The 566541-nt window shown below is 43.4% G+C and overlaps 2 protein-coding genes and 2 long non-coding RNA genes across 7 annotated transcripts; 2 read left to right on the top strand and 2 right to left on the bottom strand.

The window, feature by feature from the left end:
• The first annotated feature begins 14387 nt into the window (after positions 1 to 14387).
• On the top strand, positions 14388 to 88757 carry Mon2 (MON2 regulator of endosome-to-Golgi trafficking). 4 transcript variants are annotated; one of them, XM_076920371.1, is made up of 35 exons: positions 14637 to 14897; positions 22306 to 22369; positions 29766 to 29893; positions 30289 to 30420; positions 35219 to 35348; positions 39398 to 39492; positions 40130 to 40255; positions 41848 to 42042; positions 43113 to 43237; positions 43631 to 43767; positions 44639 to 44792; positions 46314 to 46540; positions 47984 to 48065; positions 48821 to 49005; positions 49873 to 49985; positions 52401 to 52505; positions 52807 to 52887; positions 52967 to 53040; positions 53124 to 53214; positions 55171 to 55272; positions 56332 to 56442; positions 58745 to 58920; positions 61022 to 61184; positions 62512 to 62805; positions 64060 to 64258; positions 66362 to 66984; positions 69583 to 69726; positions 70298 to 70315; positions 70591 to 70719; positions 72444 to 72634; positions 73705 to 73765; positions 74600 to 74723; positions 79707 to 79914; positions 82029 to 82111; positions 85240 to 88757. In XM_076920371.1, exons 1-35 carry the CDS (start codon positions 14787 to 14789, stop codon positions 85401 to 85403), a joined length of 5145 nt encoding a protein of 1714 aa, XP_076776486.1. In that variant the 5' UTR covers positions 14637 to 14786; the 3' UTR covers positions 85404 to 88757. The 4 variants fall into 4 exon arrangements, 3 of the variants coding, with proteins under 3 accessions (XP_076776487.1, XP_076776486.1, XP_076776488.1); XM_076920372.1 differs by lacking the exon at positions 70298 to 70315 and having other exon boundaries at positions 14388 to 14897; XR_013106402.1 differs by lacking the exons at positions 82029 to 82111; positions 85240 to 88757 and adding an exon at positions 74417 to 74490 and having other exon boundaries at positions 79707 to 79884.
• Positions 88758 to 125583: 36826 nt separating this feature from the next.
• On the bottom strand, positions 125584 to 132350 carry LOC143436263 (uncharacterized). Its single transcript, XR_013106401.1, has 2 exons — positions 131394 to 132350; positions 125584 to 125907 (listed from the first exon to the last, which is right to left on the bottom strand). It is a non-coding gene; the product is annotated as an uncharacterized LOC143436263 (long non-coding RNA).
• A 12346-nt stretch (positions 132351 to 144696) lies between these two features.
• Positions 144697 to 401861, bottom strand: Ppm1h (protein phosphatase, Mg2+/Mn2+ dependent 1H). Its single transcript, XM_076920370.1, has 10 exons — positions 401085 to 401861; positions 298392 to 298554; positions 278731 to 279075; positions 269373 to 269485; positions 230933 to 231017; positions 210876 to 210994; positions 186370 to 186433; positions 181814 to 181921; positions 164079 to 164230; positions 144697 to 149371 (listed from the first exon to the last, which is right to left on the bottom strand). Exons 1-10 carry the CDS (start codon positions 401327 to 401329, stop codon positions 149224 to 149226), a joined length of 1542 nt encoding a protein of 513 aa, XP_076776485.1. The 5' UTR covers positions 401330 to 401861; the 3' UTR covers positions 144697 to 149223.
• LOC143436261 (uncharacterized) lies at positions 188148 to 199962 on the top strand. The gene is made up of 3 exons (XR_013106400.1): positions 188148 to 188345; positions 196974 to 197245; positions 197684 to 199962. It is a non-coding gene; the product is annotated as an uncharacterized LOC143436261 (long non-coding RNA).
• Positions 401862 to 566541: the final 164680 nt, after the last annotated feature.

Raw genomic sequence — 566541 nt, 5'->3', positions numbered from 1 at the left:
CAGTCCATTATCATCAAGGCGGGAGCATGGCAGCATCCTGGCAGGCGTGGTGTGGAAGAGCTGAGAGTCCTACATCTTCATCTGAAGGCTGCTAGCAGAATACTGGCTCCCAGGCAGCTAAGATGAGGGTCTTACAGCCCATATCCACAGTGACACACCTATTCCAGCAAGGCCACACCTCCAAATAGTGCCATGTCCTGGGCCAAGCCTATTCAAACCATGACACCAGCTGTGTGAACTTGGATACCTATTCACTCTACCTGGCGCCTCCCAAGGGTCATATGAATTTCATTAAGGAACCGCATCCATTCAGTAGGGAACCTCCCAAGTAAAAGTGAGGAGGGTAGCTTCCTCTTCTCTGCTTCCTCCTAATTCTCTGCAGCTGTTTCTGTCCGCCTGCCTCCCAGTGGCTTAACAAACAGTTATTGTATTTTACAGTATTTTGGGCTGGTTAAGTTTGAAATATAAAAGCCTTGTCCTTCTATTGTTGTCATATAACAAGATGAAACACTACTTAAGCAGTCTAGTGCAAGGGATGGATGAGCTGAAGAGGAGGAAAGGCAGAAATACAAAGGATTGTATTCCATGCTATGGTAAGCGACACTAAGCTAAGCTAGTCTAGTCTAGTTTAATCTATTTCATTCTATGCCATGCCATGTCATGCCAGTCTATTCCATTCTGTTTCATTCCATTCCAGTCTAGTCTAGTCTGGTCTGGTTTAGTCTAGTCTAGTCTAGTCTAGTCTATTCAATTTCATTCCATTGCATTCCATGCTAGTCTAGTCTAGTCTAGTCTAGTCTAGCCTAGACTGTGCTGTGTTCTAGGCTAGGCTAGGCCATTCCATGCCGTGCCGTCCTGTGCTGTCCTGTGCTGTCCTGTGCTGTCCTGTCCTATCCTATCTTATTCCCTCTGTCCTTCCTCCTCCTTCCTGAAGAAAACACAGTAGAAAATTGATTAGTGGGACTACAGGAGAGTGTAGCTTTTTTTTTTCTTCTTTAATTTAAAAAGGTGAGAAAGTTACCAAATGATCATCTGGTTGTCACCAGTTCCAGCCAGTAGGGGGTAGTAATGTTCAGCTAGAGAAACCTTCATGGTTCCACTGCTCCTTGCCAGAGTGCACAGAGGGACTGATGTCCGACTTGATTAGATTGGATCATCAAGTACTTAAACGATGCTGTTGGTTCATGGCGGCAGGGGGAGAGAAGACTGTTGGTTCTGTCCCGTTAGTACCGGGAAACTGCGTCTACCGAAGCTAATGTTACCCGTGAACGTCTGCCTTGCCTCAGATATGTAAGAAACTAAAAAGAGAAAGGAAAGGCTAAATTTTTTATTTGGTTTGTTTGGTTGCTTGCTTCTTTTTTGTTTTGTTTTGTTTTGTTTCATTCATCAAATATTCTCAACTGTGGACATGAAAGAGTAAATCATTCTCTCAAGTAAGGTCGTGACACCAGCTGCCCAGCCCTGACCCCTGACTTCTTATTTAACTTCTTTGAGGTTTTACTTAAGAAGCTTGCAGAAAGTAGCTAAAGGCGACTAGCTAGTTGGAAAACTACACCTGTTAGGGACTGGGGACAAAATACACCTGTTAGGGACTGGGGACAAAATAAGACAGTCCCCAGGATGACAGTAAAATCCAAGGATGTCACCCTGTGTCCCGAGCACTTGCTTTCTGCGTTTTCCACAGCCCGACAGAGGCCATGCACTGCCCAAGAAAGCCCAGCTCAGATCTGTGTGTAGAAGTTGTTTGTCTTGTTTTGGTACTGGTGCTCTGGAAATATCGGGAGCTAAGGCCAGCTCCAGCGTGCTCCAGAGCGCCCTGTCTTAAAACAAAAAATGTTTGTGTATATGTTTTTAGGGAAATAATAGTTCTCCTTCTCAGTGACATTTTTTTAATGTAAACTCCTCTTCAGCTTCCTACACAGCATATATGTCTAGCATGCGGGGCATCAGTTACAGCTTTCATTTGTGTAGTTTAAGCTCTTCTTTATATTTTGTTGTTTTTTTTTTTAAGCTTTATTTAAAATAAAAAAGATCTGGTACAGAGAAAACATTCACTCTTTTGTTTTTTATTAATCTTGACGGTTATAGTCTTGTTTGAAAATACATAATTTTAAAACTTAAGTCACGTGGTTAAAGTAAAACTTGTTCAGCATCTCACACTAACTAATGATTGATAACAGTTAGATCTCAAACCTTGGGGAAAAAAATGGCTAACAGAGGTGCCTAGTTAACATACCAAAGTAGACAGTGTCTCCCAACCTCTCTCAGCATCACCATTAGTTGTTATGGAGACATCTTGGCAGGCATATCCCGCCCCCCAACCATAAAGTCTCCAGACCACACACTGTTCTGGCCCTTCCCCCTCCCGCTTTCCCTGTTAGCCTAGCCATTTTGGCTATGCCCATCTTTGGCCTCCTGGCTCTCCCTCTCTCTTCTCTCACTCTCCCCGCTTCTCCTGTTAAACATCTCGACCCTTCCAGATGCTTCTGTCTGTAACTACAGTAAACCTCCTCACCACACCTAGGAGCAGCCATCCTCCTTTAATATCGTTTTTCTCATTCAATCACCACTGTGAGCGCTTTTGTACTTAACGTTCTACCAGCGAGAGCGGGCTTGGGGAAGGAACAGTGAGCAGCAGAGAAAACAATCTCCACCTGTGGTTGTTTTTTGCTTCCCAAGTCTTTGGCCCCTGGTCTAAAGTTACAGCCTTCTTTGGTCGTGTGACTCAAGCTCGGTCCAATAAAAACAGATGTAATAAATTACCCGCAAAACTAGCAAATTTCATTTAAGAGGGGGCGTTCCCGTCTTTGTTTCCTCTAGTTAAGACTGGAAGACTTGACAACAGAGCAATAACACAGAGGACTTTGTGTTCCCGATAGCCTGCGAAGGGCTAGATGAACCTTACGCTGTGTGGGTGGGGCCAGCCATGGACTGGTCGTCCTGGCTTGTATAAAGGAAGGAAGCAGACTGAGCAAGTCGGGAGGAGCAAGCTAGTAAGCAGCACCCCTCCATGGCCTCGGCATCTGATTCTGCCTCCAGGTTCCTGTCTTGAGGTCCTGGGTCCTGCCCTGACTTCCCTTCATGATAAGCTGAAATCAACCCTTTCCTCTCCAGGCTACTTTTAGTTATGGTGGGGTTTTTGTTTGTTTGTCCCTTTGTTTTGGGTTTTGTTTGTTTGTTTTTGTTTTGTTTTGTTTTGTTTTTGGAGACAGGGTTTCTCTGAGTAGCCCTGGCTGTCCTGGAACTCACTCTGTAGACCAGGCTGGCCTCCAACTCAGAAATCCGCCTGCCTCTGCCTTCCAAGGGCTGGGATTAAAGCCGTTCGCCACCACTGCCCGGCAGTGATGGTGTTTTATCACTGCAATAGAAACCTAAGTAGGACATTGCCCTACCCTGTTCCTGGGTCAGGTTAAATAAACATGGCTCGTCTAAGAAGATGAACCATCATATGCATTGATCAACTGATATCCTAAGCGACTCTCTTACTTGCAATCACTGCCCAAGAGCCTGTTGAGTCGAACAGACTCTAGGGCCATATATTGATAAGATCTACTCTTTGCCTAGTAAATAAATATCCCTGGCTTCTTTCCACAGACACGAAAACGTTTCTATTGGTCTCCTTATTTCTCTTACCAACTGCCTTTTGTAAATCATCCAGTCTCCTGTATAAAGAAGCTAGCCAGGCCTTTTCTAAAGACTATTTTGCAAAGTGACTGCCTCAGACTTTACACTTCTGAATGTCTGACTTTTGCCACTATTTTAACTAAACAGCAGTGTTTGGAAGAAGGGGCCACCTGAAATTTTAGTTTGTTGCTTTGATATACAGATACACTCTAATGGGGGGGGAGGTGCAGACCTCCATTTCAGACACAAAGCCATTGTGATGTGTCTTGGATACACACCCTTTCATGGCCTATGTTTTGCACATGTGCATGCTTCTGAAATGTAAATAGTAGAGTCCTCCTCTTTGGTCGTGCAACCAAATAAATTCAGAATAATACTTATTCTCTCTAATTCCTCCTACCTCTGATAATAACAAGAAAGTGTGTGTCTGCAAGCATGTGTGTGTCCGTGTCTGTGTGTGTATGTGTGCATGTGTGATGGCTAGCCTTATGACAACTTGATACAAGCTAGAGTCATCTCAGAGGAGTGAACCTCAATTGGTACTTCTGTTAGGTCCTAAATCACAGTATCTCTTTGCCTTTGAACCTACAGATCATGACATTGTGAAAAAAAGTTCAATATATTTGGATTGTATAGCCAGGAAATTCAATGTAATTCCTTGTCTGTTTGGGAATGTATTAGCTGAAGAATTAGGTCCTTAATTTCAAAGAATGATAGTTTACTTTGGTATGTAGATGATCTTTTTTGTAGTCTCATAAAGTTAGACTTTGAAAAAAGAACTATTCGAGTTTTGTTTCTGAGAGTTCAGGACAATAAGTATCTCCACAAAAAAGCACAAATCTCTGGAAAAGGGTAAACTATTAAGGATATACACTACCCCTGGACTCTAGTGTTAGTTAGCTGTGGAGTCTAGAGCACTGGTTTTCAACCTTCCTAATGCTGTGACCTATCAATACAATTCCTCACATTGTGGTGGCCCCCATCCAGAAAATTATTTCATTGCTACTTAATAACTACAATTTTGCTACTCCTATGAATCATAATGTAACTATCTGATATGCAGATGGTCTTAGATGACCCCTGTGAAAGGGTCATTTGATCCTCCAAAGGGGTTGCGACCCACAGGTTGAGAACTACTGGTCTAGTGCAGTAGATTTTGGCCTCTGAAGAAAGGAAGCTCTCTTAAATATAGGACCATGTGCTTGTTAATCTTCCTGGTCAACCTGACTGGATTTAGAATCATGTAGGAAACAAACTTTGAGGTGTGTCTGTGAGGGTGTTTCCATTTTTAGCTAAGGAGGAAAGTTCCATCTTGAAAGTGGCTAGTGTCTCAGAAGAATGCAAAGGGAGAAAGGGGAGCGTACAGGAGCACTGTGTTCATCTCCCTCTGCTTCCTGATTGGTTACAAGACGACCAGGCACCATGCTCACCATGCCTTGACTTCCTTTCCTCTATGAACCATATCCTTGAACTGTGTGCCAAAGCAAACCCTTCCCTCCTTCCTCGAGTTGTGGATACTGTGTTACAGTTTCCTTTGTTACATTATAACAGTTTCCTTTCCGTTTGAAACATTGCACCAAGCCATGAAACTGACCAGATTCACTAGGCCTCTCCCTCTCAAGAATAAAGAATAAAAGCTGTTGAGAGTCTCTCTCAGACAAGCCAGAAAAGCCAGCAAAGCAACCTAGAAGAGGCTCAGAGCAACTAAGTCACCTGGAAAGGACACTGTTCAACCTGCTGAGCTATCTGCAGGTATGTCGTGTGCTCCAGACTCCCAGTTTTGTGAGCTGCTATCCATGCTAGCATGGGTTTAGGTGATGTGGCCATCTTCAAGTCATTTCTGCTCCTATAAGTAACCCCAAGAAAACTCATTGGTTAACCGAGTTGGACTTTGATGGCATCAGTAGTTTATTCTGTTATAGGCTCCCTATTTGGGGTGAGTAGACTTGTCTATGTGGTGTCTCCCCCAGAAAGGTCTGTCACACAACATGCAACGAAAAGAACAGTAACAAATAAAGACCAACTAAAAAAAATTAAATGACAGCTCCAAGGCTGTGAAGGTATGCCTACATCCTGCCTAAGCTGGATTTCATATTTTGGTGTTATAGCTAAGGAGTTTCATGGGACTGTACTAGGACCAGACTATAAATCCCAACACTAAACAGATGAACATGGAGTTTTCAAAAGCTAAAGAAACTACTGTTATTGGTCCCAGTGCTGGAAACCCCTAATTTAGAAAAGCCTTTTATAGAAGTATAAATAGTATGGTATGGCAGAGTCACAGTGAGGCGTGGCACTGGGAGCCCTCACCCCCAATTTGGGGACAGTGTCAGACATGTAGCTTCTTTCTCCCAACAACTCTGTGGCTTCCAGGTGGCCGGTGTGCTTAAGAGCTAGCACTGTGTTGGTTGTCACTCTGGGATAGTCAATCAAGGTCTCAGCTTCAACTCCCCATCATGTCCAAAGTGTCCTTCAGACCAAAGGACATCAGTGTTTAACTGGGGAACTAATAAAGAATACACTGTCAGAATACCAGCAATTGTCCTCAACGTTTGCCATATGCTGACTCTGGCAATCTTGTGACTATTTCCTGCAATAAACAAAAAGTCATGCCATTTCTGTGGAGAAGACATGGGGCCGTTTTCCGTAGCAGGCCTGACGTGAGCCTGAAGTAGAGAAGTTTACGGCTGAAGCAGCTGCACTAGCAAAGGAGTCAGGAAAGCAATGTGTGCAGAAATGTCTTCTTGAGGAAACAGCAGTGGCTAAGCCCCTTTCATTTCCCCTGTAAATAAGCAGATGTAAGGGTACAGGGTGATTTGACTCTGTCGTCTGCAGACAATGGATGCTTTTCTTGCTTCCCTGGCAAAAAGAAAAAAGACCACCCCCCCACCCCCCCAAAAAAAATCAGTTAGCCAAGCCACCTTTATAACAGTGTTGTCTCTTTGGAACACTCTGCAGATGTTTGGGGGAAGCTATAAGACATCCATAGCTGCTTGCTTCAGCACCTGTGGGTGCAGCCCGAGACATAACTGTTCTAAGCAGCCTACACAGGGCTCTGTCTGCAATTATTGCTCAGACCTAAGAGGGGCACATCTCGTGGTGGCTTAACTGAGGGACTGCTGTGCCTGGTAGAAAAGGAACAATGCTATGATTGTTGTTAACATGAACCTTCACTTGCACAGGCTTTTGCTGTGATTGCTACAAACACCCCCTTTCAGACTACACCAGCAAACCGTTCAGCTATCTTGGGTGAGCCTGTTGGGTGAGGCTAGCCTCTTATAATGCCTTCTTTGGCGGTGAAACATTAGGCCTGACAAAAGGTTTACTTACAGTGGAATTAAACCAGGCCTTAGAATGAAGCCAGCAGCAGTCATTGAGTGAGTAGCAAGCAAGTCAGGCTGTGAGCTTTACAAAAGAGTGAAACCAAATGCCTGGCAGGCAGAGCCAAGCAAGGGGCAGCATGTTCAGCAGCATCTGTGAGCTGCAGAAGAGACGAGGCTCCTCCCGCTGGCTGCCCAGTGGTAGCAGAATCAGCAGTAGCAGCAAAAGGGGCTGTGAGTGGTAGCATCTCCCCAGTGGCCATAACCATGGCAGCAACCATAGCAACCATAAGCTGCTACAGTTTGAGAGGAAGAGGGATGGGAGTAGAAAGAATGGGAGTGGGAAGATCAAGGCTGAAATCAAGCCAATAAGATAAAATAAGAGTGCAAGGGCTTAGAATAGTACAGAAATAGCAGAATTGTTAAAGAAATGTCCATTCCAACAAACACCATTTGTTAGCATCAAGTATCTCCAGAGAATTCAGTTATAAAATGAAGGAGTTCAAATCTGTCTAATAAGCAATGCAGGGAAAAAGATGGAGCAGAGACTGAAGGAATGAATGGCTAACCAACAACCAGCCCAACTTGAGACCCATATCATGGACAAGCACCAATCCCGGACACTATTAATGATACTCTGTTATGTTTACAGACCGGAGCCTAATATAACTGTCCTCTGAGAGGCTCCACCCAGCAGCTGACTCAAACAGATAGAGACACCCACAGCCAAACAGTGGATGGAGCTTGGGGACTCTTATGGAAGATCTTGGGGAAGGATTGAAGACCCCAAAAAGGATAGAAACTCCACAGGAAAACCAACAGTCAACTAAGCTGGATCCTTGGGACTTCCTGAGACTGAGCCACCAACCGAAGAACAAACACAAGCTGGACTGAGGTCCCCACATATATGTAGCAGATGTGCAGCTTGGTCTTCATGTGGGTCCTGAACAACTGAGGCAGGAAAGGAGTGGCTATCAAAAAGCTGTAGCCTGTCTATGGAATATGTTCTTCTAGCTGGGCTGCCTTGTCTGGCCTCAGAGGGAGAGGAGATGTGCCTAACCCTGCAGTCTTGATGCACCCGGGTTGGGAGGATAGCAAGTGGAGACCCATCTTCTCAGAGGAGAAGGTGAAGGGGGATGGGAGGAGGGACTCTGGTGGGCGTGGACAGCATTTGGGATGTGAATTAATTAATTAGTTAATTAATTAAGATAAAATGAGGCTTCTAGTTATATGCACACAGTCATACATACAAAAACTCACACACACATATACACACACACCCCCCTCAGAATGATTCTTATGGTTTGTTTTCAAAACTATTACAATAAAGACAGAAAAATATTTAAAAGAAATTTTTAGAGTAACTATAAGAAACACATAAAGACGTTTATTAGGAAAGACTGTGTTACAAATAGTAAATTATAGGTTCTTGCCATAACTCACCTTTTGTAATGATGCTTTTATTCTCTAAATAAATCATCTGTTTAAAAAGAAAAAAAGAAAAAGTAAGTGTTGGCGAGGCAGTGGTGGCGCATGCCTTTAATCCCAGCACTTGGGAGGCGGAGGCAAGCAAATTTCTGAGTTCGAGGCCAGCCTGGTCTACAGAGTGAGTTCCAGGACAGTCAGTGCTACACAGAGAAACCCTGTCTCAAAAAAACAAAGCAAAGCAAAACAAAACAAAACAAAAAATCATCTGTATTCTCCCATTGGCATGTAATTTATGACACATACAACTAATATTATCTAATTCTGAAAATCAAATTTCTGAGTATACATTTTAAGAAATACTTATGGTATTGGGGAAAAAAAGCCTTTCTCTTCTAACGTTTTTTTTTGGTTAGGGTGTGTTAAAACAGCAAGAGAGACAAAACTACAATACTAAGTATGTATTTTACACACACACACACACACACACACACACACACAAAATCTGTGTGGTGATAGAAGCATGTGCCATGCCTGTGGAAGTCAGAGGAGAACTTCACAGAGAGAGTAGCTTCCTTCCTTTCTGTGGATTCTGAAGACCTAGGGCAGGAACTGAAGCAGTTTGTCACAGTGCATCCGCAATCAGGACCAAATACAGAATACATGCATCACTGCTTGCTAAATGCCTCAGCTCAACGGGCTTTCTTCACTTCTATACAGTTCCCAGCTCAGCCCATGAAATGGAATGACCAGAACGGCAAGTCATTCGTACAGTAACTAACAAGATGAAGACTAACCACCCCGAAAACCTGCCCAACCTGATCCAGATAATTCCCCTCCTCTAAGACGATTCCAGGTGTGACAGGTGAACATTTACTGCCACCCATCACATACTACTGTACTATACTCATACCGGTTGGCATCTGAGACCAACCCCTCTTGAACTAGGTAAGGTTCTTTGAGAAAGAAATATATAGAAACAAGATGATTTTAGGAAAGGTAAATTCAGAGAGGGAGTTAGTAATGACGATGAAAAACATTATACTGGACCACTCACAATAAACTATGTTTTAAAGAGAGCTCTTAGCCATATGTTTAACCCAATTGTAATTCACAAACACAAGTGCTTCATACTATACATAATATCTAAGATGTGATTATAGGCCCCAAATGGGTGTGTTAGCCATTTACACACTTGCAGGTAAATCATTTTGTTAACTTATACAATGAGCTTCCAATCTAGCTTTTTCGTTACAGGTAACTGTATTATGCACCACGAGAATTTATCAAATTGGCCACAGGAGCTAATGATTCTGACGAAGATGTTCACACCACCTACTTAGCATCCTCTACCCCGCCACGCACAAATAACTTGCATTCTTTTTAGTGATGGGGGGGGGCAATCTCGCAAAAGCCAGAGCAAAATGGAATTCTTCACACGTGTTCCATATTCTGAACCCCTTAGATTACCTTTCTTTTTTTTTTGTTTTTTGTTTTTTGTTTTTCAAGACAGGGTTTCTCTGTGTAGCCCTGGCTGTCCTGGAACTCACTCTGTAGACCAGGCTGGCCTCGAACTCAGAAATCCGCCTGCCTCTGCCTCCCAAGTGCTGGGATTAAAGGCATGCGCCACCACCGCCCGGCTTAGATTACCTTTCTTTAGGAACGGGAATGTGATACATCAAGAAAGTGAGTGTATTGGGGACAAAAGTTAGACACGGAGGAGAGGACAGGAGTAAACTTTTCAGAATAAAAGGAAGTGATTGGGTTAGAAGCTATGAAGGATGAAAAGACAGAACTGCATCCATCTTAGATATGGCGGCTGAAGTAGCAGGGAGAGTCATTTGTTCAGATATCTGGGCAAACGGATGTAAGGGCATTCCTCTGCAGGAAGGAACCTGAGACCCTGATGAGGCATCCAGGTAAAGATGTCTATGGTCAGTTGAACGCTCACATCAAGACCATGTTGTGAGTGACTATCCTCCAAGCCAAGCAAGCAAATCTTGGGGAGGTTGGCTGTGGCTCTGTGTAAAAATACCTCACCTGGGCTTGCTGGCTGTTACCTTCCCTCATGGAGGATTTGGGGAGAGTCAGAAGATCCTCACCCGAGTATCCAGACCCCCCCCCCCCCCGACTCTGCCTTAATTCTGCATAGCCTCTGTGGCCTCTGAGAGAGGCTAGAGTGTATGAGGGGTTTACACTGGAGAGGGGAGCTCCATCTATTCTGTCCTCACCCCTGTTGGGCAATGGCTTTCAGGTATGACCTTTGGGTGGTGAGAGCATGCACAGACCCATAATGACCCTCTCCCCTCCGCTGCACGGTAAGGAAGCCCAGTAAGCTTACTAGCCAGGAGACCTTTCCTGGGACCGTGCCTTGGTGTGTTTGGAACCTTAGAAGGAGGGGCAGACACTGCTTGACACAACCACTTTCAGAAATAGGGAGGGGGCAGGCTGTTGTTAGTTCTTTATTTCCATAGTGCGAAATTTAAGAATTTAAGTGAGGCTTTGTTACCGTAGGGGAGGGAAGGACAAGTGATTTGTTGGTGTCTGAATATCCTTAAACAATCACATTCTGTATTTTATAACTGAGATGGATGAGCCTAGGTGAACTGCTGTCTGGAGATCACGTACGGAACCAGTGCAGTTCTATGTATATAAGACTGGAGAGAGCTGAAGACGATTCCATAATATCTGATGTCGTGTATTGGGAAGTTTGAATATCTGGAAAGTTTAGAAGTTCGTACTTTCATCTCTCAGCTGATGCTATAATGGAATCTTGGGTTTATCTCATACATGAGCAAACTGGAAAGCTGTGTACGGTGGAACATTTCTGTTGATCTACAGTGGGCGTTGGTATTTGTTAATGTGGGGTTATAAAGAGCAATACAAGTAGGGTAACAGTCATTTAAATCATTGCTGCAAACAATGTCACTGAGAAAATAAGCAGAGAAGACTACAGAGAGTGGAATTCTGGGAAATGCCAGCGTCCAAGATATAGAAAAAAGAACATTAATGATGTTCAAACCTCCAGGATTGGACACATAAAAAATTAGGTTGAGTACCATTTGCACTCTGTCCTTCACCTGAGACAGATGTTTCAGAATGACATCAGACAAGTTTTTCTGTTATAGGTGAATACTTGCTCATTGTTAAATAGATAAAAGTTCAGGGACCTAGTGGTGGCTGGCGATTGCAGGGAGAGAGGTGCTAATTCCTTCAGCGACGCATCTACTGGTAAGTAGCCGATGCTCCAGAATTAATCTCTTAACCATGCTCATGCAAACAATCTTATATCAAGTGACACACATGCACACAAATATGCACACTTGCAAAAACAAGCACACATGTATGCACACACATGCACATGTGCACATACACACACGATATGAAAGCTGGAACTTCTTGGGAAGGAGAGTTTCAGCTGAGGGAGGAGGAATGAGAGAATGAGGCAGCAAGGAGGATGGAAATTATTAAAACTTACTATACACATATATGAAATGAACAAAAATAAACTAATCAAAATAAAATATTCTTGAAGGGAATCAGAAGAACAGGTAGACTTCCCATTTTTCAATGTGAAGAGTGAACATCAAGAAAAAAAAAGAACCTCACTAATTATTATGTTTGGATGTCAACGAAGACTAAGTGAGTGATGACCAGTAAAGAGTCCTTATTTTCTAACATCAGTTTAAAGCATATGTCTTTACTCTCAGCTCTGGAGAGGCAGGCAGATCTCTGTGAGTTTGAGGCCAGCCTGGTGTACATAGTGAGTTTCAGGCTAGCCAGAGCTACACAATGAGACCCTATCTCAAACAAAACAAAACAAAAAAAAAACAAACAAACAAAAAAAAACAAGAACAAAAATTCAAGTTGAATTCCTCAATTCTACAAAAAATGTCAAAGATGAAAAAAAATTTTTCAGTAAGTTGTGCCAAAGTCATCTATAATAAACCCACAGCATTGTGGTAGAATTTGTGTTAGTGGCCCAGTTATTAGATCATTTCAGAAAATACAGCTCCCACTGAAGAGGTCAGCTCAGGAACTTTGGAAAATTCCACCAGACCCCTCCCCTCCTGGAAGAGAAAGGTCATAGAACACTTAGGTGCTGCTCCCCTCTGGAAGGGAGAGGTTAACTAACATTCCTCAGACCCCCCCACAGAGTGTGGGGACCTGCAGGTGGGGAAGGCCCAGAGCATGTGGACACATTCCACAGGATGGACCACTGGCCACCCACAGACAAGGGAAGTCCCTGCTACCTCATTTCCTAAGACCAATCAGTTTAAAAGTCACACTGTTCTGCCAATCATATTGTGCCTAGTTGCTGTTTCTCTAGAAACTTATAAAAGCCCACTGAATGAGCTGTGTGGGGCTGCCACCTCTCCTTTGGGTGCAGGACAACCCCAACACATTGGAACAATAAATTCCTCTTGTTTTTTGCATTGATTCTTGGTTCCACATGATTCACTTGGGGGTCCCCAGTAAGCTAAGGCTTGCCAGAATCTTACACCACCTCAAAGAAAGTAAGACCTACTCTGTTCTTTAGCCAAATATGAATGACCAAGACCCAGGGACATGGATTCAGGTTGCCCCCAAAACCATCATCCAACACAGTAGCATTTTCATAAAGTTTTTATAATAAAGAGAAGAATCTCTTAAAAATCAAGGCATTTTATAAATGCATTAGTGCAGTGGTTCTCAACCTTCCTAAGGCTGTGACACAGTTCCTCGTGTTGTGCTGACCCCCAACCATAAAAGTGTCTTTATTACTACTTTATAACTATAATCTTGCTACTATTATGAACAGTAATGTAAATATCTGATGTTCTTAGGCCACCCCTGTGAAAGGGTCCTTCCACTCAGAAGTTGAGAACATCAGGTAGGTGAGTTACAGCAAAACTGGAAAGTTTCTGTCATGGATCTCAGGGACTGTCTGATAGCGATTGCCTTTCAGTCACTGGAGTTAGGAATCTGATGGCACCTTCCAAAAAGATAACAAGGATGTTAGGTCACACACAGAGATGACAGCAAATGGATACTTGGGGGCAAAAGATAACCAAGATAATTAAATTCTAGACTTGTAACATTCCAGTTTCCCATAATCAAGACATTCCAGTCAGTTTTATAGAATCTTCAACACAGACACAGTGTCCGCCTCTTTCAACTTCAATCCACACAGGCTGGCTGTGCTCATCAGAACAATAACCTGAAATTATTTTTGCTTCCTGCTTATTTTACAACAGAGAAATGTCTTGGGTAAACAGAGAGGAACCAGGATCATTGAAAAAGCTCATGTTAGCTTTTGCTTTACATCTATTTGGCACTTCTGATCTAATGAACTGGTTCCTTATTTGAGCCTCAATTACCTAGTATGTTCCGGGTATCAGTCTAGGAGGTGGGGGCGGGGGTGGTGGTGGAGCGTGGAAATAACAGAAACAAAGCAAAATAAAAGCATAAAAGGGAACTGTCAGCGAGGAAAAACAATTGGTAGAAGGCGGGAAGGGGGTGGCAAGGAGGGGAGCGGGAGGAGTCTTATAACAGATAAGAAAAATAAGGGACTACTCCGCAGTAAAATAAGCCAAAGGCGATTTGTACAACTCCGCAGAAAGATTGTCATTTAGGTCCTCAGGCCGGGGAGGTAGGAGCAAGACGCTGATTTTTGTTATGGTCCGGGGGTGGGGGCCGGGCTCAAGGAGGCAGAAGTGAGGGTCAAGACAAGTTCATTATTTAAAAAAAAGCAAATATTTATAGCATAAGCGAATGGAACACAAACACACGGAGGGAGGAACCCCGATCACCCACAGGTTACCAGCCAGCGAAAAGGAAGCAGGCCGCGCCTGCGCAGATGTGCGGGCTACCTGCGTGGACGGCGGGGGCGGGGCCCCGCACTGCCCAGCTGGAGCTTGTCCGGGCTTCTCGCTCAGCCCCGCCCCTCCAGAGACTCGCCTCCGGATTGGCCCGGACGGGGGCGGGGCCCGGAGCCCGGAAGTGCGGCTGACGTGTCCGGGCCGCGCTCGGAATTGTGGGCGACTCGGCTAATGGCGTCGGCGAGTCTGGGCACCCGGGGCGGGCATCGCTGAAGCTTGTGGCCAGCTCGGCCGGTGACGCCCGCCGTGGCCGGGCCCCGCGGCAGCGGTAGGGACCTGCCTGCCTGGTGGACTCCTGGGTCGGCGCCGGTGGAGCCTGGTGGGGCTGCACGGTTGCGGGCAGGTCTCGGCGAGCAGCCGGCGGCGGTGCGGGGCGGCCGCGGGGGAGCTCGGGCACACCTCGGGGGACGCAGCCCAGCTCCGGCCGTGTGCCCGCCGAACCCCGGGCTCCGGCTGCGGAAGGCTGAGGAGCCGCCGGCTCGCTGCCGGCCGTGCAAGCAGCTGACAGTGCCTGCTTGGTAGTGCCGGTCCTAGATCGGCTGGGACCTGGGGGACCATGTCCTGCACCAACAGCCCCGAGGCTGTCAAGAAACTGCTGGAGAATATGCAGAGCGACCTGCGGGCCTTGTCACTGGAATGCAAGAAGAAGTTCCCACCTGTCAAGGAGGTATGCCTCAGACGACGTCAGGGGGATCAGGGGGAGCGTCGCGAGCTCTCCCTGGTCCTAGTAGACCGGCATCCTCGATTCCCCAGCCCTATACTAATTTTCATTCCGCCAGTTAGCTTTAAGTCGGTGATTGTTCCACAAAGGCTGTTTGTAGAGTTCCTTGGAGGGTTCCAAGGGGATTTGATTTCTTCCGTTCTCTTGTCATGTTTATTTCGGAATGAAGTTCCTTGAGTGAGCCGATTTAGTAACTCGAGTCAGGTGTATTGCACCTAAAAAATGAATATCCACCTCTGTAGCGGAATCTGTACTCCATACATACGTGTGCGTAGTGCATGGATATCACTCGCCTGGAAACATTTCCTTCTGGCCTGTGTTATTCAGCCTAACTCTCAGTCTCATCGTCGTGATAAACTAGAGCACCTAGATTACAGCAACTGGTCAAGGCCTATGATAACTATGTTAAACCCTCCACAGGCCGTATTCTAGTAGGATTTTTCACAAAACGAATGCACCTGAGTATAGCCTCTTGGGTACATAAGGTTTGTTTTTTCAGCTGTAAATTGGGTTAAAATGTGGTACCAGTATAGGTGGCCAAACTTTTAGTCCCAGTACTCAGATGCAAGCGGATCTCAGTGAGTTAGTGGACACCAGGACAGCCAGGGCTATATAAAGAGACCTTGTTTCAAAAACTGATGATGGTGGTGGTGGTGGTGGTCACGGTGGTGGCTCACAGGAAAAGTATCAGGAATCTCAATATATGCTAATAAAAATTTCCAGATACTGAGTTGAAAATTTTATTTTAATCACTAATATCTGACTTTTTTTCTCTTAAGATTCCATTTTTTGTTGAAATATTTTAAAAACTGCCCTTTCACATTTTAAAAATAATGCAATTAAGGAGGCAGGCTTGGCAGTTAAGAGCACTTGTTGCTCTTCCAGAAGTCACTTGTTCAATTCTCAGCACCTACATGGTGTCTGGCAACCTTGTATAATTCCAGTTTCAAAAGATCAGATCCCCTTCTTCTAGCCTCTGAAGACACCAGGCACACATGTGCTGTACAGGCATACATACAAGCAAAACACCCATACAAATAAAAGTGAATAAATCTAAAAAAAATTTAAAAATAATGTAGTTCAAAGATATGTAAAAATAGTTAATTTTATTTCCTAGTTAATATAGTTTAGTATACCTGCAATTTAACATACTATTTCCTATTAAAAGTTACAAGGTGAGTTGATAGTTTTCCACTTACAACTATTTTTATGCTTACTGTAAAAAGTTTTCTAATCAGAACTCGACTAGTGAAATTTAGAATGTAGACTTCTCAGGAATCTTGAAGTTTTCTGTGAGTGCCTTGCTTCCACCTGTTTTCAGCGAATTCCAGTTTCTTTATTGAGCTTCTACCCAGGATAGAGACCATAGGTATCACTTTGAGGAAGATACTATGTTTTATTTCAGAGAACTACTAATTTGCTTTGGCATTGATTTTCTTTGTTGTCTATTATCTGTCTGTTGAAAGTAATAGCAGATAATTTTAAAGAATTAGGCTGTGTTACCAGGTACGATGGTTCACACCTGTAATTCAAGCTCCCAGGATGATGAGGCAAGAGGGTGGATATGAGTCTGAGGCCAGCCTGGGGCTACAGAGTGGGACCCTGTTGGACTACTTCCACTTGTGCACATGTGCGCGCTCTCTCTCTCTCTCTCTCTCCCCCCACTTCCTCTCGATCCTGTTGAACTATCCCTACTTCTGCACATGTGTGCTTTCTCTCTCTCTCTCTCTCTCTCTCTCTCTCTCTCTCTCTCTCACACACACACACACACACACACACACACACACACACACCCTACAAAGACAGAAAGGTAATTTTTACTGTAAAAAGTCACTTAGAAAACATCAAATCCTACTGTAGTCTTAGCAGTAATTTATAGAACTGTTCACAGTCCTAGTAAATCGCGGTAAGAGCTGTGGATCCTCTGTGCTTTAACCTTAGAATTTAATAATTACCTTCTGTGATATTTTAATTGGGAAAAAAACACTCTTCCAACAGGTAACTTACAAAGTTCTAGAACTCACTCCATTCCTAATCCAGGAACTCTGATTAAAGCTCCTTAGTTTCTACTAGATCACTGCCCAGATAGCTACTCAGTAATTGCTTCCTGTCTTTGAAGTGATGTCTCTAATCTACGATTTTGTATGTGGTACATGTTCCATAAGGATTTGCTGAATGAAAAATTCTTACTGGGGCTGGACAGATGACTCAGTGGTTAAGGGCACTGCCTGCTCTTCCAGAGAACCTGGGTTGATTCCCAGCGCTCATATGGTGCTCTAAACTCTGTAACTCTAAGAGGACCGGATGCCTTTGTCTGGCCTTCACTGGCACCGGGCACATGAGATCCACATACAGGCAGACTCACACTGTCACACCTGGTGATAAGCACCTTTACTACAGGGCCATCCCGCAGGTCCCGTCTCTCTTGCTATCAAGAATCTTGAATCAGTAAGGCATAAATAACAAGCAGTGGTTCCAGGCAGTGTACTTGGAAGCTTTCTGTTATCAGTTGGCGCCTTGGCAGAGTTTTTGCCTACATCAGAGGTTCCCCATGGTAGAGCTTTGGTTCTCTGTTAATGGTGGCTGCTGAAGACCTGGTGACAGAATGCCTTCTTTGCCACAGCAGGGTTCTCTGTCTGTTTTTTTATTAGGGCTCTGAGGCTAAGGTTCTTGGCTCTGTGTGTGGATTCAGACCTCATTTTCAGGACAGTGAAGAGTAGAGGCTGGATAATGTAGCTGTGCTTAGTGGAAAGCTGTTTTAGTGTAGAAGTTTATAATGTAGTACTGTTATTCTCCTTGGTGGGTGGTCATTCTTTCATGAGTGCAATAGAATAAATCCTTGTTTTATGTATTGAAATCATAAGAACAGAGACAAACACATAAGTATTTGCATTGTATCGATCACTTCATGGCATTGTGCTTTGATGACATAGAAATAAAAGACACTGTGACTTCAAATCATCTTGAGTCTTTTTCTCTCTTTTCTCTGAGGTGGCTTACTTTTAACCAAGTACAAAGCAGGTTTGTACTGTTAGTCTAGACAAGCTTATTAATCTTTTAAAAGTAAAACATGGAAGCCCGGCATTGGTGGCGCTCGCCTTTAATCCCAGCACTTGGGAGGCAGAGGCAGGTGGATTTCTGAGTTCGAGGCCAGCCTGGTCTACAGAGTGAGTTCCAGGACAGCCAGGGCTACACAGAGAAACCCTGTCTTGAAAAACCAAAAGAAAAAAAAAAATAGAGTAAAACATGGCAAAAAACTTAACGAAAATAGAAACTACCTTTATTTTCATGAAGTTAACTTGACAGAATAAAATATAACCTTTACAACAGTGTAGGAAACTTTGCATCTTTTAACATTCTACTTTAAATATTTTATGGCTAGGCAGACCTAGAACCTGCCACATAGAAGGCTGAGGCAAAAGGATCTCAGGTTCCATACCAGACTAAGCTACATGACAAGACTCTATCTCAGAAGAAAAAGAAGGCAAGTGTGGTATCACCCACAGCACTTGGGAGGCAGAGTAGTCAGGTCTCTGAGTTTGAGGCCAGCCTGATCTACATATCAAGACACCGTCTGAAAGAAGAAGAGAATGAGATAAATCAGTACTTCATTTTACACATGAGGAGGTTCAGAGGTGCCAGTAAGATGGTGAAGCTGGAATGTGGAGGGACTGGCTGTAAGTCTTCTCCTCTTCCTGTAATAGCATCCTGCAGATGTCTCCCTGTTACCACTGTCTGATCACATCAGTACTTAGGGCTGTCGACTGTTCCTTCTGCCTTAAAGCTTTCTCAGTTTGAGTTTTGTAGCACACTGTTAGTGTGTCTCCTCTCTCAGGGGTCCTGTTGTTTATGTGTGAGCATATCCTGGTTTGTCTCCAATGCTTTCCTCATACTCTTCCCTGCATGTTGCCGCTGCCCTTGCTTTTGGTCTTAGCATGATGCCAGTGGTTATCTGTGTCATCTACTCTGGTTTCCATCAGCCTGTGTAACACCTACCAGAATATCTTCCGCATAGTTCTGATAGACGTGTTGTCACTGACACCCTCTGCGAACAGCCCTGTTCCTTTGTCTTGTTACTGGTTGCATCACGTTGCTTATGTTATGTGTATGGCTGTCTTTGCTCTCCTGCGGCTCCCTGTCCTTACTGGCTTTCTTTTTCTTCCCCATTTTCTCATGTGAGATTTGGGGTTTGCATTTGTGACTGTGTAAATGTTGTAATTGTAAGAAATATAGAGTTTCTTCTTTGTTTCCTGTTGTTTGTTTTGTTTGCCTGCTTCCCTACTTCAGTGCTTCCTGCAGAATAGGAAGTACACTGTGACTAAATTAAACCTCCAACCCAGAGAGGGTGTTCTTTGCTGTGTCTATATATACTTAGTTTGTCAGGGATGCCGCAGTTCTAGTGAATTTTTCTTTTTAGAAGATTTCCCTACACTACTTAGTTTTGAGAAACACTTCGTTTGTCTGTTTGCTCATTCATTCATTTGCAGTGTTATGTATTGAACCCGAGAACATGTATGCTAGGCAGCACACTGCCAGCCTCCTACCCCACAGCCCATAGTTCTGAGATATGCTAATAAGGTGGACACAAGCGGCCCGTTGACAGTTAAGGCATTGAATATGAAGGACATGATAGATAGGGAAAATAAATTTGAACTGACGTGTGGAAGTAAGAGGAAAAACTCCAAGATGTCTTAATGAAACAGACTTTGTGATTATAGTTGGAATTTGTGGGATGAAGATGCTCACGTGCATGGTTAGAGGGCAGATGGGTAATGCTACTGTTCAGAAGTAAACAAGGATTTGAGCAGATGAAACACGGTTTACTGGCTAAGGAGGTGGCAGTTCAGAGTAGAGGAAGATGGCGGCTTATTTATTTGTTTATTTATTGTCTTGAACTTAAGTATAAACACTCAAGTTGATTAAGTCATGCTGTTTAGGATATGGGTCAAGAACAGAGATATAATTTAGGATTCTTAAGCATTTTGAAAAATCTTTAAAATAAAATTATGGGATTGGTCAGGAAGAGTTTTTGGAGTCAGAATGATGCCAGGCTCTTCTGGGTGGTTCTGGAAAGGAACTGGAGAAGTACAGTGACTGAAAGAGACTCATGTCAAGTGTGAGGAATGCAGCAGGGTGTGAAAGACTTCCTCTGTCTTCCCATCTCTCAGTGCCCTCAAAGACATACCCGCATCATCTATTCAGGTCTTCCTGAACTGGCAACTTTTCCCTGACTCTTACTGAACTCAGGAGAAAAATTAACTGTGTTTACAGTTGATTTATACAGTGAGTGATCATAGGAAAAACTTTAATTTTTTTATTAAAATTATAAAAGATCTGTTTACTTTTATATGTGTGGGTGTTTTGCCTACATGTTTGTCTGTGCACCATGTGTATGTATTTCCATGGAGGCCAGAAGAGGCTGTTAAATCCCCCGAAGCTGAAGTTATGGGTTTTGTTGAACCCAGGTCCTCTGAAAGAGTAGCCAGTGCTCTTAACTGCTGTGCTGAGCTGAGCTGTTTGAGCTTTGTGCTAGTGTTTCACTTACAGCCTAACCTGGCTCAGCAGGGCGCCCTTCCTGCCTCCTTCTTCCTGCTTAGTGAGAGTAAGGTTAGCCTCCATACCAAGCAAGAAATCCTTTCTTCACGAACCCTTTAAGCCTTTGACTTTCCTCGCACTTCCATGCCTTTGTGCGTAGAAACTTGGTTTTTAAATGCTTTAACCTCCACTCTATCCCACCACCCACCAGAGGTAGTGGGAAAGAAAGGCTATGGGGAAGTGGACCTGTTTAGAAAGGTTCTTTGGAGGAACTCCCATCTGTGTTATCTGGAAATCAGCAGTTCAGTTCACAGGTCAGCAGCAGCAGCTCCATCCATTTGCAGACACACCACAGATACACCAGCAGTCCAGTTCTGTAGAGTCGGGTTAGCAACAGCAGTGACACAACATAACAGGGCTAGCCAGGCCTCAGCCTTGGTTCAAGTCAGAAGCAGGGACCAGGAGGGATGCCGGAAGTTCTTGGCTGTGCCTCTCTCAGGGAAGTGAGCATCAGCAAGGACACGCGACCCACGAGCACTGCGCAGTTAGAGCACTGCACAATTAGCCGTACCAGCAAGCCAAGCTCTGCCTCTGCCACTCCATGGAGACCTGTTCATAACCTCCAAATATGTGTCCTCCACGTGTCCTGCTTCAGCACAGTTCTTGCCTCTGCACTGTATCCGGTCAGCCCAGTACATGGAAGAACTACAGCACCGGAAGGTTTTTGGTGCCCTTCTCTCTGTGGAGTCCTGAGAAATGGAGCTCAACCACACAATGCAAGGCGGACCAATACATGCATGTTGTTAGCATAGAATCCTTCATCACGTAAACTTTCACATGCTTGCTTTAGCAGAACATCCTCTCTCCTGTGTCTGCTTCAGCATAATTGTTCCTTCATGAGTCTGCCTGAGCCTTTCACACCTGTGCTCACTTTAACAAAACGTTCCTTCATGTGTTTGTCCCAGCAAAATACCATCCAACCGACTTTCCAAAGATCCCTCAAGTTTCCACTTCACTAGACTATGTAGGCCGTGCCAGCATTACTGTGGCATGAATAAGATGACAGTTGGGGTTGGGGGACTTTGATATATGTATTTTAAAAATAAATATGTTTAGTAAAATTTTCTAGCAACACAAGTTGTAAACAATGGGGAATGATGGGTTAGGTCTTAATGTCTAAGGCAGCAAATAGTCTGGTGATTCCTTAAATTTAGAGATAATGCGACCCCCCCCTCATGTGTATGCACGTGTGTGTGTGTGTGTGCTGTGTGCACTCGTGACTTGACATTCGACTGCAGCACTCGCATTGGGTGGCTCACAAGCACTTATAACTCCTGTTCCCTGACCCAGTGCTCCCTCTGGCCTCTATGGCTCCCCACAAACCTACGTATAAATAAAATAAATCTTTAAAATATAGAAAAGAAAAAATAGAATTGGCCGGTTAGTATGTGACAGTAATTTCACTTGATTTTGAGGCTTTGCAGTATGCATAGAGAGAGGGGAGGTGTGTGCAAAGAGAAGAGTCTCGTTCTTTTTGTTGGGTTTTGTTTGTTGTTCTGTTTTCTGAATATATAATTCTGTACAGTGTTCAGGCATTCCAGGTATGCCTTAGAGCACACGACACACCAGGCACAGTGCACTGTGCATGTGAGTAACCCAGATGACGGGGGTCTGTTATGTGTTGTGTGTGTGCCACTACTGGGTCTCTAGTGTTTGCAAAATAACCATGGTAGTAACTCTGTGCTTTTAATTTTGTGTTTATTTCTCACACGTAATTTCTGTTTATAATAAGTTTTATTCTCTGTTTTTGTTCCTACAGGCTGCTGAATCGGGAATAATAAAAGTTAAAACAATAGCTGCAAGAAACACTGAAATTTTGGCAGGTAATTTTTTTTTGCATATGAATTCAATTAGTACTGAAGATTTTACTAGTAGTTAAATAGACTCTTAAAGCCATCAGTTCTTTTGAGCATCTACTTCCTGCAGCCGAGTATGTTATTTATGATACAGAACATGTGAATGTCCCTAAATTGTGAACTGATTGTATTTCCCAGAGGTGAAAGCTATAAAAGTCCTTGAAATGAGAGCCCTTAAAGCAACCAGTTCCTTCCAGTCCAGGATTTTCTTACTCATCTTTGCTTTCTCCTCCACCACTACTAAGCTGACACTCTTTACCCATGGAGAGCATTCACTTGACTGTCTTCGCTGTGTTGATTGACAGGCTTGTTCCTAGCACATCTTTAGTGACACATGGACAGTTGATGAAGTGACACTGGACGTGTACGTACACTGACATACAGTTTGAGTTCTGGACCCAGGGCCACAGTCACGAGATGGAAAAACAAGAAAACAAAGGGCTTTGTTTGCTTTGTGCTTGCTAGCCTTTGTTGGACTGGGTTTTCAGGAGGGGTTGCCAAGGGCTCTCTGACTGGCTCTCCTCCGTCTTCTCTTTTGTCTTCCTTGGTCCATTCTGTCCTTGCTCAGTAATGAGCATGGGTGAGCTGGGAGTTGGAAGTCTTAGAGAACAATATATTGTCTGTCTTCTTGGCTCAGCAGATTAAGGTACCTGCTTAAGCAGCAGGATCAGATCGAATCTGGGGTGTTTGCAGTGTGCCGCCATGGTGTTTCAGGGCTCCACGCTAGTTCTCCTCCAAGTGCTTCATGCTCAATGTCAGCTTCCATCCTCAGACCTGCTGTATGTCAGCTCCATCAGTCTTCCAGGCCAGCAGTGCTGGAGAAAGGCAGGCTTGGCGACACAGCTTAAATATTACAGTCTGTATATAAAACTTAACTTAAAAAATTAGGAGTTTCTAATTTAGAGATGCCGTCCCGTTACAACATGAAATAAAGACTTGGACAAGAGTGGATCTTCCTTAGGCTTCTCCGCTTGACTGGAAATTGGCCAATAGGCTAATTTTCCTAAGTCGTAATTTTCTCCCATGGCTTCTTCCTTGTTACTTAACTGTTTATCAAACACGATACTTTTATGGCACTTCGCAGCAGGGAAGTGTGTATGGAGGAGGGTAAAAGCCAAGGTCTGTGTTTGGGACTGAAACAGTGGACAAGGAGGTTTGGGAGGTGCATGTTGGGTGATCTGGTTGCTCATCCTCTGTGAGGAAGTGCATGTTTAAAGGTAACTTGTGGCCTGGACTTTCAAACATGGAGACTTAGTACACTTGAATCAGAGTATCATTGTAAAATATTTACCTTTGCTGGTAGTGTCATAACAAACCCTTAATTATTCTTCAGTAATACTTTTCATTGTTCTTATAGTTGATAAAAGATCTTCAAAGAATCACTATGGATTCTGGTATTGTGTACAGAGTGAAATTTCTAGTTAATTAAGCTTATGGAAGAATAAGAGATTTTAGAGTCGTTGAGATGACTGAGTGGGTGATGGTGCTTGCCCCAAGCCCGAGGACTTCCCTTTGATGTTTGAGACCCACAGGATGAGAGGAAAGAACGAACGATTGCAGATTGTTTTCTCACTTCCTCACGTGTGCTGTGGCACAGGCACACCCCTCTGCACACAAAATTATAAATAAATAAAAATTTTAAGGAATAAAACATTTTAATATGTAGCTGCACTGTTGATTTCATTGTAATATAGGTAGCCATATTTCACATCACAGATCTTTATTCTTTAAGTTACATATTTTCTAAGGCCATTTATTTAAGGAGATAAATCAGCATTTAAACTTGTCCTAGCATGTTTTTTTATTATTATTTTTTTTTACTTTTGCTGCATATACATCTACATGCCTGAAGAGGGCGTCAGATCCCCTTACAGATGGTTATGAGCCACCTTGTGGTTGCTGGGAATTGAATTCAGGACCTCTGAAAGAACAGCCAATGTTCTTAACAGCTGAGCCATCTCTCCAGCCTTACCCTAGCAGTTTATAAGATGGATTTATAGTAGTTGATACCTACATATATACACTTCATTGATATCTTGTCATTTTGAAAGTCAAAGGCTCTTACAAAGCTTTAAACTGGTCAGTATGTAGTTTCTAAATTACCTTGTTAGTTCAGAGTACAGTTGATACTGAGAAAGATTTTAATATTTTAATTCCCTAGGAAGTTTTTCTTTCTTTTTTCTTTTATAAACCGTGAGATTATGGGATACTAATTTGGTCCTGTAACAATGATCAAAGTTCCTAAACAATTGTGGACACTCCAGTGAACCAGGATGTGAATTCTTACACGTCTCTGTGTGTTCAGAAGCCATGAGGAGTTAGGGTGAGAGTTAGAACCTTTGATGCCGATCCTCACGCCCGCTTTAGTGATGGTCAGCGCAGCTTCCAGGATCAGCCTCTGCCTTACACCTGCTCCTTTCTCAGCATCCCCTCTTATGTCTGCTTCTCTTTGTCCTCTCTGCTGTCATGAAGGCTGGCATGAGTGGAAAGGCTGTACCAGGTAACGCCAGCCTGACCAGAGCGCACACCTTTACCTCCGCCTTCTGTACCACACGGAGAGTCAGAGATGACAGCCTGAAGATTTCCAGTTACAGAGCCAAATGCCTGAGTCTCACACTTGACTGCTCTCTACACCTGATTCATTATCCTAGATTACAAGCTACTAAAATTCGAGAAGGCACGTGTAACATAAAAGTTAGATTCTGCTTTTTAATGTATATTTTTAGCCGGGAAATCTATCAGGTTGTAAATCTTAAAAAGTTCTATATCTAACTCTTTAGCCCAAACCCTAGTGGTTACATTTACCATGGCTGCTTTCAACTAGTGTCAGTACGCATATGTGAAACCTTAATCATTATCTGTGTCTGTGTTAGTTTCAAATGTCTCTAAGTAGCAATGAGCAAATGTACTTCAGATTTTTTTTGTGACATAAAAAACAATTTACCTGTTTGTTTTAGTAGTTGTATCAATATTTGTATTTGTGATATCTTTTATGTGTGTGAGTATTTTACCTGCATCTCTGTATATGTGCCATGTGTGTGCCTGATGCCCAGGAGTAAGCACTGGATCTCCTGAAACTAGAGTTCCAGGCAGATGTGAGCCTCCGTGTGGGTACTGGGAACTGAAAGAGGGTCTTAACTGCTGAGCCATCTCTGCAGTTGTGTACGTGTTTACCACCTGTAGCACACATGCCACAGAGTCCTTGGAAGTGAAGCATTGCATGAGAGCCGCAGGAGGAAGAAAGATGGCTGCAGAGCTTCATCTGCAGCCTCTGCTTCCCGTGGTCCTGCGTCCCACTGGCTCGCCTGCTCCCTCACGGATGTGTTCCCTGACAAAGACTCTTCTAAAATGGCATGCTGTCTAAAGCTAGAGCCAGCATTTTGTTCCTTCTGTTGCTGTTATTTATCATATTATCTATGAGCCTTGAGCCCTTCCTCAATGTAGGCTGCAGATGATGTCACAGAACCAGCCTAATGTTTTTTGGGTATACACTTAGAGTGCTGTCTGATCATAAAGTCTGAAAAGGGACTACAGGCACTCTCTGGCCCTGGTGTCTCCTGGAAATCATTGTTGTGTCAGACATTTGTGAAGACCAACTTTGTCAGAATAGGTTCATGTGTCACTAGTCTAACTGATATGTCATGATGAAGTGTAACTGGAAGAAACGCAGAGCTGTTGGCAGCCAGGCATGGAGGAGATTCAGGGGCCAGGTCCTGAGGACCAGCACTGCTTGGAAGAACAGGAAGAGAACAAACCATTTGCTGTTCTTTGGATTCCAGGAGGACTTAGTCACAGTGGGAAGGAGGGAGCTGGAAGTCAGGTGTGCACACATCTTAACTGCTGAGACCGCTCACACTTGCTACATCTGGGAGCTTTCTGGTGGGATATTTAGGGTCTTGTATTAAGAATAAGATGATGCCATGTGCAAATAGGGATATTTTGACATCTTTTCTATTTTGTCCCTTTTATTTCTTTCTCATGGTTTATGGCTCTAAGATTCTGGAACTGTATTGATTGGATAGGAATGGGAAGGAAAGAGTGGGCATCCTGGCCTGCCTCCTTATTTAAAGGAGCTGCTCGCACCCTTCCCCGTGTAGCACAGTGTCATGTGTAAGATGGCCATGGACAACGAGTGGCCTCACTTGTGTTGGAACGTGTTGTGCTCTTCACTGACTACCATAAAGGGATGCTCAGCCTTGTCAAAGACTTCCTGTGTCTGCTGAGAGAGTCACTTGATTCTTGTCCTCACACCTACTTATGTGCTCTGTTAAACTTGTCGATTATACATGTTGAGTCATCTTTGTATCTTGAATGACGTGTATTTGATTATGATGTATGTTCTTAACACTTTCTCAAATTTGGTTTGTATTTTATTGAGAACTTTGGCTTGTCTGTTCATCAGAGAAATAGGACAAGAGTGTTTGAACTCATGCTTTTGTTAAGTTCTTACCTGGTTTTGTATCAGAATAATGCTTGTGCTACAGAGTAAGTTTGGTACTGTTCTTCTCTTTTCTGCTTGAGGAGTCAGCATGAAGAACACTGGTGCTAGCTAGCTCTTTGATAAAGGTTGATAGAAGGTGGCCCTGGTCCTGTCCAGTCTTAGGCTTTCCTTTTTCAACACTCTTTATTACTACTTCAGTTTTGTTATCTGTTATAAATTCACTTAAGTTTTTTATAGATTCTTGAATTGATTTTCATAAGTTATATCTCTTAGGAATTTATCCATTTCTTGAATATTTTCAAGTTTATTGGAAGATGTATTTTCAAAATATACTTGAATAGTGCTCTGGATTTCATTGGTATTTATGTTCCATTTTTCTCTGGGTTTATTAGTATTTTTTTCTTTCTGTTTTTCTTTGCTTTGTTGGTTCTATATTAACTTCTCCCCTAAACTTTATTACTTCCTACCTTCTGTTTTGGGGTTTCGGTTGTTTATCTAGGACCCTGAAGTTCAGTTTTTTGAAATCTTTGTGTTGTTAAAATGTAAGCGTTCATAACTATAAACTTCCAGTCACAACTGCTGTCTTTGCTATTGTGGTGCTGGTTGTTTTGTTTTCTTTTATTTTTGTGTTTACTTTTTGCATCTCTAATAACTTGTACTATCAGTTGCATTTGATTATAGGAAAATTTTGCTCCTGATTATTTTAATTACCCACTGGCCATTAAGAATGTGTTGTTTGATATCTAAACATTTGTAGCTTTTCTATGATTTCTCTTGCTACTAATTTCTAATTTATTTCATTATGATTTTATAATATACAGAATTATATCAGTTCAAAAATCATATTTTAATTGCATACTTTGATATTTTTGCAGTGTTGTGAAATTATTGTCTCCAGGTTTGAGTTATAACTTCCATGCCCAAGAAAGTCAGGAGAGAAATAGGAGAGAAAGCCTTAGGGCTCTGTTACTCTTTTGCAGTGTGATTCCCTTCTCTAAGCTGGGCTAAATTAGTAATTTATGATATTCCAGTGAGGGGCTCTATAGAGAATATCGTTGGAAGTTGTAGTCTTTGTTTATCACTCCATAGTGTGTACTTTGGAAGGCAGAAAGTAGATTTAAATATTCAATACCAAAATTTAAAAAACACTCATTTTACACTTTAATGTCACACATGTGTGAAGTGCATTGTAGTTACTTACTATAAACCTCTCCACCTCCCTTCAGTTTCCTTTCAGTCATGTCTTGCATGTCTTGCACACGTATGTACGTGCATCCGTGCATGCATGCATGCATGCATATGTGTATTTTTTTTTTTAAACTAAAATTGTCTGTGTGACGGTGGACTTGGAACTTGGTACCCAATGAACAATAATTACTGTCTCTCCTTCAGAACACATCAGTGGCCAGTACTTCAACAGGGAGGGGTAGGGGCATGTGCACCCCCTCCCTGACCTGTGCTTGACTTTTGACAAGTCCAGTTTTTGTGGGCTCTTGTAGGTGCCATGGATGCTGTGTGGTCTCACCTGTACTGGCTGTGTCACGCCCAGAGACAGCATTTCACAGTCCTTCTCCCTATATTCCATATTGTTTCCTCCCGTCTTCTGCATAGAGAGGCTGGGAGTGAGTAGCATTTGTCTATGGTTATAAACACAAATATTTAGAAGATTGTTTAGCATTGTGACAGATCAGCTCATCAGTAGGAGCTAAATTCACTGATACAGCCCAAAATAGATAATAAAATTGTGGTATATAATACACAGTGGAATTTTGTTCAATTGTAAAGAAAAATAAAATTATGAAATTTGTAAGTAAATGAATATGGAGGGCCACAGATGGTCAGAGTACAGAAAATGAGTAACTGTGACATGCTCACCTTTAAATGGCATATATGTATCACACCCTCTCCCCTGTGACTCCTAGAGTCTACAGTGCCAGTCTTCCAGGCAAGATACACCTGTCTGGGCAAAAGTGTTATGGGTAAAATCAGCTGTTCTCTGATTCGATTTGAGGCCTGTTCCCTAAGAGGAAATTCATATCTGGTATTGTAAACACAGTAAGAAGGAAACAATGGCTGAGGTGATTTTTTTTGTTTTGTTTTGTTTTTACTTTCTGTGGTGATTATGAATGGTTTTCTTTCAAGTTCTTCTGAAAAAACATTTTCTGATTCAGATATACATGTAGTTAAATAATGAGTTTTATTTTCTTGAAAATGGCTATCAGATTCCTAAGTTTAATGTTCCCTTAAAATTCGATGCTATTTATTTAGAAATCTAAAGGCGACAAACTTGTGTTATTTATTTTTTGCCTTTAAGCAATTTTTAAATTTTATGTTATAAATTAATTGTTCAATTAAATTAATTATTATTACTACTTTAAAACTTCTAGAGTTGGTAGAAATTAAATTAAGGTTTGCAATAAAAGTTTGTGTGTTTAGTAGTTAATTTAAAATGTTCTTTCCATAATAACAGGAAGATTGCTATTGTTGCCTAAGAATTGTGTTTATTTCCTAAAGAAATTAGTGTTATAAAAATAATTCACAGCATATAAAAATAATGTAGGGCACCTCTGAACTATGGAGGGCATGATATACATATGACTTGAACCACTTTCTGCTCTATGATATGAACTCTTGTTTATTTTACTCATGTGTAACATGAAGAAATGTTAATTTCTGAACTTTTAAGAATCCATGTTCTCAAAGAGTATGTAGCAGATGGGAAGACCCAGAATCCCATGTTAGAAAGCCTGGGATGCCTATAGTTGAGGTAAAGACTGTACATCTGAATTGCCTGAATTCTTACTACTTGTTTCTATTTGGATATTTACATTAAAAGAATTGTCATAGGTTCTCAGTGTGTAGACAAACACTCCTTCTTACGAATAGATCCAGTAAGTCACCTGATATGTTTTCTGAATAAAGCACTGAAGGAGAACAGCTCAGAAGTTGTGCAGCCTTTCCTAATGGGGTGTGGAACCAAGGAACCAAAGATCACTCAGCTGTGTTTGGCCGCCATCCAGAGACTCATGTCACACGAAGTGGTGTCCGAGGTAGGTTGAAGATTTTATCTGAATTGCTTGTTAACAGTCAACATCAGTAGCATTCATGGGAAGCTTGAGGCTCATCTGATCTCTCCTGTGAGGCAGTTTTATGAAAGAAGAATAACTTAAAGAATGAAGCTAACATTAAAGATTAACTGCATTCCATTGAGTTACTTGTGTATAGTTCATAGTACAGGCACTGATTTTAAAATCAAGTTTCAGTGTCATAGAATAGTTACACAATATAATTCACATTTTAAAGTGTAGTTTATCTGAATTGATAGTTACTCATTAGTGTATTTTGTTTGTATCTAATTTGATGGTGGAAAATAAACAATATTCCTGTGACTGACTATCATCCCTCAGATTTGCATTGATTTTGTGTTCCGTCTTCTGCTTCACAGACTGCTGCTGGAAACATAATTAACATGCTTTGGCAGCTCATGGAGAACAGCCTTGAAGAGCTCAAGCTGCTTCAAACAGTTCTTGTCCTCTTAACGACCAACACGGTAGTTCATGACGAGGCGCTTTCCAAGGTAAGAAACATATTTAATTGGTGTTTGTAAATGCTTTGAGGTAGTGTTTGGATAAGCTGATTAAAGATAGGTGCTGAGAGCCATTGGAACGAAGAGCACTGCACTTCTCTACAGTTACTGTGGCGGTCAACCTTGTTAGTTAGTTCCTCCCGATGAGAGGACATCCCTTAGGCTGCTTACCCAGCCTGTGGCTGCTGCTGAGTTTACCTGTGATGGCTGGGCTGTAGAGCAGGGTAGAGAAGGGATGTGAGAGGAAGGGATGCCTTCATCGTGTCAACTTGGGTATTTCTGTATGCTTGCTCCTCAGTTCTCCTGCTTTGAAGCTACCTCTATGCATTACGTAAGGAAATCAAACAGTTCAAGCCTCTCTTACATGGCCAGAACCCTTCTTTGAGCACTTATACCACATGAGGTTTCATAGCTAGTTTTTACTTTCTTCCATTCTCCCGTCCTCTTTGGAATATTAATAGTTGTTCTGGCCAGGCGGTGGTGGCGCACGCCTTTGATCCCAGCACTTGGGAGGCAGAGGCAGGCAGATTTCTGAGTTCAAGGCCAGCCTGGTCTACAGAGTGAGTTCCAGGACAGCCAGGGCTACACAGAGAAGAAACCCTGTCTCCAAAAAAACCAAAAAACCAAAAAAGAAAAAAAGTTGTTCTGTTACATAGTTTTAAAATCATGAACTATTTCTGTAGATCGGAAAGCAGCAAATACAGTCCTCAGCTTATGGTTTATTCTCTAGGAGTGTTTGGAGCTTTGTTTGTTTGTTTGAATTTTAGGACAAAGTCTCAATATGTGGCCTTGGTTGGCCTGGAACTTGCTATTTAGACCAGGCTAGCCTCAAACTCAGAAATCTACTTGCCTCTGCCTCCCGAGTGCTGGGAGTAAGGCGTGCGCCACCATGGCCAATTTTGTTTCATAATGTTTGTACTTTTAAGAAAGGATAGCTGATAAAAGAGAGATGTCTACCGTCTCACTATGCATAGTATCTCAAGTGGCCTGTGTGTTCATCCTTTCTAGATGTTACCCTGGTGTCAGAGCATAACAGCTCTTCCATTCTTCCAGGCCCTGCCTGCTAAGTGGAGTGTTTGCTTGCAGTTCCATCTGGATTCTTGATACCCAATTATTGTTGTAATAAATGTATTTAAACTTATAAAATGTTACATTGACATACTAAAAAAGAACTGGTGCATGAAGATGGTTCAGTCAGCAAAGCGTCTACCGTACCAGCGTGGGGACCTGAGGTACATCCTCAGTACCCACGTGCAAAGGGCAGTACCAGGGCTGTGCCAGCCCATGAATCAGTGTGGAAACAGACAGGAGGATCCCTCGGGGTCCTAAGTAGGTTCCTTTTGGCATGATAAACTCCATGACTAAAAGCAGTGTGGCGTGGAAAGGATGGACTTGAGGCAGGACCTGAAAAAGACCATGGAGGAGTGCTGTCCACTGGCTTGCTCAGCTTTCTTAAACAACCCACCCCCAGTGGGCTAGAACCTACAAACCAGCCATTAATCAAGAAGCTGCCCCACAGACGTGCCCACAGGCCAGTCTACGGAGGCAGCTCCTCAACGGAGGTTTCTTCTCTCTAGGCTATTCTAGCTTGTTTTAAGTTACAAACACTGACCAGCACACTGAGGATCATTGAAAGCCAGTCTAGACTAGGAGGCAGGTTCCAGTGAGAGGCCCAGTCTCACAAACAAGGTGGAGGGTACTGGCTTTCACACCCAGTGCACACTGTGGGTACCTGAACTCAAACACTCACATATACACACACACATACAAAAAGGAGGAATTAGAGAATTGATTTTAGTATGACACCTAGTTGAAAATGAAGTATTTGCTAATAAAATTCAAGTACAAAGGTATAATACAAAATTGATCAACATAAAAGCTTCTGTATAACAACATAATACACTTTTTAAAAGTTGAAATGTAGAGTAATTTTTCTTTTAAGGGCATGCCACTTAATAACTGAATGTAAGCGCACTGGAGAGATGGCTCAGTGGTTAAAAGTACTAGTGGAAGCTCATGCATTCAGTCCCAGCACTTGGGAGGCAGAGGCAGGTGGATCTCAAGTTCAAGGCCTGCCTGTTCTACAGAGTGAGTTCTAGGACAGCCAGGACTACACAGAGAAACCCCGTCTTGAAAAACCAAACAGACTAAAAGCATACTAGTTCCTTTTGCAGAGGATCTGGGTTTGGTATCCAGCACCCCTTCTGGCTTCCTCAGGCACCAGGAATGTAGGCAGTGTTCTTCCATGAAGGCAAAGCACTCAAACATAAAATGAAAAATACTTCTTTTAAAAACATTGATGAGTTGATAAGGCACAGAATTTTGTATTTCTTCTGAGAGTGGTAACTGTTTTAAACTACTAAACTTTTAGAAGATCTTTATAATACTGGTGTATACAACCATTTCTTAGAGCTTGAATTTTATGCTTTATGAACCATAAAATAAGTCACAGGGTAGAGGAAAACAATTGCAGACATAGAGCTCGGATTTTATGGTCCATGAACCATAAAATAAGTCACAGGGTAGAAGAAAACAGTTGCAGCTATCTGACAAAGGACACACATATGCTTCTAAAGAACTGTTTAAAGTATTATTTTCCAGGACAAAATTATCACATGAAGAATTGACAAATGACTCTAAAGACACTTCAGGAATTGCGTTGCTCAGTGACAGCGGATGTGTGGGAAGAGGCTAGTGAAAGGAGAGCTAAAATCACAGTGCTGTCTGTCTCTGCTGGTTAAAGCAGCCGACCATTACAGATGCCACCATCACATAGTGCTGTGGTTGGCATGGCTCTGAATCCACACACATCCAGAATGACAACACTGTAGATGTCCTTTAGGAAGCTGGCATTTCTTTAACAGTTAACTTGATTACCCTGTGACCTAGCCCTGCCATTCCTAGTGAAGGAATGTCTCCATAGAGAATTGTATATGAGTGTTCACAGCAGCCCTACTTAGAGGAGCACCAAACTGAAAACTCTCCAGATGTCCATCTACAGAGATGGTTATATAGCCACACCATGCAGTCTCCCCAGCAACAGAAAGGGAACTCACACCGATACACAGGACAGCACACACAAATTCCATGCATACGTTCTAAGTGAAAGAAGCCAGATACAAATTGTAATGAATGAATCTTTTATATAAAATTGTAGAAAATGCTGAGTGATCAGTAGTGAAAAAAAATGAGACAGTTTCCATAGTTTAGGAGAGGAAGTGGATGCAGAGGTGTGTGAGGAAACGCTCTAGAGTGACAGAAGTGTACCATCCCTGTGGTGTGCTCCATCCCTGTGGTGTGCTCCATCCCTGTGGTGTGCTCCATCCCTGTGGTGTGCTCCATCCCCGTGGTGTGTTCCATCCCCGTGGTGTGTTCCATCCCCGTGGTGTGTTCCATCCCCGTGGTGTGTTCCATCCCCGTGGTGTGTTCCATCCCCGTGGTGTGCTCCATCCCCGTGGTGTGCTCCATCCCCGTGGTGTGCTCCATCCCCTCGGTGTGTTCCATCCTTGTGGTGTGCTCCATCCCCGTGGTGTGCTCCATCCCTGTGGTGTGCTCCATCCCCGTGGTGTGCTTCATCCCCGTGGTGTGCTCCATCCCTGTGGTGTGCTCCATCCCTGTGGTGTGCTCCATCCCCGTGGTGTGCTCCATCCCCGTGGTGTGCTCCATCCCCGTGGTGTGCTCCATCCCCTCGGTGTGCTCCATCCCCGTGGTGTGCTTCATTCCCATGGTGTGCTCCATCCCCGTGGTGTGCTCCATCCCCGTGGTGTGCTCCATCCCCGTGGTGTGCTCCATCCCCGTGGTGTGCTCCATCCCCGTGGTGTGCTCCATCCCCGTGGTGTGCTCCATCCCCGTGGTGTGCTCCATCCCCGTGGTGTGCTCCATCCCCGTGGTGTGCTCCATCCCCGTGGTGTGCTCCATCCCCGTGGTGTGCTCCATCCCCGTGGTGTGCTCCATCCCCGTGGTGTGTTCCATCCCATCGGTGTGCTCCATCCCCGTGGTGTGTTCCATCCCATCGGTGTGCTCCATCCCCGTGGTGTGCTCCATCCCCGTGGTGTGCTCCATCCCCGTGGTGTGCTCCATCCCCGTGGTGTGCTCCATCCCTGTGGTGTGTTCCATCCCATCGGTGTGCTCCATCCCATCGGTGTGCTCCATCCCCGTGGTGTGCTCCATCCCCGTGGTGTGCTCCATCCCTGTGGTGTGTTCCATCCCCGTGGTGTGCTCCATCCCCGTGGTGTGCTCCATCCCCGTGGTGTGCTCCATCCCCGTGGTGTGCTCCATCCCATCGGTGTGCTCCATGACCACATCCTATGGAGCAGGCAGAACTCATGGGATTATATGCCTTTAAGTAGTACAACTCAGCATATACATTTTCTTATTAATAAAGTTGTTTTTTAAAGAGAAAAGTGTCACACTTTTCTAATAATAGTATATTTTATTTATATTTTTAGCAAGTTATATAATGCTTTTCTAAGCATTTAGTGATACAACAAACATGAATACTTGCTATTTTTAAAGCAAGTCATTCTGGGAAAATAAAACATGACACACTCATAAACATTAAATGAAGTATATTTGTAAAAATGTATTTTGAACTGTTTAGCTAATCTTATGTAGCTATGTATTTACTGAGACTGAACTATTTTGAAATCTGAGGATTTTTGAAGTTTCATTTTATAAAATGATGGAACTTTTCATGTCTGATTGAAGCAAATTATTTGACTTGTAGTTTCTTTCGTCTGATAGATTCTGCTCTTCAGTTTTACTTCATGCTAAGGAATCTTTTTTCTAGGCAATAGTTCTTTGTTTTCGACTCCACTTCACAAAGGACAATATTACAAATAATACGGCTGCTGCTACAGTCCGACAGGTGGTAACAGTTGTCTTCGAGAGGATGGTTGCTGAAGACGACAGGCACAGAGGTAAAGCTGAGAGCTGTCCCTTTTTGTTGTGAGTGGTTCTCATGGACAAGGTCTGTTTCTCCTTCACTTTCAGCTTTACTTTGTAAACTAGTAACACCCAAAGCTAGGACAGCTTAACTGTTGCATGCCTTTGCAGGTGCAGGCGAGTGTGCTGGTACACACTGTAACCCCAGCCTCAACAGGATCACTAGTTTAAGGCCAGCAAGAGAACAGACTCAAAGAATGCTCACAAAAATACCTGAAAACTCATACACACACACACACACACACACACACACACACACACACACATGTAAATGCACACATTCATGGGTACAGGTATGTCTACGTGAATGTGGTACATGTAGGTGAGTTCATATATGTGCTAAGTTTCTTTCTTGTTAATTTGGTGAATTTTCTGACAAAAGGAGCTCAAGGAAGGGACAGTTTATCTCCATTTACTGTTCAAGGGGTACTGCGAGCGGGGAAGGTGACTGCACACTGCACTGGAGTCAGGAAGCAGAGAGAGATGCTGTGTGTGGAAGGTGAGTGCACGCTGCACTGGAGTCAGGAAGCAGAGATGCTGTGTGTGGAAGGTGAGTGCACGCTGCACTGGAGTCAGGAAGCAGAGAGAGATGCTGTGTGTGGAAGGTGACTGCACACTGCAATGGAGTCAGGAAGCAGAGAGATTCTGTGTGAGGAAGGTGACTGCACACTGCACTGGAGTCAGGAAGCAGAGAGAGATGCTGTGTGTGGAAGGTGACTGCACACTGCAATGGAGTCAGGAAGCAGAGAGAGATGCTGTGTGTGGAAGGTGACTGCACACTGCACTGGAGTCAGGAAGCAGAGAGAGATGCTGTGTGTGGAAGGTGACTGCACACTGCACTGGAGTCAGGAAGCAGAGAGAGATGCTGTGTGTGGAAGGTGACTGCACACTGCACTGGAGTCAGGAAGCAGAGAGAGATGCTGTGTGTGGAAGGTGACTGCACACTACACTGGAGTCAGGAAGCAGAGAGAGATGCTGTGTGTGGAAGGTGACTGCACACTGCACTGGAGTCAGGAAGCAGAGAGAGATGCTGTGTGTGGAAGGTGACTGCACACTGCACTGGAGTCAGGAAGCAGAGAGAGATGCTGTGTGTGGAAGGTGACTGCACACTGCACTGGAGTCAGGAAACAGAGAGAGATGCTGTGTGTGGAAGGTGACTGCACACTGCAATGGAGTCAGGAAAGAGAGAGAGATGCTGTGTGTGGAAGGTGACTGCACACTGCAATGGAGTCAGGAAGCAGAGATGCTGTGTGTGGAAGGTGAGTGCACACTGCACTGGAGTCAGGAAGCAGAGAGAGATGCTGTGCTCACAATCCCCGCTTACAAAACGGTGCATTTATGGTGGGTTTCCCAGCTCACTTTAATCTAGAAGCTTTCTCACAGGCATGCCCAGGAATGTGTACTCTAGGTGATTCTAAATCTTGTCATGTTAACAATCAGAATTAACCATAGCAGTTATAGTGTGAGTGTGTGTGTGTGTGTACATATATAATACATACATACACATATACATGTTACTATATGTCTTATTTTGAGTTCTATTGTTGTGAAGAGACACTACAACCATAGCAACTCCAGCAAAACATTTAATTTGTGCTGGCTTACAGTTCAAAGGTTCGGTCCATTATCCTTATGGCGGGAAGCATGGCAGTGTGCAGGCAGAGATGGTCCTGGAGGAGCTGAGAGGATTTGCAGGCAGCAGAAAGAGACTGACACACTGGGCATAGCTTGAGCATATGAAGCCTCAGAGTCTGCTCCCACAGTGACACACTTCCTCCAGCAAGGCCACAGCTACTCCAACAAGACCACACCTCCTAATAGTGCCTTGTGCTGTGGCAAGCATTCAAACACAATAGTGGTTAGGGGCAATTCTTATTCAAACCACCACATTATATGGCACTTAAAAATTGATGGCGATTTAAAAATAAATTATTCAGCTGGCTGTGGTGGCACTTGCCTTTAATCCCAGCACTTGAGAGGCAGACGCAGGTGGGTCTTATAAGTTCCAGGACAATCAGGTTTACATACAGAGAGATCCTGTCTGAAAGACCCAAACAAATAAACAGACAAACAAACAAATGATTCACTATTTTATCACCCTGAGTAGATGCTTCATTTCTTATATTAAGTTTTAACATGTATAAATCCCCCCATTGAGGATGATAATTTCACAATCTAACAAAGTATTATATTGCATATATTTTATGCAGATGTATTCTGTGGATATTTGTGGTGTCCTTTATCTGTTAGTTTGCACTTTACTACTTGGCGTCTGCTGTGTGGCTGTGCTCTAGTGCACTGACATGCTCCTGCTCCATCTGTGTAGCATCTGGTTTAGCTGCCTGGAGCCCCTACCTATGCTTTCCAGTACTCAGATCACCACAGGAAGTTCAGTTTGCACACACAGGCTTCCTCCTCTGAATCTTTGCCTACACCTATCAGTAGTTACTGGGGTGTAATCCTTCCCATTTTATTAAGTACTCTGATTATAATGGGGACTTCTTTGGGATTTATAAGTGTTCTTAAATTAGAAACACCCTTTGGAGAATTGACAGATACTTGCTGTTCAACATGTTAGAACTTCTGAGATTTGATAGTTTTTCACTATAGGAACTTTTCAGTAGTAACCTTTTTTGGATGACAAATGATTTTTCCACCTGCTCTGGCAAAGACCTTAAGGTGCTACAGTCATGAACAACCTAGCTTTTTTTTTCTCAAGCAAGAAAAATTGTACATATATTTTGCATTTAACTATTTACTGTGTGTTCAGGTGTGTGCAGGCAGGCATAGCACAGCATATATGGAGGTCCTCGTGCATGCTCTCCCTCAGCTTCACCCTAGGCATGGAGTGCAGGTCAGCTTGCCTGGCCACAGGCACCTGTGGAGCCATCTGTTGCCTTGACAATGCTTAGCTACTTTCCCCTTTACATAGTGTGTCTTTTAAATTGATGTTTGTACGGGATACTGCTATAAATGTGGGATACTGGAAAATATGGCTGCTGTGCATCTTCTAATAATTACCTTGTCTTTCCTGAGCTGACTGTTGATGAAAGATTTTGCATTTAGGTCGGCTGTTCTTCACTGTTGGCTTGCTAGAATGTTCCCACTGGCATTGGTACATGATTTCCCTGCATTTTTCCTCTGAGGAAAAGTACAAATACAATCTCAGTACTCAGAGTCACATTAAGCACTTTCCTTGTGTAAATGTCTTATATTCATAACCTTGATGTCATTCCTGGAGTAGTATTTTCACACAAGTTTCTCTAAAGGCTAGTATACCATTTACTGCTTTCTATTTTAATAATTCAGAAAAAATTACCAAAACATCTTAATCATTTATTAAATCAATACTGATTTTAAAACAAGCTGCTATAATTTACAAAGAATTTATCCTTTAAAAAATTATTACACTTAGGTGTGTATGTGTGCACATGCATACACATTCATATGTGTACACACAAGCACACATGTGGAGGTCAGAGGATAACTAGTGAGAATTAGTCTTATTGTCCACCATGTTCGTCCTGGGCATCAAACTCAGATCCTCAGGCTTGGGACCAGGTACCTTTGCCCAGCAAACATGTCATCAGCCCAGAGAATGGCATCTTTCCTCTAATGTTAGAAACAAATGCTGAGCAGGGAAAGCAGTTCTAGCTTATTCTTAGCAGATGCAACCCATGACTGACAGCAGATAAAGCAGTTAACCCTCTTGAACATGGTGAAGGGCAGAGGAAATGGCTATGAGGTAAACTTGATGTTTGATATTGAATACCGACTCAGAGATCAAGTGATAAAAGCTGAAAAATAAGAAATTGGGAAAATCAAGTGTGTAATAAAATAAGAAGCTTGTTAAAGTGTGTGTAGGAAAATGAGCAATTGCTATTGTATTTTATATAAAAATACCTTGTTTGAAGACATGATTTTTCAAACAGGAACCATAGTTATATAAAAGGATGAATTTTAAATATAGTATATGGTTTGTAAAAAGGTCATTCTGAACTCCAGTTTCTGGCCTGTTTTGCAGATATAGAACCTCCAGTGCTGATCCAAGGAAACAGTAACAGGAGGTCTGTCAGCACACTGAGACCCTGTGCTAAAGACGCCTATATGCTCTTCCAGGTACTTCGGGTGACAGAGGAATTCTTACTGTAACATACAGCTTGTGCAGGTGTTTTAATGTAGAATTTATGTTTGATGTAATTTTAATCCACAAAATTTTATAAAAATTAAAAGTATTATTAGTATTAACGTAATTCTAAAAGACTGAACAAAGATTTCTGCATCTACTGTATACCTAACAGTGATAAAATGTTGGGACCCACCCTAAGGAAGTAAAATTAAACTCACCTAGAAAAATAGGTATATTAAGGATGACAAGTCCTACGAAAACATTCCTTCAGTGAGAAAAGTTTAAGTAAAAGATTTGTTGTCGACTTAATGTAATCTGATATATAAATACCTACTTTTTATATCAGTTGGCATGACTAAATCATTTTAAGTATAGTAAGATTAAAAGTTTATTTCTTACTAAGATAACATTAGTACTTGTCTATAGCTGTTTGTTGTCTATGGTTACATACTTCTATAGATGATTGCTAAAATCTACTAAATGTACAATTTGTCAAAATTGGAATTGCTAATGCTTAATTTTTAAGAAAAAGAGGTTTGTTTTGTTTTTATTTTGTAAACTGAGTTGTGGAAAGCATATGTTATCGTAACACATGACACTTGAATTTTTTTTTTTTAATTTTTCCAGGACCTCTGTCAGCTGGTTAATGCTGACGCCCCTTACTGGCTAGTAGGCATGACAGAAATGACTCGGACGTTTGGCCTTGAGTTGCTAGAGTCGGTCCTCAATGATTTCCCACAAGTGTTTTTACAAGTAAGCCAGTCGATGTTAGCATGTCACAATTTTTTTTTTTTTTTACAGATATTTGTCTAGAAATCAAAATGCATTTTGTCCATATTAGAAGGTACAGGTTACCATAGGCTCTAGACCGGAGCTGTGTTTTATTTTTGCTTGTTTGAAAGTGTGAGGTTTGTTTTTTCTTGGTGGTGTTTATGTTCTTTTATGACAAGGTTTTTACATGTGCAACTGCCTCAGTCTCCTGAGGACTGGGGTTATAGGCGTAAAGAAAGCCATCGATCTAATTTTGATTTAGTGGTTTTTTTTTTTTTTTTTTTTTTTTTTTTTTTTGGTAATTACCCCCAACATTTAAAAGTTTATTATTAGAATAAATCTTAGAAACTTATTTAGGCAAATTTCCCCAAGCTATGGAGTTAAAAAAGACATGTGAAAATATAGTTTCTTTTTATTTTTCTTTCGACGTTGAAGTCAGGGTAAATTTTGGGTTGAAAATCTTGTGGGTGGGTTGGTGTCCCTATCTCTCCACTGGGGTTCTTTCCTGCCTGCCTGGCTACAGGAGGTGGCCTTTTCAGGTTCCAAGTCCCTACAGCTGTGAGTCTCAGCTAAGGTCACCCCATTGATTCTTGTATCCATAGATCTCTGTATCCAGCCCGACTCCCTCCCCAGCTACAGAGTTCCATCCATTCTCATTAGGCTCAGGTGTGGGGAGAGACAGGGTTGCTGGCCAGATGGTCCAGAGAGGGAGTGAGACTGCTCCTAACTGAAGTTAAGGGAAAATTAGCAGGTTAAGGAAGCCTTTCACCTGACTTTTAGTGACCTTAAATAAAATTGTATGATTATTTACAGAATTCTCAACGTGTAAAATAGTTATACTTGTTTATACTTTATTAATCAAATTTTTCTCTTATTTTAAATGCTTTATAGTCTTGTGTACTTAGTAGTGAACACTAAAAATTATAAAATCATGTATGTTCTTTTTATAATATACATTAATTTTTTTAAACTTCTTGAAATATTTCTAGTTTGTGTTTTGCATTTAAGAACAGTGCAAATTTCAAACCGCTTTATAAATTATACAAAGGGCCTCATGTGAAAGTACTGCTTACTGATTTATTGGCAACTATCAGATTCTGGGAGAGGGACAATAGTGAAATATCTTACCCAGTTTTACCTGGTTTGAAAATATTTATTAGATAGATTGATAGTGATGAATAGTCTTCACTTTAGTGACAATACAAGGCTTGATCTGCATTTAATGGTGAACTTCAAATACATTTTATTATGTTAATCATTCAAATTTCATGTGATCAACTAGATCAATTAAGTAGTACCAGATCACACAAACAATACAAGTTAAAATCTTTGGGAAACAAACAAGATGTGAATGTGGGCGTATGGAAGGCAGTGTGGGGTGGATGGCGGAGGGGCACAGCAAGCATAGAGAAGGAAGAGAAGGTAGAGAGAGTAACCAGAATGTCTTTATATTACTAAATTGACAAAGAACAAAACTTCTTAAGAAAACTGTAAACTCACTAATTAAGGTCATTTATGATAATCTAATTTTTTACAAGTATCACTACAAACTAATTTTTTCCCCTTGCAAATAGCATCAAGAATTCAGTTTTCTCCTCAAAGAAAGGGTGTGTCCGCTTGTGATCAAGCTCTTTTCTCCAAATATAAAGTTCAGACAAGGCTCCAGTACTTCATCATCTCCAGCACCAGTTGAAAAGCCTTATTTCCCTATTTGCATGCGTTTACTGAGAGTGGTGTCTGTTCTGATCAAGCAATTTTACAGTCTTTTGGTAAGAGTTCATTTCTGGGCATGTTTTTATATACAGTTGCATGCATTCTTGTTTCTCTGACAGAGTACCTGATGTACGGACTTACAGGAGGAAAGACTTACTCCCTGAATCCTGGCTTCAAAGGCTTGGTCCTTAGCCAACTAATTGTCTTTTTTGGGACCTGTGTTAGGCAGAAATGTCATGGTTGTGGGGGATGTCACAAAAGCTGCTTACCTCATGGTAGCCTGGAAGCAGACTGATCATGTCTGTGGTGTCAGCTTCCTCCTCTGCCCCTTTTATTCCATCTGGGCTCCCAGCTTTTGTTGGCGGTCTCACCCCATGCAAGTGAAGTGTCCTTCCTATTAACTAATGGTCTGAGAATACCCTCGCAGATGTGCCCAAATGTGTGCCTCATGAACGCCCGAGGTGTTTATTCAATCAAGTTAACAGTGGAAATTAAACACCAGTGGCTTTAGATAGGATAGATGTATATATGTTAGAATATTGTGTGTGTGTGTGTGTGTGTGTGTCTGTGTCTGTGTGTGTAGGTGGGTGTGCGTGTAGGTGGGTGTGGGTGTAATATACATCTTTTATTTATGCATGACAGTGAAGATGTGTTGATGATTTCATGATTCTTGCCAGGGCATTTACTGTTCGAATGCTATTGCTTTTGTACTATCAGATCAAGTCTTACTACACCGGAAAGAACAAATCATAATAGTATTATTATGAAATGCATTTGACCTCATACACTCCCACAAATGATCTCAGGGAACTCCAAGGTGTTCAACAGCTGCTTTGAGAACCAGTACCCTTGAGAGTCATGCTTTCCCACTATTCATTAGCTCATTGTTTCCAATAGTTCAATGAAGCTGACTGACCATCAGACATTAGTTTTCTTTGTAGCTCGGGAAAATAAGGGTCAGGAATGAACTGTTTTAGCAGATCACTAGTATTTCAGGTATCTAGTTAGAAGCTGTGGTTTTCTGCTGAACTAGTTCTGCATTTTATTCTAGTTACTGTGAAGATGATTTGACATCATTATTATGAGTTCTTTTTGACTCAAATGTTTAAGAATCTGTTCTTTGCAGGTGACCGAGTGTGAAATATTTCTGTCACTTCTGGTGAAGTTTCTGGATGCAGATAAGCCGCAGTGGCTTCGAGCTGTTGCAGTGGAGTCAATCCACAGGCTCTGTGTGCAGCCTCAGTTATTAAGGTAAGTCTCAGCAGGACTCTTTTAGCCTTGTGCTGAGCTAAGAACTCAGTGCCTATGTTCAAGTATTGGTGATGCTTACCAAAGAAACTGTGGGTTTATGTTCATGACGTCACTGGTGGGAGCTCAGCAGGACTGGGAGAGGTCAGACACGTGGGTAGTGAGCCATCATTTACTAAGCAAATGCAGCCAGCGTTTCTTTTTCTTTTTTTGCTTTGTTATGACCTTTGTCAAACAAACCTTTGTTTCTAATCCAAATTAGAGAAACCACTCAGGCATAAAGAATGACACCAAGTATGGAATTGTAAATATTAAACAATATTACTGGCTATTAAAATGTGAATATTATAATACATTAAAATGCTTTTCTCAGAAATGTTTAAAATTATTTTGCAGGTCATTTTGTCAGTCATATGACATGAAGCAACATTCCACCAAGGTTTTCCGAGACATTGTGAATGCGCTGGGGTCTTTTATCCAGTCTCTGTTTCTTGTCCCTCCTACTGGAAATCCCGCTGCAGCCAACCAAGCTGGTAACGTCGCCTTCATGTTTGTCTTCATTTTTTCCCTTGGTTTATAGGAGTCAGTGTTATGAGAGAAATTTGTGCTATACAAATTTAAACCACCTGAATATATTAAGATTTATATTCTTATAAAATATAAGTCTTGTAAGATATATAAAAAAGATTTGTGTTTTTGTTTGTTCCTATAATTGTGGTGTTCATTTATGTGCAGGCACAGGCGGTATGCATATGTGTGTGCAGGCCAGAGAGCAGCCTTGATTGTCGCTTACTAGGAGCTGGGGACCTTAGGTTTGAGATAGTACTCTCACTGGGAGCTGGGGCTCACTGGTTAGGAGAGCTGGATGGCTAGCAGGGTGCTGGGTCTGTCTGCTTCTGCCTCCCCAGTGCTGGGATTGCCTGTGTGCATCACCAAAACTGGTTTATTGTGGTATTGAGGAGCAAAATCAACACTCCTTTGTATATCCATCAGTTTATTCATGTTGAAGTTTCTCTGTCAAGTTGCATGTTTTCTTCATTTACTGTGAGGTTGAGGTTAAAATAACTTCCACCATTTTCTTTAAGAGACACATACATCTTAGTGTACTGGAGAACAAAACACATCTGTGTGGCACTGAAGAGCAAGCTCGGGTCCCCATGTCTGTGTGACAAATGCTTTACCAACAGAGCTACCTACGTAGGCTTTCTAGTAATTTTTATGTTAAAAAAATTAAGTGGTTATTTAAAGGAAATAGACTCTCTGGGTAAACAGAGTCAACAGATGTCATTTATAGGTCTCACACTTGAGAGCACAGAATCTTTTAAGTGTAAGTAGGCATTGGAATTTACTGACTTGTAATCAAGGAATAAGTTGGTGTGCTTGCTTTTCCTCCTTTCCGAACAGGAAACAATAATGCTGGTGGCCCAGCCTCAGCACCAGCCAACTCAGGGGTGGTGGGCATTGGTGCAGGTGTCACTCTGCTGCCAGCGTTTGAGTACCGAGGAGCCTGGATACCCATCCTGACGATTACAGTTCAAGGCAGTGCTAAAGCCACCTAGTAAGTAGCAGCAACATGATTTTATGATAAATGGCACCACTGGAGGTATTTAATTCTAAAGCACTTCTGCCTGTATTGTATTTAATATTGCATTTTGGAGCTTACTTTGATTTGTCATATTCTGAGAATTTTAAGCAGACCTATATTTTCTTCTACTTGTAGGGTGCTAATAACACTATAAACAGACTGATTTATTTCCATGAGTTGACGCCTTTGTCCCACATGGCTTTGTAGTTAAGTGTGTGGCTTGACTCTTAGACCTCGTGGGCATAGCTCATCTAGAATAGAGTTCCCTTTGGCAAATTCAACTTTATTTAACCTAATTAATCTATGAGATGGAAATTGTCACAGGGCTAAATTCTAGGACTTTCTTGTGTGTACATGTATAATTCTTGTGTACACATGAGTTGCAGAAGCATTCTGCTGTTCTGTAAGTTGTTTTTTTCTTACTACTGCCCATGGAACAGAGTAGTTTTCAATTTTGATGGAGTCAGTTTACCTATTTTTTAACTGTACTTTTGGTGTTATATCTAACAGATTGTTGCAAGAAGAGACATAGGCATAAATCATGGGAAGAAACATAGGCATATATCGTTAAGAGTTTTGTAAGTTTTTTTATATGTAGGTCACTGATTTATTTCAAGTTAGTTTTGTGTACAAGAGATAGGGCTCTGACATCGCCTTTTCTTTGGATGTGAATACAACTTAGAACTATTACCATTCATTCTTTGCTGGTGAATTCGTCACTCTGTGTTCTTAGCTTGAGAAATGACCGTTTTAAGGGATCCAGAACCATAGTTCCTCATTTGTCCTAACTTAGAACATAAGACTTATTGTCTTGCTTTCTGAACACTTGCTTCTGTAGTAGATTTGAGCTTGACACACAGATGTCCCTTAGTGCTACTTGTACTGTTGGCTGATGGTCTCAGGTCACCTGTGCTCTGGGTATCTCAGGGTTTTGCTTTCTCTGATGTAAGAACATCTTCCTCTTGTGGTTTTATTTTATCTTTTATGTCACTTTAAAGTTAAGAGGTTGAGAAGCACCATAATCTGTGTTAATGTATTCTGTGTTAGTTTTTTATATTTCTCACACCAAAGAATGGTGAAGATGTCACCGTATATCAAGTAGATGTTATGGTAGCAGCTAGGCCTTCATTTTTCTGATCATTTTTTTTACACTAAAAAAGTACATTTTGTGTGTGTGTGTGTGTGTACACATGTATGTGTACCATAGCACATGCGTGAAGGTTAGAGTGTTGCTTGCAGGACTCAGTTCCCTCCTTCACACTCAGATCATCAGGCTTGGCAGCAAGCACATTTTATCCACAGAGCCATCTCACCAGCCTTCTGACCACTTGAAAGTACTGCAGAGCCTTCTCCAAATGAAACAAGCTCAGTCGTGTCCCTTCTTTTCTTCTGTCTTCCTGTTAGTAGTTTTTAGAGTCTATAGATTATGGAAATGATTTTCTATGGTTCTTTTCTGTGGCTTCTCATTAGTGCTTGTATTTTTTATGATTTCAGCCTAGAGATGCTGGACAAAGTTGAACCCCCAACTATACCAGAAGGCTATGCCATGTCTGTGGCATTCCACTGTCTGTTGGATCTCGTCCGTGGCATCACCACTATGATAGAAGGAGAGCTGGGAGAGGTAGACACAGAGTGTCCCACTGTCACAGAAGGAGCATCTTCACAGTCATCAGAAAGGCGAGATGAGCAGTCAGCATCAGACCAGATGGATCAGGAGACAGGTGTGCTGCAATCCCAGCTGTCATTGCTACTTTTCAGTACTCTGAACTTGAGGGAGACCTGAGGGAATGTTGTTGTGTTATTACTTGCCCTATTTCCCTTTATGAACACGTCATCATGCTGTTCTTCCCTTTCTCTTTATTGTGTATACATGTCACTTTATTTTTCTGAGCTACTTGAGATGAAGTTCGAGACATGCTGTCCCACTGCCCCTTAATATTTAGATGTGGTTTTCTAAAACTAATTACAGTCTCCCCATTCTGATGCAGTCACCATCAGAAATTAGGCTCAGTCCAGTATTTAATATTAACCTAGGTCTTACTCATATTGATCAAGTTTCCCAGTGTTTTTCCTTGTGGTCCCTTGCTTTTGGATTTATTGCTGTGTGTGGATATTTTCCTACAATGTGGAACACAGTTCTTCAGTTCTTGTTTTATATGACCTTGACATTGTTAGAAGAATATATCCTAAGTTGCTTTATTCATTCTAAGATTAGCACAGGGTGATTCCTATGTTTAATTTAATTAAATGTTTAATTTAGCTACTAATTTGATCTATCAGTATGTGAGGAAGCAAAAATATCAATTTTTGGAGATGTTCACTTTTAAATATAACTGGATTTTTATTTAATCCAAAAATTTTAATCACTAGCTGTCATTGTTTTAGTGTGATGTTCTCTTCAGACTGGATAGTGTTCTTTTGCCATGTCTCGTGTTCCTCCATGTTCTCTTGGTTCTCCTTACAACTCAACAGGAGATGCTCTCAAGTGATCTCATGGTTCTAGTCCAGTACAGGTGTTAGTGCATTTTCCAGGAAGCCCAGGCAGATAGAATTGAGACTGACCTGTGGGCACTAGGTGTGCTTCTTGCTGCTTGGTCAGGAAGGACACCTATCGAGTGTCTGGATTCGAACTGTCTGCTTCTTTGTACTAAAGACTATGACATCACCCCAGGTTCTCTATTTGTAGGTCATTTCTACAAGGTCAGTGCTAACTTTAGATATTTGTAAATATCCTCTCCAACTGTGAGGTGCCCAGTGCCATTCGATTCAGTGTATTTAGTTATGCTTGATTCTCAACATTGTAATGGTGTTCTAGCTGAACAAACATTTTAGACTGTAGTCCACACTAAGTTCCACTTGATCACACAGATGCACATTTTGGCCTACTGAAGGAAATGGAACTGGCATTTTGTATTTTTTAGAAGATATTTCTTAACTGAGATAGTGGACTATCTTGTTTTAACTACCATGTTTTAAAACAACTTAACTTCAAGACTTTTTTTTATTATGAAACTATCTCAGCTTCTACATTTTTATTATTTGAATATTTTAAATATTGGTGTTTGATGCCTAATGGTTGAGTTACTGCAGGAATATTTGAGTTTCACAGACCGACAGCTCGCTGTAACGGTGTAACCTGATTAAGTGTTGTGTTTCCTCTGAAGTGAGCAGAGCGGTTTGGGAAGAGATGGTGAGCGCTTGCTGGTGTGGTCTCCTCGCTGCGCTGTCCCTACTTCTGGACGCCAGGTATTCCGTCCGTAAGCTTATGTCATGTCAGTGCACTTAAACCAGCAATACCTTACTTCCCTTTGTCCCAGGAACTTCTTATTTCCTACCCCTGGCTTTCTGTGTGAGTAGAACTTTGATGCTCTTTTTAAATTTCATGTGCAGTATGATAGTTTGTGTGCACACTGTTGTGATGAAATTAGGGTAATGAACATTGCATTCTCCTTGTTTCTTTAAGAACATTATTTTTTACCACCCGCTCTGGCGCCTGTGTTTGCTCTGAACTCCCACTGGAATAGTCAGAATGCTTTAATCAAAAATACAGCTTCCAAATGATGGAACACTTGTGTCAGACATGTCAAGGCTTGCCACTGCCTTTGCAAGGATGATCCTTTGCTTGATATTTCTCCCCAGAATTAACTGATTTTAAGATATTTGATGCCAGATGTGGTGGCTCCTGCCTATAATCCCAGCACTTGGCTGACAAAGGTAGATTGCAGTGAGTTTGAGTCCAGCCTGAAGCAAATACCCTGTCTCAGTAAACAAATAAAATGCTTGATGCTTTTAGTTTAATCTTTAAGTTCTTTTTTCCACCTATGAATACACATTACATTATATGGGTCAGTTTTTTAGATATTTGGTTACTTGGTTAAAATCCATCCTAAGTACATTGGTTTTAGCTTTTCTTGAAAGCTCTCTGAGTACATACACCTGTGTCTTGTTTTAAAGCATAACTGCGATAAGCTGGTAAGATAAACAGAGAGCTTGTCTTCCAGCACAGATGAGGCTGCCACTGAGAACATCCTGAAGGCTGAGCTGACCATGGCTGCTCTCTGTGGAAGACTGGGCCTTGTAACCTCGAGAGATGCCTTTATAACTGCCATCTGCAAAGGCTCCCTGCCTCCGCATTACGCTCTGACTGTGCTGAACGCCACCACTGCAGCCACACTCTCCAATAAATGTAAGCGCTAAGCTGCACCGCTTTCTCCGTCTACTGGGATGGATGCCGACAGAGTAGGGGTAGAACCTGTAAGTTCAGGCCTCATGCCGTCCCACGTGTGCACAGTGCTCCCTCCAGGCAGCTGTGCTCCTGCCTTTCCACTCTGTCCTCCTTTTCCAGACAGTTCTTTTATGTCCTGAAAGGGATGAGAGAAGGTGAGATGTAGGGTCCCTGGACTCTTGTTTCTCTTTCCTATGTGGCCATATGGGATATATCTTTTTTTCTTCTGCTTGTCCTTTAAAAAAAAGGTGGAGAGAAGAATATAGCAATAGCAATGTTACGTAATAATTAAACAGATCCATAATATAATTATGACACTCCTTTGTAACTATAGTGCATTGTTGAAGTGCTGGTTTTTTGTTTGGCCTAGTAAAACTATCATTTTTCCACCACTTATATTACACTAACATTCAAAAACTAATTTTCTTGGCTAATGCTTTGAGAACACTAAGGTTGATTGCATTTAATTTATATATATTTCAAAGTGATATTCAGATTTCACACTTAAAATTTATTTGCCTATAACTAGAAAAGTATACATTGATTCATGTTTAAAGTACTTAATGTGTTCTAATTCTGTTTTGCTCATAAAACATTCTACCAGCATTTTATAATTACAACAACTTACATGGAAAATTCCTTCACGTTTGCTTTTGTTAGTGTGTGCACCTACGAGTTTTCAGAGGTTTGCATACATCTGGATAATAGTACTGCTGTTTAATTGTGAGGGTTGAACTTTATTCTGATTAATCTTTTACAATACAACAGTACCTTGAAGGAAATGTGAGCTCAGTGCTGCACTGAGGCTTTCTTTCCGTTGTGTTCTAGCATATTCTATCCAGGGCCAAAGTGTTATGATGATCAGCCCATCCAGTGAGTCTCACCAGCAAGTTGTGGCCGTGGGTCAGCCTCTCGCAGTGCAGCCCCAAGGAACAGTGATGGTAACTGCTTAGGGTGGGGCTATTGTGGCTAGCAGTTAGCAGTCAAGAGCTTCTGTTGTGCTCCAGTTCTGTACTTTCCAATGGTATTACTTTCTGACTCTCTTTTACCCAGAGGATGGTCCTAAACAAAGTAATTATTTTCTTGACATTATCATAGCTGGTATATTAATTCAACTTCCTTTGTGTATATATGTGTGTGTGTGTGGTGTGTGCATGCATGTGTGTATGTGTATTGCTGTGTATGTCAGCACATGTGTAGCCCAGCAAGTGTGCGTATGTGTTTGTGTGTAGAGGCCAGAGGTCATCGTCTGCGTATCCCCCTGCTGCTTCACATTGTCTGCTGATGCAAGGTTTCTAACTCCCCTGAATCTAGAGCCCTCCTGCTAGTCTAGGTAGCCTGTCTCCACCTCCCAGTGGCTGGAGTTATAGACGAGTCACCGTGCTCTCCCAGCATTAACATGGGTTATGGGGATCTGAACTTCAACCCTCACACTATGTGGCTTTGGCATCCAGTTGGTGGGTAAACTGTGTCAGGCAGTTGTTGGGGGGTCATGCTTAGAGCTGCTGATGGCGGCAGATCCAGATACCTACAGGGAATGATCCCAGTGGCAGCCAGTGATTAGAGAAGTTACTCAGTAGACTTTTCTCTGAGGGAACAAAGTTTAATTTACTGGGGCTGGTATTCCCTGTGGCCGGCGGAAAAAACTATGAACTCATAACTCCTAGGTGCTGGTGAGAAAGAGAAGGAAAGAGAGAAAATTCACACACACACACACACACTCTCACACATACACACACACTCTCTCTCACACACTCACACACACACACACACTCTCTCTCTCACATACACACAGTAGATGAAACAAAAGGCAGAGTCCAATAACTTTATACACACAAATATGTACCTACACGCATACATACAGGCAGACAGACCTAAGATAGACATATACACAACCACACTAGGATGGTTAGAGCAAAACTCCAGCAAGCAGGCTCCAAGCATTTCACACATACACATACATACATACACATACACATACATACATACATACATACACACATACATACACACACACACACACAGTGGTGGATGGAGCAAGCTCTAACACACACACACACACACACACTGTGGATGGATGGAAGGAACAACTTTTCAGCCCTCCACACTTTATTCTTTCTTCCATAGCTTATATATCCCAGCAAAATCTTTCAAGCAGTATAGAATTATAATATGGTTATATTTTAGTTTTCTTCTAGTAAATGGTTATAAAAAAAACAATGTGTTCTCCTATACCTTTACAAGAAATAACAATAAGTAGTATAGGTAAAGAAAACAAATTATCCCCAAAAACCCATGTATATTCATAGCTAAGCAACTTGTGAGAGATTAACAAAGTAAAAGCAAGCAAGGCAGTGTTCTCAGCCAGCTTCTCTGACTGGCAGGCAGCAATTTGTGGTTACAAAGAAAGGATTCATTAGTTTATTATTTATCTTTAAAAGTAATCTTGTAAAATTCTTTTAAAAATCACAAATCTAAACTTTTATATAAAAATCAGTCATATCTCCCTTAAGTCCTCAGATGCACATCTACTGGTCAACAATTCTCAATAAATCATACCAGGAAGCTAAAGGCAAAAATGGGTATAAGAAATCAGTCATCACCAGTCCAGCCTCAGTGAGAGACAGGTCAGCCAGGCTGCCATTGTTCTTGTTCCCTGACCATAAAAGGTCCCTACCTTAACTAGTAAGTGTGTGCCTTTCTGAACTTAGTTTGTTTTCTAAGATTTCCTACATCAGAACCGGTAGTAAAAACATCTCAACCTAGCTTTATTAACAATTGCATTTTTCCAAATGTTTTCTAAGGGTGGAGGTCACAGCTGACAATCTCCGTCTCTAGGTTCTTCTCTAGGGTGGTGATTGAGTCATTAATCTGCTCCAGCAGCAGTGCCTGAGAGAGATCACGCACTATTATTGTGAGTGCCAGAGATACTGCCCAGTGAGTGGCTGGAAGCCTTCTTAGAGTTTTCATACAGTTCTTAGATGAAGAGGGATGTGAGGGCAGCAAGCACAACAGAACTCCATAACAGTCTGAAGTCCTCAGGACACATGGTCCTTGGGGCTCTGCACACTGAGGCTCACCCTTGTGGCTCTGGTGGGCCACCTTCCATGAGTTGTAAAGCCATTTGTCGTTGCTCCTGCATGGTCCTCAGCAATGTGGCAAACACTTTACTCAGCGAATGGTCACTCCAGCCCTGGAAACACAACTTTGTGTTTTATAAAACCATCCAAACTTCTTTTGTTAGTATTCTTGGTTTTTATTTAAGACAGTCTTTGTATGCATTCACGTTGATTTATAAACTGTCAATTTTTAAGAATCTATAACATTTGCTACAAATCTGTCTCCTTTCAACATAGCTGACTTCCAAAAATATCCAGTGCATGAGGACTCTACTGAACTTGGCACACTGTCATGGTGCTGTTCTTGGAACATCATGGCAACTTGTTTTGGCAACTCTTCAGGTATGTTGCAGTATTGGATTCTAGATTTATGACAGCTAACAGGTAAACCATGCCTGCTGGTCCTTCAGGAAGGCCTGATGGAGCAGGGGAAGTGGTGAGGAGGGAACACATGTAGGAAGTGAGGGATGACTTACAGTGCTGTAAACTCCTGCTTGTGCACACTGGAATTACTTCATATGAATGGTGCTAATTACTTTGATTGTAATTATTAGGATATTACTGATTTTAGTTTTTATTGCTAGCTATTACCACTGATTTTGGTTATTAGAATTTTTACAGTTTTACTTGTTTTAATTTTCAGCATCTTGTGTGGATTCTGGGACTAAAGCCTAGTAGTGGTGGTGCCTTGAAGCCTGGCAGAGCAGTAGAAGGGCCCAGCACAGTAAGTGGCAGCTCCTGTGATCAGTGGGTGCTTCCTGAACCGTCACACACGCTCCACATTGACGTCACCCTTCCTTTAGGTTCTGACAACAGCGGTGATGACAGACTTGCCAGTGATCTCCAACATCCTTTCTAGACTGTTTGAAAGCTCACAGTAAGTTCATGTTGTAAACTGACAGCCACACTGTTTCCAGCTGTATATTTGAGATGAAATTGTCTTTTTCATTTTCATTTTAGGTATCTTGATGACGTATCTTTGCATCATTTAATAAATGCACTTTGTTCCTTATCTCTAGAAGCAATGGATATGGCCTATGGAAATAATAAGGTGTGGTAATGTACATTTCTTTTTAGTTATACAAGGTACATAAGTCACCCTAGTGTTTGATTGGTAGGACTGGGGCTTCGGTCACAGTGGCCTGTCAGGTACCATTTGTAGCAGAGGAGTAAAGAGGCATGATGTAGCTTGTGATCTGTCCAGGTGTGCAGCAGGGTTACAGTTATGTCCCTCCTTTCCTATATGCTGAATAGTCTTGTATTTATAAATATTGCGGCACAGCTTTTATACATAGCTGTCATAAAGTATCCTGACAGTGCTTGCACTTACCGCTTACGGTTTGGGGAGTCCAAGACTGCAGTTAGGAAGTGTGTTGCAGATTGGGGGGGGTGGGTCCCCTCACTGAAAGGGAAAATCAGGAACTAATTGTTTCTTCTGAAGATAATGATTCTGTTCACCTCGAAATTAAACATTTTCATTGTCCATTAATTAAGCAAATAGAACATGACTCTGTGCTCCCCGCCAGGTAAGCATAGCCCAGGACTCAGGAATATTAGCATTCGAGAGCATTTCTTTCTGTACTCAGAATATTTTCTATTAAAGTTGTAAAGCACAGAAAAATTTGAACTTACCCATATTTTAGAAATAGCTTTTTGAAATGAAATGTTTGAGGCTAACAGCATTCAGTGGTAAAGCACTTGCCAACATTGTGGGAAGCCTTGGGTTTGGTTCAGTCACAGCAAAAATATATACAGGAAAAAATAAATACATTGTTAGCTGAGAGAGCAACTCACAGTGTTTGCCTAATTGGCCTGACAGCCTAGCACTGTATAAAAACAAAATGAATCCCTCTGTGTGTGTGTGTGTGTGTGTGTGTGTGTGTGTGTCTGTGTGTGTGTCTGTGTCTGTGCCCTTGGAGGCCAGAAGATGTAAGATCCCCTGGAATTACCGGTAATATAAGGCACCACTGTGGGTCCTAGGAGCTGAACTTCAATCCTCTGCAGGAGCAGCCAGCACTCTTAGCCAGTGAGCCATCTCTCCAGTCCCCTGTCTACATTTAAAAATATGCATAGTCTGACCACTTCCAAATGTGGAGATAAGCCACTGGCGCACGCCTTTAATCCCAGCACTCAGGAGGCAGAGGCAGGTGGATCTCTGAATTCAAGGGCAACTTGGTCCAAGAGTGAGTTCCAGGACAGCCAGGGCTACACAGAGAAACCCTGTCTTGCCTTGAAAAAACAAACAAACAAAAAAGTTGCTAAACCTTCTGTAAAAAGAATCTTCAGGTATGAATCCAGGACCTGTATATGTTCTTTGAAATGCTGCAAATCATGATGATACATACCTTACTTAATGAGGGGAAAGAGAAGTGACCCTAGGTAGTCATGACTTGGGGGACTTACTTTCTCACACAGTCTAACTGTATACTATTATCTCCATTTTATACATGAAAATTTTCAATGGATACTGTAATTTATGTAACTTATGTAGCTATTCAGTGGCCTAATCAAGAGGAGATAGCGGCAGTTAAAACTTTGTAGCTATCAGTTTTAAACTTATACCTTATTTCTCCATAAATAGCAATTTTCTATAATTCTTAGGGTATCTGTAGATGAGCTTATGCCACATCTGTCTTAAATCTCCAGTGTAACTTAGCTTACTGGCTTTTATTAGGAAAGACAAAGATACTGTTAAACATTTCCATGTTGGAAATGTTTTCAATACCACAAAAATATTAAGAATACAGAATTTTTTTAAAAAAAATTAGATTTGTAGGTCTTTAATATCTATAACTTATTCACTTTTGTGCCGATATAGTTTGGTGGTAACTTTAGGAGCTGTTCTAGGTGGCAGGAAGACTTGTCTGCTGATAATAGATCCTGCTGTATTCCTGCTGACTTTCCATCTACAAATCATCATCATTTAATCACTGTAATGTTCTACTTTATTCATGGTCATCACAGAATTGTCTTCAGTGTGTCAAAGTGTAATATGTTTCCTCCTTAGGAACCATCTCTTTTTGCTGTTGCCAAGCTATTAGAAACCGGTCTAGTTAATATGCACAGAATAGAGATTTTATGGAGACCTCTGACTGGCCATCTACTTGAGGTGAAGTGTCTTGTTTAAGTACTATCATTGTTTACTGATAAAATGTCCATTGATCTTATGATCAAGCATAATGACATATTAGCCCCCCCCCCCCCCCCCCCCCCCCCGCAGTGTATGTTATCAGAGGACGGTAGCTGTGCCGTGCTTAGCTTGGGGAAGGGTTCATCATGTAAACAGTGGGTAAATGTTTAACTTGTAAAATGCTGGTGTTGTCAGCTGTGTGTTAGCATCTGCCTCCTTCGATTGCAGTCTCTTCATCTTGATTTTAGGTAGTTCTGAAGTTTTGAAGTAGTTTGGGATGAGAGTGAGTTACAAATAACTTGTTTGCAATTTTGCTACAGTGGAGGTAGCAGGGGAGGAGAGAGCTGTCATGCTGTCACTAGGTCACAGTAAGAGTGAGAGGACCTAATGGAGACAGAGCTTTTCTTCAACTTGACATGCCTTGATGGTGAGCAGGCATAGTGAACTGCAGTGGCTTCTGCCGGCACACATGCTTTCGTGTGGTTTGGGACCATGATCATTCATGTCTCCTTAGGAGCCTGAGAAGGATACTGTCCTTCATTCCTAAGACTTCACCCATTTATTGGGATTAAATTTACTAACAAAGGATGTTACTAATCAATCAGATTGCTTTTTGATTTAGCCAACCTCTTAGGTGAGATTGGGCTCAGGACAGTGTTGTGTAAACTAAACTGTTTATCAAGTGCTGAGGGTTCAACCCTTAGGCCATTGGGAAAGAACAACAAAAGAACTCGTTAGGGCTGGCGGCTTTGGTTCCTGTGACACACTCCTTCCTTTCCTATGACTTAGATCAATTTCATCTTTTGTCTTTTGTTCTTTCTTTCTTGCCTTCCTTGCCTTTATTCAGAAGGTAAGCGTACAGAAAATTTTTAGATATAAATTTTCTTTTACTCTTAACTGAATACATAATATTTTTAAGTTGTAAAAGAATAACAAAAGCTGTAATACTGTTTTGGGTTTTTTGTTCTCAGGTTAATGTGTATTTCTTGACTTAAATATGTAATTGAATATAATTTTATTCAATGTGTGTTTCTTCAGGTCTGCCAGCATCCAAATTCTCGGATGAGAGAGTGGGGAGCAGAAGCTTTGACGTCACTCATTAAAGCAGGCCTGACATTTAACCATGAGCCTCCACTTTCACAGAACCAGGTAAAAGCAGTGTTGCCTGGTCGCTCACAGATGTAGTTTTATATTAACATCACCTCATGATATTCTAGTATAAATCTTCCTTTGTGAGACTGTCTTATGTAGCACAGGCTAGCCTCAGTTTATAGCCAAGGATGGCCTTGAATTCTTGGGCCTCCTGTTCTTACCTCCAGAGTGCTGTGATTTTAGGGTATGTGCCACCAAGCCAATATCTAAAACAGAATTTTTAAACTTAAGTCTCTATTTTACATGCAGGCTATGGATTGCTCAGAGTTTTAGAGTAGTCTTCAGAAAAACATCTAAACGATGCTGAACGAAGTTAACGAGTGTGCTGGAGTTGCTCTTCCTGAAGGGCTAACACTTCATTCTAGGGCCTCCTGACTTGTCCCTGCAGCTCTGTCCCTTCCCTCTCGCTACACTTACCCAGGGACAAAGCACGTGTAGTGGCAGCAAGTACATGAAGTGGTTTTGGTGTGTTGTGTGTTGGGGTCTCGGCTGCCCTGTGTTGTGTGGAGGTCAGAGGTCACAGTGCATGCTTTCCTCTACTACGGCTCACTTTACATTTTGTAGACCAGGCTGGCCTCGAACTCAAGCTTCTGTCTCCCGAGCACTCTCTTGGATCGGAGGCCCGCACCAGCAGGCCCAGCTTGCTTCACTCTGAGACAGTCTCTCAGTGAGTCTGGAGCTCCCCAGTGCAGCGGGACTGCTCCACCCACAGGCACCAGTGAGTGCCAGGGCTGGGGATGGTTGCTGCACCGCCTGTCTTTTTATGTGGGTCTGTCACGCTTACTCGGCAAGGCCCCAGCTGCAATAAAATATATTTCATTGTTAAATAATTTTGTCACTTTATACTTGCAGAATTTTTGCCATTCACACATATTTTACAGTTGGGTTCTTGTTTGTTTGTTTGTTTTTAAGTTCACTGAAGTTTCAGGGTTTCAACACTGAGTAAACTTAAGTGTCTGTCAGCCATTACCACTCTCCTTATCATCTTACTATCTATCATTCTACATATGAATTCAGCACGTTGTTAACTGTCACCCTTAGAGCAGGTGATTGACAGGACACTTGCTTCTTAGTGATTTCCTTTTTCTCTGCTATAGCTTGAGGGGCTTGTTCAGTTTTTTCTTTTGGTTAGTGCTCGGGACCGAACCCATGGCCTTCACTGCTGGGCTGTTAGTGCTCTAACACTTGGGCCACCCACTGCTCTTAATGTGTGGAGACAGGGTCTGAGGATAGAGTCCTGGCTGGCTGCAGACTTTCAGTCCCTGCCTTTGCCTCCTGAGTACTGAAACCATGGACATACGTCACCAAACCTGGCTCTGGTTTAAGGCTTTAAAAAAAGTATAACGTCATGGCTGACAAAATGGTTCAGTGGGTGAAGGTGATTGCTATCAATTCTGAGCAATTCTGGTTCAATTCCCAGGAACCACATGCTGCAAGAGAGAACTGACTCCTGCAACTGTTCACATGTTGTGATATGGCACACACTCATAAACACTAAACAAGTAGTGACTAAAAAACAATTAGACTGGCTTTAGTATCCACAATGTCTGATCAGTAGTGCATGGAGAAAGCTTAAGAAGTATTTGTTTAGTAGATCAACCACAAAGAACAAAATTTGGAGAGAAGAAAATCAAATAATGAAGTGCGTTTTAGATGTCAGAAGATGTAACACAGAGTGCTTTTGTCTCAAATTTTGTGGCATTTTGTCATTGATGTAAATAATAATTGTTATTAAAGCATATAATTTCAAACTTTACAGTTTTTATTATATCATACTTGATAATTTTACATTCAAATACATGCTACATATACATTAATACAGTAAATGAAAGATAATTAGATAGATAAAAGATAAAAGATAATACTAGATATTGGGAGTTGTTTTAAGTGTAGCTAAGGATATATTTCCTTCAGCAAAGTCTTCTGGTTCTGGGTGGGTCTGTGTGGAGAGGTAGGCTTCCCCTGAAATTGTGCGCACCAACAGAAAGCAGAGAAGTGGCAAAGCTGTGAACATCACTGCTAGAGAAATCATATTCTGTTCTTTTAGTAGAAAAGTTCTGTTTACTGCAGTATTGTAAACGAGGTGACTCTAAACCTCATGGGAACAACAGAGACGGGTGCTGCACTCTGTAGTCCCAGCACTTGGGAAACTGAGGCACGGGATCACTTGAGCCCAAGTACAACGAGGAAGTGAAGAGATGACATTGCAGAAAGATGCCAGTGGCGGGGCTAACAGTTGTAACAAGGCTGCCTTCGTTTCTCGATGTCTTTGCCTAATTAGCTTCTTGTCCCCCTTTAGAGACTACAGCTGCTTTTATTGAACCCATTAAAAGAGATGTCCAATATTAACCATCCAGATATTCGACTCAAGCAGTTAGAATGTGTGCTGCAGATTCTGCAGAGCCAGGGAGACAGCCTTGGGCCTGGGTGGCCGTTGGTTCTTGGAGTTATGGGAGCCATCAGAAATGATCAAGGGTAAGTGTGTAAAATGGATACCCAGCTTGTAAGAGGTCAGAAGGGAGCCACCCTGATGTCTCCAGTGAGAGTCTTTATTTCTGCCCTGCTGCGCATGTCCAAGCTCTCTGTCATAGTGTCCCATGGCCTACCCCATGCAGCTCCAGGAACCTTCAAGTGTTGTGCTTTTAAAGGGATAAAAGATTTACTGTTACGTGCCATTTATATTAGAATATAAGATCTTATTATAAGATAAATAAACTAACATTTTATAACGCATCTAAAGAACTCCATATATTAGGAAGTCTTAAGAAATTGCTTAAAAATGACTCTATTTGTTTGTTTCTTAAACATTTATTATGTGCTTAGGGTATTCCCAGAACTGAGTTTGTTAGCTGTTCTGAGTACACAAATAAATCACCACTCCCATAGAAGGAGAGCACAAGGAAGAAAGTACTGTACACCAAACAAAGCTCCAGTGGAAAGGGTGGAGCCAGAACATAAATGACATCATGTGCTCCTAAGGGCTATCTGCACTTTCCTTGAGTATGTTTGAGAGGCATGTGAGGAGTTTACACAGGAGAGTGACATAATCAGATATGCATTTGACAGACACCACTGACAAGGGCACAAGACGAGAGCAGGAAGTATGGGAGTACTGACAAATGCTTCCTTCAAAGTGAGAGCTAGTTGAGGATATAACAGGCTGATTGGGACAAAGGGAGCAGTGCAGTGTGGAATGATCCTCACATTTATGATGTAGGTAAATAGTCAAGACCCACTAAATAAATAGGGACAGAAGAAGAGCACAGTAGAATGGGACTTGAGATTTTACCTAACTTAGGATTGAACATCAGTGAAGGAATCGAGCAGATACTGGATATGCGTGTCTGAGTTGTACAGTGTCACACACTATTTAGTGACAGGTACACTGCAGTGTACGTGTCACACACTATTTAGTGACAGGTACACAGCAGTGTTGTTAAAACTATGGAGAAGATTGATGACAGTATTAGAGAAATAAATGTTTAAGTATCTGTAATAGTAAATGTCCTTAAATAGCACAACATACTGAGACTATTAAAGAAAAACAGACCAATTTGCATCAAGTTGAAGCTGATTTCCTAACTGGCAGCACAGGGTGGGATGTGTGCTGTGAGGGCGACATTCCTCACGTTACTTACCGTTAGTTGTAGTTTACGTTCAGTGGCTGCGAGAAACACCAGGACCAAAAGAAACCTGACTTACTGGGTTTACAGGTCACGGGCATAGTCCAACATGAAGCCAGGGCAGGAACTGAAGCAGAAGCCAGCCATCAGGGAACAATGCTCACTGGCGTGTTCTCCGTGGACTACTTAGGTGGCTTTCTTTTACAACCCAGGACCACCTGTCCAGGGGTGACACAGGGTCCTCCCATATCACTCACCATCAGGAAAGTGCCTGCTGACTTACCTACAGGCCCGCTGGCTGATGGAGACAGCCCTCAGATGACTCTGGTGTGTCAGGTGGACTAAAGAACTAGCCAGAACACCACTGAACTTTTTCTCTAAGACCATCTGCTTCTTGTGAAATTTATACTGTACTTTTCTCACAGAATAGATCTGTAATTGTCTTTAGATATTTTTAAAGGATACTGTTTAGATATTAAAAGCAGCAGCAGCAGTAGAGGCACTTGTCCTCGGGTACTGAGTAAGCACACTTTCTGTATGCACTGGGCCACAGAAGACAGATGAGACATCAGGGAGAAAGGCGCTATGGCAGTCTCTCCTCCCCTGCATTGTCCCAGGGGCTCCAGGTTGTTAGTTGGTATGTAGTGCTAACGACAGTTTCCCCTCTGTAAGTCTAATCCCCTTTGAGACAGTCTCCCTGTGTGGCTCTGGCTGGCCTCAAACACACAGAGATAAGTGCTGAAGTTGAATCTGATCTTGTTAATCTCATCAAGGTCCCTTTACGTTTGTTTGTGTGAGAAAGCATAAGTAATTATGTGGCTGTTGAGGTACTGTGCAACCAGGAAGGGCTTCCCTGTTCAAATTCTAAAATAAAAGTTTGCTTGGTTGAATTATTGTAAGATTTTCCTATACCTTTCTTTTAAATTTGCATTACCTGTTTCTTTTGTTTTCAGAGAATCATTAATAAGAACTGCCTTTCAGTGTCTTCAGTTGGTTGTGACAGATTTTCTACCCACAATGCCTTGTTCTTGCCTACAGATAGTTGTAGATGTTGCAGGTAGCTTTGGACTGCATAACCAAGAACTTAATATTAGTTTAACGTCAATAGGCTTATTGGTAAGTACTATTGCTTTTTTACGATAAGATCCTTTTAAAATGACTTATGCAGTTAACAGTGAATGCTTACAGATATAGGGTGGACTCCTGAAATTTTTACTGACTTTTAAGTACCAAACGTACCCTCATGAAGAAGTAAATAATTTCGGTAACAGTCCATTAGTAGTAGGACATTGGAAACATTTCGATATACTGACCTTTGAAGTTTGAGTTTTGCCAAGTTTATGAAAGGACTTCATGAAACAATAATAGTAAATGCATATAATGAAAATGATGATTGATGTAGAGTACAGATGAAGTGACCTGAAATATTATCTCAATGACATTTTTCACAGACTATTTAGTAACAAAGCTTTATTTACAATTTGTGTAGTCCCAAAGTCTGTCAACAATACTGTTAGACACAGGAGACAGCGTATTACAGTGGAAGTCTGAAGACAGGCCTGTGTGTGTTTAGTGCTGTGGATTCTTGAGTTATTGACGTTTGAATTTCATTTTACATATCTCAAGTATGGAAGTAGCATGTTAGTGTATTGCAAGTATTTCACATGAATCAAGTATGAAGAGAACGGCTCCCGGTATCTGTAGTGTCTAAGGAAACAGTCTAGACTCTCTGACCTCATGTTACAATTGAAAGTTTGTAAAGCTGAACTTATATTTCCCTGAGTTAGTTAAGTGCTTTATCTAGAGTCTCCTAAAGGTTTATTGTGACTCAGAAGTTTGATAGAATTGAACTTTAAATTTCTCACGCAAAGTAGGTAAGTTGGTATTTTTCTATGAAAACTATGGCCATAGAAGACTGTGCTCGGTCCCAGACTAAGCTGCCATCACAGAGCGGCTGGTTCACTGAGTGCTCCGTCAGCGCTGATGCCCTCCTTCACTTCCTGTTGATCACAGCGCTCAACCAGTCATCATTAATTCACGTACTTCACTATCGTTGAGAATGAAGTCTTTGGGTTATGTGAAGATAGTGACTGGTTTTTGTATTATATTATAAATTATTAAGGGTCACTGGAATTATTTTTTATAGTGTAATGCTATTGTTTTAGTTAAGATTTTAATGTATATTGTATAGTTAAGAATTATAATGACTAGATGCTATGTATATCAGCACATTGAAGTTTATTATTTTTTCTACATACATTTGAAAGTTTTCATAATAAAAAGTACAGGACAATAAAAGTTAATGCTAAGACAAAATAATTAGCTACTTTTTCTTGAAATTAGAGGCACTGATGAGGGAAATGCTTGTATTGAATCTGAATTTGTTCTGAAGCTTAAAACAAAATTCGTGAATAAAGTTATATTTGTATACTTTCCTTTTTAGTGGAATATTTCAGATTATTTTTTCCAAAGAGGAGAAACTATTGAAAAAGAGTTAAATAAAGAAGAGGCAGCTCAGCAGAAGCAGGCCGAGGAGAAAGGAGTGTCTTTGAATCGGCCATTCCACCCAGCGCCACCGTTTGATTGCTTGTGGTTGTGTCTCTATGCAAAGCTGGGGGAGCTTTGTGTGGACCCCCGCCCTGCCGTGAGGAAGAGTGCGGGGCAGACTCTGTTCTCCACGATTGGTGCGCACGGGACCCTGCTGCAGCACTCCACCTGGCACACTGTTATTTGGAAGGTACTGGGGGATGGCTGGGGCTGTTAGCTCCTAGTTGACATGTGCTATTTCAGTATACATGTTTCAGTTATCTGTGTTGACTTTTTAAAGAGTCATCCCTGTGCATTTGTTTATTTGGCAAAATAAAAACATTGGCTTTGTCATATAAATCACAGAAAATAGAATAGATGTAATGTTTTTGAAAATTTGATTTATTTATTTTACGTATGTGAGTACACTGTAATTGTTGTCTTCAGACAACCCAGAAGAGGGTATTGGATTCCATTACAGATGGTTGTGAGGCACCATCTGTAATGTGATTGCTGGGAATTGAACTCAGGACCTCGGGAAGAGCAGTCAGTGCTCTTAACTGCTGAGACATCTCTCCAGCCTGAACTAATTAATTTTTAAAGATTGATTTTTATTATGTTTACTCTGTGTGTGTGTGGGGGGGGGGGGGGCAAAGGTAGGAGGGGGAGAAAGGGGTGTGCACAGGTACCCACAGAGGCCAGAGGCTTTTATCTCCATTCCATAGTCCACTCTCTTTCTCCCTGGCAAACCAGACAGGGTCACCAGTTCCTTAAAGCTGCATGTAAAGTCACTACCGAAGACAATACTGCTTCAGCCTCTTCTTCCTCTCCCTCTTCCTCCTCCTCTTCCTCCTCTTCCTCCTCTCTTTCCTCTAACTCTCCTTCCTCTTCTTCTTCTTCCTTCCCTTCCTCTCCCTCCTCCTCTTATTCCTCCTCCTCCGATTTCTTTTTCCTTGCTATAATCTCCTGACCTTCTTTCTCTTTTTGTGCCTGTGCTAGGACTTGAACCCAGGACCTTGTGCCTAACCTATTAGTTCATCTTGTCTGTGACGTTTTCTGTTTCATAAACACACCTAACTATGTTCAGTGTTCCCCCCCTGTTTGTTCTTATTTTCCTTTAAGTGTAAAAACTCCCCAAGTTCTAATTTTTTCTTGTTGGTTGTTTTTTCGGATACTTCATTTAGTGCTGAGGTCGGTCTGGACATCCCATGATAATACGTTCTGCCTGGGCCTAGATCCTTGTTTCCATTACAAGTCCTGGCTGGTGCCCTGACTGTTGATTTACTTTTCCGTATTCCATGAGCCAAAGGATAGGTTTAAGAGTACAGTTGTCTTTTTTAGCCAATTTCTCTAATTTATGTGAGTTAATAAAATGGTTACATATTTTATAACTGTTACTTTCTTTTGCCATATCTTAAGCTAACTCATCAATACTTTTTATATCATCTTTAAAATAAATATTTAGGTACTCTTCCATCTCCTGGACCGAGTTCGAGAATCTTCTACTACTGCAGACAAAGAAAAGATTGAGTCTGGAGGTGGAAATATTTTAATTCATCATTCAAGAGACACAGCAGAGAAGCAGTGGGCCGAGACCTGGGTATTGACATTGGCTGGAGTAGCAAGGATCTTTAACACCAGAAGATACCTGCTGCAGCCTCTGGGTATGCACATGCTGACTTCCTCTGTGTATAGAAGGAAGTCGTGTTAAAGGAAGTTTGGGACATACATAAGAAAGTCTTTGGGAGTTGATTGTACTACCTCCCAAAAATAGCCAACAGTCTTAACTGTAGGCTTTAGTGTGGTAGGTACAGGTTCATGTTCATTGCATTGAGGGAAAAAGAACCTACTCTGGACCACTCCAACCAGAGGGATGGAGTGATGAACAGAATACATACAAGGTTGAACTTGAGAGAAGAGCTATAATTATGCCCATAAGCCCAAAATGGCTGTAGTGCTACTGCCACAAAGAAAGTTAGTGCATTGTGAGTTTAAAATGGATTGGTGAAGCCTGCATGGCAACCTGAGAAGACAGCACTGCACCTGAGATCACAGGGAGGTGAGAGTTCATCAGGTCAGGGTAAGGAGAGATGAGGACAGGCCTGGAGATAAATGGAAGACTCAGGAAGGAGTGGCGAGCAGGCTGGCATGCCAGAGTCTCTGAGATGAGGAGTAGGAGGCCAGGCCGTGGTGTGTCCAGAGCCTGGGACCTCATCCTAACAGCAAGGGAAAGAAAAACAAAAATGCCAAAGAATTTTAAGCCATAAAGAGACTGGATCAGATTTTTGGTTCACAGAGATCCCTCTGGTTGGAGTGACAGGGGTTGGGGGTGGTAGTGTCACAGCAGACTGCTGAGGAAGCTGTTCCTGCAAATCAGTGGTTCTCAAGCGTGACCGAGCTTAGACTCATTTTATAGAGAACATGTTAACTCTGGAGACTTTACTGTAGCACCAGGGTCGGTCAAGTGCTTCGGTCGCCTGCAGTGTAGGTGCAAGGGATGATGATATACATCCTCGAGTGTGCACGACAGTGCCCAAAATCAAGATTGTCCAGTTAGGGTACCAGTGGCTTTGTGGCTGAGAACCCAAGGGGAGGTTGTAATGCTTTTGGTTTGAATGGCAGTGTTGGGGGAGTATGGAAAAATGGACAGAGGTACTGTTGGTCAGGTACTGTGCGGGAGGTCTCCACAGCCGAGCATGTGAGCGCAGCTCTTGGTGCTTAGTAGACAGCACTGGGTGTCCTGCCATCACCTCTGCCCCAACTGAACCTACAATTCCTCTGTCTGCTCCCCCAGTGCTCAGGTGACCAGCTCACATGCAGCCACCCCTAGCGTTTATATAGGGGTAGGGGAAGCTCATGCCCATTGCACCTGTTGTTTGTTTGTTTGTTGTTATTTGTTTATTTACCATATGTTCTAGAGATTAAAGTCAAACTCAGGCCCTCATATACCTGCCTGGCAAGCACTGTAACAAATGGACCATTTCCCTAGCCCCTCTAGTGTTTTTGAGACTGGGTCTTTGTGTGTGTGTGTGTGTGTGTGTGTGTGTGTGTGTGTGTATCTATATCTATCCTTGGATGTCCTTGGAACTCACTCTGTAGACCAGGCTGCCTCTGTCTCTCAAGTGTTGGCATTAAAGCTCTGAGCTACCATGCACAGTGTATTTTTTTTTTTAATTTGGGTTTTTCTCTTTGTTTATGATTTACATATGATGGAAATACAAATATACATCATATTTACATATGAAGGAATGTACAAAACTTCACCATTAACACCTGTGTTTACTTTTTGCCAACAGACATGAATTGCTAAGTACTTATTTAAATGTCTTACATGAAAATATAAGCCAGCTCAGGTGGCTTAAATAATTTTTTATAATGTGAACACTAGTAAGTTTGCTTTTAACAGACCATATGTGATATATAATTATATGCAGACTTCTACCAAGCTAACTTACTGGTTGGTGGTTTCTCTCAGTGTTGTTTATTGTGTATATGTGGCGGGGCGCACGCACACATGCTGTAGAGAAGGTCAGAGGAAACGTTCAGGGACATGTCCTCTCCTTCCACCATGCAGGCCATGAGAACTGAAGCTGGTCATCTGCTTCAGCCATCGTGCCAGCCCAGGAGTCGTGTACAGTAGATCCTGATTTTATTCTTTTGAGTTCTATGTCAATTTAAGCAGAAAATAAAGCAACTGTGCTTTAAGGTATCTAAGAGAATTTGGTCTTTTTAATGCTAATTGACCCCACCCCCTTTTCTTGATACAGGAGACTTTTCAAGAGCTTGGGATGTTCTTCTTGACCACATTCAGTCAGCTGCACTCAGTAAAAACAATGAAGTGTCCTTAGCCGCTCTGAAAAGCTTCCAGGAAATCTTACAAATTGTGTCCCCTGTCCGAGACTCAGAGAAGCCAGAGACACCTGTAGTCAATGTGCCTGTGCCTGTCCTTATAGGAAACATCTCAGGCCCAGGCCTGAACAGGCCGTTTGTAAGAACAGATTCCATTGGAGAAAAGCTTGGAAGATGCAGCTCTGAGCCTCCCTTGGTGACGGATGAGCTTGAAGACCTGAAGCTCTGGTGGGCTGCCTGGAACACCTGGCACAGGACTGGCTCTGAAAGCACAGAGCCCCCTAGCACTGTGGACGAGCTGACCTTTATCCCCAGCCAGCCTTTCCTCACAGCCTTAATTCAGATCTTCCCGGCCCTCTACCAGCACATAAAAGCCGGCTTCAGCATGGCCGACTTGCAGAAGCTGGGAGTCATCCTGCACAGTGCCGTCTCCGTCCCCATAAGTTCCGATGCCTCTCCTTTCATTCTTCCATCTTACACGGAAGCGGTCCTGACAAGTTTACAGGAAGCTGTGCTTACAGCCTTAGATGTTCTCCAGAAGGTAACGGGACTCTAATGCTTGCATAGAAGCAGTAGTAAATAGGAGTCTATGGATTTTTATTTATTTATTTTTTTTAGTAAAGTTCAGAAGATAAATTTAGGATTTTCTGAGATTGCTGTGTATGTACACTTTGGGATAAATTTAAGATTGTCAAGATTTTTAAACCTTATTCTTGAGATATTTAAAAGAAAAGTAATTCAGATCTGTTTTGAGTTGTTAAGAAGCGCTGTGTCTTCTAATTCTAGTCAAAGTTAATTCTGAATTGTTGATATCTATAGTAAGACACAAGGGTAAGCTTGAAAAAGTGGTTTTCTTATTACAGCTTTAAAATTTGTACTTTTAGCTGTATGTTTTGTCTTCTATAATGAATCAATAAACAGATATAAAAAATCATGAATAAATCCAGACTGGAAAACAAGACCATATCAAAATAAAAGCATTTTTAGATTATCCAGGAAATTGATCCCTCAGTTTGTAACTATCAAGATCCTAAACAAGGGCTAGCAGGATGGCTAAGCAGGTAGAGGAGCTTGCTGCCAAGCCTGGTTATGGTCCCTAAGACCCACATGGCAGAAAAACTCCCAAAGTTGTTCTGCCCTCCACACACATTCCAAGGTACGAAAATATACATGTAAAAATGTGGTAAGAAAAACCAAAAAAGTTGTTATCCCAGCACTTGGAAATCTGAGATAGGAAGGTTCGCATGAAGTTTGAGCCCAGCCTTGGTTACAGTGTGAGACTATGTCAGGAAGCAAACATTAACAGAAAAGGCCAACTCAGTAATCAACCAAGACTCGAGAACCATGGTGTGCTGTCCAGGCTCATTTGTGAGGAGACTACTGTCTAGTTCCTGCCTCCTTTCTTCCCAGCTGGAGTGATGGAAATGCTGGTGATATTTCTGCTAATAACCACTGCACCCCTACACTGCCCCTGGAGATAACCACTGCACCCCTACACTGCCCCTAAGATAACCACTGCACCCCTACACTGCCCCTAAGATAACCATGGCACCCCTACACTGCCCCTAAGATAACCATGGCACCCCTACACTGCCCTGGAGGCAGGCAGGCTAAGCAATAGTCTTTTTTGTTTTGTTTTTTTTAATGATTTGTTTATTTTATGTATATGAGTACACCACTCCAGAAGAGGGCATCAGACCCTATTGCAGATGGTTGTGAGCCACCATGTAGTTGCTGGGAGTTGAACTCAGGACCCTAGAAGAGCAGTCAGTGCTCTTAACTGCTGAGCCATCTCTCCAGCCCCCAAGCAATAGTCTTTATCTGTTTAACTGTAGTTCCATTGTTCAGGAAACAAATTGTGAATAAGCCAAAAAAAAATGAACAGAATCTGACATTCAGTTATTGTTTGAGGGGCATGAATTTCTGTGACTGAAATCAAAATAAGTTTTTAACTTTTTTTTTTTTTTTTTTTTTTTTTTTTTTGTTTAAATGGACATGACCAAGACAACTCTTATTAAGGACAACATTTAGTTGAGCCTTGTTTATAGTTTTAGATGTTCAGTCCGTTATCATCATGGCAGGAAACATGGCAGCTTGTAGGCAGACATGGGAGGCTGAGTGCTCTACGTCTTGATCCACGGGCAGCCAGGAGGAGACTGTTATCCACACTGGCTAGACTTGACATTTATACATGACACCTCAAAGCCCTGTCTCCACAGTGACACACCTCCTCCCACAAGGCACACCACCTCCTAATAGCGCCACTCCTGATGGCCAAGCATTCAAACACATGAGTCTGTGGCCACCAAACCTATTCAGGCCACAATACTTTCCCCCTCTGATTATCTTATACAAATATATTGTTTATATATTTCCCGAAAGTGAATAAAAAAAGTTATTTTTCTGATGAAAAATATTGTCATTTGGAGAATTCCCAGATTTTTGGACTCTCTTAAGTGCACATTTAGGTTTGTTTTACATGCATAGAAGGTAATAAAAAACTGCACACACCCTTTATTTTCAAGGAAAAATCTGAAAGTTTACTTTTTAATAATCACGTTAGCAGAAAAAGAACAAATACAATTATTCATTGTGGCTACTGGGAATTTATCTGAGCTTTGACGCTGAAAACAAAGTGTAACATCATTCCAAAACCTGAAAACTTCTTCACATCCCTAGAAGCGTTTCTGCATAATTGTTTCCAAGTTGAATTTATGTTTCAGCTCTAATGCCTGTGAGTATGTAGACAGGGCATGGGGCAGAAGTCAGCTGTTGTGTCCATGAGCTTACAGCACTTAGAGTGGAGTCCGCTTCATCTCAGCCTACTGCTGGTCTCATGGCTGCTTGTGGCAGATCTCAGATGCACACCCCAGCCTCACCTGCACTTGTCGTAACAGGCTTGACCTTTGCCCTCTGTATTAAAGAATAAGTCATGCTTCGTTAAGAGCATCTTTAACCTGACTAAACCATGTGAGGCTGCCTTTTTTTGAATAATTGTTTAAGTAGCTGGAGTCCCAGGTGTGAATGGACAGCACAGGGTGTGAGAGTCTGAAGGGTCTCTGGGTGAGCACATTCGTACCCAGGAAGAGCCTGCTAGCCTTCGCACTGTGCATCCTAATGCTCACACTTTGCTTTGCAGGCCATCTGTGTGGGACCAGAAAACATGCAGATCATGTATCCGGCGATATTTGACCAGTTACTGGCCTTTGTAGAGTTTTCCTGTAAACCTCCACAGTATGGACAGCTGGAAACAAAGCACATTGCAAATGCCAAGTATAATCAGGTAGTTTATAGACTGTTTATTCTGTACTTAGTTATGGATGAGTTCAATCAGGACAGACTGTGGTTACCTCAGGAAGCTTTCATTCCTGCTCAGGGGTCCATTCAGAATAGAAGTGTTACCTGAGACGTCCTCTCCCTGACGCTCACTCTCCTCTGCATCCGGTCCTGCTCAGAGTCTGCCCTGCCACTTCCCTTATTTCTTCAAAAGAGAAGCGCCTTTCCACCTTTTCTTTGCTGCCCCATTCTTCTACAAATTGGGTGTAAATCCCTAAGCCTGATTTTACCTTTAAGTAGATACCTGCAATGCAAGATGAAGAAATCCGTGTGTACTAAACAAGTTGTCCATTGCTGGTGTGAAATTTAGTTGGAGTTTACATACATTTCCACAGCCTCACTTGGCTAATGATATCTTCATTTTGGCTTATAACAAAAGTAAAGTTTTGAACGCACGTACATGCTGATTTTCTTCACTCAACCCAAAAAACTGTAATTTATAGAGTCCGAACAGTAGTTGTAATGTGTATTAATTTTTCTCATTCTGTTTGTCTTGCATCACAATGGAATCACAATAGATCCAACTGTTTGCACCGGTGAGTTAAGTTTCCTAAACCTGTCCTAACCTGCTGCACACAGTGCACCTTCCCAGGCTCCATAGAGTGCGCTCTGTGCTCCCCGTACTGTAACTTTGGTCTGAATGAGAATCATTTCTTATGAAGTGCATATGTCTTTTGAAAACTTTGCATGTCGTGTGATCTGATCTAGAACCAAGGGCTGAACTTACAAGGAAAAGGAGCTTCCTTCTCAAAAACAGTATGGTTTCCTTCGGTCCCTCCCTCTAACTCCACGTGAAAACATTACTTTCCAGGCGGAATGGGTAGCCTTGAATTACGTGCCGTTCGCTGAGAGATCGTTAGAAGTAGTTGTGGATTTGTATCAGAAAACAGCCTGTCACAAAGCAGTGGTGAGTGAGAGCGTCCTCCAGAACATCATTAAGGTAACATTCTTTTTTATCTCTATAATTTGATATTATAAAATTATTGAACTTTCTTGTTATTTATAGTGACTGACTTCAAATACGTGAATTGTATTTGGCAAACACATTTTTTTTTATTATATGAGATGTTTTGGAGTGGGGTGAGGGTACCTCAGTAGTAGGGTTTGAACCCAGAGCCTCTAAAATGCCAGGCAGATGCTTTTCTGCTTTTCTTGCCTCTAGCTTGGCAAGGCCTGTCTTCTCAGTACACTCATTCTTAAAAGAGTCCTCAAGTCTTACGGTGGTGCTCAGTACTCAGGATACTCAGAGGGAGTGTGCTCAGTACTCAGTGTACTCAGAGGGAGTGTGCTCAGTACTCAGGGTACTCAGAGGGAGTGTGCTCAGTACTCAGGGTACTCAGAGGGAGTGTGCTCAGTACTCAGGGTACTCAGAGGGAGTGTGCTCAGTACTCAGGATACTCAGAGGGAGTGTGCTCAGTACTCAGGGTATTCAGAGGGCGTGTGCTCAGTACTCAGGGTACTCAGAGTGTGCTCAGTACTCAGGATACTCAGAGGATGTGTGCTCAGTACTCAGGGTACTCAGAGAGTGTGTGCTCAGTACTCAGGATACTCAAAGGGCATGTGCTCAGTACTCAGGGTACTCAGAGGGAGTGTGCTCAGTTACTCAGGGTACTCAGAGGGAGTGTGCTCAGTACTCAGGGTACTCAGAGAGTGTGTGCTCAGTACTCAGGATACTCAGAGGGCATGTGCAAGTACTCAGGGTACTCAGAGGGCATGTGCTCAGTACTCAGGGTACTCAGAGGGCATGTGCTCAGTACTCAGGGTACGCTAGGGAGTGTGTCAGCTTAACTGTTGAGGAAGACTCATCTTTAAGAGGCCAGGTCCTTATATGGTACATATGCAGAACACCAGGTTTGGGTTTCTTTTTAAAAATTAAACATTTGTTCACTATGTTTCTTCTTACTTCATTTTCCCTCTGTTTGAAGGATAAATGTAAAGCTGAGCTCCTTTTCTAGGTTTCATATTCTCGCGTGATTAGTTTATTGCAACATTAGGAAAAGTATGTTGAAATATTTGAGTAAAGTGTAAAACTTAAGGAATTCTAGTTGTCAAACATGAAAGTATCTCAGGTTGTTCGCTCTCCCCAGCCACGGGATCATATAGGGAGCACTGGCTTCTTTTGGGCAGGAGACCCTTAGGAACTGTGCTTTCTTCTGGGAGAACCACATCAGGATAGTTGCAAAATGGTACATTTTCTGTCCTTACCTCTTTATGATAGCATCCTTATTGTGATTTTAAAGAAAGAGAACTGAGGTTCAAAGAGGTGGTTAATGACACATGTTAGATGGGACGTTAAAGCTCATGGCGGCAGCACAATGTAACCCAGGACTTGGGAGGCTGAGACAGGAGGAGAGTGAGTCTGAGTACAACCTGAGCTACATTAGTGAGATTCCGTGTCCAATTAAAAACATACACATATCACTTTCCGAGTGACATTTTAGTGAGCTCAGGGATACTGGTCATTCTTAGCATACAGAAGGCCCTGGGTCTGGTTCTCAGTTCCAAACAAAACCAAGTGTGTCTTTCTAGGAGAATCAGTCTTTCTTAACTGTCTTTTCAGTGAAAATTTTTATGCTGTGCTTTCATGGTTTTACCTGATGTTTAGTTTTGAATGTAGCTCTGTGTGTTTTAAGCAGTCTTAACCAAACTGAACGTTCTCTGCAGACTCTCAGGGTTCCTCTCAGTTTGAAGTATTCGTGCCCTTCTGAAAGCACATGGAAACTGGCGGTAGCCTCTCTCCTCAAGGTCCTTTCCATTGGGCTGCCTGTTGCCCGACAGCATGCTTCCTCTGGGAAATTTGACAGCATGTGGCCAGAATTAGCCAGCACGCTTGAAGACTTCCTCTTTACTAAAAGGTCAGCTCATTTATCTAAAACAGAGAGCCTTTAAAGAGGTGGGAGACTGTGTCTGCAGTTGTTAAGACATGGTCTTACTCCTCCTCCAGTGACAAGTCACTGGCTGCACCATTGCTGGGCTGCACACACAGCTGGGAGGGCATGTCTGTGTCTTGGGTATTTTCTCACTGTGGTGGGAAGACTAGTGCTTAACACAGGGATTTTAAGTGTAAAAATGTACAAATAAAACAAGGTCTGCTAACCATCCAACTGTAGGTATAAAACTACACTGTACCTCTAAATGCAGTGATGCTATTTTATACATACAATATAAAAGAAAATGATGTAGACTTCAATGTCAGATAACAAAGGTTCCTACCGGAGCCCTGTGTTGGCAGACACATTCTGAGGCACGGGCAGCTTTGGTCTTCTGTTGACTAGGATAACACGATTTCCTTCTTGGGGCTGCACTGAGGACACATGGAGTAATGCAGACAGAGCGCTTACAAACACGGGCTGATTCCAGCTGCTGCTGGGACAACTGTTCCTAGGCACTTACTATTTCAGTATTCTGTTCGTTTATGATTATCTTACTATCCGGGAATCACGAAGTCTAGACTCCACGTTGATTCTTTCACGACTATTGACTTCTCTGTTCTTGCTGTAATAACTTGGCTTTAGAAAATTAAATTAGGCCTTTTCTTTATGGATATTCTCTTATGTTTACTCTAAAGAATTTAATGTATTATAAACTAATAATGGGCTTGATTGAGGGTCTTTTATGTTACTATCAGATAGCATAAATAAAATCAGGTGCACTCTCAGTGGTGATTTTAGTTGTGGGGATACCTTTCTTATCCATACGTTATACTGGGAGAAGTTTAGTTTTACAGATACTCAGTTTGAGATTGCGCCGAGTGTTTTAACAGACCATTTACAGTAAGTGCTGTAATTTAAAAGTGTCTCTTTTAAGTGTGCCATAAAGTCTCAGCCTGAGCAGGAGAAGCTAATGTTTTTATCACTTGAGTACTTCTTATCTCCAGTTTGTTTGTTCAGGAAATGAAATCAAGTCTTTCTATTTTCTTTTTTAGCATACCTCCAGATAATCTCTCTATTCAAGAATTTCAAAGAAATGAAAGTATTGATGTTGAAGTAAGCAAGCTTACAAAAGTTTTCCTGTGTTTACTGTATTTGAGGATGATAAATGGGATGTGAAGACTTTAACGTCAGTAGGGAAGGGCAGTACATGCCTCTCTCTCTCTCTCTCTCTCTCTCTGCGTGTGTGTGTGTGTGTGTGTGTGTGTGTGTGTGTGTACGTGTGTACTTGTATGCGGGTCAGAGGACAGCTTGTGGAACCTTCCATTTTACATGGGTTCAGTACCTGCTGAGTCATCTTGCCAACCTTGAAGTTTTTTAGCTTTGAAGTTTTGGTTGGGTGAAGGAGTTGGGATCTTTGAGATCGCTGAGCATTTAAGTAAATCAAATGCATTATTCTCACGAGTAGACTTGAAAGTCTAGGCATTGTCGAAGCTCTGTAAAGTCTTCCCTCTGTGCCATTGCTTTTCCTTTAGAGGAGAAAATAAACTATATGTTAGGACAAGTCATGCAACAAAAGTGAATATGACTTTAATTTCTCATACTTCTTAATTTCTGGTTATAAAAAATAAGTTTAATTTTGGATATTTTAGCGTGGGTGAGTTTCATATATGGCTGAGCATTTTTCTCTATATATTTATGGTTGGGTGAAGATCAGCATATGCTAAACTGTAGCACAGTAAACCTTAGTGTTGACTCTCCTTGTAGGTAAGATGGCTGAAGAGACAGGCTAGTGGTCATGTTGTAGTAACAGTAACGTTCATGTACTTCCAGCACAGAAGGTTCGTTACCTTTTTAAAAAGTAAAATTTAGCTTTTACTCTAGAAATTATATTTTGAATAGGCCCATCTCTTCCAAGGAAAGAATAGATGTGACTCCCTTTTGCTGTAGGTCGTTCAGCTCATCAGCGCGGAGATCCTCCCGTACGCCAACCTCATTCCCAAAGCGTTCGTGGGCCAGATGATGACCATGCTCAACAGGGGCTCCATCCACTCCCAGCCATCCTCATTTACAGGTGTGTGCTTCAGAGTCCGCTCACGGGTAAGAAGCAGGCCGTCTAGTCCTCTGCCTGCTGAAATGTAAGCCAGAGGATGGGGAGGAAGGGAGGGAGCCTTTAGGACTGTGAGCTTTCATGAGGAGAGATGAGGGTGTGCTCGTATTTGTAAGCTCTGATGAAGTGAGTCACATGGTACTTCTGGAATCTGATGAAGTCATGCATGTTGACAGAATTTACTAGAGTTTGAAGTCATGGATTATTATAAAGAGTCTAGTGTAGAAAAAAGACAGTATTCTGCCACTTAGAATGTTGGTTCTAGTAGGAGAAAAGTTTTTAACATTTCTTTAAGGAGCAAACAGTGAGTGTCTACTGACTTAGAAAGATGGTGCTAGAAAGGTGTCACATTCTTGAAAACATTTCTGAGGATATGTACCACAGTATTAGAGAAAGGAATGTATTTATTTAGTCAGATTGAAAGACTCCCCATCATAAGAAAGAACATGCTCCAATCTTTATGCCATCTCATAAGTCTAAATTTTGCTATTATTTCTAGTTATTAGAACATGTATTCAAATCTGAAATGTAATTGTGACATAATGGGTTCTTTTTCTGTGCGGTCATAAATTTTTGCAGGATATATTATGTATCCTTAATCTCAACATTTACTAAACCAGTGAATACTGTGTGAGATTTTTAAAGATCATTTATACAGTTCAGCCACTAGATGGCTCACTTGCTGCTTACTTCACAAGCCAAGGGTGTTTTTTTGTTGTTGTTGTTTTGTTTTTTTTTTTAAATTCACCCCAACATTTTCAAAAACTGGCCTGTACAACATGGGAATTTCAGAGAAAAATAATTAAGTGGAATTAATTTTATATATAATACTTATTTAAAATGGTAGATATTTTAATAGAGTACGATTAAAATTAGGTACAAATATTTCAAGTACTGAGTCATCAAGCATGCATTAGTCCTAGGAGTTTTCTGATAGCCTCGCCTACTGTGCATGGTGTGAAGTGTACCAGCACCAGATAGCCCCGCCTACTGTGTATAGTGTGAAGTGTACCAACACCAGATAGCCCCGCCTACTGTGCATGGTGTGAAGTGTACCAACACCAGATAGCCCTGCCTACTGTGCATGGTGTGAAGTGTACCAACACCAGATAGCCCCGCCTACTGTGCATGGTGTGAAGTGTACCAGCACCAGATAGCCCCGCCTACTGTGTATAGTGTGAAGTGTACCAACACCAGATAGCCCCGCCTACTGTGCATGGTGTGAAGTGTACCAACACCAGATAGCCCCGCCTACTGTGCATGGTGTGAAGTGTACCAACACCAGATAGCCCCGCCTACTGTGCATGGTGTGAAGTGTACCACCACCAGATAGCCCCGCCTACTGTGCATGGTGTGAAGTGTACCAACACCAGATAGCCTCGCCTACTGTGCATGGTGTGAAGTGTACCAGCACCAGATAGCCCCGCCTACTGTGTATAGTGTGAAGTGTACCAACACCAGATAGCCCCGCCTACTGTGCATGGTGTGAAGTGTACCAGCACCAGATAGCCCCGCCTACTGTGTATAGTGTGAAGTGTACCAACACCAGATAGCCCCGCCTACTGTGTATAGTGTGAAGTGTACCAACACCAGATAGCCCCGCCTACTGTGCATGGTGTGAAGTGTACCAACACCAGATAGCCCCGCCTACTGTGCATGGTGTGAAGTGTACCAACACCAGATAGCCCCGCCTACTGTGCATGGTGTGAAGTGTACCAACACCAGATAGCCCCGCCTACTGTGCATGGTGTGAAGTGTACCAACACCAGATAGCCCCGCCTACTGTGCATGGTGTGAAGTGTACCAACACCAGATAGCCCCGCCTACTGTGCATGGTGTGAAGTGTACCAACACCAGATAGCCCCGCCTACTGTGCATGGTGTGAAGTGTACCAACACCAGATAGCCCCGCCTACTGTGCATGGTGTGAAGTGTACCAACACCAGATAGCCCCGCCTACTGTGCATGGTGTGAAGTGTACCAACACCAGATAGCCCCGCCTACTGTGCATGGTGTGAAGTGTACCAACACCAGATAGCCTCGCCTACTGTGCATGGTGTGAAGTGTACCAGCACCAGATAGCCCCGCCTACTGTGTATAGTGTGAAGTGTACCAACACCAGATAGCCCCGCCTACTGTGCATGGTGTGAAGTGTACCAGCACCAGATAGCCCCGCCTACTGTGTATAGTGTGAAGTGTACCAACACCAGATAGCCCCGCCTACTGTGTATAGTGTGAAGTGTACCAACACCAGATAGCCCCGCCTACTGTGCATGGTGTGAAGTGTACCAACACCAGATAGCCCCGCCTACTGTGCATGGTGTGAAGTGTACCAACACCAGATAGCCCCGCCTACTGTGCATGGTGTGAAGTGTACCAACACCAGATAGCCCCGCCTACTGTGCATGGTGTGAAGTGTACCAACACCAGATAGCCCCGCCTACTGTGCATGGTGTGAAGTGTACCAACACCAGATAGCCCCGCCTACTGTGCATGGTGTGAAGTGTACCAACACCAGATAGCCCTGCCTACTGTGCATGGTGTGAAGTGTACCAACACCAGATAGCCCCACCTGTGGTGTATGGTGTGAAGTGTACCAACACCAGATAGCCTCGCCTACTGTGCATGGTGTGAAGTGTACCAACACCAGATAGCCCCGCCTACTGTGCATGGTGTGAAGTGTACCAACACCAGATAGCCCCACCTGCAGTATATGGTGTGAAGTGTACTGACACTAAAAGAAAGGTGCTCACACACTCTCCGGGGACTCTGCATAGAGCACTTGTCGCCTTAACTTTATCTTGGAGTTTTCTGTAAACACACACAAAGACATTCCATGCTAAGCAACTTCCCATGATCTCTTGGTTCTTGGCTCTTTAGCGTAACCTGATGTCCAGACTTCACAGACTCTACGGGAAAAGGCCAAAAGAGTAAATAAAAGAAACAGAGTTTGTTGGTTTACAGTTCAGAGGGATGAAAGAGACCACCATAGGGAAGTGTAGGCTTGGCAGGCCCAGCAGCAGGGGCAGCAAGCTGAGAACTCACATCTTCAACCCCAGGCAGGAAACTGAGAGTGAAAGCAAGAGTTAGAAGGGGACCGGGAGGCTGACTGAGAGGGATGGAGACCTATAGCACGTGTGTGTGAGAGAACACGTGTGCACTGGGAATGGTGTGTGACTCTGAAACCTCAAAGCCCACCCCTAGTGACACACCTCCTCCATCAAGGCCACGCCTCCTAAGCTTCCCCAGACAGTGCTTCTGCCTGTGGAATGTGGAGCATTCAAATGCCAAAGAAGACTGTCATCCAAACCATAGCAGTGAGCAAGCAAGCAGAGCAGGAGCCAACAGGAAGATGCGTGCAGAGATCAGAAAGAAATCATATTAGTCAGAGGTGTATCAGACGCTGCTAGCCACATCTTCCAGGAGGGAACAGAGAAGTGTAGAAAAGGGAATTACTGAAGACATGTATCCTTACAATAGAAATGATAACTCTGTCCAAAACAGAGACAGATAAAAGGCATATCACAGAATATCAACATACTTACAATTAAAAAAAAGATAGTCACACTTTTCAGCCACAAAACCTTTTCAAATGGCCTACAAGTTTTCATAGGAACTGCACAGTTCTCAAAGACTTGACATGGTGGCCAGAAATGAAGGGGACTCACCATGGAGGTGTACCTAGGCACGGCTGGGCAAGTCTGAGTACAGAATAGTAATTCTCATACTTCAGCAGAAAGGCTGTCGCGTTCCCAGGGTTTCTGCCTCAGACAGGGTGGGATAGCAGAGTTCCCACCTCCCACTGAGGCAGCAGCTAGGAGCCACCCACACGTCATGCCACGATAAACTAATGGCGCCCTCAGAAGACCAACAGAGTTTATTCCCCATCTCTCCTGAGGAAGCCACTTCATGGAAGCAGGCAAACCACGAGATCAGGAGGCTAGGATTCTGGGAGACGGAACATGAGGAAGAGTGGCGTTGGCCAGAGACTACTTATCAGTTATGGCTAAAGATCGTGACTAGGAAGAACTAGTCTAGACCAAAGCAGACCCAGACTCCAGAGAAACATGTTGTTAGGAAAGGAGAGAAGAAAGTAAGACCAAAAATTAATTGTGACTTTTGACTTAGACTAAACTCTTGAGAAGTTTGTTCAGATTTTGTCATTGGTGTTTAAGGTGTGGTCTCAGATAAAACAAACTGTCCTCAAAAAATGCATACCTCAATGGCTGCTTCCTGTGTAGCCTAGGATGACCTTGAACTTCTCATTCTCATGCTGGAGTTGCAGACATATACCACCATGTCTGCTCTATGTGGTACTGGGGATTGAAGCTGGACTCAAACTCAGAGCCTTGTGTGTGCTAGGCAAGCATTCTGCAAACCAACGGACATTCCTTGTCACAGATAAGGAAAATGTTGGGACCAACAGAGGCATTAGATCATTTAGGCTTGCCACCAAGCCTAATGCCATAAGTGCAGTCACTAGAACCCACATGGAGGGGACTGCGTCCTACAGGTTGTTTTCTGACTTCCACATGTATGACGTAGCATGTGTACATGTACACTCGTGCACACACACATGCATGCACATGCATGCACATGCACACACATGCACACACACACATACATGTACACACACATGTACACACACATACATGCACACATGCACACACACATATGCACATACCCACCTACACGCACGTGCAAACACACACACTCAACAAAGGAAAACCAAAAAAGAACATGTTGATTATGGGCAGCCTTGTTTTTCACAATCCAAGAGGGAAAATTTGTTATTTACTAAGTATTTACTAACTATTATTAACTATAGGGTGTTCATCAGTACCTTTCATCTTACTGATGGAGTATTTTTATTCCTAGCTTGCTAGGCTCATTACTAATGTGCACGGTTTTAACATTTTTTAACAATCAAATATTGTTAATTTTACAGAAGCAGAGATTGACATTCGTTTGAGAGAAGAATTTTCTAAAATGTGTTTTGAAACATTGCTCCAGTTTTCCTTCAGTAACAAAGTCACAACCCCCCAGGAAGGCTACATTTCACGCATGGCCCTCTCTGTGCTTTTAAAGAGGTCTCAGGATGTTCTGCATCGCTACATAGAGGATGAGAGGCTGAGTGGGAAATGCCCTCTCCCAAGGTACGCGTGTAATTAAGGAGGAAATATATTGATATCATAATTAGTTACAAAGATTGCTCGAAACCAGGAGATTTATTATGTGAACTAGGTGGAACTGAGGTCATTGATAATTATGTGTCCTCCACAGTGTAAGTACTCATAGGTTTTGCTACAGATACATAATGCTTTTTTTATTATTATTATTATTATTATTATTATTATTATTATGCTACTTCAGGCCTTTCTTATAAATTAAGAACTATGTGATACATGTATCATATTATCTTTTGAATCTAAAAAAATATTGAATCTGAAAATAGATTCTTTGCCAAAGTTTCTGCATAAGAACTTGTGAATTTGCATGAAAACACAATCTTTTTCTCTAATGAGAAATTAAGAGATTAATCACTTCTAGGTTATCTTTGATTGACATTTCTTGATTTCTGTCACCTGTTCCTGTCTTAAGTCTCAGGTTTTTTCCTAATCTGTTTAACAAAGCCCTGCCTCTAAGCTGACCCCTTCTTGGATATCCAGCTTGTGTTCATGGCCGGAGCTGCAGGGCTGATCTCAGTTGAGCTATAGACTGGAATTCAGCAAAGGATATAATCTTATTTGTAAACGTAGAAACTAGAGTTTAAGTCAAAACAAAGTAAGAAAGGAAAGAAGTGCCCAGGTCAGGAAAGAGTTGGGGAGCCTCCTCGTGATGAGGCTCTGACAGAGAAGCAGGTCGCCCTCGTGTCCTACCCACACCTGTTTCTGTGTCAGTTTCTGAAGTCGGGAGCGATCTGACAAAGGATATTGTTTTCTCTTAACCATTCCTGTGACTTACCAAATTCCCTTCTATAGTTTCATACTAGTTTAGATTTACCCAGGATTATATGAGCACCTTTTCCTCAATTTTTAAGATTTTAAAATTCTTTACTCATTTAGAGTTTATTTTACAGTTTTCTAATTTGGTGAGTGAAAGTCACAAAATTACATTTAAAAAATTACCAATACTTATTAACTCTCTACAGTCTTGAATTTTAAATTTCTAGATCATAACGCATAGGCCTCCACCTCAGATGTATATACAGAAGCATCCTGTGGACAGCTTACTAGTAATTTGATTATGGATATGATTAAAAATGGATTAATTAAAGCTGATTCCTGATATGGACATGAAGGTGCAGACACAAAACCACTCTGAGTGAAGAGTGTCACTAGATCATAGACACCAGTTCAGAAAGTCGCCTTCCTTCAGTTTTGTGTTGAAGATTTAACTAGCTCTTTTAATATTTCTTTTAACTGTTATTTTTGCTGTCTTTATTTATGTGTTAGTATGTGGGCATTGGTACAAGTGCCTGGAGCAGCCAAGGTGTGTGGTGTCCTGAAGCTAGAACTTTAGGCAGTGGGAACCGTCTGACTAGGTTCTTAGAGTCCGCCACAGATCATCTGCAAGAGCAGCCCAGGGTCTCGACCGCTGAGCCGTCTCCCCCACACCACCTGCTTTCTGTGACTTGAGCTCTGTCCATAGTCATCTGATGGAGCTGTTTCGCTCTCTGTCGCAGTAGTACGTGTTTTCTACAAGTGACATTTCAACATTAGTCTACTTGCAAAGAACATTTGATGCCTGGGCATGTAGTTCAATTGCTTGAGTACTTGACATAGTTCAGTCCCCAAAACTACATCAGCAGGGTCTGCTAGTGAGGTCTTTAATCCCAGCATGCAAAACGCAGGGGCAGGCAGGTCTCTGAGTTCGAGGCTAACCTGGTCTACAAATCAAGTTCCAGGACAACAAGATGATGCAGAAAAATTCTGTCTCAAAAAACAAAAGTAATTGTACTTAGTGCCAGGACCTGCCCTGTGAATGTTGATTTTCGGGAATTGAATTGCCCCTTACCATTGATAATTCTGGTAAACTTAACTGCCAGTCAGGTTTGCTGAGGTAAGTACAGATCGGCAGTAAGCATGGTAAACATGGCGTGTTTGTTATATGCTCGATGATTTGTCCTCTTATAAGAACTTAACCTCTTTTTATTTTATTGTAGCCAATATTTTTCAAAATTATGTCTATTTGTACAAACTTTGTGAGAAAAAAATTGTGTGCCATATCTTAAAAAAAATCCTAATGGAAAGCCTTTCATCCTTTTCAGGCAGCAGGTGACGGAGATCATATTCGTTCTAAAAGCCGTCAGCACACTCATTGACTCACTGAAGAAGACTCAGCCTGAGAACGGTGAGTGCTGGAAAGCTGGACTGTCCTTCCAGACACTACACGTTTCTCCTCTGTCCGCATTAGCTGTGGTAGCTCTGCGTTGTCACTGAGGTGCCTGAGCGCTATTGTGCTCTTTGTTCTCCAGTTCTTGAGGTGACAAAAACTCAATTTATGTCAATTCAGTAAAATTAACTTGTAAAAAATCCTGGTGTGCCACAAGCTGGCCTAGGCTGACAACCTGAGTCTGAGCTCCAGAACCCACATACAAATCGAGGAGATCCAACACTTAACATTTATATCAGTGTCACAGGGATAAAAAAAATTACAAATTATTTGATTTTTAAGAAAATATTGCCTGAAGAACAACACCTGAGGCGATATCTGGCCCCCACACATACATGCACACACATGCATGTGCACCTGTACACACATATGCACAAATACAGAAACAGATTAGAAGTTGAAATTATGTTCTAAACAAATAAAGTGACTTTTTTACTTTGATGTAACTATAAGTTATGGTGATAGATAGAAAAATGTAATAGGCGTCATCAAAAAAAAAGGGAAAAAAATAATTCTGTCAGAGTCATGAGGATTGCACATCAGTGCAAGCCTGATGCAAGAGACGGGCTGTCAGGTGAGGAAGTGACAGGCTGCACAGCTACTGAGCTTTTACTGTTGTCTTACTGTAGTGTTGCTGCTGGAAGGGAGGCGTTCGGAGATTTAACACTTTCTTAAGAGGTTTTGTTTTTAGTTTTTGACTTGATGGTAAGTTTTTAATTACGCTATATAAATATGCATAACTTAAAACAGGTGCTCACTGGGTAAGGGCACTTGCACCAAACCTGAGAACTTGAGTTCAGTCAGCAGCCACATGATAGGAGAGAAAGTCAATTCCCACAATCCTGTAATTACAAAATACATACTCTAGTCACCCCTCAGTTTTCTATACAAATAAATAACAATATCTCGTTTGTAATCACTTTTTTCTTGTATATTTTTCACTTAACAAACATTGTGTGTATTCTTTCATATCTACATATGCATCTCTTTAGTATTCTTTTTATAGTTTGAGGTTTTGGAAACGGAGTCTCATGTAAGTCAGGGTGGCCTTGAACTTACCTATCAGCTGAGGATAACCTTGAGTTACTGACCTTTTTTCCTCTGCCTGCCTAGTCCTGGGTTACAGGTATGAGCTAGTACACCTGGCTTTCTGTCAGAAAGTCCCTCGGAAATTACAATGGGCTTTAAAACAAACATGCTGTAAGAGCTGAACTTGAGTAGAATCCCCAAGTTCTATATCCTGTGTCACCTTAATGTTTCTCCTCTTATAGGCCAAGACTTAGTATAGCAGGGTCTTCTGGGTCTTAGTTCAAATTCTTAACATTTCCAACAGGTAAAAAGCAGAAGAGTGCTTGTTCACCCCCCTTCCCTCCTCTCACCAATGCAGCCCCTTCCTGTCTTCCAGCCCTGTCATGAAGAAGCCTAAAGAAAAGAAAAGGAGTTAGCAGATGCATAGAGTTTTCCACAGAAGCGAGCTAAGGAAATAATGTTAGCACTGAGCAGCGTCAGAACACATTAAATGGAAAAACCCATTATTTGGGAAATGGTTGTAAATTTATATATATAATAAAGAATATATATATTCTTTACTGTAATCCTCTAGTGAATCCATATGAATTGTTGGTTTTTAAGAAGCGAGATATATGTGACATATACCAAGCTTATTTGATGAAGGACGTGTTTCAGAAATTGAGAGAGACTGTGTTAAGACACTTCTTTCCTTATGTTACATCAAGAGAACTGAGATAAAAAAACAATTTCCTGACTTGACTGGGATACCAAGCACTGCCTTATTTCAGGGGGAAAAATGTTACCACCTAATAAATTAGACTAAAGTATAGGATAATTTTAAAAAGTGCTTTGAGCCAGGCATGGTGGCACATGCCTTTAATACTAGCACTTGGGAGGCAGAGACAGGCTTATCTCTGAATTCAAGGCCAGCCTGGTCTACAGAGTAAGTTCCAAGACAGCCAGGGCTACACAGAGAAACCTTATCTCAACACCCCCAAAAAGAGGGGATGTGTTTTATACATTTTCACAATACTCTTTCTTTCATGCTACCCTGCCTCCCAGATTGCAGATTTGTTTCACACAGTAACATGACATCAGCCAGCAGGTTTTATATGAGGATTGAACACTCTACAAAGTGCTTACCAGAGAATACAGTGGAGGGACCAGCCTGGATAACTTGCTGAGACACCGCCTCAGACTAAAAGTTGAAAAGGAGGGCCTGAGGTACAGATTAGCAATATAACACGTGCTTGTACATGACTCTGAGTCAGACCCTAGGACTAAGAACAGGAAATAGAAATAACCCGTGATTTCAGGATTAGTGCATCACTGGTTCCGGTGGGTCACTCCTACCCACCTGATGAAAAGCATCTGCCTGTTGGTGGATGAGGTGAGGAAGGCAGGCTGGCTCTTCTGCTCAGTCTCAGATTAAAGACTAGCAAGCTCTGTAAGATGGCTCCATCTGTGCAGTGACTCAAATTCAAATCGCTACCGAGAGCATTACTGAGAAACTCATGGGAAGATATTTGTAGTAGGCAAGTGCATAAAAAAGGTTTTCTGTTTGTTCTTGACATGCACACTATATTTTTTGGCAACTCTACAGAAAATAACATTTTGGGTCATTCTGTTATTTTGTTAACTTGCAAAGTTTTTGGTATCTATGATTGCCCTCATTGGTCATTTCTCTCTCTTCCTCTTGTAAAATTTTACTTATTTTTATCTTATATGTATGAATACTTGCCCAAAGAGGGCATTGGATTCCCCTGGAGCTGAAATTAGGAAAGCTGTTAGCTGCCATGTGGGTGCTGAGAACCAAACCTTGGTCTTCTGCAAGAGCAGCAAGTGCCATCTCCAGCTCATAACTACTTTCTCACCTAATTTCTCAGTACACAGTACTCAAATATCTCTTCTTCATACTTTACTAATTATATCATAAAGTCTTTTAAAATTAAGAAATTAAAAGATGTTTATAGAACCATTCCTGTTATATTTTTGTGTTTATATAAATTGGGTGAGCGTACTGTTTATATCCACTGTGTTTTGAGATTTTTTTTTTTTGTACTTTTTGATTACAGTTGATAGAAATACCTGGGCACAAGTAATTGCCTTATACCCAACGTTAGTAGAATGTATCACCTGCTCATCCTCAGAAGTCTGTTCTGCTCTGAAAGAGGCACTGGTTCCCTTTAAGGATTTCATGCAGCCACCAGCATCCAAAGTTCAAAACGGAGAATCTTGAGCAGCTACAGTACCTGTGGAGGAAGAGATACCCTACAGAACGCCTTCTCCTGAGCCTGTAGAGGAAAGACGCTCTACTGAAGTCATTCTTGGCAGCTGTTGCTTGCCTTCTTTAAATTACAGTGTAATTATCTGGGTACAGTAATTCATATAAAAGCATACATGTTACCAAAGGCTCCTGGAGGACTGAGCCTTTGAATGAGTGATCTTTCTTGGAGGGATAATGAATACTACATCATACCTGCTACCATAGCTTCAGTTGGTGATTTAAAGTGAGCTTATGTACAGTTTGTTGTGTATGTGTTGATGATGTACTTTTTAAAAAGAAAGAAAAGATATTTCCATTCAGATTTTTGAGGCTGGTGTTTTGCACCCTTTTTCAAGTACAGAGTTGTACTAAGATTTTATGCAAGGTGGTACTGTAACATTCCATACTATCTACAACCAGCCTTTGTGAACAAAGGGAACTGATGTACTGTGTGTATAATAAATGGTACAGTTCTGTATAAAATAGTTGCATTTATTTAAAATTTTAAACTATTGATGATGTTAAATGCTTGAAGCTGTATTTATTATTAATACAAATGTGTTTGCTTACGTTTTACTTCTGATTTGCCTTCTTGTGGGGCAGATAAGCTTATCGTACTCATACAGTTGGCTTCATGCTCTTTACACGCACTGTTGATGACCAGAAGGATTGTGTGAACACAAGCAGCAGAAGGTATGATTCCCTGACTTTGCACCTTTGAAACACAGGTGGTGACATAATACAGAGACGTACTGTAGCAGGATGACCGGATCGTACCTCATTTCTTTAAGCCTCTCTCTGAGCTTTCATGTGTCTGTTTTTACACTTGCTGTCTGAATTTTAAAGACTTTTCATATTTTATATTCCTATGGTTTCTTCTTGTAATATGTGTTGAGTAATGACCGAGGCAAAATGACTTTATACTTCACGAAACTTTGCCGGTGAGGTTTTGTTCTCTGTGCTTCCTTTTCTGGGTTCCTTCCAAGAAGAAACTGCACCAGGCTAACCATAATACAGAGCATGCGTCACAGGGCAAGCGAGTGTCTGGAGGCAGCCTGCATTTCCAAGAGCAGGGCGCTCAGTGCTCAGGAAAGAGATCCTGCTGCCCTGCTTCCCGCCCTCGGGAAGAAGGGAAGCTTCAGAGCACGTGGTCCTACAAAACTCACTTTGACCTCGCTTGATGTATTTTTTTTAATTAATTATGCTGTTATAATATTTTTTCCACATTAAAATTTTATTTCACAAGTTCTGAAGACATGAGACATTGAAAACATTGCTATTAAATAGAAGTGACAGTGAGGTTAATATTATTTTAATACACTAGAACGCTTTTGACTTTAATAAGATTTATAAATTTTGGTTTCTCCAAAATAATCATAAACCTATAAGGAGGCATTAGCATTGAGTAATCAATGAGATACAGTTTTGAGGCTATTTTAATTATGTAAGGATTTAATTTGCACTATATTCTGTATATGTGTGGCGAGGCCTATTTTGAAGGAATATTATTTTTACTCACATGAATCAATGAATTTCTATTTTATTATTTCACTTAAGGTTGAGGTAAAACAAGGCATTTCATAGACTCCGCTGTTAGTGTTTTCTTAAAGGTATAAAAAAAATGACTCAAGCCGTGTATTTTTTATATTTTGATATAGTCACTTGTGACTTAAAGAATAGGAATATCACTGATAAAGTATCAAAATAATAAGAGTGGCATTTTGAAAATATTGCCATGGGTTGCTATAAAGTAAGTGTCTGCTCATGAGAAGTAAGAGATCAATTGCAATCTGAATGATTCTTCTCCTCTGAAGGTTATCTGTGAGTCAAGGGTCTACAGCATACAGTTATATCAGATAAATAATTTGAGCTAATACAGTGTTAGTTTTCAATACCAATGTCATGCTGTATAGTTCAAAACATAAAAATGTGATGTGTGTGTGTTAATATACAGTAACCAATGCCAGTCTCAATGTCAAGCCAGCAGGCCACTCCCTTGGTAGAATGACAGGTTTCCCCCCCCAAAATCCCTCTCAACCCCTAAGGAGTGAGTCCGAGACATTAATGCTTTTGGGTCACACATGCTGCTAGGTTACATTTTCTGAAATGTTCTGCTCTCAGAGAGGTTGATGTGGTGTCCTCGCCCTGTCTTCAGTCAGTATAAGAGCTGGGCTGCATGGGGTTGCTAGATATGCAAGGAAGTCTCTAAAAGCTCCCACCATGAAGCACTAAGTTTAACCCCCTTTGTTCCCTCCCGGGATGGTCATGGAGGTCATGGAGGACTTGCACAGGTCGTCGTTTGGGTTCTGGTAGTACAACCACTATCAAAGGAGAAAGGTCAATTTCATAGTGTCTTATTTCTTCACGATTAATTTTAAAGTTTTGTTTGACTGTATGCATTTTGCATATCAGCTATTAAAAGCCTATTGTGTGCCAAAGGTAGGGGAAAACTTGTTATTAAGTCTGACTGGGAAAGAAATGCTTTTAATTGTTTATATTTTTACTCCACTAGCATTGATGATCTCACTTGTTTCCTTCCAGATGGTTATTAAGTCAACACCTGCTACATTCTTTAAATTATATAAAGCATCAGAAGAAAACAATGGAGAATTTATTTTCTTTATGTTATCACAGTGAATACGTCACTTTATGTAGCGGCCAATACCAGTTATTCGTCCTTTCTCCTACAGGATTTAGAATGTTATATTTATTGTCAGTTTGGTTCCACCTAGTCCTCGGTGACCATTTGGCCAAATGGTCAGCTAAAAAGCTGCAAGTGAATTAATACACTAGAGAACATTGGAAATATATCCCTTATAATGAAACGTGCATGACAGTCATGTCAATAAAAGGCGCCATTGAACGCACTCCTCAGATACAGAGTCATTCATGTGTAGCACCAAATCCTTAAGAGTTGGCTAAGGGCCGCTAAAGTAGACACTTTCAGGAAATGCTTACCTGTGATTGCCACTGAAATTAACTGGAAATCGAGAGCCAAAATAGATTAATGTCCAGCCTCAGATTATTGTGGATGACAGATTTCTCTAGGAAACTACCACAGAGGTAGACAAAAACAGTTTCTTCAAAAGCATTACCAGCAGCCTGGGGTGTTCCCACTTCCTAGATTCGGCTTTTTGGAGATACTTGTCAAAAGTATTACAGTTCGCTGTGCTTCGGCTATCTTTATTAGACTGGATTGGTTTTCGTTTTTCAGTTATTTGTAAGAACAGGAGTTACATGACGCGTTGTATTACCGGACTTACATATGTGGACAAATAGTTTTTAATCCTTTATGGTCATTTGAATTAAACATTTTGTATCTCTGGAGAGTAGAGTGGTGCTTTTATTTTAAATGTTCAGTTTTGTAAGTTGGAAAGAAAGCTGTGACTGGTTCTTAATTTACATGCAAACCCTTTCAGAAGACTTGCACTAAACCCAGTAGTTTTTACTGCGCTAGCAGGGTTGGCCTTCAAGCGCCCTGCAGATAAGCTGGGTGTAGCGGCCCAGGCCTATAAGCCCAGTGCCCAAGAGGTCCCCACGAGGGGTCTATGCCAGCCGGCACTACACAGGGAGGCCGTGCCCGGAGAGCAGACAGTGAGTCTGAGGAGACTCAGAGCGGTGCTGCGAACACTCTGATCTCAACGTGGTGGGCAGCAGTTCTGTCTCCTAATTCACCTTTAAGCAAATTCTCAAAGCTGCTGCTTTTCTATTTCTCAAACATCGATGATGATAAGTTACTAATTCTTTAGACAAATGCTTGATGTGAACGTGGACTTGACGGCATGGTGCTCGGGTTGCGTGGTTACGCACTGTTACAGCCAGAGAGGATTGGACGGGTTTTCTCCCCTTTTCCTTGGGCAGTGCTTTCATTCTGTCCTGTCTGAATTCTAAGTTTACCTCCCTTCCTCCTAACCTTTATCTCTTCAGTCCCTTTTATTCTCTTCCCATTCCCACTCGCCAGTGCTTTCATCATGACGCTCAGAGACCCTGGTGGAGGCCATCTTTATTGATGAGGTTTTAGACGAGCCTTGCACTTCTGACACTGATAACCTTTTTACCAAGCTGAAGTCCCCCACCATTTTAAATAACGGAACAGTATGAAGCAGTTTGAGGCTGCTGCCTACTGTGTTTCTGAGCCTGTGATTCCGCTGCCAAGACACAGAATGTGATTGCTATAAATGAATGGATTCAGTAGCTAAACTTGGAACAGTTATGTCTGCGCTGCTGTGAACAGCAAAACGATGCCACTTCTCTTTAAAGGGGGTATTTAAATTTTGTAGGCATGTCTGTTGTGGCTTTTGGAGTGAGGTTGTTTTGGCTTTGGGGAAGATTCCATTTGGGGAGGTAAACACTTTGAATGTGGATAAGTTTATGTCATCTAAATACTACATCCTGGTGATAATGTGCACTGCTTGCTTCCATGGAGTGTCGCAGGCAGTGTTATATCTATTTCATCTGTGTCTGCTTTTCTATTACAAAGCAGTAGGTTGGGGGATAGAGAGATGGCTCAGCAGTCAAGAGCACTGACTGCTCTTCCAGAGGACCGTAGTTCAATTCTCAGCAACCACATGGTGGCTCACAACCATCTAACTCCAGTTCCAGGGGATCTGACGCCCTCTAAAGGCCTGCCCAGTCACCATGCACACAGCTGGTGAGCAGGCATGCCCACAGGCAAAATACACACACATAAAATTAAGTCATATAACTAGCAATTTTGATTGAAGACCAGAATGCTCTATCTTATTTCCGAGTACTCCTGGAATATTTTGGTATCTACTGTTGGTCATGGTGACAGAGATGTCATGAAGTATTCTCTATTCCATTGCTGAGGATGATGGGATCTTTGAGTAAGGAAAGGGAAATGACTGAATTTTGAGGTGGTTTTCAGTTGCTACAAATATTGTTACCTAAAGTTTTAAACTAAAACTCAGTAGATAGTGTAGCCATAAAAGATCTCCTAAGCCATGACACTATTTACAAAACTACTGTAGTACAATAGCAGTCACTACTCACTGTGAAGTTTGACTGGGTGGAAGAAAGACTGAAGAGATACTATTACAGTCCACGCCGCTAACAACATGAGATATTAGGATTCAGACCTAAGTGCAAGTTCCGTTTTCTTTGCAGCTTTTACTCTGTGTCATAATTTTAGCACACGGCGCTCAGCTCCTCTCTCAAAAGGCAGTTACCATATGGCGTTAGACTCGATATATTTATCTCATCTTGCAAGATTCCTTTTTTTAGCTCCCAACACAATTCTTGAAAGTAATACCACACCACTGTTTCTGCACGAGCCCCTCACAATCCCTATCTTGTCGAGATACGTCAGTTATGCAATACAATCAGAAAAGTTTCTTGACTTCAAGTCCAAATCTTTGTAATCTAGGGTAGGTGTTTCTTCATAGCTCCATAGTTAAAGACGTTGAGTGCACAGACTCTCCGTTTGCATTCGGTCCCCACACAGATGAGCCTGCTTTGTCCCGGTCCTACTAGTTAGCCTCAACCAATATCTCCTTGATAAGTTTCTTTCGGATCCGACTGGCTGGTCTGCTTCTCTCCAGTGTACCTTGTGCTCCTTTGCTGTCCCGTGAACTACACAGCATCACCCATGGCTACCCCATTTCTGACTGGTGTTTTGTGTGCTTACAGTGCATTATGTAAACAGTCGATCTGGGAGAAGCTACGAGATGAGAGAATGGAGAAATGGTTCTGAGGTACTTGTTAAAGATACTGATCTATAAAGTGAAAAAGAAATGAGTGTACAACTAGAAAGACATGAGGTGTCTCTCCTTAGTTGTGAGAATCTTTAAGAACCCAAGGTCCAGTTGAAAACGCACACCCTCACGTGGGTTAGACTCGGGGTAGATGGGGAAGCAGTTCTGACTTAATAGGACCTTATGCCGGCTAAATAAAATATTTATCGCCCCAGTCTGGCTTAGGCCCTATTAGATTTTAAGAGTTTTGTTGTTGCTGCTGCTGTTTGTCAGTTTTAATTCAGAGCAGCAGCTGTTTTGAGATTGCCCATCCGTGTCAGTGCTAAACCATCCATCCACAGTTCAAATCCTATTTCATATTTTCTTTTTTAACAAGATATCTAGATGTAGCTTCTGACCCTCCAGAGGCTGAGACAGGAAGAGCACTTGAAATTCTGACTTAAGGCAGGAAGGGGAAAACACTAAAATTCCTGCTTTGAGAAGTAAAACTATGAGAGCATTTGTATATTATTCAGTGTGCAGTAACTTTTAAAATGGCCGCTGTGGAGTGCTTGAGGAACATAGCACTTCTTTAGTCCTTACAGTAGGAAGTTACAGTCTACACATGGGACAGCAAAGTTCAGAGGTCACTCTCTAGAGTCACAAACCTAAAGAACCATGGCTCACTTCAAGACTCATTCTTTTAGCTATAAATGGTTGTTAGCAAAAATGTTTCACTGTATTAATATCATACTGAGATAAATTGCTGTCTCTGGGGCTATGCATTTGGGATAATTTACATGAATATTAAAAGAACTTCAAATATCGAGGAGGAGTTGTAGAACTAGCCTCTGTGTGAACCGCATGGCATTTTTCACTGGCGCAGGCTTAAGGCATTTGTTTAAAGCATCTGGTTTGTTGCTTGTTTTGTGTCGGCATTAGCACAGTGGTTAAAAGGCCAAGAGTCTTCCTAAATTCAGTTCCTGTTGTTTGCTGAATCTGTTACCTGAGCAAGTTAATCAACCCATTTCAGTGTTCTTGTCTATGAAATGGAATTAATAGTGGCGATTAGTGTGTTAGTTATTAAATATAATTTTACAAGGAATTTTAGAAAGCACCATGCCTGCCCTTGGCAAGTTTTCAGTCGTGACAGAAATAAAACACACTTGGTGCACACGGTTCAAGAAGTGCACACGGTTCTGGCAGGGAACCAGAGTGGCCTCTTCCCTTCCTTGTCTTTCACTGTACAGCCATCAGGCAGGGACCTCTGAGTGGCTCCCTGTCACATGACTGGATATTGTAGCTAAATGAGAAAACCTTATACCTCAAATAATGGTGAATGTAAGGCTGCATAATCAAGTTCTGGTGTGTCAGTGACACGGGCTGCCTGTGTTACACTTAGAGCGTAAAGGCAAGAGGTTACCAAATCTCCTGTGCTTCAGGTTAATACTGCTATTCATATTCGAAAGGACGGCCAGAAAAGGAAAGGAGAGGCTCAGTATTGAGTATGGAACTTGTGATGGCTAGGAAGTCTGCGCCTGTAAACTACAGGATGTGGGAAGACACTGAAAAGGATGGAAGACGCTGGGGTTCGGGTTTTCTTTTTCGAAGATTTTAATTCTGTGTATACGAGAAAGGGATATGTGCACACGAGTGTAGGTGCCTGGAGAATCTGGAAGAAGTCATCAGGTCTGGAGCTGGACTCGATCCTCTGAGCGACTGCTGAGCCATCTTTCCAGCACTAAGGGAAGGTGTGTGTTTTTAGAACTGGCAACAGTGAGGGTTTTTTTTTTTGGGGGGGGGGTGAGGGGGCTGGAGGAAGGTTGGCTTTGAGGAACTGAAACCTAATCATTAAACTCCTTAAAAGCCAAAAACATTTTGGAACGGCACAGGTTTACCCTTAACCAACACTAAGGGAGAGAAATCTATGTTCCGTGTAGAGTACAGGTGGCGATAGAGAGGAGGGAAACCAGGCGGGGTAGTGCCCTGTCGAGGTGATTGTTGAGGAGGAGCTGAGGAGAAGCTGCACACCCTCACCCCAGCACTTCAGAGGCGGGCAGACGAAAATAGTTGCAAGTTCGAAGCCAGCCAGGACTAGATGGTGTACAGTGTTTGGATGATTCTATTGATGTCACATTTGTCGGAGGTAAAGCAGTGCAACAGCTGGATCAGGTTTAGTTAGAAACTTACCTTTTAGACCAGATGTACACTTGATAGCCACTTAAAAAACAAAAACAAACTCGACGCTACAGTGGCCAACAGACTTGGTATGTTGTAAAATAACATGATCCACTGTGCAGTGGGTTAGCCCCATCTCTGTTTAGTAAGAAAGGCTGCTGTGAGTTCCCCATAGGTATCAGAGTGGCAGACAGTAAACTAGCATTTCATTGCAAGTATGTTACACAAACACTCAAACATAAAATGTATCAACTAGAAATCACTAAAACGAACATTTGCGATGGCTTTAAGTACTAAGATTCGTATGATACTGACATCTCTCCGCAGCCCAAACAGGCAGGTAATTTGAATATGCATGTATGAAACGTGTAGGCGGGTTGATAAACTTGAAAATTTGTACTTCAAGAAATTATTTGGGTTGTATATACCTTGTAGTGAAAGTTAATTTGTGTTTACTGTGGGCTCCAGGGTCTGTTGTGGTAAACTGGACTGGACTGGATAGGGGTGGGTCCCCAAAATGAATGAAATATATGTGTTCACATGTGGTTTTACCAAATTTTGCTCCAGACGTTTGCGATCCGGCTGCTGTGGAGAGATTAGTCTAGAGAAACTTCCCAGATTGCAACCGAACATACTCATTTCTCTAACCGTTCTGGATTTGTCTTGTGTACTGTGGATTCTTGGCAACGTAATGACCAATGGGATTGCCAAATACACTAAATAAAGAAGGAAGGCAGATAAATTTGAAATTCAGATACCACTTCCCTTTTAATACATGGAACCTACATATGCAAAAAAAAGGGAGCATTCGTTTATGTGGAATTCCAGCTCAGCAAGACATCCTGTATGCTAGCTGACAGATCTTAGTGACTTCTAAAACCAACCAAACAAAAATCCTTTAAAACCCTGTAAGTAAGAAGCAAAACGAAAAAGTTATCTGGGCCACGCGGAGGTGAAGCCCCACTGCGGTCGGCCCTCTTCCAAAGCTTGCCTAAAAATAGGGAGAAGGCAGGCGCCCCACGTCCCGCGAGCCTGCGCACTAGACTCTCCGGGCACAGCTTTCCCGCCAGTTTCTGCGGCGAGCATCTGCGGCCGCGCCGGGGTGGAGCGCTGCGGGCCGGACGGCCGGCGCGGGAAGGAGGTGCCGGAACTTTCCCTGCCGGCCGGGGCACAACGTGGCTCGCCCGCCCGCCCGCCCGCCCGCCGCCATCTTTACGAGCGCACGCCGGGACCAGCAAGGCTCCGCCGGGCGCGCCGAGCGGACGGAGCCCGGCCCGAGGGCCCCCGGCAGGCCCCGGCGTGCGGCACGAGTCCCCGCCCGCGGCCGGCTTTCCCGCGAGCCCCGAGGCTCGCCCGGGCGGAGAGCGGGCGCGGGGCCCCGGATGTAAGATGGCGGCGGGGGGCGGTGGGCGGTCACGTGGTGGGGGGAGCGCGCCAGCCTCTTTAAGGGATCTCTATGGTTCGCCCGGCCGCAGTGGAGCAGGAGCGCGAGCCGGGGCGCGCGCGGAGCCGCTGGTGCGGGGCTGCCGGGGGTCCCCCGGAGGGTGCGGGGCGCGTCCGCGGGGACTTCCGGGGTGCGGCGGGCGTGGGGCGGCGTCGGAGCCGCGGCGTGGCGCGGGCGGGCGGGCGGGTGGGCGGGTGAGCGGGCGAGCGCAGCTCGGCTCCGGCCGAGGGCGCGGCCGGCCCGCCGGAGGGAGCCTCCGCCCTGGGGCGCCCCGGCCGGCGCGCGCAGCCGTCCGCGCGCGGAGAGGAGGACGAGGCGCCGCTGCGCCCCGCGTGGTCCGCCGGCTCCCACACCATGGCCCTGGCTGAGGTAGTAGTTTGTGCTGTTGGTCGGGTTGTGACATTGCCCGCTGTGGAGATAACTGCGCAAGCTACTGCCTTGCTAGTGCTGGTGATGCTCAGCGCCGCGGAGGACAATGGCCGGGGATCCCCTTTGTTTTCCGGGGCGCGGGGGACGGATCGGCCGCCCGGCGCGGAAACCGTTAGCTCCTCGCATTCCCGCAGGGGCTGCGAGCCGAGCCGAGCCGAGGTGGCGGCCGCGGCGCCTTCCGGAGCCCGGGGGAGAGCGCAGCCCCGAAGGGTTGCCCTCGGAGAGGAGGACGCGGCACAACTTTCCGCCCAGAATGATTTTAACTCGTGCCCGGTTTTAGTTTGTCTGTCGTTGGGTTTCGTTCTTGAGGTGCACGGCGGAGTGGGCGAGCGGCTCCGCGATGCGCGACTGCGGTCGCGGTCAGAACAGTCAACGCTGGAATCCCAAACTTTCATGTCTTAACGGTTTTGTTTTGTTTTGTTTCTATCTTGGGTTGCTATATGACCGCTACGTTTAAGAGTTTAAAATGTAAGCCTGAAGCAAAGTAGAGTTTTGGGTTTTAATTGTTTATAAACTCCTTAAAACCGGGTTGACTTTATAGTTGAATGCGCTATTCGGATCTCTTTTTAAATGTATACAAGCTAAATAAAGTCTTTTTACAGACTGCTGTGTTTTTGGTTTTTCTTTTAACTTTGGAAGCTCGAATGGCCATGCTGGCGTGGGGGAGGGTCAGCCTTAGACTTTTATGTTAATCCGCTTCTTTATGCCTGCATTTTATTAAAGTCGAGTAGACCAGAGTTGGAAGTACGGCTTCCGAGAGACCGGGTATTAACGTCTGATGACGTAGCGTTTGATCCGTGACCTCTATTAGGAAAGTCCAAGTTTTGTAGGGAAGGTGTAGTTTGGACAATTAATGAAAACTACCCGGAACTCTATGTGGAAGAACTTGTATTTTCTAGTTATATTTTCTCCAAGAGGAGAAGTATGGTAAGTTATAGTTCTTTTGCTTTTCCAACCTTCCTGTTTGATTTGTGCATAGTGGTTTTAATGCAGTGTACTAAATTTTCGGTGGCACTTTGATGCTTTTTTTTTTTTCTTTTTCTTTTTTCAATTCTTTGCTAAGATACACGAAAGAAAAAAAAAAAAACGTTGAAAGCAACTCAATTTCTAGTTCCTTTCCATAGGAGTTTGGTGCTTTTGTAATTCAAAAGTGATGTCATGCTTTGACGAAGCTTTAGTTTTAAACCTTGAAGGCACCCTTAATACACTTTCTTCAGGATGGGACCGCCTCTGTAGGAAGGACAGCAAAGAATGATGAATTTCCACATTCAGACAAGGCTTCAACACTAGCTTTAGGCTTGCTTTTCTCGATAGAGCAATCTTAAAAATTCAGGAGTCTTAAGCACTTCTTTTTCAGTGATGTAAGCCCGACGTCTATCATGGTAAATCTTGATTTGTGGGGGAAATGGATAGTAAAATTCTAATTGTACTGCAGTTTCATTCAAGCAACTCAGCCTGCTACATAGTGTTAACATTTTTACGGTGAGCCAGAGTAGATGCTGTTGTATACCCGAGAGTACATTTCGCTCGTAATCCCGAATTCTAACTCCTTCCCTTTGTAGTGCATCTTGTGCTTTTAACGTGAGTTTCATCTACAAGTACGCTGCCCGCAAAGAACATACTTGCGTGGTCGGCTCTGTAAGTGCTTCCATATGTTTCTGTTTGCTGCCGTAAGGGTAACTACTCCCATACTTAGATTTCTGTCGGGGCTTTAGAAGTAAATCAGCTTTTCACGTTCGAGTTCTCTGTGGCAGTGATAACTACCAACTGTTTTTACTGTCGACAGGCTTCCAGCGGGGTGAATTTACCTAACAAAAATACAGCTTCACAGTCAGCATTGGTGACATTTACTAATGCAATTAACTTTTCTGTTAGAGGTCTACTGTCAGGCCTCTAAGTAATTTGTAGTTTGTACAGACCCATTGATGGGGGGGATAAGACGGTGTTTTGAGTGCCCTTCTCAAGTACTGAACCCAAGAGAGGATAGGCTGTTTCGATGAGTTTTTAATAAATGCCATCTCCAGTTGGAATTTGAGGGATGCTAGGGTGTTCTGGATGTACAGTGTGGAGAAGGTTATTAGGACACAAGTTTTGCTTCATACCCCAATATCCCTGATTGTTCATTGTATGTATGAAAAATTCATATATAAGGCATTTTAACATATAGTTACCTTCTGGCTGGTATGGAAAACATCTTTGTGTTGTAATAGCTGCCCAAAACGTTGCCAGAGGTACCTGAGCACAGAAAATAGCTCTTGAGTGTAGAACACGGATGCCAAGAAGGCTATGTGATTTCATAACTGTGAAGAAGCTTGCCCCTTCTGTTTAGTCTCCCACTGCCTGCATGATAACCTGACCCTGGTGGTACTAGGCCTTCTCATCGAACAGTTCCCATTATTTCTGCATCCAGAAAGCAAATGGAGGGGTTGTCCTCAAACATGAATTACATCAGGCTAAGGCTATCCAAAAGCAACACTTCACTTATCTCACAAAATCTAAAAAGACATTGGTGCCACCAGTCACTAAACAAGAATGTTAAGGTTACTTGTATGGTTAGTGCTTTTGTCAGATCCCATGCTAGGCAGCATGGGGGAAGCATAGTGGCACAGCTGAATCCCTGTCCCCAAGGGACAAGACACGACTGTGGAATGAGTAAGAATCAGATATGGATGGGTAAAAACATGGATGCCCTGCTTGACTGACATTCACATGGTAAAAGCTATGGAGAGGTCTGTATCAACTTGGAGTAGTTGAGTGAGTTTTCATACTTCTGTGTGTTCTCTGGAATCCTGGAGATGGCTGTCGTTGGTAACTATTATAAGTGACTTACGTTTCCTGAATTGTAAATACACACACACACATATAGTTGTATATGTTGATACATACAGTACACTATATGTTTCATATATGCTAATATATATTTGTATGTATTAATACATAATATATTCATATTTTATTATATATACTATAAATACACGCGCGTGTGTGTATGTGTGTTAGTTTTAAAAGTTGTCTATTCACACCAAACATTTTCTGAAACTAGGCCACCCACTTTGGATTGGCTTCAAATCCGGAAGCTTTATTATAATATAATTGATTATATATTACTGTGAAAATGGGGGTTTCTTAGGATGCCAAGGTGCCCAGCATTCACACGGCAGCTCAGACCACTTGGATGGAGTTGCTTTAGTTTTAGGTGAACACTCAACAGCTTTCTGGCTGAAGAATAAAAGGGTCTGAGTGTTTTGTTCACTTTGACTGTAACTACCAATGAGGCACCTAGCTGTTTGGAAGCTGCTGTTGTAATGGGCACAGTGCATTTTAAAACTCAGTAGTAACGTGTAACACTGGTGTAAGAGTACTGTGATAGACTGTAAAAAGATAACTAGAATACACTAGTAAATGAAAAACATAATTTGTTAGTTTGTTTTCTTTTTCAAGTCAAGGATTCTCTGTAGCCCTGACTATCTTGGAATTCACTTTGTAGACCAGGCTGGCCTCAAACTCGGGTCCACCTGCCTCTGCCTCCCAAGTGCTGGAATTAAAAGTATGCACCAACTGGCTAATTATTTTTTCTTTATTTTTAAAAACAAATTTGCATATTGTTAACTAAGAGTATCTGAATACTAATCCTAACTGCATTCCTTTTTCTTTTTGTTTCTTGTTTTGAGATAGGGTTGTGTGGCCCTTGCTGGCCTTGAACTCACTGGGAGTCAGCTGCCTCTGCCCTCCTGAGTTCTGAGATTAAAGACATGCACCCATTTCACTTTTAGCGAGTGAATAAATCTTATCCCAGTAGATATATTGTGTTACCTTGGTACGTGATATACTCTGGGCAGTAGAGATGTACATTGGTTTTTTTTTAAAGTCATTTTTTCTGGTATTCATATGCTAGTGATATCACATTTTTCCACAATTAAATCATATCCCTGGCCTACTTGTGTGTGTGGTTTTTTTTATTCAAACCCAAGTTCTACTCAAGTGGCTTCTGAAGGGTTCTCAATCCAGAATCTGTTGATACTGTAATTGTATTGGAGATAAAAAACCATTTCTTTTGTTAACAATTGCATCTTTATTTTGAAAGTTTACCGGACATAGTGGTGTACACCGTAATCTCAGTACTTGAGACGGAGAGCTGACAGATCAAAAACTCGGCCTCTCTGCTATTGGATTACATAATACTGTATTATAAAAGAAACTATTCCCACTAAAGCGAATGGCACAGCCAGGGAGGTTTATGAATTTACAGAGGAGTTTCATGGAGTTGCAGATGTGTCGGACGGCCTTATGGAGAATTTCTACCCATGCAGAAAATGGAAGGCCATACACGCGGGCGCCACTCTGCTGTGCCTGCCCTAAGTGTTTACCTTCAAAGAGGCAACAGCACACTGAGTGGTGTGGAGGGTTAGGTGCTGCGTCTCTCCGAGACTTCACAAGCGTATTATTTAATGGAAGCAGCTGACTCTAGCCCTTTCAGGCTGGAGAAGAGAGAAGGATCCCGCTGCTGTATCTATCCTGCCTTCACACAAACTACCTCAAAGGATGAATGCCTGCGGGGGGGGGGGGGGGGGTTTTCTCATTGAATAATTTCAGTTTAATAATCCAGAAACTATGATTGAATGCTAGCATTTACAGCATCTCAGGAAGTACTAAGGCCAGACCGCTTCATAGATGAACCATAAATAAAGTGCTGACGGAGAGGCTTTAACTCACGGATGATACAACACCCGGACTCGGCTAGCCTTCACACTCCATATCAGAGATGCTCTGCCGGGTCTTGCAACAGAAGACCACTGCCTGTGAAGTATAAAGAACTGAGCCTAGAAGCCCAGTGAGTGTCTGATGGATCAAAATCATACTGGATGATCCTACAGGACAAATAACCTGATTTTTAAAAAACTAAGGACTCGGCAGTTAAGAGTACTTGTTGCTCTGGCATAAGACAGACCTGGGTTTGATTCCCAGACTCCCAGGGTGGTTCACAGCCACCCATAACACGAGTTCCAGGGGATCTTGGCACCAAGCATGCATGTGCTACCCAGACATGCATGCAGGCAAAACATGAAAATGGATGAATGTAACAAGTTTTAACAAAACTAAATTGCAAAGTAAAATGAGGGAAAACATGAAAATGAGCTTAGAGATAGTTATCAGTTATGTGTAAGCTCTTTTCAGATCACCATCTGGTCAAAGACACCTGGGTAGAAGTAATAGTTAACACCGAATGTGTGGACTTTGGGGGCCTAGAGAGATGAGTCAGCCGTTATGAGCACTGGGTGCTTTGCAGAGGACTTGGGTTCAGTTCCCAGCATGCACATGGAAGCTCAAAACCAGACATAAATCCAATCCCAGGGGATCTGATGCTGTCTTCTGGCTTCTGCAGGCACTATACATGCATGCTGCACAGACACCAAGACAGGCAAAACGCCCATACATATAAAATGAAATCGTTTTTGTTTTGTTTTTCGCAAACAGGTTCTCTGGCTGTCCTGGTGCTCTTTCTGTGGACCAAGTTGGCCTCAGACTCAGAGATCCTCCTCCCTCTGCCTTCCCAAGTACTGGAATTAAAGGGGTGTGTTACCATACCTGGCTTGAAATAAATATATTTTAATGTTAGTTCTTGATATTGGTGCTTATTTATTTAAACCTTTCTCTTTTAGGGCATGCATATTAAGGAACTGGCCAGTAATAGTGGTGAAAGGTTGGCGTCATGGATGTGCATACTGAGACTGAATTAAAACCTTCATCTTGTGTTTACTAATTGTGTTTTACTAATTGGGGTAAAAGAAGGGTCAGACTGTTCTATTTCTTGCAAAATTTGGACTTTTTCATAACTTTGAAGCAACAAAATAAGGAGAGTCCTGTGGTTGAGGAAAAACCAAGAGAAGTGAAAACATATAAGTCTATAAAAAGTAGAGGCTGGAGAGATGGCTCAGCACTGAAGAGGACTGGCTGCTTTTCCAGAGGATCCAGGTTCCATTCCCCGCCCCCACATGGTAGCTCTCAACATCTGTAACTTGAGGTCCTTCCTAAACACATGCTCACATACAGACACACACACACAAGGTCAGTAAGCAACAGGTGCTCACGCTGTCTTCCCAGACCGTAAGATGCTTCCGTGAGTTCAGAATGGAACTCACATGGGGTCCACCTTTTTCCCCCCATACTCCAGATTGATTCCATTGATTTTTGCAGTAGAAGTTTGTACGTGCTCACAAAGTATCTTTGCTTATCATTATCAAGATAAAGACTGTGTTTAGAACCTGTGCTGGATGCTTGTGTAAAATACCTTAATAATGTTCCATCTTTGGGTCTATTTTGCTGGTTCTCTAGCCATGTCTACATACTTTAAGGTTTTGTTCTTAAAAAGTAAAGTTTATCAGTTTACAGAAGGGATTTACTTTTTTGTCACCAACCCATCCCCCATCTTCAATACTTGTTGTTTGTTTGTTTGTTTGTTCTTCCTGACACCCCATGTCGGCCAACATGTCTTCCCTAGACACACAGCAGCCCCTGGAACCCGCCATTCTGTCTGTAAATGAGATAGTCTTTACCTTCCAGTGTCTGGCTTAATGTGATTAAGGCAGGACAGTTCATGCCAAGTCTTCCGGTTTACCCCTGTTGCTGCCAACGACAGAATGTTTTCCTTTGTAAATAACCCACTGTCGTCATTTTATGTTTCTGTTTCTGTGTAGTGATGTTATCTTCGGTTTCCTTTCATGTGGTTTATCCCTGCGGTAGATGTTGTCCCCACTAACATAAGCTAATTTTTATTAAATATTTAGCTGTTATATATATATACCCTTATTACTAATCTAATAATTAAGTATTTGCTGTTCTCTGGATGTAGAGGCACTAATGACTTTATAATATATAAAACCAGCAATTTGCTTTGGGTGACAAGAAACCATGATTTTACATTTTGCCAGTGACAGAAATCATGCTACTACCTTGTGCGCACAAACACACACACACAACCCACAACACATGTAAGTAGGCAATACATTTTATTGAAGCAGTGAGTGTAGATGCTGTTTTCTTAACTGCAGAGGCACTCTCATGTTAGGTAACTTTTATTTTACAGTATACATCCCTCTGACTTCACCTTTGTACCTCTTACTCTGCTTAGGTCAGTAAGCTATAGTCTGGACTTAGATTGTAAATTTAACCATGACCTTGTCCTCTAAATATGTGGGCATTTTCTGTTAATCCTGGCACCTGATTGGTCTAAGACGGGTATTAGCAATAATTAACATTTGCGTAGGACTTTCTACTGCCACCATCAATCTTACTGTTCTCTTTACTCTGACAGCATACCTAAAAAGACAACAGAAAAGGCGCTCACCTTGGTTCGTGGTGTCAGAGACCTTTATGCATCCCAGCCAGCCAGAAGGCGTGGCACCTGCGGCTTCAGCTTTACGTATTCGTTAGTGGCTGGAGCATAAAGCAGATGCTCGAAATACCTTGGGTAGGAAATGGGTACCCCAGAACAGGATGTAGGAATTCCTATCTCCTCGTGTCCGCCAGCTACATTTCATTCCCTAAGGTTCACCAACACCAAGTGTCCAAATTATGAGCCTGCTGGAGACCTGTCAGACTGATTCTTCCCAATCTCTGTGAGCCTGTGGGGTCTACGATGGAGGAATTCGATCATTTCTTTCTTTCTTTCTTTCTTTTTTTTTTTTTTTTTTTTTTTTTGGTTTTTCGAGACAGGGTTTCTCTGTATAGCCTTTGGCTGTCCTGGAACTCACTCTGTAGACCAGACTGGCCTCGAACTCAGAAATCCGCCTGCCTCTGCCTCCCAAGTGCTGGGATTAAAGGCGTGCGCCACCACCCGCCCGGCTCGCTCATTTCTTAAACTAAATACAACCTCTTCCCTTGTTGACGAGCAAGTTACAGGGAACCGGAACTGCTCTGTTGACATGTATGCATTCTCCTAATTAAGTCAGGCTATGGACAGGGTTCTAAAAGGCAGAAGGTCCCATCACTGCTCCCAGGAAATCAGAGAAACCTGAACCAATATATATTATCCTTAAACTTAGTTTGCAGGCTTCTGAATGACCTGGGTGTTTCGGCCCATGGACCATCTTTTTTTTTTTTGCCTTAACACAACTTTTTTTTCCCTATTATTAACATTATTTTTATTTTCAACTAGTGGTCTGTGATAAAAGTCATAGTCCCTTCTTCCCAAACTAACAGTCTATTGGATGTCGAAAGGCAAATGGAATGTTTGTCTGGTCCTAGGGGCTGGGGTGAGGCAAGTAGTGGTCTTCGGTCACATGGTTTGTGCACAGGGACACTGCTGAGAAGATCTGCAGATGAATCAGTTGAGGTAGGCTGAGTAGAAGTCTACATTGGCTGACAGAGTTTTGAAGGACAAAGAGACTCATTTAATGAAACAGGGGCCATAAAATTGCTAGAAAGAATATAGGCCGATTTCTTCCAGAATTTAGGGAATGTGGAAATAGAAAAGGCAGAAGAGTGAGGACAAGAAGAGATGACTATGAGAGCCGCAACTCTGGGTGAGCTTTGTGAACAGTGTTTAAGATGATACACATCTGAAGCCAAGCCCAGTGGAACAGTCCTATAACCCAGCGCTCGGAAGAGAGATCTCTTCTGAGGTAGGAAAATCACAAGTTCAAGGCCACCCTGGACCCCATAGCAAGGTCCTGTCTCTGAGCTCCTCTTTAAACATTTGGTTGTTTCCTAACCAGATGATAGCTAGCTAAACTGTGGCTCCTGCCCTAAGGACGTTCCGGATCTAAGGAAGCATATGTGCATGTAAATAATTGTAAACAATAAAGCAAGGGCTGTGTAGACCAGGAATGTAGAGTGCAGGCCAGGATTAAGAGGTGACCAGCACAGAGAATGAGGAATCAGCTTGTCCTAATATGGCAAGAATGACAGAATATGTGGTCAGAGGGAAAAGGAGAGATTATGAAGACGTAAGATAAAAAAACACAGAGATATGTAATTAACACAACAAAGCCTTTCATTAGTAAGAGTATCAGTCCATTTTATTAAGGAGATTTCCATGTTAAAAAGCATGTAGATGTCAAGCAAGGATACAAAAATACCTAGAGTCAACTAACCTGGGTCCATGGGGGCTCGCAGAGACCGAACCACTGGCCAAAGAGCGGGCATTGGATGGACCCAGGCCCCCTACACGTTTGTAGCAGATGTGCAGCTCGGTCTTCATGTAGATCCCCTAACAATTGAAGTGGGGGCTGTCTCTGACTCCATTGCCTGACTTTGGATCCCTTCCCTCTAGCTGGGCTGCCTTGTCTGGCCTCAGTGGGAGAGGGTGCTTTTAGTCTTGGTGCAACTTGATGTGCCAGGAAAGCTTGGTCCATGGAGTGGGGTTCTGTCAAATGTATCTTACCTCATACATCTAGGGGTCATATAGCAATACTGGTTATGTCCCCGTGTGTGTGTGTGTGTGTCTGTCTGTCTGTCTGTCTGTCTGTCTGTCTGTTGTATTCACTAACTCACATTCTATATACATATGCATTTTCCAAGAGAAAACAATTCAGGTAGGCCCACTTTTCTCTGTTCTGCCTCTCTTTCCTTCACAAGGCTTCCTTCTCTTCCAAAATTGCTGTGGACATTCATCTTATTATAGTCAGATAGGAACAGACACACAGATTATGAAAGACAAAAGACCAACTAGACTCCTCTCTCGGAGGAGAAGGAGAAAATGTAGTCGATGTGAGGATGGGGCTGGGAGGATTAGGAAGCTTCCATCAGGATGTAAAGTGAATTAAAAAAAAAAAAAAAAAAAAAAAAAGCATATTAAAGCCAGACTTGGGGGCTGGAGAGATGGCTCAGTGGTTAAGAGCACTGACTGCTCTTCCAGGGGTGCTGAGTTCAATTTCCAGCAACCACATGGTGGCTCACAACTATCTGTAATGGGGTCTGATGCACTCTTCTGGTGTGTCTGAAGACAGCTACAGTGTACTCACATATAATAAATAAATAAATCTTTTTGTAAAAAAGCCAGGTGTGGTGGCACACAACTTTAATCCTAGCACTTGAGAAGCAGAGGCAGGCAAATTTTGGATTTAAGGCCCGGCAAAGCCACACAGTGAGTCCCTGCCTCAAAAACAAGGAGAGCGCCTCGGAGGTCGTTACTCTACGAACCCCACTGAACACACATCTGAAAGACTTAGAGCAAGAGCCTATCACTTCACCAGAGAGCCGGACGGCAAAGACTCTGGGCTCTGAGGGGAGAAGAGCTCTTCTGCTCCCCCCTTTGTCTCTTCACGGCTACATTACATTCATCCTTCTTTGCTTCATTCAAAAGCAGGCCGTTCTCACATTCAACCTGCAGGACAGTTTGCTAACACCTTAGGCTTTCGGATAGACTGTCTCCTCTCCCTCACCTGCTCCCATGGATATGTGTGTGGACACATACACACACCACAGAGCATGCATGAGGATAAACTACTTCCTCTAAGTCTCCTGACTATACACGGCTGCCCAGCCTTTGTTGCGGGGGAGGGCACGCTGATTCCCTTTTCCTCTGTCAGTGGCATGTGTCTTCACCTGTGGTTTCAATCACTCCTCCCTGTCCCCGGGAGCTCCACCACCTTTTGGCCAAATGCTCCAGACACTTGGTGGTATCTTACTGTCACGCAGACTCTGAATTTAGTTAACTTTTTTTTTTTTTTTTTTTTTTAAAGTCCTCACAGGAAGACTAGGTAACAGCTGAGAACAATGCTAGAGAGGGGACAAAATCTTTCCCGTGGGGTATGCGGCACCTGAGTCTGCTATGACTAAGGCCATGAAGCAGCTACTCAAGCCAGGACCTCCTGACCTTCTACTGACAGCTGCCATGTTTAGGGTTATATTGCAAAGTGGGAGACCATGCTACTATCTGGCTGCTTTCCATGATCTAGAACCTCCAAGAAGTTTTAGAGTCTAATTGGTCTTTTGTCTCCCATAATCTGTATGTCTGTTCCTATCTGACTATAATAAGATGAATGTCCACATCAATTTTGGAAGAGAAGGAAGCCTTGTGAAGGAAAGGGAGGCAGAACAAAGAGTGGGCCTACCTGAATTGTCTTCTCTTGGAAAATGCATATGTGTATAGAATGATGTGAGTTAGTGAATACAACACACACACACACACACGACATAACCAGTATTGCTAAGTGACCCCTAAATATACTATTTACAGAGGTAAATAAATTTGAGAGACCCCTTATTTTGAAGGACTGGGTTCAGCAGCAGCTTAGCTGAGCTCTGTACAGGCCTGGGGAAATGCTGACCTGGCATACCTCAGGGAGGGTTTTCCTGTGGTGTTAGACCACGTGTCTTACTGCTGCCATGCACATTTCTAGACAGAAAAAAAAAAAAAAAAAAAAAAACAAACCAACAATCTCTCAGGAAAATTGAATTCTGTCACTGACATCTTCCCACAAACTAAGGGTTTGCAAAGCTTTAATAGAAGAGAGACTGTCTAAGTTTAGGAATGAATTTATAACTAAATGAGTTTAATTCACGAAAGGAATTTCCCCTAATATTTAGGCTATTGTTGGTCTTGACTTTGTTTGGATTTAATTAGCGTTTTTAATTGGCTCGATCGAATGTCGAACTTGAGTTCAAAGTCACATTTCCCCAGAGAATGTGATCTGGAGGGGCTGTTACTGATATGGGAAATGAGAGATTCCACGGTTTGCAGAGCAGGGTTCTCCAGTCTCCCCTGGCAGGCGGTGTGTGAGGAGGACCTGTTTGCTCTTGCTGTTTTTGTACAAGACTGAGTGATTTCCTGTTTCTACTTTGTCTCTTTTTCTTTGCTGGTTCATTTCTTCCCTCTTTGTTTTTTGCTTCATTTCCTCATTTCTTACTAAATAATTCATGGCTACCTTTTGTTTATTTGTTCCAATTACATTTATTTATTCCTGTTCTGGCAGAGGAGGTGCACATGCTACTGTGTGTGCATGTAGCTCAGGGGACAACTTGGGAGATAAATTTGGATGACCGGACTTTTGCTAGCCCTGTGGCTACACTTTAGAAGAAAACGTGTACCTCCATTACAAGGGATAGATTTAGAATTACTTCCTGGGACTCAGTCTGGTACTCCAGTCAAGTCATAAATTGTGAAGTAGAGATCATTAATGTTGTTCAGGAAGTTAGTGACCAAGCAGGTGACTTCAGACCTTTAACAATGGAAATTGCACATGTTGCATCAATATTGTTTGCCTTACAGGCATTGGGATGATTGTTCAGTGAGCTACTTTGTATAAGAACACGCAAGGATTTTAGCCTCAGGTAACCTACGGGTCATGACCCTCTGACATTTAACAGTCATGAAACATCAGGTGAATTTATCCTTGGTTGTCTTGTTTGTAATACCTGCAATGAACATTAGTTCTGAGGAGCACAGATAATACACTTACTGTGCCCTCCAAAGTTTTTATACAGAGAAGGAGTTTTATAGACACTTACTAGTTAATGTACTCTAAAAGGCATTTTTCATACACACCCATAAATTTCTCTCCTCCTCTCTCTTTGCTTTCTTCTGTATGTCTAGCTCTCTCGCAGTGTTTACCATGCTAACTCTTGAGTGGAATTTCATTGCAGTCAGGGAAATAGCACTTGTTATCAGTTTAAAGTAATAACCAGGAGACAGCTCAGAGAAACAATGAACAGAAATTATTCTCTTTGAAAGTTGCCCTCTCATAATTTCAATTCTGTCTTCCTGAGTTTTGATGTCAACTCTGTAAAAAGACAAAACCAAACGCAGCCAGTCTAAGGCATGACTTGCTGACTGAAAGTCTAGCCAGTGTGTGTCTTGACACCACACTTGCTTGGGAGTAGTGACTGCAACAGTGTAGCACTGATTAGAGAGGCAAATAAGTGGTGGAGAATCATCTTGCACAACAGCCTTCCAATCTACCATCATCACCTAACTGATCAAAACAAATGGTTGAGCCCCTGAGACTGTGGTGTGTAAACTACTCCTCCATTACAGACTAGAGGTCTAGAACTCAGAGCCACACTGCAGGCTGGTGTGAAGAGGGAGGAGCCAGGTGGCGTGCTGAAGGTATGCCGTGGTCCCTGCAGGTGAGACTCTGTCTTTGCTGAAATGTATGGTACTTTTACGGCACAAGTGCCCTTTTAGTCAAAAACAATGAACCCATCTCATTCCTGGTTTGTGCCGGGGGTTTCTACAAATGGGAGTCAAGGAAATCCAATTCAGCATGACTCTGTAGCCACTGTTGGCTCAAACTTTCAGAGTCTGACACTGGGCTGTAGCGGGATACTTATTCTGCTACATTGTATTCACAGTGGAGCTTGGTGATTAGACAGTAGATGAAGGGGTGGAGCTGGGAGAGAAAGAGCGGAAGGGGAGGGGAGAAATAGAGGAAGGGAGGAAAAAGGTTATCAGCCATGGAGAACTATGGATGGGTCAAAAGCTGTCCTGGGTAGCAACTTCTATCAAAAGGTTAGATACTGGGTAACAACTCTAATTGTGTGGGCATCTTGTTGATTGAGCAGTTCTAAATATATAAATGCTTTAGATAATCATTATGCTTTAAGAGTGTCATTTCTACCGGGTACTGCAAAGATGGCAGATATTGTCTGGGCTTCAGCTGAGCTTTGTTGATGCAGCATGGGAGATTGGCAGAGCCATCACCCACGATGGTGTCTCGTGGGTGCCAGGACCTGCACATATAGCTAGCTGGAGCCCTGGTCAGAGCCAAGGAGCAGCGGGAACATGATGGCCGCCCGGGAATAAGCAGGACCGGGTGCTGTTTTCCAAATATCACCCCTACACTGGGCAGTTTATTTTAGATATAAGATATATGGTACACCTTTGGGGGAAAAAAGTTTTCTGGTGACAATTATCACAATAAAGCTTAGGGCATGACTATGTCAAAAACTCTTTGGCAAAGTACACGTGTCCTTTTTCCTAAGAACGGCTCCCAAAGCTCGAGGGCCTAAGGGAGGATCTGGTGTAATTTCAGTCATTGTAGAATCACCAAGCTAAAAAGTACATGATACATCTCTAAGGATGAGTTCTATTAATCCAGAAACAATGTTCAAGATGAAGGTCTAGGGAAGGAGAGTCTGGGATAAGCATAATAGTCTGGGGGTTGTGAGTGTGGCCTCGCCCTATAGGTAGTACAGATCATCAGACTGTTAACTACGTCCACGCTCAGCTTTCTGGGTGAAAGACAGGTATATGTCTCTGTTGAGGAGCCAACCCTGTGCGATCAATATTCCTGGTTTCCCTGGTTCCTAGCTGTGAGCACAAGGACAGGCTAGGATAGTTGCTGCTGTTTCCAGCACACCCTTAAAAGGAAAACAGCCAACATTCAGAGGTCTTGGTTTTCAAGAATACCAAACGACCCAACCTGTCTTCTGTTGCTGTGAGAAACATCATGGCCGTAAGCAACTTGGGGGTGGCAGGGCTTGTTTCAGCTTCCGTCTTAGAGCACATCGTGAAGGGAGGCAAGGTCAGGAATTTGAGGTAGAAATTTGCAGGCAGGAACTGAAGCAGAGGCCATGGAGGAGCACTGCTTACTGGCTTGCTCCCCATTGCTTGCCCAGCCTGCTTTCTTATAGAGCCTAAACCACCTGCTAAGATGCGGCACCACCCACAGTGGGCGGGTCCCTTCCACATGAATCATTAATCAAGAAAATGTTCCCAGACACCAATCTAATAGATAGAGGCATTTTTCTCTATCAAGGTCTCTCTTTGCAGTGGCCTTCACTTGTGTCAGGTTGACAAAAACTAGCACACTAGGGAAGAGATGGACAGCATGTGTTTCCTATGAGGTCACAGTATTTGTGGTCCATAGACTATGAGCACCCTGATGTCCAATTATTAAAAAGTACAGAATGTTAGGTGGCATGGCAAAAGGAAATTAACTTTGATTCTAAGCCTGGTAAGCTGTGCTTGGTCCCCTCAACCCACATGGTTAAAAGAGAGAACTGAGCATTGTAAATTGTCCTCTGACCTCCATACGTGGTCCATGACACACACACATACAGAAATGCACACCAAGTAAGAATAATAACATATGTATACACACTGTATGTGGAATTAAGGCTGACAATTACTTGAATGTAAGTTTTTCCCACTTAAGAATTACCTGGAACTGGAGAGACGGCTCTTCTAGAGGGCCCAGATTTGGCCCCCAGAACCCATCTGGCAGCTTATAATGATCTGTTACTCCAGCTCCAGAGGAGCCTGGTGCTCTTTTCTGACTCCATAGGCAGCAAACGTGAACATGGTGCACAAATGTGCATGCATGAAGGCAAAACACCCATACACATTAAATAGACGTCAGATAGCTATATAGGCAGGTAGGAAGAAAGATACATGGTTAGGACAATAGATAGATGGATTTGAAAGGCAGATGACAAAAAGGTACATAGATAGATAGATGATAGATAGATAGATAGATAGACTGACAGATGGATAAATAGGCAGATGATGAATAGGCACATAGATGACAGACCGACAGATAGATTATAGATAGATGATAGAGATAGATAGTTGTATCCAACTGTATCTGGATAAAAAAGTAGACAAATGACAGATAGATAGATAGATAGATAGATAGATAGATAGATAGATAGATACAACTGTACCTGGATAGATAGACAGACAGATAGATAGATGTGTAGAGTGAAAAATTATAAAGATCATTTTATAAAATATATACAGGCTTTTTCTTTACCCCTAGACCTGAGCAAAAGAATGCAGGTTCACTAGTTTCAGAAAGCAGAATTGAATGTAAGATTTCAGGCCTTCACTGCCCCAAGATACATTCCGGGAGGAGTACATTATCCCTGAGTCAGAGGACACTTGCTGGATTAACATTCCTCAAGCCTCAAGGAAGAGAACCCATCTGTGGGTGGGGAAGGCCCAAAGCAAGAAGACACATTCCTGACCACAAAGAAAAATGCAAGTCATCTAGGTGAGACTGAGAAATAGTTGAGCAAGTGACATGACAAGACCACATTTTTTAGAGGAATGGGTATACAGAGTGTTTTCCACATGATCCTGATTCACTTAGATTGGGTTCCTCTGGAATTATCCACTATTTTTATGCTATATTTCCTTAGCAACCCTTCACCCCCTCCTCACTCTCCAGGTTTGTGGTTTCCCCCTTTAAAAACCCTTCTCAGACTGACTGGCTTTGTCAAATTCAGCTTCTGCGTGGGCAAGCGATTTGACTGTTGGCTAGCCAACTCTCCCTAATAAACCTCTGCTGATTGCATCCAGGTATGGAGTCTTGCGATTTTGGGGTGGCCGTGATTTCCTGAGACTTGAGTAAGGGTCTCCTGAGTTTGGGGGTCTTCAGATGATAGATAGATAGATAGATAGATAGACAGACAGACAAATGGATGGACAGACAGATGATAAATAGGTATATACATAATAGATAGATAGATACATACACACATACATATATACATACATGCATACATACATACATACATACATACATACATACATACATACATACATGATAGATAAAACAGGCAGGCAGATAGATAGATAGATAGATAGATAGATAGATAGATGATAGATAGATAGATAGATAGATAGATGATAGATAGATAGATAGATAGATAGATAGCTGGATAGATAGATAGATAGATAGATAGATAGATAGATAGATAGATAGAGGTTTTAAAGATTCAAGATGATCCAGGAAGGCTCAGTACAAGCCCAGTGGGACACTGGGTTGAAGAGTAGTTATGGAAGGACACAGAAGCCAAAGCAGGTTGGGTCTAAGAACTTCTACCTTCCACTGCTGGTTGTGAAGACAAAAGGAAGAGGAAATCAGCAATCACCTCTAGAAATTAGAAAAGGCCAGGAAGAGACACTGAGAGAGCCCTTGATTTTCTATTTCTGACCTCTGATCCCAAGAGGACTTCAGGAAAGTGCAGCATATACGGAGTTAAGTCCTGAAGTTCGTCACATTTTTATTTATCCATTCACTTATTTTGCTGCGGCAGCAATAGGAAGCTAGCAAAGCATTTAATGATGAAAAGCTAAAATTGATGAAGTAAATTTCAGCCCCTCTTTCTATTTTAAGAGAAGCTTTTTTAACTGAAGTGACCAAGCAAAAGCAAGCGTAAAAAAGCAATAGGCAAGACTGGGGCTGCTGTGTGCTACAGTACAGTCTGCTCCATTCCTGTCTTGATGTTTACCGGATGTGCTCCTTAAACCTGGAGGGCTCTTTCCCCTCCCCTCTGTGATGCCTACCTTTCCCTTTCATCTTCCTGGTTTGCTTGCTGAGATTCCCTTTGTCCTGATCACCTCTAACTGTGGAATTGACAGCCTAGATCAGATTAGCCTGTGGGCACGTTTGTCTAAGCGGTATTGTCCTAACTGTTGCTTGATGCAGGAGGGTCCACCCCACTGTGGGTGGCACCATCCCTAGGCAGGTGGTCCGGAACTGCAGAAGAAAGCTACCCGAGTGAAGAAGACCTTCAAGAGAGCTAGCAAGCAGCATCCTCTATGGTTCTGGTACTTGTTTGTCTGTAAACTGAGTTCCTTAGTCAGAAGTAGAGCTTCATGGGATACCAAGATGGCCTCCCTTGCTTTCCTTCAAAGATGAATTGCGACTTTGCATTGTAAGTCAGAAAACCCCTTTCTTCCTCAAGATGCTTTTAGTCCGTGATTTTTCACAGTGACAGAAATGAAGCTAGGACACACCTCTTCCTCATCTTTCCTCTTCCACTTCCCCACCTGCTTTCTTTGCAGTTCTTTCCCCTCCCTCCTCGCTAGAGGAGCTTTAGGTCAAGTCAAGTCAAAAAAAAAAAAAAAAAAAAAAAAAATAGGCGTCCCTGTCTACTTCCTTCCTTCCTCAACACAGTGTATCTGGGATAGGAGGATGCTGTTCTTAATGTCCTGAGTACCCAGAAGCCACTGGAAACCTCGAAGAGTTGAGAACGATGGTCAGTGAGTCCTCACTTCCCCTATGCGCCAGGCAGGAAGGGCGTGGCTGAGCCCCTGGGTGGAATCCTGTTTGGTTCCAAGTGAGCGCAGACAGTACAGAGGGGCTAAGGGAAAGAAGGCCTCCTCAGGGCGATTTAAGCCCTTTACAACAAAGGCCTCCCCCCCCCCCCATAGCGATCCTTGATGTCCTTGCTTGTTCAAACTGCTTTATTTTTATGGTGGATGTAAGTATGTAAGTCTTACTCAGGGTGAACCAGGGATTAAGTAACTTTTGCAGGAAGGAATGCCCAGGAAGCGAAACTCACTGACTAAACTCTCTCCTGGAGCCTACCTAGATACCTCCTTAGCATGGAGAACTCAAGGTTTTTATGCTACATGACTGGTTGCCATGGTTCTCCCTGAGGGGTTTCATGGGTCCATGTTCCAGGACAGGTAGAGTTTGGCAGGGAGCTGGTTCCAACACCTGCCGTTCTCAATTCTGAGATTCCCTGGGGTTTTGAACCTGCTTCAGTCATAACAGTTCTTCTGTCTGGTGACACGGTTCACTTGCCCCACAAACTACTGATCAGCAAAAATTGTAAATGGAAAAAGATCAGAAAACAGGACGGAAGCTGACCTGAGAAAAGGGCCATTCCATCAGCTTGACCTAGTTACCACCATTTTTCTTAAAGAAGTTTCTCCAGTGTTCTGCGTGTATCGCAGACTTTAAATATTGGTCTGTGCTCTTGGGATTACAGTGGAAGTTTCTCTGTTTAAATAGTTGACAAGCTAAGCGTTCTTGGCAGGGTCTGGAACAGAGAACCCTGGGTATATCAGCATCTATGACCTTTTCAAATTTTGATACCCACCTTGAAGATAGTCAGATTGCTAGGAGGTGGTTTCCTGAGTTCAGCCATCTCAGGAATGGGTTTCCACCTTGCTGGCAGGATCAAAACCAGGCCCAGGAACCCAACTCCTATACTGCCTCTTCAGACATTTCATGTCTGTTAACCAGTAAAGGATATAATCAAGGAAGATGTCCATTATCTAAAGGAAGATGCACACAACTCATAAATGTGTTGCTAGTCTTGACTTAATTGACTACGAGCTGTTCGCCCACTCCTTTGTTCCCTTATCAGTCTAAATTCCAAGTCAGAATCCAGGAGGGGACCTGACTGCAAAAGCTGACAATGACCCTGAAACCAGGTGTCTTACTTAGGGTTTACTACTGGGAACAGACACCATGACCAAGGCAACTCTTATAAAGGACAATATTTAATCGGGCTGGCTTACAGGTTCAGAAGTTCAGTCCATTATCATCAAGGCAAGAACATGGCAGCATCCAGGCAGGCATGGTGCAGGAGGAGCTGAGAGTTCTACATCTTCATCTGAAGGCTGCTAGCAGAAGACTGACTTCCATGCTAGAAGATCTTCTCGGATGAAAGTCTTAAAGCCCACACCCACAGTGACACACCTACTCCAAGGCCACGCCTTCTAATAGTGCCATTCCTTGGGCTGAACATATACAAAGCATCACACCAGGTGACCTAGATAAAGCCCAATTACCAAAGTTAATTTTCTTGCTTAACCCCTTGTGTCAAAATATGATTAGTCAATGCAACAACCCACTCCAATCCCCCTTGCTTTCTGTTCCCACCCTATATAAATGTTGTACAATCTCCCTTCAGGATACGTTTCAGACACCAAACTGGCCACCTCCTTCCATGAGCAGAAAATAAAGCTTTCATTTGTAAGCTTCTGGTGAGTTTTCTCGGCTTTTACCCTGAACCCAACAAAATATATACAGGACTCCACTCGTGTAGTGGGCAAGTGTCACTACCCAATCCGACCCGCAGAAAGGAGCGACACAACACGAGATTCTTCCTAACGCAGCTTTACTCAGGAGCCTTTCTTACAATCTCTCTGGAAGCCCCAGATCCCAGTTTCCCTTTCCCTTTTATCCCCATGCCTGGTCACTCAGAGCCTGCTATGTGGGCACACACCATTGGCACACGTCAAATGGCCCAATACTACGTGGCAGCGAGTCTGCGCAGTGTAAGCAGAGTGTGAGGAAGTCAGGCGCCATTCATAAGCTTAGGCCATTCATAAGCTTAGGCGCCATTTTAGCAGGCTGCCGCACCGCTCCCCACAGGCAAGCACATACAGGTAGGGTGTCGAGCAGCTTGACCAGTGGAGTCTGCTCTCTGGTGTAATGCGAGCTGCTATGTTCTTTGCAGCGCACATAAGCCATGTACTGAATGCAGGTGCAACGTTGAAAACCTCATTAAAGACATGAAGAATTCTTAGTCTTCCTTTTGAAGATGAGCCCATGACTCTGTGTGTCTCCAAAGAGCACAATGGCGTCTTCCTTTGGAGTCAGGTAGGTACTTTTGGAACATGAGGAAGAAACACTCCCTGGTTTCGAACTTTCCCTCAGTCCTTGATGTGGTCCCGGTATGCAAAACAAACCTTGATACTGTTTCAATCTACTACTACCAGTTTTTTTCAGATGACTTTGTATCTGAACTAAAGCTTTTAGAAGGAATGTCTGCCATCTCTAACAGCCCATCATGCTCTGGGCATTCTCTGGGGTGTGTGTGTGTGGGGGGATTTTAAATATCTAATTGTAACCATTATTGCCACAGTTGTTTAGATGGTTCCTTGGTTCTCCCTCCTCCATCTTGCTGGTGAACGTTTGTTGGACAGCAACGAAAGAACACGGACAGCCACTTCTCTTCCTCCCTGTCCACCTCCCTGTCCCCCTGAGTTATCTCCATGATCTTTAATTATGTCAAATGAAAAAGCCTAGAATCACCTAGGAGGTAAAGCTTTTGGCATGACCCTGCTGGAATTTTCTAGGTGAGGTTAATTGAGATGAGAAGACCCTACCCTAACTGTGGATGGCGTCATCGCATAGGATGGGGGCCTGGACTAAGCAGCAAGATTAAAGCGGGCCACGCATCCGCATTGTCACTCTCTGAGTCCTGAGCATGGATGCAATGCAGTGGCCACCTCTCGATTCTGCCACCAAGTCTTCCCCTACCCTTTCTTCCATAAGTAGCCTTTGTCACGTATTTGCCATAGCAACAAGAAAAGTATCTTTGACATGTTTCTAGCACTGTGCGCTTCCCCCTTTTGGGGCTCACGGCAGTGGAGTATAATTGAGTGAGTATGTACCCAGCCCACTGATCCTCCATTCACCATGATGCTTCTGTGCCTGTCGTATGCTTATTTGGCTGTAGTCTCTGGCCTCGGTGCTGTGAGCTGGAGGAATGAAAGCCACGTGTCTTGAGGTACATGCTGTGACAAAACACCATGACCAAAATAACTTGGGGAGGAAAGAGTTCACTTTGCTTATGGTTCCACATCACTCACTGTTCATAATCAAAGGAAGTCGGGACAGGGACTCAATCTGAGTGGAAGTCGGGACAGGGACTCAATCATCTGAGTGGGAACCTGGAGGCAGAAGCTGATACTGAGGCTGTGGAGACCTGCTGATAACTGGCTTGCTCATCATGGCTTGCTTAACCTGCTTTTTTTATAGATCACAGGACACTAGCCCAGGGATGCCACTACCCACAATGGGCTGCGCCTTCTCCCATTGTTCCCCAAGAAAATGCCTTACAGTTAGATCTTATGGAGACCTTTCCTCCACCGAGGCTCCCTTCTTTGAGATAACTCTAGTTTGTGTCAAGTTGACATAAAACTAGCCTCGACAGCACTCTACATGAGAACTTACAGTACATCTCAGTATTATTCAGATCAGGCCCAGACTCCACCAAGGAATCTCCCATATGTAAAGCGGTATGCTTTAATCATAAACCAGCAGAAGAGAGGACGATTAGAAGGAGCGAATCATACACACGTGAACCGAGTGGACAGAGCAATGATGGCATTATTAACTCTTAGGTCACTTTACATTGCTGGGCAGGCTATTAGTTAAAATGTCCCCTCTGGAGAATCAAGGGACTGTTTCTAGGCTGTAGTTTAGCAAGTCCCAGGATAGTAAGTCAAGTCTGGAGCTGGAAGAAGAGGGGCATAGTTCAAAGAAGGAAGCCAATGTCTGTACCAATGGGAGGGCGTTGGTCCTGAGAGTGGCTGTCCTACACGAAGTGTCCTTGGAGAAGTCTCAGATGGAGGTTGCTGTAGTAAACCCAACACCACAAGCCTGATTTTGTCACATCACAGTGACTTGAGAAACTTCTGGAGAATGAACTTTATAGTGGACACTAGAAAACTAAGGAATGTAAGAATTGAAGCCAGAAAGAATAGAGTATCACTAACCCATTCCCTGGTCCTTTTGCTGTCTCTAAGAAAAGAGGGGATTCAGGCTGGGCTGCTCTGGGACTGTACCAACGCTGTGGCACTGTCACTGCGTCTCATGTCATGATCCAGTTTCTCCAATTCACTGCCACGAGGGCCTCTCTAAGGATTTGTAAGAGGCCAGCCTGGTTTATCAGGTCAAACTAACAAGAGGGTAGGAGAAGTATAGTAAGAGAAAAAAATGCTGGCAAGATGGAGGGGAAACTCTGTTGTAGTTAACCTGTTCTCTTGCAGGCTGCTCATCACTCCCTGGGTTCTGATTCTTCATTTAAGCCACTATGTTAGGCCATAATTGGAATTAATTCATGGAAGTATATCTTTGAGAGGCTCATCAGAAGCTGCCTGCCCCTGAGGACTTCCTTGTAGGGGTGATATTTAGAAAATGGTGCCCAGTCTGGCTTGTTCCCGGGCAGCTACCATGTTACTGCTGCTCCTTGGCTCTGACCAGGGCTCCGGCTAGCTAGATGCGCAGGTCCTGGCACCCACAAGACACCATCGTGGGGGATGGCTCTGCCAATCTACCACGCTGCATCAACAAAGCTCGGCTGAACCCCAGACAATGTCTTTGCAGAACTATTAAAAAAACTACTTAAAGCTTAATAGTTATCTAAAGAAATGCTCAATCAAGAAGATGCCCACACAATTAGCATTGCTACCCAATATCTAACTTTTTGATAGAAGTCGCTACCCAGGACAGTTTTTGACCCATCCATGGTTCTCCATGACCGATAGCCTCCTTCTTCTCCTCCCCTTCCTCTCTTTCTCCCCTCCCCTTCCACTCTTTCTCTCCCAGCTCCACCTCCTCTTCTACTGCCTAATCACGGAGCTCCACTGTGAATGCAATGCAGCAGAATAAGTATCCTGCTACACTTTCTATCCTGCCATTTTTATCTTGAGAACCCTGAGCATTTCCAGGTCAAAATGGAAGACAGTGGCATCGGGTAAGACATGGGATCCCATCTGTGGGCCACATCTCAGGGTTCTGTTTCCTCAAACCCTTTATTCTCTCATTATTAAACCTGGCTCAGCCGGGTGGGGATAGCACATACCTATAATCTCAGGTAGATCTCTGTGGGTTCAAGACCAACCTGGTCTACAAATCAAACTCCAGGATAGCTCGCTCTACACAAAGAAATTGTCTCTGAAAACAATAACAGCAACAAATCAAAACAAGCAAACCATGTCTCTACTCATACCAGTTACAAAGCTAGAGCAGGGTGTACCAAATTAACACTAGGGAAGTTTCCACTCAGAAGTGGGAGGCGGTTGGCAACAGTATTTGCATACATGTAAATGAGACAGATCCCTGGTGATCACTGCAGAACCTCTGCACTGAATGAGAATGTTCTACATGTCCATCTTGTCCTTTTGTGTGTGAGCCAAATGCCAGCATCCATCAAGTTAAACTGTAAGAACCCTCCTTGTTTTAGAACATGCTTGCATTAAAGATCACCCAGACAGTGGCCCATGATGTATTTTATGCCTGAGTCATGTTCATGTTGGGCATGGTGAGCACACTTGCAATCTCAGCACTTGAGAGACAAATCCCAATCTTACCAGGGTACTGAGTAAGACCTCCTCTCAAAGCAAAACCAAACCTGGTGGCTGAAGACATGGCTCATTGGTTAGGAACACTGGCTGCTCTGGCATAGGACCTGGTTTGGTTCTCAGCACCACATGGTGGCCCACAATCATCTGTAACCCTAATTCCTGAGACCCAATGCCTTCTTCTGTCCTGTGAGGGCACCAGCCATGCACATAGCACACATACATGCATGCATGCAAACACTCATATGCATAAAATAAAAATGAGTAAATCTTTAAAACAGAAAAACAGGGCAAAAGCAAGGCTCATGTTCTTCCTGGAGTCCTCATCCTCTCCGTGACTGTCTGACCCACGGTGATCACTACGAGCCTCATTTCCTGCAGCTTCTGCTGCTCAATGGGGTGGATCTAATGTTGCTAGGACAGTGATGCTTGCCCCACGAAAGAGTCTGGTTATGTGAGGCTTTGGTTAAGCTTCAGTTACAGAGAAAATGGCTGCTCTTCACTTTAGCTTTTGCATGCCCAGCTTGACCATTTTTTGTTCCTTCTCTATTTTTGTTGCCTGAATCCAATCCTTCTTGCCTCCCCCTGCATGTGCTCCTTCTTTAAGCTTTCTTTCCTACATGTGGTGAGCATAACCAGCCTCCCTCATCCCCCTCATCCTTTCCTCTCTTTTCCATGCCCAGTGCAGTGGTCAGCAGGAGTGGGAATGTCCTTTGGTCCTTGCAGACTCTTAGACACTCTCTCCTCTGATTCGCCACCGCACTCTCCTAACTCCTGATCACGTGAGATTCTCACATCCAGGTGCTCCTTTCCCCAGACTGTAGACTTCTCCATATTCACTGAAATATAGGAAAGCATTTCTGTAGTGTTTGCAGATGAATAAATAAGAACACAGCAGCTGTCCGAATCAACCAGCACTGCTATTGACAAGCACAGCTTGGGCCCCTTGGCAAACCCCTGGGCTATCTGCCCTTGATACACAGACACTGTAGTTCCTCCAAGAAACACTTTCCAGAGGCTCAAGGGCAAAGCTGGCGGCAGGGCATTGACCTCCTGCAGCCCCAGAGGGAAGGCAACCCATGCACAGGACAGGAAAGGGCTGAAGTAGGAGAGCCGGGGTCTCGGAAAAGCTGGTTGTAATGGGCTAGATTCCCGAGGAGACGTGTATTCTCTGCAAGAGAATAAATAACACTACGGCTTTATAGAGTAAATTAGAGCTGCCACAGAGACGTGACCCGTGAGACTTCATGAGGACAGAACTGTTTTTGGTTGCTCTTTAACCAAGCTGGCAGTCAGCTGTGGAGGAGTTCAGAGGAGATGGGGCGCTGAGGGGGAGATGAAGAAAGGAAATCATTCCTAAAGCAGCCTGGGAAGGGGCTACCCAGTAAGTGAAGGCAGACTGGACTGAAGTGAGTTTTGTTGTGACGACAGACGAGTTTCCTGCAGGGTCCAGAGAACAGCCGGGCAGGAAGAGGTGAGGGGGAAAACCAGACTGTGGAGGGATACAGGGAGGCTCCTGCAGAGCTAGCTGTCAGCCTGTCTTTAGGGAGAAGCACTGGGAGAGGTCAAGCTGACGTGCGGGAAAGACCACAGTCCTCTGCAATGTGATTTGTTTCTGTGCCACATGTCATGGTTGGCTGTGAATGATTTATAATTAAAAGTGATAATAGGATCTTCAAAGTCTGGTGCTCTCTCGTTTATGACTTGAGGTTGCCCGGTAGTCAGCTTTAAATTTGCTTAAAGAAACAAGTAGGCTTTACTTCCATTACTTTCTTTAGAAAAGTAGAGAAGACTTCTAAATGCATCTTTACAGGAAGGGGTTGAGAGATGAGACCCACAGAGTTGGGCAGCCTGGGACACCTTCATCTTTGTCTCCACTTCCCTCCACTTTCCTTTCCTCCCTTCCCCTCTTCTCCCTAACCTTCTCCCTTTCTTCTCTTCCCTTCTTTTCTCTTCTCCCCTCCCCTCTCTTCCCCATCCCTCCTCTCCTCTCATCTCTCCCCTCCCCTCCCCTCCCCTTTCCTCTCCTCTTTCTTCCCCTCCCATCCATTTCCCTTCTGTCTGCTCCTCCCCTCCCCTCCCCTTCCTGTTCTCTCCTCTTCACACCCCATCCACTTTCCTTCCCTCCTGTCATCCCCTCCCCTCCTCTTCCCTTCTCTCCATGTTCAAGCTCCACCCCTGCTAGCATGACTCAGTCTCTGTCCATGTCAACGTGCAGAGACCAACAGATGGGGAAACCTTTGCTGGCTCTCAACACACATCTAAATGCTGCGTTATTTATACCTACCTCACATGGTGCACATTCAGGGCACTGGACATACGACATCTGTTCCCTTTGTACATACCGTGTCTGGTGATCCGAACAGGTCCCTGTTCCCAACTCCAAGTCCAGTTTTGTTGCTCTGGGAGGTAACCCTGGAGCCCTCTGCCCCACTTTGCTTTTATCTGATGGCTAAACGGGTCACCTTCATTTCTACTCCAACGAGCAGTCAGCACTGACAGGCAGTCCTCTCTCCCACCAGCCGATCCCACCAGCACCTCGAGGAGTGGCAGGGTACTTACTGATGGCCTTCGAAACCCACCTCAAAGCTTCAGTGACCCGGCAATGAATGAGAGGCACAGCCTTCTGACTCAATGGCATTTAGGGCAGCCACTCATCGGTCTAGACAGCAGAAGAAATTGGAACTTTTTTTTCCTGGTAAGAGCTATCAATAAAGGAAACGATGGTGCCGGTGCCCATGTGACACCAACCCGCCCCTCCCCCAGCCAACCAAATTCTCCTCTCTCTGGCTTTGTTTCGGCTCCCCTGAGAAACAGTGTAAGTGCTATGTGTGTCTACCTTGGAATCCTACATACAAGTAAGCGAGACAAATGAATGGGGGGTCTATTTAGATTACATACCCACCAAATTTGTAATGCAGTCACATGAAAATATTTCCCAATAAACACAACACACACACACACACCCAAATAGTCCTATGTCGTCATATATTCACGGAGCTGAGTGGCATCACGCGATGGTGACATTTAAATGACAATGACTGCGGTGACACAAAGCAATGACCTTGTGAACAGCTCACAGATCCCATAGCTACTGGCCATAATGTCTGACAAGGGATCAAAAAGCAAGAAATATTTTTTTCAGATAAAATTGTGAAATAAAACATATTCAACTCGTCCACTGGTTCCTTTCTAAGCCATGTGTTAGGTATTCCACCCATGTACAAACATTACAAACAAACAAACAAAAAACCAACAAGAAAGTGCCCATCCTTCTTCCTGTCTGGCAAGCATTGGTGTCTTTGGTCTGTATAAACAGAAGTGGGACTCAGTCCCCACCAAGGCAAAAGATCTTCAGCCTGTTTCTCAAGCTGAATCTGATTCAGTCAGTGCGTGATAGCACATTGCGCCCCAACTCCAGGGCTTCCTTCAGCATCCCATTACTTCTTCCATTTCATACAAGCCAGACCCCCGCGAGTCTCAGAGGACTCTCCAGTGAGCCTGTTACCAACTTGATTTCCTTGATTCAGCCCTGAGGCTGCTTCCTGGCCCAATCCTAAATTAATAAGGCCAATCAAAAATGCACGACGTCTGGGTGGCCAATCAGTCTTCTCGAGGTTTTTGTTATCTTCTCTGTGGTCAGATAAATTATGTTAAATCTATGACACCTATGACTATAAATTAGAGGGGGCCTGTCGGGTGCATTCCCCCCACCCCCACTCCTGAGGACCTAGCAGAACAGGGTGATTCCTAGCGATTGCTCTCGGCCTCCCAGGATGTCACAGAAAGTGGGGGTGGGGTGTCCTCAAACATTTGCTCGTACAGAACGTACAAAACGCTGGGCTGGATTCATGCAGTGTCCCCGGGCTCGCGGCTTTCATCTTCTCTGCCCCCAGCTGTTGACAGGCGCTGCCCAGAGATGCCCTGATCCCCCAGGTACGGGAACTCCATCTGCGCGCCTTCGCCAGACTATTTACAGCCGAGGTTAAGCCGGTGATTGCTGAGATGGAAAACTCATTTTTTCAGCCTGACTTTTATTTACACTCTTATTAGGAAACCTTTCGCTCACGGTGGAATGGTTGAGAGGGGCATCGGCCAGAGGCCGGTGGGGGAGCTCAGGGGACAGACGCGGGACGCGCCCTGGACAAAGATGAGGGAAGCCAGGGCACCCGCTAGGGCATCGGCTCAGCACTGGGCAGGGCACGGCTGCGGGGTTGTCACCACTCTGGGAAAGGTCAGTAGCTGGTGGCTTGCTTCCATCCCCCACCGCCAGTCACCATACCTGGCCACATTCTTTGTAAATGCTCCGGAAGAACGACACAATGTTATACTTTAGGTAACCCAAACCTAGAGAGCAATCAGGCCCTCCTCACCGACCTTCCCCTGAGGTTCAGGTCTCTGGGTGCATCTCACGGAGGAGACCAGAGCTGGCTAACGGTGACCCTGACTCAGATTGATCAGCGGCGCCTGGGCCTGCAGATTCTGGAAGCCTCCTGCAATCCAGGACACCTGGGGGCCTCTGGTTGTGCACACTCGTGCCTGCCAACTTCCCCCGGCCCCCGAAATGAATATGGATCCGTCCCCACTCGTGTTCTGTAATCTCATCACACGTGTGTTTATTAGTTGAGTTTATTTTTCCTGAAAGGGACAAAGGAAACCAGAAACCTCTCCACAGTGGTAGCATGGAACGTTCTCACTGTGAGCTGCCATCTCTCCTTCCTCTTCTCCTTTCCAGTTAACACCATCCCTTGGAAGAGTGGCTTCAACATCAGGGAGGGCCTGTCGGGTGCATCTCTCCCTTCTGAGGACATCCCAGAACAGGGTGATTCCTAGCGACTGCTCTTGGCCCCCCGGGATGTCACAGAAAGTGGGGGCGGGGATCTCTGAGGGCTTGCTCCTACAGAATGCTGGGCTGCCGCGTCCATATATATGAAAACACATTTCATATACTTTCTTCTAACACGGTTTCCGCTCGGCTTAGTGTAATTTACACCCCTATGCCTCCACTCTTTGCCGCTGAGCCAGTGAGACTCCTTCTTCCTAAAAGACAACCCACCTCCATTCTTCTAATTCCGGCTCAGAGGGGGCGCTGTTAAAGGCTGCTTTGTGTCCACCAAAACTGCTGTAACAGGCATCTGAGTATAGGACTGGATTTGGAGACTGAGTCTATAAAAACAGTTATTATCAGCGTGGTAGAATAGACTTTGACCCCAGCACTCAGGAGACAGAAGCAGGCAGATTTCTGTGAGTTCAAGGCCAGCCAGTGCGACACATGGAGATCCTGTCTTAAAAACAAAAACAAACCAAAAAAAAAAAAAAAAAAAACAAAAACCAGTGAAAGCCAAAAAACCAACCAGCCAAACAAAACCCCGAAGCATAACAAACAGCACAGCAACAAACCAAGCAAATAAATAAAGTGATTCAATAACACCATAGGGGTGGGCCCTAACCTGACCAAAGCCCTTATATATAAAAGGGAACACCAGCAAAGACTCTAGGGACACAGCTCAGTCCTAAAGTGTTTGCCTTCCAAGTGTGAGGATGTGAGTTCAATCCCAGAATCCACATTAAAGTTAAAAAACAAAACAGTAACAACCACAAAGCAGAGTGGGGGTAAGGCGGAGGGGGAGAGGGGAGAAGGAGGAGGAGGAAGGGAGAGAGCCGGAGGGAAGGGAGAGAGAGAGAGAGAGAGAGAGAGAGAGAGAGAGAGAGAGAGAGAGAAGCTGGGCACCTTATTTACTGCAACCCCAGCACGGGGGCGGGGAAGAGCAGGCATTCTTGCCTACTCAGCAATTTCCCGGCCAATGAGAGACCCAGGCTCAAAACCAAGGAGAAAGGAGAAAGGTTTGTGTGGAGCACACCGCCAAGGCTGTTCTCCGGCTTTCGAATGCACAGGCCCGCATGCCTGCACATACGTGTGAACACATACACACACCTGTGAACACATACACACGGGCGGGGGGAGATGAAGAGAGTGATTGGGACATACAGAAAAGTGACTGGGACACACTGAGTGAGGCCAGAGCCGAACTTGCTGTCCTTGGCGCCAGAGCTGCGGAGAGTAAACTTCTGTAGTGTGAGGTGCCAGGATGTGGAGCAATGCTACGACGGGTGTGTGTGTGGGGGTGGGGTGGGGGTGTGTGTTTGTGGGTGTGTAGGTGTGTGGGGGTGGATGGGTGGGGTATGGGGGGTGGGGGTTGGTTGCAGGAAATGTAAGGCAGGCGCCTGAGCGTTGCTTTGCCCCTTCCCTCTTCCACAGCTTAGAAGCTCCCACAAGTGGCTGTAGCCGCCCGCGGCCACAAGTCAACTGGATTCACCTGAAAAGGGGGCTGGGAATGAAGGGGGAAGGAGGGCGAGAAGAGATGAGGCCAAGACAAAGTTCTCTGATCAAGGCCCCAAGCTTTAATGTTCAGCTCTCAATTTAAAGGGGAAGACCCAACCCACAACCCCTCCTGGTTTCAGATGGGTGGGATAATCCATAGTCCATTCCAGGTCACGGCCGGAGATGTCTCAAGGCAAGCCCAGGGGCAGTTCTGCTGTGTTCCGGGCAGCCAAGGTGGGTAACTCCACCTAGATCACTTGACCTTGCTGTGGCAACCAAGGTCTCTTCAGTCCTGCTCATGGTGGGGGGGAAGGTACAGTTTCCCCCGTTTTAGTTAACTTAAAAAGAAAAGAGAGAGGTGAAACAGGATTAGGGTCGTCGTCGTGATATCTGGCTACTTCCTGCTGACATTGGGGGCGACGTATCTCTAGGGGGAACCTAGAAGAATGGGTATGGGGGATATAGGAGAGTCGGCTGTGTCCTGCTGTCCAGGGTTTATGGAGCCCATCTGAGGATAGGTCAGGAGGAACAGGTCCAGTAGAAGCAGCTGTGTGAGGTACACGATTTCATCCCATCTGAGGTACCGAGTAGCCGGGCTTGTTGGGAGAGATCTTTGTGTGAAGGCAACTTATCTGCTTGAGACACAAGGTTAAGAAGTTAACAGCAATATGATTATCCAAGCCGAGTAGGAAATAAGGTGGTCGAAGGTGGAACTGTTTTAGTATCTCATCCAACTGCTGACAGGGATCAGATACAAAGTCTATGACTACTCAGGCTGGTAGATTTCAACAAAAGCTGTCTGTTTACAATAATTTATAGCCCTCTGTTTCAGTGTTTTTCCATGGAGACCTAAGACTCTGAGCAGGCAAATAAGCCAGGCCTATTGCTGAATTTTAGGCTTATAGCTGATTTTAGGCCTTCAAAGTTAAGCAGGGCTGTCCCCAAAGTCTCCTCTCTTTTCCAATTATAGAAGGACCGTGGCAATTCTCATCTTACCCAGGCGGGGATAGAGGCCTGACCTCCAATAATTAAAGGGAACCTTGTAATGGCTCCAGTCCTCCTGTCGTTGTCCAGTAAGGCCTGAGGGCCATACCCGTCCAGATGTCTTTTTCCTGGAGAGGGGATACTTTTGACATCAACCCCTATGCAGTCAGGCTTGTCCCTCAGGGAACCCAGAAACATATTTTTAACTTTTATTTATATTCCCTTGCAGTGCTTAGCCTCGCAGCCTTAGCAAGAATTCAGATTGCCAGACAGAGGGGGTTCTGGGTGGTCCCTCTCTGCTTGGTCTAGGGGCGGAAGTCCCCTCTTTTAGGTTGGATGGAGATGAGACTTGGGAACACCCTGGATAGAGTAACAACCTTATCTAGAGTCTTCGGTCCTCCATGGCTAACACATGATAATGTGTCTGACTAAATTTTGTCATCAGATTCTTCATTATCAGAATCATAATTATTAGGCTCAAGATCTGTGTCTACTTGACGGACCAATCTTTCAGGCAGCCATCGGGCTCCATTTTCTTTTTCTGAAAAAATACAGACTGATCCACGACCCCAAATTAAGACAGGGTCAGGACCATTCCAAGAATTAGTTAGGGGGTCTCTCCATTAGACCCTGGAAGTGACTGGATGCCAGTGGCAATCTGCTGCAGACTGACCTTTAACATCAGTTTGCAGAAAATTTAAGACAAATAACACAAAAGCAAGATGTGCTTTTGGTGACCTTGGAGGGTATAATTCTCCCCCCCTTTTTAGTTTAAAAAGCCAACCTTTTAGAGTTTTTGTAAAATCAGGGAAGAAGCACCAATAGCTGTTTTTCCCACACTCAGAGAGTTATAAAGATATTAAAGTCTCATAACCTCTCTTTCACAATTTTGAGGATAATAAGGAATCTTGGTAATAAAGTTGTCAACAAAATCTCTCAAATGTTTGACTGTAGTCAAATAACTGCAATAGCCAGTTCCATTACCTATCTTAGTCTGGTATGGAACACCAAGCACAGGAAAATAATATAGGCAATAACTAATTATATTTTTAGTTGCTTCTCTTGTTAAATTAGTTGCAACTAGAAAGTCTAAAAAGTGTCAAGTCACATGTACATATTTTAATTTTTAAAAATCAAAATGAGTAACATCTATTTGCCAAAATTGATTACATAAATCTTCAAGGTTTAACACCATTATGAAAAAAAAAATTGAAAATACTGAAAACAAGTTTTTGCAATTTAACTTGCACACCTTTTAGAAATGCCAAATTATTGTATCAAGCTATTACTATTTTGATGCTGTAAAGAATAAGATAGTATGGCCAATTATTTGCAAGGCCTATGATCTGTCTAGTATACAAATCTGCTCTGGCATTGTCCTGGGGTTCAGGCAATCCAATGAGCTTTTAAATGTCTTAAAAAGTTCAGAGACAGTACATGTTTTAAAAGTTAAGCTGTATTTTTATAAATAACTATAAAATTTGAGAATTAGCAATATCTAAAAAAGGAACAATTTTAAGCAATTATAAATTATGAGCCATTTACTGGCTATAAGTATATAAATTGAAAGCTTGATTTTCTAGTATTTTAAACAGTGACTACAACACATAATTTAATTATTTGTGCTCAAGTAGAGAAAACTCAAGAAAATAAACATGTGATCTAAATATGTGATCTAATTACATATACTGCCTTCTCAATAGATGAGGCATCTGTAAATACAGTAAATGTCTTTTCTATGAGCTGCATGCGTAGTAAATTTCAGGAAATATAAAAGCATGCAGAGAAAAACTGTAACAACTTATCTTTTGGATAGTGATCACCAAATTTGCTTAAAATGTTTGCCATAATAGGCCAAATATCATTTTTCAATAACCAATTTAATTGCTATTTGGAATAAGGAATATTTTATCAAAAATGTTCTTAGAATTCTATTTTACAATCTTTTATTAACACAAACTTTACTTTAGATGAAGAAGGATGAATCTACATTAACTAACGGTTTCTTTTGCCAAAGGGCTGCTGTGGGCATATGAGTAATAATAACACAAACAGCCAACAATTTTCATAGTCTATATAATTTGTCTGTTGATAACTAACAGCTTACTCTACTTTCTGCAAAGCTATTTTTCCTTTAGTTAATTGTCAAGGGGAATTAGGACTTGTATGTCCCTTGAGAATATCAAACATAGGTTCAAATCCTTGTATGGTAAGCTTAAGATGAGGTTTTAGCCAAATAATCTCTTAACAACTTTTGAAAATCATTAAATGCAAATGAAATTAAAAGCAAACCTTTCCAATGATGAGGACCATGGATTCTCAATTAAGACCAAACTTACTGAATGCAAACCTAACACCTTTACCAGAAATGTAAAGGAATGGTATAAAAACAATCTTCTAGATCTATAATAAATATATACGTATTTACTGAAATGGCAGCTGGAGTAGGCAAGTCAGGCTGTAATGCCCCATTAGTCTTATGAATCTTAAGTTTAAACTTTGTTTTGGATTAATTCAATAACCGATCTATTTTAGCAGAGTGAGAGTATCAGATGAATGCCAAGCTGAAGGCAACCTTCTAATTGTTACAGAACTTAAGATTAGGTCTCTTGCTAGTGATAGACTGAACCCAATATATATTAGAGGAACCAAAGCCATCTTGTCCTTTCTCTTTCTTAACAATTTGGAAGGAACTAGATGCAAAGGAACAAGTTGAACAATTCTTTTTCCAGCAGGTAGTTACAATGCCATGGGCGGAGCAGCCATTATTTAAATTTCTCCAGCATAATCATTACAACTCTTGGCCCTGAAGCTGACCCTTCCAAGGAACAAACAAGGCAATAAACAAATTCTAGAAAACACCCTTCAAGGGGCTGGTCAGGATGACCTAGGCAAAAAGTATTTGTCACACAAACTTCTGCTGCACCCATTGTATATCAACTTAATTCAAATGTAAATGTTTTTAATCTTGGCCTATATCCTGAGGCCTAGCCCAGAGATTATCTTTCCTGCACCAAGGACAAATGTGTCATGTGACTGGATTATTTGCTGGTGCCTGTTTGAGACAGTCATTTTAAAAATGACTTGAATCTCCACATTTTAGAAACATCTTTTATCTTTACGGTTCTGTGCAAGCATTGCTTGTACAGTGGTCCCTTGTAAGGCAGACAAACCCTGATGGTAAGAGGGCCCAATTTTAGCGCAAAGACGAAAGTCTCCATGTAAGTCTGTCTTTGCTTGTGCAACAGGCTGCATTAGCATTCTCATAAGCCAAATGAGTAACAAAAGGAATTCCTGTTTGAGGATCTCCAAAAATTCTACCAACTGCTTTCAGCAGCCTGTCTATGAATTTCTGGAATGGTTCCTCAGAACCCTGTTTAATACTGAATAAATTTCCACTAAGATCCCTTTTAGTAGGTAATTGATTTCAAGCACAGCAGGCAACCATTGCAATCTATGTATACACTTCTGCAGGCCTTTTAACCTGATTAGCATTACCTTCATATTAACCTTCTTGTAGAAGCATGTTAAGATCCCAATCTGCATTGCCTGCCTGGGCAATCATCATGGCGGTTTTCTTACTGGTATCACACCATTTTTGAGCTCCAAAGCAAGTAATCTCCTAACAAAGTAGCCTTACATATAGTTTTCCAATATTTGAGCATTAAATTTGCTTCTACCACAGTATCCAATAAAGCTTGTGTGAAGGGGTCATTAGACCCATATTGTGCCACAATTGTTTTTTAACTCTTTTATTTAACTCTACCTGCTCTAGCCTTTCTACTATAAACATAACCAAGTCAAAAAATTTCAAGCTCATGATTCCTGTCAGCTGTAGCCAAAGGAATGTTGGCAGTTAACCACATTTTTAAGTTTCCTTTGCAATATTAGCATATAACCATAATTTTTGGAAACAAAACCAATTTTTAACAATGTAAGCAATCTATTTTTCTCTAAAATCAACACCAAGTGGATTACCTTACAAAGTTTGGCTGCAGTTCTTATATATGAATGCACGATAGTGCAGCCTTTAATATCTCACTAAATAGACATTGCTTTTATATCTTTTATACATCTGGTTTTTGAATGACTAATCCTGTGTTACCAGTTTTAAGCCAACTTTTTGTTACCAAAGTTGTAAATTTTTAATCAAACCCAATAACTTATAGGCCAATAATTTATAACCAAGACATGAACATATTTGTACCTTAAAACCAATTACAAACAAAAATGAAATAACAACACATCTTATATATTTAAACCAAACAAAATTTCTCGCTTTTTCTAGCCACAATTCTAAAATAAAAGCACCTTATCACTGAGATTTTTTCCACGACAAACAACTCTTAACTTCCTTATTTAATCCAAGAAACCTGCCTGTCCCTTAAAAAGGCAGCCTTTCCAGCTCAGCTCAGCTCCCAAACTTTTAGCTACAGGTGTTAAGCAAACTTAGCTGCTGCTCTGCATATTAAAACTGCCTTTGAAAACCAAGTTAAACTAGACCAAGTGTTGAATCAAGCGATTTTAACGATCTTTTAAACATTAAACATAGAACATAAAACATAGACGACCAATCATTCATACAACGAGACACATGGACAGAAAACACAATGAGACACACGTGGACATTGGTGCACCAAGGACAAGACAACAAAGAAAGCAGAACTAAGAATTTCTCTTACTTTCTCTTAGTCTAAAACGTCTCCTGAATTTTCTCTTGTTCCTAGGAGAGCTCTGAAACAGCCTTTCCATTCTTTTTGCTGGCATAACCCAGAGAGAAAACAACTGCTTTTCAAAACCCGTTCTCTCTCTGAAGTTTAGGATCTAACACTTTATCCCTTTCTTTAGGAGATGTATGTAGCTGTGGCTGCTTTTTTAGTTTTCCAATTTCTTCTAACCCTGCTCTTTCTCGTCTGAGGCAGCTCTTGAAGGCTGCGGGCATCTGCCAGTCTCCTATCCCGAATTCACTGTCACCCCTAGGCAAAGTAGGCATCGGGTCAACACCTATTTGACCTAGACCTATACCTATCCCTCACAACGCACTTCCTGCAAACATGGCCTCCTAAACTTACCTAGCGCTAGATTCAATATTGTTTGCTACTTCCTAAGTGCGCGGGATACATTCTTTTATTACCTTTTTCCGTGGGGCCCCACCTAAGACAGTGTTTCCTCAGCTGGTCCCCGTTTTCAAGTCCCACGATGGCGCGCCAATCTGTAGCGGCCCGCGGCCACAAGTCAACTGGATTCACCTGAAAAGGGGGCTGGGAATGAAGGGGGAAGGAGGGCGAGAAGAGATGAGGCCAAGACAAAGTTCTCTGATCAAGGCCCCAAGCTTTAATGTTCAGCTCTCAATTTAAAGGGGAAGACCCAACCCACAACCCCTCCTGGTTTCAGATGGGTGGGATAATCCATAGTCCATTCCAGGTCACGGCCGGAGATGTCTCAAGGCAAGCCCAGGGGCAGTTCTGCTGTGTTCCGGGCAGCCAAGGTGGGTAACTCCACCTAGATCACTTGACCTTGCTGTGGCAACCAAGGTCTCTTCAGTCCTGCTCATGGTGGGGGGGAAGGTACAAGTGGCACCGGCCTAGCACAATGTCACTTTTTGTTCCGTTCTACGTGATCCTGTCCCGTGAGGCAAGACAGGCCACACAGGGAGACATTTGTTCGTAGAGCTTTATTTAACCTTCGGCTTCGTCCTTTTGTGGTCTCCAAATAAAATGTGGGATACCCATTAAACTTGAATTTTAGGTCAACAGCAAATAGATACACTTATTAGTATAAGCTTGTTCCAAAAATATGTAACGAAAAAAAATTCTTTATCTGTAGTTCAAGTTTAGTAGGGATCAGTTCCTTTTAATTCTATCTGCCAGATACTTTTAGAGTCTTGTCCTTTGTTTTTACACATAACACAAAGGGTCTCCTGCTACAACGACTGGAGAACGTTCACAAGGTGTGGATAGATGGTCCCTTCCCCACTTCTTTGACCTGGCCAAAGGATGTATCTGCTTGTTTCTTTTCTTTTCTTTTCTTTTCTTTTCTTTTCTTTTCTTTTCTTTTCTTTTCTTTTCTTTTCTTTTCTTTTCTTCTCTCTCTCTCTCTCTCTCTCTCTCTCTCTCTCTCTCTCTCTCCTTCCTTCCTTCCTTCCTTCCTTCCTTCCTTCCTTCCTTCCTTCCTTCCTCCCTTCCTTTCTTTTTTTTGAGACCTCTTCGTATAGTGAAGGGTGGCCTCGGGCTCACAATGTAGACCTTGTGTTTCTCAACCTCTTGCCTCTGAGTGCCGAGATTACAGTTGGGCACCACCAAACTCCGTTTATGAAGTGCCAGGGACAGAATCCATGCTTTGTACATGCTTGGTGTGTTGGTTTGCATATGCTTAGCCAGTGACACTGTTGGAAGGTAAGACCTTGTTGGAGTGGACGTGGTCTTGTGGGTGTGGGTTTTAATACCCTCATCTTAGCAGCCTGGAAGCCAGTCTTCTCCTAGCAGCCTTCAGATGAAGATGTAGAACTCTCAGCTCCCCCTGCACCATGCCTGCCTGGATGCTGCCATGTTCCCGCCTTGATGATAATGGACTGAACCTCTGAACCTGTAAGCCAGCCCCAATTAAATGTTGTTCTTATGAGAGTTGCCTTGGCCGTGGTGTCTGTTCACAGCAATAAAACACTAAGACATTTGGCAAGCACTCTACAAACTGAGCTAAGGCCCCAGCCCCATAATGATTGTCTCAAAGGCTCAGAAGTGATTTTAATGTGACATCAGGGGCTAGAACCAACCACTATACCAAGGGACAGGACTCCATTATTAGGAATTGAATGCTGACTATCATGCCATTGGATTGTGTGTGTGTGTGTGGGGGGGGGGGGGTTCTTTAAGTTGAAGTACTTGAAAGTTTTGTTCTGTCTTGAGAAATATCAACTTATCACTCTTCTCCGGAGCTCAGAGGCAGAGGCCAAGTGCATCATAAAAATACAGCTGTTAAGTGAGTGAAACAGTCATCTTACTTCAGGTCAGCTGAGCCCATAAAGACAGATGTCAAAAGCCATAATATTGACACCGCTGTGCCAGATGACTCTCTACCCTGACACCTCAGGCTCTCCATAACTACTGCAGCTGGGCCTCCCGGTGGAAGATTTACCTTGTACAATTTCTTTTATTACAGTCCAGTGCTTAAGATCATAGGATCTTTTTTAAAGCACCTTTCTAGCTCAAAGAGAATTTAGACGCTATTTCATTTGGTCTTCCAGGCTCTGAGGATTTGTCACTTTCACCTGTGGGTCAGCTAAACCTTACCTGTTCTTTGCTTTTTGCTGAACTGGTCATAGGAAGTGAAGGTACTATATATAGCTAATGCCTGTGGGGTTTTGCCCACCATCCATTTTGCTTCAGCCAAGGCTGCATAACTTAATCTGTACTCAGTTCTATGGTATGTATAATGGAGTTGCTGTCATAGAGGGCTGGATGAGTACTGAGCGTCTAGGAGAGTAAAGCCCAGCACAGTGTGCAGTTCATGCCTGGAGCTCCTGCTACTTGTGAGGCAGGAGAATCACTTGTGCTCAGGAGATTGAGGGCAGCCTGAACAACACACACACACACACACACACACACACACACACACACACACACACCTCCCCAGAGGGAGAAGGAAGCAAGGTGACAGAAACACCAACTGGGGATCAAGCATTCAACTACATGAGCCTACTGGGGCCATTCTTATTCAAACCACCACGCTCCACTTTCTGGCTCCTATAAACTTGTAGCCATATAAAGATGCTTTCAGTCCAATTTCAGAAGTCCGCATTGTCTTTCAGAGTTTCCAAGTCCAGAATATCTTCTGAGACTTAAGGTGATCTCTGAAATGTAACCTTCTATAAAATCGAAAAGCAAATACCATACTTCTTCTTCTTTTTTTTTTTTTTAAATACCATACTTCTAACATATGGTGTCACAGAACATTCATTGCTATTCCAGAAGAGAGGAACAGGAGGCATGGTGAGGAAATCCTGAACCAAAGCAAGGCAGAAACCTAGCAGGGCAAACGCCAGATCCCACCAAATCCCACAGTGACACGTCAAGTGTCAGAAAGCTTAAATAGTTCTGTGCTTCTGGATTTTCTGCCTGTAACACATTTCTCTTTGGGCCAGGTTCTACTCTCTGTGTGCAGTTCTTTTTGGCAGATATTCCATAATTGTGACACCTCAAACATCTTGGAGTTATGTACTCCATACCCCAGGGACTTCCATACCACACTTGGGGCCTCAGTGACTCTTCATAACCAGGGAGAAAGATTCCATAACTCGTCTACTCCTGTATCCTGTGTAACATTATAGCTACTGCCATGTGGCCAAGTTAGGCCACCAACTCAGAGTAAACCCTGGCACCTTTGAATCACATTGGTAGCATCTTTGGTTTGTGGTTACTTTTGAGAAGCACAAATTGTAAGCTTATTCTAGAGAAGGGTCAGACCTCTTCTTAATACTCTTATTTCTTTCTTCCCAAGCCTTGGCTCCAAGACCGAACTCCCCTGTGCTCCCTTTTTCTCTCCAAGCTATACATTTCACATTTCTTTCTGCCCCATTTGCTCTTTTTCATTGTAGACTTGCATAAATGTGTCTGCTGACAACCATGTGAGAGAGACTGTTAGTTGTAAGTGGCGTATTCCTGGACAGATCATGCCAAGCCAGCCCAGTTCTCACTTTTGGAGGTCTTTATTGAAAGAGGGGAAGAAGTGAGGAAGAGAAAGAGAGCTATGGGTCGGGCTTCCTGTCTTTTATTTGAGCCATGACACAGGTAATGTAGAAACTTAAAGTTAATTAAAAGCTCCTATTTCGGTTTTAAACTCAAACATTAACTTCCCCCAGGGACACATCCTGGGAGAAGCACATTTCAAAGACTCAAACAAACATTTCAGGAAGAAAGACCCAAGATAGAAGTTTATGAACCCTTAACACAGTAAAACCTGGGTAAACAGAAGCTACTTAAGCTGACCTTCTTTGTTGTAAAAAGATAAGGTGCGAATTTGAGTTACTTAGCAACCAGGACTGGGAACAGAAACTGAGCCTGGGAAGTCAGCCTTTGTGGTTATTGATTAAAAGGCAAAACTGCCCTTATGAGCCCTGTGAATATAGTATAAAAACTGCTCACAACTCTAATTCAGGGTTCTTCTTGCCAGCATACCAGGGAACCCCAGTGCACTTTTTTTTTTATCAATTTATCAATGTATTAATAAACCTCATGTTATCACAGTGAATCCCGTCCATGAGTGTCTCTGGGGGAGCACATCCCCTGGTTTTAGATCTTTAGAGTCCAACAGTAATACAGGTGGTGATACACACAGGTGATGCAGGTAACCAGTGCAGGGAGGGTGCAATGGTTGCCATGGTAACAGGCTCAGGTGAGTCCTTGTTGCCTATGGATGCCATCATCACTGAGTTCAGAGGCTGGCAGGTGATGTAGGTAACGCTACCTGTGTAGGGTGTGTGCAACGTTTGCCATGGCAACAGATGCAGGTGGGCTCCTTGTCGCCAATGGATGATGTCATCGCTGGATTCAGAGGCTGGCTGTAAACAGTTTCTGATGCTATATTAGACAGAGACGATATTAGGCTATCTTGAGATCTCCTCTGCCAAAGAAATTAGTCTGTTATTTTTTAAAATTTAGTCCCAGAAAAATTCTTAGGACAAGAGCAGAAAGCGGTTACAATCTTTTCCAAAAGATCACAAGAATGGCCTTTTGTTTCACTCTGAAACCTCTTGAGTTGGGCCTCCACAGTCTGCAGACCTCACAGCCCTATTGTCTTGTAGGCTCCAACTAGGATGGCCCATTAAACTTTCCTGACAATGGTTAGCTGCTTTCCTCATCCAATCCTGTTTATGTGGTGCTAGGATTTAACCCACGGCCTCATGTTTGTTAGGCAAGCATGCTACCAACCAGGCTACTTCTCTGGCTGTACTGGCATGATCTTTTTTTTTTTTTTCTTCTCATTTAGAGAGGTGTTTATAGAATGTTAGCACACACCTCTGAAAATCCATTGTTTCACTCAAGCAAAGAGAATACTGGCCAAGGCGGTCAAGACCAACTTCTTTAGCATCTGGAACTTAATTGAAGAATTGCAACAGTTCTGGGAATGTATATCTAAGAAGAATAACTGAATCTCTGCAGGAACAGGGCGGTGGGGAACTGATGAGATTTTTTTTTTTTTTTTTTTTTTTTTTACCTTTACAGCTTCTTTCCTCCCCAGATCAGTGGCAGCCTTGAACACCAGCAGTCTCACAGTCATGGCCCCTCTGAGGACCAGCAGATGACCAGCCACCAGAGAGGCAGAATAGCTCTGCAGTTCTCTTTAAGCTCAATACCAGGAGAAGTGTTACCAATCAGGCTATCTGGAAGTTCTACAAGTTCCTGTTCTCGGGAGTGTTTTTACTTGATCTTTGTGCACACAGCTCTGATACGGCATTACTAAATAAATAAATAAATAAATAGCAATGGCTGTTTATCATCATAGCTATTCTGCGACCATCACAATTGAGAATAAAGAATCTGACAAAAGCAAACAAACAAAAACCCAGGGAAAGGAAGACCCTTGGAATGAGATATTCATCCAGGGCTTTGAAAAAGCGTCAGTATGTTACTGGAAGTTTAAATGCCTTCAAGAATGTACCAGGCAGCGTTCCCATCAAAGAACTGGAAAGGCCCCAATGGTACATCTCTGATTGATCTCCTGGCTCTACATAGCCAGAGAGAGAAGGCTAAGCCAGAACTGTATGTTGCTCACTCTGTACAACAGGATGGCCTTGAACTCAGAGATCTGCCTGCCTCTGCCCCCTGAGTGCTGGGACTAAAATCATGCGCCATCACCACCACACACCATGATGCATTCTTTCCTTATAGGATTTAATTTACTGGACTTTTGAAAGGATGTTCAGGCTGAATGAAAAAAAAAAAAAAAAAAAAAAAAGCTAGGTAGCAATCCAGAGCTCCATGTAGAAATAAACTCCAGTGAATTAAATGTTAAGGATTCTCCCACATAATTTAAAAGATAACTGTATAAAATAATAATTACTCAAGTGTTGATATACATTATAGAGATATGCAATTTGTATGACAAAAATAACAAAGAGGTAGAAGAATGGGAGGACAACTGGAGCATTGAAGACTGGGAGGACATACTGGAGCACTGAAGACTGGGAGGACATATTGGAGCACTGAAGACTGGGAGGACATACTGGAGCACTGAAGACTGGGAGGACATACTGGAGCACTGAAGACTGGGAGGACATATTGGAGCACTGAAGACTGGGAGGACATACTGGAGCACTTAAGACTGGGAGGACATACTGGAGCACTGAAGACTGGGAGGACATACTGGAGCACTGAAGACTGGGAGGACATACTGGAGCACTGAAGACTGGGAGGACATACTGGAGCACTGAAGACTGGGAGGACATACTGGAGCACTGAAGACTGGGAGGACATACTGGAGCACTGAAGACTGGGAGGACATACTGGAGCACTGAAGACTGGGAGGACATACTGGAGCACTGAAGACTGGGAGGACATACTGGAGCACTGAAGACTGGGAGGACATACTGGAGCACTGAAGACTGGGAGGACATACTGGAGCACCAAATTCTCACACTAATGAAACTAATTTTCTAGCAATTCAAATTATAATGCTTTAAGTTAAGATATTAACTGAACTCTGCAGGCAACATATGAGAGGAGAACTCAAGCAAGAAAGAAATGAGAAATTTTAATGATGCATTAAAGTTTATTTTATAAACAAGAAATCAGTAATAGAAAAACAGAGAGGGCTGGGCAGTGGTGGCGCACGCCTTTAATCCCAGCCCTTGGGAGGCAGAGGCAGGTGGATTTCTGAGTTCGAGGCCAGCCTGGTCTACAGAGTGAGTTCCAGGACAGCCTGGGCTACACAGAAAAACCCTGTCTCAAAAAAACAAAACAAAACAAAACAAAAAAAACAGAAAAAAAAGAAAGAAAGAAAAGAAAAAGAAAAAAGAAAAACAGAGAAGAAATAAAGACCTAGAAAACAAACATTGAAATGAAGACTGGGAATGTGCTAGATAGATACTAGGGTCTCTATACCAAGCAGGCACACTAGAACCAACTCACATCAAGCACCTAGAAAATCTGATCTTGTCAGTAATTACAATAAATATACTTGGACTAAACATGCTAATTAAATGGCAGAGACTGGGCTGGAGAGCTGGCTCAGCAGTCAAGAGCTCTTCGGTTCCCAGCACCTACATGGCGGCTCACAACCATCCATAATTCTAGTTCCAGGGGATGTGGTGCACATATATATGAGTGCATATATACCATATATTCATATACATATGTATATATATATACATATCACATATATGTAGGCAAAACACACACACACATAAAATAAAAAATTTTCAAGGCAGAGATTGGCATCACGAATTAAAAAAAAAAAAAACACCACACAATTAGAGTACTCTCTCAACGCATACTTAGAATAAGAAATACAAGCAAACTGGAAGTGAATGAGTGGGGATAGGACAGGACAAGGAGATTCAAGCAGAGGCAGCTGTGCAGACATGGGATGAAATAGCCTTTAGACAAAACATGTTATTGGAAACAAAGGGATATGGAATCAGTCCATGAGAAAAAAACAACAATTATAAACATATGCAGTCTTCACCGGGACCAAACTCCAAAATACACAAAACAGAATCTTACGGGGGCGAAGAGGTGTGTAGGCAATTTAAGAGTGATTTAACATCTTCATTCCAACCGTGGATAAAACATGCAGCTAGAAGGCTCACAAAGACACAGAAAACCTGACAGATATGCTAAGCCAAGTCTAACCAATGTATGGAAGACTTTACACAACAATAGTAGAATACATATCCGTCCCATAATGCACAGGGAACCTTCTCAAGGATAGATCACACAACAGGCCATTAAATAAACTCCCACTTAAGGGGCTGAAATCTTATACAGCCTGTTCTCTGACTACAAGAGAACACAGTCGTTATTCATTTGGAGAAGGCAGGAACTTTCGCCTAGGAAGAACAAAAAAAAAAAAAAAAAAAAAAAAAAAAATCAACTGTGCAGCACAAGGTATAAAGAACAGTAAGGATGTACAGGCTTCTTCTGGCTTTGTAGCAAAAATGTGATAAACAGTTACTTTGTTTGTTCCAAGTTAGAAAAAAAATATAAATGGTAGCAGATTGTACGACAGAGGCTGTGTTAGTGTGAAAGAAATGTTATCCTAAAATCATCACCCTGGTTCATCAACTACCAGTATAGCTGAAAGCTGATTGGAGGACAGTCTTAGGAGCAAAAACTAACACATTTATAATTCACCTCATGTATAACTCAATAAAACAAGATAAACGATTATGGATCTACGTGACTTTTCCTCCCCATTCGGCCATGAATGTTTATTAATACGTTTGACTTCATTTGTCTCATAGACAAGATTGGGCCGTACGTTCGCAAGTCAATTCTTTCTGTCAGGTCTAAAGCTTGATTTTGTAAACCCTCGCCGCCAACATCTGTCTCAGAACTTCACAACAGCCTTTGAGTAGTGACAGCTGATCTGAGCCATTGTGGCAGAGTCCAAATGGCCCCACAAATCCTAAAATATTAATTAATAGGCCCATTACAGCAGAAGCTTGCTTGTCCATAGCCTTAATAACTAAATAATCGGTGGGTGGGCCTGGCAGATGGTACTCCAGAAAAGACATGAAAAACATGTGGTCGTCATTTCATATCCAGTTTGTGAGACTTTCTTCAGCATGGCCAATCTTGCAATCTTATTTCATCTGTAAACCCATCCAGCCCTCTCCTCTCAGATACTCTGAAGCAATTCCCAGAGAAAAACAGTATAATGATTTCACCTTTAAATATGTGAGTCTATCTGCATCGTCTTTTAATATATAATAGCAATGAAAATATTTTTGTAACAACCATACTGTTAACTTTTTTGTTTTTGTTTTTTTTTTTGTTTTGTTTTTGTTTTGTTTTGTTTTTCAAGACAAAAACAAGGGTTTTTCAAGGGTTTCTCTATGTAGCCCTGGCTGTCCTGGAAATCACTCTATAGACCAGGCTGGCTTTGAACTCAGAGATCTACCTGCCTCTCCCTCCTGAGTGCTGGGGTTAAAGGTGTGCACACACCACACCTGGCAATATTCCCTTCTTTTATTATACATCTGGCAGGCTGGCCAGATGCTCTCTAACTTGAGTTTAAGGTTTACAAGAAATGGAAAAACTTGGGTTTTTTGTTTGTCCCCTCCCCCCCCTCCAATCTAGAACATGAGCAGAGATCTCACAATTCTTCCAAAATCTCTCCTATTTTTTTCTGTTTTTCACTGGGAAGTGATGATGGATAGGAAATTGCTAGGATCATTAATGCCAATTTGTACAATTCTGTGGTTTAAATCAGAGATGTGGTCATTAAGCACATTGCTTTCCTGAGTGTGCAGAGGGTGTGTGGTGTTTTATGGTTGTGACTTTATATTTCTTTTCCTCTCAGGTCAACTGCTTGGCCACCCCTACCCAACATCTCCCACCCCTACACAATATCTCCCACCCCTACCCAACATCTCCCACCTCTACCCAACATCTCCCACCTCTACCCAACATCTCCCACCCCTACCCAACATCTCCCACCTCTACCCAACATCTCCCACCCCTACCCAACATCTCCCACCTCTACCCAACATCTCCCACCCCTACCCAACATCTCCCACCCCTACCCAACATCTCCCACCCCTACTCAACATCTCCCATCCCTACCCAACATCTCCCACCCCTACCCAACATCTCCCATCCCTACTCAACATCTCCCACCCCTACCCAACATCTCCCACCCCTACCCAACATCTCCCACCCTTACCCAACATCTCCCACCCCTACCCAACATCTCCCACCCCTACCCAACATCTCCCACCCCTACCCAACATCTCCCACCCCTACCCAACATCTCCCACCCCTACCCAACATCTCCCACCCCTACCCAACATCTCCCACCCCTACCCAACATCTCCCACCCCTACCCAACATCTCCCACCCCTACCCAACATCTCCCCCCTCTACCCAACATCTCCCACCCCTACCCAACATCTCCCACCCCTACCCAACATCTTCCACCCCTACCCAACATCTCCCACCCCTACCCAACATCTTCCACCTCTACCCAACATCTTCTACCCCTACCAACAACATCTTCTGAAGGAGCCCATCCCCTTTCACAGTAGAGTAACTAGATCTGCGAGCATGAACCTGACGATTAAAGTAGAAGCTCGTTTTCATGCCCTTTAAAAGAGATGTGCTGTTGTCTGGGTCCTCCCTTGACCTCTGACAGCCTTGTCTCTGGACTCCTTGGTCCAGCCGGCTAATCAAACCCAGTCCCTGGAAGATAGTCAAGGACACTCTGTCCCCATCTTTTGCTCAGTGACACTCTGGATCTTTTTTTGGGTAGCATAATTGGAATCAATAAAGCAAAGGAGGTTAGCTGGCTGGACAGTCTCGTCAGAAGCAGAAGACAAGATGTGGAAAATGCAGCAGCCGTCAAGACTCTAAGGACAGAAAGAGCCATCAAAAAGGTAGAGTAACGTCCAGGATATGCAGCTCAGTCTTTGGCTTGTCGCTTAATTGAAGGAATATGGCAATGCATTTGAAATACTTTGTAGACAAGGATTCATAAATGATGAAAACATTTTAACAATAATTATCTGGAAAAAAAACAAACCCCACACACATGATTTAAAAATTATCTTAGTACCACAGATCAAGCACTCAGGGAACCAAGGAAGCACTTGAAAAGTCCAGTGGTTGTAAATAATATTATTAGATGCCTGGTGATGACCAGAAAGTAAGAGATCTCTGTTTTTTCCACCTGGGTTCAGGATTCTCCAGTGGTAGGTCACCATTTTCCTGGCTTACCGATGGTCAGTGTCAGGAAGTAGTAAGCAAACACACACTCACATCGGACTCCTGCTAGAGTTCAGCTTGGGTTCCAGGCAACCTCTGTTATTATAATAAACGGGCCTTTCCATTTCTCCATGTCAGGCTTGCTTCCTAACTTACACGTGTATTTTCTTAAGGCCACTTTCTCTTACCTATTCCTCATCCCTCCAGTACTGCAGATGGTCAAATCTAAGGGTGGTGGCTCAGATCTGTAGTCTTCAGAGATAAGCAGATCTCTGTGAGTCCAAGGCCAGCCTGGTCTACAGAGCAAGTTCCAGGCTAGCCAAGGATACATAGTAACAGTTTACCTTAAAAAAAAAAAAAGAAAGAAAAGAAAGAAAGAAAGAAAGAAAAGAAAAGAAAAAAGAAAAAGAAGAATCGTGGTGATAGTTTTCAATTCTGTTCTTCCTGAACTAAAATCTATATAACCTATACTTCCTCTCACCTGCCAGACATAGTGTGGCAAGCCCGTAGGCACATCAGGAGTTCTCATCCTCTGCTATGTAGCAAGTTCAAGGCCAGCCTTGGCTACACAAGGCTCCGTCTCAAAACACACACACACACACACACACACACACACACACACACACACACACAAACTAAAATAAACTTTCTTTTGTGAGTCAATACAATAGCTTCTCTTTATCCAGAGTTTTGCCTTCCACAGCCACAGTTACCTGCAGTTAACTGGAAATATTATAAAAAAAAAAAATGAACATGAAGAAAAAATGGCCCGAAAATATTAAATGAAAAATTACATTCATAACAGTGGGCAATTCGTAACTTCTATTGCTTTTTAAAAATAATTGTTGCGTTTTATTATTTTGCTGTTGCTCTTGATTGTGTGTGCCCTTATGACATGTGTGTTGTTTACGTGTAGAATCCAGGCATGAATGTGCTACGACACAGGGGCAGCGGATGCGCTCTGGTGTCAGCCATCATTTCCTACTTTGGGACAGGGTCTCTAGGTTTTCCGCTGTGCATACAAGCCTCTCCTTCCTCCGCCTCCCATTTCTCTGTATGCGTGCTGTGGTCACAGATGCTCATGTGTTTCTATATGGATTATAAGAATTTAAATCCAGGTATTCATGCTTGTGTGGTATTTTACTTCATAGATCCATCTCTCCAGCCCCCACCCTACCCCATTCTGAGACAGAGTCTTACTGTATAGTTGAGACTGGCCTAGAACCTGTGACTATTCTGTCTTAGCCTCATAAATACCAGAATTGGAAATGATCCACCACTTCTATTTTTCTTAATTTGCAAACTAATCTCTTTTCCAAATATATGCATAAGGAAGAATGTATCCCAGAGTTCAGTGCCATGTGTGATCTTCAGATATCCAATGGGGTCTTGGTTAAATACCCTCAGCAGATTAACATCTTGTTAATACTTTTTAGATTATCATTAACTTCTTGGATTCTAAAATTGAACAGAATGGATGTCCTTCCATGTTTTACCCCACTCGTCAAAGTTTCTTTATAAGATGGAACAGCTTACAAGTTATTTTTATTTAAAGAGAGGGTTTTATTGTAGCTCAGGTTAGTCAAACATGCCATGTAGCTGAGGACAACCTTTAACTCCTGATCAGTTCCATCCTAGGCTGGGATGCAGGCATGGACCCTTACGCCCAGCTTTAAGCCTTTTTGAGCACTTGGGATGCTTTGATAGTTAAAGGGACTCTTAACTCTGTCTTCAGGTAAGAACGACCCCTTGGGTGCTCAGCCACAAATGAGACATCAATGTCTGAAGCCCTTCCCCAGGGCCCAACACGGAAGAGTGAGCAGAGATATCGGAAGAAGCAAGAGTCAGAGAGGATTGGCTCTAAACCGTTTCTTCTGGACGTGACCAGAAGCCTGTGTTCAAAAGCTCACAGCAGCTATGGCTCCGTGAACAAGAATAAGCCAGCAACAGTCTAGCATGGAGGAGGAAGGGGTTTGCAAAGCCCTGACCCCTAACTAAGAAGCTATGAATAGCTGATGGCTTCTGAGGGAGGAAGAGTCAGTTTTCCTTAAAGGTGCGGCCAGTGACAGATCAACCACGCTCCAGTGGATGACCCCACACGGGGGACAGTATGAGCAGCACAAATAGGGTCTATGAAAGAAAATAAGAGAATAAAAGGCACGAAGTTCTGTGTGGAGGTGGAGAGTGGAGATATGGGAGGGGCTGGGGAGGGTGGCGGGTGAAAAGATTAAAATCTATTGTATGGAATTCTCAAATTGAAAAAAACATTACTCTTAGGAATAATTTTTCCCCTCTAGAAGCTTCTTGTGTGATTGTACGTTCCATCCACAGTAGCTTCCCTTGTGCCCTCACTACCACACCTGTGAAGAATTTGATTTGAATTTGATTTCTGAGTCTGTGGCTCCACAGGTGACGATCTCATCATAATTCTCAATACTCTCTTACCACCCATCAAGAAGAATCTGCACAATGAATTCGAAGACAAAAGACGACAAAAAAAAAAAAAAACCAAACACATTTTGTTAAAGATTTCCTATATACATATTTATATATACATATATAGTATTTTATTTAAAATGTCATTGAGCATATACAGTTCTTGAGCTTTTTCCAGGGGACATTGCACCTAAATTTCAAAACACACAAAATATATCCCCTTTACTAAACAGGTTCTCATTTGGGGTTTACAAAAGTCAGTGTTTCACAATCACGAGGCATAAAGTACATGGTTTACAAACCAATTTCCAGGCAGATTCCTCTCAATTCACTGTATGCAGAGTAGTTTTTGGAAACCCAGATCATCATATACATATTTTTACAAATGATCCTTACTAGGGACTTCCTTGGGTTTCCAAAGAAACAAAGAAAATTAGAGGCAAATCAGGAATGAAGAAGTAACGGTAGGACCCGCTAAACACACACAAAATACTCTTCTAATGAACGGAGTGGGGAACGGAGGACCCCGGTCCTCCATCTTCAGCACACGACAGCTGAACACAACAATACATTTACAGCCTTATTTGGTCATCTCGTACCTGGTTGCTACATGAACAAAACTTCACCTAAGACATGGAAAAGAAATATTAAAGCTATTTACACAGAGAACATTGTGAATTGGAAAGAGCAGTACTCCCCCAATGGCATTCACATCTGACGGGGCCGCCAGGCTTCCAGAGGAAGTCAGGCTGTTCACGTCGCATCCTCTGAAAGTTCCTGTGTGCATACATGCTTTCACACGACACGCAGGCGCACACAGATACACACACACACACGTACATAGTGCCACATTGCCACATAGCACCCAAAGTTTGCCCAGGGAGGTGGGCTGTGGTCTGCAGGCTGTAATACTTCTCTGTGTTCACGAGCCCTCACTTCCGTGAGCTCCCAACACAAAATCCTGTCCTGTGGCTGAAGACTGCCCCACTGAAGACTCCATTAGATCTGGTAGGGTCAGGCTGTTTGTTCCTTGCATAGACAATTTCATTGCTTTCTCCAGCTGTCCTGGAAGCACCGACACACTGAAATTAGAATCACATCAGAGCGTAGCGTACTCTGAAAACATCAGAGATCCTGGCTCACTTAAGAAAAGGCGACACCTTCAAATGAGTGCACACAACAGCATCTGCCACTGCCACTTGCTCTCTCGAAAATACAGCAGATGAGAAAGAAGGTGGGGGGAGGGAGGGAGCGAGTGGAGAACAAAACATACTTTCCCAAAAGGATTCCAAACTCGTGTCCTGGGAGGACTGAATTCCCTGTCCAAATGGCCAATGTCTGGAGTGAAATTTGGCTCCTGAGGTTCTAAGTCTTGCTCATCTAAGGGCATAATTTCCCTCAAGAAAGGGACTTTCAGGAAAGAGTGGTGGGAAGACACGGCTGGCTTCACCTGTAGCCCCATGGAGGTAGGATGCTAAGAGTTAAAAAAATTTCAACTTTCCAAATCCCCCAAAATCGAATACTGTGAAAAATAGCTGAAACACTGACTTCTCCAGCTGGTCCCAGTCAGACCAACTGTCACCCTCCTTCCTGGTCACAAAGGACAGCCGCTGGCCATACACGACCCCAGCAGGCCCCTCCTGCACCTTTGCCTGCTGCCTGTTGGTGCTAGAGGAACAAAGCTTTAGTTGTCACTTAGGAAGACCAGGATTCACACTCCTCAGGAAAGTGCCACCAGTCAGAAGAGCAGACACTGGCTGAGCGAGGAGATTTAGGGTTGAGGGAGCCTTTCATTAAAGGAAGTAGCCACACAACCCCCAAGACACCCATAAAGACCTGACTAGGAAATCAAATGCTTTTCATTACACAAGGCTTCCTCTGAGGCGATTAGGGCAAACTGGTCCGGCTGGAAGTCAGACATACATGATTTCTAAAAACGCGCTGAAATAAGTTTTGCAGAATTCTGAGTGTGTGGTCCTTCGGCCTTCCTAGGAATTCTCCAAGGGCCAACTTGCTGCATAGACCCATCCTGTTCTGAGACGGGGTGACTTGGAGTCTGGGGGAACAATAAGACCCACACAGAGTTATGCCCAAAGCACAGAGCAATATCAGTGCTGGGCGGATCTGTCATGGGCATTAACAAATCACTTTTCCACCTCTTGATTTATTCACTTCATTTGTAATCTTCTCCCCATCCCCCATTCTCCATCTCCCAACACAAACAGGGTTTTAGCCTGTGACTGATATGAAGAGAACTCCTGGAGACCTCTCCAACTAAAACCAGCAGGACTCCAGGTTTTAGGATAATTTGAATTTGGGTTTTTCAGGTTTGGTTTGGTTTTGCTGATATGTAGCTTGACAATAAGTGAATTGGGAGACTGTTTTCATGTCATGTCATGTCACTCACAGGATATTTACACTTCAATTCTGACTCTGGTGGATTAAATATGGCCAAAGAAAGTCAAGGTGAGATTCAGGGAGGTCAGAAAAGCAAAAATGTGAAAGGCATTGGGAACCCAGAAATGCTCCCCCAAAATGGCAGCTCAGGTCCTCCGTAGATCGCAAAACTTTCTCGAGTTTCCTGTTTGTGAGTGACCTTGAGAACCGGGCACAGGTGGGAAGAGGACCACGCTGCTGTAGCATGCCTGAACAGTTTTCTACAGCATCCTATTCTGCTCGGGAAGCAAATGGTTGCCACAGATTATTCCTCACAGAGGTGTCTGGGGTGGTGAAGACTTCCTGAAGGAGAGGCATACAGGGTCAGATGGCGTTGCTTCTCACAAAGCCATAGATAGCCCAGTCTTCAGGCAAGGAGTTGGCACACACTCACAGTATGTCGCCTGCTGGGCTGGGTCCTGGCTCTACACAGTGGGGTGACTTTGTTCCTGAGTGGGAATGGCACCAGGCCTTTCCTAAGAAAATATCTACAATTCTAGGAATGTGGATGGCTTACCAGCCTGGAGGAAGTGCCCCTCCCTTCTCCCCTGGGAAGGAATTCTTATAAACACAGAGCTGGAATTGCCTCTCCAACATCTTAGGGAACCGACACCATTGGTTTTTTTCTTGGGTTGGAAATGTCTGAATTCACAGCAAGTTGTCAGGAAGCTGATATCCCCACAGGAACAGGACTAAGTAAACGGATGCTGCTCTGAAGGCCCCTGGGAAGGGAGCAGCCTGCCCAAGAGATAGGGGATTTTTAAACGGGACTTTGCTGTTCTTCCCTGCAAGGAAGCAGGAGGCAGATACTATGACCATGTGCCCGTGTGCTTGCCACTGAGGCATGCACACCAATGCAGAGTAGGAAGGAGGGTCTCAGCTCTTAGCTTTCTACAATGTGATTCCCTTGAAGAATAGGGTGGGGGGACATCACAATGACCAACTGCAATTCAAATTCACTTTTATTCAAGTGTCATCCCAGTTACCCTTGCACAAAGGTGACGGGACGAGTAGCCACTGTCTAGCTGAGGCTGTGACACTCAAACCTCCTGTGGCATGGCCTGGAGAAGAGTCATCAACCAAGGAGCCTGAATCCCACACTCTTCCCTAATGAAGCATGGTTAACTGATGGATACAAGAACTCGCTAAGCTGCGGCATGGGATGCTACTTCCTATGTGTCTCCGAGACACAGAAGGTGGGGGAGCACCACCCATTCCAGGAACGAAAACCCAGCCTCTCACAACAAAACCTCCAGACACACAAAGAGACCTTAGAGAAAACACAGGAACTGTTGGTCCAATGAAACATCTATTTGGGGAGAAAACACACCTGGGGAGGGGGTGTGGTTAAACATTACACAACAAAGACAAACTGTCACCTGGGACATTGCTCTGGACAAAACTATATGCGCCTATGGGGCACAGAATATGGGATTAGCCAGATTGGACTAGTCTGTGATCTGGAATCTGGCCAGCGACAATTTGGAAAATCCCGGTGGAGAGAAATGGGAAGCATAAGAGGAGTGTCAAAAAAAAACAAAAAAACAAAACAAACAAAAAAAAACCAACCAAACAAAAAAAAAACAAAACCACAAAGTCTCTGCCTCATTCCACCATTACCACAAAAGAATATAGAGAAATGGAGGAGGGCAGGAAAGTGGAGGGAATAAGACAGGACAGGCAGGATCCCTGAAATAACTGGAACGCACAATAAGATGACTGCTCAGACATTCTGAGGCATGGTCCTCAACTTTTCAGTGTGGCTCTCCTGGAGAGACGCCGGCAGCTTGACAGGCCGAGGAGTCTTTTACCTCTTACACCTGAAATGGCTGTCCCTGCTATTCTAGATAAAATAAATAAATGTATGCCTGCGCCCCAGATATGCCCCAGACTGCCTAGGAGCCCTACAATAGAAACCAAGAGAAATAGAACACTCAGTAGCAGGCCTTGTGTTTTGCTCTTATTCAGTGTCCAGACCTGTTACCAAAGAAGAAATGGAAACCTCAGGGTTGCCTTGAAGCAAAGCCAGAGGCCTTTTGGCAGCAAACTCCCCATCTGGGCTGGGAAAAATCTCCATCACCTGGAATCCAGCCCAGGCACTCCCCAGTCCCGCCCTGCTTGGAGGCACCCCAGTTTTCTTCCCTTCTGTCTTCCTAGTCCCCTGGGTCACTTTCATGACAGTTTGTTTCCGTGTATTAAAGGAATGACGTATACAGAAATGTCATCTCCTGAGCCCAGTCGGTCATTCGATATCCGCCATCCTCTGTCCTTCAGGACGCCTCGGGCACGCATCACCAGGTCCTGAGCTGCCAGTGTGTACCTGTGCAGGAAAAAAAAAAAAAAAAAAAAAAAAACCAAAACAGGGAAAACACCATCAGAATGGCAAGGGCAGGGACAAGGGCCAGAGAGGCCGGAAAGGAAGCATCACTATGATCAATACATTTTCCGATTACCTTTACAATTAACAACAACAACTACTGCTACTACCATAGCAAGAGCCATCTTGTTCTTAAATGTATGAGCGGCCTGATGTATTTTTCGGGTGTGGATGAACACTACCCCATCAAATGACCTCCTACATCATCCCACTGCTCAAACTCTCTAGAAGTTATTTATTGCAATGGATTCAGACAAATCCCAGTCTGGTGTTTTTTGTTGTTGTTGTTGTTTTGTTTTTTTGGTTTTTTTGTTTTGTTTTTTTTTATTGTTGTTGTTGTTTTGTTTTTCGAGACAGGGTTTCTCTGTGTAGCCCTGGCTGTCCTGGAACTCACTCTGCAGACCAGGCTGGCCTTGAACTCAGAAATCTGCCTGCCTCTGCCTCCCAAGTGCTGGGATTAAAGGCTTTTTCCACCGCTGCCCGGCCGGTGTTATTATATCTTAACAAAGATCCACACGGGCCCAGTCTTCCGTGACCAACAGTATTTGGCTAAATAAGTACACGAGGGAAAAATACAAGAAACCGAAACTTCTCTCGTCAATATGTTTATTTTTTTAGGACTCTCTTCCTTCTGCATCAAAGAGTCGGGGTTTGTTTCACATTAATGGTTCTGTTAAACCTTCTTTAAAAAGATAGGTTCAGACAGTTAAAGGAAAGTGTTAAAAAGACCACATGTGGTATAGGAAAATAACACGGGGGGGGGGATGGGGGGGACGACGAGGGGTGGGCGGGTGTGAGTGATGGATAAGCCCTGCGGGGGGTGAGCTTCCCTATACACCTTTATTGATGTTCCTTTTCCTACAGCTCATGTCAGGACAGTGAGGGGTCACTGTCGTGGAGATTTACACTGTAAACTTGAAGGAAAGGGGACGATACTGAACTAGCAGAAAGGCTACCATCTAGAGAAGAAACTGCAACACGAGGGGTGATTTGTGGGCATAGACTTCTGTTAGCTGTGAGACATAAAAATGAAAGAAAACTCTGGAAGGTTCCTCCTCAACCGATCGATCCATGCAGTCTTAGCTAAGGGACTTCAAAGATATCCGTCAGGGCTGGACTTAGTGTGCGCTGGAGTATTTTCTAAACCTTCGTCAGGAAACAAGCGATTCATCTTTTCTTTCTTTCTTCTTCTTTCTTCTTCTTCTTCTTCTTCTTCTTCTTCTTCTTCTTCTTCTTCTTCTTCTTCTTCTTCTTCTTCTTCTTCTTCTTCTTCCTCTTCCTCTTCCTCTTCCTCTTCCTCTTCCTCTTCTTCTTCTTTCTGATTTCACATTCAACAAATAACCTGATTATGATCTGTCTCCCTGTGTAGGCTTTCCTACCAGGAAAGAAGATGCTACTTTTTTTTGTGCTTTGAAAGTATCAGTCAGCCACGTTTCTCTGTACAAACGTCAGCTAGCACTCTGGGTTTTGTAAGCTTGGTGAAGGTAAGCCTGGTTCTGATAATGAATCTGTTATTTGTGTCGTGATTAAATCACATTTGGAACCTAAACAGCTAAGACTGATAATTCTGATAAATGACCAGGAAACTAAATGTCACCTCTGTAAGGTCTCCGGGAAGCTTGACAATGGGGCTTTTACAAGGCACTCATGACCCTTGCCCTGCTCAGAGCACCTCAGCGTTACCTTCGGAGTTTCGTGGGACAGATGCCTCTCCACCTCCAAACCTCCCAAGAATGTACAAATGCTCAGGTCAAAACAGACTTTATTTGAAGAACAAGAACTTCAGTGAACCATCAGGGCTGGGGACATTGCAAGCTGTACAGCTTCTAAGAATTAAGTCTATTCCTATAGCCCTGGTGGCCAACACCGTGGGTTAGACGCCACATTGCATTTAATACAAAATGAATGTCTCCTTCCTGTTCATGGGAGGCTCGTGGGTGGGAGAGTCACCTTCTCTTTCTAACTCCATTGAGAGGAGTATTGGCTTGGTAAAGAATCTGTTACACCTAAGCAACCAGTCTCTTCTTGTGATCAAGAAATAGAGGGCTAGAGAGGCAGCTCAGAGAACAGTCAGGAGCACTTATTGCCTTAGAGGAGGACTCAGGTTGAGTTCCCAGCACCCACATGGTGGTTCACACCATCTGTAACTCCAGTTCCAGTGAATCTGATCCCCTCTTATGACCTCCGTGGGCACCAAGCAGGCAAGTGGTACATAAACATTTACATAGGGAAAATGTTCATACACATACAAATAAAATGACTATTTAAAAAGGCAATGGCATACAAGGAGGTTTTAGGCTGAAGAACTAGGAATATACGTGTATATAAATATATACACACACACATATATATACATATATACATGTATATATGTGTGTGTGTGTACTATGAACATATATTTGAATAACTCAGTCCCACACTGTACAGCTCACCCTCCAGACTCACACGTGGAGAACCCACCATATTGACAGCGGCTGGAACATTTCACCCCACCCTCGCCCCACGCATGCACGCAGGTGATTTGGAGACACTGTTATTTTTGTTCACTGGGCAATACTCAATTTTCAATATATAGTCGACTATTTTTCTGCCATAACCCTATAAGCTGACAGTGTGATATTTTAGCTTGCTCTGGCTTCACGCCCTCTATTAGTCACTATTATCATGTATTATTTGGGCGTGTAAGTGAACTAACACTCATGTGCAAACTTCCTAGCTTCTCTTTGTCCAGCCCTCACTCTGTATTTTGTTTCCTGCTAGACAAGTATATCAAAGGCAAGTCCTTTAGCAGCAACCTTACATCGGCTTTGGACAATGAAAACCTCAATTTAAGAACTTTACAAGGTGCAGTGCTGGATGCTGTTATTTACACTCGTGATTTTAGATTAAAAAAATTAAATTGTATGTGTACTGTGTGTGTGTGTGGGTGCATGCTTGCGTGCACACACTTGCATATGTGCATGCACCCACACATGCACCTGCAAGAGTGCCAGAAAAGGGTGTTGAATTCCCTGCAGCTGGAGATAACATGTTTATATGTCACCTGACATGGTTCTACAAACCGAATCTGGTCCTCTGCATAGCATTTTCATTTATGAGTAAGTATTAATCTATCTATTTATGTGTGTGTATGCATGCTGCAGTGTGCACATGGAGGTCAGAAAACAACTTCAATGGAGTCTGTTTCATCCTTCTGCCATGTGGGTTCCGGGGATCTAACTCAGTACCTCGGGATTGGTGGCGGTGCCCTTACAGGATGAGCCATCTCCAGCCCTGGGATTTTTATACAGTTCCCTGCCATCCTACCTTCCAGAAGCACCTTGCACCTATTCCTGTGTGATGCCCTCCCCTCTTCTGACTGCTCCCTTAGACGACTGCTGTGCAATCCGTTCGGCGAGCTACTTCATTATAGTGAGTTCTGTCTTGGATATCTCTGGTTCTTTTCCAAATCCACCACATGATTCAATATCCATATGTTTAACTCCTTCCAAACTGACCTATTACGTCCAGGTTTCCTCTGGGGTGGAGAGGATAAGAGGGGAGCTCCATCATATCTTTCGGCCTTCTCGCCACAGGCGTTTTAAGGTAAGATAACAGCTGGAATCAGTTGTTGACTGTGTGCCATGAGGTATCTAGATTTAAAACCATCTTCGGTATGGGCGTATGTGTGTATGTGTGGGGGGATGCTATGGAGTCTTTCTAGTGTTACACATATTCATGTTAGGATCCCTGTCATGCTAGTATGAAGTGAAGGTTGACTTCACATCTGTCCTGTGTGCTAGGACTACCTAGCTCTTTCCTCCTTAATTCAGAGCCTCAATTTTATGAAGTATTTGCCCTCAGTACCCAAGCACTCCTGGGAAAGGACAATCTGTAACCTGAGGGAGAAACTCGGGGATCATCCCAGAACTTCTGGGCCCAACATTGTTCTGAGGATCTGAGATCCTGCGCATACCTCATCTTTGCTCAGCATCCATGGTGCTGAGATATCCCTCCCATCAGACAGCCCTCCGTAGGACACTGCATTCTACAAGTGAGACTTGAACTGGAGCACTCCGGACAGCCTTCTGACATGCCCTTTAAGGGATGGCAAACCCTAGTTGGAATGGAAGCTAACTGTATGGCCCTTGTAAGGAAGCTTTCCTGGTGAACTGAACTGCGCTGTCACAGAAGTTTTGTTCCAACCCCTGCAGTGGCCCAAGCTGGTGGACACCTCAATATCCCCCACATTCAAAATTCAGTTTACTCCAAGCATGGAACCAGTGCCAAGGCTGCTTTTCATCGAGACTGGCATAAAAAGAAATCCCCCCTTCCAGAGGAAGAGCCTCTCCTTGCTCTCGGCTTATCTTTCTAAGGTCTACCTTATCAGAGTTGGCCTGGGTTGCCAACAATAAAGAAAATGCTTCTCGAGGCCATACAACGGGAAGGCTGTATGACACTGAGACTGAACACAAGGCCATCTACGTACCACAGCCTGAAGAGCATGGCCAAAACATGAAACGAATACAAAACACACAGCCCCATAGCCAAGGACAGGATGTATATAAAGACGGGATGCAGGTGGATTGTGGACCCCTGCAACCTGAAGCAGGCTGAGGTGGCTGACAGTTCTGGAAGCTGGATGTGGAATCACTGTAAGGCCGTTCGTTCGTTACCAATGCCTTCCTCATAAATGCTTGCCCGGGCAGCATTAGGGATCTGCCGCCTGTGGAAGTGCCCATCCTCTCTACGAGTCTTCCCAGGAGATGAGGTGAATCTTAAGAATGTTTTCCTTCCCGGCCTGAAGCTCTCAATATTGATTGGCAAAGTTCTGCTGGAAGAAATGGCTGCCAAGGAAGGATGGGGCTTTGGACAATCCAGAGGGCTACACTCTGAAGCGGGAGAGGGGTGGATCATAGGAGGAAGGTCAGCAAGGGTGGCAGAGAAAACAGAAAAGGAGAGGGGCTTGAAGCTGTGGGAAGGTGAAGCTCTTTCTAAACCACTGAGGTAGGGCAATACACAACGGGTCTCTGCTGTGTGGTGATTCTTGCTTCTGTCACCTCTGCAGTGATCCCGATAAGGGGTTCCATGGCTATGGACCCCCAAGATTTCATCTCTGCTTTCACGTCACCTAGATAGATGGTTCTGGAAAAATTTCTTAGCTTCCAGGACCCCTTCTTTTCCTTGTCTCCAGGCTTCTACAGAGATTAAGATTGTCTTTTATAAACATTCAATATGGCGGCCCGCACATGGCCAGAGATCAAGAAGTGTTAACAATCATCCCCTTCACCAGACTTTCAGATGTCTTACTCCTTCCCACAAGCAAGTCATTTACCTCTTACAGAGGCGGTTTCCCACGGGACTACCTTGGCATCAGCATGGGACTGTCAAAAATAAGTCAATCCCAGGCCTCAGCTAACTATCCTCACAGTCATTAATAGCTACAGCTGGGTGGGAGCCTCCACTAGCTGTGTAGATAGTGCAGAGAAGGTCCTCTAAGAGGGAGGGTAGGTGGGCAAGAACTGGGGGATTAATGGGTTTTAAACATTTACATATAAAAGGCCAACCTTCATCTGCTGGCTGGTACCGCTCAGCAGTACAATGTGGACAAGGAGGAACCCCGTCTGCATTCTGAGCAGGTCTCTGAGATTTAGGAGCGAGGAAAAGCTCCCCAGTTTTGGAACATCCGCAGGGATCTATGGTGATGAGCCCAGGGCCAGGGCTTGGCTTGGAGGTGGCCTTAGTTGTGCTTAGAAAGTGGCCATTTGTTTTGAGAGGAGGCACATCCATTAGGTGAACCCATGAGAGATGGGCCACCCCTCAGACCAAGACCTGAAGCCATGAAGCTACTCATTGGTTCTGACACCAGCTTAGGGTACAAAGGACCCCACTTAGGCCAAGAAGCTTGAGGTACCAGAGCAAGGCTTCAGGGTGGAGAGGGCACCCCGCTCCGTGGGAAGGGTTAGAATCCCCTGCCCCCTGCTATCCAGCCATTGCCAGGCCTTTTCTACCTCTCAGTACCCTGGCAGTGCCCGGACTCCTTGTTTTTTTCAGTGGTGAATGTTTGTTTTAGTTTTAAATCCCAAACAGCAACATTGCAATACAAAGAGGAATAATAACTGGGCTCCTTCTCCGTCCTCCCTTGCAAGCTCTTTGAAATTCCCTGAGGTGGCCACACGGCTAAGTGCTCACATAGCTTTGCCAGCCGCAGCGACAGCCCGGAGAAAGACGGCTATCTGTGCGGTTCAGCTCGGCTCGGCTCGGCTCGGCTCGGCTTGAGAAGGCTGCTGCAGCCAGGATCTCAGGCTGACTTCCAAATTCCCACGGATCCGAATATGCTAAGCAGTGTACAAGGGACAGGAATGCAGATTTTTATCTAGTCTACAAACACCAGATCAAACACTCACGGATTTGTTCCTAAAACCTGCAAGTGATAAGGAGGGGGGTGGGGGGAGGGGGAGGAACACTTCCTTTTTGCTTGTGAGGCATGGTTTCTGGAGAGCATATGGTGCTGCTGAGAAATCACTTCAACTAACTCATAGAAAGATTTCTCCCTCCCCACCCCCCAAAAAAAAAGAAAGGAAGGAAGAAAGAAAGCCTTTAATACTTTGTCTTTTGCCACAATAAATTAGATATTCTCAGGACAATACAAGCTGGCACTAATGGTTCTAGTAAGGCTGCAGTGTACGGATGGTTTTGTTGTTGTTTTTTTCCTGGTTTTTACCTTTGACCTTCCCTTTCTTTCTCAGGGTCCACAGCTAATCAGAAGGCAGAAGGGAAGAACACCCTTATCACCAAAAAGGTATCTCATGGACGAGGGAGAGGGATTTTGGTACACTGGATCGTTCAGACTCCATCAAACTCTTGACAGGGCTGGGCATGTAGCTGAATGTGTTAGCATGAGGCAGGTCTTGTTTCTATCTGCAGAGAGCGCACATACTGCCCTTGTGCCATGGCAGGGCAACAGAGGGCTGTTAGGAGCAAGGTAGAAAAGCCAGGGTGTCTACAGATGAGTTTGGGAAATAGTGGGGAGAGCAAAGGGAGTTTGGAGGTTTGGTTTTGGTTTCTCTGCCTGCTCACCCCCCCCCCCCCTTTCAGAAGTAATAACCATCTATTTGCTTCTGACAAAATGTAACCATCTTCATAGATGGTTCAGACACTGGCTCCCTCTTTGAATATTTTCCTGGCGGGGAGGGGGCCCACCAGTAAACCCAGAGCTTAGCAGAGCTGCCGGTCAGTTCCACACGTTTTACCTTAACCTCTGAATCACACACTGTCTTTAAGCTGTAAAAGAGAATTTGACCAGAGTTACCAGAGCAAAGGTTCATGCATCCCAAACCCCATGACCTCTGACAACCTCCCTCTAGAATGTTAGCGTGATGTTCCCTCTGAACAGTTCATCTGGTGACCCCACAGAGGAGTCACTGCCAGCTCCCCCCCCCCCCCCCATCTTCTGCACTTCAGGGCAAACTCCAGTAAAATGAAGGAAGGACCAAACTGTTCTGTACTCTAATTCTGGCTCCCCTACAAAGCTGCCTTTTAATTTTCTGATTCCTTTGAGGAGACAGTTCAAAAAGAGGGAAAGTGGAGCTTATCAGATCACGGCGGGCGGGCGCATTTGTACGCACTCCCTGCCGGAGAGGAAGGTGTGAGGGTCAGCGGTATGCTGACTGGTCTTTATGCTAATCCCTGTGTCCCTCAGAAGTGCAGAGGGTGCTATTTTACATTCCTCTTTGAGGGGAGGATGTTATCCAGGGAAGACAAGGCTGGCAATTTGTTGAGAATGGCTGTCATTCAGAAACAAAAGAAAAAGAAAAAAAGAAAGAAAAAACCCACACACAACACAAACGAACCATAGAGAAACCACAAATCATTGCACATCACTGGTCAGCCTGGGCCCTGATTCTTTGTATTGGTTTCCTCTTCAAGCAGCTCTGGGGAAACCCTGCCAGCCTTTTCTCAGGAGACAGGCCTACAGAGTCTATCAAACTAAGAAACGTGTTCTTTTTGTTTGCCTTGCTTCCTCTTTGCTTCTTTCCCAGTTTGAGTCAAACAATAGGCTGGCCCCATTTGGTCAGCCCCCTCAAGCTTGGGGCATAGCCACTGTTCACACCTCCCAAGTCATGATTCCTCAGGCAATCCTGGGGGTTCTACACTGACAGAGAAAGGGGCGCAAAGGTTAGTAGGGCCTCTGGAATTATGGCATTTTCCTCATTTCAGAACTCTGACTGGGACTGAGACCTTTCAGGGTGACTTTCTCTGCCATTCCCACCTCTCTGCACAGAAGAGTTCCCTCAGTGTTCATGGACCGCTCGAGGAGGCAGGTTAAGGCTCCAGCCAAATTATACAGCTTATGTGCGACACATAAAAGAGAAGAAAATGCCATTTTACAGAATTCCAGAGCTGGAAACAAATGAAGTCTCCCTGATCACCCAATACGGCTTCCATTACGAGGGCACACACCGGGTGGAGGAACAACCCAAGTACGGTTACTCAACAATGTCTCCTGCACATGCTTCACAATGGACCCCTTACACAGGTTCTGTTTCATTACCACAGGCTCCCCCTTCTTACACAGCATGTATGTCATCATGAATGCTGTGAATTCAGAAGGCCAGAGGATGATGAGGCTCTCGAGCCTTGTTTGATGATGGCATTCCAGGCTGGCACAGCCAGCCACACTGAGTGCTGGGCCCCTCACCCATCTCCACTTTGTCACTATGCTACCTGCCTCTGGCAGATTTAATTCTTCAGAATTTAAACATCCATTGTACCAGGCTACATTCTCCCTGGTAATTTCTAGAAGCTTCTGTAATCCCATCTGGACCTTAGACTGTAAGAGGACAGAGATGAGTCTGACGTATCTCACAATTTTTTTTTCCCCAGAGTCTGACAGGCTCACTCAATAAACACCTCAGCAAATTTGCCAAAGGAATGAATCCAAATGGGAACTGTCTCATAAAGTGGACCCCCCCGATTCACTTGACCCCTATGTTCTGTTATAAAAACCAACCAGAATCTTTCTTATCTGTAGCCCAAAATCTTTCTCTTATTTTTTTAAATTTATTTGGTAGCCCAGGCTAGCCTCACACTTGCAATGGATGACCTTGGCACTCACCTTCCTGAATGCACAGAGTTAGGATAACAGGTGTGCACCATCACACCTAGGTTATGGGTGCTGAGGATTGAACCCAGGACTTTATGCATGCTGGGCAGCACTTAAACTAGCTACCCACCTCCCAGCTCTGACTGCCTCTCTCTTCTTGAAAACTTTGTTTCGCCCTTTCACATCCTCTGGTCAGGCTTTAACTTGCCATTCTCTTTGAGAGGCAAACTTAAAACCAAACCAGACCAGACCAGACCAGACCAGACCAGACCAGACCAGACCAGACCAGACCATTTTTAATTGCTGTCCCTGCAAGTTCTCCTGAGCCTTAGGCGACCGCTCTGACTGGGCACACACATGCTGTCTTAACTTCATGGTGGGCGAGCACATGCCATGGAGAGAGATGGGCGAGTGAGTAAACCCAGAGGCGGGAGAAATGTAAAATGTGAAGTGCCTTGTGACTCCTAAGTGGTAGCTGGCTTTACAAAGCTTTCGAAAAATCGTCAGAGCCCTAACTGACACACTAACAAGGAGGGTACAGAAGTGAATGGAAGCTGAGCCATCTCTCCAGCCCCTTATCTGTCTTTAAAAAAAGAAAAGAGCAAAACAAAACAAACAAACAAAAAACCAATAAAAACCCATTTGTGCCTTTTAAGAAACCCTTCCCAACTCCAAGGTCACAGGATAATCTCTTATGTTGTTTTCTAAAAATTTTATTTATTTTTGCTTTATAGTAGTAAGTCTTTCTTTACCTGGGATTTACTCTTGTCTTATTTTTTTGAGGTAAGGGGCAATTTTTATTTTTCCTATTGTGTTCATTAGGCTTAGCGTTGTCTTACTCTGTACAGCCTAAATAAATAACGGTTAAAATATGTCTGAAATTCTATTTTTCTACATTTACCTTAGAATTAGTTTGTCAAGTTCCATTTTGAAAATCTCTTAGGCTGGAGAGATGGCTCAGGGGTTTAAGAGCACCTGCTGCTCTTGCAGAGAACGGAGCTTGATTCTCAGCACCCATAGGGCAGCCTGCCTGCTGTAATCCCAGTCCCAGGGGATATGGTGACCTCTGCTGGCATCTGTGGGCACCGCATGCACACGATATACAAAAATACATGCCAGTAAACACTCTTACACACATATAAATAATTTTTTTTAAAAAAAATCTATTAATCTTTTTATTATAACATGCTATGTAGATTCAATGTGGTTTGAAATGATAGCTTTATGTTGTTATGTTGATAATTGCCTCTTATATTTTAATTGTTGCGGCATCTGAGTTATTGCTACTCTGAATTATTATTTATTTGAATCCCATTCTTATTAATGTTCCAGAAACTTTATTGACTTTGCTAATTTTTAATTGCCTCTTAAAATTAGTTTTTATTATGATAAATGTTCATAAAATAAGCTTGACTGTATCTACCACTTTGAAGTTTATACCCATAGTGCTTTTCTGTGGCATTAAGTGCACTCCCGTCCTGGTGCAGCCATCACCACCATCAATCTCTTGTACTTCTTTCTCTTTCCAGGTACATCTCAACACACAGCAACTCCCCACTCTTCCCCTCTTCCAACCCTTGGCAACTGTAATGTCCACTTTATTATGCTGATTCTAAGACCTGTAGTAAGAGGAATTCCACCTGTAAGAGGAGTCACACAGCATCTGTGCGTCTGTGACTGCCCTACTTCCTGTATGTAAGTCGGAGGTGCAGTTTTTATTTGTGTTTCTCTAAAGTGTTAGTTGTTTCAAAGTATCAGATTTTGGCTTTATAATGTATCCTTTTGGTATACCTGTTGTCTTTTTTGGCCTTGTTTTTCCTTCGATGACTTTCCTTGGATTTGTTAGCTGTTTCCACTTCCGGCATTGAATACTGTTACTGACTGAAGTAGCTTGGACTTGGAACTGAAGTCTGCATGTAGCACACAGGAGGAGTATGTACAGACAGACAGCCTCACGGCTCTGGTTCTGTAGAGCCAGGGAGCTACAGGAATTCTTTTACACATGTTTATATGGAGCCTGTAGGCTGAGAACACCAAGACATGTCTTTTTCTGAGGTTACAGGTTTCTTTCAGACTTTGTTTTTTTTTTTGTTTGGTTTTTTTTTTTTTTGTTTTTTTTTTCCTGTGGGCAAAAAATGTCAGAAGGTTATAGTTGGGGATCCTTAGAGCACAGGGGAAGCTCTATATAGAATTATCTCATAACACAGAGGAAGGTAGTCACTTCTGGTACGTCAGAGGTGAGTGGAGCCTTGATTTATGCTTAGCTCCTAAACCAGAAAAAAATGGTGAAAATTCAGCCTTTACCCTTTCCATGTGTTGTGTTCTCTTTCAAACCCAGGTCATTTCGAGGTCTCAGTATAATTTTTCTCCTTGATTTATAAGCTGTTTAGACATACAGCTGCACTCCCTGCAGAGTTCTTTCCATTATCAGCTGAGGCAATACGGTATTATTTTAATTTCCCTAGCGAGTTACACTGATTTAAAGCTTATGTCAAATACTTTTTTTTTTAAGGTTTATTTATTTCATGTATGTGAGTACACTGTCACTCTCTTCAGACACACCAGAAGAGGGCATCAAATCCCATGACAGATACTTGTGAGCCACCATGTGAGCCACCATGTGGTTGCTGAGAATTGAACTCAGGCCTTTTAAAAAAGAGTCAGTGTTGTGACCAGCTGAGCCATCCCTCCAGCCCTGTTAAATACTTGTAACATGTTCTCAAACAGAAAAAAAGCACAGCCTGTTTAAGCTGATTACTAGCTTTCACCAGTTAACTGTTCCGATGCTGTTGAGTTTGTTTGTTTGGGGGATGGAATCCCTGTGTACCTCAGGCTGTCTGTGAACTTGTCATTTTTCTGTCTCTGATGTCCAATTGTTAGATATGAGGTGAGTATCACCATATCTGGCCAGTATAATATTTTAATCCAGTAAATTACTTCTAACAACCTTAACCCTCTAGTGTTTTCTATAGAGAATGTGTGTCTACACCCACCCACACACTTATTTATACATCAGCCTACTAATCCACTTGATTTCTTGGGCCTATGATCTGGGGTCGTTTCCTTCTCTCCTACAAGTAGCATATCCTTCAGATTTTTTTTTTCAGAGATTGGTCAGCAATAAAATTTCTCAATTTTTGTTATGTTTGAAATTTCTGTACTTAATTTTCTTTAGTGATAGTTTTCCTGCATAGGGAAAAAAAAAAAAACCTTCTAGATCAGCGGTTCTCAACCTTCCCAATTCTACGACCCTTTATACAGTTTCTCACGTTGTGGTGACCCCAATCATAAATTATTTTGTTGCTACTTCATAACTGTAACTTAAGTAGCTGATATGCAGCTCCAAAGTGGTCGTGACCCCCACCCGGGTCGGGAACTGCTGTTCGAGACTGACAGTCTTCTGCTCAGTGTCCTGAAGATAAAATCCCACCATCTCTTGACTCTTCTGCTGATTTTGAGAAGACTGTTATAAGTGCTGGGTCTGTGTACATCTGTCTCTAGCATCTCTGAGGGGGCTGCATCTAAGGTTCCTTGGTTTTTTAAGAAGTACGTATTTAGGGCTGGAGAGATGGCGCAGCAGTTAAGAGTACTGACTGCTCTTCCAGAGGTCTTGGGTTCAAGTTCCAGCACCCACGTGTATTGTGATAAATATTTGATATTAATTGGGTGTTGCTACCCCGCCTTGAATCATTTAGTTCCCGGATAAAAGATGCAAAAGTTTTATATTTACATAAAACTTAATAGCACTAGAGCTGGGTAGATGTCAACTCTCTAAGTTATTTTGTCTATTTCCCTGTCAATAACCCTGAGATATGACTTGCCATGTTCCGCCTGGGCCACTTTTACTCTGATTGGCCAGCCCTCATGGCCAGCTCTCCTGATGCCTTGCCCTGTCTTCTCCTTTCTCCACCTTCCCTCGTGAGAATTGGCCATGTGGGCTGGCCAATCAGAGTAAGAGCAGCCCAGGCAGAATGTGGCAAGTGATATCTCCGGGTTATTGACAAGGAAGTAGACAAAACAGCACAGAGGTTGATATCTGCCCAGCTCTGGTGCTGACTAAGGCTTATTACAAATATAAAACTTTTGTGTCTTTTATTTGGGAACTGAATGATCCCAGGTAGGGTAAAAACCCCCAGTTAATATTTACCACAACACAGACATTGGCTCACAATCATTTGTATCTCTAGTTGCAGGAGACCCAATGCCCCCTTCTAGCCTACACATGTGGTACACATACCTGACAAACAAAACATAAAAATAAGTAAGGTTTTAAAAATTGAAATACGAGTATTTATAGTTTCCTTGAGCCCCTCTCTGAGCCATCTTGACGCTGACGCTCCCTGTTTGTATATGTCTAAAATCCGCATAGTTTCTTCTCCTTGATCATAGTTTCTTTTTTTTTCTGTCTTTTTTCTTTTTTTAATTTATTTATTTATTTATTTATTTATTTATTTTTATTTTTTTTTTTTTTTTTTGCAGACAGGGTTTCTCTGCTCTTTAGCCCTGGCTGTCCTGGAACTTGCTGTGTAGACAAGCCTGGACTCAGAGACCTACCTGCCTCTGCCTCTCAAGTGCTGGGATTAAAGGCACAAACTACCATTCCTGGCTCAGTCTTGATCATGTTCTCAAAGATCTTAAGATGTTCTGATGTTCTGATGCTAAGATATTTATTTATAGTTTTTGCTAACAAATCCAGTAAGGGAGTGTTTGTCGGCTCAGCTCTACTGGGCCACTCTGCTGGCTTCTGCCCATGACGAACCATTTCTTGGTGTAGTAGTTGAAGCTCTTTTTTTCCAGAGCTGCTTTCTTCTAGGGCTTTGTGTTTTTCAGGGCCGTGAGGGCTATTCATCCTGGCATAACACTCAAAGGAGAAGTGAACGGTAATCTTCTTCTCCTGTCTCTGAACTACTCAAAAGGAATGATTTCCTAATGGGTGATCAATACCTGAGAGGACCTGTCAGCAGGATTAACCTGAAGTAAGAGCATGAGCAGAGAAAGCCATGGTGGCTTATGACTTAACCCCAGCATTGCTGAGGCAGAGGCTGGATGCTCATTCCGAGTTGGAGGATATACTGATCTATCTAGTCAGATCTAGGACAGCAAGCTCTACATATTGGGACATGTTTCAATCCCTCTCCTGACACCCAAGAGTTAAAATGTTGCCTTTTTTTTTTTCAAAAGGGTTTTATGTAAGGAGTCTAAAGGCTGACTTTAGACACCTTAGCTGAGGATGTCCTTGAACTTCTGTTCCTCTTGCTTCCACATGCCAAGTGCTACAATTATAGGCACAGACCACCAGACCCAGGTGATGCGGTGCTAGAGACCGCGCCCAGGGCCTTGTGCATGATGGTTAAACACTCTAGCTCAGCCCCTGTTGGTAACTTTTAAATAAATCAAGTTCTTTGCCATCTGTATCTGGTTTACCTTAAGGAGGATTTTCATGTGGTCAGGAAAGTCTAAGACAAGTAGTCCCTTCCATGGTTTGGTTTTCCAAGCTACTCCTACAGCCTCTGTTGTAAGTCACAACTCCCTGGGAGACTCTCCAGTGGTTATGAAGGCACAAACCTGTGAGGGTCGTCTGGATCACAGTTAGGAAGGAATTGAGTGATTGCTTCTGCTACTTCTTCATTTGATAAGACATCCCAGAGTCCATCAGTAGCCAGGATCAGCACGTCATCTGCTCCATGTTCATATCTGGAGAGATCGTAGACTCTTACCTGAAAAGAACAGGAGGTACCGCAACGTGAGACACAGAGGCAAAGGGGATGCTATTTTCTGTCTCTAACGAACTGGCTTCTGATTCCAAGCCTTTTCCTGTCTGGCCTAGTATTTTTCGAGTATGCACTATGAGGTACGTGATTCCAAAGCAAGTTCTGTGGATCGGGTAGTCTCTTTCTAAGACCTGCTTACAGGCACTCAAGATGTAAGTTGAGAAGGTAAAGCTTGAGATGTAGCTGAAGGGATGATTTACACGTGGACACCGTGTGAGTCAGGGTGAGCACGGGGCTGGCCTGCTCATCTCCCTCTGTATATATTAAGAGCTTATCCATTTCCAAGAGCTATAAGCAGAAAGTAAAAAAAATAGATTCTTCCATTTAAGGCTATAGGGGAGACGAAGTTCATTTGGGATTTTAAGAAATCCTTCCATATTTATTTGTCAAGGACTAAGGAGACATACTTATTTAATGCACTCGTTTGAAATCCTTGCCTGATTCCGCTAAGGCCAAAGGGCCCAGAACACCTTTCTGTCCCCCAGGTAAGGGTGAGGGTCTGATACTACACTTGGGTTTGATGAACCCCCAATCTGGGCACAGTACAAAGACTGAAAGCTCATGCTGTACTGCATGCCATCAGACAGGTTTCACACAGTCTCTTATATCCAACATCGTCTAATAAACGCTTTACAAAGAAAGGACAGAGCGTCCCTGGGAAACTAGAATGAATTAAGAGATCACAACTCTACACTTACCCTACTTGGACAGGGGTGGTGGGAGCAGGGAGGAGCCAAGGGGAGTTTGGAGGCTCCATCCCTATCCCTTCCTGATGCTGCAGAGTCAACCTAACTCATGGACTGAGGACAAACATCAGCTTCCCCTCTCTCAACTCCTCTGCCCTGCATGGCTGGGGAAAGCATAGGGTAGGTGTGGGAAGAGGAGAAGAGAACATGGCAGACACTGCTGCTCTGATGTCCCTTCACACCGGTGACACTAGTGGCATCGGCCATCTTAGGCACAGACAAGCTTCTTTCTCAGAGGTCTACCAGAAGCCTCAAACTCAGTCTTTGTTCCAGAACAACCAGTTTGTCTATGCCAGTGACATCCTTTAAGGGACTGCTCCTGTGGGCTAGCAGCCAGCTTGGTAGGGTAGCTGAACCCTAAAGAATGCTTCACCACTGTGAAAATGAAAAGCAGCCACAGGGGCCAGGCCTCTACAGTCCAGAGGACAGGAACAATTAGCTAACAGCCCAGCACATGAGGCCCCTCCTGGGTAAGAACATGCAAGGGCACACTCTAATTGCTTTTAAATACATTTTTTCTCGAAAGGTATGCTTGCTTAGGGTTGAGCTGACATTCTGGAGAAGGTGTTAAGCCTTCCGAGCCAGTGGAAATGGAGTTAGTGAAGCCGAAAAGGTAGCATTTTCAGATGCCCTTTCTTGAGCCATGCATGTCTTATTTTCCCTCAGTGGGAGACAACCTCCCCTCATTGCTTTATTTTTTTTTTGTGGTTGCTTGATATGTCAGAGCTCCAGCATCCCTATAGGAAGTTCATATAGGAATTCATATATGGAGCATATCAAATGTTAGTGTGTGGACCAGCCGGCCGGAGAACTTGAGTACTCACAGACGCTTCTTAAGTTCTGGGGTAGGGCAAGAGAGCTGCAGTTCTCCAGGTGATGTCAGAGGTGCAAATACTTGGACCATACATTGAGGAGCAAGGCCACAGGGGCCCTACTGAGCCTGGGAATCAAAGGCTCTCTAGACTCCGTGATGCCAGACACAGTTAGTTTTCTAAGATTATGGAAAGGGCCATACATGTCACTCCTGGGCTCCCACCTCTAAGTCCTCCCTTACCATGTTAATTCCGCGATGTATTGAACGAGAGCTGGATAGCTTCCAACAATAAGCTACTGTGAGCATCTGCATGCCACTGAACAGGAAGTAGTAAGTAATGGGAGGTGGAGAGCATCAGGTGGCTCGCTCTTACATCTGTAGTTAAAAGGTGTTTCCATATGCCTTTTGGCCCTTCCTAAAACAGATGTTTCCAGGGCTGAAGACAATATCCAGTCTCAGGATCTGCCTTGTGAACAGGGGACCTAAATGGTTTCAAAATGCTTTTTTGCTGACCCAAGAAGTGGCAGGTTGATTCCTTCAGTCTGAAGTCAGCCTACCCAGTAGCAGGAAATCTGGCCAACGGAACCACGTGGGTTCACACCACCACGGCTGACGTGGGTTCACACCACCACTGAGTCCTCAGTCCACCAATAATTGGAATCTTCAGTTCTATTTGCTTTCCTACTCACAGCTCCCGATGTGGCTTCAATAGCACGAACACCCCTTTCAATACCATTTTCCACATAATTTTTATGTGAAGAATCCAAAGCCAGTAGCCACCCCATTCCCAGGGTGTTCCTCAATTAACAGCCTTTTAGGTTTTTTACTGCTATCCATTGTTTCCTGCCCTTCAGCCAATTTCCAAAGGACTTTGCCAACTTTCCACTTACAGCTCGAGTCTTGTACATTAGCCTATGACGCAGAATGCTCTGCAAAAATGCTTTCAGGAAAATTGGACTGGTGTGCAAGCCGTCCACCTCTGCACTTATCCTTGCTGGCAACCAGGGCTGCAGTGAATTCTAGCATTCACTGTTCCCTCCCTGAAGTGGCTGCTGGCCTTCTTCAATCAGAAACCCTTCCCTCCCAAGGTTTCTCTGTTCATTTCCTGCAATAGCTTTTAATGTTCCTGGAAGCCTCACATGGGTCTAGTGGGCTCTGAGGCTCTATAGGACTAAGACATCTATCTGGAAGTGTTGCTGCAGGCATCTGAGGGGTGAGCTACAAGGTGCGTATGCGATCACCTTGTGGGAAGGAGGCTACAAAACACGGTGAGTGCTTCTAATGGCTGCCTCTCCTTGTCCAATCTACCCAGAAGAGAGGAAGGGGCTAATAGCAGCCTCGGGAATCTTGCATTAAGTTGGAGCCATATGCAGATGTTCTTTGACTTTTAAGGGGGTTATGTCCTGATCAACATTATTAAATTGAAGATATGGTAAGCTGCAAATGCATTTAGTGCATATAACCCACTATCCATCACAGCTGAGCAATGCTCCTGTAACTGTGGCTGACCAGGCACCGTGCCCCAGTGTCACTGCCCAGCACCGGGAGAGAATATTACATATTACACTGTATCCTATTACCCAGGCCAGAGATCAAAATTCAAAATACAGATGTACACAATCATTGAATAAAACAATTCCAAGCCAAACCAACCAAGCCAAAGGCCATCTGTTATCTAGACAGTGGAAGGACCATCACTAGTTATCTCCTGGCTACTAGTACCTCTGGGTATCTGCTGTCACTAGACAGAGCTGATATAGTCCTCTGCCTTGATAACTTACATACTGAACACTCACTATGTGCTACACTCTGGGGAAGTTAAAAAAATTAAAAAAAAAAAAAAACTATAGACCCATTCATAAGACTCCATTCATGGATTTCATTCATAAGACCCCATTCATATAGATCCCACCCATGGATCATAGTGTGATCCATCAGGCGTAGCTTGCTAACTCTGACATGACCAAATAGTCACCAAAATGCAATCGGCTCTTTAAGCAACCTTTTCTTTTCTATACTCAAGGAACATACTCTGTTCAGGGTCAGCGGAATGAGTGGGAAGGAAAGAGCCTTTGGCTAACATGCCCTGGATGAGCCGAGAGCTGGAGGCTCACAGAGCTCCGGCTTCCTAGCATTGAGAGATGTCCTTACTGCTATCAGTGATTCCCACTTGACACAGGAGCCTGTGGCTCTTACTGCCTAGCTGCAGGCTGCTACTTCAGCATTTGTGTGCTCCGCGCTCCCCTCTTTGGCCTCTCAGTGACATTTTGGTGGCATGCTAAGAGATCGCGGTTCTGTGAGCTGACTTGGGTGTCTTGAAGTAATTTAAGAGAGGCATCCGCCAGCTTCCCCACTTGTCAGCGATCCTTTGCTTCTCTGAATACCTTGACACCTTTTGCGCTGGGATCAGAGGTGTGAGGCACCACACCCGAGCAAGGAAGTGACTCTTTGGGGCTTATTAATGTATTTGCTATAGGTCTCCTGTAGCCCATGCTGGCCTCAAACTCACTGTGTAGTCGAAGATGACTTCACGCTTGTATTCCTGCCTCTGCCTCAAGGGTAAGTGCTGGGAATACAGGTGTGCCCCGACGTGCCTGTTTCTGTGCAGTGCTGCAATACTGGGGATGGAGCCCAGGGCCGTGTGCGAGCCAGGCTAGCACTGCCCCAACTGAGCTAGATAGCTCTGAGATCGGTTCTTTTTTAAAGTGAAAAGCATTCGAGGGAAATCATGTTATCTTTGCGCTAGTCTTCTCATGAAGCCCTTATGAAGATCAGGGGAAGGCACCTTAGTAGATGATCATCAGAGCTCTGCTCTCAGATGGCTCTGCTCTCATAGCAGTGACACCAAGGATGTGCTTGCTTGACGGGGAGAAAGGGATGAGTGTGCTCTGGGAACCTGGGGTCCAATTCCAAAAGTCTCACTTACTACAGCCGTGATTAGGACTCCCAGTAGTGTCTGTCATTGGCAGGAGAGCCAGAGGTAGTTCACAGGATGAAGACCACCGTGGGGCAGTGGGAAATAGAAGCCTCATGAGGACTCATCCTTCTAGTCAATCCCAAACTAGCATGTATATGGTGCCTGTTCCAGAAGGACCCTGCCGGCTCCTCTCCTTGTGGATGTATGGATCAGATAGATTGTCTTAAGACTGACATTGCGTCATGCCACCAGGACCGCATCCAAATTTCCTATAGCAGTGGCTTTCAACCTTCCTATCGCTGTGACCCTTTGATACAGTTCCCCACATTGTGGTGACCCCCAACCATAAATTTATTTTCATTGCTACTTCATAACTGTAACCTTGCTGCTGCTATGAATTGTAATGCAAACATCTGTCTTCCGAGATGCTCTTCGGTGATCCCTGTGGAAGGGTCATTCACACCCCAAAGGGGTCTCGACCTACAGGTTGAGAACCACTGCTCTCTAGCCTCTACGCACATTGTATGTCAAGAAGCCAATACTGCAGCTGATGGCAGGGGAGCTGGGTTTCAGACCCACTTCTGCCTCAGCAAATTACTTTGTTCTTTTGCACGTCTAAGACGTGGGCGGACTTCAGTTTGAGGGGTCTGGGGAGGGGAAGCTGGATTCTGCTAGTCTTTCACCTGGAAAGGAAATGGCAGGGCCAAAGCTTGGAGGTGAGAGAGAGTGGGTAGAATGGGATTTCTGCTGGGTGGCGGCAAAGGACAAGCTTGTCTTCTTGGTCTCCAGTGTCTCCCTTTCTGACATGGAAGGATGGGGGGACATGGCCGCTGGGCACGTTCAGAGCTCTGACATTTTCCAACTCTTTCCTTACAGGATGAGTTAAACCTTGATGAAACTGGTCATGAGACTTCAGGGCATTGCTCAAAACAAGTCCAGTGACACTTGAGTGTCACAAACATGTCGGCTGCTCAGACTACCTCAAGGGAGCTGGCTATTTGTTTTGGCTTGGTTAGTTTCATACTTGAATTATACCACAGATATTCTGGAGGCTTTTTATTTCTTCTTCTAAAGTCCACAGACAAAATAAGGATTTGACTTTTAGAGAGAGGATAAGACTTAACAGCTCCCAATGGTTCAAAATCAGCTAAAATATTTGGTAATACTGCATAGAGACTGAGCTTACAGGGCAATGTTCTCCATGTGAAGCCTGGCACCTCACAGCTGGCCAAGCTCTGGGGAGGAAGTCCATGTATGGGCTCAGACTCAGCCATGCCATACTTTTTTTTCTGAGCTTCCAACAGCTGGTTCATCATTAACTGTAACTCTTGTTCAACGAGTCAAACAACAGATCGGATAGTATCTATATCAGTTATCATCTGAGGAAAAGCTCGTTGTCACTAAAAGGTCCTTACTGGAAAAAAGGGCCCAGAGAAACTCCAGCCTGTGGGTATCAGGATGCCACATTGCCAGGACGAGCTGTCAGTCCAGGATACAAGGCATAAGTAAGACCATCTAGCTTGTGCTCAATGGTTTTCTTTGTGTGTGTGTATTTTTCAGCTCTCCTGGAACTTGCTCTGTAGACTAGGGTGGCCTCAAACTTAAAGAGGCCCTCCTACCCCTACCTCATCAGTGATGGGATTAAAGGTGTGCCACCACCACACTCCACTTTCACCTTAAATGTTAATCGTGTCCTCTGAGCCTCAAAATGATCTGGTTAAGGGGACGACGGTACTATGAAACCCTGTTGTGTAAGCTGTGAAATGATTGTGAGTTTGGATTCCAATGGCTGCTACTTCCAGTTACGGGAGCTAAAGGAACCACAGTGGGCCAGTGTGGGGAGCCAACAGAAGGCGGCTATCATCCTTGCAGCCATCTTGAGCCATATACCCTGATAAGAGATTTGATTACATCAGCCTACAACAGTTGAGCACACTCTGATAACATCTTGTTTTAGATACTCAGGATTTTCCCTTGAGTGTGTGAGACTTAAAGGTGTGTGACTTAAGGGTGTGACTTAGAGATCAGATTTAGAGACAAGGCCTAAGGGCATGACTTAAGGGCGTGACCTAAAGGTGTGGCTTAGAAGTGAGACATAAAAGGCAAGAGGCAGACAGAAGAGTTCAGTACAACTTGGAGTTAGTTATTAGACATTAGGAGTACAACTTGGAGTAGGAATTAGGTTAGAAAGTACAACTTGGAGTTAGTTATTAGGCAGTAGGTATTAGGCACTTGGCACTTGGGGGAAGAACTTGGAATTAGACATTAGGCACTTGGCACTTGGAAGAAGTAATTTGGAACTTGGAGGTACTAGGGACTAGGAACTCAAGACTTGGGACTTGGAGAGAAGAAGAGAGTCTGAAGAATAAACAGGATTGAATCACACTCTGTCTGGTCTCCATTCCTCGAGTCTGTCCCCTCTCTCTTGCTGAACCCCGACCCACGTACTGGAGCAGCTTGGGGCAGTGCTGGCTCTAACAGTTTAGCCCCCAAGGCTTTTGGCAGTGCGCGTCCCAACACTGACAGAGCGGTCCAAGACATTTTGGCCCCCAAATGTGGGGTAGTGCAGTTCTCAACATTTTTGGCCCCCAAGTGTGGGGCAGCTCGGGCCACAACAGGCCAGTGTATCATAAGAGTCTTCACAAAGGGTAGGTTTCTTGTGAACAAGAGACCAAGGATACAATTCACTGTGCATGTGACCTCTGGAGAGAAAAAAATCACCAGTGGCAAACTGTGGGACCCTTGTACAGCAAAATCAATCCTATTGACCTCATAGCAAGAAACCTAGGGCGGATTTGTGGTGAAATGGGAAATAGAATTTGTTGTAGCCCTGTACGCCAAAGGAATGACTCACTATCCAGGACTAGAGTCTGGTGGTGTTAATATACCAGGCCTGCACTGGGATTAGAACACCAAGTTCCTAAAGCACAGTCAGGAATGGTGTAGGATGGTGGTTCTCAGAATTCTCCACTAAGAGCCAGGTGTGCTAGAAGTTTGGGGCTAGCCTAGGCTACTATAATCTTATTATCTGTGATGCCAAAGCAAGGGATGGTTAGAAGTTTGGGACTAGCCTAGGTTACATAGTGAATTCTAGACTCGAATGGGTCTAGAGTAAGACTCCTCAAAAAGAAGATCAAAAGGATGAGAATTCCTAGTCTACCCTAGTCTCCTAGACTCAACACAACTCTTCTTCAACTGTGGGTCACGGCCCTGTAACTAAATGTGGAAATTGTGAAAAATAAAAGGTTTGTGAGTGAACAGCAATCTGAGTTTAATCTAAAATCTGATCTGTGATCAATCCAAGTCGCTCTGCATAGTGCTCACTCCCTGCTGTATCCCGTGACTCCACCGCAGCCGAGGTTCTGAACATACAGCACGGGTTCTCAGCACTGTGGACACCAGCACACCATGCACACCAGCCGGTATGCCCCAAACACCACAACTCAGGCTGGAGTTGCTGCTATGCTATGCGTGCACGCTGCGTGCTATGCACTCAGGGTTTGTGTTAGCCGCCCATACAACGTCTTCTGCTCTCGTAGGGACATAATGGCTTCAGCACAGAAAACAAAACTTTCGATATTTTTATTCCATCATCCTTCAGCATGTAAATGTCAAATGACTGCATCTATGGGTTATACAGTCATATAGTATTTAACTCTAAGAACTGATATATGAATTACTAACTTCATAAAAACCGTTACACAAATGCCCATTTGGATGGAAGGCAGAGTTTCTAACAATTTCCGAAGTTGCCCTAAACCTACATCTGCCATTAAAAAAAAAAAAAAAACAAAAAAAAAAAAACAAAAAAAAAAAAAAAAAAAAAAAAAAAAAAACTATATATTTACATGAAGTGTTTTCAAGATTCCGAGATCAAAACATTGATCGGCTCTGGAAAATGCTGAAGATACCATGTGCCATGTAGTGTCCAAAGCTCCTCTCTGTGTATGATGTGTGTGCGCGTGTGTGCATGTGTGTATGTGTGCATATGCCACATGGATGCAGGTACATTCATGCCATGATGTGCACATGTAGGTCAGAGGGCAGCTCAGGTGTAAGTCCTCGAGTTCTACTTTGTTTGAGGCAGTTTTGTGCCATCAAAACCAAAACAAAACACCCCTGGGGCACTTCGTTTTTTTTCTTTTGAACCCAGGGAATCCACTCTCTGTGAGGCCTAACTTCTACACAATCCTGAGAGCTCTCAGTCTTACTGAAAGAAATAACAATAAACTAATTATAAGTACAAGCTTAAACACTCAAATAAATGTTCACTAAGAATGGGGAAAACAAAAAGGCTGGGCATGGTGGTATATCCCATTAATCCTAGTGTAGGACACGTGACCAGCCAGGCATTAGAATGGTAAAGTTGAAAGAGGTCAATCCCCTGCTCCCACACACCTTGAGAATCTCAGAATTGCAAAGGGCAGGAGCGGAGCCATTCCCTCCCTGCCTCTACCTGCTCTAGAACACATAACTACGACATCCCATGGAGGAACATGGACCCTGGGTCATGTAGCATAAACACTCGGAGGTCTCCATGCTAATGAGATATCTAGATATTCCTGAGCCATCTGCCAATGAGCTTCCCTTTCTGGGTATTCCTTCCCACAAAAGGGATTTAATCCCTGGTTCACCCCCAATAAAGTGTATGCATTCACATTCACTGTCATATAAACCAGTACGAACAAGCAAGGACTCTCTCCTCTTTAAGAATGGCTGTGGGAGGAGGCCTTCATTTTAAAGAGCCACACCCACATATTGAGAGGAAGGTCTTCTCTCCTCCGGCCCTTCTGAACTCTTGGCACTCACTCAGGATCAGACAGGGTTCCGCCATCCAGGGCTCTGACTTCCCCTTCCTGCCTGGTGCATAGATGCCCTGAAGGAGACCTGTGGACCCTGGAGACCCCAGTTCCTGATCCCTAATGGTACGGCTGCAGTACCAGTATACATAGAGAAGAGACAGGGAACCACAGCAATCCTCCCAGACTCTGCCTGGACCGCCTGTTTAGGACTTTGTTCTGCCTCCCCATAGCCGCATGCCAATGGTGCCCAGGCACCATCAACAGAGAGGCAGGACATCTCAGCACTCAGGAGGCAAAGGCAAGTAGATTGAATTCAAGGCCAGCCTGGTCTACAGAGTGAGTTCCAGGACAGCCAGAGCGACACAGAGAAACCCATGTTGAAGTCTTGAAATTATCACAAAAAAAGGAGGAAGAGGAAGAGGGAAGAAGAAAAAGAAGGAAGAAAGGAAGAGGAGGAAGAGAATGAGAAAGAGAAAAGAAAGAAGGGAGAAGGAAAGGCAAAGGAAGGAAGGAAGGAAGGAAGGAAGGAAGGAAGGAAGGAAGGAAGGAAGGAAGGAAAAAATCCTAATAGATTGTTGGAAATGTGCATCCTAAGCTCCCCTTGAGAATTGTACAAATACAAGACAGTGCCTGGATTACAAACTTGCTTTTACTTTCTCACTAGGGTAGCTCACATTTTCCAGTAACAAGCAGAACTTGCACACCCTGCTCTGGGCCAACGTCCCTATCCCTTAGTTTACTTAGCTTCTTTGTAAATCTGCTTTTATGTAACAGATTACATGTCCGTTCATCATTCATACATAGAACATAACTCATCAACTTGCAATTGTTTTCCTAGGTGGTCAACCCTAACCATCAAGAGTTCTCGGCAGGTAAGTTACTTTACAGGAAAATCATAAGACAACTCTAAGAAGGCCAGCCATGATTCCTTCTCTTTGTCAGAACATCTTCACGGCAAATCAAGTGGCTGCCTCCATGTGTCCCTCCTTCTAAGTGCACTCGTCTCAACAATTCCTCTGCCATCAGAACACTGCAGTGCCATGGGTCTGGAACTTCAGAGGCCAGCACTTCTGAAGCTGTGAGGTGCTGCCTAATACTCTAAAACAACTCGCTATGGGGACAGTTTTTCTGGAAATCCAGCTGCCCGGCTCTGAGGATCTAAGACCATTTGGATAGACCATGTGGTGCTGCCTGGGCTCAACTCTCAGCTGAGAGACCACACTAACTGTTAGCTGCTGAGCGGTCATCTGAGACTTCCACCCTAGCCTTGTGTTCAACCAGCATCTGACTGGGAGTCTATGAGGGGCTCTCAGGGAGAACCACCCAGATCACCCAGTCTGTGAACCACAGAACCATAAATATTAATAACCACAGAACTATTCACAGGAGAGTGAATAGTTTGGAAAATGGTCTGTGTATAGACAACAAAAGGCAAAAAGGTATATGTTGAGGAAAATTTTCCAGGCTAACTTTGTGTCAGTGGTTCTCAGCCGTCCTAATGTGGCAGCCCTTTAACACAGTTCCTCATGTTGTGGTGACCCCCCAGCCATGAAATTATACTCACTGCTACTTCATAACTGTTTTGCTACTGTTATGAATCATCATGTAAACATTTTTGGAGACAGAGGTTTGTCAGAGGAATTGTGACCCACAGGTGGAGAACCACTGCTCTATATGGTTACGCTGGGACATTGAACTATCTGGAATTTTCTCTTTGGTCTCTGTCCACATGTGGTACTCATTAGTTTTGCTTCTGCCTATCAGCAGGTGAACAGTAAGAAAACTCTCCCTGGGTGGGGCTAAGAAAATTCTAGAACTGTCCATGGGGTCAGCTCAACCAGGTGGAGGGAAGAAAGAAATCCATGTTTGTTCTCAGTGCCGCCTGAGGTTCCCAATCTAATAAATCTTAAAGGTATGCACCTCCATGCCCAGTGTGCGTTTTTGTTTTTAAATATGTTTTCCCTCTCTATCCGCCAAAGAGAAAGACCCCTTTAGAAGGCTTGAAGACGGTCAGGGGCATACCAAGGTTCTTCACCTCTCTAGATGATTCTCATGTAATCACAGTAAGCTTCTCTTACACAATCAGCTTTCCTTCCCATGGTACCTGAGAATTGTTGTTTCTTATAAACTAGAGAGCAGAACCACAGAGTAGACAAACACGTTCTCTCCCCAAATGGGGATTGTAGCCTGGAGCACAAAAAGTCACCAAGAACCAGAAGACTATGGGTGTTAAAACGTAAATAGAAGGCAGTAGCTATCCTTCGTGATTGCAAGGGGAATACCAGGACTCTCAGACACAGTCTCCTTCAATATGAAAGTGGTCACAGAAACCGCCTGAGTGTGAAACAGTCTTCGGAAACCGGTAAGAAAGAAGAAGGAGAGAACATTACTGACCATCACTAACCACACACCAGACCTCATGCCCGGGATTTCACTGATGCTCTTATTTCCTCCTACCCATAATCCATCAGTCCAGACCATGCCAAGCCCCACGACGAAGGAAAAGCAACTGGGGGGCGGGGGGGGCTTCCGGTGACTGGAGTGGAACTCAACCTCGGCCCCTTTGTCCCTTATGAAAGGAGTGTTTCGGAAGAAAATGATTATTTAGATAGAAAAAAAAAATTCCCAGGATTGGGCTGAGTTGGCGTTATAAGAAACAGCTGACGGACTCCTGAAACCCAGAGAGGAGAGACGAAGCAGAGAGAAAATTAGCCTGGTTGTGGTTCTGTCTGGCTGGGCTAGAAAACTTGACTGCGGAGTGGGGGAGGGAGGGATGGAGCTGGCTCTGCAGAGCAGCCCCCAGACAGAAAAGGGGCTCTTGTTCTTCCAAGAGCCCAAACTGGGGCACAGTCTTGGAGTAGAGGGCCGGAAAAGAAGGGTGAAATTAGGAATCCTAGCTCTACAGAGGGCCTGTCACAGGCCCAAAGGGGTGGAGAGCAGAGAACATCTGGAAGTCGAGGCCTTAGGCCTGTGCCAAGCTGTCTGAGTAACAGGATGCTTGTGTGTGCTGGGCTGGAGGTGGGGGAACTGTTAGGAGCGAGGACAATGCTGAGGACTTGGGCACCAGTGCCTGAGTTAACAAATCCCCTCAGTTCTGAGCTCTTCAGGATGCACAGTCGAGCTTCCTAATTAGGCAAGAGGCAGACCTGGCCGGAGCCTGGGGGAGGGGCTGCAGTCCGCGGGGTCACACAAAGAAGGCCAGGTGCTGTCGTGGAGGGTGAACGTCTCCCCACAGCCCTGTAGCTTGCTGCTAGCAAGCCCCCTGCTCCTTTGGCGGGGGCCTCTTGTGGAATTCAGGTCTTGGCTAGAAATCTCTGCTTTCGACCCCAGAAGGTCTGAGGAGAGGCTCCGGAAACCTGGCGCTGCTCTTCAGGTTTGGCGAACTCACGGATTTTTTTTTTTCCCAGCGCCTTGTGTTCAGCAAAACTGAAAATGTGTTTGGCTAGAGAGAAACCCTTCTCTAATTTTTAAACCCCTGGTGCATTTTTTTTTTACATAAATTTGATCCACATGGTTTTGATTTATTTGTATTTAATTCATCAAATCAAATTAGGGGCCGCAGTGATGAGTGGGATCAGTGGGAATTTCCAAGAAGGGTTTTGAGCCCTTTTTCTTAGAATCGCATCACATGGCTTCACGTCCTCCCCCGAGCCCCAGTCCTTAAAACCACCAGACTGAGCTGGATTTGAAATTTAGAACCCCAATGTGAAGGAAAAGATCCATGCTTGGCAGAGCCGAGGCATAGCAGGGAGATGTGCGGGGGAGGTCACAGAGAATGTGGGCGGGGCGTTTGTGAATGGAGGGGGAGTCCTGAAGACCGGGAGCAGTCTGATTCTTCATTAGATGGCTTAAGTAAATTAACCTGCTTTTCTGGGATCCCAACAGAAGCCGCCTAGCCATTTCTCTCTTGGATATGATTTTATCACCATCCCCCTGAGTAAAGGGTTTTAGCTTTAAAAAGTGGAGATGGGGTTGTGGTGGGGGAGGGGGGGCTATCTTCTTTTTTCTGTTCTAAACTTTACAGTAGTCAATTCAAACTGTTCCTCTTCTTCTAATGGCCCCCTTCCCCCTCTCCTGACTCTGGCTAAGGCGCATCCATCTGGAAACATTTAAAATGTATAACAAATTTAATCTTGTGCAAGAGATCTTGGTATATACACTCCGTATCCATTAGGTTAAATTGTAGGCACGCAATCGTCTCTTACACAGTTCAGTCTGGCCTAGGTTTACATACACAGAGAATGGCCATTATGGTCGTTCCAATTACCCACTCTACGGAGCCATTATCTGCAGTGTTAGTCTGAGGCCAACAGCATCTGTCTGAGAAACTCTGACCACTGAGGACCAGAGGCTCTCGTGTTCAAGGCAGAGATGACCTTTTCAGAGTCCCTCAAACCAGTACATGCTGAGTCACTCTGAGCCTATATTTCTTGACCACTCCTGCCACCGTGGCCCTGTACCTAATCAGATGTGGGTTATAAGTGCCAGTTTGCTACTTGACGGCTGTGTAACCTTGGGTCATTATTTTATTTTCCTGAGTCTCAATGTCCAGTGTGCAGGATGGGTAGAATAACTGTCTACCTTGCAAGTCTGTTAGCAATGAGAGGCTGCTGTAAATTCCTAAGTATGTCAGATGGAGCGTAGGGAGATGTTCTGAAAGTACGGTTTCAGCTAAACAAGAGAAACATACTTCAGATACCTAATCTCAGCGTGATGGCCGCAGCTAACAACCGGCCCCACGGATTTCAACCCTGAAAGGCTTTTTCCAGAAAGAGCGGTTTTTGTCAGACTAAGAACAGCACAGTAACGAGATGCCCTGTCAAGTCTAACTGCACAGCAACCGCAGTGAGCCAGGTTCCCCTGTACAAAGAAGTGTCTGCATGTGCATATGGAGAGGGAGGCTGAGGAGGAGGCTTTAAGGCTGCTTGAGAGAGAGCAAAAACCACTTCATTAGTGTTTCCTGAGATCCCCCAGAGAGGCTTCTGTAAAGGGCAAAGGTGAGGGTGCCATTTAACATGTGGGATGAATGCTCTCCCCCAAGGGAGAAAGGACAGTTTTATGAGCCCAGTTACAAACCCAGTTCTCAGTGGAGTTCAAAGGGAAGAGACTTCAGGGTTCGGAATTTATTGCTTTCCTCTGGTGAGAGGCAGCTTTGGCTGTAACTCCTCGTCCTAATGTTGGCCAGCATGGAGGGATGAGGAACTCCAGGAGACTTCGGACATTCTGTCCAACTGAGACCTCACTATGCAGAGCTGCTTCCAGAGCTCTGAGAGGAGACACCTGTAGCTCTGGATGTGCACTGTACTGGTTTTGTTTTTAAAGATTTCTTTCTTTTTTATTTATCGGAGTACACTGCAGCTGTCTTCAGACACACACTAGAAGAGGGCATCGGATCCCATGACAGACAGTTGTGAGCCACCATGTGGTTGCTGGGAATTGAACTCAGGACCTCTTAACCTCTGAGCCATCTCTCCAGCCCCATTTGTAGCCCCCCCCCCCCAAGCTGATTCATGTAACAACTGCAGGGTCTATTCGGGATGTGTCTTCCATGCCTAATTCTTACTAGAAATTTCCATGCCAGCTCGAACGCTGAGGCTCTGTCTCTAAAGGGATTTTCCTTGTTTAGAGTTCTGCCCAGGACCTGGGCAGAGACGGCTCTTTGTGCCCACGGAGGAGAATGGAGCAGACATATGGTCTGAAGGGCAAACCTCAGGCTTGGAAGTCACTTGTAGCCTTGTATGAAGGGTGAGCTGGGCCCATCAAAACTCCTCTCTCCAATACAGATGCGTGGCTGAGGAGCTGGGTTGCTTGGGACATGTGGAACGTGGCTGTGGCTGGCTAACCGAGCGACACTTGCAAGCTTTTGCTGAGGTGGCTCTGCTGTTCATTCCAGAAGCGCTCTTATAAGGCCTGGTCATTCAAATATTGATTTTGTAGACACTAGAAGTATGTCTCCCAATATAATTAAACACCTCCTTTTTGGGGGCACTTTGAGTCAATTTATGTTTCCCATAATAAGAATGAGCCACATTAGAAGAGCACCCGCTGAGAGGGGTGCAGCCTCATACCAAGGGACCTCACTGGTTGGGAGGCCGAGACAGAAGGATCATGAACGTGAAGCCAACCTGGGCAATAAAACAAGACCCCTGTCTCACATTCCCTTCTTCAGCGCGCGTGCGTGTGTGTGTGTGTGTGTGTGTGTGTGTGTGTGTGTGTGTGTGTGACATTTCCATTATACAAATTTCCTTGAGCAGAGCACATACGTGGAGCCGTGGCTGTACAGTCTGGACATTTCCAGTATAACATATGGCTCTACTAGTTTCATTTTTCACAATATGGCAGACAGTACGACTTACTCTGCTCTACCACAAAGATTGGGAACTGAAGTTCTTTCTCTCTCTCTTCCCCAACCTCCTCTGCAGCTAGAAGAGTGACAGGATGTTAACCAATGAGGTTTAAGTGAACACAAGGGATGGAACCTGTTCCTACACCTTCCATGGAAACTTTACGTTTGTGGGAGGGGCCCACGATGCCCCGCCCCTAGCCTAGAGCTACTGGTAGCTGCAGGCTGTTGGGAAGAGAAGGTTGTTTTGCTTTATGGGTGTGGTCTTCAGTGTGCTGTTCATCCTAATGGGTGATCTGACATCCATGTAGATACGGGCGGTACTAACAAACTCAGCGAGTTATTTTTAAAAATGGAAAGAAAGAAAAAAGGAGGGCATGAAGTAAAGAAGAGGCCATATTGTGGGAAGGGCGCCTGGAGGCAGTGATGGAGGGCATCTGGTCAAAATGCATTGTGTACACATATAAAATTCTTACAGAATAAATTTAAAAAATAACAGAACAAACAAAGCCTAAACTCACAAGATATAGAACAACAACAACAACAACAACAACAACAACAACAACAACAAAAACCAAAGAAAACTTCATGCTTGGAGCTGCTGCAGACGTGAAGGAAAAGCCAGAGGAACACATAGAGACAGCCCCAGAACAAACTCAGGGCTTCTTACTGTGTAAGGAAAAATCCATCTCCAAACCATTAGTACATCTGGTTGGTTTGTTTCTTTTTTTGTTTGTTTGTTTGTTTTGTTTTGTTTTTTTCAGACAGGGTCTCATTGTGCAGCCTTGACACTAGTTTGAAACTAACTATATAGATCAAGCTGTCCTCAAACTCAGAGATCAGCTGACCTCTGCCTCCCAAGTGCTGGGCTTAAAGGTGTGCACCTCTATGTCTGCTTCATTTGTTGTCTGAGGCCGTCTCCCTGTTTAGTCCTGACTGGCTTAGGACTTGTTATGTGGGCCAGGGTGCCTTGAACACTCCATGATGTTCATGATGCTCATGCTTCTGACTTCTAAGTGCTAGGATTACAGGCGTGTGTCACCACCCTGGGCTGACTATTAGATTTTCATATGGAAGCCAACATAGAGCCTTGTAACATTTCCCGTATTGTAGGAAATATTGTAGGATCTTTTTTTTTTTTTTTTAAAAAAACAGACAAAATGACAGATATATTTTTCAATTAACTTCTCCAAATAACACCCGAATGACACAAGTTCTCTTGTTAACTAAAATTGAGTGAGAGGAGATATGCAGATGAATAGCTGAGGTACAGGCATTGATTAAACAAGCCTCAGAAAATATTCCCCTGTGCATCTGAAGAGTAGACAAAAACATGACTTCTGTATGAGAGACAGAACTCAGGATGTCCCCTCAGGATATTGGTTCTCAACCTTCCTACTGCTAAGACCCTTTAGTACAGTTCCTCATGTTGTGGTGACCCCCACCCCCAGCAAACCATAAAATCATTTTCATTTCTGTTTCATAACTGCAACTTTGCTAGTGTTATGAATTGTAATACAAATATTTTGGGGGATAGAGGTTTGCCAAAGGAGTCTCCATCCATAGGTGGAGAACCTAGGGAAACACACATGAGCTAAACCACAGAGAGAATTGGATGCTGTGGACAGGGAACAGGGAATTCTTGGCAGGACTGGATGTAAACAAGCATGAGAAATTCAAGGTCAGACACAGTAACAGAGCTCACTTGGTTTGTGCAGGGGAGGAACAAAGATCTGATTCTCTACGTAGATGATGAGGGCATGAATCCAGGAACTCAAGGGGAGGGCAGGCTGAGTGACATTAGACTTGTCAGGCATGCTGTACTGTTTGGATGTGAGGTGGGGGTAAGGAGGAATAATACATATAACATTGTATTGCATAAAATATAAACAAAAGTATCATGGTACCTCAGGAGCTGAAGACAGGAATGGTTTTATGTAGATGTTGGAGTCATGAACCTTCAGGTCATGGTCCCCAAGTCCCCTCGTCACTCCAATAGTTGCCATTACCCGGGCCTAGAGTATAAGCAGAAAGTTATCAGAAATACACACAGTGACAGCATCCTGTCCCAATTCCTCTTTCTCCGCCATTGGCTGTTAACTGAGATGAGTTGTATTCATGGAGAAAGACTCATCAGAATCACTGCTGTATCTCAGGCTTACTGGGTGTTGCTGTCTGTCCTCAGCTTGCTTCTGTAAAGCTGGGAGTGAAGGGTGCTGAAAAGAAACTAACTGTAATGTATGTATTGACTACAGCAACTGAAATCAGTTCATACTCCACTAAGAGCATCCACTCACCAACCTACCATCCATTCATCCATCTATCCATTTATCCATCCACCCATCTACCTACTCATCCATCCATCTATCCCCTCACCCACCCATGATCCATCCACCCATCTACCCACCCATCCAGCCACCTATCCATCCATCCATCCATCCATTGATCCATTTACCCATACACCCATTCATCCACCCATTCATCCACCCATCCATTTATCTACTTACCCACCATCTACCCACCCACCTACCTATCTATCCACTCACCATCCATCCATCCACCCATCCATCCATCTGTCTGCCTACTCATCCATCCATCTACTCACTCACCATCCATCCATTCACCCACCCATCCATCCATCCATCCACCTACCCACCTACCTATCCACCCACCCACCCACCTACCTATCCACCCATCCACCCACCCATCTACCCATCTACCCATCCATCCATTCATCCACACATCCATCATTTATCCATCCCTCTATCCACTCACCCACCATCCATTCATCCACCCATCCATCTATCTACTTGCCCATCATCTATCCATCCACCATCCATCCACCCACCCACCTACCTACCTATACACCTACCTATCCTCCCATCTATCCATCTACCTATTCACTCACCATCCACCAATCCATCCATCCATCTATCCACTCACCCACCATCCATTCATCCACCCATCCCTCTATCTACTTACCTACCATCTATCCATCCACCATATATCCACCCACCTACCTATCCACCCATCTATCCATCCACCTATTCACTCACCATCCATCCATCTATCCACTCACCCATCATCCATTCATCCACCCATCCCTCTATCTACTTACCTACCATCTATCCATCCACCATATATCCACCCACCTACCTATCCACCCATCTATCCATCCACCTATTCACTCACCATCCATCCATTCATCCACCCACCCTTCCATCTATCCATCCACCCACCCACCCTTCCATCCATCCACCCATCCATCTATCCATCTGTCTGTCAACTCATCTATCCATCCATCCATCCATCTATCTACTCACCCACCATCAATCCATCCATCCATCCATCCACCCACTCATCCATCTACCCATTCATCCACCCACCCACCTATCCACCCATCCATCCATTCATCCACACACCATCCATCCACCCATTCATCCATCCATCTACCCCCCCATTCATTCATTCACACATCCATCATCCATCCATCCACCCATCTATCCACCTAACCACCCACCCATCCATCCATCTACTCACCCACCATTCATCATCCATCCATCCACCCATCCAAACATACTCACACTACAAGTATTTGCTGGACACTAGCTACGTCCTTGGCAATATCAGAAGCACTAGTGAAAGGTGTAGTAAGTCTGAGGCAGTTCCTGTCTTTTTGTAGATCTCTACTACTAAGTTTTATGGCTAGAGTAAATAAATAAATCTTTAGCTTCTCCATGATCTGCCTCAATATTCCTAAAAATTCCTTCCGGTGGAAAGGAACAAAACGTCACTAACGCATGTGTGCACAGACTTTTGGGTTGTAGTCTCACATTCTCTGTAAACTCATTTTGTGGATTTAACATACTGCATTAATGCCTACACAGGCAACTCTCCTAAAGTACCTACTATGTGCACATACCAGGTGGGAAGGACACCAAAGTCCATCTCTACTATGAAGGAACTTGGTCAAGGGGTAAGAGACATATATATAATATATGAAATGTGCTTCAGTTCTGGAACACTCATCAACAATGGAATATATGAATTTAGAGGAAACAAAAATTTTACCGAGAAGGTCCCATAGAGGAGGCAACACTAAATTTGGTGCCAAAAGATGGACAGTATCAGATAGGCAGACACAGAGGGATAGACTTCCTGTCAGGCTGCGTGACACGAAGCCTAATAGCCGAACATTGGGCCACCAATAATAGAGTCCATGTAATGCTGTACTTCAAAAAGAAGTAATTTCAGGCAGGAATCTAAACTTTAGGCTAGAACAAGGAAGTAGGCTTCAGATAAGAAAATGACCTTGGGCTAGGACAGGGAAGTAGGCTCAGATAATTTGGTCATCCTGATAAGCCTTTAGAAACAGTGATCATGGGAGTGTTCACGTAACTGGGATTAATGCCTTGCTTTTTCTTTGACTATTTGTGTTTACTGTCTGGCTTGTTCCTTGACTATTTGCATCTATTGTATTGCTAGTTCCTCAATCTAGAACTGACCTTAATACATGCATGTAATCAAAATTGTATAAAAGCATAAAGGAGGAGGGGGGATGGGATAGGGGGTTCTAGGGAGGGGAAATGGGAAGAGGGGCTGACATCAGTATTGTAAATAAATGAAATATCCAATAAAAATTAAAAAAAAAGAAAAGGTAGGACATTGTTACTATGTAAAATAAACAAGTGACATATACTACCTGAAAAAAAAAAAAAAAGCTGCAGTTCAAATACCTGAGCCTGAATTTTCCTCTGTTACTTGGATAATAACATTAAATGTTCCATAGAGGCAAGGAGAGGTAAATAGAAGATACACTACAGTTCAGGGCAGGTGAGAAGGAACCTGCCATCAAGTCTGACAATCAGAATTTGATCCCTGGAGCCCACCCACCCAATGGAGGAAAAGAACTGACTCCTGCAAGTTGACCTTTGACCTCCACACATGTGCTGCAGCTCATAATTAAGTAAATATTAAAAAAGGAAAAGAAACCCCACATTATAATTTAACAACATATCTTCATCCTTGTCTCTTTGAAGTCCTGTGGACTTGAGGGAGACAGAAGGCAGACAGGGTCTACAGTACTGTAGAAATGAAACCATGATGCTTTTAGGGACTAAGTTTGAAACAGGATTTCATACTGAGGCTCCGACTCACAGAAATCCTCCTGCTTCAGTCTTTTGAAGGCTGTGTGGTTACAGACTTGAGCCACCATATTCTCTCTCTCTCTCTCTCTCTCTCTCTCTGTGTGTGTGTGTGTGTGTGTGTGTGTGACAAGAATGTAATGGAGGTCAGAAGACAACCTGCATGATTCAGTTCTTTCTATGTGAGTTGCAGGGATCAAACCCAGGTTATCAGGCTTGGTGGCAAGTGTCTCTACCCACTGAGCCATAGGGGAGGAACAGAGTAATAGATATTATCTTTCATTGTATACATGTATGAAATTCTTAAAAAGAAAAAAAATATTTAAAAAACAATAGCAACAACAACAAAAATCTCACTGCTGATAACCTTCTAAAAAAAAGACAGCAGTCCGTTCTCTTGTCCAGGAGAGTACACTAAACACAGGCAAACAGAATACTTAGGACTTGCCCATGAGTCAGGGACTGGGGGACGCTAGAGACCTTGCTTTGATATTCTTGCGAATCATTTCTTCTTGATAAATATTAATCTGACACTGATAAAGGATTCACTTGAAGAATCTCTTCAATGTGGACACACTGCCCTCTTCTAACTGAAACTCTTAGCTCTGAATTGAAATAAGTGGTGTTCAGAGGAAGCCTACAGAGGGAGATTCAGGAGGCAGCTTGTTTAATTGGGTATGGGTTCCAAGTTTTGCCATCTCTGTGCTAGTCTCAGAAGCTCCTCCAAATGTGCTCAAGGGTATTGTACCTACAGTCTTCTTTGAGTTTGACCATATTATTCAGCCTTTGCTTCTGACTAGAGCACTGGGACCCAGTGATGGCCCTGCTATCTCAGTCTGGGCTTTTGATCCTGTAGTATAATTGCAGTGACACTCTGGAGTCCCTTTGTTGGAACAAGTAAGGAAAGCTGATTTTCGAATGCTTCTGCCTGGGTTGCCTTCATCTTGAAGTCTCAGCTGCCTTGTCTTCCAAATAAAGCTACACAGCCAGCCTGACCTGCCTCCGAGCTTGTTGTCAGATGTAAAACAGAACGATAAATGTGGAAATGGTCTAAACAGGGGCTCAAGTGGATAGATACCGGGACAGTATTTTCATAAAACTGACTTTCATCTTCTGTGTTCACCCACACCCCTCAAATCCTGCCACTCTCTGGACCCTCAAAGCAGGTGACCCGAAGAATGATGGAAACGATGTTTGTTCAAGTTGTCAAGGCTATAAAACCCCAAACTGCCGAGTGAGGCATACAGATTGCCACAGGCTATGACAAAGCAAAAGGCCACAGACACCTCCTCTCATTCCAGCAGTGAACTCGAGCCTACCTTCTTGCCTTCTCCATATATAAGGGGAAACTTCAAGTCATCATCTTCGATGGTTTTGTATGCCCTGTAGGGGAATAAAGAATGTTTGAAAACAGGTTTGCACTCACTTAGTGACCCTCTGCCCTGGCACGGCTGCTAGGAGAATTATTTTCCTGGAGATTCCAGCCATTCACCACATTCCCTCTTTGTTTATATAGTCACTCTCTGTTCTCCATGTAAAACTCTCTCTCTCTCTCTCTCTCTCTCTCTCTCTCTCTCTCTCTCTCTCTCTCTCTCTGTGTGTGTGTGTATTCACTTTGACAAGCCAGGAAATGTCAAGTCTTCATATTCTTAGACACAAAGCTACATATAATTATATGTAATATTGTAAGGGGAGATGGAATTCCACCTCTTTTGGCCTTTGCAATAACGAAGTGATCCAGCCACTGGACTCTTCTTGTGTCTGCAACTGTGATAAACAACAGTGCTTAGGAGTGAATGGAGTCTCCAACTCCTCCAAGGGGCAGTTCACACCTTCAGGGTCGTTTACACCAAACATCTTCCATTGGGATGACTAGGGACAGAGGACTCAAGCACCCTCTGACCTCAGGATGAGAGGCAAGGTTGGCAGAAAATTGTTTCTCAATAGCGTTCTGACGGCCATTCGCCACACAGAAATCTACTTTATGCTTCATGGCTTTATGTAGGCCATGGCTGTCTAGATGCCACTGCCAGCAAATGAGACCATGTGTTCCAAATCTGAGCGTTTAAAAAAACAAGCAGGCAAACATTATAGCCAGTTAGTAGCTGTGTCCTTGGTCAGAGCAATCTACCTTTCTGGTTTTATTTCATCTGTAAAGTGAGATTAGTACACAAGATACAAAGGGTTCAGCACAGAGCCCCCAATCATTAATGACCCAATTAGGGGCAGTTGTTAGCCATATTTAGCAGGTAGCTAATTTTTGGTGTAACACTTCCCCGTTTGGCAAAATGGGGGAGGGAGGTTATCACTACTTATTCACCACCTTAGAATGAATGTGTGCTGGGGGCCTCAGAACTTCATTAATCAAATAAGGTAAAAAAAAAAATATGAGGAAGAAAAGGTCCAGACAGGTTAGGATAGGTAAAGAATGCACAAAGAAAACCCAATTAATAAACGGCTTCTGAGACCATTAGGCAACTAGGGAGTCAAGGTGTAATCATTATGGGCTCTCCTGATATATGTAAGAATGCAACCCAAATTAAAAAGCACTGAGAACAAACTATAATGACATGTGATAAAGACACCATGCCGGAACTCATCTACTGCATGCTAACCTGAAAATGAAATGTTTTTAAAAGCACACACCCTCCAGGTGAGAGCAAGTACGCTCTGTTGTCCAGGAAACCATTTGTACACGTCAATTTTTCCCTGATTTGCCATCAAATCCACCCAGGTTCAAATTCAGCACAGAGTAACTGGATGTATTCTGTGAATCTCAGTATCCTCATTGATCACCAGGCCAGTCGATAGTTATGTACAGCATGCAGTATACACTCTGCTCAGCTATGCTCAGAGCTCAGGGAAGCTCGTCCTCGGCATGGGAGCCCAGAGCAACCCAGAAATCGAATTTTCAACAAAGTAACCATAGTATTCATTCCCTTAAACCAATCAAATTAACCCAAAGTGGAAATTAGCCACTTTGATGTTTTAACATTCTCACTTGAACTATTTTAAACACTGTGGCCCATAAGCCGCTTGGGTGAACAAATAAAGCTATTATTAGAATCTAGCACCAGCTTAGGGACCAACTGTGTCGAGTGGTTCTCAACCTCAGCTATGTAATGAACTATATAATGCAAGGTCTTTAAGACATCCTGAGGCCCAGGCCACATCCCGGAGCAATGAAAGCAGACTCTCTGGGAAAAGCGACCTGAGCACCAGGTGTTTTGCTACTCGACACATCTGACTCTGTTGTAGACGGAGCATGAATGAGCGAGCATACACTGGACGTGAGGTAAGCTGTAAGGTTCTTATCCGTTTGCCTCTTAAGAGGGGAGACCACATGGATTCAATGAGGAGGGAGGAAATGGGCCGAGAAAGGCTCTCGCATGAGCATGAACAGGCATTCAAGATGCTGCGTGGGTGAGGAGACAGTCTTGGATAAGGATGAGGAAAGAATCATACCCTGGGAACGGCCAGCCTTGAGATGCCAGCACAGGAAGTTGGAACTAGAGAGGATGCAAAAGGCAGCAGTTCTAGACTCAAGGACAAGAAGGTCCCTAGAGGTTGGCTAGGAGACTCAATTGGCTTGGGAAGGCAGAGAGAAACTGTTCTCACTCTACTATCAAGATCAAAGCTTCAAATCCTTTCAGAGGAGAGGCCACCAGGACCACAAAATCCTCGTCACAGGGCCCAGAAAGACAGACACACTGCAGGGAATTGCTACTCCTGGACCAAGGCAACTTCAAATTTTCATGTTACATTTTAGCTTATTAATTTAGCCTTAGAACAAAAGTTAAAACAGAAACAAGGATTAGGGAATGTAGTTCAGTTGGCAGAGGGCGTGCACGAGGCCCGAAGTTCAGTTGGAACGCCAGCAGCTGAGAGGTAGGAGCGTGGGGCTCCTAAGTTCAAAGGGATAGTAAGGTCATCCTTGGATACAATGTATTCCCAGCCAGCCTGGGCTACAAGAGACTCTATTTCAAAATGAATAAAAACAGAAAGGATGACCTTGGGAGAAGAAAGAGTTACTCTGTTCTCCCTGGTGTTGGTTTTCAATAAAACACAAACCCTTCCTCCTCCTCCAGCGACAAACAAGGATAATCATTGTGCTAAGAGAACATACAACAACACGCCCTCCCACTCATTCTTCCTGGGTTCCAAGCAGAGTCCATTATGTAAGTGGACTTCCACGTACCGATAGAAAGTCCTAAATAATACCAGAAAAGCTTGGGACTAGAGGGGCAGCCTAATGGGAAAGCTCACGCTCAGCATGGGTGATACCTGGGTTTGATTCTAAGTAGCAAACACCAAACAACAAATAATAATAATTAAAAAAACCTCATTCATTAGGAGCCAGATGGGAGTCTATATAGACTTGAGGCTAAGAATAATCCCAGAAGATAATTTATTGGGGCCAAAAATACTGGACTTGGTAGTTATGTATACTTTAAAAAAATCTTTCGGAGACCCCATCTTATGGATGGAGAAACAGGGTGAGGGAGCTCTACTTTGCCAAGGTCACACAGAAAACATTGCAAACGAAGAATACCATCCGCGCTAACCTTTGTGGATGTTTTCCTCTGGCAATGGGCCTGAAATGAGACCACTCTGAATAAGTAGTCAGTAAATGTTTGATAAAGGGAAGAGAACTTTTGGCAAGTGAGACGAGAACCTATTCTGAATGGCAAGAGGAGAAATACATCGCCTGGCAGCCAGTGAGATGTGTAGGGAGGAGGGCAAATAGTGGGAGTTACTGTTCGGGTGGCACACTTGTTCTGATCCCTGCCTGCTTCGTCTGTGGCCACAAATGGTAGCTTATCCCCGTCCTTCAGAGGACAGATATCCCTCGGCCCTGCTGGGTACTTAAAGGCCTCATCCTGGTCCCTCCCACTTGCAAGGCCCTGACGGGTGGTACCCTGCATCACCTTCGTTCAGACTAAAACATTCATGTTTCCAGCTTGTCCAGGCTCCTTTCTTCCTCGCCTGCCAGGGGGATGGGAGGATACAGAATTTGAGATCACCAAGACACCGAGGTTGTTTGCATTTGATGTTATAACCAAGAATGTGTGGTCACATGTGTGTGTGTGTGTGTGTGTGTGTGTGTGTGTGTGTGTGTGTGTGTGTGTATGGAATCCTTTATTCTGGATTTTAAGATTTGGAAAATTGTTTAAATAAATTTTAAAAATTCCACTATTAGATCACTCCCTGGCCTTATGATAACATAGCTGAGCAGGAATATAGTCAAGCAATCACTTGTTCTGAGACGGCAAAGCTGAAGAGCTTATGAAATACTTGTAGGTCACTCTTATACTGGCTCAATGCCTTTATGAATATTTATGAGATGAGGGATGAATGCAAGGCTTACAAGGGGCTACTACATTCTTGGCTTTCCCTACCTTAGAGGCATTATGGTCAGAAACGTTTAAGCAACAGTTTCAGGTCAGGCATGGTGGCAAACACCTTTAATCCAGCAATCTGGCAGACAGATCTCTGTAAATTCAAGGCCAGCCTGGTCTACATATCGAGTTTCAGGACAGCCAGAGCTACATAGAGAAACCCTGGCTCAAAACAAATTCAAACCAAACAAACAACCTTCCCTGACTGCGGGCTCTGAAGACATCTGGACAGGCTGTCTTGGTTTCCCGTCCCCTTGTTCTTTCAACGATGTGTCACAGGACCTTGGGGACTGTCTGTCCCACTCACACCACAAATTTGTTAATCAAACATCACAGACTGTGACAAGGGCCCTCTGTGGGCTTTCTGGTCTGTCAGTGTCCTGAACGTTTGGCACTTATCTTAAGCGAAAGCACTTGAAATGCAGTCTAATTAAAAATGAAATTATCCCTTTGATTTGGACCTTGTTCTTAAAAGATCAATGAAACTGATAATTGCACTGTGTGCATGCCTGTGTGTGAGAGAGCTTTATGGTCACAGACTGAGACTTTGAATGAAAACGAACGCCACCTCCCCCACCTCCTGGCCCACAAGCAAACAACACAGGCCCCACTCTACAGGAAAAAGATCTAAAAAGGGTTTCTTGCCACAGTCTTCTCTGCTTCATTAGGGCAATGCCTGCTTTAATATGAATGAAGGGTTCCATTTCCCTTATTAATATTACCTTGCTAATTCCAGTCTACTGTCCTAAACCAGAGATTTAATTTTGTTTTCAGATAGGGTTTCACTATGTAGTCCTGGTTGTTCTAGAATTTTCTATGTAGATGAGACTGGCCTTTAACTTACAGAGATCCACTGCCTCTGTAACTTTAATCTTTTCAAATTCTATTTCTGCTACTACCCTTCCCAGCATGCACTTAGCAGGTGGGAAACTACCCTGTGAATTAGTTTGCCCCTGTCTGCTCTGCCTCCATTTTGAACCTTCGTTCTATGAGGAAAGCAACCTCTTTCTTAGGTTCGACCTTCTGCTCATATTTACAACAGTGAATGCAGGCAGGCACACAGTGGATGGAACCCACGTACCAGCTGACCGTCTGAGCAGATGAATGAAGGCTGGCCCTTCACCTTCAGCGAGCGAGTTTCCCCTCAAACATGATATGCCATCATTCCTCTTAGTGTTTCCCCCCACCTTGCCATCAGATGACTTTTTTTTTTTTCAGCTACAAATCAAATAAGTTCTCTGTTAGGAGGGCTTTGTTTACCACTTCGTATTAAAAATTCTAAGTTCTCTCTCTTTTTTTTTTTAATCACCTATACATATTAATAGATAGTTACAACATAGTTAAAACACCATTTATGATTCTCCGAATGCCTACTTTCTCCAGGAGATTCCTAAGTATCCTTTGGGATGGTTGTTTTTTGAAAATCACAGTGCTAGTTGCCAAGCCACCAGATCAAGTTCAGTTTACATTAATGGACATACATAATCCTCTATGTTAACTCAGGTGAAAGGTGTGCTTCCGGAGGGAGGCTCTTAAGACACGTACCGTGATGTCTATCTGCCGTTGTCTACTCTCAGGGCTGAGGTAAGGGAGTGGCTACAGCAAGGACTTCAAGAGAGATAAGATTCCAAGAAGACAGACAAGGTGGGAAGGGGAAAAAGAAAGAAGGGGAAGAGGAAGCAGAGGGGAGGAGGAGAAGGTCAAAAAGGAGAATGAAGTTCTTCCTGATCTCTGGGGGAGTCCGCTGTGCTGAGCCAGAGGATTCCTTTCCACACACTCTGATGTGGGAAGGAGGGAATAGGGGATGCAGGTCACTGTGGATGCATAGATGTGCTTGTGTGTGGAAGACAAAGGCCATCCTAAGGGGTCACTCCTAAGGGGCTAATCACCATCGTTTTGACACTTGGTCTTACTTGCAGCTTACCAGTAAGTTTAGCAGACTAGCCAGCAAGCCTCTGGATACCTGTCTCTGCTTCCTTAGCTCTGGGATTAAAAGGGGGGGGGGGAGTTCTAGGGATTGAACTTGGGGGGTCTCATGGTTACGTAGCACAAACTCTACCAACTGAGTTGCCTCCTCAGCTACCTACTCTGACTTCTTAACTCACAGACTGGGAAACCAGAGTTCACATTGGATATTGTCCGTATAGACTACTTCCCACAGTCTACCTTTCTTTTAAGTTATGATCTTCCTCTACAAAGGGGGGGGGGGGGCAGAAAAATGTTTGTGTCCCCAAGTTGATTTCCTTAGAAGGACTTCAAAGTCATTTAGAAAGGACATGCTCCCTTCTGGAGGAACTGAAGGACGGTCTCCCTTTGGGGGTGGCATCATCTGGACAGTTGTCTTGTGATCTCCAGTAACACAAACCAATGAGTCACATTCTTTCACTAACCTCTCAGCATCGCCTTGGCCATCTCTTTTCCCTTGAGGACCTTTCTTCCTGGATGCGCGTCCCTCCTGGCAGAGCCCACTGTGGTGAGCTACAGCACACACCAGGCTTGGGGAGTCAGTGGTTTGGAAGGCACATTGCAATCCTCACGTGGACTAGCTGCATGAACTTGGGAAAAGCCCCTGAATTGCCTGAGCTTGGTTCTTTGAACTGGATTCTTGGTAGGATTAGTTGCAAGGGCTAAATGCTAATATGCCCTTTATGAAGGATAGCTTGCTAATGAGGTGTGCGGTGAGGATATTAAGGTCACAGGAACCGCATTCTTTTCTCAATATGGAAGTGGAGTTAAACAACCGGCCACCAGGGGCAGCACATGCCCATAGAGACACCATCTTGCTAAGCAACCGAACCACCCCAACTTAAGCCCTTTCTGCTGTCAATCTAAGATGTACAAGCCTGCCTGCACCTTTAACCAAACAGGTCCAGGCCTCAGTGGGATACCGAAGATCTAAGGAAGACTTGCTGGATGGGTTTCGTGGAAGCCCACTGCCTCTCCGGGAGGAAGGAGAAAGTCACAGGAGGTCTCTTCTCACAGCACAGAGTCTTAGCCCACACAATCCTTTTCACCGTGCTGTGTGGGCTTGAACGGATGCTGGTGAGGAGGAGCATCCTGATCCCAGGTTCTCACTGCCTACCTCCCTAGAACAGTGAGTGGCTCACATCCCACAAGGCCCAGTAGGAAACACCACCCCAGGCTAGAAGCCCAAATGCCAGCGGTGACTCTCAGAGCTTGGCAATACCCCAATTAAGCAAGACTGGAATCTGTCACGGCTCTGTGCTGACTGGCCCGCCCCCACCACCCCCGATCTTCTTAGGCCTTCCTGGAAAAAGCAATGTGGAGCTGGCAGCCACCTCGTGCTTCCTTTTTCTCTGCCAGCCATCTGTATTTCCAAAGGCATCGAGCCTGGAGCCTAACCACAGGGTTGCAGAAATGGAGGCTGCTTCCTGCCCCTGGCGTGGTGCTAGCGGGACCCTTTTCATCCCCTCATTGCCAGCTCGCTGTGTGTACGCAGGCGCAAATGCACACTTATGCAAGATTCGGTATTTAAGTCTTAGTATTATTTTTTTAAATGTTATCTTTGAAGAGCCATTTTATTTTCCTGGCTTCAAAGTGTTACAAAAAATTCTCAAATGCATTGTAAACTTGCTCGTGGGTGGGAACTTGGCTTGCTGGAGAGATGAGGCCACACAGTCAGGGACACTGAGTCTGAGACAAGCTTAACAAGAGCAGGTTCTTACCAGAGTTGGGGGCGGGGATGGGTTCCTAGGGCGAGTCTGAGGGAAGCAAGAAGTATCTGGTACTTGCAAGGAAGTTTAGAGTCTAGTCTTTATGTTTTGGCCAGGTTCAAATTCTTTGTCACAGGCTCAACACTGCATGACAGGATTGACTGACCTTCTAATCGTGTGCGTGCGTGCGTGCGTGTGCATGTACGTCTGCATGCAGGCCTGTGATAGTTTAACTCACTGGCTTACTAAATTCATGTGCTTAGAGCAACTTTCAACTGATATTCAGTTACGTGACCCCTGGTAGGGTCATTTTGAGGTCCTCTAATCAAATCTGATCTTTCTAATTTTGGTCCTTGGAGTATCTTTGCATTAGTCAAAGTCTGTAAGTGCTACGCCATGATGCACTCGATGCATCTCTTTTGGATTCAGGTACAGACACCAAGTTTGAGCGGTCATTTGGTGAGAAGCCGAAGAGAGCATGCGACAGTGTCAACTATGCATACTAGGGTCAAAGCTAAGAGGCAGACAGCTTCTTCCATCTCAACCAAAGAAAGGGAAGCCTCCTCCTGGTCTCTCAGGGAGAGCTTCCCATAATGGGGTTTAAAGTCTGGTCCCACATAGGAAATCTCCCAGGTGACAGCTGACCCACGAGCCCTGGGGGGAATTCCTGAGTTCTTTTACCCATTAGCAGGTTTGAACTGGACCATACCTGGGGCTTTGGGAGCAATAATCATACCTTTTTGCATAAAGCAGTGGTTCTTAACCTTCCTAATACTGTGACCCTTTAATACAGTTCCTCATGTTGTGGTGACCTCCCCGCTCAGCCATGAGATTATTTTTGTTGCTACTTCATAACTGTGATTTTGCTACAGCTACGAATCATGATGTAAATATCTGATATGCAGGATGTCTGGATATGTGACCCCTGTGAAAGGGTCGTTTGACGCCCATGGCCCCACCATGGAGTGGTGAATCTCAGGTTGAGAACTGCTGCCCTAAAGGCTTGCCCTTCTCCCACCAGGCCTATGTACAAGGAAAAAAGGAACACAGGGGCCTGGATAGATGGCCTAGCACGCACAGTGCTTGTTGCATGTGCCGGTTAGCTTTTGTCACCTTGACACACAGTTGTCTGGAGGAGAAACTCCTCACGGTAGGATCACCTCGCCAGATTAGCAAATAGGCGCGTCTGTAGGCATTTTCTTCATTAATGGTTGATGTGGGATGGCCTCGCCTACTGTGGGCGGCGCCATCCTTATGCATGTGGTCCCTGGCTGTATAAGAAATCAGGCTAAGCAAGCCATGAGGTGCAAGCAAGCCACTAAGCAGCACCCCCTATGGCTTCCGCTTCAGTCCCTGCCTCCAAGTCCTGTCTTTAGTTCCTGCCCTGATTCCCTTCCTGATGGACTCTTAATTTGTAAGATGTAACAAACCATTTCCTCCCTGAGTTGCATTTGTTGTGGTTTTTATCCCAGCAACAGAAAAACAAACTAGAATACTGCACAAGCTTGAGCACCTGAGAGATGGTGGTGGTAGGTGGACATGTGGCTTCCTGGAGGTCACTCGACAGTCCGTGTGGCCAAAGGCAAGTTTTAAGTTCAGTGAGAGAACCACTTCCACAATGTAAGGTGGAGCATGGGTGAAGTCAAGACCTGACATATACCTCTAACTTCCACAGGTAAGAGTGCACATGTGCTGTGTGCACACACATAGCCAAGCATGTATACAGACATATATACATACAGAACACACAGACATATATACATACACACACAGACACACACACATACCGCACATACAGACATATACACATTCACACACACACAGACACACACACAGACATACACACCACACAAACACACACACACACACACACACGAGGGAACAGAGCTGGGTTTTAATAGTGGCTTATCTATATTCTCTTGAGAACTTGACTGGGTTAGAGGAAAGTTTTTATACTTTGGGATCAGTGGGATCAATCTAACTCTGGTATAAACAAGGACATATTAAGTCAGCCTTTATTACTGTATACAACATAGACAGACATCGGTATCTTTGTTCCATCTGATGCTGTCTGGCTTGTTGAAAATGCTTACCTTTGTACAATAGTATGCTAACTAGTTCCACAATCTATGAATGGCTCCCTGTTCACAGTGAGTTCTGGGTAAGGAAACAGAAACTGTTCAGAAGCAGCTGAGGCTTTGAGCAGATACAAAGCTGTACGTACCCATTCCTCGTGTTTGCTGAGAACCCATCTGCCTGGGACTAGGCTCTCTCCAGCCCCGGTACTGGAAAGACCATTTCCTGACTCACAGCCCCAGGATGCATAGCAGGAAGGCATTAAAGAGGAGATCAAAATGCTCAGAATCTGTTTTTGAAAACTAGAACCAAGTATGTATAAAGGAGAGCCGGGGCTATTTCGGGACAAGCCATTCAGAATGACTCTTAGGGAAATTCCAGATTGGGAGATTATTTCTGATTCACTGCTTTCTTGGTGTGCATTAGCCCCTGCCTAAGAGAGCTTCAGAGTCTAATCAATAACATTAACTCTCCCCACAGGCGCAGATCACAGATCCTCACTTTTATCAACGCACAGATGGAGAGTGATATTTTAGCTTTCACTGGGACCATTCATTCTGAAACAGACATGAACCTCACTGACACTGGCCTTTTATGTATGAGATCACGTCAATACACACAACAAAACCCAGAGCTGACTCCATAGCCACAAATGGTAGGGCGAAAACAACACAGGAGATTTCTAGTTACAGGCAAGAGTCTTCCTATGCAGGCTTATGTCTTTATGCCAACCCTCAGAACCCTCTCACAGCCTCTCTCTTGCTCTGGCACCAGGGCTCTTGTATCATGGAGTATAGAGCTCTGTAGCTCTGGGAGACGCCACACTTAGGACTGCATCACATGGCGCATCTTTCAAGACCGTCCATGCAAGGGCCTTGGATTGATGAGACCATAAAGCAGAGCCCAAGCACCTCAGAGAGCATGTTGGTCCCTTTCCAAGTCTTCTTCTGGATCTTAAAAAACCATGAACGCTTTGGAGAAGTCTACCCATAGTCGACTTCTGTTTGAACTGACAAGATGGCTCCTACACCAGACTGCAGACATGTGTAAGTGAGACAGACAGACACTTAGACTTTGGATTCCAAACCAGCTTCATACACAGGGAAGAGGAATGGGTCTGAGTAAAGGTTCTGGTCTTTGTCGGTGGGAAGAACACACCATCCTGGCTCATGTATGAAGAAGAGCCAATATTACAGACTATAGGGTGCAGAGATGACACTTGGTTATCTTTCTGCTATCACCTCCCTTCTAACACTTCCTGGGTTATTATACAAGTAGAATTGGGGTACCCTCAGTTTGTTCCAGGCAATGCTGTTTTATAAACATACACACACACACACACACACGTGTGTGTGTGTGTGTGTATATAATTTATACATTATATATAATTCATATAATATAATTCTTATATATTATATATATGTACATAATTTAACAACGGCCTTAAATTCCTAATTTTTTTCTTCCCATTTCCTATTTTACAGTTATACTACCAATTCCAGCTCAAGGCATGCTCTTGAAGGGTGTGTCTTGTTCTCCATTTTTTCTTTCATCTTTCTGCCTTCTGACCATCATGAGGTAAATCGCTTTCCTTTGTTGTGATGTTCTTTCTGCCCTGACAGAGGCTTAAAGGCGACCAAGCAAGGAGAACATGCTCAGAGCCAGCTGTTCTCACCTTGTGGGTCACAACCCCTCTGGGAGTTGAATGACTCCTTCGGAGAGGCAGAACGTCAGACATCCTGCATATCAGATATTTACATTGTGACTCATAGCAGAGTCACACAGCAGTAGGAGATTTACAGTTATGAAGTAGTAAAAAAGAAGAAAAAATTGTGGTTGCAGGGAGGAACCTGAGGAACTGTATTAAAGGGTCACAGCGTAAGGAAAGGTGAGAACCACTGCTCTGAGCCTCCCCCCACCCCCTGAAGACACGAATGTATCTTTCAGCACAGCAATGAAAATTGAATAATCGTGCCTTCAAAATATTCCTTTTGAGTTATTTCAGGAAGATCTGTATCTTCAGCAAGGGTAGGCACAAACCTTACCTTCACTGTGCATAAGTCTTGAACTTGTCTCAAGTTAAGGACAAGACACAGTAATAGGACAAGATCTTTTTGGGTCTAGACTCTGGTGGATGCTAGCTAGCCCTCTGGGTGGGTGCCCAGGGTGAGCTCAGCTCTCAGGGGTTTTAAATCAGGACTCTTCCCGATGATTCTGAAGATGCTCCTGGGCCACACTGGGTTGGCGCTTCTTGAAGCTGCTATCTTGAAAACAGCAACATCAGTCTCTTACTCTGAAACTGGACATGCACAGAGTAGGGCAACAGCCTCGATCTCTGATGAGAGTGGAATATCAGAACTGGAGTGGGGGGAGGAGGTAAGAAAGCTTGCTTTCTTCCCAGGCTGGGAAATCCCTAAGAGTCATGTAGTGTACACATCCCTGGAATTTCCTTACAATGGGAGCTTACTGATGGCTAAAGATTGGTTCTTATTTTCTTCTCAGTACACCACTGGTAGTGTTCCTTCCCTGCCTGCTCCTTCTTTCTTCACAGAGGCACAGTGCTCTTAAGGGTGAAAATGTAAACAATGCAGACTGACCCCACCTTTAGAAGGGCTTTTATAGTTCCTCAGGGAGTGTGACTCTATTCCATTGTGAGTTCCGTGGTCACTCCATGCACACTTTGTTTCTCTACCTCCTACACATTAGTTACGTGAGACTACTGCCAGCAATAGTATCCAGCTGACACGCTCCAATTTAACTGTGTGCAACCCTGAAATAATTACACACTGGCTGTGAAGTGACTAGCTCGGCCCAATGAATCTCCTGTCTGTACTTGTATCCTTTGAAGTGTCCCCAAGAAGCAGTAGTCAATAAAGGCTTAATAATGCCTAGAATAGCAGGGGATTTCCAGGTTTCTTGTATCCACCAGGCTGGGGCTACGTCATCTATGTTGATTATTAAAACATTTTGAATGTCACCTCTGGCTTCTGAGTTCCCAAAACACACATTCTGTCTTAATCCCTTTGGTCCCTGTTTGTGTGGTTTCTTTGCAAACAATATCCATCCTGGTAGCATTAGCCCCCCTGAGACCCCTGACCTCACCCAGGTCTTTAAATTCTAACACAGTCTTCTGCACAAAGTCACTCCCAAACCCAATCCCCTCTCCCCGAACGACTGTTTCCTCTACAACTGCTCTGGTCCTGAAATAAGACCCTTGTCAATGACCTCCACATTTCTCCACAGTAAACTCTAGACTAACATTAATAATCCTTCAGACTACTGTGGTCCTATGGGATTAGCTTCCTCCAGTAGGAGGTCTTGGTGTCCCTGCTGTTCCAGGGATGGCTCTGGACAGTACAGCATCAGGGACTGAGAAGGGAGTGCAGGTCCAAAGAATCTTATAGGATAAAAAACACTCAGATAAGGACCCAGCATCCTGAGGACTCTGCAAAGGACCTATCTGTGATGGTTTGTATATGCTCGGCCCAGGGAGTGGCACTATTAGAAGGTGTGGCCTTGTTGGAGTGGGTGTGGCCTTGTTGGAGTAGGTGTGTCACTGTGGGTGTGGGCTTTAAGACCTTCATCCTAGCTTCCTGGAAGTCAGTATTCTGCTAGCAGCCTTCAGATGAAGACACAGAACTCTCAGCTCCTCCTGCACCATGCCTGCCTGGATGCTGTCATGTTCCTGCCTTGATGACAATGGACTGAACCTTTGAACCTGTAAGCCAGCCCCAATTAAATGCTGTCCTTATAAGACTTGCCTTGGTCATGGTGCCTGTTTACAGTAGTAGATGAGACAGGCCTAGCTAGTCACTTCACATCCAGTGTGTAACTATTTCAGGGTTGCACAGAGTTAAATTGGAGTGTGTCAGCTGGTGGTAGTCTCGTATAACTAACATGTAGGAGGTAGAGTACAGGGGCAGCTGGTTGATGCTGGTTGATATGAGAGTCAGGGCAGCATTGACACCCTCTCTCTCATACAGTACGATGTCACCTCAGCTGTGTTGGGCCAGTCTCTTCACCTGCCCTGTCCTAGGGTAGAGCTGCCGGGCAGAGCCTGCTAGCACACTCTGACTTTGCTTCAGACCCTTGGATCTCTCAACTGCCTGCCCCTCTCTTTTTGTTTTCTAGCTCCTCGTTATTTCAGGAAACAAACATTTGAATGCATTCTGGATAATAAGCCCTGGTTCCTTCTACTAATGCCATATAGCTTACACACACACACACACACACACACACACACTGCACCCATGCATGCACACACACATAAGCACAGACATACACACATTCACAGACTTGTATATGTACACTCACACACATATACACACATGCACACACACACACACAGACATACACACATTCTCACAGACTCATACACACATGCACACTTACACATGTATACTCAACACATGTATACACACATGTACACACACGGCACATATGCACAGACATACACATACTTACACACACATTCATACACACATGCACGCTTACATACACATACTTACACACACATTCATACACACATGCACTCTTACATACATGCTCACACAAATATGTAGTCACACATACATACACACTCACACACACTCATACACACATGCACACTTACATATGTATACTCACACACATGTATACACACATGTACACACATGGCACATATGCACAGACATACACATACTTATACACACATGCACGCTTACATACATGCTCACACAAATATGCAGTCACACATACATACACACTCACACACACTCATACACATATGCATTCTCCCACACACACTCATACATGTGCACTCACACACATGTATATACACATGTACACAAACACGCTCACACAGAGACACTCACAACATTTACACACTCTCACATGCATGTCTAATGATTATTGAATTAGACACTCTTCCAGCACTCAGTAGCCAGGAGTTTTGCTGGGCTCTGGCGTACAGATTCACAATGTAACCACTGGTTGGTTCTCTATTAGCCTTATATCACAAATGGAGGAAGCACAACAACGTGTGGTGGTAAGATTTGTAAAAGAGAACTGTCCCAGCAAGGCTGTCTGGCTTTACCACATTTGTAATGTCACGTTTCACATGCAGCAGGTATACAAAATAATATAAAAGGAGGGTCCCCAGGAGCTCTGTGGTCCCTAATCTGTCTACCTCATCAGAAATTTTTGAAGGCCTGCCTGCGACATTTCTCAACTCTCCCAGATGACTTGAAGCTGTGTGAGGACGGTGTGTTATACACCCCAGCCTGTGTTCATGGAACACAGCAGCACACAGGGAGGGTGTGAGGGAGGGAGGATAAAAGCTGTGACTCCTAAGAGGCTCTTTGGAGAAGAAAGAAAGGCTGGTGAGCAGCCTGGCTACTTTAGGCATGGAGACCGTCCAGTTACAGAAGTAGACGGTGACGGTATGTACGAGTGTGCACGTGCGTGCTCCATCGGAACAAACAAGGCTGGTTGGGCATCCCCTTTCTTTCTCTTCCCAGTGGCCTGACAAAGCCTGTCTGTCTTGGCTAGCGGCCATTTGTGAAGACCCCATAGCTTTCCCTCGTCTCCTGGCGGGGCAGGAGTGGGAGCCATTCATCACTGTCAGGAGACGTGCTGCACACAGCAGGGATGGCCCTCTTCCCTGCTGCTCCTGCAGCAAGAGCTGCAGATCTTGAAAAGATGCAGAACACGCACATTGCAGATAACCATTCATCATCCTGGCTCTGGGAGCCAGGGAGAGGCCACTCTCCTCATGGTGCTGACCCAGTCTCCCTATGGCTCCAGCCCCGCCACCCCCCACCCCTCCAACCCTTTCCTGCCTGGGACTTGGAACAGGAAGCCTTGGAGGGGCTCAGTCCAGGCCCCAGGCAATCCCTATACCTGAAAATCTACTGCAGTTTGGGGTAAAGTTCTCTGAGACAATTGGTCAAATCTTCACCCCATCTCCACAGAGTCAAGATTTTACACTGCACTCAGCAGCCAGACCGCTGCCAAGCCAGCCCATAATCATTAAACTATGAAAACACAAGTTGCCTGGGAGGAAATGAATACCAGCTTTCACTAGGGAAAGGCCTGCTTTCTTCTGAAGTAATTATAAAATTAAAATGTGATATTTCTCTGGTGAGTCTCAAAAGCTTCCCAGTGTGGGTCACAGCACAACAGAAATGTCAGGATTTGCAGCAGAACGGGACCGAGAAATACTTCTGGGCCCCCAAAAAAACCGCCAGTCAGAGAGATCTGCGAGTAAATTTCCAAAGACTGGGTTAAGAGTGATTAAGAGAAAACAGAAAGAAAAGCCTAGAGTTTGAATTTTTCAATTACTCTGTAAAACTCAAGAGTCAAGCCGTTAGGAAATGCAGGCTTTCTAAGTAAGACTAATAGTACTGAGCTAATTAGACCCACAGGCATGACCAACATATAAATTCAAGCCCCAGAGAAGGGCACTGTCCCTTTAAAAGCTGCCTGGGGATCCGTCCTCAGCAAGCTAATGAGCAGTGTCAGTGATGCAACTTTATGAGGTGGCTTGAGGGAGGGGAGAGCCTGGGGTTCCTGTAACAGGGCTTCTGGCTTGATTCAATAAATCAATTTGTATTAAATGTGGGTGCCACTCTGGAGTTGGCTGCAAGCCCTTCTCATCTCTGCACTCCCTCTGCTATGATCTACCTGAACGTACTCACAGAGCAGCAAGGGAGAAGGCAATATCTGTACAGCTTGGCCCAGCGGCCCCCTACACTGGCTCTGGGCTGCCTCCAGTGGGTCTCTATTTCCAAAAAAAAAAGTCTGGATTATTGGTAAAAGCCCAAGGCTATGGGGCTGGGTCTTTTCATTACTGAGCTGGGCTCCAGGCTGCAGTCTGTGGATAAAGGTCACCCTGAAACGGAACTGAAAGGCTTGGAACTGAACTTGTTTTTTAATCAGATCCCCAGGATCTGAGCTACTTCCCAAGAAGTAAAAGAAAAGGCAAGAAGGAAGGCAGCAACATCTGGTAGCAGCCTAGGGGGCAGTCGGGGAGGCTGGGAGCACACTTCTGCACAGAATGAGGGAGGGAGGAGGGAGGAGGGAAGAGGGAGAAAGCTACTGATTTGGGTAGATGAGGTGGGCTTCTCTTCATGGTCAGCAGCATGCACTTCTTTTTCTTTTTTGCTGTCCAGCAAAGAGACAGCTAGAGATGAGTTAGTCATTCTTAAATGCCATGACAGAAGTCCCTGGACATCTGGAAGATGAAACAAAGCCCACGCCCCAGTTACCTCAACAAGGCCACAAGGCATAAAGGCTCTTCCCCTTGGCTTTCCTTGATATCTATCTATCTATCTATCTATCTATCTATCTATCTATCTATCATCTATATATCTATTATTTATTAATCTAATCTAATCTGTTTAGAGATAGGATCTCAGATAAACCAGCTTGGCCTTAAATCCACTATTTAGCTGAAGATGATCTTGAATTTCTAATCCTCCTGCATCCATCACCCAGGTATCGGGATTATGGACATGTGCCACCATGCCCCATTTATATTGTGCCAGAGATTAAACCCAAGATCTCACACTGTAGGCAAGTACTTTGCATCCCTGGCTCCCTGCTCACCTTACGCTGTGAGGATGGTCAGCACAACTTCCTGTGCCTTCCGCTACAGCCTGACTAGACTCATGCTCTCTCATCATCCGGACCACAGTGCTGGCTAATAGGATGTCCCACATGATCTGAATGCTCTAACCTGCAGCATCTGATTCAGTAGCCACTAGCCAGGTGTGGCTACGGAGCAAATGACATGTGGCCAGTCAGACTCGGTGAATTAATTTTCAACTTTATTTAATTTTTAACTAATTGAAATTTAAGTGGCCACATGTGGCTACTGAATATTGTGTTCGAGAGCATAGGGGGGAAAAAAACAGAGAGATTTCCTTCCATTTCATCAAGGCAGGGAGTGCTGAACGGAGAAAAATGAGGGCTGATTTTGTTCGTTTCCCGGTGGAAAAATCCCAGTTTGCTCATAGCTTTAAGGAAACAGAGGAGGGGGAAATTAAACTGACACACCATTAACTTAGAATCATCTATGTTTAAGGGCTCCACGAGCTGAAAATAAAAGGTTAGGATCTCTGGATTCTGTTTCTTCCAGAATCCAGAAGCAAAAACAAAAATCAAAAAAAAAAAAAAAAAAAAAAAAAAAAAAAAAAAAAAAAAAACAAAAAACAAACAAAAAAAAACCCACCACCACCAACAACAAAGCTTACCCAAGCCCCCTCTAGACACTGAGGTTGGCAGCAATTGGCAAAGGAAGCATTTTACAAATAAGAGACTTTGGCAGAGCAAAATATCAAAATGCCCATCACCCAAAGCAATAAACCATGCTATCTCATGTTGCCAGGACAGCATCCACCCGCTGGTCCCTCAACGGGACCATCGTGAATGTGATAGGTAGGGAAGCATGAACGAAGAAGTCTGGTGTACACTGCTTATACCCAGAACCATCTGGAAGAAATCTTCCATTTGCATGATGGACTTTTCTTCATTGACCCTTGCCCTTTCTACAAATCCCATCAGCCCAGAACAGCTGCTGGAGAATCTGGCCTGAAGCCAGGGGTGAAGTCACAACCCCCTCCCACACCAATGCCATCCTGGGCTCCCCACACCATGTGGCTGGATGAAGGGCACGGAGAACACTGATCCCTACATGAGAAAGCAAAATCACCAGCAGTCGCCTGAGCAAGGATCCGGTGCCACAAAGCCAGCTGTGAGAAACTGTTGTTTCAAGTCAGTAACAAAGATGCTTGCCAGCAAATTACAGTCTAAGACAGCTCAGAGAGCTGCGGGCTGGGCCACAGAGCTCTGGAGCTGACACAATGCCAGCTACAGGGCGCATCCTGCAAGAGCAGCTCCACACAAAGGGCTGGGGAGGAGGGGCACCAGCTTGGGGATTCTGGCACTGGGACCAATGACACAAGGCACAGAAGGGGAGAGCTGAGTGGATGATGGGGAGGGGGGCAAGGAAAGGCCACACCAGGGACCAACTCAGAGCACTGCGCTTAGACAAAGGCTTTGTAAATCAAGCTGCTAAGCAAACCATCAGAGGAGATTGGGAAGGCGGGAGGAGGGGGGAGTCAGGGAAGCAACCAATTTCATTATGATGGGCCTGGTGACAATAACCTTTTGTCCTCTAAACAATCTGGGCCTGCCAAGCAGCTCCGCAGTCTCCGAGAAAAAGCACGAGGGTGGGAGAGAAAGGGTCCCTGTCAGGAGGGAACAGACTTATCTTTAATTATGAGACAAGGCTTACCAGAGCTGACACTCTCTCCCACACTTCCTCCCTGCTGCAGATACACCACAGAATGCCAACACGGAGCTCCCCTAATGAGAGGCGTCAATTTCCCTATGCACAGGTTCTTTGGAGATATTGCCCAACCATCACCATCCCCCTCCCCCACCACGTCCCCCAAAGCATGCACAGACTCTGGGTGAAAAAGCGGGAAGCATCCTGGTTTAATTTGGCTAATGGTCCATGGGGTCACATCAGGAGTGAGGAAAGTAATTGCCTTGCATTTTCTAAGATACAATGTTTCATCCTCCAGTCCATAAAGGATTGTTGAGATATCATTGTGAAGGGGGCTCTGCTGCTTACATTTCTATCAGAGCTCAAAACTGAATAAAGATGCCTGTGGGTTGTGACCCCTTTGGGGGCCCAATGATCCTTTCACAGGGGTCACGTATCTGATATCTCCGTTGCAATCCATAAAAGTAGCAATTAAAGTTATAAAGTAGCAACAAAGTAATTTTATGGTTGGGGGTTGCCACAACATGAAGAACTGTATTAAAGTATCCAGCCTTAAGAAGGTTGAGAGGCGCTGCCCTAGGGGAAAGCTGACTGGCATATTACATAGAAGGAGTCCGGAAATAAAAGAAAGAGAAAGATACCCGAGCCTCCAGTCCATATTTTGAGACTTGTGTGTTAATGGGAGCTGAGCAAACTGGAAACCCTGGGTCTTGATTTGCTCAATGGAGAGACTGAAACAAGGGGGACTCCATACGGGGTCATCTGCAGTACAGAGACAATCATGCACAATTAAAGCGACCTGTCCACATCCCAACCCTGTCTTACACTTGTCTGGTCACGATGAACAAGGTAATTTTTCTGCCTCAGCCTCTTTGCCTGTAAGATGGATGGGCTGAGTGTGATGGGCTACTTTGACAGCAAACATCTGAGGAACTAGCTAAAGCTCTCATCACAGGACTTGTCCTTAGCTCTTCCAGTAACTGTCAGCCAGCTGTTACTCTCATGACTAACAGAGGAAGTGAAAAACCCTCCACAACTAGGAATTTCCTGCAAGGCTTAAACAGCATAGGGGTGTGTGGACCTTTTGTTAGCCATTTCAGAGAAAGAGTTCACGGCCCATGGTTACGTTGGAAGCCAAGAAACACATGGCAAGGTGAGGTAAGGACCAATTCGCATCCCGGAGCAGATACACTCCCACTGCTCGGCGGTCCACCTGCAGTACCACCACCCGCTTGGTGGTCATTTAAGGTTTCCCTGGGAAAAGAAACAGGCTGCAGATCCTCCCACCTTTCTCCTTCTCATAAATCAGTATTGTAACCTTTCTCCTCTATAGACAACTGGGAAAGGTAGCAGACACCATGCTTCAGAATGACTCTTACGGGGCCTGGGATTGTATCTTAGTTGGTAGTGTTTATGCAGCACTCAGAAAGCCCTGGCTTCTATCTTTGGGCCTGCAAAATCAGGTGTGATGTCATATACCTACAAACCCAGCACTTAGGAGGAAGGGACAGAAAGGATCAGAAGTCTAGCTCTAGTGTATGACAGTATTGAGTTCCCCCTGAAGCTGTGGCTTGGGACAGAGCACTTCCTAAGGCCTCACAAGGTCCTGGCTTCTATCTCTAGCTACATAGCAAGCTCCAGGCCAGCTTAGGCTGCGTGAGACCCTTTTCAACACCCGCCCCCACCAAATAAACAAACAAATAAACATGCTACACAAAACAAAAATAAAACAATTATGCTTGACCTGAAGCTTTCTGCAGAGCGTTGATAACACTTTAAAGCACAACTTATTCTAGTTGGGTCGGAAGAGGGATTTACACAGTCTGCGGTGGTTTTAAACTTCCGAAGTTTCTCTAACAAAGATTCAAAAGGTTTTCCTCCCTCCCATTTTCAAATCAAAAGAAAGAACAGGTAGGAAACACATAAATCCTGCTCCTAGCCAAGCTTGCAAGTCAACAGCCACACTGGGAATTACCCTGGAAACAAATCAAATCTTGTCTGACTGAAGCCTTTCTCAGTCTTGGCTACTCAATTATTTAGTGTCTTTGGTGAAGTTCCACGCAATTAAAAGCAGCTCGGCGGCTCTGTGTGTAGCACCAGGCTCACACATACGTGGGAGTGGGGATGGAAGAGAAGGCATTTCTCTGAAACCTGTCTAACAAAGGGTCCGCCCACCCGCTGCTATGTGAAGTGCATATGAAGTCGGATATAATCGAGTTCTTGAACTTACTGTTAAAAAAATTACAAAACGAGGGCACTTTAGCCTTGTTAAAGGGAAAGATATATGAGCCACTCAAAAAAAAAAAAAAAAAAAAAAAAAAAAAAAAAAAAAAAAAAAAAAAGGTTCCAGAGACCGAAAAAGGAACATAAAAACCCTTAACCCCATTGCACAGTTTGAGTGAACAGTTACAGCCTTTGAAAGCATCTTGTGTATTAAATTGACGATTCCTATCCTCCAAAGTGCTTTCCAAAGCCAGTAAGAAACGTGATGCTACCTCTCCACCCTGAGTGAAGGGAACACACTAGGTATCTGCCACAAAGACACTCTTCCTAGGACAACAGAGGCATGCTATTGATTCTTACGGTTTCTGTCTGATTCTTACTCTGGTTTAGAAAGAATGAGCAAACAGCCTCGTATCAGTTTCAGCAAAGACTACCTGAGTCCTATCACTCTCAGTGACTATTGGCCCACTGACCTGCCCCTCCTTCATCCCGGGATACCTGCTGCTTTGTGACATGTACTGGTCTGGGCGCTGGTTACACACTGCCTTCGAGGACATTTAAACAGGTCACGACTGCTCTGGCTCACACCTTGTATGCACACCCAAGTCACTTTGTTTCCTGTCTGTTTCCATTCTTATCATTTTCTGCTTGCACCCTTATATCTGTGCCAAGAGACCTGGCATTTTATCTATGTCTGTAGGTTCTGTCTATGCCACTTTCCCTCTGGGTACCTGAGTCTGCTTTCTGAAGTCAGTCTGTCCCCCACTTCCCTTAATATAACCTCTTGAAGACACCCCTTTCATCTAATTGTCCCCAGAAATACACAAGATCGGCTTACATCATCCCACAGGAAATCTAAATTGCTGCCTAACTTCCCACGTCTCCGTCAATACAACCTCAGTCTGTCCCCATCACCCACCCACCCCACCCTCTGTGTTTAGATTATGCCCTACCTTACCATTTTAGATGGATTCTTCTTTCCTGCGCTCACAATGGCTTGTACCCTTCACCCTTCTTGGTGTATTTCCGAATTCCAAGATACTTATATCTACATTCCCCCATGTGCTATCAAACTGTATTCGCCCTTTACCTTATACTTGATTTTTAACAAGAAGTACTCATTTTCCAGATTGGACACAAGTGTATTAGAAGACCCCAGAATAATGACTCTAGGACTTAAAAACTCACAGCTGTAAATATCATGAGCTCTATCTGACAATCTAACCCTGTTTTGGAGCTGGGGCACATCTGTGGCACTATGAAGGAGCCAGCCACAGTACTGAAACAAGGAGATGCATCAGTTTTAAACAATAATTTACAGAAACAGACAGTGAGCAGACGCTGACTCTCTAGCATGGTTTACTGATTTCGTCTGAGAGGAAGAAGAGTTGATTGGGTTTGGGACCTGCTTCTCCACTTAGCAAAAGACAAAAATAAAATGCCAAAGGACCATCAGAAGTCTTTTAGACCCATCTCTGTCTTCCTTGGGTAGTTGAACTTGTTCTTTCATGACACTATGTGTCCCAGAACACCAGGTACAATGTCATCATCACGGCAATCTGGGCTATGATCATCTGTTACAACCATTTTGATCAATGAAGAGGAAATAATAATCTTGCTGCCTTTGTTGGCGACATGGTAAGAAAAGAGCAAGCTGCCTCAATCGTCTGCTGCCCTTCAGGTTGGCAAGAGGCTCCCTCACCAGGATCTCAGGGTGGAAGAGCGCATCATGTATCCTTGTAGGAGGAGCTAAGGTGGGAGGAGTAAAAAGAGGAAGAGGAGGAGCTAAAGGAGGTGGGGGGAACGGAGGTGGATGTTCACCTGTCCCTGGCAGTCAAAGATAGTTGATATATCTAGGTTGGGTATTGGGTTACACTTCTGATTGTATAGGCATCTTGTTATTGAGCATTACCAAACTTATAAAGCCATTGATTAATATTTAAGCATTAGCTTCTCATTTTCCTACTGAGCCCGTGTGGTTGGCGGGATGGTCTGGGCAATGCACAGCCTTGCAGAGACAGCGTGGAAGATTGGCAGAGCTATCTCCCACGCTGGCATCTCATGGGTGGCAGGGCTGGTGTCTCTGGCGGGCCTTTTCTAGCTGCAGTGCCGCCACAGCCTAGACAGTTGGCTTGACCTGCGGCCGTTTTTTAAATAATTACTACAACATATCCTCATTTCAATGTGCGAGGCAGTGCTTTCTCACACCAACCCTGGTTCATGTAACTCCATCATCCTGCCCATTATTCAGACAGAAAGAATAAGGTCTTAGCCAACACGGGTCAGCTCTAGACCATGGTCTTGGTGCTTGTATAGGTGTGTTTGGGGAACAATGGTACGCTATGTCCAAAGTTCTTATTTCACTCTGAATGTGATAAAATATATTCTTGCTCTATGTGGGTTGTGTTAAGTGTAGATTCAACCATTCCCAGATGGAAAATATATTTTAAAAAGTATATGTAGTGAAAATGCCCAGATTTTTTTTCTTGTCATAATCTCTTAAATGATATACCAACCACGCACATAGCATTTACTTTGGATTGAGTATTTTAAGTAGTCTACAAGGACTTGAAATATAAAGGGAAGCTATACATAGACTAAATGTAAACGCTACGCCATTTATATGAGGGTCGTGAATAGTCTCAGATTTTGGACACCTATAGAAGATCCTGGAGCTAATTAATCCCTATGAATACTGAGGGACACCTGTCAAGAAATTATCTCATCTCCCTTAGGCTTCACAATGACTCTTCGAAGATGATACCCTTTTTACCTACGAAAAAATAGGCTCTTGGGTTAGTTTACCCATCTCGTTCATTCAGAAACTCGTGAATTGGAATTCAAACTCAAACCAGCCTGTAACTCACTAAGTTACATTATCTTGTACCCATCACACTCCTTGATGGTCTAAAACAAACGTGCGCGCGCGCACACAAAGCTTCCAAATAAACGTGCATGCGCGCGCACATAGCTTCCAAATGACTGTTATGTGAGTCAAGGAAGAAGTCAGGTTCACCACCTGAGGAACGCCTCGGAAAGGCGGAGGCAAAGTAAAGTCACACAGTTGATGTGAGCACTGGTCCTATGTGGCTATGAACTCTTGCCCTTCACCGTGAGCCCAGGTCCCTGGCTGCATTTGTGCTGGTGATTTTATATGGCGATGTGGTGAAGCACGTTCTTACCAGCCTGTCATATTAAAGTCCCGGTACAGCATCTTCTTCCCGAGTTCTTTCCTCTGTACTCTCCTTGGAAACTCCAGATGTGTGAATTCATTTCCCAGCAAGTGAGGCTGCATGAACGCCTAATTGCAGAAAGAAAAAAAAAAGAAAAAAAGAAAGAGCCACAGGCAGATTTTAGAAGACAAAATAAAACTCCAAGTACGTTTTGCAAATTGAGACAAGCCTCACCTCAAAAACAAGAAAACCGCCTTCTATTTTGAAGGAGGTAAACACATTTCAGTATTTAGACAGTTACAGAGGATGAGTAAAAAAGCCCTGCCTGTGACTTACCAGGGCTGCCGCTGTTGCACTTGACAAGTGAATTGTAATCAAAGGGGGGCATTTGATGCAGTAATTGTCATCAAAGGAGCGCATAGCTGGTGGCTTAGGGATGAGAATGGGCTTCTTCGAAGTTCAGATTGCAGTTCAGATTCAAGATGGTTTTACTTTCAGGAATGCATGTTGGCCAGACTAAAGGCCAGCAAGGTCACCCTGACTCCTCCTCAGCCCTCTCTGCTCTCTTCTAGCTTAACAGAACTTCCTGTGGATTTGCCTTTGAAAACTGTAAGAGAGTCTCCAGAACACACAAGAGTCAGCTTCCTCACAGTGGGACTAGACACACAGACAGGAGCCTTCTGCTGGGCCCACTCCTCCTTCAGTTTGTTCTGTATTTGTTTTTTTTTTTTTTTTTTTTTTTTTTTTCCTAGACTATTCCTCCTTCCTCCCCACAACAGATGGCTTCTCCTATTCCCTCCCTGAAAATCTCTATTCACATTACAAAAGTCTCCAGCACACACAGCCATACCCAGGGTTGTTTTGAAAGAACAGTCTCATTGTTACAGTTAAAATGCAAACCTAGCTATCCAAGAGATGGACTGGTCACATTTCAACTTCCTTGCTGAAGCCACAGAATCTCATACCTGTGTTAGAACCTTCACATACCATGCCCAACACTTGCATGAGAGATTGGCTCTCCTTATGGCAGGGAGCAGTAGACAGGGTATATCATAACCAGCCACCATAGGGAGGCAAGGGATCCCTGTTGTAGGACAGATGGTCACCTCCTCAGTTAACTGGAACAAATGGAGTATCTTTATCTGGAGTGCTTAGGGCAGGAAGTGTTTGAGGAGAAGGTGGGGGGGCACAACTGGAATATTTCCAGACACGTGATGTGAAATCTTAGGGATGGGACCCCAAGTTTATATGAAATTCATTTATGTTTCAGAAACACCTTATACACATAGCCTGAAGGCAATTTCATACAGTACTTTCGGTATGTGTTTTGACTACAACTTGTCATAGGAGGTCAAATGAGGAATTTTCCACTTATGGCATTATGTCAGCACTGGAAAAAGTTTTTAATTTTGGGAGCATTTCAGCTTTGGGGTTTGGGGATAGGGGATGATCAACCCGCAACAGGCATTTCCCACCACCTCTTTCCTGAAGCAGCAGATCTCTCGGATGCTCACGATCTGGAAGTATTAGATCGTTCTAGGCACCAGCTGTTCTTGATATCAGGAATAAAGAACTGTCACCAGCCTGGGCATCTCCATGCAGGGGCTCCAGGCAGAGCACGGAGAATGGTAAGACATAGGGAGGAGGACTGAGGGTGTAGAGATTTTGTCTGCCTGTCCAGTAGGGCTCCAAATGGCTCCAGATCTGGTAGGAGCCATGCCCACTTTGAGGGGCTCTGATAGGTAATAAGGAAGTTTAAGTATCAGGTATCATGGAAATAAGCTCCCTGGGAAGGGAGAAAACTAACAGGTAATGGAGCAGGGTGATGCTAAAAGCCAGTGAGCTCTGCATCATGAATTTTGTGATCTTAATGAGTTCTTTAATCTCTTGAGCTCTGGTTTCATTGTCTTTAAAGTGACATCATTACTGACATTTTCATAATTAGATATCTTCAATGCGCTTATCATGGTCGTCTTTGCTCATGGAAAACAACTAGGCTGGACAAATGACTAAGTAGGTGAAGGACTGGCTGGACGGGCATGAAGCCCCTGGCTCAAGTTTCCAAACCCATGTAAAGCCAAGCATGGTAATGTGTGTTTGCTATGCCAGCTCTTCACCATGAGACAGGAGAATCCTTGGAAGCTTGGAGCCCAGCCAGATACACTGGTGAGCAAGAGACCATGCCTCAGACCGGGTAGAAGGTAAGAACGGACATCTGACCTCTGATCTCTACACATTCACTATGTATGCCCTCACCCATGCTCACCCCTCACCCGAGAGAGAGAGAGAGAGAGAGAGAGAGAGAGAGAGAGAGAGAGAGAGAGAGAGAGAACATTTAATTCTATTTAGTGATTATTAATGCTGGGCGGTGGTGGCACACGCCTTTAATCCCAGCACTTGGGAGGCAGAGGCAGGTGGATTTCTGAGTTCGAGGCCAGCCTGGTCTACAGAGTGAGTTCCAGAACAGCCAGGACTACACGGAGAAACCCTGTCTCAAAAAACCAAAAAAAAAAAAATATTAATACTCAGTGCTTTCTGAGTTCTCTTATTACCACATCATTCCAAAAATCTTAGGGCAGAAGGAATCACTACTTAATTTGTTGGCCCCAGAACCAAAGTGAGTATATAGAGAATTTCAACACAGGGACAGCAGTGCATAAAACTAAATACAAGGCCATGTGTGACTGTGCCAGGAATGTGCACAGACAGCAGCCATGCCCAAAGGGTGGTTAGGATTTTGTTTTTCCTTAGCATTGATCCACTGCTGCTAGGTGGTGGTGGTGTGCACCTTTAATCCCAGCACTCGGAGGCAGAGGAGGCAGAATTCGGTGAGTTTGAGGTTAGCCTGGTCTACAGAATGAGTTCTAGGACAGCCAGGACTACACAGAGAAACCTTTTCTTAAAAACAAAACAATATAAGACAAAAACAAAAATCCTCCCAAGCCAACAATATACAAGTACTTCACCTTCTGTGTCTCACTCAATCATTCCACAAAGCCCGAGATATGAACGCAACTTAAAAAACAAGGGAATGGGGCAGAAGACGTGGCTCAGCAGTTAAAAGCTCTTGCTGCTCTTGGACAAGTCCTGGGTTTGGTTTCCAGCACCTACAAAGGGACTCGCAATCACCCATAACTTCAATTCCAGGGAAGTGGATGCCCTTTTCTGACCTTTGCATGTACCATGTATATGCATGCAGTATGTAATCCTATATACGGGCAGAACACTCATACCTAGAAAATAAAATAAATGAATCTTTTAAAAAGTTTACTTCCAAATATCTAAAAACCAATCAAAACGAACAAACAACAAGCCAAACTAAACCAAAACAAACAAACAAACAAAGAAACAAAGAAACAGGCCTAGAAAGCTTAAGGCACCAAATCCAAACTTATCATGGGCTACGGGTTCTGAGGAAACACTGATGGGCAGCTAAGATCTGAGAGTGTCCCATGAAGACCCATGACTGGAGACCTGGTAACCAGCCTGTGGCACTAGAGGGAGGTGGTGGGGCTTGCCAGATATAGCAGGACATGCCTTTCATCCTTATACTCAGAAGGTTGAGGTTCAGGGCTAGCCGTGACTAAACAACTGATGATCTCTAACCCCCCCCCCCAAAGATTTTTTTTTTTAAATTTCAAAACAGAGGTGGGGCCGACTGGAAGCAAGTTCTACGACGAAGGGGCCAAGGGAGTGCCCTTAAAGAAGCACCCTCTTATCTGCTTGCTTCCTGGCTCCCGGAAGGGAGCAGATTTCTCTACAGTGATGTTCTGCCTCACACAGACTCCAGAGTAACAGCCCAAGCAACCTGTGCGCCTAAGCTTCCAAAACTGTGAGTCAAAATAAAACATCTTTCTCCTGTTAGGTTGGCGTACTTCAGATGTTTATCACAGTGGTAAGAAGGGGATGGGGTTGGGGGTGGGGGGAGACACAGGGTTTGTTGAGACCGGAAGGGCTGCTCCTCATCCTTTTCTCCGGAAGTCACAGAGCTTAGCTGACTTTCTGATGAAAACAGGTCAGAAGACCCTTCCTCACTCCGGACAGATACTTTGTAGTTTTTGCTACTCAAGAGGCTGAGATGGGCTTGGTAGGATAGGAGAGGGGTGGGATAGAAAGCAAGAGGACGGTGTGTGTGTGTGTGTGTGTGTGTGTGTGTGTGTGTGTGTGTGTGTGTAGGGGAGCGCATCTCAGAGCGGGGGAGGGGAGCTCATCCCAGAGACATCTTGCTTTGCGCCCGGTGGATGAAACATTATATTAACTCGCTTACTTTATTATCATTTTATTCTTCTAGCGTACTTACACATGGCTAGCCACAGAGGGTACAATTTTTTCTTTGGCTCTTTGCCTTTCAGTGTCAAATGCAATTTATATTAAAGTAATTTTTAGACACTTTTTTTTTGTGGTCCAGTCATCAGCTATGAACATAGCAATGGATAAGAGGTAACAGTCTCCTCTCCTCTCCAAGGGCAGATGCACAGAGATCCAGGCGCTTTGTCTCCTAACAGAAGATTGAGCAGGCCTTCCGATGTGCTTTAGTTAGGCACCCTTGTGCCCACTTTTGCTAGTATTTGTTGTGGATTTGGTCTAAGGCAACTTAAATTATGCTAATTGGGTCCTCGAAATTGCATGAGAATCCATGTGTCCGCACACAAGAGGCCGAGGGCCCCTGCCCTCAGTTGGTTCTGATTGGTAAGTAAAGTTGCTGGAGGCCAATGGCTGGACAGGGAGACAGAGGTGGGACTTTTAGGCTAGAGATGAAGAAAGGAGAGCAAGGGGTTGAGCCCTCATGTGGGAAACTGTGTCTAGGGCAACATGGAATATAGATTTTAGTAAGTAACAACTGAGGAATATCAGAAGGGAGGTGTTAGCCCCGTGGAGGTTTGGGAGTGGCCCTGCCACTGAGCTGTTTAAGGCATATTAAAATATAAAGCGCTCTCTCTCTCTCTCTCTCTCTCTCTCTCTCTCTCTCTCTCTCTCTCTCTCTCTGTGTGTGTCTTTCATTGGGGAACCTAGAACATCGGGTGGGTAGCGAGGAACGCATAGCCACTGCGGGGTGAATTAGAGAAGAGATCCACTGGCTACTGCAACAGTATTCATTTACTATGGAAGCTGGACCAGGAGGCTCATAGACACAGAAGCCTCTGGGCTAGTTGGCAACTCCTCAGACTCCTCAGATACCTTCCTACCTACTGGAACTCTCTCACTTTTCCAAGTCACCAGGGGTCAAAAGAGCTCAACCTGGAGCCACTTGTGACATGGGACCCTCCGAGTGAAAGCTACTCACAGTCTCAGCAAGCTGCACACCTTCCCCAGTGTTAACAGAAGGTGCTGCATTCCATCCAAGCGAACAGGATGTTCATAGGATGCCACACGCTTCTTCCACGTCTCAGACAGAAAACTAGGGGCTGCCGCTTAAATGACGGGTGATGTGCCATCACCACCTCAAAATTTCACTTCCACTCCTTTTGGCAGAGTTTCTTTTCTTTTTCTTTATTTTTTATTTGATTTTTTTTATTTTTTGAGACAGGGTTTCTGTGTATCCCTGGCTGTCCTGGAACTCACTCTATAGACCAGGCTGGCCTCGAACTCAGAAATCCACCTACCTCTGCCTCCCAAGTGCTGGGATTAAAGGCGTGCGCCACCACAGAGTTCCTTTAAGACGACTTTTCATCGTCTTATCACTCTGTGTATGCTTTATTATGTGCAAGCGGTGTATGTGTGTGGTGCGTGCACATAAGTATGTAGGTGAACATGCCTGTGCTTGTTCATGTAGAGACCAGGCAGGGTGTGCAATGCCTTCCTCTGTCTTGCTCTGTCACTCCCCTTACTGCCCTGAGACAGGGGCATTCACTGAAGAGAACTTTTGGCTGGGTAGTGAACTCTGGAGATCCACCTGTCTCCACCCACCAATGCTAGAGCTATAAGCACGTGCAGTCATGTCTGGGTTTTTATACAGCTAATGGGGACCTGAAAGAACTCAGGTATGAATACTTGCAGTACACCCACTGAAGTGACTGAAGTGACAATCCTAACTGTGGAGTCTCCACTGAGAGCCCCAGTGGTTTCATGGCTGCCTGGGAGTTGAGGCTAGCTACAGCTGCTGCTGTCCAGTGTTATAATAGAGCAATACTGCATATCTCTAGCCTAGAAAAAGACAGAAATCCAAAATTCAGCTGAATTCGGTCTGTGCTTGTAATCCTAGCACATGAGGCTGAGGCAGGGGGATGACACGCTTCAGGCCAGCCTGCTCTATATAGTGGTCCTCTATCTCCAAAAAGAATTTAAGATTTGCAGTATGGTTTCTATGGACTGTGTCACTGTTACACCATCCCCAGGTTAAAAAATTCTAACCCTAGCCATCAACAGAGGACCGTGTCCCCCCGATGGCTCTCACTGTGTTTCACTTCTGAGTCAAGGTCACAGCTTTTACCACATCCTGTGTCTCAAGAGAGCATCACGGGTAATGCATTTCTTAAATAACCCCGGCTTACAGCTCACCTCAAAGCCTAGCCTCTACAGCCAGCTGACTGACTCCCACTTCAGGAATGTGGGTGGCTAAACCAGTTTGACTCCTGCCCAGCCCACTCTTTCCACAAAACCAGTTTGGTCCAAAGAGTTAATTAATGGTTCTTTCCACAGGAGGAATTCACCCCAGTGTGCCTGTCAACCACCCTGGAAGTCAGTATGATAGAGTCACAGGCACCATTCTAGAATATGGCACACTCAGAAGAGGGCAGAAACATACTCTCTTTCTCTCCCTTGGCCCCTCTCCCCTGTAGCAGGTCATGAGGCTCCCATCACCGAGACACCTTCCTATACTGACCATGAAGGCGTTCTCCTATATCTACCATGGAGACACCCTCCTATATCTACCATGGAGACACCCTCCTATATCTACCATGGAGACACCCTCCTATATTGACTGTGAAGGAACATCTTTGCTTCTGAAGAGAGATGTACCACAGCAGAAGGTAAATAAACAGACCTTTCAAGCTAGTGAGATGGGTCAGAGGCCAGAGGACCTACCTCATGCACAGGACTGACAATTCTGAGTTCAATCCTTGGATTCCACAAGGAGGCAGGAGAGCACTGACCTCTGACCTCGCCACATACCTGCACCCTCACACTCAAAATAAAACACATACATAATCTTTATATTTTTTATTTTTAAGTCAGAAGTCTTGTTAAACTTTCCTGGTATCATCCCATGAGATGATAACCCCGCCATCAATCTCCCATGAATGCCTGCTCTGATTTATGTGCATGTGAGGCTGCCTGTATGTACGTGACTCATACGTGTACTTGCCGTTCAAAGAGGCCAGAAGAGGGTGTCGGCTAGAACTGAAGTTACACGGGCAGCTGTGAGATACCCAGCACGGATGCTGGGAAGAGAACCTGGACCTCCCCCAAGCACAACAGCGCTCTTAACCACTGAGCTGAATCTCCAGCCTGCAATGTCCACGTTTTATCAGACCTGAGCAAAATGATAGACATTTACGTGTTTCTTTGAATCTTTATTCTCCTAGAACGTGCTGCATCTTTATGTGTCATACCTTATGTGTAAATAATGTCTGTATCAGATACATTTCTGTATTATCTCTTGTCAATATGTCTTTCATTATAGGGGCCTGGTTATGACCCTCATAAAGGGATAGCAGACAAAACCTCATCCAGTTTTCACATATGTCTATTCATTTTTGCTTGCACATGCTCCCATCTGTAAAACACTCCACCTGTGTCTATGTTAAAACGTGTGTGGGGAAGAATCTTGGTTATGAGGGGGACATTGTATTTAACCCCACGTTGGTATGCTTGCCACGCCTTTGGATTCACGATCGCTATGGTGACTATTCTGTCTCTTTTGATAATTGCCATAGCACACACAGCATGCTGCCTTTTCTGTCATAACCATGTCTGCTGTGCAGTTATGAGCAGTCATCTGCGCCTGTAACACCTCCTCATCACTCGCTGCTCTTCAGAGTCACTGCTTCAACAACAGCGATCAACCCAATGGTCCCCAACAGAGCTTTGCTCGCTCAAGTTGCACTGAGGAGATCCTCTGGAGTTAACGGGTGCTAAACCAGTGTAGCTCAAGGAACAGAGCAAACATGGCTGCTTAAGGGAAAACAAGATGCTAAAATGAGACAGAAAACCTACAACGTGCTGGGTTTCAGAGGACGGGGCTTCTGCTTGTTAGTGTTTCATTTCTTACAGGACCGTGAAACTTTGAATCTGCATCTTATTTTGCTTCCTGATGCTGCAATCAAACCCTGACCAAAACCAGCTTGGAGCAGTAAGGGTTTATTGGGCTTACATTTTCATGTCATAGTCCATCCTTGAGGGCAGGAACTCAAGCAGAAACCTGAAGCAGAAATCATGGAGGAGCACTGTTTGAGCTTGCTCCCCATGGCTTGCTCGGCTTGCTTTCTTATATAAGCCAGGACCACCTGCCCGGAGTGGCAGTACCCACTGTGGGCTGGGCCGTCTCACATCAATCATCAACTAAGAAAATGCTCTCACCAATGGGGTCACAGACAATTTCAGTGGATGTAATTCCTTAGTTGGGGGTCCCTCTTCCCAGGGGACATTAGTTTGTGTCAAGTTGACAAAAACTAACACTCACAGGTCTTACAGGCACCATGCATAAGTATATGTGTCCAAAGACATCAACATATTATAAAAATGTTATGCGAGCATTTCTTTTAAAAGTATATATTAAGTTGTTTCTGCCACTGGACACAGATTATGTTTAGATCTCTGGGTACGATGGGTAAGTGTTCTTCTACCCCTGGCCAGGATCCTTTGCCCAGATTGCTTTCATTAAAGAGAAAACAACAGAAGCCTCTACAAACTGTGACTTTTTAGGAGAAACCCAAGGTTTCTGTGAGGTTTGAAAGCATTGGGAAGAGCTTCACTGAGACTTGTTTTAATGATTTTAGGGAAAGCTAGAGTCATTGGGAAGGGCCTGGCTCCCACGAGGGGACGAGAAAGCCTGTAAATTCTTGAGAGGCCATCAGGGAGGGAGTCATTTGGTTGGCAAATACACAGTGGCCAAACAAGTTGGGAATTTGGAAACTTCCTCCAGCTTGTCCAGCACCCAAGTGTCATGACTGGAATGGCTTCGTTTGTGTTGGCCTGGTTTGATGAAAGGATGGCTTATACCAGCATTTTGGAGTTCAGTGTTTCACAAGTGACTTTTTTTTTTTTTTTTAAATACATCTCAATTTTACTCAAAGCAACAAGCTTCAACATTTAAAATCTGCAAAATGTGGGACAGTTTGTTAGATTGCTTCAAGCAATAAAACTTAACGACTTCCTGGTTCTTAAGTTCTAAGAATCATGAATAATGTTGGCATGGTCCACTCCACTTCCCATACCTGGGAAGTTCATAAATATGCATATATTACTACTTTTTCCCCCCAAGGCACATTTTTCATAGGGATGCTAACTTGTAAAGCTAGGTGTGGTGACCCACGCCTTTAGTCTCAGGACTCAGAAGGCAAAGGCTGGTGAATCTCTGAGTTGGAGGCTATCCTGGTCTCTACAGTGAGTTCCTGGACAGCCAGGGTTACACAGAGCAAGCCTGCCTCAATAAGACAACTGAAAACAAAACAAAAATGTGGACCAAACCCAAGGTGGGATCAAGCGTATAAGACCCATGTCTTTCTACAAAGTGTATGGGCACTTTCCCGAACATTTTGTAATTATCTGATATGCTGAATATATTTTATATCTTTCTTTTTTGGTGAAGGATCAAGTATCCACACAGGTCAGGACATGGTGTCAAGAGACAACCTTTACTGGCTGAGCGGAGCTCTGAGGATGTTGGCAGAGTAGGAAAAATGGAAGCCAAAATATCCCAGGGAGGGGAACCATGACTGGTCACAGGAGCAGAGAAGGGCAATGAGGTAATACTCAATATTTGTATACCTGAGATATATATATATATATATATATATATATATATATATATATATCCACATGCTCAGCACTGCGGGCTTCCGGTGGATAGGCAATGGGTCTTGAGGCTACTCAAAGCTACCTTCTAGAAAGAAAATATACTTTCCTCCCTTTTCTTCTGCTTTGGAATGAAAAGATCTCTTTTTTTGTATTTTGTGGTCACATGGTCAGTGAGTGGACTCAGGCTGAAAGGACACTGTATCAGGTTTGGGTGGGGGATATCCAGAGAACGGCATTTATACAAGAAACACACAGTCCGTCACAAGTCATCAGTCAAAGTAGAGGCCCCGCTGCTTAGAGCTCACATCGTGGGGGAGATGGGAGGATGCTTTTGCCAGCAAAATGACCGTTACATCCAGAGACTAAGGGGAGACAGTGGGATTTCCATGATGGAGAAGGGCGATGCGAGACAGACAGACAGAGAGAGGAGGAGGAGGAAGAGGAGGAGGAGGAGGAGGAGGAGGAGGAGGAGGAGGAGGAGGAGGTAGAAGGAGAAGGAGAAGGAGAAGGAGAAGGAGAAGGAGAAGGAGAAGGAGAAGGAGAAGGAGAAGGAGAAGGAGAAGAAGATGAAACAGCGAAACAGCAAACCGACAGACTGACTGACTCTGAAAGGTTCTCAAGAGCTGTTCAGGCAAGCTCTCTGGCACCAGTGCAGACCACATATACAAGAAAGCAGAGCACAGCTCAGTGCCTGGAGGAGTCTGAGAGGTGTCCCTAAGAGCACAGTGCAGAGCAAAGAGGAGACAGGAGGGATACTGAGAAGTTCCTCCTAAAAAGGATAATATATACATGAATAAAAGACACAGTCACCCAAAGCATCTCAATGAAGTATAGTATATATTGTAAAGGGCTTATATCGTACACTGACAGGGTGATATTTTTTTCACAAACCGAACAAACCTATGTAGCTAGCACTTAAAAGGGACCACTCCCAGCCGCTTTGGAACAGCCTCCCCTGTAATCACAACTCCGTGCAATCCCTGTGGCTTCCTGAGGGAAGCACCATTCCCCCTTCTAGACTGAATCTGCCCGTTTTCAAACTCACATCTGTGTGCCCTATGTGCATACATGTATGTGGGGGTGTCACGTGTGCACATGTGCCTACACATGCATGTACGGAGGCTGAAGGACTGTGGTCAGTGTCCTGTCCCCACTCTTCCTTTCATTCTCGCCGAATTGTGCGAGCCTGTTTAAGAAAGCTGCGAGCTTCCTGGGAACTACGGTTGGGTCGGAGGGCAGAATGTTCTTCCCACAGGTCCCTTCTAGAAGGGATTACGTAAACTACGAGAAAGCTAGGACATGAAGGGGAGACCCAGTGCATCTCATTCCCACACTGTCTCTGTGGGAAAAGGAAAGACGTGAGGAATAGACTTGGCCCCTTCATAGAAACAAAGACGATCCTCGTAAGACCCAACACCAGGTGCATTCCCTCGCTGGATCCGTTAACTGTAAACACCTCCTCATAGTCCGCTTGCTTTAACAATAAAAGCGAGAAGTGTCTGCACTGCTCTTGACCTCGGATGCTTGGAGTCTCTCCTTGGATCTGGGAGACTTTGCTTCACCGGCAGGAGGGACTTGACATCAAACCTACAGCTAGACTAGACTGTCACCGAATGCTAGCAATCCTCCATTTTTTGTCCCCCCACAGCCCTGGTGCACATGAAATCACACCTAGCTTTTTATGTGGGTTCTAGGGATTTGAATTCAGATCCTCGAGCTTGCTCAGCAAGCACTTTATCCCATTTTGTACTTTCTTGTAGTCCCCTCGGTCACAAGTTAGGTCTGAGGACTCAGGTTTGTGGTAGAATCCTTGCCTAGGGTGCTTGAGGACCCATGTTTAATCCCATCGCTGGGCGGGGTGGGGGACAGGGTGGGGGCGGAGTAATTCAACGTCTTTGAGACCCGTCTTGTACACTGTTACACTGTTTTCATTCTTGGTACCACACAGCATTCCATGCTTGAATAAGTCACCATTACAGCTCATTCCCTTTTCTGTGGGCAGCTGGACAGGTACCAGTTTGGACTGTGACAAACAACACTCCACACAGTCTAATGTTTCCACGAGCATGTGCACACAAATCTCTGAGGCAGACACCTAAGAATACAGCTGCTGGGCCATGGCGCCCTCTGCATCAGGAGTGGCCGCCTTAAAAACCCTTCTTAAAAAGACCTCTGGTTTCCATTTCCGTCAGTAGGATACAGGGGGCTAAAACACTCATGCATCAAACAGAATGGCAGATTCCGCTACAGGTATTCTTCTGATAACTCGAACTGCAGCTTTGAGATTCATTTAAAAACAAACAAAAACAAAACAAAACAAAACCAAAACCATATCCGGACCTCTCAGAATTTGAAAGGGAGAATTTCACTGGCTACCAGAGATCTTTTGTTTCCATAAAAACAAGCAAACACTCATTGGGTGATCTCTCTTTTTTTCTTGCCCGTAAAGGAAAAAAATTCTCATCAGGTTAGAAGTAGTATAATTCAAGACGATTAGACAGTACATCCTGGTAGAAACTCAGTGAGTAATGTCAGTCATGCCCCTGGCCATCGCTGACAGGCGCGCTACAGTTACATGAGATGGCTCTTCCAGAGCCAAGGTTGGCCTCCTCATTTACAGAGTAGGGACAGAATATTTTGGTTTGAGAGGGTCGGATAAGGAAAAATGAAAAAAATAGCTGATTTCACATTTAATATGCATGTGTTAGATTCTTTCATGAGGAATTCTTACCACGTAGTTTGTCCTTTAAAATCTCAAACTGGCTAGGCATGGTGTCACACACCTTTACTCTCAGCTCTGGGGAGGCAGAGGCAGCCAGATGTCTCTGAGTTAGAGGCCAATCTGGTCTATATAGTGAGTTCCAGGACAGCCAGGGCTACAAAAAGAAACCCTGTCTCAAACAAACATCTCAGAATGAGGTCGGGAAGTTGATTCGGTGTTGGGGGTGAAGCACTTTGCCACACAAGTGTGAGAACCTGAGTTTGAAACCCCAGAGCTCACAGTAAAAAGCCAGAGTTTAGCCTCAGCATCTGCAAATCGATCCCGGCTTTCCCATAGGGAGATGGTGGAGACAGCAGAATCCCTGGAAGCTCAAGGGCTCACATGTGCCTTGAAAAAAACGATGGAGAGACACCCTGTCCCAAGCAAGGTGGAAGGTGAGGACTGAGCGCTGACCCCATCTTCTGACATCCACATGTGGGCGGCCGTCGCACACGTGTGACTGTGCTCACATCTCAGTGTGGTGAGAACCAAGTTTGAATATGTATACTATAACAGGACTGCAAACTGGTAAAAATTCTGCTTGGCATATGTGTATTTCAAGAAAGGATGATGCATCCACGTTCTCCCTGGGACCTATAAAAAATATAAAAACCCCAGGCTACAGTGGGGTGGTTTTTAGCCTGTCACTGTTCAATTAGCAAACCTGAACTCACATGTAATCAATCTCATGAGACAGAGTTAAACTGCCAAGGACGTTGGAATTACTATGGTGTCCTCCACGATCCCTAAATTCATACGCTCTGCTATGGCACAATCTGAGAGAGAAGACTCTGAGCAGCAGCAGCAGCAGCAGCAGCAGCAGCAGCAGCAGCAGCAGCAGCAGCAGCAACCACTAGCACACAAGGTCTCTAGTTTGAATCACCTTCTGTCAAGTTGAAGTGGGACACCTGCCATTTTCATTCACAGGCATACTTGAACTTCCCATTGGAGCCTCCTGTCTGTAAAGCAGGTCCAGGCTTAAGGAATATATTTATGACAATAACTCTTGAGCATAAAAAGTCTCAGCAAACTCAGAGGCACGATGCAAGTCACTGGGAGCCTTCTAACGCCCAGCACCAGAGAGGTAGCAGGCACATGTGAGCAGGCTGGAGAAGGGATGGTTGTAAGATACCACAGCCACCCCAGAGGATGCTGTCCTGCGTGCATTAAGTGCATATCTGAAGTTTCACTCTCATCTTGTCTGCACATTGCCCTCGATGAAGAACAGCCGCAGGCACGGGGCTCTTCGAGCACAGGAGCGCATTTTTTGAAGGCTTGCTGAGAGCAGCACATCTTGATGTGATCAAATCGGAGTTTATAAAGATGTCTAGGCAGAATGGAAGGGGCAGGGCTTATGGAGGGGGCGGGGCTTCTCTCGTACCTCTGGGGTACTGAGGTCTCCTGAGGGTGATTTATTTCTAGCTGCCACTGGAAGCAGAGGCTGGATGATTTTCTAGAGGCCACAAAACACTTGATTCTGCTGACAAACGTCCAGCAGCCAGACCCCTCACCTAGCTCCGCTCTGTCTCTCTCTGAACAAGGTTAGCTTCAATCACCTTAAAGACCAACCCACAAACAAAGGAAAGCCCCCTTAAAACCATATAAACCCGCTATTGAAGAAGCAGGCTCATCCACGCCCGTAGGCTCATCGGGTCTCCCTGGTGGCTGGGTTAAGAACACAGGGCCCCTGATTACTTCGTCATACGCATGCCACGTTTTGTGTGTGCACGTCAAGTCCACGAGCCTGATCTATTAGTCACCTCACCAGAGAGCCTGTGAAACAAAGTCCATGTTACTCAAGGGTCGTGAGAAGAGCCCCTGAGGTCACGATGCAAGACGGAACGGAATTCACATGCCTGTCACATTCATCAAGCGGATCTTACGATCTGCTTCCAGCTCCGTAATCCCCCAAGCATCCCGGCTGTACATACCAAGGGAATTCCTCTCCACTGTGCATCACAAAGGCTGGTGCACAAAGGGTTCTGACCACCATGCCCACTCCTCAAAGCTCATTATCCGTCTCTCCAAGCCAGACAGCCCTGGGACTGCAGAGAGCTACTGAAAGCGAGTCACCAAGGGCCCTCGACGTCCTGACAATTCCATCATAAATACTTATCCTTCGCACAATATGAACATAAAATTAGATTGGTCCTAAGAAAGAGGAAGGTGCTTGATTTTCCATTGTTGGGCGAGGTCACGAGAGGGAAAGGAAATTCCAACTATCATTATGCCAACCATTTGTAACGAGATCGGGCAAATGGATGTTCACAAAAAAACCAGCAGAAGCATGCGCAATTAAAACTATAAGGTGATTCACCGTACAGTTAGCCCCTGGCTCACAATGGCAGGACATAATATTATTTTTTACTCCATGATAGCATAAATCACATCCATACTGTTAGCATTTAGTCTAGGCTCCGCCCTACTGTTACCTGGCAACAACCAGGTGTGCCTGACTCACTATAAAAGGGGCTGCTTGTCCCCCCCCCCTTGCTCTCTTGCCTTCTTGCTCTCTCTCAGTTGTCCTCTCACCCCTTCCCCCTCTCTCCCCATTCCCATGGCCAGCCTCTCCTCTTCCTCCTCCTCTTCTTCTTCCTCTTCCTCCTCCTCCTCCTCCTCTTCCTTTTCCTCCTCCTCCTCTTCCTCCTCCTCCTCCTCTCTCTCTCTCTCTCTCTGACTTTCTCTGTCTCTACTATCCTCTCAACTCCCCTCCCCATGCCCTGAATAAACTCTATTCTATACTGTACCATCCTGAGGCTGGTCCCTCAGGGGGAAGGGATGCCTCAGCATGGGGCCTCGGAAGCATCCCTTTTCCCCCACACCTGACCACACGTCCACCAAACATATTTCTTCTCTCCTTATTTATTTATTTTTTTAATAAAACACAACACATACAACAGTTCCAGTTTTTACTTTCACTAGCACAGGCAAAACAATTGAGATAACCACTCTTTATTACGTTCCGAAACACACAGTTGGTGACTTTCCTGGTGTTTGTTTGTTCGTTCGTTTATTTATTTTGAGACAGGGTCTGACTCTGTAGCCCAGGCTGGCCTCCATCTAGCAGAGACTGTCCTTCCTCTGTGTCCAGAGTGCTGGGATTACAGATGTGCCCCATCACAGTAAGCTGTCAGGGCTGGCAGGGGTGTGTGTGTGTGTGTGTGTGTGTGTGTGTGTGTGTATGTACCTGTCCTGGGCATGTTGAAGTTGGCAGGGTTTGGCTACAATGTTTGGGAGATGAGACATATTGGTTGCATTTTGACTTAGATCTGTTCGGCTGCGATGGGCTTATAAGTGGACATCGCTGCACTGTAAGCTGAAGAATGTCCATGTTTTCCATAGCCAAGGGGCTGCTCTTCATTTCTAATACAGAACAAGTCATGAGAGAGGACTGAGTTTGCGCAGCTCATGATGGGGTTGGGCTGAGAGAAGTCTGTGCCACACTCGGGTGATTTTCCTCTCATACTTGAAAATATTTTCAAGACTTTATATATCAACCTTCTAATTCCAAAAAAAAAAAATATTAACATACAGATTTTGTGTTACGTTACAAATATTTTTAACCTCAAATGCTTTGCTACGGACAGTTGTTCTGCACGATTATTATGCCTGGAGCAGGTCATTTCAGAGCACATATTCCTAAACTTGAAGGGCCAACAGGCTGGGCCAACAGGGTGCTTAGGGTCTGAGTGTGCCCACTCCTCATGTGGGAGAGGGAGTTTTAATTATAAACTAAATAAATCCATCTGCTTTGGGTGTGTGGATTAAGAAGACGGTGCTCTCTTCTTTTATAAATTAAGCATTAGGCCCAGTTTTGTGGACCAATAGCATCCTCCCCTATTGGTCAAGACAGACTCCAAAATATCCCTTTATCTCAGAAACATCAGAAGTGGGTGCCAAATAAAGCAGAGGAAAGTGGCTCTCAGGTCAGTAGGATTTTGCTTTAGAATGAATTTTCATACACCTTCAGATTTCATAAGTTGGAGCCAAATCCTTTCGTGATGGTATAGAAAGGCAAGGCTGTGTGTGTGTGTGTGTGTGTGTGTGTGTGTGTGTATGTGTGTATGTACAAGCGTGTGTGCACGTGCATGTGCAAGCACAGCTATAGCTTAAGGATAGGGCAGAGAGGCTTCCAAGAATATCTTTGTCATATAAGTCCCCTCCCCCCACCCCAATGCCTATCTATAGAGCAGGATGAGGGCCTTCACTAAACATTGAAACTTCTAGGGCCTTTATCCCAGACTTCACAGCCTCTGGCTTGTGACAAATACATTTCTGTTGTTTAGATGCCAGCTACTTGATGGTATTTTGTCTTAACAGCCCAGATAGACTAAGACGTATCTGAAGGAACGAGACTTGGATTTATCAAACAGGAGCTAAATGAGTACTGGAGAACACAAAAGAACCTGAATATCATTTTGTTTAATCCCGTCACAGTCTTCAGAGGTTTTCTATCCCCACAATTGATGCTTGCCCATCAATAACTTGCCTTATGGAAGTCATAGAATCACATGCATCTTATCCTCGGCATCCCCAAAGAATTTCAGCTATTCCTGTCCTCCTTCAAAATTGACCCTCCATGTTTCATTTTTTTTAAAAAATAAAATATATTATTTGAAAATGTAAAAGCGTAAGAAATTAACTTTTTACTATCTGTTGCTTCCTTAGGAGGTGAACTTCAATGGGGGATGTGGAGGGACAGAGATGCTAAGAGTGGAGAGAAGGCAAAGGTCACAAATACCTAATTGCCTGCTGCCATCTGCATGGAGGACAGGGGAGGCCCAACATTCTTTCATGCACACCCACCAAGCCAGTGCGGTGCCAGCGGCTGGGCTGAGTACTGCAATGGGGTGACTAAGTAAGAACCTTGCCTTCCAGAACTCAATTTGGAGAGGAAGCTAGAGATCTGAAAACAAAACAACAGCAGCAACAAAAAAACCAAAACAAAAAAAAAAAAACAAAACAAAACAAACAAAAAACCCCAAACAAACAACAAACAAACCACCCAGTATGTATAAAATCCTGAAAGCCACACTGCAGGTCACCAAGTACTGCTGTACCAGCACTGGGGGTTGTCTCTCTGGGAAGATTAGAGGACACTTCCCAGAAGTGTCTCTTGTGTCAGCATCAGAAAGGATGAGGGGGAATTCTTCTGGTGGACAGGAAGAGCTGTCTAAACAGAGGACATTTCCAAAGAGATATAGGTCAGTGAGTCAGTGGTGTGAGCTGACAAGGAATGCGAGCGATCTGGCTGAAACATGGGTGGGAGGTGGGGGAGTGGGGGTAGGTGGGGGTGTTAGTGGTAGTGGCAAAAGGGAGACTGGTATTGCAAAGGCAGTCGGGCATCTAAGTCTGCCAGCGTCTGGCTACATTCTTTACATGGTAGGCAGCTCAAAGCTTTAGGTAGGTGACAAGGTCTATGCTAAGATCATTTTCATGGCCTTGGGTGACAGAGAAAGCCATATGGGCAAGCCATTATAAACTCTGCTGGGAATGACCTTTGTATCTCAGAGGACCTTGGTGGCCCTCCTGTCTAGTGTTACCTTTCACACGTGACAAAAGAGGGTCTAGAAAGGTCCGAAGACTTGCACAAAGCTATCCAGTCAGGGAACAGCATAACTGGGACTGAAGGCAAGCCTCTTGAAACTCAGGCTCCACCACTGGTAGCTTCAAGAACATTCTACCTCAAACACCAGAAAGCAGCATTAGAAATCAGGATTACACCTCTGGGCAAGGGGCTGTAATGGCTACTCCATCAACTTGATGGGATTTGGAATCACTTGGAGACAAACCAATGGGCATGTCTGTGAGGGACTTTGTAGATTAGGCTGACTGAGATGGGAAGACCTTCTCTCATTGATGGACAAAACAATGTGGGCAGTGACCCAAGCACTGACGTTCACCTCTTTCTGCTTCTTGACTGTGGATGTACAGCTGCCTCAAGCCTTCACCCTGGTGACTTCCCACCATGATCGAAACATGAGCCAAGATAAGTCCTTGCTTCATCAAGTTTGTTTTGTTGAACTATTTTGGTATTATATAACAACATAATAAGCAATTTTTACACAGGCAGGGATGTGGAGGGAAGTTTGAGGCTAGCCTGGGCTGTCTCGACAACCAACCAAATACAACACAACACAAACTGGGGAAAAGACTAGTTTGGGATTCCTGATATCACATACTTACTAGTTGCCAGGTAACTAGTCATGATGATGTTGTTGAGCTTTTTGTTGGTTGCTTGGTTGGTTAGTTTTTTTTGAGACAGGTGAGACAGGGGTTCTCTGTGTATCCCTGGCTGTCCTACATCTCACTCTGTAGACCAGGCTGGCCTGGACCTCAGAGATCCACCTGCCTTTCCCTTCTGAGTGCTGGGATTAAAGGTGTGAGTCATCACCGCTTGTCATGTAATTCTCACTAGGGAATTGAGTGTAGTAAGTCCAGGAATACCTTCTAAATCAACCAGAGGACTCTCATCAGTGTGGGGAAATGGCCAGCAGTAAAGGCACCTGCCGCCTAGCTGGATGAGCTGAGTTCAATCTCTGGTACCCATACTGGAGGAAAATAACTGACTCTCACCAGTTAGGAAAGAACTTGTGAACAGGATTACAGGTTGATGGAAATCCTGTCAGGAAACTATTTTCTTCACAGACCCTACACTCATTGGGCTACTGTCCAGAGACTTTAGTCTCCCCGGTAGCTTGGGACTTGGGATAGCTCCCAAGTTACGTTTATCTGAGGTCCTATGTCTAACACCTTTTTTTCTAAAGTCTGAGGACAAGGAAAAGAGCTTTAGTTTGCTTTTCATAAAATGTCGATTTTTAAGGGGGAGCACAAGTCTCCTAATCCCTTTTATTATTTCACCCCTAAGAGGAGCGGCTACAGGGAGAATTTATTTTCAGTGTAGAAACAGTTTTTTTGACACCCGCATGGCCCCCAAGGATCTTGAGTCTTTCCTGTTTGAGTGTGAAGTTGTGGCATGTCATACATAGGGGAAGAAGCTCCTTCTGGTAATGTGATTGACAGCGAGACCCGCATACATTCAACCGACTGCGGGACGAGGGAGGAATCTGCACATGCACACTGACCTAGTGGAAGCCGTGCACACAGCGTGCTGCCGATGGGGGAAAGCTAGCCAGCCACAATAATAAATTCATGGTGGTGGAGTGTGTCGTCACACACAGAGCCAGGATGTGTGATCCGGAAGGTGCGTGTGTGGGAGTTAATACCGAATGTTGTTTGATTGTTTGGTGGGGTTGCTCTCATGTCATAGCAATGTGTTCCTCTCACGTTGCTCTAACACCATCCCTACCACCATTATCCTCTGCCAGACCCACACGACTCTTACCAGGTATTGAAGTCTCTGGCGCTCAGTCTCAGGGGTGAATTCGGAAGACATGGGGATGATTTCTCCATTCCTGATGATTATGGCCCTGGAACGGAAAAAAAAATGCATCATTAGCAACTAAACTCATAAAGACTCTGTGACAACCACTGACAGTCCATTCAACATGTCCTCTCCTACCACCCACGTGCCTGGGAGGCTCACGTCTAACATCCCTGGATCCCTCGCTGTGTTGCGGGCATCTCTGTTCTATGGTACTGACGTCTTGAGTTAGCACAGAACGATGTTTGTTTCTTTTGCTGCTACCTGGACCCATTGTCTTAATGCCCTGGCAACAAGCACCTAACTCCACATATAGTTCATGTTCAAGGGCTGGACAAATGAATAAACAGGAACATTGCAACAGTCCCCACTCTGACTCAAGGCTGTCCAGCTGAACCTTCTTCGAGCATGGTAACGTTTCTCTGCAAAGTCCGACATGGCTGCCCTCAGCCACGTGGGTATACCGACCATTTGCTTTGAGGCTAACCTGCAGTCAGAGAACTACATTTAGAAGGGTGTTTAGCCTAAAGGAGTCTGAGGTGGTTTGTATCTGACGTACTTGGGCAGTGCAAATCTAGACTCTTGGGACTTCAAGGATCAGTGAGCTGCGGCACCAGCCTCACTCCGGAACATGGAAGAAAATGCTGAGTCTCGGGTTTTACTCCAGGCTTTCTACCAGAACTGTCACTGTAATTAGATTGCCAAGCTTGTTAGAAGCTGGACACTTCTGGCCTAGACTACAGTTTCTAAGCTTATAAGCTGGGGTCGAGGAACAACTATCCTACCATTTTAAGGCTCATAAACCTCATACATTCCAAAAAAACCTACCCAAGAGTTCCTGCCCTCTCAGCACCAGGGAGAATCCCCAAGCAGATGCCTACAGCGAGGTTGACAGCCATGAGGGGCCTTTCCTGGCTCTTCCTCTGGTACTTGGTGCTCCGACATTTCACTGCTGTAGGGACTGACCTTAGGGCCTCATACACAGTAGGCAAGCATTCTGTCACCGAGACATAATCCCAACTCCCTGAAGTGGTACCCGACACCTGACAGCCCCTTTCCAGTGGTTGGTGGTGGCAGAAGGTGGTCGTATTTATGACAAATGGAAGTGGCTTGGGGAAATGACATTTTGTACTAACCCTCACAGCTCCCTGGCACTGGGGCCTGAGCCCTCAGACCTGATAAACCTCTCAGCACATTTTATACCCAAGTACAGGGGATTGAGGTGAGGACCTTGTGTATGCCAGGTGAACACCTCAACGCTGAACTACGTCCCCAGATTTCCCGATATTCATGCTTTTGAGTGGAGATCTAGGAATCTGTCAAGAGTCTTTCCTAAGCTCTGAGGAACACCTTGCAGACTCTCTACCAGCATGGCCTGGGGAGTCATCCTCCCTCTTGGAAACAACCCCTGAGTGGCTTTATTGGTTGTGGCCCCATCTTTGACTCTTGGCCATCTGTGTCCCATTGGCTCCCATCATAGGAACCAGTGGAGGTGAACAGGTTGGGACCACAAACATATTGGAGCCTTTAGAGAATTTTTGGCTTTGGAAACAGGAAAGGTTAGGGGAGCGCATTCTGGGAAGATGCCCCTTGCTATGAAGTTCCATACTGCCTTTTATTACCTAAGATGTGGTAAAGTTTTCTTCTTAGAAAAAAAAAAAAACTTGCGAACTTTTGTAAACACAACCATCTGCCCCACCACTCACAAATCACTGTGCATCACTGCATACCTTCTTTATCTTTTTTTTTTTTTTTTTTTTTTTTTTTTTTTGGTTTTTTAGAGACAGGGTTTCTCTGTGTAGTCCTGGCTGTCCTGGAACTCACTCTGTAGACCAGGCTGGCCTCAAACTCAGAAATCCGCCTGCCTCTGCCTCCCAAGTGCTGGGATTACAGGCGTGCGCCACCACTGCCCGGCCAACCTTCTTTATCTTAATTATCAGTAGGGAACAGCTATTAGAATGAGCAAGGGGTCTGACAGACGATGTTGGACTTTGGAGACCATTAATGGGGCAAGCAGGCCAGGAAGCCTAGCTTAAGACCTTAGCTCAATGCAGAAGGCAGAGCCTGGACTCCTGGAGGCTGGAATGGAAGTTGCTATGTGGCGCACTCCCCAGTGTCCTTTCCCCAAATGTTGCTTAATTTTGCTAGTCTATCTCTTCTTTTTTACCTGGCCCCCAGATTTTATCTTACTGTGTCCCGAGAGCCAGATATGCTAGAAGGGAGGAAAAGATAGTGAGCGAAGGGAGGAATAGGTTGGGGTGTCAGCTCCCCAAAGAGGAAGACCTAAGTGCTATTCGGTGTTGTTCCCCTAACCCCCATCCTGGAGGAGCCTGTGTGGCCTCCCAGACGTTGGACTCAGGCCCTAAGTATATCAGGAGGTCAAAGTCTAGTGTAGGCTTCTCACCTCTGTGCAGGTCACATAGCAGGCACCCTGTCAATATTTTTTTAAATAAGAGAGCAGGTAAGGGAAGTTCCAGGGAGTTTCTTCGGACAGCGAGGAAGAGAGAGAGCAAAATGGAGAGGTAGGGCTTGTTCAGTAAAGCATTAGCACACTTGACGTCACAGGTAAGAGAGCCCTCCGACTGGAAAGCGGTCAGTTCCCGCTCTCCTCTTCTCTTTTGCTCTGGCCGGTCTGCCCGCGCACCACCTCAGCGCTCTCCCAGTATCACTGTTTCTATTCCTGGATTGTCAACTTCTCTCTCCACTGACAGTCTCTGCCACGGTATAAAACCATGCTTAAAAGAGTGTGCTCAAAGCCCCCCCAAAATGAACTCAAAGCCAACTCAACACTCTGGTAGTCCAGAGCCCACCGGAGACTGTCTTCTACTGAGCTGTAGCACGCTAGCAATGCGTACTCACTGTCTCCACTGCCTCTCTGCCCACTGGTCTCTCAAACAGTGCCGAATTCCCGACTCGTCTCCCTCTTCACTCAGCTGCTGCCAACACAGTGCGTAGCAGTGGTTCTCAAAAACTGGGTCATGACACCCTCAAGGGTCGGTCACACATCAGATATCCTGCACATCGGATATTTACATTCCGATTCGCACCCAGTAGCAAGTGACCGTTATGAAATAGCAATGAAATCAGTGTTATGGTCGGGGGGTGGCCACAGCATGAGGGACTGTACTAACAGGTTATAGCATTAGGAAAATTGAGAACCACTGGTCTACAGGATCTCTACAGGACACGCCATTGTTCTGAATCCCCTGGTAGCATTGGAACCCAACCCTGGCTCTTAGGACCGCCTCCTGCTGTTTCTTACTTCTCCTCTAGCTCTTAGTGACTCTTCTTACCCCACAGGCTATCTCCTTTCCTTGCTCTTTACTGAAAGCTTGGCTAGGCTTCTGTCTTCCCTGTCCTTTTTGCCTGTGACTCATCCCTAGTCAGAAGCTATCACAATTACAGCTGAGGACCTGCGTATCTTCCGTGCTACCCGTAAGTCCCTATAAAAATTGTGCTTGATGGAAAACCAATGTCATAAGCCAGCACTGCACACAGCATCAGGTGATTATAGGTGGAACTGTTCTTATCATTTTAGAGTGCAATGCAAAATATAGTCACTGGACTCCTTGTTTAGAAATTGAGAACTCGCCGGGCAGTGGTGGCGCACGCCTTTAATCCCAGCACTTGGGAGGCAGAGGCAGGTGGATTTCTGAGTTCAAGGCCAGCCTGGTCTACAGAGTGAGTTCCAGGACAGCCAGGACTACACAGAGAAACCCTGTCTCGAACCCCCCCCCCCAAAAAAAAAAAAAGAAATTGAGAACTCAGGGCTGAGAAAATGGCTCAGTCAGTAAAGTGTGTGCCATGGAGGCTTGGTCTCGGCAACTGTGTAAGATAGCCAGCGCTACAGTGCGAATTTGTCACCTCAGAGCAGACAAGAGGTGGGGACAAGAAGATCCTAGGGGCTCACTTGGTAGCCAAATTGTTGAGTTACAGGTTCAGCAAAAGACCCTATCTTTAAAAAAAAAAAAAAAAAAAAAAAGGTGGAGAGGCTGGAGAGGTGGCTCACCAGTTAAGAGCACTGGCTACTCTTCCAGAGGACCCAGGTTTGAGTCCTTGCACCCACATGGAGGTGCACAGAGGTCTGTAACTTCAGTTCCAGAGGACCTGACACCCTCTTCTGGCCGCCTTGTGCACTTTAAACACGTGCTATGCAGATCTACGTGCAGAGAAAGCATCCATATATGTAAAATAAACATAAAGGAACAACAACAAAAAGGAAGGAAGGCAATTGAGAAAGGCACCTGGCACGTGTGCACATACACATACACATACCAACATGTATGTACAAACACATACATGTACAGAATTGGAAACTTCAAGCCGGTGGGACCAGGGCACTAAAACAGATGTTACCACAAAACACATGTTATCCTTCTCATAGTGGGGTTTTGCAAGGACTACCCGTTCACATGCCCACGAAGATGGCCCTGATAGTGTAGCCTTGACATCTGCCGAATGATTACACGACATCAGTATATACTGAGATTTCAGGTTGTCTTTGCAGCCAGCCTGTCTCTGTTGTACTTCAGTCTTGAAACAGCTACCAGTTCTGCCCACTTCTTACCCATGAGTACAAGTGGATGTTTAAAAAAAAATTAATGAAGTAAATATGTACATTTATGAGATATGATCATTAATATCAATAAATACTGAAGATGACAGGTTAACTGGCAGATCTACCGGCTTTATCACCTGTCCCTTGTTTGGGATAGGAACACTTACAATCCCACCCCACCCCTCTCTCCAAGGTCTATGTAGTCCTGTTTGTACTGGAACTTGGTATATAGACCAGGCTCATAGGGACTCACAGAGATCCACTTGCCTCTGCATCTTCGGTGCTGGGATTAAAAGGTGCGTGCTACCATGCCAGACTTAGTCACAGTCATTTCTACTAACGATCTGAATATGCAATGTCCTGAAGCATACGTATCCTGCAATGTTACAGGACATCAGAGCAGACTCCTGTCTGGTTTCACCCATGTACCCCTCATCTTCTACCTTTCTCCATCCTTCCCAGCCTCTGCTACCTCCTTCTACTTCATTGTTTTGGTATTACTTTTGGATTCTACAAGAGTAAGACAGAGGGGTTGGAGAGATGGTGTGAGAACAAAATTTGAAAGCAGCATTGTAACAATAACAAAAATTCATGGTCAGCAAAGACCACCAACAATTTGTTAAATATAGTCATAATAAAAATATTAAGCCCCTGCAGGGGCAGGGTGACAAAAAATAAAGGCATACAAGGGCATGCCCAGACAAGTCCAAACTAGCCCAAGTGAGTAATGGGCTATCTGGTGTTTACTTTTCTCTCCCTCCCTTTTCTGGGAGGTCCGAGTTTCTGCAAGTTCTGCCAGTTCTGCAAGTTGCTGATGTTTGAAATATCCAATCATATGTAACCGCGCCAAATTTTCCCGCTCTCCCCAACCCCTACCGATAAATATCCCAAGTTCCCTGGGTCCAGGCGCGCGGAACCTCTATCTCCTGTGTGAGATATGTTCCAGCCCGAGGGCCCTCGTCATTAAACCTCCTCTGCAATTGCATCAAGAAGGTCTCTCGTGTGTCCTTGGGGCGTGCAGGTCCGGACTTGGGTGAGGGTCCCCTTGCGGGGGGGGGGGTCTTACAGAGGGTCCCCTTGCGGGATGGGGGTCTTACAATGGCTCAGTGGTTAAGAGCACTGACTGCTCTTCCAGAGGTCCTGAGTTCAATTCTCAGCAACCATAAAGTGGTTCACAGCCATTTTTAATGGGATCCGGTGCCCTCTTCTGGTGTTTCTGAAGATAGCTACAGGGTATTCATAAACAAGAATAAAACAGAACACATACAAATGGTTGGTATGTATGTGTGTGCGCACGTGCACACACACACATGCACGTGTAAGGTCTTGCTGTGTAGCCCAGGTAGACTTACAGCTTATGATTTTCCTGCCTTGGTCGCTCAAGTGCTGGGAGCACAGGCGCACATCACCACACCTGGCTCACAAGGCAGTTTTAAAGCATCGCTGTTGACGTGCGATATCCCCCTCTGTTTCCTGGCATTTCCTTTTTCTTCCACCATCTGGTTCCTGCGTCTATTTCTGGTGTTTACCTTGTTCTTTCTGTTCCTCTCATATCTCTCAATGGCCCACGTATGCCAAAGTCGACTCAGAATACCTCCCACCATCCTCCTGGGCTACCTTCAGTGCCCTTTCTCTGTGACCCTGGAGGATTCCATGCCTAGGTATGCCGCAGCCCTTAGCAGTCCTGAATGCATTCGCTGGTTTCAGTGATGTTTCTAACTACACACTGAGGATATTTTCCAGGTAGAGCTTAGTCACTTTTTTTTTTTTTTTTTTTTTTTTTTTTTTTTTTTTGTGTGTGTGCCTAGCATGTGACAGGACACAGCCGTCTAAGGGACAATCAACTATATAGCTAGAGGGTGATCTGGACTTGAGTCGAAGTATCCAGACACAAAACCCTAACCAACTGTTTTCTTTGGAAGAACATCACTAATTGTGCATAGTCTGAGCTGTGAAACGGGCAAGCAGGTGAAGTGGCTTTCCGCCAACTCCATTCGTGGGACTGACTTTTGAAACCTGTCCTGTGCGTTATGGCCTGTCCTCCTTCATACGCTGTGCATGCGTGCACACAAAGTAGATAAAAAAAAAAATCGTAACAAACGGTTATAAAGTCTACGTCTTTCTGATGGTTTTACAAGACGACAGACCTACAAGGATCTCATTGCTGAGATCTCACGTGAAGGGCAAAGGGGAGTGAGGCAGGACTGTCTTCTCATGGGGCAGAGCAAGGAGCCAGCACAAGGCCAGCAGCTATTTCCCATGTGTACATTTGTAAATTCCAAACGCCTGTGAGTATCTGCATTCCTCCCAGTGTAACTATGCCAAGCCTTGCCCGCTGCTTCCTTGGGTAGACAAGCAAATCCAAACTCCACTATATACACAAGTCCTCCTTTCTGTTTGAACTACAACATTCTTCCTTTACGAGGCACTCATAGATTAAAGTGTTTGGCTGCTAACCCGTCCAGTCCCCGCATTTCGGTGCCCCTGCCTATGTAACGTGTGTCTTCCCTTTGATCTCTCTCTCTTTCATCCTCTGATCTTGGGATTAATAGGCCAGACTGGGTGCGAAGGCCGGCAGGTCTCATCCTCGTCAATCAATAAAGCGGAGGACGCCGGTACATTGAAGCTACATTCTCTCATCATACACCCTGCACTTTTATATCTTTTTTTTATTATTTTACAAGATGATTTTCTTAAAAGCAAAACAGAACAAAAGCTGAAGGAGCAATGAGGGCCAAGGAGAACAGGACCCCGTATTGTTTCTTTTAGAGCAGAGATTCTCAACCTGTGCATCTCATCCTCTGGGGGCCGAATGGCCCTTTCACAGGGGTTATATATCAGGTATCCTGCATATCAGATATTAGCATAAAGGTTCATAGCAATAGCAAAATTACAGTTATGAAGTAGCGTCAAAATAATTTTATGGTTGGGGGTTACCACATGAAGAGCTGCATTAAAGGGTCTCAGTGTTAGGATGTTGAGAACTGCTGATCGAGAGACTCAAGCCTGGACCTGTATTTATTGATGTGGGTCAGATTTTAGGTGATATTCCATCTACCAGATAGTGGAATTAAGTAAGAAACTTCTAGAGATTGCTATTCCCTCTACAGAAAGAATGGTCCTTAAACATGTTCCCCATGTTAAGGTCAGCCTGTTATTCACAGACACAGCTGAAATCTGTTTTTGCTGCAGTGTAGAGATTATTTATGGCTTGCTGAATGACGAGGTTTAATAGTAAGTTCTCAGGAGTCAGCTGGAGAGTGTTTAGATACCCTCCCCTCCCAAATACCAGGCATACGAGAGGATGGAGGTGATTTACTCCGGAGGGAATTTTGAGTTCAGAGAACAGGTTCTAGAAAGTGCTGCGTCTTCAATCTTCCAAGGTTATATTTCAGAATGAAAAATACCCACTTTTTACTGCTTTTATGAGTGAAAATATTTAGAGAGTCAAAAGGGAACAAGAAAGGGATCTGGGAGACTCCTTTCAAACAGTCATTGATTTTATGATTTCTCATAGAAAGATCTCACTGTCAGCACTGATAAATCTCACATCCGTGTGACTCTGACTTTTGTCCTCAGAGTAGGACTGACCAAAGCCCCAAAAGGCCCTTGGTAAGCCAGCAAAAGAAACAAAAACAAGACAAAATAAGTCCCAAGGAAAGTGGATCAGGACACATCCATAGTAGAAATTTTAAGCACTGGATAAACATGAAAAAACTGAGCAACCAAGAGGCTGGGAAAATGTATATTAAAATCAAAGTAATGTTGGAAAACATGTAAAAATCCGTATTACGTAGTCATTCTCAATGGGGTAAAAACAGTTATTCTCATAATTAATAGACATAGTTACATATCTAAAAACCACTAAAATTACAGTTACACATTTGACGCTTTAGCCAGCACACTTTGGGGAATATAGCCTAAAAAAATTCAAAGACGGTGCACAGGATGCACAGAGAAGAGAACTCAAGACACTGACATTACTTCTTGTGGCCAAGACTGGAAACAGCGTGAATGTCACAAGAGGAACTGCTGAGTACATTGGTTTGGACACGGTCATTTAAAAAAACAAACAAAACAGAATGAAGTCTATGTTTTATGAATCTGAGGCAGCTTTGACAAAGTAAGCAAGTAAAACAAGTTGCTGAGAAATGTATGTATACTCGTGTCTTGTGACAGCAGAAAGGATGCACACATTTCTCCCTATAGAGAGTCTAACTTCAGCCTAAAGCCTCATGTGGGATCCTTCAGGACCAGCCACAGGCAACTGTGGAGGCTTGGCCTGCCTGCAGGCTCTTCTTGCCAAGCCTCAGTGCCCAAGTTGGAGCTCAGTGATCTCTGAGCACTTTGGTCAGGAGCCTGCTCCTAAATCCCTGCACTCTGAACTCAATGGAGCTGTGATACATTTCTGTACCAATTCTGTAATTTACCACTTCCAGTCCTCTGGCTTCCAGCTTCCCCCAGCCCCTGTTGAGTAAAGTGTCAGGAGCGGTTGGTTCTGAGCACCTCCAGCGAGTGGCCAGCACTCTGTGTATCACCTCAGACCTTCTACTGGTACCAGCCTGGCCATCACCCAATGGGGGACCATGAGCCAGCTAAGCTCTGTTCTTTGCTCTCACCTGTAAGACTTTAACTAGTGAGCAAAGTCTTGATGGTGACAGTGTCCTCTGGCAGCTTGAGAGCATATAATTATGTTTGGGTGAGCCATGGGAGAGGAACGGATATGGGGAACATGGCTAATTGTACTTTACATATCGGACTGTAACCGGGTGTGTGTTCCTCTTGTAAACTCATGACAAGTTTCTGTTTAGATTTGACGGCCTATCACTCCGCCTTCATATTTAGTCTTCCTGCAAAGATATCAGTCTTTAGGATCTGGGTGCTGCAAGCACCAGGCCACAGGTTCTGTCCAATGTCCACCCACCCGCTTCAAATTTTTTGGCATTTAGGCACAAATGAGAAAATATTTATCAAGAGCCATTAACTGAGAAGCTAGAAGCCAAACTTTGTTATAAAAATATGAACTGGTCAAGCCTGCAAGTGTCTATACTCACTGTGTTTTAGGCTTGGACTTCCCAAGAGTGGGTTCAAAACTGGCAGCTGTGCTCAAACAAACAACAAACAAACAAAGCAAGCAAAAACCAGTACAAAAATAAAGTTTGAAAGATTGACTGGTGACTGCTTATGGCTGGCTCTCAGCCTTAGCCAAGAGGGGTTCTACAGTCATGACAGCCCAGCCTGAGGGATCTGTCCTGGGCTGATTCAAATTCCTTCTGGGGCTCTATGGGCACTGGGAGCACATATCCAGGACTTATCCAGTGGTCACAGAGCAGTTTCTTTGGTAATGCTAATATAGCAAAATAAAAGAAAGCCACCTTTCTGCTCAGTTACTGCTGCTCCCTGCCCATGGGCACCTCTACTGCTAAGGGCCAGGGAGAGGCGGTCTGGGAGAGTCTCACTGGGAGGTCCCAAACGGCAAGTTATACTTTCATCACTTAGAAGCTATTTCCCTTGCTCCAGGGCAAGCAGAACTCGGCACGTACAGTTGGCCTTCTGTGTTGTATCCATAGTTTCCATAGTTTCACAGATCCAGTGAGCTGTGGCTGGGAGATATTCTGATGGGGGAAATGTGTCTGTACTGTGCACATACAGACTTTGTTCTTGCCACTGTTCCTGAAACAACACAGCACGGCAACTGTTTGCAAAGCATCTAGATATTATAACTAGTGTAGGGATTTAAAGTATACAGAGGGTGTGCACAGGATTATACAGAAGGGGCTTGACTATGCTCAGATTTGGATATCTTGTGGAGAGTGACCTAGGGACCATCCCAGTAGATATTGAGGGGTGACTCTAAGGTATATTCCAAGTGTCGTCAACAGGACAGCTGCCCCTCACCTCCCAGGGTGCTACTGGGTTTGAAGACTGGCTCCCTTCTAACGTTCACTGAGAAATTGCCTTGGTCTGTTGCAGATCTCCTAATAAGCTACAGAAAGAACAAAACCTCCAGATTCAAGGACGTCCTAGCAAGGTGAGCGTTCATAGAAAGGAGAGGCTGGGAGAATTGAGCAGGGCAGATGCAGGAGTTTTCTGAAGGGTTTTCTGAAGGCTGAGAAAGCCCAGCAGCTGTGTTATGCTTGCTTACAGTGCACATCCCAGAGTGTGTCCCTCCTAGCCCCTCAAGTTAGAGTCATACATCGCCTTACTCCCAGCTCACAATCAAATGATTCCACAAATCAAGTGTGGCATGCGACACTTACTAAGTATACTGCTTGTCAGCTTCAAAACAAGGCTGTTTGTGTGTGTGTGCATGTATGTATACATGCGTGTCTATATGTCTGTGCATGCATACGTGTATGTCCATGTATGTGTATATGTGAGTGTGTACATGTGTGCATGTGTCCATGTGAGTGTCTGCACGCATATGTGTGAGTGCATGCATGTGTATGTGTCAGTGTGAGCAGGTATGTGTGCACATGTGTATATGTGTGTGCTCATGCATGTGTATGAGTGTGTGTATGTGAACTGTGTGCGTGTACATGTGACCAACTTAGAAGTCGTTTTTCTATAGAGTAGGTATGGGAAAAGAGTCTAAAATGGCCAGGTTGTTGGTCCAAGGAGCAGGTACTGGTGTCTAAGAGTCCAGTTTCCACAAAGCAAGAGGCATTAGAACCCTCTAAGCAAGACGGAGGGCAAGGAAGGATCAGTTTGTACCTGAAGCTACAATCTAAACCAAACCGATTTGGCTTGTCATGCCTGGATTCCTCCTCTGACCATGGGGGTTGCCAGATGGCAAAGCCAAATGTCACGAGGCTGTGGTCTGAAGGAATCCTGATAGGACAGAAGTTCACTGCCTGCCACTGAACGTCACTAAGCAAGCATCTAGCCATGTACCTGCATCATGAACCTACCTATGTGTACTTAAATGTGTGCTGATATAACTGTTGGTCGAAGGTTCTACCATATGCAGTCCCCCATCCCCACCTGCACCTTTTGTTATGGTGGTGGTGAGTACTGGGGTTTGAACATAGTGTTTCACACGTACTAGGTAAGAGCGCTACCAGTAAGCTACATTTCAGCCCATTTTACATTTTTAAAAATGTGTTTTGAGACAGGGTCTTGCTAAGTTACCCAGGCTGGCCTTGCACTTACTCTGTAACCCAAGCTGTCATTCAACTTGCAATCCTCCTGCCTCAGCCTCCTGGGTAGCTGGGATTACAATCTGTACCATCAGGCTTGGGTTGTAAATTCTGACAGGTCACATAGAAAGTTGCAAGGCATTTAGATACCCAAGCAACAGATGATAGGCTAGGAATGAAGGCGAACACTTAGGCCTTCTTCCGGCTCAATAAATTCAGGATTTAGGGGAAACTCGTGTATGTCTGAGTGACTGAGGCTGTGTGCTGGAGAGAAAATGACCTTGGCTTGGGGAGCAGAGTTTATTTCTTGATCTTCTTTACGTCCTTGTCTAACTGGGAGTCTTGGTGCCCTTGTCTCAAAAGGAAGGGGTGAGGTTTGGGGACTCTCAGGTGCTTCTCCGTTCTAAACTTCAGCTTTCTGGGAAGGAAGACTGATACAAGTCCAGCAGGGAGATGCCTGTGGAGTACTTCGGCCCTTACTTCTCAGGAGGTGGAAACCACCACCATTTAGATTCTAATAAATACAACCAAATTCAGAAGACACCCTTTGTGCCTCCCTTAAGTCAAAAAGAACAAGGAATCCCTTACTGAGCCAGGCCCCAGATATAATGTCACCATTGTCACCCGTCCCCTCAGAAGGAAGGCAGAGCCACATACGGAAGGCATTGGTGACTCTGTTTAGATTATTGTATTCATGGGATGGCCTGGTTCCATTACACACTTTTCAACCGAAAGTGATCTGCAATGCAACATTAAACCGAACGTTTCCAGAACGAAGGAGAAAAAGCCAGTACCAGGCTGCAGAGAGAAACCATTTAGAAAACCCTCTTTGACAGTGTATATCAATCCTAAGGCAGGAGGGGAGGGCAACCATTACTTCCTGAAGCACCAGACCTTGCCCTGGTGCAGCAGAAGCCGCCGTCTCTTCGCAAGCATTAGAGATTTGTTGCTGGGAGAGAAAGCAGGGCAGATGACGGGGTTGCCCCTGCCAGAGGACAGCCAGGCTGCACACGCTAATTAGCGGTGCCAGAAATAGCTGAAGGGAAAAGGCCGCCATCCCAGGAGCTCAGAACTGGTTTGGGTGCATTCCTAGTTATTCCATTTTCAGAATGGCTACTGGGGGAGTGTGCAAATATGATGACTTATTTATTAAAAAAAAAAAAAAAAAAAAAAAAAAAAAAAAAAAAAAACCTCAAACACACAAACTCCTTAGCAAACATGCCCCTAAGAGTAACATTTTTGCAGCAGCAAAGATAGGTGGGCCCTTCATAGGGGAATAACTGAGACCATGCTCCCTTGTTTTCACAAACCACCCAGCTTGTGTCTGTACCACCCAGGATAATTTCTCAATGTCACCATTCAGCTGCTTTGTACAAACATTTTGCTATAGCAGCAACATGCAGATCCAATGCACTGGCACAAAATTTTCCAGACGGGGTAAAGGCAAAAAGCCTTATGACATTAAAGTTTTCATGGTGCTTACTATTGGAAGAACAGTCAAAGGCTCCCACTGTATATTGACGTTTGGAGTAGTTTGTTATGTTTCAGTCCACAGAATCCACCTGGTGAAATATATATTTCAGTAGGCTTTTGTATACTCACAAGATTGAATGACTCCCACTATTTTTCAATTTCTAGGACATGTTTTCTTGCCTCAAAAGAGTCCTTCTTTGCAGGAGGTAGACATCGCTCTTCATTTTCCTTCTCTCTAACTCTGCTAACCACTAATCCACTTTCTGTCTCTGTGGATTGATGATTTCGGGGCATAAAATATAGACGGACTCGTATATGTGGTTTTTATTAATAGTTCCAGTCACCACGCGTATGTTCTCAAGGTTCATCCACATTACAGCGAGCACCTCGGCTTTCCTCCTCCTCCCGGCTGGGTGAATAGCCATCATAAGACTGTGTCGTATTGTGCTTAACCATTTATTATTTGACAAACATTCGGGTCCTTCTCTGGTCCCTCCCTTTCTTTTTGCTCCTGAGAATGGTGGGGCTATGAACATGTGCAGTGGAGTCTCTGTAGGAACATGATGAACATGTGCACTGGAGTCTCTGTAGGAACATGTAAGAACATGTGTACTCGATTCTTTGAAGGTTCTCACACCTCTATGCCTACAGGTTACCTGCTGAGGCATAGGGTGACCCTAAATTTAACCCTCTGAAGAGTCACCCATCAGGTTTGTAAAAGGGGTGTGCATTTCACATTCCCAACTGGTGGGTTTTCTCATATAGGACTACAGAGTTCAAATCAAATTTACTTCTGAAAAATCACCCATTGGTTTCTCACTTGCACTGTTTTAAAGCCCCTATTCTAGAAAAAGCCCTGCCTATATGCTTAGATTTCAGTGTGTACATGGAATACTTAAATGTTTCATTTCCCATTTGTTTCATGGGGTACAGATTTTTTTTCCCCAAGTATAGATGCATGGCTCAGTTCCGTTCCCTGGCGCAAATGTGCCCAGCCACTTCTCCAGTTTCAAAGTCAGTATATTTTTCTCCTCATAGCCAGTAGTCAGAACTCTGTCTGTCTGTCTGTCTGTCTGTCTGTCTGTCTGTTTGTCTGTCTGTCTGTCTCTGACCTTCTCCCTCACTGTCTCCCTCTCCCTGCCTCCCCTCCCCCCTCCTGCTCCCTCTTTATCTGGCCCCCTCAACCTATGGTGACAAATAGCACACTGTGAATGTGTCCAGGCAGGTATGACATGCAGAATCTGAAGCAATATCTTCAGTCACACTCGGCACGAGCCGCACCCTTGTTAGATGCCCGTCCATTTCTGGCCCCTTTACTTTAAAAACGCAGAGCAATGGAAGCGACTGGGCAGAGCTCCAAGAAGAGAAATAAACACAGTCCCAGGGGTGGAAAACAGATCTTCCAAGGGCCATTAAAGCAATGGTGGCTCTTTTGCCTGAGGTATGTAACACAGTGCTGGCTGGATTGCATCCTCTATGACACGCCTGCAATGGTTCTGTTCACAAAGAAAAGTGGGTGACCACTTCTCCATGCTCAGAGGGAGACAAACAAGAGGGAGGGCTCCTTAAATCACTCAGGTAAGACTCTGCAGTGGGAAACGGGAGATGGATTTCTTGGTCTTCACATTGCACACCTGCCAGAAGCCATGGCTGTTCATCTCTGTGGCGCCTCAGAAGGACAGGGAAGAGCTCTGGCTACATTTAGTCGTCCAGAACCTCGGCATCTCTCAGTGTTACTTTTTCATGATTCTATAAATCGGGAACTGTAGTGGCTACTTGAAGGCAAAGCTACATCCATCTGGCCTAAAAAATCCTGACAGCAAACAGAGCATTTGCTTTACTACAGGAAGCTCTCGATGAAGACAAAACACACACTCTACCTAGCAGGGCAAGGGTCACCCGCAACCAGGCCACACGATCCAGATGATCCAGATGCTGATGCCAGCCAGACCCGCAGGGGATCCCTCTGGTTCTGCCTACTGCAGTTACCCCACCACCACATCCCAATCCCCACCCCGGGCAGAACAGAGTCCCAGGGAAGCATCACTCACCCACTGAATAGGAGCCATTCAATTGGGTTTAGACTGGCTGGGGTGGAGTTGAAGGCAATCAGGGATTAGCCTCTAAAGATGACGTTAAACCATGAGCTATACTGGGAACATAGGTTAGCCACTCTGACACTCCATCCTACCCAACCCCTGCACCCACTTGAAAAAGGACACCACCTCTCTCTTTAAACTAACCGAGTAGCTATGTAAAACAAAACAACGGCAACACTAACAAAGAACCCAACTTCCAATGTTGCTTTTATAGTGATGCTGAACGAATCTTTAAAAGAAACTCATTTGTAAAAGTCAAACAGAACAATCAATTACCTTAAATTTTATTGATTTGCACACAATGGTAACTGGGATCTTAACTATATGGAAAAACAACAACAACAACAACAACAACAACAACAACAAACCAGACAGTACTTAGTGGCCCTGCTTAGACTTTAATGATGACATAGTATGATGTTCTGTGCTGTTACCTCCACTCATGTGTTGAGATCACCCACAAGTCCAAAGATGGGTGATCTAGAGGGGAGAATGGAACCTTCTTGTTTTCCTTAATCAACAGCTTTAAAAAAAAAATCCACATTAATATTAATACTAGCGTCAGTGTCTTCAGTATTTTTCCAAACATATCTGTAATTTTAAATTTTATTTTAAGCAACAGATATAAAATGTTCTCATGTCAAATCCCCTTTCTCTGCCACATTTCACTCCATAATTTATTTACCCAAGGGGTCTTGAGGACGCCTAATTGGAAATGAACTGGAATAGGTTTGGGAAACAAAAATCTCTAAGAGACAGCATATGTATCTTCCCTTCTCAATGTGGGACGTAAATAAGAAAAAGGCCCAGGACGTGTTAACTCTCAGCTGGGAAATGGTGTCATGCACCACATGGGGCAAGGAAGGCTGGCCAGGCTGGAGGGGGAACAGTGGATTCTGGGCATGTGCTACTCAGGGCATGAGGCCGAAGCCAGGTGGAAGGGCTAGCGAGTGCACAGTTGGCGAGGTGGAGCTGAGGCCCAGGAATGAGGTCAAAGCTAGAAAAAGATCTGGGAGTAGTTATGTCTACGTGGCAAACAGAGCTGAGGGCTTACATCTGGGTATGGTGGTACATGCCTTTAATGACAGCACTTGGGAGGCAGAGGCAGGTGAGCCTGAAGCCGGGCTGGTCTGTATGGCAAGTTCCAGGACAACCAGGGTTATGTAGACAAACTCTGCTTCAGAAGCAAAAAGAAAAAAAAAGAAAAAAGAAAGGAAGGCAATGTGGAAGGAAGGAAGGAAGGAAGGAAGGAAGGAAGGAAGGAAGGAAGGAAAAAAGAAAGAAGCCACTACCGCCATCTTGTGTTTTACTATTTGGAGCCTTGTCTGCTGAGGCCTCGTGGGATGAGAAGACCAGGGTTGGTCCCCTTTGGGAACAGGCTCCCCCAGGCTGTCCCTCTGCCTCCTTGTCTTTTCTGAGATGTATAAGTAGAGATGAAGGGATCTGACACTAGGGACGGGGCTGCCTGGGATAAGCCAGGCCACCTCCCCCCGCTCCTCTTTTGCTTCCTCCGTTCTGTCTATTCTTGAGTTTGTCAGGTAAGAGGGCGGAGGTGTACTCTGCACCTGCTGCCTGGCTGTGCCGTACTCACTGGAAGCTTTGGGAGGTTTTCTTACTCATTTCCTGAGTGTTCGCTATTTCTCTGGAACAATTCCTTGTTACTAGGATTAGAGGAAAAGAGACAAACCGCTATTCTAGTCCTATACCCTGGATCTGATTTCAATTTAGATAAAAGGTACTGGCAGGTCCTAGTCTGGCTCCCCGTGACAAACTCGTGCACTGGGGCTTAATGAATGAATTTATCACTTATGGAATGTGCTCCTCTGCCCATTCCAGCCATGATTTTCCCCTGTTCTACTTTGTAGCTTAGCAGGCGGGACCCAGAACACATCTCAACCTCACAGATCTTTGTATTTCCTCCTTGACCTTCCAGAAGCCAGGCTGAATTTCCACTCATCTCTGTAGAAGGTAGTTGCCCTAGTGGAAAGGTTTCACTCACAGGAACGTCCTTGACATTTACAAGTGGGGGAAAAAATACGTCCTAGGCAATACATTTTCTCCATGTGCAAACACTTAGAGTACTAGTGTGGGGCTATCCGAAGACCCCGCTGCTTCTAACGAGAAACTGGGCAAGGATACAGTGATACCAACCTAACAAAAATGCTCACAAGGTAAAGTCAGAATAGATATGTCCTTACAGACACAGCACAGATGACACAGATGATCTTCTTCAGTCGCATCTGAAGAAATGACATGATTGGAGAAGAGACTAATAAGATGCTGGAGAGCGGAGGTGTGAGGCTGGGGGATGACAACGAAGGGCTATTTTATTTCCTATCCTCTCTGTCGGAAGGAGGGTGGGCGCAAATGGCTAGAAGTAAAGCTGCAGCCCGGGACAGATGAAAACAGTACAGAGAAAAACTATGCCCCAATTAAAGGATTAAATCTCTTGGCTTCTACAGATGACCACTTGGGGGTCCAAAAACCACCAGAAAGAGGGCTGTCACCGTGCCGTGAGAGATTTAAGAGAACGACAGGGACTCAATGTACCCAGAGATGATAGGCCAGCAAGCCACATCCAGCTTTCTGTAAAGACGACAGAGTATACAAGCAATGGAGGGCCAGCTTGACACCCATCTGGGAGAACAGTCAGTGTTGTTCATTAGGCACAGGCTTCTGTGCTGTTAGGAAAACCTGCATCACTGTGGTCTGTGGGGTCCTCAGAGATACCATGCCCTGTCCTTCCAATCCCTTCCCTCCAATGATTTCCTCCCACCCAGAGCAAGAGAAAAGCTGCAGGCACAATCTGAACTTTAGAAACCAACTAAATCTTTCAGGATCCTTGGCTGGCAATGAAGAACGAGAGCCAGGATAGCTTAAAAAAAAAAAAAAAAAAGTGGATTTAAAAATGGCTGAATCGGTCACAACGCTAAAGCCTTTAGATGCAAGAGAGAACTGTGATCCTGTTCTGTGGCAAGGTTGTTCCTGGAAGTACAGGAGGTTTGGAAACTGTCTTTTTGGAATGGTGGACATGAGTTATTTTGGTTCTGAGGGGTTTGGGTTTGACCTGGAAAAACCACAAGAAAAGAGCTTGGGACAGAGAACCTATGGTGAGAGACTGAAATAGTTTAGGTCTACCTGATGGAAAGTAGGGGTGTTTACTTGAAAGAGCAGATAGCCTGGGGAGGGTCATGATGGGTGCTTTTGGATGACAGAAAGATTGTCAGGTGGAAGAAGGGGTTCTCATGTTTTGTGGCAAGAATAAGGTGTGTTTCTTTTCTTGATTATATTTTAAAAACTGTGTGCAAAGGATATATACGTCCTGCATAACAATAAGTTGGCTTTTAAATAGAGAAATGTTTCATGAAATATACTTATGCGTATAAATATAGAAAACAAATTCCCAAGACGGTGTACTTATCTATAAACAAGAAGTTCACACTAGGCAATACTGAGTCGGCTGAGCTGAGGAGACCTGAGGCGGACAGCTCAGATAGCAGAAAAAGGAAGGGAGGGAGGGGAGCGGGCAGCGAGATCTCAGTGGGACTAACAGGATGCTGCTGTGGAAAAGGCGACGGTAGAGAAGGAGTGGAGATGGTGGGTACCTGGCTGCACTGCAGCTGGAGTGTCTGCCTGGTATGAACAAGATCTGGCTCCATCTCTAGCTCTGCAAATTGAAATAAAACACACACACCACACACACACACCATACACACACACACACACACACACACACACACCACAAAATTAACCGACCCTTTTCAAAGAAGAGGTCCCAAGAAACAGGCCAACCAAAACCCGTGGGAATGTTGCTTTTGTGAGCTGCAGAGACGAGAAGAACTGGAGGGAGAAATGAAGACTTTTAAACCAACATCCCATTTAACAGGTGTCTGGGATGTCAGCAAAGATGTAACCAAAGCCAAGAAGAGTCTCCCCCAAGGGCTTAGATGGGAAACAGAAAGAAATATTTCCTCCAGATTTCTTGCAGAGTTTCTACAAATATTGAATGCTGTGATGGAAAGTGAGATGGAATGGATGGGGAACCATCAGAACACGAACCTCAAGGGTGAGGTAACCTAGGAAATGACCTTGCTAGAATAGGAACCATCGGTACCATCTGGCCGTGAGATGCCGAAGCTGGATCACCTCTTAATCCACAAACCTCCTCTTGCTCTGGTGAAGCATGAGGTTGGGCTGGGCATCTGAATTAGTTCTGAGGGGATAGCACAAGACAGAAGGATATTATCAATAAAACCAATTTTGACTTTTGATAACATTAAAGAAAACTTTCTCCTTTTGTTAGGTTTAATTCAGGCCTGGCTCAGCTGCCATGGAACTTGGAACTGTGGTTACGTGATATTCGAACATGCCCATTTAAACACAAGAATTGGTGTGTGTGTGCATGCGTGCGTGCATGCGTGTGTTTGTGTGTTTGTGTGTGTGTGTGTTGGATTAGACTATGGACTAGAACATCCAAAATGAAAAAAGAAATAGAAAATGTTAAGTTCTAGACAATGAATTACTTAAAATTCCAATGTTTCCCACAAAGTGTAAGAGGAAAATAAACCCACACTTGCACATTTCACAAGAACTAAGGGAGAAAACGAAAATCATTGAAAATGTAAACGTGTCATCCTAAACCCAGGATGACCTAGGAGACCTCAAGTTCTCCTTAGGGGGAAGGCTCCAAGGATCCCCTTAGAACTGCATGACTGGAGGTATGTCCTCCCACACCCCGCTCCAGAACACTCTCGGGAGAGGCGAGATCCATCCAAATCCCTCAAGTCCTGTGTTTCTGTAGTCTGATCTCTGTGGGCTTTAAAAAATGTACATTCTGAGTAGTTAGTCAAACACTCAGCCAGTAAGTCAAACACTGCACAGAACAAGAGGCTCTTAGAACACAATTATCCCATTCCTCCCTGCAGAGCTGAGCTCACTCACAAACCCCCTCATGGGAGCAAAGCAGATGGAGGCATCTATGTGCGGATTTTTACAACCCAAATCCAGGTGACTTAACTGTGAGAGTCCTGAGGAGGCAGCGGTAGAGACACCTGATGCACAGTGAGAGATGATTTTCTCTTCAGAAAGGCACAGCACAGAGTCTAGAGCTTACCGATGATGACAGTGGACCAACGCCCTCCATCCTAATGCCCCGATGGGTCCTAATTCTAATCACACTGCTGTGGGGGATGTAGCTACATCAATGGCAGACTGCTCACCGGTCACTCACAAAGCCTGGGGTTCAGTTCCCAGCAACACTAAAGGAATGATGTAAAAACAGAACAAAATGGGGCTTGAGAGGATGGCTCAGTTGGTGAGACCCAGGCGTGAGGAGCTGAGTATGAATCCCCAGCACGCATCTGTAATCTCAATGTTCTGGAGGCAGAGACAAGAGGATTCCTGGGATTTGCTAGCCAGCCAGTCTAGCTAATTAGCAAGTGAGTTCCAGATTCAGTGAGAGACTCTTTCTCAAACAATGTGGTGGGTAGTGATGGAAGAAGATATGCAACATTGATCTCTGGCCTCGATACATACATGTGCCCGTATGTGCGCGCGCGTGTGTGCGCACACACACACATACACCCCCCCAAATCTATGGTCACATACACACACACACACATACATACACACATGCCATAATTCTACAGTCTCTCTCTCTGTCTCTCTCTCTCTGTCTCTCTGTCTCTCTCTCTCTCTCTCTCACACACACACACACACACATACACACATGCCATAAATCTACAGTCTCTCTGTCTCTCTCTTTGTCTCTCTGTCTCTCTCTCACACACACATACACACATGCCATAAATCTAGTCTCTCTCTCTTACACACACACACACTCACTCACACACACACACACACAATCTAGAATCATACACACCCCACAAATCTACACACACACACACACACACTCCACAAATCTAAAGTCACATCTTTTAAACACAAACGAAAGAGTTCACACTTTCTTGTGTTTGACAGGAGTCAGTCAGAAGCCTTTGAGGCCTCCATCACGGGAATTGGCATCTCCATTTGGCTTCCACATGAACAGTTCTTGGAAGCTATAAAGCCTTTGAAGAGTATCTATTTTTGCCTTGAGGTCTGGTGGCCTCAAGGTTCACATGAATCACAGATGCAAAGTGTGTGGGTGGGATTCATCTTAGCCCGTGGCTTTCTCAACCAAAGGGAGGTCGCTGCGTGTGTGGCATTTCTGCATTTACACCGCTTGCGTGTTTATTTGTAGTTAAGTTGTTTTCATGAATCTAAGGGGTTGAAGGGTGAGCTGCAGTGCATATTTGTGGAGAATTAACCCCAAACTCAGCCTGTTAATACAATTGGTGTTTGCTGTACCTTGTCTGTGGGACACATGCCTTGCTGAAGCTCCAAATACTTATCTTTTCATCTACACAACTGCAATTACTCCATTCTCCATACTGGCTGTATTTTATTTAAATATTTAAACTGAGTGCATATGTGTGTGCATGAGTGTGTAACTTATTGGGCAGAGGTCTTACAGAGCTCCAAATTCCTTAACTTGACAGGTAAGGAAAATTCTCTCTGCAATGTGCCAGTGTGGGCATATCTTAGAATACAATAAAAAAAATTTTTTTTCAATAGAAGAGAATGAAATGGCCAAAAGACCTCAACTAGTTCTGATGGATAGACACTGACTCCAACCATACAACCAGCCATGCCCTCTACGGATACTTCTGTATTTCACTTACAGTCCCTAACTTAGATCCCATTGACTCGTAGCTAATCTGTGGTGCAAACACAGCGGCTATACAGTATTCAAATCAAAAAAGGGCCAGAAAGAACACAACTCTACAACATGCAAGTAAGTTATGTGACAGCAGCTGACAGTAGAGGGGACAGAGGGGGATGTAGAAAAACAGAACATGTAGCCAAAATCTTCAAAGAAGGCAAGAGCAGAAAACCAAGGTCCTGAGAATATGCAATTATGGAAGACAAGTAATGGAATTTTATATTCCTTTTCCGAAGCCACTAAGACGTGAATCAGTTCTAGCCCAGGACTAACGTCGCATGGAGGTGAGGCAGTCGTCATGAGCCAGGCAGAGCCAGAACAGCAGTTGACTTCACCTGCTTTGAGTGTGCTTTTCAAGGTAAGAATTAATTGTTCAGCTCTTGACAAAGCAGGAGAAAATATAACACAAATTGTTACAACCGGGAAAGTATAACACAAATTGCTACAACCTCTCAACAGTTCTCGGCTCATTCTTCCCACAGTTCCTTTGCTCTCCGTGGATAATTAGAGAGAACACTTGTCAAGTACAGAAAGTTCAAATCATTACAGTGACTCCAAAAACCCATCACAGATCATTAAACATTAACGAGAGGTGCATAACTCGGAGCGGAGGTAACTGACATTTCTTCACAGACATCCTTCAGCTTTTTAATCTCATTAGTGCCTAAGTTTCATTTCCGGCATGAAGAAGCCAGGACACGGGGGAGGTCAGTGCTTAGGCCAGATGGATGGCTGTGCTAGGACTTCCCTCAGGGATTTTGTCTTATTCTCCTATGCTTGTCCCTGTCCGTGGTAGACCATCCTTTCTCACACACATTCTCAGTTGTCTTTAAGCATTCAGGATGACTTTTAGAGTACTTAAAACTGAACAGTGCTACAGCTGCATTCAGCTCCCTCCAGGGAAGGCCAGCCTAACTGCCATTTTCTCTTTTGCACTTGGTCTGCCTCTTGCTAATGGTGAGCTTGCCGGCTCCCGTCCTTTGGAAAATCCAATACAGCTGTCCACTTTCTATGTCATTTCAGATACCCAAGGCCAGTCACCATCTAAATTATTAAATAGAAAATTTCAGGAGAAAAAACATTCAAATTTTTTAAATATTGAATATTAAAAAAGCATACCATTAGAATTATTCCATCTCAGATGATCTTATACTGTGCCAGCTTATAAATTAACATGTCTCATAGGTATGAAGTTCAGGAAACAGAACATACAGGTCCCTGCAGGACCCAGGTTCCAGACATCCACTGGGAAGCCTGGAATATACTCCTTGCAGCTAGGCAGCCTTGCTTCTGTAAAGCTGGAAACGTGGAACCAGTGAATTTCCATTCAGACAATTACCAGGGACAAAAATACTGAAATGAGAACAGATGTGACTGACCCAGAAGGAGACAGAGGACACATACCCAGAGAGACCACTGATGCTCGGGCCAGCATGTGCAGAGGCACTGTCAGGGGACACTAAAGTCCCCTGGCTTATGTCCTACATTACTGAGGGGAAACATGCTGCAAATTTAGGTATGCCCTAAATTAGTGAGTGGAGATCACTGCTTTGGTTGCTAGACAGAGCCAAGCCACCGATCGGAAGCAAATCTGTCTGAAACACTGGGCAACAGCTACACTGAGCAAAAACATTTTGTGCATATGGAGGTCTCAAGCCTTCAGAGCAATTAGAAATTTTTAACCATAAAAATGGACTCAAATTAGATCCATGTGACCCTGAGTGTAATGGAAGCACCAGTCACAATCAACAATTTTACCCATCTAATTAGAACTTCTAAGTCCTTTCTCTCATTTTCTTTCTAGTGGTAAATAATCCATAAGTGCTAATGTTTGCCAGGCATGTCTCTATAGCCCAGGGAAGAGATTTGTCCATCAGGAAGCTTTGGTGAGGAGATCCTTGAGTGCACAGTGATGCTGAAGTCAATCACTGTTAGAGGAGCCCCCAGAAAGCCAAGGGGGTGCTATTCAGGCATAGGTATTTGTATGTGTGTGGGCTGAATGGCAGGGGGACCTCCAGCATGTAAGAGGAGCTGGGCCAACCCTGTGTGGTGGTCCAGCAGTAAGAGCAGGACAGGTAGAAGGAGTCTGAGAGGAAGGCTGGGGCCAGTTGGGAGGATCGTGACGGATCATGAATGTTCTTTTAAGAGTTCAGACAATTTCAACAACTAATTCTGGAGGGTTTGGGGAAGGGAGTTTATCTTTTTTCAAAGGTTATCCTTGTGGTAAGTAGAAACCAGGCTGGTGCCAGACAGAGCTGAAGCAAGAGACCAGAACATCTGTTCAGTAGAGAGATATTGATATTAGACCAAAGGAGATGTGATAGAGGTAACATGGAGCATTGTATTCCAGGTGGAATCTGGGGTCAGAAATGACAGGCTGTGTGTTGAGACAGACTGGACCTGTGATTAATCATAATTAACCATCTTTGTAACATTCCAGGCCCTTGTGCAACTTTTAATAGTGTTGTCTCAGTTAAACTTCTCCAAGCTCCTTTAAGACCACAGACAAGTCTAACATGGTATCAACCGCGTCACAAACTTTTCAAGGAGAAATACTGGTTGCAAGCAATTTTGAGAGGAGTTGAGCCTACGTTTGGAAGAGCTTTGAGGGGATATAAAGTGAGATTTGATTCCTGTCACAAATGAGTCGGTGCCCATTAGGGAAGAAAGGGAGAGACCCAATTATGCTGAATGTGAAAGTGAGGCAGTAGCTTAGAGGAAGCAGGCCCTGGGTACCAGTGAATGGGGACTGTCTGGGATGGCATTGGGGAAGCAGGAAAGACTTCAAAAAAGAGGTGATACTTCTGTTTAATTTTCTGGGTGGCATCCCAAGGTGTGCTTCAGGGACAAGGGGGGGAGTGTACAGCTCAGAATATGAAGTAGCAATTTAGTCCTGGGAGATTTGAGTTTATGGTCTGGTATTGTTAGAACACGGGGAGTGAGGATATGGAATGAGAGGAGAGGGAGAAAGCGGGTGACAAAGAAGGCTAAAGACGCTAGCCTTGATTCTGGGGTGGAGGAGGGTGTCACTCAAGGGCTTGGTTTCTCATTTATCTTGGGGACTGTTCGGATGGGTATAAGGAACGGTCCACATGCGCAGCTGCAAATGATGCTATCATACATAGTCCAGGGAAGATACACTGGCCACTGACAGTATTTGCCGCTGATAAGGAGAGGGTAAAGAGAAGTGAAGGGAAGAAAGGCGTTGTTATTCTGGCTTTTTTGGTGTTGTTGTTTGGTTGTACTACGGTTTGAATGTTATGTATGCTTTTGTGCAGAACTCTTGGTCCCTTGATGGCCTGTTCAGTAAGTTGAGGAAACCTTTGGGATGTAAGTTCTAGCTGATATTAGTTGGTCACTGGGGGCAGGACTTCCGGGCTATATGCACTTCCGGGTTACATGAACTTCCGGGCTATATGCACTTCCGGGTTACATGAACTTCCGGGATATATGCACTTCCGGGTTACATGAACTTCCAGGTTACGTGAACTTCTGGTTCCAGGCAGTTCTCTTATTTCTCTTATTTTCTGATTTGCCCTAGCGTGTGGAAGCTCTTGCTCCAGGTCCCACGCCTAGCCCCACCACCTTCCAAAGCCAAAGTAAACTTTCAAGGTTTGTTGTTGTTGTTTTGTTAGGTGTTTGGTCACAGTGTTTAGGAAAATAATGACCACTGCCCTGCCCTGGAACAACACTGGGGGCACAAGGAAAAAGGGGCACCATTTAGGGAAAGGAAAATGCCTTCATTTCTGAACATCTAAAATATGAGCCTTCTAGGACATCTTGTTCATTTATACCTTAAGTACCTTGTTCCAGGGAGGGTGGACGTAAGATTATATAAATGCACATGATATATATTAAAAAAAAAAAAAACCCAAAGATGTATGGCGACAAAACCGAGACTATCAGAATCTAGGAATTAGTAAATTCATGCAAAAAGCATGTGTTGTAATGTCCTTAGGTTTTCTAGAAGTCCACAAAAATGGTTCCACGCCAGAGCCATCTGACTCAAACAGAGTCTAAAATGGAAAAACCCACACCACACTTTCTGCCAGCTCTTCCATAACAAGCACATGAGAGAGTGGTCCTCGGTGGCACTTTGAGAGAAGGAAGCTGTGACACAATGAACCAGTGCTTCTGTGGTACCCTGCCACGACTAACAGTCTTCTCCAACAGAGGCTCACGGCACAGAGCTGGGACTTCCTAAACAGATGTGAGAAATGGAGGCCCTTCCTGTCAGGTTCAACAAACACCAGAAGCAACAAGTTCGCAGTCACCTCGTCTAACAAACACCTGGAAGATTGCTGCTCTGAGCTCCAAGCCAGAAGCTGGTGAGGCTGGCTCTGCCTCAGGGTGTGGGAGTAGTGGGATGCGCAATGCTGAGGACAAAGCCTAGCCATGCCATGCACCTCCTAGGCTTCTGACATTCTGCAGAGATGAAGGAATGGAGAGAGAGAAATGGCTGTGGGGAAACTCTGTTGGGTAGCTGATGAGATGGGTGAACTGCTCAGAGACAGGATTTGGAGGAAGTGACTGAAGGGGAACCTTGGGGTATGTTGGGCATGTGTGAGCACTGGGCAGGTGTAAGCACTGGGCAAGTGTGAGCACTGGGCAGGTATGAGCATGGGCAGGTATGAGCGCTGGTCTGGTGTGAGCACTGGGTAGGTGTGAGCACCAGGCAGGTATGAGGTGCAAGACCTTCTGGTGAATTCCACAGCTGACTGAAGCCAGGTGGCTCACACCTATAATCTCAGATCTTGAAGGCTGAGGCAGGAGGTTTACTTACTATCAGTTCAAGGCCAGCCTGAGCTACAGAGTTAGACCCCGTCTCATTCTCACCCTACCTCTAAGGAAAAAAGAGCTGAGTGTGTGTTAACTGCAGACACCTTTAAATACTCTTTAAGTAGTGTGCAAATGAAGGGCGATGATAGCTGGGGAAACTAAATCACAAAAGTCCCAAAGGCATGTTTACTTCCTGTAAAGACATAATGTCTATTTAGTTTGGGGTACTGTGAGAGAGACTGTTCTACACAGGGAGGGGAGAGGCTGCCAGGTGCTCTGCCCACATCAGCAAGCACATTGAAGACCACTGGGGTTGGTCAACTTCTACTTGCAGAGGGGCAAGGAGGAGAATGCTGTGTGTTGCAGATTCCTGGGGTCCGTGTGAGTCACAAAAACCTGGTGGCTCAGATCAAGGGAATCTAAGCTCTCCTGGCTCTTGAGACCAGAAGGTGGGAGTCAGGGTCAGCAGAGTCATCCTAGGCTCTGGGGAAGCATTCTTCCTCACTTCTTCCGGTTTATGGTGGTTTCTCACATGCCTTGGTGTTCCTTGTGTTGTGTCTTTCCATGGCCATCTCACTCAGATGACAGTTACTCGATCCAAGGCAGACCTTAATCTGGTATGACCTCATCTGGTTTTGCAAAGATCCCATTTCCAAATGAGGTCATAATCACAGATACTGGTGATTTGGAACTGAACATGCCACTTGGTGTGTGGCACATACATGTACATTTCAAACCATGGCGTGTAAGAGGTTTTATGGGCTAGAAGTGTAGCCGGATACTTATTCTACTACATTGTATTTGTGGTGGAGTTCGGTGATTAGGCAGTAGAAGAGGAGGTGGAGCTGGGAGAAGAAGAGAGGAAGGGGAGGAGAAGGAAGCTATCAGCCATGGAGAACCATGAATGGGTTGTCTAAAGCTGTTCTGAGTAGCAACTTCTATCAAAAGGTTAGATACTGGGTAACAACTCTAATTGTGTGGGCATCTTGTTGATTGAGCATTTCTAAATATATAAATCCTTTAGATAATCATTAAGCTTTAAGAATCTCATTTCTACCAGGTACTTCGAGGACGGCAGATATTGTCTGGGGTTCAGCTGAGCTTTATGGATGCAGCAGCGTGGGGGATTGACAGAGCAGTCCCCAGTGCTGCTGTCTCGTGGGTGCCAGGGCCTGCACATCTAGCTAGCTGGAGCCCAGGTCAAAGCTGAGGAGCAGCAGGAACATGGTGGCTGCCTGGGAACAAGCCAGATGAGGCACCGTTTTCTAAATATTACCCCTACATAGAAGTTTTCTCTGTTCACATCCTCTGGCTGCAACATTGTCATGTAGCCACATGCTAAATGTATACAGGGCTGTGGAAGATGGTCTCCATGACCAGGAGGAAGAGGAAAAGCATTCGGAGAGCTATTCAGCTTCGTCATACGTCCTAGCACATAAGATGAGGAAGTAACACTGGATTTTGAGGACTGCCTGGAAGGAACAGAATGGAGCCTGTCTGGAGAGGACTTCATTTAGGGACTGCAGGCTTGGACAGAGGTCCCTGTGTAGGAAGAGAAGCAGCTAGGGGAAGGTAAAGAACACAGTCATTTGTGTAAGATGAGGGAACTCAGGGTGAGGCAGGTGAAGAAGCTGGGAGAGGCAGTAAAGATATTCAGGGCTAGGCATGATGGGTAAACTGTTTTAGAGTTGTCGAGACCAATCACAGTCGAGGAAGAAGTCAGCACATCACTGAAGCCGACTAGAGCAGGGTGCGGAGCCTGTGAAATACTAAATGTTGTGAAAAGAGGGCTGGAGTTTGTCTGGCTTTCCAAGCCTGTTGTCCAATTTCTTTTAGGCTTATCCCGGGACATATTTCACACAGCCCATTGTATATTTTTATACACTTGTGTACTCACACTACATACAGATAGATTAGGAAACCCCACGGGTGTAATTTCCCTTCCTCTGCTGAGCACCCTTGGATGTCAGCAGTGTTGTGAGCCTGAAAGTTCCTACAGAAATGTTGGCCCAACCAGGAGACTGCCTGCTGGTGGTGCAGCAAAAACAGTAATTAACACCTGGCTTAATGCAATGACACCTCTGCTGCCAAGAACAGTGGTGTGGCAGAAGGACCTGCCTACTGTTTCCTGTGTGACATCATCACTTCTGAGAGGCTCTGACCCTAGGACTCTGCACTGAGAGGAGGTGCTAGCCTGGAGAGGTAAGGGACACCATTGCAGCCTTTCAGGAAGAATGCTGTGATGTGCAAACATGGCTGCCCTGGGGGTGGAGCAGCTCATTCAGACACACAAATCCTAGATGAGGTCTCTCATATCTTTATTGATAAGGAAGGGGCAGCATGTTGGATATCTTGTTCAAGGTCACAAAGCACAAATGTAGCTGAGGTCAGGACCTAAATCCAGTCTGTCCATGTACCTGTTTCACCTGAGTGCCCTTGTCTGTCACTATACTGGGCTTCTGCTATAAGAACCCATTTAAATAAAGGGTCCAGGATGTATATAGCAAGCAGTCTAGTCATCTTTTTAAAAGTAATGACCTATTCATTCTCGGGCTCAAATACACATCAAGACAGGATGCTTTCTGCAGTGGTAAGGACCAGCTTCTCCAGACTTGACTACGTGGACTTATCTATTGTACTGCAGTTCACCCCCAGGAGACAGGCTCACTTATGAAGGCTGCATGCATGCAGCCTTTCTTCCTACCTCTAGCTACCAATACCCACTCCACACTGGCTCCCGGAGTGTGGTGCCTTTCCTCTGTAAAGAAGGACAATATTGAAAGTCAAATGCCCAGGGTATTCAGATAACTTCCTGGAGCAAACCACCCTCTGAGAACCACACATGACAACCAGTAAGGACAGTTTAGCATACATCAAAGACCTTATGAAACATTGAAGGTCTTCATATACTACTTCCTGCTGGGGATGGATCAACTGAGATTATATTTATAGAAAACGTATGGTTTCACCAAAGTATTTGTACCATGAAATGACCCAAAAGGCTGAATTAGCCAGCACTCTTCATAACCACATATGATATCGCAGAATAATATAGCAAAGAGGACCACCTGCAGAACTTGTTACAATGGATTCTACCTTGGTGGTAATCATAATTCAGTGTGATGCCCATCAACAGTACTAAGAATAAAGGGATAGAGAGGGTCACTAACCCAACTCAATAACCTCATGCTAACCCTTTCACAGGCAAACACTTCTTTTCTATAAATCCCATGAGACTACCTGTCACAGCCTCCCAGCATGTTAAGAGAAGAGAGAAGATATTAAAATCACAGCTTGGTTGGCTGGGAGCAGGAGCTAAGGCTGCAACCGTGGTTTCTCAGAGATCCATCTCCCTCCAGCCAAGGGCACTGAGGCTGAGATAGGAGCTGGGCATAACAAGAATTTTTACTCTAATTCCATCTTTGGATGACTGTGTTGTCACTAAGATGTAAGGGCAGTTCTGATGCTGAGGTCCTGTTCCCCAACTGGTTCTTGATTTGTCAATAAAGAAAGCCATTGGGCCAATTGTTGGGAAGAAGGTACACAAAGAAAGAGAGACGAAGTTTGCCATGCTTTAAAGAGAGAAGAACCAGTCAACCATGTGAGGTCTTGAGGGATGGTGGGCTGTGGCCACTCCTATAGGCAGGTGGTTAAAGATGTTTAGCAAGGACTAGATTCAACTGACCGACTAAAGTTAGGGCAGGTGGGAGGAGCAGAGCTAAGCGTAATGATAAGGGCGTGTTTTTCAGGCGGGAGATGGTAGCACCCAACAATTGTGCCAAGAAGGTAAATTGAAGATGAACAACTGTATGTGTCTTTTATCCGTGGATTCAAGGGAAGCTGGGAGGGAGCTGGTAGTGTGGCCACTTCCTGGAGCTAAAGCAGGGTAGTGCAAAGCTACATGCAACACTAAGAGACCCCAAGCCACAGGATAGAGGTGTGGGCTGGCCCTTTCCCCTCAGGTAGCAGCACCCTGGAGAGGAAGAAGGAACACTCTCCCGCATGTGCTGCATAGCTGCATGTGTGCCTACCGCAACTACCAGTATTACTCTTCAGCTGGAAGGAGCTCTCATTCTCGTAACCCCAAGAACACAGCCGCCCCTTCCTCGTTCTCTCAGATGCTCAGAGAATATGACAAGGTGGTGGCTCATTTTTTCTCCTTTAGACAGAGTCTTGGTCTGTAACCCAGGATGCTCTTGTATGCATGCTTTCTGCCTCAGCCTCCCAAATGCGGGGCTCATGGCTGTGCCCCAAGCATGCCCAGCCACTTGAGTCCGACTTTTAACCCTGAGCAGCAGACGTCCGCATAATGTGGTGGACATGCTACAACACAGACTGCTGCGTGCCGACCCTGAGGCTGCTGACTCAGGATGCCTAAGACAGAGCTATAACTGGTTCTTCTACACATGTAGGAGAGGACTGCTGTTAGCTCGGGAAACCACAGGCTGAGAAAAGAGCATCCCCAGGAGCCCCCTGTGTGGTCTGTGGGGCTGTGACAGGAAACACAGAGGTCTGCTTCTCTGCGTGTATTGGTGACCTTCTGGCTGTATTATTTTTTCTCTCTTAATCCCTTCTACAGGATTTGGAAAGTGCTAAGGAATACACTGAGATTGAGATTAAAAAAAAAAAAAAAAAAGGCAGAAACGGCATATTTAACTTCCACAGTGGAGAATGGTGCTTCACCTCGGTTCTGTGCTGTTTTTTTTAGATATACGTCAAAGAAAATGAGAGGTATCATAGACTTGAGGCAGCCAAGGGAAGCAGATCAAATGTATTTCTGGACTCAGAGAAAGGCTCCCATCGAAGGGGTAGGCTGGTAGGCAAAACCAGACGAAGCACTTAGGAGCAACAAGGAACTCCTCGAAAGGGCTGCACTGGCCGCTGGTGAAATGCAGGCACATAAAACAAAGAATGAGCAGTCTTTTACGGTCTCCAGGGCCACGGGCAGTTATATAAGGTTTCATTATCTCTCCATCAGCAGAGGGGAGAGGCCTATGAGAGAAGACACCACAGGCGTGTAATTGGTTTTGAATTCAGAAATGTAAGTCTTGTTTAATATCCAGATCCTATCCTCATGAAAGTTCAGACTTGCTGTAGGAATTCACCTCTGACCTAACAGAGAAAGCTTTAAGTAAAATGGGAAAATTCTGCAAACCAAGAAGGAACAAAAGGAAAAAAACGGATCAGACATGGCCCCATCCTAGCCAAGCTTCTAAGGTGCAGTTAGAAGGGCGTGTCTGCCCCTCCGCCTACACCCAGTGAGGACAGCTATGAATGCTGTTACCCCAGATCACACACTTTCTTAAGACAGTATAAGATTCTTCCTTCTCCTCCTCTTCCTCTTCTCCTCCTCTTCTTCTTCCTCTTCTCCTTTTCCTTCTCCTCCTTCTCCTCCTCCTCCTTCCTCTTTTTGCATCCAGTTTTCTTTTTTAAACTCAGTTGGATGCACCTGGACCACGGGTTGCTTGCTCACTCTTGAACAGGAGCTAATAAGTGACCACTCCCTTGACAGCTCCACCTTCTCCAGGAGAGTTTTAAGCATGTCACCTCGTGTTCTCAGGAGTCTTCGGGTGACTTTTAAAGTCTGACTTTGTAGGCGACATGCTTGATACAATGGCCACAGGAGTCTGAGAGGCATCGTACATTGTTTTCAACGGGTGAACTTCAAAATGAAAACCCAACTTCTAAAATGGTCTCAATACTCCGTGAACTTTAGAAAGTTTGACTGTCCTTGTTTTGAAAAACATCTTTTTCAACACCATAAAGGAACTGGTTAGATCAGCCAAAGCTTGCTGGCTCCTGGGGAGATTTGAATGAGAATAGTCTCCGTAGGCTCATACATTTAAATACCTGGTCTCCGGTTTTGGGTTTTGGAAGGATTAGGAGGTGTGACCTTGTTGAAAGGAGGTGTGTCACTGGGTTAGGCTTTGAGTTTTCAAAAGACTTGCACCAATTTGGGTTTGCTCTGTCTACTCCTACTATGGAGCAACATGTGCACTCTCAGTTACTGCTCCAGCAAGCACCATGCTTACCACTCCCTGTCATGATGGTCACAGACTACCTCTCCAAAACCTCCTAAATAAACTCTTTTATAAGTTACCTTGGTCATGGTGTTTTATCACAGTCACAAAAAAGTAACTAAGACAAATGCAACCCACTTAGATTAATCTCCAGGAGCTGGGCATTGTCACGTACGACCCTCATCATCCCAGTACACAGAAAACAGAGACAGGGCAATGAGGAGGTGAAGGCAAGCCTGGGCTACATAGACTCAGACTCAAGAGAAAAAGGTTTCTTACTTATACCCATAATGCAATCTGGGTAAACTCTGAGGTGTGGCTGGATATGGAGTGTGTCGGTATTTCATGTATGAATAAACAGGGAATAAAAACATTAACTAGAAACTCCTGCCTTAGAGATGTTGAAAGAGTCTTAGTGTGGATGGGTGGGTGGGTTTAGTCCCTGAAGACCTGGCTCTCTTACTCCAGTCCTGGGTATCATGGCAGCTCCGTTCCTTAGTAGTCGGGGACCTTGGGAAAGTTGCTTCTTATAAACTGCATATATCCGAGGGCAGCAGTTCCTACTTCTCACCCTATTATTGACAGAATTGAGTATGATGACCTTGTTCTGGTATTAAGCAAGCGCCTAGCACCTAGCTGTCTCACCGCTGCCTGTTAACTACAATGCTTGCAGGTGTGGAATCAAGATATATTAATATCTTAGCTGCCTTTCTTCAGTCCGAATGAGTTCACCCCGTCTCAGCTGCCAAACCTTTAGACATTGTCTGAAGGAAGCAGTAAGGACTTCGGCGAATGCCAGAGTCCTCTAGAAACAAAACAAAATGGTCTTCTAAAATGGAGCCAGAGGACCTTCTTGAACTGAAGAGGAGCACAACCCGAAGAGATGGGACTTGAACACAGTACACGAACCACATAACCTTTCTGCGCTCCGGTTCACTCTGGCCTAAAGTGAAAATCCACCCACCATCTGCTTTGCTGTTTGCCCCTTAAAACCCCTAGGTGTCGAGCCAACTTGACTTCCTCAGCCTGAGTGTCTTGCAAATGCTGCATGTTTTCTGTATGATGAGCTCAGCTAACAAGGGAAGGAGAATCTGCCCCCCTCTGCAGACCAGGCCACCTCGGATGAATCAGTCAGACACTGGTAAGCCACAGACCCTGCCAGCAGCAGTTCCTGAAGGCGACACAGAGCCTACGCAAGGCCTGATGGGAAGGCAGATGCTACACAGAGAAGTGGCCCTGCAAACAGCCCTTGACCTTGGGTGGCTCCTCAGTCAAACCAGTACAGAGCTTCTCTCTTTGTTCTGCAAGTAATTACGCGGTAGGGCACACACAACGAAAGATTTACTTTTCACCCTAAAATCTGTCAAATCTTAAAGGATAAACACTTGACAGTTATTATCTAACACTAAATAAAACTAGCACATAATTAATCGGGGGCCCTGACTAATTGCCAGAATCTTCTCTCAGCTCTAAGCATCGATATCGCATTAATATTATGTTACCCGAGTCTTTGGATTATATTTATATTATTTTTCATTATATTTATGACTGCTTGTTTGTAAATGATAACCCACAGTCTCGAGGATGGGTGGATGGTTGCTTACCGAGAATGACAATGCTTTTAAACTGAAGTGCCCGCAACAGACATATCATTAGCATATAAAGTCGGCCATGATGGTCTAAGATGGCATCATTATCTGTCACTCATGAAAGAGCAGCAAGCAATATAGGAACAAGTAATTATTCCACAAATGATCATTGGACGAGTTTAATAAAATACCAGTTCCCATTGTCCTTTATGAATTGTGAGCCACATGTGGACGCCAAGCCCAACCAACTAGCTATAAAACCCCAACTTTGTATTTGGACACTGGGGCTTGAGAACCACAAATATAATTTAAGCTTCCTGGGTTGCAGGATAATTTTTACTCTGCATTCCACAGCTTTATTAAGAAAATGGTTATTTATTAGGCTTTTAAAATTAGAAGCAAATGTAAAACATATTTTTATGAGCACTTAGAAAAACGAGGTCTTGTTTAAATTAATAACTTAATAGGTTCTAAGAAAGATGTCACAAAGCTCTAAGAAATGTCATAAAGACTGGACAAAGTAGCACGACTAAGCTTTCCAAAAGTGTCACTTCCCTAGGTTAACCTGTAGCAAGCTATAAATTCTAGATGTCATTAGTCCAATGCCAATATATTTATGCATGTGGAAACCCAGGATAAAAAGCTCAAGAGATGAACACTGGGAAATGAAAGGTTTCCAGACAGGGAGTTTCTGGGATGCATAAACCATCATTTCGCTAGGCATGGCTTCAAAGCAGGCTGTTAAAAAATTATAGTCAAGGCACTGCGGAGGGGTTATAGTTTTAAAAAGGACAATCCAAGCTAAAGATATTCTGGACACTGTCATGTAGTTAACCCTAGAACCTCAGGTCATGCGGAGGGTGGTGCCTCCTTAGGAAAGGCCTATGGCCTGGACTGTCAGTCACTTCCTTAGAGCCTTAACAGACTAGGAACAAGACATGGAGTGTGAGCGCGACCCTCTGAGAGCAGACATGAGCCACCGCCCCTGCCTGCCATCTTCAACAAGTTTAGGATCTAGATCTGAACAAGAGGCCACCATCTTGCCCTCAGCGCCCACGTACAAGCTATCAACTTCTGGGTAGAAGCTGCTAAACTGTTGGGTATTTGAAGGAGGAAGTGCCATGCGGCCGACTGCTTCCTGTTTTCCCCAGCCATGACCTTGACCTGGCATGCTCACCTCCACATAGTCCCTGTGCTACCTGTTGGCTGGCTAGAGCCAAGTGTGCTCAACCAATGAGAAGCCTGATAAAACGTGGGAAGAGAAAGGACATGTTTTTCAAGGCTTCCTGCCGCTCTGGCCTGATGCTCACTTTAGTGGTCCCTGTAAAGCTGGGATGGCCAGCTCCTTCCTGATTGTGGGGACATCTGAGCTCATGAACCTCAGTGAGCACTGGGGATAAACCGTGTGTTAAATACCCTGCCATTTACTGGGCAAAATTTTATACTAAAACCCGAGATAGCATTGTCTCAAACAGAAAAATCCACATGTCCTTTCAAACTAAACGGACTTCTGAAAGCGCTCTTCTTGCTTGACAATCCTTTCTCTGCTGTCTCCTATGATCTCCAGGGATGAAGGTCAGTAACAGATGCCTTCTCGGAGAAGAGCAATGGAGACTCCTCTTCTAGGTGTCCTCCTTGTAAATGGAAGACAGATTAGAATGGAGTTCTTGACTGCAGCAAGAGGGCTAGCTTTCCAGACTACTGGGCACCAGCAATCGAATCATCAGGGGAAAGGGAAGGTGAGGGTGGGGATCTGAGAAGGACTGGAGAGGCAGGGGGCTAGGTCAGTGGCCCTGGGATCTAAGGGAACCATGGGATCCCAAGACAGCCGCCACGGCTGGGCAATGGACATCCACATGTTCTAGAGTCCAGCCTTCGTCATCTTCAAAACCGTGATTAGGGAAAGGGCCTGTTACACCATCAGCCATTTTGCCACATTTTTAAAAAGTCTGTGATGCAGTCATTCACCACATCAATATGGAAGAAGCGTCACTGAAAACAAGCACCATTTATTTCGATGATTAAAGTTCAAGTGTCGCCTCCTGAACCGACCAGCAGACAGAAGACAACGGACACGGACATGGGATCTTCTTCTCAACATGGTTTATTCAGGAACCTTGAAGTACCGCAAAAAGCACCCCCACCCCCCCACCCCCGCCCCGAGCTCTAGCTCCCAGCCCTTAAATCTCTGTGTCCTCTCCAATCAGAACCTGCCACAAAGTCATTCTTGATTGGTGCTGAGTGCATACATCACATGGCCCGATCTTATGTAACGATGAACAAGCAAAATGCATGCGCAGTAAAGCCTAGCCTATGTGCTACCCAGGCTTCCTGAAGTGGTGAGCCAACACGCCTGGGGCATCTGGCACCCAGCCAGGCGCCATCTTGAGTTCTGCTCCCCACACTCAAGTCTATCTTCTTTCTTCCAAATGCTATGTAAACTAGATATTCTTCATTCTATCTCTATGTCATATATATACTAACCTTCCTATATGTTATATATACACTGTATTTTCTATTTCATATATATATATACACCATACTCTTTGTCATATATGTATACTATACTCCACATATGTCATATGTAATCTGTATATATCATTTGACATATGTCATATAAATGGAGTATAGTATATATAGTTTATAATGTATCTCTGTCATATATGCCACATATGTCATATAGAGTATAGCATATATGACACATGTAGAGCAAAGTATAGCTTATATATATATATAGTATATACATGCTTATATATACTATATATTAATTATATATTATATAGTTTATATATAGCATATATAGTATATATTATAGTTCTCTATATATACTCTGTATATGTCATATATGACATATATGCTATATAGAGAGTATACATGACATAAAGAGAGTAGAATATATATAGTATATGCACACATACACACATGTATATGCATGCACACACACACACACACTCACACACACACACACACTCACACACAGAACCAAAGGCATACATATAAAAGGAAAAGCATCTGGACTCTTGGGAAACAAACACCAAGTTACTGCAGGGAGCTTCAGTTTGCAGGGGTGTGCCCTTCCCCTCCCCCCCAGCCTTGAGCAGGCCTGAAGGAGCTGTTTACCACAGTAGACCAAAACAATAGGGCCTAGGAGACACTGCCTCCTGCAGACTTGCAGTGAGCTACAGGAGCTAGAAGAATGGGCCACCTGCTGAGCTTGCCTTGACCACCTCCAGGCTGCTATTCCCTCACCCAGCCACTGGGCTGAAACAAGAAGAGACTCTGGGGGTGGGGCTTCCCCTATATATGTGAAAGCAAAATATTAAACTTCAGGCCTTGATCAGAATACATTGTCTTGGCCCCATGTTTTCTCTTGCCCTCCATTCCCCTTTCATTCCCAGCCTTCCTTTCAGGTGAACCCTGAAGGCGGCTACACAGGGGAGTGGCCAGGGTCTCCACACACACTCAGTCTATTCTGCTCCCTCCTCCCCTGCCCTCCTCTCCCTTTCCCATCCCTTCCCTCTTCTCTTCAGTTCTCCAATATCCTGACTAGGCTAGGTTTTTATTAAAAATCAAATTCCAAAGCCAAAAAAACCAATTTGAGCGTCCCTGGTTTGGATAAATTCTAGGAGCACACACCAGCTAAGGCTATGAACAAGTCAAAAGTCCATCACCCTTCAGTGGCAACCTTATTGTTTTTAAATGCATTTCTAACCTTTAATCCCAGCACTGGGAAGGCAGAGGCAAGTGGATCTCTGAGTTTGAGGCCAACCTGGTCTCTAGAGCAAGTTCTAGGACAGCCAGGGCTACACAAAACCAATCAACCAACCAAATATATTCCTATCAAGATCCAGGAAGCTTGTACTTCCCACATTTAATCCTAACCAGAATAATTTTCTTTTAAATTGTTTAATTCCTAAAGCACAGGTCCACACTGTCAGACAAACTGGTCGTTAGGAAGAACTGGACTGCTCATTTGCTCACCTGCTGTCGCCAGCATTGGCCACGTAGAGCTTCCCCAGAAGGCAAACCACGATGAGGGCCGTGCAGCCGCCGGATATGTTATACGCACTCCGCTCTCGTTCAATTTGAAGGTCCTGGAGAAGAAAGTAAAGTTAGTGCCATGGTGCAGAGCTTGTGACTAAAGAAAGCCTCCCCTGACCCCCTTCACTAGGCACAGTCTCACACATTGGATGTTTGGTATCAGGCTCCGAACCCAGTGACATCACATCTAGGCGACCCCCACATCGTTGCCAAGACAATAGCTGCACACTCCCAGAATCCACCTGGCTACCTCACCTTTACCTGGGAGATACTACGTCACCGCCCATATAAAACAGGCAGGACCCCCCTGACTCGCTCTCTTATCTCTTCCACCTTCCTCTCCCCACCTTTGCCCTATCCCCTGAATAAACCTCCTCCCCCTTGGAACCACGTGGTCTGGAGTGGTCTGTTCTGAACTGCAGTCGGATTTCTTAAAACTAACAGGATGTGCTTTCAGAAGGGACCAGACAATCCTTGGAACCTAAAAGGCTTCTCTGGGGGATATGTCACAAAATACCAGACCACTGCAGACCAGAGAGTGGAACCAAAGGACACACACACAGACACACCGGGCAAACATTCGAAGAGGAAACTCAGTTTCCTCCTCCATAGCCACAGTTCACATGCTCCCAATGTCGGAGCAGCCCACAGACACTTTCTCTACGCCAGGCGTCAAGCTAAGGGCCTTGCATGTGCAATCTCATTATAGCGTCTGGACCATCATGACTAACACCGGTGTTCAGATGCAGGGAAGTGTGGACACCACCCATGTTCACCTAGATAGATTAATCTCTATCTAATACCAATTGTCCTCCAAGCCCTGTATTACCTGCCGCACAGTGAAGGAAAATTAAAATCAAGACTAGCATCCCATTGATAGACACCATCAACACAATTCTGTGTTACAAAGAGTCTGTGTCTTTGGGAAAACAGGAGCTGAGTGAAATTTTCTTTCTACACTGGAAGTCACCCATGGATGAGGCAGAGTGAGAGAAAAGGTAGGCTGGGTAAAAATTACAAGAGGGAAACCTGGAGCCAAAGCAAGCTGGAGAAGGGAAGAGGGAAAAACTTAGAAAGAGGGAGAAATGGTACCCAAGTGTTCAGACAGCACTGAGGTCTTAGGGACTTTTGCGAGTCCCAGAGTCTCAGAACTGGAGTTAGCTGTTTCAGTTGGCCTCCTCATGGAAGGCAGGGAGAACATTTAGTCATCCAGCATTGAACCACAGTGGCTATGCTCCAGGTGTTAGGAAGGGGAACAGAATAAGCAATAGCTTCCCAAGCCGAGGGCACACACTAGGGCAGCGACCGCTTTAAAAAAAACACGCAGAGGATGGATTCCGATGTCCTTGCATGCAACAGTGGGATACAGAAGGGCTGAGTCCCAGGCTGACTACGGCTATTAACAAGACCCTGTTCTAAAAGTGGTAAATAAAGAGGTAGGGGAAAAAAGCCATACAAGAGGGAGTGACTAATGTAGGGACAGGAGACAGGTGAGAAGCTGAGGAGCCACATGTGGGGGCCATGGAGTGTGTGTGGGGCAGGGGAATTTAAAAAAACTGAGTAGCCTTTTTGGGAGAGGACCAGCAGCTTCAAGGGCTGCAGAGGGGCCAAGTATGAGCGCCGTCCAGTGGACTCCACTGCCTTTTAACATTTACTTACTTAACTGCTCTATAAACTGTTTCCTTGAAGACTGGTAAGAGGATTAAATTAGGTGGCATGGCAGGGCAGGCCTTAGCCACAGCCACAGGGTCCTTCCCACAGCCTGGAAACTTCACAATTGAGAGCAGTGGCCATTCTTGTCCCCTTCAGACCCTCGACGTGTGCATCAGGCCAGTTAAACACTGCATTAGTAAGTGACTATGAAATGGACAAATAAAGAAATAGACTTAAAAAAGAAGGTCTGGATTTCCATACCAACATCTCACCACCTTACCCATGAGAGAGAGGTTCCTACTCAAAATCCCACGTTTGCCAAGCAGATGCACATCGAGATACCAACCGGGTCAGAACCCTTGCCACGGCTGACTGCCAGCGGACTAGAGAAGAGGGCTATGACATCACATGCCAAGGATGGTAGAAGCTCGAGGTGAAGGGTAGGAGGGGCATGCGGTTTGGTGGAAAAGTCTCTCGAGGAAGAGAGGGGAGAGAAAACACCAAGACATCTGGATTTTTTGTTGCGCTTCTAGAATATAAAGAATCCCTCTGTGGGAAGATACGTTAGTTTCTTGTATCAAAAGCTAAAAAGGTTGATATATATATATATATATATATATATATATATATATATATATAATTTAATATAGAATAAATACATAAACTGGTAAATCCAAGCCCACATCCAACATCATTCTCTTTTCATATACTAAAAAGCACAGGTCAAGCTTTGGAAATTATTCCTTCATAGTTGCAATCAGTATTTGTTTGAATATGTAAGTCTGAATGAAGGGCACTATTTATTAAAAATCCTCTAAGTATCCAAATGTTTGCATGCTGCATATGGACTGGAATCTGAGTGATGTTTGACAGGCTTAAGTAAATTATTAGTGCAATCCAAAAGAGTAAAGAAAAAAAAACTATACAAGGAGCCCGTGTTAAAGGACTGTTTGTGGCAAAGAATTGCCTAGGGATTGAAGCAAAGGAGCTTATTCTGGGTCATAAGTGGGGCATTATTTCTCATGTAAGAATGTCTGATTTTAAAATGACTTAATCCGGGGGGCGAGGGATCAAGACAGCCTTCAACAATGAGATGTTCTGTTACCGCAGCCGAGTTCATATTTACTTTTAATGGGCAACATTCTGGTTAGTTTATTCAGCTTGTACCTTAATATAAATTAATAAATTAACAGCATGGTGTTTTCTCTCTCTCTCTCCTTCTCCCTCTCCCTCTCCCTCCCCCCCCCCTCTCTCCACACACACACACACACACACACACACTATTTAATTTGCTCCTGCCTTTTCTACATTTTAACTATGTTTTAACTATGTATTCTTTCTGGACCTCTCTCTGAATGAGCAATGATACTTTCTTATAAAGAACGGATTCCAGTCTAACTACTTTTTAATCCAAAAAACCCCCGCTCCCACATGCGTGGTCTGACCAGCCCCTTCCCCACACCTGTGAGGGGTTACACATGTGCACACACAGTAATTAGAAGTGCGTTCTCTGCCAGCTCCATGGCTGGGATTTGGATGGTACGTTTCTGCAGACTTGGTCCCCCTGAAGGATTCACTGACATTAACACACACTCTTCCATTTCTTCTAAAAGTGTGTGCAACTAGAACAGATTCTAAAAATAATTGCTTCTCTCCCCTCCTCCCTAGAAGCCAAAATAGCACATTTATTTTTTTCCCCTACCCACACCACCTACTCCTCTCTAGAAGATTCAGAAAATCTTTGTACCAAAAGGAACATTAAAGGATCATCTGGGTGGCTCGTTTACTATGAGATTAAACATGATAAATGCAGTCAATAAAGATATATTTACTGTGGAATTAACTGCCTTTCTCTTTCAAAGTCCTCAATCTTTCAAGTTGGACTAAGCGGTTTGCACTTTAGGCTTTAAAACAAAACAATCACAATGTCTATTTTTTTTTTTTTAAGCCCTTGAGTTTTAGGTATCTTTTTCACAAGCTAATGTGATCAGAGAAAAGTTGTCTACTGCTGTGTGCTGAGCTAGAGATCCAGGACTTCTCTCTATTTTAGCTGCCAGTGGATTCCAAGACATACAGCAAGAATAATGTGCTAGCAAAACATCTACCCACTAACTCCTTCCAAGTGTGGTCTACATGGAAAAGGGCCCCGAACTGACTCTCTGACTGCTCAATCCAGAGTCAGGATGCCCAGTGGGGCAACGTGTTACTAAGTGAAACTCAGTTACTCTGTTGCAACTGTTTAGACAATATATTCCGGACGGCTCAATTCTGAATCAAAGAGAAGAGCCAGTTCTTACTCAACGTGGTTTTATTTGCTGTTTTTGTTGTTGTTGTGGCAAGGCATGGGGGACAAGAGTGTGTGTAAAGCGAGACTCCCTCAACAGGAAAGAATTGCAAGAAAAAAAGCATATCTATTACCCAGAATGGTTGTAATTTGATTTGAAAGTCTCAGAGATGACGCAACTCCAGGCCCAGGCTTTGTTGCTCACCAGTTCCAGGTTGTGAAAAGAAAGCGCTTTGGGTCAGCAGAAGAAAGCCAGCGCCAGGCAGTTTTAATATACCTGGCAGCTCCCCCCCCCCCCCCCCCCCCCGCCCTCCCCTCCCAGGGTTATAATATGGTTCTGAGCACACTGCTAATAGTGTCAGTCACAAATAATAAGCTTCTGCACAGTTTCAGTATCCGGGTCTCATCTTGGCTTATTCTGAGAACAAGGCCATCTGCCAGCTAGGCAATGAGTTTCAAAGAGTAAAAAAAAAAAAAAAAAAAAAACGTGACTGTCCAATATCGCCACCTGCTGACCACTGTGGAATTACAGGCCCATCTCTTCCTAGAAGAAATTCCTGTTGCAAACAAAGACTAAACAAAACTAAGTTTAAATAAAGAAACTTACTTTTTAAACTTACCATGAATAGGCTAATTGAAATTCTAGACTTTATAAATTAGTTATTAGCTTTGCATTCATTCTTATGCTTTTATAACATCATTGTATTTATTTGTCAGTACTAGAAGATGCAGTAGCTTTATAAGTTAAAACATTGCCACTTTGGGGGCTAAAAAGATGATTCAGGGGTTAAGAGCACTGACTGCTCTTCCAGAGGGCTGGGGTTTGATTTCCAGGATCCATGTGGTGTTTTTCAACCATCTGTAACTCAAGTTCCAAGGGGATCTGACACCTTTTTTTTTTTTTTTTTTTTTTGGATATTGCACACATGTGGTACACAGACATACATGTAGACATAACACCCGTATACATAAAACAAAAATAAATCTCAAGAAAGCTATTTTCTCCCTTACTAAAAAAAGTTTCTAGGACATTCTTCTCAGCTGCAAAGAACTTGTATGCATCGTGTTTCTGGGAAAACTGGGGCCCCCTTTTGGGTTCTTAGTCTCCTCAATCAAAGAATTTAGAAATAGAGTCAGAAGAAGGAGGCCTCGGGAAAATTTGTTTGTAGCCTCTGAGGGGAAAAACAACAGGGCGAGCAAGCTGTAATCTTGGAAGTTGGGAAAGCAGGAGAGAGAAATCTGTGCCTTTTTGAGGTAGGGTCCATGAACTCTGGCAGGTTCAGCCTCGGAGGTTGGCAGAAGAGGAGCGAGACTTCAGAGAAAAGCTCAGAGTATCAGGGGAAATAGAGTTAGGCTTGAGGAAGAAAGAGGGAAGGGAAGGGTAGGCAGCTTGCTGAGTGTAGGTGCCACAAGGCCCTGTACTGAGGGGAGGGCTTCTGCTAAGTACAGCATTTAATTAAGTGGATACTTAGCCCTTATAGCCTGAGCACGACCTCAGGTGAACCACGGTCTCCCGTGAGGCAGGTGTGTGGTACCACAAGCTAGGTTAATTCTTCGGGAAGGAGAAAATGGGTGAAGTGTTCTAATTTTTGAGCAGATGAGGCATGCCAAATCTCCACTCAAGGCCAGAGGTAGATTCCATTCTTTTGGCTAAGAGGAAGTAGCTTAACAGGCCTCAGCAAAATGCTGGCACTTCATCTTCCACACACGGTAAGTTCAAATAATACAGGGGCCATGTTTGAGTCTTCTTTTTCTAGGGCTACCAGGGAAATGACAGGTGAGGTCCAAAGTGGGCCATTAGGGAGGAGTCCATCCTCAATGGCTTCTAAGCCCAAGAATATCTGCCCAGCTACCCACCTAACAATACTGAAAGGAAGTCAGCGAGGATGCTGAGACTCTTGGCTTTCTCCTGAGCTCAAATCTTGAAGGTGGTAAGTTTACAGGCTTGTCTGTCTTTGTTCCAAATGTTTGACAGCCACCCTAGTGATGGAATTAACTTCTTCTATGAGTCTGAAGTCTATTCAACACAAACATTCTTTGTAGAGGGTGGTGTGGGGTGTGTGTGGGTGGTGGTGATGGGGGTTGGAACTAGGATTCAGAATGATTATCTCATTCACATCTGTCACCCTGGGCCAGGAAACAACCTCGCTGCTTCTAACCACAGTTAGAAAGTGGACTTGAACCCACAAAATTGGAGATAAGGAAATTGGTTGCATTTAGCATTACAAAAACAAAAACAAAACCTCCAAGCTCTGCTTCAAGACAGAGAATCTCCAAAACACCTACTAGCAGGAGAACCAGGAAAGAAAACAGATTTTATATGAGGTGACAGTAACCTTTCGGTTATTATTTTGAGAAAACTAAAACCGTTTCTACGCTGTCAGTTCTGAAGCTCACCCCATGCAATCAGTGGCCAAGTTTCAGAGATTCTCCTTTCAGGAGACCACAGCTGGTTTTCCATAGTGGAAACAGGAGGAACTGGCCCTCCCAGTAGGAAGTCAGATTCAAGATATGACACAACAAAGGAGATGGAGAGCTAAACCTGTCCCTGATAGCATGCACAGTGAGTGGTCAGACGGGTCTCACACCAAAAGGAACCATTTCAGAGAAGCACAGGGTGTCTATGCTGCCGTTGCCACCTCTTGTTTAAAACCATGCCTTTTGTTTTGTTTTTCTGTTGGTCTAAATTTTGTGAAAACTACCCATATTCCCTAGAGACAGGTGCTCCTTGTTCTGGTTTGGGATTTCCAAATACACATTGGAGTGCTATCATCATTTTGTTACTGGCTTTGATATCATTTAGAACATCACAGTAACTGGGATATGACGTGCTACAGGGATTAGTAGCTTTTAAGGCCACAGAGGAAGGGGTACCACCTTCCTTCTCCCCAGGGAAGAGTAGGAAAGGGAACCATGCTATTCTTTCTGTGTCTCCTGGCCAAAAGGGTAGAATCCACCTCTGGCATGGGGTAGAAACACAGTGGTGCACTCTGCTTCAAAGATGAGAACATTAAATACTTCTCTCTAATCCCTTAGGAGCAAGTCCACCAGGCCTGTCAATCATCTGGCCAGGAGTCATATGCCAAGGTGATGGGAGGAAAAGTTGTCCCTCTAATTAGATAATGCATTTACCACTCCCAGGAGACCCCACTTGTCTGGGCAGCCTTGGAGCCTCCCCCCACAGAGCACCGTTCAACTTGCCTGCTCTCCTGAGTTTGAACTCAGAACTCCCAACCTTCGCTTCTTTCCTTCCCGTTTGTATTTTGCTCGCTGAATACCTGACAGTTTCTATTTTAGTCTTTCTTCTACTCCCGTTCAGGTCTGACAGAGTTGTTTCTTAGCAAATGCTTATTAACTAGATGGATTGCATAAAAATGACATATCCTAGGTATCTATTTACACACACACATACACACACACACACACACACACACACACACACACACACACACTTTCACAAGAAATTTCAGGCAGTTCACTGCCTAATGTTGAAAAACTTGAAAAGACAAGCCTTGGGCACCTTCTTGGGTATTTATCTGACTAAGCTTCCATTGCAAGTGCAGCTGTTCCTGGGGAGGTCTTCATCAATGCGACACTGACCTCTAGTGGATGGACTTGAGAATACAGCAGTCCCAGGCAAAAGAAATTGGGCAGCCCCAGCAGCCACTGACAGAAATTAAAATCCCAAAGCCAGTCACTGGGCAGTGGTGGCACACGCCTTTAATCCCAGTACTTGGGAGGCACTGGCAGGTAGATTTCTGAGTTCAAGGGCAGCCTGGTCTACAGAGTGAGTTCCAGGATAGCCAGGGCTACACAGAGAAACCCTGTCTTGAAAAACCAACCAACCAACCAAACAAACAAACAAAAAGCAAACAAACAAAAAACCTCAAAACTAAAATCCCAAGGTCACCCCTCCCTACCCTCATTTTTTGATCCCTTGTCTCACTATAGGGAGAGATCACTGTCAAGTCGTTGCCTCTGTTAAACTCCACAGTTTTGTGCATCACTGGTATCTGGACATACATGCCAACATCTTAGCTGCTACGCCAGCCAGGGGGAACGTTTTATACCAAGGCTCCATAGGAGTCAATTTTTTTACCTTGACTCCCAGTTTTCCTTCCACTTTATCTTTTCCACAGGAAGTGCCTTTTAAACTCCTCGCTAATCAAAGGGATTATATATATCAATATATATGCTCAGTGGTTAGAACAGACTGGGGATGAGCTGGAATTAGACAGAGGTAAACCTGAGCTATCAAGATATAAACTTAGTTCCTTATAAACACATCAGGAACCATGTTCACTCTGGCCCAGTTTTCTCCTCTGACTAGGGCATGGGGTGTGGCCTTAAGGTCAGGCGGACATTACTTTAGGTGATGTGTTTCTTAGCCCCCTGTGCTGAACAGCTGGCCACCAAGTTCAAGTTTTAAAAGCACTACTGACCGCTGGTCTCCTGCAAGTCTTTCTAAACACTTTTAAATAGTCCCTACTCTACCGCACACAGATTGTTGCTCAGGGGAGAGAATCATTGGATCCATAACACTTGCCACAATAAAAAGTGAAGTCAGAGCTAGGGGAGGTCACGTGGTATAAGGCATCCATGGCCTCCCTGACAGGCAGAGGGACAGCTAGGGCCACTCTACCAGATTATATGTTCAGGATCTAGGCCAACATGCATTCCTTGACCTGACCCACACAGACAGCAAAGCAAAGGAATCCAGCCCAGGAAAAACAAAACCCACGTGTACCTCTTCCCTCCCCTCCATTTTCCCAGGCACTATCTGTTAGAGTGTTACACCACTAACCAAGCCCCGCCCCTTCCACCCTATTTCTTTGAAACAAGGTTTCATTGTGTAGCCTTAGCTGGCCTTGAACTGGGTATGTAAACCAGGCTGGCTTCAAACTCAAGAGATCCGCCTGCCTCTGCGCCTCTGCCTGCGAGGGCTGGGATTAACTGCATGTGCCATGCCAGTCTGTGCCCAGTTTTAAAGGAAGGGTATTTGTGACTGTTTTCACTGAGCACGGTGTCCCAAACACTTGGATTCTGTACATACATAAAACAGATGGCAGTCCACCCTCACATTTCAATAAATTCGAACCATACCAACCTGGTGTCAACAGGCATTTGGTGAAACAGAAGGGAAAAGGCAAGCATTATTAATAAGCAGAGTGTACCCTGTGCTTGCCCTCTTTCACGGTTTTAATTTCTGCTGGCAATTATTCCAGACACTGTGTCTTGCTATGACTTTTAATAAGCTTTGTTGCAGAAGAGAGATATACAGGCAGGGAGACGGCGGCTTCAGGGACACCTTCCCAGCAAGAAAGTTTTGTCGTGAACTCCATCAGTTTCGGCAATACCTACCATTTCCTTGAAGGCGCTCTCCAGGGCCCCGATGACCAAACACTCATGGGGAATCTTTTTCTCAGTGAAGAAGCGCGTGGGTGGTGTGCTGGGGGAGCCGGGGGCACCCACACCTCCACGCAGTGATGCTGCGCGGGTTAGGGTCCTGCCATGGGCCGGCGTACTCTCCGGTTCCTCTCCCAGGCAGGTCGGGGGAAGGATGGCAGAGTTCTTCAGGATCTCCACAATGTCCTGAAGTTGCTGTGTGACGTGATGCTGCAGCAGGCGCGATGCCACCACAGCAGCCCCTGAGCCTGCGTGGCCGTCAAACAGGGACCAGTAGTGGCAGGAGATGCCCTCCGACTCCTGCGGAAGAGAGTGCGACAGAAAAGAAGTGAGGACCTGGATAGCCTCTGATTGGCCATGCTCGTCCAATCGATATGTCTCTGGCCTAAACATGGAATCAAATATGATAAAACGAACAGAGGAGGCCCTTAGGGTAGTCACTGCTGCTACGGACACCCAGGTGATGCAGTGGTCCCAGTCTTCCCACCTCAGGCAGCGGCTCAACTCATCAGTCAGTAACAAGGTCACCGCTCCGAGGAAAGGATGTAACTCTGATTAGGTGCTTAGGGTTTGTGATAAAATTTCATACGAAAGGTCATGCCTGTAGAAGTCCGGCTTCTTTTGTACTTTTGTGGTTTTGGTGACAGGGTCTCTCACTGAGCTGTAGCTCACAGGAACCTAGGGCTCCCTTTTTAGCTAACCTGGCTGGGCAGAAGGCCCTGTGTCCACCTCCCTCCAGCAATGGGGTTTGGGGCACACGGTGCCACACCCAGCTTTTCCGGAGGTGCTGGGGATTTGAACTCAGGTCTTCATGCTTGCACAACAAACGCTTTGACCCACGAATTCATGTTCCCTGCCCCTCGCCAGTGGCTTCCTTGAAGTCTTCAAGGTGAACACTTTCAGAAACCACACAACTACATTGCACATGCAAGCCAGGCATTGTGGCAGACACCTGCGATCCTAGCACTCGGAAGGCCGAGATGAATGAACAGGTGAGTTGAGATCCTGTCTTAAAACACCCCTAAAACACACAGGTGTACTATGTATGTAACAGGCACGGTTGAAGACGAAAAAAAAAAAAAGAAAAAAAAGGTATAGTCATGGGTTGTTTTTTAGGTTGTTTTTTACTAATCCAGGGCAAAATCAGCGGAAGGTCAGGGGTACAGGGAGAGGTTCTTGGTACTGTGAGGCCCAAGCTGAGAGCTTCCGGGAAGTTCGTCTGTAAGAAAGGGAGGGCCCACAACACTAGACAATAGCGACAACAGCAGGTGCAGAGACTTTGACAAGAAGTGAGAGGAAACCAGACCATGGTCATGTGACTCCACGGGGCTGTGAGGCAGGAAAGGAGGGAGAGCGATTTGACTCCTGACTTCCTGGAGTATCTGTAAGGCCACTGGCCCCTACAGTAGGATTTAGCCCACGAGTCCCAAAAGGCCGTTCACGGGGAGTGGTGACAGGCAAGCTACATTGTGAAGACTCAGAGAGAACCGTTTGAAAGTGAGGATTCCAGCTAGGGATCTGTGCCCTAAAAAGAACTCGATCAAATTCAGACAGAAGCACATGCACGCAAAGCAATGCGCTTCTGGATAGCAGAAGTATAACTGGAAACCAAACTCAGAACCAAGGGCAACCGAAAGACAAACACCTTAAGGAGTAGGTGTTTGTGTGCTAACCCCACATCCACACACGCTTGCTGGGAGGGGGATGGTACCGGGTCAGCTATGGCTGGGTCAGATTTTGACCTGGCAGTCAAAGATGTATATCTTATTGCCGAGATTTCCTGACACGAGTCTCAGGCAATAGTAACCTTGTGGGGGAGGAGCTAAGGGGACTATACACAATGTATGCATGGTGTACGGTGTGCAAAGCCCATGTGTGGAGGCAGCTGCTGGCAGCACATGACCTCAGAGAGTCACTCATGCCTTTAGCTCTCTGCCAAATGAGGGGCCACCCTAGAGGACCTCCGTGCCACGGCCGACTCTCCTAGAACGCAGGAGCAGATCAGTGTGGCTGGAGAAAGTGGGAGAAACCTGGCTTTAAAGAAATACCACATATGATGGGGACTTAGAGGTGACAGGGCCTGGCAGCCTGGGAGCAGCCAGTACCTAGTGGCTAGTAATGAGGGAGTCTGGAAGTATCGCTTCCCCTTTCTGCTTACTGGTGACTGGGAGAATGATAGGATCCTTACATACCATCTCCCAGACTGTCTTGAAGCAGAGGCTATCTTTCTCCTCTACTCATGTTCCTCTCACTTTCTGCTTGGGTCCCAGGACCAATGCCAGAAAGCAGGACTAGCCCCTTGCAGACAAGCATGGCTGAAATACATAAGCCCAGGATGGTGTGTCGAGAAGTCAGAAGAGCCTGGGCCTTGGCAGTCTGGCTAGGGAAGTAACAAGCGCTGTATTGTTCTGCCTTTGGGCTTCTTGCCATGTAGGTTTCATGGCATTTGGGTAGCCATGTTTGTTGGCTTCTATTACAAGAGCTGAGGCCATGGAAATGAAAGGGTGGTGTGTTTATACAGTATTCTGCAGCATGGCAGGTAAACGAGGAAAGAAATATGTAAAATAAACCAGGTGCAGGCACCGAAAAGAATTTTAAGTAGGTGGGAACCTGGGACAAGCTGAGCCCAGACCAGGCTTCTCAATTCTTAATTTGTGGGCATCTATGAATAGAATTGAGAGAGTCTGTCAATCCTCGTGTTTACAAACCTCCCAGCTTTAGAACCGCCTTCAGGGCTACAGGGCAATGGTGATTTCAGCAGTACCTTCCCTTGTCCAAAGAACCAACAATACTGTTGCCCCAAATACCCTGGGTTACTCTTTACCTCTACTTTGAGATTACAAATGTAACCAACTGCACACCTAAGTTGACACTTTTTGCTACATCAGTGAAAGGCATAATAATGTCACATCACAAATAGCTACATTTTGAGAATCGCTTAATTCTAAGTGATTGTGTTATTTTAATCACTTGAAGTAATTTATTCCTTTGGTATAAAAACACCTTTGTATTTTTACTTTTTTATTGTAAAGAATTATTTTAGTGTGTGTGTGTGTGTGCAGGTGCATAGATGCCACAGTGTGTATGTGCAGGTCAGAGGGGGTTGGGTGTTTATTTCTTGCTTTCTTTCTTTCTTTGTTTCTTTCTTTCTTTCTATCTGTCTTTCTTTCATGTATATGAGCACACTATAGCTGTCTTCAGACACACCAGAAGAGGGCATCAGATCCCATTACAGTTGGCTGTGAGCCACCATGTGGTTGTTGGGAATTGAACTCAGGACCTCTGGAAGAGCAGCCAACGTTCTAAACTGCTGAGCCATCTCTCTGGCCCCCAAAGACGGTCTTAATGCTACATTTTAACACATGCCTAGCCTGTTTTTGTTCAAAATAGGAAGAAGTCAACCTCACTTTACCAAGAAAAACAGAACAAAGCCCTTTCCTGACATATGAAACTGTAGAATTTGGTAAAAAACAAAAACAAAAACAAAAACAAAACAAAATACAAACAAACAAACAAACAAACAAAAAACCCACTTAGGGTGCATAAAAATTAAAGGCATTTAAATAAAGTAAAATATTTTAAAAATAAATAATTTAAGTTACATACTAAATTACTTCATTTGACAAGCAATCTTATGCATAATTTATATACATATATGACCATTTTTATTTTGTGAGGAAAAGGCTGGGTTTTGGCTCAATGGTAAAGCACGTGCTGGGTATGGATGAGGTGGCCTAAGGCTCAACTCTCAGCACCACACAAAGAAAACTGAAGGAACACAACGATAGCCCGACAATAGAAGATTCTAGAAGTTGACAAGTGGGAGCTTTTAAAGTTCATAGTTCACTTTTAGGCTTTCTCTAAAGCATGCCCAAAAATGTACCCTCTTCTCTCAAAATCGTGAGGAACATAACAATTTTGATTATTCCTCAGCATTTGGGTCTATGCCATTAATCCCAGAACTTGGGAAGTTCTAGGCCAGCCTAGTCTCCAGAGTGAGTTCAGGATAACCAGGGTTACACCGAGAAACCATGTTAAAAAAAATTTTTTTTTTAATTATTTTCTTTCCTCTATTCATATGTAAGTTATGACAAGGGGGTTTAGCTAGAAAGTGATCTTGGTTCTTCTAGCAAAACTAAAACTCTAAACAAAATTATCTACCGAACAGGAAGCTGGAGTCATTTCAGACAGACTGCAAACTCTGACTGGGTCAGGGCACAGTGGAGGACACCCTGCTTGCCCTCATCATGTGTGGCGGCATCCTGGTGAACCCCCAGACACACACACACAGAAAACCGGTGCGAACCAGGGGAAGCAACAAGGTACCTGCCTCCATGGGCTGCTGACAAAGAAAGGAGGGGCTCAGATATATCCGCAAACACTTCCTGTGCTGCCCACAGAAATACTGACTTGTAAGGCAGGAAGCACACAAAAACCCAGGGTGAGCTTTGTTTACACAGCTTAAAGAAAGGCAGGCTGGGCCTTCTCAGAGTTATAGCACTCAAACCGACTCTTTCCCAGGATGCTCTCGTTGGGGAGCACACAGGGGAAGTCAAAGCAACCAGTAAGTATAGATCACAAACACTCAAGAATCCTTTCATATTCTCAGGTTAAAAAAAAAAAAAAAAAAAAAAAAAAAAAAAAAAAAAATGGAGACGTCAAGCACTCCCACTTCCCAGACACTGACACTAGCGCCCTCGTGTGGTTTAAAGTCAGATACTTCTGGGGAACACACAAACTGCTGCTCACTTGATTAACTTCAGTACAATGGGATTCATTACAGGGTTCCTGTGTCCTCAACCAACCAGTGTGGTGAATGATACTAGCAAAATTGAAACTAAATTATTTCTCAGAGTTAAAGTTTTTCTACAGAAAACGGTTGACAGAAAACACAAGCAATTAAGCACACGTCAACAATGGCATTGTTCTTAGTAAAGACAATCTAACCACATCTGATCACAAACACACATTGCTCAGGAGAACCACAACACTCCAGCAGATGGCAGGAATACGGACCTGACCTGTTCTTGCTGCTGTAATTGACACAGTTGGGCCCTGACACATTAGCTACTAATAACAGGAAATCTTCACTCTTCACAAGACTCTGGTCACTGTAAAAAAAAAATCCACTCAGAACCGTGCCCGGCATATAACTCATAGAATGTAATAGTTGGCTGTTATTATTTTAAAATACTGCCATTAACAATATAAAATTTATTATTTTTTATTATTTTATTATTGGAAAATAATTCTATTCTATAGATATATGGTAGTATGATTATATATCAATAAATGAATAGGCACATTGAGAATACGTTCCTCCCCCCCCCCCTCAAGACAGGGTTTCTCTGTATAGTCCTGGCTGCAGACCAGACTGGCTTCAAACTCAGAGGTCTGCCTGTTTCTGCCTCTCAAGTGCTGCAAAAATTACTATTTTTAACAGATAGTTAAGCGGCAATCTGGCAATAGTTGTCCTAAAGGAAAGTGGCACCTCTTTGGAATCTGCACATTTGTTATTTGCTTTTTTCCTGCCTTGTAACTGATTCAAGTATTTATAGAACCTGGGATGGGGCCATATCAACAGCAGGGAAGAAGTGTCCCTCATGGGGAGATCTGCGTTCCCGCTCTGAATGAGTCTCCACAGTTGTTTTCTGAAACAGCTCACCGTGAGTCCGGAGGGCAGCCGGCTTTCCCCCTCCTCAGTGCCATGCCCCACAGGGAACATGGAAACCACATGCTCCTACATGTCCATGCTGTACGGTTTGATTTCTGTTATGTGTCCAGCCAGTTTTCAAAATATCAAAGGCAGCGTGAGAACTCTTCCACAGTGGCTTCTGTAGCCACTCCATCCAAGGGGCTGTCAACATGTAGCTTCTCAGCAGACCCTCCCAGTTAACAAGCTGGTGCAGAGCGGGCGGGTGTGAGGGCAATTGAGTAACCCTGGCAAGCCCACCTCGGGCCCACATGCTGCCGCTGTTGGTTACAGCCTTGCCATGTTTACTTCTTACTATTTTTTTTTTAGAAGGAAAAAAAAGAAGCAACTTTTAAAAAGGTTATTTAGATATTTTTCCATCATTGGGGAAAATAATTTTGATTTTTATATCTCCGCAAGGAGGATGTTTTGTTGTCATGAAATAGTGAGGGAGAAGCTTCCATGTATGAATTACACAGCTCCCCGCAGCTGTTTGACTTGCCACGTAGGTAGGGACATTGCTAAGGAGCCAGTCCGACATGAGTTCTCAGCCACTCCACGTGTCTCAGCTCAGACCTGGTACCTTTCCAGTGACTGACATCGGTCCTCTCTGTTAGTATTCTGTCTAAACTCCACCTCCACGGTTACCTGGCAATAGCCAGGTATGCTCCGCCCCACAGTTACCTGGCAACCGCCAGGTAGGCCTGGCCCACTATAAAAGGGGCTGCTTGACCTCCTCACTCTCTTAATCTCTTACTCTCTTACCCTCCTGCCTCTCTGTCCCCCCCCCCCCCATGTGGTCATGGCCGGCCTCTACTCCTGCCTCTCCGCTTCTCTCTCTCTCTCTCTCTCTCTCTCTCTCTCTCTCTCTCTCTCTCTCTCTCTCTCTCTCTCTCTCTCTCTGCCTCTACTACCCTCCTGGCTCCCCTCCCCATGCCCTCAATAAACTCTATTCTATACTATACCGATGTGTGACTGGTCCCTCGCGGGAAGAGATGCCTCTACATGGGCCCACTGAGACATCCCCTTCCCCATACCTCTCCACACACCCACAGAACATACTTTCTTTATCTCTTTATCTTTTTATAAACACTTCACTCTCAACACCTGGTGGTCAGGTCATCCCTATTCAGCACCACCCAGAGTTCTTTAGTCTCTGAAAGTAACAAATGAAAGTTTTAAGGGCTGCCCCACCTCTTCCCAGGTGTGTGTGTGTGTGTGTGTGTGTGTGTGTGTGTGTGTGTGTAGAATCTAAGCAGATAAATAGAAAGTTTACATTTTCTTGACGTGCACAGGAAGAGAGGAAAAAGAGGAACCAGTGGATTAAAAGCCATTCCTATGGTTTTCTAAGTCACATCACAGCAGGGAGCACACTGCCAGGAGCACCAAGAACCAAGGACAAGAACAGTGAGACCAGAAGCCACTTTTATCTGACAGTTTTGTGGCTGGAAGAGAGGGTTATGGGAGGAATGGAGACCTGCAGCTCAGAGCTAACAGGCCAGTGTTCTGAGCCTTTTCTCACCCCTCCATTACGCTCCTGTTTGCCTTAGAGCCTCAGATTCCCACACGGCCGCCCAGTCCTCTGCTGAGAAGGATAATGGGCTCTCCTCTTCCCTGCTGCGGAACTCCGCCTGACGCTGTGGCTATCTCCTGTTATTGTAATTAGACACTGAACTAACAAACACTGGAACCGCCTGTGCTGTGTGCTTCTCCCCAAATTAAACAACGTAAGGGCGCTCTTAAGAAAATGACCTTAGAGTGCACATGTCCCCGTGAGTACTCTCAAGTTCAACCTCCACCTCAAACGAGGAGCCGTGTGTGTGTGTGTGTGTGTGTGTGTGTGTGTGTGTGTGTGTAGCTCTGACTAGCCTGAAACTTGCTAAGTAGACCAGGCCTGTCTCAAAAATCACAAAGATCCACCTGCTTCCGCCTCCCGAGTGCTGAGGTGCACCACTGTGCCCAGGCTGGAAGGTACTTCTTCGAAGGTTTTTAGATGCCCATAAGGGTAACTCTTCCTTCTTTGGAAGGTTGTCCTGTAGGATCACTCACTTTTATCTCATTCCTGGGATCGGACCCTTGGGGGCTGCCAAGCAAAAGCCCTTGGGAAGTCAGTGTTTACACACGATGGTGATCTCTATGACAAATAAGAACTCTTTAAAGGCTTTCCAATCAAAGTAAAGAAAACCCTTGATCCTGCTTGCTTCTTTGAAGAATCTCAGTCTAGTTAAGTGAAAGGCTCCCAGTAGTAGGTAAGGGGTTACACATTATTCTCAACACCTCGAAGATCCTTGCAGTGCCTTTCCTAAGGAGCAACCCTTAGAACCATCCCTGGGGATGCTAGAGTTTCCAGACCCCCTTCTCTCCCAGCAGCCCACACTTGAACAGCAATTGGAGGCACAAGGATGCTAAGGTTTGCACACTGCAGAGGAGGATCCGTTACCCATCTACCCCTTTGAGGGCTTCATGGCTTTTCATACACAGACTGTACCCAAGTGATCCAGGCATGAGCAGAGCCCCACCTCCCTTGGGATGGACGCGGCTCTTCTCTTTACGACTGCTTCAGCAGACAGCCAGTGCTTCTTGGTGTAAGATTCCTCTTCCTTAGTCTTCTAAAGCAGTGGTTCCCAACCTTCCTAATGTTGCGACCTTTTACACAGTTCCTCATGTTCTGGTGATCCCCAACCATGAAATTATTTTCACTGCTACTTCATAACTGTAATTTTGCTTATCATGTAAGTATCTGTGTTTTCCCACGGTCTAAGGTGACAACGCATGTGAAGGGGTCATTTGATTCCCTCTAAGGGGTCGTGACCCACAGGCTGAGACCGCTGTTCTAAAGAGAATTCTTTTTTTTTTTTTTTTTTTTTTTTTTTTTTTTTTTTTTTTTTTTTTTTTTTTTTTTTTTTTTTTTTTTTTGGTTTTCCGAGACAGGGTTTCTCTGTGTAGCCCTGGCTGTCCTGGAACTCACTCTGTAGACCAGGCTGGCCTCAAACTCAGAAATCCATCTGCCTCTGCCTCCCAAGTGCTAGGATTAAAGGCGTGCGCCACCACCACCCAGCTCTAAAGAGAATTCTTATTTATATCTTATGAAGTATATCACCAAACTGTTAATTGACTAATGAAATGAAACCTACACATGCCATACTGAAACCCCAGTTAATGATTTTTCTTCACGCTATTACTTTCAAACTTTTTTTTTTTTACTTCTTATTGTAGATCTCCTTTTAAGTTTGATCATTTCTTTCCAACATGGCTTCTCCAACTTCTGACGTCCGACTTCACACGAGGATGGAACCTGAAATCACTCTGTTCGATCTGTGGCTTCCCTTCAAACTGAGACACCATTGTTGATCATTCAGCCGAAGATGAGACAATACTACTGACTGCACTCGGCTGTCCTAGAACTCGCTTTGTAGACCAGGCTGATCTTGAACTCTCAGAGCTCCACCTGCCTCTCAGCCTCCTGAGTGCTGGGATTAAAGATGTTTGCCACCATACCAGGCTCAAAAGATTGATTTATTTAAAAAAAAAAAAAAAAAAGGCTTAAGTTGATTTCCTTGGCTGGCAGATTACTACATTAATGGGATCGAATTAAATTTTTATGCCAGATAGTAATTATCTACAGTGAGAAAGGTCATCTCACTGTTACCTATGAATCCTGTTGTCACGCACTATAAGTGACATCATCGGATACAGAGGTAGAGCTTGGCTATACATCTGACTTTGCTGACAAAGCACAGCTGCAATAATTTTTGCTTCTTGCTGTACATTCTATGTCATCAAGCAAGAGGCTTCAGGTGTTTGTCAATCACTAAGGAAGCTGTACCTATTACATAATACATGAAGGATTTTTCTTTGGAAAGATGCACTTCAGGTTTTACTAAATTCACTGTGGATACAGAGGCCAAGAAAGGAGGGAAAAGTTAAACCTTTATATTGACCCACATATTCTGCTTTGCTCTTCCTCCTGCCGGTCAGCATTCTATCTGCAGTGAGATAATGAAGCTGTTATTGATCCTGTTGTTCCATTTTTGGCTTCTAATATGTCCATTTCCCCATCTGTATCTCCCTGACCTTTACGTGACCTATGCCATAATGGTCTCTTTCTTCTCTTTACTTACCAACTCCTTCTTCTGTTGGCTTTAATGAGAATGACTCCCATAGCCTCATGGATTTGAATTCTTGGTCCTGGTAGAACTGGTTGGGAAGGATTAGGAGGTGTGGCCTTGTTGGAAGTGTGTCACTTTGAATGGGTTTTGAGGTTTCAGAAGCTCACACCATTTGGCAGCGTGGGTGATGGCTCTGCCAATCTTCCATGCTGTCTCCACAAGGTTGGGCTGAGCCCGGACCCCCGCCATCAATTTGCTACCCGGTATAAAATGAGACTCTAATGCTTAATGACTAACCAAAGGCTTTATATGTTTGGTAACGATCGATAACAAGATGCTCACACAAGTGGAGGTGTTTCTCAATTAACTAACCTAGATATAAGTTGTTACCCAGGACTGCTCTCGATACCAACAGGGTTCTCCATCCTCCTACATCTCTGATCCTCCCTCACCTCACTCCTCCTCTTCCTTCTTCTCTTCCTCCCTCCCTTCCTCCTTCTCTTCCTCTCCTTACTCCTCCTACCTTAGCTCCTCCCAACTTGCGGGAAAAATATCCCGTTACATGTGCGTCTTCATGTTTCATGCTTGTAGATTAGATATGAGCTCTTACCTACTGTTCCAGCACCATGCTGGCCTGTGCCTGCTTCCATTCTCCCTGATGCAATGATCATGGACTCACTCTTTGGAATCATGAGCCCCAAATTAACTGGTTCCTTTTATACTTTGCTTTGTGTGTCAGGACAATAGAAACGCAACTAAGACACCTTTCTTGTTGGATTACTTAGGACTTGTCTCTATCGTGGGTGTTTCCTCTCACCTTCTTTTTTTCTTTGTTTCTTTTTAATATAGTTACATTTCAGCTTTAGTCTTTGAAACTTGTAACTCCTGAAATCTTAAACTCCCTAGGCTTACTTGTGAGCTGCAATCCTTTCTTTCTAACTTCGTAGAGATGGTGCTGATGCCCACCTGGACAGGCAGAATGACTCTCCAGGCACTGCCTCTGTCCACCCTTTTACCGCTCCTGAGGCATCTGTCCAGCACAGAGATTCGGGAGCCTCCACCAACCTCAACTCCTTTTTACCTCAGTCAGTCAGTGGTCTATTCCACTCTTTGGCTATTCCAGCTCTTCTGGCTCCTAACTCTAATCTCTGCCTCATTCTGAGCTTTCATCATCTCCCACCTGCTGCGTGGGAGCCTCTTAGCTCGTATCCCAACATCCTCTGACCACTATCGTTCTAATTCATCTTGTCACGGCTAAAACCATTTGGCTAAAGTGCCAGCTTGTTATGACATCTGATAGATGTCATGTCTAACACTCACTGCTCCTGTCTTACTATAATGGTTCTGGCAGGAGTGAAGATATTCTAAAGAGACACTCTGCTCTTCCCTTCTGCTATTTAATTATTGAGACAAAGTACCAAAAGGAATAAGAATTTCCCCAGGAATCTCACCCAGAAAGAAAGAAAGAGCTGAAGCCCTGGTGCCTGCCAAAGGGGAAGCCTGAGGTCTCTGAGGAAAAGACTTCATGCAATTCTGACAGCTTGTCAGACCACCATATCGGAGATTCTGAAGTGGAGGTAGTGATGGATAGGACCGTACTCTGACCAGGACTGATGAGTTGATGCATACTCAGCCTCTGTGTGAACCTAAACTTCAGGTTGGGACCCGGAGGATGCACTCAAGCCAGAGGTTGCGGGCACTGGTCCCTGAACCTCTTTGTTCCTCTTCCTAATGTGGTCATGTTGAACAACCCCTCTCCTGTCTTTTCACTACTACCCTGTCTCTTTAATTGGCTTCCTGGGGATGTGAGGTTGAGCCTAACTTGTTACAGCTTCCAGGGCCCAGGCTCCTCAGGTACCATTACCATCATTCCGTCGATGCTTCCCTCCAAGTGCACATGTCCTGCATCACGGGTTCTCTTTCATACTGTTTCTATATGCATTTTCCTTTAATACAGCGGCTTCCTTCCTAGTGCTGTGACCCTTTAATACAGTTCCTCATGCTGTGGTGACCCCCAGTCATAAAGCTGTTTCCATTGCAATTTCATAATTGTAATTTTGATACTGTCATCAATCACAATGTAAATATCTCATGCGCAGGATCTCTGATATGCGACCCACAGGTTGAGAACCACTGCATTAGTCAGAAACACTAGAATTTGCCTGTGAAACTACTTGTCTCCCCCTCTCCTTCTCCTTTTCTTCTTCCGCCTCCTTTTCTTCTTCCTCTTCCTCTGCTTCTTCTCCTTCTCCTTCTCCTTCTTCTTCTTCTTCTTCTTCTTCTTCCTCCTCCTCCTTCTCCTCAATTATTATTATTATTGTTATTGTTTATTTTACTGGGGACTGAACCCAGAGTCTGATAGGCATGATCTAGACACGATAGGCATATAACCTGAAATCACCTTTTACTTCCTCCTGTTCACTTCTCTTTGTTTATATATTTATTAATTAAGTAACTAATTAATTGATTAATTTTGATTTTTGAGACAGGGTTTTTCCAGGACTCGCTCTGTAAACCAGGCTGGCCTTGAACTCTGAGATCTGCCTGCCTCTGCCTTCTGAGGGCTGGGACTAAAGGCATGCACCACCATCACCTGGCCCCCTCCTGTTCACTTTTCAAGATCAGGGTTCAAATGTCACGTGTTAGGGATTGGTCCTAATATTGTCTCAATTCAGCTCAATTCGGCTCCCAAATGCTTGTGTTCCCAGATGCTGAGGGTCTCTGCCCCCAGCTGGAGTTGATTGGCAATAAAGAATTGCCAAACAGCCAATGGCTGGGCAAGTTGACTGAGGCGGGACCTGGAGATTCGAGTGGGCTGGGGACTAGGAAAGAAAGGAGGAGAATGGGACGGGGGCTGGGGAGGGAGGATGGGATATAAGAGCTGCAGAAGAGAAAGCCAACAAGCCATGTGAGAATTCAGGTAAGTGGGCCTGGCGAGGCAGGGGAAGGTTAGGAGTTGCAGGAGTACTGAGGCATTTGCTAGCAGGGGAAGACTTAGGAGTGCCCAGTCTTTGAGCTTGTAACAGCATGTCAAAATTAACTGGTGTGTGTGGTGTGTGTGTTTGTGTGTGTGTCTGTGTGTCTGTCTGTCTTTCTTTTTTTAAAAAATTTAATTATTTTTATTGGATATTTTATCTATCTACAACACAGATGTCATCCCCTTTCCCCATTTCCCCTCCCTAGAACCCCCTATCCTATACCCCCTCTTCCTTTATGCTTTTATACCATTTTGATTACATGCATGTATTAAGGTCAGTTCTAGGTTGAGGGTCTAGCAATACATTAGATGCAAATAGTCTAGGAACAAGCAAGACAATAAACACAAATAGTCAAAGGAAAAGCAGGGCATAAAACCCAATTACGTGAACACTCCCATGATCACTGTTTCTAGAAGCTTATCAGGATGACCAAAGTATCTGAGCCTACTTCCCTGTCTTAGCCCAAGGTCATTTACATGTCTTTGTTCTAGCCTAAAATTTAGATTCTTGTCTGAAATTGCTTCTTTGTTCTAGTCTAATATTTAGATTCCTGCCTGAGATTACTTCTTTGTTGTAGCCTAAGATTTAGATTCCTACCAGAGATTACTTCTTTGTTCTAGTCTAATGTCAGATTCCTGCCTAAAGCCTACTTCCTTGTCCTTGGCCAATGTTCTATTCCTGCCAAGCAGCCCATTTCCTTGTCCTTGGCCCATGTCAGATTCTTGCCAAGCAACTCCCAAAGGCTCTCCACCTCTCCCCCCTTTTTATTTTATTAACAAGACTGAGCCTGTCTTAGGTCATTCTGACAAGAATGCCTTCCTTACCCATCATGGAATATGCAATATCAAAAGCAATGCACTTCTGTCTTAGGTTGCTCTGTGCAGAATCTTACCCATCCTTGGCTTGCCAGCCTGTTAATTTAATAACCCTGTCTGGGGGGTCCATTTTCAGGTTCAAGCCATGTATTTTGGCTGCCAACATGTTGATGTTGTTAAAGATAAGCTTTAACACAATGGGCAGGAATAAAAGTATTCCCAGGACAAGAAGGGCTAGTCCGATCAAGCTATATATGCCATTCCTGAGGTTTAACCAAAATGGAAATACTGACCACAGGCCATGGATAATTTTATCGGCATTATCTGCAGCCTCAAAGATCGACAGAGCAGCATTCTTTAAATTTATAATCTCACTATGCAAAGTTAACACACCCAGAGAGGTGTTAGGGTTATGCCAAATAAGATAGGTATCTTTAAACTTTTTTTCTAATTATAATGATAATCATAATGAATTTCAAAAGTAACACTACTCCAATGATATTTGTCATGACAATTGGGATGGCTCCTAGCTCTTGAACCCTGAACCTTCTTCAGATAATTTGAATGGGTTATAGAGCATCATTCATTGTTCCAGATACCTATATAAACCCTTTTGTATACTCAAAACATTAGTAACAGTTTTTTGCTAGATGGTTAACAAAAATAGTTCTCTTAACTCCTTGTGTCATTGCTATTGCAGAAGCAGAGGTGCTAGCAATTAATGGAATTAAAGCTGATATATCAGCAATAATCAAGCCCCCTACCCTCTTGCTTCTGCTTAAAGCCTAACTCACTTCTTCCAGCACTTTCAAGCTTTTTTTTCAGAGAATCAAGGTTTCTAATACTCAGGGCAGTGAGACAAAAGCTGGTTGAAAGCTGGCATGTCTGTTATGGGGGTCTATCAACCAGCCTTTGTCTGTCTGTCTTTCATCTGGGACTTCTCCTGGACTGGTGTGCGCGTGAGCATGTGACCCGAAGGGAGCCAAAGCATTGTAGCCAAAAGTCATGTTCTCTGGGAAGCCTTCCACCAGACCACCAGTGGCTACTCTGTGTCAGACTTTCATACAAACTCGGTTTCTTCTCTTCACTGCACTAGCCTCATCATGCCATTACTGCTTAGTGACTCTCTCTCTCCTCCAGCACCAGCGGGAGCAGGGCGAAGAACTGAGCTCATCTTAACCCAGGGCTCAGCACACTGACTCAGAGATCGATTTGTCTGCCACATAAAGGGAGAGAGTCACGGGGAACACTCTGGGGCTGCTGTGTTTGCCTCTGATTGATGGGTTTTGGCCGGCCGTCGGTCCTTTACAATCCCTATGCTTCCTCCTAGCTATATGTGAAACGTTTAATTCATTATCATTACCCACAGTTTCCAACTGTGCTATAAGCCCAGGCCCTACATTAAGGGTGACTATTTGTGAGTTTGACTTTTAAGGGATGTTTTCTAGCAGGGGCTAAAAATCACTGACCTTTTAAAAGTCAGTATATCCAGCATTTTAAGGTAGTGCCCTCTATAGTTAGAATTACATGACCAAAGATCCAACCTTCATGATCCTGCCTGATTCTGCATCCCACTCTCCTGACAAAGCTTTTCCATGTCTCTGTCCCAACCAGTGGGGCCTCCTCACTGGAGCATGAGGACCCAGGACCTGTGCCACCCTGCTATCTCCTGCTTAGACAGGTTTTAACTCCACATTTTTCTCCATAGCATTCATCACCTGGCACCTGGAACACTCTACTTTTTTTTTTTAATATGGTTTCTCTGTGTAGCCCTGGCTGTCTTGGAACTTGTTTTCTAGATGAAGCCAGCCTCAAACTCAGAGAATGGTGCCTCTGCTGGGATTAAAGGCGCGTGCCACCACACCCAGCCAGACTCTACATTTTAATTGCCTATTTCAATAAATGTAAATGCCTCATGGATGTTTTGTCTCTCTGCCTCCTGGTAAGTCCCAGGCATCTCATTCTTGGAACAGGGTAAGCACTCAGTGGCTGATGTCCTGGTTTGCAGGCTTTTAGAGAACAGCTTGAACAACAGCAAAACAGAGGACGCAATTCAAATAAACAAATAAACAAAAAACGTGTAAAGGAACCAAATAGGTATCCTCCAAAGAAGGTGTATAAAAAGCCAATCAGCACACAGAAATACAGCATCACAGGGCTGGAGAGACGGCATTCCTGCTTTATCAGAAGCCTGGAGTTCAGACTCCAGCCTCCGCATCACACAAATACCTGCAACTCTAGCTCCAGGTATCTAATGTACCCTTTATAGCCTCTGTGGGTACCATCACATACACATGCACACTCACACAAATGCACATACATAATCACACACACACATGCACATACACAGGTACACACGCTCACCCTCCCCCCAACGTACACACCAATACAAGGTTTGAAATATAGCATCATTAATTACTATTCGAAACTACAATAACTACTACCACATATCTACTAGGATGGCTGTTGTCAAGAAGAAATAAGTAAAGAAAAATTAAATAGCAAATGCTAACGAAGGAGAGAAACTGGAGCCCCATGGCGTTCTTGGTGGGGATGTGAAAGGGTGCAGTCGCTGCAAAATACAACTATCAGCAAAAGAGTAGAGTGAACTAGCATAGAATCCAGAACGCTATCTACTTTTAGGTAGACAGCCAAAAGGTGTGAGACTAGAACACTGAGAAATGTTGGTACCAACCCCCCCATGTCCACCACAGGTAAGGGACTAACAAAACGAGGTAGATTCTTAAGACAGAGAGTCATCCAACCTTCAGAACGGACTCACACCACAACCTGGATAACCCCATGATCCTGAACCCTAACGCAAAGCAGGTACAAAAAGACAAATACTATAGGATTCTCGCTATTTTAGGTACCCAGAGTTGTCAGATTCATAGAGACAAAATGGTGATTGGCAAAGGCCCAAGTGACAGCAGGATGGGAAATTAGTGTGCATGAACCTGTAGCCCTGGCTGTCCTGGAATTCCCTCTGTAGACCAGGGTGGCCCCAAACTCACAGAGATCCATTTGCCTGTGCTTTTGGTGTGCTGGGATTAGAGGCATGAGCCACCATCACCCAGCAAAATGTCTTTAGAGAAAATGAAAAATGTTCCAGAGGTGGGTAATGGTGGCAGTTACACAGATAAGTGAATATATTTAATGCCACTGAGCTGTGCACCTAAAATGGCTAAGATTTTGCTACAATTTTACCACAATTATAATCAAAGGGCCGTATGGCTGTCTTAAACCTCAATATGGAGCCTAAATAAAAATGGATATAAATATAAAGGAATTAAGGCTGGAAATAAACACCCAGGTGTGCCCATTCTGTCTGGCTCATCCTTATTCCCTACAGGAACACAAGTCTCATAAGGGTTTAGAACCGTTAACTGGTGGCTTGGGGCTCCACCCATGAGCACACTTCCTGTTCTCACTGTCCCTTTGGAAATATTACTTCAGGTTCTACTACTAGGAGGAGTAGGAAGAGAAAAGGTACCACCGACTGGCCTAAGGACAAATGTCCATGTGGTCTATCCTTGGCAAACACTCTCAGGTTCTAAGCTCTGTCCTGCTAAAACTCAATGCTCAAAACAACCTCATTGAGTGGGAGAAAGAACTATCTCACTCCTTATTCACAAGTGAATGAACACAAAATTCACGGAGCCTTATATACAGAAGAGTGACTGCCTTGAGGGGATTGATCGTTAACATGTATTAAGGACTGAAAAGTATTTTTTATTTTATATGTATGAGCATGTATATAATTCAGTGTCCAGAGAGGCCAGAACGAGGCATCAGCTGCCCTCAGATTGGAGTTAGGGACAGTTGTGAGCTCCATGTGGCTGCTGGGAAGTAAAACCTGGGTCCTCTGCAAGAGTAGCGAGTGTTCTTAACCACGGGGCTACCTTTCCAGCCCTGTATCCAAGATTCCTAATTAATGACTGGATCAAAAACTTTCCACTAGAGCGGCAGTAGATCCCATACCTCTGGCCAGCTTCCTTCTGCCATTTGGCAGTTACAAAACTCACACCTAGCAGAATGAGAGAGTGCGTCAACATTACCGAGCTAGTAAGTCTTGGACGGCCTGAGCAGCCACCTTGCCACATTATCCCTGTCCACTCCAGTAAAGCCCTAACTTTGGTTCTTTGGGAAAGGCCACATTCCATGCTTCCTTTGGCTGAAAAAAAAAGTGCTAAAAACCCCACAGGTCCTTCCAGCCTTTCCCTAATTCAACCACAGAGGTCCCTGGCTTCTGTCCATTGGTTGGGTGTAAGTATCTGCATTTGATTCTTTCAGCTGCTTGTTGGGCCTCTGAGAGGACAGCCATGCCAGTATCCCATCTGTAAGCACACCATGGTATCAGTAATAGTGTCAGGTCCTGGAGCATCCCCCACTGCTACCCGCCAGCTGAATCCCAATCTGGGCCTGTCACTGGACCTCCTCTCCCTCAGGCTCTTCTCCATTTTTGTCCCTATAGTTCCCTTAGACAGGAACAACTCTGGATCAGAGTTCCTGACAGTGGGATGGCAACCCCATCTCTAGAAGTTGAGGAGGAAGATGACCCCATAGGAAGACCAGCAGTCACAACTACCTCAGACCCCCAAGATCTCTCAGACACTGAGCCACCAACCAGGCAGCATACACCAGCTGATATGAGGCCCCCCGACACAGACACAGCAGAGGACTGCCTGATTTGGTCTCAGTGAGAGAAGAAACATCTAATCTTCAAGAGACTTGAGGCTCCAGGGAATGGGGAGGTCTGGTGGGGTGGAGATGAGGGGGTAGGGACATCCTCTTGGAGATGGGGGAGGAGGTATGGGATGGGGAGTGGTCTCGGAGCAGACTGGGAGGAGGTGGTAGCAGCTGGACTATAAAGGAAAATTTAATAATAATAATAATAATAATAATAATAATAATAATAATTCACCAAAAAAAAAAAAAAAAGAAGGAAAAACCATCCCAGGTCATTGTACTTCCTGACTCTAGAACTATTTCAATACTTCTATCTCCGAGCCTAAATGAAGCCTAAATGAAACAAGACACTATTTTCTAGGCTAAGATGGAACTCCTAGATCTTTTCAATTTTTGTGTATTTTATGTAAAAATGTACTAAAGATTACCAGAACAAATAGTAACACTTGAGTCATCTCGTTTAATGTGTCCTGATTTTTCCCACAGGGCACCTCTCCACAGGACTGAGCAATCTGCTGATCCACAGGGTTGATGACCCCCGACTCCTGTCTAAGGGCGTCTGCAGTTCTCTCTGAGGAGATGCCGCTTTGTTCTCCAGACACTGGAGAGAGGGGATGTACCCTGGGGCTTGTCAATAGGAGGCTGTTCAGTCTGCCAGGCCACCCCATAGGCTGCAAGGGCCTTCAGCCAACTAAAACAAATACTAACTTGGAAGAACATTAGGAACAGGCTCCAACTAGCCAAGTATAATGGACAGGGAAGGGGAAGACAGGGTCACAGCACAGCTGGGCTCTGATCCAATGGCTAGAGAATCTTCCACTCTTTATAAGAGGTTTTCAGGCCATTTTCTCTAAAAAAAAAAAAAAAATTGGCTTTTTTGAAACCACCAGCGGTTATATATATATTGGCTCCTAAAACAAACCTACTTATAGTGCCAGTGTTGTGTCTACTTTTTTTGTTTTTCAAAAACAAAACCAAAAAAAAAGAAAAAAACCCAACAACCAAAAAACAAAAAACAAACATCAGCTCACCCAACACGGGTCACCTGTAGTGTGGCATGGCATGTGTGATACCCTATTGACCTATAACATCACTGAATCTGCGGAATAGCTTGTTCCACATCCATTCATTCATACCTGGACAAAGCCTCAGTGGTCCTGGAACTCACTCCATAGGCCAGGCTGGCCTTGAACTCACAGAGACCCTCCCACCTCTGCCTCTACCTCCCAAGTGCTGGGATTAAAGACATGCACCACTGGCAGCCACAAGCTCCAGCATCTGAAAGTGGGGGCTAGCGCATTTGAACACCAAAGAGGACAGGAATCGTGCTTACAGAGTTTTCCTTTAACTGCAGGCCTTCCCCGTTGGGAAGGGATGACCTTCTCTTGGAGTTTCTGTTCGGGGTGGAAGTAATGGTCCCGGCTTTCTTCTTCACTGTGAGTACCTCGCAGCTGGCTTGGTCCTCATTGTGTGTGCTCTTCCCAGCATTAATAACCCTGGAGAAGAAGCCAGAAAAAGCCAATCAGATGGTGGTTTCCGGGAAGCCGAGTGCTCAGTCTCTATCTCAAGGGTGAGCCAAGGAGACTCTACAACTGGCATCAACTACTTGATGCAGACGGCCCGTGTGCTCACTATTTCATGGCCAGGATAAACAGAGCCTTTGACAGTGGAATTGCACTAAGTGCCCTCTGACACACTTGCTAAGGGAGTTATTCTGATCTCCACTCACCTCTGCAGGTGTGTCTATCAGATGTGGCAACCCCATGCCCCACATCTAGTCAAAACACACAAAGCAATCACTCCTTCAGGTTAAGTTGGAGCCTGAACTGTTTGGTAATTACAACACAGACAGACATGGTGGCTTGGGGAATTCTGTCCCGTTTTCCCAAATGATGAAGAGCAAAGTCATTATTCATCTTATCAAAGAACATGGCGGCAGTTTACAGCACATGGGAAAGTCCGAGAGAGGAGAGAACCATACCTCACTCTGCCTGAATCTCATTTACACACAAGCCTGGGACTGGATCAAAGGTGTGTGTGTTGCCAGACTATTTTTTTTTAGCTCTGTCTCTTATCCTGTAGAAGAGCGGTCCCTGCTCTCTGCACTCTGACTTGGACATCAAAGACATTCCATATAGTACGATAGCATGTGGGCAAGGCTTTGGTCTACTTGCTAATGTCAGAAGAATCGGAATGGTTCAGGAAGACATGCTTCATCATTCATGTACTTTTGCCTAAGTCCAAGTACATAGATCCTCTTGACTGTACACACACACACACACACACACACACACACACACACACATTTTCACTTTGCTTTATTATTTTCAGTCTCTAAGTACTTTTTAAAAATGCAATAATTAAAGACTTCATTCCCTGTACTCTTTTGAGCCACGCCCATCCTTGGATGTGAGCTACCATCCTTAGCGTACCTGGATGTCTCCCACACAACATTAATCTTACTGTGCAGATTGTATTTTTTTAAAAAAAAACCTATAGTTTTGCCTCACACACACACACACACACACACAAAAGTCCATATAAACAGAAACGGGTACCTTTGTTAAATAAAGAATTTTTATCTTTTCCTTAATTGATAAGTATCACTGGATTTGAAAAAAAAGACCATTTTTGGGGGTTAGTGAGATGGCTCGGTGAGTAAAAGGATCTGCCGCCATGCCTGCCAATCCCAGTTTGAAAAAGAAAACAATGTTGCCATTTGAGCTGATTCATCTGTGTGCTCTAAGAAAAGGCCAGGCCAGTCACCACCATGAGCTCCATTGTCAAACTGCTTCATTGTTCTTATTGGTGCTGCGATAATGACCGTTTCAGCTGCTTTTATAAGCAAAAATCTGCTTTTATTAATTTATACATATATATTTATATATACATATATATTTATATGTATTATATGTATATATGTATATATGTACATATAATATTATAATATTATATGTATATATGTATATATGTATATATATGTATTTATATGCATATATATTTATATATATACATAAATATATATTTATATGTACATATAAATACACACATAAATATATATTTATATATACATATATACTTATATATGTATATATATTCATTTATACATATATATCAGTATGTGAAATGAATAAATATTTTATTCATAAAAAAATAAATAATAAATGAATAAATAATATATATATATAATTTAAAATTTTAACTCAAATTTTGCTTATAACCCTTCAAAATTGCTTTCTAGGGGATGATACTGAGTTGAGCATTCCTGGCCTCTCTGGGTCAAGTGGGTATTGCAGTTTCTTATACTTGGTGTGGAGAGGCTGGGGGAGAGAGGCTGTCTTATCCTCTCTTCCTCTCCTCTAAGGAAGAGATAGTTTAAGATGCACATGGTGAGGTTACCTACAGGGGGATGATTAGCAGTGCCACATGGACAGCCAGGACTCAGCAACTGACTCTGAGCTCCACATACAAGGGCACAGCTGGGATAAAGACCGGATTTATTCTGATCCCCACCTCAACTCCTTCCATCTGCACCACGGGGACATCGGGCAGTCTGTAGCAAGCCAAACTGCACTGGGGTGGAAACACATAGTAGGCTTGTTTTAGTCTAGCACTGAGAGGAAAGATAACGTCCTCCCTGCTTCTCTGACCACAGAAGAGTCTGAGAAAGACCCCAGGGAAAAAGGATGCACAGACAGCTCAGATTTGCCCAACCGAGAGACGTTCATGTCTGGTCCTTGCTCTCTTACTAGGCAGGACTGCATCTGAGGCTCAGGACAGACAGGTTCACTAGGTGCATGCTTCTGATGTCTAAACTTGGAGAAAACTAAGCCAGGAGGGCAGGAGAATGAGGTAGAAAATAGCTTGTCTCCTCAGTCACTGGTAATGACCTGTCAGCAGCGTGTTTGCAGTGTGTTATTTACTGAGATGCAGTGCTATACCACCACGATTTCCCAGACGAGTAACTTTCCCAGACAAGGCTGAACAAAGTAGAGGTCCAGCGGGCAAGACGGCTCATGAGTCCCTCACAGGACCATCTACCGAAGGTCTCGGCTACCGTTCCCAGAACGTGGGGGCACTCTACCATGAGTGCCTAACCTTCTGAAGCTGCCTTTGTCTGCTTTGCTTTAAAATACCAACAGCAAAGGCACGCAGAACTTCAATAGCTCCCTGCAGGCTGACTCATCAGTCACCGCTGGCTTCCGGGAGTCTATAAAACTACTATAATTACCTAAATCATGAATTTGAGATCACTGTCCCCTTAAAATGCAGCTTTCCATCTCCCTTGATGGGTGCTAAACTCTGAAGCTGACCTGGTTTTGCCATAGAGGTCCCCAAACCTTGTGGCACGCACAAGGAATCCAGGACCCTGGATGGCTACAAAGACACACACTCGCACAGTTAAACCCAACAGAGCTGGGTGCACGTGTGAGCCCCTGGCTCTCGCCCTGGCCCCGGCTCTGGGGCTCTTAATTCCCTATTGTGTGTCTATTCCTGGTGGCTTGGCACATGGTTCAGAGGTCAGCACTGCATCAGAGCAGAACTGTGAAAGAGCAATTGCTGGTGACCTCACTTCGACATTTCTTGTTCAGTCAGCTCGTGAACAGTCCAGTGAAATGCTAAAATGTCAGAAATGTCAATCTGGTGGGAAGACTATGATACTGTCCTGGTCAGATATTTCAGTCTCACCTCATTTCTAAAGGACTGACCCTCCCAACCCACCCACCCCCCGCGCCAAATAAAACCCCTCAACCACTCCCTGAAACCCCCCAACAACAAAACCATTTTCTTTCTTTAAAAGATTTAAAAAAAAACCCACCTTGTGTTTATTTTATTTATTTATTTGTGTGTGTGTTTTGCCTACAAATATGTTAAATATACCAGGTGCATGAAGAGGCCAGAAGAGGGTATCAGATCCCAGGGAACTAGAGTTTTAGATGGTTGTGACCGACCATGTGTGCCTGGAACTGAACACGGGACCTCTGGAAGAGCAGCAAGTGTGGGAAGCCCCAGGTCTCTGGCTTTGTTGGGGACTGATTACAGGGCAACCTGCTTTCCCACAGAACTTTAAGCTCCAGCCCTGGATCTTCACAATATCTCACCTTCAATAGTTCACACAAGTTTAATAGAAACACTTGATTCTTTTTCAATTTACGTTGGTCCGAAAAATTTGGATGCCTACCAACACTGTATTTTCTTCTTCAAAGGCAAATGCATACCTGTCAAGAGGAAAGGGAGCCAGACTCCACTAAAACAGTGGTTCTCAACCATTTTAGTGTTGTGAACCTTTAGTACAGTTCCTCATATTGTAGTCAACTCCCACCATGAAATTATTTTTGTGGTTACTTCATAACTGTAATTCTGTTACTGTTATGAATCATCATGTAAATATTGGATATGCAGGATATCTAATATGTGAACACTAAAGGGGTCATGACCCATAGGTTGAGAACATTACAAGGCTAAAAGTGAATGGAGAAAAATCTTGGTTTTTCCAAGCTGAGGGACTCCTTGTGTCGGCTGTAAGCATGTGACCACACGAACAGCTAGTCTGCCCTTGGCTTTTCCCCTCAAGAAAGCCAGTGCCTCAGGTCAGAAAGCACCTTCTTTGTTTGTATAATATGCTTACTTTGAACATTTGAAAATATAAGACACTGGTGTGTAGTAAATTATCACATTTTTGGTGACATTTTTCAATCTACAGAGAAGGCAAACATGTTCTGTGAGACTAAGCTGGAAGCAATAAATAATTGTGGCTCTTATAAGCATGGGCTCTGTGATGATTTGTATGTGCTCGGCCCAGGGAGTGGCACTATTAGAAGATGTAGCCTTGTTGGAGTAGGTGTGTCATTGTGGGTATGGGCTTTAAGACCCTCATCCTAGCTGCCTGGAAGTCAGTATCTCCTAGCAGCCTTCAGATGAAGATGTAGAACTCTCAGCTCCTCCCGCATCATGCCTGCCTGGATGCTGCCATGTTCCCACCTTGATGATACTGGACTGAACCTCTGAACCTGTAAGCCAGCCCCAATTAAATGTTGTCCTTATAAGAGTTGCCTTGGTCATGGTGTCTGTCCACAACAGTAAACCCTAACTAAGACAGTTAGTTAGTAGCCCTAACTAACTCTCTCCTAAGAACAGGTCCCAGAGTAGGTACTTTTGAATGAATGTAGGAGTCAGACAGTCACTGCCTCAGCTGCTCACTTCCTGGTGAGAAGACTGGTGTATTTGTTGAGACCTGTCTGTGTGCCAGAGAACTGCCAGCACTTCACATGGAGTAACTGACTCTGCATGCTCTGGTCAGCTCTGTGATGTAACTATGGATGCTCTGGCCTTCCAGAGGCCGGTGGAGTCGAGTAGTGGCAGCAGGCGTGTAAGTTATGGCCACATACCCCAAGTCCACAGCAGTGTTTTGTGAATTAAATTCTGAGTTGCCAAGATACATACATGCTGAACAGGGGGATTTTATTCACCTACATAACTGGGTAATTTTAAAGTTAGAATTCAAATTCAGAAAGGAAGAAAAGAAAAAAAAAAGAGAACGAAAGAGAATTACCGTCTGCTCAATACAGAAACTTTGTAACCACTGTTTTTTGTTTGTTTTGTTTTTTTTTAAAACACAGAACAACAACCAACAGCTGCGGAATTTGACTTTTCTTTTAAAGGAAGCATAAAGTCCTGGGTGGTTTAAACTAAAAGTTTTACATCAAACGGTAACAATTCTCAGCAGGCAGTAATTCTACTGGTTAAGGAAGAGGTCTTTGTATAGGACATCAGGTGAAGCGAGGTATATTGCTGATTCATATATAATTGAGAGGCGGATTGAAAATTGCTGTCCAGGGGAAATGAATCATTTATGGGAGATCAAATATAGCTGGCTATTACGAACATTCTCTTCTCTAGGTAACCTCCGCCATCCATGCGTTATGAGACTCTCTGAAGTGGGGACAGACCACCCAGAAAGGCTACAGCAGGAGGATCTGATCGTTAATTTTGAGCTCCTGGAGAGATAAATAAACTCATGTCCCTGGGTGCTGGAAAGCTTGCTCCGACCAGGAACCCAATTAATCCCTTGATAACAGCCCTCAGCAAAACCAGGGGATGTCAGTGGGTGGAACACCCACTAGGGTGGACACTATCCTCTAAGAGTTACCCAAGAGCAGGGGAGGGAACAGAAGCCCACTCCATCCCTGCAGTCAACAGTAATCACATATCGCCAGAGGGAAAAACAGTGTGCAAGCAAGCTTCTGTGATGGCAGGCTTCTGCAGTTTGGAAGGCTAAGAACCACGTTGGAAGGGACAGCATGGTGAAGGCAGAATACACTTGCTCTGGTAGAGTCTTTGTTCAATGAGCCACCTCATACTTTCCAGCCCCAGACAATGGCTGTGGCCAATGAGTGGATATGGACAACCACGGGTCTCAAAGTCACCATCCACTCTATGGATGAGCTAGAATTAAAAACAAAACAGAACAAAACAACAAAAACCAACCAACCCAAAACCAAACCAAACCAACACCATCACCACCACCAACAAACCTGGCCACGAAGTGGAGTTTTTAAAAAAGCAGTTGGTGGTCTATATTTAAAATTTGGAATATTTACGTTATAATGTTCATATTTCCCTTGAAAATGAATACACATCTGCCTGCGCACAGTTACACACTCTGTAAAAGCAGCCAACCCTGAGAGAAGGTTGTGCCCAAGAGATTGGACAAGTTCGTGTTAGTTTACCACAGACCTTCCTGTGTTGCTCTTTGTCAGTTAAATTGACAGTCTGGCCCCATGGGTATTTGAATATGCAATCCTGACGTCATAACTCCGAGACTACATGAAGATCGGAAAAGGCTTAGGCATGAACACAGTGATTGAAATAATTAAAAATAATTAAATATTTAAATATAAAAATAATTTAAAATATTTACTGCAGAGCTAGGGCGATAGTTCAATTGATAAAGTATTTGCCTCATATGTACAAGAAGAGGAATTTTCTCCCTAAAACCCACATGTAAATAGCTGGGTATAGCCACAAGTGGTGCACACCTTTAATCCCAGGAGATGCAGGCAGATCTCTGAGTTTGAAGCCAGTCAGGCTAGCCCAGTTGGCAAACTGAAGGCCAGTGAGAGGCCTCATTTTGAAAAGCAATGTGGTGGTGTCTGAGAAATGACACCCAAGGCTGTCCTTCGTCCTCTACACATGTGTAGACACACGTCTGAGCGTAGTGGTACGTAGGCTGCAATCCAAGCATGCTGGAAGGCAAACAGGATTATGAATTGTAAACTAGCCTAGGAATGGAGGCAGAGCGTGTGAAAGAGGAGGAGCAAACCTAACTGGGTAAGTCGGGAGATCGACACGGAGCCATCAAAGAATGCAGAAGATGAGGTATCTCAGCTGTAAGAAAGCATCACAGCCCAAAGAAACAGCAATGTATTTCTCACTGCTGGATGTAGGCAAGATAGGAGATGACACACCCTGGGTCTATCGAGGACTCTCTTCCAGGTTCATAGGGGACAGTATTTTTGCTATAACCTTACATGGCAGAAGGGACAGAGAAAAACGGAACAGCTCTTTAGCCCCCATTTTGTAACAAAGATTTATTTATTTATTTAATGTATATGAATGCACTGTAGCTGTCTTCAGACACACCAGAAGAGGGCATCAGATCCCATTATAGATGGTTATGAGCCACCATGTGGTTGCTGGGAATTGAACTCAGGAACTCTAGGAGAGTAGTGCTCTTAACCACTGAACCATCTCTCCAGCCCCCTTTAGCCCCATTTTATCAGACTGTTAATCTCACTCATGGGAGCTCCACCCTCACCCCCTAATCACCTCCAGACCGCCCCACCTCTAATAGTGTCACACTGGGGTTAGGTTTCAACAGATCATATGACAGACAGACAGACAGACAGACAGACAGACACACACACACACACACACACACACACACACACACACACACACACGTTCTATCTACTGAACCTTTTTAGAAAACACCACAACTCTTCTCAGACTGATACCAGAGTTGAGGTGTCTGTCCTAAAAGTTCCAAAACCACAGAGGAGAGTCATTGATAAAAGAGCTTCAGAAACAGCCATGGATGACGTGGTTTCTGGATTCGGTCTTACTGATAAAGAGGAAACCATTGCTTAGGGAGAAGGTCAAGGTGTCCCTGGGCAGAGAAGCAGCCTGAGAAAACAGAGCGTAAGATGAAGCTTCTGATAGATGGGCCTGGGCATGAGCTAACTATAGGTGAAACTGTAGGCTTGGGGAGATTATCTCAGAGCTAGAACATACAATTCTCCAGGAACTTTACCCTCCAGAGGCCCACGGAAGGGAATGAAGGCTTCTTAAACAAAGGCTTGGTTTGCTAACAGTGGCTCTGAGAAAGCAAAGCTAGAAGCCTCAAGGTAGATGTGGGAGGGCACCACAGAGGCAAAGCTCTGGGCGAGGGGCTTGGAGGTCATGCTCCAAGCACTGGCTCTGGATGGTGGGAAGACGAGGTGTTTGGAGGAGTCCTGGAAAGTCAGGCAGACATGGGTCACAGGAAAAGGAACGTGGAGAATGACTCCCAGGTTTTAAAATGGCAAATAGATGGACAGGTATTCTAGTTTGTTTTTGGTTGCTATGATAAAACAAAACAAAACAAAAGAGAACAAACAAAGAAACTGACCAAAACCAACTTGGGGATTGTTTCAATTTAGCTTCCAGGTCACAGTTCATCAGTGAGTAAAGCCAGGGCAGGAACTGAAGCAGGAGCAGAGGCAGACACCATGCAGGGCTGGTTAGTGGCTTGCTCTCAGACTTGCAGTCAGCTACTTACTTATATAGTCCAGGCCCAACTGCAATCAAGAAAATGCACCCCCAGACACGCCCACAGGCCCATCAGATAGTGGTAAGTCTTCAGTTGGGGGTTCCTCTTCCCAGGTGTGCCTACCTGACAGCCAAGACCAGCCATCACGATAGGATGCTCAGATCAGGAAGGGAAAGAGGAAGGTGAATTGAGGCTTAGGGGCACAGAGTTCTGCAAGACGAAATAATGAAAGTAGCTTTAGGTCAAGCAACAAAACGTTCTGCAGAAATGACAGATTAGTGCTAGCCAAGTCCAACCTAGCCAGAGCTTGCCCAACTTAGCCAGAGCTTGCCCAGCTACTATTGTCTGGGGGCCAGATAGGGATCAGGTTTTGTGTGGTTTACAAGCTAAGAATGTATTTTTTTAAATTATTAGTAGTAAGGAGAGAAAAAAGTCAGGCACATGGAATTCCAGTTTCATGTGCACAGAGAACGCTTTGTTGAAATGCACACACAGTTAGTTCACTGACTCTCTGTCTGTGGCAGACTTCTGGTGACTTGCTAAAACAGACTCTGTCTCCCAACAGACCGAGTTACTTACTATGGGATGTTTCAGAGAAAGTGTGTAAACTGAACTGAATGGTTGGGTCTCAGTCTCTGTTTCCTCTGAAACTGTCTTTTGTCAGACACAAACAGCAGACACCAACGATGTCACAGACCGCACCAAAATGCAGGCAAGAAGAAGGTGGGTGCCGTAGGTGTGGGTGGAGCTTACCATGCACCCTGATTTTCCGGTAACGGGACAGGGGAACTTTGCAACACGGATTCTGAAGGCACTTTTAGTTTCTATTATGTTCATCAGTACAACTAAATGACTAGGACCTAAAGAAATCCACGATGAAGCTCAGAAGACAATGCTGTGTGTAGACCTCACACAGACTCAGATTGGTATTTTCTTCTTCACCTTGGTTGCTTAAAGATAAACTTCAGCACAGCAAAATAAATATTACCAAGTTGCCTTAGGTGTTTCCTTTCAGTTATCATCATGACAAGTTATTAATATCATCAATATCTAACTTCTATATATTTAAAGGGGGAAGTTTCAAGCTTCTTCAAATGTTAGAGCAACTTTAGGGGTGGAGAAGACACAGAGTCTATCCAAAAGGATCTGAGGTTTCCAAGTTAAAACACAAATAAATCCCCTTTTGGAATTTAAGTACAATGTTACTCATAGAGAACTGTTAGTTTCCCTTGGGAATTAAAAAAAAAGGCAACGTAGTATATTTTAATACAGATCTCCACTTGTGAGAGAAATGATTTTAAAAACCAGTTTGAACCTTGAAACTAATAAAATATAAACCAAAAGATAGAGACACTGTAATCTCAGCAGACGAGTCATATACACTATTCTAGTTTGCTTTGCTGTTACTGGAATGAAACAGACCAAAAGCAAACTTGGGGGCACAGAGGGCTTGGTTCTGGTTACCTTACTTTAATTTACTTTAGGGAAGCCAATGTAACAGTTTAAGGAAGAATCTGGTGGTGGGAACTGAAGCAGAGCCACTGAAGAACACAGCTTACTGACTTCTAGAACCTTTCTTTCATAGCCCAGGCCCATCTGCCTAGGGGTGGCACCGCCCACAGTGGACTGGGTCCTCCTGTGTCAATCAGCAATAAAGAAAATGTCCATAGACATGTCCATAGGCCAGTGCTGATGGAGGCAATTCTTCAGCCAAGATTCTGTGTTCCCAGGCATGTCTAGGTTTGTGTTGAATGAGAACCAACACACCCCTCTTTCCCTCTTCAGCTCCCACTATCTGGGATTAAACTCAGGACTAGCCACATGTTAGGCAACTGCGCTATCAGTGAGCTACATCCCAAGCTGAGAAATATGTAATTCATTTTGAAAAAAAAATATTCTGAACATTGTACTGCAAAGTATGAGGTTTCACGTTGGCCTTTTGTCATTGGTAATATTTGTTATTCTGAAGTTTATGCTGATATTACAATTGTCACCACAGTGTTTTGCTTGCCTTTTTTTTTTTTTTTTTTTTTAAATACATGCTGGGGTTTGAACCTAGGATATGAAGCATGGCAGTCAAATACCAGATCACTGAGCCTCATACAAACCCAGCTATGATAGCACATTCAAGTAGTTCTTAAAATTGTTTTTATTGATATTCTTGTTTTCTCCCCTACCAGCATGTCCCCCCCACCCCCACTCCTCCACAGCCTAGGGAATGGTACCACCCACAGTGGGCAGGGTCCTGCTATATCAACCAGCAATGAAGAAAACTGTTTTCATTCTACACCTATCCTATGGTCTTCCTCTCTTTCCCCAGAACCCTTTCTCCCACGCTGTGTTCTCCTTCCCAGTTTCACATCACACTCCCACGTGTTTGCATCCTTGTGAGCATCACAGTGAGGATCTGTTCCTGAGATAGAACGCAGTCTGTGTCGCTTCACTTAATATACCATCCAGATCCATTCACTCCCTTGCAAATTTTATCGTTTAATTTTCCCTTCAAAGCAGAGTAAGATTCTACTGTGCAGATATGAGACATTTTCATTATTCATGCATCTGCTGACAGACAACAGGGCAGAGCAAGATTCTACCATGCACTTAAACAACATTTCCATTAATCATCAGTCCACTGACAGATATCAGGGCTGATTCCTTTTTTTTTTTTTGTTGCTGTGAAAAATGCCACAGTAAACATGATTGTGTGAGGGTATTTTTGTGGTACGATATAAGCTCGGCATGGATCTTGCTAGCTTGTGTGTTGGCTCTATTTTTAATTTTCTGAGGAACCCTCATACTGGTTTCCATCCCGGCTATATAACGTACAATCTACCAGCAATAGGTAAGGAATCCTCTTTCCCTACATAATTTTTTTATTGGCATATTATTCATATTATTAAAAAAAATCCCGCATATACTCTTGGATAAGTCTTGTTTGTTGTCAGTCTTGCTGTTGAATAAAGAAAGTAGCTAGCTATCTGGAATTCTGCTATCTTCCTTATAAATATGGCACAAAAATAGGCCGGTGCCATGTGGCGTTATTTGGCGGCAAGAGAGGTTAAGCGGTATCTGGTTTGGAGTTCTCCCATCCAAGAACTAATCAGACCTGACTCTGCTCAGATAAGATCAAATGTGTTCAAGGTGTTTGGCTTAGGTTTCTTAATTCTTGCTTAAGAAAATAACTTCAGTGAGCTGGGGAGATGTCTCAGTTGGTAATATGCTTGTTGGATAAACATTAGGAGCTTAGATTGAATCCCAGGCACTTCCCAGGATTGGGGAGGTGGAGCTGGAGAGGGATGGGTGTGGGAGGGGTGGGAATCTCTGGGGATTGCTGGCTCACAAGTCTTGCCTAACCACCAACATCTCAGCCTGAGAGAGAATGAAACAAAACAAAAACCAAGATGGATGGCTCTAAGAAAGGACATCAGAAGTTGGTCTCTGACTTCACACTGCCCATGCTTCACCAGTATGAATGCATGCATGGGCATGCCTGGGGGCCACACCCACCAAACAGAGCCGAGAAGCACCAGTGGGTAGCAAGGTTTTGACAGAAATTTGTGAAGCTGTTTGACACGAAAAGAAAGAAAAGAAAGAGTGGAGACTGTGGACACAGACTCCCTGGGTTTGAGTCCCAGTCCTGACACTCACAGCGGGGTGACCTTCAAGTTCCTTTACCTCAGTTTTCATGCCTCAGTTTCCATCCGTAAGACGGAAAAGAAACATAAGTGTTTTCCTTATAAGGAAGCAGCCCACTACTGGAAAACAACTACTTATAACCTTCCATTGAATGGGTCGGTTAAAGCTTCCAGCCTTTCATGTGAGAAGAAGTGCTGTTACCACTCAGTGCGCCAGTGTCACACACAGGGGAAAGCGTCCCACAAGCCATTCTGACATTTCCTCACAGTAGCCAAGATGGTTTATTTTTTAAGTGATACACTGTGCTCACACACACGACGCTCTTAGAAGAGCTGCACAGTGGCCAGCAGAAGGCAGGAAGCTGGAGAGGGGCTTGTGGCACATCACTGGATCCGACATGCTCCAAACACTATCAAAACCAATAGTTCTACTGCTGTGCTGTCCTGCACGGGGAGAGCAATGACTAATTTTCCTTCCCAGACTTTAGTCTTTGCTTTTTGTTGTTTGAAAGCACTACCTATGAAAGTAATGTATCCTGGAAAAAAACCCTTCATACCTGCACTTTTAACTAATTTGTGGGAGAAAGCTCGTTCTGTTTCAGGTTAGAATCCTGAACAAAACACTCATCGGCCCTTTGCAAAGGATCTTTATCTGATCAAACATTTTTAGCTTTGTCCCCGGACCCAGGGAAGAACTCAGTTAACAATCCAATTCTCCTTGTCAATAGACAAGGGGAAGAACCAGACACTTTAAACCTTGAGGCCCCTGGAGAGCCATCTTACCTTCCACTGCAGGTAAGCTGATCTCTACAGTCTCCAGAGGAAGACAAACTGATAGCAGACTCTTAAATCGGATGCCCAATAGGATCTAACAGCACACTTCAGTTCTATGAATGGGGCTGGAGAGATGGCTCAGCGGTTAAGAGCACTGGCTGCCCATTCAGAGGTCCTGAGTTCAATCCCCAGCAACCACGTGCTGGCTCACAACCATCTGTAATGGGATCTGATGTCCTTTTCTGTCATGCAGGCATATGTGCAAACAACACTCACATACATACATAAATAATAAATCTTTTAAAAAGTCTATGAGTGTATAGAGCAAATGAACTCAGCTTTGTCCTGACACGAAGTGCGCATGCTCTAGAGGTGCTTCCTTGTTTACTGAAGTTTAAAATGTTCTAAGTCTCTCATCAGGTATCTCAAAAAGCAAGAGGTCATCAAATTGATGGCAATGATTGAGCTGGCTTAGATTATGCGAGTCACAGGTGACAAAGGATGCCTACTAAGATTAGAATGGCTGTAGGCATAGCTTGCTGGAGGAAATGAAATAGAATATAAACAACATAAAAATGATGGGCTAACATCCGTTAGGGTTAGAGCCGAGGTGACGGCTCGTCACGCCAGCTCAGGTAGACTGGGCCCAACTAACCTGGATGCTGCAGTGTTCTTATTTGGAGATTTTTATGTCCCCTCAAGTTTCCGTTTGATCCCTTGGTTCTTAGCATGGACCACATCATTTTTATTTGTCTGTTGCAGTCTGGAGTACCTAGCCAGTATGACGATTATGGCCTCTCATAAATTTTAGTAAGCTTGAGTTCAAGGAAAAAAAGTCTACCACCACCCCCCCCAAACTGTATTTTATTACCAGGATCTCTAGCAGAAAATAAATTTGGAAGCAAGACATGCAGAATCAGCTCCAAATACCTCAAGCAGAGCTGTGGCTAAGAGGGGGTCACAGCCTGAAGGATCTCACCATGGAGTCTGCCTTACAGCCAAGTGCTTGCGTTAATCAGCAGACCTGGCTTTAAAATTAAGACATGAAGCAACCTCTGTGGGCAGGGGAATTTCGAGGGCCGACGGGAGACGGAGAAGTCAAAGAAAGGCATTTGCTGACACCATAAATCTAAAGCTACCGGGCAACACAATGAACTCCCTTGACTGGAATTCACGGTGCTGGAAATGTGCAGCAGGTGGCTTATCAGCCCTCAGAGATTCCGGGCATCTGTGCATTGAGCAAGAAGCCTCTAAAAGCCCCCTCCCCAACTGTTGAGTTTGTCTGTCTCCCCATACCATCCTCACCACCTCCCACGCTTGATCTAAAATCTAAACTGATTTTCCAAAGAATACTGATTCCTATCATTTTACCGAGGAAATTCTCCCCTACCTAGTAAGCCATATTTAGCGCACGACAGGGCTCAAGAAATCAGAAATTTGTGGAGTCAAACTTCGCTTCAATTATACCTTTATGTGGGGTGTAAAGACTGAGCTCCTGTTCCCTGGAGCTTTGAATGCGGCTTGCTTCTCTTCTTTCTAAATAAACTTTCCCCGGGAGGTTGTCTCTACTCCCCAGGATTAGTTTGGGATCCAAACACAGAGCCCTGCCAAGCAGTGGAGCCAAATTCACATCTATGGTGTGGATCTCAGAGGTGTCTTGACTGCCGGTCCAAGTGCCTTCGGCACATCTGCAATCCAAGCTCCTCAAGCCCGTGCTAGCTCGCTTCTCTTTCTTGTGTCTACCTTGCACCTCAGACACAGCTCCCTTCTGGTGTTCTTTGCACAGAGGAGCGGGGCTTCCTGCATCCCTACCTCCCCTGGCTTGTGCCCACACCTCCTTTCTCAGCCTGCAGATTCTACCTCATTACTGTGTCTCACACCGTCTACTTCCTCACCTTGTTGAACCTCTCATCACAGCCTCTAGGCCCTGATGCCTTCACTTCCCCACCTGGTCTTCCCATACCACCTTTCTCAAGCACGAACATTCCCATGTCTCTCTCAGGCTCAACGTCGTCCATTAAATGGACTCCTGACGATTTTAGGTCATGACTAAAATTCCTTCATTTACCACACAGTTTTCCTAACTGAGGTCCTTGCTTCTCCTATTTGCTCTGATCACAGTAGTTATCCCTGGCCATAACAGACTGCCTGCGGTTTAAGGAAGCACCACACTGCACCTGAGGATTCTGTATCACATGTCCTTTGCTCTGTGTGCAGTGATCCTGTCTGGTAAGTACATCGGGTCTACTTGAGTTTGGATACTGGCTGCTCTCAGGTCCCCAAAAGCCTCTGCACAAAAGGTTGGTTTCCTTGGTGGTATTGTTGGGAGGTGGAACCCGGAGGAGATCCTCCATCTTTTGAAGTATGTTCTCAAAGGTGACTGTAGGACTTCAGCTCTGGTCTATTCTTAGCTCTCTATCTTATGAGGTGAGCAGTGTACTCTTTCACACGTTCCTGCTATGCCATGTTGCTTTGTCATAGTCTCAAAGAAATAAAAGAAATAGCCAAGTGATTATGGGCAGAAACCTCCAAAACCATGACAATATAGTCAACCAAAATCTATCTCTTCTTCTCTCCCTGACTCATAGGGTTTGTGTTTGATTGTTTTGCTTTTGTTTCTGTTTTGGATAGGGGGTCTCTTTACAGTCCTGGGACTCATCTTGCAGACCAGGCTGGCTTCAAATCCCCGGAGATCTGCCGACTTCTGCCTCCTGAGTGTTGGGACTACAGGTGTGTGTCATCATGCCCACTTTTTTTTTTCTCTGCAGGTTAATTACTCTGCATCTTTAGTAATGACAGAAAGACACATTACTCTGTAAGTGCTCAGTTTAAGGCTACTTCACAATGCCTTTGTAGCATCGTTCTTAAACAATGCAGTGCACCCATAAAGTAGCGCTGTGGTCTGGTATTCTAGATCTGTGTGCAACAAGTAAAACAAGTCGGGCAAATTAACTAACCTTTAAAAACTTGCTTCCGTTAGCTCTTAAAATGATGCTGCCACCTAGATGAAGAGAAGAAATGAAGTGTACGCTTACGGTAGAGATATGATTTTATGCACCTGGGTTCTCTTTCTTTTAGACGTTGTTTATCTTTTCTAGCCCATGTGCAGAGCTGTTCAATGGCCACTAAGGACTACTAGCCTAGTGAAGGCCACTGAGTCAGTTAGTGTCTTTCTGTGGAAATTGAAAGAAAGGTAATGGAGGAAACACGCACAACCATACACACCTGCCGCTCTAACACCCAGGAGGATGGGGCAAGGGGATCACAAGTTCAAGGTCAGCTTGAGTCACACTGAAAGACCCCCCACCTAAAAAACAAACAACAAACAAACAAATGTGGGAAAAAGTCGGGTAAAGAGAGACCCAGAGGTAACAGAGAAGAGAAATGAGGTAGAGTTTACAAGATAAAGGCTATAGACAAGAAACAATCCAAGTTGTTATTGTTCCCAATACTCATGTGCATCTGGGCTATCTGAATGGCCCCAATATCCTATAACAAAATCCCCGTTTGGTGGCTGCCAATTGCACGCTAAAGGATCCAACTACACTCAGTTCTCAGCTTATGTTCGTGTGCACTACCAAAATCAACCCATCAGCACCACAGAGGCAGGGTAGAATCTTCCCCTATTATGTGTGCTCAAGGACTCGCATGCTATTTGACACACACAGCATCAGGCATTCAGACACCCGTAGACTTCATGGGGAGAAGTAGCAACCTCATATTCAATGTCTACCGATCCTCTGTTCAAGGCAGCAAAGAACTGTCCACCAATGGCTGAGTGGATAATGAAAATCTGGTGTTGTTTTAAAAACGGAACACTATCCATGGCTAAAGAAACACATAATCACAAGATTTTCAGGAAAATGGATGGGCTTAGAATGTATATTAAGCAAAGGCACACAATCTCAGAAAGAAAAAACAACCAATCAGGGCATGTTCTTCCTCATTTGCAGGGTCTAGTGACCTAGTATATATGTAAACAAACATACACGTGGGCACGTATGGCTTGTAGAAAAGAGAACAAGAAAAGATAAACATTGATGAAGTGTATGAGAGCAGGTAATAGACAAGAATGACTAGAGAGGGCACAAAGCTAATTGTTTTTCTAGTTTTAGTCCTTCAGAGACTTCTTTTGGGTTTGGTGATAGATGAATGCACAGCGAAAGTGTCAATCCCAACATGAAGCTACACAGACTCTGTCCCAAATGGCTATTCTAACTGTATAGAAGTTTACTGAAATGTATAGACTTTGACCTGGTGAATAACACTGTGTGGTGTTTGTTTGCTTGCTTATAAGCTTTTTTTGTTTTTTTAATAATGAAGCTTATAAGTGAGAGAGAGAGAGAGAGAGAGAGACAGAGAGAGGGAGAGAGAGAGAGAGAGAGAGAGAGAGAGATAGAGAGAGAGAGAGAGAATTAAAATCCTCCAAAAATCCCAAACATCCATACAGATAATTCTGTGTGAAAGAATGTGGCATTGTTAACTAATCATATGGGAGATATGCCTCTGGGTGTGTCTTCATAGTCTTTCTAGAGAAGTTTCACTGATGAGGGAAGACTTGCTGTGAATGTGGGGGCACCGCTACATGGAATGGGGGCCCAGAGAGTAAAAGAGCCGAGGAGGAGAGAGCCAGGAGTACAGGGCTCTCTTTCCTCTGCTTTCTGATCAGCACCATGGACCACAGCTCACTGCTACACTTTGCTCTTCATAATGGGTGGTGTGACTTTGAACTCTGAGCTCAAATAAACCCGCTCTTGGCTTGTTTCACACCAGGTGTTTGGTCACAGCAACAAGGAGAGATGCTAGTACAAAGAATGACAACCGAGAGTAGCCAAATTTTAAGTGAAAGCCAGAAAGAATACCCAGTGGGAAAGACGTTCAGGAGCTGCTGTTCTGGATTATTCAACGCCTTGAATAATTTTATCAATTGAGCTAATCATGGTTTACTTGGAAGAGTAAATAAGATTTAAATTATTTAAGTATTAAATAAATAATAGTTTATTATATTAAATAATATAATAAATAAGATTAAATAACCTACAAATAAATGCTTTTAGGAGACCGAGGCTCACCACCAAGAGATATAAGGTGTTGATCCACTAGAAACCTGCCAACTGTGGAAAACATGTAAACATCCCTGACCTTGTGAAACAGAATTTAAACATTAGTCTTAGAAGCCACTGGAAATTCCAGGGACTCACAGTGAGGTAACTGTTTACCTTCCGAGCCACATTTCAATCTAGAGATTAAAATAGATCTCTCATTGTTTCAGAGTCCTGGCTGTCATAATAAACGGACTCTTAATTGCTGAGACAATCTTAATGGCAGAACCAGAAGCTTAAGAATAGGAAGTCAGGAGGAGGGATTGTTTTTCATAAAAAGGGCATGAGGAAGGGCAATTTTTTAAAAAATTTTTATTATGTTTCCAGCTTGCATAGAGTTGTGAACATTGGCTACAATACATCCTTTCTACACCGACAAAAATGCAAGTTAATCACTGAATAATAAAAATAATAAAATTCTTTTACCTTACATTTGACAAAATTCTTCCTAACTTACTAATGTATTCCTGAAAAGGGTATAAAAACATTTATGAATATGATTCCTGATTTATTTGAGCAACAGTTTGGCAAAAACAAGCATAAAACAGTGGCTGACCCACTAACAGACTTACTTGGAAATTGCATTAACCTGTTACCCTACAAAGTACAGTACATGCTTACACGTGTAACCTGTGACACTTTTTCCATGGAAGGAGCTGCATTGCTAATTTAACCTCTGGTGTTTATAGAGTGCCTTTCAAATTTGCATATGCCTACCTGTCCCCTGGAGGACTCCTTGAAACATAATTTCTGGGCTCAACTCAACTCTGACATTAAGGTGAGGTCTGCGAAACGTTTCCAGTTCTGGTGATGCCCAAGTCACTGATGATAAGCCGAACTCCCTTAGATAAAACATGGTCCTTCTGGTCCAGGCAGGGACTGGAATTCCCTTGCCCTCTTCTACAGAGCTGGAGATTAGTATGACATTCCTACTTTACAAGTCCCTAGTGGTGGTTACCACAGCTGGGGCAGTGTGAGGATCAGATGGGACAGTGGTGATACATGGAGTTGTAGTACCAGGTACACACATTTGGGGGTAAGGATGGGGATGAGGCACCATGGCGGGCTCAATGGGGCAATGAGGACCATCCCTTAATGACCCAACAAAGTGAATGAGAAGGAAAGTCCTGGGGGATCACAGCAGAAAAATCAGCGCACTGCACACATGTTATTAGGATATAGGAAATAACACCTATTTGCTTAGTATAAGACAAGTTAAGAAAACCATGTAACTTTACATTTGAATCACAAATACCAACATGAACTCAACTGTTGAAACATACATACTTTGTAACTCTGTCCTGTGGAAGTCCCTGGAAGCAGATCACTCCAGGGGGCGGGGGAGGCATCCTGAGTACCACTTCTTACCAGGTCAGTTCTAAGAATCACACAGTAGAAGTACAAAGTGAGTCAGAGGCCACTTGCTGGGTGGAAGGCAAAGAAAACAAAAGAGTACAACCCTCAGAGATACCTGTACTTCAGAAGGATCAGACAGTGAGGAGGTAATTTAAACATTAGGAACAAACACGTAAATGTAAATGGACTTTAACATGGAGGGAAATCTCTAAATCCAGTGATAGTTAAAAAGAAATAAAACCCCAAAACTAAGCCGAGCTGCAACCATTAGAAGCAACTATTATACTGGCTACTTGCTCTGAAAATAATTAAAAGAAGAAAATTAAGCAAGGGTGCTGTGTTGTTTAAAAGAGCTGAGGTCTGTCCTGGTAACTGTTATGCAGTGAATGTTTGTCATTAACCAAGATTCATATGCTAAATTCCTAACCCAGTGGGATGCTCTCAAGTAGGGCTGAAGGCAGGTGTCATAGCACAGAGCTACGATTTCAGCGCTTCAAGAGCTACATAGAGGGCAGAGGGCAGAGGGCAGAGGGCAGAGGGCAGAGGGCAGAGGGCAGAGGGCAGAGGGCAGAGGGCAGAGGGCAGAGGGCAGAGGTTGAGACGAGGTGAGTTTATGGCCAGCCAGGCTACAATATAAACTCTGCCATAAAGAAAACCTGAAGGGTGGAGGAAGAAGTGAGGTTAGGCCAGAATGTAGTTCAGTACAAAGGGAGTGTCATGGCATTCGTTTGATCTTCAGCAGTACAGGAGGGGAGGAGCCTTTGGTTCTGCGATTGAGTCAAGGAAGAGCTTCCTTTGACAGGATTTGTGGTTCCATACAAGACACTTCTGATAATGTTTCAGCTACCCTTCCTAAACATGGAGACTCAGTAAGAGGCCCACTAAGAGGACAGTCCCCATAGGTAGTTGACATTGTTGAAAGTCAGCTGTGTGCAACAATTGGAAGGGCCTCACAGGAACCTGACTATGCTAGACTCCAACTGTGTTCAACCAGAAAGGGCATGGACTGTGACCATCAACCCTACACAAAGAACTGCAGTCTACTTGGTAAAGCTGGGAGTGAGGGAGATGGCCTCTCCAGGGAAGGGCACACTGATTGGCTGTCCAGTGCCAAAAGGTCAGCCCTGAACACATACACACAAGTAACATTCTATTGATTCACTAAATTATATTTGGAAATGTGTACACATATGCAAATATACCTATGCATGCAATAACAGTTGGTGAGACCGTGAATTTCAAGGCAAGAGGCAAGAAGTATATGGGAGTGTTCAAAGAAAGAAGGTGGAGAAACATAATTATAATTTCAAGGTCAAACAAATAAGAAAACAAAAAGATCATGGCCATTATAGAAACTGATTCTGCACAGCCAGGAAGAGGGACCCCTCAGATCATGACCATGGTAGAAACCAATTATACCCACCCAGGAAGAGGGACCCCTCAGACCATGACCATGGTAGTTCCTGCTCTCAAACTTACAGCCCGCCAGAACTGTGAGAAATATGCTTTTTTGTTTGTTTGTTTGTTTTCATTTTTGGAGACAGGGTTTCTCTTTTGTAGTCCTGGCTGTCCTGAATCTTGCTCTCTAGACCAAGCTGGCCTTAAATTCAGAGATCCATCCATCTCTGCCTCCTGAGTAGGGGTATTAAAGGCATGTACCATCACACCTGGCTGACAAGTAAGCTTTTTTTATTTTTAAGCTAATGCTACTTTGCCATAGCAGTATGAACTAAGGCATAGTGTAAGATGGTATAGAGCACAAATAACTTATAAGTAGGAAACACATCATGCAACCCCCAACTGTGTGACTAGACTGAGGTATAAATAAAGCACAGATGCTAACCAACTCCTTAGGAGAAACCTGGGAGAAAGGAGTCTGGGATGGTGACAAACCCATCTCCCCCCAGATTCCTCAGAGATTTAATACAGATAAGCATACCTTCACATGAGGAAGCTAAGGTGAACACTACCTTAACCAAGGGCTTCACTGTGCACTGGGGCAGCTGATAGTATAAGTGGGACAGGCCCTCTGATGGGATATAGCAGGGCCCACACAGCAGCCTTGTCTTGGTTACATTGCTATGAAGAGACACCATGACCAAAGCAACTTTTTTTTTTTTTTAATTTATTTTATGTAAGTACGCTGTTGCTCTCTTCAGACACACCAGAAGAGGGCATCAGATCCCATTGCAGATGGTTGTGAGCCACCGTGTGGATGCTGGGAATTGGACCTCTGGAAGAGCAGTCAGTGCTCTTAACCACTGAGCCATCTCTCTAGTCCTTCAAGGGGGCTTACAAAAGAAAGAATGTATTGGTGTGTAAGGTTCAGAGGGTTAAGGTTTCTCCCTTAAGTTGTTTGTGTAAGGTATGTTGTCACAGCTACATAAAGTCTAACCAGGCCTTTAGGCATAAATTCCAGAATGAGAAACACAGAGAACAGATCTAAACAGCACAACAAATAGATAACCAGGAAACTGGAAACTTGATATAATGTAGACAACTAGTTTGCACTCTTCAAAAAATAATCAGCCTGTTTTAAAACAAAAAAGGCCTTAGAAGACATATATGAAGCTAGACACAGTGGTGCTGTCAGGTCCAAAGGAAACTCCAATTCCCCAACCTCCAAAAGGCAGCCTGAATATCCAGGAGTGAGCTCAACCAAGTCTATAAGGAGGGTTCTGGCCATTATACAAAAGCCAGCATTCTCAGGAACTTGTGAAACCAGTCCCCACCTGCCCAAAGGAGTCATTTACTTTACTCTGGCGACAGGGACATATGGCTCTTTAATTTCTTCAATTAACATATACCTCTGGGCCTAGCGGCATATCCAGGTCCACGCTAGCTCCCAAGCACTCATACATCGCAAAGCCCCTGTGCCAGATTCCTGGCCCTTCCTCTCCCCTCAGCTTCAAATCCGTCTTATAATCAGCTACTCTGTTATTACTGGCTCTGGATCTTGCTAGTCTCACCATGCTTTCTCTGATCTCCCCTCTCACAGGTAGCCCTGGCCCTGTGTGCTCTGCTGGTCATGATGAGTCTTCTTCTTTCCCTCTCTGCCCGGTCTCCTCCAGGTGCCTCTGGATACTTTGTCTCTTTCATAAAACACACACACACACACACACACGCACACGCACACGCACACGCACACGCATGCACACACACGAAAAAGAAAAAGCCCACAGAGCCTTCCCCTCAACCACATGGTAGAGTGGTCATGTAGGTAGTTTCTTTACTGTACACCCTTTGTCTACATCTGGTGCCCAAATCCACGCATACAGCACATGCCCATGACCACAGCAATTGAGAGGTGGAAGCAAGAACATCAGGAGTTCAATTCAAGAGCACAGTCCTCTGTTACACAGCAGGCTTAAGAACCCTGTCCCAAGAGAACAAAATAAACGATGACTTCTTCAAGACACTGAAGGAAATGCACACATAGATGATAAACCAGATACCCAAGCACAGAAAATAATAAAAACTTCAGGGGTAATTTCAGTTAATATAGGAAACATACTTGTCAGGTTTTTTTTTTTTTTTTTTTTTAGCTGAGGACAGAACCCAGGGCCTTGCCCTCGCTAGGCAAGTGCTCTACCACTGAGCTAAATCCCCAACCCCAGGAACACATATTTGTAAGGATAATGTTTTGTGTGTGTGTGTTTTAAAGATTCAGAGAGCATATGTATGTTTAGAGAGAGAAGGCTAACTAGTAAGGTATTAATATCTTGATCGCAGGTGATTTATTTTTTTTTAAATATGTCTGCATGTTTGAAGTATTTAAAGGAAAGTTGTGAATGGAGTCTACCTCTTGCTTTAATTCTATGAGGAATTGAAGCTTTTTTTTTTAGAATGCATGAAATAAGATAGTACATACAAAGGTAAATTCAGGACAATGAGAAAAGAAAGAAAAGTTTAAAGACGGGAGAAGTTTAAATGTCCATATGCTGACATTTATGAAAGTTAAGCCTCATATGTGGGGCTTGGCTTCCAGGAGTCACTATAGCCAAGTGGGAAGCACACTCAGTGCCACCAGGCTCCATCCACTCAAAGCTCCCACTTCTGCATGCAAGCAACTTGGTGCTGAATCAGAAACTTCTCTTCACACTGGTCGTCCTCTGAGGAAGACTCACTAGTGAGGACTACATTGCGTTCCTGTCTTCCCTACAGTAAACACAAGAGGAACATGGACCATTCCCTTCTCTCTACTTATACTAAGGGGGTTATTTCTACCCCCACTGCTTTGAAAGCCCCTTGGGCAGAGCAGACAGCTAGGAACGAGGGATGAAGGCAAAGTTCGCAGACAAGAACGAGCTGCTTTCAAACTTCCCGAAAGTATTATTTGTTTCGGAGTCTTTGGGGAAAATAAGCTGGGTTGCAAACCAACAAAAACTGAAGGAGTAAATTAGAACCTTCATCTTCTGTTTGTTGTTCATATACAGAAATGCATTTGACATTTGTGTGTGTTGTGTGTTTGTGTGTGTGTGCATCAGTTAAACAAAAAAAAACCTAAGCAGTTCAACACTTGCTGTTCTAGAGTGTGTGTGTGTGTGTATCCTGATGGTGCTGACAGACTTCCCAGAAGACTAGACAGTTCAGGCAAAGGCTTTATAGATGTCCTTCCCTCCCAAACTACACACCACAAGAACCAAATCCTTCACAAAAGCTAGTGTGGTTTGTTGTAGCTTGAGTCTAGAAACTCTTCCAAGGTCAATGCTGAGCTTAGTTTCTGGACCTTAAAATAAGGATAACTTAGCATCTAGCTGGCCCCTCCCCAGGAAGCTTAATAACAACCCAGGAATGGCTGTCATACTGTGAGAACTGAGACATGGTAAGAACACACGCCATCACACTAGAGCTCTACACCTAACAGAGACTGGAATAAAGCACCTCCTAAATTATTTTGTATCCAAAAAAAAAAAAAAAAATGTTCACCTTTCTTCTGGAAGGCAAGATGACTTTTTTTTTAAATAAAATAAAAATTTAAAAATTGTCCTTGGGAAAGGGTGGGTTCTGAACAAGATCTCATAATGACCAAGACATGGTCCTGAGGTTCCTGGCTCTCGCCCACAGTGGAAGGACAAGGTACCTGCTGAACTAATGCAGTGGTCTCTAAACCAGGTACTAAAAAGGTAAATAAAAATTCATCTAAAGCTGCCAGGTTAAGGATGCTGTTGCTAAGTTTTACCACACGAGAAAGAATAACTGTTCCACCCAACAGTAGAACAGGCCTTTTTCAATGTGGTGGCCAGTGTTCCAACTTGCTTACACCTGTTGTAGTTCGTGTATTGAAATCCTGTGTTGTGGGTTGCCAGCTAACAGGATAGCTGGGAGCCCCACCTAACACATCTGTTGGTCATGTAAAACACTATCCCAGGAGACAAAGACTGGTGGAGTTTTAGGTTGATGGCTGGCATACAATAAAACAGAATGCCCAACAAGGTACTGGGTCTGAAGCTGATAAAGGCAAAAATGGAGCACGCTAGCTTCTGACACACCCAGACAGGGCTGTGCTGGGACAGTAGGCAGAGACAGGTTATCATGACAGAAAGACCCAGAATCATCTCAGACTCTAGGATCCAGAGAGACAAAAGAGCAGCGCTGAGAAAACATGCTCTTAGGCATCAACCTTCAAGAGGACAGCTTAGTACATTTGAAGTTGGTGCCTCAGGACCCTGGGTTTCAAATGGGTAAGAATCTGGCCTTTCAGATCTCCGAGGAAAGACCGAGAGGAACATCTGATGTGCCTGTCTTAGTTACTTTTATCCTCTCTGACACAAAGTATCAGATAAGTAACTTAAGGGAAGGAAGGTTTATTTCAGTTTATGGTTTAAACCGCTACATTCAGCAAGGAAGGCACAGCAGCTGGCTTATGGCGTACTCCGGTATGAGCTTGCAACCAGGAAGCAGAGAGCACAGCATGCGATGATAAGATTCTGTTAGTTCCACAACCTCCCCAAACAGCGCCACCCTCTGTGGACTAAGTATTCAAACACAGGAACAGCTGAGGAACCATTCACTTTTAAACCGTATCATTCCAGGTCTCTGGACCTGTTGAAGTGTCTTGTGAAAACCAACAGCTGGGTCCTACATCCATACCTGCTTCTTTGCATGTTTTGTGTTTTTGGTTTCACTGGATTTCAGACATCGTAAGGTTCATATTGCTGGGTATACCTGTAAATATTCTCAAGGTTTGTCTGAACGTGGTTATTGGAAAAAAATTGGTTATTACAAGTTTGCCATTTAAGACATATTAGAAATATACAAAACACTTAAAATAGGAGAGAATAATTAGTTCTGGACTGGACATGAGAGAGAAGGGAGAGGGGAGGGGAAGGGAAAAGAGGAGAGAGAGAGGAAGAAAGGAGAGGGAGGGAAAGAGTGGAAGCTGAAAAGGAAGTGCTTCCTAAACTTTTATGTGACTGCTTCCCCAAAAAGAAAAGCTAAATTGAAATTCTTCCTACCTGGAGAAATTAAAAATTGGAGGGAAAGATTTAACCGTGGGGCAACTACACTATCATGCCCAAGACGTTGTCTGTGTATCTTCTACTCACTAAGAACTTGGTTATCTTAATGCAAAATGTTCCATGTTTGGCAACAGGGTCAACACTTAGAATTGAGCAAACTTAACTACGCTGGAACAGAGTAAATGAGTGTTCAGGGAACAGAGGCATAATAGTGGTGGCATCTCCAGACAACCTCAGTTCTCTCTTGCTTTGTCCAAGGCTTATTTAAAATATTTCCAAAAGTATTTCCCAGAATTCACCTAGCTTCAATCCCCTGGGAATCTCCCCCATTTGTACTGTTTCTACCAGATTTACAACTCTTTCAGGGCAGCCATGCTGGGAGTAGCCCCAGAGTTTACAGGTACTGTTGACACAGGGCACAGCACTGGGCAAAAAACCAAAGACTGATATCTCTGGTCTTGTGACTCTCTCTCTTACTGTTCTGGGGGCCAGAAGCTGAAGGTTTCTGGAAACTTAACTCTCTTGCTATTCTGTGGCTAAAAGCTACTGGTTTCTGGTAATTAACTTCTGCTGTTAGCAGCAGGGGATTCGGCAACGAAGTCTTAGTTGCTAGGGTTCTTTTCTCTCTGGCTCAGGGACCCCTGGCTGGCCAGGTGAGAGGCTTGGAGTTCATTAACTCTTGTGAACCAGAAAGAAAAGAAAGGAAGAGAAAGAATGAAAGAAGGAAAAGAGAAAAAAGAAGCAGAAAAAACCACTCATTTTGAATAAGGCAGAAAAAGAAGTTCCAACAACCTTCGTTTTGTGTTCTTAGTATATATACTGTCTCTACATAATCACCTCATACAACTATCAGGGTGGAACTATTACAACAGGAAAATTGATTCCCTGGTTTTCTAAATACTTTTACATTTCAATGAGTTCATAGTACGTTTAAGGCAATAATTCATGTCATAAATCGATAAGACTTGAGGAGTAACAGCAGAATTGTTTTCATGTCTTTCCATTAAGACTAGTATCTGACTAAACATTTATTATCTGTTACTAGCTCCATGAGTTCATTATAAGTTTAAAGTGGTAATTTTTATGTCCCAAGATAGCCAAGTTTTGTTAAGAGACAAATCATCTGCCTTGTGTCTTATTATTTTGAAGTTTTGTACAGATAAAATAGTCAATATTTTATCTTTTGTCCTTGCACCTACAATAAATTGCCCATTCCCAGTTTATGACCTGTAGTAACCAGATAATGGTCGCACACTTAACCTAGAAGGAATGTTTTCCTTGATCGTAAATTTGTTCCAAGCCTGCTTTCTTTTTCTAGGGCAATTAGCCCATGACCCATGAAGGTTTACAAACCTCTATCTGCAGGTTTTATACTATAGAGGACCTAAAATTACTTGTATAAATTTAGAAATTATACAAAATCATTATCAGGAATTATGAAATCATCAATTTGTCTACACCACATTACTATATGAGAATACATCTTCATATTGATTCTGTGGGAAATCTGCCCAATAGAGTGGGCTGATGCCCAGAATTCATTAGGTTATTTAATAGTAACAGAAAAACGCCTATCAGCAAGCAGCAAAAAGCAATCCTGGTATGAGTCTCTAAGGACTCTGCATTGTCAGAGCTCACTCACCACATGCCAGGAAATTGTCTTATTTGCCTTCAGCCTTTCCTAAATGGCTTCTGACACAGCCACAGATCTGCTGGCATTATAACTATGTGACATGATGGTCAGCCTTTACTGTGAACTTAGAATCACCTAGAAGGCACATAACTAGGCATGTCTTGGGGGGGGGGTATTGAGGAGAGAAGTACCACCTCAAATGTGGGTGGCAGTACCCCAAGAGCTGGGGTCCTAGACTGCATCATGTGGGTAAACTGAGTAAGCCAACTGAGCACAGGTATTCCCTGCCCTCTACTTCCTGTCTGTGAATACAATGTGACCATCTGCTTTATGGTCTGGCCATCATGTCTTTCTCTGCTATGGATGGACTATATCCCATCAAACCCTGAGCCCAAACAAACCCTTACTCCTTAACTTGCTTATGTACAGGTATTTGGACACAGCAACAAGAAAAGTCATTGGCACACAGTTGTTTATCTTTTTTCCCCCCACTAAAAAAAGCCCACAGGTTAGAACTTGGCCCTATTGATCTTTGTACAGCCCATAAGCTGTAGCCAGAGTGCTATATGGATTCAAATGAATACATTTTGCTACTCTTTGTCATAGGCACCTTCAGAGATGCCAGCCTATCTATCCCTAGTGTTTCTTGTGCAACTGGCTTAGTTGGTTAATTGCGCTGATTGACTAACCCTGGCTTGCTGTAACGTGGAAAACCGTGTTTTGTGCATTTTTCATTACTAACTCTCAACTTTCTAAATGTTTGCTTTTTAGCATCCATTTACAAATATGTCATCTCCTGGGTGGCCCCCAACTCTGACATAGGAGAAATTGTGAGTAAAAATGACCTTTCCAATGTGTGCTGTTGAAAGACCCCCAAAGGGGACCCTCACCCAAGTCTGGACCTGCACACACCCAAGGACACATGAGAGACCTTCTTGATGTAATAACAAAAGGTAGTTTAATGGCGAGGGCCCTCGGGTCAGAACATATCTCACTCAGGAGATAGAGGATCCGAACTCCAGCCCAGGAAGCTCGGGATATTTATGGGTAGGGGTTGGGGAGATCGGGAAAATTTGGCGCAGTTACATATGATTGGATATTTCAAACATCAATCATTTGAGCTGGCCGGATGACTAGTTACTTTTGACCATGAAACCTCGGACCTCCCAGAAAGGGAGGGAGAGAGAAGTGAACACCAGATAGCCCATTACTCACTTGGGCTTGTTTGGACTTGTCTGGGCACGCCTTTGCATGCCTTTTTATTTTTGGTCACCCTGCCCCTGCAGGGACTTAATATTTTATTATGACTATATTTAACAAATTGTTGGTGGTCTTTGCTGACCATGAATTTTTGTTATTGTTTCAATGCCACTTTCAAATTTTATTTTCACACTGTTAGATCTACTTAAAAGCTTTATAGTCATTTAAAAACAAAACTGGGTCTATCATTCAATTGAAAACTGAAATGGTTCCATTTAAATCTCCCTCAAGTTTTAATGGGAACAGGAGCTGCAGATAAGAGGACTTTCTAATTCACTGACTGTAGACGGCTTTGTTCTTCAGCTATGAGATCTTTGTGATACAAGTACTGTTTTGGTAAACTAAAGAATTTTTAATTACAACCCCACCCCACCCCATCCTACCTCATACACACATACACTCTGCTAGACCAGGATGAATGAGTGTGAGACTGACTGATAAGGAGACTTTTGCTTTTAATTTATAGATCTGTAAGGGGAATCTAAAATATGACACCACCATTTTACCCTTCCTCACCTCTGTTAAATAAAATTTATGGCGCTCATTGTTTGGGGCTCTCATGATGAACCCCAACAACCAAGACCATATCAAAATAGACACTTGTGCCTGATGTTATACAATCAACCCGAAAGTTCAGAGAAGTAAACTGATTCCCAAGTTAACTAGTGTTTCCTAAAACCAGGAGGTCCTGGTCCACCCTTCTGTTTCAAACCTCATGGGAATCGAGTCCTCCATGTCAACGGGGCTTTGCTACGGTCTGGTTCCCTGTCCCTGACTTGCAAACCCCACTGTTCTGCTGCCGACTCATGGGGACTTCCACTTCATTTTTCAGAATGGAGGCTGTTCCAACTGATGAATCAAACAAAAGCGAGTTATATCCGTAACTAAACTTACTATAATCCTGCCTTTTGACACCTCTAACTTCAACACATAAGAAGGTAACATTAATTTCTCAATGCTTCCTTCTAATTATATACAGATACAAATAAACGAAAACCCTATGTAACAGAAGCTAACTTAGCCGATGGTAATCACTGAAATAGGACATGCATGAACTGCATCCACAGGCACACTTAGCTTCCACAGAAACACAGATGACATCTGTGTATGAGAGGAGGAGTCTTCAGGAAGTGGCTCATTAGGAAACAAGACTCTAGGAAGCATGTGATCTTCCATTTCAGTTCCCCATTTACAAAAAACAGTGGGGATGGGGGGATCCAATAAGCAAGGTCAAGTCTCCTCACTAGGGAATAAACAGTCTCAGATCTAGTTGTGGGATCACTAATCTGTTCACCTTTCTGCCCTTCTCCCTCCTCATAGGTAAACCGGCAGGTTTGGGCTTGCATTTGGCAAAAGGACCCTGTAATGCCTTGCATTTTAAACAGCATGAGTGTTATCTTTAATAATAGCGCTGGCCACATTTGAGAGGAAGTAAAGCATCTCAGCAAATGACAGAAAATGATCCCCTCACATCTGCAGCTCTGAATAGCTGCCGGTTCTCACCAGCCAGCTTGCTGGTGACCTAATTCCTCTCCCAGATTTGCTCTGCCCATTGTCTTATGGAACAATCACAAATGAAAAGCTGCCATGGGCACTTTGCATCCAAAACAATTTGAAGTTAGGAAGTGCATCATGAGAACAAGCACCAGAGCCACTGTCGGATGCCTGGATGCCTGAGCCTGCTGCCTGGTCCAGTGGGCCCCAAGGGACAATAGTGAGGACTGCGCTGTGCACCCTTCTGGCTACTGGCTACGGTTTCCTCTACAGGCTAATCTTTCAGTTCTTGAAGGACATTTGAAAGTCAGAAGTGTGGAATTAAAAGTAAATAAACAAAGGGAGAGCAAACGGAAAACTTCCAGAGCCCGGGAGGCAGAGACTGGGGGACTGTGGCGGTGTTTTTCTGGAGATGCCGAAAGGAGCCAACAAAGGACACCTTTGAGAGGATGCATTCCTTACAAAGCAAAATGCCCTGATAAATATTCAGCACGGAAACCAAGAAGCTAACAAAACCTGTACACAGCTCACTGTCACTTAAATCGATGACTATGAAAAATCGGAGCTGGGGCTTTGGAAATGGTTGTTACAGATGGTCTCATCTTTCAGACAAGCAAATTGAGCTACAGAAACTACCCAGCCTGTCCAAGGTCCCTGGTTGATGGCGTTGGCTGTGAAGCACTATCCCCATGCCTCATGCTCTTTTTTTTTTTTTTTTAAATTAATTATTGTATTCGTTTACATTTCAAATGATATTCCCCTTCCTGGTTACCCTTCCAACAACCCCCTTTCCCCTTCCCCTCCCCCTTCCTCTTCCGCTTTGCCTTTATGAGGGTGCTCCTCCATCCATTCACCCACTCCCACCTCACCCTTCTAGCATCCCCCTATGCTGGGACATCAAGCCTCCCTCCCCTCCTTTTAATGTCAGGTAAGGCCATCCTCTGTTACATATGTATGTACTTGGAGTCCTGGCTCTCTCTGCATATACTCTTTGTTTGGTGGTTTAGTTCCTGGGAGCTCTCAAGAAGTGCTTGCTGACAGGAGCTGTTTCCTGAGAGGTTCTACCAAAACCTGAACAATACAGATGCAGATACTCACAGTCAACCATCTGACTGAGCCCCGGGGACCCCAATGGAAGAGCTAGGGGAAGGACTGAAGGAGGTGAAGGGGATTGTGAACCCATAGGAAGAACAATATGAACTAACTGGACCACCCAGTGCCTCATGCTCTTGATGCCAGTTATTGTTGCCAGGGTCAGCACCCTTCAGCACCCACAGATTAAGTCTTCAGTAGACTCATGGCCCTGCCTGCTTAGGGGTATACCACCCTCCCTAGTCCACTGCTATCAAGTTTATCTGAGTCACGGCTGGGCAGATTCCTGGCCTCAGAAATTACAGGGCTGTTGAGAGTAGAGGGCTTAACTAGGCCTGAGGGGTGTGAGGGAAGAGAGTGAGAGCCTCTCTTTGAGGTGTTCCCGTTTTCTTATTTACACAGCACCTCTAGGTACATCGCCTTAACGAATAGTCCTATAGGCCTTGCAAAAGGAAAAAATAGACTATCTTTCCAGATTTAAACAAACAAACAAACAAACAAACAAACCCAGAGTCTGGTCTCTTTGTTAACCAGCTCAATGCCACACATGAGAAGTCACTGGAAACTTACAAAGACAGGCAAGTATGGTTTACTGAGAGAATAACATCAATTTAAAAATCAATTTAGACTCCACTGAAATCCCACTCATCCCCTTCCTTGCAAAGTAAGTTACCGGCCTCACTTCTCTCCTGTTGGGGTTGGAAGGACTGCAGTCCTTGTCCCCCAGGCTTCTGAAGAATAGCCAGAGCTTTAAAGGGCAAAGAACCTGGTTTACAACAGTTCCTCAAGCAAGTGCCCACCAGCACTCACTCACATTAAACAGTGCAACAAACGGCAAGCTTCAAGTCACAGGAGCTGTAGCCAGGTAAGGCAATGCTTTGATTAAAACCACTACACTGTAGCTTTAAGGTGCATACACAGACAGCAGTCTCACTGTCACTGAACTGACTCAGAGGGTGCTTTCCCCAAGCTGCTCTTCCCTTCCTGACACACTAAGATTTTGCTATATTCAAATACATGAATTTATGCGGAACTCTTATCTTCCACTTCACTCAGAGGAGTGGACCTTTTGCTGCCACAAGAAAAGTAATATGGCAGTGAAGGAAGAGGTGGTGAGCAAAAGACCCCCCAGGAGAAGGGAACAGTATGTCTCTGCTCCTCAGATCGCTAATTGCTTCCTGGATCCGAATGTGTATTGAGGGCAAAGCTTGCTTGAGGCAGTATGGGGGGCATAAGCCCTCCGGAGGAGGACAACCTGTACCCAGTTCATAACTGGAATATGGCTTCCAGTTGCTAAGCCTCTTGACGCGTATCTCACAAGAAGGTAAGACTGTATGTTGTGGAAACATTTGTAGATTTTGAAAACACTTCGGGAGCCAAACAAGCACGCTTGTGTAAAACTTGACCTCACAGTGAGAGATGACCCACCAAAGTACTGGGAAATTTCTACCCAATAGGGTGGGTAAGGAACAAGGCTGAAGAAGGGCCGGGTGCTGGCTTCTGAAATAGAAAGATGAAACCAGGGCAGACTCCACCAGAAGTCAGGCAGATGAAGGTGGCAGTGGTCAGGATGTGAGGTGGCAGCAAGTCTAGGAGAGGTGACAGTCGGGGCTCTTGTGGTCACAAGACAGTGGCTGGAGTTATTAGCTGGCAGATGAGACCAGAGGGAATGGTTTTTGCACAAACCAATCGATATTAGGTCAGCCACCCACGTATCAGCCTCTGATCTAAATAATCCTGCCTGTCTGCGATAGGCAAACTGACGTGAGTACTTTCGAGGCTGTTCAAGTTGTTCAAAGTGTGCAGATGCATTAATGATAGATCATTTCTACGTCTCTTTCAAAGATGCTGTTTTTCAAAGTATCGTTTTGGAAAGGGAAAAACTGAGAGAAACTCAGAACAAAAAAAAAAAAAAAAAAAAAAGACACGGAAACCATCCCGAGCCTGGAGTACAACCTTTATAAATATGTACAGACTCTACCTTCCCTGAAGAAATGAACGTAGAAGCAGCAAGGGAAGCCAAAGACTGTAATGTTTTATTTAGTAACTATGAGTCACAGGATAGTCTGAAAACTATGCTGAGAAAAGTCACTCTGAGATGTCAATCATTTCTCCATATTTGAAAGGCAGAGACCAGGGTAGCGAGGTGCCGACAGATCTCTGGGTATCTAGCTTAAAACATGCCACAGCTATCTTTTTTAAATGCTGCAGTGCAAATACATTTTTTTTTAAATGAAGGTTTCTTGGTATCACCACAGTGATCCTATGAGTGGGCACTCACGTCAGTTTGTCTATCTCAGACACTCGGGATTAGTTACGTCAGAGGCTGATACGTGGATGGATGACCTGACATCAATTGGTTTGGAAAAAGCCGTTCCCTCTGGTCTCAGTCTGGCCACTGTCTTGTGACCAGAAGCGCCCCGGCTGTCACCTCTCCCAGACTTGCCACCACCTCACATCCTGACCCCTGCCATCTTCATCAACCTGACTTCTGCTGGAAGTCTGACCATGGTGAAGGTAACATAGTTCCACCCAGTCTCAATCATTTCTCAAAGCTCTAAACATCAACTTTCTATTATACAACATGGAGTCCTACACAGTTACCTGTTTAAGCAGAGACAAGTGTGATTTTACACACATTATTTACAGATAGGGAACTCATTACCTAACCAGTCTTACTCAGAGCTGCTCACTCCAAACACAAAGCTGTCCCCGCGGCCAAGCTGCCCATCTCGGAGGGAAATTCTCAGCCAGTTTCTCTCCTATAGTTTCACATCCGTCATGTTAACCTTGTGCTTATAATCTATAAAACATGGTGGAAATTAAAACAGAATAAAACAGAGCGCATTGTCAGGGGACAGAGGAATCATCACTTCCTCTGCCTGTTCTTTAGGATCACCTGACTTTGAGAAGCCATCCCCTAGATCAGGACAGCATAGTAGAATAGAGGTTTCCTGGCCTAAACTGGCGCAGATTTGTGAGCCCCATGACTGAGTTATGAGGCAGGACCCTCTAGCCACAGTGAAGTCTCCGAGTGGCTATGGTCTCAGTTCAAATCCTATGATGACCTTTTGAGTGATGCAGCCCTTGGGTTCCTGCCCTGGATACTGCATGATGCAGGAATATTATTTTAAGAAGTGTAATTGGTACAATTTGCTGACTACCACAGCTTTCTCTTTTACCCTGTCAGTCAGGACGAGCCCTCGACTGTCTCTTGTGGGACCAGCTTCAGGGCTGTCTCATTTAGTTGTCCTGGCCTGCTGAAAGCACTAGACAGGCTCCCCTTTCTCTCAGGGCTGCAGACAGTGACTGTTTCTCCAGTGTCTAGTCAGATGACACCCACCACCTTGCTGTGACTTCTTCACGACCGGGGAAAAAAACTGTTAAACCTCAAGTGCTCACAGGCCTTCTAGGGGAGTATCGTGCAGGCTGGCCCTACTAGGACTTATTAAAGTTGGCTCCAGAGAGAGCATCACACGTTGGTGCTAATTAAATGCTAAGTCAGAACTCTGATGCCTCTTTCTCTGTGGTGCTTGCTTCAGACCATCCTTCATTATTCCATATTAGGACGAGTCAAAGCTGTGTTTTAAATCTCAGGTCAATCAGATTTCTCCAAACCCAGACATAGGAACTATGGGTACCCTCCACACGGTTGGTCCAGGCCTTCTTTGCAGAGCCCAGGAATGAAGGAGGCAGGGCAGACTCCCACTTGGGAACAGGGAGCACCCACAGTTGCAGAATGAGGAGGTCAGGGTGTGAAGAAGTACTTTCTGACTCAGACGGTGCTCCCACTGCTCGGGCAGAGGAGCCTGGGATGTAGAACCAAAGGTCCGACTTCTATACTCCCTGCTCCACTGCTGTGCCTCCACTAAGTCAAAGACAAAACCAATCCATAGCTGAATCTTAGAAACGAGGCTGGCGTCGACCCAGCACCACCTTAGAGACTGTGGTATTGTCAACTGTCAACTGCTAACTGCTTTTGTAGCCTCTAATGGGGGCGGTGTACAAATGTGTGTGGCACCAGGAACTGGAGACCATCCATCGCCTTCCTAGGCTTCATCCTGGTGTAGCTTTGGTTGTACTTTTCATCTCACTGCGTTTTCAATTTGTCTATTACATTGTCTTAGGTTATTAGGATTGTTGCTTTAAAATGTTTTTTACTTCTGTGTTAGTTTGGTCTCTGACATTTAATTAGTGCCAAGGTCTGTTTTAGATGCTTTATGCATGGCGGTTTGACTATGATGTATTCACCAAACACTCATCTGAGGAGAGCTTGATCCCCAGGTGCTGCTGCCGGACCACATGGGTACCACGTTCATCTTGGACCACATCACGAGGATGCTAGGAATTAACCTATGGGTAACTGCACAGCTGAAGGGTTATAGGTCACTGCAGTGTACCCTTGGAAGACATGTCAGTCCTTCTTTCTACTCTGCTTTCTGTCCATCACGAGGGTATGCTGCTTTGTTCCACCACATGCTTCCAATCAGGATGCTCTGCCTTGTTGCAGGCCCAAAGCAACAGAATTAAGTTGCCACGGACCAACTCTTCTAAGGCTGGGAACCAACATAAACTCTGGCCTGTTAAACAGTTTCTATGGTATGTGCCACAGCTGGGGAACAAAACGGAGTGTAACAGACACATGCGCTCAGCCTTCTGAACTCAAAAGGCCCCTAACAGTAATGGTGTCATTTCAGAGATGTGCAAAAGGAGGCCTAAAGAGCCTCAGTAGGGCTGCCCACGACCACAGGGAAACAGGCACCATGACTGCAGAGCCCGCGTGTGCCCGCTAGACCATACAGCGTCTATGCTGCATTTGTGACACACCAGCAGGAGCACCTGTCTGCCCTGTTGCTCTCTCAAGCCACCACCTCATAAAAAGACCTACAGATACTCTGACTTGCCACAGCAACAAGACAGAAGGCCATGTCTTGCTCTGATGGCTTCCTTCCTAGTGCACTTGTGACGAAATCTAAAGTTGGTAACTGGGCATAAAACCCCGTATCAACTGCCAGCCCCCAGCACTCCCGGCCCCCTCACCAGCCTGGAGGAAGCATCTGCAGACTCTAGTCTAATATTTTCCTCAAACACAAGCATGGTTGTTTTTATTTATTTATTTTGGCACCGCAAGGCTTTGAAAGGCGCATGTGTAAACCAGTCCTGCCTCCAACTCTTCTCTCCGATAACTTCTGCTCAGTTTCTATAAGCCATCTCTTACAACCAAACGTAAACTCTAGCATCTGCCAATTCAATACCTGATATGTTCCCATAAAGACTGAAAGAATCGTGCTCACACACAAACTTGTGTATGAATGCTCACAGCAAGTGTTGTTTAGAGCAGTTGAAAAGTCGACGCCATCCAACTGGTGAGTCAAAGGCAAATTCAGAGACAGTGTGTTGATTGGAGGCTGGGGACTGGGGAAGAGGAATTTCAGGAGCCACTGCTGACAGACATTGGCTTTCCTTTCCAGAATGACAGGAGGCCCTGTACTTAGTAATGATTGCACAATCCAGTAGAAATAGTGAAAACCACAGAACTGTATACTTGAAAGGGCAAGCTGTCCAAACATATACTGATTTACAAAGTCCATATGGATTACATACAGTAAACCTGCAGCATCTGTAATCTTTATTATATGGAGCATAGATTTTTTAGTATTAATTGCCAGGACTTTTGAAAACCCTTTATAAGTTCTTGCCAAGATTTTAAAATTTGGAATCCTTGGAAATCAAGGCAGAACTTAGTTTCTTGCCAAACACTTCTCTCTGAACTTACGAAGCAAGGCTCTTGTGATCTCATTAGAATCTTTTGAGATGAGATATAAACACTGGAAGATATAAAAACTGGAAGAAGGCAACTGTAATGATGTTTTATCTGAGCTGAAAACTTGCATATCCGAGGAAGCCATCTTAATCTGTAACAAGGGACAGAAATGCTACAGTCTTGAAAGCAACATCAGGGCACAAAACCATTAACAAAGGAGTCCTGAAGAACGCAGGACATGTCCATGACCCCAGATGTCCCTCTTAGCTTCCAAGTTGCTGGGAGATAAGAGAAGCAATGTTTCTGATTCTATTTTTTAAAAATATTCGGTTCTGACATTAAAGAGAGATAAAATGCAATAATTTCTATTTTACTAAATCTCTGCTATAAAAATTTTGGTGCCGTTTTAAAATCAATTAATATCATCAACAGAGAGTCTACTCAGACAGGGTCAGCCGGAGGCAAGGTTTCTACTTTAGTCCCATTACAAGGTATTTTATATGCATGATTTTTTTTCTGTGTTAAAAAGAATAATTACATTTGCAGACACTTTAGCAATCAGTATGAAAACACAGTGAATTACTTCATTTCTAGAAAATTCTAATCAACATTTTAGACCATATGGAATATGGTCTAAATATTTTAGAGCATATAGGATATGATCTAAATATTTTAGACCTTAGAAATCCAAGGATTTCCAATCATTTAGACCATTTAGACCATAGGACATACGGCAATTAACAAATGGTTGTACAAATCCATATGTAAATTTCTGCATTCCTAATCCATGAATTATTTGGCAAAAATATATTACCGAATTTATATATGTGCAAAGGAGGTCTTTTCGTTACTAGACAGATTGTCCCAGCTTTTAACTAAAACACTATTTTTTTACACATAATATTATATATATCTTCAAAGTCTTTTGGTACTTCAGTCAGTTCTCCACACTAGCACTCTAAGATTAACAAGAAATACTTTACTGTTTTTATATTCTATAATAAGGAAATGAAGAATGTGTAAAATGTTCCTAAGGCCGCAGTCCTGTTTTGCAGCCATCTTAGGGCTATATTTCAATACACTGTGTGTTGGGAGTTTTCCCAGAACAGCACATGGCTTTCACATGGAAATGGGATAGTAGTTGCTAAGAGTGAACATCGGTGGCTCTGTCACATCCCAGGGTGTGTCAAAGGGGACTCTGGCACAGGCTGCTGACCACAGGTAGCTCCACGACTCTCACACTCTCCTGCCATGCATTGGCTCTGTGCTCAAGTCACTGTGCTGGCTGAGTTCCAGGCTCTTCAGTCCCTTCTATGCTCATCATGGATGGACAATCCCAGGCAATGACATTAAAGGACCAGAAGGCAAGCAACCGTGCAGCACCAAGAACACTCACCTCCAAAATAATTCACTGCTGTTTGTTCTAACACCTTCTCAGTAGATCTAGAAATTACCCTCCACTTAAACAAACGGCAGCTGGAGGGCACACGGATCAAAAGACGTGTCCCAGATCATACAGCTGCTAACTAGCAGGACAGAGCCTACGGCGCATGCCTCTTCGTCGCAATGTCTGCGTTTCCCCCTGCACCACACTTGGCTCGATGATGCTGCACTAAAGCTAACCACCTGTCTCAACATTCAACTACACGCTATTTTTCAGCCTACATAAAAATTATATGGGCTGGCCCAGAAAACAAACGAAAAGCAAAAATATGGTCTTCAGTACTTTAAATGTCACAGTCTGATGGGACATAGACCTAAGGAGATGAGTCCAAATAGAAATGGTGGCTCAAAGCCAACAGAGTCTATAACATAGATTTAGGCAGGAATGCTAGAGGAAACTTACTGAGGAAGTTACGTGGAAGTATGGGCATGAGTCAACCAGGTGAGAAGGAAAGGTCAGAGTGGTCCTCACAGAGGGCCTGAGGCAGATGGTGGTCACAGAAGCACGCTGAGCTAGGAGGTCCAGCTGAAGAGACATGCCAGAGGCACATCATGACCCCACTCTACCTGTTCACCTTCTGCCCCTGATGTGAGAGGTAAGAGCTTCCAAGCATGGAGACTGTGAACTGACCTATATTCTTGAATGATCATTCTGGCTGCTGTCCAGTCCAGAAAATGAACTAGAGGGAGACAAGGAGGAGAGTGAGGAATCTGGGCACAGTGCAGGAGCAGAGCACTGGCCTGAACACAGGAGACCCTGAATCCAGTTTCCAGCAATACACATATATATGCACATTCACACGCATACACACACATACACGGGCACACACATGCACACACACAGACACACACACAGACACATACACACAGACACATACAGACACATACTGACACATACAGACACATAGACACACACACTCACACACAGACACATAGACACACACACTCACACACAGAGAAACACATGCACAAACACGAACATACATGTGCACACATGCACACAGACACACAGACACACACAGACACAAACACACAGAGACATAGACACATGGACACAGACACACACAGACACAAGCACATAGACACACACACACACACACACACACACACAGACACACACAGACACATACACATACACACCTGTGTGCACACACACACTCAAAGCACAAGACCAACATAATGACAATGTGGAACCATAGCACTACAGAGTCCGAAGCAGGATGCCGGCCACCGGCCACTATCCAAGGTGACCACAGTCATGGCAGGACTGTGGAAGGAGATTGAACTTTACTTAATAAACCTAAAGGATCCAGACATTGAGCCATGATCTGAGGGGCTAAGTCTTTGACATCCTGTCATCAAAGAAATTTGAAAAATATGTCCCAAGTCTGAAGTGACACAGCCAGAAGGAGTTCTGGCTCCTTCCTGTGGCTGCTGGGTACCTTTTAAAATGGAGAGCTATTGATAAAATACTTTGAGCCAAATATAGGAAGCATGCACTCCTGCAGACTGATATCCCAGCCTTTCTGAGCTGTTTCCAAGAACTTAAGGTCTAGAAACTGAGTTGAAACTGAGTGAAGATGCTGAGGACTGTTTCCTAGGTCAGAAGTCATTTTTAGCTTGGAAAAGTTCAATATTCAAAGTCAAAAACATGCCCCGCCACATACACATGACTCAAAGAGATGACATTATCTAAAGACCAGCAAGAACACAGCTTCTGTGCTTTCTGTTAACTGAAGAATGTTAACATGCCTTGCCATTGGCAGTCTCTATACTAGATTTTGAAACTTCTGAATACCCAACCTTGGGTTTCTACAAGGTGAGAAGCACATGCCAGAATAGAGAAAGAGCCACTGAAGTCACAGTTTACCTCGGATGCCCAATGCCACACTCTGAGGCATATCCCCTGCACACGAGAAGAGTCCTATCAGACAAAGCTGAGTTCTCACAAGCAGAGGCTTGGGGCACAGGTGGTTGTTCTGAACCTAAGCTGATAGGGCTATCTATCTATCTATCTATCTATCTATCTATCTATCTATCTATCTATCTATCTTTCTATCTATCTATCTATCTATCTATCTATCTATCTATCTATCTATCTATCTATCTATGCACACACACACACACACACACACACACACACACGCAAGCCTGGAAAAGGCTTACTGAACGTGGTTCGAAAGCACCTTAGGTCATGTAGTCAACGAACACTAAAACTTAAGCTGGAAGTTCACGGGCAACAGAGATATAGGGCACAAAATTCTAAAACAGAGTGTTTGCAAATGTTAGGTGTTCTGCCTAGGCAATTCCCCCCAACTCTAATGAGAAGAAAAGGGAATGTTGCTATGGAAACTAGCAAGACTACTCAGCTCTTAAAAAGTTGTGCTGAATGCTGGAAAGATGGAGGAGCACAGCAAAGGAAGGACAGGCAAACATGGGGACGGTAGGAGGGTGGTGTGGACAGGTAAGTCAGGCATAGTGACTGACATGGAGGGGGCCTACAATCCCTGCAATAGGAGGTGGGGGAGACAGGAGGATGACCATAAGGTCTTAGGCTACACAACAAGAACCAGTTGCAAAGCAGAAACAGAAGAAATCCTATAGACAATAAACATAGTGTTTGAGGGATGGACCTTTGATTAAGTGTACTGGCTAGTTTTATATCAGCTTGATACAAGCTACGGTCATCTGAAGAAAGGGAACCTCAACTAAGAAAATGCTTCTAGAAGATCTGGTTCTAGGGCATTTCCTTAATTGATACTTGATGAGGGAGGGTCCAGCCCATTGTGGGTGGGGCCATCCCTGGACTGGCGGTGATCCTGTGCTCTATAAGAAATCAAAGACAGTAAACAGTCCTCCATGGACTCTGGATCAGCTCCTGCCTCCAGGTTCCTGCTCTGTCTGAGTTCCTGTCCTGACTTCCTGATGAACAGTGATGTGGAAGTGTAAGACAAATATACCCTTTCTTCCCTAAGCTGCTTTTGGTCATGGTGTTTCATCACAGTAAGAGCAACCCAACCAGTAAATTAAGATACCATCAATCTTTAAAATTTTTTTTCCTTTATTGTATATACTTAAAGTAGATAACTTTTTTTTCTTTTTTCTTTTTTCTTTTTTTTTGAATTTCACATGTAAGCACTGCATTTACACCATTATAACATGATCAAAGACGGAGTTCTTCTGATGTCAGGGTTACAGGGAATTTATAATTAGTATAGGGAATACGCACTGATATTCTAAGGAGAAGTTTGCTCAGATAGAAAAGAGCAGATGAATACTGATGAGCTGAAATGAAAAAAAAAATCTAAGATTAAGTTTTAAAAACTGTAAAACAGCAGTTAGCTGGTTCATCATGTGACCTGGCATGGTTCTATCCTTCCTTCCAACAGCTTGGCAACTTGTGATCCATTGATCATTACTTTTCTTCTGGCTTGTGACTAAGTGTCTGACAGGGTGACTTAAGTGAGAACTGGCTTACTTTGGCTGCGGGTTCACTGTGGCAGAGAAGGCGAGGCAATTGGATACATTGTATTCACAGTTAGGAAAGTTAAGAGAGTCGAGTGCCTGACCCCAGCCCATGGCACAGTGCTGCTCAAATTTGGGTCCTCCACCTCACTGAATCCAATCCAGAAACTCCCTTTCGGGCATAAAGAGGGGTCTGTCTCCTAGATGACTCAGATTTTGACAGGTTGACAGTCAGTTGTCACCCTCACATTGATGAGCACTGAGTAAGGAACTGGGGAGAAGTAGGCTGTGTGCTAAGTCTCTAAGAAACTTCTGATGGTCTTCCTCACTAGGTAGTACCCTGGGAAAGAGCAAACTAACACGGAACGAATCTGTAGCACACCACTGAGCAGTCCTACCGGTGCACCAAGACCAGCTGAAGGCCTGTCAAAGACCTGTTACTCTGCTCTTTGTCTCAGGGATGAGATCTGTGATTTAAACACAGTGATAAGGAAGGAAAGCTTATCACATACATGTTGAAAGGGGATGAGATGTAGTGAATTTCTGTCCCATCAATAAGGATCTGATTTTTTTTTTCAAGCTGGGGAGACAAATAGGATTGAAATCAAAAGGTCTGAACTTGAGTTGTAAAAATGAGTGTTCAAAACCAGGCATGATGGCACATGCATGCCTTTAATCCCAGCACTTGGGAGACAGAGAGGCAGAGAGAGAGAGACACAGAGAGGCAAAGAGAGACAGAGAGAGACAGAAACAGAGAAAGAGACAGAGACAGAGACAGAGGCAGAGAGACACAGAGAGGCAGAGAGAGAGGGGGGGCAGAGGCGGAGGCAGGTGGATCTGTGTGAGTTTGAGGTCAGCCTGGTCTACAAACCTACAAAATGAGTTTCAGGACAGGCAAGGCTGTTATACAGAGAAGCTCTGTCTCAGAAAACAAAACAAACAAAGGAAGTAGCTCAGAGGCGTTGGAGATGCTTAACCATCAAAACACTCAACAGAATCTGTGCACAGGCTCCAGTAGACAAGTAAGTCCTTGTGCTGGCACCAAAAACTCTTGTGGAGCTGCACATGTGGAGAGGAAGGAGTAGACCCAGAAACCAGCTCTGTTTGAGGCAAATCAAATCATTTGTTAGTTGGGTGATAACACTCAGCAGTTTTGTACCCTTAGAGAGGAAGAGGGAAAAAAAACCATGCCAGGAGACAAGTGATTAAGGTGATCAAACAAACCAACAAGTTCTGAAACCCATACTTCAAAGAGACATTCAACCCAGGAAACGCACAGGAGATTGTGTCCTGAAGTGACAGTGTCAGAAACATCTCAGCTGCACGACCCTAAAACTTAAAAGCAGCCCCAAGAGCAGAAAGCAGCTGTCCAGGTAGCTTGGGTCCACTCTCTATTCTGAACTCACCATCACTGGAGGTTTTAAATGGAGACTGCGTGCTACCTGGCAGAAATCACACAGCGAGAGCTGCTCAGACACCTAACACGCCATTCAGTGACTAGGTCCCAAGCGGTGCCCAGCTGCTGAAGGTGCCAAATTCAATGAGGCAATTGATACCTACGACTTCCCACGCTCCCCCACATGCCAAAGCTTTCTTCTAGCACAGGGCAGGCATCCATTCTTCTGACCATCTGGAATAAACGGTTCTGCAAGTGCAGCTTTGCTGGCTTTATTCCTTGCTATCTTTTATCTCCCCAACAGACTCGTGCGTTCGTTCCCCGACTCAGGCTCCATATACTTTTCTATATCAAGATATACAGTCTAGGCTCCATTGGAGATAGCCATTCTGGAGGTGCGCTCTTGGCCAGATCTTTAAAAATCTTGGCTTCATCTTCCTTCCAGGCCACACCCTGTGTGAGCAGCCTGCTATTCTGGGCAGTATTCGTGACTGTAGGCACATGTGCCAGTCCCATCTGTAAGACTAGAAGACACTGCTGAGTCCTGATTTAGTGAGGTATCAGGATGGTTCTAAAGGAAATGGTGGAACCTCACCCCCCCCCCCCAACCTGTGAAGTAGTGAACACCCTTGGTGAAGTTCTCCGTGCCCAATTCAAGTCACAGCCTCCTTCCTCCTTCCCCTTCTCCTCCCCCTCCTCCTTCTTCACAGACAGGTCCTTAACTACCATTCCATGAGCTCTCATACCCCTTCCCTTTGTTCACGCCTGGTCCCCTCCCACAGAGTGATGCTCCACACCAACACACACTTCCGTCCATCTGTCTCTCTTCTCCTCATGAATCCATCTTAGTGACACTAAGACCTTCTAGGAAGAGCTCATCACTGGGTCCCGTGGCATTTTCATTCTCTAGAACAGTCATGGGCATGGAGTAGACTAACATCACTTACTACACGAGCTCACACATCCCACCTTCTCAGTGCCCTTCAGGACTATAAGCACCGTGAGGACAGAAGGCATTTTGTCCCAAGGAGTCACCCGTACTAGTAACTAATGCCAACAGAATTCACCACACGCTAGGATTCTTTTTTTTTTTTCAACCTTTCATGTGGATCGTCTCCCTTCATTCCTCTGAGTTGCCATGAAACGTATTTAAAGATTCTCATAACTGAGAGAAAGATAACTCCTGAGGCCGGGCGGCTGGTCAGGGGCTCCTTAGGCCCCAGGGTGCCCAAAATATGAAGGCAGGCTGCTCCTGAGCCTAGCATGGCAACACCAGGCGAAGGCATGGCTCACCCCCACAGCTGCAGAATCTGGAGCACATAAGAACGGTTAACAGAAGTTTGCTCTTTAGATGTTGGACTCCTAGGCATGAAGACGCCAGATGTTCATTATTCGCCTTGATAGAGATGTGTTCTCAGACATTTAAAAAGGAAGGGAAAGGGGGATTTGATGCACTCAATTTCAATGTCTAGCACACTGTCCTTCCCTCTCAGTAATCCTTTCTTCCTACCCCTTTCTCTCCTTCTTACCATTTGGGCTCCCACCTTCTCCCAAGACATAGAACCCTATCCTGCCATAGAAGTCCTGTCACGTAACTCCCCTGCCTCAGCTTCCCTGCCCACCAGCGCTTCCACTATAGGTGTGGGCCACCACACCCAACTTCTTTTTTTTTTTTTTTTATTTCTTAAAATGTGATCTATGCTCAAGAGGAAAATTCTGTTCTTTTTAGGCTGCTGTTGAAGTGTGACATGCAGTCAACATGGAAAGTTACTCTAGTGGGGACTCTGAGGGGGAAACCTCAGTAGGAAATAATAGGCCATGGGCTGGTGGCGCGTGCTGAGGCAGCTGGTTTCAATTTGATACCACTTTTGCTAATTTTAGTCTTTATCAAAGACGGAAGTAACTTTAGCACACGATGCTTTGGTCTTTAAACTGTGTTTTGAGGAACACAAGTGTCTCTTGGGGACTGGGGGCCAGAAGTTGTAGTTTCAAGATCTTATTTAAAATAATAAAATATAAAATAATAAAATTATAAAATTATATAAATTGTATTATATACATATACATACATATATACATATCTATACATATATATACATACACACATATATATGTATTATATATATAATGAAAACAGCTCTTTGAAGTCATCTGAGATTTTTATTTAAAATAAGTTAAATATTAAAAAATAAATATTTATTTTTTAAATAAACAAACAAAACAAAAAAACCCAACCAAGCCAATCCAAACCAACAAACAAAACTTTCCAGAGCTGCAGAGATGGCTCTGCAATTAAGAACACTGGCTGCTCTTTCATAGGATCTAGTTGGATTACAAGCACTATGAAGCTTCCCACAAGCACTTATTTAATTCCAGCCCCAGGGGATTCAATATCCACGTCTGGTTTCCAAGGACATCAGTCATGTACATCACATGAAGACATACATGCAAGCAATGCCCCCAAACATATAAAAGAAACAAACAGTTAAGAACTGCTTCCCCTCATCCTCTTCGGTGAATCACAAGTGGCTTCTGTCCTGCTGGAGGCCAGTCTTGAACTCGGAGACGGTCTACTTGTACCAAACTCTGTCCCTGTAGCTGTGACAGGGGACAGTTCTAATGATTAATCATTTAGGGAAGGTTACTTTTCTCCTTTTATATTTCCCTCAGAAGCCTATGGTGGCTCTTCTCTCTTTCCCTCCCCAGGGACTAAGCACTGGCTATACATGATCTGTTCTTTAAAAATGGTATCACTTTTGAGCCTCCTCTGTGCTTAGTTAAACTGGGATCTCTGGGAGGTAGGGTCTGAAAAATACCCTGGGCCAGTTCTCATTCCACTGCGTCTGAGTCCGGTTCTATGTGACTGGGTAGGTCAGTAGGCACAGTAGTCCTATACATAACTGAGGTTTGGGCTCTTAAGTCATCTGAAGTTTATATAAAAAACTGATTCCCTTCCAGAGTCTTGCAGTGGACATGGGCATCAGCAGAGTACACTGTGAGTGTTCCTGGTCTTAGGATGGATTCCACCAAACACAGCGTCCTCTCTAGCAGGGCCATATGGCAAAACCACGTGGACCTACTGATAGCACAGCATACTAGGAGGAAGAAGGCCTAGATTCTGCTCCTGGGAACCTCCCGGCATGCCTAGAGCCTCCACCTTGTCACCCGGGAAGCGGAGGCACCGGGAATAAGGCTGCCATCCTGGCTATTTGGCAGTTTGAACATTCAAAAAACGTCTTCCCGGGTTCTAAAACAACCCAAAGCTGGCGTGCAGGAGCTTTCAGGAAGCCCTTTTCTCACTAATTTTATCTTTTCTAGACAGCTGAATTGTGTATAGTTAACAGAAAAGGGACAAGCTGGTCTGTGCCACTGTCTTAAGACTCCTGGGGTTGTGCTATGGTTCTCCTGCACCTGAAAATGCACTTTGACAGAGTTTGAACCCACAGATAAAGGGGCATCGAGTTTGAGAGGGGCCATGGCACCCATCCTGGCTGTGAAACCACAGAGGAACTCAGATGTTTAGATTATACTGGTTCTCCCATCCCACCAGTAGCAAGCCATTGAGATGAGATTGCTTGTAGACACTGGGTTGACAAGCTGAGTGCATCTCGGATTGAGGGGAAAGGAGAGGGCTTAATAGGCAGAACACAAGTGATGGGAATGTATTTGGGAGAGGGAATCCTGGGAGTTAAAGGTTTAAGTGTTCTATGGATCTTTCTGGAATAAGTGCTCTGGGACCAGGGAGCGTGAAAGAGAATTAATGTCAACAGTGACCGGAGCCAGGCTAGATCCTGAAAGGCTTTGATCTGGGTCTCATTTGTACTTTTATTTTATACTCTGTAACCACAGGGCGGGGGGCGGGTGAGCAAGCAAGATTTTACAGAAACCTACGTGGCAGTCAGCAGGTTGTTTAGGGAAGTGGCTTGTTTTTTCAGCTCCTGGCTCGTCTGCTCCTGGTACGAAGTAAGTTCATGACTGCCAAATAGGTACTGCGAGTAATGCTTTAAGTAAATCAGTAACACATTAGTATCTAGTGATTGGTTTTTTCTTACCATACTCTACTTCATAAGCAAGGATGGAAGTGCAGGCACAGGGGAAAGGAAGAGGTGGGGCATAGGTTCACCAAAACAAAGGATGAAAAAAAAAACATGGAAATTCACTATTCTGTAAGATAAAAATATAACAACACAGACATAATTCACACGTGAACATTTCCCCTCAGGAGACATGGGTTGTTAAATTAATATCTCAGTGCCAGGCAGGAATATTTCCCTATGAGTTTGTGGTCTGGGATGTCCAACAGGCCACTGAAACAACACAGGTGATACCATTGTTTTTGGCAGCCTGTCAGAACTAGATGGTAAAACTCTTTGTTGATGATACAATGCACTCTTGTTATGAGGCTCAGAGAAATCAAGCTGGAACTGACCTGAAAGCTTCCTCCTGCTGGCTAGCTTCCATAAGGGTTGGAAGGAGCTACTCAGGCCACTTGGGGTTGGGGGACTTGTTAATGGTATTACCTAGAGGTAAAGTTTCAATACTGTAATTCTGACTTGCCAAGATATGGTACAATAGTAACATGACAGTTACAGACTAACCGATTACTCTTTGATTGGGTTTGAGGCCTATTCCACAGAGGGAAGTCATGCTCCATACTGTAAGTCGGGTTAACAGCCCATGGCTTTTGAAGTCATAGGTCTTAGTAGAGAAGAGACTTACTACTGTTGTTTTTGCTCAATGGACAGAATGTCAAACTTCTACATGTTTAACGTTTTTGTACATAGGTTAGTGCTACCCCCACCCCCAACCTAGGCCAGAGAAGTCCTTGTCAACAGTGAGCAGCAGTTAGTGCAAACTCTAACAACTAGTCAGAGTGCTGAGAGTGCTCAGCTCCGAGAGGGACATCTCTATCAACCACCCTTCCCAGTCAGAGAGCAGTGCGGAAGATGGGCTAGAGAGTGTAGGAGTTGCAGGACTGACAGGAGTGCTGACTGTGGACATGACATGGTCCTTGTATTTATGAGCTCACTGCACAGCTACAGTTACCAGCAGAGATGAGTCGACATTCATCAGGTAACACTAATGGACCCAGTGAGTGCAAAAAAGAAAAAAATGACACAAATGAGTGGGTTGCCTTGGAGATATTCATAGGTCGTCAGAGGGGACAGTTGGGAGTGAATATGATCAAGATACATGTGTGGAATTCTTAAAGAATAAATATAAGACGTTAAAAAAAATCCTCCTAGATTGACTTCATCTTGACTTATTTAGGACCAAGACCACAAAGGATTGAATTTTTGGATCGATCCTGGGACAGGTAAAAGACAACAGTGGATAAAGATAAAACCCAAACAGAGCCCATATTGTAGCTTAAAACACCAAGCTGTGTGTTGATTTTTTTTTCTGCAGCTATGAGAGGAATTACCATGAACTTAAAGCATCACACATTCATCACTCCTGGTTTCTGAAGGTCAGAACTCAAGGCATGTTATAGGCGGGTCTCACAAAGCTGAGGTCAAGGTGTGGGTTTCATCTGGAGATCCTTGTATACCTTCAAGTCCACTGGGATTGCCGCAAGAACTTTTTCTTAGAGTTATAGGCCTGAAGTTCTTGCTTTTCTGTTGGCTGTTGTTACACAAAGTCAATCCCAGCTCCAGGAGACCACCTATGACTCCCGGCATTTGGAGTCCTTAGGCAGCGCACACACAGCAGAGCTGCCATGAATTCCTAAGGTAGTACACAGGAGAGCTGTCTGCTATTGCTGGGTGAGAAAGAAAGGTCAGTTGCTGGTTTTCATCTCTCATCAGGGCTCATCTGACTGGAACAAATAAAAAGAGAGGGATATATATATATCCCATATATATATATATGAGAGAGGGAGAGAGACACAGAGACAGAGAGAGAGACAGAGACAGAAAGAGACAGAACAGAGACAGAGAGAATGAGAACAGAGGTAGGTATATGTGCATGTGTATGCACATATGTGTATGGAGGCCAGTGGTCAACTTCAGGTGTTTCTCACAAGCTACCCTCTTGTTTTGGGGATATAGTCTCTTACTAGAACCTGGGGTTCACTGATCAAGGTAGACTAGCTGGCTAGCAAGCTCTCATCTCTACCTCCAAAGAACTCAGATTACAAGCACATACCATCAGACTTGGCTTTTATACATAGGTACTGAGGACCAAGCTCAGGTCCTCATGCTTGCTTGCCAAATGCCTTACCAACTGAGCTACATCCCCCGCTCAACAGCCTCCCTGTTAACAATTCCAACACTGACCATCTGGGAATGCTGGCTACACCTGTAAAAGCTTTTCTGCCATTCAAAGCACACAATCAGCATGCCAGTCCTCCCAGAGAAGGAGGTTAGATGTCACATGGACACTAGGAAACTCAGGATCAACTTACAGTCTACCTACAGGTGCAGTGCTAGCAATTTACGTTTGATCATTGTGCTATGATCTACACAAGATGCTGACAGCAGGAGAAACTGGGGAAAACACTATTTTGTACGAGGCTTACAAAACCCCAACGGAGAAAAATTTAAAACATAGAATAAAAGTCTCATACTTCAAAATAAAATAGTCATTTGAAAGCCTTTACCATTTTGTTCTCTGACGTGTCTATATTGAATTTACAAAAAGAACAACAACAACAAAAAAAAAAGGAAGAGAGTTACATCACATCAAAGGTATAACATTTCTCTGAGGTCACAAGCCATATCATGTTATAGGGATCAGAATTACAGAGCAACCCAATGACACTTCTTTACCTACAGATCAAGGTAGCCTTAAGACACAAAGGCCACTTGAAAGCATACCACCCACTGCAGTCAATCTTTCTTCAAGTGTGACATCATGTTATGTGTGGTCACTACTTCTGCAGACCTTTACATCTCATTTAGCTTCTGCCGCTCTGCGTCAGTGTCTGTAGGATGTTCCTGTGTATCAACTCTGTTAACCAGTGACGGTGCCCACTTGGGCTATCATACAAACCCATGTGTGCTAGGCTAGCAAGGGGCTAACACAAATAACTTTCAATTTAGTAGAACCGGGTCACCTGATGACAGCCGCATAATTAGAAACATAGTTACTGTTGTTATTCTGGTTGTTATGATTATCTTGATACTTTTTGAGACAGGGACTTACTATGTAGCAGGACGCACCTCCAACTCCCTGCCTCTCAAGTGGTCACATTGCAGGCAGGATCCTTAACACTGACGAGGGGCTTGGGTGGATTTTAAATCACCCAAGTCACACCTCTAAGTGTGTCTGTGAGGATGTTTCCAGAGAGGTGGGAAGCCTCGCCCTGGTGGTGTGAGCTGTGAGCTGACATCCTGGACTGAATAAAATAAAGAGAGCCAGTAGAATGGCAGTATGTTCTATGTCCTAACTAGGGATGGATAAGTGCCTTACATTTCAGTCACCACACTGCCTGCTCCTGCCCAGGATGAATATGAGTCAGAATCGTCCTTCCTTTTCTACAGTACATTTTCTAGGTATTTTGTCAAAGAAACAAGAAAAGTAACGAATGCAACAGGCATGTGCCATCATGCCCAACTATGTGCGTTTTATCTTACTGTATTTACTGTACTATTTTTAAGCAGTAAGCGAGGAAACGTAACTACAGCACTAAAAGCATACAGCCACTGTGGGAAACGTCTACATCCCTGCATAGTAACAGGTATCAAAACACAAAATTTTAGTTTCCCAATGCTGCTGGCTATAAGGTAATAGCAGAATCATCAAATGAAACAAAATAAATTCACAAAATTTCTAACCATTTACTCAATATAATTCATCAGAGGTGGTAGATTGAATATCTCTGTGTGTATGTGCATATATTCCACATCTATGGAATAGGATTCTTCTGGCATCCAGAAAGGAAGTGATCAAGTGTTATGGTTAGAATCTGAGCTGTCTCACCAAGGCTCCTGTGCCCCACTATAGCAATGTTCAGAGCTAGGGATTTGGAGGCCTGAGAGGTTGCTGGGGAGCTCCACTCATACTGTGATGTGCTCCATTCCTACTGTGACGTGCTATTTTGAGATGATGGACACTTAGGGGCTGGTATTTACCTGAAGAAAATGGGTCTTTAGGAGTTCTTTTTTGTTCCTTGTTCTCCTGTCTCTGTCTTTCTCTTCCTCCTGGCTGAGACCCGAGTTGCTTTCCTGTGCTGTTCTTTCTACCTTGCCTTAGGCCCTGTAGCACCAGGGTCAAAGGACTATGGGCTGATACTTGTGAAACCACAAGCCAAACCTTAAGTTCCTTTAGGTTCCTTATCTTGTGTACTTTATCACTCTGACTAGCACGCCAACTAACACAGTGGCGGGTAAGAGGGCAAAGGGACAGAGAGACCAGTGTGGCCATCTGTCAGTTATCATCAAAGCCAGAAATATGGCTGAGGTACTGTCCAGGGGTCAGGGCATGAGACACAGATCAGATGTAAGAATGTGGGTTGCGGGGCTCAATATGAGGTTGTGCTGAATGTGGACTGGATCTGGAGAACGAGGGAAGTGCTGAGCCTCTCCCTGGTGAGGTGCAGAGAAACAAAACAAACATCTGCAGACACACAGCCATGTGAAATGGGTACAGGAAGCCATAAGGAAGCCAGGGTAAGTGTCGAAAGCAAACAGAGTCTAGTTATCTCAAGTCTCAGCCTATTAGGTTTAGTGGCAGTGTCTTTATCTGCTCAGCCATTTTTGCCAGCCCAACTGAGTCAGAATTTCAAATTAACCCAGCACCAGTCAATACTGTTGCAACTTACCTTTGCAGATTATTGACAAGCTATTTCTTAGTGTGTGAATGGAGAGGGAAAGTTCCCAGTAATGGAGATAATATTGAGGGAGAAGCGAGTGGCAACAGGGGTACTCTCTGATGTCAAGACTTACTCTCAAGTTGTAGAAATCAAGACTGTGGAAACAGTAAAGGAATAAACTTAGTAGACCAAATCAAACAGAATAATCTCGAAACATAGGGCCACAGAAAAAGAATCAACTGAGTTGTTTGTTTGTCTGTTTGTTTGCAAAGGAACAAGGACAAACTGTCAACAAGTAATGTCATACCCTGGACACTACATCTAAAAAAATGAATCTAGACAGACTCGACATATCTCATAAAACTGTAACTCAATTTACGCTCATAAAAATTAACTCACACTGGTAAAACTTGTAGAAAGAGAACAGGGGAGGAAACACGCCCCACATGGACTCTAACAAAGATAGAAGATAAACTACCAGAGGTGTGAACCCCAAAACAATGCCCCTAGAATCTCCACCCTGCAAACGGTACTGTTGAGAGAAGTTACAGACTGGCAGAGAGTGTTTTCAAAAGATGCATCTGGTAAATGACTGCTAATCGATATATTTATCTCTATATAAATCAATATATCAATATCTATCTATCTCTCTATAAAGAATCCCGAGGATTCAATAGTAACAAACAACCTGAGTAAAATGAGACAAAGCCCTTCATAGACAATTTACTAGAAAAGACACTGAGGTGACACGAAGCATAAAGGAACACATTCCACATCATAGAGCACCAGGGAAAAACAATCACACCTATTAAATGGGGGCAAAGCCAGAAAACTGACATACCGACGTCAGAGCGACTGTGGCTCACAGATCCCCATCTATTACTCGCCAGAAACACAAAACTGAAGTAGCCTCCTGGGCAGGCAGCCTGGCTTCTTACAAAACTAAACACATCACGGTGCTATGTAAGAGCTGTGGTCTTTGTTATCAACCAATGGAACTGAGGACTCACACCCCCCCAAACCCTGTACACCCGTGTTTAGAGCAGCTTTATTCTTAATTGTTGGCTTGGAAGCAGGACAGATGTCCTTCAGTAGAACAGAAAACCAAACCATGATGCAGACGAATACTAGGTTATCTACAAAATGATCTATGAGGATGCAAAAAGACACAATGCATATCATTAAATAAAAAATTCTAATCTGAGAAGGCAACATATGCATGGATACGAGGGTATGGCATAATTCTGACATAGCTATAAAGGCCATAAAGACAGCACTGCTTGAAGCATTAAGAGGGCTAAAACGGACAGAATTGGAGACATTCAGAGCAATGAAACCACTGTGCTTGGCAGCCCTGTGTATCCAAGCCACTGTACATTCAACCCCACTTGATGGACACCACCAAGACTGAACGCTCATGTAAACCATGGCTTTAGGTGATGGACAGGTGTCTAAGTGCACTAGTGATAACAAATGCAGGTGACAGAGAAGCTAGAAATGGGACTGGTATTGAAGACACATGTGCTTAATTCTGTTGTGAACTCTAAAAAGAGTAAAGTCTGCTTAAAAAAAACAACAAAAAAAGATTCTTGGACATCTGCTGTCTATAGTCACTGTCACAAAAGACAGGGATGGGTTTCAGCAGCTTCTTCGAGCTGGACTGATTTTTAACTGAAGACCGGTTTACTTTGAAATCTTTTAATGGGTACTGATGAAATCTACACAGCATGCATGGAGTAGCAAGAGACTAAGTATAACACTGAGACCCGGTTGTTTGCGAAGTGGAGCATACTTTCCTATGGAGGTGACGACAGCATCACTCTCTAGGAAAATGCATAGCTCCTTGGAATCGGGAACTGCCGAGACAAGAAACGCCAGGGAAGCTTCCATACATATCACGCTTATCCTGCCTAAGATACAATCCATTTCCTGATGAGCCACCAGTTTGCACACAGCTAAGAGAAAGGGCTGCCAAGTAAACTGTGATACAATGTGTCCTTGTCACTTACAACTGCAATTATTTAAAGAGCTTTTACATAATAGGTTTGTTATACACCAGTCACGCACCTACATAAAAATACACCGCCTAAGATATTCATGACACTTCTTCACAAGCCCTGTTTTGACTCTGTTAAGTCACTTCAAGCTAGACACTGACATCCAACTTTTTTCTCCCTGAAGTTCTTTATATTGCTGGGAGTGCTCTCTACCACCCAGCTAGTCTATTCCCAGCATGCCGGCTTCAAGACTGGCACATTCTTCTCACCTTGTGTCACATCAGAAGGCTTCTTAGATAAACTTAGATTCGTATCTTTCGTGACTGAAGTGTCACAAAGGACAGGAAAGTCTGGCTATGTGAGCAAAGTTGCAGCAGGTTATACCACATTCCAGGAGGTTCGTCTTTTACTGTTCAGAGGCTCGTCCGTGAGAGTTATCAGGAACTCTAGTCTATGGGGGCTGAGGTGGTTTAAGGGGACTTGTTGCTCTTATAAAGGACCAAGGTTTGATTACCAGCACCCACATGGCCGTCCACAACCATAACTCCAGTCTCACAGGATTCTTTGTGACCTTATAGGTAGCATGCATGCAAGCGTTCATACACATGACTTATATTTGAAATAAGTTTTGTGAGGTTCTGGGACATTTCTATCAATTTTGAATTTCTTCTTAAATTTAGGTGTTCTCTCTCTCTCTCTCTCTCTCTCTCTCTCTCTCTCTCTCTCTCTCCTTCCTCCTGCTCTGTCTCTTTCAGTGTGTGTGAATGTGTGTGTACACATATGTACTCATACAGGTATGGATGCATAAGCATATTTGAGGAGAATTTCTTTGGAAGTGTTTTTGCACTTTAAGATTAAATCATAGCAACTCCTAGCCACCAACAATTATCCCATCATATTGCTGCTTTTCACAGCAAATGCTCAACGGCCTTGATCTCTCTGTTAGCACATTAGGCACTTCAGAAAGGTTTTAGAAGCTTTTAGAAGGCTTTGGATTTTAAGTCAGCATTTCCTATCTGTCTAAACTAAGTTTTTTTCCTCAATTAAATCACAGATCACTGGAAAATGTGAGGTTACAACAGTTCAACACCAGCAGGAAGTTTGATAAATGATGTTCTGCCCTCTGCCAAGGTCCTTGCAAACTTTTCAATGGGATTGGCTGCTTTCATCTTTTTGAATAAACAAATCTACCAATTTACCCTACTTTGAGCATATAATTTGTCATCTGAAAAGTAATACTTCCCTATAATTCTGTATCACAGCTTTGCTGACTTATTTTCTGTCTCATTTCTCCAATTATTTTTTTCCAATTTAGAGCAATGGAGGTCATTCCTTTACAAAACTCCACCCCACTGATAGTACCTTCTCTCTTCTCATATCACACATATATTTTACATATATAGGAGCTTGGTCAGATATATATTTTGTTTTAGTGCTGATGTATGCTTTAAAAAAAAACACTTTTTGAGCCCACTTTGGTCTCCCACTTGCTGTGCAGTGGAGGATGACCCTGAGCCCACAATCCTCTTGTCTTCGCTGATTTGAGTGCTAGAATTATAGGTGTGAGCCGCCAGCTCCAGTTGGTATAGTCCCAAGATCAAACCCAGAGCCTTGTGCTTGGGAGGCAAGCTTTCTAACACTGAGTTCTTCCTGTCCTAGAAGGAGACTTTTCCCCCTCCTGGTAGTAGGGATGGAACCTAGGGCTTTATGCATGCTGGACAAGCAGTCTGTCTCTGAGATATGTCTCCAGCCCCTCAGGTTTTAAAAAGTTTAAAGACTTTTAAAATGAAATTAAACTTAACATTTTTATTATTGGACACACACACACACACACACACACACATTGCTCTGTCCAAACCTGTATAAAACAAGGAATGACACACACCACTGGACCCTAGTCAATTGTAATAAAATATCAACACATTGACAGTAAAATACCTCCTGACTTCACAACCATCAAAATAATGGGATTTACTTATGTATAAAATATATGTATATTATATGTATCTATATATCTATATATGTATACATTATATATATAGACATACATATAAATGTAGATGTATATCTACATCTATCTATCTATAATCTATCATCTATCTATCTATCTATCTATCTATCTATCTATCTATCTATCATCTCCCAAAGACAGCCTCCAGAAACTCTTCCTATCTGTACACAGCATTCTTTCATCAGTGGAGAAATTCTCTTCCCTTCCATGAGTCTGGACTGGGTTGTGTTTGGTTTCATTAACAGAATGTGACAGAAGGGAAGGTCTAACACACCAAACTCAAATCTTAGAATGTCTTCTACTCCTTGGGAACCTACCCAACACCACCATCTAGCAACACTTGGGATGCACCAAGGATGTAGCTCACTGTGGAGCTTACCAAGCACAAGGCCCTGAGGTCAATCCCCAGCACCGCCTTGGGAAGGAGAAGCTTGGTCAGAGCTAGAAGGCAAACTGTAATCCAGTGTGTCCAAGATGGAGAGAGGCCTATTTATATATTTTAAGAAATACAATATGACAGAAAACTTATGGGCCCACAAAGCCATTAAGCCTAAAACATTCATTAACCACAGGCTTTAACTGGATAAATATCTAGTTCCTTGCTTTCATGATTGATTTCCGATGTCACTTGGTTGAATGTCCCTGCAAGCTTATCTCTGCAAAGGACATCACACCTTTGATGTATGGTCACCGTGATAACAACTGCCTAAGGTTCTTCTTTATTTTCCTTCAAGGATTTTTAAAGTAGCCATATCCAGCTCAAAGTGACCAAAGACACCTGATCAGGGACCGCCCAAGCAGTGGGTAGATAACTTGATGACTCTAGAGGGACAAGCTAACATATCCACAAATCATGCTAACACTGTTGGTTGTTCTGTATGTGGTTACTAAGAAGCATCTTGGCGTCAGACTGAACATGCACACGCATTGCCGTTATTTTTTTGTTTGTTTGTTTGTTTGTTTTTTTACTTCACCCTTGCTGCTTCCTAACTGCCTTTGTCACTCTTGGACAGATACCCCTTTATCTCATGGATGCCCCACATCCCGATCTCTGGAGAGGCAGAATTAAGACTGTGTCTCTGTTTTCCACAATGCTATGAGAACCAACTCTCTTTTGTAAAACTCATCATTTAAGTGATTGGCAAATTGTACCACAGGCAAAACAAGGCTGACTCAGCAACAGCACTTTATAGTTCTAGAAGTCCAAGGTCAGGCTGTCATGAGGGTTGCTTTCTTCTGCAGCCTCTCATCATCTTCACATAATCTTCCTTCTCTGTGTGTATCTCATACTCTCTCCTGAGGGAGCTGCTCTCAGGGGTCCACTCTGAGGACCTCATTTAACTTTAATTTCCTCTTTAAAGACCTACATCCAAATAAAATAACAGTCTGAGGTACTGGGAGTTAGATCTTCAACATACAACTTCTGGGGAAGCAGCTTTCAAAGAAAAGAGAGCAAGCAGACAGCAGTCATCCCAGGGTCAGGACAAGTCACCCCAGGGAGGCTACCAGGGATGATCCAGTCACAGCCAGGCTCCCAGCTGAATGTAGCCACTATGTAGGACACCATGTCACCAGCTGTCTTAGTTAGGATTTTACTGCTGTCAACAGACACCATGACCAAGGTGGACAACATTTAATTGGGGCTGGCTTACAGGTTCAGAGGCTCAGTCCATTATCATCAAGAAGGGAGCATGGCAGCATCCAGGCAGGCATGGTGCAGGAGGAGCTAAGAGTCTTACATCTTCATCTGAAGGCTGCTAGCAGAATACTGGCTTCCAGGCAGCTAGGATGAGGGTCTTAAAGCCCACACCCACAGTGACACACCTACTCCAACAAGGCCACGCCTACTCCAGCAGGACCACACCTTCTAATGGTGCCTCTCCCTGGGCCAAGCATATTCAAACCACCACACCAGCCTAGCAGGAACTTCAGTACTACCCCTTTCTCTATTGCTGTGTAAATACACCCAAGACTGGATGACTTACCATCTGATGCTTACTGTCATGAGTCTAAAGGTTGGGCTAGGCAGAGACGATGGAGAATGCTGGGGTTCACTCTAGGGCATGTCAACTATTTCTTATACAGCTCAGGACCACCTGCCCAGGAATAGTGCTGACGACAGTGAACAGGGCCCAACAACAGTGATTAATAGTCACGGTCACACCCACAGATATGACCACAGACCTACATGATCTGGGTAATGCCTTCTCAGTCCCTGTTGAGTTGATAGCTAAAACCAACTAGAATACCTATTCTATTTGAAATGTTCCAAATATTATTATTAATTAGCTCCTATAATTAGTAATTATTATTAATAAGCTCCAATTCAATCCAATGCCTTGAAAAGATATGGAGCCATACCAAATTTAATCCTCACAATATATAAGAATTCAGTTCCTGTGGAAGCATGCATGGCATGCTTACTTTATAAATGTAAGCACATACGCACGATTGCTTTTATGTGTTTAATCTTACAGCCATTGGTAGCTTTAGTTACTTTTTCCAGCGCTTCATTCCCATTTTCATAGAGCGAAGACAGAATGCCATCTTAAGAAGGAAGAAGAAACCATGAAGACCTCTGTCCCTCTGAGTCATGGAGACACTATCTCCTGCAGTTCTATTGTGTGCCCTCTCTGACTCAAGCAGAGCCCAAGGATGGCTTGGTAGATAAGGAAAGGATGACCCTGAATGAACGAGTCTGACTAATGTTGCTGCCCAAAGTCCTAAGTACCTAAGGCCAAGGACAGAGAGTAGTTCTGAAGATACAGGGCTTAGACCAACAACATCAACAGGGCCTGGGGAAGAAAATCAAATCCTACTGTCCCACCCTTGACCTATTCAGTAAACAGTAATTTGTTCTCAGACACAGCAAAGTCTGGGAACTGCTGGCCCAGGGAAAGTCATACCCATACCAATCGGAAATAACTTTGAAAAGAAATTACTTTGCTTCATTGGTGAGTTCATATGATATGAAGTTCTGGCTATTATTCCAACAATGGCATCCAAGCATAAAATGATTTGCAAGCGTTATTCTTCCCCGTCAGCCCTTCCATTATAAATATTAAAAAGACGTAAGTAAAGCCACATCATTCCGTAACTCACGATACAAGTATTAACAACTTTAATTAAGTAGTTTCTGTGGGATTAAATTACGTGATATCAACTGTGACTGAAGGAATTAAAAAAAAAAAAACAAGCTTAATTCTAATTCTTCCAGATAGGTAATTATTTCTGCAAACCATTTGACAGATAGTCACAGGAACCTTGGGCTAAGGACATACAACATACAGCACACACACACACACACACACACACACACACACACACACACACCATTTTATCAAGCTGGTTTTCTACACCCTGCAGAGTTTTTGATCACTGGCTCTGGCCAGCACTTGGGGATATTCAGGAGGCTAAAAGCTGGAAGATAATTTAAGTTCTGGAATTTAGAATGAGCTTGGGCAACAGAGTAAGAAAACGGGGAGGGAGACAGTTTATCCGGACCCCAGCCTCTGATACAGTATCCAGTGGCAAACCCTGAGTCCCTGCTCTGGAAAACTAGACTCCGGTAGGCTCTCAACAAAAGCCAATAAAATCTTGGTAGAACAATTGGCCAGTGACAGTTGAGGCTGGAGTAAAAACTGCCAGGTGGAGAAAGCAGATGGCCTCCTCATGACTCAAGAGACAAAGCAGAGCTTTTGACACCCTCCCTCCCCCTCACCAGAAAGCAGTGAGCTTTCCAGGATGCCTCTTCAAATCTATGGTAGGTTAATGCAGAGTCTGTATAAAGAAGAGAGGAGGCCAGCCTAGCACAGGTGAAGACTAAGGTGGAGAGGAAGAGGGAAACAAGGCCTACTGTGCACAGGAAGGTGGTGGCCTTCTAAAGGAGCCAGATGCCTAGGGAGGGTGCCCAGCCTAGGGGACAGCTCTACTGCAGTCCTCTTCTCTGCTGACACCTACCAATCATTGCTCACAAGAAAGGGGGCTAAGACCATGCTCCCCCTCAAGCAGAGCAGTCAGTACTTTTGTACTGCTTAGTCTACTGATGTGCACTGGCTGCAAATGCTTCCATGTTTAATTAAAAGGATTACTATACGTGTATAAAATGAGGGTGAATCCTTGCTTCCTTTAAAAATAAAAGCTAACCCACTGGCTTATGAAGCGATGACTTCTCAGTTAATAAGCATGGAGCAGAAACTCCTTCAAGCAGATACTTTCAATTAATTTCTAATTATAAATGCCCACGTATATTCTCCAAGTAGGCAAAACATTCAGTGTCTGGGCGTCTGGGCGGGGGTGGGGTGGGGGTGGGGGTGGGAGCAGGGGAGGACAAAGAAAGTTGCAGTTCTTTTATTTATTTTTTTTTAAAGTTAAATGTATCAAATGTTGTAAACAATCTTACAAGGTGGTGGCTTACCTGTAGAATGATTTTCAAAACAGTAAGAACACACATGAACCATAACACGATTCTTAGCTTGTGCCTTAGTCCTTATGTGTTGCTAAGAGACTATCTTCTTTAGCGCTCAAGCACACAGACTTTTTTCCAAATTTAGAAAACAGGCAGAATTGAAGAAGAAGAAAAAAAAAGAAAAATTCAAAAAAGCAGCCAGATAAGAGGCAGAAAATTTTATTTGGTAACGAGCAATCCACATTTTACCGAACAACTTCGTGAGATGTACTATTGGACACCTGGGTGACTCACCAAAACTTCAGAACTTACCAGCTGTGGTTCTGTGAGAATCTGCTGGGTTAGTTCCCACACAGTCAAGTCTGTGATCATCTCGTCTCAAAGGGAACAAAAGTCTACCTGCCACTAAAGGAGAAGTAGTCTGCACCTGGCGGGGGTTGGGGGGGAGACAACCAGGAGGCTGTGGTGGTTTGCTGAGAAATATCCCCCACAGTCTTAGTCCTCAGTCAGAACTGTTTGTGGTTGCTTAGGTGGTGGGACCTTACTGGAGGGAATATGCTTCAGAGGTCAGGGTGGTGGTGGGATTAAACATTACTTTCAGTCTGGTCTGCCTTGCCCTGGTGGTTAAGGACAAAGCTCTCAGCATCTTGCTCCAGTTGCCATGATTCCCTGTGGTGGTGGTTTGAATGAGACTCTCCCCATATGTTCAACCATTTGAGTGCTTGGTTACTGAGTTGGTAGTCCTGAATAGAGAAGCTTAGGAGGTGTGGCCTTGGGGGGAAGGATGTCACTGGGGACAGATATTGACTACTTAAAGACCTGGCGTCATTTTGAGTTGGTGGTCTCTGCTTCCTGAATGCGATTAGAAATGTGAGCTTCTGCTCTAGACCCTTTGCCTGCGGCTTGCTACCTTGCTTCTGCCGGGAGGGTGATGACTTCTGCCCAGCTGGGATCCTGAGCCCAGACAAACCCTTCTGTAAGTTGTCTTGGTGGAGGTCTTTTTTATCCCAGTAACAGAAAGTAACTAATATAGGAACCTTTAGCTGCATCTTGACTTCTGAGCGGTCATGGCTGTAGATCACCACTGGGTACATTGTTATCAACGATCAGTGTATGAAGCTGGGAAAGGGCACACGTGAACAGTAATCCGGGGGCTCCTGTTCCATAATTTACAGATTCAGACAGACAGTATACTATTCAATTAAACAGACAAAGTCCGAACAGAACAGCTCCAGTCCCCTCAAGACTCACACACTCGCTCTACTCCAGGTTTGTGAAGTGCCACAAATAGAGAGAGGCATACTGGAAAGATTGGAGCTGGCAGAGAACTGTTTATGTCCACCCTGGTCCTGTAAAGACCTGAACCCTCATAATCATAGCATTAGGCATGGTAAGTGGGGCCTTTGAGGGTTGGTCAGATTATGCTGGGGGTGTGGGGAAGGAGAGAGAATCAGAGAGAGGGAAGGGATAGGAGAGAGAGAGAGAAAGAAAGGGAGAGAGAGAGAGAGAGAGAGAGAGAGAGAGAGAGAGAGAGAGAGAGAAAGAGAAAGAGAGAGAGAGAGCTCATGAATGAGATCCATGTCCCTGCCATGCAGGATGATGGTCAGAGATTAGCAGTAAGCATCCCAAAAGAGGGCCTGTTTCACACGGCTGCCTCCAGGCTGAAGAAGTAAATCTCTGTTTTTCCTAACCAGTCTGTGGCAGCTGCTGTCCCAGCCGCAGCAGCCCCCATTCTGCCACCTTGCTACACTCGATGTGAAGTGTCTGAATACTTATCTCTTCACTAGGATAAGAGGGAGGTGCATGGGAACGGCTGGCAAGGTGTGCATGCGTGTCTCCTGAGCATCGTCTGTATGTCTCGGGTATGCCGGCAAACCATCTCCCTTCATCCTTACAATCAACTAGAGGAGGGGATGCTGGGTACCACAGGGGAGGAAGGACAGAGATTAACTCTGACTTCAAAGCACTCCTGCTCAACAGCCATACTGACCTCAGCAGTTCTCTCTCTGAGTCGGAGAGAAAATGTGGTCATCCCCAACACGCTCGCACATTTCTATCTGTCATGGCCTTTCCAACCCCCTCCCCCACTCCCCAAGTCCCAGACCTCGAGCTCTGCAGCAAACTTGCCGGCCTTCCCATTACCACCCCTTCCATGCAGACTAGCGCTTGAGGGTGACAGAATTTGCAGGCTAAAATGTCAGGGCCATTCGTTTCTATTTCCACATAAATCGGTGTATTTTTGTTACCGTGCCGTTACCTCAGAATAGAGCAGAGATTCCAGTCCCTGGAGGCTGTGCCTCCTAGGGGCTGAGATGCACAGTGGATTCACTGCTACTGCACGTCCCCGTCCCCAGTGGGTCACGGCCAGATCTCAAAGCCACTCTTACCAAACCCCTAGGAGGTGAGTTTGCATTTATAATGAAGCGGTGACAATTATCAGTCCTGGAACCCGCTCGGCTCTTGCGCATCTATTTTTAAAGTCCTTGAATTAGATGGAAAGACTGCAGATCGTTAATGATGGAGCCCGTTGTCTAGTTCCATGAAAAGCTTGCCACTTCACATATGCCATCTGCTGCCAGCCAGAGAAGAAACTGGCAGGCTGTGCCTCGGGCAACAGAGGCCTTTTGGGTGAGATTGTATTTTCCTGCGGTTGAGAACTGCCAGTAGCACTCGCTTCAAAATTACAGACATCTCTATAGACTCTGCCTACAAAAGCGCAAGCATACGGAGAGACACACACGCTTACCATTAAGGCAATCAAGTGCAATTCAGAGAGCAGAGATGTTCTGCAAGCGAGACACATTCCTAACAAGTAAAGAAAATCCTTCCTACTGTGAGGGCCAATTCATGAGTATGTAGAGTCTATAAGGTACCATGGTATGAAATCCTAGACAGGAGGGTGAGAACAGAGAGAGGCTCTCTGCTCCAGGGATGCTCAGGATCCTGGATGCCATCCACCCTAACGCTGCAGGGGACAAGCATATGGGATTCTGAGCTGCAAGTGAAGGCACGGAAGACAAGTTGCACCAAAGAATTAATTCTGATTCAAGCTTCAAGATTTGAATATAATAGGGTAAAGAAGCAGAGGCAAATGGGGAATTATCGAACTGTAACGTGGTTTGCTTACTTCAGAGCAGCGGTTCTCAACCTTTCTAATGCTGCACCCCTTGAATACAGCTCCTCATGCTGTGGTGACCCCCGAGTCATAAAATCACTCCCATTTCTATTTTGTAACTGTCACTTTGCTACTCTTATGAATTACAATGTAAATAGTTTTGAAGGCAGGGTTTTCCCCAAAGGGGTCGTCACCCACAGATTGAAGACCACTGCTTCAGAGGGCTCCTCAGCAGACAGCCCAGAAGAATCATTAACCAGAGTCTGGAACACTTGAAATCAAAGTAACAAAACAGAGTTTCAAAAGACGTTTACTGAACAGAGACGCTTTGCCATTTTTTTGTGACGGCCCAGGCATTAGATTATTTTCTAAGACACAGCTCCCAGCCCCGGGATACATTTATAGTCAGTCCTCTTCAATACTAACAAGGAGCAAAGACCTACTGAGGTGGCCCTCCCCGCTGTGGGAGGCCTCGTGTTGGCAGAGGCCTTGGACAGGGCACTTAACCAAGATTCAGCTCTTTATCAATGGTGACAATATGAGAGGGGCCTGGGTTGAAGATTAATGGAAATAAATATAACCGGTGACCCAGTGCTGGAATGTGGGCATGACTGGTTAGGCACTTCCCTATGGTGTTTATTACCACTAAGGGAAGGAGAGATTGAGAGTGGACACGAACCCACTGAGAACTGAATACATTCTGGTGATACAACATCAACCACAGAGACAGCCATCCTGGCCTACCTCCTGTGGCCGGTGATAGAAATCAAGCGAGATGGACTCCTACTAGCTTAAGCATTTCACCATGGCTTTTCAAACGGGTGCTTCAGCAGCAGCTAAATCACTGGCTTTTTAAAGGCTGCAGTCAAGCTGTCCACGGTGGACAACTTGGGCTGTGTAGTCACACTGAAGGGTATCATCAGACCCATCCAGAGTGATACATAAGAAGACCAGAGCTGCTCACTGCGAGAACCCAACTCTATGGACTGTGCCTCTCAGAAGTCACCAGATTCCAAGGTCTTCTCACTGGAAGCGGTCACAGCCATTCCTTTTGTTAGATGCCATCAGCATCAAGTCTGAAACCCTCCTGCCTGGTTTAACATCGGCATGGGGACAGCTGGTGATTGGATAGAAGCGTGTCAATAGCAAAACTCTAAATGGAAAGCCTGGAGCAAACCGGAAGTCATGCATGGGCCAGAAATGTCATGGATCCATAGTGTAAGGCTTCTACTCCATGTTGTCTGTAAAGCTTTTGTAAAATTTGAAGGAAAGAACAGTGTGATGGTTTGTATATGCTTGGCTCAGGGAATGGCACTATTAGAAAGTGAGGTCTTCTTAGAGTAGGTGTGGCCTTGTTAGAGTGGGTGTGGCCTTGTTGGAGTGGGTGTGGCCTTGTTGGAGTAGGTGTGGCCTTGTTAGAGTAGGTGTGGCCTTGTTGGCATAGGTGTGACCTTGTTGGAGTAGGTGTGGCCTTGTTAGAGTAGGTATGTCACTGTGAGCTTGGACTTAAGGCCCTCATCCTAGCTGCTGAAAGTCAATCTTCCACTAGCAGCCTTCAGATGAAGATGTAGAACTCTCAGCTCTTCCTGCACCATGCCTGCCTGGATGCTGCCATGCTCCCACCTTGATGATAACGGACCAAACCTTTGAACCTGTAAGCCAGTCCCACGTAAATGTTGTCCTTTTGAGAGTTGCCTTGATCATGGTGTCTGTTGACAGCAGTAAAACCCTAACTAAGACACAGCAGAAAAATAACATTAGTGAAAACCACTAATTTCCATGAAACGACAAAACTAGCTGGGCCTGACAGTCCAGCATCAACTAAGGAGGTTAAGAACTTTCTCCAGAATGTTAGATCTAGTTGGAGAGAAAATGAGGAATAACCACTCAGTTTCTCTAAGAGCAGAGAAAAATAAAAGATGAAGGACTGACACAAGGGCTGAGATTGAGGGTCTTACGCACAAGCCCACAGTGCCACACCCACTCCAACAAGGCCACACCCACTCCAAGGCCACACCCACTCCAACAAGGCCATACTCACTCCAACAAGGCCATACCTACTCCAACAAGGCTACACCCACTTCAACAAGGCCACACCCACTCCAAAAGGCTACACCTACTTTACTGGGTTGGAGTCCAGTGGTACTGCACTGGCCTGTTATGTGTGAGGCTCTGAGTTCAATCCCTAGAATGAGGGAAAAAATTCCAACTTAAGATTTGCAAATTTGGAATATACCAAGAATGTGAACTCATGGTAGGCTGGGGATGTAGCTCAGTTGGCAGAGTGCTTGCCTGACATGCATGAAGTCCTGACTTCAAGCTACTGAACTGCATAAACTAATATGGTAGCACATGCCTGCCATTCCAGCACTTGGGTGGTGGAAGCAAGAGAGTCAAGCTTAAAGCTATCTTTGTCTACATAGAGAATTCATAAGAGGGTACAGAAGTTTCTCTTGTCATTCATACACACATTCATCTGTACATACACATCGATACCATCCTTGACATCCACACATGCGCGTGTGTGTGTGTGTGTGTGTGAACTCAGTAACTGGGTCTTGAAACATAAGCCCAAACAGTCTTGTAAAGAAGTCAGCAGCATCTAGATGCAAACTGAGAAATGCAAGGGCCGCTTTCAAATTAAGCAAATTGCTGGGTCATGTGTTTCTGAAACGGTTTATTTCTTTTCATGGAAACGTTAATACATACTTCAGTTGGTTAAAACTGTTCATTTACTGCTACCAATTCAGTGGCATTGCATTATTGATACTGTTAATTATTACTAATGTCCTTACGTATTAATATACAGTATTATATGTATTATTGGCATTCCTTGTGTGGAACCAGTAACAAAAGCCTTCCAAAAGGTATTATTTGTCATTGTTGATATGAAAAGTGACTGTGTAGAGAAAGCTCTAAAAACAAAGTTGTGGGGTCCAAAACTACCTCGTGATAAAGCAAATGATACCCTACAGATAAATGACCACAGTGCTGTATCTGCTTATAATGCCACCAACTGCTTCTAGAACTCTAAGCAAGAAAGCTTGTCAGAAGACAAAGTTTGGGGTTCAGGTGATGGCTCAGTAGGTTACCCTACAACTGACACAAAGCCAACCACAGCTGCATGTAACTGTAACCCTGGCACTGGGTAAGAGAGACAATGATGACTAGAGCTTGCTGGCCAACGAGCCTAGGTAAAACGGCGAGCTTCATGTTCAGCAAGAGACAATAAGGCATAGAGTGATAGAGAAAGGCACCTGATCTCTCCCTCTGGGCTTTGCATGCATGATTCACATACACGCGCGTGTGCACACACACACACCACCACCACAACCACACCACCACCACCTCCATTGCATGCATGATTCACACACACACACCACCACCACCACCACCTCCATATAAATGTACACGTTACAACCTGAGACAAGAACACACAGATTGCTGTCAGAACTCTAACAGCTGAAGCAAAGGCAGAAAGACTTGCCTCCCTTGTTAAAAGATGAAAAACAGATTGCAGTGGCCAACAGTCTGAGAAGCCAGAATGATCTATAGTCACCCAGAAGTGTCAGCCAGCATGAAGTTAGAAATGTCTTTCTTTCCTTTCTTATATATAAAACAGTAATATGTACAAAACTGATATCTTGGTATATGAAATATTGATTTCTTAAGGGAAAAAATCAATACAAACCTACTCACTTTACAAGAAATAGTTTCCATCTCAGCAGCTCAACAGCTATGGCAGGCTATGCTTACGCAGCAGGCCATGTTTCTGTAGTAATACTCCCAAGCTCCCCCAAGCAGCCTGGTCAGTGTCACCCTGCCTCTGCCTCCCAAGTGCTGGGATTAAAGTTGTGCACCACCACCCCTGGCTAATAGCAGATTTTGGCAATAAATTGGTTCTCTCAAAATGATCTGTGGGTTTTGTTTGGCTTGGTTTGTCCCAGTCAGACTCTTAATGAGTTCAGGCTGGCCCCAAACTTGCAGTAAAGACTTACATGCCTTCTTCAACACCAACCTCCCAAGTACTGGGATTATAAACATGTTCCAACATGTCCAACAGGAACCAGGTTTTTTTTTTTTTTTTTTTTTTTTTTTTTTTTTTTTTTTTTTTTTTGAGAACAAATAACTACCGCTCATGGAACAAGAAAAGTGACAGTGGGTGAGCCTCCAACTGTAACCAGCAGAAGGGGAGACCTACAAAGATGTCAGGGACAGTGGTCAAGGTGGGGTAACATGGGAATTGAAATAGTGAATTCGATCCAAAGGTATTATTTTTATAATGGCATACAAACAATACAGCACAAAGCACAGGATGAGGTGGCCAGCACACAGAAGGAACAAGAGAAGTTTGCATGCAGCTTGTAACTTTAGTAAGTGGAAGGCTGTTGGGAGAACTATTTTTTTTGTTTTTTAGTAAATACTCATCTGTCTATATACAGAAGGTGAATGCAGTGCAGTCAGTAATACTGGCTCTAGTAGATACAGATAACAGAAGGTCTTAATATACTTAATAATCAGGGAAAAGGAAACCAAATGTCATGTCAAAGTGATGAATTGGCTTAATGTTTTAAGGGGTGTGGTCAGTGGCTTCATACCCTAGGGGGTGATCTCTGTAGATGCCTGTAGTAATTGGAGGTAGGTGGTAATACAGCATATGTTAGCTTCCATGGTGCAAAGCACTTGGCAAACATGAGAGTAACTAACCAATCGTCTATGAAATGCCAGCCCAGAACAAACGAGCAAACTAAGGCATTCTAGGGTAAGTACCATGCCAACTACAAAGACCTGTATGCAGACTGTGGCTCTGAAATCTGAACTGACACAAACACACACACACACAAACACAGCTCTGAAATCTGAACTGACACATACACACACACACGCACACGCACATGCACACACATGCATATATATACACAATGCACATATACACACATGCACATATATACACACACATGCACATATACACACATGCACATACACACATATGCACATACATACACATATGCACATACACACACATGCACATATACACGCACATGCACATACACACATGCACATGCACACATATGCACATATACACATGTACATACACACATATGCACATACATACATGCAATATACACACATGCACATACACACACAAATATAAAATGACGATAGGCAGATGATTAGTGGCTAAGATTTGATGAACTTCAACATGAATAAAGACCAATCAGCTGATAATTACATCCTGTTATCTCAGCTGGTCAAATAATTTCCCCTAATCTCCAAGGCTTCTGTCACTCTGGCCATGTCACTTTATCATATTACATGTGGCCCCCAGAAAAGTCTCCAAATACATCTTGCTCTGACACTAGAATTTAGCAAAATAGATGTGGCCACAGCCCTAGGAGAGTAAACAGACAGGGACAGCAAATAAACTGCCGTAGTGTGGTTATTTGAGAACAGGCTTCCACGCACGGAACGTTCTGTGAAGTGTGGACTTCCATACCATTTCCAATACTGGAGTGTTTAAAAGCACTGTAATTTAAACTGCTAAATGACTTGCAATCACGTTCACACAGGTTCACAAAAAATGACTTTCAATTTTTTCGCTGGATGTCTGAGCAGTACAGAACAAATGACAACAGAAGGTGCCTCCCCCGTGAACAAAATGCCCTGGACATGAACAAATCCCTAAAGTGGGTCACTGACAGAATGCCTAGAGGATGTAAACCACGTTTCTCCACATGAAAGACTACTCAGAGATACACTAATCTAGCTCGCCCTTTACAACAACCCCAAGGGAACAAAACCGAAATGTAACAATAGAAGGGGAAACGTTGTGATCAGAGTCCCTCCCTAGTCTGTTTATTAAAAGTAGGGCATGGGGACAATTGAAAATTAGCTGCAGCCGATCCCAGCTCCCGTCTGTTGCACAAACCAGACACACAAAGCAAAAGAATCCACGCTTCTGCTTCTGCTTTGAATAATCTCAATATGGAGCTGAGGAGTGCTAATGTATCTAGAGCAATTAACTAACACGGTGACATTTTGGGTGTGAAGAGGAGTGAACGTGGCTGAGAAAAAGCACGGATCTCCAGACCCATTTTTCTTGACAGAGTTAAGCCACACACACACTACCCTCAAGTTCTCAGGTCTGTCCACTCTTGGCAGCCACTCCCCAAATAACCAACATTTTCCAGTTTGAAATGCTAGACCTTATTCCTTCAAAGCTCCCTCCCTCAACCCCTCCACACCTAGAGTCTGGATGCTTGCTGATAGAAAAAGATGGAGAGAAGAGTGTTCATACACTGTGTGTACACCAGCATAGGCCAGGTCTGGAGGGGCTGGGGGTGGGGCTCTTCTATCATCTCTTGTCACCCTCAGGGATCTTGAAAGCCGGGGATATCACTACCTGGTTTTATAGATGTCGAAACCGCGGTGCTAGGAAAAAAAAACAAACTATCTTAGGCCATCAGGGAATGGAGTGTTCAGACTTGTGTGCAGGTCCGCCAACCAAACCCGCACACTCTTCCAATGACCTGGGTTGGTTTTGAGTTCTTTGTCCCAGTTTTTATACCTGGCCTGTCATCAGATGTGCTGTGCCCCTCCTCACCCCCGACCCCTTAGGTCAGTGATCAAGTCAAGCACCTTGATATGAAACTCGGCACCTAAGATATCAGCACAAATACATCCTGGACCAAGGGTCTTCTGCTTACCCAGAGTCAGCTCTCTGTGGGACTTGGAGAATTCGGCCTTGTGCCTGTGACAACCTGACCCACAAATGGTCATCGCAAATGTTCTAGCCAGAAGACAGACATATGTGACCAGCTAACCATACCAGCATGCCCTTCCATTTTAGGACTAGGGGAGAAAGCATGGCTTGCAAGAAGCATCATCTCCGGTGGCTGATGCCTCCCCCCTTCAGTCCTATCCTTATTTCCTTTGTGTTCTATCAAGGACAGAGGGTAAAGATGTTGAAATTAGCCACTGGGGTTATGAGAGCAACACCAATTAAGATCATATTTTAAAAGCTCGAGGCGGAAAAGAAATTAACGTTCCATTTGTTTTAAAGTGCAAAGCATGAGGGGAATGTAAATCCCGAGGCCAAGCAGAGGGCGATGTGCTTACTGAATTGCTTCATCCACAATCACGCATATCTAAGAGGGAACGGGATTTGCTTATTTGTTATTTCATTTAAGTAAAACTATCTAAAGAGGCAAGGAAGACGTATTTTTACTGACTACCTGAACTATATGCAAGTGGAGAAAAAAACCATCTATAAAGGTTATAAGAGGTTGGGTGCGGGTGGGGGAGGGTGCTGGATGAGAAGCCAGGAGTGTGTCTCATAACTGACGTGGGTAGGTCTGATGCTGCTTATATTGTAATGCTATATTGGCCCCAGGAATGGGCGAATCTACATGTACAATGTGATCTTCTTCCTTCATTTAAAGCTATTGGTTAAATAAAGATGCTGACAGCCAATAGCTGGGCAGAAGAGACAACAGCAGGGTTTGGGGTTCCCCAGGCTTGGGGTCTAAGGAGACTGGGAGGGAGCGAAGGAAGGTAGAGAGGAGAAAGCCTCCATGGGGTAAGAATCTTAAAATCATGGCCGTGAAGGCTGGCCAATTGGAGTTAAGAGCAGCCCAGAGGGAACACAGTAAGTCATAACTCGGGGTTATCGATAGAAAAGTAGATTCCAGTAGCATAGAGGGTAGATGTCTGCTCAGCTTTAGTGCTGATAAAGACTTACTATCAATTAAAGGTCACACGTGTCTTTTATCTGGGAATTGAATAATGAAAGGCTAGGCAGAAGCCCCTGATTGAGATTAAGTATATTCTACAACACATAACAATGGTGGAAACCAGCTAGAACAATGGATTTCTAACCCAACTGGATGCTAGAGTTGGGGGGAAAAAAAGCAATAAGCAACTGTAGGCTTGCTCTGAAGGGATTTCCAGAGCGGGCAGATGAGACACAGTCTCGGACGACAGCTTCCCATATGCCTCAGTTCATTTTATGTTGCTATAGCAAAATATGTGGGGATCAATAAATTAATTTTTAAAAAAGAGGCTTGTTTGGCTCCATGCTCTGGAAAGGGAGAATCCAAGACCATGTCACCAACATAGTCTTCGCATCTTCGCTGGTGTGGGCGACATTGCGCCATCACAGTGGGGGTTGGGCATCACAGGGAACGACATGTAGGTGGACCAGAGTGGGTCTCTTGGAAGCCAGTAATGTTCCCACAAGAGGCACACCCTCATTGCCTTACATAATCCCAGCTGCTGCCTTAATTCCCTCACCGTAAGATGCTATTAGTACATGAAATATCATTCGTGAAATACCATATCTGTTTAATCATCTCAAGGACCTTGTTAGTTACAGCAACTCCTCCGATTAAAGATAAGAGAAGCTCACTAACCACCATGTTGGAAACCAGGCAGGGGCTAGAGCATGCACGCTGAGTGCTGAGACCATCACTGAATAGAAATGCAGTTAAAAAAAAAAAAAAGACGATGTCAGATACTTATGTGAATTTATATTAATCATCTTAGGATCCTCACGCTTTTTAGGTTCAGGAGCAATTGAAAAATTTCAATCCATCAAAGGAGCTCTCGGAACACAGCCAAGAGCGGGTGTCAGAGGGTGCCCGCTATCCGAGGAGAAACGGACATAAATTCTTTGGAAATTTTCTCTATTTCCACTTTTACTAGGGCCGTGCAGGGCGTTTATGTAAAAGTAATTAAGGACACTGGGTTCAGAAAGTGGACGCCTGTAATGACAGTTTTAAAAAGGCGTTCCAGCGATGTCTATGTCCTTTTGACTTTATGCAGGCTAACCCATAACAGGAAGAATTATCCAGGGTAGGGAGGGCTGAGGGGCTACTTAAAGATGTGGGGTGATAATGAAAACGGCCATCATGTGCCGCCTTATGCCAGCACTGGCCACCATTGTCTCACTGGCAACACAGGCTTGTCTGAAAAAAATCAACTAAACCACCAGGCAGTAACAGCATCCTAAGAACATAAAGGGAGCTTGCACTGAAAGTGGAGGACAAAGTATCCCCCAGATGGAATGTTAAATGACCTTAGAAGGTCTTCAGGACAACCAACACGGTTGTTAGAATTATAATTTATGGCCATTCCCAGTCGCAAATGCTACTCTTCCCCCCCTCCCCCCTAATAAAAAGTCTATTAGTTTAAAAGAATAGAAAGCTTTCCAATAAGGACTCAAGATGATAAAATTTTAAATGGCACAAATATTTGAGTAGCCATATGACATGCTAGGCTCCCCAAACTGAGGACACAATGGAATCTAGAGGACACAGCACAGGAAGTCAATGGTCACTGTCTCACCACCCCAACCCAATGAAAAGCAGGTGGAGGGCAGCCCCAAACCCTGAGAAGGTTCCTGTGGTAAAAGCCACGTGTATTCTCTTGAAAGCCAATGGATTGCCTAGTTTTAGAAGCAGGTCATCACTATGTGTTTGGATTGCCTCATGAGAATCCTGTTGGGAAACCCTGCAGATTAAGGTTGCTGTCTACCATGTCTGGATTAGCTCCTCTGAGCTCAGCACAAAATGGAGGACTCCCATCTCCAGCAGGGCTCCCCCTTCTTTGACCTTACCTGGGGAGCCCAATCACCAAACCCTCTAACTAAAGAAGGAGGTCACGAAGTCCTTGGTAAACCTTACAAGTTCAACTTCCTCTTTCTGGATAAGAACCTGCCTGCCCAGCATCCATCCAAAACCTGGGATTCCTGGAATGCTTCTCCATGCAATGGGGCATTCCCACTACTTTAGCTCTAGCCAATGATTTACATTCACCCCTAAAACTCGATTGCATTCTCCAAGGTTCATAGATAGCCCGTGTTGCCCCCAAATAGTGTATGTGCACAAGCTACTTCATTGAATATCGTCTAAGAGAACTATTAACACAAAAATCCTTGGAGAAGCACCTCTCCCCCCACACCTCAAACTCACTCTCAGCTGCACTGGAATCCTGCAGACCCCTACCTGTTCCTGGCTCTGCTCCATTCTTTCAGCTCAGTGTGTGGTAGCATCCAGAAACCCCGAGGGAGGAAAAGCATGGGGAACCACAGAATCCCTCTCCTGTGATAAGTTTTCCTTATTAATACCTTGTTTTCCATGCAACAAACTTCTTAGTGAACACAACGCTCAAGCATTTGCTAACTTGTACAAGTCAATGACTGGCCTTAATGACCTATGTGGGCTAGCCAGAACTACTTAAGAAGTATAGTAGTTTGAATGAAAATGGCCCCTATAGGCTCATAGGGAGCACAGCACTCTTAGGAGGTGTGGCCTTGTTGGAGTGGGTGTGGCCTTGTTGGAGTGGGTGTGGCCTTGTTGGAGTGGGTGTGGCCTTGTTGGAGTGGGTGTGGCCTTGTTGGAGTGGGTGTGGCCTTGTTGGAGTGGGTGTGGCCTTGTTGGAGTAGTTGTGTCATTGGGGGGCAGGCTTTGAGGTTTCAGAAGCTTAAGCCAGGCCCAGTGTCACTCTCTCTTCCTGCTGCTTGCTGATCCAGATGTAGAACTCTCAGCTCCTCCTCCAGCACCATGTCTCCCTATGCTGCCATGCTTCCTGCCATGATGACAATAGACTAAGCCTCTGAACAATAAACCAGGCCCGATTAAGTGTTTTCCTTTATAAGAGTTGTTGTGGTCGTGATGTTCCTCCACAGCAACAGAAATCCCAACTAAACCAACGAGCATATGAGTTCTTACTGAGTATCAGGCGGTTTAGCTACAGAATCTTGGCTCCCCCTCAGCTTTACTTTCCAACATAAACATTTACTCCCAAGCATTTCCACACTGGTTTTCATTCTCAGAGACCACACTGGCCCATTCATCACTACTCCTCCCTTCGTGTCTCGCCTCTGACTGTGAAACCTGTAAGGACAGGGACCACACTTCTCTGTCTCACTCCCAACATCCAGCACCCAGCATGGAGTCAGGGTCTGACAACTCTCGGCTCAACAGGGAGTTGGAGAGACGGCTCAGTAGTTCAGAACAAGCACTTACAGAGGACCCAAGTTTGGCTCCCAGCTCCCATGACAGGTAGTTCACAACACCTATAACTACAGTTCTAGTAAACCAAGTACCCTCTTCTGGTCTTCTTGTGCACACATCTACACACAGACATACACACATAATAAAACAACCCACAAAGTAAATACTGGCTGAACAAACAGGTAGTTTTACTTCTCCAGGAGAGAGCTTCACCAAATCCCCAAATCAAAATCAGGCAGACTTCCCACCATGCATACATGATGGGATTATTCCTGTGTAGGGACACAGGACGGTCCCTATACCTTCACAGCTGGGTTGCCCCTTTTCTAGTTGAAGCTTTCATAGACAATGTTCAGATGTGGTCACTGTTAAGTCCCAAATTTTCTTCAGGTCTTGAGATTGTACCTATAGAAGGTTGGAGGAATGTGCTTCCCTTTCCAATTTAAAAAAAAAAAATGTAGAATGGCATCTATTTCAAAGCACTAAGCTTATGAGCCTGCATTCAATGAAATGGTGATCACAGGAAAGGATTCTAATTAGAGATACAGCCCACACTGTAAATATCTACTTCTAAGACTAAACAGTCTACTGATTTACAAGAGAATTATTCTTCATAGTCTCGGCTCACTGCCTGGCATAGTAACAAAATCTAAATCACTTCATTTCCCAGGTAACCATTTGTTTTGCAGGTACTAGCAAGCCTGTGAAAATGCACCAGGAATGGCGGGCTACCTCCAGTTACAGCGCGGTAACACAGGTGACTACATGCCGTGCATGTAGTCTAGTCCAGAGCTTCTACAATCCAGGGGGTCCCTGGAGCGGAAGCTGGAGGAATGGGAAGGATTTCTTAGCAATGTGGGCATGGGGGTGGGGTGAAGTAACTGGTGAGTGATTGTACTTTGCTGGGGGTAAGGCAGAAACTGAAAGAGTGAGCAAGGGTGGTTAAATTACTACCCATGGCACCCCGGAAGGCAACTCAATTAGTTTTCTGTTTTAGCAACACAGATACAATAAAAGCCAAATATTAACTATGGGTATGGCAATTTTCCAAAAAAAGCATCCACCAAACATAATTGGACAAGAAGGAAACACATCTCTGCTCCCAGAATGCCTGCAGAACAGAATTTTATTAATAGACCAATGTGGCTCCAGAAACTCAAAGCAGATTTGTTCCCAGCTGTTCCTAGGTATGGATGCAGGGAGACCCTGGTGCTCCCCAACCGCCTCCACCTGGCACTGTCAAAAGACATTAGTTTATATATGACACATGGGCAGGGGGGGGTGCACCGCATCCATTACGACTCCTGTAATTTACACTCACGTTTCTAACTAATGTAAATTCAGACTTGAGTAGACATAACCATGAGGGAATACTCACGGCAGAATGGACCATACAGAAGAGATACTCAGAGTCTAAGGAGAACAGTATATAATACTGTTAATGGAGAAATGCAGAAAGAAAGAAGGACTAGATGGCTCAAGGGGAAAGTCATATTCAAGGGTGATTTGAGACAAAAAGAGAGTATGATGAGATCAGAAGGTAAAGAAAGGAGACTCCAGAAGTCCCAGGAAGGGGGAGGCTGAGGACAAAGGGATCATCTGAACATGAAAGTCTGTCATAACTTCTAGAGGGTTTCTCCCTGCATGAGACTGAAGAACAACCAGTAAGTGGTCTTGAGCATACACAATGCTTCTGTAACTCATCCCACTTCACCCTTCCATGCACCCTCTGGTCCTCCTCCCCAGCACTAGCTGATCTTACTCACTGGCTCACTTCCAGCCTCAGCTCCATAGAGGATGCCTTCTCTGATGCTCCCAGCCAAGGTCCAGGACACAAGGAGGTTTGTGCAACCACAGTAGCAGGAGACTCCAGTCCACCCACTACAGTGACTTGCTCAGGTGTCTGGAGCTTCAAGACAACTTGAAGGGATACATCTCATTGTTTTGTTTGTGTGTGTGTGTGTGTGCCCTTTATATCCAGATGCATTTTTTGATTCAAAGTAAACTTTTGTTAAAGACTCAGCATAGACATTTGACAAATGTATCTATAAAGAAAGAAGTACAGGAGGCGGAGCCAACAACAACAACAAAAAGAGCAACAGTGTAACTAGTTACTCAAGTACTATCCTAGCAGCCTAAAAGAGGGGATGCTGGTTTACCCATAGGAAAGATGTAGCATGGGTAAGCTAAGAAAAGAAACAGAGAGAAAAAAACTCCAGCTGCTGGGATGACAAATACAGATGTGAACGATGCAAGCAAGCCTAAGTATGTCTATGAATGCATGCATGTGCATGAAGACTTACTGTGTCAACATTTCTGTAACAGTATTTCTCCATTTGACACAGCAAGCAAGGCAGCATCAAGTAGATCTCAATGTGGACAGGGAGAGAACCCACACGGGACGGTAGCTCAGGAGTGTGGGCGAGTAAAGCAGTTGTAAAGCTGATAGCTGAGGGTGAGAAGAATAATGTAGGAAGACCCCAAGGCCAAGCAGAGAGAAGTTCCCCACTCTTCAGTGTCGCCTCTTTAGTCTTAGCTACTTTTCTCACTGTGGCAACAAAATTCAATACAAGAAGTAGTTTAAAGAAGGAAAGGTTTATTCTGATGTACTGGCTGGTTTTGTGTGTCAACTTGACACAAGCTGGAGTTACCACAGAGAAATGAGCCTCCCTTGAGGAGATGCCTCCATGAGATCCAGCTGTAAGGCATTTTCTCAATTAGTGATCAAGGGTGGGAGGGCCCATTGTGGATGGTGCCATCCCTGGGCTGGTAGTCCTGGGTTCTCTAGGAAAGCAAGCTGAACAAGCCAGGGGAAGGGAGCCAGTAAGTAACATCCCTCCATGGCCTCTGCATCAGCTCCTGCTTCCTGACCTGCTTGAGTTCCAGTCCTGACTTCCTTTGGTGATGAACAGCAATGTGGAAGTGTAAGCTGAATAAACCCTTTTCTCCCCAACTTGCTTCTTGGTCATGATGTTTTGTTCAGAAATACAAACCCTGACTAAGACATCTGGCTTACAATTCTGGGTCATACATTCTACCATGGTGCACAAGCCATCACAGCAGTAGCCAAAAGAAGGAAAGAGTGGCCTAGTCATAAAACCTCAAGGCCAGCAGTGACCCACTTCCTCAGGAAGCCTCCTCCAAAACATTTCTGGCCTTCTAAAAACAGCGCCACCACCTGGGAACCAAGTGTTCCTACACACGAGTCTGTGAGGGAGAAGGGCATTTTACATTGAAGCTGCATCTATCTTCCTTTCAAATACAGACTCGGTCTTTTCTTGTGGGTTGTTCTCTGAAACAAGCCCAGGACTCTCTTTGTTCTCAGACCATTACAAGAGTGTAAGTCAGTACTTTCCTAATTTAAAAAAAAAAAAAAAAAAAAAAAAAAGCAAGGGACAAGGGGTAGAAGTTTTTACAGTTCGAGAAGCTTAGGAACTATGCTCACTCTCCCTTAGCTTGGCATTTCAAACTTTCCCATTCTAGTTCTAGGAAATTCCACAAACCTACTGACCTCTAACCAGTCAGGGCTATGCGGTTTTGTTTTTTTTTTTTGTTTTTTTTTTTGTTTTGTTTTGTTTTTTTTTTTTTTTTTGTCAGATGGAGCCTATGAATACATAGCAAAACACAGTGAGACATTGTCCTGCGGCATCCATAAGGCTTATGCAGGGAATTACCACCATGCATTCATCAGCAAAGGCTAGGATGGGCTGAGTAACACACATCTCCCATATTGTGGTGGCTTTAGCACAAGTGCCGACCTCTAGGGCATGCACGATGCTGCAGGGTCAGTTTCTCTCCTACCATGAGTGGCTCAGCTGCCCCAGGATCCACATAACCCATAGTCTCCTGCTGTGAGCCTAGAGGAAGAGGACGAGGTCATCCAGTGGTAACGGCATACTCTAGAGTTCACCCCAGCCTTCTGCTCATAATATATTGTCTAGCACTGGTCTAGGACTCGGCCTTCTGAGAAGAGTGAAAACAGAATTTCATGTGTCGGGGGAAGTGAACTTGCTAAGGCTGATGCCTCTAACCTATGCATGCTTTATCCCCTGAACTGTTTCAGCGTTACCAGTTTTGCATTTGAGCACCTCTCTGATGGTCCCTTCTTCCATGTCTTATCATTTTTCATCTTCACCCATTTCCCACAGCGCTGGTTATGTCTCACACACAGACCCCACGCCATCTCTAGCACTTACTAGAAAGTCTTTATGATATACATTTCCTTTGCACGATACATACGGCATTAACACATGCACCCTGCCCTTCTCCTGTACTTGGTCCCTGGATCCTGTACATCCTTTTCCCCATTATTAAAGCCTGACAGTTCGTACATGAGGAGAGCTGCGTTAGAGATTTTAGTTGCAATGAGTCAGAAATCTTAGTACAAAAGCTTGGCTTGGGATTTCTGGGGCTTCTTAATTTATTATTTTTGTTTTTACTTTTTTGGCAAATACAAGCACCACCTGTAGCACCTGCAGCCTTCAACCTCATGTGGGGCTTTCAATTGCTGCCCTGCTCTCCAGAGCCAGTTCAGCCGGCTGGTGATTCAACTAGAGGGGCTGTGGTACAGCTGAGGCAGAGAACTGTTTTGTTTGTTTATGATACACCTAAACCCCTATTAGGAGTTCCTGTAGGTTGTTTGTTTGTTTTAAGCGTGGCCAATAATGACTTTACCTCAGGCCTCTGAGGACAAATCCGAGAAGGTTTTGTGTGAGGAGCAGCCTCCACCATTTCTCCTTCGTTTCTCAATAAACAACGTAGAGACATTCACCCCAAGAGCAAGGTGGCACGGTTTTTAAACACAGAAGCATCGACTTAGATGGTTCCTTCTCCTACCATAAAGAGAAGTCCACATCCAGGGGCCACACTGGCCGTCCTTAAGAGATTTTTTTTTTTTTCTTTTTTCAAAACAGGGTTTCTCTGTGCAGCCCTGGCTGTCCTGGAACTCACTTTGTAGACCAGGCTGGCCTCGAACTCAGAAAGCCACCAGCACTCACATCTGCACTAGGGCGGTGCATGTTCTGGACCAAGCGGTTCAGTTTCCAGGTGTGGATTTGTATTGATGGTCCCTGGTGCACGCACAAGGATGGTTAATCACGAGAGATTATTCCAGTTCCCAGAAACAGCCAGTTGTTCACAGCTAAGCTTGAGCTCGTCGCCCTGTCCCTCATAGACCTTCTCCACCCCTTGCCTGCCCCTCAAGGGTTAGATCAGGGTCAGCTTTGCTCAGCACCTCTCTGTTCCTCTCAAACTTTGTTAAATTCAGCGCTCCGACTGCAAATCCTTTGTCACAGTGGTTTGCTGTACTACAGTCACGCATGTAACATCTCCCTTCCTAAACCGTGGACCCCTGAAGACAGGGAATGGGTTATATTTTAACCTTCAGAACCGTACACTTGGTGAATGGTTAATAATATTAACCAGCTGAAAACTGAATTAACACTGAGACAGTCCAAGTCTCGTGTGTACGTGGAATCCCAGTATCAATGACTAATCCAGCCAGGACTGGCCACACACTGTTCTCTCTAAAAACAGACTTAAATCAGACTGCTTACTAACAGAACCCAGTTCTAGTTTCTTTCGTTTTGGTTGGTTTAGATGTTTCTGTCAAAGTGTAGTCTGAAAAGTTTGAATGTCATAGAATGGAAGAGATAACTTTCCTTCTTGAAGTAATAACCAACTATATACACTTATTAAAAAAGAGTAATGAGGTTGCTAACTTTCCTAATATAAATGAGTAATTAAGGGAAGCCATTGCTTGAAAGGAGATAAAAATCAATATAGCACAGGAAAAGTTATTTAAGTTCACACCCCAAGAGCACACTTTCTCTGTGAGCATACTGTTTCCGGTCAGAATAACCCTCCTGTAGAAATAGATGGTGATACAGCCATGGGATGAGGAAAGGCACCAGAATCAAAGACAATCAATCAGATAATGGGATCCAAAAGCACATTAGCCAGGAAGCTGATGTAGGCAGAGTCCAGACCACTCGGCTGTAGCCATTTGCCCCCCATGACCTTCAAGGGTATATGGATGCTTACTGCTCACTGTCTGACAGCCCAACATTTATCTTCCACTTCAGAAACACAGTCCCTAGCAGTTCAAATCCAAAGAACCAATACAGACTGTACTGGCTGGTTTATGTAACAACTTGACACAAGCAGGAGTTAGCACAGGGAAAGGAGCCTCCCTTGAAGAAATGCCTCCATGAGATCCAGCTGTAAGGCATTTTCTCAATTAGTGATCAAGGGTGGGAGGGCCCATTGTGGGTGACGTCATCCCTGGGCTGGTGGTTCTGGGTTCTATAAGAAAGCAAGCTGAACAAGCCAGGGGAAGCAAGCCAGTAAGTAGCACCCCTTCATGGCCTCTGTATCAGCTCTTGCATCCAAATTCCTGCTCTGTGTGAGTTCCTGTCCTGACTTCCTTTGGTGATGAACAGCAATGTGTAAGTGTAAGCTAAATAAACCCTTTCCTCCCCAACTTGTTTCTCAGTCATGATCTTTTGTGCAGGAATACAAACCCTGACTAAGACATCGACGAAGAGAACTATTTTAAATACAGTAAAGTGTGTCACACACTGACATTAAGTTGCACGGTTTACCTGGTACTTTAAAAGCCCGGTTTGACTTCTGTGAATTTCCAAATCAAATCACAAGCAAGACACTATGTCTTTCTAGGTTAGAGATGCTGAGGTGATACAGAGGTACCATGGCTTTGGGGCCGCATGAAAGAACAACATATTGATTTAAATTACATCAAGCATAGCCACTTTCCACAGCAGTTCAGCTCTCAGAAAAGAGGACAGTAGCCCTACACACCAAGTGACAGCATAGTTCTGAGAGCTATAAAGATACCCCAGGGTCACCTAGCCACGAATAGCCTGGGGATTGAATTTGCAATATTTGTGAGCTCCATTTTTTTTTTTTAATTTATTTTTTCAGGAAAGATCAGTAAGATATTCAAACCACTTTCCCACCAACTTTCCGCAGGCCCTATCCAGACACGGGCAAATTACCATCTGGCTAGAAGTGGATCCTGTCACAAAGGTGGCTACCATGTAATGGAACTCACAACCTGTCATCACCAACATGATGTTATTATCTGTTTCACAGGTAAAAGTTTGAAACATCCCCTTTCAGTTGACACGGCCAGCCATCTGATCAACGTTCTTGAGCAAAGCACTAACTGAAACGTTACTACCAAGTTGGGGGCAGGGGTTCATACAGCTTTAGTCCCTTCTAAAGCTGGATAAGCTTTTATGAAATGTTGTTATTCTCTGAGTCAGTGGTCTAAGTCCCACTTGGTGTCATTTCCTCTAATGCTGCAATGGGCAGGGAGGGACAGGCTATGGCCCTAAGTGAGAGGATAAGTTATCAAACAGCCATAGCTGAGTTTTCACTACTGTCGGAGAAATGCACACCATTTGTCAAGCATAACTAGATCTTTAGTTCACCCCTCCTTGTTACGATGCACGTGCAGCCAACAGACCCTTCAGAGCTTGTATTTAAAACTCAACCTAAAAAAGAAAAGGGCCACAGAACACAACAAACCAACCCACGGGGGTTTATATGAATGCTACGCCAGTTTAAAAGCCAGCAGAAATTAATCAGCACGCAACTTCTAACACCCACTTCTTCAGTCCAGCTGGAAGCGGCTGCAGCAATGACCTGATTTAGGATTAAGCGAATGGAGGACTGAAAACGTGAACCATTTTGCTGCAGCCACTGGCTGGGTAGAGGATGAGCAAAAACAACCCCAGGCCACCTCCTTACATTGTCTGGGTCTTCCGGCACCAGAGCCTCTTCTGCACCACCACGTACAGGCTTTCCTCTTCTCAGCAAGAGTGCAAGCCCCTAAGGTTAAAAAACGCTACACCGTTTACCCTTGAAACACATGAAGTACAGACTCACAATAAGTTGAAGAAGGAAACAGAAGAATACCACACTGAACGATCCGGGAAATGCAAAAAATCCTGATGATGTGTACTTTATCCCTGACTAATGAGTTCTGGCCCTAACACTTTTATCACTAAGGATGGATAGACAGTGCTAACCCCAAACAACCATTTCATGGTCTTAAATGCCACACAGGTCCCACCAGACCTCAGGAGAAGACAAAGTACTGGGGAGACGAAAGACCACAGGGAGGGCAGGAAAGTGAATTTCTGAATTTGTCTTCATGCCTGAAGCCGAAGAATTGCTTTTGACTGTAACTTTTATTTTTATTATTTTTTAATTATTTTTTTATTCCTCAAAACAGTGCTGAAATTATTATTATTATTATTATTATTAGGCTCTTTAGAAATCTATTTTGAAAAAATTATAGTACTTTGTGTTTATTTAAAAATAATTCTCAATATATAACCTTTGTATATTGAGAATTATTCTTACATAAATTATTTTTAAATGAAGAAAAATAGGTTTCCAGTAACTTTAATTGTTGATTGTCGTTGACTTTTTTTAAATCAAGACTGTAACTTTTATATAGTAGGATTTCTTTTTCTATCTATAAAACATAGTTTGTGACATAAAATTAAAAGGTATTCCAACGCAGTAATAAACAACATATCAGCAGTTTCCAGACTAGAGTCTAGAGAACCTTAGAGATGACTGAGATTCTCAGGGGGCAACTGAGGTCCACCTTTGCTTCAGAATTAATTTATTAATAAATGCATTATTAATTTGGAATTAATATTTAATTAATAATATGTTTACTGAGACAGAAAAATAACTCCAAGGCTAGCTTGTACTACCTAGAAAATTTTAGGCCAGACTAGTCACACTGGCCAAAACTTTATTTAAAACAACAAAAACAACAATGAAACAAAACAGACATGTTTATTAAGTGAGTTTATAAATATTCTTTAAAAAGTTTTGTTTTGTTTTCTAAATATAGGAAATAACACTAGGCATGGCCAACAAGAATAAAAGCATTTTCGGATCGATTTCTGAACACCACCGATGGGAGAACAATACTAAGCGAGTCAATATAATCCAGAATTTCTTTGTTTCAGTTCTTTTCTATCTACAAGTTCGGGGTTTTAAATGGTGGATGGAGAGGGCAGCCTTGGGCTTCTGTATCACTTGCAAACTGCAAAGTTTCAGCAGGAACAAGTCCACCCTGTACCTAATTCAATAATGCTTCAGCTTACACATAAAGGATTAATGAGCAGGCAATCTGTGACAGAGCCATCCTCCCTCCTCTTCACGGACGACATTCTGGGGACTCAGAGGATGCCTGTGAGTGCAAAAAGAGTCCAACTCTTTAAAGTCTACACTTCCCCTGTCTATGCGAATGTATGTTAAAGCTTAATTTTTAACCTAGGCACACTAAGGATGAATAACAATAATCAGTAGTGAGATAAACACAAGATATGTAAGAAAAGGTAGGTGAAGTGGTATTTTCCAGAATAGGTTATTGGGCTGTATTCACGTGTCTGTGGACGTAAGAGGATAGGATGCCTATTCATGAGATGAAGAGGCATGAATGATGCAGACATCGTGACACAGCCTTAGGCTGATGTAGAAGAAATGCTTGAACACAAGCACTATAATGCTGTCCATTTGGTAACCAACAGCTGAGCAGGCAGGAGAGTAGCACACACAGTGTGGCTATGCTGGACTAAGGAATGGTTTGTGCCTGTTGAGAAGGTAGCCCTAGGTTTTACCACACTAGTCTGAAAGGCACACAATTTAAGATGTATGACTTGACTATTTCTGAATTTTCCCATTTAATATTTTCAGAGGGTAACTCATCATGGGTAACTGAAGCCACTCTGACAAATATATATGTTAAACTATATAACAAGAATAATGATCAGGAAAGGGGGGGGGCACTGGATAGGTAAAAGGATTGTCAGTGTGTGGAAACTTCAACAGTTTATGAATTTGATCACAAGACACACCTCTCTGTCAGCCACTCACTCACATAAACCAAGAAGCCTATTTTCTCCTGAAGGATTTGATCTTAGTTCTTACTGGCTTTTAAAGGGCTTCCCACCAGTCAAAGGATAGGAAAGTTGGATGTGTTTCATTTCCCTACAGAGTGTTGCACAGCAGTTTCCTGGAGACTAAAACATTCAACCCTTCAGGACACTCCTTAGACAGGAAGGTAAGCCACTCAAAATAGCTTCAGGAAGTTCCTGAAACTGAACAAATTCACTAGGTCACACCCTCCCAGAGTAAGCTATAAAAACTCAGCTCCCAAGACGGTGGAACATGAGCTGCAAAGAAGACTGACACCTGACCAGAGATACTTTCAAGAAGCAGAAATCATGAAGAGATTTAGGCCAACTGAACCATCGGGAAAGGACACTCTCCAAATGGTTGAGTTTTTCTGCACCATGCTAGAATGGGCTTTGGTGATGCAGCTGTCGTTTAGTCGTTTTCTGCTCCTGTAAGTAACCCTTCACCCATACTCCTATAAGTAACCCCAATAAAACTCATTGGTTCACCAAGTTGGAAGTTTGGTCTGTCATGGACTCCCTTATCTGGGGTGAGTAGAAATCTGTGTTGTATCTTCCCAGGAAAAGTTTAGTCACATAACACAGGGCAGTGCAGGTGCAGAATATACGGAGCCATTCTGCCAACAAACAAGAGTTGCTAAGTGAATCTGAAACCTCTAGGTGCCTTGGCAATTCACACCTGTGAGCTGAACACATACTTTCACATCGGCCTCCAGAACAAAGTTGACTTTCCCTTCATGTGCAATGAAGGGAACTATAGGATATTCCCAGTAGATCAGTTCCACATTGGATCATCAGTGTGCTGATTTTATGGTAAGTATGGGAGGGATATATGTACGTAATTATGTATGTATGTATGTATGTATGTATGTATGTATGTATGTATGCATATATGTATATCTACATATATATGAATATATAATATACATATGAATAAAAACATGACACTTCAAAAATATTCTATAAAAATAAAAGCTTGGGAATTAATAACATCACTGTTCATGCTGTCAAATGATGTTTCTTTCATGTTGAAGATTCATCCAGGTGGGCTTTAAATTGGTCCTTAAAGAACATTCATCTAAAATACAAAATTTAAACCTAAATGTCAAAAAGAGGTAATGTCCCTCCATCCAGCAAGTGTAACTCAGCAAACATATTACTAAAAGAATTTCAGACAAAATATATTATCTGACATTTTTCAAAATTCCCATTTGGATATTTTTCATCAAAAACAAACAAACAAACAACAACAAAAACAACCCCCCTTAAACCTGTCACTTTTCACATTATGACTTAACGTGGATTTATATATAAGAATTCCATGGATGCTTATACCAGAATTGGTGTGTGTGTGTGTGTGTGTGTGTGTGTGTGTGTGTGTGTATGTGCGTGTGTGCATTCCCATGTGCTTAGGTGCCTGTTGCTAGAAATCCAACCGAGAGCTGCCTCTGTGCTCCTGAAACACTCTGCCATTGAAACACATCCCCAGTGCACCCTTCCAAACACAAAACCATTTTCAATATGAAAAATCTGGCTATACCACGAGGAAAACACGTTATAACAAGAGACATCATGGAGTTACTAAAAAATGATAGGTTAGGCCAGGTGTGGTGGTTCACATCTGTATCCAGCACTCAGCAGACAGGAAAATCACACCACACTAGTCTGGCCTATAGAGCCAGTTCAAACTAGCCTACTCTGCACACTAAAAGCTATCTCAAAAAGAAAGAAAAAATATGATATTTGTATTTAAATGAAAAGGTATTCATTTTAAGGTTAAGAATAATACTGAGGGGCTAGAGAGATGGCTCAGTGGTTAAAGCACTGGATGCTCTTTATAGAGGCCCTGAGTTCAATTCCCAGCATCCACACAGTGGCTCACCACCTTCTATAACTGTAGTCCCATAGGAGCTCATGCCCTCTTCTGGTGTGCAAATGTACATGCAGACAACACACCCTTATACACAAAATACATAAATAAAATTTTAAAAAGAAAAATATTGAGTATGGAGAATTATCTCGTTTAATAAATACATATACTCGGAGAGATCACAGTTTATCATTTTATTGATAAATTCCATATAATTATGTTCTTTATAATGCTTATTGAGAACTTGAAGTACCAACAACAAACTGCCATTTTCATAATAAAGAATATACAAGCATTAAAAATTACTTCTAAGTTCCTGACTAATTAATTCATGTTTCCCCCTGTTGAGAGGTTAGTAACCACCTAAAGATGTTTGTAAGTTCTTCTCATTCGTAGTTAGCAAATGACAGAAAATTTTACGAGAGAGACTTTTGCCCTAGGGTTGAACTCTGCAAGGAAAATATTATTCTCAGCACGAGTTTAATTAAATCTGCAGCGATAAGCAGGACTATCAGGCTACTTGGCAGCATGGTGGAAGCCAAAAAAATAATAAAATAAAACTGTTATGAAGCAGTTTTTCAACAAGGAACAGAACACTGGAGACTTTCTGGAGCAACGTGCTTGAGGGAGGTGTTGAGAATTTAAAATTCTGAACACAATGGTCTTGAACCTGACCTGAGCACACTAGGGGAAAGCCCTAAGGTGTCTGTGCAATATCCAGCCGTGGGGCAGAATCTGCAATAACAAGGGTCTGGGAAGGTAGCACCAGAATGCTGAAGCCGTAGTGTACTGGGCTTGGGGGACGTCGCACTGTGGATAGGACGGACCCAGGCTTAACTGAAACAGTGGAGAATGCTTTACTTTGGGATGAAACACAGCTTTTCGCAGTGGTCATTATGATGCTTTTCCATGAAGCCTATGGGCTTTGATGTGCCTGGGTTAATTAATTGATTGATTAACTGATTGATTAATTAACTAATTAACTAACTAATTAATTAACTGATTCAATTTCTCCTTTCTTTCTTTCTTGGATGGAGGAAACTCATGCTTATGATATGGAATAGCTTGCAAAGGAAATCTCCCCTCCCTCCCCCGCAAGGAATCTTAAAGCCAAGATGCTGATGACAATGACGAGGGGTTCAAAGGTTAGGAAACAAGCATTTTAGGAGCCCAGAGCACACACTGACATCCTGAGGTCCTTCCTATGTCTTCCAGAGGCCTATGCACTCAAGGTCTGGTCCCCAGACTGCAGCACTTCTGGGAGGGGCTGGAGCCTTTAAGAGGCAAGGTCCATTGAAGGCAGTTCAGTTACTGGGGCACCTGTTGAAGGAGATATCAGAGGAGAGCTCTCCTTCTGCCTCCCTCTCTCCCTCATCTCCTTTGGCCATCATGAGGTGAACCATGATGTATGTACTATGCCATCTAAGCCAAAAGCTAGGCTGGTTTAGACTTAGATTTCTAAACCTGTGAGTTGCATAAAACTTCCTTACTTACACAAGCATCTACCTTGAGCATTTTGCCTCACAGATGGAAAGGTAGCACACGGGTCCCGGGGGCAGCCAGGATGAGAGGGAAGCCATACGTGAGACAGCAAGGGGAAAGGCAGGCTTCAGGAGGGCACAAGGTGCAAAAGGACTGACTGCCACAGCCAGGTGGCCTCTGCCAGTGCTCACCTGATGCCTTAAGACAGCAGGGGCAGAGACAGGGCTTCAAGTGTGGCCCGTGAAATCCCCATGTGAGCACTATTTTAAAAAATAAGTAAGTAAACAGCAGCTGCCGTAGTCCAGCTTGCCAAATCTACTCTTCCTATTCGCGGCTGCTCTGAATTCCCAGTCACGCTTGCTCTGGACACCTGGATCTAGCAACGGAGCAGCCTGGCCTTCGGCAGCGTCCACCCATTAATAAGAACAGGGAGAGGTGCCAGGAGGCCATCTAATCTGCCTCTGGCTCTGCTCCACTGGTGCATTATGGAGGAACACTATCCTCAGGCCCAATAAAGCTGCTGTTTCTCCCCCAAACATACATCCCAGAATCCATTATCTTCACAGGCTAGTCATTTTCAACCAAGCACTGTATTTATTTCATTTTTTTTTATGTTGAGAAAAAGGCCTTCAAACCACTTCCTCCTCAACAGTCACATCCCAGCTTTGACTCCTGCCAGCTCTGGATTCTAAACATGATTTGTCCACGCCTACCTTTTCTAACCGACGTGGAATGGCTAGTGGTCTACCAGAACTGATCACTTAAATAATTCAACGACTTGCTACATTTTTATTTTTAAAAGCAATTGATTTATTACTTGAGATTTCTCCCCCCTTCCTATACATAATATGGAAATGGTCACATGGTAGGAAGGCATCATTTTTCTATGTTTAAAAAAATCTACTTATCATCTCCCTAAAAGAGCAGTATACAATCCACTTCGGCCTCTCAGCTTGCCAAGTAATTGATCTGTCTGTCTGCCCACAGACCTGCTAATGATTAATTACACTGGTGGTCCGGCAAGGTTCCATAAGGCCTAAGAAGTCAGTGACGGAGACATATACAATCTAAGATAGTTACTTCAGAGTGAATATCACTGGGGATGCTGTACTCAATTTTGGGAGCCCTGTTGCTCTCCCAGTCACTAACCTGAAACACAAACCCTTTAAAATGTGACTGTTGTTTAAAACTCAGGTAACGTCTCCAAAAGTTAAAATGATTCTCATAAAATCTGACTTACGATTTTGAGTCCTGGTCTTGAGAATCCCAAAACCCATTTCCAAGTAGCATGATCCAGTTCTTAACACCCTGCATAGAGTGGACAGATTGGTTTCAAGGCTTACTGCATTTCCAAAGACATTGTGTTATGAAAAAAAAGCACTTTCTAGTAAGAAAAAATATGCTAATTTGACAAGCCCCAGTTACTGTTATACTTAGGAAAGTTAACTATAACTAAGAAGATTGGTATCTTCAGTGAAATTATTTCAAAGTGCCTGAAAAAACATAATTTTATTCAAAATGTGATGTGTTTATTTCCCCCTATCCAATTTAAAGCCACCTGAAAATTAGGCCTTGTTAGCTTCTTTTGAGTAGCAGAAACGTTCAACTGCTTTTCACAGTAACTGTTTACAAGAATAAGATACCTTTTGTTGTTGCCACTTAACTGTCTGTTATTCATCTTGTGTGCCTCTTATGTGCTCCTATGAGCCACAGAGCATGTGTAGGGCTCAGGTGACATTTTGCAGGAGCAAGTTCTCTCCTCCCACTGTGTGGGTCCTAGGGATGGGACTCAGGTCATCAGACAATGAGTCCTCTCGATGGCTCGGGATGGTCTTTCTTAATGAATTACCCCACAGAGTGCCCAGTTTCAATGATTTGGTAGCCAGCACCTGCATGGAAAGACAGCATAGGATCCTGAGATAACTAGAGTTCTCACTTGCCCTCATTTTATGTTTTTGTTTTTATTTATTTTGGTGAGAGAGGCAGAGAGACACAGTGAGCGAGACAGCAAGGATACTGGGATGTCTTCACTAAAGAGGTTTATACTAAGGCCCCATGTGGTTGCTTAGCAACCATCTACAGCCATAGTTATAAGCGAGCATTACTACTGTTATCATATCTTTATGATATCAAGAAAGCATAAAATCCACCCTCAGAAAACACTTCTAAGTGTTTAAGTTGTACAGTCACTTAGAGCAGTGGTTCTTAACCTGTGGGTCACAAATATTTTTGGCAAGCTTCTGTCTCCAAAAATATTTACATTGTGATTCATAAGAGTAGCAAAGTTATAGTTACGAAGTAGCAATAAAAATAATTTTGTGGTCAGGGTTCACCACAACACGAGGAACTATATTAAAGGGGTCACAGCATTAGGAAGGTTGAGAACCACTGCTCTAGAGAAAATTAAGTCAGAGATAGTATAAAAAAATAGTATAAATTTACATGCCAGAAAAACAGAATTGGCCTGTCCACTCCAGGAAAAGAGACACTGAGCAAATAGGTACCTTGATATTCCTACCCCTAGCAGACAGTCTCTACTTCTGAGCTAAGAGGTCACAGGCCAAGATGTCCCAATTCATCTGGAGCACCAGTTAGGCTCCATCCTGGAGTCTTTATTAAAGAATGCTCTTGGAGGACACTCACTTGACTGGCCTCTGGCTGGAAAGATGACTCAAGTTTCCAACAACCCATTCATGATGAAATTAAACAGGGACTCAACAAGAGACATTTCCAGGTTAATCCCACACAGAGCCCTCAGTGATGTGAACGCTGAGACACGCATTTCCTAGCCTTCCTGGTGCTGTGACCCTTTAAAACAGTTCCTTATGTAGTGGTGACCCCAACTCTAAAATCATTTTCCTTGCTGCCTTGTAACAGTAATTTTGCTATTGTTGTAAACTGTAATGAAAATATCTACATTTTCCCATGGTCTTAGGTGACCCCAGTAAAGGATCATTCAACCCCCAAAGGATCCTGATCCACAGGTTGAGAAATGCTGGCATAGAAAGGCGAAGGACTGAGGAGGCATTTGCAGGGTACCAAGGATGCAGAAGTCCAATGTGGGGCATCCCCCTGACATCAAAGAAGAGCCAGTCAATTGTTAGTGGTTTTTCTCATTTGAGAAGATCAAAACCACTCAGTCCAATTTTTTTTTTTAATTATAGTGGAAAGAATAGCATAGTTTAAAGTAACTCGATTAAGGAAAATACATATGTAATAATTTCAAGGATGGCTGTATGACAATGACAATGCAGTCAACTATATACAAAGCAAATATAGCTAGATATGAGAGTGGGGATGTCATTACTGGTACACACTGGCTTCATTTTTTTCCCTACAAGTTTCAAACTTTTACTTCTAAGTACTTGGGTGGCAGATGCAGGAAGATCTCTCTGAGATCCAGACCAGCCGGATTTCTATCCTGAGTTCTTTGTCAGGGCGACACAATGAGATCCTGTCTTTAAAAGGGGGTGGTGTTCATAAGAAAGTACGTGGGAAAACGTTACAATGAAGGAGGTGGCAGGGCCCACTGAGATGATACTCAGTCTGGAAGGCAATATACCTTGTTCTTAGTTTGACCCCGGGGACTCAGCGCTCAGAAGTAAAAGGGCCTTGGCATTCTCTAAGATAGTTAATCCATGGTTTTATGGGTTCATAAAAAAATTAGAAAAGCATTGGCCATTTTACAGTGCTTTCATAAAAGTGTAAGTTACTTGGTTTTAAAAACTTCTGGTGCCTGAGACCGTGTGGCTCTACACTTCTGGTTTTCAAATATAACCAACACATCAATGATAGCAGATGATACAATTGACCATCCTCTCAGCAAAATGAAGAAAATTCTATGTTGGTTCTTTTCAGTATTTTGGGAATAAGGTTACAAAAGGAAAGTGATGGAAACTACCAGAAAACAGAGGCCAGAACTATGATGAACCGAAACACTAGCTATCTTTACAGTCCTGGGTAAGTGGACTCCAGACATCAGAGAAATGACTGACAGTACAGCCCGTCTAGGAAAAAAAGCCAGGGACACAGCTTCCTGGCAAGTCACCGGCCTGGCTGGCTTTTCAGTGGTGAATTGTTAAAAGTGTCTCCCATTCTCAGCATCTACAGAGACTTTCCTGAGTTTCAACGTTAGGCATCCAACAACACTTGTAAAATTCTAGTCTAACACAAGAGCATAAGGACGTGCAAATTGACTACTGCCGCAAGACAATATCATCTGTGGTCCTATTTTCTCATATACAAATGGACAGCATGAAATTTTATGTAGAAGACGGCGAAGCAAGCCAGCCATTTTCCTTGGTGTGATTTTCCTATAGGGAGACTCGAGATCCAAGGAGACAAACAGAAGCAGCCACCATCAAACCCCAGACTCTAAGTGTACTGAGAAAACCTGCATGTGTACTACAAAATAAAAGTAAGTATCCTATCAAATTGGACCCATATCTAATAGTGGGTGGTATAGACCTTGGGAGATTAAAAAAAAAAGAGATTACAGAAGATAAATTGAATTTCAGTTTTATAAAACAGATTAGACACTCGCTGACATATTATGTCTCTCATCAGCCTAGAACTGTCTAGGAAACAGAAGAGGGAAATAATATGTGGGGATGTACAGTCCTACTGAGATGGGGTGTACAGTCCTTCTGAGATGGGGTGTACAGTCCTACTGAGATGGGGTGTACAGTCCTACTGAGATGGGGTGTACAGTCCTTCTGAGATGGGGTGTACAGTCCTACTGAGATGGGGTGTACAGTCCTACTGAGATGGGGTGTACAGTCCTACTGAGATGGGGTGTACAGTCCTACTGAGATGGGGTGTACAGTCCTACTGAGATGGGGTGTACAGTCCTACTGAGATGGGGTGTACAGTCCTTCTGAGATGGGGTGTACAGTCCTACTGAGATGGGATGTACAGTCCTACTGAGATGGGGTGTACAGTCCTACTGAGATGGGGTGTACAGTCCTTCTGAGATGGGGTGTACAGTCCTACTGAGATGGGGGTATACAGTCCTATTAAGGTTTGCCTCTGCCTTAAGGGTGCATTAGAGAATCATTAGGACAAGCCCTCAAACTATGTGAGTACCATGGGTCGTCCAAGTCTGTCCATTCTAGGGTGGAGATAATTAATGAAAAAAAAAAAAAGAAAGGTCAAGTGTATCTAACATGTGGCTCATAGTCCACGAGCTGTAGCAGAGATATGAATGTCACAGAATAACTCTGCATTCTGAAAATTTTATATGTTATTATTTTACCATTCTTTTTGTAACTTGATGGCATGATTCTAGAGCGTGAATTTTCAGATGACAACATTCCGTTGCAGTGTCAAAAAGTTGGACATGCCTGAGGTTCCCAAGGCCAGTATAAGAACAGATTGAAATATATAACGTGGATGCCACTCCGAGTTTCAAGGCAGGGTAGCAGTTACATTCTGACATGAATACACAACATTTCAGGCACCGTTTGTGTTGGAAAAAGAGGAAGTGCATACAGCTGCCTAAAAGATTCAATTTTAAAATCTCATCCAACGATGAACATATAACAAGGTCCACTGTTTAGTGTTGACTTGCAAATGTATAAAAATGAGGTCAATTTACTTTCTGGACTACTAATATACATCTGAAGTAAACAAGGAACTCTAGTGCCTGTCACTAAATGAGTTACCTATAGTAGAATTTTCTTAACTGTTGTGCCCAGACCACACTGCCACCCCTTCCTTCTTTAAAAAGCTCATTTCCTGTGACAGGCTCTGGCAGCTATGCTGAGATGTGATCTTGGCTCCCTGATCACAGACACGGAAGCTAAACATGGACCACTGATACAAGCTGAACCAAATCCAGTCTCTTCCCCAAACTCCAGGTCGGGATGGAGGCTTCAGTCAGTATGTCCTGGATGCTGGCTGGCACGGACAGGCAGATGTGAGACTAGTGAAGGAAAGAACACCTGGCTTGCTCCTGAGTGACATCTGGGTGCAGAGGTGCAGTTCCTAGTGGAGATGCCCTGAACTGCTTGGGCTGAGATGGCATTGTCTTCTCTGTAGCTCCTCTCTCCTTCCTTGTCTTACAAAGCTGTGCTTCTGTGGCTTAGAACCAAGAACACTCAACAGCTACAGAGCTAAGATGTTTGAACCGATACTAAATAGAAGCTATAATAGAGATTAAATATGATCACACAGAAATTAAACTTTGCAACGTAAATGAAAAAAATATAGAGTTAGACATTGAACACGTTTAATCTTGTCAGTCTGATGGGATTTAGAATCACCAGAAAGGAAAGAAATCACTGGGCATGTCTACAGGGATTATATAGATTAGGTTAATAGAGGTGGGGGAATCCCTCCCCCCAAACATGGGACTGGCTTTCCAGACTAAATAGAAAGAAGGAAGCTACCTGAGCCCAGATCTGCTTCCTGAATGCAGATGCCATGTGGCAGCTACCTCAAGCACCTGCTTCTATGACTTCCACACTATGATGGGTTCTGTGCCCTGGAACTGTAAGCCAAAACTAACCATGCTTCCTAGAGTTGCTTCTGTCAGAAATTTGTGTCTCGCCAATTAGAAGAGTAATGAATACATTCACTCTAAGAGAAAGACGCTGCAAGGTAATTGGCTAAAGGTTAATGTCCTTAATATATAAAAAGTTCTTATAAATAAATAATAGTTATCTCCAAAGAGTGGACAAACTGTATAGATCAAAAAGAATCACCATCCAAATGGTTAATATATGATAGATGATATAAACATATATACATGAGTACTTTATTTTATCAGGCTTGAGTTTAATGAAGTGCTTCTCTTCCTTTGAATGGTTAGCAAACATCAAAGGCTCACTACTAAATCAGTTTCCAGGCACACATTGCTGACTATAGCATGAAGTGGCAAGGCCAGTCTGATAACATGAATCATAATTATGAATGTGCATGGCTTCTAACCAAGCTCCCCACATTTAGAAATTGTCCTTAATGAAATAATTGGACGAGCAGGATAAATCTTAGAAGCCTAAATGTAAATCCCAGATGGGCCAACCACTAGTGATTCATTAATACAAAGTCTTCCACTGAATTCTCAGGTGCTACTCTGGGTACTGACTTCCAGATGAGTCCAACACACACTCACAAAGAAGATACCTTCGAAGGCATGTGTAAGCGATCCGCTTTTATTTTTTAAGGTATAGTAAGTCTGGATATAGCTCACGTATTAACAATGGTTATTGGCTTTACAATTTTACTTTGTTCTTTTGGTAAATTATATATTATTTGAACTTTTTAATAACATATTTTACAGTCCTATAACGTTGTTGTTGTTGGAGGTGGGTAGGAGTTAAAGAATGTGTGTAATTTACAAATAGAAAGGAAAGAAATATTTACAAGACAGGTTGAAACCTGCAGAGGTGGGAGTGAGATCTGGGTATGGGTCTTGAGTCTGCCGCTTAAACAGCGTGTATGCTTTTGAGCGAGCTTCCGCACCTGTGCTGCGTGCGCTTGTTTAAATTCACGTGGATAGTACATGGTACAGAGCATGCGCACAGGGACGTCTTTATCCCTTGCATGCCGCGCTGAGCAAACGCTAATGCATCTAATGAGTTAGTGTGGTAGCGGAGATATGGAAATGGGCCATGCAAATCAAGAGCTATCCTCCTGTTACTTTCAAAGTGTCTGTGATAGAATAAATTAGAAAGCTGGTAAAAACCACTGAAGGGACCACTTAGGGAAGGCTCCTCAAGGATTGTCCTCGACGCCAGCTTATGTGATTAAGTTTGTCCTGTGTCATGCACACACACACACTCTGCATGCCACCCACTGTTAGTATGGAACAAGGTAACAACCTAAGGTCACAGAGGCAATGCTACAAATCAGAATCAAAGCATGGCCATTTAACTGCAAGCCTCCCTCCTCCCTCTTCTTTTCTCCCCCTTTTGCAGCAGTGGCGAACACTGTGCATTTGATAAAGCCTTAGTTGGGTACCTCTAAGTCAGTGGTTCTCAACCTTCCCAATGCACTGACCCTTTAATACAGTTCCCTGTACTGTGTAGACCTCCAAGCATACAAGTTCTGTTGCTACTTCATAACTGCAATTTTGCTACTGTTAAGAATCCGAATGTAAATATCTCTGTTTTCTGATGGTCTTAGGACACCCCTGTTCAATCCCCAAAGGGGTAACAACACACAGGTGGCCACCTATTGCGCTAAGTTCTCTTCTTCTGTGACCTTCACCCTCATCCTGTGGTCTTAGCAAGAATCCTGCTCAGGAAGTTTAGGAGGCACTCCTCAGCCTTGCTAACTGGTCAAGCTTGCATCCCAGTCTGTTTAGCAAGCATCCTGCTAGGTCGGTTCAGTTCAGTTCAGTGACTTTTGACCCACTGACCCCTCTCACTCAGCTCCATAGCCATCAGCCCATCTATCTAGAGCTGACTTGAAATGCTATGTGCCAACAGAATGAGTCAGGACCCTTTTTCTTTATGTTCAAAGGTCTTGGGACATTTGAGAACAGAGCTAATCACAAAGCTATTTGGGGAAATGCTTCCTTCATGTTACCTGGGTACTGAGATTCGAAATGGTCCAGAGACATTAAAGACTGAAATCACAGCAAACATCTGAAAGCGTGATAGTCCTGGATGTCACTTCAAAGATGGTCGCAAAGGGCAGGGGTGGGTGTTGGGTAATGCTATAATGCAGATGATGGCTCTGTCTTATTACAGGATGGACCCAGCATGAGGCCAGTGCTTGCTGTACAGTAGGAAGGCAATTATGTCATCAGTGGGAAACTAACGGAAGCAGGAGAGGGCATAAATCAAGACTGAAAAAAAAAACCACCCAGTAAACTAGGCAAATTAGAAAACTCAAGATGCTTTAAAAATTTTCTACCATACACTAAGAAAACTGTCTTGAGCAATATGTGTTTGAAGAAAACAATCCTGGTCTGCAGGTTAAGTTACCAAAGGAAGTTGCTATTACCAAACCCAGAAAACCTGGTGTGGTAGAGCAATATTATACATGATATTGTCTATCCAAATAGAGTTTTATCACAGATAAACACACCTGTCAGAATGGCTAAATCAAGGTCCAGAAAGCACTAGGAGTTTTAGAAAGGTGATGAATCTGTCTACAGATATGTCCCCCTCTCAGGAGGCACCACCTTAGAATGAACTTGGCCAGTAGCACTTCAGATGTGGAAACCTTCTGAATGTCAGCACTGAAGCAGAAGAAATAGCTGTAGCCGCTCTGGACTTCTGCTTGCCTGCAGGTATTTGTTACGGACAGGGCAGTTCAATGGCAGCCCCCAGCCACCTGCTTCTTTTCAGCCTTTCCCAACCAGAGTGGAAAGAAAGCCTTCAGCTTCCTTAGCTGCGTAGGTTGAAGAGGAAGTTTCAAGGCAGGGGACCACAAAAAGAGGGGGTGCTAAAAGAAAGAGTGGGTTCAGGGAAGACCAGAGCAGGAAAGGAAAAACTGTCTGGGGGATTTTAGAGCTTCAAGGTAGAAATGGTTTCTTTATCATTACTGGGCCACACAATGATATTAATATTAGCAGGGCACAGCCACCTAATGGTATTTATTGGCAGCTGGCAGTGGGTGACGTTGACTGAGAGGTGGAGTGCCCGCCAGATTCTCAGACAAATTCAAATACCTGAGTTGCTATCTGGATTTTAATATTATTCTTTCATTCAAAAGTTTACAATTTAGAACTCCGTGAGACTCAGAGGACTTACGTAACATTCATTGAATACAGGTTCTCAAAGTAATGTTTAAGACAGTTACACATATGCAAAAAATGATACAATTGTTATTGAAAAAAAAGTGTATCATTAGTAAAACTTAAAGAATGCTTAATATACAAAACAGTGTTTCTCAAAAAAACACTGGCTCAGTCTTGGCAGTTTAAGGCACAGACTCCATGCTTGCCTACATGTCTGAGTCTGCCATTCATGTTTTGTAGAGAAGTTAGACACATTTTAAAAAATAGTTTAAAAAGTGAGGAGAACCACGAGGGGAAGAATGTGGAGGAGGCAGAAGAAGCCACCATGGCTTAGGTGAGCCATAAAAACATGGTCCAGGGGCTGGCCAAATAGAGTTAAGAGGAGATCAGATGAAACACAACAGGAATCTAGCATGGCTGTCCTCTAAGAGGCTCTACCCCCGGCTGACTCAGACAGGTGCAGACACCAGCAGCCAAGCAGTGGATGGAGCTTGGGGACTCTTATGGAAGAATAGAAGGAAGGATTGCGGCCCTGAAGAGGATAGGAATTCCACAAGAAGACCAACATAGTTAACTAACCTGGACCCTTGGGGCTCTTACTAGTCTAAACTACCAATCAAAGAACATACATGGCTGGACCTAGGTCTTTTCATACATAGGCCCCTAATGTACAGTTTGACTTTCATGTGGGTCCTGAACAACTGGAGCAGGAGCTATCAAAAGTTGTCGCCTGTCTGTGAGATATATTCTAGCTGGGCTGCCTTGTCTGGCCTCAGGAGAGGAAACTCCTAGCCCCACAGAGCCCTGAGGTGCCAGGATGGATGGTAGCCCTCACCCCAACCTGGGGGGCTGGGGGGAGGGCTACCCGCTCAGAGAAAAAGGGGATGGGGTTGGGGGAAGGATTGTGGTAGGGGTGATTGGGAGGTGGGCAGTGAAAGGGAAAATAAATAAATAAATAAATAAATGTAAAAAAACAAAGTTTAAAAAGAAAGTTTCTAACCCATTAAAACAACAAGCTGACCTCAGGTCCCTGTGCCACCGGGACAACCTATATGGCATTTGAACTTGTGAAAGCTGAGGGAAGAAGCTGTCCCACAGTCTCTGGGTCAGACAGTGGCTTCCTTCTCTTAGGCCCTCTCTGGGTAGACCTCACAGGCTCACTCGGTGATTTTGAAGCCAAGTTTCAAATGAAACTTGCTAATGCATGTTTTTAAAATACTGCACCAGCCTTAAAGCGCTTCATAACCTGGCAAATACCCCTTAGTCTAGAGCAGAGGTTCTCAACCTTCCTAATGCTGTGACCCTTTAACACAGTTCCTCAGATTGTAGTCACCCCCAACCATAAAACTATTTTGTTGCTACTTTATGACTGTATTTTTGATATTGTTATGACTCATAATGTAAATATCTGATATTCAGGATATCTGATATCGACCCGTAGGTGAGAACCGATGATCCAGTGGTGACATTGCCCCTCAACAGTAAGAAACTCTTCAAGGAGTCAGAAAATCCCATAGTAAGTTCCAGAATGGAGGAGGGTCTTTAGTCTTGACACCCTCAAGACTGACAAGGATTGTATGGCTGATTTTCTAACTCAGCCGTACAGAGATTATCTCTCTTTACAAGGGGTTACCAAGAAATGACAAAAGTAGACCATTTCCCACCACCCAAAATGTTGGGCTGTCAACATCACGGCTTAAGATCCTTGCTTCAACACCCTCGTCATCAGGCGATGCAAGTCTTCTTTCCTGGCAAGCTTGGAGCCAGATGCTTTCCCATTCCACCGAAATGTATGTGTGTTTGCATATGTATGTGTCTACATCTATGTGTATGAACATGTTTATGTATGTATGTATACATATCTCTGGCCTTTCCATCATTTATTATGAGACCTGGTTTTCTTACACTGCCTAGCATGGCCTTGAACTCACTCTACCTCAGGTAGAACTATATACCTTGTTATTCTCCTACCTTAGCCTCCTGGGTAGCTGAGATCCTCCTGCCTCAGTCTCCTAAGAAGCTGGGATGACAGCCTGTACTACAAGACCTCAGTTCAAACTTTTGTCAGAGACATAAATAAAAGACTAGGTTCAGAAGCATTCTTCTATTTCCACTAGTTAAATAACCTTCCTATTCTATCCCTCTCAGGAACCTTCTAGAAGAAAGAGAAGAGGATTTCTGCCTCCCAGTTCCTCCTCAACAAACAGGAAATGACTTCTGCTACCCTCCCCACACCGTTCCTCCTCTGTTTCAGCCAGTTTTTATGATTCAGGATGCACCTTTGAAAAATCGCAACTTTTCTTTATAATAATTTTATCATATCTATATATAAATTTTAAAAGTACAAAAATTAAAAAGAATAATAATAGTTCGAGGTTTGAGGAGATGGTATAGTATCTCATGAAAGTAGTCGTGAGGAGAGAGAGAGAGATGTTAGTGGCATTGCATTATTAATGACCCACCCTGGGTTAGATAGATGTATCATAATTTGAAACTGTAGAGAGGGAGTTTGGTGTCATGAGTCCTGGAGTTGGGCCTTCTGGGTTCAGATACAGATTGTATTAACATGGGCAAGTCACTTAATTATTTCACAGTTGTGTTCTACAAAGTAGATATGGTAAGACTTGTGATACTTAGATGGGCTAATATAAACTTGAAAACACTAAAGAATGCCCGGCACGAATTACATTTGCATTATTACTACAACACAGTTTAAAAGAATGACGTCAGGAGTCTGAGGAAGGGCGGAGAGGAATCCTCTGTAGTCTGGGATACCCAGTGAGAACATGTTCACGGTTGAGTGAGAGCATGTCTACAGTAGAGGGCCGTAAGGAAATGCAATTCTACCCACATGGACTTGGAATGATGCCCCTGACACAGTGTTTCATGAAAGTGCTACAGAGTAGCACTGACTAGGAGCCTGTTGGGGGAAGAGTACAGAAGTGTTCATAGGTACATCCAAACTGAGTTGGAAAAGCACAGGTCCCAAACATTGCGTCCCTGAGGTGAGAGAGGATGTTTGCATGAATAAACATGCATGCAGAATGTCTGTAACTAGTGTTCAGAGCAGAAGCCTTAATACTGACTCTTTCTGGCTTAGAGTTGGACATCTCACATTCTAGCCTAGGGTAAGCCAGAGCTCTCAGAGACAAGGAAACAGGCTCTGTGGGAGAAAATAAAAAAGGAGGGCCATTCAGCTTTCTATGCCTACTTATCACTGAAGAGTTCTGTCCCTTTCCTCATACTTTTGTGAGGTTTCTCCTGCTCTGTGCCTGGCTAGCTCCCATTGCCAGTGATTCTCTGATATTCATTCATTCTCTCTCTCTCTCTCTCTCTCTCTCTCTCTCTCTCTCTCTCTCTCCTCCCTCCCTCCCTCCCTCCCTCCCTCCCTCTCTCCCTCCCTTCTTCCCTCCCTCCTATAATCTCACCATTTCCCTGTGCATGACCCAGACCCTCCCTCAGGTGTCCATGTTCCACCAAACCTCCACTGCTCAGGAGCTTGGCAGGCAGAAGGGCCTCCACCTATACAATTATAAGGTCGTACACCTCCAGTTGCTTTTGACCTTACAAAGGGTCCAGTGGCTTTTGAACTTATTTTTCAGGCAAGAACTGCTGGCATGAATTAGCAGGCACTTCTCCCCGCCTTTAGGTTTCAGCTTCCTCTTGGAGGTTACAGGCTGTTTCGTTCTTCCTGCTCCTTCTCTTTCACGCTTGTCTGCCTATGCTCTATCCACCCACCTGCCCACCCCGCACACCTAATTCTTAGGCTCCTTTCTTCACATGCCAGTCATCAATCTCCATTTATACACAAGCCCGTGGAGTCACGATCACAGGATGACGCCGGAGGAAAAAGAATTCAAGATTCTAGGCAGACTGATTCGCAAGCCACCTACTTCCTGCACCGGAACTCGGCTTGTAGGGAACCACGCCTGCTGGGGGGATTTGGGCCACCAGAACCGGGTCAGCCAGAAGGCGCCCAGGCTCAGGGGAAATTTATTGGTTCCTGGATGAACCAATCAGAGAAAGAGAGTGAAAAGCCTCGCATCGGTTGGGGATGGCCAAGATTACAGACAGGGTGAAAAAGGAAAAGGTGTACAGAACACAGGGGCGGGGGTGACTTTGGACCCACAGTCACTAAACTGGGGATTCTGGTCTAAATGCCCTCTTCTAGTCTTCCAGTTACACAAAGCTAAATGGTAAATATTAGGTGGGAGAAAACACCATTCACACGATGTTTATTAATAGTCAATGGAGAAGTGACCGTGGAGTAGCAGAAGGACAAGGAACCCTCGTCTCCCTGTTCCTCGCCCGGCAGTTAGTCTAACTCAGTCTGGTTTTTTTTTTTTTTTTTTTTTTTTTTTTTTTTTTTTTTTTTTTTTTTTTTACACATAGCAAATCACTCCGGAGCTCGCCTAATCGCAAAAGCTGATTACTAAAATGCTGTATTCGACACCCCGGAGTAAGTTTCTATTTCTCCAAGGACTATGGGAAATGGTAGTGGCATTTACTGGTCGCGCGGCGTTCACAACCTGCTATAAAGCCCAATGAGCTCACAGAAAGACCTTTCGGAACGTGCAGTCACGCGCACCAAGCCGACCGCCTCGGGGAACACTTCCCGCAAGCATCGACCTCACGCGGGGGCACAAGGATGGGGGGGCGGGGGGAGTTGATCACTGATACAGGTTTGCCTAACATGTTGCAACTTCAGCAGAGCTGTTTTTGCCCACTTTCCCCCAAAAGTGTTACAGACCCCTTAATATCAGAGCGGTCCAACCTCTGCGTTCCCACGGTCCTGCGCCTTTGCCATTCCCCTCTGCCACCCACTGCTTGGTCAGAAAGCCCATATCAGGGTTTGAGGGGTGGGGGCGAAGAGGGGGAAAGGGAACTGGGCAGTGTAAGTGAAGAGGCTCTCTCCGAGGCCTGGAGGCCAGAGCGGGTGGAGAACCTTAGTGCCCAGAAGCCGGGAGAGGAAGGAGCTGTAATGGTGTGGGGAGGGGCGGCGAGGAGATCGGGGTGCGCCGGTGCACTCACTCTGCGTAGCCGGTGGCCCAGGGCAGCCTCCGGGTCTCCTTGAGGATGAGGATGGGGCGGGCGATGTGGTCTGCGCTGCATTCCACCTCATCCTGAGACAGCCCGAGGAACTCTGGCCGCCCGTACGGGAAGCGCAGGGGCAGGTCCGAGCCTCCGCAGCCGCTGCCGCCGTGCTCGGAGCCGGAGCTGCCAGCCATGATGCCGCCCATGAAATTGGCCACGGCAGATTTCACCCGAGTGAGCATATTACTCCGGCGCCGGGCAGCCGCTGAGCGAGCAGGAGGCGGCGGCCGGCCGAGGCGCAGCGCGGGGCATGCAGGCTGCGGCGGGCGCGGAGCGCACGGGTGGCGGTGGGGACGCTGGGACGCGCGGCTCCGGGAGCTCAGTGCTGCAGGGGGCCGAGCCCCGGCCTCCCGTGCTCCCTGACGCCGCCGCCGCCACTTCTCCCGGCGACACTTCCGCAACCGGGCGACATGGAGCGAGCGGGCGGGCGGGCGGTTGGGGAGGGACAGCGAGAGCCCCGGGAGCGGCTGGCGGGCGGCGGCTGTGGCGGGTCCCTTCCCCGCCCCCCTGCGCCCCGCTCCTGCGTGCGCGGTGCTGAGCCCACCCGGCGAGCCCGCGGACCCGCGGCTCCTGCTGCCACCGCTACCGCCGTCGAGTCATGTGATGATCAGGCTGCTGCACGGGCTCCGGCTGCGGCTCTGGCCCAGCCTCAGCCCCTCCCCTGCCTGCGGAGCACGGCCAGCTCCGAGACCGTGACCTCAGGAGGACGACGCAGCCGGGCCCGGTCGGTACCTGGCGAGGAGGATGGGGGCGCTGTGAGCCGGTGGCTGGACAGGTGTTAGGGGCTGTCACATGGCCTCAGGCCGCTGGGAGAAGCCAGAAGAGGGGTAGGCGCTGCGGGGGAAAGTGCCTTTGACCTCCGGAAAAGAAACTTTGGGAAGACAGGTGCAATCGTGGTGGCGGGCGGTCTCTCCAGTGACACGGTGGATAGGAGCAGATCTACCCAGTGCTGAAGTCTCCACTACACAATGGGGACGCAAGGATCGGTTGAAGTTTTCTCCTAGGAAGCTTTCTCCGAGAATCACTTTCCCTTTTCTTTGATTACCTCTACACGTGTTACTGTCCGTGGCACACACCTTGTTTCTCAGGTAGACTGCTTTTACTCTTACAGAAAACAAAAGATCTCCAAGAAGCCAGAAACATGCCGGGTTGTTTAACAAATGTACCACACGCTCTTTCCTCTAATACAGCGACAGACGTATCTTTACTACTACAGTATTTTAACGGCACAAAATTAAGGTCACGTGGAGACCTAAAGAAAAACAGAACACAGCCACTGAATTAAATGTAAACTTAAAAAACAAGCAGATGCTTAAAATAATATATATATATATATTGGAGATATTATGTTAATTTAAATGTCTTGAGAATAGTAAATGTGCTTAATGTTTGTTAAGTATTGGTTTTGCTTCATTAAAAACAAACAAGCAAATAACTTTTGCCACAGGACAGGTTCATGCTAAGCTGTTTTAAGTCGTGTTCCGCGCGCGGGCGACCTAGCAGTTAAGACTGGACAATTTGTGCAGCTCAGCTCGCAGTAGTTCCCTAAGAATTGTAGGAAGAATACAGTGTAGGGAGAATACAGGAACACAGGCCCTTATCCTTAGAGAGGATGGTGGTCCAGATGCTGGAATGAGAGTGACCCAAGTGCTGAAGAAAGGGGTGGTCCAGGTGCCCAGCACTCCCAGTAGAGAAACCCTGCTCTTAAGCCTGGATGCCTGGATAAACTTTTTTTGTTTGTTTGTTTGTTTGTTTTTGGGTTTTTTTGTTTTGTTTTGTTTTTGGTTGTTTGAGACCAGGTTTCTCTGGCTGTCTGAAACTCACTCTGTAGACCAGGCTGGCCTTGAACTCAGAAATCTGCCTGCCTCTGCTTGCCAAGTGCTGGGATTAAAGGCGTGCGCCATCACTGCCCGGCCCTAGAATCATTTTTTAAAAATCGAACTTTCTCCCCTTGACCATCTTGCTTTAGATAATTATGGCAGCACTTTAAATATTTACTGAAACACTACTACTCTCAGTGCATTGTTTTTTAAAGTTAAATTTATTTATTTTTATTTTATATACATTGGCTTTTTTTTTTTTTCTGCCTAAATGTCTGTGTGAAGGTGTCAGAGCTCCTGGAAATGGAGTTACATAGACAGTTGTGAGCTGCTATGTGGTTGCTGGGAATTGAATCCTGGTCCTCTGGAAGAGCAGACAGCGAGTGCTCTTAATCCCTGAGCCACTTCTCCAGCCTCACAATGCATTGTTTTAATGTTATTTTAATGCTTTTAATGTTTTAATGTGTTTAATATTTTTTGGAACTGAACGCACATTAGTTTTATTTCAGTCCTCTTCATCCCTTTAATTATAAAATGGGGTCAGAGGGCTGGACCATTTAGAGCACTGAGTGCTTTTCCAAGAGGACTATGGTTCAATTCCCTGCACCCACATGGTGGCTCATAACCCTCTGTAACTCCAATTGCAAGGGGTCCAATCCCATCTTCTGGCTTCCTCAGGTAATGCCCTGATACTGTGTCCAGACATACATTCAGCCAAATTATCCATCCACATAAAATAAAAATGAATCTAAAATAAAACATTGTAATGGGTCAGGTTTTTGAGTGATGCCATTTCAGTTCCTTCTTAATATTTTCATGGCTAAACTGTGAAATCTTGAATGGTGAATCTCTCACTGTGCATGTTTTGTTTAAACATACAAACTCATCACAGGCTCTGGATTCCTCTGCTTCCAAGATAAGCTTAGAGTCCCCCTTTCAAGGGGGACTTTCTTATAATACGGCTTTTAATATTATGGTTTAGATGTTTCAATAATCATGTTTTGTTGAGCTGAGCTTAATATGAGTCTTCTCTTCATTTTATGGTGCTGCTTTAGTATGCGTATGAAACTGGATTTTAATAAAACATTACTGTCTGATTTATTTTCAATTTCAAAGTAGTGCCTGCCCGGCCACGGTATATTACAAATAAATAAAATCCAGTGGTCCAGAGATGTAATGAAAAAGTAAAAGATTCTTTAATCTCCCAGGACATAACCACTTTTTGATACTTTTCCATAAGCTTCCAGTCTCTTTCTGAAATAGGAGGTGTAGCACAATTAAAATTGGAAACATTAGCAAGCTTAGTGAAGTAATCCTTTAAGAAGTTACTCTGTCTCCTTCCTAACCTGATTATTACCTGTCACAGTACAGTGCCACCCGTAGCTTGTGCAATATTCTTCCCAAGAACTTTGCCCTGAAAGTTAGCCGAGCTTCCCGACCGTCTTGCCTCTGATTAGATTGACAGCAAAAATGAAAGTGAGTTTTGCTTTTTAAATTTAAGGCGGGGGGGTGTCCTTATTACTGTTCGAGGCACCCCTAAAAATAAACACTTTTCTCATGCACTATGTATGCCACTCCTGGAAAAAAAAATAAAACTGAGCAGCTAGATTCAATTATACAGGGATCAGGAATGGACAGACTCTGATTTGTTTGTTACACACTGTACATAGGGTGAAGGTACCTGCCTCTTGTGTTTGCAGATTGTTCATTTGGAAGAGACTATTTGGGGTTGTTTTTCCTTGTAATCTGATCGCCATGATACTATACCTCTGTGGCTATCATTAAGAATGGTTGTTTATAAGGAAAAAAAAAAAAAAGCCCAGATAGGTGGTTTTGTTTTTGTTGTTGTTTCCCTTAAGTGATCACGGATTCTCTTAAAATGTTTGCTGACAACAAAATGAAACAACAACTTGCATTGTAAAAACCTGGCAGCCTCAAGGCTAATGCTAAACAGATGATGGCAGCTATCACTGTCATGGGAAGATCAAGGTTAATGCCTTCAACATAAGAGACACTAAGATCCTGAGCACTTGCAAGATGAACTGCAAAGGGCACACCCCACCTGCAGCATCCCTAGTCTTTTTTAGCCCAGTATACTCATGGGAAAAACACCTGGATTAAACACAAACAAAGCATGATCTACAAATGCATAACTAGATAGTTCAGACAGAGAAGGAAACAACGACAGGGTCCTTCGGCACTAAGAGACACCAGAAGTTCGGTGCCAGTGTGAACACTTTAGTCTTGACATTGACTTGAGAGGAAGTGGTATGATGGAGAAATGGGACATATTATTATGGAGAGATGAAGCAGAAACTAGGAAGACTAAATGAGGAGGGGGATGGAAGAGAAGGGTAAAGGAGAGAATTATGGGTAGGAGCAGATACCACTAAAGGCTGTTTGCCAACCATATGGAAAGCTGCCACTTTAGAAGCTTCTGTCTGTCTGTCTGTCTGTCTGTCTGTCTATGTGTATGTATATATGAAAGAAATGTAAATTGAGTCGCCAATAGAGCAGACAAGACCTGAATTAAACATTTTATACCACTAAGTAAAAGTCCCCAGAGCCAGGCTACATCTTCGTGTGCTGTTGACCCAAGGGGCCCCATGGAAACTCCTAAACATTCAGGCTATTGCCAAGGTTATTGGTTACTCTTCACAACCTGATGGTAAAGTCCTACTGCCAAAGATAACACTTACATATGACATGAAGATGCTGACCTGGTACCTAACTAGAAACTTCGCCCTTCACGATTAGAGATTATGGTACTGAAAGTTATTCTGCACACTACAGGAGGAGAAAGGCCCTCATCGTATCTCCCAGGTACAGACCTGTGACCTTACACAGTGACCTGCCTGTGACATATCCTGGTGTGGTATGGCCATCAATGTTATGAGACCAATTAAGCACTTTCTGATTGGATTTAAGGCCCAGTCCATGAGGTAAAACCCATACTTGATACTGCTAAGATGGCCAAGAACCTGAGACTGGGTAGGTCATAGATCTAGGGGAAAATCTAATCCTAACATTATGATGAAGGAACAAAACAGTAAAATGACACACAGTAGCATATTGCTGTACCCACAAAGCTGAACCTCACTCAACACACATTGGAGAAATGTCCTCTTGCAGTAGATGGCAGCTAACACAGAGACACAGACTAAAGAATGTGTGGAAAGTGAGAGACTTCGGAGCACACAGCGTGCCTCCATCAAACCCCTCCCCTCAGTACTCAGGAGCTATGTGGATGAGGCAGAGGGGATGGATGACATCAAGGAAACCGCACCTTCCAGAAACAACAGAACTGAGGCAGGTGCAGAAACGGCAGCAGCACACACAGACACACAAGGTTTCAAGCCAGCTGTCAGAAGGGGAACTGGAAACAAGCTCCCACCCCTAACCAAGACGTTATCTGCAGTTGATGCCTGCTGGCAAAGGAAACAGTTGTCTCCAATGGCTTCTCGCCTAGTATATTAACCAGATTTCAGGGAATGCCTAATGTCCAGGGATAGATGGCCAACACAAGAACGAACTCAGTGGTATTTTGTAGACTTTTGGGTTTTTTGTTTCTTTGTTTGTTTGGTTGGTTAGTTTTGTCTCATTTTGTTTTGTTTGGGCTTTTATTGTTTGTTTGTTTGATTTATTGGTCTTTTGCTTGTTTGTTTTTATTTTGTGTATGCGTATGTTTCTTTTTTGTTGTTTGTTGCTTGTTTGCTTTAAGAGAGAGATAAGAAGGAAGGAGGGGGGTGGAAGGAAGGGAGAGAGGGAGGGAGGGAAGGAGGGAGGGAGGGAGGGGAGGAGGGAGGGAGGGAGGGAGGGAAAGAGGAAAAGCAGACGAAGAAAGAGAGGGAACATAAAGCTGGAAGGGCAGGGAGATAGGGAGAGGCTGGGGAGGATCTGGGAGGAATTGGGGAATGAGAAAACATGATCAAAATATACTGAATGAAAATGTTTTTTTTCAATAAAAACATGAATGAAACAAAACTCACTTAAAAAATCTTTGGGGATGCCTAATCTGTCTTCTCTGGACCTTATTGGATGAAAGACAGTTGTGTTGAGGGGATGGAGAGATGTTTCAGCAATCACGAGCACTCGGTTTTGCAGAGGACCAGGGTTTGGTTTCCAGCACCCACATGGCAGCTCACAACTTTTTGCATCACCAGTCCCAGGGGATCTGCTGCCCTCTTTTGTATTACATGGACACTAGGCACACACATGGTGAACATACAGGCACGCAGGCAAAACATTCTTACACGTAAGATAAAAATGAAAAAAAAAATCCTTAAAAGTTTAATAAAAAGAATAGTCTTGGGATACATATTAAATATATAAATATTCATAAATACATATTCAAATATCCATTTATATATATATATATATATATAACTAAGTTCATTTGTAATATTCAAATATATAAATATTCAATTATATAATGAAATTCGATGAGAAAAACATTCCTTATATGATATTTGTGGTATCTACCACTACAAAAATATCATCATATCATAATCAGTGTAGTGCCATACTGTCTTTAAAAATAGTCAAGTAGGTCCCAAGTTTTCTTTCTTTCTTTCTTTTTCTTCCTTCTTCTCTTTAAAATATTTTTATCATGTTTTTCTTCTCACAATCTCCCCCAGTTCCTTCCCACCTTCCTACCCACCCAGCTTTATAGTTTCCTCCTTTTTTCTTTCCAAAAAAATTTTTTTTTCAGAAAATATAACAAACAAACACAAAACCAGTAGAGAAAAAAAAATTCCCCACCCAAAAGAAACAAAGAGTCCACAACAAAACAAAACCACAACGTTTGTTTTGTGTTGACCAGCTCCTCCTAGGCATGAGGTGACAACTTCTCAACCAGTAATTTCAAGAAAATTAGCACGTGTAAATAATAAAAAAAATTGTGTTTCCCTTTGATTGTTTTTAAAACTTATAAAAGTAATAGAGGGCAAAATAAAGCTACTGAGCACGTCACTGGTCATGTAGCACAATGGTTAGCTCTAGGAACATATTTTGGCCACGACTGAACAGATTCAGCAGGTTGTATTTATATGTTTATCTGCTTATATGTTTATGTAACACAGTTTTAAAAGAGGAGAAGGCAGTGAATTTGGGAAGTGTATGGGGAGGGAGGACATGGGAAAGAGAGGCTGGATGAGTGGGTAATGATGTAATTATGTTAATTAAATAAAAATAACTACTGGGTATTTGGCACTGTATTTGAGTGACTAAGGACTATGGGTCTGATGGAAGTAGTTGAAGTGCACCTACCGGTCCTCATGTTGCTCATCAGATACTTTGCTTCCACTTTTACTCTTAAGTTGCTTCCTCCTCCTCCTTCTCCTGCCACTCCTCTTCCTCTTTTTCTTCTATATGCATTGGTATGTGCATGTATGTCTGTGCAGGGGCGCCAGATCCTATGGAAGTAGGCTTGTGACAGTTCTAAGATGCTATGTGGTTGCTGAGAAGTGAACCTAGGTCTTCTGGAAGAGCAGCCAGTGCTCTTAAACACTGAGCCATCTCTCCATTCAGCTTTATTCTTGAAAATACTTTCTCACAAATCTAAGTGCTACTAAAACCATAATGACTTGGTTACAAAGTGATTGAGAATTGAAGGCTACTTATCTCTAGCAAGATAGGGCCTGTGAAAGTGGAGAATAGAGACATGACCAAATGTTTTAAGCTCAGTGTTAGCTCTCAGCTATAAGAATTCTACTAATAAACTGGCCAATACTATGTTTATGTGGAAAGAATGTGGAATCACAATTATATCAAAATATTATATTCTTAGCAATCTTGAACTATGTTTCAAATTTTTGTATCAAATTGAAAAAGATTATATTATTTTTTACTCTTCACACGGCTTTGTTTAGCCAACATGTTAAAATGTATCTGTTTACCTTAATCTAATCTCGCCACAGTCTCATTCACAGTTCAAGTTATGATTTGAAATGCTGTTTTGATGAGTTACATTTTTACCTTGAAGACTAGTGTTTAACTCATATGAGTGGTTAAATCCACTAAAATTGCTGAATCTGTAAGCCAGTTTTCATCATCAGGATCTGGGACAGATTTTATTTTTGATGCCATGACCCAGCTGGCAGCACATCCCAAGGCATAAAATCTTCTTGATATTGACCGGACTTTGCTGCTTTCTGAAAAGTGATGTCACCATAGGTGGTGTCAATAATTTAACAGAATTCCTGGAGCTGACCTCAGGACCCTGGACCTCAAGAAAGTCAGGAACTTGGATTTGCATAATATCCACAATTAATGCTTTGGGGCATATATTGCTGTACTATGCAGTGTTGCTTCATTAAGTAGAAATTTCAGTCAACTACATTATCTTCTATGAATTTTATGTCACTCCCATCTAGTCATTGGTAATTCTACCAGATGGGGATATGCTGACATGACAACAGACATACAAAATCACTTTAGCTTATTTTTTACTGCTCCGTGTGAGGCTCTTGATTTAGTTGGGTGTTTTACTCATACTAATGAAGCCATGTCTTCAGCTGAGTTACATTCATCATCAATACCTCTAATAAAAATTCAGGTTGAGGCGTTTCTTCAGCACGAATGCAGACAACCACTGCCAGAGGACAGGTTTAAGATCATCTCTCCAAACTTCTTTTTAACAAACTTCCGTCTTCCTCAACTCACAGGGCCATTGTCTGGTGAGGCAAACTGGCTTTCGAAATGGTGGCCTCCATTTTCCAGGGCATATTACATCTGCCACACTATGTGTCATTTCATAAGTTCACTCTCACTACATGCGTTTGACTTTTTGCTAGAAATAGTCCAATACCTAACTCATTTTTCAATTGAGTCTGAGTCGGAACTATATTGTAGAGAAGATTTTTATGCACGTATGCTGTTTTGTCTTCATGGCAACCCTTGATAGACAGAAACTTTGACAGCAGGCTTTCGCATATGTCGCTTTTACAAATCAGTCTTTGAAACATGCATGCAGTCATGGAAACATGCATGCAGTCATGGAAACATGCATGCAGTCATGGAAACATGCACACAGTCATGGAAACATGCACAATTACTTTAAAATTTAAGCAGAACACGTACTATTTGTCTGAATTTGCCCACTTTTCATTGAAAAACCTCCCTTCATCCAGAATTTTCTTTGTTATGGCTTCTGTTCTCTGTTGAGACACTGTCAAAACAACTCCGGAATGGAAAATTAGATAAACAGTAAGTGTACTGACTGGTTTTGTGCACCAACTTGACACAAGCTAGAGTCATCAGAGAGAAAGGAGCCTCAGTTGAGGAAATGCTTCCATGAGATCCAGCTGTAGGCATTTTCTCAATTGGTGATCAATGGGGCGGGGCCACGCCCATTGTGGGTGGAGCCATCTCTGGACTGGTGATCTCTCGTTCTATAAGAAAGCAGGCTGAGCTAAGACATGATGAGCAAGGCAGTAAGCACCACTCTCTACGGCCTCTACATTAGTTCCTGTCTCCAGGTTCCAGTCCTGCTTGAGATCCTGTCCTGACTTCCTCCAGTGATGAACTACAACCTGGAAGGGTAAGCAGAATAAACCCTTTCCTCCACAACTTGCTTGTTGGCCATGGTGTTTTGTCCCCGCAGCAGAACTCCCAAGGCACTCAGTGTTTACCTTTGTTATGAAAATTAATTGAGAGCAAACAGAAAGCCAGGTTTGAGCCCTTCTGCCTCTCGGAGGAGGTGGATGTGTTGGAAGTAGAGGGCTGTTTGTGAAGCATGGTGGGCCTTGTGTGAGGTGCCGCCTGGGTGTGGAAGCATCCCTCATAATTAGGAATGCTTGCGTGCTTACCCAATTAACAGTGAATGAGACCGTTTGATAAGTGAAAGCATTACCCCTGCTCTTCACTCACCAAGTCACCGTGAGTGCCTGTGACATTTGATGGTACCGATTCTACTGTCTGCCTCGGATGACACCACTCACCACCATAGTGTAGGAGTCAGGTGCGTATTTTGAGCGACACTGCCACTTGATGCCTACTACAAGTGTAGGTTTAAGAACTGTTTAATTAAGTCACGATAACTGGGAAAAAAGAAAGAAAAAGAACAGAAAGGAAGGGAAAGAACCCTTTATGGTTTTTGTAAGTTGATTTTGTATTGGGTCTCATTTATAGCTTTCCTGGGTCACAGTGGCTCACAGGTGGCTGATCGGACATCCCCATATTAGAGGATACATTGTTACAAAGTGTAATTTAATTATTTATCTGGAAACTTTCAAAGGAAGAGCAGGGACTTGACAGTCAAGTTTCTAGGTAGGACATCATGTTTGGAAGTTGGGAGCAGCCTGGGTCATGCTGTTAATTTTGCGGAAATTCTAAATTCTGTATAACTGAAAACATCTTTATAAGAAAGACTGCACTATTACCAATCTCTTTCTCAACTTGTATCCAGTGACTCCCCTTTAGATGCTACCTATTCTCCATCACCGCTGCCATTTAAAAATCACTGCAATAGGGGTTATTGTTACAAGGTAACATTGTTACTAAAGTAGCAAGGAAGGTAGGTTTCTCAGTTGGAAAATCTTGCTTTGTTCAGGAAAATGCTCTAACTTTGCAAGAATTAGCAATCGAGCACCTAAAGACAGCTTCTTCCCTGGGGAGCTGCTTTTCTCTCCTGGCTCAGTGTATGGATGACAGCTGTCTTCAGTATGTTGAAATGCAAGATAACTTATTTAACTTGCTTTGTCCTTTTTTTTTTTTTTTTTTTTTTTTTTTTTTGTCATTTGCTGTATTTTGAACAAAGTGAGAGTGATTTCTATGCTTGTCTGTAAATATATCAGGACAATTGCTCCAAAACCAAAATATAGTCTCACATGTTATTCAAAAGCAGGATGGCATGATCCCCAGTTTGGCTCCTGTTATGAACACATCCCGATGATAGTAAGCTAGCTCCGTTAATGATTTTAAAATAGAATATATAATACACCTGGGTAATTGTCTTAGTTTTCTTCTAATTAATTGGCTTGGCTTTGGAAAGCTGGCCTAGGGGCACCCTCCTCTACCTATGCAGTGACAGCTGCCTGTGGGCAGCCCAGATCAGCTACGGAGTTGCTAGAAAAGGGATTGGTTCCATTTCAGATCTGCTGAATAAGGTCCCTAGGGTGGAACCCAGTACCTAAAGTTTGATAAATCTTTTGAGTAACTTTTCTACAGACAACTTGAGAAGCAACAATACAAAGATAATGAGTAGGGATTTTGGATAAGTGGTGTCTTAGTTTGGGTTTTATTACTGTGCAGAGACACCATGTCTGAGGCAACTCTTATAAGGCCAACAATTTAACTGGGGCTGGCTCACAGTTTCAGAGGTTTATTTCATTACCATCATGGTGGGAAACATGGCGGCATGCAGACAGACTTGGTGCTGGAGAAGGAGTTAGGAGTTCTACATTTTGCTCCAAAGGCAGCAGCAGGAGACTCTACAGGCACCTAGGAGGAGGGTCTTTTCTGCACTTGGTAGAGCTTCAGCACAGGACCTCAAAGCCTACCCCTACAGTGACACGCTTCCTCCAACAAGGACACACCTCCTAATAGTGCCACTTCCAATGGGTCAAGCAAACTCAAACCACCACAGGTATACAGAGATATGCTCTGCCCACCACTCTAAATGTAGAATACTCTTACAATGAAGAAGATTCACCAAATGTATGTTTTTGGAAATATATGACCCATCCCGTTATCTCATTTGTTATGGGTTTATATTAGTGAAGAATCTGGTATATATTTGCTGTGGGCAGATATTGAATTCTTCAGCTTTAGATATGGGTAACTGCTGCCTCTTGACCACCCTCCTGGACTGAGTTGCACAGTAGGCCGTTTGTTTAGACATACCTTTCTGTCGCTTATTAGGAAAAAACAACAAGACAATATTTTAAGTATGTTTAAATAGATTTACATGCATAATTTAAATATAGAATCATAGAAACATATGTGAAAAACTGCATTTTTTGTTAAGGTGGCCAGTAATTAAAAAAATTAAATCTTGTTATCTTATGTTCAAAATTGAGGGAGAATTAAGTTGAAAAAAGGCAGACTAGCAAGAGGAAATAGTTCTTTATACATGAAATAAGATATGTTCAGATGCCCATGAGGAGCTTAGAAAGGCGGTTTACATTCAGAGTTTTGATCTTAATTGAATAGTGGAGAGAGAGGAGATAAAACTCTTAGATAGGGTAAATGGGTTTCTTTATGAATGAAAGATGGATTTTTTTTTTTAGAACAGGAGATAAGAAAAATTCTCAGATTTTCCTGCTTGTGAGCTTCAGTGATCTTCACAGCTTCTCAGAGAGGCGGGGGGCGGGTGTTCAGGACATGCTTCCTCAAAATACAGCCCCTTGGCATTGGAGAACATGGATGCAGAAAGGCCAGACTCTTCTTCTAGCTGGCCTTTCCCTCTTGTAACGTTGAGGAGAGATATGTGGAGGAAGTGAATGCGTTTGTCTCTGAAGACCCAGGGGTGAGAGACCTTACCCAGATGAGACTTTGCCTGTGTCTTCCAGCTGAAGATCATCGGAGCATGGATTTCTAACCAACCCCAAGGTTCCACTCCTACCGCCTACCATTTCTTTTCCCAGCACGTTTAACAGAAATGTTACACAGGATTACCCATTTCTTTAGGTCTTTATTTCCTTATGAATTCTTCCCCTCCATGAACTTGGTGCTCTTCTCTCGTTTACCTGCTTTTTAACAGAGGCCTTTTCAGGACCACATGAACTCGGGGGTGTGCAAAGACATCATTCTTCCCCCACTGGGATATATGAGAGGGTAGAGAAGTTCTTTTTCTGACCGTAAGTTCATGCACATGGTCCCCATTTTGATAGAGAGTCCAAGAAGGTAAAAGGAGGGCACAAGAGATAGCTCAGTAGTTAAGAGCACTGGCTATTCTTATAGAGGACCCAATTTCCATTCTCAGCATCTACATAGTAGTAGTAGTAGCTCATAAACATCTAATTCTAGTTAGAGAGGATGTGACACTCTCTTTCTGGCCTCCACAGGTACCATCACACATGTCCATGTAGGCACGCACACACAGCGCGCGCGCGCGCACACACACACACACACACACACACACACACACACACATATAAATAAGCATATATATATTTTTTATCAGTATCAGTTTTAGGTGATAAAAGTCTGTATAAATGAAGGGGCCACAGAAGCAGAGAATCTGTGGCTTTGTGCTAATTCTGGGGGATGAATATAATTGGACGAGGGCATGCTATGACAGTTGCAAAGTAGGAGGGACTTAAGCTATGTTTCTCTTTTTCTCCATGTCTTTGTATTCTTAAGAGATTTCTTTCATGTTGATATAGCAAAGGCAACTGTGCTTTGTGGGCCTTAGGACCTGCTTCAGAGAGGTCAGAGAATGACCTGCTCTGGGGAGAAGGGTGGGAGGAGGTCAGACTGGCTTTTCTGCTTCTGATATCTCTGTAAATGTGAGGTGTATTGAGGGGTAGCAGCTTTCTCTGAAGGTTAAACTGTTGCTTACAATTCTAACTTCCCTGCATTGCTCAGGAGTCACACAGTGGAACTTGGAAGGCTTCTCTTGGCATCTGTTAAATCTCAAAATTTTCTGGCTTAAAATACCTGCTGTACCAACTCTCAAATTGCAAGTGGGTTACCACACCTCCCTTTATCATATGCTGTTATATTGTTTTTAGTTTGACTGCTGAGAACAGGGTGCTAGGTATAAATGTTCAGTACCTGGGACCTCCTGTTATTGATTGATTGATTGATTGATTGATTGATATTTTTGAGATTATAATGATAACACTTCTCTCCTTCCTTTTCTCACTTGAGGGCATTCTACATACCCTTCCTTTCTCTGTTTCCAATCTATGGTCTCTTTTTCCATTAATTGTTGTTTATGCGTGTGTGTTTGTGTGTGTGTGTGTGTGTGTGTGTGTGTGTGTGTGTGTGTATTTCTAAGTATGCCCTCATCAGTCAGTATCACATTACTCCTTTGTATGCTTTCAGGCATGATCATTTGATTTATGATAGTCAGTTGGTGTGCCCCTCTCTGGAGAAGACCGTTTCTCCCACTCCCAGTATTCTTTAGTTGCCTGTAGTTCTTTGTGTAGGCTTGAGGACTAGGTGGCCTTCCACCTGTTCCCTTTGGCATGTCTATTTCTGTTGTCCTTGTTCAGGTTCATGGCTCAGGAGTCATGTTGGTGAAGCTATATAGGTGTAGCTTCTCACAGCACTAGAAAAACATAGGCCCAGAGCAAACTCCCCATCTTTTGGCCCCATATTCTGCAATATTCCTGGGGTCTTAGGCAAGGAGTGCTTTGTAGATGGATCTGTTGGGATGCATGTCCACAGCTCTGCTTCATGATTGGTTGTGGTTTTCTGAAATGGTCTCTGTTGCACCAAGAAGGTTCCTTGATGAAGAGTGAGGACTGCATCTTCTTGGGGGGTTTTTCATCGGCCTCTAAGCCTTGCCCTGAGTATTCCACAGGGACCTCAAATCCACTGTGTCATAAACCGCATGACACTTCTTCCTGCTGTCATCTCAGGTGGTGACAGCACCATCCACTTCCAGACCTACAAATCTGGGCATCCCCCTTCCTTCCTGCCTTCTTCTCAAACTCCCCAATCTTGTCATTACCCAGGTCTGTTGGCTCAGCCTCCTAAGTCTCCTCTCCTCAAATCTGCTCCACACTGATAGTTTGACTCACCTGCTCATGATGCCAGACTTCTAAGTTAGACTCCTCTGGTGGAAACAGCTTTTATAGAGCAGAGCCCCTGGTGGTGTTATTTCTGTCCTTGTTTTAAACTCTTTAACTCCCCAGTTGGCTGAAATCCATATCAACCTTGGTAGTCTAGTCCTTGGTTCCCTTCGTAGACACAGGTTAACCTCTCCTGCATCCCAACCATTCCTCCCCACAACCTTTCCAATTACTTGCTGCTATCTGACCGCATGCCTTCATCCCACTGGTTTGACAAGCAGTTTTCCTCTTCCAAAAATGTTGTAAGTGCCCTTCTTCTTTCCTCTCCACACACAGATTGTTTCTATAGCCCTCACATCACTGAGGAGTCAAGAGCATTCCTTCTCTGTACTTCTAAAGCATCTTTACATAATCATATAATAACACATGGCACAATCGTCTGGTTCCTGAAATGCAAGGAAATTGAAAAACAGAGCTAACTGCTCTTTTTTCCTCTTTGGATTTATAGCATGTATTATATATTAAATAATAGCTGAATAAAAAATAATCAAATTATGATGGCAAAAGTAAAATGGTGGGACTCTCTCACTTATAAAAAGCCAAGTCGGATAAGTGGCAATGATGGTTTAGAGAAACAAAGGAAGGTAGATGAAAGGGTTCATAAAGGTAGACCGGTGTCCATGAATTCCCAATGTCGTTGTCTAGGAGTTTACCCAAATTAATATAGTTATCATATAATTCAGGTGCTACTCTGTGTTAGAAATATTTAACATATGGGTATAACAAAAATTTCTCAAAAATTTAAATAGAATTCTACTTTCTTTTATTTTCCTGATGTCAAAACTTGCTTTACCACAGAAATCAGTGTTATATTGACACAAAGACAGACATACAGATAAGTGGAATAAAACAGCATTAAAAGACGTGGCACTGGAGATAGAATTCAAGGCATTAAGTAATACTGGGTACGTTCAGCCATTGAGCTATATCCTCTATATCTGAATACTTTCCAATGGGGATCTTAAGACCATCTTTTGGTGGAAAGTATTTTATTCATTAAAGAGTGAAGAAGTACAAACACAAGGTGAGATCAGAGTCTATATTTGAAAATCTAATAAAAGATTAAAATGAAAAAACTGTGTAGAAAATCCCTAAAATTCAACAAATAGAACAAGAACAAATCAACAAGCGAGCAAACCGCCCAGCAAGTATGCTGGCACATTTCTTTAATGTCTAATGCATAGGAAGCTGAGGTAGGGTGGGTGGGTTAGAATTTTGAGGCTAGCCTAAGCTACATGAGAGACTCTGTCTCAAAGCAAAACGTAAGTAAAACAACAAATGAAACAAATCAAAGGATCCAGTTCAAAAGGAAGCAAAGATTTGACCAGACACCAAGAAAATACAGAATGGACAATAAGCACACAAAAAATTGTTTAACATCACCAATCACTATGGAAACACAACTCAGAACTACTGATACAAAATATCAGATCCCTTTAGAATGGGTAGCACAAAGCCTGGAGAGCATCAGCTGTTGATGATTACGGTTTAATTCAAAGCTTTGTGTACTTTTGGCGGGGGTGGTATGGTGGTTCTGCTGCTGGGGAAAACTGCATCAGTTACTGAAAAGAGAAACACATAATTGCCATTTAATCTAGTAGTTTTACTTCTGAATATGTACTGAAAAGGACTCAAAGCAGGTAAGTAATGATGTTTTGAGTGATTCTATGGTAAAGGTCTCTGGTCTTATTACAGACACTTGAACATTCAACTTAAAATTCAGATTCAAATTTTGTAAATATTGTTTCTCATAGACATTTCCTGTGGTACTTGGGTGTTTTGTTTTGTGTTTTGGTACTTGGTTTTAATTGTCAACCTGACACAGCCTAGTAGAGTCACATGGTAAGAGAGACTGAGGTCTATGAGCCTGTCTGTGGGAATTTGATTGCTTAGCTGATGTGGGAGGACTCAGGCTGCCGGTGGGTGGTGCTGTTCTGTGGTGGTGCCGTTTATGTTTTTGTCTGGTTTTAGGCTCTGGACCGCACTAGTACCACACACTAAGCATGGATCATTCACTTCTTTCTGCTCTTGACGTCCAGGGGATGTGAATAACTGTTCAAGTTTCACTCCAGCTTTCTGGTGAATGACAACCTGGAGTCATGAGTTAACTGAGTCTTCATTGATTTTTTTTAAAATCAGAGAGAGACACACAGAGACAGAGAGAGAGACATGGAGACAGAAAAAGAGAGACAGAAAGAGAGAGAGAGAGACAGAAAGAGACACACACACACACAGAGAGAGAGAGAGAGAGAGAGAGAGACAGAGAGAGACAGAGACAACGCACCAACAGCTTACAGTTGTGTTTGTTCTCATGTGTTTTTTTCAAGATGAATTAGGTTTATAATGAGATGGGTCACCACCTCTTTGCAGAGGGAACAATTGTACCATTTACTTATGCAAAAGATTGACAGGAAAAGATCATTGTCTGTTGAAAATGAGTTAAACATGACCCATCAAATGGGGCAGCTGAGTGACAGTGCACTGTCTTGGATAGATTGTTTCTCCTTCAACTGTATTGAACTGTATTCAGCTATTGGTTTCTGCAGCTTGCTGCTGGCGTTGGGTATCTCTAGAGAATATTTTATAGTGCATTTAAGTAGCCCAAAGCAAACTTCATCCTCCAAAAGTTAAAGTGTAGTTTCTACTGAATGAGTATATTTTTCACCAGTGCAAGTGGGGCCTACCTGTATTGGAAGTTTTGTGTGTTATGTATCTGTGTGGTTCAGATATTATCTTGTAGCAGTGAATTAGTTAAACCTCTTTGGCTCCCTGTGGGTCTCAGATGCCACTGTACCCGCCCAAGAGCTCTCTGGATTCACAAATAAAAGACACATATATGTCAGCTGATTTTGATATGCCTTGACTAGCTCAATGGCTAGGCACTTCTGAACCTCCCTGCAGCTAGAATATAGTTCCCTTCAATATTCTTGGCTTAATACCTTCTAAATCTATATTTTATCTTTGCTGCCCCGTTACCTTCTGGGCAGCCTCCCCCAAAGGGCTGCGTTCCCTTTCCACCTACATTGTTGGATGCTTTCTCTTCTGCAGCTCTGAGTCTGATTCTGTTTCCTCTGAGTCACAGTGATTCTCCCTCTCCTTCCCCCTGACCCCATGCCCCCTCCTTGTCTCTCTGTCCCTTGGCCACACCATCTAAAAGTCCCATCCTCTCTCCTTGCCCAACCATTAGCTATATAGCAATTCTTTATTATCAACCGAAGGCAGCTGGAGGCAGGGACCCTCAAATCTTTCCAGAAGCTTTTGGGAGCTGAAATAAGACAAAGCATTAGATTCATTTTCCAACATTCAACATTATCTATTGGTATATATAATTAAGAATAAAAGCATTTGTTTTTAACTTCTGTTTCTTTAATGTTTATGTAGTACAAGATCAGTACCTGGCAGATGACTTGAAATATTATAGAGTCTGATCCTTCTCCCTCTGAGTCATGGTGATTCTCTCTCTCCTTCCCCCTGACTCTACCTCCCCTCCCCCACCTGTGTCCCTTGGCCACACCATCTAAAATCCTGTCCTGTCTCCTTGCCCAACCATTGGCTGTATGGCAATTCTTTATTATCAGTTGAAGGCAGCAGAGTTTTCTAGCAAAGAAAAATGAAAGCAAATATTAACTCAAAGATAATAGGTAAAATAATCCTTACTATGCATGGAAGACAAAGGATGAAGAAACATTTTAGGGGAGGTAACTCAGTGGATAAGAACATTTGCTTTGCAAGCATAAGGACCCAAGTTCAAATCCAGGGGCTCACATAAGAAGCTGAGCATAGCTGCATGTAACTGTGACTTCAGCTTTGGGTGAAGACCTCCCTGACTAGCCAGCCAAGCCTAAACAGCAAGCTTCCATTTCTGTGACAGACCCTGTCGCAAGACAGTAAGAAGGAGATTGATGAAGAAACCTGGCATTCTGCTCAGGTGCCCACATGTGCATACACCCATCTATATGGAAAACACACACACACACACACACACACACACCAATAACTATACAAAAAAGCACACCATTTTTTGGTTAACATCTGCTAATTTTCAAAGGCAAGAAATGAACACGAACAAGTAGATTTTCTTTCTTTTCTTTCTGTTTTGTTTGTTTAAAGAGGGGGTCTCACTGTCTCAGGCTGGCCCCAAACTTATGATCCAGCTGCCTCAGCCTCCTGTGTATTGAGATTGTGCACTCCTTCACACAGCTGATTTTCAAAGGCCTGTTTACCTGCAATTTTGAGGAATTTCCATTTCAACTATAGATTGGGTCATACCTGTTGTTTCTCTTTTAACAGTTTTTTTAAAATCCCCATTTATGAAGCAAATCTGATTTCTTCTATGACCAGGGTTAAGGGAAGATTATGATTTTAATTTTAATTTTTTTCTTACTCCCTTCTCCCTTCTATATCCGTGTTAGCAAAGACCACAGTTGTAAGAGGACTTCTGCCCACTCCCTTCTAGAGAGGATCTGTCATGTCTTCTCATCTTGTGGGAGAGCTTGCTTGTTCTCTGGTCACTGTCCCACAGTCTTAGAAGAAATGGTTTTCTTTGGAAGTACATACTTGCCTCTATTTTATCTCGAGGGGATGGGGTATCAGTGAGCAATACTGCTTAGTCAGCTGCCCAGTTCAATTAGGAGGATGCCAGACCATAATAGCAGCCAACAGTTAACTGTTGTGAGGCCTTGTTTAAGGATCTATGACAGCTAGGAAAAAACTCTGAGTCGTGGAACAGTTTTACAAAAGCACAGAAGCCCTTTGGCTATGGTACACCATTTTGCTTCTTAGAAAAAAAAATCTTAAATTTGACCAAGGACAACAGTATCACCCTTTTAAATAACCATTGTGTCCCTTTGAGTTCAATGACACAAAAATGTTCTTAATATTAGAACGCCTGGCAGGGGTTGACCTCGATGTATAGTCTGTTGGTGCTGAGAAACCAGAGTTATGTCAAAGCCAAATCATGGAGAATGCCACAATACATTAGTTTGTTTTGTTAGATTCCTGTCAAATACCAGATTAAACAGAAAGGGCATCCCAGGTTTGATCAAGTAGAAAGTGTGCTGATTTTTCTTGAAGAAAAATTCTCAGGTTACTTGGGAAAAGTACAGAATAAGTACAGCCTCCAGAGGAAAAGAATACATTTCTATCTCTTCTTAAGAGATTTTTGGGAATAAAGTGTAGATTGTGTGGCTCATCTGTACCCCTTCTTAGCCACCTCCCATCCCTGGAGCTCACTTCTAACCCTGGCTTTGGAGAACTAGCCTGCCCTGGATTCTTGTCTTCCCTGTCTTTCCCCGAGGTGAAATCAGATTTTCCTCACAAATTCATGCCAGCCTGTGTCCCACACTTGGCTACCACATCTCTACAATGCTAGCTCGTTACACAAAGCCATATGTAACCTTCTGGTGCCTAAAAAATATATATCCAGGACACAGAACTACTAAGTCCTACACATCATGATAACAATGCAATGTTACTTTTATTCCCCGTTTATGGGCGTAGGACACTTTGTTTCTTTTTTCCTTAGTAAATTAAGGCTGCTGAGGTGACTCAGTGGGTAAAGGCATTTGCTACAAAAGCCTGACGATATGACTCTGAGTTCTGGAGCCCACATCCAAGAGGAAGGAGAGAACCAATTTTGACCTCTGAACTCCACGCATTCATGGTGGCGCATGTACACCATGGCAGGTTTGCCAAAACATATACATCATGCTCATATATGCAAAATAGCAATACAAATTTAGAACCATATTTTAAAAAACTTGCACCATGAGAAAGTCTGTCTCAGAACTGAGGTTTTAGTTCAGAGCTTGGACATCACACATGCCCAGGGCCTAGATCCATTCCTAATAGCAGAACAATGTCTCCTATCGAATCTAAAAGCTACTATGATAGGTGCTCATTCCTAGAGGATCTAAATATAAGCTCAGTGAGATGGCTTAGTGGGTTTGCTGCAAGCCCGAGGGCTAAGGTCCCTGGGACCCAAAGAATGAAAGCAGAAAACGGACTCCTGTGAGTTGTCCACATGTATATGTACACACACACACACACACACACACACACACACACACTATGTGCAGTAACTAAGTGTAAATGAGAGTTTTTCTAAATCAGCTTTGAGTGAGTCTGGGGAATGGCTGTGTGTTCTCTCTGTGCCACCTTGGGGCTGCTATCACAGACCTATGTAAGGAAGAGTTAATATCTGGAGAGATATGCAATTGCTCATTCTGATTGATTACAGTTTGTGCTGGTGCTAACACATTTACTTCTATATTTGTGTCTAACTGGGATGCAGATGGTTTCTTCACGATAGAAAATAATAAACATCAAAACAAAACACAAACTAGTGAGTTGTTGACCTGTGGGGCTGTAGTCAGTTAGTGGCTAATCTCTCAGTCCTCCAGATCCCACCCATGACTGTGTCTGTAAGTTCTCGGTCTCTAGTCTCTCTAGTGCTGGGCCAGCATCAGTACCTTTCCCATCAGGGGCTTAAATTCATTCTGACATGGGTTTATTCTGCTCTTATGTGAGAACTGAGGAGCTGTTTGTTTGTTTGTCCGTTTCCTTTGCATCTTGAATGGTGATAGAGACAGGTACATCTTTTCTGGTCACTCTCAAAGAGTAAAAAGACCCCTAGTGACTCTTGATAAGAGATGTTTCAATTCAATCAATAGAATGTCAGTCAATTTTAACTGTCCTAGCGCCTCCAGCCATGGCCTGCCTTAGGAGGGGTGTCTGCTGGGTCAAAGGGAAGTGGGGTGGATCGAGAGGGGTTAGGCAGTCTGTCGGGGCTTGCTTGGCTCCACTGCTTCAGATTGTCTGCATAGCTGACACTTGCTGGCTGCGTCTCTGCCAGTCTCTCATTCATGCAGAGCCTTGACTCGGGAAGATGGGAATTGGTTGGATTTCTTCAGGTCCCTGGGTGGTCAATGGCTTCACTGTGCCTATTTCTGAAGCCCAGCATCTACTCAGATGGTCCTGTGCAATGAGACTCAGCACAGTCTCATGTGCTGGGCTTTGGGAGTGAATGTCTTTTACTCCACCGCTGTGAGACTAAGAGGTATTGCTCACACCAGCATTTCTGTCTTTCCCAGTATTTGGCGCTTTCTCTTTCTGTGTAGGTTTCCTAGGAAGGGATCAGAGCCACTCTAAGCTAGCTTTCTCTCTCTCTCTCTCTCTCTCTCTCTCTCTCTCTCTCTCTCTCTCTCTCTCCTCCCTCCCTCCCTCCCTCTCTCCCTCCCTTCCTTCTTTTCCTTTTTCTATTCTTTTCTTTTTTACTTATTCACTTTACATCCCGCTCACTGCCCCCATCCTGGCCACTCCTTCCACAATCTGCCCCCTTCCCCCTCTGTAGGGAGCTGACAGAAGGCGGCTATCATCCTTGCAGCCATCTTGAGCCATATACCCTGACAAGAGACTTCTTTACAACAGCCTACAACAGCTGAGCACACTCTGATAACATCTTGTTTTAGATACCCAGGATTTTCCCTTGGGTGTGTGTGACATAAAGGCGTGAGACTTAAAGGTGTGATTTAGAGATGTGACTTAAAGGCGTGACTTAGAAGTGAGACATATAAAAGGCAGAGGTAGACAGAAGAAGGACTAGAGAGTTAGGCACTTGGAAGAGAACTTGGAGAAAAACTTGAAACTTGAAACTGGGAAAGAGACTAGCAAACTAGAACTGGGATTAGGACTTGAGGCTTATTACAGCAGGAACTAGAATTAGGACTTGAGACTTGGTGCTAGGAATTTAGGACTAGGAACTAGGGACTTGGAGAGAAGAGAGACTGAAGAATAAACAGGATTGAATCACACCCTGTCTGGTCTCCATTCTTCTAGTTCATCCTCACTCTCTCTCTTGCTGAACCCCAACCTGTGGACCAGAGCAGCCTGGGGCAGTGCGTGCTCTAACCGAAGGCTTCTGGTAGTGTGGGTTCCAACATTGGCAGAGCCGTCCCCGACATTTTGGCCTCCAAGCGTGGGGCAGAGAGGTTCTCAACATTCCTCCCCTTCTCCTCTGAGCAGATGGGCATCACCCCCCATGAGTATTCCCCAGACCTTGGCACATCAAGTCTCTTTGAGGCTAGGCATATCCTATCCCACCGAGGCAAGACAAGGCAGCCCAGCTAGAAGAACATATCCTATGTACAGGCAAGAGCTTTTGGGAAGGTCCCTGCTCCAGCTCTTTGGGACCCACATGGAGGTCAAGCTGCACACCTGCCACATGTGTGTGGGGAGGCCTAGGTCCAGCCTGTGTATGTTCTTATGTATGTTCTGTGTATGTTCTATCTATCTATCTATCTATCTATCTATCTATCTATCTATCTGTTATATAAATACATCTTGCTCAGTCTGTATAATGATAATTGTATGTTTCCAGGCTTTATCATTTTGATACTGGATAACCAATTCACGTGCTCTTCCCTGGGGAAGAATATTTCTTCTATTTTAGGATGTCTTCATTGCCTATAGTTCTTTGTGTAGGAATGAGGCCTTGTGGGTTTTCCCACATCCACTTTAACATGCCTATTGCTCTTGTGGTTGTTCAGCATCTTTGGTGAGTCATTTGGGGAGACTTTCTGAGTGTAGCTTCTGGCATTCCTAAAGAGATATAATCTCACGGCAAACTTTTTGGTTCTCTGGCTTTAACACACTCTCTACACCCCCTTCTAGAATGATCTCTGAACCTTAGTGGCCCCCTGGCTCTTATAATCTCTCTATACCCTCTTCTACAATGATCTCTGAACCTTAGGTGAGGTAGTTGTACTGTAGATGCAGCCATCAGTTCTGGACTCCACATCTACATATTTTGATTGGTTGTGGTTTTCTGTAATGGTTTCTGTCTCTTGCAAAGAGAAGTCTCCTTGATCAGGGATAAGAACTATATTGGTCTGTGGGTATAAGGATAATTACTTAGAATGTAGGTAGGATTGTGATGATTTAATAAAGTGGTAGTTGTAGGTTCTCTAAGATCCATCACTTCCCTTGTCCTTGGGGGTTGTCTAGGTTTCCAGTGCTGGACACGATTTCCCTCTTGTTGATTGGGTCTAAAGTCCAACTAGAGAGGTATTGGTTACCACCAAGTTATCAGTGACACTAGTGCACCCTTTGGGTTATCGTGGCCTGCTGGCCATTGTTGTGTCACAAAGTGCCACAGCTGGATGGGGCTGTCGGGTGCTTTGCATAGTTTAACATGGGTTAGTTGCAGACCTTTGAAGGACGGCTTTGAATTTTGCTGTGAATTCAGCTGGTTTTGGACTTTTCCTTTTTAGCTGTAAGGTTCTTTATTATGATTCCAATCTTCTAATTTCTTTAAGTTGCTGAATTCTTCTTGCTTTAATTTTAGAGGGTTGGCTGAATCTAAAAAAACTTATCCTTTTCTTTGAGATTCTCCATCTTAACACAGTACGGGTTTTTAAAGTAATACTTAAAATTTTTATACCATTTTTTATAATATCCTGAATTTTTTCAAGTGTAATGTTTGTCTGTTCATTTCTGATTCTGTTGAGTCCTCTCTTCTTTCCTTCAGCTGGGCAAAGGGTCTGTTAATCTTGTTTATCTTGTTGATGAACCAGCTTTTAATTTCTTTTATTCTTGCTATTGTTTTGTTTTTATTTCATTGATTTCTGTTCTGATTTTTATTATTTCTTCCTGATGACTGGGTTGGGATTTGGTTTGTTCTTGTTTTTCCACATTATTTTAGTTGCATTAATGAGTCATTTATTTGTGCTCTTTCTGATTTCTTTTAAATGTAGATACTTAGGGCTATAAATATCCCTCTGAGGACGGCTTTCAATGTGTTCCAGAGGCTCTATTGTGTTTTCATTTTTCTCTTAGTTCCAGGAGAATTTTTTTATGTTTTGAGGTTTTTTTCTTTGACCCATTTATCATTTAGTAATGAGTTGTTTAATCTCCATGTGCTTATGCACTTACTGGAGATTTGTTTTAAGCTTTACTTCATGGTGGTCAAATAGGATTCATGGAATTGTATCAATCTTTTGGAAGTATAGAGATTTTTCTTGTGTCCCAGAATGTGGACTATTTTAGGAAAGCTTCCAGATGCTAATAAGTAGAATGTATATTCTTTAGATTTGGGGAGAATAATCTGCAGGTGTCCATTCAGCCCATTTGATGCATAATGATAATTAATTGATTGTTCAGTGTTTATTTTTTGTTCAGATGACCTGTCTATTGGAGGATGTGAGGTGTTAGAATAAACTTTTATTTATATAATGATGTCTATGTGTTTCTTGTAATCCTGTAGTGTGTCTTTTTTTTGAAAAAAGAAATTGGGAATACAGCCTTATGCTTGTATTTTCAGGCATCTCTTCTCCTTCAGTTCTTTTTCCTTGATTTCATTGAATTTCTTTGTGTCTTTTTTAACCTTATTGATGATTGTTTTTGAGTTTTTGTTTGTCTAAGTTACATGTCCCAGGGTTCATCAGGGTAGTTCTCATTCACAAACATTTCTACAGAACTGATAGGTTTTACAGAGAAGTTACTGGCTTTGCCTTCCCTATTGCTTTTATTTTTGGGGTTAAATCTGGGCCCAAGGACTTCTTTTGTTAGTTCTAAGCCTACTATGGACAGAGCAGGTTGGGACAGAAAGGAGGATGTTAAGTCAGGGAGAGAGAGGGGACTGGGCTGCTGGAAAGGATGTGTCTTCTGCATCAAGTCTAGAGGGTGGGGGTAGACAAAGCTTGGTGGAGAGGTTGGATGTGGCATGGGAAGGGAAGGGCTTGCGGGTTGGAGCAGGCAGGATGGTTCCTTCCAGAATCCTATAGTTTGGTTGAGGGGCAGGTCAGGGTAGCCAAGCAAGGCTGGGACACTAGATATTGACTGGATATTGACTTTGTGAATAGTCAGGAAGACTCACCGGACTAGACCCTGGAGACAGATGTGCAGAATTTTGTTGGGTGGAGAGGTTAGATGTCTGGATCCATTTCCTTATAAATCTACGTGTGGTAGTGGTGATGGGGGAGGCCATCTTGCTCTAGCTTGGGCACTCTGCTTACAGTCTCAGTAAAAACCAAGTTAGAATCTTACACTAGCTTCCTGTTGCATTTTTTAGATGACAAATACGCAGTTTGTATGCTAGATCTTTTACGTGTGTGTGTGTGTTCGTGTGTATAGCAGTAAATTAACAAACTATTCTTGCCACCCGCCAGAGTTCTCTGGATTCTCGAATGAAAGATACAAAGGTGCAGTGTTGTTTTTAATATGTCTTAACTAGCTCAATGGCTGGCCACTTTTGAACCTCCACATGGCTAACACGCTCTCCTCTATGATATCTCCCTGAATTAAAACTTCCTAAATGTATATTTCATCTCTGCTACCCCACACCCAGTCCGGGTAGCAGCCCCTGGGGCCGCTTCCCTGACTCTTACATGGTTGGATGCTTTCTCTTCCACAACTCTTACGTCTGATCTCTCTGCTGCCCCATCATGGTGACTTCGACCCATCTTTATCCCTTCGTTCCTTTCTTGTCTAGGAAATCTCCAAGTTCTGCCTCTGTCTCCCTGCCCAGCCATTGGCTGTTAATAACTTTATTGACCAATCAAAAACCAATTGGGGATAGGGACCTTCAGCATCTGGACATGTAGATTGCTGTGTGATTTTGGGAACTGAATTAAGACAAAGCATTAGAACTAATCCCCCAATGTGTGCATGTTCATGCATGTGTGCATGTGTGTAAGGGTTACATTTATTATTCGAGGTGAGGCATTGGGATTGAACTGGCCCCAACAGAAAATTGCCTGTTGGGTCCATACATGAATCTGGCTTTGGGATAAAGGCTAAAGTTTTATTAATATGACTGTTATTCAGCAAGGGATATACAATTTCCCATCATATATGATGGATGTATGTATCCATAAAAATCCCATATTCGTTACACTCTTGGGTCAGTAAATATGTCTCTGTCTTCTCTCATTTCATGTGTGTTCACTCGGCATTGTGCTAAGGGCTGTAGGACCCAGTAGTAAATTGGGTTTTCTTGTGAATTATGACTCTCATAACTGGATTAGCCCTGAGGACAGGTATTTGTTTTTATTACTATTTCCATCTGTTCAAATTGCTTTCTGTTGTTGTGATAAAACACTAGCGCACACCAACCTGGAATGAGAATGGATTATTTCATCTTCTATATCATGATCCCTCAGTAAGGGAAGTTAGGGTAGGAACTCAAACCGAAACCTGGAGGCAGGGACTGAAGCAGAGGTCGTGGAATGAGTGCTGCTTACTGGCTCAGTCCCCATGGCTTGCTCAAACTGCTTTTTAAAAAATATAAATCAGGTCCACTTCTTCAGGGTGGCACTGCCAACAGTGTGCCAGACCCTCCCACATCAATCACAAAAATGCCCCACAGACTTGCCGATCAACCAAACTGATGAAGACATTGTCTTAATTGTGTTTCCCTCATCCCAGATGACCGTAGCTTGTGTCAAGCTAAAAAAACAAACACCCAACCAACACATCATCACATCCTTGAAATATATTATTAAAAGACAAAACAAATCATTAACTTTATTCAAAATCACATTCAGATTTGAAAAACAACTCTGCTGTAAGCCTTATTTTTTCAAATCTGATTAGTTTATGTACATCCCAAAAGCTGCCCCCTCCCAGATTCTCTCCCCTTCCCCATCTCCTTCATAAACTTATTTATTTATATGTTTTATGTTTATGGGTGCTTTAGTTTGCATGTACACATGCACACCAAAAGACAGCACCAGGGAGTTGCGAGCTGCCATCCAGGTGCTGGGAATTGAACTCGGGACCTCTGGAAGAGCAGTGAGAACCACTGAGCTGTCTCTTCACCTGCAATATAACTTATAGCACTAGTCTTTTTCTTTTTCTTTTTTTTGGACACTGAGCATCGTCATGATATTGCTTCAAATGACATCGTCACAGCCCTGACCTGAAGTAGACACTCCTTGAACTCGGTTAGGAGCTTCTCTTTCTTCTTTTTGAGACTCCTCTATCACTTTAGGAACTTGGCTAACATTATCAAGGCAGCTTTGTCTCCTGTGTTCTTAAAACTAAAGGTCATTCTACATAGTTACCATCTGGAGCCTGGCGCTGCCTTCTCTTGTATGCACTGGGGTTGGTTATAGATATGTTTCTAAACTCAGATCGTAAACAATCACTTAAGTAACATTGTTACTTCGCAGACAGGAGCCAGACTGCTTTGTCCTCCCTGCATCTCTTCTCATTATTTTTTCAGGATGTTTGCCAAGTGTCTTAGGTAACAGCTATGAACAGATACCATGACCAAGGCAACTCTTATAAGGACAACATTCAATTGGGACTGGCTTACAGGTTCAGAAGTTCAGTCCATTATCATCAAGGTGGGAACATGGCAGCATCCAGGCAGGCATGGTACAGGAGGAGCTGAGAGTTCTACATCTTCATCTGAAGGCTGCTAGCAGAATACTGGCTTCCAGGCAGCTAGGATGAGGGTCTTAAAGCCCACACCCACAGTGACACGCCTACTCCAACAAGGCCACACCTCCTAATAGTGCCACTCCCTGGGCTGAGCATATACAAACCATCACACCATGTCTCCTGAGATATTAAACACAATTAAATTGGTTCTTAAAATAGAGCAAGTAATATATGTAGCTGTTCACCATAAGGTTAGCTCAGAGTCTGCTCAACTGGCACCACTCATGTGGTCCTTGGTAACCCAGCAGCCACTAAGTGACATTTCAGGTGAAGAGCTAGAAATAACTATAGTATTGTGGCAATATTATTGCATTTCTAGACTAACACCAAAGTGATCTAGTTTTCCAGGCTGCCTCTTCTGTTTTCCACACAACTCCTCTAAACTCATTCAGCCTTTTATCCAAGGAGTCTCCTCGTGTGTTCACTATAGAACTGACTAGAATTAGCCAGGGATAAAACTCATTACTGGGACCTCTCTCTCCTCTCACCTGGAAGCCAACAGCTGGGGTTACCAAAACAAATTCTTAAGACCAGGACTGTTGGTGGCCCCTCCTGGGAGGAAGTAGGGAGTGGGGTCACTACACTCTGACACAAGCTTCTACCCACATCCTTCTGTACTTCACTGCAGCTGTGAGTGATTCTACCCAGCTGCTCATGGCCTGGAGAGGTGCTAGAGTGTGAAGTGTGTGGAAGGTTAAAGATGATGCTCCTTCCACACAGCCTTGGAGACGTCATTGTCCATACCGGGCTGGGAATTGAGGTGGTGTGGTTTCATGTTACCTGCACACCTGCAAGTGACCCCCAACGGTGCTCTATTTTATCAGTAAGCATTTTGATTTGAGTAGAATTGTCCTTTTTGGTCTATTCTTTCCTCAGTAACCTTGGGGAACCAAAGATGAGTTTGGAAGGAAGCACTGTGCTTGCTTTGGGTGATGAGACATAAAAGCTAAACTCAGACAGCCAATCCTGACACCTTCACCCATGGAAAGTGGCACACTTACATTGTCCTTGCCATGGGTACAAAGGCATTTAGCTATGGCTGTTCTGATGCTACAGTGTCTGTGGAAGGAGCCATGAGATGACTTTTTTTTTTTTCTCATGTGGTGTGAAGTAGCAAGCATCCTTGATGAACAGGGTCTACCATGTGAATATAGAGATGTCCCCAAGGAGGCTGATGGACTAAAGGGGATATATTATAACTCCCCAAAATAGCCTGTGGGGAATGGCATCATAAGCAGGCTGTGATATCAGCTGTGTGGTCCTTGCTGTGGGTGTTGGTCCTTCCAGGTTGGTTTGTGTTAGAGATGCACAAAGGTGATGGGAAATGCAACTGAGGCTGAGCTGTTGCCCAGAGAGATCTTACCCACACAAAAGAGAAATCCTAATGAGAAAATGCTATGTTCTGTAGAGCTCCAGGGTCAGACTGGGCTAGAGCAGGGAGGTAATAAAGAAAAGCCAGACAGATGGACACATGGACAGGAAAGCTGGGATCTCGTTATCTGGGTCCTCTGCTGGAGAAACCACAGTACCATAGAAGCTCAGTGTGTTAATTATTTACAGCTAAACCAGAAGGTAGGTGTCTTAATTATGGTTTTAATGCTCTGAACAGACACCATGACCAAGGCAAGTCTTATAAGAACAACATTTAATTGGGGCTGGCTTAGAGGTTCAGAGGTTCAGTCTGTTATCATCAAGGCAGGAATATGGCAGCATCCAGGCAGGCATGGTGCAGGAGGAGCTGAGAGTTCTACATCTTCATCTGAAGGTTGCTAGCAGAATACTAGCTTCTAGGCAGCTAGGATGAGGGTCTTAAAGCCCACACCCACAGTGACACACCTACTCCAACAGGGCCACACCCTCTAATAGTGCCACTCCTTGGGCTACGTATGTACAAACCACTACAGTGGGTTTGTTGCATACACCTGAACAAGGAGAAGGGCTGTTACATACAGATAAACAAGGAGGGTACTCAGGTGGATAAAGCAGATTCAGCTAACTTCAGTAGTAGAAGTCTCTGTAGGGAGCAGTCTTCAGGCTCCCTATAGAGTCTAAATGTGAGGGAAGGTGAGCTGTGGTAGATATTTTTTCTCCACGCACTATCAACATCTGCAAAGAAACCAGAGGAACATTGCCATTGCTTTGAGCTTCACCCTAGGAGGGAAAGGGTTTGGCATTTTCCGATAGGTGTGAGGCTATGGTTTCTGACATGGCGGTGCTCATGTCAACATTCACTCCACACTTCCTTCACTCAGGGCTCCTCTGCTCTTCACAAGAAAAGGATATGCAGATATTAGCCTCTGATTTGACAGAGAAAGTAGGAAAAGAAAAGAGTAGAAGACAGGGGTGTTGGCTCCCTGTTTCTTACAGCTGGGATATGGAAAGGACAGAGAGTACAAGTAGATCTATGCTAAACAGACTCTCTAGGGAGCCCAAGACTTGCAACCATCAGCAGTTCTAGAGAGTGAGGATGGAGAAAGTGATGGAGAAGTCATAGAAGATGTACCTCAGGTCCAACCTTTAATACAGAGGCAGAGGAATCCATGATTCAGTGAGTGGAAGGGGCCTTAATCATGGTCCAGTACAGGATACTATGGTAATCATGGGGTTGCTCTGCTTTTGAACTACAAGAATTGGGAAAGTCTTTTTAAAAAACTACAGAAAAGAAAAGTGTGTCATAGCCTGGCTTGTGAGATCGTTGGACATGTGTGTGGATGGGATTAGTTTGAATGTCACAGAAGCAGAGAGACTCAGTAAAGTAGCTACCCTTGGGACACTATCAACATGCCAGGAAAGATGTGTTCACTGATATGAGTGACACAGATGTTATAGATGTAAGCAACTGCTTTCCTTCTGTCTTTAGGCCTATTCCAAAAGAGAAAATTTATATCCTGCACTGTAAGTCTGGTTAAAACAACAAATGAAAACAAAACAAAGTGTTGAGAACCGCACTAATCCCACGTTCAGGTGCCAAAAATGTTGGGGAACCGAGCTGGCCCACGTTTGGGGGCCAAAAATGTTGGGGCCTAGGCTGCCCCGCTTTGGGCTGCCTAAAATGTTGAGGCCCTCTCCACTCCTCGATTGGCAGCCACTGTATCTGGCCCAAGCTGCTGCTCCGGTCTGCGGGTCGGGGTTCAGCAAGAGAGAGAGTGAGGACAGACTCGAAGAATGGAGACCAGACAGAGTGTGTTTCAATCCTGTTTATTCTTCAGTCTCTCTTCCTAGTCAAGTCCCAAGTCTTGAGTTCCTAGTTCCTAGTTCCTAGTTGTATTCCTCCTAGTTCCTAGTTGTACTCAATCTTGTACTCAATTGTTCCCTCTGTCTGTCTCTGCCTTTTATATGTCTCACTTCTAAGCCATGCCTTTTGGTCACACCTTTAAGTCATGCCCTTAGGTCTTGTCTCTAAATCTGATCTCTAGGTCACACTCTTAAATCACACACCTTTAATCTCACACACCTTTAATCTCACACACCTTTAATCTCACACACCTTTAATCTCACACACCTTTAATCTCACACACCCAAGGTATCTAAACCAAGATTATCAGAGTGTTCTCAGCTGTTGTAGGCTATTGTAATCCAAGTCTCATGTCAGGGTATATGGCTCAAGATGGCTGCAAAGCTGATAGCTGCTTTCTGCTAAAAGTCGGCCCCCAACAACAAAGCACAAACCTGTGGCTTGAAGAAGCATAGGCCGTAATAAGGAAGCTACCACTCTTATTTTTCTAAATGGATATGACGTGTTTGTCAAATTTCCCTCTAAATGTTTATATTTATACCCATGTGGTTTTGCTATTATCAGTATTGGTCAGAAAATGTTCTTTTTGCAGTGGGCAGTGGTTCCTAGGTTCAAAATTGGTCAGGAAGTACTGAGAATCAGTGGTTGTTGAATGTCCATCCCTAAATAGGAAAGTTCCACTATTCCATCAAAGGCTCAGGGAACATTATGGAAGAAAGGAAAGAACGAACAGGAAGTACTGGCAGAGTGTTAGGAAATAATGTCCTCCCTATGTAGCCACCATTCCTGTCTTTAAGACAGAGTTATTATCTGTCAGAAGTCCTCACATGGTCCTCAGGCCATCTCACATCTCCTCATAGAGAGGAGGGTAGGCTCAAGGGCTCAGTGCATGGGGGGCTTGTGTCCACTAGAGCAGGAGGTCCTGCCTCTCCTCGTGATAAATAAGTGGTTAGCAACTGCTGGGGGCAGGGAGACATTTTTCCTGGTGGTATAGCTGGTTGTAGGTTGTCCGTGTTCTGTAGGTAAACTGTTACACATGCTTCTGTAAGGAAGCCCAGCTAAACTCAGTTCACAAACTTGGGTGAGATCGAATCTTTTATCTATAACTGGTGCCTTATCTAGAGCGACTAGGAAAGCTTAATGCAGCTGCCTACTTAAAGCACTGTGAAAGACCTAGAATCTCATTCAGCCTCTTACCTGCCATTTTATTTTCTTTCTGAAGTGTCCACATTCTGTGCAGATCATGGTTTGAAAAGCCTTTGGCAGATGAGGACACCGAGGCTCAGGAAGATGAGAAAACCTACTCAGGATAAACTGCTGAGTGCAGTCAGATTTTACTCAGATCCAGTTCACTGTTTTTGTCTTTCTTTGTTTTTTTTTTTTGTTTTTTTTACATTGTATTTTGACTTTGGATCATGGCTAAATACTATTACTCTATTAGAGGGAAGGGTAGAGAGGTTTCAGAGGGATACATTTCGGGGGCACTGTCTCTCAGGTACGGGAAAAGGCCAATTCTGTACTTGGAAGACCAAGAGAACAATCGTTCCTTAAGATTTGTGTTCTACCACAGTCACTAGCATGACCTGATAGCCCAAGGATGCACTAGTGGCACACATTGGTGGCAACCAACAGCTCTCTAGGACCTAAGACCCTCTCAACAAGAAGGAAATCATGCTTGGTATGGAAAACCTCACCAATTACACAGGGCTAATAAAGTCATGGATCTTTGAGTAGAATCTAAAACCAGCATAACCCTCAACTAAATATTTGTCCTTATACCCACAAATAAGTGCAGTCCTCACCCCTAATCAAGGAATCTTCTTTTTTTTGCAATAGACAGAGACCACTACAAAAAAGAGAAAACCTATAGCCAATCAAAATGCTGATATTTGAGGCCTAGTTCCAAAGGTTGCATCTACAAAACAACTCCCATACCTAAGGCTCAAGAAAACATTAAACAGGGGACATAAATGTTGTAAGAGCCAGAGGAGGAGCATGTTTGTCCTGAGACTGTGTCTCCTAGTAACAGCAGAAGCTAATTCCATAAAGTCTCACCAACGTCACTAACTAAACATGAGCTGAGCACGGATGATGACAACAGACATGTCAAAGTAGACAGAGAAAATCCCATGAGGCCTCAACCCTGCACAAAGAGCTACAGGTAACTCGGATGCTGAGAAGAGGAGAAAGTAGTCTTCCCCAAGGAGGGGCACAGCAATTGCTTATCCAATACCAAATCAAGTTCTCCATTTACGAACTGCTCTTGTCACCGGCTTGAGGCTCTTGGATGTCAGGAATCATGTCTTCCTTAAATTGCTAGGGTACTACATAGTTTCTGGAAAATAATGGCCAGTCACGTATATCTACTGAAAGGACAGTTGGATGTTTGGATGGTTGGATGTTTGGATGTTTGGATGTTTGGATGTTTGGATGGTTGGATGGTTGGATGGTTGGATGGTTGGTGGGTAGTTCTAAACTCTACCTTCTTCCAAGGCTCTGTGACCCCTTAAATCTAATCTCTCTCCTTTCTACTCAGAACACTGAATAACTCGACGCCTGGTCAATCATACATGCTGACACAACTTTGTGCTTATGTAACTCTTGGCCAGTAATTTAATTTCCTAATTTTTTTTTTCTTTATGGCCAATTAGATTTTCAGCTAGTTAAGAGCAGAATTAAGTTTGTACTTTCTTGGGTTTTCTCGAAGGCTAGCAGACAGAGGACTTTGCGCACTGGAGACACACAGTAGATGGACCTTTAGATTATGAATAGAAAGTAAATGAAATTTGAGGGGTTTAAATACTGGCTATGACAACAATTGGCTTGCCCCCTGGCCATCTGAGAATGGAAAGGTCATGAAGATGCCTACAGGTTTCATATCCTGTAAACCTGTGAATGGAGAAACCTGCGTGCAGGGAGAAGTGGACATCAGATTTTCTCTCATAAATCTGGCCATCACTGAATCCAGGCTGTCTGAAGGTAGTTAGTAGTAGCCTAAGTGTAAGCATGGTAGTGGGTGTTCATGTTCCCAGCATGGGGAGGGATGAGACAAGAGGAGTGGGTTTAGAGCCAGATATCAAAAAGGCTCACCTTTTAGGGATCCAGATCCTGCAATTATGATCTAATTATGCATTTTAAACATTAATTTAACTTGTTGTGCTTGAGTGACATTTTGTGGACTAGCCTAGAAATGAGACCCTTAGCATAGAGAATAAATAGTATTTCAAGTAGGCCACACACTTTCCTTTTTAGCACATTTTTCAGTTGGAAAGTGTGTTCATGTTTTTAACTAAGATATTTAAGGCTGTATCTCTCCTCGTTGCCATGAGGGAGGATGGAAGGGGTGGAATGTTCACATGGCTTTAACCATAAGACTTGAAAAAAAATAAGCGGCACAAAACCTTCAAAAGTTCCTCTCAATTCAGAGTGTCAGTAGCATATAATAAGACCAAAATATTTGACTTCAAGAACGTAACAGACATTTTAAAATAATCAATTATTATATTTTCAATTCACTATTGTCAGTATTTATTTTTCCTAAAATACTACAAAACTGAAAGTGGCTTTTTCTCCTCCTTTCTCCTTTCTCCTTTCTCCTTCCCCTCCTCTTCCTCCTTCTTCCCTTCCCCTTCTTCTTCCTCTTCCTTTCCCTCTTCCTCCTCCTCTTCTTCTTCTTCTTCTTCTTTTTTTTTGTGAAATATGAATGACCTTTCAGGAGACTTTTAGAAAAAAAAATTAATTCCCTATTTTCAGTTCTTCATACAATATATTCAAACCAACAATTTTTTGTTGTTGTTGTTTTATTTTACTTTTTTTGCTTTTGTTAAATCAACCTGTGTAAGTAATGTCTGTGAGAATTAAATTGATCATGTGCTAGTTACTTATAAAAAAATTATAGTTTTTTTGAGGAACCACTTAATTCATAGAGTAGGCCTCATGTCATCTTGAGTTGTGTAAGAGACATTTACAGATTGTGGTAACCAAACGAGCTTTTTTATTTTTAAGTCATATTTAAATTTCCCTTAAATTACATTTATTTATTTGTTTGTGTCTGGGAACTGTGCACATTGGCATACGTGAATGCAGATAGGCATGGCTTGTGTGTATTGGTCATTTCCCTCCTTCTATGACATGGGTCCTGGGGATTGACCTTACTCAGGTCATTAAGTGTGGTGACACACACTTTTACTCTCTGATCCATCTTGTTGGCACTTATTTTTCATTTTGTTTTTGAGAGAAAGACTCATGTAGTCAGGATGTCTTTGAGCTCACTATGTATTAGAAGCTGAGGATGGTTTTGAACTCCTACTCATGCTATGTATACCTCCAAGACACTGGGATTATAGCAGTATATTACTACATCCAGCTAACTAGGCAGTCTTGACACAGCATTGTAACTTCTGCCTTAGCTCCCAACCTATCCGGGCCCAAGCACAACTACTGAACGATCGTATCAGTAATGGAACGCTCATGGGATCTGTCCAACAGTTGCAGCTTCGTTATTTTATATGTCTGATTTCCACTGGACTCGACTTCATTCTGCCTAGTTCCTATTGATCATTCTATTGACATCCTTTGGACTCTATTTCATTCTGTCTGGTTCCTATTGATCATTATTGACAAGACAATCTCTCTTGAAAATAATTTCTTCTGCCTTTCCTCTTTAGCTTTATCGGATACCTTTCTATCTCATTTGAACATTGTAACTCACTGTCCCTTTCCCTTGTGGCTTCCCCTGTCTGTACATTATTTAGCTCATCTTGTTGTCCTTTGGCCTCAATCTACAGTAAGTAGTTGGTCTGACTAAGGAGGTGTTTTAAAACATCTTCCATCTTTATTTGCACTGGAACCCTGTGAGTGTCAGGTAAGGCAATGGACTAAGCCTCTAGAGTCTGACCTCCCCCTTCCCCAATGTCTGTACTGTACCAGCAATGTCTCTCAAGATTGAGAACCTACTATATAAGAGAATGAATTATTTCCTCTGTGTTATCTTTACTACAATAATAACATGATTAAGTGGATAATGGTATTATAATTTTTTCATAATCAAGGAAAGTCAAGGCTCAAGATACTCAAAGGAAGAGGTAATCAATGCCAGAATTCAACCAATTTATATGAAGTTATTTCGTAGTTATTGTTTGTTTGTTTGTTTTAGTTTTTCTTTAACTCTTAATCATTATAACTTGCTGGCTCCACAATGACTGTGAGAAAAGGAAATCTGTAAAGACCTGTCTTAGGGTTTTACTGCTGTGAACAGACACCATGACCAAGGCATGTCTTATAAGGACAACATTTAATTGGGGCTGGCTTAAAGGTTCAGAGGTTCAGTCTGTTATCATCAAGGCAGAAGCATGGCAGCATCTAGGCAGGCATGGTGCAGGAGGAGCTGAGAGTTCTACATCTTCATCTGAAGGCTGCTAGTGGAAGACTGACTTTCAGGCAGCTAGGATGAGGGTCTTAAAGCCCATACCAACAGTGACACACCTACTTCAACAGGGCCACACCTCCAAATAGTGCCACTCTCTGGACCAAGCACATACAAACCATCACATTCCACTCCCTGGCTGAGCATATACAAATCATCACAAGACCTGTGGACCAAATTCTGTTTGTGGTTCTCAGGACCATGCCAAGACATGTTAGACAAATGCTTTTCTATGGAGCTACATTCTTAACCCTGTATAGAAGACAAAGTCGATGGCTTAGTTCAATTAGAGATCCACATAAATCACTTTTCTATATAGCAGTATGAGCTAAGTCCTTGGAAAGGCTGGTTAGTGGTAGCTATTAGGAATTGGGAAAGGATTTCCCAGAAGCAATGAAACTCTGTAGGTCTGGAGACAGTAGCAGTCTAATGGGCAAACTGAGCCATCCAAGTTTACACGTAATTTTATTGTAGCTTATGTTGTTTAGTTCATTTTCCTTCTATTGATCTTTAGCTCAATAACAGAAGTTTTAAAAGCAAGCTTCATGTTTTATGTATCTGCAGTTTTCAGTATTATCAACACAGCGCTGTGGACACAGCGCATTAGAAACCAACTTATTATTTACATAAACATAAAATGTATTCATGAAACCAATTACTTTTTCTTAAAGTCCACATTACTAAGCACACCCTCTCTTAAATGGTCTAATTGTTAGACCATTAAATGGCATTGTTCATCCTGTTTTTCATTATATTCATCAACTTTCACATGTGACTTCACTGCTAGGTTTTCAGTACCCAAAGGACAAGGACTGGGTACATCCTGTATACCACTGAGTCTTACACACAGTAGTTCTTTAATAAGTCCTTGTTGTATAAATTAAATGGGCCTTTCAGGGACTCTCTCACAAAGTAAGCTCATGAGGAGACAACTACCACTCCATCTTATCCGATAGAATTGCACATCAGCAGGTGACATGTCTCAAAATAATTCAATGAGGACATCTGGTTGAAATTTGTTTGATAATTTACTAAATTAAGCTAGAGACCCACTCCCTTTTATTTTTGAGGGCAGTGTTGGAATCTGGGGCCTCTTGTACTGAAGAGCCTTTGTCACTTAGTTTTGTCCCTAGCTCACCCCTGAGAAATCTTACTAATGTTCTATAAAGGCTCTGTTGAACAGACACAGTCGAAAAGCTGTTTGGGGTGAGAGAAGTTACAGGGAGGGGTACAGCATTCATTGTACAACAGTGTCAGACCTGTAGATCTCGAGAGACTGTCTTCGTTTTGTGTTTTGTATTTGCTTTATTTGACTTTCGAGAACATGATTTTAATAGTTTGCTCAGGCTAGCCTTAAATTGCTGGGCTCAAGCAAATTTACCCACCTCAGCGTCCCAGGTTTCTGGGACTACCACACTCAGTCAAGAGACAATCTTCCTGTCAACCCCATTCTAGCTGCAGAGACTGAATTCTGAAAGCTGGAAACCAGGTTGATCGTTCCTACAGTAAGCAGCTCTGTCATTTACACAGAGGAGCTTTGTGTCTTTCTTCCTCCGTGGGTGACGTCTGGAGACTTCTATTCAGAGCAGCCACCATGGAGAGAGGACCACTTTAAGGGTATGTTTCTAAAAGTCAGCCAGAAACTCCACCTTTATTTATAAAGTCTGTGGGAGAGCTCATTTCACAGACTTAAAGATGAAAAGTCCGGAGTTGTGCCTTTGTAGAAAGGTTAAGTGAAGCCAAGTGATTATATTTAAAGGAAACAAAAATTAAACAAAAAGAAAGAAAGAGCTGGTAAAATAAAATGTAGCCCATGCTACAGAGGAGGTTTCTGTGTAGGTTGATATAAGTATATAGGTATAGATATATAGATATATGTGATCATATATATCATATACATATCTATCTATCTATCTATCTATCTATCTATCTATCTATCTATCTATCTATCTATCTATCTTCCTGTGGCTGTAATATCTAAAGTTGGTCCTGCAGGTTCAGTGTTCTGACTGTAGGACCTGTGCCATATGCCAGGCTTCCTAACAGAATCAAAGCTTTCTTAACTGTGTGTGTGTGTGTGTGTGTGTGTGTGTGTGTGTGTGTGTGTGAGAGAGAGAGAGAGAGAGAGAGAGAGACTAACATTAAATAAGTACTTTCATGTATTAGACAATATGCCAGTTAAGTTGCAAGCATCATTATTCATTTGCCAACTGAATGCTTTAAAAATGTTTCCTATGTGCCTGTAAGCCATGCCCTTGGTACTGGAACACATCAGTGAACAACACAGTCACAAAGTCTTGACTAACAGAACTTAGTTACCTGCAGGTACAGATAGTAAGCCATAAATACAATACATGGCATGTAGCAAAGAGTATGGGTAGATAAGGGGAATCAGGCTGCAGTCTTAAATGACTGCAGAGTTAGGGCAATGATTTAGAGCCCTGGGGTAGGTATCTGTAAAATATAATATCTTTTTTTTCTCTTCCTGTTACTGGGATAAAATACCTTGTGGCACATACCTTTAATGCTAGCAATCAGAGGATATCAGCAGGTACATCTCTGTAGGCCAGCCTGGTCTACATAGCAAGTTCCAAGACAGAACTATATATAGAGAGAGACTCTGTATCAAAACAAAGCAAAATACGGGAGTTTACTAATTAGTCAAAGCATCAGGACCCAGGTCCAATAAAGACACCTTTTCTCACAAAATGGGATGGAGACAAAATGAAGACCCCAGATGTTGACTTCTGGCTTCTACTCATGCATGTATGCCTCCATCCTCATGAGCTGCACACATACTCCACTCCAGAAATAGTGTACACAAATAAAACAAGATGAAGCTACTTATCTTGGGTTGTTCAACTTCAACATGATGGTCTTTATTTCAGCTGTTTTATATTTTATTTTGGCACGTTTTGTTGTTATCTCTTGGAAACTTATTCTTTTGTAATGAGAGACAGGAAGGGATGTGGATAGGAGGGGAAGTGGGAGGAACTGGGAGAAGTTGAGAGAGGGAAAACTGTATCAGGATATATGGTATGAGAAAAGAATCTGTTTAAACAATGGAAAATAAAAAATATAAAATTAGAGTAAAATGTATAAATTTCACCTTGTTGAAATATACTGCATACTTAGAAAGTAGAATTAGTAGAAGACATTGAAAATGATGTTAATTTGTAAATGGCTAATAGCATATTTGAAAAATTAAAAAAAAAAAAAAAACAGTTACCACACCAAATGGTAACAAATAGTACCTAGAACTCTCCTCGTATTTTGTTCCCACGACTGTAAAATGTTACTTTGTATGATGAAAATATTTCCACATTATGCTTAAAAACTCTACATGTACCTATTCTATGATTTGGTCATTCCACTTTTTTGTTGTGGCCCGAGCTGTCCCACGTTTGGGGGCCAAAATGTCGGGGACCGCTCTATCAATGTTGGAACCCGCACTGCCAAAAGCCTTGGGGGCTAAATTGTTAGAGCCCACACTGCCCCAAGCTGCTCCAGTCCACGGGTTGGGGTTCAGCAAGAGAGAGAGGACAGACTCGAAGAATGGAGACCAGACAGAGTGTGATTCAATCCCATTTATTCTTCAGTCTCTCTTCTTCTATCCAAGTCCCTAGTTCCTAGTCCCTAGTGCCTTCAAGTTCCAACTTTCTTCTTCCAAGTGCTAAGTGCCTAATGCCTAATAACTAACTCCAAGTTGTACTGCCCTAATGCCTAATTCCTACTCCAAGTTGTAATGAACTCTTCTGTCTGCCTCTTGCTTTTTATAGGTCTCACTTCTAAGCCACGCCTCTAAGTCATGCCTTTAAGTCATGCCCTTAGGCTTTGTCTCTAAATCTGTTCTCTAAGTCATACCCTTAAGTCACACACCTTTAAGTCTCACACACCCAAGGGAAGATCCTGGGTATCTAAAACAAGATGTTATCAGAGTGTGCTCAGCTGTTGCAGGCTATTATAATCAAATTTCTTGTTAGGGTATATGGCTCAAGATGGATGCAAGGATGATAGCCACCTTCTGTCGGCTCCCCACACTTTTTAGACATGTATTCAAAATAAATGAGATCATATATGCCCATATAAAGAACTGCACTCAAATGTTCACAGCACTGTTAGTCATAGTAGCCCCAAAGCAGATACAACCCCAATGTCATGAATAGGCGGGGAGGGGTAGATAAACAAATTATGGCGTATTTTAAATGGAATTGAGTATGACTGCAGTAAGTGAAATGGATTATTGATATATGCAATAATATGCAAGGCTCTCAAAATAGATTTGCTATAAATCAGATAGGCTAAAAGATACATTTTATGTAATTCCTTTAATAAAATTTTAGAAACTATAAACTCCTATAACGGCGAGCAGTTGTCCCCACCTCAGGGGCTCCAGAGCATGAAGGAAGACAAAAGATTTTAGATGGACAGGAGGGAAAGCAGACAGTGACAGATGACTTCACTGCTTGGTTTGGAGGTGGTCTTGCGGATAGCAAAACCTGTCCAGCTATGCATTTTAAATATATGCAAGTTACATTAAGAAAGTCATGTAGATGTAAGCGTGAAACAGTGGCAGGAAGGACTTGAAGCCTCAAGGGAACTCAAATTGTAACTTTCATTTGCACTCTAAGGTGCTTAGGAAAATGTCACCCACCCTCTGAGAACTAAGTAAACATTTACTGCTAACTATTTAAACCTCATAATAAATTATTTATCAGTTTCCCCAGCACCATGAGCTTTAGGTATTGCTCAGATCTACTAACATGTATTAAGGGTTTCTTCTGAAGAGATGATGTGTAAGGTGTGCTTTGCACGAGTGTGGAAGATGTTGATGTACAGGGACACAGGTAGCTCCTATTCCAAAACAAAGCAAAACTCAACAAACTGCTAATATCAAAGAAGTCAATAAAAATGCACCCAGGCTAGTTTGACACCGTAGAAATGAAACATTTAGCTAGTTTTCTTGGTTTCCCAGTAGCTACAGTGACACCTGACGTGCAGGAAGAACTATTACCTGTGTCTCCTTGCTAACAACTGAAGTATTTTCCCCATCTGCTAAGCAAGGCTAATACTCCAACCACTAGGTCCTCACCTGATTGGAGAAACAAAGATTCAGAGAGATCAATGGTGTGACCAAAGTCACACGCAGCAAACACTGGGGTTGAGACTTTGGCTCAATATGACTTTACAAACCTGGTTTTAATGTTTGTGGTTGTGAATCTCTCGGATTGTCATGGACTAAATGCTGCCTTCTCCTGTTAAGCCACGCTTTGTCTTCCTTGTTTGGTTCACTTGTGTGGTTTTCTTAATGAGTTAGTACAGAGGTAATTTAAAAAGTAGTGCTGCATTACTCACTGTAAGGCTATATCTCCATGCACACACACACACCCCGACAATTATGAGCATATTTTATTTAATTCTCTCCTTTACACATTTCAGGGTTTACTTCTTTTTTTGAAAAATTTTTATTGGCTATTTTATTTATTTACATTTCAAATGATATCCCCTTTCTTTGTTTCCCCTCTGCAACCCCCTATCTTCTCCCACCTCCCTCTGCTTCTATGAGGGTGCTCCCCCACCCACACCCCCACTCCCACCTCAGTGCCCTGGCATTCCCCTAAACTGGGGCATCAAGCCTTCCCAGAACCAAGGGCCTCTCCTCCCATTGATGCCGGACAAGGCCATCTTCTGCTACATATGCAGCTGGAGCCATGGCCCGCTCCTTGTGTACTCCTTGGTTGATGGTTTAGTCCCTGAAAGCTCTGGGGGGTCTGGTTGGTTGATATTGTTGTTCTTCCTATGGGGCTGTTTACTTCTTATTTCTCCATGGCGCACCTTGTACATCAAAACTGATAAAGTCCCTGAAATCTCCAGAGCTTTTCTGGTCCTATCTAGGGTTCCAGTAGGTTTGGATCAGTAGCGTGATCTGGAAACTTCCCAGGGGAATCTACAGCCTGGTAGAAAGTTCCTTTCCTGTGCTCAGCTCAGAGGCTTGCACTCTCTGACTTGTCCCTGCTCTGCCACTGCTCCCCCTCACAGGATCTCCCACTGTGACTAAATGTCAGTTTTCATGATCACATGGGGGCAGGAGATAAAAACGACCAGTTTTTTTTTTAAAGCACCAACTGTGCAAATTGCTGCCCAGAGTCCTTAATAGTTTCCCTTGTTACTGCGGATCTTAAAGACAGCAAGTGAGGGAAGGGAACAAAGGGTGACCTCGTGGCCTCGCTCACAGGCCATTTTTGTTCGAGATATTTCAGTGTTGGTGGCGATGTTCCATATTGAGAACTTGTTAGCCTGAGGACCCTGTTATGTAGGAAACACGATTAAAATTTTATAAAGCTTTATTTAAAAATATTAAGAATATTTACTTACTTTGTTGTTACTGTGACCAAAATACTTGTCAGAAATAATACCCGGGAATGATTTACTTTGGCTACTGGCTTCAGAAAGTTCTGCTCACATTTACTGGCCCCCTGGGCTTAGGGAGAGAATCATGAATTTTTGGCAGAAGTGCACTGAACACGTATAAAGACCTTCACTTGGAGAAGTAGCAAAGAGAAGGGATAAGGAAGAGGCCAGATACACCTCCCAGAGGCCTAGTTCCTCCAACCAAACTCAACCAACCGCCATTCACTGCCTTCCAAAAATTCTTTCACAACAGAAAACCATCAAGGGGGTTGATCCAGTGACTACTCAGAACCTTCAAGGTCTAATGTCTCTGTAAATGACACAAAGACACACCCATCAATATTGAAGTGGGCATCAATAATCTCCTTCGAACTTGATCAACACGACCTAAATGATATTTTATTTAAAAAATTAAAGGCATTTTGATTTTTCCAAGATCATTACACTTCTGTGGTAAATTCATATGGGATCCTCAACAAACGTGAGTGTGGAGTGATTCCTTTGGAGATGTTTAGAAACTACTAAAAAACGAAACCGTCATAGGTTCTCTTCTGTGAAAAGGAGTTTTGGGGGAGTTCTGTGAAAAAGAACTCTCAGAGTGTATATAGCAGAATGGGAGATTATTTTTGTTCAAGGAAAGCACTGATATTTAGTAGGGTCAGCCGAATCACACAAATCCAGAAAATAATAATAAAGGGTCCCCAGTGGCTGCCATAAAGCAAATAAATTCTCTCTGGCCTGGCGTGGAGAGCTTGGTAGTCATTGACTCTTACTGTGTTGAAGTCATATTGAGGTGTGATATTCAGGATAAGAATAAAATGGGAGCCGACTGCTTTTCAGGAGCTGGTACCAAGAAAATGATGAAGTGGGAAAAGCAGAAGTAAAATGAGATTCCAAGGAGGTGATAAAAGAATCTTGTGGGTGAGACGTAAATAGAACGTAGGAGGAAGTGAGAGATTATTTGTGGGCTGGGAAGAACATTCTTCAGAGAAACATCAAGGCAATCAACTTTATGATTGCAGAACAAATCTGAGTTCTATGAGGGACCCTGAGGCAGAGATCGGTGGTAGTTAATATGCAGAGTATTAAGTAATGTTCTTGTGGGCCGTGGAAGGCACCATAGGCTTGATAAAAGAAGCCCCAGAGTTGAAACAGTCAAGGAGAAGAGATGAAAGCTCAGGGCAGAGCTTTGAAGTGCTCCATGCTTACAGAATAAACAGGAAAGGTGCCTGTAAGAGCAAAGAGAAGAGAAACCAGAACAGCAGGGAGAAAACCAGATGCAGCCAGACATCTGAAAACAGGAGAAAGCTCATTGTCAGACTGGTGACACAGGAATGATGATTAATATGAAGAATGTTGTTGTAATAATTATTTAAAAAAAAAAACAAACGGCCACTAGTCAAGCTGACTGTCTAGGCTGTGGTGGCTCTGGCTAGATTAGACGCCATGTTTCAGTGGCCAGAGACCACATGCATGCAGCAGTTAGAATTGGCCAGCCAGAAGCACCAGCCCTGCTACCCATGAGATGCCAGCGTGGGAGATGGCTCTGCCAATCTTCCACACTTTCTCTGCAAGGCTGGGCATTGCCTAGACCATCCTGCCAACCACACAGGGCCGGTAGAAAAATGAGACTCTAATGCTTAGATTATCCAAAGGTTTATATATTGGCAATGATCAATAACAAGATGCCCATACAATCAGAAGTGTGACCCAATACCCAACCTAGATATACCAACTACCTTTGACTGGTGGAGACACATGAACATCCGCCTCCATGTCCATGTTCTCTTCTCTTCTCTTCTCTTCTCTTCTCTTCTCTTCTCTTCTCTTCTCTTCTCTTCTCTTCTCTCTCTCTCTCTCTCTCTTTCTCTCTCTCTCTCTCTCTCTCTCGTTCTCTCATTCTCTCATTCTCTCATTCTCTGTCTTACCCTAGCTCCTCCTCTTCCTTCTCCTTCTCTCTTTACTCCTCCCACCTTAGCTCCTTCTACAGAATGTTAGAAGAGACACATAGGCACTCACACAGACAACAGGTACAGATACACACTCTCACACAACACATGCACACAGGCATGCATGCAGACACAACACATGCACACATACAGGCAACACATGCAGACATATACTCTCACATGATACGTGCACACACACACACACACACACACACACACACACACACACCCCACATGAGCACATATAACACATGGACACACCATGTATAAACTCTCTCTCTGTCTCTCTGTCTCTCTGTCTCTCTGTCTCTCTGTCTCTCTCTCTCTCTCTCTCTCTCTCTCTCTCTCACACACACACACACACACACACACACACACACAAATTTATTGTAGAGAGGTCCGTGCTACTTCTGGCAATGGGTGAAAAGGAAAAATAAGAATACATTGACTGAGGGTGGATGTGGGGAGATTAAGACAACCTCATACAGTTTTGTTTACTTGTGTGTCTTTACTCTGTTTGGCTATAAAGCAAGGGAAAGGCAAGAAATCGGAAGGGAGCCCATGAGGTTAAACAAAGCTGTTGTTATATTATATAGGAGAGATGTTTAGAGACAGCTAAGGCGATTGGAAAGGTCAAGTGAAGAAGGATATTGAGTGTAGGAGATAAAGGTAAGATGTTTTGCTATTTCTGTAAGAAGGTCTTTGGACAGTGCCAGGAGGAATATGAGGCCCTGAAACAAAACAGTGGGAGCAATCTATCTGGTAACAATGGAGGAAAGAGCAAGCCATGGTTGGTGGGCAGATGAGAGCATTGACAGGGACTTATGAGGACTAGCGTACTGGTACTGAATATTATAGACTTGGTAGCTAATTTTTTCAGGGTTCCAGAGGCTCAAGGTCCAAGGCCATGTTGGTGGGAGGTTTAATTTCTTCTGAGGCTTCCCTTTCTGGGTAGTAGGTGGGTTGTCATCCTGTGTCTTCATATGATCTTCTCTTAAGGGCACCAGTCTCATTAGCTTGGGTCTCACATATGTAACGTATATGTTGGAGATCGTGTTTTTATTTATTTATGCTTGAAAATTTGTACAATGTGTTCTGATCAGGTTCACTCCCCTAATTCTCCCCAAATCCACCCAACTCTCACCTACCCACTCAACTTTGTGCCTTTTTTAAAAAACCCATTGAGACCAACCTGTACTGTTTTGAATAGTCTCGACTATGTGGTTGACTTGCAAGAGGCTACACTTTTAAAGAAAACGGACCCTTCCTTTTCCCACAGTTAGCAATTGCCAGTTGCTTCCACAGGCAAGAATGGGACTGGATGCCCAACTCCCATGTCTGTTGATGTCAATATTTTAAAAAACACCGCTGTGCAGGATGACTATCTAATCAGCGGTGGTGGTTCTGCTTAGCTCAGGCTGTGATGCTCTGGGGGCAGAAGCCAGCCACAACTAGACCCATGGCAAGACGTCAGCATGGTCTTTGGCTCTGCCAAGCCGCAATGCTGTCCACAGTGCTTGGCTGAGCCGAGACCATCCCGCCATCTATGTGGTACCCGGTAGAAATGAAACTCTTAATGCTTAAATATTATCCAATATTTATATACCTGGAAATGCTCAATTAACAAGATGCCCACACAATTAGGATTGTAAACCCAATTAACTAACCTAGATATGAATAACTACCCAAGACTGCTAAAGACACATGGACATCTCCAGCCATCTTCTCTCCAATCCTCCCTCTCTCATCTCCTCGCTCCTCCTCTTCCTCTCCTTCTTCCTCTTTTCCTCCTCTTAGCTCCTCCCACATTAGTTCCTCCCCAATTGCTGCCCTGCAAACATTGTAGCAGCAGCAGGAAACTCCTGCTACAATGTCCTACCTCTTCAAGGGTGATTACATTTAGAGGTACTGAGGGTTAATACTCAGTAGACACAACTCAGCCTCTACCAGTATCCTTAGCTAGGGATTTTCTGCCTTTTTAGCAGAAAGAAGCATCTTCTGAGGGTGAAGAGAGAAGACTTGAGTACAAACAGTTTCAAGAGTTTTTTTTTTGGGGGGGGAGCATTTTGGAAATTTTCTGTTGGAGGCTAGGTTGCCATGATATTGCCTCATCATGGATGACCCATCAATACTGGTGATTACAGTGTGATTTTATCTAGTAGATATATGCACATGAGAGTATATATGTGTTACTAAAGACAGAGGAACATAAACATAAAGGATAAGAAGACAAGTTAAGATTAAGATGCAGTCTGGCTTGAGGAAAACCGGAGAGGCTGTAGATCTGGAGACTCCAATACACGAACAATAATACTTGATAGTGACAATTGATTAGAAAAAGAGAGCTTTTCACAGGGAAGAAAGGCTTGACATGTGGGCCATGACCAACTAAGGTCTGCTTTTCAGACTTGAAAGTGTGAAGGTTAAGCAGTGATGCCAGGTGTCAAATGTGGAGAAGACCCTGAATCAAAGGTCAGATTTCAGTGGGTGAGGGATAGTGGGCAGCTATTGGCAGATGACATCAAGGGGCACAGGGAACTGCCAAATAGCACAGATCTCAGAGGATCACTCCTCAGTCCTGATCCTAGAGTTTCACACGTGCTAGGCAAGCACCCTACTACTCTGACCCACACTTTGAGATACGCTGGTGTGAATAGATTGGTGGAGACACAACCCCCATCCCTGGAACAATTCTCAAAATGTGGAAATAGAACTTTGGTCTGATATGACCTCAGGGAACAAGTAGGACTCCAGGAACATCTCATGATGCTGTAATGTGTGAGTGGAGGCTAAGGAACAGTCATGGATTCAGAGAAGAACTTGGGCACATAGGAAATACACAGAGAAACAAAAGCAGAGATCTTCTCTGGCTAACTGGGCATGAAGGAATACTTAGAAACTGGCCAAGAAGAAGACTGAGTCCAGACAAGGACAAACAAGTCATTATGGAGGTGATGGGGGCATGTAGGATAGATGTTCTGGAGCGCTTACACTTGGGCATCGGTTTACACAGAGTGAGATGAGTTGGTGAATAGCATCACAGTGCTCAGTGAGTCCAATGAGGGGAACAAGAGACGCACAAACAGCAGTTCCTCACACCCATGCCAACAGCTTGTCTTTATTTATTGTGAATGAAAACTGTACATGCATCTAAGGACACCAGTCTGGGGGATACGATGGTCATGGAACTTTGCTCTTGAAGAGGTCTCAGTCTGGTTAGGAGATAACCAGCTTTACCATTGCGGTAAATGACAGCTTAGAAGTATTTGTATGGTTCACAGTGGACACATAGGAGGAAGGAACTGTGATGAGGTGTGGGGTAAGACTTTACAAATCATACATTCACCTTCTTCTGAAAAGGCTTCATAGCCATGGGGGGGGACTTCCTCTTATTATTCTAGAAAGGTGAGATTAATGTTAACGGATAGCCCCAATAGTAAGGCCACTGGTAGAGTAGGAGTATCTTAATCTAGTTTACTTCAATACAATGAAATATTTCACCCATCAACAATCCCCCCCCCCCACCCCTCCAAAGGAATTAACAGCTGAAGATGAGTTTCCTCCCTGACCACCTTAGAATCTTGTGGTTTGAGTTCCCTAATTGGTGGCACTGTCGGGGAAATTGGGAAGAGTGGCCTTACTGGAGTAAGCACATCATTAGGGGTGGGCTTTGAGGGTATAGAGTTCCATCCAACTTCTGGTTCACTTTCTCAGCTTCATGTTTGTGACTGAGATGTGATCTCTCTCTCTCTCTCTCTCTCTCTCTCTCTCTCTCTCTCTCTCTCTCTGAGCTCCTTGTTTCTGCTGCTGGCTGTTATACCTTCCACCACAATGAACTTTTACCTGTATGGAGATATCAGCCAATATAAATGTCTTCCATAAGTTGCTTTTGGTCATGATATATATTAAATCATAATATCTACATCATAATCTCTATCTCTCTCTATCTCTCCATCTCTATCTATCTATCTATCTATCTATCTATCTATCTATCTATCTATCTATCTATCTAATCACAGCAATGGAAAAGTACTAGCACACACCTGCCTTTCAGCTTACTATATGGAAACCAGCCTATCTCAATTCTGGAATGCCTTGGAGGCTTGACTTGTGAGTCAGAAGTGTGACAGTCTCTTTATTTGGGGCACTGGTCTGAAGTGGAACCTGGGTTTGTTTTTGCATTTCTCACAAGTTCTCAGGTGACCCTAGGCTATTGGTCCACAATCCACACTTTGAGACCCACTGCTATGAACAGACTTGAGGCTTTTCTCCACCATATTTTAGCCTTCCATTTCAACATTCTTGTAACTGTATCAAACATCACAGCTTGTTAAGAGGCTCTCCGAGAAAGCAAACTATCTCTAAACTTTGTGTTTCCCTTTGCTCTTTGCTGCCCAGTGACTGTGACCTGGTGTCCTTGACCATTCACATAGATTCTAACAAAGACCAGTTTGAAGATGTTGTAGCGCTTGAGTTGAACTTTGAAGTTGAATGCGATTGCAGTAGAACAAGAGACATTCAAGGGATGGGAGGATCTGAGTGAAATCCTTTGTTGACTGGGGAAAGACATGAGATCCAGAGAGTGATTGTTCTCTATGATCGTGGAACAGAAATAAGGGTGAGTGGAGGGAAAGCTCTGGAGAAGTGTATGTAGGGAAAATGGGTGAGGGTATTAGAGAATTTCAAATTCCATACAGGAGATAGCCTTTTAATGTTGACAGTAGAAATACCTTCTACAGTTTTAACTTTTGAAACACGTGTGTGTATCATATGTGTGCTTAAGTAAGTGTCTGGATGTGCGCCATGTGTATGAAGTGCCCTTGGAAGCTTGATTGTCCAGACTTGGAGTTGTGGGCAGTTGTGAGCTGACTGATGTGGGTACTGGGAATCCAACCTGGGTTGTCTATCAGAGCAGCAAGCTCTGTCCATGAATCGACAGTCTCTCTAGATCTCTACAGATACCTTTTGCAAATGATACATGTTTTTATTTGTTTGTGTATGTAGCAATGATTTTGTGTGTAGTAGGCAAACATTTTATTATTGAGCTATATCCTCAGCCCACTCAGACACAAGAAAAACCCAAATCAAAAGCATCCTTGTGTGGGGCATTATTTTTTTCTTTCTTCGCTTTCTTGTTCTTAGAGTGACCAAATGAAAGGTAAATCTAGGAGTTAGATAAGCACCTATGACCTTTATTACTAGCAAACGCGAGACTGGAGTGTGCCACTTTTCTAGATGGGTGACCCCGCTGGGTCATGTGCCACTCTGGGAATCCCAGACTCATCTCCCCATACTCATGTTAAGTTCATCTCCTTCCCACAGCACGAGACTAGGATGCAATGAATGAGAAGCTTAGGGATGGGAAAACCAAGAGGATTAAATGCTGCCCACGCGCTGCTCTTGACGAGAGAGTCAAGAAGAAGATGCTGCAGAGACAACTCTAGTCCTTTGTTCCAAGTTAACCAGGACGAGAAATGGAAACATAACATGAAGATAGAAGAATCTTCAGGTGGTCGCAGGATACTGGCTAACCATCCTCCTCTGCGTTGTTGGGTTGGCCAACTGAGCTTTCCTGTAACTGATGCATCTTGGTACATGTCTTACTCATAGCTTATTAATATATTTTTTACATGTATACTATAAAGACCAGGTCAGAATCCTACACCATTTTATTTGATGGTTTGAGTTGGATCTGCCATCTTCCCAGTGCCCTCACCTGGGAACAAGTGAGACAAGCTCACTGGGACCTTTCATTTTTATTTTATTTACTTGTTTTTTTTTTTTTTTTTTTTTTTTTTTTTTTTTTTTTTTTTTTTTTTTTTTTTTTTGACACATGGTCTCTCTATGTGGCCCTGACTTCAAAATCACAGAGCTCCGCCTTCTTCTGCCTCTCAGAGTACTGGGATTAAGGAAGAACACATCTGTGCTCAGCTGTATTTTGTTTTTGAAAAAATTACATTAAATTTGTTCTATGAAATAATCTCTTATTTGATATTTTTCAAATTAAATGAGTAATTCTTAACAACGCCAAAACAAACAATTTTTCAAATTACTCTAGTTTTTTTGTTTCTGTTTGTGTGAATTCTTCCACCTCTGCCATTTCTCTAGTCAATGGGAATGTTTGAAAATTAGTTTCTTTTGTCCTCTGTCCATTTCTGAGAAGTGATTCTGTTGAAGACGTCATGTATTTCATAAATGTAACATCTTTGCTTGATTGTCATCTTAGGTTTAGGCTCACCACACTGAAATTACCCTATGCCTGCAGTGATGAGCTAGCTGTATTACAACCTGGCTACTGCTAACACGATGCCCATGTGTGATGCTGCCTCCCTAGCCTCTAATTAAGCAAGCGTGCTGCCCTCACTTGGGAGTGAGATGATAAAGCTTCCTACTGTGCCTTGCTCAAGACAGCTTTTGCAATCACAGATGATTCCATGGCTGTGTACAGGTAGGTGTAAGACTCGGGAGTAAGTTATCCTTCTTTCTGCTCCTCTGAGCCCCGACTTACCCCTCTCTAACCTGGCAGAACCTTAACCGGAGAATGCACATTCAGCTTTTACCAAATTGACAATGGCTTTTATGTCTTTCTCCTGTCTGAATGTCTCCTTAAATTTACGTCTGCTATGAATCATGACTGCAGTGCGGGTTGGTTCAGTCATGAGCGTGAATCTTCATAAATGGTAGTAAGGCTCTGAGAAGAGAGGGCTTCGTGCACAATACGGCCTTTTCTCTTCCTCTGTTTCTCCGCCATTTGAGGACTCAGTATTCAAAGAGCTATTCTGGAAGATGGTTGCTCTCACAGGACAAGCACTTGCTCATGCCTTGATCTTGATTTCTCGGCCTCTAGAAATATGTCCAAATAAATTTCTATTATTTGTACTGTATAAATGAAAGGAATGGTGGAGGCAGTAATCTTGAAGACTCATAAAATTTTTTTGGAATTCTGGAATTTTAGACTAAAACTTGGTGAGAATTCATTCTAATCCTTAACTTGCTTATGTCATGTATACTTTGATATTCTCACCGTTTCCCCTCTCTCTCCCTCTATCTTTCTCTCTCCTTTCTACCTTCTTCCTCCATCTCTCTTCCTCCCCCCCCCCCCCCCCCCAATGCTGGAGATATCTCAGTGATAAAGTGTTTGCCTAGCATGTAAGAGGCACTGGGTTTGACTGCTATCACTCTAAAAGATGGTAAAAGGAAAGATATTTAGCATTTCAAATGAGTTACAAAGAAAAGAAATTGAAAGCCATCTTTCTAAATCTTCAGTAAAATTGCCCCTCAATAAGATATACCTTAAATCAGTCCTTCTTGGCCCTCTGCTGTGAGTCCTAGTGAGTGGCAGTGAAACTGATGGTTTTTAAAAACTCAGAATGACTTGATCAAAGAAATCATACAAAAATGAATCTGGCAAAGATGTGTTTGGTGGGCTGCAGAGCAAAGATGCCACAGCACTGCCAAGCCTTCAGCTTAGCAGATACAAATATGGAGAGCATGTTCACACACACGCACGCACGCACGCACGCACGCACGCACGCACGCGCACACACCGTTAGGTCTTAGCCTTCTCTCAAGCATTCCAGGCATTGAGTTCATACTTTCATTATTAACCTGTTACCGCACAATTAAATCCCTGCACTGAGTGGATCCATTGAGTAGATTACAAAAGCAGTGTGACCGATGAGTTACTTATTACATGTGTATGGTTCACAATAGGATGCTACTAAGATGACGTTTAAACAAAGGATATGTTGGTGCATTGGGAAATTGCAGAACCTGTTAGAGAAGCAGAAGGAAAACCATGTAAAAAAGAGGGGCAACACATGTGTGTGAAAGGGAATGGGTGAAGAAGGCCGACCTGCTTTATCACAACCAGGCCTTGTGACCACCAACCCAGTCATAGGAGCCGTCCATTCCACCAAGCTGGTATTAACTCTTTTTCAAGATGGTGCTCTTATGACCCCAAAGCATCCCACTAGACTCCATTTCTTAAATGTCCCAACATTGATAAATTATAGACCAAGTCTTTAGGCGACAACCCACATGGTAATGACACCATCTAATCCTTTACCCGTATACTCTGGCTATTTGCAATTTCTTTGTGGGGTTGCGTTCGGATGTGGCACAGAAACATCTGGTCTATTTATGTCTATAATTGCTTTTATTGTCCTCTACCTCCTAGTTTTAGGTATGGTAAATTTTATTTATAATTCCTTTTGAAAATTTGTGTGTAAACGCTGGAGATGTGAGTCTGTCTTTCAAATAATTTACCATAGGACCTGATATTAGCACTTCTTACAGTCCTGTAATAATTCTTTCCCACTGTGGACTACTCTGTGGGGTTTAACACATGAGAGAAGTGGATGGGACATTTTCTATGATAAATATGAGACATTTTATTTCATTTTAGAGAAAGTATGACTTGTGTTGTCTGGGTTGGTCCTTGCCTTCTTTCTCAAATGATCTTTCTGTCTCAGCCTCCTGTGTAGCTGAGAAGACGGACATGTACCACTGCCCAAGCTGAGTCTTTATTTTTTTTGTAAAATAATAATTAATTAGTTAATTGTCTGGGGAGGTGAAGTGTACATGCCATAGTGTTCATGCAGAGGTCAAAAGACAGCTTCTGGGAGTTGGTTCTCTCCTTCCGTCATGCAAGTCCCAAGGATTAAATTCAGGTCTTCAAGCTTGCCAAGTGCCTCTCTCTACTCATGGAGACATCTCTCTAGCCCCGAGTCTATATTTTGTAGCAGAAAAAAACTCAAAAATAGTCTTTGGGAGATTTTTATGCTTCCATGATGAGTCCGTGTATATGTTGATTTCTATTATTACGTGATCTCAACATCAACTCTACATAACAATTTAATTATTCACTAATAATAGACATCTATATATACTAATATACTAATAAAAGACAATCATCTTGAGAAGGGAAAGTTTACAAAATATGTACATTTTAGGCTTTGAGCTTGAAGTATCTCCATTCCCTCCTTTCCTTCTTTCTTCCCATCATCCTTTTCTTGTCACAGAGATTGAATTCGGGACTTTGTACAAGCTAGGCAAGGACTCCAGTGATGGGCAATATATCCAGCCCCATCCATTTTGCAAGGCTAGTAATTATAAATTTTCTGCTAGCCTATTCAGTTGGTTCTTCCTTCCAGTATAAATTTTGATAGTGTTTTTCCAAGACTTAGTCCATTGTGTCTAGGCTGCTAAATTTGTAGGTATAGTTTTCATAGTATTCCCTTTTGCTATGGCTTGGATATGTGTGTCCCACAAACCTCCTAGTTGTTGGTGGAAACATTGAGAGGTGAGGACATATGGAAGTGTAGGTCACTGAAGACACACCTGTTCCTGACTCTGTCTGCTTCCCAGCGTCTATGAAGTGAGCAGTTTCCTCTGTCATATATGTGTCCATCCCCATAAAGCACTGTTGGGTCATGGCCTCAAAGGCATCACTGCCAACTGTTGCTGGACTAAAATCTCTGAACCTGTGAGACACAGTAAACATCTCCTCATAAATTGGCTTCTCTTATGTTGGTTACAATGGTAGAAAGTTGGCCAACACAGAACACTGGGACTGAGAAGGGAAGGCAGACATTCCACATTACCTCCAAAGTTCTCTTTCCTTTATCTTTATTGTGAGGTATTCAGACAAATAACGTGGTAATTCATTTGACATATTTTAGTATGTATCTCTATGGGGCTTGGTCATTTCCTTAGATGTGCTAAGACAACCAACATTTTTATGGCTTTTTCTTACTCATTGTTATTTCATCTTATGCTACTTTCTCCAGATGTTTCAACATATTTTTAGACAATTTGATCAAATAATAATATTGATTTTTTTGATCCATAATTTTCTTCAGTGGGGGAAAACCACTTTCTATGAAGAAAGCTTTAAATAAAAAGTAGATGTCTGAGTCCTGGGTGTGGTGGTGCATACCTGCAGTCTCACAGTTCACACAGAAGGTTGAAGCAGCCGAATGACATGTCTGAGGTTAGGCTGGGTTGCTATTGAAACCCTGTTTCCAACAACTAATTCCCAAAAAGAAAAAACAAATGGAAAATACTCGAATTCTCAAAGAATTTTGTGCCGAAAGTCCTGTGTGTACAAAGTGTGAATGTTTCACACTCTAAACACCCCACAACCTCACCTACCTGCACTGCTCACATGTCGGGGCTACACACTCTCTAGCCAAACAACATTGGGCTACCACAGATACCCAAGGGCCCTCTGGGAAATGCTCATGCTGGAGACTCAGCTGAGGGATAGAGGGGAAACAGAAGGAGGAGTTTACAGTCCAGGCTAAGCCATATGAACATTGTGATGGCTATTCCTGGTTGCCAACTTAATTATATCTGGAATGAACTACAATCCAGAGTTGGAGGGCTCACCTGCGATCCAGATCTTGAGGCTGGAAGACACAAGTTTCTGATCTGCATCTTGGCATAGAGATCTTGAGGCATAGTGGCCATGAAAAGCTTAGGCCCAAGCAAAATAGTACAAGCCTTTAATCCTAGAAGGCTAAGGCAAAGAGATCTCTTGAGTTCAAGGCCAGTCTTAGACAAAGCCAAGTCTCAGATCCAGGTGTGGTGGTACACACCTTCAACATGGGCCACACCTTCTTCTGTAGGCCTACGAAAAGACATTGGAAGAAAGAAGATTGGCTCTTTTTCACCTGCTTGCATTTACTTGCCAGCACGTCTGTTGGATCCTACTTCTACAGAAGAGCAGGTGAAACAACCAGCCTCTTGGGACTGAGCGACTGCTAGATTCTTGGACTTCCTATTCACAGCTGACCATTTTGGGTTTAGTTCGACTACAAACTGTAAGTCATCACAATAAATTCCCTCAATATAGAGAAACAACCCATAAGTTCTGTGACTCTAGCGAACCTTATCTAGTATAAACATTTACTTACTTTTCTGGGGGAACCCTTTCCTTAGCTACTTACTTCTTACCCCTATCACATACCACCTGAGAGTTAAAAAAAAAAATAAGCCAAGAGCTCTAAACTCTAAAAATATGTTTTCCACAAACAGATTTTCTAGGGTAGCTTGGCTCTCTTCTTCTGTATTCCCAAACAGAGCCAGTGAGCGGACACAGAAATTGGCAGGTTAAGGGCACATTGAAACTAATTAATGCTTCAGCCAACTCAGTTTTCTGATGTGGTTTCTAGTTTGAAAGTGTAATTGGAAAGTGTCTGGCATGAGAGTACTTCTAAAATTATACCTAATGTAGACTAAACACTATCAAATTTATCAGAGGAAAGTTTGACCTCCTAATGTAGGCACAACCTCAAATAAACTCGCCATGAATCTTTGAGAGTTACATGTGATGCACTTTAGAAAACGCCACTTCCATCGTGATGAATTATTCATTGAAAACCCATCTGCATACTTAACTCTGAGCAGACATAAATGAAAACCTAGCTTGTTCCCAAGGGACACCAGAGCTACATTCTGCTGGTTAATATCCTGTTACTATTGAACAATGAATTATCTCCAGATCAAAATGTTTCTGTAAAGTTTACATGAATCGTGCCGACCATGAGAGATGATTGCTTTTTGTATGGATGGACTCTGGGCCAGTGTTACACTCCTTTGTGAAGTACCAAACCTAGCTGAAAGCAAAACTCTTAGATAATACTTCAGGGAGTTAGCATACAGATGCACCACGTTGGCTTACTGATTAATGACGGGACCAGAATCATTTGCATTAACAATGGAAAAACTCCATTAATGAACGTGTCTGAGCTTGCTTTCAAGATACTCAAGAGCAATATGTTACATTGCCAGGGATATGCTGAATAATATTTTGCCATAATAAAGCAAACAGTTAAACGCTTAAAATGTATTTTGCTTGCTTTTAGCCCGGTGGCTTCACCACCTGCAGGCTGCTGTATAGTGCTCAGTTATCTGTATAGTGCTCAGTTATCATGCAGGCACATGTTCAGGGAAGCCTGAGGTTGATGTCAGGTGTCCTTGTCAGTCACTTTCAATCCTACTTTTTAGGATAAAGGCTGTCATTGAACTTGGGACTTGACAATTCAGCTAAACTAGTTGGCCAGAAAGGTCCAGCAAACCTCCTGTCTACAATACCCAACACTAGAATTACAGGTATATTTCACTCGAACCCAACTTTTTACATGGGTGTTAAAGTATTAAACTTAGGTCCTCATGGCAAGCGCTTTACAAACTGAGATATCTCAGCCCCATAACTGTACTTTTTAGATAATATACTTAGATGATTCATATATAAGTCTGAGACACACTGTATCTAGATGATTCATATATATTTATAGTCCAAGACACATTGTATCTAGGCAATTCATATACATTTATAAGTCTGAGACACATTTGTATCTAGTCTGTCAGAAATATGGGACTTGTAAGAGCCAAAAGAGCTTCCCACTTCGTAGATGGGAAACAAGAGCTAGAGTGCCTGAAAGGCTTACCCACTGTACTGGTTTAAGTGAGAATGATCCCACTGGCTCATATATTCAAATGTTCTGTCCACAGTTGGTGGAACTGTTTGGGAAGGATTGAGGCGTGGCCTTGTTTGAGGAGGTGTGCCACAGGAGCCAGGCTTTGAGGTTTCAAGACTCATCTCATTTCCAGACTCTCTCTCTTCCCCTTAAGGTTCTTTCTCAAGATGTAAGTTCTCAGCTACTGCTACAGCACCATGCCTGCCTGATGCTATGCTCCCCCAGCTATGCTTCCCTACGCCCTCTATGATGGTCATAGACTCTAGCCTTCTGAAACCGTAAGCCTCAAATAAACTTTTCTTCTGTAAGCTGCCTTGGTCATGGTATCTTAGCACATCAGTAGAAAAGTAACTAAGACAACCTCTCACCAAGTAGACAGATTAGTTGTAGAAATGGCAGGTTGAACCTTGTCCCATTCACCTGCTGCTGTCTGCCCAGTAGGTCATCTCTCAACTCTCTGCATCAACCTCAACAGTTCTTTCTTTGGGGGAAATTTTATCCATGTTGCCAATCAAAGGAGATTTTTCCCTGCACCTTTTCATTCTGGACTACCGACAGACAGTTGATACAACATAAGATGTCTTTAAGCCTCTCATTGGATAGCATGAACTTTTGTGAAGACACATGGGGATGCCAGGTATTTGGAGCAGAACCATCTCATAGACAACACTGCTGGAAAAGACTCATGAACTCCTGGGCCTCAGCAGAGGAGCTGATTCCTGTGCACTCCATTCTAGTTCCTCCCTTAGAACTATCACTGTAAAGTCCTTCTCTATAAAACTATATGCTCCCTTCAGAATCCACAGGCATATACATACATATCTCTTCATTCTTAATTGTCTGATTTTATGTGATGGCTGATTTAACTGCATGCCTGGTGCCCATGGAGGCCAGAGAGGATATCGGATCCCCTGGAATTGGAATCATGGATGGTTGTGAGCTGCTATGTGGTTTTGGGATTTGAACTTGTTTCCTTTGGGAATGCAGTCAGTGTTTTTAACCACTGTGCCACCTCTCTAATGTCCAGTATAACTATTTAAATGATTTAAAGGGCCACAGATAGGAGTCTTTACTTTGTCTGCTTGCTTTTTGTAAGCCATACACAAAGGTAGTTTCAGAGAAATAATACAGGGGGTGGTTCACAAATATCAGATAGCCCTACTAGTAGAATTGAAGAGAGTACCCCATAATTAAAAGCATTACATTTTTGCTTATGTCAGAGCTATGACTAATTTGTTCACACCAAGTAAGATAAATTAGGCCTTTACATGTTCTCATGTCAGTTAAGTATTTGCTGCCAAGCGAGTTCAGAATTGGCCGGATTTCACCAGCAAGTTAAAAAATAGCAAATCCTTTAGTTTCTAGAGTTTTTATTGCACCATGTATAAGCCATTATGGATTATATTCTTGGAGATAAGTATTATCTAACAAAGTATTACAAATCAGGACTAGGAATCTGCCCAAATCTCCTTCCCATCTACTGAAATTCTCCATACTTTGAATACAAATGGATTCATTTAATCAGTTTTCTATTGATGGACACTTCAGAGCTTCTAAATTGTGGTCATGCATATAATGTTGTGATTACCATCTTTGTGTAATATTTTAATGTACAAATACAATGCAGTCATGCAAATGTATGACTAGAGGCAGTTTGTGGGAAAGCCTTTCTTATCTGCTCATTGTTGCTGATTTAGACAATCATGGAGGGGCATTCATGAAAAGATTCCAAGTCTTCATAGTGGAGAATGTCCTGATACTGTTCTGGGAGTTGGGTGAACAGATAAAGTGGCCGGCCAGTGAGTCCCAGATCTGCTTTTCTTTACCTCCCTAGGACTGGGATTATAAGTGTGCTCTACCCTGCCTGGATTTTGCTTAATGAACGTTGGTTCACATGTGTTCACAGCAAGTATCTTGCTGAGTTATCGCCTCAGCTTGATGTCAGTGATTTTATGAATTAATTTCTTAGCCTATAAAACAGAGATCTCACATACGAGTTCAGTCAACATTTATAAGAGTTCTAGTGATCAGACATTATTCTAGATTCTGAGAAATAGCAGTAACCTCAAGACCACAACAGTCCCAGCCATTATGGAACCTGCCTTTTAGGGACACACACCATGAAACATGATGATAGCTATCAACTGAGTTATGTACCCTTAGGGACAAACTCCCGTGTGAACATATTTTCAAAATGTCCTTTCAGTTGGCTGTGGATAAAACCTTTTGGGGTAAAGAAGCTAAGTATAGCAAGAAGCTTCCTGCCTGCCACCTTTAAGATAGAAGCTAAGCATGCCCGGAAGTGTTCTTGTCATTGTTCCTTGAGCTATAATCTTAAACTGAGCATGCTCAGTAATGTACACCCTAAATGAGCATGCTCTGGTTTGTGCCTGTCCCTCAAAGTCCTTTTCCACACAACTGTGATGGGCTTTCTATATAAAATTCCTTTGTTCTGAAGAGCACTGGTTTGGGGGAAAAACCTTCATGCTTGTCTTACCCCCTGAAGCTAGTAAACCTTTCTTTTCTTGGCTATACTTGCTTCGACTGCGCATGCACCGAGGTGCCACCTCCTTGCCTTCAGTTGTAATGACAGCTAAGAAAATGAATTAACACACTAGGTAGCCATGAGTATTAAGGAGAAAAACAGAGCAGGAAAATTCAATGGGATATGTAAAGAAAAGGAATTCTACCTTTAGAAAATGGGGCTAGGTAAAGTCTCCAAGAATATCTTCTCAGAGCCTGAAAGAGGAACGAGACTAGCTGTGCAGATATTTAAGGCCAAGCAGTACAGTGTGAGGGAATTGGCCATATTAAGGTGGGATCATACGAGGAATCAGGGAAGTCAGAGGAGGCCATTGTGGCTAATGAGACAAGGCAGGAAAGGAGGTGAGTTCAGAGACAACGGGGCAGATGAGAGGACTCTACATTCTCAGTAAGGGCTTTGACTTGTACACAGTGCAAGAGAGCAAGGCCTTGGGGAATTGTAAACACCAAAGGAATGTGATCTGATTGATGTTTTTAAAAGGCCATGTATTAAGACTGTCCTAATGGGGTGAGCACAGAGGTGGGCAGGAGGATGCTGGACTAATGAGGCTGGACAGTGAGACAGCAGAGAAAGTGGCTACAGTTTGATATACATTTTAACAGGAGTAGGTATTAAGTCCAGATGGTCAAATGACTACAGTTTGATATACATTGTAACAGGAGTCAGTGATAAATCCCATTAGGAATTCAAGGGATAAAAGCCGCCCTGTATGTCCCTCCTCTCTATCAGATCTCCCTCTGGCTAGCACCCTCTTGCCACTCTGGTTTTGTTTAGATGAGCTTGGATCCTTACTTGTCTCCTCTGTCTGCTCAGTTATGTGTGTCAGCAACCTCTCTGCCTTCTTCCTGGGCATCCCCTCCTCCCCCCCACCCCCATGCCGAATTATGCCTGGTAACCAGTAGCAAGTAATCCTAACATTTGAACAATTACAAGACCCACTCTTCTTTTGGGACTCATATGTGGAAGTCAGAAGACGAATTTTTGGGAGGAGTTGGTCGTTTCCCCCACATTGTATGTTCCAGGCCGTCACACTTGGCTTCATGTTTCTTCCCCTGCTGAGATGGCTTGCTAGCATTCATCCTATTTCTACTTTTATTTACTTAAAAAATATTTACTTATAATGTATTTGGATCTAATACATCCCACTTTCTCCCCTTTTATTCTCCTATCCCACTAAAATTTCTCTCCTAACTCCATGTTCTCCTCTCTTTCTCTCATCTCTCTGTTTTTCCTCACTCTTCCCTCCCTTGCTCCCCCTTCCCCCCAGCTCTGTGATTTAATACCATCAGATCCGTTTAGTGCTTCATGAATGCACATGGGTACTGAAGCATGGCTAGCCTCGCAGGGCCCTTGTCCCTGAGGAGGTCTCTTCTCCATCCATGCTGGGGTTTAATTTCCTCCCTACTGTCTGTGTAACAATGAGTGCAGAGGAAACACTTACTGTAGGATCACCGAGAGATAAATGAGGGGAGGGCAGGTCCAGATGTCCCTTGGAGTACTCGCCTTCAATAACCTGAGACTTCCTATAGATGCATCCTGTAGAGGCTTCCTTTACCTTCTAATATATGCAGACAAAAATTTTAACATGCAGGCATTGGGGGAATATTCCAGATTTGACCTATGTCATGGTCCCAGCCCTTACTTTTCCACATCTTCTAGCTAAAATGATCATCAGAGGCTCAAGTTTCTGTGTTCAGATGCTGAAGCCTTGGAAGAGATTCTGATTGGCTAGCTGTGATCAGATGCAAACTCTGTATCCAGCCATCAGGCAGTAGAAAGGCGCCTACATGCTCTGCAAACATGGCAATGTAAATGGGCGTTGGTACCTTACAGAGACTTCCTCCAGAAGGTTCCCAAATGACACAAATCAGTTCCTCTCTACATACCGGTTAACTTTACATGTGAAGCTCACAAATAAAGTTTATACAAAATAGGCCTTTCTAATCACCTTGACTTCAATGTTTCAGAAACTAGGTTATGTCTGAATATAGAAATAAATAGAAGAACTAAAGTCCTGTTTGGAGATTTGGTTCAAAGAACAATCATTTTTTTAAACTTAATAAGTATCTCAGATCTTGATTTAGCTGTCTTTTTTTATTTTTGGAAAAAAAAAATCATTTGATCTCATTCTACCATCAGAAAAGGCCCAGCAAGAGAGCTGTATGCAGTTCTGTAAGGCTCACACGTCTTCATCTTACCTTTTGTTGAGCATTGATGTGTGTGAGGGATATGTTGGAAAACTGGATGCAAGCAGTTGAGGTTCAGAAATGTGCGAATGAATGGATTTTCTAATTTATTTTCTTTTTAAATATAAAGCAATTAAATCTTGTTTACGTGCCACAGGCTCACATCCAGCCTGCTGGGTAGCTGAGGATGTCCTTGACCTTCTGGTGCTTCTGCTTCCAACTCCTGACACTGAGGTTACATGAATTCTCTGCCTCACTCAGTTTGATGCAATGCTGGGGATGGATGCAGGTCTCCGTGTGCTCCAGGCAGATACCCATCAACTAAGCTACATTCCCAACCTCTGCTTTTTTCATTTCCTTTGTGTGTGTGTGCGCGCGTGTGTGTGTGTGTTCATGTGTACACACAGGTGCATGTGCATATGAAGGCTAAAGGTTGCCTTTAGATGTCTTTCTCTTTCTTTTTTTATTCCTTCCTTCCTTTCTTTGTTTTCTCCTCTCTTTTTTCCTCTCCTCCTTCCTTCTTTCTTCCTTTTTATTTCTTTGTTCCTTTCTTCCTTTCTATTATGTATTCTTCTCTGATATATGTTGTCTTGACTACAATTTCCCCTCTCCTCCTCTCCTCTCCAGATCCACTCCTCCCCCTTTCTCTTCAGAAAAGGGCAGAATGTCCAGGGATATCAACCAAACATAGCATATCATGTGAGCCGTCTTTCCATCTCACCTTCAAACATAATGTTTTTACTCATTGCCTGGTGATGAATCTTGGCTGCTTTGTTACAGATTTTGGAGGACATGTTAGAATGTAGTCACCTACTTAGGAGTAAAAATACCTGCTCTGAGAGGATTGATGATGTCAAAATAACACTGCCCATTATAAATGAGATGTCCTCTGAATTTGGAACTTGAGGAGGAAGTTCATGGGAAGTCTCTGGGAAGTTATTGATTCTAGGAACCTCTATAGAGCTGCAGTTAGGCTCCCAGTGGTGGACAAGAGGCCTCTGCTGAACACCAAAACTGGGAGTTGGGAAAAATAGTTGAACAGGAAGCAGAGAAGAGATAGGGGTCCTGAACCCTGAGCAGCAGCTGACACTCATTTTGCCTGACAGACCTTGAGAGAATAATAACCTGCACTTAATTTTTTTTTCCTCAGCCAGCACTAACTTAGAGCCATTTAGAGGAAAACATTTGGAAAATGTACTTTCTATCTTGAGTGTAGAACATACCAAACACAAGGTCTAGCTTCAGGTAAATGCCAAGGTAAACTGTGGGTGCTCTGTTCAAAGGGTGGCACCTGGTAATGAGGTACAGGGGCACATTCAGCTTTCAGAGAATGGTCTGAGCTGCAGCCTCAAGCTGAAGGCCTCTGTACCTTCTGAATCTTATTATGTGGGTCTTCCATTCAGAGGGGTCCTGATGCTACTGTTCACTCATGTCTTCCTTGGCACTGGATGGCTTGACACCTCGCTGGAACCTGCTCTTTCCATTACACTCTTGTCAGTGATGCTTGCTCGATCTCTCACATTGTCCTGCTACCCCCATCTGTTTAGTCTGGATGTGAACAAGCTTGGCAGGCCCAAGACTTCAGCCAGGGCTAATCCCTAACTAATCCAGCTTCTCCAGAAGGCATTCTGGGTCGCCTTGGTCTCACTTCTCGGGACATAGAGCTTCCTTTGTGCTTGACAAATTAAGTACACCAACTTCTCTGACTTGAAACTATGATGTGATTTTTTTTTCCCTTGGAAGCATAATTCTCAACGACTGAAGGGTTTCTCTATGCTTGAAGGAGAACAAAATAGATTTGAGCTGTGTGAAGAGCCAAGGAAAATACATGGACTGGAACTTAGTAGAGCTGCTTTTACAAAGGTATTGTGGTAGATAAACACAAGTTAAGCAGACAGATATGACAATACTGAGCTTGGCCCTATATACACCCTGTATGCCCTACACACCTACCCTGTATGCAAGAATTCAGAGGTGGGATTCATCTTTCAATAGCTGAGGCTCAGCTGGTGTGTTACTTTTCTGTTGCTGTGATCAAAAGAGTGACCAAAAACAGCTTGCAGAAGAGCTTGTTTTATGTATTATGTTTCCAGAAGGATAAGTGTCCATCAAGGCATGGAAGCATGGCAGCAAGGGGAAGGCATGGGAGCTGTGGAGAGGTGAGACACCTCAGCCAATAGCATGAAGCAGAGAAACGGAACTGAAGGCACTATTAGGCTTTAATGTCTAAAGCCCGCCTCCCACGACGTACTACTTCCGCTTCCCATGACGTAATTCCTTCATTGAGGTTGTAGCGCCAAAACATTCACAAACGGTACCACCTACCATGTATTCAAATATTCGAGACCATGAGAGACATGTTTCACTTACACCACAACACTGGGGAGGTAGAATAGTATCTGGCTACTCAGGCAGGAATTTTGCACGTTCCACACACAGTTTTTTCAACATAATATTTTTATGGATTCTTTGGGAATTTCACATCATGCACCTCTATCACACTTGCTTTCCATACCTTCCCACACCATGCCCTCCCCGTCTTGAAACACCCTTCCCTCAAATAAAAATTTGAAGAAAAAAAAAAGACAAGCCTAATTTGTATATATTATCTATATACTCACTGGAGCATGGTCAAACTCCCGGTGGCCTGCTTCTTAAACAGAACCGAATCCTTCCCTGACCACACCCCACTGGGAGCCTTCAATGGCTTCCTGTCTGTGCTATTGCCTTAACCATGCAGAAGCCCATAATCTGTGTTCCCACTAACTGTAAAGAAGGAGGAAGCTATTTTTGCAATAATATCAATGACTGAACAGGTATATTTCATTCAATTAACAGAAGACCATTTCATTCAAGTAACACTAGACCAGATTTGTATCCCAACAATTGGCACTGTGATGTTGGGTACATCATGTAAACTCTCTGAGGCCCATCTTTAAACTGGGAAGAAAAATCCCTACCTTGCTGGGTTGTTACAAGAATTTTCTGTTAAAAAAATCACAGCACCTGCAGTGCCGGGCACACAGAACTTTGTCTGAATAAACACAAGCCCCCATGGCATGAGTGAATTCCAAGGCTGGGCCTCTCACAGGGTAACTAGTAAAGCTTTTGAAAAAGTAAATGTCAGCAGACTTGCAAAGGGTGACAGCAAGAGGAAGCTGACAGCTGTTAGCTCTGGCACGTCTCTGGATTGCACAAGCTTGTCTCTGTTGACATTTAGGGACTGGACTGGAAGAAACTGCCCTTGGTGGAACAAGTCCAGATGTGACTCAAAGCCCCCTTTGACACAAATACTTGTGACCTTACCCCTCTGATGACTGAAGAAGGTTCCGGCTGGGGCCTTCTGTCCTTTGGTTACCAAACACTGAAGTAATCTTTAAAGGAACCTAAAAGATTCTTAAAAGAGATCTCTGATTTCTCCAGTAACACATGGTACCCAAGGTGGGATCCCAACTTCCTTAGTGGCTTCTATAGGACTGTTACAGATGCCTCTCTGAGGACACAGCTGGAGACAATACTATATTGTACAATTCAGGTGAGCTAAGCATCTGACACCTCATGTCACCAGTGCTTGCCCTTGGCTAAGATTCCTCCCAGGGAGTGTCAATCTCCAGGTTTGATCTTTTCACTGCGTGTAGGTCCGAAAGCTCTCTGCTTTGGTGCTCTATTGGCTTGGGAGAGACAAAAATCTTTACCTTCCTCTCCCAGGCTCATTCCCTTAGACATGGTGGCTGGAGCTGGGTTGTTTTCCTGCATATTTATGGCCTATGGTTATGTTCTTGGGGGTGGTAAACAATGCTAAACTTAATTCCCTAGTTATTTTCCCTGAGAACAGGATGCCATCTTTTTTCCTTTCACCTCTGTCCTTACCTGGGAGCCAGAGAGACCTGTGTTCCAAGTTAGGAGAAGGAAGAACATTTGGAGAGGCTTAACAGGGTCAGACACACAGGCATCTGACCAAAACAAGGATACCAGCACTGCACTGAACCATGAAGGCTACATCACTTGATACCTGATCCAAAGACACAAGGCAGTTGCTTTTCTCTGAGTGAAAGTTCCCTCTGTCGACTGCAGAGGTTTAACAATCAGGATCAACTACTTTTAGCAACTTTGTTTGACTTGATTGACTGCTGAGGCAATGTGGAGATGGGCACGCACCCTCTGCTCTCCTTACAGATGGCTACAAGGCAAGGTTACACCATGGATTCTTCCCTTTTAATTCCTCCAAAGCAGCAATGTTGACATATGCCAAGCACAATTTCCTGTCTGTACCTACTCTGTTATGGGTTCCTGTCCCAGCCGACCTAAGGGCTAAATGTTCAAAATGAAACCAAGGTGACAGTTGTTGGGGTCTTCAGTTACAATTAGTGGTAAGGTATATGGATGCCTGCTGGGAACCTGCCCAGCACCAGGTACTGAGGAAAGTAGCAATGGTAGCAGCAGCGGATTTCAGGGACAAAACTTAGTTTTCAAGGGCTAAGATTGCTTACTTTTAGTAATACTTACCTTTCTTAACTCTTTGCTATTTTAAGTCCAAAAGCCGTTGGCTTCTGGTAATAAACTATTTCGGGCAGTAGCAGGGGATTGAGAAGAAAAAAAAAGACTTAATTGCAAGTGTTCTTCACTCTCTGTGGGAGCCTCTCATGACCAGATGAGAGTCTTGGAACTCATTAACTCTTTGTGAACCAAGCATAAAAGGAAAAGAAAATGTGTTTACATAGACAACATGCACAGACCTGTACATACTCATAGACACACACACTCTGCTAGGGCTCGACCATCTGTCTCATCAACGCCACATGTGCTCATGAATACTTCCATATATACACATATACCTATATACAAACAGACATCTACGTACACACATCTGGTGGATCAGGCAGAGCCCCCAAAGTCACACTTTATTCCTTCTCTCTGACCTTCATATTCCTTCTGAGACAAAAGTTCTTTATAAAACTTACCTCATAGATAAAATGTTACACAAGAGTGGAGTTACAGAAGGATGGTGATAGTTAAGCTCAAAACAGTGTTTCACTCTGTAAGCTCATTATAAGTTCAGAGCACGTGGCCTCACGTGATCACAGTGCATACCTTGGACCTGGCCTAGAATGAATGTTTTTCCTTGATCACAAATTTGTCCCAATCCTATTTCTCTTTTTAGTGTAATTGTGAAAGCTCCCTGTATTTTTTTTTTTTTTTTATAATGCAGCCTTTACTTACTATTCTATGAGAAGTGGGCGCATTCTACTTTTGATTCTAACTTTATTATATTTTTTTCTGGCAAAACAACTAAAACCATCTCTTAAAACTTTCTTCTTAACATTATTTAAATCAAATCAGGAAGTCTATAAAATCATTAATTCATACAAATAACATTAATTCATGAAAGTTCATCTTTATGTTGATCTGCAGGAAATCTGCCCAATAGGGTGGGCTAATGTCCAGGAACCATTAGACTATGTAATCATGACGGGAAAGCCACAATGGAACTGCAAAGTAATCCTGGGAAGAAATCTACAAAGACTGTAATTCAGAGTTTACCCATTACAGCCATGCAAAGCACTGGACCATCTCCAGAAAACTTACTTATTTGCCTTTAGCCTTTCCTAGATGGCTCCTGTCAGATGCCCCATCCATGAGTTCAGACTATGAAACTCCTTCTCATGTCTGTTTTCTTACTTTGGCATTTTGGGGCCACACCCACCAGGTCAATTTCTCCCCATCCGTATGTACTATTTTCTGCTATGTTTATGTTAACCTAAAACCTATGTGGTTATGTTTACTTAACATTCTCTGGTGTTTCTGTTAACATGTGATAAGGTTAGTGTGGTTCCTATATCAGACATCCATGCTAGGATCTTCTGGATTTGAGACATTGTTTTACCTAATGACCAACTTGGTTCTGAAGAGATCTTACAGTTTCCCTTGTGCCTTCAATATATTGTGCCAGAATAAAGCAGCCTTTTTTATTCTTGGTTTCCCTCAGATAGCTCCAGATCCTTATAAAAAATTATTGCTGTATCTGAGAGTTAATAGTATGTTTTGTGTGTGGGATTGGGGGAAGGAGAGCAAAACTTGATTCTCGCCAGTCAAAGTAACCAGTAGGTCTTGACAGTCAAGAAGCTTAGTCCTGGGCTGGGGAGATGCCTCAGCACTTAAAAGCACTGACTGCTCTTTAAGAGGCCCTGAGTTTAATTCCCAGCAACCACATGGTGGCTGACAACCATCTGTAATGGCATCCAATGAGCTCTTCTGATGTGGGTAAAGACAGCAACAGACAGTGTACTCATATATAAAATAAATAAATCTTCAAAGAAAAAAAAAAGCTTAGGTTTTTTTTCTAACTAAGGCATGCTGGGAGCTGAGGAAAACATGTTATTCTAATTCCCAGTAATATTTTGGGTCTTGGGTCTCATTAACCAAGGAAACTCCAGAATAGAGTGTCATGTGCTCTACTCATTCCCAGGCAATTTGAGAACACTTACCCTTAAGGGAAAAAGTTAACTTGTCCTGTCTACTGTTGTCAGATAGTTTCAGATAATTGTTAGAGAAAAATAACCAATAATTGACAACACAACCTTCAACACCATAGTCCAGCTGGATCTGTTTTGCAATAAATAATAATAAAAAAATTGGTCAGACATCTTATGCCCAAGTCTTTCTTCCAAATGGGGGCAACTGACCTTCTGCATGTTCAACAGCTTGGAGGCCAGTGCAGATGCAGAGGGGAGCTCAAAGGACCAATTTGTGCCCTTCCTCCAGGTTAGCTCTTTATGGAGGCATTTCTGAAAGTGTCCTACAGCTGAAGTAAGTAACCCATCCTCTAGATCAGAGGACGTAGAGACTTCATAAATCAGAGTCTAACCAATGTACATTCTCTAAAGAAGATGGTCAACACAGAGGAATATGCCTTCTGTGCTTCAGAGGAAATGAGACAGTCAGCAAGACCACAGACAACGGGACAACTGGTCTACTGGCTGGTTTTGTGTGTCACCTTGACACAACTTAGAGTCATCAGAAAGGAAGGAAACTCAGCTGAGGAAATGCCTCCATGAGATCCAGCTGTAAAGCATTTTCTCAATAAGAAATCTATGGTGTGTGTGGGGGGGGGCAGCCCATTGTGGGTGGTGCCATCCCTAGGCTGCTTGTCCTGGGTTCTATAAGAAAGCAGGTTGAGCAAATCATGGAGAGCAAGCCAGTAAACAATGTAAATTAAAAATATATATTTTCTGTATATTTGTTGTCAGAGGATATAAGAAAGCAGTCTGAGCAAATCATGGGGAGCAAGCCAGTAAACAATGTAAATTAAAAAAAATTATTTTCTGTATATTTGTTGCCAGAGGATCTCGATTTAAGAACTAGCTAGGTTAGAGAGTGACCCCAAGGCTAGGTTGGGTACTTTAGTGGACCTGTTCTCAAAACAGAAAGAGAAAAGAGGATGTGGGTATAGACAGAGGTGGACTTCTTCTTCGGCTTGCCTGAGGCTCTAGGTTTAATTCCCCAATCCCAGAAGAAGAAAGAAGCAAAGGAACGAAAATAAAAATAATGTTAAAATTCTCCCTTTGCTCAAGGCTCTTTAATAACAATCCACGTGTTCACGACCTGGGTATATTTTCTTTTCAAAATTTCAAGGTGAATTAATGTCAGAACATTCCCATTTCCCATCCTAAGACAAGGTCTGCTTACATGATTTGTTTGTCCATATTTGTTGATGCATCTGCTGACAGAATCGATGAAAGTCATCAAGGTAAGTGGCAGGGTGCTTTCCTTCCCCCCCCCCCCCAATCAAATCATGGTGGACTTGTCAGACTTTAAAGAGAAGATAGAAGATGATGTAAACATACCCGATGACAGCTCTCCAGAGACTAAATGGTCTGGGTATGAAAGGTCAAGGTCACAAGTACACTGGACTCAAAGTGGGTACTTAATAATATAGATGGCAGCTGGAAATGAATCAATAGAACCCGAATGTCAGGACACAAAAGGCTGAGAGGAGTGGCATCCAGATTCAAGTCCCTTTCTCTCTGTGCCTCTGCCACCATCTTAGTCTTCCAACTATTACCTATACCACGGCATCAGGGGCTTGTTCTCATCATTCAGACTATGTCACATATTTTAATTGATTATCTGTTATCTTTGAGATGAAACTGAGGGTAATTTAGCCGTCAAGATGCTATACTATGACAGTCATAGCTTTATGAGCATTATACAAGTTAACATAAATTGATTGATCTGTTGTTCGGTAGGTTTACTGGCATCTTGTTGATTTGGTCCCCAGGGGAGGGGAGTGATACCCAGGGGGTCTCTCCCTTCTCAGAGGAGAAGAGGAGGAGTGAATGGGGAGAGGCCTGTGGGAGGGGGTACTGGGAAGAGGTGGGACTGATATTGGGATGTAAAGTGAATATGTTTTTTAAAACATGGAGATCATGGTTCTTATCCTCAAAGCAGAATTTTCTTCTTCGGGGAAGAGACAGATAAGTTAAACTCATTCACAGAACAGTGTGGTAAGTTGTAATAGAAGTCAACTGAGCAGGCACCATGAAATCCAGTTCAAGGAACTAGCTGTCTCTCAGGAATTTTTCTTTCTTTCTTCTTCTTTTGAGACAGCATTAAAAAATTATTGGTTATTTTATTTATTTACATTTCAAATGTTGTCCCCCCCTTCCCCATTTCCCCTCCACAACACTCCCATCCCATCTCCTTTCCCCTTTGCTTCTATGGGGGTGCTCCCCATCTGCCCACCATTCCCGCCTCACCACTCTAGCATTTCCTAACTGTGGGGGAATTGAGCCTCCACAGGACCAAGGGACTCTCCTCCCACTGATGCCAGATAAGACAATCCTACATATGCAGCTGGAGCCGTGGGTCCCTTCATGTGTACTCTTTGGTTGGTGGTTTAGTCCCTGGGAGCTCTGGGTGGTCAGGATGGTTGATATTGTTCTTATGGGGTTGCAATCCCCTTCAGCTCCTTCAGTTCTTCTCCTAACTCTTCCACTGGGGCCTCCAGGCTCAGGCCAATGGTTTGCTGTATCAGCATCTGTATTTGTCAGGCTCTGGCAGAGCCTCTCAGGGGACAGCTATACCAGGCTCCTGGCAGCAAGCACTTCTTGACATCAACAATAGTGTTGAGGTTTGGTTTGAGACAGTATCTTGCTAAATAAATCCTGACTGGCCTGAATCTCAGTACCTAGAACTGTTAACCCTAAACTTATGGTGATCCTCCTGCCTTTGCCTTATGAACGCTGAAATTATAGACATAAGCCACCACACCTAGGCGTTGGTATTTTAACTAAGCCTTCTGTGTTAGACTGATGTAATTATCTTATATCTCATATGCGGTCCCATCTCTCTGTTTCAAATCACACACATTTGTCATGTTCAGCCTCCACATTTTCTCTTCATTCATTAAGCCAACAGGGATTAACAGGCCACAGCATGGTGGAAGGTGTGTGTTCACCATTGCTAATAATGAAAGCACAGCCTACCCAACCCCCACCCATAGCTGGCAGTATTGCCTTTTCCATCCCTGCTTGGCCTTCCACACTCCTCTTCCATCTCCAGATCTCTTTGCGAGTTCCGATAGAATGTTTGTCAGAACTGATGTAGTGAGCAGAGGACCAATCAGAATTGTCTGGCTTACAAAACCCAAGATCATTAGGGAAGGAATTCTTTTCTATCGATATACGTAAAACTGGACAGACAACAGATGGCACTGGGGAAATCATGTGTTCAAAAGAAGAATTGTTTAGCACAGGTCTTTCTGTAGCTCTTCAGGATTAGGAGGCAGCGGCACTGATTTGAATATGGCATGTCAACAAAGATAGATGACGATCCTTAAGACATTCCCACTGGAAAAAAAGAAGTTTCTGGTGTTTTGCGTTAATGGTAATGCAAATACTAGGGGAAATAAATCTTTTGCATTCTTTTTTTTTAAACTTCTGCTCTCGTTCAGTTAGTTGAATGATGCTTGGGCAAGTTCCATGAGTCTTAGCCTTCTTGCCCTGTTAAGTTAGGAAAATGAATTGGCAGCTTGAGTTTGCTTTCACGTTCACAATTTCATTGTCTTTAAATTTGAGCATAGATTTTTAAAAAGTAGGTTAAATTATCTTAGAGAACGGCAAGGAAGCCACAGTAGAGAACAAAGAAGATGAGGGGTGAGAGGTGAGAGCCCCACCAGCAAGAGTATTGAAATACCTTCTTGGGGCTTCCTTCCTCCTATTGTCAGATCTCATTAAAAGTTGGTTTCTGTTTTCAACCTTTTATATAGGATCTATATATTAAAAATTGATGTCTAGACTGTGGAACTGTATACCAGACCTCCAATCTCCTCTACCCTCTGAGTATATTTCTCAGTGAAATATATTGAGTGAAAAACCTTTACAAATGAGGCTTTTTTATTTTAAAAAAGTTAGCTTTGTTTTTGAGAGTCTCATAGACATATTACTTGCTCATCATACATACCCTGGTACCCTTCTTTCCTTTCTGCTGTTATTATCTCCCCTCAACAGATCACCCGCACACAATTCTGTCTCTGTCGTCATTTGTTTAAGTTTGGGCCAAGGAGTGGCACTATTAGGAGGTGTGGCCTTGTTGGAGTAGGTGTGTCACTGTGGGTGTGGGCTTAAGACCCTCATCCTAGCTTCGTGGAAGTCAGTATTCTGCTAGCAGCCTTCAGATGAAGATGTAGAACTCTCAGCTCCTCCTGCACCATGCCTGCCTAGATGTTGCTATGCTCCCACCTTGATGATAATGATCTGAACCTCTGAACCTGTAAGCCAGCCCTAATTATGTTGTCCTTATAAGAGTTGCCTTGGTCATGGTGTCTCCTCATAGCAGTAAAACCCTAACTAAAACGATTTCTCTGTCATTTTATTTATTTATTTATTTATTTATTTATTTATTTATTTATTTTGTGGAGCATTGATTTTAACCAGAGTCTCTCATATGGATAGGGATGTGAACCTACCCACTGGAGCATGGGTAACTCTCACCAACAGCTGCACCACTGGTGATGACTCCCTCCCACCTGGTGGCTATCAATTGCCAGTAGTCCTCCAGGGAGGGACCCATGAATCCCTCTAGCATCCATGGTTGAGATATTGATAGGTCCAGTCATGTGCAGGCCTTGTGAAGACAACTGTGGCTGTGGGGGGTTTTGAGTGTAATGGCCATGTCATGCCCCGGAGACAGTGTTTCGTCACCCCTCCCCCCATCATCTGGTTCTTCTTTCTTAATTTCCCTTCTCTCTTGATGTTCTTCAAGACTTGGGAGGGGTGAATCAGATGTTAACCCTGGGAGCTGAACCCTCTCTGATCACTTACTCTCAGCACTTTGACCAGCCATGTGTTTGCATTCCTTATTGTTTGTTGCAAAAACAAACCTTTCTGGCCGGGGCTGAGGGCAAACCTACTTTATGGGCATAGACATAAGTATTTGGAAGGCGGTTTGTCAACCTGTCGAAACATGTCATAAGCAATAGGCTCACTCCTAGGACTTATGCCAACTTAATGCTGGTATGAACTGAATTTTCAAAAAAAGAAAAAAAAAAAGCCATACCTTTGATAAAGAGTCCGCTTGGAGTTTTGGGATTGTGGGATGTTGGAAAGCTGAAAGATTTGAGCTAAATAATGGGTTATCTTAGGACCCTTTATAACCTCATGAGAACCCCCATGTCTGATGTAAGGTCTTCATGACTGTCAATCACATGAAACCCTTTGGGATGTGCTAACTGACCACAAGCTTCCACCAACCCAAATGCTAAGAAGGCCATGAGATAGCAACCACAGCACACACGACCTTGTTTCTCTGGGCTTTCCACCAATGATCTTGAAACAGTGCTTTGATCTGTGATTTTCATTTGTTTTGTAACTATAAGAGCTTGGTGAAACTGTCACCACATTAAAACATGGTGTTTGGGGGGCAACCTGAATGCGTGTCCCTAGGCAAACCTCACTCATATTTGGCTCCAGAATAAATAATCTTTCGCTCCCTTTGAGGTGAGTTCTGCGTTTTTGTGTTCACTCGAACCTTTTTAAATTAAAATGGTGACAAATGGAACATTATCCCTGGAGGTTGAAAGTTCTCTGTGACAAATTTTAAACGAATGGAAACAGTTCAAACACCTAGACACCCACAGCTGGATTCATCTATGGCATCTTAGTTTTCAGAGTCACTAGCACATGAAAACGCACCCCACCCCCCAATTTTCTTTCCTGTAGTGAATCGGGCAGCTCCCAGCCTTGGATGTATTTTAGTTGTCATAAAGATTTTTCATTAGAGGAGAGGCCCCATGATGGAGATGCTCATTTGGTGCTGGCAGTGTGTGTGTGTGTGTGTGTGTCTGTGTGTGTCTGTATGCATGTGTGTCTGTGTGTGTCTGTATGTGTCTGTGTGTTTGTATGTGTATGTATCTGTGTGTGTATATATATGTGTTTGTCTGTGTGTCTGTGTGTGTATATGTGTGTGTCTGTATGTGTATATATATGTGTGTGTGTATATGTGTGTGTGTATATATATGTGTGTGTGTCTGTATATGTATATATATGTGTGTCTGTGTGTATCTGCATATATGTGTCTGTGTGTATGTGTATGTATCTCTGTGTGTATATATATATACATATATATATGTGTGTGTGTGTGTCTGTGTGTGTACATGTGTCTGTGTGTCTGTGTGTGTCTGTATGTGTATATATATGTGTGTGTGTGTCTGTATGTGTACATGTGTGTGTGTGTCTGTATGTGTATATATATGTGTGTGTGTCTGTGTGTATGTGTGTCTGTGTGTATGTGTGTGTCTGTGTGTGTGTGTCTGTATGTGTGTGGCTGTGTGTGGGGCTGTGTCTGTGTTCCCTATATTTCTCCTATGTCAGGTCTAAGCCCTAGAAATCAAATTGTCTGCTTTTGTGTTTTGGAGAGCAGCAGTAAGTACTTTCTTCAGCTGTCACTTCACTACAAGCTGATTCATCTTGTTCTCAGATTTTATGCAAAACAGATCAGCCTTTAAAATTGCTTGATCCAAAGCTTATTTGCCAGGCATGTTCTGCCTTTTGATCCGTCTCTGCCTTGCTATTTCTCAGTATGACAAAGATCCAGGGCATGCCCAGTGGCCCCGTGGGTAAAGGTGCTTGTCACCAAGTCTGACAGTATGACCATGTGCTCTGGAGTTAAAAAAGAGAAACAAGTTTTTGCAAATAAATGAATATTCTTTTTAAAAATTCTTTATAAATAAATAAAAGCTGTCACAGAAGGGAGCATACATTGAAAGGCGCCCAGCCTCCGATCCCTGGAAGCAAGCATGCCACAGGTCTGGCTCTTCTCTAAGTGAGTGGCATGCATCAAGAGAACACATCTTGGATTAGTACATAGTTATCTTTGGCACCATTAGTGGCTTCTCTACCTACTGTAGATGGACCACTTACATGAGATACCATTTCAATATCATGTATAGCTTTTTCCTTCTTAACATATTTTTTGCAGCTTCAATTTTATACATCCATATAAACATTTAACATATTGTCTTCCCATCGAGTCAAGGAACAGTAGTGTACCCTTGTAATCTCAGTACTCGGGAGACTCTGAGATGAGGATCAAGACTTCGAAGCCAACCTGAGCCACACAGTGACACCTTGCCTCAGAATTAAAAAGATGAGAAAGCATGTCTAGCTAACTGGCTCGTCTCTGTATTCCTAGTGTATAGTCCAGCGCCTGGTATATAGTAGGTAATAATATTTACTTGATAAATATTACCTTAAATGCATTGATGTATTGTGAGAGCTGTTTCTTCTTTTTTTCTTCTTCTTCTCCTCCTCTTCTCCTCCTCCTCATCTTATTTTTTTTTAAAGATTTATTTATTTGATTTATATGAGTACACTGTAGTTGTACTTAGACACACCAGAAGAGGGCATCAGATCCTATTATAAATGGTTGTGAGCCACCATGTAGTTGCTGGGAATTGAACTCAGGACCTCTGGAAGAGCAGTCAGTGCTCTTAACAGCTGAGCCATCTCACCAGTCCTCCTCATGTTATTTTTGATGATGGAATTGTTCCCAAAGACAGTTCTCAACAAGGAAAAACAGATTTCTGGGTTGGATTTGAGGATTACAAGGGTGTTCTTTACTGAGTTGTCTGTGTTCTTTCCTCTTACACACACACACACACACACACACACACACACACACACACACACACAGAAGATAGAGACAAGCATTCATAGGTAGCTGTACCTCTCCCTCCTGTGTACCCCCACCGAAAACATGGGGAGGCAGAGGTGGAAGGATTACAAGTCTAATATAGCTATATAACATGTTTAAGGCTATCCTGGGCTACCTGAGACATTATCTCAAAAAAAAAAAAAAAAAAAAAAAAAAAGGAACAACAACAAAAAAACCCATCTAAAACATAAACAAAGGCTTCTAGAACACATTATAAAATCAGGCAACTTGTAACAAAACAGACACAGCTCATCAACGTGACTTTACTTTTGTCTCAGGCACAGTGTGTTAGTGTCTAGATGCATGACGATCTGGAGTGAGGGATGGCGGTGGTGATGATAAGGATGAGCAAGCCACAGGCTGTTCCCCTTTTCTGCTGTTTGGGGATTAGCCTATAAGCATGTACAGATTACTCAGCCCCTTGAGGCCTCTTCTCAACTGTGATAGCATCTGTGCACCGTGCCGCCGCTGTCAATGGTGTGTGCAAGCATTTTGTGAGCCTTTCTCGTAAGGTGCTGATTGCTTATGTCCTTTTGAGCCACGTGATGCTTACATTTTCCTGCCTGTCACTCACACATCTTTCTCTTTCTTCCCTGAAATCTCCCCTTTGCTTTGTGTATTCTCTGAGACATCTTTATTTTAGACCTTAAACTAAGAACATGGAATCACGCAGTGGTGTGACTTGTCCCTAATTGTCTTTCAAACTGGTCCTTTGCTTAAGCACAGGCATCGAGAGAGAGAAGAGGTCTTAGAAAAGGAGTGACATGGGCTGGTGATGTGGCTCAGGTGGCTGGCATTCACAAAGACCTGTGTCCCATCCCCTGCACCACATAAACTGGGTGTGCTGATGCAGGTCTGGAATCTCATAAATACAGTGTCGTCTTTGGCTACATAGTGAGTCTGAGGCAAGCCCGAGACAACCAGAGGTTCTGTCTTCAAACAAGTAAGCAAACAATAGCATACACAAAACAACTCAAAACCGACAAGCTGGCGATACACACCCAAGACATGGGCACAGGCTTCTCAAGAGAGTCTCGCCCGTGGGACTTCTAAAACTGGTGTTTTCCATTGCTCACAGCTAATAGCCTGAGCTACAGTTAAAGTTGAAATACAAAAGAGTATTTTGTATTTATTTGTTTATTTGCTTTATATGTGTGTGGAGGGGGTGGGTTGTTTGTGCGCGATCATGCGAGTACACAAGTGCCCATGGGTGTGTGTGTGTGTATCTGTGCAGGTGAGCTGTGTGTATCTGTGCAGGTGAGCTGTGTATTGCACATGTGTGGAGGTCAGAAGTTAGCTTGCTGGTGTAGGTTTTTCCTTCCACCATGTGGGTTCTGGGCATTGAACTTAGCTCACCAAGCTCAGTGGCAAGTGCCCTTACGGCTTCGACATCTTACCAGCCCGCCCCCCGCCCCCAAAGTATTCAGAACCAAGAAATACCAATTTTGAAAGCTTTTCCAGTTTTCCATTGACCCAATTTAGCAATCAATCTTACCAGCTTGTTCAGACTCCCGTGTTTAACAACAACAACAGACTTATGATATATATGAAATAAAGGCCTGGGGTTTCCAAGCTGATGCTTTCTTATTATTCAAACATAAAGACAATGTATTTTCATAAGAATTTATCATAAATAAAACACAAATAGTTACTGGACAAAGAAGCCTTTGAAATTCTAAAAGCCATCAAAATATCTTGAAGCAACATTGCCAGATGTATCCCATTATAGAGGGTCATTCTCTGTCTTTGCTGTGCACTGTATGTGCTATGTGCTATGTGGATCCCTGTGTCCCTAGTTTAGTCTCGTAGTTTTTTTTGGTCCAATAATTTCTATTTCTATTTCCTCATCATTGTTAGGAACTGAAATGACCCAGAGTCCAAGGAGCCTAGGGTGCCCCTTGTGACTTGTCCTGTGGTTTGAGAAGTTCCCTTTCCTACAATATCTTCCTCTTTTCACGGGATGTTTGGGAATCTTCCACTTAGTGAACTGGAAATCCTTGTGGGAATGAGCACAGTGCAGGACGCAGGACGCTGTCTCGATGAGGGATCAGGACACACCTGATGTTAGGGGGAAATGGCTGCAGAAGAGACGAGGTTGCAGTTGTACAATGAAGGGGTGACTGAAAGCATTTGCCACAGAGAATGGGAGATGCTTCAACAAGGACAGCTCCAGTTGACCACCTCCTGAGTACTATAGCAGGCTGGAGAGAAGCCAAGCCTATCACAACAGTTAGAAAAATGGTGCCTATTTTTTCCCAAGTCCATCAACTATAATGAAAAGTTGTTTTTTCTAAATGTTACTTAGGAAATTATGTGAAACTTAGTTCCCAAGAAATAAAGAAATACTTCTGAAGGAGAGGGGGCAGGAGGAGGAGAAGGAGAAGGGGGTGGAAGAGGAAGAAGAGCAGGAGGAGGATAAGGAGGGGGGAGAAAGAGAAGAAGGGCAAGAAGGAGAAGGAGGAGGAGGACAGAGAGGATGAGGAGGGCAAGGAGGAAGAAGAAAAGGAGGAGGGAGATGAGGAGAGAGAGAGAGGAGGAGGAGGAGGAGTAAAGGAAGGAAAGAAGGAAAATGCAAGGCATAGAGTCAAACAGATGCCCCTAACATTTTAAGCATACTTGAGTTTCTCTATTCTTGCTGATCCATTCTGACACACAGCTAACACCTTCAGTGGTGCAGTGTTGTGGTTTACATATTTAGTCTGGTTACTCAAGTTCTCTGCTTCTTGTCTCCTTACTTTCTGTATGCCTGCTTTACTGGTTGTAAGCATCTCAGAAGAGCAAAGAGAAGGGAGAGAGACAGAGGTGAACGTCAAAAGTAGCTCATCTCCCCCTTGTCAGGAGCAGTTAAGGATATGGTAATGAACTAATTAATGAAATTCTCAGTGACAGCCGAAGTCTGGCCAGGTGGGCGAAAGTGTAGGACCCCGATACCTGAGTACAATCCTCAAAGGCACAGGGATATCTTTTGCCAGTATTTTTTCCAGCCCCATGGATGACTGCTAACTAGTGGATCACAATTAAACACTACATTCCGTTTAGCATTCTATTATTTTAGTACAAAAATTATTGTTCTCAGTTACAACTAAGCTATTGATGTTTGCTAGGAAGCCCATGCCAAGATATACTGAATGTAGGGGTGCCAGAGTGTGACCAATTATTGACAATAATATTTGGAAATAGTGAGCTGATACTCTGTCATTTACTGAGAAAGGTTTCCTTCTATGAGGTCTGTGGTTCTCAGCAAACACTTCCGTGACGTCTGAGTGTACTTGTTCTTATTTCAAGAGATTATACAATCTTGCAAAAATGGGCTCAAGACAAGCTTTAAATTAACATTATTTATATAAAAATACCCTGTTTTATACAGTATTTCTCTTCTATCCCTCTTTGGGAAGAGAAAAAAATGAAAGAACACTATTATTCTATAAACTCAGTCTTAGTTGTTCCTTTATGGAAACCATGAACTGAATGAAGACTTACAATATGCTTGTCCCAGGAGATTGACCCCGTGTTCTTATGGGTGAAGTCTACAACTGAATTAGTAATAAAAGTCCTAATACCATGTTAACCTAGTTCTTATGACAAACGTATTCTTCCTGGTGTACTGTGCTCCTGTTGAACTCCTTAAGTCTAGGGATTAACAAATCTTCATATAACCTACAGTCCAGGGATGGAAACCTATAGTAAAAGACATGGATCTTAACCAGCTAGTTAGATACATTGCATGACCTCTCTGGGCCTCAAGCACTTCATGTGTAGCCGAAGAGTGACAGCTGGGATTTATGGACTTCTGACTCTCAGCGGGCAAGCATAAGCACATTATGTTAATGAACCTGACTACGTTCATGACACTTATGCTGTGTCATACCTGTAATTAAACCATTCGTGTAAAATAAGAGTGAGAGTTGAATCATTCAGTCAACTTCCCAGCTAAAACTGTGAGGTGTGGTTTGAAGATGGGTCCTCTGACTCTAGGCTGTAGTCTGGACTCTTGATGTTGCCCTCTGGAGTTTACTGTAAGTCAGTCATGTCAGCTCCATGATCCTCTATGTAGCTACAAATGCCTTGTGTTAGCAAGGAAATGCTGGGTCTGGTTATGTCCAAGGACCACAGTCATGCTACTGCTCTGTGTTTCCCCAGGGACAGTTTGTAGATGGCTGGATCAGTAGAGGAGGGTAGACCCTCTATTAATCAAGCAGCCAAAGGCTCATGGAGCAAATGGAGCTGAATTCATCCAGAAAGTGCATAATTTTGTCAAATATGGAATCTAACTCAGGGGCTGGACTTAGTAAGCACTGAGTAGATGATTGCTTAACTGTTATTGTTACAAAAATATAGTCAGGATAGCATAAATTCTGGAACTGTATGCGGTCTCTAGGAATACTTCTTTTCCATCAAGTCTTTTAAAAAGTGTATGTGTGTGTGTGTGTGTGTGTGTGTGCGCGCGCGCGCGCGCATTGAAGCACATGCATGCAGAGGTCAGAGGCTCACTTTTAGGAGTCAGTTCTCGCCTGACATATTATGGGATCCAGGAATTCACTTATACCATTAAGCTTTCTTGTAAGAGCCTTCTTTCAATGTTGAAACACACACAAAAACAAGAGCTCAAAACATAAACCAGTCAGCGTTGAGTTATCTAGAGAGAGAAACAGCAGGGCTCTCTAGAGAAAGGATGCATTCTAAGGCTGAAACAAGAGATAGAAAATACAAACCTGGAACAGGCAGCCTGGAGTCCCAGAGAGTTTTAAAAAATACTCAGAAATACAGAAGGAGGTTGCATCAAAGGGACAGAGAGACAATGGGAAGGGCTCCTTGGGGCATGCCTGAATAATTTGAACAACAAAAAAGAATAACATGATGCTGGATTATATGGCAAAGAATAAAGAAGACATCCATAATACTGCCAATAGGTGATTGAATACAGATTAAGCATTGGGTGAACAAACCGCTCTTCTATGCAGAAGAGTGCAAATAACTTGTGTTGGTACCCTGCCTTCAGAGAAGTAGGACATGATACCTTCCTTACCCATGGACTGCACAGGAAGCATCCTTACTTAAAGAGTATCCTTGGGGAAGGGGTAGAGGAAAGTAGCATCCAGGGAGAAAGCCTGGGCAGCTCCACCTCAGCTCACAGATGAAGGTTAGAGTCTGCAGTAATCGTCTTCGTTGGTCACGATGAGTCGCACCCACTTTATGAGTCTGTGATGAGGAGTACTGAGAATGGTACCTGGAGTCTGTAGCCTACACCGTTAATACTCCTGCATCCTGTACAACCATGAGAAGCACAGGCACAAGCAGTCTCTACAAAAGGTAATCTAAGAAAATATCACAGCCGAGAGAAGTCAAAGACATGTTAACCGGAAGCCCTGTGACACCAGGGATGGGATCTTAAGATAGGAAAGATCGTCAGGGTTAAGGAAACCCAAATAAATCATGGGCTTCACCTTCAGTCATGTGCTGAAACTGTCTTGCTTGAGAGGGCAAATGGTACATGTTAGGGTTTTACTGCTGTGAACAGACACCATGACCAACGCAACTCTTAAGCACAACATTTAATGGGGGCTGGCTTGCAGGTTCAGAAGTTCAGTCTATTATCAAGGTGGGAGTGTGGCAGCGTTTAGGCAGGCACGGTGCAGGAAGAGCTGAGAGTTCTACATCTTCATCTAAAGGCTGTTAGCAGAACACTGGCTTCCAGGCAGCTAGGATGAGGATCTTAAAGTCTATCCCCTCAGTGACACACCTACTCCAACAAGGCCACACCTTCTAATAGTGCCACTCCCTGGGTCAAGCATATACAAATCATTACAGGGAATATTAAAGATACTCACACTAGGGGAAAATTCTCACAATAGGGTGCCTGGGAATTCTCTGGACTATCTTTGTAGGTTTTCTGAAAATATAACACTATTATGACATGTAAAAATTTGTTTAGAAATCCTCTTTCCCCATCCAAAACCTGTCTACTGCCCCCTTACTCTTTCAAATTCATGGCTTCTTTTTTTTTTTCATTAGTTGCTGTTATATGCATACATGCATATTATTCCTAAATATAACCTGCTCAGTTTTGACCTGACTTGCTATTGGACACCCAGTTCGTGTCTTTTCCCTGGGGAAGACATTTCTCCAACTCTTGGCCCTCCTTAGTTGTCTGTAATTCTTCGTGCAGGGTTGAGGTCTCTTGGGCTTTCCCCTGACAGCTCTATCATGTCTATTTTTGTTGTCCTTGTTAATCTTATATTTAGGCAGACATGCTGGTCAGGCTTTATGTGTGTAGCTTTTGAAATTATATTATAAGTCCCAAAATAAAAAATTTAAAATTACATAAATCATTTAGATTTGTTTTTCCTTTCACTGTATCTGTATCATCCGATGGGACCTTTTTTTTTTTTTTTTTTTTTTTTTTTTTAAACGTGTTCTCTTGGCTTCGACCTAAACAGATGTGAAAAACTTGACTTGTCTTGACAAATAGTAAAGACAGAAGCAAAATAATCTGGGGAGAACCCTTGTATGAAGTCAAGAAGGTAGAGCCGCTTCTTGTTACTTGCTTTTACAGTGCTGGCTGGAAACCCAGTGAGCTTCTAGGCTACTCATCGGGATACACACCGGAGAGTCCAGGCATAGCGAGAACAGCGTGTAACACAGGAAGAACAGCGTAAAGCATAGATTCACAAGTGCTCAGAAGAGCCTGGCGGAGCTTGTGGCTTTGCAATAAGAGGCTGTAAAGCGGCAGCCTCCTGGAGTATGTTTAAAAGGTGAAGTCGAAACACCAGGAACTTGAAGAACAACAGTCCATCTGTCACAAGGGAAAAAAACAGACAAAGGAGCAGAGGCTAGCCCAAACAAATGTCTTCCCTTGGATGAGTATGGATTTGCTAATTAAAATTCAGAATACTGGGGAGTCTGAGTAAAATCATCATTTATATTAATATTATAGCTCAAACATCTGATCCCACCTTCCACAATGGTGAAGTCCAGTTATCTAGCTAGAGATGGAAATATTGACTAAGAGTAGACAGGTCCTGTTGTTGGTAAACTAGCTATTCAGTAGCGTTTGCCAAGATTCTTTTGTGTTTTCTTTCCTTTTTGTGGGAGTGGTGGTGGTTATTCAGGGCCTCAGGTAGCCTAGGCTAGCCGGTAACTCAGTATGTAGCCAAGGACAACCTTGAATTTGAATTTCTTATTCTCCTTCCTCTACCTCCCAAGTGCTAGGATTACAGGGGTATACCACACTGCCCAGCCTTACACCAGGCTAGGAATCAAACCCAGGACTTTGTGTATGCTGGGCAAGCATTCTACCATGTGAGCAGCATACCCAGCCTGTGTGATTTTTTTATTAAGTATTTGAGTGCCATTTCTTATACTTAGAATATACTCGAATGACTTAAATTATAAAAGATGGAACTGAGCACGTCTATATAAATGTGTTACATTCTTTTCTAATTGCTCATTTTAGTAAATGGCTTCTTTGCCCTGGCGTAGTGGCTCTCAACCTTCCTAACGCTGAAACCCGTTAATACAGTTCTTCATGTTGGGTGACCCCCAGCCATAAAATTATTTTCATTGCTACTTCATAACTATAATTTTGCTACTGTTATGAATCATAACATAAATATTTCTGTTTTCTGATGGTCTTAGGCAACCCCTGTGAAAGAGTCATTCAACCCCAAGGGAGTTGTGACCCACAGGATAGGAACCCCTATTTAAGAATCATATTATAAGGCAACACTTTTAAGGAAAACGCTCCAACATCTGAATTTTGCATAAAACACATAGAAAATAAGATTTTACATATTGAATGATTGTTCTTGCCTTTTGTTGACCCTGAAAATATAGAGAAACTGTCAGTCTTATTTATCATTTTACAAATACTTTATATTATTTAAAACTTTTTCTGGGGCAGGAGGTGTTTCCCTATAGACTAGTCTCAAATTCTTGATCTTCCTATCTCAGCCATCTCATAGTTGTGATGTGTGCTGCACCTGCTGTCCTGGTTTTATTTCTGTGTCTGTGACAAAATACTCAAAGCAAAAGGGTTTGTTTGGTTTAAAATTCTAGGTTATGGTTCATTATGTCAGAAACACCATGCAGGATCTTGAAGTAGGGAGTCACATCATATCTAAGAGCAGAGCAGAATGAGAGAGAGCATGAGAGATAGAGCAGAGCAAGAAAGAACAAGAAAAAGAGAGAGAGAGAGAGAGAGAGAGAGAGAGAGAGAGAGAAAGACAGAGACAGAGAGAGACAGAGAATATACATGTATGCCAAGTACTCATCTGGCTGTCTCTACATTATATATTTTATGACCAAAATCCAGTAGATGGTGCCATCCACAATGGGTGAACATACCCACCTCAATCAATGTAATTAAGTCCACCTTGGCCCTCAGATATTCCCTGTGGGTCACCTGATGCAGAGAGTCTCCCACTGAAAAGTGTCTTCCCAGATTTTTCTGGGTTGTGTCAAACTGTCAATTTAGTTTAAATTGTACCTGGTGTGGCTTTAAAATATTTGACGGTTCAGGTAATAAACTAAAACATTTTAGGAAATTGCCACTGAGATTTTGGGATTAGAAGCAGTGCTAATTGACTTCAGAGAGCAATTTTTTCTGGAATATAAACCTGGTCAAAGCCTACGACTGGGCTTGGGGAGAGTCATATAGGCCTTGGGCGTGTGTGTGTGTGTGTGTGTGTGTGTGTGTGTGTGTGAGTGTGTAACATACTATTGTTACTTTGGATAATGACTTTGTTGTCAAATTGCCTCTTAAATGCTTATCGCTATGTGGAGAAGCTTCTCTGGGCGATGTTTATTGCAGAGAATCGTAACTGGTCAAAGTGCTGAAGATAAAAGATAACTGGCATTGAGAACTCAGCTCTGAATGGGACATCTACATCACCTGTCCCTCCCCCACCCCAGGCTCAGGGAACGTCATCATAGAAGAGGGGACAGAAAGAACACAAGGATGGGAGCACAAGAAGGAGCACTGTGAACAGCCGTCCTCTGGATGGGACATGGCTACCAACTCAAGAACTCATAGCAGCGGTGGTTACCTGGGGAAAGTCAAGGAAAATTCCAGTGTAGATAAAGGATTAGCCCTATCCATGGCTAAGGAGCTAGATGGGCGGTTGATGGTGGATAAAGAAGAGAGAGTCATTTTTCTTTGAGGTTGTGGAAACTGGTGGGTTTGCTGTGTTTCAGTGGATGGTCCCATATTCATGTATATATGCCAGCACTAACTGCATGCAGTAGGATATATAGAAATAAACCTATAACAATAAAGAGCATGACGCTGGAATCAGAATGTGCTGGGGGAAGGTCTTGTGGGAGGTGGGTGGGAAACAGGGGTTTATACAATCGTAATACATTGTATGCATGCATGAAATTCTCAAAATAAAACATTTTTAAAGGAAAAGCTTAAGATACAGTCTCATGTTTTCAGGTAGATCTCAATTCATGCCTAGAATAGTTCTTTAAATAAAAAATAATATGTTTCTTTTCTTTTCTTTTCATTTTAGAGAGAAAATTTTATTGATGTCCCTGAAATAGCAGTCAAGTCTAACAGAACATTTTTAAACATCTAAGGATCAATGAGCTTTGAAAGGCTCCAAAAGAAAAAAAGAATCTGTACTTAAGTGCATGTACTTCCCACCATTTACCAGGGTTTTATGTTTTCTAATTTTTCTTGCCCCTTTGTCTTGTATTTCTGGATTCTTTCTAGTCACTATTATTGACGTTTTGTCAGAAGGGTCATTCAGAAGAGAAGGAAGATTGCAGAGAGGCTTGGTCATCGAAGAGCCGTTGGCTTTAATGTGCAAACAGACCTAGCTCTCAGATGGGGTTGTGGAAGGATGCAGGAGAGAGTCAGACACGTTTCTGACCTACCTGAGTGGAAGAGCGCTAGAATGCTGATTTCCTGTTTTCTTTGGAAGAAAGCTGGAGGCCGATGTGAACAAAGCATGTCCTGAGGTCATTCCTGAAGATTCAGTAATTATTTCCCTCCTTTGCTGAACCCATCTTGAGCTCATCATGGCTCAGCATGCTTTCCCATCAGACTGTGAAGCCCAGGCTGGACTGTGGAATTCTTATCGTTGTCTGTTCCTGCTAGATACTCTCAGAATCATGCATACTCTGTGATATACACATGCACACATGTGATACATTCACATACACACATGTGATACATACACATACACGCACATGGGGGCAGAGAGAAAGGAAGGAAAGGAGAGGGAGGGAAGGAGGGAGAACGATAGAGATAGATAGATAGACAGACAGATAGACAGACAGACAGACAGACAGACAGATAGAACGAATTCTTGGGTTCCCATCAGTACTCTACCAACTTTAAGCAAGCCCATTTACTCTGAAGTTTATGGAGTTGGACCTGAGTTACATAGTTGGCCAGTCCCACTTCAGGTCCCTTATTGTACTGAGATGGACCCTCACAGACACTGAAGACCCGAGGTCCTAACTCAACTGTGATGAATAATTGATATACCAAATTGACTAGGATAAGGGATACTTAGATAATTAGTTAGGCATTATATGCAGAACTGCCTGTGAGGGTGTTTCCTGGAGAGTAGAACTGGATGACTGAAGGTTTTCCTCAACAATGTGTGAGGGTATCATCCCATCTATTGCTGGCCCCACACAGTACAAGGGAGGACAGGGAATCACACCACTGTCGTCACTGGATTATTAGTTGGTATGTGGCAAATGTAGAGATTCTTATCATTTAGAACTACACAAGCCAATGTTCAGTCTATCTACTTCCTATATCCCGACTTACCTTCTACTCGTATATTCATCCAATCGTCTATCCATCTGTCTGTCTGTCCATCCATTCATTATCTGTCTGTCTTCTGTTGATTCTGTCTCTTTTGGGAGCCCTGATTGATAAGTCTAGCTTGCTATTGTAAGGCCCCCATGAATGGAGGACCTCACCTAAGTCTCAGGAATTCATGGCCACCTATTAACTGTAAGACATCAAATTTGATGTAATCAGCAAGAGACATATTTTAATCAGTATACTGAGGTCAAGACCCATGACCCACGCAGGGGCAGTTGGGTCTGACCCCGGGGTTTTGGAGACAGAGAAAATTTAAAGCCCAAAACCCCAACTCAGGGGAAAACCACAACCCAGGGGGAGTAAAGGAGGGCTATTGGAGAGCACCTATGGAAAGTCCCAGCCCATTATTCAGTTTGTGACAGGGTACAAGGAATAGGCTATTCTCTAAGAGCCTGTACGTAATCAGCCATCTATCTTGTGGTCAGTCAAGTTTCTGGTATCCAGGGTGCACAGGCACGCTAACTTGAACTCCCAGCTCAAACCCTATTTAATCTATCTTATGGTCAGTTTTTAGTTCCTGGTACCCATAGTGCTTGGTCACGCTGTCCTGAACTCCCAGCTCTGAACTCTTATCTTATTTATTTTGTCTTGTGGATAGCTAGTTTCCTACGACTCAGAGCACAGAACAAGTTGATCTGCACTCTTGACTCCGTCTGTGGAAGGTTTAAAAACTTTTAACTCTTTCACTATACCTTGGTTGTCCGTGTCTTAGGCTTCTGACTACTCTTCAAGGGATAAAGGAACCGGTTTTCTTTGGTTCTGTCTTTAAAAAGTCACCATCCTCTGGATTTTCATTGTACCTTCGAACTACCAAGAGCCTTGCCTTCTCTTCCTGAACTTATAATGACCAAGTAAAGGCTTGAAGAACCTGAGCACTTCATTCAGAGGAAGTGTCCGAAGCACAAGCTACTAGAAAGGTCAAAGAGATGGACTGAATTTGTTTATTTGTTCAGCAAAAGTTGTCTGAGTGGCTCTAGCACACAGGCCTGAGCAGAAGACATATAAACAGCACATGTAAGCCTCTCTCTAGTTGCCCCATGGCTACAGATCGTGACACCCATGAGGGTGAAGTTCCAGTAGACGCATGAATACAAGCAAGACTTTAGCGAGACTCCTTAAGAGCTCAAGGGTCTGGGATATACAAGCATGCTGATAGCATCGTGTGGTTCCAACTTGTCTCCAGCATGGAGAAAACGACAGACTTGTCTTGAGCATGGAGGACATAGCTGCATCCTCTTATCTTGGCAAGGTATGCTGTTGAAGTGGAGAGGTGATATCCTTCCTGCCAGCCATTCCATATCCATCAGTAGGCTGGAGATGCCCAGCATTGGTAGAATGGGCATAGTGTCAAGAAATGAGCTAAAATAATTGGATTGGTTTGTGTGTAGCACTTTTGCTATTCTCGAAAGTCTGTGCATATGCATGTGCGAGCCATGGCACCCACAGTGGAATTCTGAGGATCCTGTTCATCCTTGCATTTAAAGCTAATGAAAGACAATGTGCATGTGGTTTTAAAATGCTTACTAATTTAATTTAAGATTTACTGTTTCCATATTACATAGGAAGCAAGCAATAATATCATTAAAAAAAAAAAACAAAAAAAGTGAGAGCGAGAGGAGACAGAAGGAAAGCACTTCAGTTGTCTTAACAGTACTCTTTCTGTTTTGTGAGCAAGAAGACCCGCATTGTTTAGTGTGAACCCCAAAGATTATGTAGCTGGATCTGAACCAGGCATTGTACTGGAAAACAGGAGCATAGAGCTGCAGAAGAGAGGCAGATGAATTCACATTTGGGCAGGAGTAATTACACATAACAATCATGATGGGGGGAAGACAGGGGAGAAGGGAAGAGGGGGAGGGGGAGGGGGAAAGGGAGAAGAAGATGGAGAGGGAGAGAGAAAGAGAGGGTGAGACACAGAGAGAAAAAGAGAGAGAGGAGAGAGGGAGAAAAGAGAGGGAGAGGGAGAAGAAGATGGAGAGGGAGAGAGAAAGAGAGGGGGAGACGCAGAGAGAGAAAGAGAGGGAGAGGAGAGAGGGAGAGGGAGAGGGAGAGGGAGAGGGAGAAGATGGAGGAGAGAGAAAGAGAGGAGGAGACACAGAGAGAGAAAGAGAGAGAGGAGAGAGGGAGAGGAGAGAGGGAGAAGAAGATGGAGAAGGAGAGGAAAAGAGGGAGGGAGACAAATACAGACAGAGAGGGGGAGGGAGAGAGAGGGAGGGATGGAGAGAGAGAAAGAGATCCTTTCCCTACAAAAACCAAACATATTTGAATACCCCATATCAGGAAGATACTTGGTGTATTTGAGAACTTTACATTCTATCATATGCATGATGGTGCTACACCATTCTGTAAAGGGCCCAAGAAGTTTCATATCCAGCAGGGGAAAAAACTATCAGTTTTTTTCACCTCTCACTGGTAGCAAAAGCTATCTTTCCATCTCCATTGACAGCACTTTCTGTGAGAAGTGGACTCCAGGTCTGCCTGTGACTACCTGGAAGTTATCAGAACTTCTCAGCCAATTGCAAATTCGTTGGCATCCAACCCTTCAAGTCCTGACAGATAAGTCAAGTCATGGGGAGGCAGCAAAGAGCACCAAGGATAACATCTGCGGAAGCCTGCTTCCTCAGATAGACTAGAAGACACAATTATGAAGTCTTGGGCAATTCCCTAAATGATAAAAATAATGTGAAGGCAGAGGCTTTCTCAAGGAGAAGTTATGGAGTGTTGGTGAGAATGCAGTTTTCACAGTAGGAATGTATACGACTTCCATGCCAAAGGTGTGGTCTGTCGGCTGATGGCTCCCACGGGTGGGAAGCAAGGTTGGCAGGGTCATTATCATCAGCACTGGATTTAGCAATATACCATTACAGTCATTAGAGTCTGTGCCAGGGTGGGCAGGAGAGATACTTAACAACCAGAAGCACACCTCAGAGGCCCATTTAAACTAGTTTACACAACTGTAGTGATTTCCTACAATTTGTGGGAGGAAGGAAGGAGATGAAAACCCAGACTCTGAATTGGAAACAGAAAAGGAAGAGAAGGAAATAGCATCGCAATTGTTCATAAAAAATTGTTATGGAGCCTTTCAGCACCACAGAGCCACCATCTCATTAATTCTCCTAATAACTGCATTAGTTCTGCAGTGGGGAAGAGGAAATTAAGTAACCACTAGATGGAAGGGCCTCATCCGCAGAATGGACGAACAAGAGGACAGGGGAAATAAAACAGATGTGATGAGAGGTGTTCTGTTGTCTGTCCTTGTTGTGTTCAAGCCTTGCCCCAGGTTGGGCAGGAGATAAAAGTCAGTATGCTGAAGTGAAACCAGAGCCAACAGATCCTGAAGCCGCACTAGGTGGTTTCATAGAATTTAGGAAAGACCAGATGCCATCCAACCTGAGCTCTCTCTTCCTACATCCATCTGTTCATCCACTCATCCATTCACCTATCTACTCACCCACTTATCCATCCATCCATCCATCCATCCATCCATCCATCCATCCATCCATCCATCCATCCATCTGTTTGCCTATCCATCCATCCACTCACTCATATCCACCACCCATCCACTCATTCATCCATCCACCCACCTACCCATCCATCTACCTACCCATCTATCCACTCATCCATCCATTCATCCACTCACTGATTCACTCACTCATACATCCACCACATATCCATTCATTCATTCATCCATCCATCTATCCATCTGTCCATCTATCTGTTTGCCCATCCATCCATCCATTCATCCATCTGTTTGCCCATCCATCCATCCACTCACTCACACATCCACCACCCATCTACTTACTCATCCATCCATCCATCCATCCATCCTCTTATCCATCCATTTGTTTGCCTATCCATCTATCCATCTGTCTACCTGTTTGCCCATCCATCCATCCATCCATCCATCCATCCATCCACCCACCCACCCATCCAGAAAAAATTACTTGAGTGCCTGTTTTATGCCAGGCTGATTTCCAGCCACTAGGAACAGCAGTTGCTAAGCAGACAAAGCTCTCCTGCTCCCACAGTGCTGCCATCCTGCAGGAGGGAAACGGGCAGTAAATGAGAGAAGCATGATGGAAGAGGAGAGTAGCAGAGAATGGCACTCAATAAAGGAAATCACAGGCAAGAGTAAAGGAGGGCTGGGGGATGGCTCAGTGGATAAAGTGCTTGCTGCACAAGCACGAGGATCTTAGTTCAAATCCCCAGCACCTGTGTAAAGCCAGACACCATAGGTATAGCTCTGATGCTTAGGGAGTGGGTGGAGGTGAGGCAGATAAATCTCAGGGCTTAACTCTGAAGTGGAGAGCTTCAGGTTCAGGGAGAGAACTTCCTCTGAAAAACGGTAGGACAGAAGAGAAAAAAGGTGAAGAAATGGAGAAATGGTATCTCAGTGTCAATCACTGTCTCCAGATGCACTCATATGCCTGAGCGCGCCTCCCAGTTCACCCCCCAAATAAATAATAAAAAAATGCACAAGAAAGAGGGACAGGCTTGAGAGTGAGGGACTTTTGGCTGGGTGGAGCAGAGGAGAATCATGATGATGGTGGTGGTGGTGGTGATGATGCTGATGATGGTAATGAGGATGATAAAATTTTACATCTTGACCACAGTTTTCTCTCCTTCCTCTTCTCCAAGTTTCTCTCCTCATCCCTGCCCCCACCCCCAGACTCACCTCATACACTCCTCCAACTCTCTTCAGAAAAGGGCTGGACTCGATGGATATTAACCAGCCATGGCATATCAAGTCGCTGTAAGACTGGGCACCTTCTTTTCTGTTAAGGCTAGATGAGGCGACCCGGCAGGAGGAAAGGATCCAAAGGCAGGCAATAGAGTCAGAGACAGGCCCTGTTCCCTCTGTTAGGAGTCCTACAAGAAGACCAAGCTACACAACTGTAACATGTGTAGAAGGCACAGAGAAGAATCTTTAAAACATAAAGCTTGGTAGAGAAGTTTACACTACTGCATCCCCTGCGGCAAGCAGACAAGTAGTAAGAATTCCGCGTGTCAGGACTTCCTCTCTCTCTCTCTTTCTCTCCCTCCCTTCCTCTCTTCTTCCCCCTTTCTTTCTTCTTCCTTCCCTTCCCCCTCTCTCCTTCCTTCCACCCTCCCTCCTTCTCCTTCCTTCTTCTTTCCCTCCTCCTCTCTCTTTTCTCTTCCTTCCATTTTCCTACCCTCCCTTCCTTCAGCTTTCCCACAAGGCTCTCCAGGGTTACTGAAGGGGAAGATGATCTGTCCATGGCCTTTAGTCTCTAATTTCTCTCTCACTGAAGAGTTCTGCAGTGAAGGGCTCAGTCGATTATTTTGCTGTGTTTTACTCTCACAGGGAAAGAAAGGCCACATCGTTCCCTGCCTATTTTTAAGGTAGCTCCTGACATAGGAATGTGCACCGGCACCGTTTGTTCCAGAGTCTCTAATAATCAGATGCCCCCTTAGTTGGTATAATTTGGCTTCCATAAAGGGGATTGTAACTAAGAGATTTCCACAAAGTCAGCAGTCGGCATTCTGAGACGGTCCCAGTATAACTAGTCTGTTAGGATCCTGTCTCTGTGCAGATTTTGAAGAGTGGTTCTGAAGAGTCCCAACCTCTCCATGCAGGGACAAAGGACAGTGCAGGAAGACTCCATCCAGATGGATTCAGTTTGTAGTATCAGTTTACTAGTTCAAGCCATGGAAACGCATCCCACATCCAAAGCTGCAGAGGGCCTATTTTCTGCCACCACCAAAGGCTTGATCACATACTAAACCTTGTTACTCTCAAAAAGGTCATATACTTGCTTATTATTATTATTATTATTATTATTATTATTATTATTATTATTACTGCTATTATCGTTATTGCTAATTCTCTTCCTCTTTAGGGTCTATGGTTATTATGAGCCTGTATGCATTTATACTTCTTTTCAGTCTTTTCACAGGACAAGGCTTGCCAGGAGGCTCTGCAGTCAGTCAGCACCGTTGATGGCTAGGGTTGCTATGAGGGAGATGCTACGCTTGCCTCAGGGAACTTGGTTGACTTTTCTGGGTGACTTTTCACTTGGTGCTACTTGTCCGAGCTCTGTGTCTGCACCTCTCCTGCTGTGGCTGCACACGGAAAGGACACGTGATTTCATTATCCAGCAACCATGTCGATTTCCATCCTCCGGCCATCGACAGTTTGAACAGAGGGGGCTACACATGGCCTTTTGCCCGATCGTCTAACACATACGTTACCGTGCACTGTTCACTTACTCACAGACTGCAGCTTGTCTTTACTATATTCTTGACTGAAAAAAAAATGGTAATAGAAAAGTCATGGGAATTGCTATTCACTGAGACAACTTACGGGAGAAACTAATTGAAGTTTTGGACATGTTTACCTTTATTTCCTTTCTGTTGTGTTTCAGATGCCTTTAGACACGAAATGCACACTTGCCGACCTGTAACTGTGATGATGTCACACGCTGGCTTCCCTCTTTAGCTATTTGGCCCTTACGTTTGTACCACTTCCTTGTGTCCTGGTCTTTCAGTCCTCTAGACTCCCCCTCCCTCTATCCCTACCTTCAGCAAATAGTAACAGCCTAATAATGTCTGCAACGAGAAGTCCTGATAGGAGCCGATGCGTGGCTGTCTCGGTCAGACCACACTGCTACAAGAAGCCGTCATAAAGAGCAGAAGAGAGAAAGCTTAATTTTAATGTTGATTTCAGAGGTCTCACCATGGTGGGAGGGTATGTCAGAACGAAGCAGTTTTCATCGTGACTGCTAGGGAGAGGAGAAGAGGAGTGTGGGAAGGAGATGAGGCAAAAGGGGCGGGGAAGGGGACAGGACAAGATGTAGTCCTAAGGACACACTTCTGATGACCCTTTCTCCTCCAAAGGGCACGTGGCATACTTCTCTAGACAAATGAAAATGGCATGTCTGAAGCAACTGCTTTCCATAAAAGCACTCTAAAGGGCCAGTGTGAGAGGGAAAGAGGGAGAGAAAGGAAAAGAAGAAAGAGAAGAAAGAGTTAAAGCCAAAGATTTAATGGTGCAACTCAAAGAACTAGACAGGCATGAGCCAAACACACTTCAAACTAGCAAAGAGACAGAAGAACAAAGATTAGAGAAGTCAACACGGAGACCAAAGAGCTACACAAAGGATCTGTGACTGGAAGAGTGTGTTCTGGGAGACGATAAACAAAGTAACAGTTTTGATGCCTTTTAAGCTGTTTCAGGCCTTAAGGAAGCGGTTCTCAACCTGCGAGTGGCAACCCTTTTGGGGGATGAATGACCCTTTCACAGGGGTCACATATCATACATCCTGCATATCAAATATTTACATTATGATTCATAACAGTAGAAAAATTACAGTTATGGAGTAGCAGCAAAAATAATCTTATGGTTGTGGGGGTCAAGACAACATGAGGAATAGCATCACCAGGTCGTGGCATGAGGGAGATTGAGAACCGCCCGCCTTGGAGGAAGATAGAGGAAGACCGGTTTTTTACCTGTCCACTATAAACCTAGCTTTAACAGTGAACGATTTCAGTGCTCTGGGACATGCACTGGGAGGTGGATTCACAGGGTCACCTGGTGTGGTGAAGGGTTTGAAGAGTTGTCAGGCTGCTGCTTGCCACCATGACAAGGGCATGTAAGATGCTCGTAGATGACAGCATGTCTCCACATCTGATGGTTTCTTATTATTGCCATCTTACAAGCTGCAAAACGGAACAGTGGCTTTGTTTTGCTTTTCCCTAACGACTGACGGTGCTGGATGCCTTTGGGCATCTTACTTGAAGACACGTCTGTTAAAAATCTTTTGGCTGTTTTGAAACTGGGTCATTTGCTTTGTGTTATTGTATCTTAAGTGTATATCTTTAGCTGATAAAAGAGTATAGCACGTTTTTCCTCATCTATTCATTGTTTTTTCATTGTTCATCAATGGTTCTCAACCTTCTGACCCTTTGATACCATTTGATACCATTCCTCACATCGTGGTCAAACCCAACCATGCAATTATTTCTGTCACTACTTCATAACTGTAATTTTACTAATGTCATGAATCACAATGTAAATCTCTGTTTTCCCATGGTCTTACGTGACCCATGTCTTTCAACTGCCAAAAAAAAAAAGGGGGGGGGGTCACAGCCCACAGGTTGAGAATGGAAGGTTTAGTGTCTTCCAAAGCACAAGGTTTGAAATGTTGATGACATTCAGTCAACTTGTTCTGTTGGTTATGCCTTTTCCCTATAGGGATTGACGCTGAGGAGATATTTTGTAAGCAAGGGCTTAAATGCTACCCACTGTATCACAGTGAACAGATATGCCTAACATAGTCGTGGTGTATAAGGCTGCGTGCAAATTCATCTTTAAAAGTCCAATGGGCTCTCCTAATGATGCCATCTGGTCCTGAGTTTGTGTTTGTGATGAGGTTTGGTGACTAATTTAATCCCCTTGCTCCGATAGCTTGCTAGAGTTTAGTTGGTAATGCATCATTAAGGATTTTTGTTCCTCTCTTCACAGAAACGACTAGGCTGAAATTTTCTGATATTGTGACATTTTTAGTTTTGTGACTAGAGATCCAGCCTTTCAGGATCAGCTGGGAAGTGTCCTCCACCCTTTCTGTTGTTTGTTGTATGTTTCAACGAGACCTTGCAAGTGATCAGTATACGTTCATCATTAGAAATTTGATAAAATCCACTAATGAAGCCAACTGGTCCTGAGCTTGTGTTTGTGCTGAGTTTCTGTTTGCTAATTTAATCTCCTGGGTTGTGATAGCTTACAGTATACATTGTATTGGTAAATCCTCACGTGTTGTTTGACCTCACAGAGTTGCTGGTCCTGAAAGCAGGTGGTCTGCATCTTGAAATGATTCAAACAGGTTTATACTAATTTCCCCCCAAAATTCCTTGTCGGGTCCCCTCACTCTGTAACAGGAAAGGCAAAATGGCCAGACAGCCTAAGAGTAGACACATCGTGCCCTTGAGAAAAGCTAGAAGGGTACGTTTCCAACAGAGGTTATCCCACGACGCGTCCAGAAGCTCAGCCGTGGGAAGCTCATCCACGGAGAGAACAAATCCCGTGTTCTCCGCTCCATGCTCATGAATTCCAGCGGATCATATCAACTTCCTGGTTGTTTCCCACTGGATGATGTAAGTGCCGAAATTAATGTTGACGTTACTCTCGACTGTTGTTCGTTCCTTGGAAGCCTCACTCAAGTGGATATCCGCTCTCCCTGGGACTCGTTGGAAATTCTAATGGATGTTTCTAGACTCCCTTCATTTAATAATGTCACCTTTGTATTATTATTTGTCTTAAAACATAAAACACAGAGGAGCTAGAGAGAGAATTCATCAGTTAAGAGTGCTTGCTACTCTTGTAGTTCCCAGCACCTACTTCTGGTGATTTACAACTAAGTTATCTGTAACTCCAGCTCCAGGAGATCCAGTGCCCTCTGCTGGCCTCCACGGGCCACTGCACATACATTGCACACTCAGATACAAATACATATATAATTTTAAAAATTATTTAAAAAATATATGCCTATGTAAGATAATTGTATCTCTGCTAATTTTATTCGACTTTAATTAATCGAGAAAACGGAACCAAAAGTTATTTAAAACTATCTTGTTTTTGTTGATTTTGGCATACTCTTTACTCAACTGTTACACAAAAGCGCCCTTACCTCCAACCTTGGAAAGATATTACGCTTTGCTCCGAGACTCAGTCCTTACTCCTCCCAATACAGACTACTGGCACGCAGACTCATTCCTAGAAATGGGAGCTCTAGGATGGAAAAATTGAGTTCCTTGAAACCCATTGCTTTGTATAGTTGATACAGGCTAATGGGGAGGGAGGGGCTGGGGAGATGGCTCTTTGGTTAAAATGCGGTATGCGGTCTGGAGTTTGGATCCCTTAACAGTGCAAATGGCAGGTGGGTGTGATGACCCCTTGTTATTTCAGCCTGGAAAGATGCAGACAGGAAGTCCCCAGGGCAAGCAGACTAGCCGGGCTAGCCATACGGTAAATCTGGCAGTGACAGAGAGACCCCATCTCAGTGAGGTGGAAGAACAATAAAGATAATTCTGATGTTCAAAAGCTGACATGTGATTAAAGGCTGCGGTCTGCTGTGAACCTACCCTCCAAAGGGAAGAAAGTCTGTGATTGGTCAGGGAGTGGAGAGAGAGGGCAGCATGAGGTGAGCATCATCGTGAGATGCACGGGCGGATGGTGGCTGACTCCAGCTCCTCCCAGTGGTCAGCCTGGTAAGCCAGAGTTCTCATGACCTGATCATACCTTTGACGACAATCTGAAAATGGCGGGTCTCTGCCCTATGATCTCAGTTTATAATAAAAGTCTATGATTTTTGGGAATCGGTGTACAAAATAATGGGTTTCTTGGGTTTAGTCTCCATTACCAAGATATGAATTTTATTATATTTTGATATACATATTTTGTATTTAGTTCATATTTGCCCCTCACTACCCTCCTTGATCTCCCTATATGTATATAGTCCCTGCTTATATATATTTCCTTCTGGTGTGTGTATATGAATGAGTGTGAGTGTGTGTGTGAGTGTGTATGAGTGTGTATGTGTGTGCACGTGTGTGTATGTGTGTGCACGTGTATGTGTATGTAAACGTGTGTTAGCTTGTGGGTGAGTGTAAATGTATGTGTGTGTGAAAGTGTGTGTATGTATGTTTGTATGTGTGTACATGTGTGTGTATGTATGTGAGTGTGAATGGGTGTGTGTGTGAATCTGGCTTGTTTTACTTAACATGACAACATATCCAGTTATACCCATTTTTCCTACAGATACCATAACTTCACTTTTCTTTATGGCTGAATAGTTGTGTCTATATAACTCTGTCTATATAACACATTTCTTTATCCATTCATTTGTTGATGAGCCTCTAGGCTGTTTCCATATCTTGATTATTGTGAATAAGTAATCTTCAATATTTGTAATTTACCTCAATAGTTTGCAGTGACAGCTGAAGTTTAAAATGAGATCATCCGGGCTTCTAATAGTGTCATGAAGATTTAGCTAAAATAGCTAATTATTTATTATATAGATGAAGAGATTAAGGATCTCATAGCAGCTGTGTAGTTAGAGTCACACAGTAGACAGAGTATAGCCACAGGGTTTAAATTCAGTTATTTGCAAATTAGCCTGTATTACCTTTCAGCCCCATAGACTGACTTTATTAAGGAATAGACACAGATTCATACCCCAGATAAGTTTTAAGCTCTGTGAGTAGACGAAAGAGTAATTTTAAACGATTAATAATGTAATTTAGCCTTCGTGTTATTATAGCCACAAAGGCTTCTATTTTAAGAGTTTCCGTAGAGACCCAAAGACAAATCACAGTCTTGATAATGAATGAGACCATGACCTCAGAACTAGAACACATTTCCTACTAAAGAAATGTCTGTTTAGGGAAAAGGAAACAAAGCATCCCAGGGCCTATAGCACAAAGAACTGGAAGAGGAGGAAAGCCAGTCTTGTCATCTCTATCACATGATTAATTATTAGTGGTAGAGCACGGAATACTGAATGCCCAGACATGATTCTCACCATCTACTTGGACTGATGCCCAGGCACCAAGAGCACCTTCTCTCAACAGGGCCCATATTATAGATGAGAAAACTGGAACCAGTGTGGCAGCACACCACTGGAATCCCAGTAGAGCAGTGAGTTCAAGGCCAGGTCAGACTACATAGCAAGACCATGTCTCAGAATACAATGAATAAAATAGAAAATGCACCACATGGATTTTCCAGCGATGGAGTCCACTATCTATCTATCTATCTATGCTACCAGCACTATAATACCAAGATACAGACTTAAGGTGTGGTTTTTTTTTTAACCTTTTGTTTCACAGTATCTGTCCCTATACCCCTTTGTTCCAATTGGGGTTGAAGGACTGGCATTTTGTACATTAAATTTAGGCTGGAAACTTGGGCTGGGCTCTGAGGAAAAAGGCACGCTCTGCTCAGTAATTTGAAAAAGAGGAGACCCCAGACACTGTCCCCAGAAACTTTTCAGAGAAAACCCAGGATGTGATTTGCACATAATGGTGGAAGGATTCAAATTTAATGATCCTCATTCTTTGAAAAAAAAAAAAATGAATGCAGCTTTGGCAGCTAATAAGACCTTGAATCGGGGAGGAGGGGACTGACTTCAAGTGCCCTGTAGTGGCAGGATACAGGACCGCACTGTGAGCTGGAGGACTCTGTGTCATGCTGGTCTAACGAATGATGTCATCGGCCCCTGAGCCAAAGCAGCTCCTTTTCCAGTAGAGCCGTGTGACTTAAGCGAATCACTGCATCTTCTAATTTGCATTACTCAGGTGGAGGCCAAGTTCTCCACTTGGGACTCATTTTGCTGAATGATCCAGGCCAGGTTGACAAAAAGGATCTGGAACTTTCCAAGTTTCCAATAGGAAAAGCACCAGGCAAGAAAGAAAACACCTGACATGGCTCAGGTGTCTCAGATCAAGTTACTGACCATGTATGTTTGTGTCCCACCTTCCTTTCTGCAGATATACTGGCATTGAAGAGATTGGCTTAAATAAAGTTTCGATGTGCTAAACTCATGTAAAGCCATCAGAAGGTTGCCCCTTTCAGTTTTAGCAAATTTCATCCCCCCCTCCCCTTTTTAGGTCAATGTAGTTCTTATTTCAGGGTTTCAAAAGGGACTAGCTTCCTTCCAGAATGTCAATCCAAATACCCTGTCAGCCACAGTACCTACTCAGCCCTCTCTCCAGGGCACCCTGTAGCTCCCCCCTTCCCCCCCCACCCCCCCCAGAAATAACACAAGACTTTTTCATGACTCCAGGATCTTTTTTGTCCTGGGTGGTATCTCAGGATGGCTTGTGTTCATTACAGTCTGGCACTTTCAACTTTCTGGATTTATTTGTTTATTAGGATGCTTGCTACATGCTAGCTTTATTTTTACCAAAAGCGCTCTCTCTCTCTCTCTCTCTCTCTCTCTCTCTCTCTCTCTCTCTCTCTCAATATATATGTATACACACACACACACACACACACACACACACACACACACATATTTGCATTACTCAGGTGGAGGCCAAGTTCTCCACTTGGGACTCATTTTGCTGAATGATCCAGGCCAGGTCGACAAACAGGATCTGGAACTTTCCAAGTTTCCAATAGGAAAAGCACCAGGCAAGAAAACACCTGAGCCATGTCATCATATCATATATGTGATATTTGAGAAGCATTATGTTCACTTTACCTGGAGAAACTAAAGCCCAAATCAATTAACAGTCTATGAAGGGTTACACACCAGGTAGCGTAAAGGCTCAGAGCCAGGTTGGCATGACTCCTAATCATACAGTCTTAGTTCCAAAGCCACATGGCAGTCCCCTTCATTGCTTCCTGGCATTCCGAGATGAAAACTGACAGGCCCAACCTAAGCCCAAAGTCTTGTAAATACAATGTGCAGATCACCTGGAGAATAAACTCCTGCGTGTGTAGATAATCACAGCTCATAGTCACTCCTAGAGGCCATTCATAGTCTATTGTGTCAGGTCGGAGTTCAAGAAGGCAGCAAGGAAAAAGCCCCTTAAATTTGGGTTCGGCACAGGGTGAGGTTTCACAAGGGATGGGCAGAACAAAAACACATTTTTGTGCTCTCCCATCATTCCTGGACATAGGCGGAAATGAGAGAAGATTTATGGGTACAAGTGAAGGAATTTCTCAACTCTGACAAATAATGTCCAAAATGCCAACAGGAAAGAAAGATGGAGCTGTCCCCCTATCCCAAGAGTCTCTGAGGAAATTGAGAAGGCCTTCGCAATTCTCATTCTGTTATGGAAATAATAGCTCTGCCTATATTACTGGTGTCTTTTGGGGCCCTTGAGATAGCGTTAAAGAGAAAAATTTTAAATTAAATTTATGTAAAAAACAGACTGTACCAACCCCCGAGAATTCATCACTTGGTTGTAGCAGTCACAAGTCCCTGCCTCAGGTGGAGCCTGATACCTTACATTCACTTCCAGACAATACATAGATCGCTGAATTCAGTGACATCCAGGATACAAGGTTGAGGAGTGACATCTCATGCCTTTCTCATGTATGAAGCTCATGGCCAGGCCAGGCTGCATGGTGGCCACCACTAAAACACTCTGTTTCTTTGCTCCTTTACCATCAGAGATGCTCTCTCCCTCAGTGCTGTCCTCTAGGTTTTTGTGTCCTTCTGAGGTTCGGAGGAACAAGAGGGTTTTGTTTGTTTGTTTGTTTGTTTGTTTGTTTTGTTTTGTTTCCAAAAATCTATAATCTAGGCCTAGTTTGATATACAGCTGAAGCACTGGCTTTTTACCACTGAGGCCTGGGAACCCGGATGTGAGGACTGCTCGCTCCAACCTCCTCGCCTATAGCCTTCTTTCTTGTTTCCTCCTGACTGTCCTTCTGTTACTTCTTGTTCTACACACATGGTGAGTGGACGAATAGAGCCACTGCCCAAAAGAAAAGTTTGTTCTTTTTTTACCCATAGCCTGTCCCAAGCATTCTGCCACTCTCAGAGATTACAGAATTCCTGACTACTGGGGGACAGACTATCTCCTCGGTTATACACTTCTCTGGATGGATCGTAACTTTCCCTAGTGGCAAAGAGTTCAGGATCACTGCAAAGGGGGCGGGAAGCCTGGAAGAAGAGGTTCACACTGTCCTGCTTGCACTGGCTAAAGAAACTGGCAAGGTGATTTGCCTCTGGGAAGCAGCATGGGGATGTGGATTCAGGAGCAAGGACAGCTGGATTTCTATGCCTTTTTACAAACCAAGGGATCTTGAGTCTCTTCTTCAGTTCCTGCATCTTTATAATGGGTCTAATGATGCCCGATTGTATTATTTGGAGATGATACAATATGTAATTTGTTCTACCTGTTACAGATAATCCACCTACGTTACATAAGGGGTTATGATGGGTGTGAGGAAGGAGGGGCTTGACTGTTGTGTGCATCTTCTATAGACACATATTAGGAGGCACGCGGCAGAAAAAGCAGCTTCTGAAATAGTCTCAACTGAAGATTAGAATAGGCTTTCTTTTCTTGCCCATATAACTTGGTTTTCCTTTGTCACTAATAAATATCTACAGTTTTTTTTTTTTAAAGGAACAAAAAAAGGCAAATGAATAAAATTAAAACTAGCCATCTAATCATCTTTGAAATATAATCAGATTTTATTTTTAATGATGAAAACATATATTTACACATAACGTTTTCCATGTTAACCATTTTTTTAAAAAAATTCTTATTGTTGCGCAAACATCTAGCACGTCAATAAAAACTATTTTGAAAAGTGAAAGACTGCAGTCATTAAAAAGAACTTCCCATTCTCCCTCCTCGTTACACAGGCCCTTACTTTACTTCCTGACTGAATTTGAGTACTCTGGGCACCCTGGAAAGTAGAATCACACAGCGTTTGTCCTTTCTTGGCTGGCTTATTTCACTTACAATGTAACTGATTTCCGGCTCTGTGTAAATACTTGGACCATTTATTTAACTAACGTTTCTCCACAGTAAAACAGAGACAAGCTCACACTGAAGAGTCATTAACCCAACCCGGATTACAACTGCCCGCTCCTCTTTCACTGGTACTCACTGTGAAAGGTGGTTTTCTAGCTACCCTTCCTTCCTCCTCTCCCACTGTGTTCTTTTCTTAACAACTCAAATTGAAGTCCTTCTGATCCCTCATCAGTCACTGCCTGAAGCTCCCTGCAGCATGGATTTCTTAGTGGCTACAGCAAACACCTCTCTCACACAAGCCCAAAGAGCCAGGGAATCAGACCTTCATGCTTCAAATAGTTCAGGACACTTAAACTAATCCTGCCTAACTGCCAAATCCCAGGATTCTGGTCCGGGATTTTCCTGGTCTTTGAAGATACAAGGTTGTGTGATTTAGTGCCTAAGGATACAGCTTACACTGACTGGATACGCCTTTGCTGTTACACTGTAAACTCGGCCTCTGACAACACAGTTAAAATGCCAGCATGATCCCTACCCTCAAATTTTGTCCTGAGAAGATGCTTTAATCTCTTCATTAAGAAAACCACTGACATGCATCCTAATTACCTCCAGTGTGAGCTGTTTGTGTTGGTGTGATGCTGTAATATTTTTAAATAATTCAGATCCTCATAATTTCTTGGTTAAATATCAAGTGCAAATTTAACACATCCTTGGCCTATTCATTTGTAATGTTGTTTCTAAATAAAACAAAAACAAAAAAACCAAAACAACAATGACAACAACAAACAAACCAGCTTTGGGGATTTAACAGAGGAATAACAATTAATAAACTGGGATATCAACAGAAACATTACTTCTAGAGGTTATTTTGAATAGAACTGGACTAGCTTAGTGAGCTAAAGGCACAAGAAAAGCCTAACTATTCCTTAGAGCAGTGGCTCTCAGCATTCCTAATGATGAGACGCTAACACAGATCCTCATGTTATCATGGCCCTCCCCAACCATAAAATTATTTGCTTGCTGCTCAGATCTGTAATTTGGCTACTTTCATGAGTTGTAATGTATTTCCTGGTGGTCTTAGGTGACTTTTGTAAAAGGGTCATTTGCCCTCCAAAAAGGTTGTGACTCACAGGTTGAAAACTGCTGCCTTAGAGACATATCACCTATCCAAGATATGCTTAATTACTTCATAATGCACATACATATGTGCGTACACAGTGACATGCAGGCACAGACATAAACACATACAAATGTGCATAATCACACACACACACACACACACACACACACACACACACAATATCGAACCACTGCTGGTTAAGGAGCCACCTCCTTGGCTGTTTGCACCCTGAGTGTCTGCAAGTGCAGACATGGATTTTGATGCTGGGGTCTGACAGTTCTGAGCCTCCAGTTCCCAGTCATACCAGCTGACTTCTTGGCCTTTGATTTCTGCTGATCAGTGAAACCTCACTTAGGAAATTCCCCTTGCCCTGTCTCCATCTTCCTCGTTTTTATTGTCCATCATGGGAAGATGGATTGCTGCCATCAGCAGCCCCTGATTTATTATTCGAGTTGGATACTGGAACTTGCCGTGTGATTATGCCACATGGTGGGAACCAGAAAGGCGTTGTTTCTTTTCTTTCTGTTTCTTTGTACTGCCGGGCAGCTAAACCTAGGCAGTCACATGCTAGGCAATGGCCCTGCCACTGACTCATACATACCCGTGGGCTGAAGAAGAAAGTTGTGCATGTTCCCAGTAGCAGTGACCTCTAGTTCATGAAACTTGGGGAAGCTTTCCTTATGCCTCTTTTGCATAAAGCCCAGACACAGATGGACAGTGCGTTTATAGCATTAAAATACCATGAGGCTGATGAACAGGAGAAATGTCTGAAACCAGCTCGGTTCAGGGAATCATGGACGTGACCCAGAGACAGACTTACAGTAAAATGAGATGGGGAGAAAATTCATCTTTAGGTCTTTAAGGAGGTTGTATGACCATGGGCATGGTTGGGAGTGGAGCCCATAATGTAGGACTCTCTAGAATGTTTGTTTTTTGTTTGTATATAAGTGTGTGTGTATGTATGTGTGTGAGAGAGACAGACAGACAGACAGAGAAACAGAGAAACAGAGATAGAGACAGAGAATGTATGTGTCTGTGGTGTATGACTGCCTGCATGGATTCTCATGCCTTGGTCCACAGAGGCTGAAGAATGAGACTGTTGAGTGTTCTTTATGATTCTCCACCTTGTTCTTTGGAGTCAGGTTCCCTCACTGAACCCAGGGCTAGACTGGTAGCTAGCAAGACCCAAAGATTCTCTGTTGTCTGCCGCCATAACCCTGGGACACATGGCTATGCTAGACTTGCATTATGAAGCTACCAAAGATCGGGAGTGGATGTGAGCTCATTTACACATGTGCCCTGGAGCCCCAAATGCCAGCCTCTGATGATCAAAGCTGTTTTCTCAGTCCTGTTCAGAGAAGACACTTCCTTCCCCACAAAGAAGCCTTTATGTGTAGGAAATGTCAGGCCAAATGGTCTCTTGCCGTAGTCACAGCTTCTCAAGTGACTTCAGGTTGAGATGATGACAGGCCTATTTGACTTCTCTGGGGATGATACAGCCTTACAGCTTCCATAAGCGTTTGCCATCTATAGGAACTAAGGCTCTGCTATGATCAACCCTGAGCTGGGCTAATAGAAGATGAGCGGTTTTGTGGAGTTGAGACGGGCTATTCTGAATCAGCCAGCACCTGACCTCACACACGGAAGTAAATCCACCAGAGACAAGACAAGCTCAGAGGAACACAGCCCAAAGTGCTGACCCTCAGAAATTCACGAAATAAATATTTGCCAATTTCAGCCACTGAATTTAGAGCATGGAGGCTTAGCAATAACTTGCTGGTCACATAACTCGGAAAATACATTAATATCAAAATAACTCAGTAAGACTAACAAATCTCTCCCAAGTCCCCAAAGAACAGCAAAACAAAACAAAAACATCAATGAGAAAAAAAAGCCAGATATATCCTGTTTTCACAAACCAAAAATGATGGTGAATTTTATAGGTTAACACAAGATATTGTGCCTAGTTGTTCAAATACTAGATTATATATTACTATGAAAAGCTATCTCACTCCATCCATCCATCCATCAATCCATTCATCCACCCTCCCATCTCTCTCTCTCTCTCTCTCTCTCTCTCTCTCTCTCTCTCTCTCCATCCATGTATGTATGTATGTATCTATCTATCTATCCATCCATCCATCTATTGTATCTATGTATCTATGTATTTATCTATCTATGTATCTATGTATCTATCTATCCATCCATCCATCTATTGTATCTATGTATCTATGTATCTATGTATCTATGTATCTATGTATCTATGTATCTATGTATCTATGTATCTATGTATCTATGTATCTATGTATCTATCTATCTATCTATCTATCTATCTATCTATCTATCCATCCATCCATGTATCTATCTATCTATCTATCTATCTATCTATCTATCCATCCATCCATCTATCTATCTATCTATCTATCTATCTATCTATCTATCTATCCATCCATCCATCTATCTATCTATCTATCTATCTATCTATCTATCCATCCATCCATCTATGTATCTATCTATCTATCTATCTATCTATCTATCTATCTATCTATCCATCCATCCATCCATCCATCCATCCATCCATCTATCTATCTATCCATCCATCCATCCATCCATCCATCTATCTATCTATCTATCTATCTATCTATCTATCTATCTATCTATGTATGTATCTATCTATCTATCTATCCATGTATGTATGTATGTATGTATGTATGTATGTATGTATGTATCTATCTATCTATCTATCTATCTATCTATCTATCTATCTATGTATCTATCTATCTATGTATCTATCTATCTATCTATCTATGTAACTATCTATCTATCTATGCATCTATGTATCTATCTATGTATCCATCTATGTATCTATCTATGTATCTATCTATCTATCTATCTATGTATCTATCTTCTATCTATCATCCATCTATCTATTGTATCTATCTATCTATCCATCTATATATGTATGTATGTATGTATGTATGTATGTATCTATCCATCCATCCATCTATTGTATCTATCTATCTATCTATCTATCTATCTATCTATCTATCCATCTATCATCTATCTAGCTATCAATTCTATCTATCTATCCATCTATCTATTGTCTGTCTGTATCTATCTATCCATCTATCATCTATCAATTCTATCTATCTATCTATCTATTGTCTATCTATCTATCTATCTACCTATCTATCACTCTTCATTCATCTACCCACCCACAATATCTTGTGTTAACCTATAAAATTCACCATCATTAATAATCCTTCAATCAACAGACTCTGAATGAAACAGTTTATTCTCCATGTTGTATGTGTCCTCAGCCAGCCACTTTCAAGCCTGGAAACATGCAGTCTTCCTGAGGAGAAATGTGTGGCTCCAGCCTGGCTTTAGACAGGCAGGAGGAGACACAGCACCACTGAGGCCTGCCCTGCTGACTTCCTACTTGCTGGCCCAGAGCAAACATTTTCTAACTTCTTTTTGCCTATGAGAGTTTTCCTTTAAACGAGCATGCACATGAATGTTCTATGCCCATAATTTTATGACTGTGTGTATACACACGTTAAAAATGTATTTCACACAGTCTAGAGCAGAACAGCAAGTAATCGCCTCTATTAGTGTCTGCCTCATTGTCTTGTAAACAGGGTCTTCTACCAAAGCAGAAGCTCACCATTTCAACTCGGCTGATTAGACAGTGAGCTCTCAGGTTCCATGTATCTCCCCTCCCCTCCCCATCTTGTGGTTACAGGCATGTGCAGCCACGCCTGATGCCATTTTAAGTGGATGCTGAGGCTTCCAACTTAGGTCCATGTGCTTTTGCAGGAGTGCTCTTACTATCTCCCCAGACCGGAACCCAATGTTTAAAAGAAAGGAAAATAGATTGTCTATAGCAAGGTGATAGAAGAAGTTCTTATTCTTTTCCTCTTTGTCCATGTCTTTACTTTCTAGAATGTTCCAGAGCAGACTTTTTGAATGGCTGGGGTTCCAAGTTATTGTCTGAACACCCTCGGTACTCTGGCATGTGAGGGCTAGACTCGAACTCTCCCTGAATCTGCACTGCCTCATCAAATGCGAATGTTCTGATGTATGCACAGATGCCTCCAGCTTGCCCATTCCTCACAAAGTGCAAAGGTTCTGGTGTATGCATGGATATCGCCAGCTTGCACATTCCATGGATCTGTGATTTCTTTGTTCTAATAAAAAAAAACATTCACTGGTCTTCCGTATGTTAGCTACTTTGCCAATAGTTAGTAGCTCATTAAAGACATCCTACAGAAGAGAAATGCTACCCTCATTTTACATGGGAAGAAATGAATTTCCAAAGAAACTATTATGTGTCAGACCTGGACCTGACTCCAGGCTATGTGTTCCTCACACTGTAGCACTCCTCAAAAAGCTAAAAACTCTCAAAACCTCCCTGCAGATCTTCCATGACTTCTTTCAGAAGTTTGTTGATTCTCAGGAGTGCCCTGAAGATGGCCGGTGGGTCCCTGACTGCTCTTGTAACTGACAGTTTTGTCCTTTAAAAAAAATTATTTTTCAGTCATCGAGTGGGGTTTTGCCTGTATGTATGTCTGCGTGAAGGTGTCAGATCCCCTGGAATTGGAATTACAGACTATTGTGAGCTGCCATGTGGGTGCTGGGAATTGAACCTGGGTCCTGTGGAAAAGCAGCCAGTGCCCTTAAATGGTGAGGCAGCTCTCCATTTTGCCTTTTACATTCTAGTCTGCTACCAAGTCTTAAGGCTCTCCAAATGCATGCTAGCATGCTTTTTTGTTACTACTTCTCTTTCACGTGCTACATTTAAGTTTCTAAATGGGTGTTCTTATGAACCTAGGCAAGCACTACCCACAAAAACAGAAACTTCTCCATGTCCTTCACTGTGTGCGGGCAGCCATTGGTGTCCACAAGCCACACCTATTTCCTCTGAACCCACGAAATGCTACTTGAAAGTGTAGCAAATTCTGCCCCATCAGAATTAGTTTTCCAAGGATCTTTCTCTCTATTCCTTTCTCATAACCTTAACCTATAAATTTCCTAGGTGACTGTCTCATTGTATTGATTAAACACACAGCCAAGTGGGGCGCTTTTGTTCAAAAGGCAAGATTTTTCTCCTGTAACTCGACAGAGACCGTGGAGCAGAGAGACAGGACCTTGACGGAATTCTCCTATGCCACCAGGCTCCTCTAAGTCTTCCCCTTTTAAGGGCTGTCTCTTTGAGACAATGCTGTCTTGGGCCTCTCTTTTGTTCTGTTACTTTGTGCCCGCAAAATACTCCACAGCTTTCAGTTTGCTCCCGTCATCCCAGCTCTGTGTTAGCGGAGCCACACGTTCCTGACATCAATTTTATTTTTCCAATATGAAGTGTCAGAAGGTTAAGGCATCAAGCATCAGCGGCTACATTCCTTTCCCAACACGAATTCTTTTATTTAAGAGGCAATAATAATCTAGCCTCGCTGAGATGGAAGCGGGAAGCGCCTCCCGTCTTCGGCAGCTGTGTGTTCCATTATTTTTCAGTTAAAGTAGCCTCATCTCTGTCAAGGGTTAGGTAGCTGCTCTCTGCCTGTGGGATCTACTAGAGGCTTTTCTGAGAGCAGATTTATAGAAGCGTGGGGCCCTTCTCCCCTTTCTTTTTTGGGTGATAGGATATAATTTTTCTGGGGGTACCACCATTGTGTTTTGCTATGTTGACAATAAAAATCTTACAAATATATTAATGGAGTTTCTCAAAAGCACTACATTATGCTTCTCAAAAATACAGTATAAAACATGTCATTTTGAACTTCCTTGTCTACGGGTATTGCTCAAAATTCATTTCCCAGAGTTGGCATAGGTGTCTTGACGACACGATGGCTTCAGAGCCTTTTATTTTGTGCTGTTTTAGGAGACACATTGAGTGACATGGGGTCACATGGAACATATGATATTAGATACAGATGAGAGTGATAGAAAGATCAAGTTCATCTTTCCCCAAACCAAGCCCTGTGGCAAAACAATGGCTCCCCTCTCCATCAAAGCAGGAGGAGCCACCGCCCATGCCATGGAAGGGTTTCCCTGTGATGCCTGCTGGACATTTCAGTTACGTTGTACACATTCCATCCTATTTTGACCTTACATATTTACAGATGACCTTGTCATAGATTACATCCATCAAGCCTGTGGTTTTTCTCAACAGACTTTCTGTCATCAACCAGTTTCCACGATTATGCCCCTGATCCTCACATCTGATTGTCTTAGGGTTTGTATTGCTGTGAAGAGAGACCATGATTGTGACAACTCTTATAAAGAAAACCATTTAGTTGGGTCTGGCTCATGGTTCAAAGATTTAGTTCATTGTCACCATGGCAGAAAGCATGGGGGTACACAGGCAGACACGATGCTGGAGAGGTAGCTGAGCGTTTTACGTTCAGGTCAACAGACAGCAGAAAGAGAGTGAAACACTGGGCCTGGCTTTAGCATCTGAGACCTCAGAGCCCATATCCCAGTGACACACTTCCTCCAACAAGGCCACACCCACTCCAACAAGACCACACCTCCTATAGTGCTGCTTTCTATGGGCTTATGGGGGCCATTTTTATTCAAACCATCACATCTGGTAACAGTGAACTGTCTCGTTTCTAACATGTGGACTTATATATAAACTTGTAATTTTAAAGCTTAGATGGATCTAATTTTATAGACGAGTCTAATGCAAGGACGAGATGTTTTTTGGATGCAGGCACAGTACTCATGAAGTCACTGGACCTCTGGTTATCTGCATAAGTCTTGCATAAGACTGGGCATATCACCATTTCATCAGGGGTGGGGGAGGGGCCTGTGAGGAAGTTTCTGTCAGGCAAGAAACTCACATTAAACTCTGTGCATCACACAAAAGAGGAGAGCTCTGTTGAGAAATGTCTTTCAGAGGGAGTAAAAGTGGGATGAGAAAGGGGAGCGGGATGGAAACCGAGATAACTCATTACATAAACATGGAACTGCCAAACAGTTACAAAGTTAAACATCAACAGCAGATCGCAGCTCCAGTTAGGAGAGCATGAATGTAACACAGATGAGACCCTACTTGCTGAGAGAGATGCATCAAGGTAGAAATCCACCTGAGGACTTTAAGGTGTGCTCACGAGATGATTGAAACTCACTCACTCAGTTTGGTTTCTGTCTACTGAGAGATATGGATTTTTTTATGCAAAGTCTTTATACAAAATCAGTACCTACCCAGGGTTCTGATCTGACCTGCATTAAAATCTAGCTCTCTCCCTTTGTGTGTCCCTGCAAGTGACTTGGTTTGTGTGTTTATTGATATAATTTCCAACCGTGAAGGAGATACTGCACCAGGAAGTGCTTGGCGTCATGAATGGCTCCATTGTTCATTCTGCTGCTGAAGGATGACCCTTCTCTCTCCTTGTCCTTTGGTGGAATGTAGAATGTGTGGAAATCTACTCAAAGATATCTCATTATTACAGTAAAAACAACTGACCCTAAGGAGAAATTTGAAGAGCTGGGTCACAGAATAGAAGAATAAGGATGAAGTATATTGAACTCGGAAAACGTGAAGTATTCTGTGATGTCGCAAGGGCTGGTAATTGGAGTAGCTTAATCTATTCAGTCACAGTGGACTTTTAACAACTAACAGGAGAGACAAGTGATCAGGAAAAGAATCACCATGGTATATAATATCGAGAAGCCGTGATATGATTTGAACTATTAGAAGGCAGTTAATAGACACAGAAGGGATGGTATTCACTTAAGCATATGGACTGGAGGGATGGCTCAGTGGTTGAGAGCACTTGCTGCTCTTGCCAAGGACCTGAGATCAGCTTCTGGGTTCAACACAGTGGTTCACAATTGTCTATGACTCCTGTTGCAGGGAATCCAACCTTTAATTTGGCTTTGGGGGGCATTACGTACACATGGTTCTTATACATACACAGAGACAAAACACTCTGATACATTATATAAAGTAAATGAGTCTAAACTATATATCTCATACATGCATAAAGACACACATGCACAATTACACAAGTCATGCACACACATGCACACACATATACACACATATACACATACATGCACACACATCCACACATGCACACACATCCACACATACACACGTATACACACGTATACACATGCACACACATGCACGCACACATGCACACATATACACACATACACACATGCACACACACATGCACACACACATGTATACACATACACACACATACACACATATACACACACACATGGAACCCGGTATTATGACTTATGCTGTGATCATGGCATTTGAGAAGATGAAGAAGGAGAACTGTCTATTTAATTCTACCTTGGGATACAAAGCATATTCTACACCAGTCTAGGATACACAATTGTCTATCTCATACATAGCAGATAGGTAAACAAATAGCCAAAAACAAACTATAAAAAAATTAAGAACTAATAACACATATAAAATTTCATCCTATTCTTGAATCATATACACAAATAAACTTGTCTATTCATTTAAAAGAAAGTGTGAAGAAAAATAATGAAAATGTTAGATTATTTCTGTGTAACTACATTGAGAAATACTAATTGTGTATTAATTAAATATATTAATCACTATTACAGTCCTGTTTGTATAGTTTCTTTCTATTTTCTTGAAACCCAGGCTATACTTACAATTAACAAAAATGTATACTTTTCCCTTGTCCTCAAAAGACAAAGAACAGTGAGAATTGTTGACTTACAATGAGACAGTAACCTATTTGATACAGGATACCAGTTGAAAACATTTAAAGGTATCCATGCACATGCGTATCCTTAGGTAGTCATTTCTCCAGCTTTGTGCAACTTTTTCACAGTTGTACCTTTGGGGAATCCTTACATTTCAGGTCAAGCTTATGTGTAACACTTGACTTCAGGAAATTCCCTTGGGTGTGGCTTCCAACAACCATGTTTTGTATCCAAACCTGCCTTTTCAGAGCACATCACGGGAAATAATAAAGTATGCTTATAAAAGACTTTAATCAGTCTTGCCTCACAAGAATCCTGGGAGACAAATGGGTCATGGTCTATCTTATCCATGTCGCAATACAGCAGAAAGAAGGACAGTAAATGAATGGCTTTGTGTCTGGCAAGTCGAGCAGAGAGAACATTAGAATGTGGACTCCTTGTTCCCAAACCCTGGCTCATTTACTCTGGCGGTGCTGACTATTTTATGGGACGCTATAAATTTCATAAAAATAAATGAGAATCCAGGGAACAGGGACAGCAAAGAATGAAAAGAAAAAGACGAATGATTGAATAAAAACTGTAAAGCTTGGTTACGTTTTATGATCCTTTCTGTCTCCGAGGACATGCTAGCCTGCTATTGTAGAATAAGTACAAATACCCAGGACCTGGGCTCTGACTTGTGCATGGCTGTAGAGTTCTTGTTTTTTGTTTGTTTAACTGCCAGAGGGGGGGAAAAAGAGCAATGTTAAAAGCCTCACATCATTCGCAGGTGTGTCCCTTGTTTAATGATGCAGCCATAGGCAAGGATCTGGATTTTAGATCTTAGAGCAACAGATACTACATCAAGACTTGACTTTTGGAGAAGAACATTTGCCAACCTCGTGAGAACACTTTATTATCAGAGTGTTTGCAGTGTTTACTGTCACCAGATAAAACCAGCCCTGCTGAGGAACCATGAAAGAACACAGAGAGTCTCGAAGGTGTGTCATAACAACTAAGCCTTGGCAACTAGGCTGAAGCAAAACAATAGATGTGAACCTTTCTTGGTCTGAGTTTTGTTTTGTTTGTTTTGTTTTTGTTTTTATATGAAACAAGGGGTTCAGGCTGGGCTCTGGGTGGCTGGAATATAAGAAAGCTTTGTGTGAAGCAGGAATCCAACTTACCCTCCAAAGGGTCTGATTTTCAGAGGTCTGGATGAATATCTCATGCTGACTGAGGGAGTTAAGCATCATGGGTGATCTCTGAGATGTCCATAGCTCTCAAACTCTATGATAGAATTCTATTTTTCTTTCCCAGAAAAAGGCCGGGGGATGAGCTTTCCTGTTTATATCCTTCTTTCCAACCTGTTGATCTGTGATCACATTAGTGATTCTCAGATTCTACTAATGAACAGTGAACACTTTGCTCCAACTGACCGCTTCTGTCCCTCACTCACATCGAGAAATTCTAAGGCAGGAGATGTCTCTGTTTTTCAAGCACCCACATGATTGTGAGCCATTGATTGAGAACTGCACTTTTGAGAAATTCTGTCAGAATTTGAAATGGCAACCTCAGGGGATGAGGTTTTCCTGGAGTCTTTGGAAATCTGGCTCACTCTGGAACATAACTTGGTCATTGTGCTTAGTCACTTTGGGCTTGATGGGGTGGCTCTGAGACTCCGTCTTCATGTAAACTTCAGTCTGTGGCCAGAATGCTGGCTTTCATCCAAATCCATCTAATAGGTAAAATTGAGAGAATTAGGACCCAGAATAGAAACAATTATTTCTACAAAGAAACTAAAACATAAAACACTATAAGGGAAATGGGGAAGGGATATAAACAGACAAGGCATCCAATAAGGTTGGTAATGAATTGAGCATTCTGAGGACAGGGGCGTGAAAGTGAACAAAAGAGTAACATACTGCATTCTAAGTGGTGCACATTTAAAAAGCTTATAGTGGGACTGAAGTGATGACTTAGCAGTTAGAAGTATATTTACTGCTTTTGTGATAGAACCCAGTTCTTCTCCCAACACCCACATTGCACAGCTCACAAGCACCTGTAGCTCCAGCTCTAAGGGGCTCTGAGTCCTCTGGCCTCCACAGGCACCACATGTATACATGCACACATTAAAGTAAATTAAAATAACAAAATAATGTCTTGACCAAGTGTTATAGTATTGGCTCTTGATAGAGAAGCTGGAAGAGTATTGAGTGTGTAGGTGTAAGCTGGCTGAGCCAGTTCTTGATGTAAGTAGATAGTCTTTGTCTCCTAGGTGTGTTTTTGTCCCATGATGCTAACTACAAAATTTCACCACCCAGGATCAACCTTAGAAACAATCGGATGTAAACAAAACCAATTATCTTCAGGAATGAATTTAAAGTAGAAGAACAGAATTTCTCTTATGTCCCCAAAGGAAAATATCTAAATAAACTGTAGTACAGTTTGATTTATTTTGAGACAGGATCTTGTACGTAGCATAGATTGAACATGAACTTGCTGTGTAGCTTACGTGGAAGGCTCACCTCCTCTCACATGCTTGGATTACAGGTATGGCCCCATACCTCTTCTAATCTGTGACATATTAATAAATAATATGTAACAATCAGAAGAAATGACTGAGGTATATTTATACAAGTAACTAGGGTAGATTTTTCAAGACTTATCACTGAGTGAAAAATTTAGTTTCAGGATGGTACTCACTATGGTAACCAGGTACCCAAGGCGGCAAAATTGGCCAGACACTGAAGTACAGCCTTTAATTCCTAAACTTGGAAGGCTCATTCAGGAGGACCATGAGGTTGTGGCTATCCTTAGCTACAAAGTAAGAATCTATTTTAAATCAACAAAGAAGCAACCTCCTGCCCAAAACCAACCCAATGTGGCACCATCGGTTTCTTGTTTGTGTCTGTGCATCCAAACAATCTTGTGTCTGTCAAGAGTTTGAGTTGATTTCTACTCTTTTCTTTGAACCTGTGCTGCCTTTAGTAAGTCTTTAGCCAATAAATTGTAGTAGATATAATCGTGGTGCTTCTGAGGCTGAGCCTTACGAAACTGTGGTTTCTGTCCCTTACTGTGACCTCTGCCTTGAGTATGCAGGGGCTTCATCTGATATGTAAGAAGATGTTTGTTGAGACTATCACAGCAGCAGTGGTTCAGAAGTGCCATTGGAGTAGTAGATGACAGCTTGCATATTGAGACAACAAACACAAGACAAGGGGAAGCACAAAAATTAACTGGCAATCATGGGATTCTGGAATCTTCTCCAATAAAGCTACACATCCATATCGTTCCCAAACAGTTCTACCAAGTGGGGAGCAAGCATACAAACATGCGTCCATGGAGCCGTTCTCCTTCAAACCACTGTAGCTTCCAAGGAACAGAAATCTAGGAAGGTTCTAGAAGTTACAGGCTTTGTAAGGTCTCTCCTCGAGGTGATAAACACGGTAAGCAATTGCTGAGTAGACCCCTAAGCCAGCTTAGCTTGCCTGCAAACAGCACAGAAATCTTCAGGGATACAGCTGTCAAGAACATCAGAGATGCAACTTTCAAAAGCTGGGGTGACGTAAACGACTTTAGAATCACCCGTGCTCTCTCAAATAACCTTGTAATCTATGTTCCTGTAGACAACACTAATAATATCAGTGCTTCACTAAACTTGACTTGTATAGAATGGTTTCTTTGGTCTGTCATCAATGCCTTGTCTATTCACATCTGCCCAGGAAAATTCACAGAACACCTGTCCTGCTTTCTAACCAACAGAGTCCTGACTGTAAGTATGTTTTACATCCACAAGCTTTGCATGGTCTGTTACACACCAGTGGATAAACAGACTGTTAACAGTATCCCTGGATGTTGGAAAGACCACACAGAAACATCTTTTTCTATCTACCCCCTTTTCTCTCCGTCTCCCTTTTCCTTCTTCATACTCTATTATTTCAAGCAACAAAGCAGCGGCAATATTTACACCTGGGTCAGAGGATGGTAAGCAGGATTGGGGATCTTAGTTCACAAAAGCAGCTTTAACTTCCAGTCAGAGCTCCATTTTAAAAGAAACTGTTTTGATTCAAATAGAAGAGGTCTGAGTTCAGGTAATCAAGTGTTTACAAAGTGTACAGGAATAGAGAAGTCAGGGAAGATGAACTTTTGAGAACCATGAAGTTGCAGGAACTGTCAGACATCATGACACCCCTCTGCTTAGGTTGTCCAGAATGCCACCATAGTCTCAGAACCATAGACATGCACACCTCAGTCTGATGAGCCTGGGGGCAAGGATGAGCAGTCCTTTCTGTTTGTTCTTCCGACCTTGGCAGAGTGAGATCTATTGATGGGTTTTACTCCTGAATCCTTCCTGGAGTTTAGAGACAGCATAGAAAATACAGGTGGCGGTTTGTCAGATCCCAACAGAGAAGTCTTTGAAAAGACTCTAAAGCACTAGTATTCTGCATGATACATAGTTGAAATTGCATGAGCCAATAACCCTTTAAGAGCTTGTATTTATTCTTGTGTCTCCCTTTTAGGCAGCAATGATAGCAAGTAGTCACTTAAGGTGGTCCATGTTCCCTACCTCCTCCTGGTTGTCACAGTCCTGAGTGATCTTTTCCTCTTGAGTGTGGGTGGGTCTATAACTTGCTTATAAGGACAGATCATAAGCATCAAAATACACGGTCATGTGTTGGTGATCATGTGATTACATTACAAACATTTGTAGCTCCCATCTTTCTGGATTCTTTCATGACTGTGAAGAAGGAGGAAGGTACTTCACAGCTTCTAGGAGCTGAGAGCGGCAGCCTCCAGTCCACTGCCAGGATCACCCAGATTTCTGTCCTACAATCCCAAGAATGTGAAGACTGCAAACTCCACAGGAGTTCCTCGCAGGCACTCCAGGTAGGGCCCCAGCACTAATCAAAGGTGTGATTAAAGTCCCCAGGACCAGAAGCAGAGGCTGTAAGAGGCTGTAGTCTAAGTTGTGCCAGGACTCCTGTTCAGGAGGTGTGTGAAAAGAAACCGACATTGCTACAGCAAAAGGAAACTGAGTAGCATTTTCTACTCTAAGAGGATACACTTAAAGCCAAAAGGTCAAAATGTGGAGTTCTTCTATTTCATGACCCCTTGTTCTGGCAGTGGGTATTAGAGGGGAGGATGGCACAGAGATGTCAGCTCTGCCTGTGAAAGAGATGATGTGCTGTCATGTTAATACATTTAAATGTACATTTAATACATTTATGTTTATTTCTTTGTTTCTAAAATTAATAATAATAATAATAATAATAATAATAATAATAATAATAATAAAAAATCCCTTGGAATATTCAATATTTAGATTCGATTGTTGAGTTCACCTATCCCATGGTCACGAGTTGTAACGGTGTTTGTGGCCTCCTTTGACCAGAGTGGGTTTGCCGTGGGCACCTCCTTACTTTTAGTGTGTCGTGACGTGTGACAGATTCCTTCTAGTTCAGTACGTGTATGCTTGAGAAAACCAAACCAACTTTCTCCAACCAACGAGTAGCTTCAGTGATGCTGGAGAAACTCTAACACCGCAGTGAACCCTAGGAGATCAATGGGAAAACAATACCAATCATTTCCTGCAAGGGTATGAAAAATTTCTCTCACGTGATAAGATTCAAAATGATGAGATTCTAATCTAAACTATGAAGTGATGATAAAATTATTAATGAAAACTTACTAAACACGTCATTTAAATTATGGATGCATATTGTCAAAACACCTTCATAGGGTATTTTTAGCTACTACTGTCGTTTAAAATGAGTGTCCACACGAACCTGATCAAGGCTCAGACCTTTACGTTGTAGGAAGCTAAGAAAAAATAATTATTTGCTGACAACAAAAAATGTAGCATTAAATAGGATATATATAATTGTTTAATATACTTTATCTTTTAAAAACTATTCTCAAATATTTCAAAGTGCTAGTAAATCTTTGTAATTTTAAACAAATTATAAATGGGTAAATATTTAATCATATTACTATATGATTTATATCATATTACTATATAATTAAATATTATTATTGTAATAATATTACAGGGCAATCAAAACTGCCAATATAAAGGAAATAAAAATATACTTAAGCATATTTAAGCATTATAGTTACCTTTTATAATGAGTATTTAAAAACATTTAAGTAAACATATAAAGTAAAAAAAACATATAGTATAAAAACATATAGTATAAAAAAGTATAAAATAAAGTATAAAAAAACATATAAGTAAACATTTATAAATGCATTTATAAATATTTGTAATGCATAAAAAATTATATGTTAATGTAAAAGTTGTGTGTTTATATATTCCTGCTGCTGGGAAAAAGTAAATAATTATATGTCTGGTAAATAAAAATACTTGCCACTGTTCTTGAATTCTTGAGAAGAAATTCTTGAATTTTTTTTTTTTTTTTAGAAAAGATTTCTTGTGGCCCAGACTGGCTTCAGATTTGCTGTATAGCTGAAGGTGACCTTGAACTATTGACTTCGTTGTCTCTGTTTCCCAAGAGCTGGGATTACAGGCCAGTGCCATTGATCACAGCTCCTACGTGTCTTCTGGGTTTTATAGTCAGGGGGTTCTCAGGGTTGGAACTGGTACCTTCCATTGCAAATCTCTCTCCCTATCCCTCTCAGTCTCCCTCTTCCCCCTCCCTACCCCTTTCTCCCTGTTTCTCTGTCTCTCCCTGTTTCTAACTCTCTGTCTCTCGGTCTCTGTCTGTCTGTCTCTCTGTCTCTGTCTCTCTGTCTCTGTCTCTCTGTCTCTGTCTCTCTGTCTCTGTCTCTCTGTCTCTCTGCCTCTGTATCTCCGCCTCTGTCTCTCTGTCTGTCTCCTCCGTCTCTCTCTTTCTGTGTGGGGGTGGGATACGTGTGCATGCACAATTCTTTGCCTCCTATAGCACATCTGGAAAGACAGAGAGACCAAGCAAATTTAATTTATTTATTTGATTAGAAAATTTAATTTTTTGGATTAATTTTACTCAATAGGGAAGTAAGAGATGCTACCCTAGAGGAGCCTAGTACCGTTGTCATGGAAATAAAGACGTACATAAGCACAGGTGTGGTGTAGTGAAGATGGAAGGTAAGTTGTGATGAGTGAGGGTCAGATCTTCACATACACATTTATATAAGTGTGTGTGTGTGTGTGTGTGTGTGCGCGCGCGCGCGCGCGTGCGCGCGCACACACATGCACACCTATAGGTTATTAATTAGACTTTAAGTGTCAGGTTAACTACACACTGCCGTGTGTTGCTTTTCTGGTCGGTAAAAGTGAGACTGCATTATTTTCCTATATGCTTATAAAAGGGGCGTAGAGAGAGCCATTTAGATTTCTTTGAGATGTACTGCCTTTTCACCCATGAAGACCAAGAAAATGCTCTTTAAAAGCCACACTTACCCATGCATTCCTCTTTGTGTTCTATAGATTTGAAAAGGAAAATATTGAATCAGCTGGGGTATACTGACCTCTGATGGTCAGATGTAAAAGCACTGCCAGTATGCTGCCTGCAAGACCAAGTAAATCAGGGAAAAGGCCACTGTGCATGGCTAAGGAGTCACTAGGGAGAAGGATGGAGGTAGGATGTCAGCTAGTCAGCTGTCCTCTTTCCAAAGAGGACTTTGTTATATCAGCCTAAACTGAGGAGCTGCTGAACCCACTACAAGTCATTTAAAAATGCTTCTTAGAGTAAACGGGGATGTGGGGTGTGATACGAGTGTGTGCTTCTAAGAGTAAATGGGGACAATACAAGTGTGTGCCGTTTCCTCTGCGCTCTAGAAACGATTCATTAAAATCTGAAGTGTCTGTATCAGAAATCCACAGGCTGTGAATGAGCAATTACCGTTTGAAAGACTCTTGCAGAATCCACAGTAGAGAAAAGGCTGGCAGCGGTATTTCTAATAGTGCTATCTAAATCTGCAAGAAACTTGTTAATTAGCAGAAGTGATATTCCAAATGACATTTCCATGTATTATTGATGGATTTTGATACATGCAGCTGGTTAGAAATATGGTGCAGATATTTTAGTTTTTTCAGGAACACACATGTGTTCATGGGCACACATGCCCTGTGACCATTCTCAGAAACTGCATGCCTGTGAGGTTAAGATTAGAGCTAGGGTCAGGTTTAGTGTTAGTGTTAGGATTAGGGTCACGGTTAAATTTAGCCTTTTTATTTTAAAGCTATAGTTAGGTTTAGATCTAGGTTTATATTCTGAGTTAGGGCTTTTGTTACAGTTAATGTTAGAGTTAGGGTTACAGTTAGAATTACATAGATGTACAGTTGCATACTGTCCTAGTGTTAGGTTTAGGGTTATCATGATTGTCAGAACAGGGTTAGGTTTAAATCTGAGCTCACAATGAGGGTTAGGAATCAGGTTTGTTTTAGTTACATGGTGAGTGTCAGAACTACCACTAGGTTTGGTGTACAGTTATGAATATGGTTTGAACTGTGTATGATTTGGGTTCTAGGTAGAGTTTCAGTATGTTTTGTGTTAGAGTCAGAGCAATATTTAGAATTAGGATTAAAAAAAAATCAAATTTTAGAATTCTAGACATAGATGGGAGAGAAGAATCCCAGAACAGTGACAAAGACCAGAAATTCAACAAGATCATAGAGGAAATTGTTGTGGGGAGCCCACCAGAGAAGACTGCTCAGACACAGTCTATTGCCAACTGAAAAATATTTATTACAGATATCTAGGGCTACACTCAGATATTCAGGACGCAATGGTGCCACGCTTTCAGAGCAAGGGAATTTCAAAGGCAAAATCCAGATTGTATTATCTTGTTTGGCAGCTGTAGGGGGAACTTTTGCTAAGATAAGTGATAAGTTAACTAGGGCATCTTGACCTTAGGTTCCTGGAATAGAGTTGGGTAATTTTCCATGGAATTCTCTGTCAAGGAGATCAAATTCAAGCTAAACCTGAAATGGTCTCACCAAAGATGTAAGATGGAGGAACATCTGCCATGTCTTGCCTGTTCACATTCCCCACTGCATTCTTGGGTATGAGTCAAATCATTGACTTATCCTGTTTCTGGGAGACATAGTTAGTCCAATGAACCAGTAGTTTAACAGAGTTTATTCTCTGTTTGATGTAGCTGGCCATGCAATTGAGGTCCTACCATTAGCCAGATCAGGATAATAAAAACAATGGTCAGGCTAATGCTGACAGGTCAGCTATGGGGACCAGGTAAACAGAGACCAATACCAATTATCTAATCTATGTTTCCTCTTCTCCCTTTCCTTAAGGTATGATTTTCCCTAATTATCCCCTATTGGTTAGCATAGAAACAGCAAGTTTCTCCTAAGGCCATGAAAAGTCCACCCTGTTTAATAAAAAGGTCGAGCCTCGCTCAGTTCTGTAGGACTACCTTTGCAAACAAGTCAACTTAGCTCTCCAGCCTGTAAGTAGAATCTCCCCAATGGCCTAGGTCTAAGTCTTCCAGAGAACCGAGTTCCCTAAAGTTTTTGGTCCTAACCAGCAAGACTGAGGCCTATAGAAGTTGCACTGGCTCTTCTTGCCCCTGCTAGAACTGGAGCCCCATTTGACCTTTCTTACCACTGAGTTGCGGCCAATATGAACTACCTTCTGATCTCCGTAGAGGGATAACCCAGACAAGTATACATAGAGATGGAGTATAACTTTCCAGTGAGTCAGAGGAGATGCATTTAGTTAAATCATTAATACAAACAAGCCTGGTAATTTGAGGACATGATGTAGGTAGCTTGTCCTTGGCAGGATGATTCACTATTGGCAGGACATGCATAAAATTATAATATATGAAGACCTTCTTTTAGTCAATCTTCTTCACGATGCAATTTAGTGATCCTCTCTCTCTCCCAAGATCCATAATTGTTCCATGCCTGGGAGGGACATAGAGAGCAGAGGTTCACCTGAAAGATAAAGAATTCCCAGGTCCAGTTTTTCTGAATTCCCATACCCAAGTGTGGGGCTGATGGGGTTTGTGCATCCTGGGTTAGTAAACTCTGGTTGGTCTTATCTCTAAGAGGGGTGAGGTCCAAGTGTTTGTCCATCTGTCCTTAGTGACTTTCTCCCTAAGGGAAGCCAGCAGCTACTGTGGATTCTCTGAAAAGGGAGGGTTTGGGTGTCTTCCAATTATATAAGTCCTTGGTAGAGAAGGAGACAAATGATGAATCGGGAAAAAGCTGAACTTCTACTTTTCCCACTGGGTGTGACTAGGGGAACTACTTTCTCCTTTCTAGGGTACAACCAGCTGCTTAAAGCAGACTGGGGAGGGAGCAGAGAGATAGGACAACATAGCTCATGGAGCTGTATCCTTTCTCCTGCATCCACTCTGCTTATATGGCAAGAGGCCTCCTAGATCAGAGACCTTTCCACCTCCTCCACACACAGGATACAGCACAAGTGGGCATCAGGTGAGTAATGTAGCCAGAATCAGGGAACAAGACACTCTGGGCGTGAATCTGGGCAGGAGGGTGGGGAAGGGCAGTGCTGTCTAGAGAGGCTGAGAGATGAGGTGGAGGTTTTGTGTTTCGCTGGGCATCCTGGCCAGGTCAAAAGGATCTGTGTCTCAAACAGGAGAGAACAGGTATTAAGACAAGGGGTGAGGGGTCTCAGTTGAGGAAATGCCTCCATGAGTTCCAGCTGTAAGTCATATTCTCAATTAGTGATCTATGGGGAGGGCCCAGCCCCTTGTGGGTGGTGCCATTCCTGGGCTGGTGGTCATGGGTTTCATAAGAAGACAGGCTGAGCAAGCCAGGGGAAGCAAGCCAGTAAACAGCACCTATCTATGACCTCTGCATCAGCTCCTGCCTTGAGGTTCCTGCCCTGATTGAGTCCTTGTCCTGACTTTCTTTGATGTTGAACAATGATGTAGAAATGTAAGCCAAATAAACTCTTTCCTCTCAACCGGCTTTTGACATGGTGTTTTGTCACAGCAATAGGAACCCTAAGACAATGGACTAACCCTCAGAAACTGTAAGCAAGCCCCCAATTAAATGCTTTCTTTCATAAGAGTTGCCCTGGTCATGGTCTCTTCATAGCAATAAAACAGCGATCAAGACATCCAACTAGACAAGACCAGAAATAAAACTTATCAACTCATATCATGGTTAAAATGTTAAATATTATGACAAGGAAATACTATTGAATGCTGGAAAACAAAACACAAGTCACACGTAAAGGAAAGCCCAACAGAATAATGGAGTTAAATAAAGTGTTTGTTCATGTTTCCCTAGATTTCTTGAATTCTTTTAAGAATGTTATGATTTCCTTTTAAATCCTGTGTGCTGGGGTTTATCTAGGCAGCACACATCAGAGAGGACCTCTGTAGGACTGATGTGTCTGATGGCTGACATGTTATCTATGGTTTACCTGTTGTGTATGCTTCTATGATTTGACACTGGCGTCAAGGCACTTGGATACAGAATGTAAAAACACATGCGCACACTCACCAAGAAGAACACTTGGAAACTGCACACATGTGAGCATGCTCATGAATGCCAACGTGACAGCACTCAGAAACTGCATGCAAACGAACACTTGCATACTAGCTGCCACATGACAGCATTCAGAATTCATGCAAATGTATGAAGACACACATGAATGCCTGCATGATAGCACTCAGGAATTACATGCCTATGAATATGTGCATGCTCTCCTACATATGAGTTCTCAAAGAACGCATGCGTGTGAATATGTTTGAACACATTGACATATGGTCATTCTAGGTCACTCTATGGTGGGCAGAAGGTTCTGGTGAGAAACCTTTCATGGGAATCTGGGAGCCTGCCTGCAGCCATATAAAGATGCTTAGGCCTGAATCCTTCCTTCACTGGCTGAAACTTGGGTGATTGTAGCTGTCTGTCATTTAACTGATGCCTTGTGTGAGACCTGTTTCTGATCCTCATAAATCAGGTAATAAATAACAGTTGTTTGAAAGCTAGACTTTGGGATCATTTATGCACAGCCACAGAAAACTAACTTAACTGTGAGAAGCACCAAAGTTGCTTGGGTGTTCACAGTACTCAGGCTATTGAAATGCATCCAGGGATCTTGTTCTAACTTTTCTGTGTCTCCTGTCATTCTCCTGTACTTTACACAAAGCCTCATGAGCCTCTGTCTTCATGAAATGAAAATATGAATCTACCCTTTTCAGGGCCATGGTATGATTATCTTCCCGGTACATGAGCCCTGTGGTTTAAAGATATTAGAGGCACGTTTAGAGCAGTCAGAGAGGATCTTTCTTATTATGCTTTAAAATGAAAATCTTACCACCCCAGCCTGACATTTTCTCCCTAAGCTCTGTCAGTCAGTCCTCATGGCCCCCATTTCCACTTTAATTTGCAAGAAAAGCTGCATTGCCATAGGCAACTCCTGTCCTAAGAAGCCACAGATGCAATTTTCCAGCCTGAACTACTGACAAGAGTCTCATTTTTCATAATATCTAGACAATTCTTGTTTTTCTGTCCCATCAGATCGGAAAATTAATTCCTCACGTCTGTCCTCTAATCCCTGCAGCTGCTTCTGTTCCTGTCTGTGTTCAGTGCAGACAATGGCAACCATGCTGGGTGTTCAGAGAAGATACTGTGATAGAGAAGTAGCTTCTTCAAAGTCTCAGGAAGAGCAGAGAGACCCAGATGTAAAACCACGAGGCAGCCCTGGTTTATTAAGCTGCTTCGTGCTTAACTCAATCATTCCTATCACCACATTTGGTTTAAAAAAGATATGAGTTCATGCATTCATTCTCTCATATTACTCTCTCAGAGTGATTTCCAGCCAGGTGTGCTGGCTAGTCTTTTGTGAACTTGACACGTTAGTCCCCTACGTAGAAGGAAACTAAATTCAGAAAATGTCTTAATAAGACCCAGTTATAGGCTGTAGGTAAGCCTATAGGGCATATTCTTGATTTGACCTATGTGAAAAGAACCAGACCACTGTGGGTGGTACCATCCTCTAAGCAGATGACCCTGGAGTATATAAAAAAAAAAGAGCAATCCCTGAGGAGCAAGGCCAGTAAGCAGCAGCATTACCCCATGGCTTCTGCTTCAGTTCTTGACTCCAGGTTCTCTCCTTGAGTTCCTGCCATGATTTCCTCTGACAATGGATGGTAATGTGGAAATGTAAGGGGAAAAAATACCTTTCTTTACCTTTGAGGATGGATGGTTGATGTGGAAGTATAAGAGGGAAAATACTTTTCTTCCCCAAGTTGCTTTTGGCCATGGTGCTTTCTTACAGCATTAACAACCCTAACTAAGGCACTGTATTGTAACTTAGATGACATGAACAATAATATAAGCATCTACTTTAAAAATAAGTTTTATGCTGGGTATGGTGGTATATGCCTTTAATACCAGCTCTTGGGAGACATACTATCCTTCTGCATTTGAGGCCAACCTGGTCTAGAAAATGAGTCCAGGACAGCTAGGACTCTGTGAAGCCCTGTCCCCCAAAACAACAAAAGTATTCTATTTTATTTGTGTGTGTGTGTGTGTGTGTGTGTGTGTGTGTGCGCGCGCGTGCGCGCGAGAGTATGTCTTTGTGGAAGTGTGAGAGTGCCGAGAACCACACCAGAAGAGGTCATTAAATCCCCAGGAGCTAGAGTTACAGGTGGTTGTGAGTACCCAATATGTCTGCTGGGAACTGAACTCAGGTCTTCTACAAGAGCAGTGTTTGCTGTTAACCACTGAGCCATCTCTGCAGCCCAGAAGCAGCTACTTTTCAATGTCAATTTATTCTCTCCTGCAAGCACGGGCAGACGTTTGGTTATCCAAGGCTCTACCTGGTTTGGATTCTAGATCCCTTCCCCCACTTATCACTCTTATGCACTTGGGAGCCTATCTCCTTTATCAGAATTACTATATATGAAGAGTGGACATGAATAATTAAAAGATCAGGCCAGACAGTACAAAGTGAGCTCCGTGTGGGAGTTTCAACAGGTATGGCTCCCATAGACACATGTGTTTGAGTGGTTGGCCCACAGAGAGCAGCACTGCTAGGTGTGGCCTTGTTGGAGTGGGTGTGGCCTTGTTGGGGGTGTGGCCTTGTTGGAGGAAGTTCATCACTGACGGGGTGGGCCTTGAGATTTCCTATGCTAAAGCTCTGCCCAGGGTGAAGTTTCAGTCTCCTCCTGGCTGCCTTCAGATCAAGATTAGAACTCTTGGTTTCTCCAGCACCTTGTCAGCCGCAATACCGACATGTTTCCCGCCAGGAGGATAATGGACTAAACCTCCGAAACTGTAAGCTACATCCCAAAGAAATGTTTGCCTTATAAGGGTTACCTTGGTCACGGTGTCTCCTCACAACAAGGAAGTCCTGACTAAGACAGTCTGGAAATTTGTTTCCTTGCCTTCCTCCTTTTTGAGTTATTTCTGACTACCATACCCTTCAGTTAAAAATTGTGGGCTGCTCAGTGCCCCCATATAATCCTCTCTGTCTCTGAGCCAGTGATGATTCTAAACACAGGTGATTGCTACTAACATTATCTTTTCCAACGGTTCTTTTGCTAAACTGCTTTCCCCAGGTTGTTTCTATTGGTGCTTTCTTGCTGATTTACAAGCTTACAGGGTTAATTCTGCATAGTTCTTTTCGATATTGCAAATTATTTAAGTAAACTATGTAAGTAGTTATTTTCTAGCACAATTTTATTTATTCTTTTTGAAGAGAAAATAGACTTATTCATGAAGTCTGCTACTCATGGCTATATCCTTAGATCCCTAAACAAAATTCACAGCAATTACAAGTTGCAAATATTGGAATCGGGAGGTATGAATCCCCACAACTGACAGTGGTAACTATGAGGGAAATGTTTATTTTTTTGTTTTGTTTTGTTTTGTTTTTTTACTATTCCAGAACTAACAGAGTTATTCTGTCAATAAAATTGGGGCAAATATTGTAACCCACCGAGGCAGCTTATGGGACAGAGAGTTGTGGCTTTGTCTTAGATATTATTCTTTCCTTGAGATTGACCAGTATGAAAATTTTTGTTGTTGCTGTACTAGGATTAAACCTGGACCTTATGAATGCCGGGCAGGGTCTCTACCAGAGTCATATCCTCAACTCTAAACTTTTAAAAACAAACTGTCTACTGATCAGATTTCAGAGTTTCCTAAAACGTGTGTGCTGGGTTCAGAGCAGAATAGAATCTAATTCTTGTGTCTGTTTTGAGAATGATAATCGTAACCAGGTTATTTCAGGAATAAATTGGATCTGTTCAAATATGGCTTCTTCTCCCTTCTTCCTGTTTGAAGTATGGCTAACCCAACAGCTGGGCCTAGAATTTCTTCCTGTGTTGTCAGAAATAAAGTGGCAGCATCATAAAGTGAGATGCATGTAAAGAGAGCCTCTGTCCTGTGAATGGGACACAATCCAGTCTGAATTCTCAAGGGTGTCTCCGGGATGGAGTTGGGGGTGGGCAGATAAAAATCCAGGAAAGTGATGTAAAAGCCTGTTGTCAGATCCTGAGAGAAAGAATCAGTGACTGAGGAAATAAAGACAGACAGACAGACGAACTTTGGAAGTGTCTCATGGGACTTGGTAACTGGATTTAGAGAGTGAGGAAGAGGGAAGGGACACAAAAGCAGATCACTGACAGCCAGGAGAAGGTACTGATTGCTGCAGCTGGGGTGTGTTGTTGTTGAGGTCTTGAGGAAGGAGATGGAAGAAATTGCCAGGGGCAGCTGACAAGTTCAGAGTGAACCCAAGTAAGAAGGTATCCCCATATAAATGCTGAACAAGCCTGGATGCTTAGTTTAAGGGCTTCCCTTATAATTAAAGCAGATTAGGAGTATTTGATGGATGGGAGCAAAAGGAAAGTTAAAAGGTAAATGCGAGAGATAGAGACCTTACGCACGCATTACTGAATCAGATGCATTCACTTCTCAGGGCCTCGATTGTGTGAGCAGTCTAAACTTAGAGTAAACCTCTCAATCAGATACAGTCCCCACCCTTAAAGCACCTACATGCTGGGAGCCAAACCCAGGAAATTACCTGCTGTTCTGGGAAACCTAGTCACTACAAGATTAAGAAAGGGTCTCAGGTCCCAGGAACTTAAAGAACGTCTGGCATTTCCTAGGAGCTGGTTACAACAGTGGCATGGTCTAGAGCAATAAGGATATGACAGTGGGATGGTCTAAGACAATGAGGATTCAATAGTGGGATAGCCCTAAGCAATGACCCTCGCCCAAACTTCCAGTTTTGCTGTGTCTTTATAACCTGCCCCCAAAATTAAAGTTTCAGAGCTTGATCAGAACTCCAGACTAGCTCTCATTCTTTGTGTCTCTTGTCTCTTTATTCTTTTGCCCCTTTCCCTAGGGTCTTGTGGAATCCTTTCGGGCCGGGGTACCTACAATTAGTGGAAACAAACTCAGAAATTTGAGATTAAAGAGCCAGTGATACTTTTAGGAAGAAACACACTGTATTTGATCCTACTTGCTTTTTTTGATGTATCGTGTTTATTTTGCTCCCTTGTGACTCTGAATTCTTTTGAGTGTTCTTCTAGCTACTGGCTCCTTCAATATGCAGCCTCCAAGTGTTCATTGGCAGTGTTCCATGTTTGTATATTTCTTCTTAAACTTTAATAACAGCAACCCCCCCTTTAAAACTGCATAGCAATTGGAGAAATAATATCTCACAAGGAGAAGCCGTGTATATGCATGGATGAAATTACTATGTGACCCAAAATATATCACTAGTTTTTTTCTTTATACGGCAATTTTACAAATGCAATTTTAAATTTTTTCAACAGAGGTTTCTTCAAAGATTTAAGCACATGAAGCTAAATTCTAGGGAAAATAGTCTTTACTTAAAAATCTATTTAGTTTGAAATCAGGACACATTCTGTCTAGAGCAAGGAATGTATTTTTGGCAGAAGAAGTAGGTTTCTCCAAAACACAGTAACAAAATTTGAGAAACAAGTTGTAATTCAATTTAATACATCCAAAGTTTCAAAAAGTTTCCCTCTTTAGTAATGTGCAAAATTGGAAGGTAGCGAAAGAGTAAGTATTTAAATCCAATAAAATAATGGCATCTGCTGAGAGATGGGCAGACTTTGAAACTTTTAGCATGGTTATGTATGTAGTTTATTTTTTGTTATGTATTTTTCAATTATTTCTTTTACTTTGGAGATTTTAATGTAATTCCAGCGCCTTCTTCCCTTTCTTCCCTCTAAATGGGCACATATTCATATTTCTAAATATAACCTGCTCCGTCTCTGAAATGGTGCTTGGATGTACGTTATTGGGGTATTTGATTTCGAATACTAATCATTGTGCTCTTCCCTGGGGAAGACTCTCCCACTATTAGCATTCTTAATTGCCTGTAGTTCTTTGTATAAAGTGGAGGACTCATGGTCTTTCCACTGGCCCGGTTTGATCTAATACTTTGCGGAGCAGGTGTGGATGGGGAGAGTCAGCGAACCTTACCAGGTTAGGTTCTCGAGAATGTTCACGATTCTGTCTGGGTGGAGAGGTTAGATGCAGCAAAGATGGTAGCCATGAGTGCTGGTGGGTGGGGCACATTCTGGAGGAATCATAGATATAGGTTGAGGTACATACAGGGGTGCCCAGACAAAGGTGGAACATTGCACATAGGACCTGGCTACGTTGGGCTAGACTCTGGAGATGTGTGAGATCTGTATTTAGTTTGAAAGGAGAGTCTCTGACTTTGGCTGTGCTAATGGAGCTCAGGTGGAGGAGCCTAAGTTTCAAGTAGAGCCACGGGAGGGAGTCTTCTTCAAGGATCTACAGATGGCTGGGTGGCCCCATTTACCATCGCTCAGCATCTACCTGCAGGTGCCACTGGAGAAGACCTTGGATGTGAAGTCTCCTCCATGGGCTCACAGGGTCTCCTGGTGCTGGTGCTGTCTGGGAAGCCTGTGGAGACTTACATCCTGAATGGAGAAATGAGTCACTGGGAATAGGTTTTGAGACTCACTTTGCTGTGGTGGATACAATGTGACCAACTGGTCTCTTACTCTTATCACCAATCCTCTGCTGCCTGCCACGGTGTCTTTTCCAAATATGGGCTGTATCCCTTTGGAAATATAAGATTAAAGGAGCCATGTCTCCCTCAAGATGCTTCTGTGAAGGTATTTTGTTACAATGGGAAACAAAACTGACACACTTTTGTCTGAGACTCTCCCAAGGGCTTTCTAGTTCTTTCTAGTTTCTTTCTAGTTCTCAGGGCTCCAGTTTTTTCCTTACTCAGCATGGAAACCTTTAAAATGGAGGCTGGCAAAAAGTCACCAGGAGTTCAACCTCCATTGCTTATCCAGCCAGTTTGGGTTTGACTTTCAGAAATGCCCAAGCTGGTTTTTTTGAGGAAAGTCCTAGAAGGTTCTCTGTGCTTGACAATCTGAATTCTTTTCTTCTATAAGCTTCTGTTGTGTGTATGCAACCAAATCCACAATCCTTGTCAGACTTTTTATTGAAAAGAAACATACAATTTTTTTTTTTTTTTTTTTGCAACAGTTGTGTGGTCTCTCAGCACTTAGTTCTCTAATGACTCTAAATTTCAGGCAACTAATAGCAGAAATTTAATAGTTTTGCCTTACATGTTGAATACAAATGAAGTGCATATATGTTGAATACAAATTATATTATATGTTATATAATATAATACAAATTATATTATATATATAACTGTATATAATATGTATATATGTTTAATACAAATGAAGCTCATGTTGTTGGATACATATAAGGTGCATACATGTTTAAAACAAATGAAGTGCATATATGTTAAATACAATTATATATATAATATGTATACATGTTTAATACAAATGAAGTGCATGTTGTATGTTGAATACAAGTGAAATGGATACTGAAAATTAGATCATTGCTTCCTCTAACTTCAGCTGAGAGAACCAATACCAGCTCCTTTTTGTCTGTTTTCTTACATGGCTGCTAGAATAAAATAACCTGAGTTTCAGAGTTTGGCTGTTAAAGCTGAGGTGACTCTGTACCTTTCAAGTATGTAGTTTTAAGGTAAAGAACTACAGACCTGTCCAACTCCAGAGACGCTAGTAGAGAGAAGAACGTCACGCTGACAGTCTTCATCTGGAACATGGACAACGTGGGTGTGTGTGGCTCTCAAAGGCTCAGGATGGACCAAGCATCTTGCATCTAGAGGCTAAGTGAGGGCAGAATCAGTGTGCACAATTATACACAAGTGCACACTGTACAATCAAAGGTGGACCTGTGATTTTAAAGATGCTATCATCTTTACCTCCCAAAGTTTTTGAACTTGATTTCTAAGCAATGGTACTGCAAAGGGGTGAGAAGCTTAAGAGATAATTACGTCATTCAGAAGTCAAACCAGTTCTGCCCTGATAGAACTGGGCTATTTCTCTATGGAGTGAGTAGGCTCTTGGTTTTGTAGGACTAGAGTATTTACTGTGACTGGGATGCGATCAAGCAATGCCAGCTCTCATGGTTTTTCTTCCATATATGGTCACTTGCTAGTCTCCTTTTTTCTATTAAATTAAGATATAGAACAAGAGCCTAAATTGATCTCAGTATTACACTGCTGGCCTTCCAGGCTTTAGACTGAAACATTTTTCCTTTATAAATTACCTAGTCTCATATATTTGATTATAGTAACAAAGAAAAAAATTAAAAATGAAAGTATTTTGTGGTATGTGTTGAGGTCTGGCCCCTCCCCCAGCATAGCTACAGCCATTTTGTTCCATGCCTGCCAGCTATTTCATACTGTTGCTGTAATATGCTTGCCCGTCATTGACACAGAAAAATGAATTGACTCAGAGCAGGGTCATTCTGATCACATATCCTGTGATGTTCTGAGGTTTGTTAATCTTAAGAAATTCCACAAAGTTTTACTAAACTAAGACCCATCAAGTTTAAAGGTCAATATGAACTGTTACGTCTAAAATGGTTTGAGTCAGAGCCAACCACTGGGAGACACTTCCTGTACCTGTGTTTGAGTTCATTGTGGTTTTTGTGTTTTTAACTTTATAAGCTGACAGAGAAAATTGTTCAGGATCATGGCCTCAGATAATTCTGAGCTATGTCCTTGATCAATCAGTATTAGGGTGTGTGTTCAATAAACCATTCCTATCTGGATGAGATTGATGTTTATGTGGTTTTGGGGGGCAACTCCTGTACCCCAAAAGTATGAACATGACATAAAACTTGTATTTCAGTGACTATGAATAAAGATGAATTGGCACGTAATGACACACATTTATTTATACCTTATATGTGACAGCTTTTGCATTGTCACAGAACAAATAAGTAAAAAAAGATTATATACCCAGAAAAGACTAAACTAATTATTATGTCTTTACATAAAAAAAGTTGCTGACCCGCAGTCAGTGTTGACTGCAGTTGCCAAGGCGAAACACTGGCTTCTCTTTCTCCTTTGCATTCTAACCTCAAAAGAATGCTCAGTGACTCAACCTTAGAGTTATTTGGAGAGAATAACTTTGGAAATGCCACTCCTTGGTTCTTTGCCAGGTTGCATAAAAACAGTGGTGAGTTCATGACAAACTGTGGAATGGCTAGCTAGGTGTTCCCAAGACCATTTTTGTTTAGCTAGAATGAGCTGTCAGACTCAGACAGACTGGCCCAGTCACATAAGCTCATAGGGAAGAATCCAGGAGAGAATATTCATGAGGCTCTAATTATTCCAGAGAAACCAGAGCGAGCAAGCTTAATTCTCTCAGCAAACACATGGCACAGTTTTTCCACCAAAACCCTTCTGAGACTTGGCAACCTGGATTTCCACTGGTGCTTTTACAGTGCACAAATCTCCAGTGAGTAAGGACACTGTTTTCAGCTACGTGATATGGGTCAAGTTCCTGGAGCACATTTCCTAGAAGCCACTTGGACTCAGTTTATCTAGAATGTTCAGTGGTGGCCTCTGAGTTAACCCTTTGTTTCATAGTAGAAATGTCAAAGTCTCAAAGAACTTTAAACATCTGCTTAAAGTTCCCTTTTGAAACTAAAGGTTTTGTAGCCTGTTGATATAGATTTAAGGATCATCACCTAAAAGCACTCGTGTCTTGGACATCTCATTAACCTCTTTAAGATTTTCTTTTTTCTTTCCTCATAGAACCTTACTTAATAGGTTAAGTTCAGGATGGAGAGATAAGCTATGAAAAAAATCAAGGAATGTTAGGTCAAAGCATGGTATGTACTAAACAATAATTATTTTCTATTTCACCAATGTTCCTTGAAATAATTATTAGTAATTAATATATTCACAGAGATAAAAATTACTACTCTATTAAAAAAGGACTGCCACACTTGAAAGTATGAGGGGATTTGTATCAGAAGAAGTGCCATGTTGTTTTGCAAATAACTGGAAAGCCCCTCTCAGAACAAAGAATAAGATTCTCAAGGGCTGGCCGGGCAGTGGTTTCTCAGCACTTGGGAGGCAGAGGCAGGCAGATTTCTGAGTTCGAGGGCAGCCTGGTCTACAGAGTGAGTTCCAGGACAGCCAGGGCTACACAGAGAAACCCTGTCTCGAAAAACCAAAAAAAAAAAAAAAAAGATTCTTAAGGGCTTACTCTGCCTAGGATGTGACAGATTGTTTTATAGACAGCAAGATGGAGAGAAGTGGCAAGAACCAGAGACAAGGGTAGAAACGAGGGTTGAAAATATTTCTACAGAAGCCACATGGTGTCACATAAATCCACATAAGCTAGTGGTCTACAATCACTGTTATTAAGGACAAGAGTGGGACCCGAGATAATTCTGAACATCACAAGGCTGTCAAACCAACAGTTCAATCTACTATTTCTACATGTTAAATGCTGTCTGAGACCTTAAACAGAACACATGGCTCTTTTGTCAGCATTTGAGAATCTCAGAAGCTGTCTGTTGAGAACAGGAGGTGCTCTTACATTTCAAGTTGTTAATTAAATATTGCCTTGCCAAATAGAAAGTAGCTTCAGAGAAGGATTAGGGGGAAATAGCTAGGAACAGCAGCCTCATCAAAAACTATTTCAAGAGGAAACAAAATAGTGGCTTGACTACTTTGATGTATTAAAAATGTGTTAGATTATTGTTAGATTATTTATTTCCCTATCTTTCTCTCTCCCTCCTTTCATCTTTCTCCCAATGAATATGTGTGTGTGTGTCACATGAACATGTGACTGCCACAATGTTCATGCAACGGTAAAAGAACAACTTGTGGGAGTTGGTTCTCTTCTTCTACCATGTGGGTCCCAGAGATCAAACTTAGGCCATCAGACTTGGTAGTAAGTGCCTTCAACCGCTGAGCCACCTCACAGGCATGTTTGAAGTTTGGTATTTTCTGAAACACTGAAGTTAATGAGCCTTCCAGAAGGTTCAGTGTAAGGCAAGGTTCCATCCAGAACTTTTGTTCAAAGTTTGCTGTTGCTCCTCAGAACTGATAGGTCTCTGTGGCTTCATCCTGCTGACTTCTACGTAGAATAATGGAAATTGAAAGTTCCCTTAGGCTTTAGAAGCTAACAAAGCCTGGACTTTGTAAATGTTTGTGCCTTAATTAGTCACAGGTCAAGAGACAACCCACAGCCAAGAACACACACTAGAAAAAAATGGAAATGTCCAGAAAGGAGTTCTTCCCTTAAGGAACACTTCCTGTTTCTGGTATTGAGAATTAGGGCACCTGTTTAGGACAGCTGAAGTTAAGGGCTGGATCTTCAAGGTTTATGGATACAAACTGGATGCCTAGATAAAATGCAAAGCGAACTTCATAGATGGGTTCTTTTCTTGGGAGAGCCCTTTCCACATTTCTCAGCCTCTTCAGCTCACCTGTACTGCCACACACTTGCACGGCCACAGAGCTGTCTTTCACGTTTCTGGTTGATTTCTCCTTTGCTTCTTTTGCTCTCTTGGGTATGGTGGGTGCATAGATTAGACTACTGGTCAAAAATCACTCCTACTAATATTAAGACCATTTCCTGTGGCCTCTCAGAGGCTCATTTTTACATATCTGCCTGATGTTGGACTTGGCCATATCAACTTTCTTTAGCCAATGGGATGCCAGCAGATATGGTGGTAACTGAATCTTAGGACTCATTTTCTATCACAACTTCCAATGATAAACATAGAACACATGTTTATTCTCTGGCCCCAGAAGATTGGGATACAACTTGCACTTGGCATGAAGTCAACTGGCTCAGCCCCGCTGACCCAACTTACCTTTCTTGTCTGCATGAAAATACTTGATCTTTTTGTTTTCTTCCTTATTTGTTTATTAGAGTCTTGCTATAGAGGCCAGGTTGACCTTGAACTCACAATGTAAACAAGGCTGGCTTCACATTCACTGTGTTTAGTGTTACCAAAGTAAAACTGAAGAGACACCACCAGTGGTTGAGGGGCTTATGAATGCTCCCTTAATGGAAGAAAGACATGTAAGGCAGATAAGTGTGCTAGAAGCAATGTTACTAGTTTGCACAAGATAGTCTTGATGTATTTGAACTCATTTCCAGAGTGGGAAAAGACTATGTAAGAAATGAGAAAAGTGGTTCTGGAAGAGGGAGCCCTTTTCTGAGCACTTCAAGTTACAGAAAATTAGCTGAGCAAAGGAGTGGCAGGTGGAAGGTTGCTCTAAGCCCCCAGTTGTCAGTTGATTGTGAGTTGAAGTTCTTTATTGTAAGAGGGATTTGGTGAAAAGAAAGTGATATGAGCTCATGGTACACTTGCAGTACACTATAAACCAAACACCCAACAACAACAACACAACAATACAGCAACACAATAACAGCAACAACAACAACCAACAAAACCAAACTAATTCTTTGTGACCAAGAGAATGAAATATCTGACCTAGATGGAGGCTTCACATTCCAGTTGGGCAGGCATTCACCTGGCTGAAGAGCTACAACTCCTCAGGACGATGGATCCACATCAAGCCATACTAAAGAGCTAGGAGGAGTAAATATCCCTTTAATACAATAATGTACCTTGTTGGCCTGAAAATCAGCTTATATAGTAAATAGAAGGGGATTTAGTTGAATTTAAAGATAAGGAAGGAAATAAATTCAATTTATATAAAGAGAAAGTGGCTATACATATATTTATTATTAGTATCCAAAGAATGGAGAAATAAATGAAACTGATATACATGTTTTAAGGAAAGAACAGAGAAATTAGTGGAAATCAACAAATAAATAAATCCATGCCTTTGATCTCAATGTGTAGGAAACAAAGGCACAGACACAGATAGAGAAACCCTGTCTCAATAAAGAATTAATAATAATAATAATAATAATAATAATAATAATAATAATAATAATGCTTTTAAATTATTTTAACTGATTTTTCTTATTTTACTTTTTTATTGGATATTTTATTTATTGACATTTTAGATGTCATCCCATTTCCCCATTTCCCCTCCCTAGAACCCCCTATCCCCTCCCCCCTCCTCCTTTTTGCTTTTATACCATTTGAATTACATGCAAGTATTCAGGTCAGTTCTAGGTTGAGGGACTAGCAATACAATAGATACAAATAGTCAAAGAACAAGCAAGGCAGTAAAAAACAAAATTCCTGTGGTCACTCCCATGTTCACTGTTTCTAAGGGCTTATCGGGTTGACTAAAATATCTGAGCCAGCTTCCCTGTCCTAGCCCAAAGTCATTTTCATGTCTGAAGTCTACTTCCTTGTTCTAGCCTAAAATTTAGATTCCTGTCTAAAATCACTTCTTTGTTCTAGCCTAATGTCAGATTCCTGCCTGAAGCCCGTTTCCTTGTCCTTGGCCCATGTCAAATTCTTGCCAAGCAGCCTCAAAGGCTCTCCCCCTTTGTTTTAACTATCAAAATGAAGGTGGCTCTAAGTTAGGTGGTTATAATGGTATTACAAACTCTCTGAGAGCAGGGCAGTGGTGGTGCACATCCTTATTCCCAGTACTTGGGAGGCAGAGGCAGGCAGATTTCTGAGTTTGAGTCCAGCCTGGTCTACAGAGTGAGTTCCAGGACAGCCAGGGCTACACAGAAAAACCCTGTCTCGAAAAACAAAACAAAAACAAAACAAACAAAAAAAAACCCCAAACCAAAACAAACCAAAACAAAAAAAACCCTCTGAGAAAGATCAAAGCAGAGCAGGCCTAAGTAAATAGAGACTGCTAAATTAAATCAATCTAGACTTTTGATGACTTTGGGTTGCTGGACCAAGGACATGCTATTTTGGGAGAAAAACTCTATATTTGTGCTGACAGAAAAGAAAAAAGGGCTTTGGGCTCCTTCAAAGTCAGGAGGGTCAGTGTTGTTAAAGGGTGACCCCTGAAGAGCTTGGCTACAAACAGGAAGGAAACCCAAACAGGACAGGTGACATGATTTGCTGATCCCTCTACATGAGAACAGCCCTAAACCTGGCTGAGACATAAAAAAACGTCTCTAGTGAGAACTTCTGCTATACGTAGCCTATAAATCTTGTTGACTACAAAATTCTCAAAATTTGTCATGCCATACTTTCATGTGGCATGAATGAAGATTTATTATAGTTTGGTTACTGTCCAAACCAACTCAAAAAAAAAAAAAAAAACAAAAAAAACCAACAACAACAACAAAAAACAGTTGTCTTTCACCTGCTCAAACAAGGAACAAAATTTCATCCTTAACTGATCTGTGCACCTTGCACCTTCTATACTAAATGTTGGTTGTAAGGTTCATATATTACAGAATGATACACCAAGATGGCAGCCCTGAGAAAATTCACCCTTAGCGATGCTGAAATGACAGGCTATTCCAGCTCCCTGCCTGCTCCTGCCTCAGCTGATGCTGCTTCCAGAGACTTGCTTTGAGAACAGCTTCAGAAAGGGCCGCTAATCCCCAGTGACCTCGATGCATCCAGCCTTTTAGACTATTCCAGTCAGGACTTCAGTTAAGCCCTGGACTTTCTCAACATAAAGACTGGACAACAAATAATGCCAACTAGCTTTATTTTGACTTAACAATTTTTTTTCCAATTTCTTTTAGGTTAAAAATTCTTTGCCCCGAATCAACAAAAGGCAATTATAAGAAAATCTTCATCCCAGACTCTTAAATTGGGGTGGGTGGTTTTGGTCATTTTATGAATTATTCATATATGGACATTTTAAGGGATAATTTAAAAATAATTATAGTCTTGGAAGGGAAGAAGCAAAATAGGGAGCTTAGACTCAGGGACTTCTAGCTTTCCTTTGCTCTTCTTAGATAAAAGGAAGACAATTGAGAAGAAAAATGGGGGATATAGTGATATTATAAGAAATTAGACAAATAGGCATGAATTACTAAATTTACTATTAAACAAAGCATTTTATAGCTACAATCTTACATTGATGCAGAGTTGAAGTTATATTTTCTTACATTGGTACAGAATTTATATATTGACATAGGTTTAAGGTATCCATTGGTATAAATCAAGGTATTGATACAAAATTTAAAATTAATTTTATTACTCTTAGACAGGCATTATGCCTATGCAACTCATTTAAGAATACAAGGCTTAGTACCAACCCCTTTAATAGCTGCTATTACAACCTTTTAGAATAATTAAGTAATGCAAGTTAATAGTCAGATAGTCAAACTCATGGTCATATTAGATTCTACTAATTACAATAAAATGTTTTCAAGGCTATTCAATCAACAAATAGCTAACAATAATCAATTTTTAACAATTCAGTTATGCTGTATGTAGACAGACGGTCTTGAAACGAGTCAGAGATCCACAGAATGGCATTTAGTGTTATTTCATTATTAAAAGATCTTTTGACTACAAGATATGTCTGCTCCTGACAATATCCCAATTCCGCTTCAAGGAAGGTGATGAACACCAATACTTCCATGTGGAGTTGCTTCAACTGTGACAAGCTAGCCACTGAGCAAGAAATGCCCTAATTTTATCTGCAGACAGAATGCTGTCCAAAAGGATAAACCTATACAAGATAACCGACTGATAATCTCTGCCAAGACAGGGTAAGCTAGTCCTTCATAATTCCTGTTTCTGGGCCAGAAAGCTAGAGATAGAAACTCCAACATTATAAGAAACATTAGGGACTGTCTGAGTGGTCAGCTGTCCCTGTCATTTCTACAGTTTTGGGAGCTGTGTCTTTGTGCTCCCTACACACTCAGGTAATATTTAATTCCTTCTCAGACCTCTGATGGGGTTAAAGACTAGGTATCATCTCACAATTAAGTTTAAGTTATTTAACATTAAAGAGATGTTCTAGATTTAAAAGGATGGTTTTCAGATGGTAATACAAATTAAAATCAAACATAACTGAGGTACACAATTATAAACTCATTAAGTAAAGATAGATGATAAAATACTTTGTGTTGCCAAATATAATAAACTAGACATTCTAAGTACATTATCACACCCTATAATGTACATAATTGTTATAATTATATTCAATTTATATCTGAGAGAAGGGAGTTTTTTATTGGACTAAAAAGGGGTCCCTGGTAACAGTGAGAGTTAAGGATTAAATAAGAAGGAAAGGTGTTACAAAAACAGATAAAGTGTAGCCCTCATCAATCATCAAGGAAATTTCTCTTTGCAACAGAGATTGTTACAGAAAATAACAATTGATCAAAATGCAGAGAATGAGATCCTGTGGTATCCAGTACTAAACGGATATATCTTTATCATGAATCTTGCACCTATGGTACTGAAGACCCCCATACTTGGGAGACCCTTCCTCAAGTCTCAGGAAATCACGACCACCCAAAGATCACAAGAAACCATACCTGGATGCAATCAGCAGAGGCTTTATTAGGGAAATTGGCCAGTGGTCAAACCATAAGCTCTCTCTTTCTCTGAAGAGCAAGGTGTACAATACTTCCACATGATTTCAGTGTGCGTTTGACTGGAACCACATGTGAGGTGTTCCTGCTTTTGCTACGGAAGCCTACATCACCCAAGAGTGGTTGAATGATCTCTGGAAGAACTTTCTTCTACATACGGATGCTAAGTTAGTTGAGGATCTAGAATTTAAACTGTACATCTCTTGATTATGGATTGTGATCACCAGAAAGCAACAGATTTAAAACGCCGCCAAAGTCTTCTGCTCAGGAGCTAGTAAAATACACAGTCTAGTCCTCAGGGAGAGTCTGGGAAAAGATTTGTTATATAAAACAATACAAGGACATCATGTCCCCTGAGTCTTGATTCCACACTTAACCCCGAGAGAAAAATATGCTTGAAACAAGGAAAATACTCAGAAATGAGCTTGAATTTCGGAAGGCTGCATCTTTTGGAACCACAGCAGGAAATTAACTCTGACAGCACAGCAAGGAAGTAAAGCTGAGTGAAAGGAGCAAAGGGCGGGACTTCCGGAATGACCTTGACTTGAATAGTGCACGTTTAATCCAAACCACCAGCACTTATATAAAACTAATACAGGGATCGGCGAGCAAGGTACTTTTCTTCCCAAATGACTCCACTTTATCTTCTGATATGCTTAAGGTTTGGAGATCAGGAGGCGGCACATGAGGTTGGAAAAGTGGGGGGGAGAGCAAAAGGTCACGTGGGGTCCGTGGGGCTGACTCAGCCTGTACACAAGCTTACTGCGCATGTCTGAGGCCTTGAGTTTGATCCCAGAATCCACATAAAACATGGAGACACACATACAACTGCAGCTATGGCTAGAAGGGAGGTGGAGACTAGGAGAACTAACTGAAAGCTTTCAGGACTCGAGCTGACATGGAGTACACAACAGAGCTGCAGAAGCAAGAGAGACCTTGGTTTAATAAAGTTGAAGGACACACACACATATACACACATACATACACACATATATATATATACACACACGTATACATACATACATACATACACATACACACATACATACACACATATATACACACATACACACATACATATACACACATACACATACACACATATGTACACACACATACACACAAAGTCACACACATACATACATACAGACACACACACTCACACAAATACATACACACAAATACACACACACACACACACACACAGCCGCAGAGCCATAATGACAGCTAGTTTGTTTAAGCTAACAGAAAGTGTGTTTAAGTGCTTGAGATAATGACTTTCAGTTGCATTCACTTTCAAAACATAGAAAGTAAACTTAAGAGGAAAATAGTTGGTAAAAATTCATGTGATGACAAATTTACCAGGGGTAGTTACATGAACATTCATTATCTGCAGAAGTCTATGCTGAGGTGTACAGTGGGCATGTCTGTTGCCTAGGCAACAACATCATTTCCCTGCCCTGGTCCTAACGGAAGGCGTGCTGCTCTGTGAAAAACCATTGTTCTACCTTTGGTGCAGCAGCCGGGGATTTTAGTTTAGCTGACTCCACCTGCAACTGCTTACACCTGGCAGGGTCATCTCACTTTCCAGGCTAGAAGGAATATCTAGGCATCAGAGATACCTAATCTAAGCAAATCACTGTGTAATATTATCCTGACTATGGGAATGGTCTAATATGTGTGAACCTAAGGACTTTTACCCTAAACTGCCATTGCCTTCTTCACGATGCGGTCATAGACATGTGATCACCCTTGCAGGAGAGGTTTACCCTAAAGAGACACTTGTGTCCACTCAGCTATTAAACTATTGAAACCATGGGCCCTAAAGAACTAAAATCTCCAGAAATCCCATTCAGAAGAAAAATTCTGAAGCCCTGGTGCCAGACACAGGAGGAACAAGCCTTCCAGAAAGGAATGCTTGCGGTTCTGGAAAATTAATAGTTTCTTATTTTCCAGCTTTTGTTGTTGTATAAAATTGTAATTCTGTTACAAAGAAGTGAAATCCAGGAATCTATCTCTCTCATCATTTTGGCCAAAGTGTAAATAAATTAATTTTCCTTTGCTAGTATGCCTCTTAATTTCTTCTAAGAAGTACAGGCATATGGCCCCAGGCAGCTCCTATAACAGGACCCTGGTTCTGGTGATGTTGGCAGCCATATTGTCTATACCAGAGCAGCTTAGCTGAAGACTGAGCCAATGCAAGCAAGTGGTCAAACCTGATCCTAATCTTCCTTCTCTGTGAACCTTCAGTTCCATGTTTTTGGAAGTCCTCTTCAGGACTTGCAGTGTGTGTGGTTTTGTTTGCTATATCAGTTTTGACTGATAGGCGATTGACTGGTTTCGTGACTACGTAGAAGGCTGAAGGGATGATGAAGACTTGCTTCGGTGTCTGTTCTTATACTTCGAATTATTAACCTCCTCCCTTCATCCTTGAGCTTAGTTGTGGAATGACCTCACTTCCTCCCTCTTAGCTTTCTGGTATTCATGAGGAAAAGCCTTTCAAATTTTGTAGATATTACACTCTGAAGAATATGACCCTACCCCTGTTTTAAGGACCTATAGTGGGTAAAACAGAACACCACCCACTCACCCACTTGAAAGCAGGAAAGAAAACCCTGGGGGTGGGGCAGAAAGGACATGGGGGAGGATGACTAGAATGTTCTTTCATTTCTTCTCCAACCACAATCCTGGTTCAAAGCCTTCCTGTGCCAAGACATCACGTGATGGTCACGAAGTAAGAGGTTTGTGCTTGAGTTTAAGACTCGGCAATGCAACTCAGAGTAGAATCCTGATGTCTTAGCAAGTGGAAGAGTTGGTGTGTGAGGATTCCAGTGCACACGGGCCAGGGACATCCCGGGGGAAAATATCTAATTCTCTGGGAAGTCTGGGGGATAAAACTGATATAGCAAACAAAACTTTTAAGAGCAGAAAGCTTCCAGAACAAAATAAGTGGTTCCGAGTGGAGCTGTGATGGACTCAGACTGAGTTCCTGAGGTCAGAGTGTGAGGGATCTGAGTAAGAAAGGAAAGGGACAAAGAACAAAGAGGAAAGAGAAGAGAGAAGAGCGGTAGGTGTGTCTGAGGAGTGGCTGCCGGTGTGGGTATGTTGGAGGAGTGACTTCCGGTGCGGGCTGATGCCGCTGCTTGCAAGATGCTGAGGTGTCCTGATCTTTCTGGTGTGGTGCTGGCCCAATCAGTGTAATAGTGACCATAAGCATACTGGTACTTAGAGAACAGAAAAGCAATAGCCACGGTCCACAATGACAAAGAGGAGAAACTATCAACAGCAGGAAAATAGCTAGAAACCACGACCTCTACGGACAGATCGCAATTTCACGCAAAATTACTCGTTCTTTCAACACTTCTAGCTATCCAAACTGCACTGGTGAGAAAAGTGGCCGGGGAAGGAGACTTTATTGCCTTCTTGTGTAAAATGGTTCCAATTTAGTGTTTTTAAAGAATAGAGACTGTAGGTTCTTTCTTCAAAAGGAATTCTGGACCAGAGAAAGAACATACCTTCTGGGAATCACCTTGAGGTGAAGATAGTATTCCAGTTTATCCAAGAGAAGCTGGCCCAGAAAGGCCAAGTTAAAATGCTCAAATCACATACTTTATGGGATCAACTGAGAACGTGCAATAGACACTGAGGAAAAGAAGCAAGAGATGGTGTACTTAAGAGATGATGGTGTGCATAGGCCAGGTAGAAGGATGATGTCCCCTAAGCAGTTAACGGTGTAAATGTCCATGTGTCTTCTCTTTCACTCTCCCTCGGTTTCTTTTCCCTTTTCCCTTATCCTCCTTCATATCAAGCTTTCCCCTAATGGTACAGTGGTTTAGGAAGTTCAGGGATTGAATGGCTGCACTTAGCAAGCTCTGTAGTCAGTGTATCTTCAGCGATTTTCGTCATCCTATTTGCCTTTCTTATCTGCTACAGTGGAACTTAATAGTATCAACCATCCAAATATCACAGTTCAATTTTGCCTCTTGGAGAGTTTATCGCCATTTACTGTAAGGTTAATCTTGATTAATAGCTTAACAGGATTTAGAGTCACCTAAAAGACACAGCTCTTGCTGCATCTGTGATGCCATTGCCAGAGAACTTTAAGTGAGGTGGGATGACCCACCCTGAATATGGGCAGCACGGTTCTGTGGACTGGAATTCCAGCCTGAATACTGGAAACAGGAGAAGTGAAGCAGAGGACCAGCGTTCATCTTTCCCTGCACCCTGACTTCATGTTCCTGTCTCTATGCCTTCCCCGCTGTGGTAAACTGTACCCTCAAATCAAGAGCCAAACACTTTTCCCCTTAAGTGCATGTTCTCTGGACAGTGGCTCAGTCCCTGAGAGCCCCAAGGGTCCAGGTTAGTTGACTCCGTTGGTCTTCCTGTGGAGTTCCTATCTCCTTAGAGGCTGCAATCCAGAGAAATCATTGTTTTAAACCCAGGTTTATTGTGGACCAGGACAGCACAGCTTCCCTGTCTGGAATAGCTGAAGTGCATTGATGTAACACATTCAGGAATCCTTCAGCCAGGTCGTTAAGGGAAAGACAGGTCTCAAGTCGGAACAATGTTTGCCACTGGGTCTGTGCTCTCATATACAAGTCTAAGGAGAAACCTCAGGTATATTGGGTATTATTCTTCTGTTTTGAAGATTACAAATCTAACTTCTTTGAAGTCATGTACATCAAGGTTTGTAAATATGTAGTTTAAGTAGCTATAAAATGCCTCAGGGGGTGAGTAGGTACTGACATCTTTTAGGTTACCATTTTATAGCTATGCGGACCATGAGCCATTTCAGGTTTCCTTACAAAGACTGCACTCACTGTGATTCTTACTCTTTCTCCCTTTGCCTTGAATTACATCACCTTCTCCCCCCCCCTCCCATGGACTATAATATCTTGATTTAACATCTATAGCTGCAATTGATATCCCCATGTGATAACTGTCTTTAAACTGCCGCTAAGCTAGGAGAAGCCTAAACGTGATCACGGCCTGATAGTTTCCAAGTCTAAACAGATCATGGAGTTGCATTCCCCGCCCCCCGGACCCCCAAGGTGAAAGGTGAGTTGGTGGGAGAATGGGATTTCAACCACAAAAAGGACAGATGTCAAGATCTTCTCTCTATACAAAGTTTGTTTTGTATCTAATATCTGTCAAATGAATCATCGATGGGATCCAGGTCTCTAAAGAAAAAATAATCATTTTAGGCAGCGACCTCAAATGGCTGGTTTGGCTGGCCAATAATACATCCATTTACCTGAGAGTGCCTTTATTCCAGCTAAATTACGTGGTGGCTCTCATCGGGTCTTTGCATTATCTAGATTGTGACATTTCAAGCTTGCTCCATTGAGTTGTAGTGGTGGTAACTGCTACCGGGATGGATGACTAATTCTTGAGGTCTGATGCTATCCTCTTGAGACAGGAGAGGCGTCAAAACTGTGCTCCGAGGCACCATGACCAAAAGCAACTTGGGGAACAGAGGGTTTATCTGGCTTACATGTCCCAATCACTGCCCATCACGGACACCACTGAGGGACTCTTTTATATGACTCTAGCTTGTGTCAAGTTGATCAAAAAACAAAAAACACCCCCCAAAACACCTAACAAGCACACACTTATACAATAGAAAAAATGTGGAAACAACTTAGATGTCTGTCACTGTGAGAATGGGCAGACAAGCTATGGCTCACCCCCCACTGTTGCACAAAGGGCCTAAAATGAAAGAACATATATAAAAATAACAATGTAAATGCAAAGGGAAGCCACTTCCCTGTCACCCACAGCATGGCAGTAATGTTAAAAATGATAACAAATTAATCATACAAGTTATCAAGTCTCTCCTAGTATTTTCATATATATATATATGATATATATAGATATGAGCCCCCTGATATGTTATCCAATCCCAACTGGTCAGCTCTAAACACATCCGCATATGAACATAGCTAAATGGACATAGTAAGCTGTGTGTGTGCACATACATGTAGCAATGCTGATTAAAGGAGAGGTCATGGATTGGGAAGGAATTGAGGGAAATGAGAGAATTTTGATCATGGGGAAGAATGCACAAAATCTTGTAAATACAATATTCATGTATGAAAATTTTAAAAATATTCACACACAACACAAAAATTTAAAAATATTCACCAGCGTTAGGGCAATACTACAGTATCACTATATGCCCAGTAGGGGGAGCCCATGCTACATTTTTGTTAACTGCCGTCAAGCAAGACTTGAAATGTCTGTGAAGTTTAGGTATTTCTCTAAGTGCTTAATGTATTTATTTGAATTCCCTTTGCTGCTACAAACCAATGAAGGACAGCAATCAGTAGACTGAGCATTTGCATGCGTGTTTTTAAACTGCTTCCTAGGAGAAAAGTGGAATCCATGGGTCCTTGAGTTAATGTCAAATGAAACCTTTTTGCCTCTTGACATAATTCAACTTTGACTGTATTTACTTCTGGGTAAAAGTAACCAAGAGTGTTAAGGAATGAAAAAGCTTGTTTTAAATGGGGGGGGGGGGGAGAAGAATGTATCATGGGACATCTGAAGCCATGTAAGGGAAAGGAAGCCGGGTGACGCCTCCCCCAACCCCCTATCATTTAGTTACAAAGGCCAGACACTAAGTAAGTGTGCAGGTTTGGCTTAAATTACTAAATGGCTTAAGTTCATTTAGTTATTTGTGGGAAAGTCTCGGGAAACTAGATACTATCTGTATGACTATAACCAGCTCAACCTGGCCCATCTCTAACAGGCTATGCCATCTGCAAAATTCCTCATGGTTCACTGCTCCTTTCCATGGCCCCATCCCCCCTTCACACACCCTGCTCAGTGCTGCCCCTTTCTTGGTCCTCACCTTGGAACAGGCAGTGTCTGCTTCCTTATCTTCCTTCCCTTGGACCAGGAAGTATAGTAGCTACTGACAGGCCAATTAAAGTTAGGAAAATCTGTGATCCATTTTGAATTGTTAGCTGTTTTGATAAAATGGTTTAGAAAGGGACTCAGAAGCAACCCCAAGGACAATTTTATTAGAGTCTGAGAGAAAAACAAAAGAGCTCCCAGCAGCTGTTGGGAGGAGGGAGACTGAGAAGAGAGAAAGCCTTGCCTTCCGAACCAGAGTCCAGGAAGTAGCAAAGGCAGCCAGCAGCAAGCAGCTGCTTGGCAGAAGGGAAGGGGACATTCAGAGAAAGAGTAAGGAATCACAGTGTCCCAGAAAGCATGTCAGGCTTTTGGTCAGTACCCAAATGAAAAGAGGAAGAAGGGATTTAGACAGCACAAAAGTTGCTCCCAAGTGACTTTGCTGAGGGGAAGAAGGGAGGGGCTCTGGGAAGGGTAAACACATTATTCCATTCAGGGGGTAATCATTCCCCCATCTCATGAATGAGAGTTTCTGGGGGGTAGTTTCTTCTCTGTTGATTGACAAGTCCAGGGAAATCAGATCTTAAGGGAGGAGGGGATAGTGAGTGATACCCTAACCTAAGGAACCAACCAGAAAGTCATCTCTCTGGATTAATATTTTTAATCCAGAATTTCTCCTGTCAAAAAGAAATGCAGGGACAGAGAGTGGAGCAGAGACTGAAGGAAAGGTCATCCAGAGATTGCATCACCTAGGGATCCATCCCATCTGACACCAAACCCAGACTCTATTGCTGATGCCAAGAAGGGCTTACTGACAGGAGCCTGGTATAGCTGTCGCCTGAGAGGCTCTGCCAGAGCCGGACCAATACAGATGTGGATATACACAGCCAGCCATTGGACTGAACGTGGGGACCCCAATGGGGAAGTTAGGGCAAGGATTGTAGGAGCTGAAAGGGTTTGCAACCGCATAGGAAGAACAACAATATCAACCAACCAGACCTCCCCAAAGCTCCAAGAGACTAAACCACCAACTAAAGGGTACACAGGGGTTACCCATGGCTCCAGCTGGACATGTAGCAGAAGATGGCCTTATCTGGCATCACTGGGGAGGGGAGCCCCTTTGTTCTGTGGAGGCTCAATGACCCAGGGTAGGGGAATGCTAGGGTGCTGAGGCAGGAGTGGGTGGGCAGATGGGGGAGCACCCTCATAGAGGCAAGGGGGAGGCAGGAGGGGATAGGAGGCTTATGGAAGGGAAACTAGGAAGGGGGAATAACATTTGAAATGTAAATAAATAAAATAACCAATAAATACAATTAAAAGAGAAAAGAAAGTCATCTCTCAACCCAGGCAACAGGCTCATTCTTCTTTTTCTTTGACCAGGAAGTTCAAGGTGAAGCATTGGTGATGTTTTCCTTGCCAGCGTTACTATAGCAACAGGATGTGAAGCTAGGAGCCTTTAGTTCCCAGCACGTGGGAAGCAGAGATAGGTGTATCTCTGCAAGTTCAAGGCCAGCTTGGTTTATACAGTGAGTGTTAGGACAGCCAGAGCTACATAGGAGACTCTGTCTTGAAAAAAAGGAAGGAAGGAAGGGAGGAAAAGAAACAAGGGGTGAGGTTCAAAGTTAATCATGAGGCCTGCTGGGGGCTGCTCATCCTCTGTAGCTACCTGGAACCACCATGTCACCAGACCAGTCCCCTTCCATTACCTGAAGCTGTGGAGTCCCCACCATCAGACTAGCACCACCCTCCCCGAGGGAATCCTCTCCTTCTAGAAGTTCCCTCCTTCTGTTTCTTTATTATTTTTAGCTCCTGGCTCGCTGTCCATTTTCCCCTAAACACTTTTCAGTTATTTCAGTATCCGGATAGATGATTCTTTCCACACCGTGTGCTTGGGGTCCTTAACTTCCCTTCCTTCCAGCATCTAGCCCTGTATCTGACCTCAGTTCTTCCCTGCCTGGGTCATTTCCAGTCATGTTCTTGCTCCTGTGCTTACCAAAAAGGATACTCACACCGTGATCTCAGCCTCCCAAGTACGTTTTCCCTCCTCTGTGTTCCCGTCTCTTATTCTTTCTGATGTCCTATGTTTTCCTTTCTGGAAGCCACTGGACCCCAGACATTCACCTCACAAACTTCCCCTATTGCTTTGCTTCTGGATTTTCTTGTATGGCCTTGCCAGAACTGGATTTCATGCTTTGAAATTATCATAGCTCCTCATGCATTTGATTTGACCATCACCACAGGTATCTGAGAACCCTAAGCCCAGTTAAATTTAGTTCTCCCCCTACCCCATGCTGGTCTCCTGAAAGCTGAATGACAAGGGTGTGGGTATGGGTGATTCCCATAGCCATGACCAGTAGGCTTACATTAACTGTAATACTCTTAGCCTCAATGGACCCTTTGGGTTGGCTGGATATTCCTTTCAGCTCCTCAGATCTGTTGCTCTTTTACTTTCTAGAAAGCTGCTCTTCAAATTTTGTTTTATTTTGTTTTGTTTTTCAAGACAGGGTTTCACTGTATAACCCTGGCTGTCCTGGAACTCACTCTGTAAACCAGGCTGGCCTCGAACTCAGAAATCCATCTGCCTCTGCCTCCCAAGTGCTGGGATTTAAAGGTGTGCACCATTGCCCCGAGAAGCTGCTTTTCAAATCAACCTTAACAGCTGAAACACACTAGAGCAGCAGAGAAGTTTGAGTTTGAGTTCTTAGCACATAAGGATAAACAAGATTGTGACACCCATTTCAGTTATATGTATATGCATTCATGGATATACACATTTATATGTATATATGTGCTGATTCGGAATGTGAAACCTACTGTGTGTATCTAATTCAGTACCCGGCACATAGTAGGTTTGAAACCCAAGTCCAACAAAGATCTTCCTCTTCACTTGCAATCTTCAAGCTTTAGTGCGTTGGGACAGACTTGGATTTTCCTACTCACTAAGCAAACTGGCTGGGTGCTTCGGGTGGGTGGTCTCTGTGCAAGCACAGGCGCATTGCTCTGTGGACCGGAAGCAGATAAACGTGACCATGGCACGATAAAGGCTGCATTATGAAGATCCCTTCTCGGTGGCTTTGTTCGGAAAGCACATTCCACAGAAGAGTGAGACACCCCGAGGGGGGCCAAACCGTCAGCTCGCAATTCTTTCATAAGGCCAATAGGTTACTCCGTTCTTGCTTCACTGTGTGGTGTCTGCTTTGCCTGTGCCTGACTTTCCCACGGCAATTTGTGGCTTTCAGGCATTTGATGAATTGAGTTCATTCCCTAATCCCCTTTTTAGTGACAGATGCCACGCGTTAGATATACAGTATTTCGGGATATCCGGAATAATAGATACTGTTGTTGACTTCAGAGAACTCACAGCTTGATCATTGTACTGGACCCACTGACGGATACATGGGACCCAGTATCAGCACTAAGGGAGGGTTGAGCATAGGCTATTTACAGAGCACAGAGGGGGATGACCTCTTGGTTGGAGTCAGGGGACCAGTAAGAGACAGTTCACAGCAGTGATTGAGCTGGATTTTGAAGGACGCATTAAGAATGAACTTGTTGAACAGGCTGGAGACCCGCCAGACCGTGGCAGGAAGTGGGAACAGATTCTAGAAAGCCTAGCTGAGGGCCACCGAGTGTCTGAGGGTTAGGACTTAGGATGCTACTGGGGTAGGACCAGAGATGAGGCCAACGCGGTAACTAGGGACTCCATGTTGAAACAAGTTTTATCCAGCTGGAGACGACCCTACCCAGGTAGAACTTGGTATTGTTTCTAAGGGTGGTTTGCATGGAACAGAATAATAGCCATATTACTGGGCTGACAAGCTCTTAACAACATTTATTACTATGATGATGATGATATGATGATGATGATGATGGTGTGTGTGTGTGTGTGTGTGTGTGTGCCTGTGGGTGTGTACACATGAATGCAGGTGCCCAAGGATGCCAGAGGCATCAGATTTCCTGGAGCTGGCATTGTTACAGAAGGTTGGGAACTGCCAAACATGGCTACTGAAAACTGGGAACTGGAAAGTGGGAAGAGGGAAGTGGGAAGTGGGAAGTGGGAACTGGGAACTGACTCCTCTGAAGGTGCAGCAAGTGCCCTTAACTGCTGAGCCACCTCCTCAGCCCCAGAGTTGGAAGCTTAAGTCTAAGCAAGGCACCAGGGCTTTATATAGAAATCTTCAAGAAGAAAGGTAAAGTAAGAAAGCCTTTTTTCTAGTTACTGATCCACTTGGTTCAGATCTGCTTCTGGCTCATACTCAAAAAACAGAATCTAAGAAATCCTGCCATTTCCCACTGGGCCAATAGTTCCTGTAAAAACCACCCTCTTGAGATTTCCTGGCTATGAAAACTTTCTTGTCCTATATTTACAGATTGATGTCAAAGACTTTTCTGGGGAGATTGCCCTTCATTTAAGGTCTCATAATAGCAAGGTCCACTGATCAGAAGTGTCGCAGAGAGAGAAAAAAGGGGTCTTTTTCAGTTAGGGGACTTGTCTGTCTGCTACCCCATCTTCTCCCAATGAGCATGTTTGGGTGAAAACTTTTTTTTAAGATTCTAATAATAATCTGGGTCCTTTAACACACCATATATTAGAGTGAAGTGTGAAATAACTCCTCACCTAGAAAAAGTGCTCAGGATTTCTCTCCCAGTGAGATGCTTCCATTGGGCTAAGGGTGGGGCAGTAAGAAAAGTATGAAGACAGCCTATTTTTAGAGTGTGTTAGATGCACAACATCCTGAGCATGGGTTCAGTTTCCATGCTGTTTCAAGGTCTCCCTGAAGTAGAAGATGTTCTTTGCAGATGGAAAGAACATTGTCTGTTTCCCAATCACCACTGTGGGATGTTGTCTCTAATTGACCTTTGAATGAAGGAAGAAGTCAAACACATCTCTTTCTCTCTCTCTCTCCTTCTCTCTGTCTGTCTCTCTCTCTTCTTCTTCTTCTCTCTGTCTGTCTCTTTCCCTCCCTCCCTCTCTCTCTCTTTCTCTCTTCTTCCATATGTGTGTGTATGTGTGCTTTCTGTGTGTATACATGTGAGCATGTGTACTTACACACCCATGTGGAGGGCACAGGACAACCTTATGCTGGAGACCTTTTAAAAGCAAGATGTCTTATTGTCCTGGCCTGAAACTCACCAAGCACCCTGAGCTGTTTGTTCCACAAGCTCCAGGGACCCACCCATCTCTGCTTCCCAAAACTGGGATTACAACACATGTCACCACACCATAAACACATACATGCTTGCTGGGGGAGTGACTCGGGCCTCATGCTTGCACAGAGAGCTCTCTGACTGAGCCATCTCCTCTCCTTGACCTTTCCAAATCTCAGTTTATGTTGAGAATCTAGGGGCAGATTTTTCCTTTTCTTTCTCTTTTGATGACTTGTTTCTAAGTTGATATTTGTCTATTTTCGTTGAGAACTATCTTATATACTTGTAACTCCAAGCACAGAATATATCAGTGCCTAGAGAATTGTTTTTTAAACACATTACTAAGTCTATAATTGAAGGCTACATTTCTTTAGTATGATCACACTTTGGCCAGTGTGAAATGATCAGTATTCTCTCTGTCTCTGTCTCTGTCTCTGTCTCTGTCTCTGTCTCTGTCTCTCTCTCTCTCTCTCTCTCTCTGTCTCTCTCTCTGTCTCTGTCTCTCTCTCTCTCTCTCACAGACACACACACACACACACACTCCTTGACAAATTCAATGATTAAGGAAACCTTGCGATGACAGGGTTCACTTCCTGCCCACCCCATGTTGTCTACTTACCATTTCTATTTACACAAGAATTACTAAATCTAGTACTGATGGCATATCAGCTAAAACCCACAGTGCACTTCAGTTTCTTAGTTTACTATTGAATGAACGTCCACCTTGTAATAAGAACCCCAGATACACATTACATTGAATTGTCAAGTTTTTTAGTCTTCTCTTGTCTGTGGTAGCTCCTCACTGGTACCTTGTTTCAGATGCCTCTGACAGTTCTGAAATGTATCTGTCAAGTATATTGCATCGTATCTATTGAAAGTTAGCTGCTGTACCAGAGTACACACACACACACACACACACACACACACACACACACGGGGGGGGGGATGGGGAGAGAGGGAGAGAGGGAGGGAGGGAGACAGACAGAAAGAGAGCCATTTCTGTCACAGTACATCCCATGATGACAGATGGTTGTGAACCACAATGTGGTTGCTGGGAATTGAACTCAGGACCTCTGGAAGAGCAGTTAGGGCTCTTAACCACTGAGCCATCTCTCCACTGTGCTTTCTGCCTTAACCATCCAGCTCAGGACATGCTTGCTAGCTTTCTTTACTGTGAATTATGTCTCTCCTCTTTGGGAATGAGTCACCATTTGCTGTCTGTACTTAGGAAGTGGGAACTCAGATTCTGCCACCTTGAGGGCATCTTCATAAATTATTTGTAATTCTCTGAAAGATTTGTTTCTTCACTTCCTTCTATTTGTTGATTTATGGGTATTTGTTTTATAATTTGGTTTACTTTGTTTCTTAAGCTGTTCTAGCTTTGACTATTGGGAACTCTTTCAAGCTCCCTGCCCTTTGACAAAGTTCTTTAAAGCCTTTTCCCCTCCATCTGAGCAATTGCTTTGCCTTCTGACCTATAAGACACTGTGGGCTTCTTTTGTTTATTTCCTGTCTTGGTTTTAGAACCAGATGCTGATCCAAGGCCACCACAGTCATGGCATTAGAAGTGAAGAAAACCTTGACCTGGTTCTTATTGTTTCTAGGCTCTTTAACTCGCAGATCAAGGGAGTATATGTTCATCTACTCACCAGTATATGTGTGCATGTCTCCATCTGTACACACACACACACACACACACACACACACACACACACATTAAATACTTGCTTCTGTTTTTTAAAAAAACATAGCTGCCCCCACCTCTAACCTATCACTACATGGAGCATGGAACATACTCTCTGCTAGCCTTGTTTATCTGCAAATTCCCACGGAACCAGCGACAAACAAGGCTCTCAGTCCATTAATATACCTGTTTAATGTAAATGTGTGTGTGTGGGGGGGACGTTGTGAGCCCTTACACAGAGTGCAGACTGTTACATGTAACTCCTTCAGCTTATGTCTTCAGGGCTCTACTTACGTCCAGAAATTTACAGTTTAGCACCTCACCTCTCTCACGTTGTTCCCTACAGTTAATTAAAAACATTTGTAAACATTAAGTTGATAATTTTATAAAGATTTATCTATTTAATATGTATATAAATACACCATAGCTGTCTTCAGACACACCAGACGAGGGCACTGGATCCCATGACAGATGGTTGTGAGCCACCATGTAATTGCTGGGAAATGAACTCAGAACCTCCGGAAGAGCAGTCAGGGCTCTTAAATGCTGAGCCATCTCTCCAGCCCCTAATTTGATAATTTTTAATTTGCAGCTCTATAGCAATGGTTCTCAGCCTGTGGATTGTGACCCTTTTAGGGGGTTGAGTGACAATTCCATAGGGATCTCATCTCAGATACCCTACATATCAGATATTTATATTATATATGTTATCTGTTCATATGAATTCATATTCATATATTTGAACATATATTCATAACAGTAGCAAAATTAGTTATGAAGTAGCAACAAAAATAATTTTATGTTGGGGGTCACCACAGCATGAGGAGCTGTATTAAAGGGTCTCAGCGTTAGGAAGGTTGGGAATCGCTGCTCAGTAGTTTGAGAGATATATAATGTTATGTGACTACTGTAGTCTCAGCACAGTAAACAACCTATTGACTTACTTCTTTAAATGCTCCCTTCCCTCTGGTAACCTTTATCCACACCCACCTTTTCTAGACATCCATTCCATTGAAATAATATAGGAAACCAACTATCCATGTAAGGCAACCTGGTCTGTTGTCTGTTAACTCCTCTCAGCTATTTCTAAATAAAATATAGAAAACACCCTAACAATAAACTCAAAGCTATGAATTTGCTATAGTCCCTTAACTCATAGGTTAACCGTCCCAAATCAGTTAAAAAAGTTAAAAAAGGGCTGGGTCTAGGCATTGTATTCCTAAATGTGTTCTACAGACACAATGCCCATGAGAGTATCAGTATTCATCTCACTTTTATATCAATAAGAAGCTCATACCAATGAAAACCTTAAATTTTAAATCAAAGTAAATTTTGTACCATTTAAGAAATTATTGGTTTTCAAAACGTCAGAAGTCCATAGAATTGACGTTACAAATATTCCTATATTAATGTTCATTTTGATTAGAGACCTGTCTGTTCCTGATAGCTTCCTGTCATGGATTCTAAGAAGAAATTGAGCATCGTTGGAGTTACTCCAGTGGTGACAGCCACTAGGCAAGAATTGCCTCTTTCCATCTACAGACAAATTACTGTCCAGAAAAGGACACACATGCAGAATAGTCGACTGATTATATCTGCCTAGACAGAGTAATCAGCCTTTAATAATTCTGCATCACTAAGGTCTATCAGATGATTCTGGGCCAGAAGGCTGAAGATTTGATGCTCCAGCATTCGGTAGTATAAGGGCTTTCCAGGTGTTCAGCGGTCTCTATAAATTGGCTAAGTTTTAGAAGCTATGCTTAGTGCTTCCCATAACGTCAGTTAACTCAGTCATTCTGGATTTCTGATGGGGTTGAAGACCTATAGTCTCATAGCCAATCTTGGCTAATTACTTTGAGAGAAAAGATCTGAGTGGATGGTTTTCAGTTGACATTCATTCTAAAGCCAAGAAAAAAGCCAGGTTCAAAACTAAGTGTTTTAGTTAGGAGAGATGACAGAGGTTCTGGTTAGTCAACAAAATGATGGACTGGGTATTAGGACTATCTTGTACCTCACTGGTACAAATAGGCATAATTATGCTCTAATTGCATTTTGAGAGAAAAGTTTTATTTTAACAGGAAGGGTGATATGTAGGAGGAGCTAAGGGGGAAGGAGTACCTAGAGGAAGAGATGTAGTAAGGAGAGGAGAAGATGAAGGAGAGGAGAAGCTAGGTGATGAGAAAGAGAAAGAGAGAGAAAGAGGGGGGAGACAGGGAGGCAGATGTTCATGTGTCTCCACCAGTCAAAGATAGTTGATATATCTAGGCTGGGTATTGGGTTACATTTCTGATTGAGCATTACCAAACTTATAAGCCTTTGATTAACATTTAAAAAAATGTATAAAAGCAAAAAAGGAAAAGAGGGCATGGGATAGGGGTTTTCTAGGAAGGGGAAATGGGGAGAGGGGATGGCATCTGAAATGTAAATAAAATATAAAATAAAAGAAAAAAGAAAAAAAGAAAAAAATAAACTCTTTAATTTTATTAAAGAAATAATATAGGAGATAGCCCTATGGGACAGAAATAATATAGGAGATAGCCCTATGGGCTATGGGACTGTTTTGTTTTGTTTTGTTTTGTTTTTTTTTGTTTTTTGTTTTTTTTTTTTAGTTGGTAGAATATTTTTAAGGTGTGTGTGTTTGTGTGTATGTGTGTGTACATTTGTGTGTGCATGTTTCTGTGTATGTGTTTGTGTGTGTTAGTATATATGTATGTGTTTATGTGTATGTTTGTGTGTGAATATATGTGTTTGTATGTGTGTTTATGTGTTTGTATATATATGTGTGTGTATTTGTGTGTGTGTACATGTTTGTGTGCATGTTTGTGTACGTGTATGTATGTGTTGGTGTATATGTATGTGTGTTTCTGTGTATGTGCGTGCCGTGCTGTAGCCCTAGAGCTCCTAACTTTTCATACCTGGTGCCTTCATGTGTTGAATTAATTCAGATGATGTTGTGCTTCCTGCACCCCTTTCCTTAATTCAGGGGATTTTCTGACAGACGGCGGCCACTGTGCTCCCTATCCTGTCAGTGTGGCCATCTCTCTCCTTTTAATGATGTTCCTGCCATGTTTTAAAGGAAAGCCCCACTCTTGCTTTAAGGCCTGCCACGTTGTTTCTGATACGCTGTACTGTCTCTTTCAAGGCCCAGTCATAGCTTCTCAGTTCCTTTCCTGAACCAGCCAACATGATTTTTCTAACAGGCGGCTCCTTTTTTAAAACAAGTTTTTTTCTCTGAATCTTAAATTGTCTCTGTGTACCAATTAATTAACTCCCCACCGGCTTATTGACAATCCCTTAGTTACTTACAGTTTGAGGGGGGACTGTTACTGAAGCTACCATAATTCTCATGTAAGACTGAGTGTGTGAGCCTTATCCTAGCTTGGGTAAGCATTCCACGTGTGTAATATGGTAGTATGGTAAGAGCGTTTGACTGTCTACCTTTGTAAGAAACTTCTGCAGCGGCATGGGGTCTCAGCAGGCTCCTGCTGTCATGTGCTCTTGCTGGTTTACCATCAATTTCCTCTCACACCCTGTGGCCTTGCTCTTTAGCATGCCACTCTATGAAGGCGAGCATTGCGCCACTTCTTTCCATACACAACAGTGTTCAATTTTTCCCCTCCCGTGAAAAGCAGTTGATATTTAAGCATGCTTGTGTACTGGGCACAAACTGTTTGCTGGGTTGAGATTTTCATCTCTTCCCTCAAGTTTGTGTTTCTCTTCTCCCGTTCTTGTTGGTGACTGTCACAGTGTCTTGATTGTGTTTTCTGGTAGGGCATGCAAACCTCATTGCAAGCCCCACTATTGCTTGCAAGCAGGTAACTGAGGCTGTTCTGGCTCAGTGCAGCAGCCTACCACAAGTCCTTGGCCCTGGCCCCAGGTGTCCCTTGACTCCCTGAGGTCACTCTCGGAGATACTCTCACTTCTGACATTGTACGTTTTAATTACTGTGCCTAAAAGATCCATGAAACAAAATGACTAACCTGTAAGCCCCTCATCCAAGGACAGCTACTTCCTGAGATGCTGGAGGCTGTTGTTCATATACAATAACAAGTGACATGTTTTCCCTCCCCTAATCATGTTTGGTTGACCCAACTGCACCAGATGTGATTGATGGGATATAGACAGGAAGTACGGGAAATGTGTCAAGATGTACACTTGCCCCTAATTGGATATATGCAGGTAATACATCAGGATATATGCTTGTCCCTGATTGGATGTAGATGGGGCTAGAAGACTATGAAGATGTATGCTCATCCCTGATTGGATCTGATGGGAAATACGATGGCCTTACGGTTTTGCTGTTTTAAGCCTCTATAAAATGTGACTCACTATGTAGATCAGGATGGCCTTTAACTCATCGAAATCTGCCTGCCTCTGCCTCCTGAGATCTGGGATTAAAGGCGTGCCACACCGTGCCCTTTAACGGTCCCCCTCTCTATCTCTCTCCCTGTCTGCATCCCTGTTACTATGTCCCTCTCCCCCACCTGGTGTATGTGGGTATGCATGTACATGTGGAAGTCTGAGGACAACTTTCAGTAGCCAGTTTTTTGGCTTCCATCTTGTTTTGAGACAGACTTTATCTTGTTTTTCTGATTCATTGCATACTCCAGGCTAGCTGGTCCAGAAGTAGTTGCGTGACTTGTCTCTGTGTTCCATCTTACAAATGCATGCTGTTGGGCCTGCCTTTTCATATGGGTTCCAAGGATCTAAACCCCAGTTACCGGGCTTGCATGATGATTGGTTTTTACCCACTGAGACATCTCTGGGCCCATTGTTTAACTTTTATAAAATTCAAATTATCTGTATTATGTTCATCTGTATTCATACATATTGTAAAGTGTATTAACACGATTTAAACAATGTTGATTTTATTTTCACTAAACCAGAGAAGTAACTAATGACCAGGTGGGTTTTTCCAAAGAAAGTAGATGATCTACAAATACCAGTTTAAAAAGAATACCCTAAAGCAAACCAAAATGCTGTTTTTCTATGTTGGGAAAGTAGATAGTGGGAAATGAAATTACTGAAGGCTATTTTTTTTTCTCTCAAAAAGGTGAACACATTGTTCAAAATAGAGATATAAAGTTTTTAGAAAAAAGTTTCTGCTTTATGTGTTTTATTATTGTGCTTGCATGTATTTGTACGTATGTCACAATAGAGACTCTACCACATGGTAGAGTTGTTCTTTCCTTCTACCATATGGGTTCTGGAGATCAAACTCAAGTCATCAGGCTTGCTGGCAAGTGCCTTTATCCACTGTTCCCCACTTTTAATCAGCTTCTTTTACACAAAGTTAAATTAACAAAATTCTCCATAGAGATATGTATTAACGGCAGCTATAGAATCTCAGGAATTTTTAGTAACAATGTCAGGTCAATTAATTCATACCCAAATCTACTTTGTTGATAATCTCCTATCTATATTGGGGACGGCTCAATACTGAAACAGAACCTGATTATCAATGATTTTTACAATGCTACTTACCTGCCATTAAAAAAAAAAAATTGGACAGGGTGGGGTGTAAGCATCAAAATAAAACATAGCAAAACCCAGAGGTATAAAAAAAGGTGGGAGCCAGAAAGACAAAAAAGAATGAAAATTCTAAGTTCCGGGAGAGCTACTGTCATTAGCTACAATATCTCAATGGTGGGTCGAAGCAAAACTCCACCCACCATTGCTGGGATTCAGGTTTGCTGCTCTGTGCTCCAGAGGAGATGAGCTGACAGGCAACAACCACACAGTCAGTCTTCCCAGAGGATTTAACTCATCCGTGTGAGTCCAGCTGTGTAAAAGATCTGGTGGGTTCTTCCTGCTGTTGGCCAGGGGAAGAAGTCTGCCTGGCCACTGCCAGCTGTTTGGTTTGGCTGTCATCTTCTGCACCCCTGCCATAGACCAGGTCTTACTCTGCAGGGGATGCAATAAATGCCCCTGGCAGGTGGGGGACTTGTATTTGCTAAGAAGGTTCCTCCCCTTCCCTGCCTGCACACCCTGGCTGGATTGCCCTGGGTTGCTCTGCAAACTAAGCATGCTTTATATCTTGTGTACTCCGCAATGACTGGTCAAGTACCCTGAAAATAATTGACAGCAGAACGTTTCCTACATTTGTCCAGTATTGATTTATTTGCCTGCATGTACTTTGAAGATTCCTGCTTGCTCAACTGAGGTCATGGGCTGATCCAGATAGGAGAAATCCTTTAACTGGGTTGAACTTGGCCCGAGAGATGATCCCAGACCGTTTGTTATTATGAAACTTCAGCTGGTGCATGGTTGGGTAATCAGACACATCTAGAGAACACTTATTATTGGTTTCAATAGAAAAATAAACTCTTCAGTAATCTGGTTTGCTTTAATGTAAGAAAATACTGAGAGTTGATGGACTTTTCTGGCCTTTGTCTTAAGTCAAGTTTTAATCTTAGCTACCATACTAAAACCAGGTTATACAATATATGATACTGTGTTTGTAATGTCAAAGGCAAAATTAGTTTCTCTTGAGAACAACAACAACAACAAAAAAATACTTTCTCTAAAATATCTAGCCTCAGGGCCATGCCACTTGGTTGGTTGTCTTCTCTTCTGCTCAACAGATTTAGACAGGCAGCAATACAAATAAAGCTAGGTCATTTCCTGCTACCAAAGGACAACCGAATTCTGAAGACAGGATGGTGAGTGGCAGTGGTTGTGGTGAATTCCGAAGCTGTGTATTACAGAGCCATGCTTGCCTGTGCTTTGTAAGAAAGAGGTGGGAAGCAGACCGGAAGCATGTGAGCTAAGTACCTGTTATGGCTTGCCTTAGTTTACCAGACTGAACAATTTATACAAAAGTTTGCTTGGCTCAGAATGTGGTGGCAGCATTTGGCAAAGGCCTCTGTGCTGTCTTGTAACACAGTGGGAAGGCAAGAGATCATACACAAGACAGGCGTGAGATCAAACCCACGGGTTTAGTCAGAAACCCAATCCTGTGATAACTGACTCACTCTTGTAATAACAGCATTACTCAATCACAAAGGCAGCCTCCATCATCTCTCAAAGGTCCCGCTTCTTCATGTTCCAATGGCTGTGCAATTTGAACCAAGGATGATTGGGGACATTCCAGCCATACATATCTGCACCTGTGTTTTGAGTTTATTCTTAGTAACTGGAATAGCTTACCTTGAGTCTTTTTTTTTTTTTTTTTTTTTTTTTTTTTTGCTTTTTAATGAGATATGCCTATAAGATATTAAATAAGGTTATCAATGAAAGAGACAGTAACTCAAACACAAAATACTGGTTTACAATCTGAGTTTCATTGTGATAGAATTTACTCTTCTATTTACTGAGAGAATGTGAAGGTCGTAGATGTAAAAGGTGCAAGACAAGAGCTGCTGAATTACAAAGAGGGCGCTGATAACCTGTATTGTACGTGTCTGGCAAGTTAGTGCCCATGTTTCTTAAGATATACTTTGAAGGCAAACGTCCCTGTGGAATTGATGTATTGTGACAAAAAATAGGACAAGAATAATCTGTGCAGTATTGTGTGTGTGTGCGTGTGCGTGCGTGTGCGCGTGTGCCCATGTGTGTGTGTGCGTGCGTGTGTGTTTTGATTCAAAAGCAATTGTCATCCAAATCCAATTTCACTATAATTATTGTCTGAAAGAATGCTAAATACAAAAGTTTGGGGGAGAGGGTCACAGCTTGAGTTTCTGATACAGGGTCAAATTTATCCAGAAGATGGGAGAAGTGACATTTATGAGGTTCCTATTTACCTGTCTCCCCGGGAAAATGACTATTGCCAAAGTGTCTGTATAGTCTCTGACCCTGATGCGATCTCTAAACACTCACAACTGAGGTTCCAAAGTCTGCTTTTTAGGAAAAGCCATCCTGGACCGGTCATCTGTGAATTTTACTTAGAAAACATTTTACTTTTCAATGACATCCTTAGCATCTTCAGCCTTTAAATTCAGATAATTTTTTTTATCAGCAAAACCAGTTAAAAACTCTTATTTCTAAACAATGATTTTTCAGTGACTACAGATTATGTTTTCTTTTCTTACCTTCCTTTTTATTCTTTTCTCCTACATTACATGCTGACCATAGTTTCCCCTCCCTGCACCCCTCCCTGCACCCCTCCCTGCACCCCTCCCTGCACCCCTCCCTGCACCCCCTTGTCCTCTCCACAGATCCAGTCTTTCTCTGTTTACCTTCAGAAAAGCATAGACCTCCCAGGAACAGGGCATAAAAGTTACTGTCTGTAAGACTAGGCACAAACTCTCATATCAAGGCTGGATGAGGCAACCCAACAGGAGGAAAAGGATCCCAAGAGCAGTCAGAGATATCTGTACTCCCACTGTTAGGAGTCCCACAGGAGCAGCAAGCTACACAACCACAACATATATGCAGAGGGCCTAGTTCAGACCTACCCAGAGTCCATGATTGTGGCTTTAGTCTCCATAAGCTCTATGAGACCCACTTAGTTGATTTCTGTGGACCATATAGATTATGTTTTCAATCCACTAAGGAGGCTAGGATCAAGGGTAGCTCATTGAGCTGATTTAGATACAGCTGTAGAACTCCAATGAAGGCATGGACCAGAGTGCCTGCATTGTGGGCAGTTTGAATAATTCCTATAGGATCCTGTATTTGAATGCTTGATCAGCAAGAAGTGAGATTGTTTGAAAGGATTATAAGGATTAGGAGATGTGGTCTTATCGAAAGAAGTGTGTCACTGGCTTTCTTTAGCCCATGCCAAAATCAGTCTCTCTCTCTCTCTCTCTCTCTCTCTCTCTCTCTCTCTCTCTCTCTTTTCTCTCTCTCTCTCTCTCTCTCTCTCTCTCTCTCTCTCTCTCTCTCTCTCTCATTGCTTGTCAGGATGTAGTCAGCTACTGCTCTAGCATCGTGCATGCTGCCATGTTGCCATGTTCCCTGGCAGGATAGTAATGGACTAACTAAACGTCTGAATTGTAAGCCAGCTACAATTAAATGCTTTAGTTTATAAGAGTTGTTGTGGCCATGTTGTTTCTTCACAGCAATAGAACAATAATTAAGACATGCACACAAGTCTCTGCTGTTACTTGAGCTTCTTCCTGTGTAGTGGCTGAAGTTCAGTTGTGAGCATCTCGAAGACCATTGAGCCTCATGTAAGATGTGTCATGTGGTCTTTGTCTTTTTGTGTCTGCCTTCATCATTCAACTGAGCTTGAGAAAATTTATGTAGTGCTATTATTGGATGAACTATTTTATAAATGTCGATTTGACCCTTTTGGGAAAATAATAACATTCTGTGAAGCCTGGGCAAAGGCTGCAAGAACTTTTACGCACTAGACTTGGAAGTCAAGAATGTTGTTTCTATCAAGGGTACTGGCCAGATGATCACCAAATTCAGACTAGACTCAACAGATGAGTTACAAGGTCCTACCATTTGGCAAGTGCGTGTTATCACATTGTGGAAGGATGTATGTAAGAGGTTTTTTTTTTTTGTTTTTTTTTTTGAAGATCATGTATTGTGCAGTTGAATTCTCTCCTCCTCCCTTCCTCCTGTGTCCATTCTTTCCACTTCTCTTTATGCTTTGTACTGGGAATCAGACTCACGATCTAGTACATGCTAGGCATGCACACGACTATGAAGCCAAACCCTCAACCCAACAATTGATGCATGAGTCATTTCCTCATGATAAAAGAAAATTCTTGGTCAGAGGGGCTGCGTCCTTGGAAGATGAAAATCAAAACATGGTTAATTGATGTTGGTTTAGGAGCAGATTATTTCTGCTTGTACAAAGCTCCATAGATCACTTCAACACAGAGCTGGAGTAGGTAATCGATGACTCAACTAATTCATATTTTTTTTTGGGGGGGGTCTATCTATATGAGAAACACCTGCCTGGTCCAGCTCCAGATTTTCAGATTCAGTGAGCTTGCGACTGTACTGAAGTTTTCATTTACATTAATTCCTGGGTGAAGCTGGTTCTGAGATGGAATGGCATTTTAAACGTCATTGTCTGAGAGAATTACTGCAGTATTGAGATAATATTAATTTCATGGGGATGAGAAAAACCTGAAGAGAGTTTATGACAAACCCAGAGCATTGCACCACCAATGAGAATGTCTGTCAAAGGGGTGATCTGGCTGAAATGTAGACTAGGTTTTTTCCCAGTAGGTGCTCAGGGCTGCACACAATCCCCACAGAGAGGCTGTTGTCCAGTAGAGTGCTTTTCCAATAAGTAACCAGTTAGAAACATTGCACTCTGCTGATCAGCACCTAGGGATCAGTGCTAGAAAGGCCAGGTAGAAAGCCATTGGAGTTAGCAATGCAAACAAGATGAGGTGAGTAAAAGGACTGAAGCACAGAGGCAGGACCTGTGGGGTGCTGACTCTGCCATCTTCCACATGAACTGGGTCTTTAGTGAACTTTGCAGTACTGACTACAGTATTGCTTTCTCAATAGATCCTGTTTCTTATTGTGAAATTTATTATGTATGGCATATTAAGAGGCATAAAAAAACAGAAGAAAACAACAAATATAGCCCTGTTTTAAAAGTATCTTTGACCTGGAATGTAAAGTTTTCAATGTAGATGACAGTGTCAGTCACTTTTGATGCATGGGAGGCTTTACTAACTCCACACTGGGTTTCTGAAACCTGGAATACCGTCAGATTCATTTCTCTGGGTTCAGCAATGTTGGAAGAGATGCTTGTCTTGTTCTCACCATCAGAAATTAAATCTACATTTGAAAACCTCCAGGGTGAGTCTCACATGCATCCTTGGCCAAGATCTTCTACCTTACTAGAACCTAGGTGACCATGGTTCTGTGTTGAGAACACCATGGGGCAGACTGAGGCCACATGGGGAAGAAGATAATAGCAAACATGAGTTTAGTGACAAAGGTCTTTGTTCTGCTCTTAAACTATAATCTTTACTAGAATGTATCTTTAACTGTGGCACTGCATTATTCTTTAGTCATTGTCATCATTGTCTTTTTTCTCCTCCTCTTCCTCTTTCTCCTTGTCTTCTTCTTCCTTCTTTCTTCTTCCTTCTACCTTCTTCCTTCCTTCTACCTTCTTCCCTCCCCCTCCTCCCCCTTCCCCTCCCCCTCCCCCTCCCCCTCCTCCTCCTCCTCCTTCTTCTTCTTCTTCATATGGTTTGCCTAGGTAGCCCAGGCTGACCCACACTTTATAATCTGGCTGTATAGCTTCTCAAGAGAGGGGATTACAGGTTCCTGCCACCGTTCTCAGCTGTTACGATTGCTGACAACAGAGGCCTTATAATGTTACTGTAAAGGTTAAATGAGAAACATGGACATAGCCTGTAACTCTAAAGCACTACACAAATGTCATTATTGATGATGCATGAACTATGCAGACATTAAATGCTGATGTTGGGAAAGAGAACAGGGTTGTCATTAGTTTATTATGAACTGGCCTTACATTGTTAACAAATACCAAGAAATGGAGGTTATTTAGCC

This window comes from Arvicanthis niloticus, chromosome 22 (assembly GCF_011762505.2).
Source record: "Arvicanthis niloticus isolate mArvNil1 chromosome 22, mArvNil1.pat.X, whole genome shotgun sequence".
In the NCBI taxonomy this organism is placed as follows: domain Eukaryota; kingdom Metazoa; phylum Chordata; class Mammalia; order Rodentia; family Muridae; genus Arvicanthis; species Arvicanthis niloticus.
Note: the sequence above shows the minus strand (reverse complement) of the source record. Positions and strands in the feature narration are given on the sequence as shown.

What these genes read in the sequence shown, in the direction of transcription:
- Ppm1h (XM_076920370.1), bottom strand. Translation starts at nt 401,329, where the DNA reads ATGCTCACTCGGGTGAAATCTGCCGTGGCCAATTTCATGGGCGGCATC. An exon ending in AGAGCGCCTTCAAGGAAATG is followed by an intron (nt 269,486 to 278,730) that starts GTAGGTATTGCC and finishes TTTCTTCTCCAG; the next exon opens with GACCTTCAAATTGAACGAGA. An exon ending in GACTTTAATATGACAGGCTG is followed by an intron (nt 186,434 to 210,875) that starts GTAAGAACGTGC and finishes ATTCCCCTACAG; the next exon opens with GGCATACAAAACCATCGAAG.
- Mon2 (XM_076920371.1), top strand. Translation starts at nt 14,787, where the DNA reads ATGTCCTGCACCAACAGCCCCGAGGCTGTCAAGAAACTGCTGGAGAAT. An exon ending in CACACGAAGTGGTGTCCGAG is followed by an intron (nt 29,894 to 30,288) that starts GTAGGTTGAAGA and finishes TCTGCTTCACAG; the next exon opens with ACTGCTGCTGGAAACATAAT. An exon ending in TCCTCCAGAACATCATTAAG is followed by an intron (nt 70,720 to 72,443) that starts GTAACATTCTTT and finishes CGTTCTCTGCAG; the next exon opens with ACTCTCAGGGTTCCTCTCAG.